At 45.4% G+C, this 500230-nt stretch overlaps 11 protein-coding genes and 1 long non-coding RNA gene across 34 annotated transcripts; 5 read left to right on the forward strand and 7 right to left on the reverse strand.

Moving 5' to 3' along the window:
- Window positions 1–549: 549 nt before the first annotated feature.
- DDX42 (DEAD-box helicase 42) lies at window positions 550–22636 on the reverse strand. 4 transcript variants are annotated; one of them, XM_072885538.1, is made up of 18 exons: window positions 20890–22636; window positions 17831–18067; window positions 16841–16991; window positions 16169–16230; window positions 15096–15132; window positions 13475–13624; window positions 13092–13196; window positions 12373–12492; window positions 11090–11266; window positions 10458–10586; window positions 9480–9579; window positions 8738–8785; window positions 8103–8200; window positions 6483–6759; window positions 5581–5807; window positions 4151–4261; window positions 3263–3364; window positions 550–2610 (listed from the first exon to the last, which is right to left on the reverse strand). In XM_072885538.1, the coding sequence occupies exons 1-18, from the start codon at window positions 21144–21146 to the stop codon at window positions 1861–1863; spliced, it is 3138 nt and encodes a 1045-aa protein (XP_072741639.1). In that variant the 5' UTR covers window positions 21147–22636; the 3' UTR covers window positions 550–1860. The 4 variants fall into 4 exon arrangements, with proteins under 4 accessions (XP_072741639.1, XP_072741640.1, XP_072741642.1 ...); XM_072885539.1 differs by lacking the exon at window positions 20890–22636 and adding an exon at window positions 19989–20116; XM_072885541.1 differs by lacking the exon at window positions 20890–22636 and adding an exon at window positions 19535–19787.
- CCDC47 (coiled-coil domain containing 47) lies at window positions 20247–33032 on the forward strand. Of its 2 annotated transcripts, XM_072885594.1 has the most exons (14): window positions 20247–20463; window positions 20911–20982; window positions 22705–22970; window positions 23100–23207; window positions 24592–24766; window positions 25087–25208; window positions 25844–25909; window positions 26821–26922; window positions 27794–27904; window positions 28488–28573; window positions 29909–29967; window positions 30686–30795; window positions 30965–31132; window positions 31441–33032. In XM_072885594.1, the coding sequence occupies exons 3-14, from the start codon at window positions 22710–22712 to the stop codon at window positions 31519–31521; spliced, it is 1449 nt and encodes a 482-aa protein (XP_072741695.1). In that variant the 5' UTR covers window positions 20247–20463; window positions 20911–20982; window positions 22705–22709; the 3' UTR covers window positions 31522–33032. The 2 variants fall into 2 exon arrangements, with proteins under 2 accessions (XP_072741695.1, XP_072741694.1); XM_072885593.1 differs by lacking the exon at window positions 20911–20982 and having other exon boundaries at window positions 20248–20463.
- Window positions 33033–33520: 488 nt separating this feature from the next.
- STRADA (STE20 related adaptor alpha) lies at window positions 33521–46090 on the forward strand. 3 transcript variants are annotated; one of them, XM_072885600.1, is made up of 13 exons: window positions 33521–33642; window positions 33775–33859; window positions 35141–35198; window positions 36073–36101; window positions 39715–39817; window positions 40339–40460; window positions 40590–40698; window positions 40817–40940; window positions 41847–42018; window positions 42684–42788; window positions 42953–43194; window positions 43884–43926; window positions 44615–46090. In XM_072885600.1, exons 2-13 carry the CDS (start codon window positions 33824–33826, stop codon window positions 44765–44767), a joined length of 1296 nt encoding a protein of 431 aa, XP_072741701.1. In that variant the 5' UTR covers window positions 33521–33642; window positions 33775–33823; the 3' UTR covers window positions 44768–46090. The 3 variants fall into 3 exon arrangements, with proteins under 3 accessions (XP_072741701.1, XP_072741699.1, XP_072741698.1); XM_072885598.1 differs by lacking the exons at window positions 33521–33642; window positions 36073–36101; XM_072885597.1 differs by lacking the exons at window positions 33521–33642; window positions 36073–36101 and having other exon boundaries at window positions 33775–33835.
- A 1076-nt stretch (window positions 46091–47166) lies between these two features.
- On the reverse strand, window positions 47167–53180 carry LOC140662297 (E3 ubiquitin-protein ligase RNF113A-like). The gene is made up of 10 exons (XM_072885604.1): window positions 53047–53180; window positions 52668–52744; window positions 52440–52544; window positions 50923–51030; window positions 50537–50646; window positions 50225–50331; window positions 49553–49642; window positions 48567–48660; window positions 47817–47923; window positions 47167–47308 (listed from the first exon to the last, which is right to left on the reverse strand). The coding sequence occupies exons 1-10, from the start codon at window positions 53144–53146 to the stop codon at window positions 47232–47234; spliced, it is 975 nt and encodes a 324-aa protein (XP_072741705.1). The 5' UTR covers window positions 53147–53180; the 3' UTR covers window positions 47167–47231.
- Window positions 53181–55774: 2594 nt separating this feature from the next.
- Window positions 55775–69991, forward strand: LIMD2 (LIM domain containing 2). 3 transcript variants are annotated; one of them, XM_072885622.1, is made up of 5 exons: window positions 55775–55941; window positions 64609–64745; window positions 67434–67478; window positions 67737–67876; window positions 68428–69991. In XM_072885622.1, the coding sequence occupies exons 2-5, from the start codon at window positions 64704–64706 to the stop codon at window positions 68585–68587; spliced, it is 387 nt and encodes a 128-aa protein (XP_072741723.1). In that variant the 5' UTR covers window positions 55775–55941; window positions 64609–64703; the 3' UTR covers window positions 68588–69991. The 3 variants fall into 3 exon arrangements, with proteins under 3 accessions (XP_072741723.1, XP_072741727.1, XP_072741724.1); XM_072885623.1 differs by lacking the exon at window positions 55775–55941 and adding an exon at window positions 62514–62639; XM_072885626.1 differs by lacking the exon at window positions 64609–64745.
- A 5037-nt stretch (window positions 69992–75028) lies between these two features.
- On the reverse strand, window positions 75029–115968 carry MAP3K3 (mitogen-activated protein kinase kinase kinase 3). Of its 4 annotated transcripts, none has more exons than XM_072885577.1 (17): window positions 115662–115968; window positions 109037–109158; window positions 108602–108691; window positions 105485–105525; window positions 101295–101394; window positions 99852–99965; window positions 96282–96402; window positions 92349–92482; window positions 91570–91631; window positions 89896–89963; window positions 89564–89656; window positions 88528–88719; window positions 86752–86900; window positions 84785–84916; window positions 83946–84075; window positions 82115–82292; window positions 75029–79687 (listed from the first exon to the last, which is right to left on the reverse strand). In XM_072885577.1, exons 1-17 carry the CDS (start codon window positions 115663–115665, stop codon window positions 79459–79461), a joined length of 1959 nt encoding a protein of 652 aa, XP_072741678.1. In that variant the 5' UTR covers window positions 115666–115968; the 3' UTR covers window positions 75029–79458. The 4 variants fall into 4 exon arrangements, with proteins under 4 accessions (XP_072741678.1, XP_072741677.1, XP_072741681.1 ...); XM_072885576.1 differs by having other exon boundaries at window positions 91558–91631; XM_072885580.1 differs by lacking the exon at window positions 108602–108691.
- A 5510-nt stretch (window positions 115969–121478) lies between these two features.
- DCAF7 (DDB1 and CUL4 associated factor 7) lies at window positions 121479–140982 on the reverse strand. The gene is made up of 7 exons (XM_072885603.1): window positions 140539–140982; window positions 132474–132632; window positions 131946–132057; window positions 130762–130880; window positions 129939–130148; window positions 129209–129326; window positions 121479–128671 (listed from the first exon to the last, which is right to left on the reverse strand). The coding sequence occupies exons 1-7, from the start codon at window positions 140674–140676 to the stop codon at window positions 128499–128501; spliced, it is 1029 nt and encodes a 342-aa protein (XP_072741704.1). The 5' UTR covers window positions 140677–140982; the 3' UTR covers window positions 121479–128498.
- A 2371-nt stretch (window positions 140983–143353) lies between these two features.
- On the reverse strand, window positions 143354–176133 carry KCNH6 (potassium voltage-gated channel subfamily H member 6). Its single transcript, XM_072885543.1, has 14 exons — window positions 176042–176133; window positions 172632–172862; window positions 164174–164329; window positions 156958–157169; window positions 152144–152572; window positions 150971–151370; window positions 150465–150664; window positions 148281–148533; window positions 147630–147823; window positions 146688–146787; window positions 146139–146426; window positions 145489–145669; window positions 144134–144332; window positions 143354–143740 (listed from the first exon to the last, which is right to left on the reverse strand). The coding sequence occupies exons 1-14, from the start codon at window positions 176115–176117 to the stop codon at window positions 143453–143455; spliced, it is 3207 nt and encodes a 1068-aa protein (XP_072741644.1). The 5' UTR covers window positions 176118–176133; the 3' UTR covers window positions 143354–143452.
- Window positions 176134–184732: 8599 nt separating this feature from the next.
- Window positions 184733–201827, reverse strand: ACE (angiotensin I converting enzyme). 2 transcript variants are annotated; one of them, XM_072885882.1, is made up of 25 exons: window positions 201618–201827; window positions 197960–198127; window positions 196467–196554; window positions 196078–196221; window positions 195634–195825; window positions 195378–195475; window positions 194694–194866; window positions 194177–194400; window positions 192653–192797; window positions 192244–192342; window positions 191888–192010; window positions 191197–191408; window positions 190527–190663; window positions 190062–190220; window positions 189564–189651; window positions 189218–189361; window positions 188796–188987; window positions 188353–188450; window positions 187887–188059; window positions 187195–187418; window positions 186809–186953; window positions 186506–186604; window positions 185967–186089; window positions 185211–185398; window positions 184733–184920 (listed from the first exon to the last, which is right to left on the reverse strand). In XM_072885882.1, the coding sequence occupies exons 1-25, from the start codon at window positions 201825–201827 to the stop codon at window positions 184733–184735; spliced, it is 3834 nt and encodes a 1277-aa protein (XP_072741983.1). The 2 variants fall into 2 exon arrangements, with proteins under 2 accessions (XP_072741983.1, XP_072741982.1); XM_072885881.1 differs by having other exon boundaries at window positions 184733–184929.
- A 9933-nt stretch (window positions 201828–211760) lies between these two features.
- CYB561 (cytochrome b561) lies at window positions 211761–213540 on the forward strand. Its single transcript, XM_072886234.1, has 5 exons — window positions 211761–211965; window positions 212191–212289; window positions 212361–212464; window positions 212536–212693; window positions 213342–213540. The coding sequence occupies exons 1-5, from the start codon at window positions 211764–211766 to the stop codon at window positions 213538–213540; spliced, it is 762 nt and encodes a 253-aa protein (XP_072742335.1). The 5' UTR covers window positions 211761–211763.
- Window positions 213541–219470: 5930 nt separating this feature from the next.
- On the reverse strand, window positions 219471–472461 carry TANC2 (tetratricopeptide repeat, ankyrin repeat and coiled-coil containing 2). Of its 10 annotated transcripts, none has more exons than XM_072886242.1 (29): window positions 471958–472461; window positions 440465–440527; window positions 430530–430629; window positions 377566–377637; window positions 371859–371927; window positions 345021–345131; window positions 327172–327320; window positions 320356–320542; window positions 306919–307182; window positions 294220–294345; window positions 285962–286243; window positions 283522–283655; window positions 271476–271707; window positions 268191–268357; window positions 265528–266135; window positions 251373–251481; window positions 246850–246972; window positions 245890–246126; window positions 243972–244157; window positions 241685–241778; window positions 235507–235640; window positions 234952–235075; window positions 230517–230692; window positions 230100–230232; window positions 229515–229544; window positions 228514–228605; window positions 226894–227040; window positions 224828–224928; window positions 219471–222770 (listed from the first exon to the last, which is right to left on the reverse strand). In XM_072886242.1, exons 3-29 carry the CDS (start codon window positions 430594–430596, stop codon window positions 220820–220822), a joined length of 6105 nt encoding a protein of 2034 aa, XP_072742343.1. In that variant the 5' UTR covers window positions 430597–430629; window positions 440465–440527; window positions 471958–472461; the 3' UTR covers window positions 219471–220819. The 10 variants fall into 10 exon arrangements, with proteins under 10 accessions (XP_072742343.1, XP_072742336.1, XP_072742339.1 ...); XM_072886235.1 differs by having other exon boundaries at window positions 371748–371927; XM_072886238.1 differs by having other exon boundaries at window positions 219471–222767; window positions 371748–371927; window positions 471958–472460.
- LOC140662674 (uncharacterized) lies at window positions 472449–478695 on the forward strand. Of its 2 annotated transcripts, none has more exons than XR_012046146.1 (3): window positions 472449–472500; window positions 473376–473507; window positions 476699–478695. It is a non-coding gene; the product is annotated as an uncharacterized lncRNA (long non-coding RNA). The 2 variants fall into 2 exon arrangements; XR_012046144.1 differs by lacking the exon at window positions 472449–472500 and adding an exon at window positions 472738–472907.
- Window positions 478696–500230: the final 21535 nt, after the last annotated feature.

Consider the following 500230-nt stretch of genomic DNA (forward strand, 5'->3'; position numbering starts at 1 on the left):
CCCTGCCACATCTGCCCTGGAAAACCCTTGTCTTAACACTAAATATGCAGAACTCAAACCACGCAATGAGGTTTCTGCATAGACCATGATTAGATAATTCAAGTGGAAGCTATTCTTAAAAAAAATCCCAACAGATTAGAGCTCGTTAGTGAGGGGTCCCGAATAACCAAGTTGCTGTCTTAATTGCAACCAGTACACACACAAGTCAGATCACAAGAACATTGCAGAGTTCTCTTTCCAGCTCTACCAATGACTCTGTGAAAGGCTGGGATGAGCAACATGCCCTGGGCTGTATCCTTCCCACTTGTAAAATGGAGAAAAATCTATTCCCCAGGAGGCTTTGAAGCTAAAATAGGGTTTACAAAACAGTTGGGGATGAAAGATACTGAGGAAAAACACAGGAGGCCTTTTATCAACTACATCCACAACTGCTGGTGAAAGAAAGGGACGCAGTCAAATCTCCAGCCAGTCAAATCTCCATCCAAATGCCAGATCAGCCAAAGGAAGAGCGGAGAATAAAAAGCACATGCTAGATATTTTTGTCCCAGTAATAAAACATTTACTAGAGCAAGCAGAAAGTAAATGCACAGCTGATAAAGAAAACATCACAATGTCACAAAAACCTGACAGTTTCTGGTACTTCTTTCAGTAGAAACAAGACAGAGGTGGGTGCTGACATGTTTCAACAAAAGAGTTCTTCCTTACCTTTATGGCGCAAAAAAAAAAAAAGTTAAAAAACGGGTAATACACACAACGAGTTAAAAACGGTCAAGCAAGATTTTACAGTTTTAACTACATGTGTCCAATCTGGGGCGATATTTGAGCTGTTCCACTTCATCAATCGCTTTTCAGGTTCTCCCTAAAGGCTTCTGAGCAGCAGGTCCCTGAATTTCTGAACGAAGCCTCTTCATTTAGCTACGCTTCATGGGGGGCACCAGCCTCTGATTGTTGTGGTGTATCCACATTTTTTTCCCTTTTTTGTTTTCAATTTGAAGAAAGCACTCAACCCTCTCATAACAGAGGGTGCACAGGCACAGCAGAGAGACAAGTTTGCTATGCAGGCTTCCACCAAAACGAAGGCTATTAGGAAAGAAGAGGTTCTTTAAAAGAAAAAAATACCTGGGCAATGGGATTGGGATTGATGTACTGACCACAAACAAGCCAGGGAGTCTGTCCTATACTACATGTGAATTTGTGGTTAGCTGGGCTGGAGAACGATCCCTTGAACAGCTTAACAAAAAATTAAAGAAAAAAAAAAGGAAAGAAAAAATCAACTTGCTTCATCCCACCTTCAGCAACGCAAATTGATACATTCTTAGTTGATGAGGAGAGGTATAAGGGGCAACCTGGAGGCCAAATTATTCGGGGATAAGAGAATATGTGAAATGAAGAGATTGGGGAAGAACTCACCATACTGAACAAATTGCTGAAAGATTAATGTTTAACAGGTGGTCCTGAGCATCTCTAGATGGACCGTTTTTTTAAATGTGAACGCTGGTTAAGAAAAGACTACTTTATACTTCTATGGACAACAGTTTCTTAACGTTCCAAGGACGTGAAACAGCTTTCTTGTCAAGAAGATCTGTTTAAATCCAGCAGAGAGTCACTTGAGCACTGAATGTTTAAAAGCAGAACCCAGGGAGCTTTATCAAAATGATTTCTCTTTGACTAAGCATTGTGTGTACACATCATTAGAGTGAATCTGTCCGCAGATGTACCAGCCCAGACTTGCATGGGGAGTTTTCATGGTTTCCTTCTCCTCCCCCAGCTGCTCAACAACCAGTTACCAAAAACCCCAAGAAATCCTCTGGAAAAAGACACCACTACCTGCAGAGGTTCCAGGCTGTGAAACACCAGCTTTTAACTGTCCCACCGGCTCTTCTTACGTTTTGGGGGCTCTGGGACAGCAAAACCATCTGTCTTGTTGTCTCGGCTGTTGGCATCCTTCCTGTTCTCACCATTCCTGTTTTCGTTGTTCCTACCTTCGTTGCTATTCCTGCTATCACCATTATTGCGATTGCCACTGCCCACATCAGCGAAGTGCCGGCTTTCACCGTGGCGATGGTTGTCGCCATGTCGGCCCTCTCCGTGGCGGTAAGCGTCACTGTGGCGACCGCCTCCTTCTCCATGGCGTTGCACATCATTGTAGCGACCACCACCCTCTCCACGGCGCGGGACCTCATTGTGGCGACTGTTCCGGTTGTCGTTGTATCGTTCTCTGACAATGCCGCCACCACCAACACCACCGCTGCCGCCGCTGCCACCACCGCTGCCACCACCGCCACCAGCAGCAGCAACGCTGGTGCTGCTGCCGCCGCCGATGCCTTCTCGACTGTTGGTGCTGGCATTTGTGTTGTTGAAGCCCTGTACTCCGACACTTGGAAAGGTGGGAACGCTACTCAAATTCCCCGTGCTGGTGAAACCTGGAACACCCTTTGCTGCTGCGGCGGCTGCAATTGGGCTGTCAGGATTTGCAGCATTTTGCTGTGCTGAACTCGTTGGTACCGAGTTCAAGCTCCCAGCGCTGGTCCAGCCACTAGCACCAGCAGCGGAGCTACCAGTCTTTTGATTATTTAAGCTTGCAGCAACAAAGTGGCTCTTATACTGGGACTGCCGGAAAGAGATAGAAAGACAAAAGAGAGCATGTTTGCCTTACACTGCACCACAAAACATGCAGTCATCATGCATACACAAGCCTGTCTTGAATTCTGGGGAGCCCCTAGGAAAAAGAGTTCCTATAAAAAGTCAGTCTTGGAGTGATTACATTCCTGCTGTGCTTACAAACACAGAATTAGTAACAGACATCTGCTACCAGACCACAGAAACAAGGGAACTCCTATATTGTGGGGTTAATTTTTACACTGAAGAGAAAGGGTTTTGCTGTTCCCTGTTTCTTTTGATTGCAATTACACTATTGCTGCTAAGCAACCTAAATAGGATCAAGCCTCGGAGCAGAATCTAGAAGGGAAAGAGAGCAAAGAGGCAGCAGAAAACAGAGTAAGTTTGGCAAATTAACTTTGTGCAAACACGTTCAGTCCGGCCTGCATACTAATTCTTCCACTTTGGACTGCAAGGCTGAGTGTGTGCTCCAAGTGGATAAGACATGGCTACAACTACCAAACTCAACTTCCCTGAAGTCAACAGGGTTTCTGCATTTTCAGGGGAGAAAAAAAACCTGTCTTGAATCATCAGTAGTAAAATTTTTCCATGTTATGTCCTTTCCTCTTGAGTTAGAACTTGGAGTACAAGTGATCAAACCAACCTGAAAAGCGGCTTTCATTGCCGTAAGTCTGTCTCCCATTGCCCCAGTGGATGGCTTGTATGCCTCATAGTTACTCATCACGCTGTTGTTGTTTCCCCGGTCCTATGCAAAAAGACAAAGGACAACTGGAGAGATTTATCCAACACAGACACTTTCAATTCAACCATTCTCTGAATCTATCTTGACCCTGCACTCAGGAAATACAGCTACTAAGGATGACAAACTTCTGGAGAGCACTGAGCAGCACAACAGTTTGCCCCATGACCTTGAGGATGACAGAAAAGTAAAGATGCAGTAAGGCTTAATGACTCACGAGTCAACAGTATAACCGCATGTTCCAGCTCTTTACAGCACAAGCAAACGCAAAATGCAATCAAATGGAGATTTTCACAGAAGTCATAGCCAAGACAAAGTGTGAACAAGACTTCAGCTGTGACTTTTGGAAAGATGCTGAACATGACGTGTTTTCAACATGTCTACAGTTACACTCTGTCCCCGTACACATTGGCAATGAGCTGTTTTCCAAGCACGGACATACCTTAGTAAGTGTTCCCAATGCTGCAAAATTTTTTGCTGCCAAGCATCAGCCTGGAAATGGCTTTTCAAGTAATTTATAAGCATTTATTTTGCATTGACAGTCTATTTTGGGAAGAATCTCCAAACCTTCTGGATCACTCTGGCCCTAAAGAAGGCAGCTCTTGTCAAGAGGATAACAGCACAGGACAGTTTCACTTGAGATATTTCTGATACTAACTCTGAAAGATTGTGAGCTATGAAAAACTTTGAAAGCAGAGGCCATACTCCAGTACTAAGAAGATTTTTTTAAATTAAAGAGTAGTCATTACTAAGTTTAAAAGTTCCAAGAATCTGTAAACAACTTCTACTTACAGAATTTTCTGATCCCAGACCAGGACGTTCACGGTATCCTAAGCCACCACCACCAATATTCAGCTTCTTGCCTTTTCCTCCTTTGAAACGCGATTTCCGGAACCACGGATTCTGTACAAAAGGAGGACAAATGCTTCTCAACACAGGGAATAAGAAGCTTCATAAGCGCATTAATGAGGCTCAGAAAAGAAGGATTTTGAGCATTTCAAAAGAAAAATATAAATACACAGCTTCCCATTCAACAATACAGCTGTTGCAAGGGGATGGGATGTGACAGACTACAGCGCTTTGAAACTAAGCTGTAGACAGTTCTGTCATGTGGGTCTGAAGCTTTTTGTTACAAATGCTTTTTATGAGAACTAGTTTTTTGTCCTGAACTTTCATCCATGCTAAAGTTTTGGGGGTTTGCATTCTAATAAACCCAGGAATAAATGCAATCTCTAATGCCATTCACTTGGGAGCTCTGCACTTGCTCATACTTGGGTTTTATTGATTTAGCCCACTGCCTGACTAAGGAGAAATGAGGTTCTGTCACAGCAAAACTTCCTGCAACAAGCAGTGGCCTGCAAAGGGCAGTCCATCCAGACCTCCTCTTGTTACCAGGTTTCTAAATAATGGTTGGCTGCACCTCTTTTTATGCCCTATAGTTTCTTCAAACCTGAAGAAGCCAGTAAGCCAAGCCATTTAGCTTCTATACTCTCCTCTCAAAGGCAGCTTGTGGTGCTCTGCCTCACAAATTCTGACCCTTCCTGAAAATGCTGCCTCTGTACCTCGGAAAAAATATTTAGGTCTAGCAGCTAGTGCCCAAGCTCCTTGGCAATGAAGCCACAAGCATGCTAATCCATCTCTGAATTTGGGAATTACCAAAAAGCCTTTGTTCTCTTGCAGCTACACGGGCAGCAAAAGACAAGAACTTAAAGAGCCGATGAGCACAGTGGCGCAAGTACAATTGCTTCAGCTATCCGTCATACCTATATATAGCAAGCCTGCCAGACAGCACTGCCAAGCAGGTAAAATGATCAAGCAACAACCGTTTCACAGAGTGAATGTCCCTGTAATTATTTTCTAGTTTAGCTTTCAACTAAGCTGCATTTCCCAGGTGCCTGCCACAAATGCGTATCGAAAATCTGATTGTAATGAGATACTGGAGCTGGAGTGCTCTGCTGGCATCAGGCAAATTACAGCTCCTAATTTCCTAGGCAGTGCCTCACCCCAAAATAGATTACATACTGCATTCCTAAATCTTCGTGTCTTCATGGATTCTTTCACAGGCCATTAAAAACACTAGAAAGCCTACTTAAAAACAGTATAGGTTGCCACAAGGTCACTGCGAACACATGATGGAACCGGAAACAAGTCCCTGAGCTCCTGATTTTGTGCTAATCATGGAAGGAACCTTCCTCTACTCAAGGAGTTTTGCTTGTTTGTACCTGCATTGCTAGATCCAACAGCTCTTTGGAAACATGTTGATTAGCGCCTTCCAGATTTCTGACAAGATCACCAGCGAAGTTACTGTCTTTGGGAGTCAGCAGAGTGTAGGCAACTCCCTTCTCGCCTGCTCTGCCAGTACGACCGATTCTATGGGTGTGCGTATCTATGTCCCGAGCCACATCGTAATTGATCACAGTCTTAATGGATGGAATATCTAACCCACGGGCTGTAATAAAGAACAATATAGCGGTAAGCATGATTAGCCTGAATGAACTCAAAGCAACCCCATTCATACCAGCATATCACTTCATTCTGCTCCAGCATATGAAAGGAGTTTCCACAGGAACACACCCCGGTTAAGGCACCCTTCATAGGCTAAAACTCTTTGTTATCTTAAGCGTAGCAACACCTTCTCCAAGAGTAGTATAAGTTACACCGATCCCCAAGTTCACAGGATTGGAGATGGAAGAGATCTCCTTAAATGACTGTTATTCCAACGAAGAGAGAGGGCTTTATTAAAGGCCACTGAAATTCACTCTTAGTTCAGCTAAACATCTGGGTACAAAAGCTGTTCTAGAGAAGGCTTCAAGTGTGTCCATTTCCTCTTCATTTAAGCATGCATAATGTGTCAGCTGATCAATGAATAGCAACCATTTCCTTAAGAAACAGCTTATTTTCTTTCTGTATATGAAAAAGTATCTGTCACACTGTAACTTAAACACCATTAGAAGACTTTAAAAACAAAACCCCTTGCTAACACTGTGTACTTCTGAAAAAACATCTGGAACACAGTGCCCAGCAGGTGTAGAAGCCAACCTTGTTGCCTTCCACTGACATGCGTTAGCCTTTCTGCTGATATCCACAACTTGTATGAGCTGCTGTTTCTTAGAGCATCACATACCTGCCACATCAGTAGCTACCAGTATCGGGATCCCCTTTTTCTTAAATTCTGAAATGACTTTATTCCTCTCACTCTGGTCCATGTCACCATGAAGCAACCCCAGATTATGATCCTCTTGCTTAAGGTTATTGGCCAGCTCTTCTGCATTTGCCTTCTTGGTGACAAAGAGGAGAACGCTCCCAGAAGATGTGAACTCTACGAGGCGTCGAGTCAGCCAGTTCCATTTGCTAGGGCCAGAGGGGAAAATCTCCACAATTTGAGTAACATCTTCATTTGCCTAAGGGGAGAAATAAGACAAGCAATAACGCAGGATAGAAACGACAGAATGGCAAACACACACAGATGGCAGAATAACCCAGGAATTTAAACTAAGCGTGAGAATAAAAAGTGGAGAAGCAGGGGACCAAAATTCTCCTTTAAAAGAGGTTTCAGCTCTTGTCTAACTGCCGACCACTTCATTTTCGCCATGCAGAAAAGGCAGGGGTTAAATGAGCTACTCTTTGCTAGACCTGAGAGAGGCAAAGTGCAGTCTGTGACATGATGCAGTTTAGCACCCTACTGATCTAAAGACAGGTACTTGCAATTTAGATGCTCTTGCCACAGATGCTATTAACTTCTAAAATAGACTGTGCAAGAGCAGGGTCTGAGATGGAGAGAATGCTCATCAGTAAAAGTTATTCATATGCAGATCAGAGAAAGTACTCCTGTGAGCGGTGATGTGTCCTCGAGTCAGGAAGAGGGGAGATATAAACAGACTCCCTATACACTCCGTATGGCAAGTCATAAAAGTGCAGTGGAGCACACAGCACTATCTGGAAGTTTCTCTGAAAGATTTAGTTTTTACACATTTAAATATTAATGATTTCAAGGATGATGCTCTCATAATAGAGTAATAATTTAGATCAAAGAAAAGAAACTATGTGGTTGAGCTAGGAAAGCTGCTTCCTTTCTTAAGCAATGTTTAGGAAAAACATTTTCCCACAAAGAATGGGCTTCAGGTAGCCATTAATTTTTTGTTATAAAGGGATACCTCACATTCCTGATTGAAAAAAAATTAATGCAGAGAACTGAAGGCATTTTGCGAAACTTCTCAACAGTTTTCATATATTATAAGCAAAGTTTCTTCACAGCAAGTGTAATCTGCCCTCTTCATTGACTTATTACCAAATCCTAGTCTGCTAATAGCTCAGCTGCTACTGTCAAGCAAGTATAGAATCAACATTCCCACATAAACCAGCTGAAAGACATTACAGTATAAGTTTCAAATCCTTCAGTGCAAAAGCTGTAATTTATTTATAGTTTTGAGACAAAACAAAAGGATATACCCATTGATTCAGCCTAATTAAAAATTAAAAAAAAAAAAATTAAAAAAAAATTGCTGCATTAATGTCGTTTCATTCCTTGGTGAAACCTCCCATCACTACAAGAATATTTGTTGGCCGAAAGAAAGCTCAATAAAATTAAAAACCGAAACAAAACCAAAGCCTTACTGTTTTTTGTTAAGCACAAAGTATGTACTCTTAAACATAAATGATGACTACTGCGGTTTAACATAAATTCCAGACAACAGAAAGGGAATGGTTCATTTCTCCGACTGTCTCAGAAGTAATGTGGAATTACCTCTCCAATGTCTCCCTGCACAACTCGAATTGGGTCGATCAGAATATCTCGAGCCAACTTCTCAATCTTCTTACGGAAAGTGGCACTGAACAAGAGGGCTAAAAGAAAAACAGTATTTGAACTCCTTGAAAAATACATTTTCTTTAACACTGCACAGATCTTGTGAATGAGGACCTGTACAACTGTACTAGATGTCAGTGATCTGAAGCTACAGTCTGTTTTACCAGTTCTAATGAAAATTGTCAATCACACTATTAGAATACCTCAAAGTGGAAACACATTTCATGGTATCTGAAACACAGTGTGGATAATAAGTGGCACTGCTGTGAACGTTCTTTCATGGCAGCTTAGAACACAGGATCTCAAACCACACTAATATTAATTCAGCTAATCATCTTTTCCCTGAGTAAAGTCTGTGGAGGGATTACAGACTTGGGTATTTAACCACACTCACAAGCGCTCCCTCCCAACAGGCCACACTGAGAATTAACACCAGTGGACTCCTGTGAAAGCCTCATTGTGTGGTTGTGTCAAGAACAGGAAATCCAAGCTCTGTTCCAGATTCTTAACTGGTATCCCACCATATAGTCTCCTTTGACTCTCAGGAGTTTAGTGTGAAACACGCTTATACTCACTCTGTCTGTCAGGACGTACGTGGCTTGCAATTGACCTGACCTGATATTCTGCAAAGGAGAGAGAAAATGTTCTAATCAACATTGTACGCTCATTATTTAGTAGAATAACTCAAAATGCAACTTCATTGCTTTATTTAACAACCATAGAATGAATGAGTGCCTCTGACTCAGTATTTAATGTTATACTGTGACTTCCAGGTGCTCTTTGCTGCACAATGGAAGTCCCTTCGCTGTACAAAGAAACTTTTGGAAGTTCCTTCAGCAAAGGTTCCATAAGCAAAGATCCTAGCTGAGTCTGTGCATACCCTGTACATCCTACAAGTGTCTCCCTCTGTTTGCGGTATTACAGTACCGTCAAATCTTTGCTATGTCCCCATGATGCTTGAGCACATATTCAAAACCATCCAGATCTGAATGACCAAACCTCTTCCAATAGAGTATAAAGTTCTTTTACCACACCACTAGTTTGTACACACAGAATCAAAGCACAGAAGTGACTTGCCCAAAAGTTATTCAGCAGCTCTAAGATAAAAATCAGGGTTTTTGGAATTCAACGTCAACAGGACTTCGCTGATCTCTTCATAGGAACAAATATTAGACCTTGAAATATGACTTTTGTCTATAAAGTATTTCCTTAATGTATTTTCAAGTATATGAAGCTACAGGGGTTATAAACAGTCCTACTAAGCTGGGAACTGGACACCACTGCTTTCCAAAACAGTGACCTTTGTTCATTACATACCAAAACCCATATCAAACATTCTGTCAGCTTCATCAAACACAAGGTAAGTGACTCTCTGAAGGTTTGTAGCTTTCTTTTTCACATGATCAATTAAACGACCCTATTAAAAAAAAAAAGCCAAGTTTTTAAAGCATGTTTTAAAAAATGTTAATATATGCAACCTTCAAGCACTTAACTGCTTTTTATCCTCACTTACCAGAGACTTAGAACAGAAAACATCTCAAGGCTTCACTCTAGAAGTAAGTGTCAGTATTCAAGTTACAGAAACAGACTGCTGAAACTCTCATCAACTATACTTGACAAGCTCAATTTTAGGACTGGATTTTCAAGGTTAACAGTGCTGAGATCCTAAAATTCCCTAGTCTTCATTACAATTAAATTTTAATTGTGAACTGGCTATTTAATCCCATAATATTTGGCGCAGGAGTTCTTCATGCTTTGTTTTCTTGCCTAGTACCCCAATAAATAGCCACAAACTTCCTCCAACCATTAGTTGCTCAGTTTTGCTCAAGTTCATAACTAGTTTTTGCAATAAGCAAAGTCAGTTGACGATGGTGCTCATTTAAATCACTGGTTCAGCATCAACACCCCGTCTGATTCAATGTTTCACCCTTCAGTATTACTGCCACAGGCTCTACACTGATTCAGTAAGATGGCACTCAAGGTCGTGACATTCTGGGAATTTTCTTCATGAATTTACGGCTCAGCAATCAGAAGCTGGTATTGCAGACAACTGAAACTGATTCAAGCAGATCTTGCTTGCTACTCTGCCTTCTATTGGAAATCACAGCTAATCTCTTTCAGTTTCTCTTGGGACACAAATAATCCCAGCATATTTGCTCTCAACATCTGATAACCTGTGAAGAACCTAGATTTCAGTTATCAGAGAACAAATTCTGCATCACCAATGGTATTAAAAATCTGTCTCAGCTTCAGTTAAGCAACAAAAAATTGTACTGTGTGCATACAGGTACTTACTGGTGTGCAGACAACTATCTCTGCCCCCTCCTGGAGGGCTTTGGCTTGCTCCCACATGCTTCCTCCTCCATACACAGCTACAGAGCGCAGATTATATGCCTTACCAAAGCGCTTACATTCAGAATGGATCTGAGAATTTTAAACAAAGCACATCATGGTTCACGTTAGACAGATCTGAGAAAATATAGCTACCTTGGGAATATAGTCCAGCTCCTGGATTCTTTACTTTTATTACTTTTCAGCTAATAACTTAATGAAATTATTCAGAAATCCTCAGGGCTGAATACTTCAATACTTGTGGACAATTTCCAATAATTTGAGAAACCTGTTTAGGCATCCAACCGTAATGTAACCTGCAGGCTCTATCCTTTTCCACATACAATTTGTGGCAATACATCCACAATATTCTTAATACTTAGAAATAATATGGGAGCACTGCAAAAATTTACAATTTCAGATTTGTCATGATCCTTCAACAAAAAAGAGGTGTAAGAGAGCTTACATTGGCTCTACTAAGGCACAGAGTAGTTTTTTCAAATAGTTTACTGATGTTCTCTGGTAATTTCTGCCCAGAATTTTGTCTTCTTCTATATGAACACCGTATGGCACATATATGGTTACTATAAACCTACCTGTTGGCAAAGCTCTCTGGTCGGGCATACGATCACTGCAATGGGACCATCCCCCGGTTCAAGCTCCTTTTGATCCATGATGTGAATCAACATCGGCCAGATGAAGGCTGCCGTTTTTCCGCTTCCAGTCTTAGCTATCCCAATCATATCTCTGCCACTTAGTGCAACTGGAACACCCTAAAAATAAGGAGATTCTAAACCCATATTATGCCTACCTTAGCATATTCTTGTGCTAGATACTACATGAAAACTCAGATAACAAGAGAAAAGCACATTACAGAGGACTCATAGCAACATACATCGATGCTTACACAGTTTTATTGCCAAGTTCAGATCTGAATTGGTTTGTTTTAAGGGCTGAAAGCAATTATCACGTTATGACTGTTGGTGTCCTATATGAAATCAATGTCTGGGCACAGTACAACATCCCAAAGATATATTTACATGTCCACGAACGCATCTTGTCCAGCTGTAAGAACGCTAAAAAATTCTCTGAGCCTATTCTTTCTGTAACCGTCCTGAGTGCCGACGTCCTCACTTCGTCCCTGCTATTGCTATAAGGATCTCTCAACCACAGGTTTTTACAAAGAGTATGGACTAAGGTCCTAATACACATCCCTTGGACACAGCAGCATGTCATTTTTTTTATACTTCAAGAAAAGCATCTGAAGTGGTGTGGTTATAATCACATTAATAATAACCTTAATTACTTATGGTAATCCATCTACATATGCAGTAGAATCTCTTTCGCATGCACGGCTCTCCAAGCAGTGACCAGTTAAAATGGTCCAGCTCATAGGGCATTTATTCTAACTCCCAAAAGAAATTTAAAAAATGCCTTGTCGCATACCTCTTCTAGTTACAAGACATTCAAATATAAGCTGTTTAAAGGAATAAGTTTGTCAATGTATGGCTCTTTACTCAGCTACTGCTATGGTTATTTTTAATACAATTTCTGAAAAAAAAAAAAAAAATCTTTCATACATTTCTATAAGCAAGAGATGCCACTTGCATGTTCTTCAGTCTTCACCAAGAGACAAATGAAGAAAAGAATATTTCTTCAGAAAAGAATTATATTTACAGTGGTCATTTAACAAGGAAAAAAGTACGTAAACTTCTATATTAAAAATATCAAAGCTATTTTCCTAGAAAAATACAAATTATTCTTCTCCCTGACAGCTCTATATAGGAAACTAGAATTGTATACATCCTCACATGGACTAGGGACCTTCGCATGTGTTCTATTAGTTCCATTTAGATGTTAGAGAAGTAACAACACTCACCTGACATTGTATAGGAGTGGGCTGGGTATACTCAGATTTCCTAATTTGATGCATAAGTTGCTCATCAAACCCAAAATGAGCAAAACTACTGCCAGGCCTCGGAGGAGCAGCACCGGAAACCTTAGAAAGAGAAACGTATCTTGTTCATGAACAGTAAGAGAAAAACAAAGAGCAATCTGTACAAAAATGAAAAAAAGTGTGTCTCTACCTCTGAAAACGGCTTTCTATTTTTTGAATAGACATAAATTTACCTAGGGGCAAATTCCAGATGTGTTCTGTAAATAGGACTTTCAGGTATAAAAATTTAGATAAATTGTCAATCAACATAAGCTACTAAATATCATATCTACCTCCTTGTATAATTGGTCTCCTCCTTCCCCAAATAATTCCCTTCAAAGAAAGGCACCACGCTAGCATGTCACAAACGGCAAAGAACTAATTCTTGCATATAATATTTCCAGTTTCAATTCCTAGTTCTTTAGCCCAAGTGCAACCATGCAACTTGGGTGCCCACTTTGACAAGTCCAGAGAAGACTTTCAAGAACTGCTGAGGAAAACCAAGCTCCCTTAAATCAAAGTCACTGAAGGTATCCAAGAGTATCAAGGTATCCAAGGTATCAAAAGCTGGAGTTTCCTGTGAAAATCTTCATTAAAACTACTAAGGCAGTCCAAAAAAACAGGAGTAAGAAGATCCTAGGATAGTTTTGTGACCAGCTTACCCGGAGATTTAGCTTATGACGTAATTCCACCACTTGCTGCGGGGTGAGACTGGTGATCTCCTCATGCTCATCATAGAAATTTTTCTCAAATGGTGGATATTCGATCTGCAAGGATAATTACTCAGTTAGTCCAGGATTCAAGATTCTCTCTCTGTACACTTAGTTTTGGAGGGAAAGGGTCTTTTTGAGAAAAAGTTCTTAATTATCTGCAAGAACATTAATACGAAGTCATTTGAAGGAGCTTCAGTATGACTCAAGTGGCTCAGCACTGAAATATTACCTGCCAACACTGATGTACAGGGATGGAACCATATTTCAATCTACTTCTTAGCACCTGCTTTCTAGAATGCCTCAGACAGAACAGAATGGAATAAACTTCCTACCTCTGAATGGTCAATAGGTGGAAGAGGATCAATGATTTTTTTGGATGGTGCAATTGGATTCCCGTCACTATCATACTCCAGGTTATCCTCTTCCTCTTCTTGGACCACACCAGCAGTGGGGTTTTCAGCCATGTAGCGAAAATAAGCTTCCTGCAGCAAAACATATCAGTAAAATCATATACAATAGGATGCAAAAATACTACTACATTTGTTTAAATGATGTATATGCTAGATGGCTGTTTGCTCTCACACCCACCATGAGGGAAAAAAAAAAGTTCACTAGAACTGGTTCTCCTAATAAATACCAACAGTTATGTCCAGAAGAAGGACAATAAGTACAAATGAAGAAAACAACTATAGTGTCAGTTAGACCACAAAATGCTTTTAAAAACCAAACTTCTTCTCTTACATGTCTGCTTAACAAATCATTCTACCAAGACTTGTTATGCTTTAACAATAGAAGACTCTATGAATCACATGAACAAAGTACAAATGCTGCAGGTTTTTAAACAAAGACCACAATGTGACTAAGCGTATGATGTTTACTTTTTTTTAAACACACTATGCCAAAGATAGTTTCTCCACTTCCCCTAACTAGACTCTAAGAAATGAAAATATATCTATTTTTCATTGAGAGAGTCAACAGCAAACGGGAGAGAAACTATTTCAGAAGAGTCCTTCAACACAAGCCCAAGTTAGCAGTCACTGTCACCACTGTCAAATGCCATCCTTACAGCTCACAAGTATGTACATGTCTTACAGAATCTCACTGGCACACCAAGACATTCTCATGGAGAAAACACCAGTCTCACTTGACTTTCAGGCAAATATTTAAGATCAGACTTTTAAAGCAAGGTTCAATTACAAAGAAATTTATATACTCATCTGGCTTTTTCATTTGCATAGCCAATTATCACTCAGTCACATAGATAGGCATACAATACACTTGAACAACAGCTGTCTACAAGTGTAAGTCACCTCTGCTCAAACTTTAGCACAGCTACACTCACCAAATTGGAAGCAAAGGCCTAGAGGCCAGACAACCCTTCCATGCTCTGCATTACTGCAAGTAACACAATAGTTATTAATTACAACTTAGTAGTAAAGTACATTTTGAAATGAAGTATTTCCTCTTTGTTTATTGTTTCTGTTACAGTGATGCTTATAATCCTCAATCAGAACTTGAACTCCTCTGAAAACAAAGACCAAAAAGCCTGATTCTTGCCCTTACCAGACATGAAATTTCACTGCAAATAGCCACAGTTTAACAGCCTCTCACTGGTGCTCCATGCTAGCTGGTTCTGCTAATTTCAAATTTGATGAGACTCTCAAATACTGAAAAACCTGCACAGGAAGTTGAAATTCAAATTGACTGGAAAAGATCTTCTTAAACAGAGTAAAAAAGAATGAAATTGTCTCCTAATATTCTTCCTTTTTTTAGTGAAACACCTAGAAGGGTAGAGGCAGCAGGGTAACCACTACAGCTTCCTGCTGAATTGTCCGGATACTGCGCATGATACTGGAGTTTTGTTTGTACCTAGTAGTTATATATTTGGGGAGGGAAGGTTAAAAAAAAAAAAAACACCAAAAAAGAAAATAGAAAGACTGCATAGGAACTCACTTGGTCATCTTCCTCTTCAATGTCATCTCGAATACCCCTGGAAAAACAAGCGGAGAAAAAAAACTTCCCTGCAAGTGTTCCACATACTCAGCTCCATACCTTCATTTGATTAGTGCTGAGCTCCATATTTCGTGGAAGACACAACACTAACAGCTCAGTAACATTTATAATCCCAACCCATGGAGTTTTCATATTTGGTGCCAACCATAACAGCAACCCTGCAAAGACTTCTGTTTACTTCTATTAACAAGATTGAAAGATTAGGACTCCGTCTTCCCAGTAGAAGCCACATTAAAGACCACCCTGGTCTAAGCTCTCGGTGCTACAGAAGTCCCATAACTGAAGAGGAGTATGAGCCAGGAAGTGCAAATCCAGTTCAGAACTTCCCCCGGTGGTGATTTGGATCCGGTGTTCTGTTTCAGGACCATGTATAACCTCATCAACCCCATGCAATGCAAGTTCTACCAATGTATCTGACATTTATTTCAAGAATCAACAGCATAATTATTTTCCTTGGTCAAAACAGACAGATAAGCCGCAAAAACGTAAACTGTTTTTAAACTCCAAATTTAGTACCCCAGTTGTCACATGCTACCTAATGTATCAGGTTTACAGGGAATGTCTTAAAACCTAGTTCAAGTTTGGAAGAATCTCCAGTACTACAGGTACAGCAGCACTAAGTTATTTTGCTCACATAAATGCAATTCTAAACCAAATCATCCTGATCGCTGCAAGGATGGGGAAAGACGGAAAACTATCCAGGCTGATCTGGAAGGTGGTAGTAGTACAATGTGCCGCATCAATTTGCGTGGTCTAGAAAGGCTTCTCATGTGAGACAACTCTCAGCGTTGTTACATTTTACCGTAGGATGCCACCATGGATTCCTCCCTCCTGTTATTCAATTTTCATCACACAGAACTTTACCCGTGGGGGATATCATGCGCTGGTTAATGCTATTTAGTAGGTATATATTATATTGTCTACAGAACAATCATCATCAACAAAATGCATTGGAATTCTCTTAGCACCATACAAGACACAGGCAGGCATGGGAATTATAAAAGAGAACTTACTTAACATTCTTTTTTTCTTTGTCTTTATCTTCAAGTCTCTTCATGTCTCGAGCAGCTTGATCCTAACAGGTTATAAAATTATGACATTAAAAAACCCAAGATGATAAAACATGGAAGGGCAAAATGTTCCTACATAACTAGACCACCATGCCACAGAGACACCACTTTTTGGACTAAACTTTCTCTTGTTCCATATCCTATTATGCTAAATAAATTCTCCTACTAATACCTGTGAAATTTATATACTGTAACTTCATGGCAATGTTGTTGAAAAAATACATTCTCTGCATTCCTCCTGAAAACACTGTGACAGAATCCAGCTAATAACAGAACTGTAGCTAAGGAACAGCTCACAATAAATACAAATCATTTCAATTCAGGTAGCGAAAAATGCACAAAACCTTAATTTTCTATTCAGAGACGCACAAAGCTCTTCGTTGTATTGCCTTGACGTGCTCAAAACAGTTAAATAGTTAACCTATTGTAAATCATATCCATCCTCTCCCTATCTAATCCACCTTTGAATTCTAATTAACACAGCATCTTACATAAAAAACAAAAGGTAAGTGACATTCTGAATACAGCTGCCAAAGCCAGGAGTGAAATTTGCTGCTCCTGACTGGAGAGAAGTATGGCCACATAAATTAATAAAGTTCACGAGCCGGGTCTTGCCTCCACTTCAGCCATGAATGCCTCCAGAGGATCATCATCGCTGTCAGAGTCTGCTGATTTGGAATGAAACTGCTGGCGAGTGGGTGAATTCTCTGCTGGAATGTATGGCAATTCGACATTGCTGGAATCTTCCTCTTCATCCTCAAAGTACCTGAAAAGAAACGAACAATGGCCCAGTCAGCACATGGTCTACAGCAGCATACTTTCTTTCATGGTTTCCGAGTTGAGTCAAGTTTCCCACACAGAGATGGATAATAAAAGTCAGTATGTACACAGGAAAATATGTTGAGACTTATTTATTTACAATTATTCATGTTGTAAGCTAAAAGTGGTGGTAGGGCAAATAGATGTTAGGAAACTGATCTTCCTGAGTCGCTTGCCCAGGCTGCTGAATATAGGATGCTTTTCTGACCTTCCTCCTATGCCACACATTTACGCAGCTAATAGAAGGGTTAGTAAAGAAGTGAGGAGTTGAACGTTTACCTGTGCAAAAGGCACCCTCCTTTATCCTGCTTGCCTCCAATTCTGAACACACCAGAGCGTGAATAAGAGTGAGCTGACCAAGGCTCAGCTGAGGTATGTTCTTAGGGTGGGGAAAGCTAGAGGAGGAGAGCTCTCCATGGGCTACTATAGTATCTCAAAATCTTTTAAATATATTTAAAGGCAAGGATGTATTATTATTCTCATTTTACAGATGATGGGCTGACACCCAGAAAAAGGGTAAATAATTGGTCCAGGGTGACACCAGAAGTCTGCTGCAGAGCAGGGATGAGAGTTCCTGCAGGTGACTAGCTCAGTTTTTCTTGATACTATCGGTGTAAAGCTACCGGGGTTCTGTTACGCCATAATGCAGTGTTAGGGTAATTATCCTTGAGCAGGCTTTTCTAAATAACTAAACGTCATAAATGTCACAGACACTTTCCCTGACCTTGGAAACTTTAAAACACTAAAACCTAGAGCTAGATAAACACAAGAAATAACCCTACTTACGCATTCTCTTCATCAAAATTTGCTCGCTTTGACCCAATTTTGTAGAAAGAAGGCAGCTGAGGAGGTCCCGATTTCGCAAATGCAGCAGAAGAACCGGCTGTTCCAAAAGCACTATGAGACTGTTGAGAGAGCTTAGGCTCCTCTTTTTTTCCAGGTGTTATGGCAAATCCACCAAAACCAAAGCCTCTCTTAGTACCAGGTCCACCTTTATTCCAATTCATGATGTCCTCAATATATCTGTTAAAATCAGAACAGAACAATTAATCCCCTTTCTGCTTTAGGCAGTTATATATAATTGTCACGATTTTTCTTGTAAGTGGATTACTTCAGTCATGATAAAGAGACTTGTGGAAATGTGACTGACAAGAGTTTGCTCTGTTTCCCAAAAAGGATTTGGGCTTTGTTCTTTTCTTGTAAGTATGAACATATCCACATTTCGAAAAGAGTAAAACAAAGAGGTTGCCTTCCAATAAAGATCATGTCCCTCAATGATTACTTAAGCATATTTAAGATGTTGCCTGTCTTGTCTGTTTTGCAATCTAAGACAAACAACCCCAAGGCCAGAACTTTGAACGTCAGGAGGAACAAGAGATGAAAAGTCAACTCAGTACATATTTTGCATGTCCATACAGTCCCATCCTTGACTGTTTCATGGCTTTGTGAATACCACACTACTGTAATCCAGACATCTCTAGAAAAGTGGGCCCAGAACAGCACACTGCTCCGTTAAGAGACAAGGCACACTTCTGCCAAAAAGTCAACTCCCTCTTCTTAAGAAAGCACCTTTAGCCATATATATGTTCTCCGACCTACATTTTTCAAACCACATTTTAAATACGCCACATAACATGCCTGCCCAGAACTCGGTTTTCTAAGTTAGATGAAGAGAAGACTGAACTGATATACTAAGATGTACACTTTCCATTCCAAGTAATTTAATTATTTCATCTGCATGGTCAAGTAAGTCATACCTTTAAGGCAGCCAAAGACAGTATGACACCCACTGCTTTCAAGTGCATTATAATTAGGCGGCCCAAAGGCTACAAGTCTTATTAAACAAATCCTCACATTCAGTGAGAATCCTCCAATGAGGTCAGAATTCACTGGCAAGAGAAACAACTTGAAAATAATCTCAGAGTAAATACTGCTACTGATCCCTGTGCAGAACATTTACCAGCTTGGGACTTGCTCAGTAAATCTCCAGTCTAGACCAGAGCTCACTAGGAGACTTTGGGGAAAACTCTGCTGTTCAGTTCTCCACGGCAGCAGCTGACTCGTGTCCTGTTCTCCCACTTGCACTGACACACCTTGCAGCTTTCACACCTGCAGATGCGTGGCAGGTAAGAGATCAAAATGTACAACAAACGCATGAAAGGTGTAACTTTGCACTTCTGCTGCTGACGGCACTGCGGGCAATCTTTTAAGCTATCACATCTGATTTTAAGGATTCTTCCTCACTGTACTCACCGACATTTTTTTTCCTCCCACCACCCCAGAAAATAAAAAGAATCATTCTTTTATTCTGTCATACAGCTGCAAAAGTACAAAACGTGGTCTGTTTGCCCACGGAGCCCACTAGTGAGCGAACACCGAGAGGGTTCCTACAGGAGAGCTATGAAACGCAGAGTGAGACCGTAGGCTAACTGCCGAGGCTTGGCTTCCCTGCCAACGCCGTTCCGAGAGAGGAAACGCGAAGGCACGGACCCTTTCTACGGATCCCCTGGAGCTGAGGGAAACGCGGCAATATGTCCTAGCTGCTCCCGTTTCTGGCGGTTGCTGACGAGAGGAGGGCCCCCCGCCCGCCGAGATCGCCCTTCCCTGGGCACGGCAGGAAAGGAGACAGGCGGCCCCGGCGCCGCGGAGAGCCCCCTGCCCCAGGGCAGGCGCAGCGGAGGGAGCCGCAGCTCCCTCACCGCGGCGCGCTCTCCGGGCACACCGGGCCCTGCGCGGGGCCGGTGGCGGGGCCCCTCACAGCCCTTCCCGCCCGCGGGGCCCCGGCACGGGGGCGGGCCCTTTGTGCGGGCCAGGCCGAGGCTGCCCGAGCCCGCGCACTAGGCCGCGGTCCCGCCGGCTCCCGCCCGCGAGGGGCGCCGCTGGCCAGCGGGGGAGGAGCCGCCGCGCCGCCCCGCCCTGCCGGGCCCCGCGTCCTCTCACTCACCCCTCGGGCACCGCAGCCGCCGGCCGCCGCTCCCCCGGTTACCGGGGCAGGGGGTGGAGACGCGACGTACCTACGCACCAACGTGCGTACGTGCGTGACGCGCTGAGGTCAGCGCGCCCTGCGGCGCATGCGCGCTAGCGGCGGGTGAAGCCGCGGGAGGAGGGCGGTGGAACCGGGCAAGGCGTGAGCGTCCTGGGCCGCCCTCGCCGCCAGCCCCGGGGCGGCGCAGGGGGTGCTGGGGCCCAGCTGCTTCCTCAGCCGCGAGGCTGGGGGGTTCTCCTGCCCACCGCCCACCCGTGGACACATACACGCACCCCCGCGCCCACGCAGCCCGGGCGGCCGCCGCGGGCAGCCCGCAGTGCGCATGCCCCCCGCTACGCAAAGCACGCAGGCTGCGCCGCTTGCGGCCGCGGCGGCGGGCGCTGAGCGGAGGGCGAGGGCCGGGCCTAAGCGGCGGCAGCGCCGCGTGACTCAGGTAACGCGCGGCCCCGGGCCGGGTCCTGCGGCCCCGCAGCGGCAGCCCCGCGCCCTGCCGGGATGGGGCACCCCGCTCCCGCCTCCCCGGGGGCGGCCGGGCCAGCCTCACCCTCTCCCCTTTCCCACTCCCCGTTACTGGCCGCCCTCGGCCCCGTAGTGCCCCCGAGAGGGGCGGCCGGGCCCCGAGGGCCCTGGGCGTGCGGGGCCTGTACTATGCCCCGCAGGGGCAGGAGGCGCTGGCAGCGGGGCCGGGGGGCCTGGGGCCCCCAGCACCCCTCTGGGGCCGGGCGAGAGGCGAGGGAGTGGGGAAGGGGGAGCGGGGGTGTGGGGCAGGGCCACGGGGAGTCGGGCGTGTGGGGCAGGAGAGGGGCGCCCGCGCCCCGGGGCGGTGGGGAAGCAGGGAGCTAATTTTAGCCTCGCTAACCTTGACTTCTGTCCCTGGAAGGAGCTGGGAGCGGAGGCGTGTGCCTGGAGCGAGGGGGATCCACGGCAGGGCGGGACGCGAGCAGCACCCGCGGTGGGTGTCCCTGCTTTAGGCTGGTGGGTCACGGTGGGGGCCAGACCTGCTGGGGCCCGGCGCTCTCCCTTCCCTCTCGCCTGTGTGGAGATCGGTGGATGAATCGGCTGCTCTTGCGAGGGCAGGTCGGCGGCATGTGGCTCGTGGAGGGCCTGCCAAAGCATACTGTGCTTCGTGGAGCTGTTCGTGCTTATAACCTGTTCTGCCTTGTGGCAGAGAGGGCTGAGTTAGGAGCGTGTTCTGGTTTTCACCCATTCTAGTTCAACGGTCTCTTTGGAATCGGCTGCAGAAGTTTATTTTGCATAAGGCTTTATGGAGTTGTAGGGTCTTTTGTGGATCTACTGCAGTACTCTCAGTTGTTATTGTGAAACTGTTGGGGTTTGGTTGAGCAGGTGGCTCTGTTGTCCTGGTGTTTTTAACCTCTGAATGTAAATTCTGTCATATGGAAATAGTGGTTTGGTTTTCTGTTTAAATTCACATCAAATTTGACATACCCAAATAATATGCTAAATTCCTGGGCTCTGCCTTGCTGTACTTCCCATCTTGTTTAATGTTTTTGGGAATGTGTTCTGTTCAGGTTTTTGCTAGAATGAGAAGTCTTTGACAAAGGCGTTTATTTTAGCCGTCCTTGTCATTCGTAGCAGTGGGTTCCCTGCATGTGGCGCTCAGAGGAGTGCTGGTCTAATTTAGAAACAAATTGTTTCTATTTCAAGTTTTTAAGAGAACAATCTCATTAACATTCAAGTTGCTACTCAGATCTGGTTGTGGGAGGGAGTAAAAATGAGTCTTACTGCCAAGTCTGACACAGCCAATCCTCCGTAGCTATTTGTGAAACGCAGCAGCAGGGTTACTGCTGCCTTGAGAGGCTCTTTCTTTGGACCTTGGTAATGTATAATTCTCGGTGATGTACAGTCTGAGCGGGAGACCAGGACTGCTTTGAGATCAAGCGGAAAAGACCTAGGAAGCTGAGGGCAAAAAAAACCCCGGTGAACTGACGAACTGTCTCGGCAGATCTGTGGAGAGAGAGCTTTAGTCTCATGAGCCCCAGTTTACTCTGTTGTTTTGGGGACCAGTGCAATATCCATCTTCTTCCTGCCTTTTTTTTGTAGAGCTTACAGCAACAAAAGGTCTCTATCTCTAAACAGAAATAGTGCTGGGGTGCTATGGGACTGGATTCTGAGCGTGCAGCCTAGAAAATCAAAGATGAGCAGTTTTAAACGAGCAGAGGCTATCGGAGCATTGCTGTGTAAAGTAAATGAATTGAGTGCATTTTAAGGTTGACTGCTGTTGTTACACATTCATTGATCTGACTGTGTCTAATTGCTAATTAATAACAACTGTAGGCACAGTGTGTGGTCTTTGAAATGAGCTGGCAACACTAACTGAGAGATGCTGTTGGAGAGTCAGTTTTATAGTGGAACATCTCTGCTTCCAGAACTTGCTCAGCTGAACAGCTTGGCCAGGTGTGAACTTGCTGCTGCCTCAGCTGCTCCTGCAGAGAGTCTAGAACCTCACCTTCAAAGTTATTTTTTCTTGTAAGAGTATTCACTTTCTTTATACAGAAGATGGCAAGATCAGGCAGGGGTTTATTTCTGTCTCTGGTCTGATCCTGATAGTGTTTTTAAATTGTTCATGGAAGTTGGGCATTACTGGAGGTGGGATGTAACAGAATTGATAAGGATTTTTTGCAATGTTTGATTTTTTTTTTTTTGCTTGCCCCAGTGAAAATGAAGAATTTGTATATTTTTATTGCTGTCCTGTTCATCCCATGGAGTTTTTCTTTGGCAAAATATGATGAATTTGAGGATGGAGATGACATTATGGAATATGATGATAATGACTTTGCTGAATTTGAAGATGTTAATGAAGATGCAGTCACAGAGTCTCCTCAGAGGATCATCACTACGGAAGATGATGAAGAAGAAGCCACTGTAGAGCTTGAAGGTCGGGATGAGAATCAGGAAGACTTTGATGATGCAGATGCACAGGTAATGCCTCTTCTTCTTCCTCTATGTGTTTCCTAATAGCATCTCTACAGCTTTCTTTCTCACCTTATCTTTTTGGATTTTGCTTACTGGGCTTTGGATTTTCATGCTGTTTGTGATTTTGTCCTTTAGGAAGGTGACACCGAGAGTGAACCATATGATGATGAGGAGTTTGAAGGCTATGAAGAGAAACCAGATGCATCTCCTAGCAAAAATAAAGACCCCATAACAATAGTTAATGTAGGTATAAATGTTGATCCGCTTTCTATTTGGTGTTTCATCACTTATTTTTTAAGGCGGTATGCCAATAATGTCACTGGTGTACAAACATACACATAAGAGAGAATCTGTCCTAAAGAATTTGCCATTTGAATTAACAAGAGACAGTGCAGAAATGGTAAGAAGTGTGGAGACAAGAAAAAACTGAAATAATGCAACAGGATAGCACCAGAATATGATCCAGGTGTGCCAGCTCCCAGTTCCATGCTCTTCTGCATTGGTTTACAGTACTTTAAATAGCAACAAAAGTAAAACTTCTAGGGCAGGTGCCTTTGGTCTGCTGATCTCTATTTGAAGCTGCTGGAACTGCCATCCTTGGATCAATGCTCTACTCTGTACTCAAACTGAGAATTCTAATTGGAATATAGATCAGGAAATTCTTCATTAAAACAGACCTTTTGAAACATAGTTTTGACCAAAGCGTTTTATGACTTAACTTCTTTTACCCATCTGACTATGGGGGAGAAGTGGAGGAACTGTAGTGATGAGCATCATTTAATCCAGAGAAAAACCATACATCCCAGAATGTCTGAGTGCTTTGTCAACACATAAAGAGGAAGTTGCAATGATGATATGCTTACAGTAAACATAGTGTATTTTTAGCTTGTCTATGGCTAAAGTTTCAGATTAGAAATTGACTCCTCTGATGGTTTCTGAACCCAGTCTCTCTGTCCACCCTGCATTACCTTCTTATTGCCTCCCAAGAGAGTCTTTTACAGAATGATCAAGTGCTTGAGGCCTGCGTTTTTATTATCCCTAAGATCTCTTTTTAAGTATTATGGCTGACCTTGGTAGTGAAAATTAAGGTTTGGCTACTTTTACGGCTGAAGGGTGATACAGTGATAGCAGAACAGCTAATTATTCTCTGAAGATGGCAAGGTCAGGCAGTCTTCCCTGCTCCCCCACGCAGTCTGTGGCTCTTGGTGGCATGCTGAAAATGCTCCTGGACATTGGGTGTTACTTTAGATTTCAACAGAAGTTACACAATGATCAGATAATGCTGTGATGGGCAGGGCATCAAGCTCAAATAATCAGTGGGTTGAAATGCTGGGCTGTTGCCTACTCTGAGGGATACATGCTAGCAAAGGCTCACTTGGAAGAGAGAAGTATTTTGTATTAGCCAGGTATTTTGGGAATGCTGTTATCAGTTGTTTCCTGTATGATTACTGTGCCCCAGGAGAGCCAAATGCATTATGTGGGCTTAGCTCTGTCCTGTCGCCTTTGTGAAGCTTACTGCTGTGTTTGAGATGAAGCTTCTCCAGTACTCTGCATTTTCCAAATTGTTTGTGTATATGGAATCCACTCATTCAATAGGTAAAAACCAGCCTCCATTCACTTACCATAGGTCCCTGCTCACCTTCAAAACAGCTGGGAGAGTTACTACATGGAGATCCTGATGGTAACAGGTCTTCTTGCTTACATCATGAATTACATCATTGGGAAGAACAAAAACAACCGTCTGGCTCATGCATGGTTCAATACTCACAGGGAGCTGCTAGAAAGTAACTTTGCTCTTGTTGGTGAGTTCCATAATGACTAGGATCCCTTTTTAGTTTATGTGAATAAAGGGGGTTTTAGACCTGCACGTAGGCTGTAGAGAAGAGTAACTTTTTCTATGCAGATGCGTGATAGCACTAGTGACAGCTCTGTGTGTAGACAAATAGTGTGCCAGTCTTCCAGAGCTGAAATTAGATTATGGTGTTATAGTATAAATTATTCAGAAACATCACGGTGATACTGAAGTAATCCAGCAACAACTGAGCTCTAAGCCTACTGATGAACTTTGGTGTTTACATTTGTGATTTTTAGACTGTAGTTCTCTCACTGTTGTTTTCTTCAGGGGATGATGGCACTAATAAAGAAGCCACAAGCACCGGGAAACTAAATCAAGAAAATGAACACATATATAACTTGTGGTGTTCTGGAAGGGTGTGCTGTGAAGGAATGCTCATCCAGCTAAAGGTAAGGATGAGTGAGTTTGTAGCACTGTTTACCTGTCACCAGTTTTCAGGTTCTAGAGGCTTTTCCATTCCAGTGTGAGCAACAAGGAGTCCTAGCTCAACTCTTTCGCTCACATTCAGAGACAGGGTTCTGAATATGCACACATGAAGGGAAGACTGCTCAGACTGAAGAAGCGTACAGGCCTGTATTCTGCCCATTAGAGTGGGTAAGAGTGAATGCTTACAGAAGGAGTACAGAAACTGGATGTATAGCATAAACAGATGTAACTGGATGCTGAAGAGCCCGGCTGCCATTTAGAGGGACTTTAGCGTGTTGGAGGAATGGACCAACAGGAATTCCAATGAAGTACAACTGACAAAATTCTGCACCTGGGGCGGAACAGCTCCACACGTTGGTTCAGCTCATAACTTGAGGGTACAAGGCCCTGAGAAACTCATGTAATGCAGAAAGTAGGCCTACTTTTGAGCAGTATAGGTGACTTCCAAAGGGCCCTTCAAAACTAAATTATTCTATGAAAAAACATCTGCTTATAACTGTCCTCTTTTTCCTTGAGCCCCACTGCTATCTGCCCATGAAGTGCTGCACTTCAGGTTGTTTAATTATCTTCTTCTGTGTTTACAAACTTGTGGTTTTAGTTTCTCAAGAGACAAGACCTACTGAACGTTCTTGCGCGCATGATGAGGCCAGCTTCTGACCAAGTGGTATGTACTCAGCCCTTTAGGTTAGCTGTGATTAATTGTTGTGTTCCTTTGGTTCTGCTCTGCTGCTTTTGATTGTTCTTGTGACACACGAGTGAACTGCCTGGTGTCTTTCTATAGTATTCTGCATCTTCCAGTTCAGTAACTGTTGAAGCAATCTGAAAGAATAATTCATATTTCTTTTCTGCCTGTGAAATGCAAACTGCTGATGACTGGAAATTGTTTCATCTGTGGGTTTTATTGTTTGAGTGGTTTTGTGAACAGTCTATCATGCTTCAAGACCTCATCTTGATAAAAAGTGGTTTTACAATCTGAAGTATTTAATGATTGTTCTTCTGTCCAATCTGCCTGAACAGAGCTGCTTAATGCATATGCTGGCCTGGATATGCATATGCAGGGCTGTCCTGTAACGGTACTTTTTGTCTGGCCCTTGCTCTTGGAGATGAGGGGAATCTCACCATATAAATGCCAAGAGAGGTTACATTTTGGAAGAACAGTGGCCGTGTGCACTGTGAATGCTCTTTCCATGTATCTATAATTGTATTTACTTATATCTATTAAAAATATTTAGATTTAGATGTGGGCAGTTGCTCATAAGCAATGGATATCTGTACGGCAAATAAGTCTTATAACTCTGCTGTTCTAGTCAGTCATTACACTGTAGCATTGCACCAGAATACTGAATTGAGTACTCAGTAAAATTAAAAAGCTACCTTACCTGAAGACACACTGAGAAGCTTTAAATCAACGTTTATCTTAGCTGTGCATGGCCTCGCTTAGTCTTTGTTCTTATGAATCAAAGTGTCAGACAAACATTGAAGTCACAGAAGGCATAGGTCTCCATTTGGCCAGTAGTCTGAGGGCAGAGTACATTGTATAGATCTGATCAAGACTAATAACATTCTGTCCCACAGCAAATAAAAGTAACAATGAATGATGAAGATATGGACACCTATGTGTTTGCTGTTGGAACGAGAAAAGCACTGGTGCGACTTCAGAAGGAGATGCAGGACCTGGTACGTATGTTCACATTGGGAATACTAACATGATAAAGAATGGGATGTAAGAACCTGTGATCTGTAGATCGCTTATTTTCTTGGGAACAGCTGAAAACTTGTGACTGACCTGTTGGAATTAGTGTGTGGGGAAAAGACATTTTCATGTAACGGATGAAACTCTAATGCCGTCAAACATCTGAAGTGCTAGCCAGCTGCTGTCAGAACTGCGGGAAAGAGGCAATCGAAAGCAGCTTACATCTTCCTTTTGGTGTGTAGTTCATCTAGGAGGAAGCTGAAGTATATTGTCAGGATATACACAAGTGTCACTTCATTTAATTTGCACAAGTGACTTTTTCAAGGATTGAAAAGTAAACTTCATTAGCAATACGTGATGTGGAAAGTTTGGGTCTAAGTCATCTGCTTTTATGTGATCTGAAATTAAAACTTTCCATATGTTCAAGCCCTGAAGCTTGCAAAGAATCCAGTGATAACAAGCAGTGGTTTGCAAATCTTTTCTCTCATAGCTTGTCTCGAGTAACAGCACTCAGTCGTGGTTGGTATGATGCCAGTTGTTTTTGTTCTGTTACCAAACAATATAAGCAAAATGCCTTAATCCACTCTGAGCATTCCAGCATGGATGTATTACAACTGTTTTATCTTTTTTCTTAAAGTACTCGCTATTGAAGGGAAATACTAACTTAAGGGCTATTGCTACTGCAGGCTTGACTTCATGCTTGAAATGTCCCCAGCCAGACTGAGTTAGTGTATTGTTACTGTTTCTTATCGGGTACTTTTAGGGGTCCTGCTGTGCTGGAACAGTTCAGTCTGATAAGATACTTACAAGCTTGTGTTTATTTTTATTTCTTTCCCCTTGTTTGCTTTGAAACAGAGTGAGTTCTGCAGTGATAAACCTAAGTCTGGTGCAAAATATGGGCTTCCAGATTCGCTGGCTATCTTGTCGGAGATGGGGGAGGTCACAGAGGGAATGATGGACGCTAAGGTAATCCTGAATGAATTAGTACAAATCTTCCTTGGTAACCCTGGCACTTACAGTCTATGCAGAGCAGCTCTAATCTTTATCTCCTGTAAACATCACAGCAGGAGAGCCAAATGGCCCTAGTGAGATCTAGAGAAATCAAGACCCTAAAGAAGCTTAGGGGCTGGAAGAAGGATGTAATTCTCACATCTTTATTCCTTTTACATAGCAACTGTTAGTCTAACATGAACTGCAGACTTAAAACTGCCTCTCAAAGCCTGGAAGTTAGCTTCAACAGCCAGGACGAAGGAGGGTGTTGATGGTGTGTCTGCAGGTCCTCAGAGCTGACATCTGTTACCAAATGAATTGGAAAATCCCAAATGAGAGTTAGATATCTAATATCTGAGTTGCTCACGTTAATTCCATGCATTGAGGCCCCTTCTAGCAAAAGCTAAAAAAATTGACCGTTTAAATTTCAGTTTCACTGTGGGAAGCTGAGCACAGCAATTTTCTGAGTGATATATGGACACTTTGGCAAACCCATATGGAGTGGGTAGGCTGCAGGTGGATTGGTGTTGGGAAAAACTAACCCCAGTTTCTCTTTCAGATGATACATTTCCTCACGCACTATGCTGACAAGATTGAGTCCGTCCAATTCTCGGACCAGTTCTCCGGTCCAAAACTTATGCAAGAGTACGTATAAAGCTAGATCTCTCCTCCCAGTAGCTATTATAACACTAAGCAAAATAGAGGCTCACAAACTTGTTTGCAGTGTGAAGCCTGCTGGAATGCACACAAAGAGAGATTGGGAGTAAAGGTGAAGCAGGTGAATAAATAACACACCCAATGCTTCCAAATGCTGCATTAGTTCAGAAGATCAAGGTGCTGTATTGTGTTAATATTTTTGTGTGCTGGTTAAGCTATAGTTTGGGCAGCTACAACTTTCAGGTAACACCTGGCAGCTACAGCGTACACAGCTGCATGGAAAACAACTGAGTAATCTCGCTAAAGGTATATGGCATGTTAGAGTTTAAGGGTTAAGAAATAACACTGCAGGAGAACTCAACACATTAACTTGGATGCTATTTGAATGCATTGAGAACTAGGTTTAAGCGAAGTCTGCAGTGTGTAAAAAACACAAACAAAAAAACCAAACCACCAAAAAAACCCCAACAAAACAAAAAACAAAACCAAGGGTGCTTGCCCTTCCCTAGCTGATACGGCTAAACATTCTGCTGTTGAATCTATCGCTTGGGTACTTTTGTTCAGATTGATTCTCAGCTGTGCTTCAGAAATACACAGATGCAGTATCTCTTCTGTTTCTCTAAGCCTCCTAGTCTTGAGGTGCTTTTAGCTGCTGCTTCAGAATTGCCAAGTTGTGGGTGATATATCTTACCTGAATTACCATGTAGGTTTTTTGCAAGGGTGTATTATGCTCGCAGGCATATAAATAAATGATCCATATCAAAATTTGAAACTGTCCTCCAAAAAAAGGAACATACTTTGATTTAATTATAAGACAGCAGTATGTGTACCTTGTACTGAAATTGCTAGGCTATGGAGGATCTGTGAAATGTAGGTCTGACTTTCTTATATTAGAATATGGTGGGTTTTTGGGCAGTGAAGACTTGACTTCTTTAGAAAATGTTGGGGTGTTTTTTTCTAACTGATATTTATAGAAGATCTGTAGTAGTATAAACAACAGGGCCTATGTAAAACTGAATGTAATTAAAAATACAGGACTTCTTAGGGCTCAGATGACCTCTGACAATCAGATTGGGTGGTGCTGTTAGTATGTTTTTACACTAATGCCTTTTCACTGCATGCTTTTGAGTAAAACACTTCAGGAATCTGAATAGTTTGAAATTTAAATTTGGGTTACAGCCAGGCTTTTAATCTTGTTTATTTTATTCAAGTAGTTTGCAAGTCTGTCTTGGTTCTTGATGAAGTTTTCCCTAACAACGTTAGGTATTTTGTATGCCCGTATCTTTCTTCACTCATTCCAGCCACTCTTTTCTTTCCTACCAGGGAGGGTCAGCTTACAAAACTGCCCGAAACTAAAAAGACACTTTTGTTTACATTTAACGGTAAGAGAACTGGTGTACATGTGTGTATGTATATCTGGGGGGTGTTGTGCTTTATTTGTGCAAGTCACACGTTCAAGTTCTGTCACCTATGGAAGATATGACAGATGACTTCAGTGCATCTAACGGGATCATTGATTGATTAACCAGTAAACAGAAGGCAGTCATAACACTAGGGACTGAGCGACATATCATGATAATAGGATACTCAATCTTGCTATTATTGATCTTAGTTCATACTCCTGTCTCTTGGTGGTTGTATTAGGTCACCATTGGAAGATGGCTTGTTTTTAAGCCACATGCCTTGCAGTTGGAGCTTGCACAGAGTTACTTGTTTAACCCTGATTTGAAATAAAAACAGCCTGTTGGGAGTCTATTCTAGAAAAGGCCCACAGTTCTCTTCAAAATTCAAGGCCGTAGCTTCACTTGGAGCTAATGTCAGAGCCTGAATTCAACCCTTATGTTTGTATTCTGTACTAATAAAACCAAGAAGGATTGTGTGTGGAAAATGTGCCTGTCACTGTGCGAGGAATCTAAATGCGATCTCCAAAGCTAAATGCCTCTTTTAGTTAGTTATGTCCTTCCTAAAGAGGAGGATAAGAACATCTTTCTTTCATTAATGGTGTGAGCAATAAGGAAAGAGCGTTACAGCAAGTAGAAAAATCCTGCCAACCTCTCTGAATTAACAAGAAACTTTTTTTTTTCTTTTTTTCTTTTTCAGTGCCTGGTTCAGGCAACACTTCCCCAAAGGACATGGAGTCTTTGCTGCCTCTGATGAGCATGGTTATCTACTCTATTGACAAAGCAAAGAAGTTCCGTCTGAACAGAGAAGTAAGTAGTGTATATTTTTTCTGTCTTCTGAATATTGTATGAAATTGCAACCATTACCATTGGATCCTTAAGATTGGGAGCCTTATGTTTCTAATATGACTACCAGAGATACTGCATCCTACTTATGGGGAAATCCATATTAACTGCATTTGCTTTCCTCTGTGAAAAGGGTAAACAAAAAGCTGACAAGAACAGGGCTCGCGTGGAAGAGAACTTCCTTAAACTAACTCACGTGCAAAGACAGGAGGCTGCCCAGTCCCGTCGAGAAGAGAAAAAACGGGCAGAGAAGGAGCGAATCATGAATGAAGAGGATCCTGAAAAACAGCGTCGGCTGGAGGTGAGACCGATTTTCAGACTGTTACAAGCTACTGGCAGATTTCTCCCGTGTATCTCCAGGGCTGCCTGTAGGTATACCAGTGATGGCCAACTCTGATTTCTTATTTGCTGGAAGGCAGACAGCTTTCAGGGTATATGCTGTTGCTTTCTGAAACTTGCAAAGGCTCCCAGTGAGGAGCCAGCTCATGTGGTTAGAGATGTGAACCCAAGTACTGGAGGTCTTTTTTTGTTTGGTTCTTCTGAAATGATCAGCTTGCTCTTTGAAGAGACCACCGACATTCATTCAGATCTCTCTGTCCTTGCCTACAGGAAGCTGTGTTGCGGCGTGAGCAGAAAAAACTTGAGAAGAAGCAGATGAAGATGAAGCAAATCAAAGTGAAAGCTATGTGACTCCATTCTGAGAAGTGTCTCAGTGCCACCTGCAGAATTTTAATTCACAGGGTACAAAGACCTACTTAACTCCATAATCCGACACTTTTTGAACACTAGTAGCCATTAAGAGAAATGTTCCTTGCATCGGTGTTACTTATTTAAGTATTACAGCAACATGCAGGTGTATTTAAAGAGCTTTGGGCAGTTTTATTCCAGGTGGTATAATTTTTGCTACTTGTCTGTTTTAAAAAGAAAAAAATGCATTATTCTTGAATGCTCTTTGTCATTTGTTCTTTAAAAACAGAATACTGTAAACCTGTCCACGTGTGCTGGTAACATATTCATGCTTTGGTTTTAAACTTTGGCTTTAGTTATTGGGAGGGAAGGGGATAAAACTTAAGGGGAGGAAAACTGCACAATGAACATTTACTGTGCATTTATTTGCATCAAGCTTGTAAAGGCACAAAACTTAGAGCCTTCCATACACAGTATGGATTCTTCAGGGATTTAAGCCCAATAGAATAGGAGTGATTTTTCTTTTTTTACAAACAAGGGACTGAAACAGTATTAGGTCACCTGCGGGCATGATTGGCATATGCGTAAAACATAGGTGGGTTAGATACAAGGGAATGGAATATATGAACAGTTTCCTCCTTGTGGTTTTGAATGCTGCAAGCCTAATACAATGTGAAGTCTGTAATGTTAGCGTGGTGTTTCTTCAGGAGTGAGTGCATGGTGAGTTAGCAGCTCCAACTAGCTTTCCTTGAATGTTTTTAACTGTACAAGTTTGCCTCAAAAGCTTTTATCCTGATCTCAGCAGCTGCTGCCTAGTTCACTTCAGCCAGAAGCTAGAGTCAGTGAAGTATCTGCAATTGCCAATTTCCCCAAGTAAAGTAAAAACGTTTCAGAGGACGTGTCCTCTTCATCTGGTAAATGATCACTTCAGGTTTTTGAATATAAATGGGGAGAATGAAGTGAATGCCCCTGTGCAAGCACTTCGCTAACTGAGAGCGTGCTGCATTTTATAAATGCTTCCTGTCTAGAAGGCATTTTATTGTTGCTTGTAACAGACTTTTAACAGTTTTGTGGGGAAACAATGTCTTGCATTTTCTTGTTTAGTACTTTGTGCAAACTTGGTTCTGAGGCAATGAGCTGCTGTTAAAACAGCAATTGTTTAAACTTCTTGTTCCAGCATGGGATACTTCACACTGATTTAAATGCAAATGTCTGTAACCTGATACATGCAAATACATTAATTTTATAATGGTTGCTAAAATTATTTCAAACCAAAACTCATGTAGATTATGCGAAACTTTAGCACTGTTAGCTTTAAAAATTAATACGGTATTGAAGATTAATATGGTATTGTTTCACAAAGTTCTTTGAAAGGAAATACTACTTTGTGCTCTTTTGAGTAAGCAGACAGGTTTCCTTAAGTCCCATACATTTGTGGGCCATGGCAGCTAATTTTGTAATATGAACATTCAAATGAACAATCTAATGAATAGTAAAATATAATTGAAACACTCCACCTGCCTACTTCACTTGGCTGGACTCTGTGTTCCTTTCAGCTAGTAGAATCTCGAAGCCTTGTTTGTCCTGGGTAGGTTTCAGCGTAGGTTTTAAACAAGGAGTAGCTGGCGCTGTCTCTGCTGCAATGTTGGTGAAGTGATTCTTTCCAACCGGGAGCTGCTCCCTGTGAGGGCGGTGGTTGCTGGGGGAGAGGGTCCGTAGCCGGCGGAAGGCCGGGGTGGGGGGAGATGGAGGATGTGTCCCCTGCGTTTAAGGACGGGGCCGTGGAGGCACTCAGCAGCACCGAGGGCGGGCGGGGCGCGTTCCCCCGTACCACAGGAGCGGCTGGGCGGGCCGGGAGGACGAAGCCTCGGCCGCTTTCTGAGGGAGCCAACATGGCGCCGGCTGCTTCCCGCCGCTCCTGAGCGTCAGAGACGACGTCACGCACGCGCCGCGACCTGCGAGCGCCCGCATCACGTGGCGGCGTGCTGGCGTCATACGCGCAGCGTCTCCTGCCGGTAAGCGGCGGCCGCAGCCTGAGGAGCGGGTGAGGGGCCGGGGGGCCGTCGCTTCCCTGTGGGGCCGCCGCGGGCCCTGGGCGGTGCTTAACCGGCCGGCCGCGCTCCGGTAGGGCCCTCCCGGCCTGGGGCTGCCGGGGCCCGGGTGGGCGAGGGCGGGTGAGCGCGGGTGAGCGCTGCCCGGCGCGGGGCTCGGTCCCGGGGTGAGGCGTGAGGGGGTGACCCGCTCTTGTGCCTGCAGGTTGCCCGTCCTTTCACGAGCTGCGTGTGGTAACACAAACGCGGATTCCATGTCTTTTCTTGTAAGTAAACCCGAACGGATTAGGGTGAGTGTTGAACACCTTCCAGCTTCCCTCTGACGCCGGCGTGTCGGTAGAGCCTGCCTTGCGCTTGTGCAGGGGAGCCGCGGCGGGGCCGGCCTCCTGGAAAGCACCTTAAAGTCGTATTAAAACGTGCCGATTGTACGGCAGGGTATCGATGTGCAAGCTAGGCGCTAGTTAAAAATCACCGCTGCGCTGAAGCATTTATTGCTTGCACCCTTGTATCTCCTTTGTGTGCGGTGTGAGGGGTTTGTAATGAGCGCTGCAATTAAGAAAAAGTGTGGTAATGCTGATTCTTTCCGACCTTTCTTGAAGAAGTTACCCCTCACCTGTCGCACCATCGACAGTGTCTCTTTGTGTTTTTTTTCTAAAGTTCACTCAGCTCGGAAAGATAAACACAACAGCTTTGTTTAATTCTGTATTTTCGTGCGAGAAAACCACTTTTAATGCCTTAAAATGGTATTGTTACATACGAGTTTTGAGTCATCGTCACCTAAAGACTCGTTGGTGCTTTCTAGGACTGGCTTCCCTTGCACTAAACAACATAAGCAATTTTTGCAGTTATTTTACCGAGTAGACAAATTCTAACGTGGGAGTGTTTGTGATTGTTTATTTAATGCTAACTTCATGATCAGCCCTCTGCAAGCCTAAAATTGCATATTCTATCATGTGTGACATATATATATATTTCTTTGAATCACAGAGTTGAATAGAGCAGTAGAAACATTTCTCCATACAATGTAATGCTTGCTGTGAATTTTAAGCATGAATTCTGGAAGAGAACAACAGCTTTAAAATATTTATGGTCTAATTTTGCATTCAGTCAATAGATATATAGCTAAAATGTATAAGTTCTCTTAAGACATCACCTCATTGTAAATAGTTGAAGCTTTTTGTACACCTATTACACCCAAACAAACAACTTTTATTAGCCTATATAAGGGAGTTGTAGCATGCTTATTATTTTTGCTGTATGTGCATGTATAAAGGTTTTTGTTTGAATGATCTAAAATTATGTTAACTTTATTGCAAGTGCATGCTGGTCAGGAAAAGCAGTAGCACCTGTGTGGTTGCTGGGTGCAGGCCATCGTAGTGGCACGAGAAAAGAATATCCTTGTCCCAAGTAAGGATGTAACTCTGATGTCGCAGCTAATCAGTTTCAGAGCACAGCAGAATCCTTGAAGTGTTATGATTCTCTTATGTTTTTTATGGGGGAGGGGGAAAATAAACTTGTCTCTAGATGGAATAACTAATTATCTGGGTGTTTGTTTTTTTTTTTTCTTTCAGCGGTGGGTGTCTGAAAAGTTCATTGTTGAGGGCTTAAGAGAGTTCGAACTGTTTGGAGGTAAGTTTTCCTCTCATTAGATGATGTGAGAAATGTTTTATTTTAGCTGCAGGGTCTGTTAATTTGGTTGCAAATATGTATCTTAACAGTAAAAGGGATGAATAAATCTGGTTGTAGCACCAGATCTGGTTATTCAAGCTAGCTAACCATATAAAGTTAATATGGAAGTGTCCAAGATCTAGCAAATTATTTGGAAATCAATTTCAGGTTGATGGCAGTACTATTTTCAGACCCTGCATTCTGTATTTCTTGGCATAACCACTTTTTTCCTATGCAAAAGATAGATTTGGGGTTTGGGAAGGTTAATTATAATTTTCTGAGTAAAAATGGATTTTGAAATGCTGATGATAGCTCCCCAGTGTGCCTGCAGGAGAGCTGATTGGTTTCTGTTCTGCTTTGTGCTAACGAGCAAAATTGCCCACTAGGATGCAGAATTCTTGATCAGTGACATAGAAGGTGGCGACAGCATAGGAAAGATGTCTAGATGTTGAGCTTCCAGGTGGAGTGGAAGAATTTTCACTACTTTAAATAAACTTTAGATAGTTTCTTCTGTATTTAAGCAAAGTAGATATGTCACTTTTGAATGTGTTTAGAGGTATAATTAAAAAATTGTCACCTTATGTTTATGTTGAATAGATGAACAGTAGCACTATTTGAATCTCTTTAATTCCCATACTTGTACTACAGTTTGATTATTTTTAGTGCTGCAACTTTGTGTGTAAATTAAATGTCTTTGTCTAAAAAAAAAAAAAAAAATTGTACATATTTGGTATCAAAAAGTATCATGCAGGGTTATTTACTCAGTTTTCCAACTATATTTTTAATGGGTATCTGTTGAACACAACATGGTGAACAATTAATTTCTTTACTCCAGAGCAGCCTCCGGGTGACTCTCGGAGAAAAGTAAGTGACTTTTGCAGGCTGTGGTGCTGTGGTTCATTGCATGGAGATTATTCCTTGTGGAAGTTTGATTTTTCTTTTTATCTTAGTTATATATTTCATCTCTATATTTAGCTCTACAAGTGTGGAAACAGGTTTCACCCTGGAGCAGAGATTTTGGTGTGTGGTTTTCAAACTATATGTGACAAGTCAAAACTTTAAACTTAATCTCTTGGATTTGTATTTGTGTCGTCGTCCCCCAGCCCCCCAAGGGTCTCTTTTTTGAGATTATTTAGATCTGATTCTTCAGAGAAGCTAATCTCTTATAACTCTCCCTTAGAGTAAAAGGAAGAGGCTAGTTTATGGGACTTCTGAAAACTAGGCCCAAAAAATTTTATGTTGGCCATTCAAGACTGGTATTCCCTTCTGAACACATTGATTCTGATTTGCTTTCTCTGCCCTGTAGAGCAGCCACAACAGCTGCCTGTAGAGGCTCCAACGCCAAAACCAAGCATTATGTAACTTTCAGTTTGAGGTGACCTTACCTACTGTTGTCTGGTTGTCTTCAGAGCCAATTCCGTGCATGCTTAGAGAGCTTTGCCTCTTAAAAACTAAAATCACTTGCAAACATGGAATGTTTGTTCAAAAATGTACAGCCAAAATGCAGCAGTTGGAAACTTTACCTTGATGCTTTTTGTTCTGCAGGCCCTGATTGCACACTGTCTGGTTCATAATGAACAATGCTCATAGAATAACACAACTTAACGATAGAATATATTTGTCTAAATGATTTCCCACCTGCCCCACCATATTGAAACATTTCTGTGTGCAGGTGTTGTTCTAGTTTAAGCTAATTACAAACATGACTTAAGTGTGATTTGATTATAACTGTGTCAGTTCAAGCTGCTTATAATTGATTTTTGTGCCAGTGTCTGTGATTTACTGGCACAAAGCAAGCTGAAAATACGAGATGTATATGGAATGTTTTCTATAAAGTCAAGTAAATTCACACCTTTTTTAAATTGCTGCGTGTTACACATGTGCTGGACAGGAGGCAAATTGAGATTAGCATCTGTTTTGTTTTTGTTAAAGTATTCACTTGGGGTTTGGTCACCTCTGCAGTGGGTATTGCTGACTCTTATTTTGATTTTTACATCTAAATAAAAGCTTACTTATTCCAGCAGGGCTATAGAAAAAGGTAAATAATCTGGGGAGAGGGATGGGAGGAAGATTTTTGTTGCTTATGCTGAAAGTGAGCGAGGGAATGAGGAGGTGGAGAGGAAGGCAGCAGAACAAAAATGGCATTCCCTCTTCCTAATTCAGATAAATGTCACTTGGCAAATGCAGATCCTTGCTAGCATCACATAACTGATTTTCTTATGGCATTTATAACAGTAGTTGCCTTTCAAAGATTAATTTCCTTAAATGTAACTCAAATTAAAATCAGATTAACGAGGCGGAGAGCTAGCTCTTAATGAATGTCATGCCATAAAGCTAGTCATATGTGACTTCATTTTGCAGCTGATTTTGCTTTTGACCATACACCAAAAGTTGTCCTGTGTGAAACCATTGAGGAGCTTTTCTGCAGTATTTCATAAATGACATTTCAGTTTAACTTTTTTTTTTTTAAACTCTTGTATGATGTTGATGAATTTCTGGTAGAGCTCCTTTTGCATTAACTCTCAGTTACTGGTCACTGCTAACATGAAGAGAGGTGAGTGAAGACCTCTGATGTAGTGGAAGACTTTTAGAAATGGAATTTACAGTATTTTTCCATTACTGTTGAAACAGCCTGCACCATTAATAAGATTAAATTTAATTTTTTTGCATCTGTTTTGTTGGCTTACGCTATATCTGGAGTGGACTTTATTAAAGCAAACCACTTACATATTGCTCAGTGTTTCACCAGCTGTCATTGCTCCATAACGCTGCTTATCAGAGCCTCCTGCTTTCATTTCCTTGGTGGTGCCTTTCTGCTTCAGAGGTTTCCATCTGCCTGTGTGTCTCTCCTGGCAATCTTGCTGTTGACAGGACTGTGTGAAATTGCTGGAAGAAGTAATGAATGATACAATTGAGATCAGAATTGATAGGCATCTTTAACAGAAGTCTGAAATCGTGAATGGAAAGTTGCTGCCTATTCTCAGCCAAGGAACAGCACTGTGTAGCGTTATGACTAGAATAAAGGATTTGGGACTGCTGAGATCTCAGGGGTTAGCTATCCTGAAACAGGACTGAGTTGCTGTGCTAGAGTTGTTTAAGCTGAAATTATACCATAGCACTGTTCATAAATCTTAAGCTTTGCCTTTTCCCTTAACCCAAAAATACACTTATTTTAAAGGTAGGCAGAGAGAGGTAAAATGTGTGCTGTTCAAAGTCAGTTGAAAAGGTGGAACTTGGGAAGTGTGACTATTAGTTTACTCCCAAAGCATACTTAGGGACCCAAAGGTAATTTATGGCAAATTCACATCTGTGCTCATTGCACTACATTTACCCTGGACTGAGTGTAGAACAGCAAGTTCCTTGTTTTTTCAGCTGTCACTGTGTTGTTTCCGTCTTTCAGTGATGGAAGAAAGAGTATTTGCTGTCACTCTAGGAAAATGCACAAGCCTTTTCTGCTTCATGTACCATGAGAAAAGGTCTGATAAAGGGCATTTGCAGTTGATGAAGAATGAGGTGGAAAAAATGAGCTGCAGTTCCAAATGTCAGGAGGAGTTAATGTGCTGGAAATTTGAGATAACTAAATCTGATCTTAGACACCAAATAAATTTGGTTCCCCATTAGGATGCTCTCCTTGTGACTTTGGAAGTTTGAGGGAGTTGGAAGCTATAATGGAACTTGCAAGAACATTGAAGTTTATCTTCTGCAAAATCCTGCTTGGAAAGATTGATGTGTATGTAAATAAAGCAGATAGCTTTGTGTCAGATGTAGTGAAGAAAAGCTGACAGGCTTGGGAGTGCTGCTTCCCTCTGTGATGTGGGGTCTTTTTCTTTTCTTTTTTTTTTTTCTGTAAGCACTAATGCTTTGCAGTTAAGTTTTTGCTTTCATTTGGAGCTTCTCTTTTCATGTGTGTCTGATTTTCATATCTTGGGCTAAGTTGGTTCATCACTTCTACCATTCAGCTAAGCAGCTTCAGCTGCGCTGGTCTTATCACAGATGAGCAGCTGGAAACCAGAAGCCGCAGCATCAGACAGGAATGCTGACTGCACCAGTGCAGAGAAGTGCTATGAACAAGCTTTCCTTTGGCCTTTGCTCAGGCAACAGGATGGTGGCACAGAAGTTTGTAATTAATGGGAGAAAAGTAGTTGTTATAAAGCAGTGCTTAAGCTGTCCTGGGGAATAGTAATTAGCTTTATCCGAATATTCCTAAAGAAATTCTAGCTTACAGTAATTAAGAACCTACCTGTTACAGTTACATGTTTTGAAACACAGATATCTGGATCTTCTGAAATGAGGCATCTCCTGGATTTCAATTGATAAATAACTATTTTAAATTATTTTAACAGCAATTAAATTCTCTCTTCTGTATTCAGTACTGTCTTATTATTTGGAGGTGTATGATAACATAAGGAGCAGGTGATTTTTCTAGCATGTGATCTTTATTTCTTTTGACCTGACTTTTTTTCCCCTCCCCCCCCAGGCAAATGAGGCGAGCTCCGAGTCGATAGCTTCTTCCCCTAAAAGGGACACCATGAGCAACTTCCTACCAGACAGCAGCTGTTATGAGTTGCTCACTATCATAGGTAATACTACTAGTGGGCTGGAGGACTGGAAATCTGCTTTGCAAAGAAAATAACTGCTGCAGATTTGTTAGTCTTCTCTTGATTGATTGCTTATTTTTGACATTAGATGCCTGTCCTCTTTGATTTTAAAATCACTTTAATAAAAAATGAGAAGCCAATCCTAAAGGCTTTCAACTGAAAGAGGCATTTGGTGGGTTATTGATACTGAGTGAAGTACAAAGTCAGCAGAGGCAGCCTGAAACCTGTCCCTGTCCTTGGTGGGGCTGTGGCCTAATCATTTTATTTCTACCTCTGTTCTGAACTTTAAAGACAGGATAATATTACTGGCTGGGAGGATTTATCTCGATGGGATACATGCCAAGGAAGGTGGTATCTGATGGAATGATGACTCTTTTTCACAAGGCCAAAAATAGTTTCAGTAAATGAGTGTAAAAATTATTTAAGGGTCAAGGACTGGAGGAGTTCTCCAGAAGTGCGTGGTTCCAGAAATATTGCTGAAGTTTTAATGCCTTTTCTTTCAGGCAGAGGCTTTGAAGACTTGATGGTTGTGAACCTGGCCAGGTATAAACCCACAGGAGAGTATGTCACAGTCAGAAGAGTGAACTTGGAGGCCTGCACCAATGAAATGGTCACATTCTTGCAGGTAACATGAATCCACTAATACCATAATGCAAGTTTAGGAGAGGACAGACAGCAAGAGCAGTGCTTATCAATACTGTATTCATATTTCTGCATTTACTGAATTGAATCAAAATACCATTTTTTGTTTTAGGGGGAACTTCATGTTTCCAAGCTCTTCAACCACCCTAACATCGTGCCATACAAAGCAACTTTCATAGCTGACAATGAGCTATGGGTAGTGACATCTTTCATGGCCTACGGTAGGTGGAGAGGGAATACCTTTGACCATCATATTCTGTGAAATGAAATTTAAGAGGTGAAGTATCCTTGTTGTTTTTTTTTTTCTGACCAATTAAGAGGTGTTTTGTTTCTTTTTAGGTTCTGCAAAAGATTTAATCTGTACCCATTTTATGGATGGGATGAGTGAACTGGCTATTGCATATATCCTCCAAGGCGTATTGAAAGCACTTGACTACATCCACCTTATGGGCTATGTACACAGGTATTTAAAAAAAAAAGGCAATCCATTTTCCTTCTGTTGGAAGTTCTCAGAAATACTGCTCATCATTAGAGCAGAGTGGGTAACTCAAGAGATACAGAACGCATTATCAAGTTTTGTATTACTTTACTGTTAGAGCAAGCCACTTTGATACTAGTGGGAAATTATATCATTGATCTTTCTAAACTGTGTGAAAGTGTCACTGTGGAACAAGCTTATCCCAAAGACCACTGTGTATCTAAAATCACAACCGCAGCTCATGTTGACGGGCTGACTTGTTAAGGCTCTGTTTAGATACTATGGATAGTCTCCAAATTGAGACTGACAGTGTGTGTGTGGGAGAGGGGGATTTGCTCTGTTACTGTTGAAGGTCCTGAGTCCATAACCTTTAGTCCTGTGTTTCTCTTTGCCACAGAAACATTATTTGGGAACCTGCAAAGGGGGTGAATAGAGTCCCATTAATGTTTGTAGAAGTGGTTTTGCACAGCATTCAGGATGGTCGTTAGGAGTCTCGGCCTCCTGGTAGGAGGCTGATCAAGTATTGCCCTGTGCATTGAGCTGTCCAGCAAAAGTAGGCTTTTATCCTTTCCATAGGTGCTCACTAAGGATGAATTTCTCTTTAGTACTACAACTTTTCTTAATCTCTTTCTAAATCAGTCTCTATCCCTTAGCGTATTTTTCCTCTTTTCTGATACATCCTTCTGTTGCGAGAGTAAATTTTAAATGCTGGAAGTTCCAGGTTATTATTGGTTACTACTCTTATTGTATGTGCTGTAAAAGAAATTCAGCTAACCTATGCCTGCCTTAAACCCTTGGCAGTGCCCTTCCGCACCAAGTCTTCCTGGGAAAGCTGTAAGGAACATAACTCCTCTGAGGCCAGAGAATCTGACTATTTTCACTTTTTTTCAGGAGTGTTAAAGCCAGCCATATCCTGATCTCTGTAGACGGGAAGGTGTACCTCTCTGGCCTGCGAAGTAATCTAAGTATGATCAACCATGGGCAGCGACTCAAAGTTGTTCATGACTTTCCCAAATACAGCATCAAAGTCCTGCCTTGGCTCAGTCCTGAAGTCTTGCAGCAGGTGTGTTTAAAAAAACCTGCTAGTTTGTAGTGATATATGGTATTTCTGTATAATTTTCTGAGTTCTTATGGCATGTTGGGGGGCCATGAGGGGAGGACGTGACAAAAGCCACAGGGTTACTTTTTCTCGTGATGAGCTGTATCCTTTTTACCTCAAAACCAGTGATCCCTAGCAAAGGGAAACCTGTATTCCTGTCAAAAGGGGCAATTGCTGAGAAGCCCATGTTACAACATTGTCTTTTCTTTCCCTCCAGAGGAGGCTGTCCAGATGCAAGGAAAAGGAAGGGGAGAGGCTAGAGGAAACAGATTTGGGGTGGGCGCAGGGCGAGTGGGTAGAATTTGATCTGATCTATTTGACTAAATAGTTTTCTTGTAGGTACCTCTACAGATTCTCCCATTAGCAAAGTGTTAATTAGATGCCAGTTAGCCTAAGGTGGATGCAGTCCCTACTAGCTAGCTGACTTCAGCTAAATAAATGCTGCCCTTAACTGTGTGTTTCAATGAGCAAAAAAACCCACCGCCACAATAAACCAGCCTATATATGTGGGTTGTACTATTTCTGCTCTAATCATTTGGGTTTGCTGTTCTGCATATCGAATCGTGCATGTTGCCCGTGCAATCACATGTAAGTCCACAAGACTAATTTTTCTTTTCCTTTTCATCTAGAATCTCCAGGGTTATGATGCAAAATCTGACATTTACAGCGTAGGGATAACAGCCTGTGAGCTGGCAAATGGACACGTACCATTTAAAGACATGCCTTCTACTCAGGTAAGGTTTAAAAGCTATTCCTTTCTCATCCTTCATCCTGGCATGTGGAACTGCTTTGCTGCACTGGGATGTGAAGACAGAAGAGTGCCATGCCTACCTGAATGAGAAATCTTAACTGTCTAGTCTTTCTGTGTGTGATGTTGCTTATGCCCCTTCTCTTCCAGATGCTCTTGGAAAAGCTGAATGGAACTGTTCCCTGCCTGCTAGACACCACCACAATTCCTGCTGATGAGCTGACTATGAAAACCTCCCGTTCAAGTGCCAACTATGGGATGGGCGAGAGCATGGCTATTAGCAATGTGAGAGCGGCCAATGGAGAGCCAGCCCTGCACCCTTATCTTCGGACCTTCTCCACCTACTTCCATAACTTTGTAGAGCAGTGCCTGCAGCGGAACCCTGATTTCAGGTAAAGCCAGGTGAAAGCTGCTCTTTGCAGACCTACACTATTCTAGCACAGATTAAACAGAGTGAGCCAGCAGAGGTTGTTCAAAGTTTTCTTTCCAAAAGCGTAGTGGAGTGAGCATGTGCTCCATACATTGAGAAGCGCAGTCCAAGTATGTAAAACAAGAGCAGTGTTACCACTTTGAGCACTTTTTATAAGAAAGCCTGAAGAATTACTTTGCAGCCTTCTTAGGGGGATAGAGTGGTGCTATACGTCAGGAAAATAAACAACTTGAATTTCTGGTCCCTGTGAGACTCTGTTTACCCAGTTTCCATCACTGCGAATGTCTGCTGTTCAGCCAGCAGAGAATAACGATGGGAAGTGATCAAGAACTGCATTTTCCTCTGTAGTGAGTGTAAGGTCATTGTTAGCCATGACAAACTTCACTAGCATACCACACTGTTCAGAAGCTTTCCCTTGACCGAATGTCGGGGTGTGCAAGTAGGTAACTCGCACAGAAGAATGTTGAACGGCTTGCATAAAACATCACGTGAACATAATAAATAGTGCTACTGGTTACAAAAGGGGGATACCCTACAGCTGAGACATGAGAGAGGCAGGAAGGACCCACATCTTTTCTTTCTTCCACTACCAGACTTTAAACACGGATGCATTTTCTTGTGTGCTTACTTTATTCTAACTTCCTTCTACAGGCCAAGCGCAGGCACTCTGCTTAATCATCCCTTTTTCAAGCAGGTAAGGAACTCAATCTGCAGATAAAGAACAGTGGCTTTTCTGTAGTTGTTGCCTTGCTGTGTCACTGAACCTGAGGGTGGGAATGTTGAGCTGCTGAATTTCCTGTGATCTGAAAGGATTAACTTAGTTTGGTGACTAATTGTAGTGCAGCTTGGTGATCCTCAGATTGTCCTCTGAGGTGGATGGGCTTTTCTCAAAGCATCTCTTCCTTATCTAAGCAGAGTATGTAAATCTGCCTGTCCTGTATGCCAGAACAGTTTTTCACCCACAGGCTATTGAGTACTGTGGCAAGGCAGTCCTAACCTGGTCCTTACCAAACTGAGGTGACCTGTGCATTGCTTACAGCTCTGTGGCAGGTTGGCGAGCTCCAGCCCTGGCGTGGGAAGAAGCAGAGGCTCTCCTGCCCCTGAAATGATTTGTCTGGCTTGCTCTGGGCTAAGGGTTAGGGTGGTGCTTCACTGAGGGGAGCATCAGGACCATAGCACCCAAGTGCTGCTGAAAAGGCTGCACGCAAAGCACTTTCTTGTTACACGATGTAGTGCGAGAGCCCTGCCCGTCTCTCGGTGCAGGCCGGAGGATATTACTGTGTTCTTACTTTCTGCCCATGACCACATGTTGCTGCTGCTTGACTGTGATGCGTGAGTGAGGGGAAGCATTTCAGCAGCTGAGTTCTCTCCTTTCTATGCAGATCAAGCGCCGTGCTTCTGAAGCACTCCCTGAACTTCTGCGCCCCGTCACCCCAATCACCAATTTTGAAGGAACACGGCCCCAGGATCCCAGTGGCATTTTTGGGCTGGTATCAAACCTTGAGCAGCTGGATGTGGATGACTGGGAATTCTAGAAAAACAGGGCCTATACCTGGTTCTGGAGGAGCTTTCTGGACATTGTAATTTATTGGTCCTGTTCATATAAGGTGATGAATGTTACACATAGAAGAGTTTACAGGTCCTTGGGAAGGAACTTCAACTGCCTGTTTACTTAGGAAGTAGCCTGGAAACAAATGGACAGACCTGAGCTGGAAAAGGATCAACCCTAAGGAACTGTGGAGTATTCCAGATGGTGCAGTGCCCAGAGCCCCAGTTCTTGCAGCTGGTAGATCACTCAAATGGGTTGAGTGAGTCTGTTTAGTCTCTATTTATGCGTTTCTAAAAATCACTGGCTTCCCTGTATCACAGTTGAAGGCTGTGTGTCCCTACCCTCTTTGGATCTTTCTCTTTTAAGGGTGCCTTAGAGTTAAGGGGAGGCAGGCAGCTCTTAGTTTTGGGCATTCTCTTAGAGCTAGTCAGATTACTGTTACAGTGTTGTCACAGGGTAACTTTTGAAGGTGGGGATAAAAGGGATTATGTTCTTAAATTTAGTCACTGCTTTGTGATGGAAAATGGGAGATCGAAGACAACCCGATTCCATTGCGGGCACACTTGCTGCATTGGGCATTCCTCTGCAGCACTGGATTCTTCTCTTCCAGTTCTGGTGAGAGCTTTTGAAGAGACTCCTCTCACTTGATGCTGAGCACTCTGAACTCCAGGTCAGACAGGGCATTCCAGCCTCTCCTCCCGTGGCTGCCTGGCTCACCAAAGCGAGTCTGTATGCCTGTGCAATGTACCAGCTTTTTTATCCCCATGGCATATCTAGTTGAGCTCCTGGTAGCTGGGCTGGTTTCACAGTGTGTAACACTCATACCAGCTTGTTCTCAGTGACTTACCCTGGCACAGAGGAAAACTAAGTTGACTTCCATGCTAAATCCTCTTGCTCCCAACTCCTCTTTGAACATCATGTACAGAATTTATCTTCAGCCTTCCATTACCATCGCTGTTATGCCTTCCCTGACTGAGTGACAGGTAAAAGCTTGCTTCTCATGTGGCTCCCCTTGATTCACGGCTGTGTGACTCTGCCCTGCTGCTGTGGCAGCTCCCCCCCCCCATTCCATGGTATTTGTTTTTTGGAGGTGTATTTAAGGCTTTTAGTTTGACCTTTCCAAGGACTGTGGGTGCTGGAGGTCTTTCTACTCTTTTAATGAAGCACTGAGAATCCAGTCCTGTAGGTGTGGTTGATGGGAGTAGTGGTGCTGGCAACAGGTCCTTGTGTTTATAAACTGTACTTGAACCCAGATAAAGTTTGTTACTCTAGTTTTTTGCCAAAAAAAAAATAAAATATTTCTGAAGTTTTTTAAGTCTGCTGTTTCTGCAAGATGATGGAGTGGATCACAAATCATGACAGGGAGGCTGTGCATGCTTACTCTTCTCATTTCCTTACTTTCCTACAGCTCATCACAGTTAGTTGCAACTGCCTTTGTGTTTCAAAAACATATTTCAACTAAAGCAAGAAGTTGCAAACAACTGCTCTCGGCCTTTTCTGAAAGTTTCAGTAGAATGCACTCCTTCTACCGCAGCAGGGCTGTTTGTAAGGGCAGGCTACAACAGGCCCACCTCTACTTTCTCCCTAGGATCAGGTTTGGCTCCTGATGTGATTTTATTATAGTAAGTAGATCTTAATTTCCTAGCTTGTTATGAAGTCTGCAGCTTGCAAAAATCCTTGTCGCTCTCCCACAAGCCTGGACAGGGACTGAATTGCTGGTACTGAGAGCAGGAAAAAGCACAGTACCACTCAGCATAAAACCTTTGGTTTGGAGAAGATGGCCTTCCTCACAGAAGAGGGATGATTTCAGTGGGCAACACACCTCTTAGTTCTAAGCCTCTCCTGAATTCTAGGAATCAAGAGGTAGGCAGAAAAGACAGGAGGGAATACACTGAGCTATAATAAATCACAAATAACTGCAGCACTCTAGCCTGCATTCCCATGAGTTAGCATTTTTAGGGTGAAGGATGAACTTAATGCAAGCTAATATTTCTTAGCCCCTTCCACACTTTCAGCTTGCTACATGCTCAAAAGATTATTGTCTTAAATTAACTTAGAGATAGTTTTATGCTTACACAGCAGCAGGAAGCAAGCAGGATCAGTGCAAAGTTAGGAGTGAAACAGCAGCACCTTGGTCAAAAAAAGAAGTTATGAAGTAACTGAATGTAGTCTTCAGCACCTCCTTCCCTCAGAGGCTGCTGTGGGTGTCCTGCTGGCAGCATGGTGTAGCAGACAGCTGTACTCAGCCATGACTCTTGAGTCTGACCTTACCTGTTCTGTCTTGTGCCTTCACAGGAGCAGCAAACAAGGAGTCCAGCACAGTCAGGGCACTGTTTTAGTAGCTGCTGGTTGGATACACAAGCACTGGCCACAAGGCAACTGCTGTGAGCTGCTTTTTTTCTCCCATGAAAGCTTTATTCAGCTAGATAGATACAAAGCAGGGTGCTCTGCTATTGCGGATCCTCTCCATGGTCTGAATGCTGCTGCTCTTCCTCCTCTTTGTGTTTTTCCAATTTTGCCATGAGCTCTGAAAAACAGGAATAGAGACTCCAGATGTAGGGGCTGTCCCACACCAAAGCCCAGGTCCTGTGAACAACCATCTCCACAAGAACCAGAGCAGCTACTGAAAATCACTTGCCTATACAGGCTCAGCTAGGAGCTACCACCCTTTGCTGAGTCCAGGGCATCAGATGTTACAGTCACAGAATCCATCAGCATGTTACTGACCTGCCAGCTACAGCATCACACAAGCTGCTGCCTCCACTCCTGCAGCACATCCCCCCCCTGCCCTCACCAGAAGTCACACTCCCCAAGTTCCCCATCTGGGCAAGCACAGACACTCATTTTGCACTTATGAAGCCACCCAGGCTGTGATTTAGTCTCTCCTGGCGCTAAAGAAAGCTCTGCTGGCAGCCAAGAGCTGTGAGCTCCAGCTTGGGGCCAGGCCCAGCACCAAGAAGATACCTCAGGAGCTGGTGCCTTTGCTGCTCCAGACGCTGCCATTGAAAGCCCTCTCTCCCACAGGTGCCCATTACCTTTTGCTGGGTTGAAGACTCCATTGGTTTGCTTGTCACAAACGTAGCAGCGCTGGGACTTGCGATAGTGTTGGAGGGCACAACTCTCACAGAAGTAGTGCCTACACCTGTACGGAGACAGAGATGCCACTGCAAGACACCAGATACAATCACGGTGTCCAGGAGTTAGAAATTATTGACTACTGGTCCCCAGGGGATGCAGAAGTGAGCTGCATGCAGAGCTTCCTCTGCAGCATTGTCTCCATGAAAGGTGTTTCAGCATTGCTTCACTGATGCGGAGTGATGGCACAGAGCCACCAGTGAGCTCTTCCACACACCAGGTACCCAGCAAGACAGCCAGCAGGGTGGGAGAGGGCTGGCAGCACGACGATGTCCATGCTGCCCCCAGCCTGCTCCTCACCCTCAGCAAGCTCTTGGCTTCCCCATGCTTCTGTTTCTCTGCTCACACAATGCAGCATGCCATTCAGTGTCCAGGAGGAACAAAGGCATGAAAACAAAATCTCAAGGTTAAGCGGAAAGATGATGTAATGAGACAGCATCTGTGGAAATCCAAACTGTGCTTGGACAACAAAGGCTTGAGATCCCTTCCAAGGAGATGCTCCAGATGCAGTTATAAGACTCCTTGGTTATCAGAGGATTTCCCCACCCACCAGCCTGTGGGCGGTGTTTGTATTTGCCTCGATAGTGAATGACTAGTGAACTGGGTTGACAGCAGACACTTGGCTCCTCATGCCAAAACCAACTACTTACTTGGTGACCACGGGGTTCTTGAAGGAACTTCTGCAGATGAAGCATTTGAAAGGCATATCCTCCTCATCGCTGCTCACCTCATAGTTTTCCTCATCTGCAGAAGAGAAAGTTAACCAGACTGGAGCAAGAGCAGAGGCAGCCAGACCAGCCCATGCGTGGGGCATGAAATATTAAATATGGAGAGTGCACAGCAGGTGGGATTAAATCTCTGCTGGAAACAATAGAGCTCTGGCATCTGGGTGTTGCTGATGTCAGTAACACATGTGGGACTGAGATATAATTAGGTCTAATGAGCCAGCGTGCTTGTTGCTCATCTCACAAGAGCAAATTCTTTTCTACCTCGCCCACTCACTGCTATAAAGAGACATATCCTCCAGCCCCCTCCTATTTTTTAGATTTTCTTCCAAACCAGCTGCCACCAAACTCTTTGGCTCCAACCAAACAGAGAACACCCTCTTCCCCGCAGCTGCACAGCGGTTCACGAGCAACACTCATGAGCCTTGGGCCGCAGCTATGGACACTGTGAGTGAGAAATAATGATGTGACATAGCATGGAAGCATCCCACCTCCTGGGCACCTGGGGGGCAGGAGATGGTCACATCTCACCCAGCTCCACACAGCTCGCTGCTGGGACCCATACAACAGCAGTGCTATCCTTTTATAGAGAGCCAGAGGAAATAATTCTCTCTGGTGGCAGTCAGTGGTTATCTGAAAGCAGCAGATGGGCTCAGCACTGTCAGTGGTTACTGGCCCTAAGGTTATCCTGCAGCAGGGAGTTCCACAGCTTTGGAATAAAGAGTCCTTTCTGTCGAATATTAATTCAACCCATGGCCCATGCAGTTCCGAGACAGCAAAGGACCCATTTCATTCTTAGTGATCCAATATCCCTAAGTCACGTTCACTTTAGGGCATGGTAAGAGGCAGGACCTGGTAGCCTCATGCACCATTAGCTCAGGGAGAGGGAGAGCAGAGGGGTGGTGCCGTACCATTGACTCCGTACCGGCCTTCATCCAGTTCCCGTTCGATCTGCCAGCCATGTTTGTAGTCCGAGCGGTCGTGGAGGAATTTGCAGCTGTCTGAGCAGCACAAAGAAAAGGGAATTAACAGTTAGGCTGTGCAGCGTAGGGTGTTAACAGGACACCTCATTCAGGGGCAGCCTGAGCTTTGCCCAGGAGAAGGTGAACCTGATTGCTTCCCCGCCCACCTGTGCTCCAGGGCAGTGCCAAGCTCCTGGAGCAGGCACAGGATCCCTCTCAGGGTTGACAGGCCACAAGGATCGTGCTCTGTGTGCCACAGCGACAGTTCCAGCATTTACACACATGGGAAGTGGGACAAGCAACAGGAAATTCCATCCCTCACATGGCCTCAGTGGCCAGAATACCTGTGGGAATGTGGGCCACTGGAACATCCCAGGTGTCCCTCCCAGGATTCTTATAACCACTGATTAGAAGCCACCAGCTTTCAGAAGGGCCAACACAAATGACGAGAACGTTACATAAAACGACTTCGCAACAGCATCACACACCAGCTCTGCAAACAAGTGCCTGTAAGTCAGTAAGCGCACATCTTAGCACCACAAACACGGGCTCACAAGCTGGGCCGAATCCCTTTGCAGATCTGGCGCAGCATGTGTTCAGCTGCAGCCAAGATCCACTCACCTCCAAAGCCGCAGAACCCAGTTTCTTTGTAGTCCTTGCAGATGTCGGGCTGGTAGTCCCATCGCACCGTGGCCCGCAAATGCTCTGGAGCACGGATGGGTCCTTTTCTGAAAGGGTGGGAGAAGGCTCAGGCCGGCTGCGCAGCTGCAGTGGAGAAGGCCCCTGGGGGCCTGGTCAGAACCAGACACCGGACTCGTTAGACAGAAAGAAGCTGGCAGTAACAGCAAAGTTCAAGCCCCAAACAAGTGCCTTTGGGGATGGTGCCTGAGCTCCTCTGTAGTCCCAGTCCTCTGAGGCTCAATCCCAACCTACCTGACCATTCCTGAAGAGGCATTTCCCATTGATGTGTCCTTGGGCTTCACATACTTCTGGTAGTTGTTAATACCACGGTAAATTTTATCATCTTCCTTTCCTCTCAGCTCCTAGCAAAGCAAAAAGAAAGGCAATTAAGCATCAGGAAAGCTTCATGACATAGATTAGCTGACTAACACCAGTCTCCCTTCCCAGTCCTGCCTTCCTTAATACCAAGATGCCAATAAAGCCAGGAAATTCCCCTATTTGCAAGGGTTACACTCTTGGCTTCTCAAATTTCCAGGGAGGAAGAGACTCAAACTCTTCTTGGTGTGCAGAAGGGGATGAGTAAAGCACATGTACTGCTGCTGCAGAGCACTAGCTCTTACAGAGCAAGGCTGACTCACCTCCTGGATTTTCTGGCTGCGCTCAAAGATGGCCTGGGCATCTTTCTCCTTCTCCGTGTCCAGTTCATACACTGCTGTGGCTCCCATGTCTTCTGGGCCAACAGGTTTCTGAAAAGCAAGAAGAACTTGTGACAAGAATGAGGAGAAAACGTGTACGAGACAGAGAGCTCCTTCGCTACCTGGAGGGTTGGTCACAGAGTGACTACTGGCCATGGCCTGCTTTACCTTCCACCAGTTTTGACCTTCCCTTAGCACCTGCCAGGGAAAATCCCCCAGGGGCTGGATCCAGCCTAGCGCTTGCAGGAAACATTTGTCCTTACTTTACTCCTTCACACTCAGCCTCAGCTTAGCTGGAAGCTGAACTCAGGTCTCCCACGTCCAACACTTCAATCATGAGACCATCCCGCCTACACGCAGGATGTTATGTCTGAACTTTTAACCCCACTGTGGGTGGCTTACATCCAGTTTTAACACAGTGGTCTAGTTTAGATTCCTCTTTAATGGACTGAACAGACATCTATTCCTAGGTTTTATCAGATCTTCAGGAACAGCTGCACAGAAACCGAAGAATCATTACGGCCAACCTCAATTAAAACGAAATCCAACTTATGTGCCAAAAGCTTCTTGAGCCCCAGAACTGTCATCTCCTCCTGCTCCCTTCCCATCTCCTACAGCAAGCAGGGCTAACAATATGCTGCCCCCCTTGGCAGCAGCCAAAGTGGTGAATAATTACAGCACGAGGTTACATTCATATTATTCTCTAATGTGACACGGAGACCTCGATCTGACCATGCAGCTTTGACTGGGGACAGTTAGGCATTACTCCCATTTTATACAGAGGCACAGACAATATGGAAATAGGTCTGAAGAGGATACCTGCTTTTAATCCTACTTATATCCTGTCCAGGCTCATAGTAATGGGCAAAACTTCACTGGATCAAGAGAAGAGTTCAGAGAAAAATCCAGTGGGAAGAGCAATTTGAGCTGTGCCCAAACCTTCAGAGCTGATTTCTCTCCACATGTTAAGAGGACACCCAGAACACCCCACCCATCAATCCCAAGAAAACAATGACCTCTCTCTGTAGCTCTTACCCCACCACTAGTCACAAGGATAAAGATGGGAGCACCTTCTAAGTCACCTGAAATTCTCTGTGGAGGAAGATGGTCTAAAACTGAAAACATGAACCCAACAGTAGGGCAAACCTGATTCAAGTGCTCCCTCTCCTGAAAATTTTGTGCGATGCTGGGCAAGTCCAGTGGCATCTCGGGGTTTTAATTCCCAGCTCTAAGAGGGAAAGGCCAACCTTAAATGGCCTCCTGAGGATGCAGGGGGTATGAGGAGAGCAAACCTAGCACAAGGTGCTTGTCTATTAAGAGGGAAGGAATGGAGAGGAGCATCTAAAAAAGAAGGAATGGCTGATCCCATATTTGCAGAGGCAAATTCTCTCTATCAAGTGCAGGATCTGCCAGTCCCCCCGACCTGATACCCCAGAACCACATTCTTGCCCAGTCCTTACCGCCGACCTGGTCGATTTGTAAGTGACTCCAATCTCCTTTGATGGATCCTCATCGTCACTGCTGCTCAGTGCGTACGCAGGCCTCTCCTTCATGCATCTCCTGGTCTGAGGGGCAAGAAGACAGCAGGTATGAAGGACGGAAGGCTCCAACACTGTGTCTCGCTTGAGCTTGGCAGGCCACTGCAGATGCACCTCGGATGGAGCAGTGCCCTGCTGTGACACCCTTACCTTCTGGATCATGGGGTTGAGGGTCTCCCGCCGCCGCTCCTTCCGCACCACCGTGCTGCCCTCTTCACCGCTGCTCTCTGAGAGGTAAAGCCCAGGGGTAAGGGTGCGCCTGGGGGCAGGACCCCAGCCCAAGCACAGGCTCTGCTGGCAGCCTCCCCCCTCCCGCGGGCTGGGGACGCCCACGGGAAGGTGCGGGAGGCCGGCGGAAGGCCCGAGGACGATGGCACATCGGTACGGCTGGGGAGGGCAGCGAGGCCCCTCCGTGTGGTCCAGCGCTCCAGGGTGGCACCAGGCCCTCCTTCGCCTCCCCAGGGTATCGTAACGGCCCTGGCTCCGAGCGCCCTCCCGAGGCCCTCCGCGAGCCCCCGCCAGCCCTCACCCTGCTCCTGGTCGCTGCTGGGCCGCTTGCGCCGGCCCCTGCCCGCCGCCAGGCCCCGCTTCTTGAAAACGAAGCTGCAAACAGTGCCCTCGTCCGCCATCTTGCGCCGCCGGCCACTGCCGCCGGCGGCTAGAGCGGCGCCGGAGGCGGCCCCGCGCAGCGCAGCGCCCCCTGCGGGAGAGGAGGACTGGGCACGCCGAGCGGAGGGGCGGGGCCCCGGGGAGAGCGGCGCCCCCACGGGAGGGCGCCCCCTGCCGGCGGGGGAGGGAGCGGGGGGGCCGGGGGCTGCCGAAGGCCCTCGGGGCACCCCTGGGCCGCTCCCCTCTCCCCTCTGCGCTCCCTGTCCCCCCCCGGCGCCCCCCCCCCGGCCCGGGCCGGCCCCTCCGGCCCCCCGGCTCCTGCCCCCGGCCTCTGAGCCCGGCAGCGGGGCGGGCGCAGCGAGGGGCGAGGGCCGCGGGCCCCCCCGTTCCCATCTCCGTTCCCGCTCCGTCTCCTCCAGGCCCGGCGGGGCGCTGGGGCCTTCCACGTCGCCATAGCAACGGGAAAAGGCGCTGAGCCCCAGCAGCCCCCCGGGCCCCCGAGGCGGGCGGACCCCAGCCCCTGCGCGGGCTGCGCGCCCCGGCACGGCCCGCGGGCCGGTCTGCGCGGGCGGGAGCGTGTGCACGGGGCGTGAACGCGTGCGTGTGTCCGTGTGCGTGCACACGCCTGCATGTGTGCATGCGTGTGCGCAGGTGTGTGGGCGTGGGCGTGCACACGTGAGAGTGCATGAGCGTGCTAGCGTGCGCGTGTGTGTGCACGCGCGGGTATGTACGCATGCGTGTGGGTGTGCATGCATGTGCACATGTGCCTGTATGAGCATATATGTGCATGCCCGCATGCGTATGCCCACATACATACACACGCGTGTGCACGCGTGTGCCTGTGCACGTACGGGGAGGGGACCTGCAGCGTTTCTCGCAGCGGGCACAGCGGCTGCGGGAAGGACTCTGGTGCCAGAGGAGCTCCCATGGGACGTGGGCTCCGGCCCCAGCTCTGCACCCACCCTGCATCCCCCACGGGTGGGTGCCAGGATGAGCTCCCAGCCCTCTCCTCCTCCAGACCCCGTCCCCGTGGGGCGATGCCGTGGGAAAGGGAGGCAGAGCAGGCCTGAAGACAGGACCCATTTGCCAGTGCATTTATGCCCAGAGCCCAGGCCAGCACATGGGTGCCGTGCTCTCAGCGGGGCTCATTCGCCCCAGGCTTCCTGCACGCCTGCCCTCGTTTCGGGGCAGCGCGGTGATGCCTTGGATGCTCTTCCGCTCTTCCCCGTGCCCAGATGGACACTGACTTTTGCAGCCCTGCCAGTCTCCTGCTGCGTGATACGTATGACCATACCCATCACTGGGTCTGGATCTGCTCGGCGACAGCTAATTTTACTATCAAGTCAAATTCCTCTTTTATTTGCTCTCGGTGGCAGCAAGCCTTTTCATCACAGATGCTATTTGGGTGATGCAGAGTGACAGAGGTGATAAATCATATCACCGCTGTCTCCTTGTCCAGTAAACACCTCCATAAATTCCTTAATCGTATTTTTTGTACAGGGAATTACAGACAAACTCTGCACACAAAGATCACCTGCCTCTGCTGCTGGGCTCGGGCACCGAGCTCAGACTCGGGGCCATTTCCAGCTGGCGTTTGGCTCTTTCCAGCGGCACCACACTGTGGTGAGGAGCCCAAGCAAGAATATTTGTTCCTGCATCATCATTATCAAAGGTCTTCCCACCACTCCATCGCATATTTTGCCTCCATTTATCCCCCATTAGAGGGGCTTGGGAGGCTAAGGCGAAGTCCTCAGAGCCACAGGGTACCTCTGCCTTTCTGCCAGCTCACGGCCATCCGGCTTCCTTGGCTGGTCTCAAGCCTCCTCTGAGTTCCCTTCAGGTTTTAACTATTAATATTTAACTTATTTAATCCTAACGTTTTTCCCTGTTTCTGGGGAACTCTCAGCCCTCCAAACTTCAGCCCCCTGGTCCCAAACCCCAGGGGCGGCACAGGGGAAGCTGGCTTTATTGTCCAGGCAGCAATTTTGCTCACCCTACGAGCACCTGCCCTGGCAGATCTACCGACCACCTTACACAGCACCGCTCCCACGCACGGCTCATCAACTCTCCGTGGAGTAAGACCTGGATTTCCGAAGCCATCACGTCTCAGTTTTGCCCCCCCGGGGGGGTGAGGAGCCGGGGGCATGGGGATCCCCCTTCCCTGCCGCTGCCTGATAAGATCCTTCCTCTGCAAACAGTTTGCTGAGGCTGGGGGGGGTGAGTTTGGCTTTTGCAGACCCTGGAGGGACAGGATCCTCCAGGATGCTTGCAGGAAACCTTACACGAGTGGGTTAGTGCCGCATGGAGAGAGCCCAAGGCCACGTCCAAAGTCTCGAGCGAAGCCCACCGCACATGGCAAGGAGTGGGGGGAGAGGCTGGGCAAAAGCTAATTACACCGGGGGGGCACGCTGCTGGCGGGGAGGAAAGCAGAGGCAAGTTCTCGGGGTCGGTGGCCGGGTCAAGGAGGCTGTAGGGGTCTGGGGGCAGCTGGGGAGAGGGAGGCCAGGAAGAGAGGGGCTGGGGAAGGTTTGGGGTTAGAGGTTGGCTTCACACAAAGGAGCGAGCGGCTGGAAGACGGTACGATGCCGAGAGCCAATCACCGCGGCAGCCCGGCGATAAAAGGGCTCGCGAGGCGGCCGTGGGAGCTCGCAGGAAACGGTTCCCGCTCCCACAGCCCCAGCCTCTGCAGCGGGGAGAAAGGGAGCGAGAACACCCTGCCATCAGGGACGGCCGGACAGACCCACGGCCGGACAGACCCACCCTACCAGGGTGAAGCCCTCCTGCTCGGCATCACCGTGAGGAGCCCAGGCATATGGTGAGCCTTCGCTCGTGGAGAACAACAGGGCTGAGAGGCGGTGGGTGGCTCGGCGGGAGACAATGATGGTCCCCGAGATGTGGGGAGCGAGGGGGTTCATCCGTCCCGGGGATTGCCACCGATTGCGGCTCTGCTCAGCTGGTGGGAAGAGAGGGAGATGCTGGGGGGGAGAAAGCAAGACCAAGCGGTGGGGAGGGAGAGAGGTAAGCGCCCAGGGAGAAAGGGATGGAGAGGAGGGAGGAATGCAAAGACAGGGAGAGTGCCGGGAGGCAGCACCGCTGGCCAGGAGCCACCCAGCAGATGGGGGGTTCATCCCCCCTGCACAGCCCCCCGGGAGGAGGTCCCAACCAGATGCGCTGGGAACTTTTTTGCTCTGGGAGGAGGCTCGGCCGAGGTAGTTGCGGGAAGCAGATTCAGGGTGGGGGGAAACACAAGGGGATCTGTTCTCGGCCCTGGGTGGCCTCACCGGGGTCAGGCGGGGGCAAGGAGATGCTGTCTGAGCTCCAGGAGCCTGCTGGGATGCTGCTGAAGGGGGGGAGCACCCCCTGCCCCGTGTAAGCTGGGGGGCAAGGGGCTTGCACCCAGCGTAGCACGGGGACAAGAGCAAGCGGAGGCCTGTGTTCACTGGGTCTGCTGCAGCGGGCAGCTTGGGGTGCAGCGTTTTGGGGCTCGTGCTCCCCGTTTGGGCTGTAATTCCCCCTTTGTTGTGTGCTGCAGTACATGCTGGAGGGGGGCTGGACAGATCCATTTTATTAAGCTGATCAGAAAGAGCAGAGATGGAAGAAAACCTGTTAGATCCCGACTCCCTTATCCCCCTTCGTTAATGCCTGCTAATTCTCGATGGCGTGTCTCCTACCGCCTCATCCAGCCTGTCTTTAAACCTTTCCAGCGACAGGTCTTTCATCACTTCCCTGGGGAGGCTGTTGCACGACTGTGAGATTTAATAACAACACAAATACCCCGAGCTCTGACATAACCCTTAGACAGCCAGGGGTCCCCCAGGGCTTCACAAAGGAGAGCAGCTCTGTTTTCATTGGGGGGGGGAAGGGAACAGAAAAAAAAATGAAACTATTCGTCCACTGTCACCCAAAAATTAGCAGCAGAGCTGGGAATCAGGTTCAGCTCTCCTGAGTCCCAGTGCCGGTGCTGTAACTACCATGTTTTGAGACAGTCTGATCTGTCTAATCCCCTTGGATCACTTGAGACCAGCTAAGCTACCTGGTAGATCATATTTTTGATCAATTTTCTGCTGATTTTTGTTCATGGGGTGGGCATCAGTTTTGAAAGAACATGATAATTCAGCAGCCTGGATCATGCCTTGGAAACTGGGCTTTGTCCACCGAAGACATCGTGTGAGGGCTCTCGCAGGGAAGACATCTGGTGCCCCAGCTGAGCCGTCGTGTATTTAAGGCCAGGAGTAGCACATCTGCAGCATTATTAATGTAGGTTACAAAATAATTGCAGGGCAACCGATCGAACCTAGTCCAAAACGGCCCCAGTGTTAATGTCCTTTTCAAATGGGAGCCCTGCAAGAAGCAAATTCCCAGTTAAGAAGTGAGGGTCTGTCAGAACCAGCCTCTTGGGCTTTGCAAAGTGACTGGATGCATCTTCTTTTTCATACAGCTCAAAACTAGGTTCCTGACCTTTTTTGGTCAACAAAAATCCCACGAGACTTCTCATTAGGGAAGGGAGTTCCTCTTCTGGTTTCCTTCAGCGAGTCAGTCCTGTGAGCCTACAACTACCCCCTGCAGTCCTACATGGCGATGGAGATTTTCTTTTCCTTTTCGCCCATCCTCAGCTTCTGCAGGGTTGTTGTCCATCGTCAGGCAGCTGCCATGTTCCCCCAGAGGTGTCTGCCTTTCACTTTCCAGTTAAGTCATTTTTATCTGCCATCTGGGGGTGTTGCAGAGCTTACCTAGCTGTTAGCAAAAGCTCTGGGATGGAAAACATTACATCTGGGTGAAGGGATTATTGCAATCAATATTAAGCATACTTTAGACATATTTCTCACTCCTCTGGTGTGCCCATAACCCTCTCCGTATGGCCAGCTCAGGGGTTTTCAGACACAAGGAGCCTCAGCAACCCCTGATGTGCCTCTCCAGGGCTTGCTTTTCCCAGCACACTCATTGCTCCACTGAACTCCCGTGGCCTTGCAGAGCACCAGATCCTATACTGGGCTGTATGGCATCGTGGATCCTAAAAGGGGATGGAGGTGAAGGCTGAAAATAGACAGGGCAGCTCAAAAAGAATGATCTCTTGAGAGATTTAACCTATGAATATGATTTTGGTGGCTTTTTTTGTTTTTTTTTTTTGACACAATCTGCATTTGGACAGCAAACGCAGGAGGACACAGCAGCTCTCGCAGGGGTTGTGTGGAGGCAGGGACCATGGAAAGTGGTTGTGCTGTGTTTTGGGGTGCCTGGAACAGGACTCACTCCTGCTCTTGCTGCGTCTGCAGATGGTGAAACAGCAGAAGCTCTCAGGAGGGGCTCTCAGAGCTCAAGAGATGGGCTAACCCACATAGGAAATGCCAGTCCAAAGTCTGGTGTTTTACAGGTGATATTCCACGAGAGGAGATTAGCCAACATAACATTTACAGGTTATGTTTGGGGAAAGAGGAAATTACAGGTCCACTAACTGGAGTACAGTAAAAGGTGAGCTTCTAGAATAGTTTTGGAAAAGTAATCAAAGACATGGTGTTGGGAAGCAGAATAAAATGCAGCGTGGTTTTAACACAGATCATGTCAAATTGGCTCAGTATCTTCCTTGGATATGATAACCGACTTCTGAAACAACAGGGCCTCATGAATCTGGATTTAAGGAAAGCACTTAATACAGTGTCCCAAGGAAATGAATATTTTAGGTGGAGACAGGAAAGAGGATAGTGAAGAGACAGCAAACTGGAAAGACACTTGGATCCTTCCACAAGGAGAGCTCTAGGGACTGATCTTGTTAACAATCCCTTTAGAAGTCAGGAGATCTGCCCGTGGTGAGAAAAAACAGATCAGCAAACAGGAAGATGAGAGTGGAGTCCTAGAAATGGCTGAAGTAGAGTTGTGCCAGAGCAGGCACTTGGGGACCCGCAACACGAAGCTGCTGCAGCCTGGAGGGACCTCGGCAAGTGGGGGGCACCGAAGAAGAAAGAGCATCTAGGATTTCTGGCAGAGGTGACAGAGGAAGAGCACATCAGGCCAGATGTTTTCAGGGGTGCCAGAGAAGTATTCGTACCAGAATACAAAGGTCTGAGATCTCCTTCAGTGTGGTGCATCCAGGCCAGCTCACCCACTTGCAGCAGACCACCAAGGTGGCTGTAGGAACAGAGAACCCACCTTATGAGAACAGATTAAAGGGAATTGGCTTCTCCTGCTAAAAAAAGACTGATAAGGAATGTGATTACTCTTTATGAATCCCTCTGAGAGGCAAATACTATGGTGGGAGAAGAACTAGGAACATAATGCCACTATAATGGTAAATGGATATACATTTATGTAGGAAACCAGCAGGTGAGGTTTCCAGGTGGAGCATGGTTTATGGAAGAGACTACAGAAAAACTGAAAAGGGGAGGGAAGGAGCATGAACTGCTGTTTGCCTGTCGTGCTTGTTTGCACCTGGTTTATATTGCACTTAATTAGTACCATGCTGCAGAGCTTCCAAGCCTTTCTCCCAGCGAAGCAGTTTTGCCTATGTCCAACTTGAACCTCCCAACCTGCAATTTTTGGCCATTGCCGCTTGCTCTGTCATCTGGCACTGCTGAGAAGGATTTGTCTCTGCCTGGAAAAGAGGCTCTTCTCATCCTCCCAGCAGGCTTTCTGCTGTATTTGTCTGCTCTATCTGAGCTCCTAGCAAGACAGGAGATCCTAGGGAGCAGAGACTCCTTTCAGACCATGGTTTTTAATGGATGCCATTAAACATGGCCACGGTCCCAGGAATGGGCTGCTCCGTGCTTCAGTTTCCACTTCTGGAAAATGGATGAATCCCAGCAGCATCCTCCTGCCCCTCGCTGAGAGGCAGGGGCTGGGGACCGGCCCGGTCCCCCTCGCCCCTGGTCCTTCCAGGCCCGTGCACCTCCTCCTCAGGGCAGGCAAGCCAAGGCAGGGCTGAAGGTGGGAGAGCAGAGCGGGTGGGCAGGGGCTTCCCTCGGGCTCCCTCCTGGCTCATGCGGGTCCTCCATTGTTGCCCTGACAAAGGCAGCCCTGTTCCTCCCCACAACTATTCCTTGTCAGCATCCCTCAGCATTTCGGCTGCAGATTTCCTGCCCACTGGCAGCCTTTCAAGAGGCAGCCCGGGCGCAGAACGTGGATGGAAAGCAGATTAGTGGGGCAGGCTGGTGGAAGGTAGCTCTGCGCCGTGGGGTGTGGGCAGGGGCAGGTCCGTGTGGTGGGGCTGCTCTCCAGAAACCTGATGAGGAGGGTAGTGGTGTCCACAGCAGTGGCCCGGCTGCTCCTCCCTGGAGTCCTCCACCCTGCGTCAAGCCAGCAGGGACCTGCCCTGGGTCCCCAGTACTGGTGAGGTCAAGTGGTTGGCTCGAAGTCACACAAGGAGACAAGATCTGAAGCTGAATTGGGGTCTTCCATGGCTAAAGATGGAGCCATGACCACCAGGCTTGCTCCATCATGCCCCTCAAACCGCAGCTCGCCGTTTCTTTCCACACTTGAGAAGCTGAAGCAGCACTGGGGTTGCCGTACCTCCTTCCCTGGCAGTGCTGCGCCCGGTTCTGGCGCTGGCCCATTTGGCGCCGACTCTGCACCACGCTTTGTTTCATGGTGTGGATTGGCCGTGAGGCCCCAAGGTGCAGAAACAGGGCCCAGCTGGGCAGTGAGCTGGGTGATTCCCAGGCTCAGGAGACAGGCTCTTCCAGCGGCTCTTCACCTCCTCCCCATGCAGTCCTGCTGAGGGAGACCATGGGCTGAGCTGGCCACCGCGCTGGAGGGTCAGTGGCTGTCCCGTGTGCGTAGGCTGCACTAATCCTGCACATGATCTCGGGGACATCAGACCCCACAGCAATCGGCTTAGCCCACAGTTTCCTGGGGGAGAGGCTTGACAGCCTCTCCGAGGTGTTGAGCCCCCGCCCGTGCCTCGCCGTGCTGCCGGGGTTACTCCGCGTCCTCCCAGGATGGAGGAGGAAGGGGCCCGGATCCCCCACACTGCGCTTTGCCTTTGGGAAAGCCTCTTGCAATGGTGCAGCGATCCCAGCAGTAAACATACACTTCACAGGGCTGCTAATGGGAACCATATGGCAGAGAGGGGCCTCTCGCCCTCCGCAGTCACGCTGCTTTCCTGTGCCGGAAACCCATCGGCTTTCGGAGAGGCCATTAGCCAGCGCCGGGCTGTGCCGGGCCGGGGGCCCGCTAGGAGCAGGCTGGCTCGGCAGCGAGGGCAGCCCCGCTGGTGAGGAGAAGGGGGGAAAGGCTCCCCGCACCCATCCTGGCTGCGGGAAACGCGACGCGTCAGAGGCAGGTCGGGGGGATTGGGGAATTTCCTTGAGGGGCCACCCCAGACGCTTCCCTCTCCCCGCATCTGCCCCCAGGTCAGGCAGGAAGGTGCGAGGGGACAGGAGTGGCTGCTGGGCAAAAGCTCTGCGACTGAGCAGCTTCTGGGATGAACGTTGCCTTCCTCACCCCAACCTGCTCCCTGTTCGGTGCTAGAAGACAGAGCCATAGCACCTCTCTAGCTGCTCGTACACGGCAGCAGGCACGCGTCCCCTGTGGACGCCAGACAAGCTCCAACCCCCAGGGCCTCAGGCGAACACCAGCTTGCTGAGATCACCAAAAAAGCCCCCAGAGCAGGACCGGCAGCTGCCTGCGATGACCTATGGGCTGGCAGCTCGGGCACTGAGTACGTCCTGCTGGCTGTGGTGCCATGTCTCTGGAGCACACCGAGATCCACCTCCCTCTGTGACTGCCACGCTGTGGCCACCAGTGCTGCCATCGGGGGCGGCTCTGTCTCCCTGGGTAGGCAGCACAAGCCCAGATCCCGTGGAGAAAGGTTTTTTTGTCTACACTGGCCATCGGATGCTCCCAGCAGGGGCAGGAAGAGAGGAGGCTGTAGAAACAAAGGGGTTCTCACCTTGTCCTGAGCCAGATGACTGGAATTGCTGGCTGCGTGACTAGGAGAGGGACAGTCCTCAGTCCTGCTCTTCCCAGGCTGCATAGATGGCAAAAAGCCTCAGGGGACAGAGGTTTGGAGCAGTCGGGTCTAGCAGTTACAGTGCCAGCCTCCACCATGGAGACTTGGACTTGGCTTTCTTGCTTTGTCACAGATGCCCTCAGTGCTCCTCAGAAAATCAGCGAGCCCCCTGCGCGTGGAGGGTTGCCCTAGCAATTGTGAAGGCTTCATAACATCAATGTGGCAGCATGTCCTTAAGCAAAGCCTGTGCCACTGGTGTTCCTCTGCTCATGGAGGCTTGTGTTGACTGCCTTGGGCTCAAATCCCATCCTGTGCAGACTAATGCCTCCTTGGAAGAGCGATGACAGCAGCTGAGAGCCTCCTAGAAACCCTCCTGCGGTTTCTAACTTGTTCTGTTTCCCTTATCGCTTCAGCACACCCTTCCCCTTTGAGATTTCTACTCTTGCCTCCTGTCCTTCGGCAGGAAGGACGTTTAGCAACTTCTACTCACATGCCTGTAGGGCAGCTACACCGAGGGGACCGCTCGTTTGAAACGAAGGCTGGGAGAGCGTGGGCACGAGGCTGCAAGCAGGGTATGTGCACGGAGGGGAAGAGGGACGTTAAGAGGAAGGAGACCCGGAGGATGGGGCTGGATGGAGAACATCAAGCCAGGGGGTAGGATAAGTGGGATGGCATTGAAGGGATCAAGGTTTGGGGGCAAGAGAAGCAAAGGAACAAACAGTAGGTGGAAGGAGCCAGGGAGCGTGTGTGTATGGGCAAGGGCAAGAGGGGGATGATGGAGAGACTGGGGAAACTGAGAGAAAGAAGGTGGCTGGGGTAGGGGAGGAAGATGAGCTATGAGGGAAGAGGGAGGGAAGCCGGGGGTGGAGAGATGCTTGTGGCAAAGGCAGGGGAGAGGGTGAAAGGCAGGTGAAAAGGGGGAGGGTTGTGCATCCGCGTTAGAGGCGTGCGTGGGGTAGGGACCAGAGGGGTTTTCTAGGTTCGGGCCCCCGGCACATGCTGGGTACGGCAGCAGCCGCCTGCGTGCTGCCATCCGCCCTGCTCGGCGAGCAGGAAATAACAAGCAAACCGCAGAGGAGACGGGAAATGATTTAGGTAAAATCGGAGCCGTATTCTCAGACGAGGCTGTGAATGTTTGCGACGAGGGCCGTCCAGCCCCCCAGGCCTGCGAGGGGGAGCCCAGCTCACCCACCGCTGCTCAGGACCTGGAGCAAAGACCTCTCAATTCTGAAAGCAGTCACTAATTTTGGGTGCTCGGCTGGGCACGACACAAGCCTGCTGTCAGCTGCTGAGTGTTGGGACTTCTTAGGCAGCCAAAGAGCCCCCAAAACCCAGGGCAGGTTTGCAAATGTCACCGTGAGACTGGCATTGCGGAGACATCCCCTACCCCAAGCCCTCAACCCCAGCACGTTCTCCTGCCTTCTCAGGGTCTACCCCAGCCCTTGGGCAGCAGGTAAGTTTTTGGGGTGACAATATGAGGAGGAGAGTTTCAGGAGGAGAGGAAAGCAGCCCCAGACAGGAGGGGGGGGTGCTGATTTGCCAGCCCGCAGCACATCCCCATCACGGCAGAGCTGCACAGCCACCCCTTCACCCTCCTATTCCCTGCTCCGCTCCTCCCTCTGCATCATTTGCTCAACCCCACATCTCTGCCTTGCATATGCAAAACAGGGCTCATCAAGCCTGACCTTTTATGGGTGTTTTGAAGGCAAGGTGCAATGGGGAAAAACCCTTGAGGATCTGTCAGTGCCTTTTCAGCTAATTTTTACCAAAAGGGGTGATTTGCGATGCTGGTGGGTTTTTTTTCAGTGCTGCATTAAAATTGGTCCGAGACCTGTCAAACTCATCCTCCCGGGCACCCAGCACATCACACAGAGGCCACAGCTCACGGGTCTCAGCCTAAAGGCAACGTGGGCTCCCCCGAGAAGACAAAATCCCCATCACTCGCTCTGCTGGGCTGTGATCTGCTCTGTTCAGCAAGGCTTTTCTGGGCTAAAATTAGACTAAAATGACAGTCCTTGCTCCAGCAATACCAGTCCTTTAGTGGCTACATTAGTGAAACACTGGGCACTGGTTTCGCTGCCTCGGCAGGACAGCAGCTCTGGCTGGGAGTCGTAGCCTTGCTGCTAACAGCTTGGCCATTGCCTGGCAATTGCCGTCCACACGTGGGTTTGGAGCAGAAGCCATCACATCACCTTCTGCTCATGTTTCCAGCAGCCCTCTCCCATCCTAGCCCAATATCTTTGTATAGGAAAGAGGACTAGAGCTACCGAGCTGTACGCTAGCCTCACCTCAGTGCCCGATCACCTGCCAGCTTCCTAAAACCGAGCAGCATTCCAGACCTGCATCTCCTGTCTGCCAGCCCAGTCTGGTGTGCCTAAATCTCTTGGATCCCTCAAGAAATCCCTAGACCAAAGAGGCTGCGGGGAGCCCATGGAGGAAGCTTTGAGCTTGCTGCTGTCACGCACCAGCTCCTGCAGAGCTGTGCAGCTGCCGGGGTTGGTGATGAAACCAGCCCCGCTCCTGTTGACATTTCCTTTCCAGGTGTTGCAAGAGGTCTGTCTTAGACACCTCCCCAGGGAACATCGGCCCACAAACTTCAAGCTCAGGATTAAATAGACGGAGGAGGGAAAGGAACCATGTTCCAGGCCACGGGACCCGCCAGCCCACCCCCAACTCATGTACGTAGCATCCCCTGCGGTTCGTATGAGAATTTGAACCCGGGATTTGGTTCTCAGGGATGGGAGGGTTGTGTACAGAAGCTGTATTCCAGATTTGACATTTTAGGGTGATCAAAGGCACGGTCACTGCTACTCAAACAACAAAACTGGGGACAGGAATGTTCCAGCAGAAGGTGCTGTTTGCTGAGCACATTGCAACGCCAGCGTCCAGGCTCTGGTCCGTCCAGAGCTGCTCACCCTGCTCCCGTCTCAAGTTGCCGACTGTTTGTTTGTGTTTCCATGGCTTTCTGTGATGACAATTGAGAGCATGCGAGCTGCTTAGGATTGGAGTGATTGGAGATGGAAAAACATAAAGGCTCAAGAACATCTCCTGCTGGGACAGGATATGGCCCTTCCCCGAGGGAGGATATATCAGATATGAAATAGATAGCGTGCCTGATCGGAGCCAGAAGGCTGCCGAGAAGTGACGAGCAACGGTGGATTGCCTGTAGCCTTGGGAACGGATGTATTGCAGCTCCAAAGAGGCAGCATTTTCCTTAGCTCTGGTCAGCCGAGCCTGGAAACAATATCTTAAACCCTAACCCCAGGAGAGCACCTGCGGTTGTTTTACCAGTGCCGAGGGATGCAACTGGTTTTACACGGCCCGAGTCTCCTCGCTGCCCATGTCCCTCTGTTGACTTTGGCTTACTCTTCCAGCCTTGTGGGAGTGAGAGGAAGATCACGTCCCTGACCTCAGTCAATGAGAGCAGCTGAGAAACGTCTGAAGAGGCAGCTCAGCGAAGTGAGAGTTTCCTGTGCGTCTCTCAGACAAACTGTTTCCAAAAATACAAAGGAGAAACGATGAGGAAGGACAAAGCAGGGGGAATGGGGATGGGAGATCAGCCTGGGGGCAGAGAGAAGGGGCAGTGCTGGCCAGCAGAGCCAAACCAGCAGCACGAGGAAGGACAAGGAGGCAGCGGGGTGATGTTCTGGAGTCACGCTGCCCCAGCCTCGGGAACAAACAGCGCAGAGGGTGAGCCAGTCTGTTGTAAAGCAGTCCTGGCTGGTCCACACTTGCTAAAAGTGTGTTTACCCCTTTGATCCTGACTGTTTGAAAGAAGAACGGGGCACTTCCGTCAGTGCAAAGGCAGGCTAAAATACTTGCAGGTGGCTGACTGGGACCCAGTGGGTGCCTGTGCAAACAGCCAGCTTGGGGAGGGTGCAGGACTGTGGGGCTGCACAGTGGAGCAAGCGGAGGGGAGGAGCGGGAGGTGATCTGGGAGGAGATGAGTTGTTGCAGCTGCAGATGGGAGAGCGTGCACTGAGACCCCGCTCGGAAATCCTGGGGGCAGAGGTACGGCACCTCAGCGCTCGGATCTCTCTGCCCTGTTGCTCCTCCCGCAGCTGCAGGGTCCGAGTAACATCTGCTCCCACCAAGCTGCAGAACGCCACGGAGCACGTCTTCAACTCTGACCGTGCCCTGCTGCCCCTCCTGCCTTCCACACACCCACAGCCCGCAGGGACTCAAGAAGGCTTTTCGGTCTCGCCTATGGCGCAGGCGTTTCCTCTGCAGCGCAGCAGCGTGAAGGGCCGGTAACGGGGCTAGCAGAGGAACTCAGAAACAAAACATCCGCTGAGGGGGAACCAGCACAACGTGCTCCATGAGAGCGAGGGGCACCCCAGTTATGCCCCGGAGGAACTGGCAGCCTACCCCCTCTGACTGCAGGCAAAGACCCCCACCGGCAGCATTGCTAGAGCCCTGTGCCCCTCCAGCAAGAGAAGGGTTAATTATCACTCTCCAGCCCTGTGGGGTAAATGACTGTTGGCCAGAAGGAGCACCAGCAGCATCTCACCCCAAAGCAGAGCTGCTGTTAGGAGAGGCATAAGCCAGCAGGTGACTCTTTGCCAGCGCAGGTCACAGAGGGGGTTTTGCCGGGGGCTTGTGCTGCAGCAGCTCAGCAAGCCCTTTCCCCCTCTCAGTGGCCACAGGCCCAAACTGTCCCCCAGGGATGTGGAAGCAGGGCTCCTCTGCTTTGCTGTTGTTGTTCCTGAGGGGTAATGCCGGTGCTGTGGGTCCTGAGACGTGCATGGCGGTTGCGCCGGGTAGCCAAGGACAGCAATCGATGCCCGCAGATGGTGAGAGCTGCTCACCGGTGGGAGAGCTGTTACCCTGGGGTTGTGCTCTGCAATGCCTACGCTGTGACATCTCCTGGATCTGTGCTTGGGTGCTAACACCACAAAAGAGGTCTGCGATACCTTGGCCATGGAAGAAACAAAGCCGTGCTGTGCTCCTCTGTCCGAGAGAGAGGCCTCAGTGAGCAGTGCTGGATGAGAGCGCTGGCTGCTCTGCCCCCACAGCCCCAGGCAAGCACCACAGCCTCCTGCGGCCCAGTTCCTTCTCGGCAATATATACATGTTTTTTCCTTTTTTTCTAATTTCCTCTCTTCCTTCTCCTCTCTTTGGGAAAAGCATCACAGCACAGGAAGTAACTCGCACACAAGGACCTGACAGAGGTCATGGCCTCTGGGCAAGTGAGTTCAGAGACGGTCACCACGTGTCCGTGACAGCCAGGCAGAGGCTTCTGGCGTGCCCCGAGGTCCTGCAGCTCAGCTGCCCGTACCAATCCTCTGCAGCTCCTCCTTAAGCACAACTCAGCACCGGGCTTGTCAGTCCAGGCTCTCATTTTGATTTCTCTTCTTCCCTTCTTAGGAGGCAAAGAATAACTCAGGAGGCAGCACGGTGCAGCGCTCCAAGGTACCTGCAATTTTACCACATCCTACCGATTCACGGTGAGGGGGGAAGGACCGAAAGCCTAAGGCCCAAGCACCGATCCAGCCCGGCATCAGTGGAGCAGTACAGGGGGGGCAAGGGGAGATGGGGCTGCTTCACGCTAACCAATGCTCCAGCAAACGGCAGCACGGATATTAGGGAAGAGGGCTGTGGTGGGAGCCAGGCACAGGGTATCCCAAACCCCTTCCTCATCCTCTCTCCCTTCTGTCTCCCCTTGCCCAGTCTTTCAGCCTGAAGGCGCAAGTGAAGGAGATGTGCACCGCCTGCCAGAAAACCGTTTATCCCATGGAGCGGCTGGTGGCGGATAAATTCGTCTTCCACAACGCCTGCTTCTGCTGCAAGCACTGCCACACCAAGCTCAGGTGAGCCGGGCTGCCAGGCTGCCGCGGTGCTTGCTGACGGTGAGCTGGATGGGTGTCACCGCGGCTCTGCCTAGCCTGGGTGGGGGAGGCCCTTCCAAACAGTGCACCCACTCACCCATCACAGCCCTTCCTCTTCTCGTGGGGTAGGTAAAGACCCCCAGCCCACTCGTCACAGCAAAAAAAGGGCTTACCTGCCCACCTGGTCCCAAGTCTCAACTAAATCCCACCTGGTATGGAGAGTTTTATCCCTCAAGGGCAGGGAGAGAGCTCCAAGGTAATGCAGAGCTGAGCCACAGCTTCCTCCTAGATGACACAGAGCCAAGGCTGAGCTGCCCTGCGGGACCCCCCCTCTTTACAGACCTTTAATGCTGCTCACAGCAGCCCCTAACATCCTGAGCTGGCTGGAGGGAGCAGTTGGTCCTCTCTAAGGGTCCCCTCCTGCACCTTCCCTCCTCCTTCCTCCCCTCTCCCAGTGCCCCCAAGCCTCACACGCTCCCCGCCAGCCTGCAGCCGAGTCCCCGTGCCCAGCTAACCCTGCCCTCCTTCCCCAGCCTGGGCAGCTACGCCGCGCTCCACGGGGAATTCTACTGCAAGCCCCACTTCCAGCAGCTCTTCAAGAGTAAAGGCAACTATGACGAGGGCTTCGGGCGCAAGCAGCACAAGGAGCTGTGGGTGCACAAGGAGGTGGAGAGCGGGACCAAGTCGGCGTGAGCGGGGCCAGCCCACCCTTCCCTGGAGCCCAGCAGAGAGGGCACGGAGCAGTGCTGAGCCGGGGCTAACTGAGCTGATGTAAAGCAAAGGGGACCCAGGAGTCTGTGGGCGGTCAGGGAAGAGAGGCAGCCCAGCCCTCTTTGGAGGATGCTTAGAGGGATCCTACAGGCCATAAGGACAGGGCAGAGGCGACGGGGGTAGAGCCCCCAGCCCTGAAACTCGCCCTCTGCAGGCCCCTCTCCCTGATGAGATCAGACCAGAAGCACTCGCCCCCATGGGAACCCCAGCCCTGTTCATACGTTTCAGACCTGCCACCACAGAAAAGGATATGATCTGGGGGCTTTACCTAGCCTGTAAGTCACAGCAGAGCTCCCAGCTCCTGCCACACCAATCCTGCCTTGCTGGGGCTCCGAATAAGGAGGGTCCTTGGTTTACATCAGCTCAGTTCAGCTGGGATTGTTCAGCCTTAAGGATGTTGCCCTGCGACTGTTTAACAGTGTCTGTCTTTTTTATATTTGCCTTTGATTGGTACGTTCTGCGCTGGAGCCTGGCACGGCAGCTTCATGCGTGACACTGCGCCATGCGCTCTTTTATTTTTGTAATACAAGGTTTCCGAGCCTTCCCTGTCTTGTCCTGTGTTCCCAGGGGCCCGGGGAGGTGGGAGTAGCAGTCACGTCTGCCTCTTACTGCCCAGTTACTGTGGAAAGAGCCTCTGCCCATGCAGGATCACAAAAGTATTCCTGGACATGTGTGCGTAACGTTATGACTGAGGCAGACTGGGGATCCCCTTTGGGGATTGAACCCAGGATTTCAAAAGGCAGGCCAGCATTACTGCCCTGTGAGCTACACACCCCAGCTGTAACCGCACGCCAGCTTCCCCACGGAGCCCGGACCACCCTCAAAGGGAATTCACCGTCCTGTGAATTAGATCCACCCCTTTGCCCTGCGTACCTTTTGCGGCTTACTTGCTGCCCCCTCCGTATCAATAAACATTGTGCCCTGCCTCCGCAAGCAGATGCTGGCTTGATTCACTCTGCAGCCGGCGCAACGGGCAGGACGGGCATCGGAGCTGGGCTGAGTGGTGCAATACAAGGTCTGGTTTGGATCAACCCCATCTGCTGAGCTGTGATGTTTGGACAGCACAGTCCATACAAATGAATGAGCCCAACAAGACCTGCCAGGCTGGAGAGCCTAATGCAGTGAAACCAGGGAAAGCAGGTCAGTCTGTTTTTAATTATTATTTACCTCCTTCCTCCACACATGATTTGTAAGACTAGCTTGAAAGAGTAAGCATTTAGGAATCCCACGTCTTTCAAATGCTATGGGAATTAGGCTTTTCAGAGCCCACACAGCACAGAAACTAGCAGAACCCACACAGCAGAGCAACAGCCTTTGGTATCAACAGCAAGAGCCCCTATTCCATCACTGGCTGATAACATCCGCTCCCACTGAGCACGTCCTGTCTGGGAGAATCCAGACACAGCCATGAAAACAGGAGCTAAGGACTGAAGAGGGAAAAAGATGGGTATGGGTAGTTCATAGGAGTCCCAGGAGGAACAGATGGTGCGTATAGAGATGCATTCTTAGCCCAGGCCACTGTGGCACTCCTCCCTCAACACAAGTCCTTCTGGGGCTCCGGGTGAGCACCAACAGCCCCGCAGCACCTCCACAGCTCTCCTTTGCTGGCAAAGCTGCCTGCAGTCACACCTGACCTCGGGGAAGATACGTGTTGGATGACCCCAGGAGCCTGATGTCCCTCCTGTTGGACACGTTATTTCTCCTTTTTAGTTAAGGGCTTTTTAAAGGGCAGGTCTGTCAGCTCTTCTGGGTGGGGACCACCTGGGGATTTCCACTGCCAGCACAGCAGGGACTGCATACGAACAGAGACCCTGGCAAGGCTCCAAGGGAGTTCCAGCCTCACCGAGTGCTTTAACTGTCCCCATCATGCAGGTGCTGCCGACTCCTCCTCACACCAACACGCAGGCAACATTTACACCATGACAAAAGCTGCATCCTGAGCAGCCCTGCAGCATTCATTGTCGTAAAACAGAAACCAAGCGGTTGCTGCTCTGCGGCGAGGGTCTTGTGATGCTCTTCGGGTTGTGGCCCCTTCCTTCCTAAGATCGGCTTAGAAAATGAAAGCAGACTCCTCGGTTTCGCTTCCTGTTTCTTGCTGGCCTTGCTTCCCGATTCCCTCACCTCAGCAGGCTGCTGCTCTTTTCTGCACAGCAGGGCAATCAGATACAAAGCATTTTTAACTATACCAGATGATTTTGGGGTAGGGAAGGGAGAAAAAAAATCCCAGCTTTTAAATGTTGGGCTTTCAGTTAAAAAGAGAACATTAAGCAAGAAGAACAATGATGTTCCATATTTCTCTCCTTCCCTCCCAGAAACTGAAATTTGGGATTTTGTCTCAAGACAGTAGCACTCACCATTTTCTACTTGCTCCCTTTTCATATGGGCACAGAAAACTCTCATTGATGTAGCAGAAATGGAGAGAGCATGTGCTAGCACAAGAGGTGTGAGATCTCCAGCCTGCTATATGATTGTTTTCTGCACAGTCCCTTTTTCTGATTTTGAGAGCAGGAACCAACGACCAGGCTATATATTACTGAAACAGGCTGCAGCAACCTGACCCAGGCACCACAGCTCAGGGGAGGGAAGCAAATCTGATGAGCATCAGATTCACGTGGGGGAGAGAGATGTTCGATGCAGCTACGTTTCACAGAATGGCTGCTGCACACAAAGCAGCGAACGGCAAACTCCTGCTTCCCCGATTAACATGCCAGGCTCTGCACACAGGGAAACCCTAGTGGTAACACACGTGGGAAGATATTTTAAACGCTTTGAGCTTATCTTATCTGCCTGATACATTTCAAAGGTGGTGCACTGCACAAATGACAGCGCACACTTTCCCAGGGCGTACCAGAAGGAGCAGCACTACAGAATCCCAGCTTAAAATGTCTCTGACTGTGAGGTTTCTCTGAAACAGATTAAAAAAAAAATATGCCCCAAACATTGTCTCTTTGTCCTAATGTTTAGCTAAAATCCAGCTGATTTTATGATGAGAGCTAGTCTCACTCCACTGGGACTGGAAACCTCCTTCTGAATCACCCCCAGCCTTAGCATACCTTTTGGGCAACACATGCAAAAATCCCGTTTCTGAGCAGACACTGTGACTTCTTACTGCAACACCCTTGCTTCAAATCTCCATCTTTAAGCACAAGGGCTGTCTTTTCCCATTCCAGCTGCCAGCAGCCTCCCCTGACTGGCAGTCTACACCATCAGTCTGTACGTATGGAGTTACCAGGATTCAGGATGTTCAGACCCCACAGCTGGGGGTAAGATTTAATGGTGTAAATACCCACGAAGAGAAGAAGGACCACAGGTTCTCAGCATACATAGCTGCCAATCATTATTACAGCTTTTCATTCGAAATTTCTGAGTGGCCAGAAGCCAGCCATCAACTTTGAGTGGTGGGGGGAAGCTTTTTGTGGTCCCCAGTGAGGCTGAGCAGCACTGCAGAGCGACACCGCACAGCGGCACCCCGCGCCAGCCGCAGACAAAGATGTTTCAAAGCGATATGGAGACAGAAGCTGTCCAGACAGTTGAGTCCAGAGAGAAACCTGCAGCATTTGGCAAGCAGAGCAAGAGCTAGGGCGACAGATACTGCCTACAGACCTACTCGAGGGCGCTTGCACCCAGCTGTGCTGAGATGAACTACTTAAAGTTCCTTTCAAGTCACGATCTGGTTCCTGTTGGGACTTCTTTCTGCTGCTCCAGCATGGAGGAGCCAGAGAAGCAGAAAAAAGTTGCAGCCAAAGCAGAGCATGCTACAGCTCTTTTGGGCTCCAAGGCAATGCAGTGAGAGCTCAAGAACAGCGGCTTTAATAGCAGCACAAGGGCTGTCCCAGGGTGTATCGATGACTGCCGCCACACTTAAACCGGCCCTTAATCTGAAGCACAGAAAATGGCACACTGCCACCTGCGCTTCTTCTCCAAAGCACAGATCTGGTCTTGCCACCGAAGAAACAACATGACTGACGAGCAACAAATAACCTTTATTTGTATTACACACGCCACAACTTTATTTTGCATTTCCACGCAAGCACGAGGCTTCCGCTATCAACCTGCCTTTCAGCTCAAGAAAGGACATTTTACAGACCCTAAAAATTCAAGCCAACAGATTCACGTAATAAAAACTGTTTTGGGAAAAAATCAGTAAGAATCCATATACATCCATACCATCCAGATGTCCGGTTTTGAACAAGACACAGAGCACTAGGCAGAGATCAACACCAGAAGAACAAGTGACATGACAGCTAACCGTGCCAGCATTTCCTGGATATAATGCAATACACCCACACCCAAGCAATATTAAATCCAGAAGACATTGTTCCTAGTTTAGACTTTACTATCGTAATAGAAAGAGCCACAGTAGTGTAGTATAACCAACCTCTTTAGAGATTTTAAATTATATTTGCTTCAGAACTGGGTTTAAAGAGGAAACATAGATTAAGTCACCTTCCCCTGAGCCACACTATGCATATAACACAGATTACCAGAAATAAAAAAGGCAGTAGAGGTTTTTAGCTACATTTCTTCTGTGCCTTGGTCAGTGTTTCATGGCTGATCATTTCCACCTTCAACCCAAGCGTCCAGACATTTCCCTCTCCCAGCCCCTGCTCAACCACCACCTACGGACTGGCATGGTGAAGATTCAAGTCAGGACCACACGCTCCGTATTTATGGAAACCAGAATTACTGTAGAGATACCTACTTTTGAGAGGGGTGAGAGGGAGGGGAGTCCAGGAGAAAACATGCCATCATACAAGCCTAAGATGTGAATCTCACGTTCATAAAGCAAATGCTACCACTGATCATACTGAGTGGAAAGGAGAATGAAGGCATCGGCTTTGGGAAAGCTCCTCAAGTAAAGGTAACTGAGAGTTTCTAAGTTCCTCCTTCAGCAAAGGCAGAATTTTCAGGTTCTAACACACACAAGGAGAGTGTCAGGAAGCAGCGGGAGGTGGTTACTTCTGGTTCCACAAGACATTTTTGTTCTGGGACAATTTCACTTGTCTGGTTCTCATCTTTCTGGAACAGCACACAAGCACCACGCATGTAGTTGTTTCATGCGCAGGGGTTTCTATGCATCAGCTTGGTAACCCATTCATTCTTATCGGTTCATATTTTACATTAACAAATATTTCAGTATTTAACAGACATAGCAACTAGCTATACCATGGCCTGGGAAAAGGCGATTAGAGGGAAGGTTGTGGTTAGACCCTGGGGAGGTCAGCATCTCAAGGGACCATGGTGGCATTCAAACCACTGCTTAAGAGACTGTGACACTGAAGACTAGGAGCTGCATAAACAGACAGCAGCACCAGGAAAAAATGAGCATTTCAGCAAGTAGTGTAGACAAATTTTATAGGAGCACTATTTCTGTCCTTTCCTAAGATAGTATGCTGGAAAAAAAATAAAGCCTGAAAATATTTGGAAATGTGGTTACCCATTCCCGTACCCTACTCTGGGACAGTGAAACTTATCCTGTCCCGAATCCCTAGTACGCTCAACACAAGACTATCCAGATTCCTCCACTTCTGCTGGGAGGCTTCAGTTCTGGAAGGGAGCTCACGGTATCTCTCATTTGTCTGAAGTCCAGAGGCCTTACTTCTCCAAATTTTTGCTTTCTAAAATGACTAGACAACACATTCAAAGGAGAAACAATTCAGGAACCTTCAGCTGTTTCCCAGGTATTTAGAATAAACACATTTTCAAGCAGCCTGAGCTTCACAAGCTAGAGCTGGAGTTCCCCACTCAGCAAGCTACTCTGGGGTACTCCCTAGAGAGTTCCCAGCTGCAGCAAAACACAGCAGGGAATCAGAGATTATCATACTAACCATCCTCCTGGTCTTGTTACCAACTGCCTTTTCCCCGTCCGATGATGATCTACCCTGTTAAGCACTGATGAATCAAGAACATTTACAGACCAAGACCTGGAGTAAAGAACTCACCGCCACAGCAAAATCCAAATGCAAACCTCAGCTCCTGCTCTCCATCAGTAGGGTCTCCACATGAAGAGCCAATAAACCAGTCCAGCTACTCTCCCTGAAAGGTGAAATAAAGATGTTGCTATTTTTACACACTAACAAGAGGGATGGAGCCATTCTACCTCTCTCTTTGAAGAGTGAAAATGGATGAATGTGACCTTCCTCAGAGGCAGCCTTGTAGAGGACACACACTTACCTGATCCAAGCAGCAATGCTTCACAAATAGGACACTACTTCATCTGTCCCCAAGAATAAAGCCCTGAAAGGAAAGATTTCCTCCTTCTGTTAAGGTCCTTGGTTAGAAGGAAAACTAGTTAATTGTCTTATTCACTTATCTTAAGGCACCACTTACGTGGGAAGTAAGAGACACTGTATTGCAAACAACCACCAAAAAAGGCTTTCATATAAATGATAATTTTATTGTAAATAAAACGATACATTGGCCTGGCTTTGCACTGCAAGCCCCCGGTCGGTATATATAGACTACTGGTTCAAGGTCTTCTGCACAATCCAGGTTAAAGCCATTTCTCCCTGCTCTGCACAGTTTATGTCAGACAGGTACTGACAGACAATAAAGTCCTTTTCTTCATTTCTGAACTGCCCCCTAGGCACATCTACCTTTTCTAACTGGGAAATTCAGAGCTGCTCAGTGAGATTTGCTCCTAAACAAGGCTGGGGTTTAAAGACCTGAAGCCCAAACACCATTAAACCACAGAGGACACCTATTTTTTTCTGAAAATTAAAGACAGACTGAATACTCCCAGCTCCAAGGGCAGGTACCAAGGTGACAGCCACAGGACTGTACGTATTCAAATATATAAAACCTTTCCATCCAGCAGCTATTAACCTAAGCACCAATCACTGGGATCTCATTCAGCCCCGCTGTACAGCTCTAAGTATCTGGCCTTTGCCTACCAGAGAAAGTGTGTACAGCAGGGGTATATATTTACTGAGGTTTCACAAGTTATCCTGGCTCTCTGGGCACTCGGAAAGAACGTGTCACCTGAGCAGGTACCAATCTCCCTCTCGATCAATTTGTTTTGGTAATTAATGCCAAAGGGAACTGTTTGGAGCATCTTCAAGTACTTTGGAATACTACTCCAAAAATATGAAAAAAAAATCCAGATTGCTGCAACCTATTGCCACTAGAACAGGCAAAGATCAGATTTACAGGAGAACAAGCAAATAACCTGGAATGCACAGAATCGTCACACCAAGACCAAAATGCCAATAGTTTGTTTCCTAACAAGCTCTGGGACAGCCAAATCCCCCTTTCCCCCAAGTTCCTCTCTGATGGGAATCTCAGACATTTTCTTGCTCAGTTTCAACTGTTTCAGAATAATGAGACTCCTATAAGGTATTTTTCTCCAAATAGAGTATCCTCCATTTCTGCAGCACCTTCCATTGAGGATCCCAATACTCAATATTCGCTATATATCCCTCCCTGGAAGGAACAGCAGAAAGCACAGTGACATTTGGAATGGACACAATAGCTTATTGTTAGCCTGGCACTCCTCCTCCACTCTCCCCTAAATGAGTTTATTCCCAGTTTTTTCCAATTCTGCCAGGATAAAGAGGCCTTCAGATGTAATTCAATTTAGAGGCATAATTACATTTATGTCCACTTAAAACTTTTTTGCTGCCAGGGCCGTGTTAAGAAACTGTAGTATACGTGTCAGCCCCAAGCTTATTCACTGTAGCAGTGGACTTAGGAATCCAGATCTTCCTTTTCCATAATCAAGAGGGCTGTGAGGAAACAAAGAACACATTTTGGCTTGGCTCTACTCGTTATAAACCATCAGCAAATTCTCTGCAAAACCAGCTGCTTTTTTTCCTTTTTAAATTCATAAAGGCGTCAAATTTATTTCCCATCCTCCCCCCTACCCCGTAACAGTCGAGTCGATATATATAAAAATCACCAAATATGATCTTTTACGATATAAATAAAAAAAAAAAGTATGAGGCATCACTGTTTACATGATGTAAAAAGAGCTAAAAAAGAGCTATATAAACTACATTCATAAAAGTGCATCTCCAAACATACAAGTAATGCTTTGGCTTGTTCCTGTGCCGAACGGGTGGCATTGGGTCAGGTACTGGAATACAAGAAGTCCAAGCTGGCACCCCATGTTCTCTGTCACTGAACAATTGCTATTTACTTTCATTAATACAGACTGGAATACAAGTGTATACACAGAGTAGGCACATTTCAGCATAGGTGGTGGGAAGGACCAGAAGCTCTGGCGGGGAGAGGACTGAGCCCATCAGTCCATCATGCTCTTTGCTCTGCTCTGGAACAGCCTTCCATGACGCATATGAGGTAAAAGCCACAACAGATCCTGAGGATTTAGTTGCTTTGAAACATTGAAGTTACACCATTTCCTCATGCCCTATTCTCCCAAAACACAATGTGTGGGATAGCAAGGGAAGACCATGGAAGAAGGTCTCAATTTGGTGAGGACAAGCCAAGGGTAGAGAGAAACCTATGCAGACAGGATCACTGCACTCTTGATTGCTGCTGTACGTCTGCAGGGTAAAGTGTGATGAATAAAAGATTCCAATCTTTGGTATATTTAGGTGCTAGTTGCAAGGCTTGAAGAGTGCTACCGGGCTTCACAGGAGTGCTGACCACCCTACCTCTGTCATCAAGACTACAGGAATGATTTCACATTCCTCTGCAGCATACGCAGCCGTTCACACCACAGCAAAGCGGTGTAAAACGCTCCCTAAAACAGAGTAGTAGTGTCATGCCCTCACTTCCCTTCGGTGCAAGCGACAGTGAAGTGCAGGCCAAAAGTCAGGCCACGTGTCTTGACAATTTGGAGTCAAGTTCCAGGTTTGGAAAAGATCAATAGAAGTGCTCTCACTAGAATTAAATAAATTATGGAACAAGGGCTTTCATAAAAGATATCCCCCTAAGTGCCTGCAGCCTAAACAGTGCATCCTTGTAGTAGTGCAGGAGAGCCTGGAAGTGAAGCCAACACTAGCTTGCTTTCACTGATTACACACTGCTCTGAGTTTGGCACAGAAAAAACACTTCAGATTGTTAAACCCTTTCAGGGCTTTTGGTTGTTTGGGGTTTTTTAGGGCTTTTTCTTCCCCCTCTTTTAATTAAACACTTCATTTATCATGTGTTCAAGGAGCTTGGTTCCATTAAAACTTGCCTTTTCCTGCTATAAGCATTCACTTAAAACTGTTAATTTTACTGCATTATGAAAGCAAATTTCAAGTTTTCTTTGGGGGGGGAAAAGTGGAGGCATGGGAACCCTTAATATGGTTTCCAATACAAGAGCAGAATACCTTTCGCGTTGCTCTGTAAAGCAAGATTTTAGCTAATAATACACTTGCTTTTCTTAGTTTCATTTCACTCAGGTAACTTATAATTACTCCATGAATCCCCAGCACTTAAAAACTGCTGGTCTTTTATGAGTGAAATACAGACTACTAGTGCCCAAACCAACATACAGTATTTCAGGCCAGTAAGCCATCAGGAACTCAGTTCTCAGAGATGTGGTACCTTTCAAATGCAAAATCGCTTGGATACATTTTTCTGGTACCTGTATGGGGATCTCCAGTTAATTTCAGAAATATGCTAGCATTACAAATGTTCTCTCTGGTTCACTGTTTGACTTAACTCGTACAAAAGCTTATTTAAATAGGACCCTAATATTTTACGGAAACCTTAAATGAATATTTGCACATCTGTAAAACAAAACACACACATTGAAAGGTTGAGCTTGATTCTAACTTACTGTGCACAAGTAAAACTAGTGTCCAGCAAATTCTCCCCATGAAAAACTCAATTTTCCATTAGGCCAGGTCCTCAAAGAAACCCATAAGCTTTTCCTGAAGTAAACTCCTGGGCACCAGATGAACTATCTTTGGTTCACGGGATGGTAAGAAGTTACCAGCCAAAAAGATAGGTGCAACAGAAAGCTGTTCCGCAGAACCCCCTTCCAGAAGGGTTTTGTTTAGACCCAGCAGTCCCAGGGAGATGAAGCAGGAGGCCAGATTTGTTGGCTATGAGGACACAAACTAACTGACACTGCCTTAATGCTAGGACAGATCAAGCCTTGGAAATCAAGCTGTGGATTTTCCAACGTCAGTGGGAGAGCCCTTATCTTAGGCCCTGGAGTGATTGCATTCTGCTGAAACTTTTCTGATTATCCTGACATTTAGCTACAAAGACCTCCCTCACCCCCACCCCAAAATCCATGGTTTCATTATAAAATAACACTATTCACATACTTTTGAATCAATATTTTCTGAACACCTTCAGATGCTGAATACTTAAGAAGAAAAATATATAATTATATAGCGAGCGCATGCTCAATGACACATGGCTTTTTGCTGGATTCATGTCCTATAGATGCCTCTAAAGCCCTAGCAGTCTGGAAAACAGTGACCCCCACGTAGAGAGCTGGTCTGGATGGCTGTTGCACGTTTCTGTTCTGAAGAGTGTAGCTCTTCCAGTTCCCACTTTGGTTCAGATTTCTTCTATGTTCAACCAGTGAGACACTTCTTATATTCCCATTCTTGGGCCTGCAGAAAACATGCAGCCAGCTGCAATTTCACATCAAGGTAACTAGGGCAAAAATGCAGCTCTGTTTGGACAGCTGTCGGTAGAATAAACATTAGTCCAGCAAATAAAGGTATCAGGCACAAGAGCAGACCCTAGGTTCCTTGGCATAATTTCCCCAAAGGACTAGGACAGCTGAGTTGGCATTTTGAAGATGCAGCACCACAATGGGCAGTTGCAACTAGACCAGACGGGGCACTGAAAGCCCAGCAGGAGCTGCTAGCAAGGGAGGTAATTCAGTACTGGAGCTGTGCAAACTGATGTCTGAGCAGCTCTTCAGCAGAGGGTCTGTGCCTGGCTTCCACAAAGATCTGCTTTAGAAAGTCCCGGCAATGTTCTGATATGTGAGAGGGGAGCTGGGGGTTGGTTGGTTGGGTGGCGATTTTGAAAATGGCTGCCATGGCTTCGTACTCTGCCCAGGGTGGTTTCTCTGTCAGCATTTCCACAACAGTACAACCGAGGCTCCTGGAAAAGCAGGCAGGAAAAAAAAAAAAAGTGAGAATTGACTCACACAATAATGCACAGTGTTCAGAGAGAACTTCCAAGCAGCCAACATCAAGGTACAGCTCCGCTCTGAAAACAGCTATAAAGTGGCTTTGTGCTCAGCAAACCCCATGCGCGCACGGATTCTGAGCCAGACCTGCCAACGTCGCTGCTTTTACTACTGTCAGGCTAGCAGTAAAGTGCTGAGACAGGGAGGCTGGTTTCCACTGTGGTTCTCACTGCACTGAGAACTGTGAAGTGCCATCTGTCCAGCTCTCCTTTGCTCAAATTCTACTCTCTGTAAACATTTGCATTAATAACAGGGGACAAGAGGTGCACATGAGAAGTCCCTGAAGGCACTGTTTGACCTCAGTGGTATTTCTGGTGCTGCTGCTACCGTTTTATCTCAAAGGCATTTGCTGAGTTGCAAGGTAGAAAACATACTTTTTAACCAAGGTCCAGTGAATTGGAGCTGGTTGACCCCACAAAGCCATTTCAGCAAAATCCCTTTTCAGTGCACAGACTCAGAATGCCCACGTGGGGAAAAAAAACCCTAATATCTCCACTTCACAAGAAACCAAGCATCGTAGACAGTCAAAAAATAATTAAAGTCTTCACAGCTCCAAACTGAGAAGGCAGTAAGTTAAGACGCCAGTAGGGCAGATGCATCATTCCATTAAGGCAAAACTCCTGGTAAAGTTAATGGGGCTCTACAGGCCAATTCAAGGCAAGAACATGATTATGGGGATGGACGTGGCTGAGCCACCTTTCTGAAGCAAGCGTGACACCAATACTTTCACAGGGAAGATGGGTTTCTGTAGTACTGCAGTGATTGGTTTTTGTTCGAAAAGGATAAATTGCTTCCTCCAGGCCACAGATTAAGCAAAAGCAGTTAGTGAACTTCTAATATCCACTCTGGTGTTTTGATCACATCATTCCATTAAAAAGGCAAAACTGCCTCTTCCACCTTTAAACTAAACCCTCTTCTGAAGTGAAAAGCAAAGCAAAGACATTTTCAGAGGCAGAGTTGCATCAATTGCCAAGACAAGGAAGGAAAGGAATTAAATCCAGTGAATATGCAAGAAATGACTTATTGACAAGGTTTAAAATCCAACGTGAAAATTTTACACTGTTTTCCAGCCATTTAAGACTTACTAGAAGAGAGTACAGAAAATGCAAACCATGTGTGCTGAAGTGCTGGGGGTTTGCTCAAGAGCAAGCAGGGATATATTATTGTTTAGACTGATTTATACCGTTTAAGCAGATCCGGTTTCTTTAAGATATTCAGCAAACAGCAGGAATGTTTTTCATGTCAAGTCACTCCAGCAATAACAAATAGCTCACATATTCTGCTATTTAGGAAAAAGAAAATTGGAGAGGGGCCTGCAGCAGTGGCGGAAAGCCAGGTGGCTAGATTTGTTACGTCTTTGAGCCTCTTGGCCATACGCATCCACCCTGGGACTAACGCTGCACTGGAAAGTTCTGACCCCCCTAAATAATGATTGGGATTGTAGGAACTGGAGCCCAGCCAACAGCAGCGTCTCTTTGATGGGAATGGACCGATGTCAGCACCAAGAGGAAATCCACAACTGCATCAACCCAGGGGGAAGGGCACGTGCTCCATTCTCTCCCCAAGCATCCCAACTGGGAGAGTCTGCAGAACTTAACTCTTTGCATACAAGACAAATTTCAGCTATGTTTCCACTCACTGCTTGTACAGGAAACAGCATAGGCCTTGCCTTACTGTGGAGACACAAACACACCTCTGGTTGCTGTCATTTAGTTTAGTTTTATAATCTCACCTTTTTAAGGCCTCCAACTAACATTTTGACACAGGACTATTTTGCTTTTTCCTTTCGATAGTGGCTGTTTCTTGGCTATGCCAATAACAGCATGGCTACAGTTTCCATTCATGCATACTTCAGATCACCTCTCATTTGACCTGTATCTTTTCTGTTATTCCAGGTTTGGGCATCTTTCCTTTAAAGCTTTGTCAACATACTCAAATTCTATTCCTTTCATTTCCACAGTGTTATAAGCATACCTCTCATTTTATAACAAAATGAATAGATGCTCCTTAAACAACCTTCATTCTCTCTTATAAGGGATATAAGAAGGATGGAAACATCACACCAGAAAAAGTCAGAAAACAGACAATTAGCTACCAGTTCAAGGGAGGAACAAGTGGAAATTGTTCCTGAAAAACTAAACGAGCAGTTGTGTGTTGACATTGCAAAGCACAGCCTGCAGCAGGTTATGTCTTGGGTTCAAATCAGCTACTTCAGTTTGCCTTAAACTTTTGATCCAGACAAAATCTGATTTTGGATATATGGATGACAGAATGTATATGTCTTATCTTGCTCCAGAAAAGCTGTCAATTCATCTATGGACAGAAAGGTAAAGCCTCACCATACATCCGCTTTTCTTCCATAGCCTTCTCCACTGATCACCTCCGGGCTCATCCAATATGGCGTGCCAGTGACAGAGCGGATGCCTGTTCCAGACATACAGATTGTCTGCAGCCGTTTGCTGGCCCCAAAGTCCCCAAGCTTCACATTCCCAGCAGAGTCACGGAGAATATTGGCTCCTGGACAAAACACAAAGAATTGAGACAGCTGTTTTCATGCAATCCAGCTGTTGGATCCGCAGCCTACAGAGCTGATATCCAACCCAGAAATACCCATGCTCATGGTATGGCTTTTTCCCCATTAAGCCTCAGGTGACCTGCTAAACATCATTTCTTTATTTCAGGCTGTAGACAAGCCAATTGCTAATGGCTGCAAATGGGAAAAACTTCAGGGGAAAAACACAAGGAAGTGAAGGGGGAAGGGAAATGAGAGCTGAGTCAGCACCATCATTGTTACATTGCCTGTAAACAGCTCAGACAGCCTATGCAGGGCCCCCAGGCCAATGGCTTAGATAGTACATAGCTGTGTAGAAAAGGATTTTATTGGGATGCTGCTTTAGTGAGCATAACCATTGCTTTCTGGTCAGCTGGGTAACAGATGTAGCTAATTAAACCACTTTGAATTCCTACAATAAACAAGTCAATCTCCACTTTACTTGGTCAGAGGTCCTGAATATGAAGCACCAGGGAAAAAAGCAAACTTAAGAGCTTAGCTTGTATGTGGACACTAACTAAGGCCTAGACACCAAAACCAATTCTTCCTCCAAAGCCAAAGTAAGATCAAGAACCCTGTGTTGCCATGATCTGGTATGTGCCTACGTGAACTCCTTCTGCCCTCAAATAAAATGCACTTGTGTTGGGAGCTAGCTTTATCACTTCACTTCCCCACTGGAAGAGCTGAATTCAGAATAACAAGTCTGTCCACCCAGCACCCTGGAGGCAAGGTAACAGTTTGGCTTAGAAGATGGGTGCAAACTAGTGAATAACCCACCAGGTAGGAAATCATTTGGTAAAGAGCACCGCGTGAGCAGTATACAAGGTGTTATTCAAGAATCAGCAGCTCATTTCCCTCTGCCATCCTAGAGGGGATGCAATGAAGATTTATAGGCAGGAACAAGAGGATATTTTTCCTGCAGCGAGCAACCCTCCTGGTCCCTCTAGAGCACGCAAAACTCTGTGTGATGTCTGCCACATCTGTTGACATTAACTCTTAGGGAGACTGACTGGCTCCATGGGGTTATATTGGGAAGAGGAAGATTAAGGACTAATCACAGAGGCTCTACATGGAAGATTAGAGGTTTCTTACACAGAGGAGGCAGGACAGTCACAAGAGCCTGAGGTAAGCAGGACTGTCAAGAGCATGCACGGAGCTCTTATGGCAATTGGTATGCCTACCAGCTGAGAAAGGGTACTTTGGCCAAGCAGAGAGGAAATTGGAAGGGAATCCACAGGGAAACGCGTGTGCCTTATGGGGCAGTGAAAGTCAGGTGGCAACTCAGCCTCATTTTGCTGGGGTGTGAGAGAAAGATGAGGAGTTACAGAGGAGTGTTGCTAAGAATCAGAGGCTTCCAGTCTTCCTTACTATAACCAACTGCCACACTCTCAGGTCCTGTAGAGAGGACAGCCCAACTTCCCTTACCCAGCCCAGAACGCAACCTTCCCTAAGCCCTGCACACAGATATAAGACCAAAAAGAGATAACCAATGTTCAGAAGCAATGTTCAGAAGCAATGTTCAGAAGCCCCAGCCAGGATACTGAGTTCTTAACACTTGGCTCCTTTTTTCAGAGTTCCTTTAGCATGTGGTATACACATAAATCACCAGCTGATCTCACCCTTTATGTCCCTGTGCACAATCATGTTGCTGTGAAGGTACGAGACTCCCTCGAGAATCTGGCGGGTGTATTTCCGGGTTACATTTTCCGTGAGAGCACCATACGCCTTCAGCTGGTCTTTCACTGACCCCTGCACCAAAAGCAAACAGAAGAGATTGGCAAAGAAATGACAAACCACAAATCTTGCAGTCTCCATTCAATTCCCATGAGCTGTGACCGTGTTATACACCCAACTGGCACAGTGATGAATTCTGGCCTCTTCTAAAGCCCTTTTGTGAGGCTCTCAGAGCATCTTGCCCTATGAAGCCCTTTTTAAGAAAAGCAAGGACATGCTTTATGGCAAAAATAGCTTAAGGAGGTTCTGTCTGCTTCCTCCATCCTTGAGCTGTGCTGGTACAACTGTTTGTGAAGACAAGCAATAAAACAGTTCAGCAGACTGATCCGGGTCAAAAGTCTCCCTTTTTGCAGGGTCGGTTTTATCCTCATTTGCTGTACTATATGACTCTGCTAATTCAGTTAGCCCAATTTACAAGTTGGCCCAAGTCCTCTGAAGTACTTTGTTAGAACAAATTTAGACTGAAGAAAAGAACTGGTGTTAGTGACTAATGAAGAGAATGTATTTCAAGTACGAGACACTAAGAAAAAAAACAAAGATGTGGTTTGGGCATAAATAAAAAGAAAGTGGTGGCATTATAAAGCCAGTATGAGAAAGGGGTGTTCCTAAGAGGGCACAAGGTGGATTACATAGTTAGGGTAATCACAGCAACCAATAAACCAACTAACAAAACCACCCATCTCACTTTATGATCTGCGACTGTGTTGCTCGTGTCAGCTCTTACCCCTGGCATGTACTCCATGAAGATGGTCAAGGTCTTCTCTGCTCGATCCCGTAAGCAGCCGTAATACTGAACAATACGTTCGTGCTGGAGATTCTTCAGCAGCTGAATTTCACACTCCAGGGCACTCACTTCCTATGGATGTTGAAGGAGAAAATAAGGTTCCGGCCCCAGGAAATATTCCATCCTAATAAATCTGTCCATGTCACTGGAAGGATGAAGCCACTACTACACTGAAGAAGTCTAATCCATTAGGCATTGAGAGGTAGGCATTGGCTCACCTACCCCTTGGGAAAGGCAAACATTACCAATGCTTCCCATGAATCCTTACTATATAATAAGCAGGTAAGTATTGGTGCAGAAGCTTTGATAGTTAAAACACAGGCAGTATCATATATGGATTTAGTACCAGAAAAACTTTGTTTCTTGTCCTGGTTCTGTCAGCTGAATGGCTTTAGCCAAGTTGGTTGAAAGCATTCTTCCCGCACAACACAGATATAACTTTACTTCTCACCACTAAACTGAGGGCAGTGAGCATTAGTTTCAATTATGAAAAAGCTCTGAACCCACAGTTACAGAATTGCTAGGAATCTTTCTGTAGGAACCTCAACCCATTAGAGTGAGACTACAAGTGCTAAGAGTTCCTAACTTCTTTAGTCACCCAGTCCTGTTCTGATTCACACTGATGATTTTACTTGAATCAACCTTAGAAATGGCTTCCTCTCTTATTTACTTCAAAGAATCTGCAGCTATGCACATAAAACTGATTCTCTGCTTTATTCCTGCCACAGACAACAGGGTATCATAACGCAAAGGCAAAAAGGCTATCCAACAATTTCAGACTGAATCAGAGATGTTTGTTGCCCAGGAAAAGTATCAGGTTCTTGCTGAATCCAGGGAATGAACAGGACAAACATCAAAGGTACTGGAGCACACGGATTTACGGAAAAAGGAATGATGGTTTCCCCAAAATTGGTCCCACTTAACTCTCTCCACTCCTGCCACTGGAAGGTGCCAGGTTCACTTCTCTCGCTTTGGGAGAGGATGCAGCTCTTTGAGAGCAAGGACCTGGCTGCTGCAGAGATGAATGGAACCAGAGGAAGTTGCTTAATCGGGCCAACTGATAGTTTAAGGTTTGGAGTTTCAGTGCCTTCAAAATACATTCCAGCCTGTTCTTCCTTGGCTCAGAGTTACTGTCTGATTTACAACAGAGAGATGGTATAACTTAGAACTTACCAAGTTAGGACTTATCTTGGCACCAATATCCCATATAAAATCAGAATAATTAAATCTTCACAGATCCGTTATTCCAGCTCAAAGTGAATTTGTTCAATATTGGGAAACTGGTACATTGTTAAAACACTAGCAAAGAACTTAACAGCCATTCCAGCTGCATCCACTGCGCAGGGAGTCGTGTGCTATCCTATAATTTCAAGGTGCCCCTTCCCATCTCCACTGTTTCTAATGTGTTGTCACATCACTGTTCTTGATTAATGTACACACCACAGTTCAGTTTGTTTTGAGGACAGGGAGAATTCGGAAGCGGAAACCGGTAATTAATACACTTGATACAGGGCCTACCATATAAGCCCAGAAAGTAGGTTTTACAAGTGCATGCAGCTTTTTTGTTTAAAAAAGAAAAAAGTCCTACTCTTTCTGGGTTTAGTTTCATTCACATCCATGTCTAACCAGGAACACTGGGCAGTCTAGTATTCCTCAAGTAACCTGGCAACTAACCAAAAAGCTGAAGAGGGAGAGCCAAAAATGAAGCCAGAAAATGGATTTTAGTTTCAGGCTGAAGTTAATAATACGGAAAAGTAATTTTTAAATGACTCCTATTCCTCTCCACATGACTTGAAACCCTAGTACAAACTAAATAAGATGCCAGCTTTCGAGGACAGACAGATACAGGCACTTTACAGGATCTCAGAATCTGCATCATGAATTTTAGAAGCTGCAATGAAAATTACCTTGCTCGTTTCGGGACTCTCTGGGTCAAACTGGACCTGCTTAGCTGCGAGCTCTCTGCCCGTGTCCACATCATAGCACAAATACACACGACCAAAGGCACCCTGGCCCAGCAGTTTTCCTCGTCGCCAGTTTATTGGAGCACTCGGAGCTAAAAAAAGAACAGTAATAATTTCTCTTTTCATTATACTATTTAAAGATAATGGTGATCTTTTCAAAGACCAATCTCCATCATACTGGGATTGAAACAGCTATTTTGCAGCTGAAGAAACAGTATAAGGGAGTTAGCAGCAGAACTCTGAACAGAATCCAACCAGTCAGACTCGCAGGACCTGCTGACTGGTGTCCCATTAAAATGAAACTGTGAAGCATTTTGCAAAGACATACTACAGACAAATTATTCGATGAGGTTGACAAAATTTCATTCCACCAGCAGGGTGGATTCTACAACATCACTGTCTTAAGAGATGGGGCAGCAATTAAACAGCATCTTCCAACCCTTGATCTGTAGTTACTACATGCATCAGATGAAGAAGAGCTGGATCAGCCTTGCTAAATCAATCCCACCCAGCTGGGAAGGACTGTTAAGCTTCTGGGACAACTTGAAGGAGTTCTTTGCCAACCATTGGTTAGTTTGGGGTTCCTTCTCCTGCGGGAAGGATTTCACTGCAAGGCTATCTCTACAGCAGAAAAAGTCATAATTCCCTACTAGACACTGATAAGGTAGGGCCATAATATAAGCACAGTGTGGGTATCACCTTTACTTGCTGAACAATCAGACTCTAATAAAAATATACATGAGAACCAGCTAAAGCAGCCATCTCCAATACCCCAGCAGGAGGTTACATCAGCAGGGAATTATGAGTTCTCATTGTTCTAATGCACTGGCGAGTGCATTGCACAGGCAGCAGTCTCCTGACCCAGAGATTAACACCTGAGCCCCGTTTTTCAGACTGCACTTAATACCAAAGCATATTACTCAAAGACCAGTGCTTCAGTTCTAACTTTGCAAATGACACTACCAGACTCGTGCAGTGCAATGCATCCAATTACGTTGTATCTAACAAGACACTCTAAAAACAAAGACAGGAACCAGCCATCTGGACAGTGTGAAAATACAGAAGAGCTGAGAGATTAGCTTTGCCATGTCTAATTTAATCAGATTTACTGCCAGTCGGTTTTAGTGTGTTGCTTTCTTTGCTGCATTAATGTCTTCATTTTGATCCTTAAATTACTGTATGGGATATCTGAAGTTCATCAGTAATGATTTATGTTCCATTTCTTTTTTTTTATAATATAAAGTTCCCCAAAAGACAACTCAGGAATGCTATTAATACAGAAGTAAATCTTTCTACTAAGGAGCAAGTGAAATAAATACAGTCCTTAATTAGTAAAATAACTGTAATCCACAAGCCTGACTACAAACACTAATGTATCAAGAAAATAAACAAGCTTGTCTGGCTCTTAAGAACCCTGTAGATCATCTAAATCCAATCAACTTACAGGTTTTTTTTACTTCTGTGCTGAATTTCCAATGCTTTCTAAAGGAGAGGCCAGCTCCCAGTGCAAGACTACATATTCTTAGAAGAAAAAGAGGACCTGTCTTACAGGTGAGACAGACCGGTCTCAAAACACAGTCATGTAACTATGTGGTTTTGAATGGCTTGTTAAAAATCAAGCTATGGTAATATATTGGGTCTGGACTTCGTCTCTAAAAGCCTTTCTTGCCCATAACCCCAGGAGGCCTTTCCCCAGTTATCATCCAGGCGACTGCTTACATTTGGTGGGAATGTTCCTCTCCTGCACACCAAGGGCATTTTCGCTGTCGGCACTCCGCAGGCGCCCCCGGGGGTCCAGGTACTGCAACGCCAGGCCCAGGTTTTCTCCATTGGTGCTTAAGGAGCGACTTGAAGGGACCAAGGTGAAAAGATTCCCTTGGTGACGCCGTATCCGGGGAAATGTCCTCCGGCCTGGAGAAAGAAGTAAAATTTTTAAAAAACATGCTTACAAGTGGAAGGTAATGGCTGGAGGTTGAGCAATGAAGAGAAGAAAGAGAAAAAACATGTTCTGGTCTGTTCCCATGGAGTAGAATCTACCGCCAAACAGACAAGATGCAAAAATGTAACAGTTCAGGGCTTATGCTGCTTGAGTTCAGTACAGCTTTGGATCATTCCCAAAGTAGAAGGGAGAGAACACTTGGTAATGGCCTCAGTGCAGTAGGGCAAGATCTAAACTTGCCTTCCAAGGCAAAAATCTGGTTTACAGGCTACCACACAAGCTCCGAGGCTTGTTAACAACTACACAGACAGAATGACTTTCTAGATAACGTGCCTGGACTTGCAAATAAAAACCATAAACAAGATTATGACATCTTGCACCTCTTATGAAACTTGGAGAAATTAATTTGCATAAAGCCATCTGACAAGCAGGGATGTGATTCTTTTTAAGTCACTGGTATACTGAAAAGACCCAGAAGCAAGTTTGCATTGCGAATTAGCAAAGCATAATGAATCCCTGAGGGAGGAACCTACTATATATGACCAAGGCTAGTAACTATGTCCACTGCTCAACCCTAGCAGTCACTCATCAGCCTGGATATCCCCAGAAAGGGCAAAGTAAACAAAGAATTACAAACAGCCATCATGGGTTGCTATGAAAATGTGGCATCACGCATGGTAGCATTAACTCCAGCACTAACTGCAGGGACCAGGGCACTTCCAGACTCTTCAACTAGGAGTTACACTTGCCCCTGGAGGTTGGCATCGCCTCACCTTCTTTTTCAAGCCTGGAATCAAAGGCCTGAAAACAACTCACCATCGTTGTAGTCTTTGTGCTGCATAGAGACATTGTAACGCCGAGGGTAGGTCCCACCTTTCCCCACTTTGTCATAGATCTGATTCTCACGGTCTGGAAGGAGATGCAAAGACAGAAGTGAGGCTTCTTCAAGAAGTACACATTCTAATGACTGAGTTTTCCTGTAACAGCAGGGGTTTTTAGGAACAGGTGAGTAATAAATGATTTCATCGCTTTTCAATCAACATATTCCCAGTTCTTCTATTTATGTAATTCCAGCAAACATATAGGGTAGCCAGCAAACAGCAGATAATGTCTAGATGGAATAATCTTTATACTGGACACTGACATACCTGAGAACTCCTGTCTATTATCAGGAAAGCTTTGTGCCCTTGACATCCGTGATTTCCGAAAAGAAGGACTATTAAAGAAAGAAGGCAAGAATAAGTTTTGCTATCTACTGGAGAGAAACCTACAAGGACTTTAAATACAAGGTAATACATTTGCACATCAGTAACGGTGATTCTCAAATCTGTGTCCCTGCAGTAATTTCACGCTACATCTACAAAGCTAAAGTCAGGCTAAGCCCCAGCTAACCAGACTATTTCCCAATGTGGGCAGTCATCCTTTCTGTTCAGTTTGTGCCATTTACACAGCAGTTCCTCAGCCTGTGGTTTGAGACCCAGTGCTTCCTTCAGCCACATGAAACAGAAGGTTAAAACCAAGGCTAAGAGGCAGAGCAGAACAGGGTACTGCTTGCAGCACATTGCTCACAGGGCAGCAGACAATGGGGACCACTGCCCCCAGTGATTTACCACGAGGGGTAAGAGTTCCTCTCATGAAAACTTCTGTGCACTTTCCTCTCTACCTGCACCAGATGAGCCTAAACACAAGCACTCCTTACAGCCCTCGCGTTTCTCCACAATAAGTAGGACTCCTCAAGCAAGCCTAAGTATGGCCCCTTGTTTGGCAGAAGGCCTTTAACATCTCTTAAGAGATTACAAAAACTCCATCTGTGCCAAAGCCATATTATTTGCACTTTTTTTTGTTAACCAGTGTAAATGGAGTGGGCCTGATACAGCTTTCAGACTCCCAAATGAGATTCCATTCCTCCTACACAAAGAACAGCAGCTTCCCCAGATGATGCCCATTCCTACAAGGAATAACCAGGAAGGCTTTTTTTTCCTCCCGTCCTCCACTTAGGGCAGGGAAAGGGGAGAGAAGGACAGGTAACAAATTAGCAATGTCGCCACCCCCAAATAAATGAATGCATGCATATACACAGGTTAACTGTAAGTGCTTCCTTGTAACTCCATAAACTGGAGGAAGTGAATGGCTACAAAACCAAACCTCAAGTGCTGGACATAAAAGCATACACTACCTACAGGAATCAGCTTGGAGGAATCTTAAAAACATGCTGAAGCCCAATACTACGGGTGCTGGGAAGCCGTAATTGCTATTCAAGTTAATAGGACCTATGGCTGCCCACCAACACCTCAAGCAACACCAACAGGAAAGAAAGGGAAGAAAAAGATCTAAAGCATCGGACTATGACAAACTCTTCTTCAAAGGAAGAGCCCCCTGTTTTACCTTTGGAATTAATATTTTATCTTGCAGGACATAGAAATCTAGTGTAATGATATATTTCTGTAACCTTAGAATAGGTTGTTGTTTTTTTTTTTTTTTAAATGAACAAGTAGAGCCTTGTCTAAAAGAGATTTAAATACCCTACAGCCAGATGTTCTCGGAGTCTAGGCTCCACACAGACGGCACGCTTTAGAACTCTGTATTTATAACATAGAGCTACTGAAGCACCAGTTTGTTGGTGTATGGTTTTCCCAGAAAATCCCTAAGACGTAGTTAATTCTCTCTGAGAAATATATTGGGATATAGGTAGGAAATAAGTTCCTATTTCTCTCCAAGAAAATTTACAAGATGGCAACCAGACTTTTGTGTAAGAACAACTGGCATTTCAGTTTGAGCACAGAAGTTCCTACCAGCTTGTACATTTGTACCTGTCTGCTGACCTGTCCAAGGACTGACAGCTTCCTGACACCGAGTTTTCAGCACTGCTTAAAGGGTCCAGCATCTGCAACACAGAAGAAATCACATGGCAACATCGGTTCCGTCTAATGCCTGAAAGAGGCTGTGCAAGAGGATCAGAGCCCACTACTGCTTGCCTGGAGGACATCCAGATGAAAAGGGGAATCTAAAGCTATTTAGAATGTACATTTTTCCTTTATCTCCCCCAGAAATTGTTAAGGACATATAAAATCTGGGCCATTGCTTTAAGTGTCGAAGGACTCTGATCTGAAAATGAAAGTTTAAGTCAGCCTTGCGCTGCATTTTGATCCCAAGTGACTTCAGGAACAGAGTCTCTGCTGGTGCTACTGCACCGCTGCCTCCACCTGCAAGTCGCCCTCTGGCCTTACTTCCTACTTTTTTGAATAGAGAGCGCAGTTTCAAATGCAGGAGGGTCACATGAACCTGGTAATAGGAAACCTGAGCATACATGTGTAACGCACACCAAAACTGCTCATTCAGAGGTGGAGAGACAATGCCTGACATGCATGGTACCTGCTTCTGGCAGTCCAGCAAAGGCTTTGAACTTACACAACTACAAACAAGTTCGAAGCATAGTTTAAATGAACAAAGCGGCACTAGTAGGTGCTAATGCAGCTACAGCTAGTGAATATTCTGGAGTGGAAAAGTGAGTATTCTGGAGTGAAAAAGAGGGCCCAGAGAGCAGCAGCGAATTCCTTAACAGGTGGACTTACTTCTTTTCCACCTTAATGCTCATACTTACACACTGTTCATTGGTTTCTGGGATGAATTCGCCTTCACTATTTATGCTGGTGTAGGAACCCTGCCGAGCAATGCGCTGTTGCCTCTCTGGAACATACCCAGGAGGTGGTGAACTTCGGCCTGTGTTCTGGGAACCTGGGCCAGAAAGAAGGACGTTTTTGATATTTATGCTTACTGAAATGAGACTGCATACGCATGTACACAAAATCCAAATAGTCACCTCTAATGCTAGACCTCTACGATCACAGCAGCTCTGGAGTGAACCTTACAGTCTGGACAGAAATGGAACCAGGAGGTGCAAATCGTTCAACGAGCACCCGTAATGTCATTTTAGACACTACAAGATTATTGGTGAAGCTCCTAACAGAGCAGTTACCTATGGCTAACCTCTTCTGCTCAACCTTCTGAGCATAATTTCAGTATCTCAGGGCAGGCAGAGGGCTCCAGGAATCCCTGGCTTTTGCACATGAACTTCACTTCACCGCTAATCTCCCCTAAACAAAATACTCGTCAGGGCAACCAATCTTCCGCCTTGATTACTAGTTGAGACAAACTTGTATCATTTACCTTGAGTGACAGCACTATCCCTGCTAGTCATCATCAGCTGAGCTAATTATACTGACACTGAGCAATTTCAGTATCACATGGGAGCACTGTTACCTTTGTAAATAACCCCCAAATTTCTGTTTTACTGTGTGAAAAATGAAACTGCATGACTAGTTTGGGTGAAAACACATGGAGGTCAGTTCCGCAATTTCTGTTAATTAGATGAGATAGCCAGATGGCAGAGAGCGTGTTTAGGGGCCAAAGGATGAGAAAACCATTTTACTCATCTGTTAATGGTACTACCTAAAGAGTTTCTGTTGTGCTACCTACTGAGAGAAACTTCACCCCTAGGATTTATTTTTTTCCTTGCAGATCTCAAAGAAGATGATACTTTAGAAACAGGAAGATACAAAATCCCTTTTTGCAGTGACCTATCCAGCTGCAGCTCCCACCAAGTCAAACAGTGAGCTCCAAGAAATGCTGTGGTCCAGCCAACCTACTCAAGGGTCACCCATGAAGTCAGAGACAGCGTTTTAAGATCAGCTCTCAAGCTGTGGTCTTTACGTTGCTGTCTTTAATTAACTGTGTGTACTCAGGTGCTATGAAAGATGGGTGAAGATCAGCAAATACTCTCCCAAGGAAAGTATTTTCTACAGAAGTTTTTGTAATGAAGAGTGAAGGCAAACATCGGCAGAAGCTACCTGAAAACTAGTGCACACACCTTTCAGAGGACTGCCAAAGAAACAAAAACCCAGCGCTGGCATGGCTCAGAGTGCATGGGAGGGGTGAACTACATGCAAAAAAATAATCTATTGCTTAGAGCTACCACCTGATTTTCCAAGTAGCTCTGTGGGGCTCACGTGACATTACAAGCCAACTGGCGTGGAGACAAACAAGAGAGCGTGCTTTGGGGCTGCACTGAGTCACGGGAGCACACTTTCACTCTTTCCGATACAATGCCATGGCTGGCCAAAGGGAGCCCAAGCCCTGCTGGCATCGGCCCAGCCGCTATTGTGGAAAGGCCACCATCACTGGGCAGGAAAAGGAAGTCGGCACTAAATCAATGTATATCAAAGGAAGTGAGTGGAAAAAACACAAGTGCTGCCAGAATGCTTAGCAACTTTTTTTTTGTTGTTTTTTTTTTTTTTTTTAAATAAAAGTTACCTTTACTTCCAAACCTCTGAACTGGTGACAGCAGGCTTGAGGCCCATCCACTTTAGAAGACAGGAACTACACAGATATATCTCCTGCATGCAAACAACTTTTGTTGAACGCTGCTTTCGACTTTCATTGCATGACGTGGTATGAATAGGAAAGTCTCTATGCCTGAAACGCTAGGAAACAGGGGTACATTCCTTTTCCAAATCAAAGATAGGAAAAGAGAAGGAAGAAGAAATTGATTCAAGACTGACCTATTGCCAAATTACCATCAGAGCTCTGACAGAACTGGAACTCTTCTGGACCTCTTAATAACGTAACAGTCTGGTACTTTCACATGTTCAGAAAATAAAACCAATGCTTTCTTGATTGATGAATGACAGGCTAATCAGAAAGCGTCCATAAGGTGGGATAAGAGGAAAGAGTCTGTACAACTGGGATACAGAAGGGGCCCCTTATTACTATACAGTTTACCCACGACAGACACTCGGTACAGTCTGTTAGCTTTGGCATCATTATTTGGATACCTTAGAATGCCAGTAAAGGAGAAAGATATTTTTTTAAATAAAATATTGTTGGCATTGGATTTGTCTGTGAAAAAAGAAACATGGTGTTCAGACGTGCATGGATACTGCTGCCTTCTTCATAGGACTGAGGAATGTTGCTCTTTTTATGCATATTAACTTCAAACTAGAAACGATGGGAAAACTCTTTTTGTCCCAGTTTCAGTCACGTACTTCACAAGCTTTCAGCACTTCTTTGTTTGTTTGCTACTTCATAAAAGCAAACCGTACAAAAGGGGATCAGCAGACTCTAGACAGGATACAAACAGGTTTGCTGGACAACTCTAGTATTGAGAACTACTGGTCTAGTTCTCAGTTCCTTCTCTCCTGAGCTTACTCTCCCAATTACCTTTGGTCAGAACAGCATGGCTCTGACTCCAACTTAGACCCCCCCCAATATGGAGACTGTCTGTCCTAGTTTAATTGGATTTATTGATGCTAAGATTGCATTGCAAATACTGATCTAAAATCCTGTAACGATTATGCCTCAAGTTTATGCAGTTAATGAAACTGAAGCACTCCTCTTCCACAGAGGCAGCGGGTTTAGAACTTGGAAACAACACAACTCTGACATTCCCAGCTCCTAGTACTGCCCTCGTGATTTGCAGCACCTGTCATCTGAAGCATTAGGTCTGACAGGCCCTGAAATAGCTGTTGTAACAAACACAGCCATCCTCTGCTTCTGTTTCCAGCAAAATTTAGCTTTTCTCACTTCTAAAGCAAAAGTCATTTACACAGAGCACTATCTTAGGCTCTAGCCTTCATACTGCAGATCCCTATTATTGCTCACCTTCTTCCTGCTCTTTCACTGCTCACTGAATTTCACACCAAGGAGCCAGATTCTAAACCACAGACTTTTTTTCTTTGGACCCAAAAGTCTTTGAAGCAGTTTCAGATGTTTTAGTTTTTCATATAAGAAGTTAACAGCTTTGAGCATCCTTCCACCACGGATTTGAATAGTACTGCATAGTTATACAGGGGGTTGTAACACAGAAATTGGGACGACTCACACAAATCTACCAGACAGATGCCATAAAAATTACAGGAGTCTTATACGGACCTTTCCACTAAACACGAGTTCACTAAGCTAACAGAAACACAAAAGAAATGAGACAAAGGTACATATTACTCTGATTTTTCTTATTATCTTTTGTGCAGCTGTGCCAGTCACCTATGATATTAGCCTTGTGCTCTACTCATCTGGAAATTACAAGAGTGAAAGGTTAGGGAACTCAGTATGTAGGGCACTGGTTAGATAATGGTTAGCAATTCCTGTGCTACTAGTAAAATGCTTGATTACAGGAGTGAGGACAGATTCCAAAGCCAAACATTAAAAAAAAAAAAAATCAAATCTAGGTTTCATGAACTGAAATTGCCAATCTAAATAAAAAGCTTAATGGACTCATGTAAGCTTTCCAAATTTCTAACCTCAATGAATCTGGCTTTAGGACATCCCCTTTAGGAGCTCCTTAGCTGCTCAACAACTTACTAAGGAACTTTCAAACATTCTGTTGTAAACATATTAAGAGCTTTTGAAAATGAACTGCCTTGTCCTAGAACAACCTTTCAATTTCTCATGGCTTTCCTAAACGCTATACCATAAACACTAGTGCCCAAAAGATAAATTTCACAAAACGAAGACAAGCAGAAGTGGCAAAAATACTCACTGACAGACAGATGCCTACTTCTGGGTTCTGGCTGCTGATAGGGTGTGTTCACATCCCCCACAGATTGGGAAGTTTTAATCCTGACTTGTTTGGGCAGTCCAGAATGGGGTGAAGAACTGGTCTGTTGGGTAAAATGAAAAAAAATAAAATAAAATGAGACTGAGGGGCTCAAGCAGTCTGGCCACAGTTTCAAAAAATATCATTATGTTCAGTAGCAAGAAAGGAGCTGAGGAACAACTCTAGAGCCTGCGATCTTATTAACTTCACAGAACACAAACAACAAAGGCAGCGAAAGAGCAAGCTTTACAATTATGGTGTAAAACAGGAGTCGAACAACTAGAGCATGCTACCCTCCAGCCTCAAATCGAATGCAGGACTTACAAGTCTCAACGTCTGTATTCCATTAGCAGCTACCTATGAACCAACAAGGGGCTCATACCACTCACCGAGACCAGGCCATGGAAGAACCTACAAGTTCTATCAGCCATCTTGGCCAGCAGAGATAAATTACAAACCTTGCACTCTTTCAGAAGCAGTTAGACAGCAACTTGACTCCCCACAATCTTTAAAAAGTAAACTGACAATTCAGACCATCTAAGTGAAAATAAATTCTAGAGAGTTTAAGAGCACAAAGAATTTAGAGATGCCAAGATGAACGGCTGCCTGTGTTGCTTTTATTCATCGTTCCCTGAACTTACGTGGACATAATCTAATTAAAGATCATTTTTCCACAGTGCCTCCACCTCATTCAAAGCAGGAGGAGGAATGACAGGAGACATGTCAAAGGACTGCTCCCCAACTTGTTGAGAAAGATGGAAGGGATAAGCCCAGTATGCTTCGCAGGCGGAGGAACTGCAGGATGGTTTTTCAATTTAGGGCAGTAGGATGCTGCCCAGGAGAACTGCTGCCCTCCTTGTGCAGCAGTTATGCACAGCTCTGCCACGAGAAACTGCAAGGCCGCTTCAGACTCCAGAGGGTGCTCGCTTGGAAATATTTAGACTGCAGCTTCAGGCAGCTAACATCTCTGTGCTCTTTCCATGGATGATACAGGGAACATGCGCTCTTAACACAGGACTGAACAGGACACCAACAATCTGAGGATGGTGCACTAAGGTCTGAACACATGAAATACTGTGAACTTCCAACCTTCTCCAAGCAAATGAGATTCTATGCATGTCAAAGCAGGTGCTCAATACCAGTGGACACTTTCAATTTTAATCTTGTTGTCCCAAAGTACCTAGTTTTACAAGAGGATGTAATAGTCCCTTCCTCTTGTGCATTACAGAATTTAACTAATGCTTGCAAAGCACTTATTTTATTGAGATGAACATAACCAAAGGGACCCCAAGGCAATTAATTCTGTCTTCTGAAAATTATTTGAATATGACTGGCAAACAAGGTGTGAAGCCACACAATCAAAAAAGTAAAAACAGCTGCTCATTTAATAAGCACTTACCCTGGCACTGAGTAAGGAGGAAGCCTGATTTAAATTACATAAACTCTACCATGAATAGATTCATAGGAGCTGAATAAAGAGTGCAGAGGTCGCACCATTTATGTGGACAGTCTGGCTTTAGTACTCTAGGTGTTCAACTTAACCATTAGTTTCTAAACACAAAGAAAGGACTGACAACAGAAGTGAGCTGCTTGATAAAAGAAAGCACAAATGAGGCACAGAAAGAGGCACAAGAAAATTAATATAAACTCTGTTCACAAACACAGGCTCTCAGGACGAGTCACACAGCTAGTGTTGTAAAGTTAATTTGGTTTATATACATATTTGTGCCAAAGTCACGGCATTACCTTTCCATCCCCAGAAAAAGAAAAGAGCACAACCAAAACAAAATCTGCATCCTGTACTTCAGGAAAAATAATGCTTCCCGCTCCCTCAGTGGGATGAGATCATGCAGCCAAGAAACCTCCTTCAGACTTGTGGGCTTTTGCTTTATCACATGTAGGGCTCTCCTGCCAGGCAACTCAGAGCTGAAGAGGAAGTCGGAGGAGAGGGGGGAAACAGTGGCACTTACTGAAGACTTCGCTGTTTGTTTCTGCTTTGAGCAAAAGAGGAAAAAACAGCTAATAAAAGGACAACACCATAGTACTGGCTACTGGCTGGTGTAGGCATGAGATTTACTAAGTGCTTACTGTAGGTGGCTTATGTAAAATTTAGATAGTATCATTTAACATCTGGTTTGCAGTCTGAAGACACTGAAATCAACAGAGGGCTGTAAAAGAGGATTGTTTTACTCTATTATACCAAAAGTTGAGGCCACCTTTTACAGACTGTTTCCTGACAACACAGAACAAAGTCTGACTACGCTAGGTCAGACCAAAAGCCTTCTTGCCAAGTATTGTCTTCAGAACAGCCAGTATCAAATGCTTAGGGAAAGGGCATAGGACAAGGAACAGCATCATCCCCCTCCTACACCTTTCCAGCTTTTGGCATCCAGTCATTTGGGAAAGGGCTGTTAACACTCCTGAAGGTCTCTGTATTTCTACTAACATGGATTATCAAATTCAAAAATAGCGAGAAGTATATTTAAGTTTTCCTGACAGTTCCGAGAATTACAGGTGTTCTTATTTCAAGAGTTTGAGCTCACAGCCTGCAGAACTTGAATAGGGATGAACATTCAAGATCAACAAGCTACTACCAACAGAGCTTTCAAGACAGAGTAGCTTTTTGTGTCACACTCTTCAAGAGAATTTGGTAATTTGCAAATAAAATATCTAAGCTATCAAGGTCTTTGGCTTGAAAAGCTGTACGACCTTAATTCTGAAATAAAAGACATTGGTTGAGTGAACAAAGTTCTCCAGTCACAAATCAGGAATAAGGGAAACTTCTGACTCTTTTTGCCCTCTTCAGCCTGCAGTTCAATTCGCTGTCCAAAACGGGCAGCTTTGGGAGCTTGACTTAAAGACTTACTTCTCATGTTATGATCTTTTCTGCTGAACGTGCAAACTACACTGACACTCACTGCCACAGCCACCTGTGGTATAGGAAAGTGAACCAAGACACAATCAAATTCATCTTAGGTGTGAATACACCATTATTAGCTAAAAGCAGCTTAGTTTCTACAGAGTAAGGCTGGATTCAATGCATTAGGCTACAGAACTGAAAAACCATTGGGAGCTGTCCTCAGGCTTATCGCCCAGGAAAAAAGTGCTAATAGCTTGCCTTCAAGGACAACCTGTGCTTTCTTAAAGGCAAGATAATTACATGCACTTTCAACACTGTGCTATTAATCAAAGGTAAAAGAAGGTCTCTGTGAACAAAATTCATTAAGTGTTTTCTGAATACAGTCATTGGGTACTTGATATAAAATGGCCTTCATATCACAGCTTAAAAAGCTGCAATGTTTTCGTCCCTGAACAGCTGCTGAAGCCAGGAAAAAAGAAGAAAAAAAAAAGATACCTATAGCTAAGCCAAAGCAAAGAAGATAAACATATGCACTGTGTCTGTGAAGGTGATTTTACTAATCCCTGTTACTCTCAGATAAGGCTACCACCATGTTTCAGAGACTAAATGGTAAAAACCTTCATTTTGCTGCAGTTACAGACGTTGTTACCTACATGGTTTCTGTCCTGAGACAGCAATAATATTCTAAGGCTTTTCACATTAGAGCTTCGGTCTAAGAGATCTACTGCTTTATCCAGGTCATCTTGATTTTTCAGAGGAATAGATAGCTGCGAAATAAAGAACAGGAAAAAAAAATAATTAGAAAAGACAGAAAAAATAAGTCTACTTCCACAATAGGTATTTAAACAAACATTAGAAAAAGAAAAAAAAAATCAGAATACAAGATAAGATTCTGATTGCTCAATTATTCCACAAATTTTCATTACAATACTGTCTCACTGTCCGTTTTAACAAGGTTTTCCTCCCACGCCATCAGATAAATGGCTGACTCTATGCAAATTTCTCTAAGGCACCATCCACAAAAATATTAATTGCTACCTGAATTTGTTGTTTGCAAAGAACAAGACAGAGACAGGCCCCTGACTCCCTGATGAGAACATTGGCTCAGAATACTTATAAATCCAGACCTAACAATCAAGTGAAAATTGGGTTTCACATAGAGACTAGTATGAAGAAGATTAAGACTTTGAAAGAGGGAATCAAAGAAGAATTTAAAACTTGCTAGTAAGACCCCATGAAATTATGCTCAGACACTCTCTGAGTGAGACACACTCTACAGCCCATTCACAATGCAAAACGTGAATGTTATTCACACTGAAGAACCCCTTTCATTTTTGTCCGACTCCTACTGGTGAATGGGGTTTTGCATCTCTCTCATTACAGATGCAGTCCCCAACGGTGGGAGGGCAACACCACAACAACAACAAAAAAAACAACCAAGGAAAAGCCAGGGTGTCCAGAGGGAGAAAGCCAACAAAATATTTTAGATTTATTAACACGGACTACCCAGTTCCTCAGAGACAAATGCTATTCCCCACGTTACTTTCTTTTACCAATGACAGTGCCCACAGCCCCCCTACAGCATCTCATACCAGAGAGCTTCCCCTGTTCTCTAACTCCCCTTGTTGGCCTAATAGCTGGGCAATAAGCAGAAAGCGTTGGAGCCGGCAGGAGGTAATTCTGGATGGCTGCTGCTGGTCAGCACTCAACACAAACAATACTGACTCTGCTATCAGGCATTTGAAGAAATGAGTCTGGGACTGCCTGCAGTCCTCAGATTGTATATATATTGGCCTGCAACAGTTGCTTTCAACAGTCAAAACACTTCAAATACCTTTTTTTACTTCCCCAAGACGGTCTCCCAAACAATACCAGTACAAGGAAGCAAGATGCTGATATTCGTACAATACACGCATCAGTGTGATGTTTTGCCAGTATCAGCATGTTTTCCTCTGGAGAGAGCGATTCAACTATGGTTTGTATTAGAGGGAAGAACTGAAAATTAAATTTAAGGGTACAGAATTTGGGATGGGAAAAGGAGGTGTCATCCAGAGAGAGTGTTACATGCTCTGAGCACTGATAACAATGCTCTGTACCTCATTGTTCATGTAGTGGAGGTCCAGTGGCTGGCCAAAGGCTGTTTTCACTTTCTGTTGCACATCTTCATAGCGAACGGGACGGACAAATGGGATAATTCTGGAATGAAAGAGAATCACTGATTGAATTCAGAGATATAATTGATAATGCAATCAAATTAGATGGCTGAACCATTAAAACCACCCTTGAATGTTCTCCTTTCATCCTCAAGCAGGTAGTGAACCTTTCTAATTTGAATGGATATTAATTATTTTAATGGCTATGAATTATTTTAGCAAGGAATTCTTGATCTCTGGCCCATTTCCAAATGGTTTGTCAAAATGCAACATTCAACTGAAGATTTCAAATAGAATGCCTTTGTCCTTGGATAGAAAAGTATCCTTTACTGAATAACTGTCTTTCACATAACAGGATACAAGTCTCCTATGCACTTTGGCTTAAAGAATACTGCCTCAGGCACAACACACAAACAAATACATTCAGTGAGAGTTGAATTAAAAGCTGCAGAATGCCCAAAGAACAAAAAAGTATTTGGTTTAAGTACTCCAGTATCTGAACTCAAAACTCACTCCCTAAAAATTTCCAAAACGCGTTCCAGTTGAAAGGTTTCAACAAACATTCCCACAGCAAAGTTAGTCCTGAACTCCTGAGGGTAGGCATCAGCAGGAGGACACAAAGGAATCTGAAAACCCTCTTTCCCAAAGGTGGTCTGTGACGTTAGCTCCATGTTAGCCCTCTGCATGCTCAAGTCAAACATCTCCAAACATCTGAATCACAGACTCACTACACTGTCTCCGCAGTTATCCTTCAAATCCTGTGCAACACAGCAGGGGCTTTTTCTCAAGAGCTGAAGTCAAATCTAACTGTAACTGTGCAACTGTTTGTCACTCACAGCTTGATTTTAAAAAATTGCCTTTTTTTTTTTAATTAGAGGCCAAATAGATCAAAACTTAAATATGCTTCAGCTGTAATAGCAGTGGCACAGCTGACTTGCAATAATTCAGAAGATTCATATAAGATAGATATCTAAGACAGAATATTCATATAAGACAGATCAGTCTCATACTCTCATGCTTCCTCCCTCACGAGTATTTTTCATATGTAATGCATCTCTGGGCACCTTCACCGACTGACTGACACACAAAATATGCACAGATGTAAATTATTCTGATCACTTTCCCTGAGCCCAGACCTTGTGACACACTAAACCCCCAGTTCTAGCACTCAGCCGTTTTCTCGCCAGTTGAATGGCAGGAGTTTCAGACTCACATACACCAATGGCCTCAAGAAATCCAAAATGGCAACAGGCACAGCGTCCTAGGGGAGCCCTGCAGAATCCTGTGGCACATGCACACTTTTCAGAAAATGACTGTATACTTTTATTTGGTTTTATTACTGTTTTGCCTACTTTGGAATAGAAACTCTAATGCTTTAGGCAAAGTAGTACTATGAAGTTCCAGCAAAGCATCTAAAACTGTTTACTTTGGTGGAATGTTCTCCTGTAGGAAGTTGCCAAGTACTCAGAAAGTCGCTACCTTGACAGCTGTGGAAAAGGACAATTTTCACCCTCTTCAGAAGAATCAGTGAGTAAAATATTCTGGGTCAAGAACTGGAGGATTCAAATGTGAACTATATTTTACAATCCACTATTCTAGCAAACCAAGGACATCTACTGCTCAGAAACCCACTTTTCATCTCTGCTGCACAAGGCCCAGATGGTTGGTTGCTCCTGCCTTCGGGATCCTGCAACCAGACTTCTCACCATCTGCTTTCATGGGCCACAAGACCACACTGCGTCTCCCCTACCGGCAAGTTAAACAAACAGCTCTGGGACACAGCTGACAGCCACCATCGTTCTGAAAGCTATTAGACCACTTCGATAGCTGCTTACCGCACCGCTGCGCCTTGAAACAACTCTGCTTCGGCATAGCTGAAATACTGCCCCAAAAAGCTTGATTATTAGCACCACTTAACAATGTTGCCATCAGGCAGAAACAGAAAGACCTGAACAGACCACAGAAACTCAACACCTATCTTGCTCACAGGGGCAACTCAGAGCTCAGTGAAACCTTGAATCACCTCTGGGGAAGCTCACACAAGTTTGTGCTGAACACGTGCTTTGGATAGAAGCCTTAGTTTCCAAAACGTCCATCCAGCCTGCTTCGCCAGCACTCAGTATCCCTTCACGATATGCAGCTTTTGTTTTAAATAGCTCTAGTTAGTTGGCTTCCTTAGCCCCTTCCCAGGAAGGGTTCATCTTGCTACCAGACCTACAACATTCAGCTATTTAGAAATAATTGTCCTTGTTAAAAAGCAGCCCACAATAACATTTTCTACATATTACTAAGAAACCCATCCATGAAATTATAGTACTCTGGCACCGTACAAATGTAATTTAGCTCTCAGTTGAGCCGAAGTCCCTTATAAAGGCTTCCATTCTACACTCAATGCATTAAAAAGCAGAGCTGTTCTCAGGTGCCACAAATTCTATTAGTTTAAAAACTCTGTGCACTCTTCTAATCATGGACTGCAGGGTTTAAGGAGCCCATTCCTGCCTGACCACCTTAAATATTTGTGGTTAGATCTGGCAGCTCCTCTGAAACCAAGCACACACACTTACATTCTCAGTGCAAGCTTGCTGTCTGTAACTGCATACCACTTTGGGAATGGGGAATTCAGGCGAGCGTAACTGCATAATTAGACTAACACACAATCAACCTTTTCATTTTAATGTTACTTCAGAAAAAAACCTTTCTTCTCCCCTGAGCTCTGTGCCATCTTAAATGCACTCAGGCAGAAGACATGCAAGATGATAGGACTGTGGTGACAAGATTTTGCTTCTGAGTTACCTTGTCCTAACATGGTATCACAAGAAATTGTGACATGTCACACAGTAGCTCTGTTGTAGTCCACACAATGCCTGTGACACAGTAGAGTGCTGAGAAGATCTGGCTGACAAAGGTGGCAGTAGATCCCAGCTATGATTACTTTTAAATTTTCTCCTCGAGGCCCAAAAGTGAGGTTATTTTAGTGACAGAATTCACCACGTAGTACTTTGGTGAATGTAACAGTTCAATTTTTGAGGAAGACTTTACAAATTATCCTCTGCCATCGGCTTTATCAATGAAGAATGCCTCTGCTTTTCTGTTTTAAGAAAAATTCCTTAATTTGACAAAGGAGGATACATGAAGAGGAGCTTAAGCAGTTCAGCCAGTAACCTTTGCTAGTAACAGGCTGTTAGGATCACTACATAGAACTTGCACTGTTGTACTACCAACATTAAATTTGCATTTTATCATGAAACCGTGAACTTTTCATGTTGAAAGTACTGTTTGGGATAGGAGAAACCAAAGGATTCCCATAGGATATCTGTGAAGAGTAGCATATAAATTCGTGCTTACAATCCAATTAATTTCTTCAGAAAAAGGAAACTGGAACCTAGCATCAAGATCCCTTTTTCCCCTCAGTGAGAGCTCAAGAGCAGCCTCAAAGAGGCTGCAAACAAGTTTGGAGTCTTTCTGTACGTTCACACAGCCGCTGAACAGCTGTAACAGTATCGAGAGTTCCTCTCAATTAGATGGCAGGTAAGGGGCTTTTTGAGACCTGCTTTGAAACATCTAGGCAATTTTTTTCACTGGAAGCAATACTGTAAACACCGAAAATGCTAATTCAGTTAATTCTGCTTTTTGTAAAAGAAAGTGTCTCAAAACTAAGTATCAGAGGAAATAACAAGGAAACTTTTAGACCAATGAAAAAAATCTTCCCTTGCTGTATCTGTTGCTCAGTCACAGCAGGACAGCAATAGCGATAGGTCACCAGGAAGTGAGAAACTAGAAAAGAATGGCACTAATTTGATCAGTTTCATTTGGTTTTAATTAAATGAAACAAATAGGGAACATATCTGAAATAAGACTATCAGGCTGAATTTATTTCAGGCTGGACAGTTTTTTTAATATTACTGCAATTCACTTACAAATAGATACTATGAAAATAAATCAAAGGAAAGTGTTATACGACCCACTCATTTTTAAAAATAAGCAAGTTGTGTATGACATGTTTGCTGTTGCCTTTACCGTGTGTTTTTCATTCAGGAACAAGGAAAGTGAAGCCAACAAAACATTTAACCTAAATTACTGATGCCTAGATTATTCTACTAAGCAAAGAATCAAAGCAGTGAAGACAGACTTACCGTCTTTCCCCATTATGTTCAAACTTTATCCTTACATCATTCTGCAGAAGAAAGAACATAAGGTTAGTTCACAATGAAACTCTGGCATACATAAAAGCACACAAACTGATCATATCATGATTTTAAGGCCCAAACACAAAGCAGGTCAATTTGTGATTGCAGTAGGCATCAGCTCCTCAAAAGGCTAACCAGAACACGACGAGTCTGATAACTCTCTCCATGGAAGCTGAAGCAGACTGTGGACAACCAGTGGCTGACATGTGAACACAGCACCAAATTGTTAAAGGAGAAAGAGAAGGAAAGGGGTAAAAACTAAGTTGTAATTTTTATTAATTGTCACTTAAACAGGGGACATTGAAATATATTTTAACTGTATGGAAAATTAATCCATCTTTAACACTGCATGGCAAAAATCTGAAATTGATTCCAACTGCATATTCATCTGAACTGGAGCTAATTTTTTGTGCATTCTCAAAGCAAGCATATTTTCTTCTATGGCAAAAAAAGAGAGAGATACAAGAAACACGGTACATTCTTTATTCTTAAGACACAGACTACATCTCCACTTTTCCAAAAATGCAGCCCCTGAAACTCAAACTATGAAGTTACAAACAAGTTAACTACGTGTCATCTTTTAAAGTGCAAAGGGCTCATCGTCCATATCTGGCAGATGGTTAAAAGCACTGACTGTGCGACCTGTGCATTTCACTGTAAACTTAGAAGATGTTATGTGGCACAGAAGAGTCAGCATGCTGAACTTTCAACTCTGGAGATCAAAGTTCAAATCCCAATTTAGGTCACCAAGATAAAAATAAAAGGGAAAAATCTGCTCTGATAAGACTCCGTAATTTCTGCTGCACAATTTATGTGATTGGGATAGATTAAGCCATCTGTGAAAGCCTTAGACAATAGGCAATCATACATCTAGGAACTTCAAAAAAATGTGGCCAGGAAATGCTCTTTAGCTAGAGGAAGTATCTGGCAGGCCTAGTGGTCAAGAATGCAGTTCAAAGGGACCCATGCAGTCACTGTGAGTACACAGTATTCCTGCAATACTGTAGGTACAGAATTGATCATGACAAATGAGCTTCTCAGTCAGAGCAACAATCATCTGCAGGGGGGTAATTTACACGTAACTTTACCAAAGACATTTTCTCAGATATGGGAAGAGAAAGAACTTACTCTAGAAAGCCACCAAAATGAAGCCAATTCTAGACAAGTCATTTTAATTGAACAGCAAAGGAAAAAATGCAACAAACAGCATACGAATAATAAACTATAGAAGATGTCCACCAGCCAACTACTGATGAAACAGTTGTTTCTTAGGCACAATGGATGGAGGAATGATCCCTTTATATTAGAGATTTTCAGGGAAGGAAGGCTACACTGTTCTAAGTAGCCCAGTCTAAGGGAACTAAACAGAACTGTTTGGATTAAACTGAATTAAAGTAATTTTTCAGAGTAAATTTCTGACCTCAAGATGTGTTGAGACAGCTAAGGTTTCAACAAGGTCATGAAACAGCTAAGTGACAAAGCTCTCACTAGTTAAAATAGACAACACTAAAAGATCTTCAGGGCTCTTTGGAAACCTTTCTTCAACTTGCTGGTACCTAAGCAAGCTAAAATATCTTTCTCAACAGCATTGCATGCTTTCAAACCTGTAATTTGCAACAAAGGGAAGGGTCCGGGGGCAATTTGGCATCTATCTCCTGATGATTTTTTTCAAAAGGATCAGATGCTGGCCATTTGTGTCTATTTTTCAAGGATCTAAGGAAAGGTATTTAAAGTGATCTTAGTGTTTAAATTTCAGAGAGAACCTAAAGGAGTTAAACATCTAGTGCTTTTCCTTTCCTTTGAAAGCAGTGAACCTATCGCCTATATAAACCACTTTTCAAAGCAACTCACATAAACTGTCCTAAGAGATGAGTAAGAAAGCAAATCCAAGTTTGGTGCTTTAGCGTTCCAGTTCTGTGATGTGGTATCATAAATAATGATTACAGATTTTGATTTAAGATATCTCTAAATTTATGTTTCAAAGTGATTTGGAAAGGATTTTGTACTACTCCATCTACGGATTTGTCGAGCACATTCAAAGAAATCCCATACCCCAGCTGAACAAGTAGATTATGAGCAGACAAAGCATAAGAAAGAGACAGACATGGACTTTAAAGCCTGCTCCAAAAAGCTTAAGCCTGTAATAAGGATCTAACCGGAAACAGGCAACTTCTCCTGTTAACGTTACTCTAACTGTAAGTAACTTGATTTTTTAAGACAGTAACGGACAAAGAATTCTTGATGGAAATTGTTGCTTTTGCCTTCAAGCATTTCATTCAAATGATACGCAGCATACACTGACAGAGCGCTATTATTCTGTCCTTTCTTTCTACCAGAAAGTCAATGCAATACTTTTCTCTACCAAAAAAAAAAGTCTCTAGCAATGTAAAATGAACCTAGAGATGTTTTAAAGTATTGACCGTGCCACTTATTACCTTGGGAAAAGTATTTTTTTTTTACAAAATGGACTTCACATCCCCATACCCAAATGAGGGTTAGTTTCATTCCCGTCTTCATGTGACATATGACTGGGTAACTCCAGACAATCCTCCCCGTTAAGGACGCTGCCTCTATTCAGACACCTGTAAATAGCTGTTTCCTTCTTCACTGAAGGGGTTTATTACAGCTTCACTAAAGCCAGTCCTTTCAGACAATCCCCTTCACTGTTCTTGGATCAACTTCAGTTTGACTACCTTTTATCGAGATCTTCATTCTGTATTCACATGCAGTCTGAATCACGTGAAGATGAGACCAGCATTATCCGACAGACTGCTTTATGCAGCTTTAAACTGCAATGCCCTTCTTTTGCACCAGAGATGGAAATACTTGTTTCCTTTTCATCATTATGCTTCTCAGTTCCCTGCTTCCCTTTGAATTTAAGTATTATTTCCATTACAATGAAAAGTGCATCATACTGCTACATCATGACAGAGTCAGTAAAGAAAAGCCTTCCTGGCCTCCCACACCTGCTTAAATGAATTCTATAAAGGTCACTGCACACAACTTTAAAACATGCTCCTAATTTATAATTGCTAATATTGAATAGGAAGCCAGTTTTCTTACCGGAATTTTTTTTTCTTCCACTGCAGAGGCACACTGGTTTGTTATTGCAGGGCTGCCCAAGAGGGGTGGACTGCTGGCATTGTGTTTTTTCTTTAAAAATAATAAAGTCATTTAAACAAATGGTAATATGACTGGAAACCAGAAAACCACTTGGTAAACTTCTTAGCTAATCTACACAGACCAAACCCCATCAAAAACATGTGTGGGAGGAAGGCAGAACACTAAGATGTTGCAAATTATCAAAACTGCACCCTCCCTAGTCTGTAAAGGTAAGTAAATAAAAAAGCTACCATGTTGGCAACACAGCCTGAGCAAGAAGAGAGAGCTAATCCACCTGTGATGCTTCAGCAGTCAGAAGCACAAGACACAGGCAGCAGACCCTGTCCCTTCGGCCTCCAGGTAACGATTTCAAGTACTCACTAAATGGCCTATTACCTGTTTGTTGGAGTGAGCAGTGTCTTTATTCTTCATGGTGTCATATCCAGTCAGTCTGTGACGTCGGCTCATCTGGAGTGCTACCAGGTCCTTCATGATGGATTTCAAGGCCTCTTGTTCATCTGTGATGCACAAGAATTTTAGTAGTAAGTTGTCTGGGTGAGTATCATCCATAAAACTTCTGCACTTGTTTTCTGCTAGCTCATAGAAAGATGATCCTCTTTAGGATCTTTGCAAATACACTTCAATTTCATTTAGTCATAAAAAGCCCAAAGTCAACCTTATATCAGGAAGTAGTAAATGGATACATTTTAAGTCACTTGTCCAATGTTACAAAAGGATCTGGCAATAGTAAAATTCAGAATAAACATCCCCAGCCCCTTGTTCTGTTCAAATCGCTCACAACAAACAGTACAACTTGGACAGATTTGCTAGATCATCATAGGTCATTTAGGAAGGGCAAACTGATGTGCTTCTGCCAAGGAAAACCTGGTAAGAATCTGTTCTTTCCAATTTTATATCCTGTTAACTTAAAATTCTTGCTTGCTAGTGGAACAAACCACGGCCAGTAGAAAGAAAACTGAAAATCTGGATGAAGAGTCATCTCAGAATATCTCTGAATTCAAACCCACTTGCACTGATTTCCCCAACACATTCCTCTCTTTCCCCCAAAACAAGCTGATGGAACGAAGTTCAAACCATTTTATGAGACTTCAAGATCTACTGAACAGATTCAAATTGCACAGCATTAAGAACACTGTCTACTGGCAGAGTATAATGCAGCAGGTTCAATTCAAGGCTTCTTGCAAATGCAGGAAAATAAAAAACACACATTGACATTTTTCTTATACGTACTACTGACTGAAAATTACTTTCTGAAGCTAACATTCCTCATGTAACCAATTTAAAGTGTTCTTCCATTGCTTGTTAGTTTTGAGGAGAGAAGTGATATTTAGCAGAACTTTGTATGAAGTCTAGAGAAAAAAAAAAGACGTAAAAGGAGAGAAACGCATAGTAGCTGGGCTGTGATGGATGCTAGCATAAAGTAAGGTGTCTAAAAGCTACTGAAAAGAATCCTTTGCTTTTGCAAGCATAACAATCCTAAATTTCTTGATACTGCAAAAGGTAGAAAAAGTTGACACGTGAAGTTTGGTTCACAATGGGCCTGCACTAGCTGCTTTGCTCCTACGCGCTGTGCCACCAATGTAACAAAAAGAGTCAGGCTGGACCTAACCACCAGTTTTGGATGTAAAGCCTTTTTTTTTTTTTTTTTTGACAATTGGAACTTTTAGGAAGCGATGTGAACCAGTAATGCATAGACAAGGTCATCACAACCCTACTCATACGACAGTGTATCAGGTGTGCAGTGCTCGATATGCTAGATTCCTCCTTTCTTCCCAAAGTCCAGAAACATGTCACTTCAGTGTGTTTGAATTGGAATGAGCATTTCTGAAGCTGATTTGTAAATAACTGAAACTTGATTTTAAAAATCCAGCATGGCTACACACTTGTTCTCAATTCATGGCACTGGTTTGGATGGGTAATGGCTTACATTTGGAAGTGCTGTCCTGGGAACAGCTGCTGTACATTAAATGACGGACTGTCTCGCATCTGTATTTCTCTGTAAAAGGGATTCATTGGGACGACTTGTTTCTTCAATTCCATGTTATGCTTTTGTTCATGAGTCTCTCCCAAAAAAGCTAGCTTATGTTTTATGCAGAAGACTGGGTTCATAATTAATCAATGTCTGAAAACCAAACTAGATTTTCGCAATGCTTAAAGACGACAGATGTGGGACACATACAGCTTCTAAAGCACGCAGGGAGTGAATGCTACCAAAATTTAGAAGCAAAAAGGGGGAAAAATATACCTATTTATAACGGGGCAACATCTAAAAAAGTCCCAGTCAGAACAGAAGTCACACTAACATTATCTTTGGTACAACCAATAGTTTCTGCCCAGAAGGTCTGTGCTTTAGCTTTCTGAGAGTACCAAACACAGAGGTACTTCCACTATGGACTTCAGTGTGTACTACCAGAAAAACAGAAACATCAAGGCTAGGCCAGACTACAGAGGGGAATGGAAAGAAATCCCCCTATGCCTTAGCAGAAGGTGTTAATTAGAGTAAAACTCTTAAAAAAAGAAAGCAGAGAAAATAAGGTTATTTAAAAAAAAAAACAAAATCAAAACCCACCAAATCTCTGCTGTCCAAGGCAAGCCAAATGAGACAATAACTACATTGTGGTAGTGGAGAAGGAAGAGTACTCCTTGAAATTCCAACTGCATGCAAAAGAAGCAAGGGGTGTAAGTAACACAACCAAAGCAAGAGGTTGCTTTTTTGAAAAGCACATCAGCCAAAGGAAATAATTGCTAGGATCTATCGCAGCACTAAGTAACCCCTTGTGGGAGGAAAATGTGAAAAAACAGTTGTGAATGAAGCTGAAGTTCCAGGTAGCTAACAGCACAATTTTTTTCCCCCCTTTTTTTTTTAAATTGTTTCCAACTTTACATTTGAATGTTTAACCTCTTCCCTTCCTGGAGTGTCTCCAGTTCACTCTTATTCTTTAATCTTGTTTGATATTAAGCATAGCCTTTGAGTCACCTGGCAGACAAAGACTATAACTTTGCACAACAAAATATTACAAATTACGGACTGGCATATTGCTGGAGTGCCTACCACCCAAAACATGCTGGGAAGAGCTGGGATACAAGTTTTCCACTACAGTGCAGTTTGGGTTTGGCCAGATACCAGGAGGATGAAGAAGAGCTTGTCTTGGCAGACAGTCAGGGTTCCTTTGGGCAAGAAGCAAAACAGCTATGAAAGCAGTTTATAACTAAGCACTCATGACAAGAAATCAAGTCAATCAAAGAATACGTCTATGAATAAGAATTGGCATCCAAACAGTATGGCACATCACTTGAAAATAAGGATCAACAGTGACAATGTAATCACAGGCTACAGGTGCTTGAGCCCAAAGCCCAGGCTGTGTGTAGTCAGCTGATTTACAGCGCCTCATTCGTATGAGGAAGTGGGCAAGGAGGACACGCGCCTAACCAATTATGTATCTCTTAATAAAGATCGTAGCTCATCTACATAGTTAATTTATTTATTAGCTAAGGCAACTTGTGAATTTACAATACACTAAGACATTAAAGTCTTAAGGGCAGCATCTGGCAAGCATCTAAACCCCAGTTAGTGCACTGTGAGGTCTGCATCTCACTCACTGTAAACTCAGTTTCCTCTGTAGCCGAGTGCTAACGCTGAGATCTTACTTGCATCCATGCAAAAAGGAACACTTAACGTACCATCAAAGGCTGATGGAACAACTTCAGGGGAATTTGAATCTTACATGATTATACATTTTTCAATAGTCTTACACTAAGCTATTGTCTCCCTAGTACCAAAACATACATTCTGTAATTCATCCCTATGTTGGTGAGGTAAGAAATGAAGGAGTATTTATCTTTTTAAAACATTAAATGAAAGCCAAATATTGATCTGAACTTGTGTATGGAAAAAATGTTTCCGTTTAGGACAGCACTGTGATGGATTTAATGCTGAGAAGCACGAATACTTCTTTATTTCCATCAAAATAGAGGATTTCCATAGCTTGACTTTAAAGAAGCATGTGCAGCAGCATCACATTAATCACACAATGCAAAAGTTATTACAAATGAAAACTAGGCAATTTTTGAAGCATACTAAGAGACCCTGTTTTGCTAGGTCTCCAGTAGGTCTGGGAAACACAGTTCTGCTTTGTGCGGGAAAGATGTTGTCCAGGAAATGCTTTTCATGTTTTAAAAACTACACTCAAGGATTTTTATAACATCGATAAAAGGGAACTGCTACTCACAGAGAAAGCTATACCTCTGCATAAAGCATTTATTTCAACTAATAGGTGGTTTATTACACAGGTATGAGCAAGTCAGGGTATTTGCTGCGGCAGAAATGAAAACAGTTTTGAAAAAAAATCATGAAGTTCAAACAGAGTAAAAGCATCTGCACATTGGTAAAAACAGGAAGTCTGTAAACCCCTATAAACCAGGATGCTATTTTATATAGCATGATAATAGAAGACATGATGCCACATTTGTTTAAAAAACAAAAAAGTGAACCAATAAGCATGTCCTTGTTATTTTCCACCACCATAGCAAAGCTGATGGCTTGTGCAAGTGATCGGCAGATCCAGGAGCGATGAGGAAATTTCACAAGTCAGGAAGACAAACTCAGTCTATGTTAAAGCTCGGAAAAAAGTTGTTGAAAAAGTTTAATGTTGAGTCCTTCATTGTGGACAGTCTTAGTGGTAAGAAAATGCTGTTCTGCTCAATTTTTAGGAAATCGCAAGTGACCTGGTTTGTAGACTTAAAAGAAAAAGCAGAGCTTCTCTATGAACCCGATCCACGTGGTATATATTTGGGGTACCTCTTCTCTCCCACAAATTAAAAAACCACAGGTTGGGATTTAAGCTGGTCCTATCCTGTAGGCTCAGCCCTGCTCCCCTCCCCCGCAGCGCACCGGGGGTGTCACTGCCGCTAACGCCGGGAGCTCGGAGCTCGGCTATGGGTGCGCGTGTGAGCCAAGGGAAGGAAGTGACACAGGCAGGAAAAAAGCGCAGATCGAGGGAAAGACTCAACTGCAGCTGGGCCTGCAGCGCACAGTTCGTCTAGGCCTGCCACACACCATCCAGCCCAAACACCGCTCTCCCCTCCGCTCCCCAGATATATACGTATTTCTCGGTATTAGAAGCAAGTGTCCGTATTTTAAAGGCTGCCAAGGAGCTCTCTGTAAGGAAATAAACCTCAGTCATAGCCCCTTCTGGAAAGGGCCAGAGAGTTGCCCTCGCTGAGCTTCAGCCGTACCAAAGGAGTTATGACAAACTGCAATACCAAGCTCTTACTGTTAAGCACCCCACGCATCCTGCAGACCAGTTCACAAAGGACAAGATGGAAGAAAAGTAGAGTGTGATATAGCCTGTTATCCATTATCCTTTAGATGATTTGATCACAACTGCCTAATGAATTTAGGTAAGATCTGTCCTACCATGAGCAATCTGCTTGCGGCTGTATGGTGCTTACTCCAGCACAAGCGTACAACGCGATGGTGGAGCCGTCTTATGAAGTTGTCCTTTGTCATTCTGCACTCATATGTTTACAAACAGGCATCCAATTGCCATTGGAAAACACTTCCCTGGAAATCCACCTTCTTTCTTCTCAACTATTTTAAGTCTATGCACCATCTGGCTGGTTCCTTTAGAGAAGATACAGATCGAATAATACTATGCCTCTCTTTGTAAGAGAAGTCATCTGATGGATCTGCATATATTTGTTGTATTTACAAAATCAAAGCAGAGTCCAAAGGAAATGAAGTTGCTTTACTTTCACTTTGAGCAACATTTGCAATACGTTATGAATTTACAATATAAATAAGAACTAATTATGCATACAGACTAAATAATGAAGGACAGTCTTAGAAAACTGAACTTAGTTGAAGGGAAGAAACACTAAGAGTGATAGCCCACAAAGAAATGGAACTCCACACTTAGGACAAGAGTAGTAATTCCCTTGCCAATATGCAAATGAGTAAGTTCTGGTTTAGAGATATTACATTTTTAATTCAAATATATGAGCCCCCTTCTTTAAACTGAAAAGGGACTAGGTAACACCAAAAAAACCCCACAGGCAGTTCTTTATACAGGACATAGAGTCCAAAAGAATCAACCATTCAAATTCAGTCATGGCAACTTCTGATAGCAACGTTTTCCTCTTGAAAAAGAGTTCCTCTAATTCCTTTGCTTGTTTTCATATGTTACTGTCTGGGTTAAGAATGGCAAATGAGAATTCAATGGAAGCTTCATGGAGAAGCAGCTATTTTGATAGACCCCCAAGCTGCAGTTAATACCACAGTAAAAGTCTTCCCAATTAAGTTTAAGCACATAAACTCCCGTCTCAAAAATAAGCAACCTGATTCTTCCAGGCTGCAAAAACTGCCTCAACTCCCGAGCCTGACCTACTGATCCTCAGTTACTCCGTCTGGCCAATTTTAGTAAAAGCCTGAGGTCGGGTGCGTGCGGGCGGCTCGGGCAGGCAGCGCTACCCGAATGCCCGGGGCTCCCCACGCTTTCTAGTACTAAACACGGGTTTTTTCACGACTTGAAAGAAATCCCTTGAAGATACGCTGTTTGTGCACGGCAAGCGGTTTCCGCGCTGCCGACGGCCCAGCTGTTGGCCGATGTAACCACCCCGGCGGAGCGAAGCCACCGCGGGCAGCGGGACCCGTCCAGCACCGACCCCCGCAGGCCGCAGCCCCAGCCGGCCCCAGGGACGGCGGCGGCCGCGCCGCCGAGGCCGCGGGTCGCCCCCCCCACTCCCCAGCCCCGAGGGGCCCGGCCGAGGCACCCGGCTGCAGTTCAGCCCCCTCAGACCGCGGCCCCCAGCGCACCGCCCGCGGAAGGCCCGGCGCGCCGCGGGGCGGCCCAGGGACCCGCTGCCCCCCCGCCCCCTCCCCGGTGCGGCGGGGAGCCCCCGCCGCGGCCCGCCCCCTCCGCCGCAGGCCCGTGAGGCGGCCCCGGGCCCCGCCGAGGCAGCGAGGCGCCCCCGCCCGCCCAGCCCCCGCCGCGGCTCTCACCCATCTCGGCGGGCGGCGGGCCCGCGCCCGGCGGGCGGCGGCGCGCTGAGGTACGGGGCTGTCACCGCCGCGGCTCCATGGCGGCCGGGCCGAGGGGGAGGGCTCACAGCGGCCGCCACATTCCCAGGCCCGCGCCGCCGCCGCCGCCGCCTCCTTCCGGCGGCCGCGCTCCGGGTCCCGCCGCGGCGGCGGGGGTGGGAGGGGGCACGGGCGGTCCCGGTCGCTCCCCGCCGCCGCCGCCGCCGCCACAGGGCGCCCGGGCCGCGAGCAAAACAAACCGCTCGGCGGCCGCCGCGCACCCGCCGCCGCCGCCTGCCAATCACAGGGGCCGACCCGCCGCCGCCCGCCAATCCGCGCCGCCGAGCCACCCACCCGACGGCGTCGCTGGCCAATCGGCGTGCGAACAGCCGCGCCGCCCGCCCCGCCCGCTGCCAATCACGTGTTTGCCCCGCCCCCTCCCCGACACTAGGCGGGGACAGCCCAGACCCCGCCCTCAGTGGGCTGCCAATCAGGGTGACGGGCGGCTCCATGGCCCCGCCCCATGGGCCCGGCTCTAGAGCCGGGGCGCGCGGCTGGGTCCTAGAGCCCGCCCGGGGCTGCACAACGCGTGTCCCCGCCTGCGAGCGGGCAGGAACCGGCCTCAGCCCGTCCACCACCCGCAACAGGCCGCTCTCCCACCGCCTTGTCCCTCCGTACCTGGTCCCAAGCATCCTCCTGTCGCAGACTCCACATCCAGGTCTCCCCTTAGCCACTCTTTTGGATGGACATAAAAGCGTCCTGGAGGAGAGAACGTGCCCCGTGCACATTGGCCCCGTTGGTTTGCTCTCCTCATAAGTAGAGCTTGGCAATGAGTTTAATTGTTGCTTTAAAAACACCTTTTTAAGAGGGGAAAAAAAAACCCCAACCAAAACCAGTTGAAGAGCATTACAAAGCCCAAAAGAGTAAAAGCAGGATTCTTTTGGTTTCAAAAGAAAAGTGTGAGACCACTACCCAGAGCATCACCCAGGCCGTCTGTGGCAAGAGATGTTATCTCCTAGTAGCTGTTCTAATAAAGATCCTGTCACCACCATACCTTGACCATGTCCCCAGGCCATCACAGGTCCCCCACAGTTCCCCACAGATTGCAATAAGTGACAAATGTCAAAGTAACAGAATAAACAGCTCTTCTGCTTTTTAAGCCTTCAAAACCGCTATTGCATTTTCTCTGCAATCACGATGTTTCTAAGCACTGTAATCACGTACTATATCTGTTAAAGTTACTCAACGTGAGAGTAAAGCTCTGGATCCAACCTGCAGGAGTGAACTCTAGCCTAGTGTCTTTAAAGTTCAGCATTTCCTCCCTTTTCGTTAGGAGTGTATCTTAATGAGAAAAGTGTTTTTGTTGGTAGAAGTGGAACTGCTGACCTGCTACATTCACTCACTTGACGACAATTTCTTTTCAGCTTGAGCATTTCGGTTTGTCAAGCCAACTTGAAGACACAGACCATAAGCAGAATACATTCTTGCTAAAAAGCTTACCGGTGACACTAAATACAAACAACTTGGGGGTGGGGGGAAGCCCCCAAGCAAAACAAACATACCACACACCAGATTTTCCATCGGTTTTAGAGCAAAGGACTGCTACAATTGTCCGATCTAGCCCAGGAATTCTATTCACAGTTCATAAACTGTGTTTAAATCAAATCATATCTTTTAAAGTGACATCCAGGCTTCAGCTGCTCTTTCCCAGCTTCTGCTTCCATTCTACCTGCGGGATGATATTTTTATAGTGTCTTTTCCGCAAAAGGGACAGCAGAGGGGTTTTGTTTTTTTTAAAAGAAGTACAGCCCTTCTTCCCTGGTGCGGCAATGGCCACCCTGCTGCTGGGAAACCCACCTTGAGCAGATGTTCTAGCAGCTGCTTTTCAATCTGGCAAATGTCTAGCAAGTGTATTGTTTTTTAAGTGGTTTTGCTCGCAAGCAACACAGCAGCAATGTCAAAGAGGTTATATCAACTGGATAAGCCACACAAAGAAGAAAACTAGATCAGAGAGGGAAATTTCTCAAAAGGGTGGGCAAGTGCACGAATCAATCCCGCACACCAGGAGGAATTTAGGACTCAGCCAAAGCATGACAACAATATCTGTGATATATATATTTTTTTTAACTGTCCAGATGGGATAATAAAAAGATCTCACAATGTCATACTAGGTAGACACACAAATCTGTAAAGGAATGCTTAGATCAACAGATCCGGCCTCTCTCGAGCAAGAAGCTGTGGACAAAGCCAATAATCTAACTTTGAAGCTGGCCTGCTTTCAGCAGAAGGTTGGACTAGATTACTTCCATAGACACCATCTTGAAGTTCCCATCCTAAAACCAGTCTAATGCTCTTAGTATTTACTTCTCTCTTTTTTTTTTAGTCCCTCCTGTCTTATGGCTCTGATGCTAGAAAAGTGTTTCTAGCTTTCCTGTCTATTCTATCCCATTTACACGCTCAGCTTATCGCCATTTGTTTTCATGTCAAGATTATCCTTTTACTTAAATAATCCCTTCCTCTTTCCTGATATTTTCTCTGTAAATACATCAAGAAGATAATCATATCTCCTTTCAGGCTTCATTGTAATAGACAAGTAAGCCACTCTCTCTCTCATCATGATACAAGTTTTGTATTTGTGGTACCTTCCTGGAAGCCTTTTTGCCCCTCTTCCAACGTGAATTCCTCTCTCTTGTTTGACAGCATCATTATTGCTCTTGGACCAACTTTTATACATGCTTTTTCACAGCTTTATGGTGGCTCATCACTATCCCTTACCAACTAGTAGATCCAGCTTCCTTTCCTCTCTAATTTCAAGAATAAACTCTTCACATCCTTCACAAGTTTCTCCTCACCCCTAAATTCACAGCCTTGCACTTTCTGCTGCTACATTTCATCTCATCTCATCTCTATTTCTCACACTTCAAAGTCATCAATCCTCTAAGATATTCTAGTTCCCTTGTATTATGAAGCCTCCCACTTTTGTTCATCACCAAATTTAATTATCACACTTGCTTTTTGTGCCAAGGTCATTATAACAAGGCTTTAGTGAGATTACTCTTGGGACCAGAACTGGAGAAATTCAGTATTAATTCCCCACTGCACCAGCCCTGATGTCAAAACACTCCATCGTCACCTTACCCTTTGGTATTTTTGTCTGTCTTCCAGTTCTTACATGTTTGCACATAAAATTCTCAGTTGAAGTCCTGTTAAACGAGACCTATTGCATGTCCTTCATGTAGAAAGGTGGTTTACTTAAATGCAAAAGGTATTAGACTAGCTAGTCACAGCTTGTGACAGCAAGCCAGGAGTTCCCAGAAGATGGTAGGAGACAGCCACCCTGGTAAAACTCGCTCTTTCCATCTCCAGCTACCCAGGATGTCTGGATTTCACTGAAGCTTTTTCCCCTCTCCCTTTGTCAAATTGAAAATAGAATGATTTATCCTTAATAGTTCATCACTTCACCCACCTATCAAGCCTAATGTCTAAACCAGCAATTTTTACCTGTCAATTTGTGGTTCTGTTCTCAGTTTACAGACATTATCACAACACTATCTTTATGCAAGTGGCATTAGGCCTTTTTCTGGACCACTGTAGACCCCCCTCGCCTTCCCCCCCTCCGACAAGCTGGTACACCCTTCCTGAACTGGAATCAAAGTTTCTACCAAAATAGGTGCCCCTATTTTGTATAACTTGAGAAAAAAAATGAATAATTCCTTTTTCACCTTTACTGTCTACTTAATGCTATACTAGGTTTTGCGCATAAGAATCAAGTTATTTGTTTTACCAATAATATTATGGTACAAACTGATATTCTGTGGTTTTCCACCCAGATTGCCCACATCCTTTCAAAGCTGCGGCTTTCCAGAAGAGAAGCTTCATTCCTGTAAACAGCAACTATAAAACATATTTAATTCTTCAACTTAAAACTGTTCAGATTGTTTGAGGCCGTTTAACGTAAAATCATCAGTAGAGATATTCACCGAGACTCTCCAGGAGCTACTATGTTTAGAGTTAGCCCATTTGTTTTAAAGGAACTTTATAGAGGCCTAATTGTTTAATGCCGTCACACAGCATGAAGTAAGAAAAGGAAATGTAATCCCTATTTTAGGGATTAAAGAGCACAGCACAGAGAGCCAGTGACTTGCTAAAAGTTACACAGGAAGTCTGGAGTAGACCTTTGGGATTGTAACTCCTGGCATCTTTTCCCAGTCTCTTAATCACTATGCCATCATCTTATTTTCTATTTTGGTAGTATTTCCATCTTCTGAAGCATACCTGTCTGACTCAAAGAGCCTCTTCTCCTTGCTATCAGATGTACTATTTCTTCTTTCCTTCCTCTTTCCCTTCTTGTTTAGGTAGACACATCCTTCCTGGGGAGCTGAGCAGTCTCCAGGCTGAGCCTTGTCCCATGCCCAAACTTCCTTATTCTACATCTCAGACTTCACAGCCAGAGACACTGAACAGGAGCAGTGAGAAGAAATAAAAATTGAAGGGGCGGAGGAAGAGAAACCCTGTAAATCTTCAAAGGATGCATGAAAGTGTTCTGCACTCTTTTCTGCAGATCCGAGAGACAAGTAATCTCACTGATTCCAGGCAGTTCTGATTCTGCTAACGCTTTCTTGTTGTTTTCTCAGCTTTGAAAACAAAGTTAATGGAAAACTAACATCATTATCCAACTTCAGGACAGCGTGGCAGAATATATACTGGCCAAACCTTACCTCACCTCCAGCAGAATACATCAGCCATGCAAAACTCCTTAAAAGCATGTCTGGAGCACTCTTTTCCCAGCCCCAGAAGAGCAGCTGCGTACCTGTCCTATTCTGCTGCTCAGCCTGTGCCGGTCCTGCTGCTGCCAGCACCCCAGTAGAGGGGGCTCTGAAGCCGTCTGGTTAAAAAATAGGAACCATTCTGCTTGTGGAGTGGGCAAAACTGAAGAGAAGGAAGAGAAGGAAGGACGTTAAAAGTGTTATATACTTTTATATCATTACTTGCTTCTGAACTGGCAGTCTGGACTGTTTATAGGGCAGTACTAATGAAAAAGCACAAGATTAAATGCTTGTTACAGTGTCAGGGCTTCAAATCACCTCAGGAGATCACTTTTTCTCTACACCTATGGGTAGTATATTCTGTTACTGTGGAAGATTGCTTTCATTTTCAAGTATTTCCAAGCCACTTAGCGATCAGTGATTAATTACGTGCTTTTCACTTACAACTGCTATCAGAGAAGTGCCTTTCCCAGGGTCACAGAGCAAGCAAGTCAGCCCTGCCAGATGTCAGCTGTTCCTTAATGTTTACAAAAGGCAGAGAACCTTTCCTTGTCTCCTTCTACCCATATTCCTCTACAGGACTTTATGGCACTTATTTTGCCACACTGACAGGCAATCCGTTTCTCCTGTCATCTACCAGTTCCTGACTTTTTGCGCTAGCAGTGCCTATTCGCAGAAGTCGCTTTCTTCCACCAGAGTGGAAGCTGAGAAAGTTTCTTTGGAGAATGCCGAAGCACAGATCCAAGGAAAAAAATCTTGGAAGATGTAAATAAATCCTAGGGTAGAAGACAAACGATTCTTAGAAGGAAAGCATCTTTTCCAAATACGGATTAGTAGAACAAAGTCCATATATAGTTTAAAAACACTGTAGCATCTTTACAGGCAACTCTTTCCACTGTGGTCATGAAGCCGAATAAGCTTTTATTTCAAAGCCAATACACAAATAATTAGAGAGTAATCCAATGTTGTCAGACAACAGTTTAGTTGAACTAGAGTTAATCTAAATACTGAAGTCATCTGTCCCGCTCACCAAGGTAAAAACAAATTTCCAAGTTCTGCCACTCTATTCCCCTCTGGGTCCCAGTTCTGGCAACAACACCACCAGTGACGGAGCCTGTAAAGAAAACACCCTTTAACAGAGGTCAACCATACACAGGAGAGACTTAGAAGCTAAATAAGTGCCTAATTGCGTTGTCTTCAATTTGCCTGTATTCAAAAAGCCTTAGAGACCAATTATTTGAATTTAAAAAAAAAAAGAAATCCTTCTTCCCCTCATCTTAAAAACATGCAGGCGTATAATTACCATTTGTTGTGTAGAGAACAAGCACTATGCAAAGAAGTTGCTAACAATGCTAGTATACAGGGACCACGCAGTAGGTTTGTTTTAAGAAAGTAAATGCGGGCGTACTTTAAATATTAACCAAGCTCTGTTGTGACTGGGTTCCTAACAATAATAATTATTCGGAGTAACTTGCAACTTAAGAGTTGCTAGAATTATCAAGTTTGAGTATCAGTAGGATGAGAGATGAATACACTTCACCAGTTTTATAGAGACAAGATAAAGCAATCGCCCTCCCTTTTACAGCAATAAACTTCACACAGGATACATGAAGCCTATTTGAAGTAGTTCCCTGCTCACCCCCACAGGCACCAGTTTTTAACTCACCACACAGTGAACTGCAGTCAATCTACAAATGTTCCATTTTTATTACAAAGTATGAAAGGCAGAAAATACTGTACCTAATACACAGGAGGCTGAAACTTAGAAAGAAGGTTAAAAAATCTGAATAAAACTACATAGGAAGCAGGAAATAGCATAAAAGGATGCAACATTCCACTTTCAAGCGATTTCAGAAAATTGCCTTAAAATTTACAGAGTTTCAACAATATGGTTCCATGACTCAGGTGTTAAAATCCGTTGTAACAAAACCTTTTGTATTTTCTCCATAAAAATAAAGGAATATAGGGACACTGCAGTTATCCATGTCAACAACATATGTCTGTTGAATAGCAGGATACTAGGATTCCTCTAGGACAGTATAGTAGCGAAGTTGCAAATCTCAATACGGAAGGTGGAGAAAAGGAGGACAGAAGTAAAACTACTATTGCTTTAACATATCTTAGTGAGAACAAGAAGTCAGGAATCTCATATGGATGTTTGTACAATCATGCTACAAAGATTACACCTTCAGGAAATTACCACAACGGGACCGTGAATGGGAAGAGCAGAAGGGAAAACACACATAAAAGTAAACATCTCCTACTTGACTATTGGGAACAAAAATGCTTCGGCGCAACAGATTTAAATTACATTTTACACTGATAGCAACCCAAGTTTAAAAAAAGGTTCCTTTTAAATAGTAGATTTCATAATTCATATTTACCAGGTTGTCAAAAAAAGCAATGCATCGCTTCTCAGCTGTACTAGGACTCTCTCATTCACTGGTTCTTGCATTTCTGCCTTTGTTCAGATTTGACAGACCGATCCTCATCTCTAACAGAGGAGACTTGAGAGTCGCACATCTTGTGAACAGGAAAGCAAACTCCAAGGGATGAGAGCTGGAACATGGGCTTACAGCTACTCATGGCCACAACATTTTTTTCAGGAAATAGCTTATTTCTTCATTTTGTTAGATTTTCTGAAAAGAAATAAACTTGATGGAAGCTACACAGATAATTTATTTTTATGATTATGGAAATTCTAGCTTGATGCTGAGTATCAGAGGTTGCACAAAAGGCCACTGAGATACTTGGCAGACAAAGTCATCATCTGAAATCAGGCAGCAGCAAGCAAGTCTCACAAGTGCCTTTGACTCTGGAGTCTGCCATGAATCGCTAGATGAGCATTCAGTGACAGGTATTTAGTTGCATTTTTAATTACTGTTTTTAGTGCTGGTGAAAGGTGCTGATCGGAAGTTCTGGAGATCTCTTCCAAAAAAAAAAAAAAGAAAAAAAAAAGAGTCAGGGGCATGCAAACTCCTCTCAATATCCTTGAGAACGAGACATTACTGACTCTTCAGGGGGAAATACAGCTCCATCTCTAAGTAAGCATGAGAAAGTGCTCTTCAAGTGCCACATACAATTAATCCCCTGGATTCTCTGCAAAGATCAAGAGAAACAGGGACATAGTTGACAGTACCTCGCCCATTCCAGGACTGATTTTGGACACCTCCTTTCAATGTCCGCTGTACAATAAATACAGGCCTGCTCTGGAATATTGGTCTGACAGTAGAAAGCAGGAAATATGTATCAGAGAGAACTTGTGTTAACTGACAGGATAACACAGTGTGGGTTTGAGGTGGTAGGACCATTTTGCTAAGCAGCAGCAGGAAGACTAAACCCTTCAGTACTTTGATGGAACTGTAACTGTGCAATCTATTGAGCCAAGAGCTTACCCTTGCTGCCGTTCACCCTTTTCAGTATGTCCTGAAAGAGTCAAAACACCACTAACGTAAGGAACTGACAAGTTCAAGAATTTAGGTTGTCTGAATTTACAGACAGCAGCTACATTTTCTTCTATCACAAAAATAAGTTATCCAAAGAATCCAGCTACATCTTTACACAACCAACCTGCCACTACTGCCATCACGTTCAGACGGTAGAAAAGAGGATTCACAAACACCGTCAGGTTCCAAAGCAAAGCAAAAGGGACTCTCTGGGTGACAAGCAGCACTACATTACTTGGGTTGGCCTTGCAAAATTGTGTCAGTCTCAGAATACAGAGCTTCAGTTTAACATAAACAGTATTGTCAAGTGCTCATGTTTTTGGTGTTCAGTAGAAACAGATGAGGGTGCACTAGATCCTGACAACTGTAGCCAGTTTAGGATTTCAGTGACTGTTGTATTTAACATTTTATACAAAACACAGACAAATGCCTACCATAAAAGGGCTGAAGAAAAGATGACTCTCCCCCTAATCCTACCAAAAATATACTTGTTAAAGTGCCATCTGCAAGAGAACAAACCAGACACACTCAGCTTTCTCCATTTACATTTAAAACAAGCACAAGAGCATCTGTGAATTCCAATATATCGGACTCCTCCCCTCACCTAGTCTCTGGCAGGCAGTGATCTATGGTCGAGCCTGATGCAGCTTTCTCATTGCAACACCAGGCAAAAATAGATCTTTTTACTATTATCCAGAACATTCAGGAGAGTAATTACAGCTAAGTTTTGAAAGGATCATTAACTTTGACTTATGAGAGGCAATGCCTCCTCCGTTAAGTACATTTCAAGGTTCCATAAGGAACAACCTGTATTATCAGTCTCCTTTCGTATCATTCTTTGAAACCACCGCGTCTTCTTTCTAAATAGATTGTCAAAGCACTCAAATCCTTGCCTTTTAAATCCCCGCACACAGAAGTACAATTCCCATAGATGCAACCTACCACAGCCTATTTCATTTAGACAATTAACAGAGTTGGCATACTATACACTTAATTTGACATCCAACTTGTTTTCTGTAGGTTTTCACCGCACTAGTGAGTTTTACATGATCAAGATCTCCTGGTTGAGAGCCAATATACTAGCAACAGGTCGTCCACATAAGAGTAGGAATCTATGGAAAGTTTGGTTTAAACAGAAAATAACAACCAAACAATAGCTTAGTATCTTGAATTAATCAACTGGAGAAGTGATACAGAACTACTTAGGTCAGAGAAAAATATTTCTGTCCCAGAATCAGTCTTCTCCGTACCAACAATAGCATGTGATTTTCTGCTTTGCTAACCTCACTGATGCTCAGACTTTTCCCTTAATGTTACTTTATGCTCAAGGGATATGAGGCATTTGAAAGCAGTTGCTCTGCACCCTCTGCTTCTGCAGTAAGCACAAAATAATTGAGATCAAAGTATTTATTTTCATAAACTTTGGAAAAAATAATGCTTCTGGGGGCTTTACACCCAACATAATTGAATGTTAAGCGGGTGAAATATGATAAACTGTATCTTCTGATTCACAGGCTACAGTGACAAGTCTCCAGGTTTTATTGTATCTTGCAAATAAACTTGAACCAGCAAGTAGACAGTTAGCTCCCTGCACTGTGTCAGCAGGTGCTGGCAAAAGGGCACCAAAGTCTCTCACTTCCTTCTCTATATGGAAGTGCCATTTGCACTACAGAACATCTCACCCATGAGGATTTTCATGTCTTTTCAGTCATTAAGCTTTCAAGCGACTTCTTTGAAAAGAAGCTATTTTAAGTAGCATTTCCCTGTTCCAAAACAGCCTCTAGTGATTTCAAATATAATTTCACATGAAGAATGACAATGGATTATGCCCAAAGCAATATGCTGTAGATCCAGAAGGTACCCCAACTGGCTAAACAAACAGGATATAGGCTTTATTTAGAATCCACTGGAGTCTACAAGATTCCTTCACTTGCCTTTGACAAGTTCGGAATGAGCGCACCCAATTCCACAGATGAACTTCAAGCAGTTTTATGGATGGAAGGACTGACACTGGATTCTCTTCAGGTTCGTAACAGGATTGTTTTCCAACAGCAGCAAAAGCTACCTGGCTATTCAGACTATTAGCCCCTTTATACACACTCTCTTCTCATCATATTAGTGTAATAGATTGTATTCTTCTAGGAATAAACTGCATTTGCCATTTATTATAGCCAATGGAGCCTTTTAGTGACTTCACTTTCAACTAAATTATCTTACAACTTTTTTAAAGCACAATTCTACAGTTGCAAAAGATGCACTTTTAAGCTAAGCAACAGATGCATTCATCTTTTACTCACGCCATCTATACAAGAATGAGACTTTGAAGCATAAAGGGGACTACAGAAAGTACTAATATTACCGTTAGTTCCCTCTTAGTAACACAGCATATTATGCCTACCGTTTGTAATTAAACAGTACATGATAAGCCCGTGTACATATTTTTATATGAGTATCTAAAGCTGTGAATGCCATTATATGCTTCTGCTAAGAAAATCCTAAATTTCACTTCATTCTGCATAAGTATTTTCCAGTTTAAGATGAAGTGCTATTGTAAAAAGTGATAACCTAATTGTTTGGCTAACACTGTTCTGACATCTAGATCAAATCTGTGTGTGGAACATGCTACTCTCAGCACTGCTGCTAATAAGAAAAACTGACCTTCAAATCAAATCAAGCTTTCTGTCAAAAATCTCACAACTGAACACAGAATGCCATTGACAAAACATGAGCTTGAACTGTGTTAGAGTCTCTTGGTTCTCTGATATTAAAATGGGTGATGGAATAAAGCTGTCCCTAATGAATTCCTATCAAATTCACAAGGCAGTGCTTTTCTGAGCTCCATGTTGAGAAGCAGCCTGTAGAAAAATATTTCTGTATGTCCAGAATGACAAAACTTTTCAAATTCTGTTCTGTATTTGACAGCGCTTTCAGTGTCAGCTTCACTATTTCACAGCAATCACTTTTCCCAACTTGCCTTTCCTGCATAAACTGACAAGATTCAAGTTTGCCAGTGTCCTACTATTTATAATGCTGCCTCCAGTTGCAGGTGAATACTCATTAGGTGGAAAGACAATTTTGATAGTTTCTGACATTTACATCAAAACTCAGCTGGTATACCCTTACAGACCAGCTATGGTTGTCATGTCTTCACTGGGAGAGTACTGCGGACCATTCATCTGAGTACCTATGTTATCAACAAAGATTTTTATCTTGCCTAATCCACTCAGCTTTGATTGAAAAGTATTACTGTAGAGCGATCCACTATTCAAAACAGAAACAGAAGCCCTTGGGCATATCCCCAAAAGATATGAGGATGACAAGTGCCAAACCTTAGCCTCAATGGCACAGTTTCTTTCATTTTAAATCCATCTTTGTGCATTGCATCAGGGAATAATTTCTTTCAGAGAAACAGCTTTCATTTGGATAGCGGACCAGCTTTTCCAACTCATCTCGCTCATTCAACAAGACCTGACAGTACAAAGCAAATACACTTCGGAAAAAAGATTGCTTTGCACTCCTTTCAAGAACTCCCAGGAACACAAGCCAAATGCAAAGAAGCTCCAAGGTACAGGCTAACCACAAAATCTTGCTCATATTATTTGCCAATCAAGCAAGCTACGAAGTGTGAAACCATTTTATTTTGGTTTAGACAGTAAGTCTTCCGAGGGGAAATCATTTGATTGGAAGTGTCAATCCCAAGTCCATTACAAACCGCATTTTTTCAGGAGTCGTTTACCTCCTGGGAGCTTAAGTCATGCACGTATCTTCTTTCTGAAACCTATTACCACTCTGTTAACTAACACAACTGCAGGATACACACAAATTCAGTTATAATTTAAAAATAAGGCCTACCGTAGTAACAACTGCCTCTAGCATCAGAAAAGTGTAAAGAAATTGTGCAACAAGTACTTGTACTTCACAGCACCAGAAAATTCTGCCCTGATAACCAGGTATAGAGAGCCAAGGCAACAGTTAATTCTGGCAGGCCTTTACTGCCAGGGAGCCTGCAGTGTTATTGTGATTTGTATCAACGAATAGATCCTGCTTTGGGCATATGGAAGTGGATCACATATCAAAAGTAAGAATTAGGGAGAAAAACCTTACTCAATAGAAAGTTAGCCCAATATATAAAAACCATACAAATGTTTAAACAGTTTAGAGGCAGCAACAACAGGAATGATAAAGATTCCTGCCAAGGTGGCTGTTAACATCAATGTCTTTTTCTCCACCTTGTTTTGCACTTGCATCTATTAAACTAGTTGGACGTGCTGCCTCAGCTGGCTGACAAACACATGGACAAATGCAGCAACTTAAATGCCTGCAAGCTTATTAATACAGTCAACAAACAAATATACAGAACTTTAACTGAGGGGGAAAAAAAAAAAAAAAGAAAACCAGAACCCCGAAGGTCCAAGAGGCTCAGCACGTCTCTGCATTTTAGAGTCCTGGAGAGACAGGAGACACTTGCCATTGATTCTTGTAACAGTTTCTTGTAACAGTAGATGCAAAGCAACAACAGATACTGGCCACTTGACTTGTGTTGTTCTTACTTTAGAGGGGAGGGGAAATTATACAGCCCTGCCTCAAGGTGGCATGAAGCAGTAATGTTACACTCTCAAAATCTCCAGGCAGTTGTTGTAGCAGATAGCTATCCAGTCTGGCTGAGTTGATGCCCACTGTACATTGTTGATTTCTCCCTCTGCTGTATAGGCCAAGATAGGGTCCTCAATGGCACGAGGCATTTGCTGGATATCCCAGATGAGAGCCTGATGGTCATCCGCTGCAAATGGAAGAGAAACTCCTAAGTAGAATCAAGGTACAACAAGATCCCCATACATGACTACTAACAGGCATATAGTCCAAGAAGCTATATAGGTTATGGCTGTTGCAGTCCTGATGAGTATTCAAGCCAGAGATACAATGATACAACTAAGTTAAAAAAAAAATAAGCTTGGATCATTATACATTATCCAGGACACAGTTGAAAAACAAATGGTCAGTGGAACTTATAAATTGAAAACGTGTAAGAACTAGATTGCAAAAAAATAAGAGGCATTAAAATAATATAGCTTAGCCAAAGCAGATGCACAGTTTGGGCACTGGGCTCACTACTTCCACACAATAAATTCCAGTAGGTGTCTATTTCCATACAAATTTTAGGAAAGTCATTAATAAAGGGCTTCTAAACTGCAGGTATTCTTTAGGAAAAGGCAGGCAGAGAACTGCATAAACTTTTGGAGAGAGAGGATTTTGCAAATGTAGTGAAAGATGCTCAGAGATTCACCAACGCAGCTGGATAGGGATGGATGACACTTACCTGCTGTACAAATGTGGCAGGAAGAATGAGGTGCCCAAGCAATTCCATTTACACATGCTCTGTGGTTGTTTAACCTGGCAACAGGAGTGCAGGGAACTCTGACATCTAGAATCACAACCTTCAGAAACAAAAACCAACTAAATTAATAACTTGCATTTTTTTTTTTATTTGTTTCTTCAGAAAACCAAATATTTTGAGCCAAGGCTATAAATACAGCCCTTTCCTAAAGGGTGCAGTTGGCAAGCAAACACTGTTCTCAAAGAACAGGTTCTAGCTGGTTAGTGTGTCTCAAAAGGAGTCGGACATCACAGGGAGGGCTTGTGAGTTATGCAACAATGGCAAACAAATTATCTGAAACGAATCTCTGAAGCAGCACAAGTGACAAACTAAGATATGCTGCCTTGTGTGCTGAACTGAGAAAGAACAAGGTGACTAAAACACTTGCAGTTAAGATTTTATGTGAAAACTATTGCCCAGCTGGCTCACAGACCCCTCTTAAAAACCAGCTGAAATACATAAGAGCCATAGAGATCTTCAAGTTTATAATACCCAAGTTACTTCTTTAACTCCTACTGAAGTTAGCGCACTAAGAATTGGTCCTTAATCATGCTCCAGTTCAGGTACTGACACTGTCCCCTTACTTTAAAGAACTGACTACTAATTACTACCAAGCCACCTCCCAAAAAAATCACAACCACTAGCACCTACAGAAGATGAGCTGCCGCTTTACCTCCATGCCATCCATGGCCATTGTAGCAAGATAGTTGGGATCCTGCTTATTCCAGCAGAGACGCAGCAGTGGATGGTGCTGTGGGTCCTCGTAAATTATGGTGCTGTGTTCCAGATGACGGAGATCGAACATCCTCACTGAGCCATCTGCACCAACTGAAGCAAACATATCTCTCCCACCACCTGCACGGCTAAATGCTATGTCATACACCTGCTCAGTAACAGGACAGAGAAAAACATAACCTTAGTTTTAGTGAGCACTGCCTCCTAATTTGCAGTAAAATGGATTTTACATATGGATAGCAGATCTAGTTGCGACAGTCTGTCAAATACTTGATGTTCCTAGCAAGTTTTTAGTTATTACGCTTGCCAATATAGGGGAGGGGGAAGAACTTGAAAGGGTTATGTCATTATAGGATCATTCACTAAAACGAAACATATCAGTTTCCCAGACTCAGATTTTTTTATATAGATTGCTGAAAAGTAATATGTTAAAATGAAAGAATCTTGCAAGTTTTTTTATTGCCTTTGATATGCAGTTGATTTCAATTCCAGTTTGACATTTTACCTCATTTTTCTAAAATATTCTGGAGCATAATCTAGTAAAACAAGCATATTCTCAAGTCCAGATGAGTAAACAGAGTGGTTTTGATAGCCAATAGTATAGTTTTAGTTTGGTACTCAAAACTGTATATCTTAATCTTAAATAAATTATCTTTTTGAATCGTTAGATTTTTCAAGAAAAAGGAAGAAAACAGAAAAGTTCTGTTCCTTTTCTACCGCTTAAAAAATATGCAATATAAACAATTAAAAAAAGCTGTCACCTCTTTGTCATGAGCAATAAGCTGGGTCTTCACATGGCCAGAGACCAGATTTACTCTTCCCAAAACCTGTCCTGTCTCCAGACCCCAAATAGTGCAGGTTGTGTCAATACTAGAGGTACCTGAAACAAAAACACTTCTGTTACCAAAATTACTATTCTCACAAATTATTTAATCACTTACTGGATTAATGTAATATCCTCCCACATCTACAGATCAAAATAGCTGCAAGAACAGCACACAATTAAAATCAAGAATGTCAAACAGCTAACAGTCTACCATGCATTTAAATGACCCAAACCTTTTAGCTGCAGAAATAGTCTTCCACACAGGAATAAAGTGTAAATAGCTCATGTCTACTTCAATCTATTCAGAAGCCTGATGCAATGCTGAGATGAACTTTCTCATCCTGTAAGTCTCATGTGTACATCAAAACCAAAATTCAATCGTAGTGTTGCGATAGCGTATTAATTGATTGTTTCTGTGGACTGAAGGTGGGGCTAGCAGTAAAGCTCTTAAGAGACGAGAGATGCAACACACAAAATAAATCATGTGGTAAATAATTACTAAGACATATTATCACTGTTAATCTCTGGACAAATCCCCTTGACATAAATGGCTGTACTCTTCTGGGAAACAAACCTCTGCTGGATCAGTCATCTTGGATTCACAATTTGTCCCATAGGCTATAATTAAACTTCAAGCATTCAGCCCCCTCCTACAACTGAATTAAGGGCTCCTGGCTTTACTCCTGCTGCTGAAATGGCTTCAGAGAAGAAAAAGCTTGGTCCATAGTTTTTCTATCCACTCCAGAACACACCAAAATAAGCGGAGCTCATTTACATTGTTACTTAGCACTACAGCAATAGCTCACCAGCCCTGAAGACTGAGATTCCCTATCTGCAAATAAGGAACACCCCTAATCCAACCTTAGTGATCCATTCTGTACTGGACAGAGCACCTTTCAATGCAAAAAAGTCTCCATGAGCTGCTCAATTTTTTTTTTTTTTATTTTTAACCTAAGACAATGGCAGTTTCTATAATGTAGAAGTTTGTCCACTGGTTAGTTATCAAATTAACCAGTGACGTGCAATGACACAACAGTCAGTCAGAGCCCAGACTTCACCAGACTAAATTCAAATGTATGTCTTTTCTGTGCTGAAAATGTAGCATTTTGTCAGTCTCACCTAGAAGGTAAGGATCCACTTCATTCCAGTCAAATGATGTTAGTGGAGCACAGAAATCAGAGTTCTTGTTATTGTTCAGCAAACACTCCAGCCGGGTCTCTGTTTCACCCACCTTCAGAAAAAGTGAAACATCTGACTTAAATAGCAACATCACATGACTTGTTCCACTTGCACTTCCAAAACATAAGGTGTTAATCCTGGGTTCCTTTCCTCTCAGCTTTACATCCTAAAGCTCTGGAAAACACAATCACCATCTCTATCTTCAATAAGGCGATTAAAACAGCAACTACCACCATAATTCTGCTTCTCCTTTAGCCTTCATATTTAGTCACATTATTGCAGTTAAGAAAACAAATTATCAAGTGCTCTGACTTGATTTTATGTCGTAACCTCCACACTGCAGCAAGGGCAAGACACCCTGAAAGGAAAGTAACTCACTTCAAAAAATCTGGTCTTGAGTGAAAATGAGATCAAAACACAACACAATTAATATAATGGTTTATCTTTTTCTAGGGAGGATTTACTCACTCTCCACACTCGCAGATAGTCACCACTGGTTGCCAACAGGTCTGGATATACTCCCTTGGTGTCTGGGATCCACATAAGCTTTGTGGTAGGGTAGGGGTGATCAAAGGTGTTCCTGCAAATGAATTCTGAGCTCTCTTCATCCAAACCAACAAGCTGCACCTATAAGAAGCCATATTTAAAAGAAAGTATTTTATCAAAATATTCATTTATAATTACAGCATTAAGACTGAGTGTATTTCAGGAGGACACCTTCTGTAACCTCAAGGACAATATAAAAGGACCATCATGTCAATGGAATGAGAAACCGTTAAAAGCTTTGCTTCTTAGCTGGGGCACGTAAGCAAAGTGAAGCATACATAATCACCACAGTGCTTTACTTTGAAGAGATGATCTCAAATGAATCGAAATCCAATCCTAAAGGATTAAAGACCACCCTTCTCTTTTCCACATTGCAAAGCCTAGTTTAAATCACAGACTTAAACTGCACAAACATTATTCCAAGTCATCTTTAACTGAACTGATGCTGACAATGTCATCTTCAGAGAGCAGGACAAGCTGTAGTTTGCATGACAACCACCCACAATTAAAGCTCATATCATGGAGTTCTTGGCCATAACCCTGCAGATTGTGACAGATCATGTCAGCTAGCTAACAAGCTGTTTTCAGCATCACAGTAACTAAAACGTTCTGTCACAACTGCACAAAATTAAGGTACAGATTAACACCAGACAGTAAAATAGAATTCAAATGTAAAAAAAAAAATTGGGAAGCTAAAATATTTAGATAATTATTCAAATGTTTTGCATGAAAAGACCACAAAAGCAGCTCTGCTGAAAGATTCTAGGTAACTGAATTCTGAATTAGGTTTCTTGCACAGTAATGTGACAGTGGGAAGGGCTAACTTGCCCAGTTGTGAGAGTGATGCAAGACAGAGCAGACAAGAAACTATCTCCACATAGCTTGGTCATGACAACACCTGAAGTAATGCTTGAAGTCCCAGACATTATGTTATTAGAAAAATATTGACATGTCAGAAAGTGTTCATAGAACAATATGGTGCTGGGAGGATACGTTTAACCTAGCAGTGACTTCAAGACCTAAACAGGAAGAAAGCCCCGCTGTGCCAAATGCTGTTCAAACACAAACATGATGGGGACAACTCACTACAATTAGTTTGTAAGCTGCTCATGGTAAGAACTTCCTAGTACTTTCCACACAGCAGCTTCCTCCTGGAAACAGTGGCTTAATGGACTTTTTCCAAGACGTTTACCTGGAAAAATCCTAAATATTCTGGGATAAGCAATTTGGTTAATAAACTACACATTTAGACTAGATTAGAAGTCTACCATATTTTTTTCCACATAACAAAAAAACAACAAATGCTTCAGTGGATCTTAAACAATAACATTAGCAGTTATGAGTCCATTTAGAGATGCTCTTAACAAATGCAAACCTTGCTCACTGCCACAATGAGAAAATCCATCCTTTTCGCCCCATAACAAACCCTAAAAGACACATCCACATATGCTTCTAAAAAACTGCGTATTTGTCTGCCTTGCACTCTCTTTATTACAGCTACTCCTTATTATACTTCACACTCTCCTATGAATCAGTCAAGAATCTCCCAGCCTTCTGAAGTGATTGACAAATAGCTTTCTAACTCCTTTAGGGATCAGAAATACTAAGCGGATTTTACAAAGGAAGCAAATTGTCCTTGGTGATAGAAAATCTTGTGGCAAGGTCAGGATCAGAAGACAAATGACCTCTAATCATTTCTTCTCCTTTGCTTATGCTGTTTTCAGCTCAATACGAGTGTATTAAGCCTACACAAAGCAATCAACGTACTCATAACCAGAAGCAACTCTCAAACAGCAAAGGACCCACTTTCTTTGGTGTGAATTTATATACTCCTGCACTGCATATTCATGTTTAACCCCTCCTCAGATCTGAAGAAAAAGCAATGACTGTGTAGCAACCCAGTATCTTTGCGATCTTTGACATTTTTAGGTGCAGGCCAGGTTAGAGAACAAAAATTGCATTAGCAACACTAGAGCTCCCAGCAACTGCTGAAGATCAGGTGTCTGACACTGATTGTCAGACCTGGCAGCAGCCTGCGATAACCCTGAGCAGGAGGCATTGGTCTGCCCGGAGACAGGAGCAGAAAATACTGCTTGAGAAGCTCAATTCTTTCCTAGCTCAGCATATTCAAAGGTAGGACTCTTCTCTTCAGACTTGATGACATACAGTGATTACAGAATCCCTCTATTCATCCTCTTGTGCAGGCTGAACATGAGGAGATGGAACGATGGAATTATTCTCAGGATGCTGATTGTATTAGAACCCTGTCTCTCCCTCCTGCAAGTGAGGCAAGATTTGCTGCTGCCAGCTACTGCACGAAGGAGTGCCTGAAGTCCAGCCCAGATAAGACTGAGGTGATGCGAACACGAAAGTAACTGTCAGTCTGGACTCAAGTTACACCTACCTGTAACTCATATCAGTGGGAAAATGAGGACCAGTGTGTTCGATCTACATTAGTTTTGCAATTATGCTATGACAGTAGGTAGGAATGCTAAATAATTATTTGTTTCTCCAATATGTCAAGATATGGTAAAATTGGATGTGGATTTTCCTATCATAATCCAAGCCTTTATCAACGTAAGGCTTAATCGCAACAGTGCATCTGAGTAAAGAAGTGCCTTTAATCAGCATTCCTTAACTTCTAAAAAAAATTACATCTCTCTTCAACATGATCCAAAAGAATCAGACAGAGAATTAAACAATGCAGAATGTTCATGGCTTGGACGGGTGTACTCTTCGCTGGGTAAAGAACTGGCTGGATGGCCAGGCCCAAAGAGTGGTGGTGAATGGAGTTTACTCCAGTTGGTGGCCGGTCACAAGCGGTGTCCCCAGGGCTCTGTGCTGGGGCCAGTTCTGTTTAATATCTTTATCAGTGATCTGGACGAAGGGATCGAGTGCACCCTCAGTAAGTTTGCAGATGACACCAAGTTGTGCGGGAGCGTTGATCTGCTTGAGGGTAGGAAGGCTCTACAGAGGGACCTGGACAGGCTGGATCGATGGGCCAAGGTCAATTGTATGAGGTTTAACAAGGCCGAGTGCAAGGTCCTGCACTTGGGCCACAGCAACCCCATGCAACGCTACAGGCTTGGGGAAGAGTGGCTGGAAAGCTGCCAGGCAGAAAAGGACCTGGGGGTGCTGGTTGACAGCCGGCTGAATATGAGCCAGCAGTGTGCCCAGGTGGCCAAGAAAGCCAATGGCATCCTGGCTTGTATCAAAAATAGCATGGCCAGCAGGAGTAGGGCAGTGATCGTCCCCCTGTACTCGGCACTGGTGAGGCCGCACCTCGAATGCTGTGTTCAGTTTTGGGCCCCTCACCACAAGAGAGCCATTGAGGGGCTGGAGCGTGTCCAGAGAAGGGCAACGAAGCTGGGGAAGGGTCTGGAGCACAAGGCTGATGGGGAGCGGCTGAGGGACCTGGGGTTGTTTAGCCGGGAGAAAAGGAGGCTGAGGGGAGACCTCATCGCTCCCTACAACTGCCCGACAGGAGGGTGTGGAGAGGTGGGGTCGGTCTCTTCTCCCAGGTAACAAGTGATAGGACAAGAGGAAATGGCCTCAAGTTGCACCAGGGGAGGTTTAGACTGGATATTAGGAAATTTTACTTCACTGAAAGGGTTATCAAGCATTGGCACAGGTTGCCCAGGGAAGTAGTGGAGTTGCCATCCCTGGAGGTATTTAAAAGCCGTTTGGATGAGGTGCTTAGGGACATGGTATAGTGGTGGTCTTGGTAGTGTTAGGTTAACGGTTGGACTTGATGATCTTAAAGGTCTTTTCCAACCTATACGATTCTGTGAATTTGGTAACAGCTTACTTCTTTTTCTTGCATGGTTTGAGGAACAGTGAAGTAAGTTCACAGTACTTTTTTAAAAAAGCCTTATATGCCTTTAATCTAACTAGTAACTACTAAGAACGACATTTCACAATTATTTTAGGGTCACATACAATCAGAAAGATCGCACTGCACCAATTCATCTCCAATATGCAATCAATTTTTCTTTGCAACTCTAAACCTTACACAAAAAATGACCCTCTGGTAAAACAACCGCCCTGAATGCTCTCTGATTCGAGGCACTGTTCAGGAGAAGGTGGCAACCTGGGAAGCAGGCGGTCATAACCTGCCAGTCTGCTCCAGTGACGGGAGTGAGCAGTGTACAGCACCACCCTCTACCGTTTTCTAAACTGGACTCCAGTTGTCTTGCAGACAGATCCTCAAATCAGCCTTTCCTGATGGTTTCCACAGATCATTCCTGATCCATGAAGCCACAGTCAGGAGCCTGCGGAACAGCGTTAACAGCGAGATTTATTAACACCTCTGTTCCCTTCCATTACGCCAGTGATCCATGAGACATTATAAAGGCTGACAGCAGTTTCCTAATCCAAGAAGTTCAGCGAACAGCTACCTCAAATAATTTTAGTTCTTCCAACTGGAGCAATTCATCTCTCTTCTTGTACTAGTGATTTGATGAGCAAAGGTGTACAAGCTGAAACAAAACTCTGTTGGGGTTTGAACAGTTCTTGGCAACTAGCTTTCTGGTATGCTATACAGCTTGTTAGTGTGGGGGTTGACAGAGGTTGGGAATTGGGGAAAGCAGTAAATTAGGGTTTGGCAGTCAGTAGATTTGAGTTCCCCAGGAAACAGAGGTGTAAACAGCCACTTTGTGTGTAACCCATAAGTACTTCAAGCTACAGAAATAGAAAATCACAGAGACAAATGAGAGAAGAATCTCTCCTCTTTCTTTCACTGTAATTCCCTTGCAGTGAGCACTTCTGCTGCAACAAACACTTGGTGCATTAAGCCTTTTTAAAAGCACCTTTTTAAAAGAAACCCTAAAACAGAAGAGTAATAAAGAAAAAGTATATTCACCTATTTGGTTAGATTTTAGAGCAAGCTAGAATTGCTATTCCAGACTTTTTTTTTAGTATACTAAGGGTAAGGAAGACAGACAGTTATTTGGAACAAACCATTGCAACATCAGGAACAGATATGTTGTTTGGAGCTCGTCAGAAACCTCTAAAGACTATGAGTGCAAAGAGAAAGTTGAAATGAAAATGAGTTTTCATTATTCTTTTAATTAGCGCCAACTGTACCTATAAGTGTATTTTGATGTCAGAAGCTGGCAATATAAAACACCTCAACTGTGAAGGGCAAATTATGCAGGAGGACAAAGCTTTCACACATGCCCTGTAAAAATCTTAAATTTCTGCTTACCCCCGAAGTCAGGCTATAAAACCAACTGCTCCAGACCCTTTGCAGCACAATGGTACGGACTACTTAAACAGGGTAACTTCAGTTCTTTCCCTCTGTTCCTTTAGTTACACCACTTACATGGGCAGAAGCTGGAGCTGAAAGAGTTTACAACTAGTGTGCACCTAGCACAACCATACAGTATCTGTCCAAGAGTTCCCAATCTGGAGCATGAAGCTATTCCCTGAATGTTTCAGTATCTTCTAAAAGATTCAGCAAAGCTGTGAGAGTCATAGTAAGACACCATAAAGACAGTGCAGATGAAACACCACTCCCCAGGTTGTTCTGGTCCCCAAAGGAAAGGGGACAATATCAATACTCTAAGCAATAACAACAGTTGCAATTACCCAAGACAGCTCTCTCAACTATCTTCCGACAGTGGAAGGTTGAACTGAAAGCACCACAAAAAGCATCAAACAAGAAAACCCCACCCCCCTCCCCATTTGAAATATCAGAGACACAGCAAAACCTCTCAAAGTGAAGGTTATGTTTCACTGCATTTATTGTACAAGTTTAGTTTTTAATCATACATCATCTTTATTTCTATAGCAGCAGCATCCAGACTGGCATCTCATTGTCATACAATTAGTCTCCAGCGCTTTATACCACATAGAAGATCTCATAGCATGTGGTGCTTATATGGACTGAAGTCAACAGAATAGTTATTCCTGAAGCTCAAAGGTCAAGAGAAGCCCTGGGGAATATTTACAGACAGCAGTAATTTACACAGTCCTACACAATTTCTGCCTGCAACAACTGAGAGTTGTGCTGGTTTTGGCTGGGATAGAGTTAATTTTCTTTATAGTAGCTGGTATGGGGCTATGTTTTGGATTTGTGTTGAAAACAGTGTTGATAATACAGAGATGTTTTAGTTGTTGCTAAGTAATGTTTGCACTAGTCAAGGACTTTTCAGCTTCCCATGCTCTGCCAGGTGCACAAGAGGTTGGGAGGGGACACAGTCAAGATAGTTGATCCAAACTGGCCAAAGGGCTATTCCATACCATATGACGTCATGCTCAGTATATAAAGCTGGGGAAGAAGGAGGAAGGGGGGGACGTTCGGAGTAATGGCATTTGTCTTCCCAAGTAAGTATTAGGCGTGATGGAACCCTGCTTTCGTGGAGATGGCTGAACACCTGCCTGCCCATGGGAAGGAGTGAATTAATTCCTTGTTTTGCTTTGCTTGCATGCGCAGCTTTTGCTTTACTTATTAAACTGTCTTTATCTCAACCCACGAGTTTTCTCACTTTTACTCTTCTGATTTGCTCCCTCATCCCACAAGGGGGGAGTGAGCAAGTGGCTGTGTGGGGCTTAGTTGCTGGCTGGGGTTAAGCCACGACAGAGTGTAAAGGGTAGAAAAGAGAGGGGTTGACTCAACTGCTTTACACTTGAAGCCTGAACTGAAAAGCAGACCTGATCACACTGTAATCAAGAGCAACCCCAGGGAATGGTCCAAACTTAAGGAGGTAAAGGCAAAATAAATATATACCCCCTTATTAACCAATTCTACCACCTCTAAACAAAAAACTGTTTGCAAGTTTGTTACTTTAGCTTCTCAGAGTACAGACTACAAAAACATTTTCAAGTTGGTCTTTAAACAAATTAAAAGTTTTCAAGCTCAGGGACCTGCCTTTCCCCAGCAGTACTCCCAGAACTACAACAGCGCTCACCAGCATAAGGAGACAACTCATACGCAGCCAACTCATCCTGGCTGAACTACAAAGTGCTCAGTAGAAGTATCATGTCAAGGACTGCTGCAAGTGCAGTAATTTAACCACTGTGAGAGATGTCATCCCTACCTTACCATCACTCCCTCTCATTACATCCTTGCACAAAGCCCAATCCCCAACAGCAACTTTCTGACATTATTTTCCACAACCTCTATTAAACAGCTTGACAAAGCTACAAAGCACACATGCTATAAACACACAAAGCTGTATTTGCAAAACCTTTAGTTTATCACAAATTTCAGGATGCTCTATAGCTATGCCCATTTCCTCATCTCTCTTCCATTTATATGAATTCATTATATCAGACTAGCACATTAAAGTCTGTTCAGAAATGACTACACAAGTGTTTGGAGAGGTGAACATGTAGTCTCTATTACCAATGTAAGGTTCTCTGCTTGTATCTGATGGGGGAAACACTGAAGATATAATCTCATGCCTCATTACACCCTTGTTCTCAAAGAAAAGTAAAGGTACTGAGGAATCAGTGAAAGTGCTTTATACACTTATGAAAAAAGTTATCACACAGAGAAGTCCTCTACAGCAAGAAAGTATAATGAGAAGAGCACACCATTTCCAACGCAGTCTCAGACACCCTGTATATGCGTGAACTTTAGTCCTAGCCATAAACTTTCCTTCATACTGAAAAAGAGCCAGGTATGCTCAAGCTGGGGGACCCTCCTGGCTGAGGAGCAGCCAGCAGCAGCACCCATGGCTCTTCCCACCCCCAATCTCTCAGTCTCCCAACAGCTGAGAACTCGCGGGAAGGAAACCAGCCTGAATCTAGGCCAGCACCCTGCACTTCAGGAGAACATCTGAAGGCTCTACACAGCTCCCAGTGCCGAGGGCAAGGCAGGAAGACTCCCTCCAGCCACACCAACCGCGGGGGCCGTGCCTGGGACCAGGGGGCCGCTTGAACCACTAGGATGAAGAGGACCGGCCCCCTCCTCCCCCTCACTCTGCCCCAGCCCCGCCGCCCGATGCCGGTAGAGCCGGGCCCGGCCGCCGCCGCTGCCCACCTTGTTGTTATACTCCTCCACGAAGCTGCCCAGCGCCAGACGGAACCGCTTGTCCGGCCGGACGCTCCAGTTCATGGCGTACACGGTCCAGGGCGCCTCATATTTGTAGATCTCCTTCCGCTTCCCGTGCAGCGACATGGCTCGGCCGAGGGGGCCCCAGATAGCGGCGGGGCCGAGAGGGGCAGCGGGCTTGGCCGAGGGGGCCCCCGGGCTGGGCTCGGAGGGGAGCGATGGGCCCGACTAAAGGGAGCGGGACGGCGAACCGGGCCGGGGAAGAGGAGGAGCGCGGCCGGCCGGGGCGCAGCGAGGCCGGAGAGGTGGCGGGGAGCGGGGGAGGCCGCAGCACGGCGCCGCGCCCCCAGGCCCGGCTCCAGAGCCCGGCAGCAGCAGGAGCAGCGCGGAGGCCGTTTGGGATTCGGCCCCTCACACAACGGGAACGGAAGCCACGCGGGGAGCCCCGCCCACTGGGTGCGGGTTGGCTGTGTTGCCTGTCACTTAGAGCCTCGGGCATCTATTGGGTAATTAACCCGTCCGTTTGGCTCTGTTCTGTCTTCTATTGGTCGCTTTGCCCTTCATTCCAAACGGACGCTCACCCTCTGGCTGGGATAACCTACCGTTGCGTTTGACCCCGCCCCGGAGGGAGGCCACGCTCGTTCTCGACATCTTACTGGCTTCCAGGGGTCGCAGTGGCGCGAGGCGGGACCTCGAGTCCTTTTTGACAATCGATTGGCTGGAAGCGGTGTCAGTCATGTCAGGCCGAGACGCGCGGGGGGCATTTCAGGCGCGCGGCGGTATCGCGCGTTCGAGTCCCGCCTCCGCCGAGTGGCGGTTAGGGACGGGCTTGTCTCTAATTAACTGCAGCTTAATTACGGGGGTTTATTTTTGGTAGCACGTAGCAGCCTTGGCGTGTGCGCGGAGCCTTACCGGGGGAAGGGGTGCAGGTGGGCATCGGCTTCCTAGGGAGCTCCTGCCTGGAGCAGGGCAGGCGGAGGCCCAGCATCTGGCTTGAGCCTCTGTGGCAGCTCGGCTCCCTCATGGCAGGGCCGAGTGGGTGCCCCGGGCCTTGGCAGGAGGTGCGGGCGTTCCCCAGGTGCTGTGTGTGTCCTGGGAAGGCCTCGAGACCTCCTGCACTCTAGGCTGAGGCACCAGAGGGGGAAGAGGTGTCCTGATCACTGCCAGCTGAAACCTGGGCTGGCCTGGGTTATAAATAGCTGCTTTGTGGGACTGTGCCTCTCTGGGCAAGGGCTGCCGGCTGGTTTTAGCCCCTGTGCTGCCCCATGGGGTGAGATCAGCTGGGGAGGGGCAGGTTTAACCCCCTGCTGAGGGCAAGGGGTTTCTCCTTGCCTCTCGGGGCCATATAGGAACCATTATGGGTGATCCTGGGTCCAGCCCTCCTGAAGGAGCAGTCCCATTTGGACAGGAGCTGTGTCCTCTTCAGCAAGGGATATAGGATGGGCTTTTCGTATTGCTGTGCTCATCTGAAGTCCCACTTGTTGCAAGGACTCTTGGTGTAATCTTTGCCTGAGGTGTGTTTGCGAGGTCATTTCTTATACGCAGGAGAACAGCAGCAGGCTGGTCTTGTAGAAGAGCTTTTGCAAATTGCTGCTGAGCCTGAACTGCATCCTACTGGGAAGAAATTGCTCAGCAAAGCCCTGCCCCACCAGGGCCCATCCTTGACCTGTGGGACCTGCACATGGGCTCTGTTAGCCCCACGCTCCCTGGATGAAGCAACTGGGGTTTGACCACAGCCTTTTCAGGGGTCTTTGCAGGCTAGCACCTGTGCTTTGTTCTGCCAGGGATGAATTCGCGGATGCTCCCAACAAACACAGCTGTAATCCATATTAGGTGCCAAAAACATCTTTATTAGCAAAGTGTACACTAAAACTCCAGAGAAAGAGATGCTCACAGTTTTACTACTCTCAAAAGGAGCTCGATACATTACTTGAGCAGGCGGCCTAGGACTGTCACAGCATCTAACCGAATGGCAAGGCGGCAGTGCTAAGTGGTCTTCTCCTATGGGGGATGCTGCGGGAGTCTGCTGGGGAAAGGGCTGGGGAGGAGGAAGCATCTATCAAACCTTTATCAAAAGAGAGAAGCTGGGAAGAAGGGCTGGAGATGAGGTGTCTGGGGCTTTTCGGCTTTCCGGGATTGTGCTTTTGAGTTTTGTGCTTTATGCCCGGGCCGGTGACCAGTTGGGCTTATCTGGGGAGTTGTGGGATGCGTGTTGGGGTTTGCAAGGCACGATCAGCCTTGCCGGAGAAGTCAGTGCCCTAGGACTCGTGCTGAAGCATGCTGAAGTGGCAGGGGCTGTTGGCCCTTAGTTTCTCAGTGGCAGTCAAGTAGGACAAGGATAGCTTCTGTCCTCTGTCCTTGTCCTGGGCTTCCCACCTGCAGCTCCCCCCAGTACCGCACTGTGGAGATCTCCTCCTCCTCCTCTGGTGACTACCCTTTCTGTAATGCCCACAGGCTCTGCTGGGCTAAGCCCAGTACCAACGCAATGGTCCCCGCTCCAAGAGCTGACAGCAAAGTGGCCTTGCAGCTAAGAGCTGTGGATTTGCTCTCCTCCAGTTGCTGTGGCTCACTTGGTTTGTGCCATTCTCGAGAGGAAGCCTTGGCAAGGAAGAGGCGGTGGGTACCGTTTGGCCTAGCCAGCTTGTTGGTGGCTGTAAGAAAGAACTGCTCTGGGTTCACTATAATGTGCAAATGAAATCTACTCTATGGGAACTGCTGGAAAACGTTGACCTTGGAAGCCAGCCACTCTACGCTTCCTTTCACGGTGGCAGAAGACAGCTACAAATTATACCCCTGAGCCAATGGCATTGTCCTCCGTCTTACCCTTGCAGTCAAAATCAACATCAACTGACCGAGCTCGCAGTTGAGGTTCCTCTTGACTTGCTTCGCAGCCCCCACATCTCTAACTTCCAGGAAGCACTGGGTCGGAGAGGTGTCTCTGAATGTCCTGGTGCTCGGAAGTTGCCTCCAAGTGCTCAGGGAGGGAAGGGAAACGAGAGCCCCAGAAGAGTCCCTGGGTATTTGGTGCCCTTTGGTGGGGAGGGTCTGGGTTCGGGAGAGGTGGGGAATGGTGCTCCTGCTCGGAGTAGACTGTCATGGTTTCGTCGGATGCCACAGCGAGGTGCATCCCGCTTGACAAGGAGTCCCTGGATTTCAAGTGGAGCTTTTCTACCTCCGTGTAGCTTGGGCTCTGGTGGGAAAGGAGGAACCAGGTGGGTTGTGGCAAAAGCAAAACAAAGTAGCCATGCTCTCTCCTCACCCCCTCAGGCCCTAAGCCCCAAAATGTTATTTTTTGCCTGAGGAAGCCTCAGAGCAGAGGAACCCACTCCACTCCCTACTGATGGGGCAAACTGGTAGTGCTGGAGATGGCAGGCAGTGCTCCAAAATCAGCGATGCACTGGGAAGAAGCATCTCTAGGTAGACCTACTCCCATTTCAAGACCCCTGGGCTTTGCCTGGACCCACGAGTGCTTGGCTGTGCTTTGCCTGCAGGGAGGCTGGAGGGAACCGCTGGCCCTCCAGGACCCGTCTGCTTGGGGCAGAAGGAAGCTTGGCCGGTGCTGAGCCAGAAGGGGTGGCCTTACCTGCTCCGGAGTCATTGTCTCCTCATCCTCCAGGGGTGAGCAGGGGGTGAGCGGCTCCAGGCTCCGCGGGAGGATGCCATACATGGCCAGGTTGTGGGAGGACGGCGAGATGGGGCTGTATGCGGGTGGCACTTGGGACAGCTGGCGCTGCAGGAGCTGGAGGATTATATTAATGTCTGACGACATCCTGGACTCCAGCCTGGGGACAGAGCAGCCTGGTGTTAGCACAGTGCATCCTGCTGCATCCCACGAGAGCAGACCTGTGGCTGGGCAGGGGAGGCACTGGGGAGGAGGTGCCGATTCAGCTGCCCGAGGGTGATGATGCTTTGCTTGGTGCTGCTTGGTGAGGTTTTTAGAGAGCTTCAAACCAGCACTGCCACAGAGAGATCAATCTTGCTGTCTCTCTCCTGCCACACTCAATCATTCCCTGCCCAATTTTTTGTGGAGCCAAACTGGGATCTGGAGCAGGAAACGGAACAAAGCTAAAACTACCCCGGAGGGGGGAAAAAATTGCAATGGTTAGTTTTAATCTGGATCAATTCTCCAGGCCAGCCGCCTGTGCTGACAGACGGGAGCAAGGCAGGTTGGTGCCAACCGTTTTTAACTGAGGAACAGAAGGAAATGGAAAAGTAGAATAAGTCCCTTCCTTTTGCCTTGTCCTTGACTGAAATGAGCAGCTCTGGCAGGAGTGGGCACAGCCCCCCTCGCAGGCAACGGTCCTGGCAGCGCTTACAGAGTGGGTAGGAGATCTGTCCCCTGCTGCCAGGGATGGCGTGTTGGCAGACACTGAACTACGTGTGTGGGCGCTGTGGTGAGGTGAGCTTAACGTGGGCAGCAGCCCTGGGCGGGAGAGCCAGCCGCTCGTGTGGGTGCTGCCTGGGGCCTTTAAACCTGCGTCTCCGGTGTGGGCTCTTTCTTCTCATTCAAAAATCATGTCTTTTTTCTTATTTAGAGGGCAACGATGTGCACAAGGCTTATTTGCTCGAGCAAGAGGATGTTTGCAGCTCTTTGCAACAGGAACAGAAGGCCTGCAAAGAGCTCAGGTTGTGAGCCTGTGGGTGGTTTCATGTCTGCGATTGCATTGAGTTTGGAGGCACCACCCCATCCCAGGGGTGGTGGGACAGCAGCAGATGACGTGCTGGGCTGCAGCCAGGACGAGGACTTGCATTTTGAGAAGCTGCTGCATTTGCAAAGCACTCCCACCACCTCCCCAAGGAATGCAGGGTCCCAGGGGGTCCTGGGTGGCAACTGCTGCACACAGAGCCCACTGCAGCCACCCCTGGAGAGCAGGAGAAGGTGATGGCCCAGAGCCCCCCTAGGTGCTCTCCAACCCTGTGCCCCAGGGACCTGCCCACCTGCTGAGCTGGGCCTGCAGGAGCTCCAGCCTGGACTCGATCTGCCCTGGCCTGTAGTCGCTGTGCAGGGGGATGTCCCGCGAGCTGTGTACCAAGGAGATGTGTTGCAAAGGCTCCGAGTGGTGGTTCGGCCTTCGGTCCTCCCAGAAGGTGAACATGTTGGGGATGTCCAGGGGGGTTGCTGGAAGGAGAGGAGACATCTCAGCACTTCTGTCTTGCATCCCCCAGCCCCATGGAGGTGCTCCAGAGTCCATCACCCAACATGTTCATGGAGAGCCATCACCCTGAAATACATGGTGCTCAGGGAGAGTCCATCACCCTAGCACCTGAGGTGCTTATGGGGGTCCATCACCCTGGCACCCAAGGTGCTCATGGACAGTCCATCACACTGGCACCCAACACGCCTATGGAAGGCACATAGCATTTGGTCCCTGGGGCCAGCCCCAAAGGGGTCCCTGGGTGCTAGGAGAAACTGCAGGGCACGGGAGGGACAGAGCAGATACTACCAGGGACAACAGGCAGCAAAGACCCTTGGCCACAAGCGTGGCTCCCCTCAAATCCGTGTGAGTTGCTTGGCTCTGCCCCAAGATGAGGCCACCATGCCCGAGCATCTCTCACCACTCCCCTGCCAGCTTTGCAGCTGTGGGTACCTGCGTAGGACTGGCTGCTCTCCGCCGCCTGCTTGCCGACCTCTGTGCTGCCAGCACTGGTAGTGATGAGGCTGAGTGTGGGCAGAGCAAAGTCATCCTTTTTGGATGTGGGGAAAGGCTCAGCTTTCTTAGGGCTGCTGGTCTTGGCCTCGTCATCGCTGGTCTGCGAGCAGGGAGTGGTGCTGCTGCCCAGGTCATCCCACTGGTCCTTACTCAGTGGGTCCTGCGGGTTGGTGAGTTCTGAGTAGGTGTGATACTGCTCTGCATCAGAGATGCCCGTGTCTGGGTCTGTGGGGCAGCACAACAGGTTAATTTGGGGAGTACCACACATGGCAAAACCAGCCCCCATCCCCTCTAGGGTGCCTGTAGGGCTGGGGCATCCTAAGGAGAGGGAGGGAAGGCAGCGTGGGTGCCCCCAGGGTGGGGACATACAGGCTGGTCTGTGGGGACGGAGGCACTGACAGCTGCCTCTGCTTTAGGGCAGTAATTAAATGATGATCCTGCTCCCCAGCCCTGCAAGCCAGGCTCTGCCGACGCTATGGGACTCACCAGGCTTGTTGGGCTGGCAAAGGGAATGCTTGCGTCGGCGTGCCCGCCGGTAGGTGCAGTCATACTCCTCGCTGAGTGGTGAGCGGGGAACGCTGTCTGCCTGAGGGGTGAGAGGGGCTGGTCACCAGGGCAAGGGTGCCATGTCCCATCCATGGATGCCATGGCCCATCCATGGGGGTCATGGCCCTGGGTGCCATGGGGGCTGCAGCCCATTCAGCATCCTCCTAGGGCTGGTTTCCATCACTGCCCTGTCCCACCCAGTGACTCCTGGACTGGTGGCATAGCTCAAGGGATCGTAGAGGCTGGCCTTGGTGCTCTGAGACTCAGTTGAGGGTGTCGGGGCCATGGGGAGGGAAGGACCACCTTGAGGTGGGGCAGGACATCCTGGGGTGGGACAGGACACAGAGGGAATCTGACTTTCTCTTCTATCTTACCAGGCAAATGTCTCTGAAAAAAATATCAGGAAAGGGCAAAGTCCAGTCATAAAGCTTAAGAGCCAAACAGCAATGACAAAAATGCTCCAAGCCTTTCATGGATTGCAAACCTGATTATTTAAAAAGGAATTTTCAGAGGAAGCTGGTACCCAACTTAATGAAGCTTGAGAATATTTCTCACTTCAGCAGCCTCAAAACATGTGTGTGACCCATTTGCCCAGGCTGGAGCAGTCCTGGAGATGATTTACAGGTACTGCAGAGCAGGGTACTACTGACATGGCTTGTGGAGCTCTTTTCCAAAGAGCTCAGGAACGTGCAGTATGCACATGCCCACTGGGCTGGGGGGGAAACCATAACCCCATGGAGAGCGCCTTGAGAAGCGTGGCTGTTGGCCAATGCATCACCAAACTGAGTGAAAAGCACTTGTTGACATCCTTGCTTCAGCCCTCCCACTTGCCAAATTTAAGGCATTGACCACATCCCTCCCTGGGACAGCCCTGGCACTCACATCTCGCAGGTTAAAGGTGATCTCTAAGTTGCTCCAGAAGTTGTCAGAGAAGGCTGGGTACATGTCTAAGACCTCCAGCAGGTCCTCCCGCTGGATCTTGTGCAAGTCGCAGTAGGTCAGGGCCCTCACGTCAGCATTGGACTTCCCTGGGCGGGCGTAGAGGCTGATGGGCTCCCCAAAGATGTCGTTCTTCCCTGTGCCAACAGACAGCTCATTAGGGGCAGGTGGGCACCCACCCCCGTTTCAGATGTACTGGACCAGCAGACCTCACATTGGACAAAGGGATGCCCAGCAACTCTGACCTTGATTGTGGACGCTGGGGATTACACCATGAAAGCCATCACTGGTGGGGAGACTGAGATGGCTAGGGACTGCTGAGCCATACCCTGCTCTCCTCACTCCTTTGTGGCCTCTCCCTGGCATTTACAGGGGATCTTCCATCCCCTGTCCACTGGTGTGGTTGCCAGACAGATGTGGAGGATCAGCCTTCCCTTCTCCAGGACATGGAGAAGTGCTTCGCCCCTCACCTGCTGCCCTTTGTGCACTGCTCATTACCCATCATCCTTCACCTATCACCCTTTCGCCATTGCCCATCACCTTTCGCCCCTTGCCCATCGCCCCTCGCCCTCCCAGAAGGAAGGACTTTTCCACCTAAGATGGCCACCACAATGTCTTCCCGGAGGATCTCAATGGAGCCCCGGGAGATGAAGTAGAGCGTGGTGAGGACATCTCCATAGTGCACCAGGGTGTCTCCGGGCGGTGCATGAGTCGTCTTGAACTTCATGGCCAGGGCACGCAGGCAGCCTTTGCTGGCTCCTCGGAAAGCCTTGCAGTTCTGGAGCAGCGTGCGGTTGAGGTGGAGGCAGATGTCTGCCTGCAGGCAGTCAGGGAAGCCCTTCAGCACCTGCAGAGAGCGAGGGAGAGATGCCATCATGCCACGGTCTCTGGGAAGGACCACCATGGTGGCCCAGGCAGGCTGGGTGACACGCAACATGGCACGGCGAGGCCAAATGGGGAGCCCCTGAGCCCAGAAAGCCAAAGCTGGGGACATCTTCTGATCTTCCCTTGGTGGATGCCTGCCTGCCTGTCCCTGGCTTCTACTGCATGCGGCCGGGGATGAGAGCACTCCCAAGCAATAAATAATAATAACCAGATCAATCTGTTTATACCCACGGGTGGCATATCCCCCTTTTCATCTTTCCGCCCACTAATCTTGGCTGAATGAGAGCACAAACTGGTAATGAGGTGCTGTCCTAATTAAACAGCACCTGCCTGAATGCCAAGAAGCAGCACGGGCCAGTTGTATGCAGCAACAGCTAAATATACCCGTGGCAAACACCTCCCATTGAACAAAAACTAAATCTGAAGGTGAAATCAAGGTAAAACTCACAATATGGAGAAAGCTGCTGCCACCGATGGCTCATGGTGCCGGGGTAAAATCCACCTGGGTTTGGGATTTTTTTGGAGAGCAGCGTATGGCCGCGGGGTCCCCCTTGCTTTCTTCTCACATCCCGTTGGTGGCCAAATCTGGGACAACCAGGCTGGGGCTGGTGAGCACGGCTCATTCCCAGCTCCATCATGATCTCACAGGCTGGCGGCAGTGCCTTAGTTTCCCTACTGGGAAATCAGGGGCGGACAAATTGATCGGGCCGTGGGATGATTGATTAGATTGTATTGCGTCTCAGCAGCATCCAGCAGGAATCGGTGTGAGCGGCGGCACGTCCAAGCCACAAGCTCAGCTCGTTGCAGGGGATTTGTGACCTGGGTTTGCACTAAGCCAGGAGAACCTGTGCTTGGTAGGGTGCCACGGCTTTGCTTCTAGTTATTGCCACCAATGTCCAGCCCAGGGTGTCTCCTCCATGGGAGAGGTTTAACCCGAAGCTCTCCCAGCAGCAAACCCCCAAATGCTGCCCAGTTGTTTAATGAGGCAGCAGCAGCTGAAGACAGAGAGGTTAAATTCATGCAAGTCCATGTCCCCGTAGTGCCCAGGGACAGAGAAGGATCAAGTCTTAGGAAAAAAAGGAGCACGTGCTGGGAACGAGCAGGCTAACAGCCTGCCCAGGGCTGAGAGACGGGGAGTACCAGGTCCCATCTCTCTTCTTGCCTTGTCCTTTTTCATTCCTCTCTCTGCCTTGCAGCCGGCCGAGCCAGCACGTTTGTGTGCTGGACCCCGTGGCCGTGAGCCCAGTCCTGCCACCCCAGCCCCAGCCCGCGACTCCCCGGCTGAGCCCCCTCCTCACCCCCACAGTGCCCCGGCGCCATGGGCAGAAGCCTCCCCGCCAGGCTCGGAGACACGGCGCCTCTCCAGCGCGGCTCCGCCATTGATCCCCCCTTTGCTAACAAACAGCCGCCTCTCCGGGCTCTAATTAAAATGGATCGAGGTTTATTTAAATGCCCTCCTTTCCCTGCCGCTGAGAGCGGGATGCACTTTGCTTAGCAACCGGCGGTGTGGAGAGGAGCTGGATCGATACCGGCTCCAGGGCTCTGTGACACCAACAGGCACCAGCCTGAAAGTGCTCGGCGCCGACAGGGGCTCTGAGCTCCTCACCAGCGCGCTGGCACCAAACCCACTCTCCAGCCAAGAAATGCCGTCGTGGCTCCGGAAAACCTCTGGGTAGGTGTAGAGGGATGGACAGACAGAGGGGGAGAAGGAGAAAGGGGGATGCAGGAGGCGGATGGGCAGACAGACTCTGTCTCCAGCCTCCCAGGTCTTCTCCTGCCTCCTCTCCACCCTGGTCGAAAGGATGGAAATGTTTGGGTGGACCCAGAGCTGGACTCCGGGTCATTCAGGACAAGGTGCCGTGAGGACATGGGGCTTCCCCACCCCGTACTCACCGCATTCATGTCGATGCCGTTGGTGTAGGACCAGGCGTGCTGGAAATACTCCTCCAGGCGCTGGCGCAGGGGGTTGGGGATCTGGTGGAAGCGGATGAACTCCTTAACCCGCAGCATCTGCGTGTGGTAGCGGGCCGTGCCCGAGTACAGGCGCTGGATGATAGCGGAGACATTGCCGAAGATGCTGGCGTACATCAGAGCTGCAACGAGAGGGCAGGACTCAGCAGGACGTGAGGAGATGCGTGTCCAACTACCTCAGACCTGGAACCAGCAGGTTTCCAAAGCCTGTATCTACCATGGACTTGAAAACAGCGGGTTTCTGAAATCCGTATTTCTATCTATCTCCCCATCCGTTTGTCTGTGCAGAAGAGGCACAGGCAGAGGGAGATGCTCTCTTAAAACCCCACATGCTACAGCCTGGCGGGTTTCTCCCTGTTTCTCCCCAGCGCAGCCCCTCCAACCTCCAAGGCAAGGATGGGGACAGCGGGACATGGGCAGGCACTCACAGCCAATAAGCATGACACAGATGGAGAAGATCTTCTCGGAGTTGGTGTTGGGTGAGACGTTGCCAAACCCCACGCTGGTGAGGCTGCTGAAGGTGAAGTAGAGGGCAGTGACATATTTATCCTTGATGGATGGGCCAGAGGAGAGGTCGCTGTCATTGTAGCGCTTGCCGATCTGGTCACCCAGGTTGTCCAGCCAGCCGATCTTGTGCTCCATGTAGGGCCGCTCCACGTTGCCGATGGCGTACCAGATGCAGGCCAGCCAGTGGGCAATGAGGGCGAAGGTGCACATGAGCAGGAAGAGCACGGCTGCTCCATACTCGGAGTAGCGGTCCAGCTTGCGGGCCACGCGGACCAGGCGCAGCAACCGGGCAGTCTTCAGGAGGCCAATGAGGGTGGTGGTCTGCAGGGGAGAGGTGAGAAACCTCAGAGACAAGCAGGAGATAAATCTGGCCAAAGGCATGTCTCCAGCCTAGCTGTGCTCCCTTTGAAGGATAAAAATGCACTTCTAGAGCATGAATCACCTTGTCCTGGATGTGACATCTGAAACAGGTTGGATGAATCATGCCACAGAAAGGGCAGTTTCCCTCCGCTGACCATAATGGAAACAAGCCCTGGGATTACAGGTGAGCAAGTGAGAGGATCCAAGGCCAACCCCATGTTTCCTTATGGGTCCTCACCTTGCCAACCGTTGATCCCATAACAGCTGCCTTTCACCCCATCCTCCAGGCTCTCAGCCAAGGTGGAGCCTCCAGGTAGTGCAGTAACCACAGGGGCCATCCCATTGCCAACATTTTGAGGCTGGCTGGCAATGCGACCCCAAATTCAGTCTTGCTGGCGTGTGGGGCCAGTCCCTAAACTGAGCTCCCAGCCTGCTCTGCTGGGTCAGCCCCAGCAAGGGGAGTGCGTCCAGCTAGACACTATCTTAGCACTTACAGTAGGGTCTGTGTGGCTGTCTCGCCCTACTAAATAAAATCCCAGGTCCCAGCTGCTTAATAAAAACGTGTAATGACATCCTTGCCCATCCCTCTGACTAACCACCCCTCTCCCTGCAGATCAAGCCATCCACTGCTTATATCAAGCCATCCATATCCCTCTCTTTCTCTCCCATACATCTCTCCCCATCCATCCATGAGTCCCCTCCTGTCCTGATGGACCTCCAGCCCCTGCCTGTACCTCATCAGAGCCGGAGCGGAAGATGAGCAGGTCAAAGGGGATGGCGGCAACCATGTCGATGAGGAACCATCCCTTGAAGTAGTGGATGGCGATCTTGCCAGGGTGGCTCACCACCTCGTCGTTGATGTTGACGTAAGTGGTACGGAAGTTGATGACAATGTCCACAATGAACATGATGTCCACGATGAGGTCAATGATGTTGAGTGGGTCACAGGAGTAGCTGCAGTCCCAGTGCTTCTCCTCCACCTGCTCCTCGTTGAGCAGGAAGGCAGCTGAGTAGGGGGTGAAGACAGCTGTGTAGATGACCAGCAGAAGGATGAGCCAGTCCCACACGGCCTTGAAGGGACTGTAGTGCAGGATGGTCCATCGGTGGATGCGTGGTGCCTGCAGCTTGTACTCGGGAAGGACATCAGCGCCCAGGGACAGCACCTGCCAGGAGATGGGTGTGAAAAGGATGGGAGACCAGGAGAGAGGTTGGATAAGGCCAGGAGTCAGGCAAGGGGCTCCCATGAGCTGGTAGGGCAGTGAGGAGCATGCAGTGGGTTTCCTACACCCTTTTCACCTTTGTTACCTCCATGCGTGTTTGTCCAGGAGGCCACAAGGTGAGTTGCCCAGTATGGCTGACACCAAGGTCTGCCTGGCTCCTTGTCCATCTCCTTGGCCCCCAATGGCCCAGAGCACCCTTGGGGCAAGTGTTTACCCGCTTTATGCCTTTCAGACCCCACCATGCTGGCAGGGAGGAAAGTGCCTCCTGCCATGCCTCCTTGTGCCCTCAGCTCTGTGACACCAGTCCAGGAGCTGCTGGGTGTCCCTGGCACAGGACTCTGGGGACAGCAAGCCTGGAGATGCAGTCCCATGGGTGTGGCATGGCCTGGCCCCAAAGGTGATGGCACATTAGGCATCCCACAAGCCTTGCATGGTGCCTTTCTCGGCGCCAGCAGGGACCTTCCCCTTGATGTCCTTCTGGCATAGCTGTCCTCCACACAGAGGGGACAGCTTGGGCCACCCACAGCAAAGCCTGGCCTCGGGCAATGCCCATTTCCCATCTGAGCATCCCCAGGGAAGGGGTGACCTGTGGCCACCAACGTGCAAACACCATCTCATGTGTGCAGGCACCCTCCCATATTGTCATGTGTCCCTAGGTCTGTCTGCCCTCATAGGGACACGCTCCCACGGCAGCAGTGAGTCCCCACATGTCCCAGCTCCCCCCTCCAGGACCAACGCCAGCTCCTGGTGGGCTCTGAAGCCACCCTGGGGACACAATGCAAGGTGCTGGGGACCAGGAGGGCTGGGGCTGTCCTGCTTTGGATGCTGAGAGACGGTGGCATGAAGGGGCTTATTTGGAGCTCCCTGCCTGCCCCTGCTGCTCCGTTGTCCCCTGGGTGTCCCCGCAGTGCTGGCCATCAGTGCCACCTGCAGAGGAGGGCGAGGGGCATCTCAGTGCCCTCTCCCCACATGAGCCCCCAGCTAAAAGGCCTGATCCTGCCTGCACTGACACCCGACTTGTTCAAAGGTTCAAGGGCTTCCCAAGGGCTCCTGGTGCTGCAACCCAGAGCGGATCCAGTCCCGCGGCCCCATCCCACCACGAGCAGCCGCTCCCACGTCCCACAGCCCCAGGACATTGGTGGGTCCCGCGCCCTGGGGGTGCCCCCAGCTCCTACCTGCCTGCAGCTTGCCCGGCGCCCCAGGTGGCAGCTGACCCTTGAAGTCCTGGTGTCCACCATGGGGACCCCCAACCCCACGCGCCCAGGCAGTGACCGGCACGGTGGGTGCAGCACCGGGGCCGCGGCATCGCCCATGCAGGCACGCATGCACTCGGCCGGGCGGGTGGGAGACACGCGGCTGCGAAGGGCATTCGGGAGCCTGCCGTGGATTAATCAAACCCAATCGATGCTGGGGCCCCCGTGGGGACGAGAGCACCAATGGGGCAGCGGGAGCCGCCGATGTCGCTGGCGGATGGAGAGGGGAGGGACTGGAAAAAGTGACCCAAACGCAATCGTTGTGGAGGGGCATGAAGCACCGGCTGAGCTTGGGGACTGGCTCCTGCAGGGACGGCAGAGAAGAGGACAAGGTGACGCCGGTAAAATGCTCGGTCCCAAAGCTCAGACGTGCCCAGCAGACCTGAGATGGGCTCCTATGCCTTATGTCTGGGAAAACCAGCAATGCTCCCACCCTCAGCAGCTGAATCCCCCTGTCCTGCCCGGCTGGCGGCAGCTCTGTGGGGCCAGTCCTGAATTTGAGCCCCCAAAATGCTGCTCCCCACGCTGGGATGCCTGCTCTGCCCCTCATCTCTGCTCCTGGCACCCGGCTTTGTGGCAGAAGCAAGAGCAGGTCAAGCTCCGTTGTTTTCCAGACAGGAATTAATAAAAAACCACAACCCCAAAGATTTGAGGCAAAAAAGGGAAAAGAAACAACCCCCAAAAGAGCATCCAAACCAACGCAGAGCCAGGGAGCAGCTGCAGCCTTGTCCCTCTCTGCCCCTCGGGGACGGGGAGGGCTGCGGATGGCACCCTTGGGTGGCATGGGTGGCCCCGGGAGTCTCCACGGGTGGCAGTGCCGGGTGCCCCCTGTGGTGATCCCACTGGGTGCCCCTTCCCTCTTCCCCTTCCCCCTGCACTTACCGGTTTCAGCTGCAGCCGCAGGCTCATGGTCGGGGTGCTGGGTGCTGGCAGCGGGGTGCTGGGTGCTGGGCGGCGAGCGAGGGAGAGAGGCAGCCACGGGAGGGAGGAGGAGGAGGAGGGAGGGAGGAGGGAGCAGGGTGCATGCGGGCTGTGGGTGATGGAGGGGGGAGGCTCCCACGGCCTTGGCTAACCCAGGCCATTGCTCGTGCCCCACGGGGCCCAGCGGCCATGCACCTTCCTCCTCCTTTGCCCCGTGCTGGGGATGGGGATGGGGAGGGGGACACCGAGCTGGGGAGGGGGGCCAGGCCAGAGTAACCAGGAGACCCTCAAGCACAAGGGGCTGGGCAGGATCAGGCCCACGGTGCTGGCTGCAGGCAGGCACTGACCCAGTGTCCCTCCCAGCACATATCCTGACACAGCTCAGCCCCCCATCCCTGTCCCCAGCAACCTCCTGCCCAGCTCCACCACCACCCGCTGTCCGTGGGGCAGTTCGGGGGGACTGGGAGAGGTGCCACCTGCAAGACAGGACCCCAGCCTGGTGGCACCGACCCCACGGCGTCCCCATGTGCCTCCAGCCGTGCTCCGGAGTCGCAGCCCTGGTAGGCTGAGCCCTGCACATTCATTGCACTTGTGACTTGCCCTCCCTGCCTGCTCGCTGTGGGGCCGGACCACCCCGACCAGCCTATGTCTGCCTCTCCCTGCCTGCCAGCCGGTATTTTTAGACGCTGTTAGCGGCGTCTCACCGCTGTCTCTGCCTCACCCGTGAATTATTTAGCGGCCAGGAGCGGGGAGCCGTGGCTTGGCGGGAGGTGCAGGGGATGTCGGGGTGAGGACAGGCAGGACGCCTGGGTCCCCTGAGGCCATGGGGAGATGCGGCGGGGAGGAGAGGTCCATCCTGTCCCATCCCGTCCCATCCCATCCCATCCTGTCTGGAGATTTAAGGCGAAGGGAAGATCAACCTTTGTGGGTGCCGCACAGCTGCACTGCCGGGCCCTGCAGCTACCACCCGTCAGCTCCAATCCCGTTACCCCGAAACCAGCTAATGACCCCACATTGAGCGGCCAGCGCCACCGTGCCAGCATCACCCCAGTGCGCAGCAGCGGTCCCCCGTGTGTGGGTGTCCCTTGTGATGGGGACGGGGGCATGGAGGCTGCTCGCCGTCCCACTGGGGCGCTCAGGGGCTGATCCCAGGTCTCTGCGGGCAATCCCCAGATCAGAGGGATTAAGTGGACTTTGGGGTGAAGGGGACAAGCCAGGAGGACAACAAGCCTAAAAACTGCCCTGTGCCATGGGGAGCAGGGAGCCCATCTGCCGTGCACGGAGGCCGTGAGGGTAAAGTTTTGCTGGCACTGAGACAGGAGGAAAATCCCGCAGAGCACTCCACTCTGATGCAGTAAACTGTCAAGCCCGGAGGCTTTTCTGGGGTCAGATGGCTGCATTTTCATTAAATTGGCCCTCGGTTGCTGCTGGCAACGGTGGGAGGTGCCCTTAGATGTATTTTGTATATCGTGGCTCTCCTGTGCCTCAGTTTCCCCACTGGTAAGAGCTCCCTACTCGGGATTACAGGATACAGCAGCACCTTTCACACTGACATCTGCGTGTCCCCCGTGGTGACAGTACAGTGCATGCATGTCCCTTTCGGTGACAGTGCACTGCCACAAGTGTCCCCTGCAGTGACAGGGCAGTGCCACACGTGTTGGTGACAGTGCAGTGCCACCTGCTGTCTCCCGGGGATCCTGTGGCCCTCGGCGTGGCGACCCGAGCTCCTGGCGCGGGGTCCCCGGCCGAGTGCCTTGGGGCCAGCGGTGCCCTGGGGGCTCCATCCCCGGCGTTGGGGGGCAGGAAATGGTGGCCAGAGCCTCCCCCACAAACAAAGCCACACGCACACACAAACACGCACACGCACGTGTCCCCTTCAAAGCCACCATCACACCATGAGCAGTTCATGCCGGCGTTCCCCTGGCCACAGATTACCAGAAATACTGATTTAGGGGAAAAAAAGAGCATTTCAACCATTCAGAGGAAGAGATAAAAATCAAACACAGGGATACTGGCATTTCCTAGGATGGAAACTCCAGCTATCACTGCCCTCTCTCTCCTCTCCTCCAAATCCACAGGAATGGTTGTGACTCTACCCTGGTGGCAGCACCACCACCCCACCACTGCCTTGGTGGCATCTCACCGCCCACGTACCTGTGTGACCTTCTCGGTGACGTTCTGGGTGCGCTCCATCACTTTGTGGGGAGCAATTATCTCGATCTCCGTGGTGGAGCCTGAGCGGTGCTTCTCCAGGTTGAACTCCACGAAGTTGAGCGTGAACTGGGGGATCTGGCTGATGGTCCGGTACTTCATGAGGTCCGAGTCCGAGGTGGAGTTCGGGGGGTTGGGTTTGACGTGGGAAGCCTCTGAAAGAGGATGGAGAGGAGTGTTGAGAAGGCCAGTGTGAGCAGGAGCCAATCTGCAGAGCCCTGACCTCAGTGTAGGACATCCAGGAGCTGGGGACCACCACAAAGTGCCACCAGAAGGTACCAATGTCTGCCTGGCCATAAAGGCTTGGCTTCTACAGGGTGGCTCAGACATGGGATGCCCAACCCGAGACGCCCGAGAGGGGGCTGCTTTTCAGACACATCACCCATCTTTTCACCATTAAACCTCCTTCAGGGGGCTCAGACCAGCTGCCAAAATACAGAGGCACCCAATATCCTTTCCTACCCCTGAAGACTGTGGCGGGTTGGGGACCAGCCGCAATGAGACCCACCAAAGGGTCCCTCAGGCAGGGATGCCAAAACTAGCATGAAAACAGAGGAAGGAGGAGGTGGGTCTCCTCCATCCTTGCATGCTTCAGCCTGACCAACATAGCTCCTGAGCTGCTGCCTTGGTTTTTGGCCACCAAAACTGAGCCAGGAGCTGGATGATGTCCCCACTTGGATGTATGCTCCACCCCCAGGCTCCAGGTAAGGAGGTCAGAGCTTTCTCTTGAAGAAGAGTTGTAGTGGGGCTGGATCCTGGCAGTTTTCCCTGGGGACCTGCCTCTCTGGGTCACCCCAGTGCAGGGCCAGGGAGGAAGCCCCAGAAGTGGTCAGTTCATGGTCAGGCTTGTGGCAATGTGTAGTCATGGAAGGGAGCATGTACCTACACCCAGGGCTTCAGGAACATCCCCAAGCACCGTAACCAGTGTGTCCCAACCTCTCTATCTCCTACAGGCAGGGCAGGGTTATATTTTCAGTTTCTACCCGTTCTATCCCTCGCACTCTGACATTGACCCAAGAGGTGTCACGGGCAGGAGGTGTCTGAAGACATTGCGAAGGTGCCCAGTTAGCACCAGCCATCCTGCTGCCACCCTTCTCCTCCCTGCTCATTCCCCTTCCCTCCCTCTACGTTGTGTCCCCTCTTGAGGGTCTGTAACCTGTGACTATTTGAGGATCACGATCCCCCACCCCATTTTCTCAAGCCAGACACTGCAGACTGATCTCTCTCCATCCCCAGCTACTGAGGCTTCTCTTGCCTGACGTCCATCTTATTTGTCATCATTTCTCTCATGAGAACAAGAGGAATGAATGTGAACACCATGGTGGAGGTACGTTTCCTCCAGCCCTACAGAGTGGCCTGGCCAGTGTCTCGTCCACCTCCAACACGTGGACACAGCTCACATTGCATGTGCCTGCAGACCCTTTCCCTCCCTCCCGGGGAGGTGGGATGGCATCGGGATGCCCCTCGTGTGAGGCAGACAAACGCAACCTTATGCAGTCTCACATCTCACGCACACCACCATGGATGGCTCTACCCAAAGAGCTGGACCTGCCTACGCAGGGAATCACATGGACACCAGCGGGTTTTGGGGAGAAGACCCCAGCTTATCTCCACTTTGCAGAGGGAAAAGCAGTGTAGGATAAGAGACCTCCCCCCCGAGACATGCCGGGGCCATCGCCCGGGACCATGGCTCCCGCAGTAGGACCGACAGCTCCGGGCATTTTCCCCTACCTGAGTTTGCCCTCCTTTCCCTGAATTTTCTCTGGAACTCAGACCTCGCAGCCTCAAAGTTGTCCAAGGAGGAGACCCTGCGGAGGCTGTGGAAGCTGCCCCCAGGGCGAGACCGAAAGAAACCCCACGCAGAGTACGACCCTCGTGGGCCCAGCAAGGGAGGCTCTTGTTTCGGGGACGAGTGTTGTAGGGTGGGGTCGGCCTCCAGGCTCGGCCTCCGCTCCTTTTCCAGGAGGGATTCGGTCTCTGACTGCACACAGTTCTCCTTGGGCGATGTCTTCAAGTCCCTCAAAATCAGGGAGTCACCACCAGGCTTTAAGACAGCCGGGAGAAAGCGTTTTATTAGAAGGAGTCCTCGCGTGCTTGGGGGGAAGGAGGGGGAGCCGGGGGAGGTAAGAGGAGGGGCAGAGGGCTGGGAAGCGCTGCGGTTCCTGAGGTCACCTCCAGCTGGGACCAGGACCTGCTTTGCGGTGGGGCGACCGAGTCCTCGGGGACTTGGCAGCTCCTACCTCCTACCAGCTCCTACCGGAGGCTGGGCGGCCGCAGGGCAGTTTGCAAGGCCATGCTGCGCAGCTGGGAAGCAGGCCAGAGCAAAAAGAGAAGAGGAGACCCTAGGAATAGGCTTGCCTGGAGTACCTGCCTTGCCGTGCGCTTTTCTGAGGTGTCCCTACATCCCACCGCTGGACCTGCCCTTCCCTCATCCTCTGCAAGAGCTCAGGCCACCACTGAGGGTCGGTGCCCAGGGTCCTGTGCTGGTGTCTATGGGAGATGATGTGCTCTGCACCAGGAAGCACTGGAGGAGATGCTGGGCTTGCAAATTGGGCCATATGTGGTCCTCCCTCTCCTACAGCACCCCTTGGCCGTTGCTAAACCTTTTTCCCTGGAGACCTAAAGAGCTTCCAGCCTTTAACGACTTCTGCAATGGGGCGCACAAAGCAACCACCTTCTGGGGCAGAAACCTATGGGTCTATGCCTGTACCAGTCATACCCACGGGAGGGACTGGGATTTTGCGTGCATGCCCAAGGCACACTGTGGCACTTCTCACCATCCCTAAGGACCTTATTGCAGGTTTTAGGATGGGGTGCCTGGAGGGGCTGGCTGCCGGTGGCCCCTGCATCTGCTGGGCTGCCCCGACTTGGACCAGGCTCCACCAAAGTGGTGGGTCATCAAGTTGTCCTTAATGCACATCTTCCATGCGTGTTCACCTGAAGCATTGCAGTGCACCATGCAGCTTCAACCTGGGGGTACCCAGAGCCTTTAGCAGCACTGTTGTCTGTAGGAGCGACATACCCAGAGCATCTGATAACGCTACAGATGTTTTCAACTTGCCATAAGCACAACCTCTGAGAAGACAGGCACCTTTCACCTCATCATATCTGTAATTTTGGGAAGCAGCTTTATCCAGGCTGTCTGGATACACCCAGCACAGTGAGAACCTGGCGCCTGGGGATGCATTAGCAGAGCAAAAGCCTCCTGCCCACAGCCCTGTGCCTCAAGCTGCAGCGGTTCAGAAAACACGTCTTTGCCCAGAGGTACCTTGAGCACTTTTGAGAGTCAAGAAGCCACCAAGAACAGCAATCTCTAAAGAGGTCCCACCAACATTTTTTCAATCTCATCAAGTCAGCAATGACAGCATCATGCTCCGTCACAGAAAGCACAGTCTTTGCTGAAGGACTAAGCCAGAGCTGCCTGCCCCCTGCCAGGATAATGTGGGGAAATGTGCCCTTTCGAGGTTTGCCTGCAAGTCCCTGCCAGTCCCTGCTCAGACCAGACCTGCTCCAGTCTCCTGCAGTCACCATCACATCCACTCCTCGGGGTGGGGACAACTCCCTGGAGCTCCACCATCCCGGACAACTTGCACTACGGAGCCAGACCTTCCTCCCAGCTTCGGCAGCGGTACCCGCCAGCGTGGTACATCTCCCGCTCCCGCTGCGAGCCACGGCGCGTGCTGCGCCGGGCTGACCCCGCGGAGCAGCACCGTCTAGCTCTATCCCATGCTACCAAAGCACCGCCACTCACCGCCAGCCCTCACCGGGGCCAGTGCTCAGCGCTGACCCAGCGCCGGAGCCCCTACCGCCGGATACGGCCTGAGCCACAGCAGCCGAGGGGGAGCGGGATGGGGAGAGCAGAGGAAGAGCGCTGGGACCTGGCCTGAGGCATGGGCTTATATCAGACAAAGGCTACGGTTACCTTTCCATAGTCAATGGCTACTCCATCAAACTCACTGGTGGGCAGAGATTTCCGCTGGATTTTGAGTCGCCGCAGGGACGGGAGACTAAACTTCAACCTCCTACCTTGACCTTGTTAAAAAGAAAAACAAAACACAAGAGAGACAGATGTAACCTAGCTGCACGTGACAGCTGGAGCGAGATGGGTCGGGGCGGTGGCAGGGGAAGAGGCTACGGAGAATTTTGTGTGGCTTTGGGGGACGTACGTGCTGTGTGGCTCTTCCTCCTCCAACACGCTCACTATTCCTGCACCATCGCATCTCTGTGTTTGCTCAAGGCAAACCCTGACCTGGCAGAAAGCACCGCTGGGTGGGAGAAGAGTCCCCTACAACCGTGGATGCAAGACGGGAAAGGTGCAGAGCATCCCTAAGCCAGTTAAAGAGGTTAAAACCACTTAAGGGATTTGGACCTGGAGGAAATCGAGCCTCTAAATCTCCTTGGTGGGACTTGGGGTAAAAAGAACATGCAAAAGAGATGGTAAGTTAGCAAAGCATTAAAAAAAGTAGTTCTGGCAATTTTGTTCCTGGAGTTGTTCTGGATTTTAGGTGAGGGGTGCTGGACCAAAGAGAGGGGGTCCCTTGCTGCCATCACAGGGGACCAGGAGACCACCTTGCCAGAGCCTGGGGCCGAGGCAAGGGCAGCCAGGGCTGCAAGGAGCAGCGAAAGGGGTTCAGGAGGGAAAGGGGCCAGACGTGGAGAGGAACCGGCAGTGCCCACAGCGGGACCCAATGCCCCTGGTCATGACACCCAGTACAAAGTCTTCTAGTGCTGGTCCGCAGAGGAGACTGCGGCTGCCTGCTACTACAGGGTTAGTGTGAGCAGCCAGGCTTGCACCCTGCTGCCTTGGGGCCCGGGTCAGCCCTGGGGTTCATCTGACCTCCAGCAGCACCAGTTGTACTCACTAACTGGACCAAAACCTTCCCCAGGCAAACCCCAGTGCTGAATCCTCAGCAGGGCTGGTGAGCCGAGACCCTGGGGCAGGAGCTGGGCAGAGAAACCCCACGCAGTAACAAGGCTTGGATTAGCTCGGCTTCACCCTACATTAAAAATTAAGTGGCCTAAATCCAGCATTAGGTGTTCCTATGGCTGCCTTTCCCTATGTCTTGACATTCCGCTTGCAGCAGTACCTCTTGATGGCATAGGGAAGGGATCCCGGGGCGCGTGGGACGTGACACGAGCTCCGCAAAGGCATCGTCCTCTCTGGGAAAAAGCAGCACGTTGAGGAGCTGTTGCTTTTCGCAGGATTTGCCTCCTTCACCTAGCCCCGACACACTGCTGAGCCGCTCAGGCAGGCTCCCAACCTGCCCAGCTCCCCAAAAATGCCCCTGCTGATGAGGGGACCTGTGCGGGCTCCCTCTCCTCACCCCATCCCCACTGCCCAGAGCAGCTTTTCAGCTGGAAGAAGCAAAGCATCCGACTTTCCCTGTGCACCAGCGAGCCAGGGACTGGCAACGCAGCCGCCTGTGGCCGTGTAATTAAAGACTGAGTCAGAAAACCCGTGCATGAGAGACCGATCTGGGCTGGTGCCAGCAGCTCTGGCCTTTTTGCACTCCCCGGCGTTGGAGTGGGAAACCCGAGCAACGCTCCTCGGGATGCGCCGTGCAATCTCCAACGTGCAGGAAAGCAATAAGTACCCTTTTTATTTGGGTGCCTTCTGCAGTCAGAGGTACATCTCGGGGTGGGATGGGGTACGGATGCATCATATGTTGAGATGTACTGAGAGATGAGGGGGCTGCAAAGCAGCACCGGTGCTGAAATTTAGGATTTCCTCAGCAGTCCGTGCATAGAGGCTAGCTGGTACTATAGCAATACACCAAAAATGTAACTCTCATCACTTCGTAGACATAGGAACAGATGCACAGGATCTATATACATTCACACGCATATGTCCGTAAGTCCCGTGTGCGTATGCCTGGCCTGACGATATATAAAACCTGTCGCCACACACAGCACCTCTGCTGGTACCCGCTGCTGCGCACGCAAACACCTTAATGGCTCTGGGATGTATATATGCACCGAGTGTGAATGCGTTAAAGCACATTACCGAACCGACACAACAGGCAGCGTGAAGGGTCCCCATCAGTCCCCGATGTGGCCCTGGCCCTGGCTCCGGACCCGGTCCCGCTGTGCCATCCCACGTGCCATGGGGGAACAGACCCGGGCTGCTCCCACGGCTTTACTTTGAGCTCTGCCCAAAGCCTCCCTATAGCGAGCCGCACCCCCAGGGAGTGTTTGCATGAAGATATAGGTGAGATTATTTCCCTGCTTAAAACATAAGGTACCGAGGAGCATATAGGAGGAAGATATTTAGAAGCTACAACTCTCCTTTCTGAGGTCAGGTCTAACATCTGCATGCCTGGGTATCCACATCCCTTTGAGAGCCTCACCACAGCTCTCCCTTTGATCCAACCTTCCCAAAAAAGGGAGTTTGAATTTTCCACTCTCTCCAAAAGCCCCACAAAACCCCGGATGAGCCTGGGACAGCGGGGAACAGCCCAAAGCCGGGGCAGGCTCAGAGCCATCCCAGCGCAACCATCCTTGTGCCATTCGCCTGCAACGATGTCCCCATCACACAGCCCTGCTGTCAGTGACACCAAATATCCCCTGGCCCTCCCAGTGACCCCCACACGTGGGTCCTGTCCCATACGAGCACCTTCTGCCCCGGCCAACGCGGTGCTGCATGTACGCAGGAGGGGCCCAAGGCACTGCTGGAAAAACCTCCCAGCGTTACATACAGAAAGGATGCAGCAAGGCGGGGGTGTGCGGAGGGGCTCCACGGCTCCGCTCACAGCGAGACGCCCTTGCCTTAAAAACGCATCATCCCATGCGGGGGAGTCGGTCCCCACCCCTGTCCCCAGGTCCTCGGGGTTCGGGAGGGGTGTGTGGGCTGGTGTGCATGCGAGGGGCTGCGCGGGGAGCACTGCCGGCTCAAAAGCCCTTTTTTCACCCAGTTGGTGTTTGGCTGGATCAGTCCTTGAGCCGGCAGAGCTGCGGTTGTGCAGAAACACAACCGCAGACCCGTTGTGCAGAAACACAACCCGTGCAGAAACTCCTGGGCACTCTGTGGGGCTCAGCACCATGGCGCAGGATCCTGCATCCTTCAGCCCCCGTGAGCTCCCGAGAAAACCACGGCACGGGGATAGCCCTGAGGATGCTGCGTTGCCCTCCCGCCGTCCCTGCCGTCCCCGGTGACACCCACCTCCGCGCCAGCTCTGCGACAGGCGCTGGTGCAGGCTCCGGCTGGCGCTCTTGGCGATGAGCTGTGCCAGGTCCTCGAAGTTGAGGATGAACATGATGACGACGCCGTCCTCGTTCTTCACCGGCACCACGTCCACCAGGCAGCGGAAACACGAGGCTGCCGAGCAGAGACAGGCTCAGGGGGGGCCACGCAGGGGGCTCTGCCCACTCCCCGCCCCAGCACAAACCACTTTTGGCAGAAAAGTATTTTTTTAAGCACTTTGATGGGTGCAATCCCTGCTGGCGAGGACTGGAGGATTTGGAAGCCGATCTGAGCCCTGGGAAAGGGCTGTATCTCTGCAGCATCCCAGCTCACACAGATCGCATCTTGCCTTTTTTTTTGTCCCAGACAGTCATTTATATTAATGTACTTTAGAGCAGCAATTAAAGAGTAGGTAATTAAGAACTCAGAAATCCCAGGTAGTGGTTTAACCTCATTAAGCATGCTGCTTGTAATCACGCCGTAGCTAATTGCCCTACAATCGCCAGGCAGTTTTTGGGGACTGATTTCAGCCGTCTCCTGTCTTGGATGCAGGCAATGAGGGTGAGCCCAACCACGTGCCCTGTCCCGACCCTGGGCAGCGGGATGTGGTGGGGTCGGTGCGATGGTCCCCAAGGACATCCCCTAAAGGCACTGGCATGGAGCGGTCAGGCGCAGGCTCATCTCACTCCTGCCACGGGGAAACTGAGGCAGAGGGGGGCACAAGGACTGGCTCAGTGACCTGGGAGCGAGGGGGGATGTGGGGAAGACCCCGAACATGGCCACAGGGCACAAGGCCATATGGATTTGCCCGTTGGATGCCAGCTCGACCCCGTGGCTCTGCTTGTGCTGGCAGCCAGGTGCCAGTTTGCAGTTAGGGACACCCAAAAATACCTGCAGGCCTTTCCCAAAGCAGCAAGTGGAGGATATGGGGGAGGGGTGTCTTACCCCTCTTGCCAGCTTCATTCCCCCAAAATCCTTCAAAAACCCTCCCTGAAGGTATAATCACTGTGGGTCCCTTCCTTGAGCTGTCTCCTGTTGCTTTGGCACTGGTGGAAGCGGGAGCCCCCGAGCCGCAGACACTGCCACAGCCCCTCTGCCAAAACCCCCTGAACCCCCCCGGGCTCCTACCCCAAACCTCCCAGAAATGATGGGACAACCAGGTACCACTGCCCAGCCGGTACGGAGCAAAGAGGCCTCCTTCCACCACAGTTTTTGCTGGGTGTCGATCCCTGATCTCGCCTTTCCCCCGCACTCTGATTACCAGGGATTAGCAGATCCAGCAGGGATGTGCTGCCGGCCCGATCCGGCACTGTCCCGCTCTCACCATGGCCGGGCTCCGGCCGGGAGGGGGATGTCAGCCTTTCTGCGTATAATTTTAAGGAGCTCAGGGCCTCCCGTAATCAGGAGCAGATGGCCGGCATCGGGCAACTTCAAAATCTGCCGTGACATCAGGGATGTGCATATACACAGACACACACACACGCACAAGAACGGAAAAGAAATGGATACGGTGAAATCCGTTTAAAGGGCCCAGCAGCTGGGATTATTCCTTTCTTTATTTATTTCATTGTTGTTCACCACAGGGAGAGGAAATCCACTTAAACGCGTGAGCTGGGGAGGAGGTAGGGGGGGATTTTCAGCAGATAAAGCTGTTTCAAAGGGATGCACGGGCATGCTGCGGGCTACTCGTGTGTGGAGCCAGTGGGGACGGGAAGAAATGAGCCCTTTCCCCTCCCTTTGTCAGGGTTTTCAGGGATCTAAAAGGCGAGTGGTGTCCTTTAGGTGATGCCGAGTGAGTGAGGTGTCCTGCATGATGCGAAGGTGGCACATGCCCGGTGGCATGAGCTGGTGCCATCCCTGGGATGCTGCGGCTCTACCTGTGCCAATGTTCGTGTGTGACGGGGGGGTGCACGTGTGTGCCCGCTCGCCTGCGCGTGTGATGCCCGGCGGCACCGGATGCTTTCTGCTTTGGTGTGTTAGAAAATGAGGAGGTTTTTTTCCCCCTCAGGTGATTTTTGAAGCATCACCAACTTCCCTAGGACCCGCAGCCCCGTGGGGTTCATTGGCACGGGCAGCCATCAGCTCCATGCTTCCCCCCCCAGACTGAGAATCCTGATCCAGGCAGCCTGATCCTGGCTCGCGTGCTCTGCCCTGCTGCATCCCCTTCACTGCTTCACTTTTCCTTCCTAAGCTCCTCTGCGGTGGTGGGAGGGGATGGCCTCTGAGCTGGTCTCATGGGGGCTGGATCCTGGCAGGCCCTATGTGGCATAGGAAGGGTTAATCCCAGGCCGATGCTGAACAGCTGAAAACTGGGCCCAGTTAAACCCCCTTGGAGGGGTATAAGGAGCAGCTGGGAGAAGGCTGGGCTTGGGAGGCAGCTGGTGCCTGGTTTGATCCCGCAGATCTGGGAGGTGCGGAGCCTGAGCAGCTCTGGTGGGGGCTGCTGCGAGCCCCATGCTGATCCCAGGGGAGTCCCCCCGAAAGTGGCCCTGCCAGGCACAGCCCTGTGTGCCAGGAGCTCGATGCCCAGCTCGGACCCGTGTCCCACAGCATGGATGGCGTCAAGGGGATGATGGAGCATGAAGGACGCAGAGAGTGGGAGCAGTGGGTTCCCTTAAGCCTGGCCCAAAGGCAGAGCAGTCCCCCAGGACCTGGGGTCTCTGGCAGCTGGGATTTGGGGTACCCCCAGCTCTGTGCAGAGGCTGCAGCTGGGGGACCCCTGGCACCCTGTGCCCTGACTCAGTTTCCCTGCAGTAAGCCAACCTGGGCTCTGCAAATGCCGAGCCTCCCCATCCTTCCCCCCAAAAACCGGGCACCCCAGACCTGCTGTGGCACCAGTGGGCTGAGCCGGCCTCGGGAGGGACCCCAGCCCTGCGCTCCCATCCTCGTTCCTCAATTGACTGTCCCCATCCATCTGCCTGTCTCTTCCCTTCAGCTGTTCAGCTAATCTGTCTCCATCCATCTAATTTTATCCAGCCGCCAAATGATCTCTTGGAGGACCCCTGGGGGCATTCGCAACCTGCCTGCACTCTGTGGCCACTGCCGTGGGGCTGCCTGCCTGCCCGTCTGGGGCAAAACCCAGCCCGGGGGCTGCGGAAAGGGCTCAGCAGGAGGGACGCAACACAGATGCTGTTTTGGCGGGTCCCACACCCAATGTGATGGGTTTGCATGGGCTGGGAAAAACAGCTCGTTCCCTACAACCCTGGGCTGGGTTTGATCTTCCCAGCACCTAGCCCACCTCCCCGGAGCCGAGCACTCAGAGGTTTGCGCTTTCCGACCCATCTTGTCTTCTGACCTTGATAAAAGCGAGCACTTAATAACATTAAAAATGTCAGCGTCGGGGGCCCTCCCTACCCAGCCCTCTTATCCTCCACGGCCACTAGTGGTTAATGCATTTGTTGGTATCATCAGTATTAAACTAATCAACAGGACACGGGGGTTTCCGAGAGCCGGACACAAACCAGTGTTGTTATGAATATTAAAAAAGCAAGCTATTAATCTGCCCTCCGAGCTCTTACTGAGTCCTTCCCTCCCCCCGGCCGGGAGATTTAATCTGCAGGGTCTCATGGCAGAGTGGCTAAATCTATAGTGGTATTATATAATGGACCGGAGGAGAAGGGCTGGGAAGGGCATGGAGGGGACAGGGACAGGGATGGGGACGGAGCTGTGCTCCGGGGCTGGCTGGCACGCCCAGGGAGATGCTCAGGAGGGCTGAGCCTTGCTCCCGTCCGGGGATAAATCAGTGTCAGGGTGCGGTAGAAACTTCAAAGGGAAGCGCAGATCGCTGGGAGGCCCTCAAGCAAATCCTGGAGGCAGGATGGAAAATGACGGAGGTGGGGGCTGAGCCGGTGGGAGATGGGTCTCCCTTGGGGTCTGGGGTGAGCGATGGGTGCTGGGGATCCCCTGCACCCGGGTCTGCATCCCCCTGCACTGGGAGGGGATGCTGCTGGTGGGTTCTGCACCGGCCCCTCTCCCTGCACCCAAACGGGGCATTGGGAGACTGAAACCCGCTGTGATACCAGACCAGCAAAAATGCTCCTTGCAGCAACCCCTGAACTGCTAAAATGACCTTATTAAGTAGTGGTGGTGGGATGGAGGTTACCCCCTGCGCGGTGACGAACAGCAGGGATTTCTGTGCTTAGTGGGGAGCTCGCCAGTCGGAAGCAGCAGCAGAGGGGGAAAACCAGGGAGGGTCGGGAGACTGAGGTTACCCACAGACAACGTGGCCATGAGAAGGAAGCCTCCAAGCCCAGAGGGATGTTTTGGGGTGCAGGTGGGAGGATACTCCAATCCCCAAGACCCAAAAGGGGTTGGCAAAATGCAGCTTAACCTCTGCCGCAAGCGAAGAGAGCGGCCGCATCCAGGCCCATGGTCCTTCCCTTGCTAAATCCCCGCCGGCCGCAGGAATTAGTCCAGCTTAGCGCGGGGCTGTGTGGCCAAAGCTGCAGCGCTGACAGTGTTTCCTGGGGCTGTCCAGCTATCCTGAGGGCCCTGTTCCCATGGCACTGGGGATGCAGCAGCTGGCAAGGATGGGGATGGAGGGTTTGGGGTGGGAATCAGGGGCTCTGCCAGGGCAGGGATTTCAGGAAAAAGCCTCCTGAGAAGCATCCCTGGTGGTGCCTCCTGGCCTGTCCCTCCATTTGCAGGACATCTGGTCCAAGCACAAAGCATCCAAGGAGCTGCAGAGGATGGAAAATGTGTCTCCAGCTTTGTGCCCTGATTGCGCTGTCCCTGGGGCAGAGCCGGGGCACGGGGGCAGCTGGAGCTGTGGTGCAGCCATGCCAAGGATGGCAGAATCGGCCCCACAGTGCAGGATCTCCAGGACGGCAGCGTTTGTCATTGCGAGGCGGGATGTTTATAAGTCCCCATCTGGAGTCGGGCCATGGTGTCTGTCCCGTTTCCGAGGTCACAGCCCAGCTCTGCTGAGCCCGACCCTTAAAGGAACACAAAGCAAACGGCCCCAGCTTGGCTTAGACCCCACGTTTTTCTACAAGCAAAGAAAGAGCTCAAGTTGGGGCTGGGGTTTTGTCAGCTGGCTGTGCCTCCCTGCTCCTCCGCCACCTGGGAGGTCCCCTCCGTCCTGCCTTGTCACCCCACGGGGCAGTAGCAGAGGCTCCCTGGGGCTGCTGGCACCGGCCCCCAACCCCGATGGTGCCAGGATCCAGCAGCTGCCAGTGGGATTTGCCCTTCTGCTTCCAGTGAGCCCACTGGGCACGTCACACATCGCTGTTTATAAAGCTGTACAGAGAAACCCTGGCCAGATCCATCCCTGCCTGCCTTAGCCAGGGCTTCCTGGCAGCAGCTGCTGGAGCAGTGATTGCTGTGCCATGGATGTGCCCTGGGCTGGGGACAGAGGGGACACGTCACATGAGTCCCGCTGTCCCCTTTGGGTGCGGTGACACCCCACAACCCATGCCTGCCTGGCTGCCAGCCCCACAGCTGCCTGCTCAGGCACCCCATGGGGAGCTGTGGGGGGACATCCTGGGTGACACCGGGTGCCCCAATCGCTCTGCGACCTCTCCCCTCCTCCTGGAGCCCCCGGGGGAAATCCCGGCTTACAGCACCAGTGCAACAAGTTTGCTGGGCTGATCTGGTCCCTAATCCCCGGCCCCAGGGGACCGGCACAAACTGCTCCTGCTGGAGGGGACCAGCCGTGGGCTCTGCCCGGGGAGGGGACGGGGATGGAGGGGCTGGGGCTGCAGGCGGTGGCTGCCCCACCAGCTGCTCCAGCTGTCTCAGCCCCGCATCTCCCCTTTCATATTCATAAGCATCACATTCATGCAGATTAACGGCAAAGCGCTCGGCGGGCACTGCCAGCTGCTGCCGCTCGGGCCGTGCCAGCGCCGCGCTGCCCAGCACCTGTGGCCACCGGCCCCACTCCAGGGACCTCAGGGGCTCTCGCTGGTGGCTTCACTGCAAAGCACATCACCCTCGGGGGGAAAAAACCCCAAGCCTGGATGCAGCTCAGCCCCGCCAGCCCCTCGGTGCTGTCCCCGGGGGATGCTGGAGGGGGCTCGGCTCAGCCCTGGACGCTGCTGGGAGTGCGTCCCCGGGGCTGGTAGCCGTGGCTGCTCCTCGCCCCGTGGAAGCTGATCCCGTAATGACCCCCCTGGCTGGGGCAGCCACAGCTGTGCAGCATCTTGTAAGGAAATTAACTTTTCACTGATCCCCCGGCTTTGAGTGGGGGATTAGAGCCCGCACGCACCGCGGCCGGGCTCTCCCCTCTTTCTGAGGCCTTTTCAGGGCTGCTGTGGCAGGGAGGGACAACTGCCCTTGCTGGGCTGGTCCCATCTTCCCCCAGTTGGACTTGGTTCTTGGCTCCATTTCGGCTGCCCAGAGCTGGGCTCGCTGTTGACACCCGTGACTCCTTTTATAATTAGCTAATGACAGTATGTGTGTCCGGGTGAGGGTCGAGCAGCAAGGCTGTCCCCAGGGACATGCATCACCCCATCGTACAGCATCCTGCCTGTGCACAGGCAGAGCCGCCTGCCCAGACACCCATGGGTGCCCCCCTTCCCACCTACCTCCACCCATCCCACCCTGGCCCTGCCGGGGAGGGGCTCTGACAGGTAGATTTGGGGTCTAATATTGTCTCTGGCAACCAGAAAAGCGAGGAAACAATCCCGCGAGCTGCAGAGCCGGGAGTACCGCAGTAATAAACAGCAGGTCGAGGCTGGAGATTGGTGCCGCCGGTATGAAAAGGAGGACAGGCGGGTTCGGAGCCTCCACCGGCTAATTAAGCAGCAGCTCCCTATAATGCGAAGGCCTTTTCTTTGCCGATAAGACCCATTTATAATGGGCTGAGCAGTCGCAGGCTGAGTGCTGGGGGGAAACAATTGCAAAGCATATTGCTGGTGGGGCTGGGTTTTAAAAATAGACATGAAGGGCTTGCTTCTGGGCTTTTTTTCTTCCCCCTTTTTTTTTTTTAATAAAAAAGAGAAGAAAGCAGCTCAGAGCTGTGCTGAGAGTTTCCCGTGGCCCAGAGGAAGAGCAGGGCTCCGAGGAGAGCACCGAGCATCCGTGAGCCCTGCGGGAATGCTTCAAAGCAGGGAGGATGGCGTTGGATCGGGCTCCCAGCCAAGCGGTCCCCGCGGATGGATGGGGAAACTATCCCGAGGGAGGGGAACAGGGCTGCACACGCTGTCCTTGCCACGGCCACACATTGGTGTTGGGATGGGAGCAGGGGGACAGCATGTGCCCGCTTCTCCTCGTGCCTCCCAGGCTGTGCTGGGCTCCAGCCAGCCCCCTCCAAACCGCAGCGGCCGAGGGGGAACTCGCAGCCCAGCCCTGGCACCGCTCCCCGGCCCCACTTCACCCAGGACTGGCCCCGCGGGGAAGAGCCTCAACCGGGTCCCTCGGCGAGGATGGGAGGAAAATCATATGGGAAACGTGGCTGGTGAGCAGCCTGATCCTGCCACCACGCAGGGTCCAGCCCCGCCGGGTTAACCGTGCGGGTTAACACGTGGGGGTGCTGCCAGCGGATAATTCCCGGGGCCGATACGCTGGCACCTGGATGCCAGCCCAGGAGATAGGGTCTGGGAGGGAGGCCAGGACAGCCGGGTCCCAGCCCTGGAGATAGGGTGCCGGGCTGGGAGCCAGGGCTCCTGCCTTCTCCTTCCCTTCGCTTCCAGTTGTTTCTCCTCCATTCTGCCGCCCCAGGAGCTGCCGGCAGCAGGGTGCAGCCCCTTGCTCAGGCCAAGCCCCCATCAATACAATCTAAAGCGATGGGAAAGCTCCACAGGTTGAAAAAAATAAATACTTAATATTTTTAACCTCTAGCGAGCACCTGATCTGCATTCCCCCTGCCCCTGGGAGCCCTGGCCACTGCTGGTTTGCAGCATCAAGCACTAAATATTTATTTAACTTCCTGCAGTATTAGAACTAATCACTAGTATTTTCCATCAAAGCTTCATTTTCATCTTAACGTAATTCCATCTGTGCACGCACAGCCGCATCCTGCTTGCTGGAAAGGCGGCTCAAGGCCGTCGCCTGCACCCACTTTCGGCAGAGACAGGGGTCTGTCTCATCTCGTCTCAGAGCACAGACCACGAGACCCGTGTCCCAGCCCGGCTCCTCCGTGGGCTTCCCACGGGATCTTCATTCATGACGCAGGGATCCCACGAGCGATGCCATTGCTTGCCCCGGGAGCTCTGAGCCATCACCAAGGGCTCGCAGATGACCCCATTCCCAAATAATCTGGCAACAACTTCCATTGCTCGAGGTCCCGACGTCCCCAGGGCCCCATCACAGCAGAGACGGCTCCATCCCGCCGAGAGCCACCATGGACTCACCCTCAGCCAAGCCTCAGGCCTGGGTGCAATCCTGATGCCCTGGTAGCATCAGACCCCCTTCGCCTCCCACCACCGGCTTCTGACAACCCAAATCCCAGGCAGGTGACACCTCCCACCACCAGATCACCCTGAAAAGCGACTCTTACTGTCTTTGCGGTAGTAGAGGATCTCAAGCTTGCACTCCTCGGAGCCGAGCAGGGCCTGGGTGAGCTGCGCGATGGAGCTCTTGGTGGTGTCGGGGCCAGTGAGGAAGTCACAGGTGCAGGGTCGCTGCATCACCTCCACACGGGAATAGCCGAACATCTCGCAGAAGCCGTCGTTGCAGTAGATGATGGTGCAGTTCTCCATCTGGGCGTTGGCGATGAGGAACTTGCGGTCTGCAGGGAGGCAGGAGAGCATGAGGCTTAGTGGGGTGGTGGGGACCCACAGGGACGGGGGACAGCCTAGGTGGGTGGGGGGTGCTTGAGCTTTTGGATGCCACCCGCCATGGGCCTTGTGCAGGGATGGGCTCCCTGGGGACACCGGTGACAGGTCTGAGGGGAGGATGGCTGGCACCAGCTCACACCGCCCCGGTGCTGCCCTGCTTTTCAGAGCGCGAAAATTCCCCCAATTTCATGTGAATCCGTGACCGTGGGGACAGGGGGACCCAAAGGCGGGGTGCCCGGTAAAGGCGGTTTTTGCTGGGGTGGGCCAACCCACGCAGCCTCGACATGTCACCGCTCACATGTGGGGACTGGCTGCTGTCTACGACGTGGGCAATCTGTCCCCGACCGGCACTGCAGGCAGAGGGAAGGGCTGCAGTGTCTGTCCCTCCCCAGGAGCTTATCAGGGACCAGAGTTATCTCGGAGACTTCCCACCCTTGCTCAGATTTGACTGAAGTCAGGCAAGGGGCGAGAGGAAGAATGAGTGTGCGGCTTGGCTTCGTGGGAAGCCGGGTGAAACCCGTCACACTAATGATTCTCCTAACGTTTTATAGGATAATTGTGCCTTCGGGCTGAAGCTGATATCCAGACCCCGCTGGGCTGCATGGCCCCTCTGCTCAAGAGGCAAAGGGCTCAGGTGGAGGAAAGGGGAAACTGAGGCAGGGAGTGGTGCTGCTCCATCCCCTCCTGGTGCTGCAGCCACCTGGGCTGGGCTGGGGCTGGACTCGCTGTTGTGCCAGGGTGTGTGGCAGTGCTGCCCAGCCCATGTCGTCCAGCCCAGATGGAGCTGCTTCCATCCTTATCCTGGGGGAGATCCAGCCTAGAGCTTTGATTTGGTTTGATTTTTGTTTTTTTCAAGGAGATCGGGGGGTGCTGGGCTGGGGAGGACCCTCTCTGGGACCAGTGTGCTGGGATGTGACAAGGGACTGTGGATGCTGATGTGGCAGATGCTGTGCCCCCCCCAGCAGCATCTCCTTCAGTGTTTGGCATCGGCTCCGGGCTGGAGCCGGAGGCAGGTCAGAGCAGAGGGTCCGTTTGGAGGCTGCATCCCAGCCCAGACCCCAATTAATCTCCTGGATTACCCAGGAATGGCATCTGCAGCCTGCGCACTCCAGAGCCCCGCTGCGCTCCAGCCTCACGGGGAATTTCACCCAAATGCTGGCAAAACCTCCGCACGGCTGCAGCACCCAGTGCCGGGACCCGGTGGGGTGGGTGGACCCCTCCCCAGTACATCGGGGTTCTCCCTAATGTCACCTGCAGAGTCCCAGCTCTGGAGGATGCCTCCCAGTAAAACCAGTGCCCTCAGGGATGCACCGAGGTCTCCTGCTTCATCCCACCCTGTGACAGCCCTTGGTGGCCCTTTGCGAGGGACTCCCACCCTGGCGCCTTTCCCTCTCCCACGCAGGGCTGACCCTGGTGCCGGCGCTGCAAACAGCACAAACCACCACGGACAAATGTTTCCCAGCTCCCTCTTCCCGATCCTTCTCTATCCCAATTGCTATGCCAGCTGGAAGGCGGCACAAGGAGGGGACCTTCCCCCACAGCCCCGCTCCTGGGGGCTGCGATGAACACAGCCCCCAGGACCTTCCCCCACCTGCGATGAACGTTTCCCCATCCAGTGCCAGCTCCGCGGGCTGGATCCAGGCTGGATCCAGGCTGGGTTGGCGCAGGACAGGATTTACGGGGCTGGCAGGGCGCCGGAGCAAGCTGTGCTGAGCGCAGGGGATGTGACCAAGGCCAGGATGGGAAGGAGCTGCAGAGCCAGGTCTCCCTGGGGGTATTTTCACCCCGGATTTTCTACCCTGCCCTCCCCTACAGATTTGCCCTTGCCCCCACGGTACCGGGGCTCTGCACCAGCCCTGGGAGGGAAGCGTTGGGCCTCTCCAGCTCCAGCGGGGACTCACCGGGTGCAGCTGCACCCATGGGAGCTGCAGGGGGGGGTGGGGGTGAAGGCACCCACCAGCAGGGGAGGATGCGCTGCCAGTGACAGCGATGTGACGGGGATGGAGGGGGCTGGTTTGGTGTCTCCCAACACCTGTCACACCACGAAGCTGCCGCAGGGGAGCACGGGGAGATGTTTCGGCAGAGCCAAGCTGGTGCCCGACATGGCTTGTGTGCAGGCAGAGTGCAGGCAGGGAGCGGGCAGGGACGAGGGGGCCTGGCTGCCGGCCTGCTGGCATGCTTCGCCGCGTGCCCCCGCTGCTCCCCAGCTGCCGCTTCCCAGCAGGGACTGATAGGAACCAGGGACAGTTTTTCTCGCTTTCCGTCCCCAGGGTCACGTCACTCACTGCCAGGGCAGGCAGCGCAGATCCGGCAGGGATGGCAGTGCCAGGAACGTTTGCCCACCCAGCAAACTCGGACACCGGAGAAAAACCACAGCGAGCCGGGGCGGTGAGGGGTGCACAGCCCTAGCACCCCACGGCAGACCCCACGAGACCCCCCACGGGGGGACCCCAGCCCCCCGCTCCCCTCGCCTCGTCCTCGGCTGCGTAAGGGGGACCCAGCCCCATCGGGGTGCCCAGACAGCGGAGCCCCCGCCACCTCCTCCCCACGGCCCCCACCCAGCCGCACGCAAACCCCAGCGCTCCCCGATGCGCACGAACTCTTCGCTATATTTGACACGAAAACCAGCCCAAAAATTCATATAAAGGGATTACTCCGAGCAACAGCAAATGGCAACATTTCACCAGGGACGGCTGCCTCCGAGCAGCGCGGAGTTGAAGGCAAACAGGCAGCGAGCCCGTCTGCGCGGGCGTACGCCCCGCTCCCCCAGCCCGGCCAGCCGGAACCCCCTCCCCGCCGCCCCGGGGACCCCCTCCCAGCCCGGGGACTGCGGGGGGCTGCGGTGTCTCCAGCCCCCGGGGGACCACCGGGCTGGGACCGCTCGTCCCCCTTGTGTCGCCCTGTCTATAAATACCGGCGGGGACACTGCCTGGCTGTCGCCCACCCCTCTCCCCCCGCCCCGGGAGGTCACAGAGGCGCCTTCATTTCCCCGGGGACACCCTGCGGGTGGCCCCGCTCTGCCCTCCCGCCTGTCCCCCCCCCCTCCCCCGCTCCCCGCTGTGCCCCGAAGTTGGGGGGCCGCCCGCAGCCCCGGGGGGAGCGGGAGCGGGGCCGGGGGTGCGGTACTCACTTTGCCCTTCAAATTTGCGGATGATGGTGTCCAGGTAGGTGTTTTGGGGGGCCACATGGCCCCGGCGTACCGGCATCGCTCCGCCGCCCTGCGCGCCCCGGGAGCGGCGGAACTTCCCGCGGGGGCGGCGGGGAGCGCGGCCCGGCCCCGGAGCGGCTCGGTACGGCCCGGCACGGCGCGGCCCCGCTCCGCCTCACCCCAGGGCTGGCCGAGCTCTGGAGCCCAGCCGGCCCGGGGCTCCCATGCTCCCGGTGGCCGGAAGGGGGAACCCCTCCGCCCGCCCTGCCGCGCCCGGCGCCGGGCGGGGGCGGCCGGGGAGGATGAGGATGGGGGCGGGGGGGTGGGGGGGGGGAAGGAGGGGACGACCTGCTTGAGAGGGGGAGAAAATAATAGAATAAAATAATAAGAGTAGAAATCCCCAAAGTGCTTAGTCACCGCTGCCCCGGCCCGCCGGAGGCTCCGGGGGAGCTGTCAGCAGCAACAGCGGCCGGGCGGGGAGCTGGCACCCCCCGGCACCCCCCGGATCTCCCCGGCACCCCCCGGCATCCCGCGGCACCGACACCCGCACGGCACCGCCTGGCACCGGCCCCGCAGACTGGGGGTGCTCCGGGGCGGAGCGCGGGGGGGAGGGAGCAGGTGGGTGCTGGGGGTGCTGGAGGTGGGGTCCTTGGGGTGCTGGGGCAAGAGGTGATGGGGGGAATGGAGGTGGGGTCCTTGGGGTGCTGGGGCAGGGGGTGATGGGGGTGCTGGAGGTGGGGTCCTTGGGGTGCTGGGGCAGGAGCTGATGGGGGGAATGGAGGTGGGGTCCTTGGGGTGCTGGGGCAGGGGTGATGGGGGTGCTGGAGGTGGGGTCCTTGGGGTGCTGGGGCAGGAGGTGATGGGGGAATGGAGGTGTGGTCCTTGGGGTGCTGGGGCAGGAGGTGATGGGGGAATGGAGGTGTGGTCCTTGGGGTGCTGGGGCAGGGGGTGATGGGGGAATGGAGGTGGGGTCCTTGGGGTGCTGGGGCAGGAGGTGATGGGCGGAATGGAGGTGGGGTCCTTGGGGTGCTGGGGCAGGGCGTGATGGGTGCTGGAGGTGGCGTCCTTGGGGTGCTGGGGCAGGGGTGATGGGTGCTGGAGGTGGGGTCCTTGGGGTGCTGGGGCAGTGGGTGATGGGGGGAATGGAGGTGGGGTCCTTGGGGTGCTGGGGCAGTGGGTGATGGGGGGAATGGAGACGGTGTCCTTGGGGTGCTGGGGCAGGGGGTGATGGGTGCTGGAGGCGGTGTCCTTGGGGTGCTGGGGCAGGGGGTGATCGGTGCTGGAGTTGGGGTCCTTGGGGTGCTGGGGCAGGGGGTGCGGGAGGATTGGGGTGTTGGGACAGGAGGATGTGCTGGGGATGGGGGGTGTTGGTGGGAGTGCGAGTGAAGGGTGCTATGGGCGCTGGAGAAGGAGGTAGTGAAGGAAGGGGTGCTGGGGTGCTGGACAGGGGTGCTGGAGGAGGAGGTGTTGGGGGGTGCTGGGAGCTGGGGGTGGGGATGGTGAAGGAGGGTGGTGATGGGGTGCAGGGGTGGTGGAGGAGGGGGTGATGGAGGCGCTGGAGTGCCGGGGGTGGCAGAGGAGGGGTGCCGGGGTGCGGGGGTGGTAGGTGGAGGGGTTGTGCAGGTGGTGCTAAGGTGCAGGAGGTGGGGGGGTGCAAGGGGAGGAGATGCAGAGGTGCAGAGACAGACGAGGGGGTGTCGGTGGGTGCAGGTGTTGGGGGGGGTGTCTGTGGGTGCAAGGGTGCAGAAGCAGAGGAGAGGGTGCTGAGGGGTGCAGGGTGCGGAGGAGAGGGTGCAGGGGTGCTGCAGGGGAGAGGGTGCCAGTAGGCGCAGGGGGGCAGAGTAGGGGGTGCCGGGGGGTGCAGGGGAGGAAGGTGGAGTGCAGGGGGACGGAAGAGGGGTGCGGGGCCGGGGTGCTGGGGGGTGCCAGGGAGGAGGCCCGGGGGTGCGGGGGGTGCTGGGTGCCGCGGGCCGGGCGGGGCCCCGCGCCCGGCGCTGTCCACTCGCGGCGGTGCTGAAGGGCCGGGCGGGGCGGGGGGGGCTGGCTGCTTGTATGGGGGGGCTTGGCATGGGGGAGCCCGGCCTGGCACGGGGCTCTGCGGGCACGGAGGGTCCCTGGGAGACATGGAGGGTCCAGGGGGTCCTGGGAGCTCTGGGGGACACGGAGGGTCCAGGGGGTCCCGGGGTTCTGGGGCCACAGAAGGTCCCATGGGCTCTGGAGGGCACAGGGGTCCCACTGGGTACCCAAGTCTCAGTGGGACATAGGGGTCCTGCGGCGATGCTGCCCTGCTAGAGCAGATGTTCAGACCTAGCCCCAAGTTCAGCTCTTCTCCTGCCCACCTCTCCGTGCCCCTCAGGGGTGAAGGCCAAGGGGACCAGCTCCCTTTCCTTCCTGAGAAATCCCCTCTGGCCGGCCCTCTCCTCCCAGGCCCATTGCTAAGGACAGTGTCCACTGAGGGGCTTTCTATTGTTATTTTGTTATGCACGATTTTTCAGGCATGAAATTGGTCTAAGAGGATTATGGTCCATTATCATCAGCAGGAGTGTTTTGCTGGGATTTTCAATTAATATTCCAGTGCACCTCAGCAATACACATGGGGACCAGGCCATGCCCATGGGCCACTCGACCCCCGGTGTTGCCTGCCAGAGTTGCCTCCTGTCCCTGGGCCAGCAATGAAAGTGGGTGAGCAAAGGCAGGTGCCCTTTCAGGCCCATTTCAGAGCCCTGGTGCTGCTTTTATCTCTGTCTCTCATAGAAGTCAACCTTCCCCAGCGGAGAAAAACTTGTTCTATTGTTGAAGAGGGTGAAAAACCCATTATCTCCCCCCATCCACTCTGCACACTGCCTCTGCCGTGATTTACTGCGAGTTGTGGAGGATGTTTTGCTCTATATTACACAGATGCAGCTTAATAGCATGGGGGAGGGAGAGGGACATGGAGTCCAGGCTCCTGACTTCTCTGTTTTCTTGTTGATATACTGGGTGACTCGAGGGAGACAGCTCTGTGCCGCAATTTCCTCGCTAGAAAATAGGGACGCTGGTCACTTGGCCTTGTGAAACTGCTCTGAGATTCCTGGATGACCAGTTCTGCAAGGGAAAGCAAACTATTATTACTACAGCTAATATGATCATAATTATGATTATTAATCACCAGGCAGTCAGGATTTAAGGTTGGCCTTCTGCCCTCTTCTCATCCCATAAATCAGTCCGGGATGGTCATGGACACATCACGTGGACACGGATGTGTCAGATGATAAGGGCACGTGCCAGCTCACAGCCCTCCCTGGAGGGGAGCGGATCCGCAGAGTGGAGCGCAGGGGCATCAGCGGGGCTTTGGGCATGGGGCAGGGCCCAGCCCCAGCCTCCCCAGCTCCTCTGCCAGGGCTGGGTGTGTGGAGTGACCCCAGGAGGGCTTGTCCTGCTCTGGGCATGGCAGTAGGGCCACTTTGATCCCCCTTTCTCTGGCCAGAGAGTCTCATCCCATCACGTGGCTGATGGAAGAGCCTCTCTTACCAACCCTCTTCCCATACTGCCCTCACAGATGGAGTTGTGTCATGTCATTCCCTTTCAGGTTATTATTGACTAAGCTCCAGGAGCCTCCCAGTGCCCCTATGGCTCTCCCAATCCCCCCACAGCTCTCCCAGTCCCTCCAGTGCATCCCCACAGAGCCGGGTCATCCACGAGGCTGCCGGTTCATGCCCTGCCTCCCTGCCCTCCTTGGAGCACTTTATGCCCAGACTTCTTTCAATTCCCTGGGTCTTAAGCATATGCTTGCAGTTAATCCTGTGCTTACATTTTATCCCAAATAGGAAGAATTGGGGTCTCTGCGCAAATTCTCCTGCTGTTCAAGGCAGCTGAAGGGCTCCCTCTAATTCAACTGAGCAGTAATCCTCTCTCTGCCTGCCCTGCTGTCCTCCTCCTCCTCCCTCACTCAGTTCTTTCCTCTCCTCCTCCTCTTCCTTGAGTGTTTTTGGGGTTTTGCTCCTTTCCTCTTCTTTCCTTCCTTCCCACACCCCAGGGAATCAGTGGGAAACCACCCGATCTCCAGGGCAAGGGAGACCTCAGTGCTTCCCAAGGGTGTCCTTCCCCTCCCTGCTCCTGCAGCACAAGTGCATAAGGAGCTGCCTGGGAGTGCAGGGAATTATAATCTGTGCAGCGAATTATAATCTGTGCAGGAAAGTATCACCCACCGGGCAAGGGGCTGCCCCGGGCAGGCACAGGCATGTCGGGTGAGGGGGTACAGCTGTGAAATGGGGTGTGGATTTGGGGTGGGAGGTGTGGGATGGAGGGGACAGGCGCCCGCTCGAATCCCAGCACGGCAGCTGCCGGCTGACGCTTGCCGGGAGGAATGTTTGCCAACTGAGAGACGGCGTTTCTCCACATTTCTGTAATTAGAGCCGCACTGCAAACACAGCCGGCAAGGGAGAGATGGGGCTCTCGTGGTCCCCAAAGCTGCTTGCAGCCACCAGGGCTGTCCCCAGACACGCTTGGGTGTCCCCGCTCCCTGGCACTGTTCATGCCCCTGCTTTGCCCTTCACTTTTGGAAGATGCTCCAGGGATGTGACAGGGGAGGGCGGAATTGGGGCTGTAAATGGATTTTGCAGGGGGAAGGATGCTCCTTGTCCTGGCTCCCTCCTCCGCCCCACCACTCCAAATCCTGATGTATTTTTCCAGGCTTTCACCACTGCGCTGTTTCTTTGCTAAGTATAAAAAAAAAAAAACCCTACCCAAAACAAACAACGGTTAAATGTGCAGACAAAATTAACCCTCATCAGCCTGGGCTTTCCGCCACGCCATCCCAGGGGAGGCCCAATGGGAGGCTGCAAACCTGGGAAGGACTCGGTGACATTAAACCAAGTCACGGATGTTGTTTCCCGACAAGAGCCACTTCCCACTTGGAAGTGACAGGAAAAGCCACAGGGACTTGGCTCCAGGATGTGGCATGCTTGGTTCACGGCAGCCACACCGGCATCCTGCCTGTCCTCGCCGCACAGCGGGGGAAACTGAGGCACGGGGCAGGCTCGTGACTCACCCGCAGTCCTTGGGGCTGGGAGGATGGATGGGCCGAGCAGGCGGCTGCAATAACTCACGGCGACGCTGCAGGGAAGGCCGAGGAAGGGCAGGATGTGGCCGCAGGAGCAGGGTGCTGGCAGCGGCTGCAGCGGGTCTGTTTGGCTGGAAACCCTGCCGGGAATGGGGGGAGAGGAGCCGAGTGCCAAGGGCTTGGCCACATGCTCCCCCCCGTTGTCGTTTGGGGCTGCAGCGCTTTCAGGCTGCGGTAATTCTCTCCCCACCACCTGCGAGGCCTCGGCGGGGACGGTGTCAGCTCGAGGGGGAGCCCCAAGGGGTGGGGACAGTCCCCACCAGCATGAGGACACAGGCAGAGCCTGCTTTCTGGTCCTGCTGCCGAGGCACCCTGAAGAAGCGGGGCGGGGGGGGGATGCTGCCCATGCAGGGTGGGGGCTCTGTGGGGCTGGGGAGGGGATCAGCCCAGCTCGCACCCCTGGGTGCATCCCCCAGTAAGGGTGGGACCCAGCTGGGTGCCTGGTGCAACGTGTCCATAGGTGATGGTGGCACCACCCGGGTGTCTGATGCTTGATGGAGGATGGAGGGGACATCGGGAGGGTGGGGGTGTCATTTGGGCTGGACCTGGCCCCTGTCCCTCTTGGTAGGGAATTGTAGCTAAGCCATGTGGCTGGGGAGAGTCTGAGCTTGCTCGGGGAGATGACTTTGGGGTCCCGCACTTGCCCCTCACCCCCAAAATTCACCTTTACCCCGCCCCAGCCCTGCTCAAGCAGCAGGGGAGGAAGGATGGTGCCAGCCAGGGCTCGCAGGGGCTGAAGCCACGGGCAGGGAGCTGGCGGGGATGGGGAGTCCCCGGTCCCTACCACGGCTCACCCCATCCCTGCGACACTTCTGCTGGCCCCCGGGACCCCCGCTGCCTCCCCCATCTCCCCCGCCCGGGGTGGCCCCCGCTGGTGGCCCCTGGCTGCTGCCAAGCTGTGGCTGCATAGTTCCAGGCGCTCCTTGTCCCCGGGGAAGGGGAATGCGAGGAACGCGGCCCCGTGCACCCTGCCTGCTCCTGCCCGGCCACCCGCCGGCTAAGAATAGACCCGGCTTGGCTGGGCCCCGCCAGCGCCGAGGGGCCGCGGGGTGTGGGAACCCCCCCAGCCGATAATGAACGCAAAAAAAATGGAAAATGGGTTTCTGCGGTGCCCAAAGGGTCCCCGAGCCGGCAAAGGGAACCCAAGGTGTTTCTTGCTTTAAATTCACGTGATTTTAAAGCAAATCTCTGCAGGAGCCTCGTGCACAGGCAGGGTGGTGCAGGGCAAGCCTGAGGCACCCGCTGCTTACTGAGCTCCCCTTCACGGAGTTACATGAATTGAGGGGGAACCTCCTCTTTTTTTCTGCTCTTTTCCTTTTTTTTTTTTTCTTTTTTTTTTTCCTCCTTAGGGAGTAATTTCGCTAAGCCTCCTAATTTCAGCAGAAAGCATGATGCAGGAGCCAGAAGGCAGCAAAATCTCTCCAGATGTTATCGCAACGGGGAAGGGAAATCATCCTCGTTTTGAAGGTAGCTTGTAAAACATTGCTGCCGGCTTGGCAGAGCCCTCAGGGCACCAGCAGGCCTTCACTGCCCTTGGAAGCTTCACCTGATATCCCACACTCCCTCCCGGTCCCCACCCGGCCCAGCAGCTCCATTTAAGCTCAAGGTGGGACCTTCAGTCTTGCCCTGAGCTGGGCTGGGCATAACCTTGTGTCCAGCCCCATCTCCTGGGTGGAACCTTGGACCCGTGTTGAAGGCAACCTGGTGTCCAGCCCTGTCTTCTGGGTGGACTGTGAGCTTGGGTTGTCTATCTATCTCTGAGCAGGAGGCCACAGCTCAGTGCACCCATCACTCACCCTTGTAGCAGTGTCCATTCCAGGACAGAGTCAGCTCCTATGTGGATTCTCTAATGTCTAAGTAGGGCTGAGCTTGTGTTGCAGTTCCTGAGTAAAAGTGTTCAGTGTGGCTTTTTCCCCCCCCCCCTCCTCCAGAAAGCCATTTTAATGAAACTCATAGGATCTTGATGATTTTGGAGACCTCTTTTCCTCCACTAATGGGGCAGAAAGGAGCCAGGGGGCTCAAAATTACCGGCGAAGTGCTGAGCTGGATAGAGCACACCTGCACCAGCCTGCTTTCCCAGGCTGAAAATACACTTGGCTTCAAACCCAGCTCTCACTGTGCCAGGTCTCTGCTTCGCGAGCATCGCGCTGCCGGGGAGGGGGGAGAGGAGGGTGCCCCGCGTGCCGGGATATAAAGCAGACGCATCAGGACATGGCCATGGGAAGAACATGGGGCGTGCGCAGGCGTCCAGGGCGGCTGCTCCTCGGGTCTGGGGATCACGGCAGAAAGACGAGCGGTCAGGGTTTCACCTTCCCGTGGGCGTGCTGTGCTTGCAGGAGGATTGAAAGCAAACAAAAACCCAAGCGGGCAGACACCTGCTTTCTGCTCCCCTCCCAGGTGCCATGAGCCTCTCCTGGGCCTCAGTTTCCCCATGTAAGACATGACCGAGGGCAGAGGCCGTCAGGTGGGAGGGGGAAGGCTGGATCATCCCAGATCCCCTCATTTCCCCTGCTGCTCCGGGTTGCAGCAGATCGCAGCTCTTTAAGGCTGCAATAATCCCCAGCCTGGGATTAGTTTTGCACCTAATCACTGCAGAACAAATACGAAGTTTTATTTACAGAAGCAGAAGAAAGACGGGCGGAAAAAAAGCCTCAAGCATGGCTGATCCCAAGATAATCAGGAGCTGGAGGACAGGAGGTGATCGCTGACCTCGGAGCCCCTCTGGCTCTTATGTAAATGTATGTCATTCCCATGCTGGTACCACAGCAGCCGTGAGCTCCAGCCCTGTCCCAGCTTGGGCTTGGTGACCCCCCAAGCCTTTGAACAGTTCAGACCTGGACTCTGGGGATTTCTGTCCCTGATTCAGCTCCTTCCTTAGGCACATGGTCCATGGTGAACCCATGAGCTGTCAGCTGTGATGGGAGCTACAGTTTAGGGGAGGATGGGGATGCTGCAAGGGGATGCTGAGCTTTCATGATGGTGATGGGGGAGGTTGGGTGCTGCAGGTGTGTTACCCCAAAGCCAGGCTGGTCCCCAGGGGTTTGTAGTTGCACTGGCTTGGGGTGGCAGCTCTCCTGCTCGAGAGCCCTGTCCCGTTGAGATCCGAGCCCACCCACAAGAAGGAGCAGAGCTGCTGCTCTGGGGGTGACAAGACATGGGTTTATTTTTCATCCATGCAAGTGAACAGCCTGGCAACGGGCAAACCAGGGGTGGGAACGTGCTCTGTCCCTCCCCAAACTGCCCTCTGTCACTTGAAGTCCCCGTGGCTTTGCCCACAGGTCAGAGATGGCTGGTGGGTGCCCAGGCTGGACCAGCTCCCAGCCCTGGGTGCAGGGGCAGCCCGTGATGGCTCTATATCCGCCGGTGCCTGCATTTCTCTTCCCCGATGCAGACGTTGACAAATAAATAGCTCTTTTCTGCTTTGGCTCTTGCATAGTGGAAAAAGTCTGACCTGATTGGAGAGAGGAGTCCTGGGCTGTGGAAACCCATGGCTTCATTGGCAAAGCATCACTGCCAGCCTGCTGAAATGTCCATGCTTGCACCTTGTCCATGCTCCCCCACTGATGGCTGCCTTATTTCAGTTCCATTTCTGAGCTGGATTTGAAGGCCTTTCTCCTGGCTGAGAAGAACTTGACGCCCAAGAGGATGGTGGTGATCAGGAAGATGAGTGCCAGGGCAAGCAGAACCCAGCTGCCCGCTGTGGCTTGATTGCTGGCCAGGGACATGCCCAGGAAATCGGTTTGGTCAGAGCTGGCTTGGACTGGAGTGGCTGGAAAATGGAGAAATAAAGGACATGGTTGGTACCAGTGGCTCTAGGCTGGGGTGTGTTGGGTCACCAGCTCTCCCTTTGCTGGTCTCTTGCATGCTCTGTCCCCTTTAGACTCAGCTCTATGGGAAATCAAGGAGAAGCATCCAAACACCCTGTGGTTTTTGGGGTGGCCAAGGGGCATCAAGACAGCTCCATGCCTCCCACGTGCCCGATCCTGGTCCTGGTGAGGGCTGAGCTCTGCCCCATCATGGACCTGCTGTGCTTGGCTGAGCCCTGCATACCTGTGTAAGGAGTCCAGCTGTACTCGGGCCAGCCCAGGACCTCCCCGTTCTTCTTGTTCTCCTTCACCAACCATGTCATGAGTGGCTCAAAGTAGCTCATCAGGGCATCAGCTGACATGTTGGGCTGCCCCGTGATGACCTTCATGGCTTCAGGCCACGGCTTGCTGAAACCCAGTTTCAGGGCCTCCCTGTGGCAGGAGAAATCAGCTCCAGTGGTTCCCCATCGCCCTCTTGGCCACCAGCCCTTCCCTTTTCCCCAGGGCTTGGGGCTCTTGGTATCAGCAACCCTGGGTACAGTCTGTGGTCCCAGCACCCCAGAGCTGCCAGCCCAGAGCGCAGGGGAGGAGGTTTTGTGTGGGGGAAAGGGGGGTTTACATGGATTAAAGCCCTCCAGTGAACCCAGCCTGATGCAGAGCAGTTCCTGGGTGAAAGCGTTAATTTTGCAGGTGCTTTTCTTGAAGCAAGGGGGTTGTTTTCCCTAAGGAACAGGGGGCTGCGGAGGAGGAGGAGGGAGGGAGCCTTCCACCTGCCAGGGTCCCAGCTACCATCTAGTGGCTGCTTTTGCAATCACAGCCCCAGCACCCAGCCCAAGGTGCCCCTGCCCGGGGGCGGGGGGGGGCCGGGGACCAGAGCATCCCATGCTGGGGCAGGGAGGGGATGGATGACCAGGGGTTGCGTTGCCTCCTGTCTTGCTGGGCTGGCTTTAAGGTATTTGGAGACATAAATGTCTTGGCGCTGCCCTGCCCACACACCTACCCCAAGATCCTCCCAGCCTCCTTAGACTGGTAGATGTCACACGTGTGCAGGGGACCCGTGTGGTTGGCTGCCGCACAGAGCGCCTGGTGGAACTGGAACTGGATCACGAAGCTGACAAAGTACCTGGGGGGGTGGAGAGAGGTGAGGACACGGGAAGGGACCCCATTACTGGCTGCAAGGGAGGATGTGGTCCCCCTCATCCCCTGGTTGCACCCTCCCAGTCTGGAGTAGCATCACTGGCTTTGTAGCTCCACCTGCATCAACTCCGTCCGATCTGCTGATGCATTTCTCCTTTAACACGTGTTTTATGGCTGCCTGGGTGGTTAAGCCCATCTTCCTCGGATAGGGAGAAATTCCTCCAAATCCAGCCTCCCTCTCTGAGGGTCTGTCAGGGTCCCTGGAGCTGCCCAGCACCCTCAGGATGGTACCACCAAGTATCCCACCAGACATGAAACAAGGTGCCATTGCTGGCATCTGAACTGGAGAGCCTGCTTCTGTGTCCAAGTGGTGTCCCTCCTGCCCCAGCTCTGCTTACTCACCTGATGTAGGGGACGTTGGCGGGGATGTGAAACTTTGCCCCAGGGTCAAAGTCATCTTCAGACCTTGGCGCTGGTGGGCACAGGCCCTGGTACTTCATCCTGGGCAGGAGAGGGAGAGTTAGCCCAGCATGGGGAGGAGAAGGTGGGGTAAGCTGGGAGGGGATGCAGGAGGATGTGAGGACAGGGTGAGGGGGTTATGTATCCCATCATGTCCCATTGCAGCCAACTGGACCACAGGGAGAAAACACCCAGCGGGATGATGGCCAAGGCCCTCGCACCAGAGGGGTCTGAATTCAAGCACACCTGAGATTCCACCACTGCTGGTTGTACTCATCCTTCTTGATCCGCCCATCAAACACCTTCCAGCGCCACTGGTCCATGAGGTATCCGAAGGGCAGGAAGGCGATTTTGTCCAGGGCGATGCTCATCAGGTAGTTAATGTCACTTTCTGCGCGGGGTGTGAAGGTGTGAGCAAGGCAGTACTGTTACTCACCTCTCCACCCCAAATGGGTCATTCTGCCCAAGAGTCGGGTGTCCCCACCAGGTCCTGTCTCCTCCATGCATGCCAAGCTGCCGTGCATGTCCCTGACCCCCTTCCACCCTGCCTAGCCCATCCTGACCCTCTGCATTTCCAGCTGTCCCCAGCAGCCCCCCCATCTTTGCTGTGCGGTGCTCCCCTGCCAGCTCACCTTTGTTGTCTGTGACTTGGTCCAGCAGATTGATGCTGTGCAGGTGTTTGGGGGTGGAGACGGACAAGGCCATGACATCCCCGACAGCCTCGTGGAAGCCAGGATTGGCCCCATCGCGGAATGAGATGGGCTGGTCCATGTACTGCAGGAAGTACTGGACGTGGCCCATCTCATGGTGCACGGTGATTAGGTCGTCCATGTTCACCACAGTGCACTGCTTGATCCTGGACCAGGACATGTGGGATGGGGGGAGAAAGTAGGGCAGTGCTGGGGTGAAAATCTCCAGGAACGATCACACCCCCTTGAGCTATTTTTCCCTTTGGTTTCCCTTTCCATGTGCCCCCACCCCACATCTGATGCCAGGCCGGGTTGGTCCTACTCCATTTGGTTGGTCTCTCTCTTTTCTCCTGCATCTCCTGCTGCCCCTACCCATTCCCTGTCCTTGTTCATGGGCTTTTCCATTTCCCATGGCAGGGCAGGGAAGGCATTGATTGCCCTCCACCCACCATGGGGGCTCCTGCCAGCAATGCCCGCATCTTAGGTACCAGTGGCAATGCCAGAGTGGGGCTGCCACAGCCACAGGACAACAGACACTGCAGTGGCATCAGGCCATGTGCCCTTATTCTACCAAGTCATTGCTATCTGCCCCAGCATCACATCAACTGAGGCCACCACTTGCTCCCCACGGGCACCTGAAGTCCTTGCGGTTGTAGAAGTCCCAGGCTGAGGCATGACACACCACCTCCCGCCCGTCTGCCGGCTTCTCAATCATGGACTTGTCCCAGAACTCCTGCGGCATGGGGATGAGGCCCAGAGAGGTAAAGAAACGGTCCGACTCTTCAAACATCTTCTTGGGTGTCCAGCCCTGGGGAGGGAGCAAGACAGAGGACCTGGTGAGGGGCAACGGGGAATGCTAGGGGTGCTGGGGGCTGGGAAGGATGGGGGCCAGGGACAGCCTTGTTCCTCTGGGCAGGGGAGGTCTTTTGGGGGAAGCTAGAGCTGGATCCAGCCCTTGGCATATCCAGGTGGAGAGAGAATATGGATGAGCCGTGAAGGTTTTTGGCAGCACCAGAGCATTTGGCACCATGGGTGGTGGCAACAGCCAAAGGGTGCTGGGTCCCAAGGGGCTTCCCCAGAGCAGCCTGGAAAAGCACTGACCTGTTTTTTCATGGCTGGGGTGGCATCTACCTTGGTTGCATCCGGAAAAGGTATCACCAGGTCGAAAATGTTGGACCATGACTGGGCCCACATGTTGCCTGGGAAGCACAGGAGGACAATGCATGGCAGGAGGGAGACAAGGAGAGAAGACGAAAGGCAACCAGTTACTCCCAACTCCTGCACAGAGTGGATCACCCTGCCTGGTCCCTGCCCTGCCTGCACAAGGGTGATGCAAGCAGGAGCCCGTCCATGCAGGAGAGGTCAAGTCATGCTGAGCGTGTTGGCCTTCCCTGGGGCAGACCGGCTTCTGCAGACCCATCTCATGGGGCCTTGGCCCTTCGGCCAGACTGAACAGAGACCAGCCTCAACTCTTGGCATGACTTGGAGCAAACTATGCCTGGTGGGAGACACGGTTCTGCTCAAGGGCCTAGCAAAGCCCTTACCTAGCAGGTGAGCAGGGATGGGACCCTTCAGGTTTATGTGCTCTGCACCATACTTTTTGTATAGGGCTCGGCGTACGTAGGCATGCAGGTTGAGGTACAGGGGCTGCAGCTTCAGGTACAACCTCTCCAGATCTTCCTCGAAGGTGGGTGTCTCATACAGGGATCTCCAGAAGGCCCCGTTGTCCGTGTAGCCTGTGGTGGGAAAGAGTAGAAGCTGTTAGACACTGTCCTTCTTGGGCAAGAGTCTGTCTTGCTGCTCAGACACCCCAGGTCCCTCCATATCTATGAGACAGTGGATCTCATGGGAGTTGGTGGGACCTCCACACCCTCAAGATTTTGGCCCCAAGTTGGACAATCAGCCCAATCCTCTGCTTACAGGATGCTAAGACCGTGGTGGGTCTCTAAGGGAGCAGGACACTGACCATTGAGCACGGCTGCCTTGTTGCTCAGTTCCACGTATCGCTTGTAGGTGGTCCTCATCTTCTTCCCAGAAGCATCCCGCCAGCCCTTCCAGGCAAAGAGGAGCTCATCATAGTTCCGTGAGGTGGCCATGATGTCTGTGAGGTCTGAAGAGAGAGCAATGAAGCCAAAGTGATGCTGTTGGATGGGCTGGACTGATGCAATGATGCTAGACCAAACGTGCTGCTCAGGGGCCATCATAGAGAAGGTGGGAAGGCCCCTTCATGACCTTTCTCCATGTCCCTATTAAAAATCCCTCCTTTCTGGGCCTGTTGCAGGTGACTCACTGGACACCCTTCCAGATCTTACCAGGATCCAGGGGATGACAGGTTTTGTTCTCTCTGCAGACCTTGGCTACGCTGTATGTGGTCTCCATATCTGAGAGGAGGGTGTTGTACTGCAAAGAAAATCAGATCATGTGAGCTGGTTATTCTTGTTCTGCTCTTGGAGAATGTCACAGCCCATTGAGATGTCCCCAGGTGTTTTCCTCTGGTCCCTTCCAAGGCCAAGTGTGACCCCAAAGGAAGGTGAAGTGGAGTCAATACAGGACGGACTAGGGCCAGCAAACAATGTGCCATTGCCACCCAAGCAGACAGGCCCCACTGCAGCCTGGGATAGGCAGCCTTTGGGTGGGAAATTCTGGAGAGAGGGATCACGGCTTTGTGTCAAAGGTACCAAACCATTACCCTGTTCAAGGGCAAGGGGTGGCTACCCAGGGGCATTTCCTAAAAGTTTGGAGAAGCCTGTGTCTCCACACAAGGCAGTGGGAAGGGACACCCTGTCTTGCTCTGTCCCCTCGCAGCTCACCTCCTTCAGCTCATTCTCAGGCAGGGCTGCCCTCTCAATGACACTCAGCTTCTTGAGGATGCGCGTGACACTTTGGTCCTGGAAGTCGGAGGGGTCGAACTGCCTGGCCCTCATGCCATACTCAAGGGTGTGCTTGGACATGGCCAAGTTCTTCTCCAGCTGCAAGGGCAGGAGGGGACAGAAGAGGAGTTACTTTGAGGAGATCTCTGAGACAATAAGAAGCCATCACTAGAAACACCACCTGGCATGCCATGACTGCCAACCTCCCCATGACTGCCCTTGTGAGTACCTCGTGGCATGATGAGGGCTTTCATGGAAAAGGCACCTCCTGGGTGAGAACATTACCCCTTGGCTAGGGGCAGAGGCTGCCCTGGTTTTCAGAGCTCATCAGAAACATGCCTTGGGTACCAGCTGCCTGCCTTGGCTGTTGTCTCTCCCCACACAGCCCCAGGGTCATTCCCATACCATGATCTCCTTGTTGTGGTCGGTGATGTTGGTGTTGTAGGCCCAGGATGCCTCAGTGTAGGCGTTCCACACTGCCTCAGCCGTGCTGTTGTACTCAGACAAGAACACTTTAGCTTGTGCTTCGTCTGCTATTTTGTCTAGAGGAGGAGATAAATGGGGGAAGAAAAGGGGAGTCAGGGGAGTCCTTCTCTTTGCACCACCCCATGGAGAAGCCCTGGTTGAGCTTTTCACAGAATTGCAGGTCCATTGAAGGATGCCACCACTGGGGAGGCAAGAAATGGGGGCAGAGGAGTCCTGCTGGGGGTGTTCCGTTGGACAGGGGACAGGATAACAGGACACGCTGCATGCCCTAGACCCTCCCACTTGGGCAGAAAGGATGCAGCTGAAAACAGATGACCTGTCACACCATGACTGATGGTGTTACTACAGCAGCAGGGCCACAGCTTCAGACAACGGTATGTCAAGAGGTTCGCTAATGGCACCTGCTTCCTGGGAAGCAACACCCTGTGGGACTCCACGTGGAGATGGTTATTTCTCTTTTCTGGCATAGAGACCTCTCCCACCCACAGCAGAGACCTCCCTGAGCACTGTCCTGCCTGGGGGTTAGTGGTGTCCCTTGGGAGACATCTTCCTGCCTCTCCCCAGAGCCAGGATGGAGCTGCAGCCTTACCAATGCCTTCGGGGTAGCCTTCAGGGACAGGGGGACGCCAGTTAAACTCAGGCCAGCCCAGCACCTCATTGGTCTTGTTGTTCTGCTCCTGAAGCCACTTGGTGACAGGGCTGAAGTACTCCAGGAGGGCCCCAGCGTCCATCTTATCCGTGCCAGTGAGGTTGAACAGGATTTCCTGCCATGACTTGGAAGACCCAGCTTTCAACACTTCCCTACAGGGAAGTAGGACAGCAAGAGCCAGCATAAGGACAGGGGATGGATGGGAGAAAAGCGGTGATGGTATCTCAGCATCGCAAGGGTTGAAGATGCTATTCCTGAGTGGGACATGAACCTGGGAACTGCCTCCAAAGCCCCCATCTGTCCTGCATATGGGCATGAGGACCCCCCATCACATACTCATGCAGTTGTTAACACCCAGGGAGTCAATAGGAACCAAATGTGCTTTAGTGACCTCTCATCTGGTGGGAGCTCATGACAGGGACAACAGCAGTACTCTGGTGAGGACCACTCACCCCACCCCAGTGCTTCCATGTATTTCTATCCATCCATCCCTCCATCTACAAAGCTATTTCTCCAGCCATCTCCACAGCCACTTTTCCTTCCTTCCTTTCTTCTTTCCTTCCTTTGCACACCATCAGCTTCCACGCACACATTGCCCATGGTGATTGTGCCGACCCTCCTCTGTCCCCACCTGAGTTTGGCTCCAGCTTCTTTGGACATGTAGATGTCACAGGTGTGCAGGGGACCACTGTGGTTGGCCGCCTGGCACAGTGCCTTGTGAAACTGGAACTGGAGGATGAAGCTCACAAAGTACCTGCCAAGGAAGCCGATGAAGGTGAGTAGTGGGGACAAAGGGAAGCAGACAAGTCCTAGGGTGCAGGGAAAGGCACCCAGCCACATGGCAGCTCCCCACCGTTTGTGCTCCCAAGCGTTGGATAGTCTCTGTGTCTTGAGCAGGAGCAATGCATCCCAGTCCCTGCCCACAGAGCTGAGCCCCCGCTCCCGCTGCTCCCCAAGCCTCCATCCCCTCACCAGCACCTCCTCTACCTGATGTAAGGGGTGTTCCCAGGGATGTGGTACTTTGCTCCAGGGTCGAAGTTGCTTTCATTCCTCAAAAGCGGAGCACAGATACCCTGGTATTTGGTTCTGCAGACAATAGAGAATAAGAGCCTGAGCTGGAAAGAGGGAGGCAGATGAACCAAGGCAGGGAATGGAAAGGGAAGGCTTAAGAAATCTACACAATTAGAGTGCGCTTCCATGTATATCCTTCCATCCATCCACCCATCTACCCACCCACTCATCTACCCATCCATCCCACCCACCCACCCATCTATCCATCATTCTCTAGCCATCTCCATGGCTACTTTTTCCTTTTTTCCTTCCTTTTTTCTTTGCTGTCTTCCTTGCACACCCCCAGCTTCCACACCCCGATCCACCCCTGGTGACTGTCCTCTACCTCAGATACCACCAGTCGTAGTTGTAACGGCTCGGGGGTGTGCGGCCGTTGAACACGTTCCAGCGCCACTGGTCGATGAGGTAGCCAAAGGGCAGGAAGGCGATCTTCTCCAAGGCCATCTTCAGCAGATAGTTGATGCTGCTCTCTGCATGAAACAGAGCCTGAACCAGGTTGGGAAGGAGTCTAGCTGGACAGCACTATGGCCACTAGACTTTTTGTGGGCAAGAGGGTGAGCAGATCTGGATAAGGAGTGGGGACAGCTCCCTAGAGAAGGCTGTGTAGGACACAGGAGATTTCTTTAGATACAGCTCCTACTTGGGGCAACATATGCCTTTTCACTGAGTGAGGACAACAGGAGCGACAAGCACGGTGTCCCCTTGCCTTCAGCCTCAGAGTGAGAAGGTCTTTGGTGCATGTAGCTCTAACCGTTCCCTCTTCACATGTTCACCCTGGGGCCTCAGGGTGAGGGGGTTTTGATCTGCAGGGTTGTCACACCACTGCAAAGGCTCTCATGGTTTAGACCCAGAACCGGAGTCAGCTCGAGGACAGTCACCACCACATCATGGGGAGCACAGGGGATGGTGACATCTGCTTTCTCCATTGCCTCGAGGAAACCCAGGGAAGGAAGGTTGGAGAAGGACCTGCTGGAGACCCAGCTGAAGCTGTGGGGTCAGGGAGGGGTTGGCAGCACTGCCCTGAGGGGCTATTGGCTGCCATCGCTTATGGTGGCATGGCTGCCAAGGGCTGGTTAGTCGGGCAGTGATGCCTTGAGGCAGGGACCATCTGCTCCATGGTGTTTATGCAACATTGGCCTAACACTCTTGGCTGCTGCGATGGCTTCCCCATCATGAAACATATTTAATGACAAGGCAGGAGGATCCCAGAACTGTCCCTCTCCTGCAAAGCAGCTGCCTGCGGCAGGAATCTGTGAACACTTGGTTTCCTCTGCCGCCGTCTGCTTTGACGTGTCGGCTGAGAGACGTTGGGCGGGGGGAGAGACTCTTGCCAAGCCGGGCAGTGCCCTGCGGCGACAAGTCCTCCTCCACTGCGCCAGCTGGCAGGCAGAAACGTCACCCGCTGACTGTCCTCGTGACTGTGCACGTAAGTGCTCAGTGCCACCTCCACAGAGCTACACTGGGAGCTCCTGGGGTGGATGTTTCCTGGCGAAGGAAGGCGGAACGCTGGAAAGGTCAAAACCAATCAAGCACAAAGATGGTGCTTTCAGGTTTGGGGCTCTGACGGAGAAGGAAAGGGAAGAGACAAGCTCTGGAAAGCATCCCTCCTGCCCTTGGGAGTGAAGAGGATGGAGCCATGAAGGGTCTTACATGGACCCATGGAGACAAGGGGTTGTAACTGGAACCAAGCGTGGGTGAAAAGCCCACATCAGCCATGGGTCTTGTCTTGCCTGCTCTGGGTTGCGTTGCCAGGCTGCAGCCCGGTGTGGCATGTCCCAAACCCTTTCTGGTGCCACAGGCAGTGCCTGAGCCCTCCAGGCCACCCAGCTCCCCAGGGTGGCTGCCATACCTGCGTCCTCGGTGGCACTGCTGAGGAGACCGATTTTCTTGAGGTGGCTGGGGGTGGAGACAGACAGGGACATGACATCGCCGATGGCCTCATGGAAGCCAGGGTTGGCCCCTCTGCGGAAGGAGACGGGCTGGTCCTTGTACTGCAGGTAGTACTGGACATGGCCCATCTCGTGGTGCACCGTGAACAGCTGCTCCATGGTCACCGTCGTGCACTGCTTGATCCTGCCGGGTGAAACAGAGCATTGCGTGAGCTGAGCAAGGGACCCCGGCTGCCTGTGCACGCCCTTGATGGGAAGGACTCTCCACAGTCCCTGAGAGGGTGGCAGCACCCCACGGGGTGGGGGAAAGACCCAGTGGAGGGGAAGGCTGGGCAGCGTGGTACCCCAAGACCTTACCCCAGAAGGTGACAGATTGGGCTGCACAGCCAGGCTGCGGGCACCCAAAATGGTGACCACCAAGGGGGATGGAGGAGGATCTTACCCTGTAGCCCTGGGCCCCTGTATGCCCCCACACACCTGAAGTCCTTGCGGTTGTAGAAGTCCCAGGCTGAGGCGTGACACACCACCTCCCGCCCATCCGTTGGCTTCTCCAGCATGGACTTCGCCCAAAATTCGGGGGGCATCTCCAGCAGCCCCAGAGAGGTGAAGAATGCCTCTGAGACCCGGAACATGTGGGTGGCATTCCAGCCCTGGTGGGCAGCAGGCAGTGGGTTACGGCTGAGGAAGGGGCTGCCCATGCTCCGGGCATTGCCTCTGATGCTCTCCCAGCACCATGGGGATGAGGTGGGTTCCTCCAAGGGACCGGGGTCCTGCCCCCCTCACCCTGATGGGGAGCCCTGTCCCTAAGAAGCACCAAGCAATAGTGCTGGTGCCCAGCATGGACAGGAGAAGGGAGCATGGCCGATGCCCCAGAAGCACTCACAGCTGTGTGGTGGTGTGGACGCAGCCCCCAGCCCAGGGACTGGAACCAGTCCCACCGCACTGTCCTTCCTCTTTGCCCACCCACTGCCTCTTTGGTCATTGCCAGACAGGGAGTGCGGTAATTGCTTTGTCCCTTCCCCTACTGGACATGGCTTTTCTGCTGGCCCCTATGCAGGTATGAGAAACCACTCCCATGGGGTCAACGTTATGGGCAAGCCCTGGTCAACACCCCCCATTTTTGTCCCTCTAGTGCCACCAGTGAGTCCCTCAGCCCATCACCTGCTGCACCATGGTGCTCGTGACATCGAGGTTGGGCTTCTCAGGGTAGGGGACCATCAGGTCATAGATGTTGTTCCACTGCTGAGCCCACATGTTGCCTGAGAAGAGAAAACAGCTGGAGCAGAGCTGGTGGTAGGTCAGGAGGAAGAGAAACACAGTGATAACTGGGACTTCCCTGTCCCACTGTGGCCCTGCATGTGCCCCTCTGGCCACACCAGCACCCCTGGGCACACGCTGGGGGGGTCCCTCCTCTTACCCAGGAGGTGAGCAGGGATGGGACCCTTCAGGTTGATGTATCTGGGGCCATAGCGGTCATACAGCTTCCTCCGGACGAAGGCGTGCAGGTTGAGGTAGAGCGGCTCCAGCTGGTTGTAGAGATGCTCCAAGTCATACTCGAAGGAGGCTGAGTCGTACCAGGAGCGCCAGTAGCTGCCCGTGTCCTCGAATCCTGTCAGGGAGGCAGTGATGACCTCTGGCTCTGGCCGCCAGGGGCTGTCCCCCCACCCAGCCCCAAGAGCTGGGATCAGGGAACAGCAGTAGGATTTTTGCCCCTTCCCCAAAGCGCTGGCACTGGGGAAATGGAAGTTGGATGCCTGGCTGCATGGGGGATGGGAAGAGCAGCAGGACATCCCATTGCCCCGGCCCCAGTTCCCACCCCTGATCCCTGACCACCCCCTGCATTCCCCCATCCTGCTTATACCGTCCATCTGATAGGCCTCGTTGCTCAGCTTCACAAACTCCTCATACTTGGTGCGCAGTGGGTTGCCCGCAGCATTGTGCCACCCCTCCCAGGCGTAGAGAAGCTTCTTGTAGCTGCGGGAGGTGGCCATGATGTCTGAGATGTCTGGGACAGAGCGGACAAGTAGGACATGAGAGAGGGGCAGGAGAGGGGGTCGCATCTCACAGTAGCTTTGCAGAGGTGCCACCACCATCGTGCCAGACCCAAATACCCATCCTCGCCCCGGGACAACCCTGATGAACATGGGTGGGACCTGCCAACCCCAGCCCGCTGGGGATGTGGGGACCAGGACAAACTCATGGCCATGGGGTGCTCAGCACCCTGCAGGGGCAGAGGGACAAGGACCGTACCTGGCTCCAGCTCCCAGCAGGTACCGTTGGCCAGGCACACCTTGGCAGTGGAGTAGATTTTGTCCATGTCGCTCAGGATGGTGTTGTACTGCGGGGAAGGAAAAGATGTTGGGGCTGGAAGGGGACGGGAATGGCCCTTCAGGAGGGCTCTACAGACTTCCCGGCTCCGGAGTGTGTGTGCCTGTCCGGAGGGATGTGGAGGAGGATCGGTGTGTTTACACAGCGTGTTTTTGGTGAGATAAGCATGTTATCACCCAGAGTTTTACACCCTTTGCATGGTGGGAGCAGGGAGGCTCCTTGGGACAGACAAAGCGTGCACAGCTGCTCGCCAAACCCCCCTTGAACGCGGCGCGAGCGCTCGCGGTGTCCCGGAGCGGGGCTATTTATAAAGCTCTTTCTTTGTCAGCGGGGCTGTGGCACGGCCTGTTTATCTAAGTGGGTAAAAAAAAAATAAGAAAAGCAGGAGGAGGAGGGGGATTTATTTCTGTGAACTTCAACAACAGCAAACAATAGCAACAGGAGGTTTCCTGGAACCTGCCTGGGGAGCCCATTCCCAGGGAAGGAAATTCCTCTGCTCTGTCCCTCTCTCGGCTCCCATCCCTCTGCTCTGGCTGGGCGGAGGGGACGGAGACGGGGGACAGTGGCAGCTGCGGGATGGAACTGCCCTGGGGACAGGAGAAATGTGGCCGATATGCCAGGAGGAGATGTGATGCTGTCTGGTATCTGGGACAGGGCAGGGATGGGTTTCCTGGAAGGAACCGAGGCCGACGCTTCTCCGGAAGGGATTGTATCACTGGGCTTGCCAGCCAAGAGGGGTTTTGGTGAGGAGGGCTGTCAGGGAGCCACGGGCCAGGCTGGAGGGGATGGCAGTGCCAGCGTCCCCTGCGCTCGTGCAGAGGCAAGTGGCTGCCAGCCTCAGCCTGGGCAATATTTTCATGCATGGAAATCGAAATCACGTCACATTTAGGTAAATGACTCTGAAAGCTCAGGACCGTGCTGGGGAAGGCTCAGGATGTCCTGATGTCCCTAGTGCGGAGCTGTGTCACCAAGGCACAGCATTTCTGGGCTTGCAGGGAGGGCTCAGGAGCTGGGTGGCTGCAGCAGCCCTCCTTTTCAGTGGGCTGCATCCCTGAGGAGCACCAGGGGCGGGGGGTCGAGCCAGCTGGCCCCCAGCCATGGGCACAGCCTGGCTGGTCTCCAGGTGACGCCCAAGGCTGCCCTGTGTAAGCAGGAAATCTCCGGTTCCCACTGGGATAGCTCCGAGATGAGGTTAAGGCTGGATAATGGGGCCAGCAGGCACTCCACATCCCCCGGAGATAGCGCCATCTCCCCCCTCCATCACTGTCTTCCCTGTGCAGAGGCCAGGGAGACCCTCCAAAATGCAATGGAGGGGCAACAGGCCAGCAACAGAGTCTGGAGGCTTGGTAAAAATCCCTTTAAGGGGTTTTGCAGCACCCCAGCAATGCCCAGGGCTTCGCTGGCAGCTCGCCTACCTGCTCTCTCTTCTGCAGGGGCAGGTTGGAGGGTCCCAGCGTCTGGATGGAGCTGATGATTTTCCTCAGCTGTGGGTCACTGAAGTTGCTCCAGATGCTGCCATAGAGGTCCTTGGCTTTCTTCCCCCACAGCTCTGTGAAGTTTTGCTCCTCCAGCGATGCCTTGACCTGCATGTCAAGAGGGGACATGGGGACTCAGGACCAGCGCTGGGACTGCCACCACCCAGGCGACGGTTTGGGGGCTGGGTTCGGAGTCACGAGGGTTTGTGGGAGCCAGAGGGGATGGGACACGAGGTGGCAGGCAGGGCTGTCCCCAGTCCATGACATTCATAGATAGAGACATCAGCTTCCAGCCGACGTGGCAATGTCTGCAGCCCCCGCTCGCCTACGGTGCTCCTGGCGAGCACCCGCCAAGGTGGCCTTTGAGGATGTTTTGGAGGCGGCTCTGGGGTGTCATGGCCCAGATGGGGTGGGGGTGCTGGGACAGGGGTGTTCGCCCCATGCAGGCAGGGTGTCCGGGTGCTCCTGGGCTGGCTCTGGCAGCTGCCAGACTCCAGTTTCAGAAGGAGCTCTGAGGGCTGGCTTCATTTTATTCCTATTCCTGCTGTTTCTCACCTTTGCAGAAGCCCAAAGAAAAACTACAAAGGCGCCACATTCACTTTTCTCCTTCCTATACCTCCTTGCTAGATCTATACATTTCTCCTTTGGCTATCTGCAGCCTGTGCGCTCTAAGTGCCATATCTGGGTTTCACCTCGTGGAGGGACACCAGTTTGCACCAAGACCCCGGTTTTGGGTCTCTCACTGTCGCCCATCTCCTGCCAGCCCCAACCTCCCTTCCCAGGGCCGTGGGATGGTAGGGAGCTGTCTGCACCGCGGGGAGTTATTTAGGCAGCTGGAGCCATGGCCGATGGCCACGATTTTGGGACGGGTTGTATTGCAGGAGGTCGCATCCCAGCCTGGCCAGCGTCAGCTGTATTTTTGGGAAACACTGATCTTTCGAGAGTGTCCTGGCCCAGGCGATGCGCGGGATGGAGTGAGAAGGTGCAGAGCGCCTGTTCGCTGTCCATGCGCTATCCCGGTGTGATTTATGGAGCTCATTAGCTGTTATTTGTGGCAATTTTAGCCTGGCTCCAACAAGCCTGGTTTGTTTTGTTTTAATCTTCACATTCCCTCGGCTGGCAGCAGGGAGGGAAGGGAGTTACGATGCGGCAGGGCTGGAGGCTGCCCGGGGATGGAGCCTGACATGGGGGTGGGGATGCTGAAAGTGCCGGGTGCTCCTGGCTGCCCACCGCCAGGCATCCACCTCCTCCCTCGGCCATCCCAGCACCCACAGCATCACTCTGGGTACCAACCGGCCCTGATCCCCCAACATGCCGGGATGTGCCAGCTCCACGGACACCCTGCACCGGAGCAAGATGCTCTTGCATCACCCCACTAAACAGGGGATATCTTTACCCCTTCCCAGACCCCGCTGCGGAGCCGGGGGAGCTGTAGGAAGCAGAGTCCAGCTGTGTTTCATCTTCTCCTTGAACAGGCGCCTGTGTTTGGTCAGGCAAATCGTACCCTAAACTCTCCTGACAGCTCCGGCGGAGCGAGCCAAGGCTGACGGCACTGCCCGAGACCCCCTTGCCGTGACTGTGCCCACCAGCCCTGGCCCTTCACCCCCGCAGCTGGGAGTTCTGTCTGTGGGGGTGCCTCTTTGGGGGACTCAGAGGCCCCTAGATGCCCACAGCCCCCAAGTCTCCCACCAAAGCCCCCCACCCCAGTCCCTCCCTGCTCCTGGTTGCACAGTGAAGATTCAGCAGCACAGGATGCGGCCCAGGGCGCTGAGCCTGCTCTGCCCCAGGCACCCAGAGAAGTCTCGCATCCATGAGCAGCCCCCAAACACCATCACCAGCCTCTCGCCCAGAGCCCCAGCTTGCAGGAGATGGTACATCTCCCTCTCCTGCGGCCGAGCTCCCTGTCTGTCGTTCCAGCATCCCTCTGTCCATCCCTGCGTGGCCGGGGGCTGCTGCCCTGCCTTCCGCCTCCTGCCCTTCTGTGTCACTTTGTCCTGGAGCCACGCTTTGTGGCAGGTCCTGGAGGAGTCCACACTGTGGTGGCCTGTCTCAGGTGTTATAGATGTGTGTGGGGTTTGCCTGGCCCAATGGTTCCCCACATCCCCCAAATTCAGCCTCTTGGGCCGTGCTGGCCAGCTGTTAACCCTTTAGTAGTCAGTGCCTCCCCATCCCACCGCACACCTCCCTGCTGCCCCATTGCTGGGCTGATCTTAGGGGCTGGATCCTCTCCTCTTCCTGGGCTGGCTTGGGAGCCTTGACGTGGCAGGGAGCACCTGGTCGTGGTCCTCAGGCATTTAACACAGGGAAGTGTGAGAGCTGGCCTGGAAATGCCCCTTGGGAAAAGTCCATGCAAGGTGCTTTCCTGGCCCTAACCTTGGACTCGGCGCGGCCGGCATGCTCTCACTCTGCCCCAGGGTCCCCGGCCGCACCGCAACATCTGCAGCAGACGCTGGGTGCCTGCCCCGACATTGCGTCAGCTTGCCGAAAAAAGGCTGAAGGGTCACTTGGGCGCTCTCCGGTGTCCTGCCAAGTTGGCAGCGGCCGGACCTGGTGGCAATCTTCCCCCCGCGCAGGAAGACGCGTTTCCTTCCTGCCGCAGGGCGTGCTGTGCCCCCCATCACCGTGGGATCGGGGCTGTATGGCAGCCCTTGGGGTGCAGGGGTGATGCTGGGGTCCCTGAACGCACATAAAAACTGCACCAACTCCCGTGTGCCACCAGCTATATGGGACAGCAGGTATATCTCCGAGCTGCATGCAGCGCCGTGGCCATGCCCCCATGCCGGGGCAGCCAGCAGCTCCCTGGGCACAGCAAGAGCTGGGGGAGCGGCTGCAGCCTGCCCAGGCACCGCGACTCCCCGGCCCGTGCTGGGCAGGGGCCATGCTGCAGCTCACCCAACCGAGAGCAGCCCCTGGGCTGCTCGAACTCCCTGCCCCGCTAAATCCAGCCTAAACACAAGCAAACCCCCGGCCAAACATGCACACGCCCGTGGGATGCACACAGCATCGCTCCCAGCTGGGGCTCTGCCCGCACGTAGCTGGGCTGATGGCGAATTCCCCATAGCCTGGAGGGCTTCCCCGAAGCCAGCTTCGTCCCCGTAGGCTGGGGACAGAGGGACTGGGGGTGGCAGCCTCGGTCCTGATGCCACCCCGTTGTTTTGGGCTCCCGGTGTGTGCCCCAGACCAAAAGCCCCCAGCGTCGGGACGCGGTGGGGCTCCGGCAGGGCACAGCGCCGGGAAGTGGTGGCACTGGGCGGGGACAGGGACAGGGACACTTGACACCTGACCCCGGTCAGGGAAGGGGGGGAAGGAAAGTGGAAGGTGCTGGGAGGAGGGAACCACCTCTAAAAATAACCCGGACTCTGGTCTGGGACCGGGGCTGTCGCTCTGGGACAGAGCCTCTCCGAGGGCCAATTTGGGGCAAAATCCTGCGCTTCCCAGACTACAAGTCCCAGCCCTGGTTTGCCATCCCGGGGTGCCGAGACAGGAGTCCGCGGGCAGGAAGGGGACCACGCCAAGCGTCACCACCATGCCCCAGCCCTCCCAGTCCCCGGCGCTGGGGACACCCCCGCGGTGGCATCGCCCCCGTCCCGTCACCCACCTGCAGAGCAGCGTTTTCGGCCGTCAGGTTGGTGTAGTAATCCCAGCTGGCCGAGGTGCTCTCGAAGAGGACGATCTCGGCCGTGCTGTTGTAGTCCCTGGCAAAGAGGGCGGCCCCTTTCTCGGTGGGGTCATGCTGGGGGGGCTGGAGGCCAGGCCGAAGGGCACCCGCCAGGCTCAGCCACAGCAGCAGCCCCAGCGCCGGGGGCATCGCGGCGGGAGCGGTGCGCGGGGGGGGGCCCCGTTCGGTGCCTTGCGAGATAGCTTTGCCTCCGCTGCCGGCTGCTTATAAGCCAGCAGCCTTCGCGCAAACCCTGCCCACAGAGCCTGCCTCCCCTCGCAGATAAGACTGGAGCATTTTGCTCTCCCTTCGGCGGCTCCCGGGCTTGCGGGAAGGAGCGGGGAGCGAGCGCTGCCTCGGGGTGCAAAGTCCCTTTGGCGGCCGGCTGTGCCGGGAGGGAAGGGGAAGGGGCTGGGACAGCAGAGAGGGAAGGAGATGGAGGAGAATCAAGGGAAAGGTGGAAAAAAGAGGAGGAGAAAGGCTGGGGTGGACGGGGTGGGTGGGAGGCAGCTCCATCCCTGCAGGGTCCCGGTCCCTCCCGGCTCGGCGCAGGGGGATCCAGCTCAACCGGGCCATGGCGCTTGGCAGGACATCCCCTCCCCACGCCGGCACCACGCGGTGAAGACCCCTCGGCAGCGCCCTGGCACCCGCCGCGGGCCACGAGGGCGAGCGTGGGGGAAAGGACTCACCTGGGGACAGCCAAGGTCCATCTCCCACTGCCTCCTGCCACAGGGACGCCCCTCCTGGCATAACCTCACTTTTCGGAGAAACAGCGTATTTCTGCTGGCTGAGAAGGAAATCCCATCACATCACACCAAGTGTTTTGGACTTGGAGGAATTAGGCTGATGACAAATGAGTAATAAAAAGTTCCTTCAAAATGAAAACCAGACCCGTGATGGTGGTCTTGATAGTTCCTTTCTTTTTTTTTTTTTATTTTTAATTAACTAAATCCCATTCCCCCCCGGCCTGGCCCCAGCCCTGGGAGCTGTGCCCGGGCTGAGCTTAGGCCCTGGGTCGGTTAAGCCCATCGCCCCTCACTGGGGCCACCACCCCATGGGGACACAGTGTACACCTGCCACGGAGGGGACAGCTTTTTTAGGGGGAACAGAGGGAAACCCCTTGACTTGTTGGCCCCACTGGGTGCTGCAGAGCAGCTGGGCACCGCCACAGCCCCTCAGCATGAGCCGATGAGGTGACCCCATGGGGACAGCATGGTCCCTAGAAGGGACAAGTCCTCCTGCCAGGGCTGGGGAACCTACAGGGTTTGCAGGGCCATTTCCAAAATAAAAAAGAAAGGCATTTAGGAGCCTGCAACCTTCTGATGTCTATTAAACCTCCCTCCAAAAATCACAGCATCCCACACTGCCCTACCACCCACCACCTGCACCGGCTGACGGCACACAAACAACCTTCATCTCCCCAGCCCCGAACCCGAATGGGTGTGCAACAGCACCGGCACTGCCTGCGAGCCTGGACATCATGGAGCCGGGGGCGAAGCCAGCATCCGCCTGCAGCCCCCCTTGCCGACCCCTTTCCCCACTGGCCACAGGTCTCTGGAAACTCCAGTTTAGTGGGAAGTTGGAAAAAATGGTTGGTTTGGCTCCAATTTGGCTGGTGACCAAGCGCCGATGAATGGAGATTTCCTGCGCCCCGCCAGCCTCTGTTCCCAGCTGCGCTGGGGAGGGGTTTTCCCGGCTCCGGGGCGTTGCAGCGTAGCCTCTGGCACCGGTGGGGGTCTTGGGTGAGCAGCGCAGACAAAATGGGCTCTGCAATCTCAGCGTGGTGCTGGTATCTGGAAAGCCCAGCGAGGGAGGCCTCTTCCAGGGTTGGTGTTTCTGATGGGTGACCCCACAGGGGAAGGGCAGCTCTCCATTATTTTGCACATGAGCATCTTCCAAGGCTGGTGCAAGAGGGGTTGATGCTGCTGCTGCGGGACTTTGTGTTGGGCAAGAGGTCCTCTTGATGGCTGCATCTCCAAGGACGCCCACAGCTCTGTGGCATCCCGTCCTATGAAGCTCCAGCTGGGATCAGGCAGAAAAACATCCTACATGCGGGAGAGTGCTGGCAGGTGAAGTGGCTGTTGGCCCAGGAAGGCAGGTGAGATGCCTGCAAGCTTGAAGATGCCCATTGGTGCCTCTGTGCTGCCCCAAATCCATGCTGTGCCCCAGCACACACCAAGGATGGGCTCAGAGACACCCATGGAACACCCTGCAGAGCAGGGGGACCGGTCCCCGCTCTCCCCGCCCCTCTCAGGGGTGCCAGGGTGGGTGATGGATGCCCATCTTCTCCCAGCGTGCAGGGTACCCAGAGCTCCCGGCACCACAGACCAGAGGGACAGGAGGTATTGAAGGATGTAAAAAATGTGTTGCCACGGAGACGGATGCTGAACTACTCGCGGGGACAGGGGCTTGGGGGACGCTGGGCGAGATGTGGTGTCCCCGGCAGCTGCCCTTGACCAGGAGGATGCTTCCCATCGGCTTGCATCGCCATCATGAGCTGCATGGAGACGTTGTCCTCCCCCTCCCTGGAGCGCGTGTGCGCGGACACGTGTGTGACGGCCGGACCGTCACTGCAGTGCGTTGGGGGGTGCAACCATGGCCGTGCCTTACTTGCGAAGGAGTATGACTTGCTCTCAGAATTTTTGGATCAGCTCCTTGGCTTACCAGACAAAATCTCTGTGTGCAGTGCTGGCAGGGGCACCCTCTGGTGCAGCCCCCAGCCCCAGAGTCCCCAAAATAAGGAAATAAGGAGTTTGACAGCAACTATTTCTTAGGGGAGCTGTAAGGTATCAGCCATGATAGCGGTGTGATGGGAGAGGGCAAGCGGGGTGGTTGTGCGAAGGTTGTGCAGGTATTTGGGGATGGCCCTGGTGCTGGCTGGGGAGATTTGGTGATTTTTGTGGGTATAGCCCAGCCCTACAGCCTCTGGCTGAGGATGCTCAAGCCCATTTTTTTCCCTTCTTTTATTACAAACCACATTTTTGGCTTCCCCATCCCATTTCTCAAGGTGTTCAAGGCTGATTCAAAACTCCTGTCTGATCCACCTCTCTGTTTGAGCAGCCAAGGGGCTTCTGGAGGGGGAAGAAAGGATTCCCTCCTGATTTAAACCTCAAAAAAGAGCTCTTTTTATCAGCTGTGCAGCCTTGTGTGTTACTTTTCCTGATGGCTGTGGCTTCATGGGCATGACGGCTCCTGCACCGGTTGGTACAAATCACTGCATGGAGAATTTTTTTCCTCCCTCTCCGGACCCCGAGTTTAAAGGCTCCTGCTTTATTTACTGATGAATTCAATCAATTATGATAGCATATAATTTGCTAAGCTGCTTTCCCAGATGCGGTGATTCTGCTGTGAGGGAGAGGGGGAAAAAACACCTCTCCAGTCCAAATTTTTCATCTAAACAAACAGTATTTTTTCCGATCCTTTCCAAAAAAAAAAAAAAAAAAAAAACCACCCCAAGCAACTGGATTTTTTTCCATTTATTTCAGACCTGTGATTGCTAAAATAATTATGAACCATTAGAGTAAGTGCTGTGGCCAGTGCAGCCCCTCGATGTCACCTGGGCTTGGGGACTGGGATGGCAAGAGGGACTCAGGAGTCCTTGCACCCGGGTCCTGCTGTCTGACTGTAAAATATCTCTGCTGAGGGTTTTTGGCAACACCATGGGGCTGTTTCCAGCTTTTCCCTGGACAAAAGAGGTATTTAAAGCCTGGCGTGTCCCCTCTGCATGGGGACAGGGTGCAATGGGCCACAGGGAGCTCACCCCAGGCCCTGGAGCAGCAATTGCTGCTTTATCACCAGAAGTGCACACTCAGCTCTTGCTGGAGGCTGAACGCAGCAGAAACGCTCCTTATCAGCATGATTTCCACCCCAGCCCACAAAAATGCTCCCCAGCATGCGCCTGCCCTAGCACAACGCTTTATGGCCTCGGGGAGGCTGGTCCTGGTGCAGGCGTGGGGGACACACGTGAGCTAGGCTGGCTGCATGGGGCAGCCCGAGCGGGACCGTCTGTTTCCCCCAGCCTCCGTGCTGGGTGGCTCGGTGGGGCCAGAGGCAGATGGGAAGGGGATGGAGATGTGGTTTCCACCGTAGGATCTCCTAGGCTCCATCCCCCAGGCTGGGACCAGCACCAGCAGCCCGAGGATGCGCTGTGACATTGCAAGGCCCTGAAAATGCAGCGTGCCGAAGGCAGGCGTTGGCTCAGGGCCCCTAAATGATGCCCATGCCTTGCGAGGGTCAGAAATAAATGCAAAACCCCGATAGTCAGCCCCTGGGGAGCCCCTGGCCACAGTGCAGGAGATGTGCCCAGTGCCAGGCACGTGGCCAGGAGCATCATGGGGCAAGAAGTAAAAGCCTGGCCAGAAATCATCCCTCCTCCTTCATCCCTCATCCTTTGTCCTTCATCCTTCATCCCTCCTTCATCTCTCACCCTTCATCCTTCATTCCTCATCCTTCATCCCTCCATCCCCCCTTCCTCACCAGCCAGAGCTGGGCACCGATACGGGGTGAGCGAAGAGGCCAACGTGTTCCCTCTGCACCCATCAGCCCAATAAAACATTGCAAAGTCCATTATTTCCCCTTTTTTCCCCTCCTTTAATAATGGAAAACAATCCCAGCCCTGAGGCGAGGGAGCGTGACTGCTCCGGGAGCATTAATCATCCGCTGTGAGCCTGGTGTGGGTTATCGTGGCTGTTTATCCAAGCTGCTATTAAAAAAATCGCCATAAACGCACCTTCAGCCTCTTCTGAAAGAGATTAAGTGTTTGCAGTGGCTGCACTGATCGTATCACCTGCCCAGCTCAGCAAACTTGTGCTCCCAGCGAGGAGGAGGACAGGGCAGCTTAATTGCTGCCAGGAGGAGAACCAGGGTCTTTTCCAGCCTGGCTGCTCCAATCCCGGGCCCAGGAAGGAGCCGGGTTCCTGCGGGAGCTTCGTCCCAGATGGGAATGACCCATTTTTCAGCCTTCACAGGACCCCAGGGAACTGGGGACCAACCCCCCCGACATGACCCAGTGGGACAATTTGTGCTTAATCCTGAGCCACCCTGCAGCCTCTCCCTTGGCAGCCATGAAGCCTTCCATTTTTATCTCATATTTAGTGAAAAAAAGTTAATTTTGCCCCAGGTTTGGGGTTTTGTGGGGAACCGCAGCAGCTGGGGTTGTTTCAGGCAGCAGCTCAGCTCCTCCAAGGCAGCTGGGCTCTTGAATTGCAATCCTCCGGAGAGGCATCTTGCAAATTAGCATTTCTTAGCGATAAAAACTTGATTTAGGAAGGAAAAAAAACCACCCAAACCAAAAGAGGTTAGATCAGCAAAATGGTAATTTGATAATCTCTGGCAGAGGGAGGGGAAGCCAGAGGGAAGGGCAGGAAATGCTGGTTTTACCGTGAATTATCAGTTGATGATGCTCCTCTTGATCCGCGGGTGCTTGGCAGCCCAGGACAAACCCGGAACGGGTGCTGGGCTTGGCTGATAGCCGGGGAGCTGGAGCAGCATCCGCTGAGCCGCTTCAACTCACTGATCCGCAGGAAGCTGTGGCAGCCCTGAGCATCCCTGAGTAGCCGCAAGCATCCCCGAGCAGCCCCGAACATCCCTGAGCCCCGCGGGTCCATGCCACGACAGCCAGCACTGGCCCTGCTACCTGACCGGCACGTCACTGCCCCGGCAGCACGGGGAGGATTTCATTATTGCCAGCTCGGGGAAAGCTCAGGCAGATTTAATAAAGCCATTATGCCTCTGGCAGTGTCTTTAATTAAAGAGCTGGTTACAAATGGCTCGCTGTTCCCCAGTAAGAGGAAGGTGCTGGCCAGCGTGGAAGGGGCTCGTTTGTCCCTGGATCTGCTGCCACTAGCTCCCCTTGCACGTGGCAGCGGGCGCAGGGACCCCTCAGCAAACACTGCCATGTGCCACCCTTGGGTTTGTCCCTGTGTGGATGGGACAAGCAACCGTGTCCATTTCATCACGTAGGGTTGAGGGCTGCTTTCTCTTTTTGGCTGCTGAGAGTGAGATGGTTTGGCTGGGTGCAGTTATAAACGTTCATAAAGCTGTTTCGTACTGTGTTACAACAGTGCTGTTCTCAGCAGAGGGCAAAGCTTTTTGTCTTGCCAAGTATCCTAAAGGATGAACCCCCAAATCTCATCCCCTCTGAGGCTTTTCCGAGGGTCTCAGCTGGACCGTGGTGGGGGAAATCCTCCCTCCGCTCTGTCCAGACACCCGCCTGGCCCTTTCCAGCCAGGGCATAGCCCAATGGCTCAAGGTTTGCAGTTTATGGTGGCTTTTATGGCTTAGCTGATTAACTCTGGTAAACCATTGCCCAACAACTGCCACGGTGATAAAGCCTGACTGCAGGCTAGGAGGTGGCAGCGGCTCCTATGGCAGTGCCGTACGCAGCCTCCTGCTGCAGTGGGGCTGGTCCCTGTGGGCGAAGGCTCGGGGCAGTGGCCCTGGGACTCTGCCCTGGGCTGCAGCGGGGCTCGGACTTTGCTCTTGGTGTGACAGGTCTCCACCAGGCCACGGGGACTTGGTTCTGCTGAATCACGCTGTGGTGGTGGGGGGGGTTTGTCCAGCTGCTGGGGTTTGTGCCCCATGGCACAAATCCCCGGTGGGGGGGAGAAGGTGATGGGGATGTTGGGGGGGAACCTCAGGAGGGTCTTTGGGGTGCCTTTGCTCAGGAGGGTCTGAGCAGGTGAGAGCAGCCCCGTGTGCCCAAGGGGAAGGGCCGGGGGAACAACCCTGCGCCCAGGCAGAGGTGGTTACACCTGATCTTCTGCACCAGGGGAGCACCGGATCCCACCAGCCACTCCAGGTCCCGGGGTGCTCCGGCTCCCATGGGTGGTCCAGGGCCAAGGGTGCTCCAGACCCCACCAGCTGCTCCAGGTGCGAGGATGCGCTGGCTGCCAGGGGTGATCTGGCTCGGAGGGTGCTCCGGGTCCCTTTGCGGATCCAGACCCAAGGATGCTGCCGATCTCACCTGGTCCGTACCTGGTGACTCTGGGTCCCACGGGTGATCCAGGGCCCAGGATGCTCCGAATCCTCCCGGCCGGTCGGTCCCTCCCCAGGGCGCTGCGCACCGCGGGCTCCGGGTGACACCTAGTGGCACCGTGTGACACACACAGAGACACACAGACACACGCAGAGGCAGACACACCGGCACACCGACACACAGACACACCCCGGTGCGCCAGTGCGCAGCGCTGCATCCCCCGGGGACGCTGCCCACAGCCGGGCCAGGAGGAGCCGGGAGGGGGGGTCCCCCCCATCTCCCCCGTCCCCCCCATCTCCCCCGTCTCCCCCATCTCCCCCGTCCCCCCCATCTCCCCCATCTCCCCCGTCCCCCCCATCTCCCCCGTCTCCCCCGTCTCCCCGTCCCCCATCTCCCCGTCTCCCCCATCTCCCCCGTCCCCCCATCTCCCCCATCTCCCCCGTCTCCCCCATCTCCCCGTCCCCCCATCTCCCCCGTCTCCCCCGTCCCCCCCATCTCCCCCGTCTCCCCATCTCCCCTCTCCGGGCTCTCACCGCTCGGGGCCATCTCATGGCGGGGCGCAGGATGCGGCCGGCGGTGCCTGAGGGGCTCCCGGCGGGGGGGGGAGCAGGCGGAGGTGGGGGGGCCCTGGGGACATGTCACCCCACTGCCATCCTCTGACCCATAAGCCCGGCCAAGGGCCCTGCAGGGGTCTTGGTGCCCGGCGTACCACCCCCATGCTGCTGATGGGGTTCAGGGGATGAGCGGGAGTCAATTAAGCCCCAGATCCACACAAGGCCCTCATTAGCGCTGCCCACATTAATACAAATTAACCGGTGACAAATCCGGTGCCCCCTGGATGCGGGACAAGGAACCCAGGGGCTGATCCAGCGAGGCTGTGGGGTCCCTGGCCTGGTTTGGGGCTGGGGGTCTCGGGGTGCAGGGGCTCAGGTGGGTGTGGGCAGGGCCTGGCACAGCTGGGGGGGGTCACAGATGCTGCCAGCGCCTTGGGGACCGTCCCCACAATACACAGACACCCCCCACCCCCCCCCGTGGTGTCGCCCCACCAGGTTTGCAGCCCCCTTTCCCCCTCCCCAGTGTGCAACAGCACCCTCCCTCTGCAGCCATGCTGGGGGGTGCAGCCCCCCCTCGCTTTGCCATCGCTCCGTTGCCTTGCCAACGCGGTGGCCTTGTCCCTCGCTCAGATGCTGTCACCGCTGGGCCTGGCACAGGCGGCACCACCCGGCACCCACAGGTAGGGTTGGGGGGCATGGGGGGGCAGTGGGGGGGTGGGGGTGTAGGGGAGTGGGGGGAGGTGGGGTGTGCGGGTGTCCGCCTCCAACCTCCCCCAATACATCACTCGGGCCCCCCAGCTCTGAGCTGGCGTGAGCCCCCTCCCCTGCATGAGCCAATACATCAAGAGCAGAGACACCCCCCGAGACCCCTCCAGGGATTCTGGGGGGGTCCCAGCCAGAGGCCATGGTGAGGGGCTGCTGGGATGCATAAGATGCACACACCATCCCCCCCCCGCCGCTTGGGGAAGGTTTAACCGGAGAACCCCCCCTCCAAAAGCAGGGAGCACCGGCTTTGCCCTGGGAGGGAGGGACTGGGGCTGCGCCTGGGGGCTGCTGAGGGTGCAGGGGGGCAGAGATGTGGTTGTGGGGGGACAGGCAGGTCCCCACCACGGGACGGCTTTGAGAAGGGGCCCGGCTGCCTCTGGCTCTCCCCGTGCCTGGCGGTGGCTGGGAGCCGGGGACGGGACAGTTTTAGGGATAACGGGCAACTCGCAGCGCCTGTTTCCAACAGGCACCTGCCCATGTCCCGCTGCCAGTTCCCGTGGTCGGGGGGGTTGCTCCCTGTCCCTCTGTCCCCAGCGCCGTTGGGGACCGGGTTGGCCCCCTGTGCGAGTGCCAGCAGGGCCAGGTGTTTGCATCTGGCGGGAGGACGCGGAGGGCGGGATGGGGCCGTGTGGGTACCCATCTGGGATCCATGCCCCATTGGAGCCGGCAGCCCCACGGCAGTGGTGAGGGTTTGGGGGGGCTGTTGCGATGCAGGGAGGAGACGGGGCCTCTCGCTGCCCCCCCACCCTGGCCTGGTCCCCGTGCCTGTCTCCGCAGAGCAGCCCATGGCCCCGGGCAGCGAGGCCGGGCGCGGGCAGGCGGCCTTTGCAGTGCAATCTAATGGGATAAACCAATTCCCTTAACCCACTTATCCGGCTGATCCAATAAAGGTGGCTGGGAATAAAGTGTGTGCGTGGTCTTAATGCATCGGCTCCCCCCCGCCGTGCCCCCCAGCCCTGGCAGCACCGCAGGTCTGTCTGCAGCGGCCGGCCTGGTGCTCCTCCCCAGAGGCAGCCGCAGCGGGGCCAGGACAGAGGTGGGACGTTGGCCCCTGGGGCTGGGACTCGCTGGCCCTGGCTGACAGGGAAGCAGGAGAGGTGGCCGTGCCCGTGGTGGTGGCGGTGGCAGCGGCGGCTCTGATCCCCGGGCCAGTGGGGAGCATTGGGAGATAACCCAGCACGAAGCACGACGCAGGTGCAGGTGGGTTGTGGGGGCCATGGGGCAGCTCTCTGATGTGGCTGCAATGCGGCTGGGTAACATGGGTGTCCGTCCCCCCCCAGCCCGTGTCCCCACGGGCCATCGCGTTTGTCATGGGGGGGGTCCTGAGCAGCCTTGCTCGTCCCTGCGCTGCCTTCCTCTAGCAGGGTTTGGGGGGGTTGTTGTGGGGCTCTGGGGGTGTGTGAGGTGGGGAGGGGGCAAGGGTGGGACACGGCATTGGGACGGAGGGATGGGGATGGAGGGATGGGGATGGAGGGATGGTGTGGTTGGAGGGATGGGGCAGGGGGAATGGGGCAGGGAGGATGTGGGCAGGAGCAGGCAAGTAGCAGCAGGAGGGCAAGAGACAGGAGCGCAGGGCCCGGTGTGCTGTGGCGGCCGGGAGCCACCTCCGGGCGTGGGTGACGCAGCGGCACCAGGAAGCGTCCGGCTCCGTGGCAGGTGAGGGCGGAGCGGCAGCACCGAACGCTGCCCGCAGCGGGACCCCGCACTGGGGCTGGCCAGCCGGGACCCCCACTGCCCCGCGGGGCCACCCGTGGCTTCGCTGCCCCCTCCTCTCTGTCCCCGCAGGCCGACATGGATGGGGCTCCGCCGCCTGCCAGCCCTGCTGGGCTCTCGGCGTACGTGGCCGTGTCGCAACTGCTGGGCCTGACGCTGCTGGCCACCATGGGCGCCTGGCTGGGCCGCTACCGGGGCGGTGTGGCCTGGCACAGCCCCCTCCAGTTCAACGTCCACCCCCTCTGCATGGTGCTGGGCATGGTGTTCCTCCAAGGTGACGGTGAGCGGGGCCGTGGGACAAGCGGTCCTGGCCCGGCTGCAGCCTTCAAAGCCCCTGGAGCTGCAGCTGGGCAGGGAGCGAAGGGGACAAAATGATGACAAATGAGACCGGGAAGATGCTCCAGGACCCCCCCCCCCCCGACTTGTGTGCAGCACCCCTGGTAGATGCGGGGTGCCGGGGATGTGGAGGACCCCCATGGGTGCTCATCTGCCCTCTCTCCGGCAGCTCTCCTGGTCTACCGGGTCTTCAGGCATGAAGCCAAGCGCTCTACCAAGGCGCTGCACGCGCTGCTCCACGGCCTGGCGCTGGTCATCGCCCTCGTTGGTGAGCGCCGGGGACGGGATGGGCGCATGGGGCTGGATCCGGCCCTGGCGGTAACGGGCTCCTCTCCGCAGGCATCGTCGCTGTCTTCGAGTCCCACCGGACCAAGGGCATCCGCGACATGTACAGCCTGCACAGCTGGTGTGGGATGGCCGCCTTCGTGCTCTACCTCCTGCAGGTGAGGGCTGGGGAGCCCCTGGGGGGGGAAGGAACCCCGCAGCACCCCATAACATCCCCGCGCCCCCGCAGTGGCTCCTGGGCTGCGGTTTCTTCCTGCTCCCCGGTGCCTCCTTCTCGCTGCGCAGCCGGTACAAACCCCAGCACGTCTTCTTCGGCATCGCCCTCTTTGCCCTCTCCATTGCCGCTTGCTTGCTGGGCATCACTGAGATGCTCCTCTTCAACATCAGGTGGGTGACCAAGCTGCGGGGGGTGGTAGCCCCCCCGATGCCCCTGACCCCCAGCAAAGGGCTGCTCCAGCCCCGTGGGGCAGAGTCTAGCCCCTGCTCAGGCCATGGCTCTGTGGCTATTAAATATCCCCCCGAGGCCTTTAGTTCTGCTGCTGCTGAGTCACTTCCCACATGATGTTTAACAAGGGCCGCATCCTGCGACAGCTTTCTTTGGGAATGGGAATAAAATAGCCACCGTCGCCCCTCTGCAGCCAGGTGTTTTCAGAACTCCCCTGGGACACTCATGTCCCCAGGGCCTCTGCCCTCACAGCTGGAGGACAGAGCGATTGCCCATGGCCCCAGCTGGACATTGGGGTCCCCCCCAGCCCCAGCACCGTGGGGACAGGGCTATGGGGCACCCCAGGAGCTATTGCCCTCCGGCTGGGGGAGCACATCTGGCAGGGGAGGTGCTGGGCTGCTCTGCTGTCACCAAGAGTGTCCCTCCCCAAAGGGCAGCACCCGGGCACTCACCTCTTGCCCTGATCTGGGGGAAAGGGACCTTTCCTGGGGTGCGTGCCCGGAGGATGAGGATGAGGAGGGGTTCCCAGACAGGGTAGGGACAGGCCACCCATACCTCAAGGCTTGAGCATCCCCCTCCGCCCCCCGCAGTGACTCCTACAGCCACTTTGTGCCCGAGGGTGTCCTGGCCAACACCCTGGGGGTGCTGCTGGTGGCCTTCGGGCTGGTGGTGGGCTACGTGCTGACACGGGATGACTGGAAGCGCCCGCCACTGGCCGAGGAGCTGGCCCTCTCCATGGACTTCAAGACCCTGACGGAGGGCGAGAGCCCGGGTGGCGGCAGTCAGTGACGTCCCCAGCTCCTTGGTCCCCGGCACGGGCACCTCGTGGTGTCTGTGGGATGTTCCTGTGTACCCTGTCCTCGGTGTCCTGGGGCTCTGCCCGGCTCAGGGTGATGAGGACAGCTGGGGAAGGACATGCTTGTTGGTGTAACGCTGCCCGTTGGGTTCAGCCTCGCTTGGCCTTACTCCTCCTCAGCTCTGCCCCGCGCAGCCCCCGGTGACCCCCCGAGCCCGCCCGCAGCCCTGTGGGGACGGCAGTGCCACAGGCAGGGGCAGGGGCTGGCAGCGGCACTGGGGCACGAAGGACGGGGGTCCCCAAGCTCTGCCCTGCTCTGGGGACCTGGGGGTGGGAGCCCAGATTTCTCCGCTGTGAGCGGCTGAAGCCCAAAGCCTGTTCTCGGTGCTGATGGGCAGAGGGTACGTTTGCCATCACCGAGGTTTCCCACTTGCTGGCAGCCCGTTGCCCTCCAGCGCAGCCATGCATGGGGGCTGCTCCCCCCAAAGGGCTCCCTGGGGGCTCGGAGCGACCTGGCGTCTGTGCAGGCTCAGTGTCTTTGTGTCTGAAATGTTTTCCCCTCTCGCGTGATGTGTTCTCTGCTCAGTGGATCTAATAAATGTTTGCAGCTAACCCTGTCCTCCTCCAGCTCATGGTTTCGGGGTACCCCTGAGCTCCCACGCGCCGTGGGCAGCCGGGAGAGGAGCTGCCCGAGGGGCTGGGGAGGGCAGGGTGGGTATTTGGGATGGGATCGTCCCGTCCGGGCCCCACACCGTGCACCCGGTGCTGCAGAGCTCAGCGGCGGCTGCGTGAGGGACCCCACGGGGACGTCTCCAGGCTCTGGCCATGCACTGGATGTGCCCATGGAAGTGGGGGACACCCACTGCCATGAGGAGGTGCATCCCCGATGTGGGCTCGTCTCCTCTGCTGAAAGCATCCCCCCTCTTCCTTCTGGGTTTCGGCACAGGCAGCCGCATGGGTGAAGCTGCCGGGAACCTGAAGCTCCCGATCCCAGCGTTGCAAAGCAAGCGCAGCCCCAGCAAAGGCACAAGCCCAAGCCGGGGTTTTTTGCTCACCACAACCCCAATGCGCTGTGTCCTTCCAGCGCTGCGCATCCAGCCCAGCCCGGCAGCTGGAGGCAGGGATGCTCGCAGCTGCGAGGGGTGTTCAGCTGTGAAACCGAGCCCTGGGTTTGGGCAGGGATGAAGCGAGCAGAAGCTCTGGCTCTTGGGAGCTGCAGGGCTCCAGTGTCCTCAGCACCGAGTTGTGCTTTCCCCAATTTAATCCAGAAACCTCTCCGATGCGGTTCCCTCCCCTATTTCATTAACGACCCTTTGCTAAGGGCAGCAGCAGCGCTGCCTCCGTCCCCTCCTGCTCCCAGCAGTGCCACATCCCTGTCCCCATCCCCAGGCAGCGACAGCCAGACCCGACCCTCGTGCCATCCTGACGTCCCAGGTTATTTCCACGCTGAGAAGCCACCGCGCAGTCCTTCACTCACCGCAGCGTGGGAAAAACACCAGGCCAGACGCCGTTTCCAAGTGTTAACCATTTATAAATAAGTACATTTTTTCATACATACAGTTTTCATTGTACAGATTACAATCTGTATACATTGGGGGGGAATGCATTCTTTTGAACTTTTCACATCTATCTCACAGCTCACATGTACAGACAAGAAAACTCTGCTCAAGCAAATACAGCAAAGGAAAAAATATGTTTTCTTCTTTCCTTATACAAGAGAGGCGAAGGCCTCCGCTGTCGGCAGGGGTTGCTCTTCCCACTGCACAATATCACAACTGTGTGGTGTTCAATATATCAGTAGAGAGAACAGAACATGCATTGAATAATATACTGTACAGAGAGAAAGTCCTTTACATCAGAATTATAGAAAAGCTAAAGGAAAATTTAAGTGTCTTAAAGATCTTCCCAGCAAGTGTCTCGGAGGATGGCAACCAGGGAATTGTACAAAGCACAAGGTGTGTGTACTGTACGTGTTTGTACCAAACTCGGATCCTCTCGGATGTGAAGACAGAAAGGAGACGAAACGCTGAATGCAACACTATGGGAAAGAAAAGGCTGGACAGGGATGACACCGGCAGTACTGGCAGAGTCCACACGAGTCTCTGGGTTATCGGTGTAGCAACAAAATGGACTTTACGTAGCACACAGTGCTGCTCTCGGTGTCTGGCTTATCAGTGCACAGCGAGGCAGACCCACGGTGAAGTGACCCAGTTCCCTGGGCCTGAGGCTTTCCCACCCACCCAGCACGACCCCGACCCGCCGGAGGAGACGACCCGCGGCCGCACCGCCGTCCCCGGACAGCGTCACCAGAAGGGACAAAGTCTTTTGGCAAAGCAGCCCTCCGTTTTCCTGACTATAGGATGCGATCCCGTCGGATGGGACCCGGCTGCTGACTCCCCAGTACCATGACAGCTTGAAAATGAGCAGGAGGAAAGGATACGGCGGATGGGTTTGGTGTCCGTTGGCTTTCCCGGTGACGGTCGCGCTAGCTGTGTTTTCTCTGGGGTAGGTCTGTAACAGTTGCGGTGAGATCCAGCTGTATAGTCAGGAGTTGGACACGAACGCATCTTGCTAAAGAATTGAGCCCTTAGTGGTTTATATTAGAAAAAAGAGTTTGACTGAATGAAAATCCAGCAATTATTCACACAAATCTGAAAAAAACGCAGATTAACTTTCAACCATTGTGCTTTGTGTCCAACACGCACCCCACCAGACTTTGCGTAGAGCAACCAGCACGGGGTGAAGGCATTTATGCGCAGAGGTCCCAGCGGGTACAACAGCTCTTCCCCTAAGCCCTTGGTTAAACACCGTTAATCCCGGTAGAAGAGTTATCTTGAATCCCAAGACTAAAGCAAAGTACAACCACCAAAGAGCTCACGACAGCTCACCGCAGACCCACCTTCGCAAGGAAGGCGGAGGACGAGCAGGCACGCCGGCTTGCTTTTCTCTAGATAAGGTGGAGCTGGCACTTCGGTTTTAGCTAGACTTCTTCTGGGTAACCCTGAATATACAGCAACCTTTGTACGAGGGGACTGAATCGCTCCAAATTTAGTAGCCACCCTGGTTCTGGACCTAATCCAAGTATGGCTTAGGTATTTGTCATACGCACACACAAATGTTCACACTAGCCAAGCAGTTTTCTTTACAGCCAGGTTAAAGAAAAAAACCAAAAAGTTCAGTGGCCGGATGGACCCACCTGCGGGCACTGGTGCTGGGCAGCAGACGGACAGACAGACGGACGCACGCCTCGGTTTGCCGGGAGCTGGCGCAGCCTGCGCCTTCCCAAGCAGCGACGCAGAGAAGGCGGCTCAGGCTGCGCGGCACCTTCGCCTTTGAAGACGGATCCCGAGGGATCTCTTTGTAAAACCCTCCCTTCCCTAAGCCCTTCAGATGCCCACTAAAGACTATTTTCAAAGCCCTCCAATGCCATTCCCAGCCTTGCTGGTGGGGACCCCTGCAGAGCCCCCACCAGGCAGGTGTCCCCTCCCTGGGACCAGAGCATCCTCCCAGCCTGGGAGACAAAGCAAGAGCTGGTGAATCCCCACCCAGGGACGTGGCAGACACCCACACCCAAAGCCGGGAGAGAAGATTTCAGCTTTGCGGCGGCAAACCCAGCTCTCGGAGCGGCTGCGGGCAGAGGACGAGAGACACCTGGTGGGAAGGTCGGCTAAATACAGGGGTGGGCTTCAGCATCGCCTACAACGCGCCCCAAGAACCGAACCCGGAGGTTTCAATGTCATCAAGAACCTGCTTGACCCGGTGCACTTCAGAACCCCACTCACTCGCAAGACGGGGGCTCGCCAGCGGTGCCACTGCAGCCGGGGAGGGGATGGAGGCGCCGGCTGGCAGCATCGTCCCACATCTTAATTACTCAAAGGGTAATTAAATGCGTAGCACGGACGGATGAGACAGCACCATGTCTGAAACTGTGCACGCTCCCGCAACATCTAAGATGACGGGGTGGAAGGACACTGGGCCAGATCTGAGCCTCGTGCTCCACCGAGCCACGTACAGCAGCGCGCTTCACAACAGGACCACGCACGACAGCACAATACGAAACGGCCTCTGCTTTCCGTCCATGCCAAATCTGAATCGTGACTTTGAGGACACAGGGGACTGTGTAAAGAACGGCTTTTCCAGGGAGAGGTGTGCTCCTTACCCGCCCGGGGCCTACAGCAGCCATCCTGCCTCAGCTGTCCCTAAGAGAATTGCTGGGGAAGCGCTTTAAAACCACTGCAAATAATTTTGTATTTAAAAATTACTCAATCTTTTGATGCTTATATACAAGAGTCAGTTCTTGTGCTATAAATGTTATGATTCATTGCTTCGTTTCTTTTCTTTTTTCTTTTTTTTTTAAAAATACACTAAGAGACAAGAGCTGTTTTGCTATTTTCTAATGAAGACACTACTCACGCTTAAATATCCAGTATTTATCATAGTAACAAATTCAAACAGTAAAGTGCACCCATTTACAGAGAGAACAGATGGAAAACCATTAGTGCAAGAATCCTGTGAAAAATGTAACACGTGGTATCGTGAAAAAACCTGCACGCCGCAGTATTTAAGCCTTCTTTCAGCTTGGTGTTTGTGTTAAAAGTGTGAGCTGTTTTCTTTTTCCCTTAAAACATCTTCATAAACCCAGAAGTTATACACAGAAGTGCTGTGAGGGGACGTTCTGGAAGGACAGTACTGGGAGCACAAGGCAGTGAATAGCGAAAGCAAAGCACAGGCAGTTCTCACATCGCTGCTCTCGGACCGTCCCGTTTGCATCTCAGCGGAGAGAACCGGCTCACGGCCGAGGCGCGTCTCGCTCGGCCGTATAAAATAGGGACGGGGCTGAATTTGGTTACTTTTTCCTTTCAAAGAAGCAACTAAAGGTAGGAAGCCACTCACTCGATCAGAAAGCTGGAGGATGGGAGGCGTTGAGCAAAGCGACTGGTGCTACTCCAGACCCACGGATACGCATGGCCTAGCTATAGGTGCACTGTATGCAGAGGAGAAGAAATCGGTTATTCCTTACAAAGCAGAACACGCTGCTTCAAAAAAAAAAGAGAGGAAGAAAAAAAATCATGGCATGCCCTTTGCAAGGAGAGAAATAGTGCATGGAGCCGAGTGTCCCCGCGGCCGCGGGGAGCCCGCCCTACCGAGGGGTCTCCCAGTCTACCCCCGCTTCACAGAGCCCTGTAATAAAGCAAAGAGTCAGCACTGGCTTGTACCTTGAGAAAGAAAACACCAACCTCAATCCAAATACTGGCTTGGACAAATACCAAATAGCCCAAAAGAGCACAAAAACCTCCAAACCCCACAGAGGAATCCCCCCCCGAACGCTCTCAACGTGTCTATGAGACACAAGCCTCCATCGTCCCAAGGTGTGCACGTCCCAGCAAATTAGGCAACGAAACAGCAACGAGATGTGCTGATCCACACACAGAAAAAAAAAAAAGCCCCATCAAAGCCAGGGTTTGCTAAAGAGTTTCAGGCCAAGCCCTCAGCTGGTGTAAATGGATGTGGCTGCACTGATGTCGCGCTGGGGATATGCTCATTTACACCAGCAGAGGTTGGGCCCCATGATTTGGTTCAAGAAGTCTTGCCATCTATTCGCATAGCCCTTTGGAACACCGAAAGGTATCGCTCCTCCTGCTCAGCACTGAAATCGCTCTTAAGAGTTGATATGAGTGAGGTTCAGCATGGGCAACAGGCACTATTTTGCTTTAAAACAAGCTACAGGGTTATGGCTCTCCCCCCTGATCATCCCACCCTTCACCCTCAGTAACTGAAAAGGCAGATTACAAACCCACCAGTAATAAATGAATCTGTGAAGAAAGTCCCTCCACCCCCCCAAAAAATTCAGAGAATAATTGAAAAATTATTGAAAATCCTATAAAAAAGGATTTTGGAACCGTCCCCTGCTTTTCACACTGTCTTGATGTGATTTGCATTTGATTAAAAAAAAAAAAAAAAAAAAAGAAAAAACCAGCCCAAACCGAAAAATGTCCTGAAATAGATCGGATAAATAAATTATAAATATCTCTCTTTTAACTACAGGTCCTTAAAGAGCACAACATGGTCTCTACCATTTACAGGTACGGAACATGGCAATCGCTTTCCAAGATTTTGGAAACAGATCTCAGAGGAGCGCAGCCCTCGCTACGGCACCGGCTCCCCGGGCGGGAGCGAGCCGAAGGGAAGGGACGCTGCAGGGCTGGGTTTGCTGAAGGACCCCTCCTGTCTCGGGAACCATCATGCCACATTATGCATCCTCGTCATAAAAAGAAGAAAGAAAAAAAAAATTAAAAATTGCGATTTTCCTCCTTGAATACCATTTTCTAAGTCAGATTCTTTTTTTCCTTGCAAGTAAAAAACCCCACCAAATGAAAGCCCCAACATTAAACTGTCCTGGTGAAAACACGGTGTTGTGTGTGTGAGGTGCAGTCGTCCGCTAATGGTGTGAAGAAGAAATTGTTGTAATCCCAGTTCACACGCAACAGGTTTCTGGCCAATTCCCTTGGCTGATTAAAACGCATACGAAGGGCCAACTTCAATCTCTCAACGCTTGTAAAACGCCCCAGAGCAAATCAGTGTCGGGGCACCCGGCAAGTAGCTTGCAAAGTATCAAAGCATCGTGTGATCCCCACCCCTTCTGGCTGATGATGCGATTAAATAACGAAGGAATCCAATTCCGATTAAAATGCTATAAATCAGATGAAGCAGGATGGTTATTGTGCATAGCTACTTGGTATTAAAACACATCGTGCCCTTGCTCGCTGCGGGTGATTTACTCTTTGGGGGCAAAGAGCCAAACGACCTGGCTGGCACGGGGACCTGTGAATGCAGCCTTGGGAAAGGCTCCTGTGATCCCTGCTCTGCTCCCGCTAGGAATTCCCACCAAAATTGAGTAAGAGCTCATTGAGACAAAAGAAACCGATTTAAATCGAATGTGATTGTCTCTTGAAAAAGAGCTGGTTACCTCCCGCTGCATAGGGGCTATTTCTGGACTACCCCGCACCACGTACTAAGATATCCTGGTTGGGAACTTAGCTGGAATTGGGCAAACGATATTAGCTCGGCTGATGTTGGCTTCACGGTCAGCTGGGGAACGAAAGGGCTGGAGCACGTGCATGGCTGTCTGACCACCACACAAAGTACCGGAGAAACTTGGTCATGTAGCTACCAAAGAGAAATAAAAATAATAATAGTAATAATAATATGCATGGAAATCAAGCTTGGAAGTGTGTGCTGAAAACATGAGGGTCTTACTCCAACAAGCGTCTTTTACACATTAGACTCCACAAATGGTCTCTTTGGTTTGATTGGGGATGTCTGCCCTTGCCTGGAGTCCCTGGAGAGCTGCCTGTACAGGTTGTCCTGGTAGGCCTGTGCCACAGGCAGTGTCCTTGCCACCTTGACGTCGGGATACGAGGAGGCTTGGGTGACTCTCTCCAGGAGGTCTCCCCGGGACCCATTGGCCAGCATCCCATGGGGGCTGTAATAGTCTTCCTCTAGCAAATGGCCATTCTGTGCATTGTTGGTTTTGTTATAAAAGGCAATGTTGCTGATTGAAGAAGGCGGGCTAAATGATTCTGGCTGGGGGAGATTGCCAGGAGACGTAGGACTAATGACAGTGTCCACTGACGACACAGCCCAGGTCCGGTTCTGCTGATGGAGATGGGGGTACTGCTGAGTCCGAGCGGTTTTATCTATGATTCCCATGAACGGCGTGGTCCGGGAACGGGCTGGCTCGCTGGGGTAACCCCCCTGCGTGGGAGAGACCGGAGAAAGTTCATCGCACGATCTGTCGTAAGCTGGCTTGAGAGGAATCTCCATTTGCTGAATCGAAGCAGAAGGGCGGAAGTTGGGAGTCAGGTTGGAGGTGGAGGAGATGCTATTGCTGGAAGGAGAGAAGCGGAGGCCAACGCTCTGAGAGTGGAGCAGGGGCCTTGGAGTCGGCGGGTGAGGCTTGATTTCACTGGGATTAACTGTGATGGGCCTTCTTATGAGATGAGACACATCTGGAGAGCCCAGCTGGCTGGCGGGGAGGGAAGAACGTTCCAGGTCAAGCTTCGAGTGACACACCGGATAGTAGGAAGCGGACTGGCTTCGCCCAATCTGAGGTGTCTGGCTGTATCTCATACCCCCCCTGTATGCCGAGGACGGTCTCTGCGGAAGGTCTTCTTTAGCCAGCCCTCCATGCTGACAGATGGCTCCTGCGCTGAGGCTGGCCTGAACGTGCTGCACTGGTCTGCTGTCACCTACAATTCCACCAATGGAGCCCTGGTAGACCAACCTGCTCTGGCTAACCCCCATTTCCCCTGACGCTGACTGGTACTTGCTGGCCATCGAGTGGGCAACCTGGCTGTAAGCACCGGTTGGGATTACAGTACTCGAATGGACGGCTGAGCTGGGCTGGTTGCTCCTCACGATCTGCGCCTTGGCTGGCTGCAGCCTCAGCCCCTGCTGCGGCACGGCCACAGGGAGCTGGGGCATCTGGAAAGACCTCTGTGTCATCTTGGATAATGGAGATTTTGGTCTACCGGGGAGCTGGCCGACTCCACTAGGTTCCTGCTGATAACGAACCGGGGAACCAGACTGTGACCTATAAACGCTCATGCTTTCTGCTGGGGGGCTGGCACGATACTGAGGACCTCTACGAAGAGGAGAAGGTGGTGGGCTTTGATACTCCTTCCCTTGACTTCCGACAGGAGGTGGGCTGAAGCGGTAAGAGGAGCCCTGGTGAGCAGGGGACGTGTGCGGAGGACTGGGTCTATAATGCGAGTTTTGGTGCGTCGGAGACAGAGCAGGAGACGTGGACTGGTACCCTTGCCTGGTTGGTGAACCCACGGAGCTATTGGACCTGAAATCAAAGACCTGATGAGAGCCAAGAGGTGAGCCAGAAATATAGGCTGAGTCCCTGTGAGCTGGGGACGGGGGTGGGCTCTGGATGATGGGCAGCCCTTGGTTTGGCCTGGACTCTGTCTGCAAGCCAATGGACACGTTTTCTACATCCTGCTCGAGGTATTCCTCCTCAAAGATATCTTGCACAGAATACAGCTCTTCATGCTGGGCTTCAGGTTCAGGCTCCACCGGGAGCGGCGGCTGCTGCTGCTGCTGCTGCACCTGCCTGCACTCCTCTTCCACCCGCATCAGCAGCCGCTGGATCTCACGGTTGTTGGGACACAGCTTGATGGCCTCGTTCAGGTCCTCCAGGGCTGCTGAAAACTGCCTGCTTGACAAAGGGACAGAAACGAGAACTGAAATTACTCTGGATTTGAAAGGAGCCGTTCTCGGAGGCTCCTGAGGGTTAAGTGGCTTGTCCGTATTACTGAGGGAGATGTCTGTGACTGCTACCGCTGGCTGCGTCTCTCAAACTCTGCCTTATGTGCCTCCCTTGGATTTATTTTATCCAAACTGAAGGAAAACACTACCAGCCATTCTGGGGAAGAGGGGAACACAGTCCTGAGATAGCACAACCCAGACTAGCAAAGATGCCTGTCCTCTGCAGTATGCATTACAGGCTAATTAATTACCCCTCACGGCACGTTCACGAGCTTTGCCCCTGCATTAGCAAAGGGGAAATCAAAGCATCGATAACTAAGAGCCAAGCTCACCGCTGCTGTAAACAAGCGCAGCTTTGACGGAGTTGCGACCGCTTACGCCAGTGAAAATTTAACTTCTGCCTGATGCCAAGACCACACAGCGTCAGGGCTGGCTGCAGAGCTCAGGGGCTCCCATGGGTCAGTGCTTTAGGCAAGGATTGTCTCTCCAATTTTGCAATGGATTTGGCTAACTTCTTCAGAATGAAGGAACAGAGCAACATTCGGGAGCCTGCGAGCCCCCCGGGGAAGCCTTTGCAAGGGAAAGGCCAGCCTGTGAGAAGTAAAAGGGAGGTGGAGGATCGGGGAAGGGGGTTGTCATTTACAGGGACACTGTTTGCTTTCGAGCAAAATGATCTGTTTGAACATGATTGTCATCTTGGGGGATGATCACAGAGAAAAACTCCCCAGCCCCTCCCAACACCATCCTAAGCTTTTGCCCAAGCCATTCAAAACCAGGCGGAGGAAGGGAAAGCCTCCTGTTCCCCAGACTGGGCTGACCTCAGGGGTGCTGCTGGGCACAAACTGGGAAATAAAGAAAAGCCAAAGTGGTGACGGTTTCTACTGGAGAGACCTGGGGATAAAAGGATGCTTGTATGTGGGGAGGTTGATACCACCTGGAAAGAAACCCGGTTCTTATGCTTCCTTACAAGTATTTTGGAAACAATGGAGAGGAAAACCATTAAAGGAAATGCATTAGGTCAGCGTGGCTCAGCGAGCAGGACTTCTCTGCATAACAGAAGGTCACGACTTCACCTCCCACATCAAGACCCAGTGGATCAGGCAGCGCAGCATCAGCTGCGCCAGGAGCCCGGTCCCACACATCACCTCCAGCATGGAAGCTCAAATGGTGTCTGCTGAGCTACAATGTTTGCAGAGGGACTCGGCACACTCCTGGCTACTGGTGATTCTCTGCACTGCCATGCAAGGCATTCTGGCTGCCGTTTAAAACCGAGATGATAGTGCACCCAGCTCTTGAATGTATGACTCAAAAGCAAGCCCTCCTGCTCATTTAGGAATGGCATTGATTGGTTTTGAAATGAATCTAATCTCACATCTTTTAGCCTTCAGGGAGGTTAACAAGGGAGTCCTCCGGGCTCCATCTGAGATGCAGAGATCCCAGTGCTGCAGCTCTCTAGAAGCTGGTTGCAGTGCTCTGAGCACAAGCTGTGGCTGAAAGCTCACCGGCTGGCACTTGCCTGCACAGTCACTGCACAGCTAGTCAGCAGTTTCTGCCTTGCAAAAAGTGCTGTAGGACAGAGACATTCATAGATTTTAAGGCCAGAAGAGATCACCGTGATGAATAAGTCTGCCCTCTTGCATAACACAGGCCACAGGGCTTCCATGAGTCATATTTTGCTTTGAGTCCAAGTTGTGGTTGAACTAAAGTGTATTTTTAAAAAGAATACCCAGCTTTGGTGTAACGGTTTCCAGTGTAGTAAGATGTTCAGACAAAGTTCAACTAAGATGAACCTCTCAAAACGTTTCCATTCAGCTGTCTCCAGAAATTACCAAATGAGGGAGGGTGTTACTTTGGAGTTTGAGAGGTTTGCAATCTCATTAATGAATGTTCCTTTGCCATTTCCTCCCATGGGGACACTGGTACGGTTTTGCACGGTGGATGCCTACATCGGTGTGGCCAGGCTTGAAGAGACCAGCCCCTCGCACTTTTCTCTCTCTCTCTCCTCACCTGCTGCTGCGTTTGGCCCTTGCTCTTGCATAGTAAGCTTCGTAAGATTTCGGTTTCAGCTCCAGTGCTTTAGTAGCAAATTCCTCCGCCATTCCAAAATCCTGTCATTACAATAGGTGTGCAGATAAGTAATTGAATAGATACAGAAATAAAAATACAGTTTGGGAAGAAAACAAGCTTAATATGGACATTTTTTTTCCGCGTGTACCATGGAAAACTTGATGGTACTGGAATGTTTCACATGGATTCAACATCATTTACAGCCAGAGAGCTACAATGGCACGTCCGAAGACTCAAAGCCCTCTCGTAACGCTGGATGCTGCCAGCACCCAGAGAGGCCAGCGTGCCGCTGGCTCCGTTCTCATTGATTGTGTCCCCAACAAGTGCATGCAGTCCCTCTCCAACAACCTACAGTCTTAAGGAAACATCTGGTCTCGCAGAGGCTGGAATGTAATCTCATGAAGGATTTTTTTCTGTAGTTGAAAGCAATAGGAAACCTTTCCCACGCCCTCTGCTTCCCACTCTGCAACACACTGACATACTTCGAAGGGGCTGAATAAAACTGCACATGAAGGAAGGGACTACGATATCCCAGTAGCTACAAACAGGACTTGCTCAGCAAAGGTCTCCTACTAGTGCCACCCGTTCCACTGTTCCTTGCCTCTCCCCTACACCTCACCTGGGAGACTAATTTGGGAGTGGGGAGGGAGAGGGTGACAGCATGGGATGGAGACCGCTCTGGGTGCTTTTGAGCGGCAGTGCCACGAGATTAGACTATCAGCTATGGTTCAAACGCTGCTGGCCGTCCTCCCTTGCCTTGTCTCGAATGCTCCACGTACCACTAAGCTCAGTTGAAGCTCAGCACTTGTGAAGGAGACCTCTTCCCAGTGGAGGGGATTTCACTTCACAACCAAACATTGCTTTGGATTGCTGACTTGGGCTATGACCCTGGGCAGTTCTGGGAGAAAGGACCGAAGAGTACTCCTGATTTGTTCAAAAACTCAGCAAGCAAACTCTTGCTATCTGGAGCTTGCTATCTGGACGCCCTGCCTGGGGAAGCTCATACTTTTGTTTGTACCTTCAGTAGCAGTTACTGAAGAGATATTGCCTAATAGACTAAACTGGGAATGTAGTCAAGAAGTAGGTACCTTTATGGTCTCATCTATAGGTGCAAAAACTGCAGGAGCAACTACAACCCTTTGAAATTTTCTATCACAAAACCTGGGATTCCCCCGTTAACAATAAACCAAAAATCTTGTCCTTAAAGCACAGGCTTAACTGCAAGTTGGCTTGTTTAAAGAGAAGGTTCACACTCTTTCTACAAACAGTGTTGTTTGTTCACCAGCATTAAGATTTTACTTCCGTTGCTTTTCATCTTTCTCCCTCGCAGCTTAAAGAAATGAAGGTGTCACAAAAACCCCTTCCCCTCCAGTATCATCTTCGCTGGCTCATGGCCTTAGCGGAGATTTCACTTTTTGAGTCTATGGAGACTTTAAGTTGCAGAGGTGAAAGCCTCTGCACGCAGAGCAAGAGGGAGGTGGCACTTGTCTGCTGGAAGAACAGACGTGCTGCAGGAGCTGGTCGCTAGATGCTGCTAGATTGGAGTGGGGAGAGTGACAGGGATCTGGCAGTTCTGGGAGGAGAGGGAGTATGTGGGGGAGTTTCTGGATGAGTCACTGCCCTGGGGAAGTGCTAGCCCCCTAAGCATATGCTCCTTCATTTAAAATTCATTAGTATTCAAAGGAGAGCATCTCCTGGCTCCTCCCTCACCGCTGCCCTAGAAATCTGGAAAATGCCTCCACCCCCAATTCACATCATCATCAAAAGGGAGTAATAAAAAATTCAAAAAGCTATAAACATAGCGATGAATTTTTAATCATCAGAAATGCATATTAAATCATTACTTCTTTTGAATTGTAAAATGTCAGTGCTCTGTGAAGGACAACCAGGTTACACAGAGGAGAGATCTCAGAGGTCAAAGCACGATTACAGGATGGACACGTCTCTGTGCACAGGCAGAAAGCTGGCAGCTTGCGCTTAAGGCCATGAAGAGTGGGGAGACTTACGTTCATTTTCCTTCGACATCGGGAGAGGTTGAGAAGGAGCGACACCTTCAGCTCACGGAAGGTTTTCAAGTCTTCTCCAAACCCTTCCCTGGGGAATTTTTTCAGAGCATACTGGTAGCGCTGGGCAGCCTCTTTCACTTTACCTTTCTAATAGAAGGAGAACATGTCAAAACACACCCTTGGGTTGAGTTTACTTCACCGCAGAGAACTCACTCGCCAGCCCCATGAACGTTTTGGGTGGTGAAGGTAACATGACTTCACTATTTGGCTCTTTTCTAAAAGGAAAGCCAGAACATTTGATCAAGGGAACATCTGATCTGGAAATGCAGATGCCTTGTGCAAGTTGAGTTCTCCCATTTCATACAGAGTTGTTATGCCACAGTGGGAAACACAGAACAAACTGTGTTATGTTAACTTGATACAACTCCATCTGGTTTCTGAATGGATGGTCTTTTGAGCTGGGTGATCAGTAACCCATTTCTGGAGAACATCCTACACCCAAAGCTTAATAAGCACCAGGGAGGGTAAAGAATACGAAGTGTGGGACTTTGGGTGGAGTTCCTGGGGCTCAGAGAAGCCTCTGCAATAGCAAAGATAAATGTTATGGCACCGACGTGGCTCTGAAGTTGGACAAACGGGTTGAGATTCATCTCCCTGGACTTCAGATGTCTAAAAATTAGGTGTCTACATCTAAGCCTGTCAACTGGGTTCCGTTTATAGTTATTGGGACGCAACAGTCACCTTCAAAGGGTGACTCATCATTGCTATTCTAGGCACCTATTTTTGGGATGGGATGATCTGCGCCCTGGAGGGGGGCAGCCATGGCAGCTACGGTGAAAGAAAGAGGGCAAAATGGGATCTAGGACGCGTGCAATTCATGATGACCCAGACATAAATTTTGCAGCTACGAACAGTGAGCTTTCAAACCTTGTAGACTCAGGTTTCTCAGCTGTATCATGTATCTCTGGCAGATAACTCCAGTTACAATGCCAGCTTTGCATATTTTCTGCTTCACCCTTAGAGCCTAGCAGTGAATCATTGTTGTACTTGCACATTTTGTGTGTGTGTGCAAATCTCCAGGTTTTAAAGATCGTCTTAAAATAAACACAGAGCAAAAAAGACTCTCTAACTGTAATGGTGGAACATCTCCCATGGGCTAAAGGACATGACAAAGCCATCTGTCTCCTGACAATCTGTTTTCATTGCAAAAAGTTTCTTCCACGAGTTTTTCTGGGATATACTATCTTGTTGCCTTGTTCCACAGCAATGAGCCTGCTAGGTAATGACAATGTTGCCAGATCTGATGCAATGACATCAGCACTCCGAATCTCCGTAAAACACTTGGGTTCTGGTGTTTTCAAAGAGGAAATGAAGTGCTGGCTCAAATCCAGAATGCAGAGAGAGTTGGCTTTGCTTCAGCTTCTTTACAGGTTTGGGCAATAAATCCCCCCCTCCCCAACCCCACTAACCAAAACCAAACAGTTTGCAACACAAGGAATGCTGCGAGCAGTAGCTTTTACTTGCCACGGGTTAAGGCAGCAGCACTGCTCAGTCAAAACCTCATACAAAGTTATGCTGCAAGCTGCATCTGTTCAATTTTTCCCAAAACACTCTTCTCACCTTATAAAACATGTCTCCCTCCTCCATCAGCTTGCTCAACAGGATGATCATGATGTCTGGTTTGGAGGTTGCCATCGCCCATGTTGCTGGACCTGTAGTGTACAGGATGCATGATGGGTAAAAAACTCATACAATGCAAGGGTGGTAGGAAGCTGGGTGGAAAAAATATCCTGGGGTGGGAATTTCTGCTGGAGAGAACAACTTGGCATGATCAAAGGGCAGAGCGCTCCAAATGATTGAGCTGACAATTCCTCTCGCACTTAAATTAACGTCATCCACAGTGCAATGGTTTTCCTTTGCAGTCATTAAGGCTAATCCTAATCACCACCACCACGAGGGTCTGGGAAATGATGGGAGCCATTTCCACAAGAGGGCAGTGCTGATTGTGGAACCAGCTGGGGTGGGGGAAACAAGACATATTTAAAAGGAAAAATCAGAGTGGTTACATAAAAGCATTTCTAAATTAAAATCTCTGGAAGTGTACTAGGAAATCTGCAGTTCGACTGTCGATAGGCGTTTTGTGTTTAAGTGGATTGTGATTTCCAACTTCACAAGATGTGAAATACTAGAGTAGAAAAGCCATTAAAGTGGAAAATACGACAAAGGAAAGGTCGCTGTCTAAGTGCTGCCGGTGCCGAAGCTGTCCGTTGGGCTGGGGACACGCTGGCTCTGCACAGGGGTCCGCCCCTGCAGAGCCAGTTGTTATCTCAAGGACTAATACTGGGAGGGAAGGGGTGGCAAAAATTTGGGGACAACTCATTAGTGTGGGTGAAGAATAAGTCAACAATATACTATAAGTAGATTCAGTACATTTTGGGGGAAGGAGGTTAGTTTTTGAGTTCAAGTTATTCTCTGCAACAGTCATTAAAAAAATTATTTGAAGGTGAGGTAAATTAAAAGATTAGAGGTGTTGGGGACGCATGCAGGCTAAATCAAACAGGAGAAAGCAAGGCTGACAAAGCTATCAGATCGAAGCTGATGCTGACAGCAATGAGATATACCTCGTGGGCGACTCGGTAACGTCTGACAACCTTCAAAGAAAGGAGAAAACAAAAAGTTGTAGGAGAGAGGGGAAAAAAAAATGGATGAAGGTGAAAAAAAAAAAAAAAGAAAGGAAAAAAGCAGCTGTGAGAGGCAGGCAGCAAAGAAGCCAATGCACCAGCAAAATCCCCTTTCACAGGAAAACTTAACGTGAGCAGCTGTGTGGCGCAGTGCAGGTAACACTAAGATCTGAAAGCATACACAGAGCAAGTGAATGCAGCAGCTCACAGCAATGCATGGACATAGTACGTTTGTAGACTCAGACTAGTAAAGATAGAAAAAGCATTACCAGAGGAAAGACCTTGCCAAAGAAACAGTGGTTTATTGATTAACTTTGCTAAGTAATACGACAGCAAAAAAAATATTCCCCATTTTAATAAAGAGAACAAGGCAGTCATGACTTGCCAGCTGCTTTTGGAGTACGAAGCAGCAGCTGGGGCTGAGGCTGCCTCTGTGTTACGCTTCTATTTTCTAGGAAGCCAGCCCCACTGCTCAGAGTCCTGCCTGAGCACAGAGCCGACAGCAGATTGTCCCCTTGTCCCTACCTATCTTTGCTCCTTTCTTCAGGAGAGTGACGACGACCGAAGTGTTGCGGCACCCCACTGCCCTGTCGAGGGGGCGCATCCCACTGTAGTCAACGTGCTCAATCATGGCCCCATGGTCCACCAGAAACTGAACCTGCAACGAGAAGCCCAACAGTCAGTTCTGCTCCTGGGCAAGACCTTCACACACTGCTGGGGACGTGTGCCCAGCAGAAGCTTGCTCTGCTCCGCTGCTTGGGCTAAAACCACCTCTATAGGATCTAAGGGTCCATTGGTCTCATGCGTTCTCCTCTGTGGAAGCGCTTGCCCGTATGGAGGGCCAGGACACTGTATGCTTATTGCTACATCAAGCCAAACTACTATTTTGAGGGTTTTATGCCAAGTGCCCTTTTTGTTCTGCATCTATTACCGGTCACTTACCACCTCTGCATCACCGTAAAAAGCTGCCAGGTCCAGCGGAGTGCGTCCGTTTTTATCTGCGTGGTCAGTGGCAGCCCCGTTCTCCACCAGGGAACGCACCACGGAGAGATGTCCCTTCAGGCAAGCCCAGCTGAGCGCTGTCAAGCCCTCCTTGTCCATTAGAGAAATGGAGGCACCTGAAAGAACAAGCATCAGTTCACTGAAGAGCCCTCTGTTGTTGAGCACTATGATACAAAAAACCATCCGCTTAGTGATGACAGCTTATTTTTAGACAGCTATGTACATAATTATTAATTACTTTATTAACATTTCTCCCACCATGGATCCCACCCTCCATGGCAACTTCAAATGCACTGATAGGAACTGTGGCAAATGAGTTTATTCACACCAAGCTGCAAACTTTTTCGCACCTAGCTCCGTAGGCTTTTCTGGCAAACATCTTCTGAGCAGCAGGGTGGATTTGACATCCCTCATCTGAGACATCAATCTTTCTTTTTAACTGTTTTTTTCTTTTTAATCAGAACCCATTCTAGCCTGCGTGAGTCAGAGATGAAGACCATTTTGCTGTTTCAGCAGGTCATGGCGTACCAAGGGGAACTAAGTCAATTCAGCTCAGTTCTTCTAAAAAAGCACGTATTTTCCCCTCTTCACTCTCCTCCCCTTTACCCAAATCGACACAATTTCCAGCAGTATTTCTCCCTGAACTTTACCCAATATAAATACAAGGCTGTGGGATAAACTACTGCCAACTGCAAGCCAAGGAGAGAGGGACTTGACATTTTCTTGGATGAAGAAATCGCGCTGCCATACCAACGGGTCAGTATTGCTTCATACGGCATATGGATACGCATATGAGATCTGAACAGCAGCATTAAGTGAACACTCCTCTTCGTGGCATGAAGACAACTCCTGTTGCCATGGCACAGGCAGGGCTCCGGCTCTCGAGCGTGCAGAAGAGATTCGTATCAGCTCTCCTCCTCCGAGGAATTGCGGCTACCTGCGGGATGCTCCTGCCAGCAGGCTGGGATGAATTGCTGCTGCAGTATTTTTCTCCTGTAGGTAAACTCTAAACTGCCCAGCATGAGATCTTCACTGGCTCCAGAAAGCTCAGCAAGCGGGGGAGTAATGTGAATTTCCTGAACCTTCCCGTTCATCCCAGCTGACATATCCCCCGGTTAGCACACATTGCCCAGATGATAGCAAACTGACAGGTCTTCCAGCTTGCAGAGCTTTTTGTTTGCGGAGGAGCACAACACATGAACATTTGCTCGGGCTGTGTTCAGAAACCTCCGCCCAGAGCTCTCGGCACAGCCGCAGCATCCTGCCTGCTGCATGCCTCCGAACTGCAGCGTGGAGTGCCAGCAAGGGAGGTGGCAAACGACGTCTGGGGCAATCTGGTGTGCCAAGGAGGGACGCTGGCTGCAAGGCAGCTCAAAGGTACAAGCTAAGGGATGACAACATAAACTCCCAACATCTTGCCAGCCTTCTCTCACGTTGCCCACGCTGCACCCAGGAACCCTTCTGAAGCTCTGTGAAAGCCCTCCAGATGATCCTCAACTGACCCACGGCCAACTTTTGCTCAACAAAGCAGGATAAAGCCTCATTTTGTTCCTTCTTATTTGTACCAGCTACTTTCTTGCAATCAAACCATCAAAGTCTTCTCTTGTGTTTTCCCTCTGACTCTTCTGGAGCAGGTGAGAAAGCTCCTGCAATAAGAGGGAAGGCTGGAAAGCCACATCATCACTCAACCTTCCCACACTTTTCCCAGTCCAGCGGAAGAGACACACCATACCACAGGGTGACATGCACAGACTTCAGAGTATCACTGCAGCAACGCAAACTGAAGGTCTAAGCGAGCGGACAATGCACACCGCTTCAGAAATGCCAAAATGCTGCTCCGAGGCAGACTGGGCGCGACCTCCGCAGAAGTGCCGAGCTCCCGACACAGCTGTGGCTCCCAGCGGAACATCTGCTTGACACTGAAGGCATCTTTCGCTGCTTTGGGGATCTCTGACCTACTCAGCATTAGGCAGTCAGACATGAAAGAAACTGATGGTTCTGAGGGCAAGTGGCTTAAGGTGACCTCATGGGACTGATCCCTGCTACAGTGGGAAAGATTTTGTCTGGGTAAACCCAGCTTGCTTCTGAGAAGGGCTGGGCTGCTCCTCCCCTAAAAAAATGAACTGGCTAAATGCAAGAGCTTATGTTATCCAGCATGCACACAACAATGAGCCAGCTAGGGAAAAAAAAGAAACTATTGACACTGTTCGAACATCAAAAAGAAGCAGGGAGTGGCCAGGATGGTCGGATCCTTTCTGTACAGAGGATGCATCAGTCGTGCCCAGGCAGGGTTACCCCCGCAGGGACGAGGCTCGGCGTTGTGTCAGAGGCACAAGACAGACAAGCGAGGCTGCACCCACACATACCATGTACCCCAAGGCAGCAAAAACATCAAGGGATTGATTTTTGCAGGAAAACGAGATTCAGAATCAAGCTCCCTCCAAACGGAATGAGCATCAAGAATTATTTTGCTTTGTGTAACACAGATCTGTATAAATACCAGCTTTAGCAGACCTGCTACCAAGAAAGTTTAATTCACTGTTCACACGTCCATTACTTCTGGCTGTTAAGCAAGAGCAGTAGGTAACTCTAAAAATTTGGATTTCAAATTGATTGATGACTGCAATTCTGTTAATAAAAAGTGTTTACAGACGCTGACTGTGTTAATCAAGTACAGTCAAATGAGATTTGCTTTGCAACACACTAATTAATGCTTATAGCTTATGATTTGCACACTTTGATTTTAATGAAACACTGAACAGGACTGTCAAAGCCACTTTAATTAAAATACACCATATATCACTGTACTCTGCCCAGGCTTGAGCAAACTTTTCAGGACCATGTGTTATAGCATATTCAGTGGAGTTTATTAAGCTATTTAGAAGAACAGACCTTTAAAGTAAAAAGGATTTTCATATTTTTGACTTCTTGGGCTCTCAGTGTCCAAGGAGCCAGAGAAACATTATGCTCATTTGCTGGTGATCCCATAGCCAGGATCAGATTATCTGGTATTTTCAGCGTCCACTGAACCAGTCTTAAGCAACAGGCACAGTTCTCAAGTCTGGCAAAAAAAAAATCACTTATTTTAAGCCTTTTACACAGATACAGTCAAGTGGCAAGAGGGGCCACAGTACAACTCAAACATGTGGAGGGCATTAATTCGAAATTTTTAAGAAAACAGAACATCAAAAAATAGTTAATTGAATTAATTCATAAGAAACTCATGCCTCAAACTGATTTCTGTTACATCCCTATGCAGGTTACAGCACCAAACAGCGAGGATCCCACTGGCCTGTGGCTCAGGACAGACAGACAGGCAACGAGAACCTTGTTCTTGGAAGCGTGGCAATTTTACAGTGAAAAAATGTTCTTACAACTACTACGTAAAATATTCAAGTGTCTCACATTTTGGCTAAGAGGTCAGACACAGTCACTTATGATATGAAGAAAATATCCCTTCCCAAAGAGGGATCTTACCTGAAATAAAAATACCAAATCGCAATGCAAGAATTAAATTCTATTTCTAGCCAAAAAAAAAAAAAGGAAAATTACCCAAACAAACCAAACAAACATTGGCTATTTGTCAAAAAAGAAAAAAAGAAATCTCTAAGGAACTACAGAAATAAGAAATAATCGTGTTCACACAGGTTGCAAGCAGCGTGTTGTTCTGACTCACCTCAAACATGTACAGCAGAAATGAGTAAAACTGAAACATGTTCCTGTTGACTGAGTAACGCCTAGTGAAGGGGAGTTATTAGACACGGAAAGTACTGAGCAAAGTGAATCTGTGAGTGCAAAGCTGAAGAGCAGACTACCGTCAAAACAATTCTATTTTCAACAAATACACCAAATCCTTGCCTGTGTCGGGGCCTTACCCTCCTGCTGATGTTGGTGTCAAAAACGTGGGCAACAATACTAGCACTACAGATGGAAGTGTTAAAATGTGTCCCAAACTCTGGTCCTGCGGTTGAGTCTTGCCTGCCTGTTCCACGGCGATGTTGACGGTTCAATCACATCGCTTGTTGATTCTTTTGTCTAAGGGGAAAGCTCCAAGCACGGTTGAAGGGCATACTCTTAACTCAATGCTCAAAGCACCTGTGATATGTTATTTTACTTTCTAACTCAAATGCGTGGTTTTGAGGCTGTGAGCACCAAACACAGACAACAAAACGGATAGCCAAGATTAACGCCATGGCTATTCTAGTCTTGTTCTCCAATAAGCTGGATACGGTGCTGAGAACCTTTCCCACCGCCCGATCCAGCAGTGGGATTACAATCCCCACCCCAACATTACAAACTCCAGCTGTGCAGGAGACAGCGCGGTGGAACTCGCCGTGGGCTGGTCTCCAACACACTTCTAAGCACGTGCTCTAACCTTGTGCAAGCAGAAACTCCACTGTGCCCAGATGTCCCTCAGATGCAGCCATCATCAGTGGTGTCCGCCCCTGCTTGTCTGCCATGTTCACATCAGCGCCGTGTGTGAGTAAGAGATCTACAATCTGCAACACACAAAGCGAGAACACACATTGTACGTAGAGACCCAGCTGGGAAGACACGAGGGCCAAGGAAGAGCAGAGCGGTCCCCACGTCTTGAAACCTCACCCCCCAAGGCATGGTGCCCTCTGGGATTACTGCTGCAAGATTAGGGCACAGGAGAAGCAACGGAGGTATAAGGACAGGAAAAATGACCTTTTAAGCCAAGAGCATCCCATTTGCTTCCCAAATGGTGAGACAGCACAGTACTTAAGCAAAAGCTGTCTGTAGCCAGCAAGAGCTCAGGGTGTTTGAAGCATCAATATCCCTTCTTCTCACTTTGATGATTCCCCAAAAGAGTTGCGGTTTGTCTTCTCCACCCATATTTCAGCAAGATGGAAGGGATGGCCTGACCCTACATTTCAGGCCATCCCGGCGGCACAAGGAACCTGCTCACCTGCCAGTGGCCTTGTCTCACAGCGCTGAAGAGTGGAACAACCCCGCGGCGGTTGGGCTGTGCCACCGCGGCACCCTGCTCCAGGAGGAGCCGGCAGACCTCCAGCTTCCCGCGCCCGGCCGCCGCCGTCAGAGCTGGAGGAGAGAGAAAAGCAGTGAGGGGAAAGAGCCACGCTCTCCGTGGAGTTTCTTTCTAGACGGAGATAGGTCTTTCTGCTAGATACCAAAGCGATGGTGCCTGAAATGCCAAACTTATCCCACAAAAGGCAAAATGAACAAAGAAAATGGGTTGGATCAGTACCGTTCTAGCTCGTACTTGTCATTTTAGTTTACTTCAAAGGTCAACTCTTCCATGAAAAGATCTCGTAATGTTATGGAAAGAGGCTGACTGGGACAATCAGCTTCTATTATTTTCCGCAAGTCGCAGTGAAACGGGATGAGAACTGCACTACGCATAAAATAATCTACAATCACGTTTGACTGAGGTTCAAGGTGTTGCTGCAAAGAAACGTAGAGCCTTGTCACATGAAACCTTCACCATTTCCCCCTGTGCCTCCTGCAGGTTTCCCTACTGCAAAACCCACAGGCTGCAAGACTGAGTGTGTCTTAGTAGGGGCACAATGTCCAGAGAAAACACAGGTCTTTAGGTACGTGCTGTCTCAACAAGACCTTCTGCAACCTGTCCTTGACTCATTCCACGACGACTACATGAGAGCAAGCGAGGGATCAGGCTGGAGGCACTGACAGATCACTGCCAGCCACTGGATGTCAGTCAGATTTGTGGCTTTTCTCTGTCTGAACAAGCACAGAGCAGCATAATTCAGATGGAGGACTTTTATTTTTAATATCCTACTTTAGCCTGTAGATCTTTGAAACCAGGGACACACCTGGAAAGCAAAAATGGTATGAATATGTTCACCCGTTCTCCAAGAAAAACACTAATTCTGGGCTTTGTTTCTGGCCAGGGCTGATCCTACCAGCAAGGGTCTTTGTGCAAAACCAAAATTATCTCTCATTTCCAGTATTACAGATGCTCACAGTATTACAGGTGGGTAGAAGTAACACCTGACAGCTCCTTCCCTGACAAAATGTGCTCTGTTAACTCAGAAAGTATGGTTGGGTTGGAAAAGGCACATTCAATCTGAAAATAGTTCCAAGTGCAGGACCTGCCTTTGACTCGTCTTTGGTATTAATTTTAGACTTTTTGGTTCCTCCCTCCTCTCCCTAACTTTCTGTGCACTTCAGCACAGCTCCTCTGGCTCGATGCTCTGCTGCTTCTAGAAGGAGTTTGAGCAGAAGGTGGGAGTCTATTTCTAACTGACGTAGCTTGTTTTTTCTTTGAAGTACATTTCTGTGGGATGGCTGATTACGAGGTGTTGATGGGTTTCCAACTGCAACACTGTTAATGTTGGGGGATTTAATTAATTCTCTATTCTGTTCCACATTATGGTTGAGTTTTCTTCTCTTGGGGTTGAGAGACACCAAGAGTTAAAAGAAAAATCATCTCGCTGCCACAAGCAGAACATACTGCAAAATCTATAATCAGATCCATGTGGGTTTTAAACGTAAGCTACAAATATAGAAGGAGGACTGTGTGTAATGTGCACGGCAGAGGGATCGGTATGCAGGGCTTTTGGGTTCTATTTCTAAACCTGCCTGCACATGAAACGTTGCAGGTTAATTCAAGGTATTTCACGTCAAAATGACTTATGTTTGCAACAATGAAAATACTGTAAATCACCTATGTGTTTGGTGTTCACCATGAAATGTTCTTTGGAAAAGACCTTACTGAAACAGCATGATTTGATCCATGGCCATACCCTTCTCCACTCTGCCTTGCAATCCACTCTACGGGGACTGACGCGTCTTTTTGCCACTCTGTTCCTCAAGGTCAAAGCAACTGGTGTGGGTATGTAGCTCCAGCCTGTCCTTTGCAGCTCCAACTCAAGGGAAGCTCAAAAGCTTCTGTGCTACTGAGCAGTCAGACCTTGCTGTTTCAGGAAGGTTCCACACTGATAACCTGGATTTGCTGCCTGCTGCTGAGAGAAATCTATCCAAGCTCATCTTCTATAATGCACAGATATCTAAGCATCTATCCTCAGAAATGGAGAAACTCTCTGAGGGGCCAAAGGAGCTCAATCCAGCTGGACCCTAGGAGACCAACTCACTAAGGCACACCCAGACTTCATCAGTGCCTGTGCTTTGAACAGAAGGTTGGACTAGATAACCCCCTGTGGTCCCTCCAACTGCAAGGAGCTGGACAGTCTGCTGCTGCTCTGAATACAGGTGCCTCACCCCTGTATCTCCAGCCTTCTAACCAAAGCAGCTTTTGACATCCCCAAGCTCCAGCTCTACTGCTGGTCACCTCAAACCCAGAGCACTATCCTTGGCTGGTGTCCAACTGTCCAAGCCCAAAAGCTCAGTTAAACTACTTGAGGAAAAATTCTAGAAGTACCTGCTTATTTTAGCCTCTTAGCACTCCTCAGATGGACTTATCAACCTGTTCCTGACATCACCAATGTGCCTTACAACAGCCATTAGCCTCCAAAAAACCCACGACAGAAGGTAAGGCTGTGCCTGTGTGTTGAAAGGAGATTGGAAAAGCCAAGGAAAGGTGATCAGAGGAAATGAGAGCAATGGAAATGGTTTTGTTTGAAGTTTTACTGTCTGCCAGAGAGCTCCTGTGGCCCAGCATGAAAAAGGTGAGTCCATCAAGCTCAGCCAAGGAGCAGCGACCAGGATCCTGGGCTGGAAAACACGAAAGTTCATTTTGCAGCTTTTCCATGAGGACGTAGTGCCAGGAGACAACTCACCACGCAATAACAAAGTCTTGGCATAAACACCATAAAACAGTTGCTGCATTTCTCAAAACAGGGCTCAAACAAAACCTGAGACAAGTTTCAGGTGTGGACGTGCCCCTCTCTGTCAGTGAGCAACGTCAGACAAGCCACAGTCTCCAACACCAGGGATCTGCAACGGCACATTCTGCCTCTGCTGTTGTGCAGAGCATGTCTGTTTTCTTAGAGAAAAAACAACTTTATCTGGAGAAGGAATCATTGAATTGCTCCTATACAGCACATGTATCTGTTTCACAGCCTGGCAGCAAGACAAATGTAGTTTGATGGAGTCGTTCTTTGCACCTCCAACTCTGATGGAGTTATTACAAGTGACTCAGATACTTTTGTGCTGGGTTTTAATATTAGTCTTGTCCCGGGGGAAATATTCCATCTGGAGTTGCCTATAGTGTGCTGTCAGCAATTCCTAAACTTATGATGTAACTTGGCACCGCCATTTGGATGATATCAGGCTGGTATCACTAAGCCAGGCAGTCAGCTCTGCTCTGCGGAACATTAGACACACGAGCAACAAGTATCAAAAAACAGACAAGACATGATTCAGATTTTTAGAGCAGATTGCTATTTTTAGGTGGAAACCAGCACTTCTCTTCAAATTTATCTAAACTTGCTATTTACTTTTGGGAAAATAATAATAATACAACAACGTGAAAGGGAGTCTTGAGATCCATATAAACTTGTCCTGCCTGTGACAGGGCAAAACACTGCTGAATTTGGTGGTTGGCTTGTTTTTGCTCGTTTTCCCATCTTACCTACCACCGATTTTAATGGGATAAATGGATATTCTTTTGAGATGGCTCCTCAATTTATGTGCAATTTGCAAATCACAAATCCACATTCCCACCTATCCCAGTTACTCAGAAACCCCTCTCAGACAGAGAAACTCCCAGATGTCTGGGCGAGTCCGGCTTTTGGCATTGCTGGTGGGAGAGGTATGGGAAGGGGGACAGCAGGGATGGAAAAGGCTTCTCCTGAAGAGTCCTCGAGGTAATGGGCAGGCTGGGAACGGCAGAGCTGCCCAGGATGCAAGGGAAGAGGGAAGAGGAGAGCCAGACGTTGTCAGGGAGAAGAGTGCAGTGCTCAGCTCTCAGAGCACGGCTGAGCAGGACGGCGTGACCTGCAAAGGCAGAGCTCCAGGGACGGGCAGGGTTAGACACCAGTTCAGCAAACGCCTATGGCTTTATACCAGGCTTTGCCAGATTCATCCAGACTCAGGATGAACTCAGGACTATCTAAACTCAAGGAGCTTATCTGTAGTGTCTGATGCTGCCCATGAGGTTACTCTGCAGGGAGACATCTTAGTGGCTTTTGATCAAACTCTGAAGGCATCTGGATCACCATGCTATTTACAAGATAGTCCTCAGGACCCAAACACCAGAGAGCATTTTGGATGAGCTGCCTCTGGCCTGGTCACCACTTCAAACTGTGAGCTCACTTGTAGCAAAGCCATTGTCCTATTACCAACGCCCAGTCATTTCATTTGGCTAATTCCATATCCAATTTCTTTTTTCTCCCATGACACCCCAGGGGCACTTTTAAATTGCTTATTTGTGTATGTTGCCCTTATTTCCACTAATAATGGCACAATGTCCTTGCTACGCCGTTACATCCCTGTGGGCGTGGGCTGGTTTTGGCTGGGGTAGAGTTAATTTTCCTCACAGTAGCTCATATGGGGCTGTGTTCTGGATCTGAGCTGGAAACAGTGTTGATAACACAGGGATGTTATTGCTGTTACTGCTGAGCAGGGCTCACACACAGTCAAGGCCTTTTCTGCCTCTCACCCCACCCCACCAGCGAGGGGGCTGGGGGGGCACAAGAAGCTGGGAGGGGACACGGCCGGGACAGCTGACCCCAACTGACCCAAGGGCTATTCCACACCGTATGGCGTCCTGCCCAGCATACAAACCTGGGGAAGGAGAAGGACCGGGGAGGGACATTCGGAGTGATGGCATTGCCTTCCCAAGTAAGCATTATGCATGATGGGGCCCTGCTGTCCTGGAGACGGCTGAACACCTGCCTGCCCATGGGAAGGAGTGAATGAATACCTTGCTTTGCTTTGTTTGTGTGCGCAGCTTTTGCTTTCCCTATTAAACTGTCTTTATCTCAACCCACGAGTTTTCTCACTTTTACTCTTCCGATTCTCTCCCCCATCCCACCGGCGGGGAGTGAGTGAGCGGCTGAGGGGGGCTTCGTTGCCGGCTGGGGTTAAGCCACGACAGGGTGCAGGAGCTGACTCCTTCCCTAATGCCCCGTGAGCGGCCCAGAGCAGCCCAGAGCACGCTCCTTGCTGGGACAACTCATCCCTCTATCTTTGTCCTTTAAAGCTCAGGGGCAATACTTTCTGATAGACCCCATTCATTACAAGGCTCTAATAAGGCTACATTTTCAAAGGTACAGTGCACAAAACAGCTCAAAATATAACCCTGCTTCCCCCCCACCCCCTTTCTAACCAGAAGCAACCTGACCAAAGACCAAGCTACACGCCAGCCCCTGTCTGTACACTTGGATTGTGTCATTTTTAAACAAAGCTGACAGAATCAAAATCAGTGCTCCGTTACCCAGACAGGAACATTACCTTGGTGTATTAGCTTGACAGGAACATTACCAGTGATGCAAGTAGATTAGTGAATTGAGTACAAATGACAGTGGATAATATTTATGAGGTCATGGGAGTAAAAAGCTAACAACTCCAAGTTTGAATATCTCAAGAAATGGAGATGATAGTGCAATTCATGTGTGTGAAGTGGAAAGGGTGAATGACTGCTTTTGTTTTGGTAGAAGGTAGGGAAGTAGGGCTTCTGTATTATACCCATCAATACAAAAATACAGTACTGCACAAAAGGACGCTTGTTTAATTACCAGGTGTTAAACAGTGAGAAGTTTTCAGAAAATCAACAGATAATTTAACAGTCATGGTGCTGCATGTAACAGGGAAGGGGAGAGAGAAACAGGGAGATGCTTTGGATAAGTATGCCAAATATCCAGAGAGAAAGAGAAGAATTTGGTGTCCATCTCACTTAACGTGAGATGTTTCAGATAAATTAGTGGCCTGGTTGCCAGAGCTGCTGCATGCCTGCATGCTCCTGAAAAGCACCAGGAGCTGCAGAAGCTCAGGATTTTCAAAAGCCAAACTTCTCTGTTGGACTTAAGCTGAGTGCAAGCTCCACCCTGGCACCTGTAAATCACCTGAAATCAAACCAGAGGAACTGATCCTTCTTCCTTCATCAAAACAAGGCCAGGGATCAGGCATGCACCAGGTGACAGGGAGCCCATAAATACAAACACAAACATGCAAGAAGAAGCTACAGCATCTACAGAAATCACCTGTCTCTCCCCAAAGGCTGTCAAAGCTGTTGATTTGTGCTCGCTCCACCTCCTCTTCATCTTTTTCTGGAAGATCGAGCAGGTAGGAGACAATCTAAAACAAAATGACATGTCAGCTCACGAACTTGGATGCGTTATATATAAACTGCTGACATCTTAACACGAGCTGCTCTGAATACACAGCGAAAAAGGAACAGTCTCTGCCTGGCACCCTGAGCTCAAGTAAATATTCTTCCAGAGATCAATCACTGAACCTGCTGCCCTGTACAAGCAAAAAAAGCCCACCCAAGTGTCTTGATACGACCGCACACAATGAGCCTGTGTGGTGTCAGTTCCTTGTAACTGCGTCTGTCCTGCTACAGATGACCTGGTGTGTGCGGTGGATGCGCCTTCGTCTGCAGCTACAGCTGCCGTACCCAGTGAGGGAACACCAGTGTGCCCGTCTGCGTCACCTCGCACCTGCTGGGGTGCAACGACTATGATCGTCCCCTTTTACTGCTGGGGAAACTGAGTCACGGACAAGTGATGTAGCGGTGCAGTTATAATCGTTAGCCTCTCCATTAGCTTAAGCTCCAGCCAAGATGAAGTTACTTCCAGAAACTATTAGCCCCTTTCTAGCAAATACTGGTTTTAAGCAGACTGTTAAAAAGACTTCCACTATGTTTTTCTTCCAGCTGTGGATGCTTGAAACCCCAGAGAAGCAAATTAACTTCTTTAAAGGGTAAATTAAAGGATTTAATTGACTGAAAACCGGCAGAAAATTTCAGTGTTTGGATCATATGATGCGAGAAAGCAAGAGGCTAAGAAGAAAATGGAGATTTTACTTTAGTGACTGAAGGACAAAAGCATTTTTCTCATTCTAGGAGAAATAATTATCTGCTGGGGTCTAGGCCACAACGAGCCTTTTCTGAGTACCTGGGAGGAAGCCGTACCTGCTCCGCTGCCTGCAGCTGCCTGTGGGCACAGACTGAGAGGCACCAGCACAGGGGAGAGGGATTTCAGTGACAAGTGCTGTTTTCCCGTGTCCTGCCAGTGATGCTCCAGTGCTAAATGGGACATCGGGAATGACAGCAGCACGGTGTGGGGGAGAGCAGGAAACCCAGGAGAGTGCCTATGTGAGAGATGCTCTTGAAGTGATGCCCATGGTCCTTCCGGAGTAGATGCCTTGTGTATATGATGCTGCCTCGATGGGAGAGTGTGAGCTTGGTGTAACAAACCCCCGTGCGCTTAGCTGAGCTCCCAGGCGGGTGCTGTACCGCTTAGTGGACCTCGTGTTGCGTGACTAAAGCGTAACGCTAAGTCTGGTATGGTTACGCTAGGGTATAATCACAGCAAGGACTCCAGTGTGGCTCCACCAGTGGTTAAGATCACTTTATAAACATGCTAAATATTTGTTTTATCACCAAAGTCGGAGAAAAACAGCAAAGTAATCATCAGCTTGCATCTCCTATGACTGCAATCCTCTCAAAACAGGGACTTGGGAGCATTTTCTATAAGCAGCCATGTAACTTTTATGGTACAACAAAAACATTGAACAATTCCAGAACTCCTTTCTATACATTATAACGGTGACCAGTATTATCCGGAGGGAAATTCCCATTTAAAAAGTTCTGTGCCCTGTTACAAATTATGTCCTCGGGTGTGCAGATCTTCAGGGTTTTGAAGTCACATCTGCTTCTCATCAGTTCAACTCACAGTCACTTAGCTAATAAGAATTTCCCAGCTTTCTTAACTAGCTCCTCTGATCTCAGCACATTACCTATGTTTTAATGGATTATGCTTAACAAAAGCAAAATCAAAACTCCAGTAAATGAGAGGAGCTCAATTTAGCAAAGAAATCAACCAATGCAAAAATCCTCAAAGACTGCTTCTTGGTAGGAAAACATACATCATTTTCCACATCACAAATCTTTATCGGTATGATAGGAGCAAGGTCTTCAGCTCTTCTCTCCCCCCAACATACAGTCCAAACCTACGTGGTCTCACACTCCCCTAACAGCACTGGAGGAGCAGCATAAGTAACACGCTGTTTATCCTCCCTTGCTTAAAGGTTTATTCCAACAACTTAAAGGCTTGTTACGCTTCCTCTCTTGGAGACCTGCCCAGACCACAGGGTTTGCCAAGGGATCTGTGAACCCCGCTGCCTGGGATGGGAAAGGGAGGAAGAGTAGGACAGAGGTACTGACTCCACCTCCAGGACCCTCTTTGGTCAACGTTTCGTCTAGGGAACATAGTCAACCCTTGGTTTCCCACCCCGCAGAGGCAATGATGTGCAGGTAGGTCTTACCTCGGTGTAACCCATGCTGGCCGCAGCGATCAGTGCCTGCTGGATGGCGTGGCTCTTCTTAAACACTCCCTGCTGTTGCCCAGCCATGGTCCAGTCGCATTGGATCAAGAACTTCACCACCTCCAAGTGTCCTCTGAGAGCAGCGTGAACCAGAGCGCACTGACCGTTTTTGTCCAAATGATCCACCTTGAAAAGAGATGACAAAATACAATTAAGCCAAATCACGGGCAAAACATCTTCGTTTCTTCAGAGTTTCCAGCCCTGGTTTCAAAATAATGCCACATGTGCAAAATGTGCATTTTTCTGGTAAACTATCCCTTCCACGACCAGAAAACAACCATTCCCAAAGCAACTCTGCCCCACGCTTAGGCATCCTCTTGGCCACAAGTGTTTGCTTTGGGTAAGTTACCATTATTTTTAGCTTTCTTCAGACTCAAAGGCTGCAAAAACATTTTCCCCTTTGCATCCTGAAGTCCAGCAACCGTGTTTTCTTGTGGATTGAAATCATGCACACTGATATCACCTCCTTTATCCAAACCCACAAAAGGAAAACCAGCTTGTTTTCCAGATACCATTTCTTTTGAGAGAGACAGAAGTGTCTCAGCCTGCAGTCGAACGCACAACGCGAACCCAGTGCAGGCAGAAGTCAATAGGAAACAGAGATCGTGCTTGGCAGCCTTGTAGGAACTTATTTGGTTGGCTTTTCAGGACCGGGCATGGTTTTCACTCGATGCCTGAATACATCAACTGGGATTTCTAGGTCCTGTCCCAACACCAGTAACTTGGAGAAAACAGGACAGGCAGATCAGCTACTGTCCTCCTGCCGGTTAACCCCTTCAGTGCTCTGCAACATATTGTTTCTCATTTCTCATACTATAAATATGAGAAATAATTATTATAATAGATTCTAATAATAGCAATTATATTAACATAGTACATATGAAAACATTAATATACTAATAATATTAATATATTATAATATGATAAATGTTTCTCGTATTTCTAATTTCTCAACTTTCTATGCCAGAATCAAACATCTCAGCCTTCAAAGTAAACCCAGCTGGTTTTGGGGTATTTCCTCAATACAGTTAGGAATACTCAAGGACAGCTCTGAGTGGCAGGACTTTGGCATTGCATTTTGTAGCCCAAACATTCCTGTTCTCAGAGAGGGAGTGCTGTTTCTTACCAACAAGTATCAGGGAGTCACCCAACTCTCTCAAAATATCCCAACAAAAGCAGAATTCTTTTTTTCCTTCATACTGTCCTCGCATTATTACAGACAACATGGCAAGATCTAAACGGGTCTCTCAGTCATCCTGACCTTCATACCAAAACTATACAAACCCATATTTTGCTTTTTGAACTGAAGCTAAACATATAGAGAAACCACAAATTGTTTCCAGGAGGCTCCACTTCAAAAATCAGCACAATTTTCTTCTTCAACAAGATACTTAAACTTGACTCATTATATACAATTAAAACTCCAAACACTCACCACAAAGCTAAACAAAGGGTATTTTTCTAGGACAAGTCCGATAGAATTTTTTGGAAAATGTGTCTCAAAGACATTTTTAAAGAACACTCCGTGCTGCAAAAGCAAGGTTGCCATTTTAACCTCGCGAGGTTCAAGGACTTCTCCAGAACACCCTTCAGCTGGCCATCGGTGCAGCGTGATTAGGCAGTTCCTGCCTCAGACCTGAATTCCAGAATACTAATCACAGACTCTCAGGAGTTACTTAGCTGTGGTGTCAATGGGAGATTTTCAAAGCCACCACGTTTTAGCAGAAAAGCCAACCCTCCGCAGCAGCATCCTGGCTTCATCTGCTGGAGGATATTCTTCAGCAGGGGTTACATATCCTGCCTGCAGCTTGTGCCCGGCCTCACATAAACGTGGAATAGTTTAAGGTGGTCACCTTACCTTAGCCCGTTTCTTGCACAGCAGCACAACGATACTTAGAAACCCAGCAGCAGCCGCATAGCCAAGGGGGGTCAGGCCACTTTCAGAAGCGGCATCTACGTTGGCCCCAAACTCCAAGAGCAAAGCCACCATCTCCGTATAACCCAGGTGAGATTGGACACACAAAATGGGGGCATTATTCAAAACTTCGGTCCGATAATTCACGTTTGCACCTCCTAAAATCAGCAACCGACTGACCTGCACAGGAAAAGAAGAGCTCCTGTTAGCTGAGTCTTATGCAGAGACATCAGTTTATTTTCAGGGCAACAAAAGAATTTAAACCAGGGCCCTCTGCGTGCAAGCAAATAGCAAAGGACGTAAAATGCCCAGTAAAAACACTTGCCAAATATATGGTCCCATTTTCGGCATTTTCACCCGTATGGGAAGGAGCTGGGACAAACATCCTTCCAGATGAAGGACAATTTGAAATCTGTATCACTGTCTGAAATCCTTTTTACTGTAGAGATGAAGTCTCTTAAGCTAACACATTAATCCTTAGCAATGCAAATGGGCCTGAACTAGCATGCACCGCTGTGTTTGGCGTTGCCTCCGAGTCAGTGCATGTCTAAGCCAGAGCCCTTTACGGGGCTGCCAAATTTCAACACCAGTTGTCACATCCCACATCTTCGGGGAGGAAAAACGGATGTGAACCGTTTTGCACAGATGCAAATTCACTATTCACTCGCTGCAATTAAAAGGAGATCCCTGGTCAAAGTAGAAGAGTTGAGGGATCATCCCAGACGGTAACAAAATCTCAAGACGAATGCCCAGCAAGCTGCTCGGCACCGCCTGGGCAGGACCACCGCCATGGGCAGGCAGCTACAGCAAAGACTCTATGGACTCTATGCACCGTTACTGTGCATTGCTGGGAGCTTCTCATGTGAGCTCTGAACCACCCCAGCTCTCCTCCTCCTCCAGTACCTTTATGTTTGGGGTGTAGAGATTTCTCAGAGATGCCAAAGCCATCGAAAGACCTTCGGTACTGTAGGAGATCCAAAGCCCTTGCAGGATGGAGGAAGATACCCCAACTTTTTTACTCAGCCCCTAAAAAAGAAAAGATGACTTAGATGCAAGCTTACAAATATGCTCAATTACACCGGGCAGATCCTCCTGGGTCTTTGGACTTCAAAGAGTTTCAAGACACTAACAGCTACACACAAGATAATGTGACAATTTGCCACATCCGACCTTTGCAGTGAATTAATAAGCTTGTAGGAAATAACTTGCAAAGGTACTGTAGCCATCTCCAAGGTCTAGGAAAAGCAGGATTAAACTGTGAGCAACCTGAATCCATTCAACACCCTCAGAAAATGTCATGCTAAGGAACAGAGCATGCTGCTTCTTTTCTTTTTTAATAAAGTGCACATTATTTTGGCAGAACTGATTCACAAAGTTTCCTTATTATTCACACAGTTAAACCAGATGACAGTATCTGCTCACAGTAAGATAAATTAAGGAATTCTCAACCACAGCCTAGAACAGTATTCCCATATCTCATACCAGACTGTTTCCAACCTTTCTGTCTGGTGTCTGTAATCAGGCTATACGTAATATATACAAGGTCTGACATCTTTTTCCAGCAGCACTAACTGGCAGAGCACAGCACACTTAAGCAAGTTTCCCCCCCTCCTGTCGAAGGAGCAAGAACTGCTCTGTAGCCAACAGATGGGAGCAAACGACTTGATCGAAGATGAGAGGAATGGGTTTGCAACTCCAGCAACGAGCTTCGCTGCATGTTGTGCTCCGTTGTGCGATGCGGGTACGCCCTATATGTTGCTGTTCTGCTACTGATTTACCATTAAAGCCTGCTGTTTCCAGGGAAACCATACAGACATCTTTAATTCTGTTTTGATATGCAAACCCCGATTTCTACTTCCTTGCACGCCGTGCGGTCATTTCTATCTGTGCAAAGCAGCAGGATCACATTTCAGTTTGTAAGTCTTTTGTATGACAGACTGACACGGATGGTGCAGGTTGGTGGGAAGAAAACCAGCAGCAAAAGGTGGGATTTGTTTCCTCTAAAGGAAGACGTGCAGGAATCATCATCTGAGCCCGCTGCTGGACTCAGCTGCAGACCTCTAATACCTACGTGTGAAAGATATTCTGAAGCATCGCACCAGCCATCAACAGATTTGTCACTTGAAACTGTTTTACCATAAAAAGAAGCAACAGATTAGACAAGCTCTTATAAATAACAACTCCATGCGCTTGTTTCCTTCAAAATTCAGGGAGCTAAATAGAGAAAAATATCTGCTTGTGTTAAGAGGCAGAAAAAGAGCTCAGGAATTTTAGCCACTGTTAAATGCTGCTTTTGAAATGACACAATACAGGACATTAGAGGTCAATATTACATTTCAGTGAACTCAGTACAGTATAATTGGACAAATGGAAAACAATTTTATAATAAAAGGTTAAAATAATTTAAAAATAGTTATAATACTATCAAACCCATAAATAAGCTGTTTGAGTCACCATCAGGACCAAGGGAAAGAGTATGTATTTTCAGAATAGCCATCTGATGATAATCACATATGCTATAAAAATCTTAACCACTGTATTAGAACATATATACTTTGATATTAGTGCAAGACATAAAAGATGACATTCATCCTTTAAAGAATAAATACATTCAGCACCATTATCATTCAGTTGCTGAAACAAAACTGCACTATTTCTCATTTTACAGATCGTATCTTCCTTTTCTGTTTCCCCTTTCTGCCCAGAACTGTAAAGCAGGTTGAATCCTTCAGCGAAAGCAAATCCCAGCTTGACACAACATCAAACCGAAATACCATCAGTGCTTTCCACTTCGCTGGGACCACCCGACACGGGACCAAGGCATGGCCTGACCACGCACGCTTCATTTGCCTAACTTTGCCAACTCCACACAACCCCCGTTTTCAAGCAGGCTTGCTTTTTTTGTCCTGCACTCTCGTATGCAGCTGTCCGCACCCTTCATTTCTAACTTATCGCTTCCTCTGCTATTTGGCCATTGGTACCTTCAACACATGATCTTTATGAAGCTGTTTTTCAAGGAATATCAGACACCTTCACATACCCATAGCTGTCAAAGTGAGTGTTTCTGCCTGTAATTGTCATTACATTCTCAATCTGGGGACAAGGGACACCCATTTCTGGATTACTGACATTTTAGCTAACTAATTTAAGATGAAATTAAAGACTTCTCTTTGGTTGATTTGGAAAACATACGTCAGCCTGAAGTTTGGGTCTTCTTGTATCATTACTGCACATTTCTCTTCTTGCCCTTTCATTCCATGCCAGGCTTTCCAAGCTGGGTTTCCACATGCTCCTGTTAAGACTGGTAATTGCTTTAAAAGACTAAAACATTTGTACTTTCCCCTCCCCCCCCAAACTGTTTGAGGATGTTTGTGTTTAAAAAAGAAAACCAGCAGATCTCAGCCATCAAGCAAGGCAGGGAGCGTGAAAGCTTCTTTACACCTATCTATCAGGTCATCACCTTGTGTCTGCATCACTGAATTTTTACACCTGGAAATTCCAAGTGTCCCATCATTACCTTGCACAAGGTACCGGTGGATTCGAACCAATAGGGACTGGGGAAGGACAAATATGTTTTCTGCACTGTTTAATCAAAGTTTGTCTCTATACCTAGCTCCCAGTACTCCCTGGCTGGACAAAATGCTTTAGCTCTGTTCTAACCCTCTTCTGGCTTCATGATGGGTAAATAAAATGGAATTACAATGGCATCAGGCCTCCATAAATACCTTCAAAATTAGGGTCTTTGTGTCTGCGGAAAGCTGCCGTTATAACGTGATACTTCAGGAAAAACACACTGAATTGATGACCTGACACGCTCCCTACTTGGCAGAAAACCCATGCCATACTGGTAATGGCTTCAGCAAAAGATCAGATAGAATGAAAAGCTTTAATGGAAAAAAAAAAGCTTGTTTAGAAACAAATACAGTCAGTAACAACAGGAAAAGGAGTCTGTGTACATACTCTCAGAAATATTTTCTTAAAAGAATGCTCTTAAGAATTTCTTAAAAGAATATGGCCTGCAATATTCCAGCTCAATGCCTCCTTCAAAAACTAATGCAGCTATTGTTTCACTTGGTAAACACTCACAAATCCTCAGTAAACACTTGTTAAAAAAAGGAATAAAAATAAACCTATTCAAGGAAAAGCGAAAGACTAAATTTTACAGTGTTTCTAATCCAGCTAATCCAAACCCTTTCAAAACTTTATAGTACTTCTAACTAACATACTGTTACGCTTATCTGTCACCGAGACATACTATTCTTACTGCAGTGTTGCAAACCCAAGGATTTTGCCAAGTGATTAGAAACAGAAGGCTGTACTGACATTTTTCATATGCTAATTGGCATTTTCTACTATTGTACATATTGCTCAATTAAATCTGGAATCTACAGGCAACTTGTCCACTTAATGAAAATTGTCATTTGTTTAGAGCCTGAAACCCTGTTATTTGTTTCTACCGTGGAAGTGTGAAACGAAGACTTGGAATCAAATTTAGATGCAAATGGCAGCTGAATAGTAAACTCACTGCTGAATTTGGCCTTGGGAATGTAACTCAAAATTTGAAAATTATACAGTGATCGGGTAATGCACCGATCTGGGGTTCTTCCCTTTGGCTTCAGCCATCGCTTTCCCAAATGAGGAGACTTTGCTACCATACTTGATGGTGAATTCAGCACAGGGAACTCAATAAATAAATCCAACAGTACTGACACAAGACACGAGGTATCTATTTGCTCTAGAGATACAGAAATACAGGGGTACTAAAGTTCTTAAGTCTATAAAATCATATACAGATCAGATAAAAATACAGCCTCGTTTTTACCAGTGTTAAGCACCCACAGATCCTAATACTTCTAATAAATTCTGTATTTCCTGTGACCTGACAAATCCATCCTCTCATTTCCATCTTCTGATATATGGCCAACAGGCAAAAGAATGATACTTAATTTATGGGTCATATTGATGCTCACATCCAAGTTTGCCTTTCAGTTACCCAGGTCTTAAATGTCTGCATGAAGAGTAAAATGGACCCACCATCAGATTTTAAGGACCATCAGATCTTCCCTTTACAACCTGAATTTTGGGCTGGATTCTTCAAAACCACTCCTTTTAAATGATTTGCTTTTTCTAGATGTTGTTACAAGGAACTCATCTTACATGGGAAGAAACCTCTTACGGTAGAAGAGTAATTTCAGGTAAGGAGGCTATCTGCTGAATTTACAGTCTGAAGGACAGTTTAATTTCAAGGATTTGTTATATACCATTGCCAATTTTCTAAAGCTCACTTCTACATGTTTCAGCAGCCTGAAGCAATCACACTTCTTACAGCAACCCTAAAACAAGAAGAGACTGAACGCTGCCAGTGCTGGCAGATTATACGCAGCAGGGATGAGGCTGGCATGAGTCTTCACTTCAATTTTTCTTACCTTAAAAATATGTGCTTTGAGAATGTGATGTCCCAGTTCAATAGTTTGCTGTCGATTTAGTTTTCCTTCTTGACGGGAAAACCAGAAGGCAAGTAATGTGTGGCCACTCCTAAAACCAGAAGAAACGAGTATGATAGTATTTGCTTGTTACATCAACAAAAAAACTTCTGACAACAATTTTTGCTCGTGCTAAGCCTTCAACCTTGTCCAGCTTTGGAAAACCGAGCTGAACTAATGCTCACTTGTAAACCACCAACTAATTGCATCCTTTATTATTGGTGATCACCGATAGCTCAAAACCACCCAAACACTGGAGGACAGCAAAAGTAAACCAATATATTTTCTATGAGCAGACGTGAATTTGGAAACACTAAAGGTACAGTTGCATGAAAGCTGAAGTGCTACTTTGATAGTCATTTTGCAGAGGAGAACTGTACTTTGAAAGCATGCCACCAATCCTGAAGTCATTAGAAAATGACGTATTTAAAATGTCCACACTTTGAAAAAACGTCCTTTAAATGACAACTACATTCTCCACCCCGTGACGCATCCTGCAGAGTGAAGCAACTTTACTTCCACGTAAAACTCCTTCTAAACACATTCTCCAGCTTTTCCAGGAATAAAGATGCTTCTGGCAGCAACCTACCAGGTTGACAACAAAAGCAAATTAACTGAGCTACATGCAGAGCCCTGTTTAAGGCAAAACATAATAAGAGAGACACTAACTTCCATCCCAAACAATGATCTTTACTGATGTTTTTAAACATACAAACTTCCAGCTTATAACGCCAAAAGTTCAGCGTGGCTGGGTCTTCTCAAACACGCGAGAAGCTGATTCTCCGTACGCGCACAAAACACACGCAGTGCAAAAATGCGAAGTACTGCAAACCATTTCTGGATGAGATCGGCAAATATCTGCCCCTGCAGGCACGTGTGGATGCAACAGCAGGAGACGCGGCAAGCAGGGGTGGAGGCCGCCGAGGCTCCACGCTTGGACCTCGGTGGTCTGGGGAGTTGCAGGTTTCTTGGTTTTGCCAACAGATTTGTATTCTTCTTTAAGCCCCTGGGCACTCCCGAGGGAGTCCTTTTTAACTCACTTCATTTCTGGAACTAAATCAAAATGTGACTACACATAAAAGCAATCAAACCCCTTGCAGCCAAAGAAAATAAAATATGATATCCACCGTGGCTTTAAAAGGGCTTTTAAGGACAGGGAATGTTATTAGCTCATCACGCTTTGGTAAAGCAGAAAAGTGCTTTGTGTGGCCAAACGGCAAGTAAAAATTACAGAAGACAAGAAGTTTTCACAACGGTGGGGATTTACCAGCGCCATCTTCATCCAGGGAGAATGATTACCCCTGTCTCAAAATAAACTCAGAATAAAAGTGAAAGACTTGTAGTGCCACGGCCAGGTGTTTGGCAAGGTCTCCCCCAAGCCCTGCCAATGAACCTCCTTTTGGACCGATAATACACGGATTCATTTCAGCGGAGCCCGATGATGCTCTGCCAGACCTCGTGGTACTGGTAGGATGTGGACATGTGCCCGCTGGAAGAGCAGGATGGAAAACAAAACGTCTTTTTCTTACAAGGCAGGACTTGATCCCCAGGTCCTGATAGGTGAAAGAGCACCGCATCCCATTTACATGTAATAAAATAAACTCTTTCACTGGTGAGTAATTCTGTTGTGCCTCTCTCCAAAATGCAATTAAATTTACAGAGGCACCATCAATTCAAATAATGAACTGTTGTCTGAAATGTTTTTATTGACTGATGGTACCCTTCATACTTCGGGTGACTTGAGATGAAAAAGAAACTGAAGAAAAACTCTTTTTTTGCATGCTTTGCCTGTCACGCTCCTCTCCACACCCTGGCCTGGCACGTGGCAAGATGCCCACGTCGGGATCCCGTAGCTCCCCGCTCCCCATCACTGGAGAAGGAGAAGCTCTTCCAGATGGTGACTCAGCCCATCAAGACCTAGCTTAGATGCCTCAGCTGAGTGCTTAAAATTAGGCAGGATGCCTTGTGCACAGGGCAGTGCCACCGATTTCCACGCGTCCGTGCTGTGAGAATTCTCCATACAGCACCAACAGAAGGGACAAAACATAAAGAGCTGGGAAAACAGAAGGGCCCTGGAAGTGGTTGTAGCACCTTAAGTTATCTACAGCTTGTTGCCTTTCCTTCCCTTCACTCTTCCTCTCTTTGTTCCCCATCTTTGGAATGGGAGAACACCAGGTCACATCCTTTTAAAGGAGACAGACAAATACATTTGCTCATTCTGCTGATTAACCTCCAGGAACGCCCATGGAAAGGAGAAACAAATCAAAAGGAAACAAGTGACTATGAAACACAGCTTGAGTGTTGCTAGATACAGCTGCAAGTCAAGGAGCACACCAATTGCTAGATTTTATCTGTCCCCGTTCAGGCAGATTATGAAAACCTATAATCACTCTAATACACTCAATGCATCTCAATAGCTCATCAGATTCACAATGCTGCGCTTATGGTTTGGAGAAGAGCCAATGCATTTACCTCACTAAAAGGATGGTGGTGCAAGTTCATTCAGAGACATCAGCTCACTTCCTTTCTGGGGAGAGTCATCAGGCTGGCAATGGTGAACCACGGCTTTCTGCTCCAGATCCGATAGCAGCTGTACAAGGAGACCCTGCAGCCACCCCTCTCTACCTCTATTTTTCACATCACAGACGAGGAAATAATGCCACTTGTTTGCTTGTTGAGCAAGGCTGATGGAAACCTCTTCGAAAACGCTTGGGAAGGCTCTGAATGGAGCCGTAACTATATTAATCCTAAGCATGAATTGAAGATCCAGAAACTTCTAATGTGCCTTTTCTTCACAGTGAGAGATGAAGTGCAGCTCCCATCTGACACACAAGCCCAGGTTCCACAGTTAGCTCCTAAATTGCTTTTCAGCTGCAGCTGGTAGGGTATTTACCTAAATTTAATTATATGCATGACTTTGGCTGTTATGAATAAGGCATGTACGAACTATTCCAGAATAAAATACAGTATTCATGAGTAATCCATTACCTCTGCAATGTTTCCCAGACCTTGGCTTTGGGCTTGTTGATAAATACTTGCAGTCACTTGTTCTGTCAGTGTTAATTGCATGCTAAACCAGACTCCAACAGCACAGGCTTTTTTTCTTTTTTCTTTTTTTTTTAATACAGCAGAGGATGGCAGTAATGATTTCTACATCAAGGAGCTCAGTGAAATGATTTGCTTTGAATTTCACCACTGCAGAGTTTATCATCAGAGATTTTTCTATTTTTAATGTAAGATTTCTTTTTGTGAAAAATTAATAGCGCTGCCAGCTCAGCTCCGGCAGCCTTTGTCTGCTCTCGCAGGCTGCCTGTGTCAGTGCTGGCTCCCGTAGCGGCAAGGGGTGCCTGCGTGGCTGCGCACATACACGTATATAAAGAGACATAAAGATGAGTCTTCATCCTTGCAAGCCCCGGCATAGCATGAACCGGTGCACACACAGAGCAGCTGTAAGGAAAGCTAATGTAAGCGACGGCTGTGTATGGGCACAAGGGGAGGTGCTGGATTCAGCAGAGTGGTCCTTACACATCTGCTCCCCGTTCACCCGAAGATGAGGCACGTACAGCTGTGGGTGCAGAGCAAGGTGACACAGGAGGTGGCACCTCGAGCACATCCCTCATCGTGCCCCCATCCCTCGTGCCACAGATGGAAGGGGACAAGGCGTCACTAATAAAACACCAGCGTGACCAAAGAGCTGTGATGGAGCATGGGGAAACACAAAAGAAAATACTGAAAGCTCCCGGATCTGCGCCTCATCTATACTACTCTATCCCTCAGGCAAAGTATAAGAGATTTAAAAGAGTGTAAAATTACTCTAGTGTTAAGGCATTGCACTACTGGAGTAAAAGACAGGCAAAAAAATAAGTGAGAATCAGTCCTGTTTACTTCTGAACCTACCGAAGTCCAAATTCCCTGATTTACACCCACATCTCCCTTCTTCCAGCTAATCCCATGAAACCATTCCAAAATCCAGAGATTTGACACTGTGCCCAGTGAATCTGGTCTGCCAAGAGATGTGTATTCGTATTTTATTCAGCTCTGCAGAGTGCAATTTTATAACTTCGGCACAGAGAATAATGTCTGCTCTGACAAAGCCTGGAGCCTCCTTGGCTTTCAGAAGGATGTCTGTCCAGACTGCAGAAAGGCCACGTGAGCTCAGTGAGCTCCTCTTGAAGGATCCTTTAATCACCAAAATTGATTTATTGATTTTTGTAACATAGCTTCCCTCTGATGTTGTAATTGCGAATTAACTTGGAAGGAATTAACATTATACAAGAAAATTCAAACAAAATAGGGAACGCTCTTAAGCACGCAATATTCTTTCCTACAGAATTAAATGCTGGTTTAATTTGCTGAGCTAACTGGGACAGCCAAGTTCAAAGCCAAGAAAAATCCTTCCACCCCTCGGGTCAGATCTCATCGCAGCAAGACAAGCTATGGAGTATCTGATAAAAACCCATCACCCTGCCTAGAAGTAACCGAGGACACAGCAGTGGTGTGCTACCAATTTTAGCTGCTTTAGGAAACTGCAGACACGCTTCCTGATGAGCGGGACAAGAACCCTTCGCCACCATGGTTGCTGTTTGCTTTCTTCACCCAAGAGTTGTCTTATTTGCACTGACCCACTCATACCATAGTCACAACTGTTCATTACACAGAGGAACACCTAATGGCCTCAACCGTAAACTAGAAATCCATCATTCTGGGTATTAAATCTGAGATTTCCAGGCTAAAAGGAGCTATACGTGATTATCTAAGCTTACATTTTTATAGTACAGATGATAAGGCTCAATCCATACATCATAGATGCATGGGTTAGACTTGCAAACCAAGTCCAGTCCAGATAAGGCTCAACCCACGCGTCAATAGATGCACGAGCCATAGACTTGCACACCAAGTCCAGCACCCCGGTTTCACTGAGGCAGGTCTCTTCGAAAGACATCTGATCATAATGTAATATTTCAGCCGCGATGTTATTGCCGCCAAGTAGAAGTGCTAGCTGACGATTTCTGGTTTACAGGAGACAAAGCATTGCGCACAAAATCCATAGCCAGTCATCATCCTAACTCTTAGTGCTTCGTTACCATTCCCTGCGGCCTTGTGTAGTCTAAGCAGTAAAAGCAGCAAAACCATGATTTGTGTGAAGGAGAGCTAAAGAATTGCACGAACCGCTCTGTAAGTGTTTGAAAAGCAGAAACAGAATCATTTAACAGCATCTGGCCTATCCTTAAGAACAATTTTAATTTAAGTAACAGCATCTTGGCGATGGAGGACTTAAGTTTCTGACATCTCATAAAATGAATAGGCTCATTGGATGTTTCTTCATTGCCAGGGTGCGACTGAACACCAGTAAAACCAATACCATCTGCGCAGCTACAATCCTGTTTGCATCTAGAGGGACGTGCTCAAGAAACACAAGCTCCAAATGCAGCCAGCGCTGCCTTGCCCCACATCCTCAGCCCCAGGCAGGCAGGGGAGGCTGATCGAGCGTGCGTGAGATGCAGCCAGGAGAGGAACAAACAGTAGTTAGCAAGACCTGCAGCATTAAGAGATCCTTTAGAGCATTTGTGCTTAATGATTCCTAGTTTTGAATGAGCTGGAAAGCTCCTTACCCCTCTGCCATGGTATTAACAGCATCCACAGCCATGTCCTTCAGGTAGAAAGTTTATTCAAGTAACTTTCTTTATTCAGTAAATTCAAGTAATTGCTAGAGATGCACTAGCAATGAGCTCACTGGTGCAGCTCAGCTGAAACTGAGACCATGCTGCAGACCTGCTTGCAATTCCGGTCTCATTTTTATTTCTCAAGGCCGCCTATTAAAAATTCCATAGGTACTAACCATGCTGCACCCATATTTTATCAAGCATCGGGAGTGCATGCCTCAGATTATGTTACATACTTGGCTATCACAGAGAAAGAGTTCGTCTGTGGTTTTTCTGGGATAATAGAGCTGCATCCGTGTCAGGAGCTGATCCCGGAGAACCTCTACGCTACATGAAACAACAGCAGCCAGGCGCCGGGAACTGCCAAGAGAAGCAGCAAAGAGGAAAACCAGACAACTCTGATGGCACCCTTCAGATTTAAGGTAACAAAAGATACTTACAATGATTTTAAAATACAGAACAAAAAAGGAAGGGTAAAGGAGAGAAAAAAGCATTTCCAAACGCTTACAGGCCCTGACTTAATGAGATTTAAAAAACCAGATCCAGAGAGTAAAGATGCAATTCCCTTGTCTCCGTTCAGTTCATAAGGCTTTTCAGAAAATCTGCTGGTTGCCAGGAACAGATCACTTTATATTCAGAGAAAAGAAGTGTTGTCCAAGAGCAGTGTGAAAAGACTGCTGGCATATTTAATAAATATGTTGGATGGGTAAAATGAATAACAACGCCTCTCAGTAAGCTCTCCAGTGACTACACAGTTAACGTACAGAGAAGCTCTCAAAAGGCAAATGGTGATACACTTTCTGTTCTCATTCAACCTGACGTAATTTAAAATATATGGGGTTAGAGAAGAACGGGGAATGTGATTTGGAAGCGCTGTGCTGCCGCTTTGACCAGGAGTAAATGAGCACGTAAGCAGCAAGATGGAACAAAGTCAGGGCTACTCTCTAGTGAACTGCTGGAAGATGGCTTTGCTCCGTAAGTGGGACTTAGTATTTGAGGAATGAAATGTTTCTGCTCGTTGCAGGGGGGTTGGACTAGATGCCCTTTAAAGGTCCCTTCCAACCCAAACTATTCTATGATTCTGTGAAATAACAGGAACAAATTAAGCAACATTTCTTTCTTTGGTCAGCACTGATATTGCCTCTGATTAACTCCACTTCTCTCTTCTTGCTGGCTCCGTGCCACAGAATGGATTACTCCGTGAATATTTTCTTCATTTAGATGTGAAAATGGTACAGCATACAGAAGTTTACGGTCCAGAAGAAAAAGATTTTATGAGGACGGTAACTCAAGACGCTAAATATATTCAAAAACTCCTCTGCCTCCGAATGCTTAGGTTGCATGTCTAATGAGCCAGTTAAAACAAGCTGCTCTACTGATGTCCTTTATGGTGGTAGCGATCACATCTGCTCTCCATCTCATCTGTCATGATTTATAGTCTGTCTCCCACTTCTCCTCTTCTCTTCCAACTGACACTGCAGCTGCAGCCCTGACCAAATTTCAGGGGAAAAACCTGCAGCTAAGCCACTTCGCCGCTTTGCTAGACACACAGCCACCACATGAATGAGTTCAAGTTTCCTTCTCTTCTGCGTGCACCCTGTCCTGAACCCCGTGTTACACAACTGTTGGCTTCTGATGCTCAGAGAAGTCCCTGTTAAGGCTGCCCAACTTGCTGCCAATGGCTTTAATCATTTATGCTTTTAGCTCTGTACTTCTGCATGAGATTAGAGTTTTAACATCTAGAGATGTTGGCAACGTGGATACTTGCATGAAATTAAGTCTCCTACATTCATTTTGTTGAGCTATTGCCCACTCTTTTTATATTTCAAAAAGTACTAGGTTACAAACCATGGAATCAGGAAAACTTTATTCTGGAAGTCATATGGGAAGCCTAAAAGTTGTATTCTAAGAGTCAGCACTCCAGCAGGTCCCTACTGCTTGGTGAACAGATTGTGTTTGCGCCTCCAATTAACTGGAGGACATTATGATGGATTCAACTTTGTGATCCAAAAATATGGCACTCACTACGGTCCGCTTGAGGAGTAAATTAAAAGAGCAAGAAACATTGTACTGTCATTCTTATGCTATGGGTATAGACGAAGCCCTGCCCCAAATCACAGGTAAGCCACCGCTTCTACCATGCTCCACACTTCTGCCAAAATTACAGCGGTGGAAATGATCTTAAAACACTAGATCCTGTGGTGATTTGGTAATTAATTACACTAACTCAGCACAGGCCTTGCACAAGCGCAGACGACCGGACAGCAGGCTGGGCAAGGAAAAAAATTGACCTCATGTATTTCGGTGACATGTGGCATCCAGCCCACAGCTGGAGACGGCAAAACGACAAATTACAACGTATTCCTCCGGGTCCTGCTGATGCACCAAGTGCTGGCATGTACCTGTAGCTGGGGGCACTCAGAAAAGCCCAGTGTGAGCTACAATACGTGCATTGCTAAAAGACTGGCACTCTGGAGCCATGAAAAACACATTAAGAGAGGTAATTCCAACGGTAAAGCAATGCTAAATAATGGAAGCAGCAGCGCTCAGCTCCCTGCTGCACCTTGAGAGCTGGGGTTGCTACTGACTGCCAACCGCTTGTGAAAATCTGATTATTTCACCTCCATCCTCACTAGCGGGCACTGTGTTATTTTTAATTTTCTGCATAAGTATATAAGGGATTCAAATAAATCCTAAACCCATTATTTTGCCTCACCTTGACTTCAAACAGCACCTTTGCTTCGCTGAGTAAAATCCATCCCACATGAATGCAGAGAAAACACTTAAGGCATAGCCCAAGTTTTGGTGAAGACTTGAGCATTTCAGCTAACAATAAAGCAGAGTGTATTTTAAGAGCTTTTCAGAATCTTATAATACAAAAGAGGAAGAAAGTCAACTAATCCATGCACCATAATGACAGTGAGCTACATATGGAGGAGCTAACTGTGGATAATTTTTAAGAAGCTGATGCGTAATGTAAGGACCCACCCCCCATTTAAAGCTGTTTGTTGTATCCCTGAATTTTTATAAATATCATTTTCACTGATTTTTCCTCTGAACTTTCTAAATTAATTATCTTTTGACTGGGGATTGTTATTTGTCAATCAGATTAAGCGCTCCACCAAAATGAAAAAAAAAAAACCCCCAAAAAACAAACCAACCTTAAACCCAACCCTATTTTTTTCTAATGTATACACTCTATCATTTTGCTGGGTAATATATAAAAACTTTGTGTAGGAAAAGTCTCCACTTGCAGCATGCCTCCCAAGAGAAAAAAGGAAAATGCAAAATACCTACACTGTATTGTATTAAAAGACAGCTCTGCTAGAAACCATGGCAACTCAGCGTGCTGGATTAGAGATGCATACTTCTGTTTGGATCGCTGCTGCACGCTAATCCATGCAGGGTGCCTTTCTTTGGGGTTTCAGGGACAGGGACAGATTTGGTTTGTGGATGTAGAAGAGGAGGGAAGAGATGAGGAGATGCCCTCAACCTCAATGATGGAGCCACCTAGTACTTCTCCCTGATTATTTTTTTGTGATATCCCTGATTATTAGATATCTTCTAATAAAGTCAATGAGGAGGAGCTGCCTGATAAAGCCCTGGTGCACTGAAGAGAACATCTATTGCAGAGTATCGATTCCTTGTGCAGTATTCCCAAGCTCGGGTTTCAGAGCCAGGTCAGCCTGGCGGTGCCATCGCTGGACAAGGCGCCAACACCCTGATTTTGAGAGATGCCAAATGCCTGCCAGGTCTCTCTCCATACCTGAGCATTCAGCTTTTCTGGAAACCTGGACACAAATGTTTGGGATTTCAGACTAACACCACATCTTTAGTACCCACGAGAACAGCTCTGCATCTCCACACAGTGAAAACATCCTGTGCGCAGCAGGATATTCCTCCAAAGTTCTCTATCAGGAGACTCTCCTCCACCATCACGCTGGTGACTGCTGTCCTCGCCACTCTTGCTCTTCTTATGGAAGGGAAAAAAGCTTCTGTCCCCATCATACAGGAAACCACAGAGTAAGTGCAGTTAACCAAACATCTGTGCAACAGCAAGGAGCCAGAAGCAGAATAGAGCCTTCGTCATGTTAAGGAACAGTTTAATTTCTGCAGACAAAAAGCATTCTTTGTTACGCTTACTTGCAGGCTGGCATTAATAAAGCCCAGCTCAGCAGAGCTTCTGCTCTGCCTATCCAACACCACAGCTCCGGGTGGGAGAGACGCCTTGGGCTGCACTTCCAGAGTTCAGCGAACAGGAGCAAGCCTATGCTGAAGGCACCACCTCTGCAGCTTCCCGTCTTCTCCGAGTGCCAGCCCGGTGCAGGTCCCCTCCCCGGGAGCGGCACGTCCACGCCTGGGCGAGTCACCCTGGACTGCCCTCCAGGCAGCGGAGGGGATCGGGTATGGGATTCAGCTCATCCAAGTCAGCGGCTAAACCAGGCCACATGAATTGCTTCAAGTATTAAAGGAGATCAGAGTGACTGCCTGAGGAACAGACGCGTGGATTGCAAGCATCTAATTAGGTGAGATTAACCCAAGCCAGAGGTGAAGCGCTTGAGGTGAAGATCTAAATGCTTCATTTTGCTAAGGTCCCGCGGATGCTGGGAATTTCCCTGAGCAGTGCAGACAAAAAGCCGGTTTCTACCCTGCTCCAGAGTGAGTGGTGATGACAGGAGACATACCACCAGCATGCACGTCGGGTGCTCCAGTGCCACCCTGAGAAGCAAATGCCCAAATTAAGAGAGTCATATGCATGCAACAGCATAGAGAGCATCTTCTTCCTTCCATAGTTTTCCTGGACAAGAAAAGAAAATCTGTGACTTTACCTCAAAACCCTGCGTATTGGTTAGAAGAGCAGCCTGGACAGATTCATCTCATCCAGTTTTATCTGCCAAGATAGCTGGTGAGCCCATCACCCCAAGCTCCCTTCAGAAATCAACAGGAGGAGACGCTTCCCAGGCACTCTTCATCTGACCTATTTTAGCCTTTTAGCTCATGATGAAACGAATCATTCTTATTTCTCTCCTCTGACTATAAAGCAAGTCTAGACGAGTAACTCAGATGTTGATACTTAAATCTGGATAGAGTAATTTCACTTCTGGGGTCCGTATCTGCCTACAGCTCTTTTACTGCCTTGCCAGGGCAAATCACTTCACTTCTGTCTCTCTCACAGTCCCTTCAGGAGCAGCACAAGGATAAAACATTTTATTAGTGTTGTAAAAGCATGGAAAATAATTGCATGGAAGTTTCTGATTAAGTCTAGGCAGAAAACAGCACAGCACTATAGCAGAATTTAGGTTAAGAAACACAAGTGTAAGAGTGAACGTACAATAATAACCAATTTCTCCCTGCATCAGTCACAAAGGATTGGGTCTTTCCCTAAAATGTTTTATGTTATTTGTCAGCTAAGACGCTTGGCTAATAGTGCTACACTGACAGGCCGGGGAAGTCATTACTGCAATGCTGGTTAAATGCTCTGACAAACACTTTTTTGGTGCCCTGTTATTAAACAACAGGATGCTGGGGGAGTGCCCCTGAGGGAGGGCCTGCAGCGACAGCGTTCCCCTTCGATGCCAATTAGCCTTTGTTTTGGACAGCAAACACACGGTGAGTGTTCAAAGAAGAGGGTTAGCATCTCAACAGGCTAACGCAAAAATCTGGAGGATGGAGATCTGCTGTTTGTTGTAAAAGCGTAGAAAAATGTGATAAATTCTGGACATTGCGTTCTTCCTCTCGCCTCTTTTCCGTGCTTCTGAGAACATGGGAACTCACTCTCATTAATGAAACGAGGAAGATTACCCCAGCTGCAGTGCCATGGACACGAGGCCCATTATCCCAATTTCCTTCGTAACATCCTCACACCTGGACACTCTGTCAGGGCAAGTCAATTAAAAGCAGCTTCACAAAACCACATTTCACTTCGAAGCTCTTCTCCTGGGGAAAAAATCAGCCTCAGCAACCTGACTCTTTACGTATTGACATGGCAAGGTCAACCAGCTTCACATGAATGGCGCACTTCTGCACCGTCGGATGATGAACTTCAGGAGCGGTCCATTACAGTTGCCATGCCTTCTCAATTCCCAAGCGAGCAGAAAGACATCAAACTGGCTGTGAGCAAACCAGACGAAGCAAATTTTCATAGGCTACTCCTATGAACTCTGTCAGCAGCAAGCTGTGCTTCTTTTAGAAGAAATAAAATGAAAAATCATTACTTATCTTAATCGTTGCTAAGGGTTTACCATGCTCTGAGCTCAACATCTCAATATTAGCTCTTCCCTGAGAGCTGGACAGGAGGATTTTGAGGAGCACAATAGCTGAATCTCAGGGGGTCCAGTCTATTAATCACTGAAATGTATCCTGTTTCATTACCTACCATCAGAGTATAATGCAATTAGTGCACATTATACATTAGAGATATTTATTAGTCCTGCAGTACGTATGGACTTACACTCAAGGCAGTGGGAGCCCGTTATATGCACTGCAACTTCTTTTTCGCCAGTGGCAAGGAGCTGAGTCGGGTTAGCTCTGCAGGGATGCCCTACTTGCAAAGAGCATGAGCGTTCCCCGTACGCTTTCAAGTCACCATTAATTTATCACGTGAAATGGCATGTACGGGATGAAAAGTGATGCCTGAAAGTCTCCTGAATGGTCTGAAGGGCAGCGCGATGTGTCTGTGATGTTCATGAAAGGCAGCACCAAACCCAAACCCTGAGCAGAGATCTATCACGTCGCTGGTGACTTGTCAAGCAAACACAGGCTGATTTGTGCCTTTGTGCTAAAATCACACATGGTTGCACGCCTTGTTTCAGTGCGAAACCACCCAAAATGCAGCACGTTTCAGTTTCACTCTGAATTTGATATTCTGAGAACACCCTTACCCATCGGTGTGAGAATGAAGAAGAGTATTTCTGGACGCAGAGGACCAAAGCCCCCGCTGTTACCTAGCCGTATGCGTTGCTACCACACGCAGCACCGAACACACGCGGGTGTCTTGCCCGCCAGGTAAGCATCCTGGACCTTCATTTCCTTTTTGTGGTAACGAAGGAAAGTAGTGATTTTTCCGAGTTGCTCTCGCTATGGTTCGTTATAGCAAGTGCTGTGTGATTAGTGATAATTGCCAGGCATGCTGGCTGCAGTCCCCTCACCCAGCTGATGACAAGCTCGCTTACAGCCATGACAGCCAAAACCACAGTGGCCAGACAGAACCAGTAGCACGGGGTGGGAGCGACTGGGAGGGAGAAAGCTCTCAGCTCCATAGGCGTAAGTGCCGCACAGGCATTGCAAACAGGGTGGAAAAGCATTACGCAGTGACAAGCACTTAATGGCTCCGAGGAAGGATATTAAATAACTAACATTGATTGATATAAAGACACCTGCTGCTGTGAGATGCTTTACAAAGGGTTTGCTCGATAGGACTATTGTGCAGAACCTACTAAAACAGAGAAGATGCCCGTTGGGAGGAGCTTTATAGCATTTTTCTACTGCAGCCTGTTTACCACAAAATTTAAAGTGGTAAATTACTCTGCCACTGCTAACAGCTACAGCTGCTTTATCAGCCAGGTGGCTATTTGGTTCCAGCAGATACCATCATATTTTCTTCAGACTGACCATAGGGTCTGGGAGCTGCACTGACACAGCCTTGAATCCAAGTGTTTCCCTGATTTTTATAATCATATTTTAAGAATGGGCAGGCCAAATGGAGCAAAGCTTATGGGGATAAACTACTAGAATTACAGTCAAGAGTGTCTGTTTCCACTCTTCAGTAGAAACAAAGATAGCGTTGTTAATGGTGATCGCTGGGTTTAGAGAATATAAATCTAACCATGATTAAATTCTATTCCCTGTGAGCTAAGCCAGGAACTCAGCTGCTATCAGGACAGAGATTATGGATGCATTTACAGTCCAAAATTGCTACAGCCTGATTCTGTTTCTTATTTTGCTTTCAAAAAGACATTCAGTAGGACTACAGGGAATAAAACTTCAAAAAGAAGCCAACTGCAAAAGACGTATCCACGCTGTTCATCCTTCATCTCCTTATCCTCTACTTCATGTGGTTTTGGTACCTTTGGAGAAAGGGGGGATGATTCCCCTTCTCCAGTCTGAGTTGGCAGGAGTAATCTGCTGAAATGCAGACATCCCTGGTAATGCCTGTATGGGAGATAGTCATGTTGGGGCCTTCTGAGGAACAGCTGATCTCATTCTGAAGATGACTATTAGGGTTGCCGGGTCAGTGTGTGCCCCAGGGTGCTTATTTCTTTCCATGAACAACATAAAGACCTAAGGTGACTAGTACAGATGTAGAGATCTACAGTGCAGACAGACCAAAGTCAGGTGAGACGCATCCATGTCCAACCTTGTAAAATGAAACGATTCAGGTGATACTATGAGATGAACACATTTGTAAACTCTGATTTCTCAGAGCGTTTGCTTACCTAGGATCACAAAGAAACTTGGTCTTTTCACCTTCTTCTCTCCAAATAAGCCATTCTCGGAAAGAGGGATGAACAAACATTCGCGTCATATCTCTACGTTTGATAAGAAACATAGAAAGGTTCTCCATCCTCTGCTGAAAGTCATCCCACTCCAAAGTGCCCTCAATGTTACCTGCATTAATGGCCTGAAAAATATGTTCATCTGTTAATGGATGCAGAGATGCCACTGCCACATTCAAGAGAGGCATAACACGATCAAAGGAAGACTGCGTTGGGAACTTCATATTGCACTGCAACAGGTAAACTTCTGACAGAGACACCGGGACTACTTTGTAGCTGGAGCTTTTTAGTACTAGGTATCCTTTCTCTATGAGATCAAAAGTGAGTTTTAGGTACAGATAGGACCCTTGGCTCAAGGTCTTGAGGTGAGAACTGAGTTTGCCAAATGTAGTGTTGTCCATCTTGCCGTTAAGCGAGATGTTGTTCTGGATCTCCGAGCTGCTGTGTATCCGATGAAGGATATATGCCTGCAGGTCCTGGTCTATGGCTTCATTCTCTTCCAGTCTATCCAAAAATATTCTGTGGAAGGGCAACAGCTTAATTATTTCCTACAAAGAAAGAGAAAAAAAAAAGGATACTCATGCTGGCAGTGTTTATTATTCATTAAGTAAACTTAATTCATATTACAATAGCACCTTTGAGACTCATTTAAGACCTCTTCCATCAGGGCAAGCACACAAGATGGCAGTTTGTGCCCTCAGGACCTCACAATCTCATCTATAATCAAGTAGGTTGCATGTGAAACATGACTGAAATAAAAATGAAGGACACTGTTCCTAATACCGCATCCATGGAAAGGGCTGGAAAATTCACACAGAGCAGCGCCCTTGTTACTCCTACCCCATCTCAATCACGTATCGACACGCCACCCCTTCTGCTGTCATGTCAGAGGGAACGGACAACCCGATGACGGATCTGAGGCCAGAAGAAATGTTGCTGAAGCCGAGCTAAGTACCTCCCCAGGAGAGTGCTCCCATATCACACAGCTGCTATTAACAGGGAAATGCACGGAAACAGCAGGACAGATAACAGAGAGTATTTTCCAGTGCAAAATAAATACATCTGCCTGCTGCACGATAGTGTGGCCAGGGATCCTCTCATCTGCTGAGCTCACCGATGATGCTTATGCAACATAAACCAAAGATCATCAAAAGCCTTTCCAAAGGAATTCTTGCGTCATGGGCTCTCAGTCACTGCGAATCAGGGAGAAATGATGCAGTGGAGCTCGACAAGGTGGTTGCAGGAGAAGCCATCAATTCTCCAAAAAAATAAAGAGGGTGAGCACAGTGCAAAACTAAAGCTTGCAGTGAAAACCATAGGGCTGCAAAAGCCCTAATTAAATGAGGAATTCAAGTCATAGGGATGCAATTTACCTACAATTACAAAAATATTTCTTCCAAATGATGTTTAATCTACTCCATTACTGAGCAAAAAAAGAACTGCAGCACAGAACAGCAGATAGCCTGTGCTCTCCTGGTGTCTTGGGGAGCAGCTGCTGTTCCCAGCTACAAAGGCAGCATGCAGCAGCTGGCTGCCTTGATGGAGCTGGAACCAGCACTCAGCTCCCTGCCAGGAGGACCACAGTAAATCAACCTGTGGATCTCAGTAAATATTAGCAAATCTCAGTAAAACTGCTTAATGGAGCTCCATAAAAATGAACTGTGCAGCCCTGTGCTAATGAAAAAATGGCTAATAATGAAAAAATGAGAAATGTAGAGCTGCAGACACGCCCTTCTGCCCGGACCAGCTGGTCCAGCTGAAGAGTGGCTCTGAGCTGGCTCCCAAATATCTCTCGTCCCTCTGATGTCTGTCTCCTCTGGGCTCCTGGCTCCGACGCTCAGTGTGAATGTTCCCACAAGTGATGCCGCAAATCAACCAGCTCTACTGTGAAAGAGTTGAAAGAGCAGATCTGCCCTAGCTGGGCCGTTGTGTTTGCTTCCCAGCTTGCTCCATTCAGATGAGCAGCTGAGCCAACAAACTAAGGTCAGCTTAATCCTGATGCCAAGAGAGTGGTGAAGAGCAGCTAAGGACGGGCTGAAGGTAAAAACCTGCCCAGCTGCAAACTGAAATAAAAATACTTAAGAATATCCCAAACAACATTCAGCTTAGAGCTTCAGCACCTGCTCAAGATATTCTTCACTGAGCTGAATAATGTCTTGGCCCAACACTGACTCCTCCAGACTGAAACAATCACACTCTCATGCTCTGGGTCACGCAGAAGGGGTATGAAGATATGCATTCCTTCGCCCTTCCACAGGGAGGAGAGGACGTTCTTGAGCAGCACAGGCTGACACCCATCAGGCCCTACGCTCCTAATACGGTCAGCGAGGAAGTAGCCCGTTGGCATGTGACCTGTCTCACTCAAATGAACTAAACTATTTGCTGATGAACATTTATTGACATGAGTAAGTGATGCTGGATTAGATCCTTGCAACGCCGTACAGTGAGTTTGGGGATATGAACGTAAATCCAAGTACAAAAAAGCCAAAAGGATAACCTGAAATGAAGGGTCTTAAGCAAATGCAGATACCCACTAAGATCTTCTTTATCAAAGCCCATCGTGACAATGACACAGTTTATCACAATTCTTGGTCTCAGCATACCTGTAGACTTGTCCTGACTGTCACTACCAGCTTCAGCCAGGAAGGGAATTTTCCAATCATTTTGCTCAGGAATGATACTATAGTGTCTCCATAATCTGGCTTGTGAAATTCAGCCTCATTTAAGCCATCAATTAATATAATGAAATCTTCATCAGGGATCTTCCTCTCTGAGAGAAAAAGAAAAAGCATTTATTTGAAAGGCTAGACAGGCGACTGTAACGTACTGCAAAGTCACTACAGTGTTTTAAAGCATCATCAGATATTGCTAAGGAAGAAAAAAGACACAGTAGCAGCACCTTTCTTATGATACATTAATTGCATATACACACAGAGGTAGGCCCACACATAGGCTATTTCAATTCTTAAAAAATACATATTTTAGTTATGACATACACAACTGTGATATCCCACAGATAAAACAGCTAGTCCTCTTTTTAAAAATTTCCTCTTCCACAAAGTCCGATGTTGTTTGATGTGAATCAGTATCTTTCTGATAAGTTTTAATAAACACATTATTAGCGGTTCTCTATAGTTTTGGTGTTAAACTCTCACCCTGATGTCAGCCTGTCGTAATTTTTACAACTGCTAAATGAAGGTTCACCAAGAAATTCACCTCCCCAAAAGCTCTAGATCCTTCCGATCTGCACTTTGGGCACTGGCTTCTTGATCAACTGAGGTCTGGGCAAGCGTTTTGAAACAGAAGCAAACTCGATTCACAGGCAAACAATTATCTGAGGAGAGTAAACCACCAGCCTGCACGCGTGGGGCTGGTCATTCAGCACTTTGGAGGTTACAACCTCTGTTCAGCAGAGACTGTTCAAAAAGACTCTGAACTTCCAGTATCGTAAAGGAGTTTGATCTCAAGTCTGTAGCCAAACGTCTTTTATAAATGAGTCAGGAGGAATAAAAAAGGTCCTACAAAAAGCAAATCACAGGCTTTTTAAACAGGGTATTTTTGCTGCCGGTGAATACAGTAACCAAACTGATGCAGCCAATGAAGTCAACGTTTGTCCATCAGGTGCTGAGAGCTGAGTATAGCTTTATAACTAATGATATAGATTCTTTTAGACTTGCATCTTAGGCTCAAGTGGTATCTTCTCAAAGGTAATCTCGCCTAATAAACTCAAAAACGGGTGGGAAACAAGAGTCTATTGTTGGCATATGCCATTAACATGTACTACAGATTCTGATCTCTATAAAGTTTGCTCTCCTTTGTAAAGTACTATGGATAAATCCTGCTATCAAAAACCTCGGTATTCCCAATTAGCAGGTTAGCTTTTCCCTTTGGCTTTAATTTGCATCAGGAAATTTTCTGTAAAAACCCAGCACAAAACGTTCCTCGATGACATGAGCAGTCTCTGTGGTGTTCCAGGGAGAACTGAAATTCGTAAACACCTTGCGTTCAGTACTGCTGAGCATCGAAAACCCATCTTGTCCTTGCCTTACATTACCAAGTTGCATTTATTTCCTAACATACTGTTAATATCCATATGAAAAGCACATATTTTGCACTAAAATTACCATAGATCCCTTTTCAGTTAACTTCTCAGTAAGATTATTGGGTACACTAGAAAATACAGTTTATGACTCTCTGAAATCTTGGAGTGAATATAGTGCCTGAGTTTTATACCCACATCTCATGTTTCTTGTAAAGCCTGAGGGAGAGAGGAGAAAGCAGGGAGTAGGGGAAGAATCAGAACGTTGTTCTCTTATATATTATTTAGATTCCTTGAGATTAAAAAAAATACATATATTTGAGAAACATGAATCTAACTTTCTCAGTGACATTCACCATTAACGGTTGCGCAATAATTTTGTCCCAGTAGCATTAAAGCTTCAACAGCACCTTGTAAAAGACCTGCTGATATATTTACAGAGTCTTAAATGTTATATATTTTTAAACCAATTTCCAGACGCTGTTCATTTTGTTACAAAACACTTGGTGCAAATTAGCTTGCCAGCACTCCCGATCAGCAAGGCTGAAAGATGGGAGTCCTGATCCTTGGCTCCTTTGGAGCTGTGTTGAGTGCAGAGCCCAGGAGGAAAAGAAAAAGCTTTTATATAATATTTTTCCACCCTCCAGAACTTAGGACCAGATGGGGGTCAACCTGTTTGGCAAGAAAAATAAGCATCCTCCTAAATGCTCTGAGTTCAATAGCTGGAATACCTCCCAAGGAGTTACTGTAATAACCACGAATTATTTTCCTTTAGAGCAGCGGTTCCTAAATGCATCTTTTTTTTTGCCAAGAGTGTTGGTAGGAAAGAGTAGCCATGCTACTCCTACAGTGACATTTCTCCATGCCAGGAAAATCGACTGCTGTCGAGCTGTGCTGGCTCTACGTGTGCTTTGTGCCTGGTGGAACCACGCGTGTTGGACCCAGATGCTGCTGCTCAGAGTTTGGACACTGTTTTGAAGAGCTGCTTTGAACAACAGGGCTTTGAATCTGGTAGAAGCTGCATCTATTTCATGTTGGCTCCTATGCTGTCATATGTAGGGTGGTAAGAGAAAATTATCTGAACTATTCTTGCAGCCAACTTGCAGCACGGCATTTTAATAAACACCGTTTTGCAGGACAACAGAGTCCTGAACTCTGCAACGCTCCGACAGTTTTCATGGCAACGAGCAAAGATCTTAAATTTAGCGATTGTCACAACGAATTAGTTATATCTTGCAGAGGAAAGAAAGAAAAGGAGACAAAAACCAATGCGGCATTAGAAAAAGCTCTAAAATCTGTAATCAGGATAAGGCTTGTTACCAGGTCCCCTAGAAGCGTTACGCAGGGTATCTATAGACTTTTATGGTATCTGCTCTTTTGGTGAAAGCTTCAAATTCTCAAAAGCCCACTAAATAATGGCAGGGAAAGGGAAAAACATTCACCTCCTAAACGAATAAATCAGAACACATTGCCATAAGCAGAGCTGTGCATGGAAATTGTTGCTTGTTTTCACCTTCAGAACTGCGAGGCCAGGCTTGGGATGCAGAGGAAAGCAAGAAAAGAGAAAGCCAAAGGAACACTGTCATTAGCTAGCGTCTCCTCTACGGCCCTGAAACGCACATCAGGAGGAGAGGGGTGGTTAACCCCTTGCTTCCAAACAAGCACGATGGCATATTCTCAGCTTCTCCAGATCCCACCTCTTCCCTGCAGCTCTTGAGATGCGATGCAGAAAGATTAACCTATCGCTTCATTTAAAAGCCCAGATGCAACTAAGCACCATTTTAAAAATAATAATTAAAAAACGGTGTACGGGAGCTCAGGGGAAGCGTAGGGAGTGTCATTACAATACCTTTGTGCAGATTTTCCAAGGGCTCCAGGACTCCCCTCCGGAAGGAGGCCATGGGGTCTTGCACGCAGGACCTGAGGCTGAGCATGCTCTGCAGGTGGGGCTCCCGCAGGAGCTGCTCCCTGTAGGCAACGAACTGCGGTGAGCGGCAGAGCAGGGCGGCCACGTTGTGCACAAACTCTGGGACCAGGCAGGTGTAGGCATTATCAGCTTGGCAGTAGTGATAAGCGACAACCTAGCACAGAGAAAAACAACAAAAAAAAAGCATCTTCATCAGAGGCGAGTCGGGCAAGTTGTTAAAAGCAGCGTTTTTCGTTTGGTGAGTTTGATGTATTCTGGCAGGCGAAGTCTTTAAGAGTACCAAATGTTAACTGCCCGTGACAAGAATCCAGACGAATCAGCTGGTAAAAACAGGCACTGATCCTGAAAAATGACTGGACCTGCCACTTGAGGAATAAATGAAATTAAGCTGTAGCTGCTCACAGAGATGGACAGTGACAGTAACTGACATATCAGAAGCACTGCGCTGAGCAGGGAGCGATAGGATTGTGCTCCAAGCTCCGTTTAAGGACTTGGCGTCAGTAATAACTTGTGATTGTTTTCTTGAACTTATTTTTTATTTGCTGTTTTCAAATGTCAAGCTCTGTAGAAGCAGGCAGAGAGTACTAGCTGAGTACCTTACAGCAAGGTAGCATCTGCAAATGACGGATTCCCATGAACGGAGGGGAATGGCAGGCTTACTATACATTACTCATCCACTGTGATCCCACTCTTCATTCAGAAAATTAATTCAATTAAAAAAAAAAAAAAAAAAAAAAAGGAAACCTTCCTCTTTTCCCAGGTCACCTGATTTTCCCAGCTCTTCAAACTCTGCTAGAACCCACTAAATTCTGCCCACTTATTAAAATAAGCAGAAAACCAGTGACATCTTCTCAGTTCAGTCTGCCAACTTTCCTATTTTCTTTTGCAATATTAAAAAAAGGCCCACAAAAATCTCTCTTTGCTTGTAAAGCACTCGGCAGGCTGCTCCAGTACTGCTCCATCCACCAGCTCCTCCTGCTCCCTTGCTGGCACCAGCCTCCTCGTGGCACCGCCCGGCCATTTGGTCCGAGCCTCTGCCAGGTCAAATAGCTTTTCTCCAGCTCCCATTCACTGGGTTTTCTTTCCAAATGTCACTGACAGTATCCAAAAATATCCCGGCAAGGCAGGTGGGATCGGTTTTGTACCAAACCCGCCACTGCCCTGGAGCATTGTAGCACAGAATACAAATATTGCAAAATAAACCACATTTCTGAACTCGGAAAGGACAATATGACTGATGATATTGCGCACACGAGATTTCTGTGGCCTCTCTGGATGCCTTGTGAGCTCGGATGAAACGTGGCCTGCGGCTGCTGGCCGTGATTAAGGCTTTCTGGCTTTCCACCTGCAACGACCAGCCCTCGGTTCGCAGCAGGCTGCAGGGCGACGGGGTGGCATACCCAGCCTCTGAGCTCTGCCACTGCGAAGGATGGTACCGAGGAATGAAACCATCAGGCGGTGGGGTCCTCACACATTGCGGGCTCAGCACTGGCTTTTCATTTTAAATAGAAATATATGAAATTACCGATGGGGTATAATGCAATAATTTCCTTTCACAGTCAAAATGAGGTGTGATGCATACAGTGATGATAAAGCTAGGCTGTTATTTCAAGCATCAAGCCCTAATACATGTGCTTAAGCTTTAATGGATACCTCTTCCTACCAGCCAGTTAAAATATAATGTATTCCATTAGAGAACAGCACCGGGTAAAGTAATAATAAAGGTAGTGATTTCTTTTCAACAATCCTATTTATTTGGGGATTGTAACTTGTGGATTCCACAGTATAAAGTTCTTAAGCGGCCGCCCCTTGGTATCAGGTTCCCAGTAACAGAAACCAAGTTGCTGCACACAGAGCTCTTATTTCCTACACACTAGGTGGGCAGACACAAAAATAAAGCCTCCTTTTTACGAGAGGCTAGTTAAGCTCTTCCAGGAATCTAAAGAGCCACGTCATGGAAAAGGGGACACACCTAGTACCCATGAAGGGAATGCTCACTGCTAGATATTGGGACGTACATACAGTTACAACTCAATTAATTTAAGCCCCTTCACGTACATTCTTGACCCCTGTGCTGGATTTACTGGTATATTGACTAAGCCTTAAACAGTAGGATAAATGCAATGCTTAACAGGTAGATCTGAAGCTAAATCAGTAAGCAATGAAGATTTTGGAAAGGCGACCAAAGGAAAGGCATTACAATGTTCTCAGAAATGCAACTGCGCCAAAATTGCATCTTGATGTTATTTATTCTCCGTGACATTTTCTCTATCTTCAAATCAAAGAGAGACTGCCAAAAGCCAGTGCTGCAAGCTGAGCCTGGTGCTAGAAATCAGGCTCCTCACTTACACAACCAGAGTTGGGTGGGAAACAGTTTTCTCATCCTGTAAAACTTTTCAAGGTTTCAAAGCATTCCCCTGTTCCACCCTTGGGAATGAGACCGAGGTTAACGTGAAAAGTGAACGAAGGAGACTTCAGGACAACCAACGGGTTGGTGTGGACGGGGCTCATCCCCAACCAGATTCAAACCCTGTTCTTTCTTCCTCATATTAGGTGAATGCCTCTAATACCTGGCCACTAATGCTGTGGGGAAGGTCCCTTTCCAATGATTTCACTTTATATACTTTATTAATTGCTCAAGGATCCAGCAAGAGGGATGGATTACGATCTCCATGGCTTAGGATTCTCTTCTAAGATACAGGAGACCATGTCCAGACCTTGCTCTACATCTGAAATACCGATACTGTACCCTAGTTGTAAGTCTGGGGTGCTATTAGTCTCTCCTCCTTTTGCTTGGCTGGACAAGCCAAGAAGTACATCCAAGAAATGAAACTAAGAATTTGTATAGCCTGGAAATAAACTTTTCATTGAGAAAGGTGTGCTCTCAATAAAAGCTTCATTTTCTAGAAAGCAAACTACTTTGCTTTAAAAAGCTGCTTGAAAAAGTTCCAACCATCTCTCATCATAAACAAAATCCTTGAATTAAACATTTAATTTTATCTAGAAACTGTGCTACAATAAATGAAATCACCAGGGAACAGCATGCTCTTCCAAAGGTATGGGCAAGCCTAGATGTTGTCACCAGTAAACATTTATTTTTGTCTGATAAAATTTAAGGCGTAATTTTTCTAATCATAGTTTCAATTTGAACTTTGTCATCACATAGCACAAAACACTATAAACACTAAACTGGACTTCCAGAATTTTTAAACCTTTATTTCAGCTATCAGGTTTGTTAAATAATGTTTACAAAGTTGGAAACTGAGAAGTTCCTTGCTCTAAAGTTTGATTACATTTAAATCACAGGATCTCAAACATTAAGTATACAATGCCTATAAGCAACCCTAACGCAAGAGAAGTGGATTACAACGAAGGATGGGAAAAGTAACACCTAGATCAAGAGAACTGTTCAAAATATCTGTTTATGTCATTCTTGTAAGGGCTGAGAATGCAGTTTTGACAAGTCGAGTGACTCCATGCTGAGAAACCAAGGCATTATGTTGTTTATATTAAGTATCAAATGCCAAAAGTTACAAACCTGTATAATTTCCTTTCTTGCTTGAAAGGGAGCTTCAAAATAATTCACACTTGTAGGATGCATATTTTACTTCCAATGATTACCTCCTCTCCTAAAATGATTTGGCAAGTCTAGCTGGCTACACAACAAAGTAGTACATTTATCATGAGCTTTTTGGTAGCCAATTTTTTTTTACATTAATTATGTGTTGTAAGGCTTGAGAAACACCAGACGTGGTGAAGGCAGAGCACTGCCTCTAAGAGACCACGGCCAACGTTCAACACAATCCCATTGTCTCCTGAAGTGGGGTCAAGGAGCACCAAAACTCTCTTTTACCAGAAATGACACAAACTTCATCTTAACTGCTACGACAGAATTATGAAAGACATTATTCATATTCCCTTTAGGTGTTAAATCCAGTAGGTCTTCAGGAGTCTCTTCTCCCAACCTTTCCAACACCAGCCATCCTACTCTCTCCTTTCTGCCACAACCACTTCCATTTCTCCCTTCATCCAGCCTCACGTAACCTTCACCTTCCTACTGCCCTTTCTGCTGTCCTTCCATTCGGGTTCACTCCTTCACCCACCCCTTTCTCGGATGCAGGACTCGGCAACAGTGTCCCACCCTGACACGCAGACGCCGTACATCTTTCCTGCAGTTCTCCTCCCCACGCCAAAATGCTTTTCTAAATCACGGCCATGCAAATTGCACCCCAGATCTCCAAGGCCAAGCTACCAATTTCATCTGGCTTGTACTACACGGGCATTTGTATTTGCCCAACCTGAAAGGGATTTTGGCTCAGCTGAGCAGGTACGGAAGAATTCCATGAAATCAGAAAAAAGGGAGATTTCCTCATACAGGTCAGGATCTATGAAAACAGCTACTGGAAGAAAAAGGAAGATGCGTGCGTGTTAAAAGCAAAACAGCTATTCCAAGGATAACAGAAAACACCAGTGGATGGGGACGGGGACAGCTGCATGAAAGGAGCAGGAGGAAGAGGCTAGTGAGGGCAGAGAGAGCAGAAAAAAACTGAGGCACAAAAGAGATTGTGTATCACCTATAAAGTACAGAGGGAGGGAAGAGACTGAAGGGGGTGGGGGGGAGAGAAAGAGAGAGAAGGGGAAGAAGATGATACGTCAGGAGAGGCAGGAGATAACAGTAATATGAGTAAGACTGGAAGGACAGTGTGAACATCAAAGGAGAAAGAGGGGCTGAAGACGGCTCAAGGGAAATAAGTTATTTTTACTTAATAGGACAGGCCAGTTTTAAGCAGTTCTCCAGCACTATTCGTGAAAAAGAATATCCTCCCTTTAAAAAGCATTCCTTTGACATCACGCTTCTGGTGTGATTTGTCTCGGCTTCCTTCTGTAAGCGTGTCGTGCAAGGAGGCCATTCTGCCAACCCCCCCAAAAGGACCCACCTTGCTTACCCCTGAGCTCACAGCAACACCTCGGTTCCTCCAGTGCTCTTAAGGGGCTTCAACATTGTATTTTAACCATATTTCTGCACCTAGTAAGATTTATCTCTTTTTGACCCATACAAAGTAGCTTTAAATAAATTCAGTGTAATGCTTTTACCTGCCAAAATGCCATTTGCCAGGCATAATGTTGGTTGTAATAATGTACATGGAAATCAGCACTGCTGTAATTTATCCATTGCACATGACTGTGCATGTATGTGGTGACCCAGTTTATTGGGAGCGTTCATTACTTTTACATAGCTGAGTATGCCAGTAAATGCCCTCTGAAACTCATTAGTGTCGCAGGGCATCAAGGCTCAGCAGTAATGAATCCCTCCACCTCTGCATAAGGTAGGAGTACTCCCTTTCTTTTTATACGCCCGCAGCAACGATAACAACACTTTGGCTTATGGCTTGAAGGATGGAGGGGGGAAGAGCCTCTGAAGCCACCAGCCATGCTCAGCATCAGCCGAGTGCGCTAATGCAATGGACGTGCAGCTCCTCCACCAGCTGCTCTACGTAGGGTACGACCCATTAGCGCAGCAGAGCTGGCTTTCAGGTCCATTTGTTTAAGTGCTGCTACCACAAGCACAACCACACAGCATCCAGAAACCCAAAGAATATAGCTGTTCAATGGGTTATTTAAAACGGTGTAGCCAATCCATTAAAAAACCTCTGTGAGCAAAGGATAAAACCTTCAGGGAAAATGGGGAAGGTGACCCTAACCAGAGGGGACACAGTTCAGGCTTCTTCTTTTGAGCCGAGCTGCTCTCACCTCGGGCTATCGTACCTCTGAACGGCGCTGGTGCCCCTGGCTGAAAGGCAAAGGTCACCTAGGACGCGTATTTGTGGGTCAGTATTTTTCAGCACAGGCTAGGGGCGGTGGGAAAGCCTCTCATTTCATTTCTCTGAGGTGAAGGCCCAGCTCTGGACAAGCAAGGTCACGCTCCAGCTGAGACGCATAAGCCCAAGTTATACGTTGCCCAGCGTCGTCTGGAGACAGAAAGGCAGCACTGCAAGGACAGCCACGTGGTGACTTAGCGATGGTCACTCACCTCCCCTGGCCAGAGCAAGTAAAGTCGAGAAATATTTTAATGGATGAAAGATTAAACAGCAAAAAGGCAGAAGAAACACGGCACAACACGGAAGAGGTGTGGAGTGCTGCCTTTTTATGGGATCTTAGGTTTAAAAACCTTACTGTTCGCATTCACAACTTTTTTTTTCAGTTTCACCTTACAGTCGTTCTGTGGTATCAGGCAATATGTTTACAAGCATGAAGCAACAGTAGATGGGTTTAACAGCTACGTGAAGCTACGTATTCAGCTATAGGTGGCTAGCTCACCAGGAAAGCTGGTATGCATCTATCACGGCGAAGGAGCCAAGTCTAGCTTTACTCGTTGGCATTGCAGAAAAACTGTCAGCCTGCTCACTGTTGGAGGGCAGACTTGAAATAAACTCAGGAATCCTGCAAACTTATTTCCATAATACATGCATATATATTAAACCAAAAGACTAACCAAGCAGTTTTGCCAGAAATGCTTATGTTTTATTTGCAAGTGTCAGGATGGGTGTTTTGCAATGTTGAGTAGTTTTATTCATGACTTTTGAGAGTTTGCCAGATCTGGCAAGACAGCCTCTCTTGTCCTCCTTTCCCTGCAGGTCTCTGCTCCATGCTACAGTACAAACCCTTCTGAGACAGGGGATGGAGGAAAAGCTGCAGAGAAACTTCCCCAGCCAGGACAGCTCCGAACTCCACTGCTGAGAGCTGGGGTCTGACACACATCCCCACGCTCCTCACCGCGACCGGTGGGAAGTCCAGCAGCAGCCACTGCCTCGGCTCCTCCCCAGAGGCAGGAGAAGCCCGTGAGCGAAGGGGAAAAAAAGGGCCTTGTGCCAGCTCAGTTCCCAGCAAGAGGATTAATGTTGCCTTTAAAATTAGGAAATGGATTCACAGAAATCTCTGCTAAGAAGCTATTAACGTTGCCATATACTTAATATTTTCCTTGCAAGAAAATGGAAGGCAAGGCATTTACCTCTTGATGCCTCAAGTTTCCTGGCACGCTTCTGTCCTGGTTTCAGCTGGGATAGAGTTAATTTTCTTTATAGTGGCTGGTATGGGGCTATGTTTTGGATTTGTGCTGAAAACAGTGTTGATAATACAGAGATGTTTTAGTTGTTGCTGCACTAGTCCAGGACTTTTCAGCTTCCCGTGCTCTGCCAGGCGCACAAGAAGCTGGGAGGGGACACAGCCAGGACAGCTGACCCAAACTGGCCAAAGGGCTATTCCATACCATAGGGCGTCATGCTCAGCATATAAAGCTGGGGAAGAAGAAGGACCGGGGGAAACATTTGGAGTGATGGCGTTTGTCTTCCCAAGTAACCACTATGCGTGATGGAGCCCTGCTTTCCTGGCTGAACACCTGCCTGCCCATGGGAAGGAGTGAACTAATTCCTTGCTTTGCTTTGCTTGCGTGTGCGGCTTTTGCTTTCCCTATTAAACTGTCTTTATCTCAACCCACGAGTTTTCTCACTTTTGCTCTTCCGATTCTCTCCCCCATCCCACCGGGGGGGGAGTGAGCGAGCGGCTGCGTGGTGCTTAGCTGCCGGCTGGGGCTAAACCACGACAGCTTCTTTATCCCCATCTAAGTAACAGTCCTCAACACAATGCCAGCCACAAGCTTGAACATGACCCTGGTGTGACAGCAAGACTTTGAACTTTCCCTTTTAGAAATATTCTCCCTTGACACATCCAAAATGATGACTGGGAGCTGGAACAGGACAGTCAGAGCAGACTGGGGGTGATGCTCCAGGTAAGAGAGATACAAGCATTATTGTACTTCCAGTATTTTCCCTGCTAATCTCTCAAGGCAGAACCACCCTGCTTCCACTTCTAAAATCTGAGTAAGATGAGCTGTTGGGAAGAGAAATGACAAAATGAACAGAGCAATCTCAATTTTAAGCCCCTTGTTTTCTATCATTCTTTCAGGAGAAACTACTGCAAACCTCGAAAAGTATCCCACCCTTCCTACCATGATGGGTACTCGTATGGCAGAAGACACTGCTTCTGACCAAAGAGAGGGACCGAGACATGAGAAACCTCATCGGTTGCCCACCAGCGTCTGGGAGGAAGGAAATTTTGCCCTGTTTTCAACGTTTTTCCCCTCCTAGGACCCATGGTGAGGATAACTTCAGATAACTCCTAAACCAGTTGGATACAGTTTTTCCTGGCACAGTTTTTGAGGACAAAATTCACACCTGATACTGGTTTTCTAAATTGCCTCATTTCTAAGCATGTTTCTTCTCCATTAGTTTGCTGATGAGCACTGAACTAGAAATCATGGATGACTTCAAACTGCTCCCTAAGAGTACAACAAAATAATGCTCTTTTGCAGCATGGCAAGACTGAGTGGAGCTCCTGCTAAGCAGTCTTCGGTTACTTATTTCTAAAATTAATGACTTGTTCATCTCTGACAACAAGAGCTAAAAGCAACCCTTGCCCCCAGGAAATTACTGCATGAAAAACAGGCAGAAAAGTACAATCCTGAATAATCCAGAGGAGGAAAAGCAACTGTTCACCTTTCATTTCTGTCACCATAAACACACAACTTCTGAGTTTTGGGATAAGTGACATTTTCAGAAGGAACGGAGTGGGTGAGAGGGACGGCGTGCTTCCCACTAGCATTCTGGAGCCTGCGCCAACCATTACTTAAGCCTGTTAGTATATTATTAATTCGCTTTCATAATGGATCTGCATTTCTCTAGCTCAATGACCACAGCACAACCTGAGAACGTCCCGCTCTGCTCAGTGCAAGCAGAGGTGGAACATCTGCACATAGCTTTATCTAACTCCTCACATATGTTTCATATATATCTCCTAAAATATTCCCGACAATTGTGGTTGTCCATCACTGTCAACACTTTCTTCCCTACTTCAATTCTGACTCTAGTCTTAATGCAACTATAAACCACACATGTCCAAGAAATACTTTTCCAACCAGACTAACCTATGGGTCAGTCTTTCCTTCACTTCCTTGGGCTCTTTTTTCTTCAGCCAGTTGAACAAAGACTGTTTTAAGTAGGCCATCAGCAATTCTTTTTTTATTCCGCAGCCACAGAGAAAGGAATATGCTGGTCTTCTCTCCCTTCCTCCTGCACCAAAGGACATTCCACTTTTTTTTTTTTTCTTCTTTTCTTTTTTAAATTAGACTTTGGAGAGCCTTTAGCTTACCTATGTAAAGGGTTTTCCCAAACTGTCCCCAGAAGGCCTGTTGGAGAATGTGGCATCAGACGTTCAGATTAGGCAGCTGAATTATTTTAACCAACTATTTTTACTATTGTCTACCAAGACATTCAGTGTATTTGCTCTGTTTAAGAGTTCAGCATCTTCAAAGCCTCTTGTGAAAAGCAAATTCTCATGATCTCTCAAAGGCAAGTTAGATGCGTGTGATCAAGTCTCTGAATGAGGCGATCGCACACGGAACAAAGAGCTCAGCACTGTTATTTTAATGGATTTTCAATTCTGTTGCCAGGTCAGTAATCCTTTTTCTCCCAGTGTCACTCAGAGACTTCAAAAACCACAGCTGGGGTGGAACAGTCAGTGTTTGTTTTATCTAGAAGGACATCATACGGCATGGTTCTTTCTAAGCAAATCAATTTATCTGCTGTTGACAGCAAGTATTCATCAGCGGTGATGCCGAGTTGTACACTCAGGAGGTTACTAAGAGTGCACTAGGCACACGACTTCCAGCTATCAATTTGACAAACATCCTAAACCATTTTATTTGCCTTTATTTCCCTTCCTGAGGCTTGATAATCCATCAAACTTACTGTTTGTAATATGCTGCACAGTAGTTCTGGAAAAGGCTCTGATGCAATAAAAACAGAGTTGTTGTTTATGATCAAGAATCACCAGCAGGAACATGGAGCTCAAAAACAAAACAAACAAAAAAACTCCCCAAACCAAACCAAAAACCATCAAACAAACCAAAAAAACTCCTATACTTTCAGAAAAATTTCCCTTTGTGGTAGGAAATGAAGCTCTGAATCAGGATTTAAGCACGTGCTTTATTTCAATGCATGGCTTCATCCAGGCACACACAGCAGCACTACCTGGAAGACAACTGCTCTTCTGAATTGAGCAAACCGAATAACACCTAGTTAAGCATTCCTTCCAGCATCAGATATCAAAGGACCATTACCTGCACAGATCACTTTTCTTTTAATAGGCAGGGAAACGGAGGCAGGCAGATGAGACGCTGGTCTCCAAGGATCCCAACAAGGCTAATGGCAAAGCTGGGAATAGACCCAAGGTCTCCGAATGCTGAATCAAGCTGTGCCGCTGCTGCTCTGACTCATCCCAGGAACTGTTTGCTAAACAGTACGGAGCTTTTCAGAAGTTTTGCGTGCTGTGTCAGCTATTCAGGCAGAAGTAGCGATTCCAAGTACTCTAAGGTCAACTCATCAGCCTTGGCATTGATCTTTTCATGAAGGCTTAACATTTGGAAGCTGGTGACAGTTATTTCTGGAATCTGCCTACATCTACAGTAGTTGAGATTTATTGGGAGATTAACAATCATACTAAATATCTGTAATCCTGCTGCTAGCACAAGAGGTAGTACATCTTCCTAACTCATTTGTTATGTTCTGACTGCAAAACACAGGATTTGTTTTGCAAAAAAAATGTGGCTAGGGGATGAGCACGGCTTTAAAACCCTTTCCATAAAGGGGTCTACAGCCAAGGTATAATAACCTATTTTTAATTTATTTTTGGCTATAAAAATTGTTCTTTTCTCCAGTGACCAGAGATGCAAAAAAAGCTTCAGTGCATGATCTATGCAGTGGATGTGACACAGTGTCTGAAAGAGTCATATCCCTTACCTTCTTCAGGAGGAAACTGAAGCTAAAACCCTATCCATTTATCAATTACGTATCCAGCAGGATTACTTAAGCACTCAGGGGAATAAAGTTGAGATAGATGAGGTATTTTAAGCAGAGATAGCACACTTTACTGGCCTTTCTCGTAGGCTGTAATGCTTAAGATTTGCAAGGAATACGATGACTAACGTGTCCTGAACAAAGCAGAGCTGGCCATTGCTTTCCTTTCAAGAATTCCATGTGGAAGAGGAGAATATCAAGTCTTAATATTTATTTACACAGATATCACACACTCTCTGCCTTGCCATCTGGGTGCAGCAGACAGCAGATAGGACAAGACAGTATCTGGCACAAAAAGGCAAGCAAAACACGTCCTGGCAGTCATTTAGAACAAAGACTTTGCTTGATATTTTCCTCTCCAAAGTGGGAGCAGGCAACAGGAAAGCATTAACTGCTCACATCCTCTCAAAAGGTGTAGGAGGAGCAAGCTCCTCGGATTTCAAAGCAATATAATGGCACCTTCCCACCACCACAAAGTAGGGCTAAATCTCAGTAATACAATAAAATTCAAGCTGTAAATCTCACTTACAGTAAGTGATAGTGTTATATACAATCCACTCTTGCCATAACAGCCAACGATTTGTGTATTGCTCAGAAGGCTATGATCTGTTTTGTAGACTTCTCCAAAAAATGCCTGAGTGCAACACAGCAGTAACGCTCGCAGTCTGCACCTTTACCCACCGTATGATACCTGCTCTTTTCAAAATGAAACACCAGTCAAACACTGGGCAATTTTGTTTTCACTGTTGAAAAAAAATACAATTATTCAGGTAACTATGTCATACCATAACATTTGTAAGGATAAAGTACGATGGCTGGGAAAGATAAACTCTCAGAGTAGAAGGGGAGTGTATTTGATGTAATGGGAATTTCATTTTACAGAAATAACTTTCCTAGGGTATTAAAACTTGTTCCAGAAGTTTTTCTCTAGACTCTCCCAGTAAGCATTTGAACGCACACATTTTCCAGCACACCAAGTGATGTAAGGCAGGAGACCTTCCATTAAAATTGACATTTTCCCAAAGACCAAAAAAATCCTGAGACAAATGTTTCCATACCTGTGAAGCAAGTCTCCGCATGGCCTCTTCCTGGCGCCGGCGCATTTCGGGAGTCCCCGGGCAGCTCCCGCTGGTGATTGACGAGTGAGCAGAAGGCGGCTGGGTTAAGGGCAGCTCTCGGTTTGCATCCACATCTGTCCCAACGAAAGAGGTTATGAATTGCTACAGGACAAGCACGACGACATTATTATTACAGACTAGGCAGCTGCTGTTTTCTAGCCGGTCATGCATGGCAGTTAAAATACTTTCCACAAATACTCTGGTTCGGATTTCAGGCAGCAAGAGACTGTGACACTGTCCAGCCAGGCCAGAGGCTCCCCAAGAAACTTCTTTTGGAAGCAGCACTTGTGGGAAGGACCGCTAAGATAAAGCGTTGAGCTTGTCTTATTCATCTTCTCCAGTGCAATTTCATTGACTTTAAAATAATCCCAATAATTTGAGTGAATTGGGCACTCCTGAAGGTATGCTCTGTCTTCAAGTCTGGTATATTTTAGTGCAGTGCTCTCCTACTCTGCAGTTCTGCCCATAGATCTTCCCTCGTTATGAACAATCGCTGGTTAATTTGGTTCTGAGTCCTTCTTCAGTGGAGATGGCCAATTTTTCTGAATTATGTGCCTATTTTATAACATAAGTAAGTGGAGAGCCATAGCTAATCCATCTATCTGAAGCCCCTTAATGTGATCAGAGGGAGAGAAGCAGGAGTAGCACCAGGATCTGGAAAAGGTTTGCAAGCAAATAATGAATTATATGGGAATCGTCTCTGTCAAGTTTCACTGCCTTCTGTTGCATTTTAGCTGGTTCTTTTGCCTGGCAAAGCAGAAATTGGCTTTACCAGTAGCTTGTTACAACAGTCCGTTCACCTGGGCTTTGTGGATAACATTTTGAAACCACTCATTTTTATGCTTGTAAGTACTCATACAGAGTATTTTTGCATGACACTACGACATGCAGTACTTCATGATGTCTAATTACCGATTTCTTTATTTTAGGAACGTTTTAAAAGCAACAGTCCTCTTCAGTGCAGTCTGTACTAGCAGAGGATTTTCCTGAATGGATTGCTGCAATGCATTCTTGAGCTTGACTTGAAATCATAATGCAAACAATGACCCATTTAATGGCAAACAACAAAGGAGGACGACTACTGACTACATAATTAAACCCTGAATCTATCAGCAATGATGCACATTCTTGATTCTGAGCATGCAACACCACCTTCACCTGTATTATTTGTCAGAGACAGGAATTAAGAGTCTGAGGCTGTATTTATGCCAGTCTACTAATGCTGATAGCACCACTGCTGTAGTATAGTCAGGTCACCTGATCAGCATTTATTATTAAACATAGGTTTTTACTAAGCAAAAGAAATTTGCAGAATAATTATTATCCTCTATAGCTAGACTAGGACTTGTTATCTCTTTAGAAAATAACGTCAAATTAGTTGATTGATTCTGAAGGTCTCCATCCCAATAACTAACACTGAGGAATCATTCAGCTTTCAACTTCATGGACAAACCAGAGCGTGAACTGCACTACAGCGTGTTAGGTGTGACCAAGGATCTTTGTCCTTTGGGCATGAAAGATGCAGGGCACTTTCTCATTTGAAATAACCAAGCTTTTAGTCCAGAAACAGTTAAGTACAGTAGCCTCTTTAATCTGCACAATCCCTCTAAGCAGACTGGGGAGACATACAGTTGGTGCACTGCAGAGCTGCAGTTAAAATATAGAAACAAGCCCTGCCTTTCACTACGCATTGTTCATTTAGCTCTGACAAGTGACACTATTCAACATGCCAACATTTGGTGACATTTCAGATATTTCAATATGCCTAGGAGTACTGGATTCCAGTAAACAGATTTAACTCCAGTTTCACTGAGATACAGTGACCTAGATCCTTAAAGATACCTTTAGGTATATAACCCAGGATTTTTAGTCCTGTCTTATTCACTTACTGAGAGCTGAATGATTTTAAAATGTTGTCATCCCCACCTGCACACATGTCAGCAGAAAGTGATGTGAACTGGATGGGACCACAAGAGGTAGAGCAATCCTGGGTGCTGAGCCTCCATGGGCTCACCACCCACCCTAAACATTTATACCATGATAAAGTGAGATAAACAAACCGTATGGGAAGGAGAATGCATCGGCGTGGATTTGTAATAACAGAGTATTGGCAATTAAAATTGGAGTCTTCCCAATCAGAGAAAATCCGTGATATTTCTAAGTCAGAGAAATAAGAGGCAGACTATTCTGACTCTTCGAAAAGTAGAGTTGGAACAGGAGCAGTATAAATACTGGTGACAGGTGCTTCCTTCGCTTGGCAACAAAGACTAAGCTGATTTCTTGGGCCTGAAGAGGAATGGGATCTTTTCAGCCAAAACCATTATAAAAGTTGATGGAAAAGGTCTCTGACTGTTGAAGGTCTGTGTACTGCTGTACTTACGTTTTGGAGAGGCATGTGGGCTATCTGACGCAATCTGTCTCATACGTGTGCCATGGCAGCTGAGCGCAACCAGTCTGGAGATGATGGCGGTTTTTCCAAACCCAATGTTCCCAACGATCACTACGCCTCGGTTGACGCTGGCGTTTGAACTCTGCAGCTGCGCATCTATCTCGTGGAACACCCAGTCCCGGCCAACGAAGACAGACTCGGTGGTGATGCTGGGCACCTCGAAGAGCAGTGGTTTCAGAGAGATGTCGGGAGGTCTATAAGGTGCAAAGCGTACTATAAAGAAGAAACACAGGGAAAGAACATAAGCATCAATGCTAACAGTAAAACTATAGTTCGGAAACTGCTGTTTAATCTTAGAAATTGTTTCATTGCAAAAGGTGAAAAAAATACAAGCTTGTTTATTACCCACAGGTTTGTTGTTAAAAGTATCTGGCTCACTCATAGTATTTTCCACCAAAGGAGTTCAGAGAATTTTACAGGAAGAAGTCGTTTATAGCTAGGGAAACTGTAGCTGGAGAAATGAAATTTCTTGCTTAAAGCCACCATAATCGAAGGCCCTTGCCACAGGCAGAACGGTACGCTTTCCAAGGCAGCTACCCCTGTGACACAGTGTTATATGTCTGTTCAATATATAGATAAGTAATATGTCTGTTCACTGTTCAATCCAATGAGCACAAAAAAAGTCTTAGCGCTTAGAAGTGTTAGGTCAATTGAAGCAAAGTTATTTCAACTCTTCTAAAGTATATAACTGCAACCAGATTGCTGATTGGATTTTCCTGTACGGCAATTAAAACACTTTCTCTTTTCACCAGGAAAAGAGGTGTTGCAAGCAACATAAAGTTAACGAGGGGTGCAAGAAATACCTCCCCAACAGATCATGTATGCTGGTGCAATGCTAACGCCTAAAAACGTGGATATTGATCACGTTACTTTTCCCATTTTTTTATGCATTACTTTATAATAAAACATACAACTAAGCCCAAACCAGCCTTGAAACTTTTTCAGGAACATTTGGGGGTGGAGGGAGAGGGTATTTGCCGTTCTTTCCATTTGGCACAAGCTATCTAGGGAACGCACACCTAAAAAGAGTAACAACGATGCACAGATCCAGTGCAGAGATGCTATTAGAAAGATCAACTCATATGGTGCATTCTGCCTGTGAGACCTGTAATTGGGAGATAATACACATAAATCTATTTAAAAAATTTTTAAAAGTGATGGAAGCACTTCTTGCTGGCAGAGACATTTGCTGGATCTTCCCACTTCACCACCAAAATGCTTTCTTAATTAAAAACTTTCAGAAGGTGGCCACAAAGACAGCAGGTGATTCCCACTCAGGGGGAGGTTAGTCACACTGCGTGTTTTAGCTGCAAACTTTGAATTTTAGAACATAATTCCTTGAAGTCAGGGCTAAGTGTTGTGGATGGAGCTACATCCGTGGGACATGATTTCAGACCTGGACCTGGTATGGCAGCTCTGAACACACCTTCCAACTGCAATATGTGTATTGTACTTGACGTTCAACACATGTATTTCAGCTGATGTGGCAAGCTGCGGATCACAGAAATTGAATTCAATTTGTTTTGAGATCATACGGCACGCCGCAAACAAAAACAACCATATAAAATCTAGATGTCTTCATAGCATATTTTAAAAGAAAGCCCATGAAGCCGCAGAGGAGTTCCCCGAGCAAGGATGCAGAAGGATTTAAGTAAAAAAACTATCAGTTTGCTCAGTGTTATCTCTTGGCACGATCACACTCCCATCATTTACATTAGCTGCTTCCAGTTGGAGACCGTTTTGTTTCTTTGGAGTTTTAAAAGCCCTCAGACACTTAAAAAGCGCAAACATCATTCAGCAGCTGCTGACGTCTGCTGCTTCTTCACCCACTCCCCCTCCACTGTGGACGTGCAGGCGGTGGTTTAATCCCCACGCAGACCCCCGGTCTGGCCTGAAGGCCCTCAGGGGTACAGATAATGCTACTGCAACAGACTTTGTACTAAACTCATTGAAAATAGTTTATCAAATTACAAGAGTGGGATGTTTTATCTACATGGGAAGAAGTTATAGATGTGCTACCACCCTGAAGATCTTACTGTAAATATAAACACGTGGTTTTTGAACAGACCAGCGTGCTGCGTCAAGCTCTGCGCTTCGGGGTGAGCTCCGCTCCCAGGCTGTGCAACGAACCCCTCAGGAAGCTACAAACCACGCTGGCGCCCGCTCCCTCCCAGTCCCCAAAACCTCCCTCCGAACCAGTCCAGCAGCAGCAGAGCTGCTCCCCCGCCTCGGAGGCTTGGCCGCCTCTGCCCCAGCACCACCCCGTCCCCGTGCCCCGACTCCGGCACTGCACTGGGACCCTCCTGGGACCCGCTGAGCTGATGCCCACGGCTCAAACCACCTTGAAATCTTCACAGACCTGACCAGGGAGCTGATCCATTGAAAGAGAGCTGATAAAGGGGCTGGGATGTAAAGTAACATCATATAAGCCTACGGAAAACAGCTTGTATTTTAAAATGTTGGGTATTTTGAATTTACCTTTTTTTTTTTCCTAACTGATACAGAAAATGCTGCAGACAGGAGCTGAATTTGTATTCCCACTTGAAAATGATGAATGTGCTTTAAATTTATCCTAGGGTGGAGATGGCTTTTGAATTGCATGAGCTCACAAGCAGCTCGTTTGATTCCCCTTGATGGGGTCTGTCACGCGAGCGCTGCGGGATGTGCTGGCACGGGAAGACGCTGGAGAAGCAAAATCGCTGGCAGTGGGAGGGGACGAGGCAGCGGGGCTGCTGCAGCCGGCGGGGCCGAGGCAGCCCAGGGGCCACGCGTCCCCATGTCCCCACCACAGCTCCTGGCTGCGGCAGCACCAGCGCTGATGGGCTTCCCACCAGAGGATGGCATATTGCGCAAGCAATAGCACATGGACGTGGCAGAGAGAACCAGCTGTAGTGGTCCGACTGATGCAAATCAAGCATTCCAGCAGTGCATCTGACGAGGGAAATTTTTTGCTTGCATTATGCCACCAATACTATATATAGAAAATTAAATTAAAAAAAAAAACCCAAAGACTCCATTTGGAAAACATCAAACTAAGATTTGTGCTTGATAAGCTACAGCTTTATTTTACTTGTGCGTGCGTGTATATACGTGATATGTCGTGTTAGTGAGTGAAAATGTACAATAATGCTCTTCTGAAAGCCAGAAGTCTAACAGGTACCAAATGGTCTCGGGGGCTAATACAGAGACAAGACTGATTAAATATAAAAGCTATGGGATCCAATAAGCTCCCTGCTTTACATGGTGGAGACCGGGACTCAAATCTTTGTTTCTTTTCAGAGGTGCAAATGGCTTTGAGGCTGCGTGACGCCTACGCCTTTGACCACAACACCCCAAACAGACAAAGGATATCCTGAAGTCTGGTCTTTATCCCAGTGGACAAGAATATACGCATCTTGGCTGTCACCTGGGCATAGCATGTCCTGTCTTTTAAAAGGCTTAACAAAACCCCGAGAAGAGACGTACCCAGTTATCTACCTATATCCAACCTTCCTGCCCCTCCAGACCTTCCAACGCCACCAGTCACTGACCACAGCGGAGCAAACCTCCTCTCCTGGCAAGCTATTTCACAACTTCAGGCTTCGTCATCTCAGGGCTCCCGGAGGGCAGGGGACGCAGGTAAGCATCTCGCCATTAAGAAAACACTCACTGCCACACTGCTTTGGACATGAGTGCCGAGAACACGCTTTCTGTTCCACCAGCCACCAAAATCACCTCCATGTGCCAGCAGAAGACATTTTATTTCACCACACAATCTTTGGAAGACAAATGCAGCATCAACATTTTCCTAGCTGTACTGTCGAAAATGTTTATGACTGCCATTTATTTAAGACTGCCATTGACTAATTGCAAGCCATGTGCCAGATCCTCATTAATTCCTGAAACTGTCTGCTGAACCATGCCAAAATCCTCCCGTTACTATTTATTTGACAGCCCTCAGCAGCCAGCGGTCCCCCGGCACAGGCAGGCAAGGCACAAACCCAGGGGAGACCCCAGAGCCCCGGGGGAATTTTTCCAACTCTTTTCAAAGAGTTGAAAAAATACTCCACATCACAAGGAAAGGAGAACCAGAGAGAAGGAAGGCTGCACCAGAGCGTCAGCATTTGGGGCAGAAATTAATTACAGGATAAGCTAATGGAAAGGGCTCTGAAAAAGAGGATAAGGAGGTTCAGAAGTTATCGGGTGAGGGTGTGCACATGCGTTTTGGATGAACCCTATTAGCCGCTTGACTTTAGTACTTGTGAAAATCAAAGTATGTGAATAAGCTGCCTTCCCATCCTTGAAAATTTGTCGAACACTTGCTGGGTTTTATATCCCTTTTTAATGAAGCATTTTATAGAACGTAAGCCAGAGTACCACAGAAATACCCACAACTTCTGATAATATCTTAACATAAATTAAACCCATACTTTTCCTGGAAATTAGTGTGTGGAGTGGGACAGAATGAGGTCTGGTAGCGTAAAATTTTCATGAGAGCTGATGAAATACTGTGCAAACTTCTGTAAAGCCCAAGCAATAAATTCAAATCCCAAGCTGAAACACTGCCTACCATACCCATCCTGGCTCTTTTTTGTGGTGGAAAACTTCAATTAAATCAAACCAAAGCTGGTTGTATTACGTGCACGATTGAGAAAAAGCCATTGGGCTGAAAACAAGCAGGAGCAAAGTCAGAGAAAGGCCCATCCTGCTTTACCACGCAGGTCACCCTCTGCTACACAAAGTGAATTTTTAGTTATTTTAGTTGTTGAAAGACTCTAAAATGCCTGTTCAGAAATCATTGGTTTCACAGACACCCCTCTCTTCAAACAGGAATTTCTTCTCAGCTATGTTGGCAATCAGCATCCACAGCTCATTAGTTGTTTTACATTTTGTTCTAGATGCGTTTTGTTCCGTTTTAGTATCCCCCGGTGGAAGGTACAGCTTGCTGTCCAAAGAAAGCCCTTACCGGGCTACGCTGCATAGCCTGGATATTGCCAACATGTTGAGAGGAAGCCCAGGTGAAAAGCGCTTTAATATTTCTTACAGTGAAATGCAGTTCTGAATAACACAGTATCAATCAGCATCTGCTGTACTCTTCGTTAAATAAGAGCCCATAAATTAGCCAAATGCCTGAGTTTATTTCCTTTCCTTGCTTTAGACTGCAACTTCTTTCAAGTGTCGTCTTAAACGTATACATCCATCAGGATGAAACCAGTGCCTATTTTTCACAGACCTTGTGCCTAAAAAGGATAAACTATTTTTTTAGTGTTTTTAAGAAGTGTATGAAACTCTCTTACCCAAAAGGTGACAGTATTGAACACATACTATGAGGAAAAAAACCCAGAAAATTATAAAAGACAGTTTAAGGAAAACATGCTACTGCCATATTGCTTGTATTGGTAAACAATATACTGGTGGAGTCTGAGCCATCCTCTCCTCCAGTCCAAACCTCACCTAAACACCACGGTTCTTCACACCCTGCATCAGCGCTGGCATTTGCTTTTTGAAGGAAAAAAGATCACGATGGCAACAGTCGGGCTGTTTTAATACCGTACAATTTGGTTGCCATCTGGCTCCTGCTCCCCAGTACATCACAGCCATCATCTTGTACTCTGGGTTACAGCAACCCTGAACAGCTTCAAACCCTGCTGGCTGAAAATCGTAAAAGCAAAAATTGTGTTCACCATTCTATTAAAAACCTGCCGCTGGTATGAATACTTGTCATGCTCTTAGCCGTTGGGATTGCTCCATTACTCCCCTGGTTAAAATAACTGCTTTAACAAAAAATAGCAGGGACGGTCTCCCGTTTAGTTTCTCTGCACTGGGATTCTTGAACACTGGGAACAAATCAGTGGGCTGTAACGTGTCCCCCTGATACAGGGCCAGGAATTGCTTCGCTATTTCAGCCCAGTGCCAAGACTAGAGATATTAAAGTTAAACCCAAGTTTAGGATTTCCAGTTGAAACAAAGAGCTGGTGATTATAACAGCCCAGATCGATGCAATTTCACAGTAATATCTGGAACACGTAGTATTTTGGGGGAAAAAAAAACCCCTCACATATTCAATGAAATGAAAATATTTCCAAATAGTGGTAGTTTGGGTTTTTCACATCCTCCTCTTGTCCCTCCCTTTTTAAAAATAGCATGGCACCTCAACTAGGATCAGAAGCAAACTCCAAAAATTGAAATACTGCTGCTATTCTCATGCAACCTTCACAAAAAAAGAGGGAAAAAAAGAACAAAAAGAAGAAAGAAAATACGTAGTGCTACATGGTTTTTAAAAGTGTGTCTGGAAAACAATTTGATTCTGTTCCTACAATAAAGTTTAATGTTTTGGATGCAATCACTGCAAATTACGAAGCCTTGGCAACCTACTCCGTTCAAACATATGGAAATTTTGTCTGTCAAACTTTGCTTTCTTCACTTACTGCCTGCTAATACATTTTTATAACTGCCTCACCAGCCAATATGATTTCATTACAGACTGCGATCCAAAGTGACATGAAACCACTATTTTTTCTTCCAGCTGGGGGCTCGTGTATTTGGTAGAAATCCCAACCAGACTGTAACAAGTCGTGCTTGTGGTGCTGAGCGAAACCCCAATCTGCCACCCTCCGGCTCCTGATTTCCCTACCTGAGGATGGTGGGCACTTGCTCAAAAATACCCCAGAGAGAAGAAAAGTTTAACATAGCGCCAACAGAATCCTCCCTCCCTACGTACAGGGGAGAACAAACCAGTCTCATGGCACCCCAACAACCAGAAAAAATCCCAAACGAGCTTTCTTGGCCATTTATTCATCTGCGCAATGACAAGTGATGGGGATGAAGCATTAACCTGGCGATCTGCTGCAGATGCAGGGCTGTCACGGTGATGGCTTGAGGATGCAGCCAAAGACCACGCTCAGATTAAAAGGGGGATGGAAGCTGGAAGCTGGAAACCCCAAGGACATGGCGTGAATCTAGCTGGATTTGCCTGGAAATAAACAAAATACTAAAATGCCAGCCCTGGCTCCTCTTCTCATTGCTAACGTCCTTTTTGTGGAATTTGCCAGGAAGAACCACAAAAATTTCCCCTCTCAAAAGGCCTTTCAGAAGTCAAAGGGCTGCCTGAATACCAGTATTGTGAGCGTCCGTAAGAGGGACGCGTCGGGATGGTGGCCCCATACACGGTGCTTGGCTCCTTCCCTACTGTACGCTGCAAACTGCGAAGCGAGGGCTCGAATCCTTTGCTTTTGTTTGCAAAAAGAAGAAAAAGACAGCAGACCATCAAAATTTCTCATTTTTTAGAAACTCTGAAAGTGTTAGCCACGCAGTGCTCAGAGACTGACAGAGGGCTGGTAGGAGAGCAATCAGGAGAGGAATTCGGGGATCTTTTGCAGGAATATCCCTATATGATATAGGGGTGGATGTATAGGGTAATGCTCCTGAGCCGGGGGGTGCAGGTTCAGACCTGGGCTGTCCATAGGCACACGCAGCCAGTGCCATCGCTGTGGACCTGGCTGCCAGGCTCAAGGAGGGCAGCACTCTCAGCAAGCCAGACACGTGTGGAGGAGATGGCCATCACCCCGCCTCGGGGTGCAGAGCAGCACGCTGTTTTCAATGTACAATTTGCTGATTTGTACTTGTGTTCCTGAAAAAGGAGGCTGCTCAGACTTCAGGCCAATTCGATAATACGATTTCTCTATAATCCATCTGAAACAGAGTTCGAGGCTCCAACATGTTAAAGCACACGCTCTTCCAAACAGCGCAATTACAGAAAGCTGGGGGAGGAACCTCTTTAATATCAGTGTCTGCAGGACTGTGATGGGGGACGCATCTTTGCACCACGGCTACATACAGTGTGCATCTGGCAAACTGGACATCTAAGTCAGCCCAGAAAAGAAACCCCAAAATGCTACACCGACGGCACTTCACTGATCACGGCACTGTTTTAGGAGCAGCAGGGCAGCATCTGGCCAGCTACCCTCAGACTTAGTTCATTACTTCATTTATTTTCTTTCCCCTCCAATTTGGCCATGCCACCAAGAAGGATGCTGCAAATAAAGGAGACTCGTTCCCATCCTCACGGAGAGGCAGCGCTTAATACCTGTATATAAAACAGTCCTGCTCCAGCATTTTCACGAGGACGTGGACGAAGCGGCTGCAGTACAAGCTCCCACCCCAGAGACCCCTGTGAAATGCCAGCCCCGAAGCCTCCAGCACGCTCCTACCTCGCAGGTCCTGCTGCGTGCGGGCGCCGGCCATGCTCTGCCGCGGCATTCGGAGGGAGGTCCGCAGGGGAGTGTGTCTCTGCTCGTCCAGGTAAGCGAGATCTTCTAAGTGGGCTGAGCTGGTGGCTGCCATGAGAAAGCAAACAACTACATCACACCTGGCTTTCAGGTCTAGTTTCTGGTTAATGTATTTTTCCCTTTTTAAGCAAAATACACAGAATTGTAACTACATTGAGTCAACACAGCTAAGACGAACTAAGTCTAATTTCCCCTAGTAAGGAGTAAAGAAGTGTTTTGGTAACTTTTTCTCATGCCCTATCGGTATTTGCTCTGGTTCGGTCTCCTGTTGATGTTCACAAATAAAAAAAGACACATGGAAAATGGAGACGCCGAGTCTCTTAGATCTGACCTAAGTTCTCCCAATCACAAAACTCACTCAATCGCATGTGTGCAAGGCTTGACAGAGGCCGGCAGCATTTCCTACTACATAAAAGACAACTCTTCTGCATCTTATGCTGAAGCCCACAATCTCCTCTTCAATTATTTTAGAGCTACTTAGTTTGTATATGAACATTTATCTGTTCATAAAGCCAGAATTAGTGGCAGAAAAATTAAACTTTCAACAGGCCAGCAAAAATACACAAATAAATGAGAAAAATGTTATCTGAACTAAAGATATCTGAACTATCTCCCATTCCAATGTTACTTGCTCATGGGAGAACTCAGTTTTCTTTGTAATGCTAGATTAAGTAGGAATAATTTATTGGTCTCTGCGGAAGGTGCCATCATTACATGAATAAGCGTGGTTGGAAGAGAAACCGCAGCTAGAAACTTTACCTCTCTCTCTCGGAAACTGGCAGATAATACAGTGCAAGTTATTTTTTATTCCATTTTTCAACTGAAGCACATGGATTGCCCCACCACTAGCCAAGCGCACACCTCCAGATGAGCAAGCTACTTGATTACAAATATTACAAATTTGGATGATTACAAATATTTTTAAAATTGAATTTCATGATGGGTGCTGCACTGTTCAGTGGGAAATGCCTCTGGACCGTATCAGAGGGGAATGACTAGACTTAACGCTGGCCACAAAGTTGCATCAATCAATTTTTTTTGATTGGTGATGACTGAAGAAAATGTGGTTTAAACAAAACAAATTTGGATCACTTGCATTTGAATTTACCCACTATTCTGCCATGTCAGAACCTTTCTCAGTCAAGTAATTTACAGAATATTGTAAAACAAATGAATGAAAATTCCACTGCATGAAATAAGCTTCCCAATTATATACAGAAAACTTAAAAAATAGTCTTTGCAGATCACCAGCTCTGTTCTTGTTCTGATAACCATTTCCGAAATGTCACAGTAAACATTTACCGATGGAAATCATGCTGCTCAGTATTTAGCTGCTCAGTACTCTGTATCTGATACTCCTTTTTTTGCTTTAGTTTTTGGTCAATTACCATAACAAGATTATTATTTTAAATTGAACTAATTAATTAAATGACTTCTTCAAAGACTGCCTGTGAAGCTGACATTAATTCTTTTCTGTGAAATGGGTAAATATTTTGATATAGCTCTCTAGAGTAGCGCATGGCACTGGACTTTGCATCCTTCCTCCTTGTCACACAACACAAGGTGTAACAATTCAACAAAGCTGAAAGGCAGAAAATTTAAAAACTAAGAGAAATCTTTTTTTCATACAACGCCTAATGACCATGTAAAAATCTTTACAAGATCTTACTGCAGTCAAAAACTAAGCAAGATTCAGAGACTGTAACAAGGGGTGGGGAGAAGGGGCTTAAATTTGTCAGCAATTTTTAATGCTTAAAATTGCCTGAACTCTGTATGTAAGTTTTAAGAAAAAGAGTGAGAGAGAGAGAGGGGACAAAAGGTAAACAACAGGAGTGAGAAAAAAAGAGGAGATAAAACCATCAAAGTCTGTTTTTAGAAGTCCTTCATGCCCTTCTACTCTTGTAAAGTTGATTAAACGTTCACTGTGAAGGAGCAGATTAGAGCTGAAATGCTGCAATTAGAAAGATGTGGCTCTAGCGTGGAGGGAAGTTATTTGCTGTAAGCACTAAACCCGCTGCAGCTTGCGCACAGCATCTCCAGCATTCAGCTTCAGGTTTCACTCACGCTACAGTGGCACAGGCCAATGAAATGTGCCTTTTGCATGAAAACGTGTGCAATTTCTGTCCCCTTTTTGCAGTGTAACTGAGCCAGAGGATCTGCAGTGGAAAAGCAGATGCTGCTGCAGCAACCGCAGGCGGACCCCAAGCATCCCGGGGGTATCCAGTCCAGGGACACAAACCACAAGCCTGCCCAGGAGCCTGGTGCCACGTCAGGCAGTCGGTCCTTCCCCCAGCAGCCCTCATCCCACCAGCCCTGCCGGCCGTGCCAGCGTCAGCTGGAGTACGCCAATACATTCGATGCACTTGCACACGTGGCTGCTGACTTTCTCGTGAAAAGTCGGACCTTAATAGAGAATCCTTTCTTGTTAAACAAAAACCCCTTTTCACTTCAGTTGATTGTCAGGCAACAAGATAAAAAGCAGCCAGCCAGGACTGCCTAGCACTGGCTGGTGCATTTACGATATGCTGAAAAACCACACCAGAAACAGCCCTAATTGATCCTGGGAGAGTTTAGAAAAGGAATATTCAGGCAAAGGAGACCCTTTTTTTAAAAAAAAAAATACATTTTTGAAACCAAAGTCTGAATGCTTTTCTATTTGTAAATGACACTGCAGTAAGCTTATGCAGACCATTAAATTAGGATAAGGATTATCATCCTTTCCAGGCATATCTTCTACCCCTGAATGGGAGTTATTAATGCCTTACACACAGAGCTCAGCAGTTTTGCTGCGCCAAGGCTTCGTCGCATACAATAAACAAACTTGCTGGCTGAAAGAACTACTGTTTCTTCATGAAGACATCACACTTTTTTTTTACTGAATTCTGTTAAATATCCTCATGAATTCAGTTCAAGTTACCCTGTTGAAGCTGCTCCTGCTTCTCTGGAAAAAAAGGAAAGAAAACAGAAGTCCCCATATTGGACTCGCTGCAAGGAGAACCGAGCACCCACAGCAGAGCACAACTGTGTGTATGCTCCATCACTATATATATATATATACACACACACACATATATATACACACACGAGTGTGTGTGTGTACTCTCTCTCTCTCTCTCTCTGTGTATATATATATCTATCAGCTGCTGAAGGACATTTCCTCCTTCTAAATTCTATATTCAGTCCTGTTCCAGTCCCATTTTCATTCTATGAAGCACATACAGAGCCATCAAGGGTGACCAGAAACATTAATCTTGTTGTTAATTTCACTTCTTTATACAAGATCATTCAATGTAGCAACAAACTGATAAAAGCTTGTTTTTCCAATTTATATAACAACAGTTAAAACCAAAAATTATTTCCTCCCCAATTACTCATCAAAAAAAAAGTTTTGTTTTGTTTTTTTTTAAATTCACATTAGTCCTTGAATAGAGAATTAGTTTTACAATATGATTATTAGCAAATTTTTTTTTATTTCAGCCTCCAGGAAAACATCCTCCTACAAGCCAATCTTGTGCACACCGAGAAAATACTGCACTAGAAACATGCTGCATGCCCAGGAAGCAAGACCTGCAATACTCCAGGGCAGTACAGAGCCCCCTGTTAATTGCACAGGATTTTAAATACCAAATTATTATTCTTAAGAGGCACAGATCATCTGCCATACACAACCTGGGCCGCCCAATCCATATTTGACTCACCAAACACACACGACTTGTTTGATTGTTTCAGAAGCATCAACTAGCGGCAGCTGCACACCTAGCGTGTAGTTTTCTTAAATTAGTACTAATTGTGTTTATTTAAAACTTTGTGGAAAAAAACTTGATGAAGAGGCTCGCTGGGAGAGCATGCCCAGGTTTCCAAGCCCAGTGTCTCAAACTCTACCAGCTGGTCTAACCACCCATGGCATCTCCCGCTCGACACATCGCTTTCCTTAGAACAGAGGCTAAAAACCAGCACGGGTATAATTTTTACTTTGCAATATTGGCAGTTCTACTTTTTTCTTCCAAGAAGGCTGCCTTTAAGGGTTTTTTGTTGTTGGTCGTCTTTCTTTTTTTTTTTTCTCCTTTTTAAGTCCTCAAAACCCACTTTTAGAATAGTTTCAGATGAATGGAGGTCTGTGATATTTAATCTCTTACATAAAAGCCACAGTTAACGGATAAAGAGCTGAGTGCCTCATACACATCAGTCCTATCTTCTCCTTACCGCCTACTTACGGCCTGCAGGATTTTCCTACTTACAAAGGTTTTCAACATGAAGCCAAGATTTCTGGAGCCTAAATGATGGATAACCGGTCACCACAACTGTTAATGCAGAGCTGGACTTTGGAGACATCCTTAGAAACTGGTTTCTAGACTGTGTCCACACCAGCTAGCAGCTAAAAGGAGGGTTAGCAATGTTGGGACTCATGACGGTTTCTGAGGAAGATAATTTTGCCAGCACTTGTTGACTTGTGTAATTAAAAAGCTTTTCTAATGCAAAGGGCTGAACAATCTTTCAAAATTGCATTAATATTCTAGGATGCGGATTTTGGTGAGAAGACAGGAATGAAGCCTAAGGGCTGTTCTTCACATTCACCCAGTAACTGAGGTCTACAGAAAGATGGCAGGCAGTCCTTTATTACAAACCAAGAGAAGACCGTCAACCCTGCTTGCTCCAAAACAGCAAACGGCAAAGGCATGACAAGCCGGCTGTTCCAACGGCCGCTCGATGGCACTCATTACTGCACAACAGGCAGAAAGCAGTTTCTGAAGCAAACAACAACTGAATATTTTTCAAGTCCCTACAATACACATGCAGCCTCCTGGAGGAAGAATTGTTTCATTTCCTGGGGAGAACTGCAATCCTGCTGGCATTTTTTATTTTTCTTTTATTTATTTAAAGAGTTTGCATTTCAACCTCTGTCCTGTCTGCGAAACGAGAAGCCAGCTGCAATCCCAGATGTTTTGACGGGGTGGACTTTGTGCGCTGCCAGAGAAGAGCACGACGATGGCCAGTGGCCTCATTTACTGTTGGTCCTACAAGAAGCGAGGAGTTATTCCTCAGCAGCCCAAAGCCAGGCTCTCTTCCCATCTTCATCGTCATCATCATCATCATCATCTACAGCCATAACCGAGGAGACTCGTACATGACGAACTGCAGCGAGTGTGAGCTGCCAGATCCATTTCACATTTTGCCACGGATTATTTTTGCAATTGTCAGTACAACTATCCTGCCATTTCTCAGGCTGATGAACTCAGATTTATCTTCCTGATTTAGAACTGAGGAATAATTAAAGAGATCTAAGGCCAGAGGAACGAGAAGTAATTTTTTCTGATAATATGCTTCAGTACTTCAAAAATTATGCAAGATCAATTTGTCTTAGAAAATATAATATTAAACCGTTGAAAGCTTCCCCTCAATTCTGAACCTTACCCCACGTAATAAGACACAGTGACTGCAGATAAAACACAAGGGAGAGAAGAAAGTACCTCCTCAAAACCAGTATTTGTATACCGCAGATGCAGTTCTCCCAAGGAAATGGCAAACAAATAGTGGAAGATAATTCATTTTCAAATGTACTGTTTGAACAACAAACACAAAACAACCTGACATGGAATTGATATTGGGCAGCCCAGGGAGGGGGTGGACTTTGCAGACAGGGTCATCTGGGGGAGATGCCCTCATCTGAGTCAATGGATTCAGCTTGCCATCCCTGATGCACAGATCAGATTGCGTTACTCAAGGTAAGATACTCTCTGTGTACCCCAAATTCAGATTCTTTATAGCTGGATTAATAAATATGCTTCAGATTTAATGACATAACTTTTGGCTGGATATCTAGTCTAAGTTATCAAGAAACAGTCAAACACAAACAGGACAGTATTAAGTTTTGGGGTTTATCCGAAGCATCTTCATTTCACCTCTCTCCTTGGAATAATTCATATGAAGAGTTGCATCTACTTCAGAGTTTAACCGAACCCCATAATGAAAGTAAAAAAAGAAGAAAGGTGGAAGTTTTTGTTACACTGCAACGCAGCTACCACTGCAGGGCTTGCGGGAAAGCATGCGCTCTACGGCAGATCTCATTAGAACTTGCTTTCCCTCTGTTGCAGTGCATTTTGCTTAACATTATTTCTCTCTGTGCTATTTTTGTATCCATTCTCTTTCCCTCGGGCAGAGGTAAAGGTGTTCTTAAAAAGCTTCTGCTCTGCTTCCTCCCCTGTGGTCTTCAATAGGTCTTACTGCGGTTTCACATCTCTCCCGTTGGTCACTCCAGACCGGACTGCCGCTCTCACCCGGTTTCTGTGACCTTTCCCGGACTCCTCCAGGGAAACCATGGGACAGAGGGAAATATGAACACATTTCAACATGAAAAAAAAACATTTCTGTGACTGGTCTCTTCCAATCACTTTCATCACTTGCTCAAAGACCGCTGCTTGACCTCGTATTTTTCTGACCTTAGGTGAGAGACACATTTGCTTTTCTGGAAGTTGCACTTCTCAAGCCACATTTTATAACCTTTCTTGTACCATTAGCTTTAGCTTGTGCTTTTGCCTTGTGCGGTGCAGGCAGAGGTAGGCAGGTCCGCCAGACACTCAGATCTCTGCCAGAAACACCCTTAGAGGACCAAGTGCCAGACAGCAGGATACAGGGTCAACCGAGACAACCACTGCTCACTGGGTTCTCAAAAAGACGTAATTTATAGGCATTTATGCAAACCCTGCCCTCACCTGCAAAGATATACTTTTCTAATGGATAAAGAATTTAAAGTTAATAACTAACAATATATTTGCTGCTTTTTTATATTCTCCAAGAGGAAAAAGAGAGGCCCTGGTATTATATAAGGGCATTTTAATTCTTTATTAACATTTAAACAGACCTTATAAACCATGTATGTGGTCTAAATAACACAAGATTTCATGTTTCATTTCACAGGTAATGGAAATAGAATGAGACGTTCATTGTGTACACGAAATGCAAACTTTCCGAAGAAATTTGTGTTCATTCAAAAACCTGAATGCCCAACACCAATGCCAAGCGTCTTCTGATGATTACTATGAAAAATGTTGAAGTATATAAAATGAATTATTGTGCCTATTTGCCTGGGATAGGGTAGGAAGAAAATGCAGTTGAAGCTTTCAGTTTCTGGGAACAATAAAACAGCAAAGCAAGTGGATTCATATGGGGCTGAACTGTAAAAGTGAGTTTTAAAGAACTGTTGGAAGACCTGGGATTATTTTTATAGGGTTTTTTCTTGGATCATATCCTCTCAAAAACTGCAGCCCTCTCTCATTTCGGAGCACACACCACTTCTCCCAACAGGTAAAAAGTTCTGCACCACACCGCAAGACCACTTTTTTTTTTTTTTTTTTTTTTTTACTTTTGGGGTTTTTTGGAATGAATTTTGCTACCGACTCTGACTGTCTTCCTGAAACTGTCACCCAAATCACTGGACAACAGGTAAATGCGACAAAAAAGAGAATTTTAATTACTTTTTTGGTAATTTGCTGTTGCTATCAGTGCCACAGCCATGGACAATTTCCAGATTAGCTTTGTACCCTTTTCCATTGCCATCATGAGGGCCTTTGGCAACGACTGTTTCAGGCCAGCGTTACGGCTGGCGTACGCACGGCTTTGTGCGCGTTGGGGAAATACAGAGATTTTTCCGTATCATCATCCCTAACACAGACACTTCCTACCTTGACTCCACTTCTTTGTTCCTTTCCATTTCCTGCCCCCCCCTTTTTTTTTTAAAGCTTCAAGATTTGGGGTTTCAGTTAGAACTGGTGATTACTGGGTTGTGCTTTCTGAATGCCACACAGCAAGAAAAATTGCTGTTAATACTGGAAGAACAAAGCAACGTTTCTTTGTACTGCAAAGGCCGTGTTCAGGAGAGGTAACACGTACCTCCCAACACTCCCTTATCCTGACTATGTAGGAAGGGAATTTCCTTAATTAGAACTAAAGAGAATTTTTAATTTGCTTTTTTATGGGTGTCTCCCCCTGTTAAATTAATACAGTATAACTCAGCATTGGTTAAACAAAAGAAAAAAGTGTATTAATGGATTTCAGTTATAACATTGAGGTTAACAGAAAATATAATCACTTCCCTGTGCGCAAACAATTTAAAATACTACTTTAAAATCTTGAAATGTTAATGTGACTGATTGTGGTTCTAATCTGATAATACTCTACATTCCACATAGTTAGGGATGGAGTTCACCAAAACAGAGTGAATTTTTAAATAAGTGTCAGTATAAGGCTACCACGACTAAACTCGATTTTTACAACTCTTTCCCCAATAATATGATCATCATGTAAACGAAGTTCTCTCGGATCACTGAAGTCAGTAGGATTACAAGAATTTACTCCAATTTAGAACCTCAAGAGGGGTTTAACAAAAGCAGCGTAACACCAAGGAAATCCGGCTGTGCCCAAGTGGCAACGCTGGAGGTGCCGGCGAGTACAGGAATTTACCTCCAGCACAACGTTGCATTTTCCCCTTATGTTCACGCCCAACGTGGCTGAACAGTAATACTAAAGCTTTTCAGAAAATTCAGCCATCTGACATTAAAACTCTGCATTCAAGCAGCGTAACTTTGGTAAAATTACAAGCTACTAAATGCATGACACTAAAAATCTTCAGTAAATCCAGGTAAATCTTCTCCATCTCCAAGAGACTATGAGAAACTGAGGCCAATATCCACGAAGGGCCACTGTTCCTTGCATCTAGCTGGAGTGGGATGCGTTTCAGTTTCCAAGATGAAAGCTATACAACCGTTTCATTCCAGACGGTTTTATGCAAGTTAGCTGGTGAAAATCTGAATTTCTCAGGCTGCGCTGTGGCAACAAGCATTCTCTTCAAAGATAAGAGCAACGTATCAAGGGAACCACTTCTCTTTTTGAACTGATAAGGACTTTATAAGTAAAATGGCAGAAACAGTATAATCTAGAAAATATCAAAAAATCTCGAGATTGTAAAAAAACCTTGGAATTCCAGAGAGACATAACTAAAAAATGCTGAAAGAATATTTAGATCCACCAACCCGCGAGAACAAAAGTGCAAGAGAAGTGCTAACTCAATAAGAAGAACTTTAAAAGATTCTCTATGGAGATCAAAAATACCTTTTCTATATCAAAAGACAAAAAAGACAATACGGAGCCAGGCTGGGCTCCTCTCTGCATTTATAAAGACAGTCTGCGAATGGTGCACGAAACCAATTTCAGGAGCTGAACTGCATTTTTAGCTCTGAAAAGACTTGATGCAATTTGAAGGTGGAATGGACTGGGCGCCTGAGCTGCCCCCGCTGACTTTCAAGGGGGGCTGCCTCTGAAGCGTGGTGGCGCTAATTTGAATATATCTGAGAGCTGTTAATGTGGGATAGTGGGAGAAAAGAACCAGCAGCTCTGGTCCCTGAATTTCCTTAAGTTTTTTCCCCCTCAAACACGGTATTAGTGCATAGAGACTATGCTCACATTTTGCTTAATTGTCTTCTAATTTATGAGTAGTACTTTACCTCGCAGCCAAGCTGTGAGCAATTTGTTGTCCGGAAGTTACGAGTGACCCAGAGAACTTTAAGTTCTCCTGCTACTGCAAGAGGGATAATTTGCTCTGACCCTTTTGCAGCACAGTTCTCCCTTCTCTTCCAAGTCTGTTTTGCAATGCTCGCTGCCCGGGCAAACAGCACTGCCCTTCACAGCTGCTTCTGACTTAATACCATAAAATTGCCTAACAACTTTTATACTCTGTGCAGTAACTCGGTATTGCTCACCGTACGTGCTCCCACTGAGCCGATGTGAAAGACGTGCTCTCACTGCTCCCACAACTGGGCTTTTAAAAAAGCTCCTATCACATATACTGTAAGCCATGAATCCCAGTGATTTACTAAGACCCAGAAGTGCTCTACCAAATCTAACATCCCACTTCAGCACTTTAAGGTACACAAGAGTCTCCAGTGTTGGTTTTTTTTCCCCAAGAGAAAGTATTTACCAAAAAAAGTGCTTTTAACTGTTTCTGAAGAAATATTATGCATTGAAGCGCAAGATGAGATCAATACGTGTTGGGAGAACTGCTTCCAGTTGTAAGTCGTAGGGTGAGTGAAGGGATGCATTACACGGCAGTGATGGCTGTTTGTAAGCCTGCTATAAAAAAGAACATTTTTGTGCCATTTTGAAAGATATACAGGGAGAACCTTTAAAAAAAACCTGAAGAAAAAAAAGAAAAAAGCCACAAGGTGTAAGTGCTGCCATGCTTTGGTCCCCAAGAATAGACTGTTTGTATATAAATTCAGCTGCATTTGAAAAAAAGAGAAGTACAGTCTGTTTTAGCAAAGCTGTGGTTTCATGATTACTTTAAAATGTGGAATACCACTAAAAGAAAGGCAGCTTTCTGCCCCACTCCCAGCCACTCTTTGCCTCCACACTAATGAATTTGTGGCTCAAAATTAATATGCATATTTTCTAGAGGGTTAATTTTCAGTGGGATTAGTCTACTAATCTGGTTTATCAAATGGCTACACAACATGTAGCGCTGGTGCAAGGACGTGGAGTTGGCAGACAGCGCAGGATTAACTCTTTGGGCAATGGCACATTTTGCAGATAGGCTTAAGTCAACCATGAAACTACACCTGGTTTCCCTCTCCCATCATTCAAGTACAGAGATAATGGGGCTAACTGGTCTGGGGAAAAAAACCCATACAAATCTATGAGCTAGAAACCATAATTTTCTGGTGCCATAAACTTATAGGAGATAACACGCGAGCATTCGATGATAAACAGTTAAACCAAATCTTGTATTCTTGTCCATAGTTACTACCACAATGATTTACCCTGGGATACGAACTACCTTAGCTGACATACTGCTTAAAAGCAGCAAAAACCCCACAAAACAGAACCAGCCAGAAGGAAAAGGTGCTCCTGAACCTTGCTAGATAGTTTTCTCTTGAAAAGGAATTTGCCTCTAAATGCATCAAGCAAGCCAATGACTTCCAAAGCCAATTAAACCAATACACACGCGTCTTGAAATTTATGGTACCTGGCCTGCCCTGTTTTCTTTTCACAGAATCACAGAATTGTATAGCTTGGAAAAGACCTTTAAGATCATCGAGTCCAACCGTTAACCTAACACTACCAAGACCACCACTATACCATGTCCCTAAGCACCTCATCCAAACATCTTTTAAATACCTCCAGGGATGGCGACTCCACCACTTCCCTGGGCAGCCTGTGCCAATGCTTGATAACCCTTTCAGTGAAGTAAAATTTCCTAATATCCAGTCTAAACCTCCCCTGGCACAACTTGAGGCCATTTCCTCTTGTCCTATCAAAGGTTTTGAAGGTGTTTACGCAGTGTCATTTACAAGAAACAAACCTAAAGTAACAAGGCTATGCAAGAGGAGTTTCCCACTTCTTTCCTATCCCCTCTTTCCATTCTGAACTCCCATGCTTTTAGTCTTTCAGACATAAGTAGCACATGTTGTTGTATCTCCACGCTTAGGGTGCCCGTATTTTAGCACCTATAAAAATCTCATTTCTACATAACTTTTAGGCCTGTGACTATCCAAAGCAGGATTAAAAAGGAAATCTAATCTAGTTATGCAATGCAGCCTGGGTTGCCAAGAGATGCTGTTTTAATAGCCCATATCCCGGGCTCTGTGCAGTCCAGACTTTCTGGAGCAATATTCATGCTGCCAGCCAGTGGGAGAATCCCACAGGGACCCTACAAAAAGACAAAGACTGTCTTTCTCCATGTGTCTACACAGACATACCAACCACCTCAACAGAATGTTTAACCCCAGAGAAGTTATCCAGCAAGAAAAAAATATGGGGCAGCAAAGCAAAGGAGAATAATTCCAGGCAAGCAGTTTTTCAGCAAAGCTTTAGTATTTTTAATCCTATCTCTTGTTTCTGTCCTGCTGTTACCAACTTCAGGGGGAAACTTAGCAGACTGTTAAAAGACATCAATAAGATATGTCACAGCATCATTTAGGAATCTTTCAAACAGCAGACATGAAATTAAATTAAGAAAATTTTGATGTTATGCCAAACCAAAGAATTTCAGTCATTAGCAAATCCCAGATGCTGCAAAAGCCAAATCAGTGCGTGCACACGTGTGTGCTAAGATGTTCAGGGCAAAGTCCACCAAGAGAGATGGGAACCATAGCAACTTGTCTGTAGAGAGAAAGTATCATAATTCTCTTAACTCCAAAGTTCTTAAGATCTTCAGAGAAGATCAGACACTTGGTTTTACTTGCAATGAATCCTTTGAAACAGTAGAAATGGCTATCATGTCTTGGAATTATGTGGTACTTTAAGCCCAAGATTATTTGCCTTGTAGTGGTAGCAAAGAGTCTTTTTTTTTTTTTCAATATATTCTCCAATAATCTTATGGTTGTATAATTTTGTAAAAAAAGAGACCACAGATTGCTGAAATAACCATTAAACATCATCAGAATCGGTTTTCCCCACAGGAATTTTCCACTTAGAAGCAATAAGTCAAATGAAAAGACAATTTTTGTCACGCTTAATGATGATGACTACAGAAAGGAGATTTCTCTTCGGATAATGAGAACATCAAAAAGGCTGTGACGTGCATGTACTGTGTCTCGCTCTGACCTAAAGGCAAAAACGTTTATTTCTTACCTGCTACTGAATTTGGCCGTGGCATAAGGTAAAGCGGAATAGACTGCACTGACTGGGACAAGACTGTCTCCAGGTTCCTCTCTGGGATTTTGTTCAGGCTGTAGGTGGAAGCTGTCATGTTCTCATCCACGCGGTACAAGCAGGAGTCCATGCTGGATTTTTGGGACTGCCAAGGCTTCAGGTTTCCTCCAGATCCAAGTTCCTTACTGCTTTCCCCTCCATATTTAGTGCGTTCCACATTTTCTGAGTAACTTGTCAAAGTAGCTTGAAGGAAGAAATTATAAACAAAATGAGTAACAAAGAAAGAATGGCTTGCACTACACAGAGTAGTGCAATGCAAGAGCCAAAAAATTCTATTCATCATATTTTCCACATTCACATAAATCAGAGATTATGGAATTTAGTTTAATGATGCTGTTTCTGCTTACTACTTCTAAAATAACATTTAGGCTATAATGTTTTGGCTCATACTGTTAAAAGCCATTTGTAATTACAAAGAGTGTTAAAAACTATGTACAGCGTTGTCTTCGAATACACAATTCCAGAAAGAGCAGAAATTATTAAGAAAAAAACATTATCAGTGCTCCTCGTATCTTTTAATTTGCATTGTAGTTACCACCTTTTCAGGGAATGTTTGCGGAAGTTTATAACCTTGCAGTGTCTGACACTGAGAAGCCATAGGCACAGAAAGCCACTGCCTGACTTGCAGGAACAACCAGCTCTCATGGATTAGCTTGGTTCAGAAACTGAACCCAATATCTCATTTGATTGACAGCACGTTTTTATGAAGCTTTAACTGTAACCCACACATTTTCCCTTATATTATTGCATTTTACAGATCAGGACTGTTGCTATATTGACGTTCACATTGGGAAGTGACAACACTATACTGATGCACACCACCAACACCTTCTCCCCGTTGGTGTGTTCCCTTCTGATTTCTGATCCGGTTATCCCCTCGCTGTAACTCCCTTTGGGCTGTTGACTTTCCTTTCATCTTTAGTCTCCTACATATTCGTTCAAGGTCACAATCAGACCTCTTAGGTACTGAGAGAAGGTCCCAACGCCCATACCAGCTTATCTGAGTGTGCCAAACTTGCCTGCTCCCTAACTTAGGGGGGAAAAAAAGAAGGAAGAAGAAAGGGAGAGGAAAGGGAGATCACAAACAAGTGCTCACTATTCTCTCATTGCCCCAACCACACACATATCTACTGCTATTCAAAACTCTGAAATCCAACCTGACCCTGACAATTCTGAAGCCCCGGATATGCCCTGTGCTTGTAGATCTACTTGCTAAATCCACTGAAATCCGTCATTTTCACTTAGCCGTGGTAAATACCTTTCCCAGTCCAAATTCTCTGCTAATTTCTGTGCCATCTGGCCCTGGACACAGTGTGGATCTACCGCTTCTTGTCCGCAACACAAATCACACTGCAACGTCTCCTCAGGGGCAGCCTTCTTGCCTTCACAAAAGCCCATTCCTGAACCAAAGGAGATGCTGCCTCGTTCACAAAGAGCGCCACATTAATTTTTATATTGATAAACACAAACAGTAAATTACTGCAAAGACTCACATTCTCTTAGGCTAAAGCTTTTTCTATGCCAAGTTTCAAGAGTAAGCAGCCTAGAAAAGAAGCTCCAGCCAAAGAACACCTGAAGGCGGATGCAGTTTAATTGCAAATGGGTAAGGGTTATTTTGTTTGTTTTTATAAATGCATCCAGAAGCAGAGAACTACATATTTTATCCAGTTGTTTACATGTTGAGTACAGGAATAATGTCACTGCCTAACATCAGGCATTCGATTTAAATTCTCAGAAATACCCATATAGACCTGACAAAATACAAAGGCGATGAAGCTGAAAGCCAGGGGCTCTCCTTACCAAGGTGCCAAGCAGACTGCTGGACTCTTATCCCCAGTGCAAAACCAGGAACTTCAGTGTCCAAGGACTAATCTGGTTTAATTTTACATGTCAAATGACATTCTAATAGGAACCAGAATTAACTGCTTATATCTAAAGTCACAAAATCATCATTAAAAAAAATAAAGACCTGCAGTTCTTACTGTGCCTGTTCTTTATCCATCCCAACAAACTCCATGCAGCTTCAACCTTTACCTCTATTTCTATTGTTTTATTTCTCAGTATTCGGTTTCTTGTCTATGCAGTGGGATCAATACTTTCATATCTCATCAAGTGTTCCAAAATTTAGTTGTTTCTAACATATTTTGAAATTTAAAACCAACACATGCAAATGCTAAAAACCGGTATTTGCTTTTTGGCATTTAAACATAGGTTTGCTGTCAGGTAAACACATTTACACTTTAGCATAGGAAACTAAGATAAAAACAAGAAACAGATGTTCACAGATTTCTCTTGCTCCCTCAATTGTTTAATACTGAGAAATATGTTTGAAATGGTTTTCCAAAAATCTCCTTTGCCAAGTCTGGGTTTGCAATGCTAGGCATACTATGTTGTCTATTTACAGAAAAAAAATACTCCATTAATTCATTAAATCCATTAATTTTAAAAACCTATCTCAGAATATGTCTAATTAATCTTTGTAGAAACACATCGGCAGCTGAAATCAGTCATCTTCCAATATATGAAACTGAGGAAAAACAAAATAACTGTGTCAAAGTAAGTTTTCTCTAAATGAAGTAACAAAAAAATAAAAAAGAGCTAATAAATCCTGCTGGTCCCTTTTCTAATTGTCAATTTGTGTTCATTTTAAACATAATTTTCACTGTTTTACACTAAAGCTGTTTTATGTGCAAACTCTTCATTGAATCAGGTATTTAGGATTGTTCCCTGTGGATTAATTTACCTTCTGAACAGCCCTGGATGATATAAGTACTGCTACACAGGCTGGAAGCGATTGCTCTATGGACTTAATCTCTTCTATGAGCTATTTTAAACCAAACCAATTTTGACGTTATTTAAAAGGCAAAAGCGTAAGGCTAGCTACAAGCCAGCAACATGAACTGACATGCAGAGCACATCTCCTGGGGAGCTAAAGCTTACCAACGGTGCGACCCAGAGAGCTGCTCAGAAATTACAACTTCACAATCGAAATTTGAGAAAGCAACATCTAATTTCAGAAAATTCACATTATCTGCACCAACTAAGGTTTACATCAAGGGCAAAAAGTTGGTCATGTTCATGTACAAAGAAAGTGCCAAGATTTCTTGGGTAGAAAGAAATTCATGTCAGACCCCGATAGGATCAAGCCCATGAACACCCGCAACAAGAAGGAAATCTGCAAAATAACATTATTTCCGCAAGTTTGCCATATTCATACCCTAAACTTCCAGAGCTGCAGAGGGTATCCTAGGACAGGCTCTGTGCTCATATGGTTTGGGTGTGTGAGTACATCTCCCCATCATCTCCTGCGTTGCACCCTGCAGGGGATTAACTGTGCTTTACAGCAATAATCTCTTTAGAGGGTTGCATGGGGAATGAAGACCCACCCTCAGGATGAATCCCTACTCACAGTCACAACAGGACTTCTGTTGCATCATTAATATATCTGAATGATATCTACATGTTAAAAATATTCTGGGCCTTAATCCAGATGCAGAAAAGCCAACTGAAATGGGCAACAGCAGCTACAAACTAACATGACGACATTGCTGTCCGTACTTCTATCGTCAAACAGGTTTTTTGTACACACAGAATACAGAAGGAGAGCATCAGAGTATCAGATTATACTAAAAATTGACTCTCAAGTTAAGATTCCTTCTGATATTACTACTTTGGTTAGATTGAACATCTAAACCACAAAACAAGTATTTTGTGCTCATCCTTTGAGATCTCTTTGCTCTGTAATTCACTATGACACCGGCTAATCCAGCTGACGGCCTGCAGAAAGGAGGTCCCAATGATGAGAAGTCCCAACAGACCCCAGTTATACATTATGTTGTTTAAATCGTGTCAGTGCTAAAAGAAGCTGCAGGAGCAGTCATGGACTCAGCTCAACCCACAGGTGAGAAACCCGGTATCTGAGGTGCTCATCACTGGTAACATCTCAGCTCGCAGGACACATTGAGGGGTTTGGAGGATGGGGGGTGTCACAGCCTCGGGAGAAGGAGAGCCCCCATCCCCGAGGGGGCTCACAGCATCCCTGCCACTGGAAAACTGGAAAATGACAGTGGAATTGTCACACCGATGGAGATAACAGAATTAACACTGTCTTAATACAAGGTTTAAAAAAGAAACAAATGGTCCTTCAGACAGTGCCAGAAAATTTCTTATGGGTCCCATGAATTTTTTTACAATGAGGGTGGTGAGACACAGGTTGCCCAGAGAAGTTGTGGGTGCCCCATCATTGGAAGTGTTCAAGGCCAGGTTGGACGGGGCTTTGAGCAACTTCATCTAGTAAAAAATGTCCTTGCCCATGGCAGGGGGGTTGGACGAGATGATCTTTGAAGGTCCCTTCCAACCCAAACCATTCTGTAATTCTATGATTTTACATCCAAGGATACCTAATCAACCAAAAGCTCAAAAAAATGCAACCTCTTAACAGATAGCCCACTCTAAATTTGAGAAAGATAAACTGATGACCTCAAATCCATCAAAGAGCAGGAATTTTTGCCTTAAGCCATCTGCTGAGAGGCAGATCTTTCAACCCCGAGTCTCTCACAGACGATACCCAGCGCATCAGGTTACATGATGGGACACGTTAAGCTGGGGGTGCCACAACAGGAGCGCGCTGGGATGCGAGAAGGGCTGCAGAGATGCCGTGAGAGAACATGCATTTTACACGAGGCTCTTTTCATTGCTGGATCCAGTCAGAAATAATAATCCTGGTGAAAAAAAAGCAGAACATTGCAGTGCCTGGGCCCTGCTACACCGGAGCCGGTGGGCTGCGATCACACAGACCACAGTGCGTGCCAGCGGCTGTCGGGAGCAGAAGAGACATCGCTGCCTCGTGGAGGCACGGAGAGGATTATTGCAGGGGACGGAGTAAGACGGGGGCAGCCATTCAAGTCACACACTGAACATGCGAAACCTGACAGCCATGCAGAAACATCTGAGGTACTCTATAGCACTAAAGTAATACCACATGTATATAAATATAGACGTGTATGTGTGCATATATATATTTATATATATATATCTCTAGTCTCAGCTGGCACGCAGTCTCACACTATTTAATATGAACACAGACAGAATCTGAGGCATCTAAAACATCTGAGCACTGTAAAACACATTAATGAATAATAACATGGAAAGACCCTCGAAGGAGAGGATGCAGGCAGCGCGGCACCCCTTTGCAATCCCCTCCGCGGCTTTCTCCAAGGATCTGCCGTATCTCTTTCCACAAGACTTCAACACCGCCCTCTCTAACAGCACTGCCTGCATCAGCTTCGAGCAGCACAGCCTGGGCGTCTTTGAAGACATGTGGACTTTGATGCCAGAAGGGGATATGCTCCAGAGATGCTGGAGTCATTTTACAATCCTACCTTGCGTTTAGTAGTCAAGATTTACACCTGCATTCTCCTTGGCAGAGAACTTGCCTACATCAAGCTTTCATTTTCTAGCTTGGCTCATTTCCCTTGGTGAAACATTTTGATTAGAACTTTTTGCAAATATCATGGTTTAAAATATTTTTGTTTCTTTGAGAAAAAAACAGAACTGTATCAAAGCAGCAGTTAATCCAAGACAGCACCGAGGACGTCACTGCAGCCAGTACTATGCTTCTCAGAGTTTCATGTATTTACAGGAGAGCAAATATTATTTCTCATTTAGCTGCAAGCTGCCCTATGCCCTGGAGCCCGAGGCTTTCAACTGTACTTGTCTCGAGTCAAACACACAAAGGGATTTTTACTGTCCCATCCAATTCTCCTTGAGGCAGAGATCATGCCTGGAAAACGTCAAGCTTTATGTTCACCTTTCAGATGGAACTGCAGGAGAAAGCAGTTTTCTATAGTTACCACTTTATGATGACCAACAGCTGTAACATTAATTATATGTAAAGATTTATAATGTCTCAAGTGGGAAATAGGGATTTTGTTGCTTTAAAGAAATAACTGCAGCGAAGTAGCGAGCTTCTTATGTTGCACTGAAATTAGGTACTAAAAACACTCATGGAAACTCTGCAACTTAACCTCGTTTCACTTGTCTCCAGTAACGTACTAAAACATGACTTGCCTTATCACATTAGAGATGTCCTAGCTAACATGTACGAGTTGGCAAGGAGTAAAATAAATTTTTTACCCTAATTTACATAAGCCTTCAGAAACTCAGCCGAAGAAGGATACACCTAAATATAGCCATGTCGCCCCAGACCGCTCCAGGGAGCTCGGCTGCCAAACAGAAAAATCTGGCAGGCAGAAAGCGTAAGCCCAAACCTTTCCCTAGGGAAGGCGGCAGCCTCGGGCAGCCCCATGCAACCCGTGCCCCAACAGCCCCTGGAGCGCTCGGTGCTTTTAGAAGAACATTATTCTCTGCTGGACACCACCAGCCAGTGAGTTTAAGGCTTCTTCATGCAAAAAAAAACCAAAAACCCAACCCTGAAGTCTGCCCTGCTCAAGGCCTGAGGTCAAAATCCACACCGCTCTTTGTATGCTTAACTACTCTTACAACACTGGTTTCAAATGGGAGGGGCGGGGGGAATCACTGGCTTAATTCATATAAACAATCCTGTAAAAAGACAGAGATTAAACAGGTAAACCCACTTCTGTTTCAAGCCTCGAGGTATTGTAAATCACGGTAAGCACACAAAAGGTCTTGAAACATAATGAAAAATACCTTGACAGTAGCATCATGCTGACCCTATATTCGTCCTGTTCTAAATCTGAATTCCCTGCTGCACCGGCTGACAAGCAGGATGAAGAATGGTATGAATGCCTCAAAGGGCTCATACCTGCGTGCTACTCGGACTAGAAATGTAAGGCCTGGGTAAAACAGAGCATTTCAGCATTTCAACAGAGCGAGACACTCCCACCATCAGAGCGTAACTCACTGCAAACACCCTGCTCGTGGGACAGAACGGATCAGCAAAGCTTTAGTTTATAAACTGAAGAAACAAGGTAATGAATGTTTTTAAGCACGGGCCTCTACTGTAAACACTAAAGAAATCTGTTAAAAAGGTTCCAAATCTAATACAGAGGTAGCAATCTCAATGGCTGATTTACCAAAGCATCATAAAAAACCCCACATGCTCCTAAGTACTACTAAACACACACATCCCTCTTACGAAACCACGCATGCACATCTGGAGTAACATCGCTGTGACAGTGATGCACTAAAATTATGGACAAGGGCTTACTGAACTGCAGAAGTGGCCATAAGCTGCACGCTGTTTTCCTTGCCCAACCTGACCCCCTATGCTGTGCTTCCCCTCCACAAACCTATACCTTGCTGTACGTGTCAGGTACAGGTAACCACTGGATTTTAACAGTGGGGCTGTTAGAATTTCAGAAGAAGAGATGCAGGTCCTGTACATACACATCCCTTTAACCCTACATCAACTCCCATCACCTTCTTGATTCAGTGCCCTCTCTGTGTTGTCCACCTTTTAACATTTTTGCCTGTCTCATCAACATCAGTTCTCCTTTTTTTCCTTCTTTAGCATCAGCAAGGACAATTTTTCTTCATTTTTTAAGTCCACCACAGTCTTGAAAGTGGTTTTAATATTGCAAGATTTAAACAAGAAAGCAGAAAGGAGGCATGAGCGGGGGTGTGCGCACAAGGGGAGGGAAGTTACTTGTACACTTGGCATTAACTTTTTGGGCAAGCTTGGATCATTGTGAAGCTTTTCATAACCGTGAAGGTTAAAATCTTGCTGCTCTTAAAATAAAAGCTGAGAGTCCCATCTAATCTCATGCCATCAACAGCTAAAACGTTAAAGAAAAGTCACTTATCACAGTATCCAAAATAACACTGTGGGAGTTGACAGCACTGAATCTTCCTTTAGCTGTCTTCTGATCTGTCCTTCCAGTTTCAATTTTTCACTCAATTTTTTTTCCATCTACCGGGCTGGACCATAAACCGAAGCAAATTTCACAGTTTGAGTATAACATCTGTTCTGTGCCGCTTCCTTCAGCACTAAACACTCTTCTTTCTCCTTTTTTTTCCAGTAACGTAACAAACACCTGTAGCTGACCCATTATCTATCCAGTATTTAAGGGCCAGATTTTGGTGTTGAATCCAACCCTTGATGCCTCAGTGGCTTAACTGGGGGAAGGCAGAACTGTTTTATCATGACTTTCATGGTTTCTCACCCCTGACGTCGACCATGAATCATGTCACACGTGCACGCATGAGTTTGGTTTCTGCTTAATTTGTCCTTTTAATGAAATGGAAAAAGAATTGAATTGGGATCCAGAGATGGTGTCCTTCTGTACTTCATGTCGTTGGCATTCTGTGACCCCACTAATTTTGCTCAAGAGCTGATGAGATGCCTGATGAATACCCTCCCTTTTCACCTCCTGAACTGTCAGCCCCATCACCTGCAATATGCAGATGCATTAGCGAACAAAAGCTCATCATTCATCAATATTAGACATTTTTCAGGGAGCTCCTCCTTTGGGGAATGAGCCCAAATTGAAGCTGGCTCAATTTAAAAAAAGATCTGTAATTCTTAGAAATCTTATTAATTATTAACAGAGCATTTCATAATACTGATGAGAATGTCAGAATTCAAATGCTTTAGCTGTAAGATCACAAAAATATTTAACCTGAGTTAAATTTATCTTGATGTGCCTTTTGAGCTGCTCTTTGTTCCCTTCTCAAGGCAGTTAAACTTGCAAACAAATCTATCTTGTTTTATTGTCAGCAGCATCTATTCTGCTTAGCATGCACTCTAGATGAATTTATTAACAAACCTATTTTTAACCCACGAACACATAAATCTGTAGAAAGCAGCAACTTGATAAAAGCTCAGGAGTCAAGAGTAAAAAAACAGCAAAAAAAGAACGTGAAAAAAGCTGCATGCCAGGGACCTCCAGGAGGGCATGGGGGTTCTTTACATGTTGTTCTTCATTGTAAAAACCCACAAAATGTAAGTGAAGGCAACTGGTCCACATGGTATTAGACCTATCTACATCACTGCGGCAGCGGTGCAAGAGGATTTACGCAGCTCACTGCTTTTCCTTTAAGCTGCTTTAACATCATACCTATTTCCCTGCTCAGGGTGATCCCCCTAACAATTAAGTGGGGAACACAGTGTAGATCATCACAGGACTCTACGTTAAGGAAAAGCATGGCCCCATTTCATATCGGGGTAAAGCACAGCACTTCTACGGGAAGATTCAACATGGAAAACAGCCGTTCTTTTAATACCCTTGGGAGACTGCTGCTAAAAGACATGAAGTGCTGCTTGAAGATCACAAGCATTTGGGTAAGCTTTACATACTGGCAAGAACTGTGTTCTGTTTTATTTTGCAGACTTGCTAAGATTGCTGGAGGTTTTCTTATACGCTGCTGCATTCAAGCAGCAAAACTTTACAGTCCACTTCGTGGGGATGTGAAGTGCAACGTTCCCCCATAGCAGCACGTGACTCTTTGACCAGTTTTCTTTTCAGTAGCAGATTTTGAACATTAACAGTTGGCTGCTTTTACATAGTGAGAGCCAAAAAAATCTTGGAAGCTATTCAGAGGTTAAAGTCAGGTCAGCATTTTCACCAGCCATTCTGTTTTACATGAAAAGGATTTAGTGGCTTTCAGGAGAAAGGGCTGACTTGCTCCTATCTCTCCTCTTGGCTCACCTCCTCTCTCTTCCTCCCCCCTTCCCTCTTTCTTTTCTTTTACAAGTAAGAGTGTCTGAATTTGAAGATCTGGACCTTGTAACATTTTTTGTTACCCTTTCAACATAAGTAGACTGAACTTCCCTTTACTGTAGAGCATCTAAAATTTCAAAATAAGTCTGTTCTAACCCAAGTGATGCATTTATTAAAGTCATCAGTAAGCATGAAATAGTCCCTGTGCTGTGCAGATTAGAGATACGACACACTTGTTCTCTAATAACTGAAATTACATAAGAAGTGACATACAAATGGACAGGAACCACTCCAAGAGGCCAAGTCATCAGAGAAAACCTGACTGGTTAAAATTTGGTCTTTACATCCAGATTAGAACACCAAAATGCCCACTCTATACACCTTAGTGGATAGTTACGCTCTTAATGCAGTTAATTCACAGTCTGAAGAGCCACACTCTGATTTAACTTTGACAAATTAATGCTCTGTCTAGCAATACAGACACGTAAAATGAGCTTAACTGTACAAAAAAATTTTATGCTAAGCTAAGCAAAAACACATGGAGAGAAGCAATTATGCATAATGGTGTAAGGATCAACTGCCCACCTTGATTAACTGTTTTCGGTCCTTTGCTAATTCTCAAATATTTTACAAGTAGCACGTTAACCTTCTGGGACAGACATTAAAGCCTCTGTGTTTTTAAAATATGAAATTGATGATTCAAGATTTGGAAGTGATGCTCATTGCAGCTCAGGACTGATAGGTGGTAAAGATCAAGAAATCTTTCCAAAACCGTAACTTTTATCAAGATGAGTAAGAAATACATTGGAGCTGTCTATTATAAAAATACACCATCTTGGAGCTAATGAGCTAATAGTTGAAATTACTTATTTGGGAGGAGCAGGAGGGACCATGACTCAGGAAACATAAAATACCTAGGGAAATGTTTACTCTTTTCCTACACACAAAAATGGCACAAAAACATAAGTAGTTTTGACAAGGAAATCTCCGACAGATTTACACTTCTGAGGTACCACGTGATGCTGCTCAGACCAAAAGCCATGTCATTACAGTCATCCTTGCAGAGAACAAACACAAGCAAGGGATACGCGTACAAGAAGATCTGTATCCAATAATTGAGGAATGCAACCGAAAGGGAAACCTGATCCCTGACCCTCCAGAAACAAAGGAGCTGATGTGTTCCTAAAGGGGTTAAGGCATGAGGTGGGCTTTGCTTCCTACATGTGGACAATTTGTCTGCTCTGTTCTGCAGTGAAAATAATTCTAGAGAATTGCTGTCATGCAGAGAGCACCTTTCAAACTTGTTGCACACCCAATTCCCATCCCAACGGGAGGGTAATGACCAAACTGCACATCCACCTCCCATGGGAAAACAGCTTCCCCTTACTCGAACTGACCTCATGCTTGCAGAAGACCGTGGAGGTACAGAAAAACAGACTTAGCAGAAAACCTCCTAATTTTTTTCCCTGCTGGAAAGTATGACTGGAGAAGACCATTTTCCCCACCATTTGTTACAGCTGTCCAGCTTCTATCAAATGCCAGAATAAGAAGGTGTTGAAAATGTTATTGTCAAAGGAAAGGCGGGGGGGGAAGAAGGGGAGAAAGAAGCTCTTGTTTTCCTTTGAGTGCGAACACTAGCAGAAGAAAGCTTGGCTTTTTGAAAGCCTTGAGAAGTGCTTCCTCTACTCCACATGAACATATTTTTGCACGACTTTTCCATCTGGGATACGTTAACATAGCCTTGGGATAAGCCACCTTCTTTTATTTTCCAAAGTTTCCATGGGAAAATCTAAGTTCCCGACAGAAGAACCTCTAAGAAAGAATATTCCTTGTGAGGAGTGAAAAAAACATGTTTCAGACTTAAAAATTACTTACTATAGACCTACTGAAAAAAGGATAGGGTAGGAAGTCTGAGCAAAGAGCTTCAATGCCTTATCATGTCAGGAACTGGGATCGTGCCGACGCTTCTCTGACACACAGGTGTGCCACAAAGGCCACCCGGACCTCCTCGGGCTTTCACATGGACAAGAAACTCCAGATGAAACCAAACTGCAGCAACCTACGGGTTTCATCGCCTTCAGGCTGGCACCTGCCAACCAACGAGGGCCAGACGAGCCCAGCATAATAGCGTAGCACACACTGACAAATCTCATTAGCAAGAGCAGCTCGTAAAAGCAGAGCACACGCATTTTTGCCGATTCTGCTGCTCCGCTTCAGGCTCCATTCAAGTCTTAGGCTTAATTCGCAGCTCTGCCGAGAGGTAAGATCCAGCTGGAATCAAGCATCCACTTTTACTCACCACGATCCTCCAGCCCAACCAGGCTTCAAGGGACTGCTGCTGGCCAGGGTGAAGCTCTGATCATGGGACATTGTGAGCAGAGAATGAAGGGTCTGTGATACTGCAATGACTTTTCCCAGAATTCATTCACCTACTTCGCTATGCGGCTCAGAACAGCTTACGTATTTGCATTTTAAGATCATGCAGGCAGAAGTGCTATAAAGGTTGCTGTGGCATACAGGAGCTGAACTAAGCCCAGATTTCCAGATCAGCCAAGCAAAATATTAATCACTAGTACAACGAACCTCCCTAAATTATCAACCTTCCTTCCTTTTTTTTTTTTAAGCACTACCTAAACTATTGGCAAAGTAAAATCTTCTTAGCTGGAGAAATACTCAACATAAAACATGTAGCAAGGACAACCAAGCGTAATGTTACACAGACATTACTTTTCTCCCATTGTGCCTTTACAGTTATTGAACAGAAACTAATCTGTGTATGTTATTTTCTCTTTACACTTACAACCTACAGATCACTCAAATGAAAAACTGGCTACAGCAGCTACAGAAATTCACTGAAATTTGTGTAAATTTAATCCTGCTCCTGCCCAAGGCTGAGCTTTAGAGAAGCAGTCATTTTTGAGGCACAGAGTCACCGACAAGGAGGCAGTGACAGTCATGGGGCACAGAAGGCAATCAGTCTTTTATATTTATAATAATATAATCCAACAGTATTTGAACTATGATCATGATGCCGTCATCCATTCTCTTTCCTCTGACATCAAAGAACAGTGGCTATGGACTAAATGGCATTAAGGGAAGGAAAATGCTGAAAAAACAGATGCCTCAAATTACTTGAGGTAGTAGGTGGGGATGGCAGCCCCAAATAACAGCCACTGCCTGGCACTGACACCATCCAGTCTTCTTTATTGGACCAAAAAGCTTGCGTCTCTCTAAATTAGCATCTCCACATTCATAAATGGGCATGGACAGCAACTGAAGCAGAGGATCAGAACAAAAGTAAAACTTGGTAGGAAAAACCCAACCACCTCACTAGAATTAAAACAGGCATAAATATGTTGGGAAGAAAGATTGCAAGAAGCAAAAAGGTGAAGAGGGGATGCAAAAACAGAAGAAGAAAGATAAAGCCCTTCCTTTTTCACCATTTAAACAACTTCCAAAACTTTGCATCAAATAATTTACTTATCAACCTCATCCATCCCAACTGTCACCAACTCTACTCTTTTACATATGATGAATGGAAGATGGAGGGGTACAATTCACCTTGGTCACTGCAGTATTAACTTGAATAATGCAAAACCGTCCCATTAACTAGCAAATACATGTAGATTATAAAAATAAAGCTGGTCAAACCAACACAGTTGATGACCACCTGGCTTTGCAGTAGAGCAAGGAGGAGGAGGATGACAGCACTCACCTATGATACCGCTGTCCCTGCTCTCCAGCGTGGAGGTAGGGCTGGTGACGGCGCCGTAGGTGCAGTCCTTGGCGGTGACGCTGGTGCTGACGGGCGGGAGGGTGGAGCAGGGGCTGCTGGCGGGCGGCGAGGCGGTGCTGCTGGTCAGCGTGGAGCAGGGGCTGATGCGCTGCGTCACGGCCGAGCTCTGAAAAACGGGAACCGGGAACACGTCACTCACCACAGTCAGGAACTGTGGGGAAAAAAGTCTTTCTATAGCTCACGCTTGAGGATTTGCTTTGTATGGTGAAGTTAAAAAAGTGCTTTACTGGTCAAAATTAAAATGTCCGCTGTGCCACCCCACATCTGTGGAAGCCGCAGAGACACTGGGCCTGTTTGCTACTTCATTCCTTAAAGAGAACAGATTCCAGCTTCCACGTTCAATAGGAAACACAGAAAACATAAATAATGTGGTATTTACCAAAAGCCTGATTCCATACTTTATTAGGAATTTTGATAATTTTGTTAATATTGAACTGAAAGTAAAAAAGAAGCACAAATAAGCAAGAATTATGATACAGTGAGGTTAATTCCCTGCCTCTGTTTAAGTGGAGATCTCCAGGGTGGTAAGCATACGGCATGATCTCACCTTCACTTACAGCAGAAACATCATACACAGGAAATCCTACAAAGACCTCTGGGCCATTTCCGTCTGCTCAGAAACCTCCGTGGGGCTGCAATTTTTATTTTGCTCCGTAAATGTTTCCTCCATTCAAGAAAAACAACAGCAGTTTTACACCCTTGCAAAAAGGAAGCTCGAAATCCCTTATCTAGATATGAGACAGCCCTTCCCTGCCCAGACATGCTTTCCCCACCAGATAAAGTTTAAAAAAGAAAAAACATAATAGGGAAAAAGTTGCTCTGCAAAGGCAGAACAAAACAAAAAAAATGCAGCAGCACAAAAAAGATGGTGTTTTAAAAGTTATTTTGGAAGGACCCTATAAGATACTGTGAGCAAGAAGCTTGGGGGAGTTTATACATCCAATGCTGTGCACGGAGATTAGTTTATTAAGAAAACAAAATCATTCTTGAATTCAATTTGAGCTGCGATACAAGACAGAGCCCTTGTTTTAACCACAGGCTACTGGATACACAAGCTTCCCCAGCAAAAGGTGCTCCTCTCTGGAGATGTGTCCTAGAGCATCTGCAGGCAACAAAAACTGCTGCGTAGAGTCACCGGAGGATGGCAAGCGCAGGAGATGGCTCACCGACCACAACGCTCTTCTTTACCCAGCACAGCAACTTAATCACCCTTACACTGGACTTCAAAGCAATCATTCGGAAATAACTTTAAAATGGGCAACTTCAATGCTTCCCTTCCACAAAAGCAGCCCCCGTGCCCCAGACCAGGCATCCTGGTCACAGCGTGGGCGTCAGGGGAGCAGGCACCCTCGCCGTGGGTCACGCCAGCGGTCCGTCTCCCCTCGAGCAGATGAGGATGCATAAAGCAAGCATTAAAAAAATGGGCTTTTGAGCATGTGATCCTTCCTTAAATTTATCCTTCAGCCTCCGCAGAGAGGAGGTGACCCCACCTCTCCCTTGCTCAGGGGACACTGCAGCACACCGTCAGCTCTCTCTTGCACTGCTGCCGTTTTCTGTAGCTAGCTTCTGCAGACAGTATTTTATTCGTTGTTGTAAAATGATACTGGTCCCAAGGAAGGAACAGCAGAGGTTAATTCCCCATTTAGAATTTGTTTAAACGAGATTTCTTTTATTCTGGGTGAATACTTTCCTAATAATTGTATGGATTTGTATTCCCTTTTCCATGTCATTTGAACCCAAGGTGACCACAGAGAGCATCACGCTTGCAAACTGCAGAACAGGTTTGACATCTAATTTTTTTTCTTCCTCACTATTTCATACTTGAAGCTGAAAAAATGCCTGGAACGGACTTTTGTAAGTAGAACATGTGAAAGATTTATTGGTTTTTAAATTAGAAGGCAGATACCATGTGCAGCTATCAGGAAGCGACCTAATTCGTACAAGGTATCCCAATGGGGCTTGGAAAAATCCTTACTCAGAGTGTAACCGCCCCGGCGTTCGAGGCGAAACGGAGCATCCGTGCCAGTGGTGGGACCGGGCAGCGCCGAGGCAGGCACCCCCCACCACTGCCCCATGCTTTTGCTTTCACGCCAGCATGACTGCGTCGATCTTAACTTAATTACAGAGTATCCCGAACATGGATTAGCACATCGACAAACCAGGGATGGAGTGCTAATGTGACAGCTCCACGGGCGTGTTTATATATTAAACAGAGAGATTGCAACACAGTAGAAAATGAACCGTGTGAGTATTTCCATGATAATTTATAATCTCCCTCTGGTATCCATATAAAATATCCACCAGTGAATGAGATGGCTGCCACCATATCGTTGTCTTTTGAAGCGCTCGGGAGAAGCAGACCAACACTTTCTTCTCCCCATCCAATTTGCGATGCCGCTACTGGATCACGGTTATTGTTATTTTCCATTCTTTTATGTTCTAGGTACTTACAAATACATCTCTTTTTTCCCCAGTAGCCTTCTAGGAATTGCAGGCAAGCTGACTGCTCTATAAATTCTGACTCCCTGCATATTCTGGTTTCACACATTTGTTACATCATCTGTCATGCGCCTTCTCTCGCAACAAACCTTTTTCATCTTCTCATACTGCAATCTTTTCAGATGTCTAAACACCCTACTGATTTTCATAAATCTGGTTTTAATTTTGCAAAATTATTTCTAACTCATTAATTCTAGTGGCCAAATTAAAAACTACTTGTGTGTCAGTATTCAATGAAAATATTCCTCTTTTTTTTCCCCTTAAAATTGCTGGGTTTTATTATTATTTTTAATATAATGTAACACGGGGCTCTTTTTGGATTGCTGCTATGTATCAAGCAGATGTTTTCACTGAGCTCCCCACTACAGTGGGACTGTCCCTTCTGGTTTATCACAGCTGCTTAGACTCCACCAGTACACCTGAGCTATTAAATTAGCTTTTTCCAATATTCATTTTCTTTAACTCGCTGACAGTACAACGAACTACATCAAGTTCAAGGTAATACAATTTTTGAGGTTTGGACAAGGAAGGCCAAGGGCATCCTGGGCTGCACTAGGAAGAGCGATGCCAGCGGGCGAAGGACGTGATGCTTCTCCTCTGCTCAGCTCTGCTGGGAGCACACCCGGAGCGCTGCGCCCAGGTCTGGGCTCCCCAGTACAAGAGGCAGATGGGATACTGGAGCGAGCCCAGCAAAGGACCGCAGAGATGACTGAAGGACTGGAGCATCTGACATAGGAGATACGGAGATACTCAAAACCCAACCGGAGATGGTCCTGAGGAACCTGCTCTGAGCTGACCCTGCTTCAAGCGGGCAGGTTGGATTAGACGATCTCCAGAGTTGCCATCCAGCCTCATACTACAGCATCTAAACATTTAATCAGCTCACACGTGGGATCTTTCAGAATGCGAAGCCTTATTACTGTGATAAATTCTTCATGGTGAGGTTTTTCTATGTCCTTGTTTCCACTGTTATTTTAAACAAATCCTTGCTGAAACTTATCTCAGTACTAACAAAATAACGTCCACTAACCCTAAAACGCAGAAAAATTACCCTGTAAAGCAAATTGAAATTCAGTGCAAGAATGGTACACTCATCTTCCCTCCAGCTGATAACACTATTGTTTCATGACATGCCAAAAGTGATATTCTTATGAGTCCTTTTATTTGTACTGTTATCAATGCAGCTCCTTAAGAACAAGCTACTTGCAACTGGAAATTACTAAATAACATGGTATCTCACTTGGCATTGATTGACATGTTTTATTTTTGTATTGATATAGAAAAATGTTCCTCTGTGCAAGTTTTAAATATAAATTTCCATTGACAGAACATTCTGCATTATTATTGCTGCTGTTTCATCTGTCACATTTTCACTAAGCTTTGAAAAATTAAACTGTTCTGTCATAGTCTCATTGCCCTTTGTGCTTCTCTGGCAACCAGTGCAGTTAACAAATAGTTTCCCAAAAAGCAGGAGAAAAAGGATTTATTCTTCAGCATTTGTGATCTCTCATTAAGGAAAGCATGATTAAGAAAGAGACAGCACATAAAACACGCAATTTCATAGCAATCTGGATTAGAGAATATATCCTTTGACATATTCAAAATAAGGCAACTGAATGAAAACGCCATGTGCCGATTTACAGATTGGGGCAGTTTTAGTGAAATCACCTCTATTCCTTATCTTCACTTTAGCTCAAGCATTGGCGAGATTGCAAATAATTATTTTCTCGCTTGAGAAGGCAAAGCATGGTTAGAATAACAAGCAGCAGCCGAGTCCCAGCTTTTGATACAAAGAACGTTTTCTTTGCCCAGGCCATGTAAATTAACGCATTAAAACCTAGAAAATTGTTCTCATTTTTAAATTCAAGTGCAAACTAGTAGTCAAAGTCTCAATCAGATTTTAATTAATCAATGATTAATGGAAGAATTAATCTTTGCAAATCCCATAAACGTCTCACTGCATGATTTTCAACACTACTTTAAGTAGGGTAGCTGAAGAAATTCAATTTGGGAAGGAGAGCTGGAAAGGTTTTCAGAAGATTTACTGCAATTCAGAAGCAGCTTTAGCTTGGACAGGATTTGTGCACGGCTCCTGTCCCAAGACAGCCAGTGGGAGATGGCAAAGTCAGAGGAGGGCCACCAAGACTGTTAGGTGGCTGGAGCTTATGATATAGGAGGAGAGGCCGATGGAGACGGTTCATTCAGCCTGGAGAAGAGACAGGTAAACTCCATCGAGGGATAGCTGCAGCCTTCCACTATCTGCAGGGCGTTGTAGAGAAGACACAACCATGCTCTTCTGAGAATTGCAAAGGAAAAGGACAAGACACTACAGTCACAGGTTGTAGCAAGGAAATTTTCTATTAGGTAGAAGAAAAAAGTCCTTCACAATCGGAGTCATCAAGCCCCGGAACAGGCTGCCCAGAGAGCCTGTTCATTCTCCATCCGTGGAGATCTTCAAAACTCACCTGGACAAGCCCTGAGCAACATGGTCCAACTTTGAAGCTAGCCCTGCTTTCAGCAGGCGGCTGGATGAGATGACCTCCAGAGGTCATTTCCAACCTCGAGCATTCTACGATTCTAGGCAAGTGCTGACAGCAGGAGATGCTCACAAAGAAAGAAAAAAAAATTAACTTGGTAATTGAGGAACCAGCCTCTCTTTATCTTCACCAGCACATGAATAGCTTTCAAAGGCCCTGTAAAACTTTTTCATGCAAAAATTAGCACACAGCCCAAGATATCAATCTATTTTAGAGGACAACTCTCTGCTGTTTCTCTTTAGGTTTTTCTTTTATTTATTCTCCAAAGACATCTTTTGCTTTAGAGAAAAGATGGGATTTTAATTTTTGTCAAAAGGCAACAACAAAAGGAACCGTTTATAGCAGAAAGCTCTGCTTGGCTTTGAAGTATTCAGTTCAAATAGGTGCCTGTTAAAAGTACATTTTCTAGCACAATGTATAGTAAAGTACATTTCAAATCCACCACAACTTGCATAAAAAACTGAATGAAAGTGTTGAAAGCTTAATGAATGTGTTAAAGGCAAAAACTTTACAAAAACACATTTCTTGGCTCTCAAGCATACTTTAGCCCATGCAGAAGATCAAAAACGTTTTGGTTCAGTCTCCAGTGCGGGACCGCCGGACCCCAGGATGCTGCCCTCCACCCTGCTCGCCAAGAGCACTCCCTGCTTCGTGCTAGGAGCAGACCCGGGCTCGGTGGAGCAACTTGGCTCCAAGTTTCCTTCCAAGTGGCACAGACTGGGAGAGAGATTCACGTGTGCCACGAGGGCCATGACGGGCATTCAGCCTCAATGTACAGAAACCATCTTCTTGGCCACCGCTTTTTATTGACTCTTTTTTTGGGGAATTCAGGACCTTAAGTCAAGTCCTCTGAATAATGCCTATGTTAAATATCTAAGTGACTTCTGCAGAGTCATGCAATGACTCTGTTAAAAGGAGAGAGAATTAGAACTGGGCTTCCGAGTTTCATGCTCTTCTGCTACATACTGGACTACCCATCTGTCAATTTAAAAAAATAGGGGGGGGGAGGGGAACTGTCTCCTAGTTTTGTTCTCATCTTGACCAGCACTGCTGGGAGTGGGTATATTGCCCAGGCTTGAACAGAAGGAGGGAGAAACTCAGGCAGTTTCCACAAAATCTACATTGTAGCCCTGAGCTTTTTGCTATTTTGCTTTTCAGCCAGCCAGAGGGGACGTAACAAACTCCATCACAATAAAGATTTTATGATTTGCTTTCTGTATCTGTTTTCAAGCATGAAATCACCTTGTTCAGCAAACATGAGCACAAACTGTGACTATCTGTAAAATCAGGCTATTACTACTTACCTCTCCTTCCTGGAGAAACTGTGAGCCTTTATGTAACATTGCTAAAATACTTTTGAAATATTGCATACAAGGTGCCATGGAAGTACAGATTATTTTGGTCTCTATAATCCGATTAGAAACGCTACCCACTCCCACAACATTTGCAGAAACAGAAAAACAACAGAAGCTGTTTCACACGGTAGCAGCTGATCCCTGAAACACGTACTGCTGCACTGTAATGATGATTCACTGTTTAACGAGGAGATGCAGCCTTTTACCTCATAACAATTATTTCACCATTATGAGACACTCAGCTGCCACATAATTAGAAAATAACCACTCTCTCACATGCTGCATTTGGATCATAACCTGTGCAGTTCCTGCTGTACAAGCAGGAAGGACTGGAGAGGTCGTACCTGGTTCTCGTCCTGCACCTCCATGCTGTACTGGGGCCCTGGCTGTACCTCCGTGACTTTCTCTCCGAGGAGGAAGCCCAGGCGAGTCATGAGTGTATTTGCTGCCTCATCTACGGATGGAGGGGGTCCCAGCTCCTGCTCAGTATCACCTACACAGGAAGAAAAACAGATTCAGACAGGAATTGTTTACCTTGGCTACTGCTCCATGCTTTTACCAACAAAACACCGCTAACTCTTCATGCTGCAACGTCAGTAGCCCGGTTTTCACATTATTCATGTTATTCAAGTCTGTTTTAATATTATATGCTGGTCATTCATTTTAGGTTATGCATTGCTCCAGCTGTCAATACATGTTTCTTCCAACATTAGCTGTTATTTCTCCTCTCATTGCTTGTTATATTCTCAGCACCTCTCATGGAAGCAAACACAGCCATCTTGCCTTCCCCGTACCAGAAGTACCAGAGCCACCGGGGAGCGAGATTTCCTGGACCAGCAATGGAGAAGGGAGAGCCTTCCCTCGCCTCTCTCACGTAGAAACTACCTCCAAGTTACTCGCAGAGAAACCAAGGCTACACGTGCCATTTTGAAAGCACTCCACGAGATGCAGAGCAGCCAACCTGCGCTACCCAATGGTTACCGGCAAAGAACAGGACAGAAAACCCGTGGGCATCTTCCACTGTCACCTGCTGTTTCTAACACGCTCCCGGTTACGTAGACAGCACTGCTCTCCAGACACCAAACCTCCTTGTGCAGCCACAGTAGAGGCCATGATACAAAGCAAAGTCCACCTGCCAATTCCCCATCAAATCTATAAAATAGGTCAAAACCAACACTCCAGATAATTTTCCCTAATTTTTTTCCACCATCTGTAGGAAGAGCAGCCCAGACAAGCTTTCAGCCAGCAACGCACACCGGGAAAAAGGCCAGGCATGTACACTGGCATTTCTGTATCTTTTTAATTTTATAACAAAAATTTGTGGAGGTTTTTGACTCATAGTATCACAAAGGTAAGTCGGGTTCTGAAAGTCAAGTTCTTCCCTGCTCACACTAGCAGCAGCATTAAAGCCTGAAGGTCAAGTTCTTTCCATTTTACACTGAAGCAATACTGTGTTTAGTGCAGTTGTAGGAGATTAATTAGGATTTGCAATTAGTCTACAGTTAATTATTCATCTGATAATGTACAATCTGGAAAAGAGCCCATCTCCATTTCCCAGCTCCATCCTGGCTCGCGGGTGCTCCAGCACTCAGCCTGAAGCTACAGTAAAAAGATGTTACTTTAAATATTGCTTTTTGATAACGGTAACTGAAAACCACAAATCACAGAATCTGGGATATGTACGAGACCTCAGAAAATGTAAGCCAGCTGCTTCCAGAAATTCCCATTTAAACTCATAATGTACATCTCACGGAAGCTTAGAGCAATTTTTCGGTGTCTCACCTGCACTACTGTGAATTAAAAACCCTGGAGCATCTCGCATGCAACCGTGTCTGCATTCATAAGCACCAACAACTTTGGGAGATGAGCATCTGGAGCAGTCCTTACATGGTGACTTCACTGTTATGAAAATGGATTATATAGTATGATAATAGAAGCTGTCTTCTAAGTTATTGAATCCCTATTGTGCTGCTTTAAACAACGCTGACGTGAATAGGATAGATTTAAGAGAGAGACAAATTTAGATGGATGGCCCAATTTTCTGAACTGCTGACCACCCACATTCAATCTGTGGGCATTTACTATCTCTGGGAGTCAAATCCAGAACAGATACGTTTACGTAAAATGAAAATGATAGAGACTTTTATTTCCAAGGTTATTTTTTTGTTTAAAAAAGTGGACTTTTAGAATTTATCCTAGATATCTGTATCTAGGATATGGCTCCGTTCATCATCATTAGAACTTTATTATGCATTCCCCATTCTGCCTTCAGAACACATGATATTAATAATACTCAAGCCGTGCTGACTTACACATCTCGGCATAAAGGCAAAGCTGGATCTATCTCTGCATTGCCCACCCAGGGGAGGATTTAGGGAGAGGGCCCAGACTATGTTGGGGCAGGCTGCAGGGCACTGGGCAGAGCCCGTTTCCTTTGGCTCACTGTTAGGAACCGCTCCTGAACCAAACAGAACAATTTGCTCCTTGGAGGCTGGGCTTAACCTTGCCCTTAAACCTCCCCTCTTTTATACTACCCCTAAAATATCTCCAAGGGGCACAAAGCTGCCTTTCACCTGTAAAATAAAGAAAATTACGAGCTTATCCCAGGTCGCTGCATAAGAACATAGAAGATACAGAGGATAATAACTGTCTGCTTTGATAACAGCCCTAATTCACCTGCAAGATGCTGCTCACGGCACAAGGTACCAGCAGCTGAAGCAGCCGAGCTCCGAGAGCATCGCATTTAGTGCAGAACTGTCAATTATTTTATTGTAATGTGGCTTTCAAAGTACAGATAACTGAACTTGAGCAAAGCACTATCGTACTGGATTATTCCCTCTTTTGCTTTTAGGTCTTTAAAAATAAGTGCAGTCATTTAATTGAGCGTCAAAGAAGAGACGTAACAGCTCTGAGATGCCTGTGAATGGGTATTATGGAAAGAAGCTGTAACTTGCCTTTCAAAGTTGACAGTAAGACCTAATATTTGCTTCCTAAGTTCAATGAAAGGACATAACTGGGGTTTTTTTCCCTCCCTCGCCACGTGGGCTATCCAGTTGATGCTGCAGCCAAATTTTACACACACTTCAGCACACTCAGTTCCCCCAGACTCACCAGGGAAATTTGAGCGCACAGTTGATAACAGACCTGGCCTGAGGTATTTTTAGGTATTCTGACACTACTGCTATAACGAACGATAGCAGCTCAAACACACATACTACGGGCAACCCAAATAAGCAACCTCCAGTATATCAATAAACAGTAACAAACTGCTCAGCTACAGACACGCAAACCTGAAGTCAATCAGCGGATCCGAGAGATCCCAACGTGGTTCGCGGGCTGAAGCTCCTGCACTGTGCTACATCAGCGCACGCGCTTCTGCATAAACATTAAGTAATATTAAAAGCTGTATCAAGATGCTCAGTGCCAGGAATTTTAAACAAGAATAAAAAAAACTTAACTCCCCGATTCCTTGCATGTGCATGAGCATGAGCATTTCAAGGAGTTCTAGAGACTGTGTCACTTTACGTCCCTTTATGTTCAGCAGAAAGCATATATTTTTATGTATACACACATAAAGCAATAAGAGGGAGGGAAAGCGTTCTTGTGAGCTGGCGTGCTGCTGGGCTGGGTAGGTAAACCATACCTACCCACCCACCCACCCAGGTCTCCTGTTAGTTCCCCAGCAGCCATCAGACCCCATAACTTGGACTTTCAGGCTAGCTGACATCTTTAGTTAGCTGGTTCAGTCGTTTATGTCTTGTTTGGTTTTAAGTGAGAGGTTTTTAATGGTAAGCCCCGTTGCAGTGAAATGGCCATGGAAGGAATACCAGGCCCACCGCGGTGTGACCCAGTCCCTCTGGCACCTGCCAGCAACCTGCCTGGCACTGATGGGACACCCCGACACAGCACGGGCTCATCGCATCTATACTCAGCGTTAGCCAGAGATGAAGTTACTTCCAATTATGTCGTCTTTGCACACGCTGTTGCATTTACTGATCCCAACATGATAAATGCCTTTTCCGAATCTTACTAAAAATTATTTCCAAAGAATTTAGTTGAGAAACTTTTCCCCACTGGGAATTTGTGTGTGTTTAATTTCAAGGCAAGTGCTCCAAACCTGGAGTCAGCATTTCAGGTACTGAAGTCACAGTCAAAACCAAAAGAGATTTACTAGGTATTTGCCACTAGTCCAAGGACTTTCATCACAGATATAGCCCACAGAGTACAAACATACTGCAGTGAATTGCTTATTTCTAATAACATAAATAAAAATCCATGAACAGCTCCAAGATAGATTAGACTCCAAAGCTGTAGCCTGGTTGGAAGGAGAGGTAATTTGTCCAAGCAGTACAGGGATTTTTTTTTTTTTTTTTTTTGTAAGAAAAATGTAAGCAACCAGCCTTACTTTGCACTGCAAAAACAAATGAACTCGAAAATGAGACATTCAGATTCTTTTGTAGCGAGCTATACATAAATTAAAGGTATCTTTTTACAAGTGAAAGAAAAAGAGTGGTATTCAAAAGACTACGTGAAATATGCAATCGAATTTTAGGTAGAGTCACCAAAAAGCTACACTAAATGATACTTCTTTCTTTTAATCCTGAATCTTCAGAATAGACAGGTAACTGCAGCATTATACGACAGAAATAAATAAAAGCTCCTACAGAGATGTCAAACAGGTTGTCCTTTTAGATTAAAATAGTACATGTGTTTAGGCTATCTGCCATTTTTATCTATCAGAGCAGAGTGCTGGAAACAGTACATCAGAGCCTACAGTCTGAACATTGCTGCGTGCACAGAGCGACCCAGGAGTGGAACAAACAGAAGCAAAAATCAGCAAGGCAAGAGCTTCCCATTCCCCAGCACGGAGCCACAGGGAAGAAAGGAGATCCTGAACCAGCACCAGCCACCCAGACTTCTGTACCTGTACCCAGTGCTCCCTTATGAGAAGTCTAATCTTCATGGTAATGGGCAAAAATTCAAAAATCCAACATAAATGTGACTTAATTACTCTGAAACCAGAAGACAAAGTAAAAGAAACAAGAAAACAAGAATATGTGATTTCGCCATCTCTAGCGCTTGAGGAGCATACTATGATTTTTTACTTACTTATTTTGCTTCTGGATTGAATTATACTGGAATAGATGCCACGAGAGGATCGGATGGACAGGGAGACAAACAGAAGGTTAATTAGATCAGGGGTCTGGAAAGCTGGGAGGTCATTTCGCTAAGGAGAGCTTGTGTTGCCAAAGGCAGGGCGGCCTGTGGGATAGAAAAGCCTGTTGAGGCAGAGACTGAAGTGCTGGGTTAGGAGATCAATCGATCGATCGATCGACGGGGGTGAGGAGAGGGGAGCGGGGATCGATGGGCAGCTGAGCAATAAGGTCACCGGGGCTCCGTGGGGGTGAAGGGAAGAGGAGCGGAGGATGCAGGAGAAGACAGAGCATCCCTCTGCCACAGACCGGCCAAAGAGCTCTTCGTCCATTTGACGGCACAAGAACAATTTGCAAATATTACACCTAAGTAATTAGTAATAATAAATAACTAAATCCAGCACTCAATGATTTAGAAGCTTCAGAAAGAGTGCACACACCTAAGGCACATGCATACAGCTTTTTTTTTTGTGTGTAAATAATTTAACTTCCAGAGTTGCACCAGATCTCAGCAGTGCACACCTCCACGCTTTCCAACTACTTTTGTCATCCTTTTAAGTTAAAGACAACTTTTTTTTACTGAACTGCAAAAATGCAAATTAGAAACAGATAACCTGAGCTTGTCAAGCAATTTAATACCTCCAATCCTTCTTCCCTTCAAAAAATTCAACCCACTTTAAATAAGTCAGAAGACCTCTGCAATTCACCCTGGAATTTACCTGATTTAGGCCCTTTAGGAGCAATTTTATGGGTCCTGGCAGCTCTCTCAGATGTCTTACCTACATATACCCTTAGTATTTCTGAAGGGGTCAACTCTAACACCTCTGTTAACGTCATATGCAGTAGGATGGAGTTCATAAGTGCTCATAAATGTTCACAGCATTTCCTTGAAAATCAAATATAACATTTTATAAGCACAGTTATTAGGTTTGCTCTTTTCAAGAGAGCATTCAAAATGTACAATGTTTTTGTACATTACCATTTTAAAATACTGTTTCTGTTCCGTCCTTTCAATTCCTATAATGAAATCTGCCACATATTTCAGCTGCAATTGCTTACAAGCAAATGAAATTTCTTTATGATTTATTTTGTAATTCTGTGACTTGTTTGATAGCTACCATCATCTAATCTTTCAGATAAACGATGGAGGGTAGCGCCCCTGGGGACACTAACAATGCGTCTTTACTCCAGAGAATACTTCTGGTTTAATGGTTATACTTTTACTTCCAAACCTAGACTCCGAATTTAATTTAAATTACATCTGAAATCTATTTCAACGAGTGTCTGACAAGAAGAACCGGGTAACAGTTCACTTAGTGGCACCCATCACAGAATTTACTTAAGTATGAAACTGATTTGTCTTAAAAAATCAAAAATTCTTACATTAGCAAAGAAAAAAAATAGAATACTTACATGCAAGAGTGAGCACCTATGGAACGCCAGAAATAAATGATATCATTTATGATTCTGATCTTCAATTACATAACCGTTGAGTTTTATCTAACGACTTCCCTCTCTCCATGTGACCTGAATCTGTCCCGTTATTATGTACATCTGCTTCAAATTATTCTGGATACACTTGAGCTATATTTGGAAAACGCCCTTGACCATTTCTGCATATCCCTCTAATCTCAGAATTAATGGCAGGTTTTTCCATTAGTCTTGTTTACATCAAGAAGAGATTTTTAAAAATTTAACCAATAAGGGACGAAGGCTACCCCATACACATTGCTTTAAATGTCTGGTTTTGTACTGCTGCTCTTCAGATCCTTAGTAGTCCTGTGAAAGCAATGGAAAACAGCCCCACCAACTTAAACCACACCACAGACAAGTGGCAAAGTAAATATATTCTCCTCGTATATTGATACCAAAGCCCTCTAGCTAGCCAAAAACCTAACACTGAACTATGAAGGTGTTCAAACTGCGGCTCTGACTCAATCTGAGCCCTGGGGACTGCTCCAGCTCTGCCTTCTTTAGTGGCTGTTGCTGCTCTATCCAATAATTTCTGTAAGAAACTGCAAAAATTCCCATCATTAGTTCCACTAAGTCAGTCTCTTGCACGAGTTCCACAGACATTTCCTCTAAGAAGAAATTCGAACAAAAGAAATTCTCCTCTGCACCACATATAAATACTGCTTCCTTACCAGTCCTTCCCACTGCCTTTGCTGATGATGTCCTGTAATATTCCTTCAAGTAGACTGTCAGAAAGACAGTTATTTTTAATCAGAAACCATACTGAGCCAGAGATAGGCAGTAAATGTAATTTCAATGCTATCATAAAATCTAATTCAATGCATTTCATGTTCTAGATTTAAAAAAAAAAAACCCCTCTGCATGCACATTGGGGGATGAATTTTCCTGGATTTCAGCTCCCATTTAAGTACCAAAGAAAAGGGAATGGGGGAAATCAGAGACATTCAGTGCACTGATCACTGAACATACATATTAAAAAAAGAAAAAGGCCACAATTATCATAAATATGAGCCTGGGTATGCGGAACATTTCCTAAAAGCGGGATTACACTTAGATCCCTGAAAAGGTTCCTGAGCTCTTTAACATATCAAGGACAACGTGACCGAGGCAGTAAGTCCCCCCACTGATGGAAAGCAGAGATGCAATTATTTCTTCCTTTACAGGTTTGGCATTTTGTCTCTAAAACATCACCAGATCATAAACATGGGTCTGTTCTCCCGGCTCTAAACATACGACCTCTCATCAAACACTGACTGATCAAAGAGCTTGACTCTTAAACAAAGTTGTTTGGTATTTATTTTTTAGCTCTTTGAACTGACCTTTTATTCCAGACAGGTTTGAGGATGGTATCTTACTCTCTTAGTCATGCAGAGGGTTTTTTTTAATATGATTCACAATCAAAAAAGAACAAATATTCCCTTCAAATATTATTCGTTTGCTAAAATCTGAGCAAAATACTTAAACAGGATTTTGCACATTTATTTTGCTGTATTAGGCATGTTGCATAGCCTCCACCCAAACCATTCTTTTAATTTCAGCAATTGTTTGTCAAAACCTCTCACATTCCCTCCTCTTACCATTTTTCACATCATGAACCTGACACAAATCTCACAAATGCACATTATGCATCACGAGTGTTAAGAACCAGGAAGAAAAGCAGTAGCTGCCTTATCTCTGCTCGCTGGTGACTTTAGTACCAAGGGTTACTTTTGTGACGGAGTACAAATAAGCTCGTGGTGCAGACACAGTCAACCGGACGGTGGCACGGCTTCAACAGAGGCTTGGAAAAATTCTCCCCTCCTGAACTGTTTGGGATGATGCTAGCTGCAGTGGGCGTTTTGCGAAGCGTGCAGCCCTCCGCAGAGGGGGTGTCTAACCCACCCTCCCCAGGCAGCTCTCCCCGCGGGCAGAGCCCTGCTCACTCATGGCCAAGCCAACCCTGCTCAACTAACAGTGGCAAAAATAAAGTTGCAGGAAACCTTCAGAAATGAATAAATAAATAAATGAATGTAGTATTTCCATCATCGTATAAAATCGACTTAGGTTTTCATCTGCAAAGACCATACTGGTTTCCATCCTCAGCAGCTCCAACAGTGGCAGAGGCTGCTGACAATCCTTTCATGCTGCCCCAAGGCAGCAACCAGCCACAATTTCAGCACTGAAGTTTCTTGGGAAGGGAAAAAAAATATGCAGAAGAGGATTTTTACAAGTACCTTTTATTCTCCCAAGATAGCTTTGCCAGGTCAAACTGCAACTAGCTAGTAATAAGACATAACTTTAGTAAGGCAAACGATGACACTTTACTGTAGCTTTTAACCACTGTTAAATGGGAGGTTGTGGGTTTATAACGGAGCAAGAGACAACGACAGTATAAAGGCCTTGTCTTTACTATATCTGATATGTTAGCACATTCCCAGAATAAATTTTATTAAAAGCAAATCAGACTAAATTACGACCTTTGCATTTACAACACTGACAACAATCTCTAAAACCTACCACCATTACATACCTAAATAAGATTTCAAAAGCACTGTTTGGATATAAAAACTACTACATAGATGTAATAATCTACTGTTACCACTTATTAGAACGTCAAGCATAAAAACATTATTGGATGAGTCTTACTTTCTATGTCATAAATTAATTCATATATATAAAAAAAAAAAATCCCACAAAGCTGAGACACAGTATGTTCACACCATCAGTAGCGGAAGGACTGGGCATGCTTTTAATGTGGTGCAACGGCAAACTGAAATACCCTCGGGTAGTCCAGTAGTGGGCTAAGATGCAGTAACTCCATCACTTCCAGTACTCACAAGGACTTTTGTAAAACTGTTACAGGCAATTCTAGTAGCAACCATAAATGTAACAAGTATTTTCCGTGCTTTTCGGTACTATTTTCAAACAGAGCCAACGTGTAGGGCTGTTGCTAACTAGCATCCCTTCGATGGTTAGAGGGGGGAAAACCCTACCGTCCATCTGGATGAGATCCATTGAAAACTTGTTGTTTCTCTAAAGCATAAACCATATTAATGAAAATCTTACACCACTCAAAAATAAATCAACCACACTGTCCTCAAGGCGTGTTTAAGTTACACAGCATATGATCTGCAATTTCACCCATATAACTTGGGTGGAAATACAACACTGAAGCTACCAAAGGGGGGGGACACAGGCAACAGCCACGCAGGTAACCACGGGCAAGCAAAAGAGATGCCAAGAAGAGACAGGCATACAGCAGGGAGCCCAGGAATGCCACGGAGCCTAACACGCTTCTCCAGGCAGGCTCTGCTGGCAGCCAGCGCTGAGGAGCGGCACGAGAGACTTGCTCCAGGTGCCAACACGTGCGGTGGGACAACGCTTCCCCGGAGGGACGGGGCCTCCCCATGGGAACATACAGAAGAGCCAGTGGGGACCCAACTTGGAGAAAACAGAAAACAAGTAGAGGAGTCTGAGAGGAAGGCTGCTACAGTCTCAGACCAAATACGATTTTGGACCCTGCAATAAGTTACAGACCACTGGAAGAATTTGAAGATATGGTGGTATAATCAATGCTTCCCAGCAAGGCTGTACTTTCAAACTGGCAGCTGGCCAAAATTTTCATGTTTGGATTCCAAGCAATTGTTTTTCAAGAGATTAGGAGTCAAATAATTAGTGACATAAAATGCCCCAAATTCTGCTTAATAAAGCAGACAATCGACTGTGGTGCAGGAGGTTATGAGCAAATTGATCTCCTTTCTCCAGTGCAGAAGTGCAGCTGTGCTGCCCGAGAGAACAGACCAGACAGGATGGGGGGAATACCGATGATCAAAACAAATTACAGCAAGGGGAACAATATTCACGCTGGATAAGAATAAAGAAGTACTTGTTCTGCAGCCCTGAGGAGGGTTAGGAAGTCAAGGCAACTGGTAAGAGAGCAGAAGTAATGGTGTGGCTTTCAGAGCACCACATATTTTCACTTATGAGAAGCTCTCCATAGCATCGCTGCAGTTCAAGTACTTTTTGCATAGGACAAAAAAAAAGCATCCATTGGCCTCAGGTACGCATTAAGACATGGGAACCAAGTTTATAAAAGAATTGAGCCGTTTCTGCAATTGCAATGATCCCTCCTCCTTCTATTGTTAGAGCTGGTAAAATGAATATTGTGGGTTTTGCCTCCATAAAGAGTTCAAACAAAACAATAGTATCTCAAAACATTGTAGTGGGAAAAAAAAAAAAAAGAAAAAAGAGAAAAAAAAAGTAGAATTATTGACCACTTCCTCTAGACTGTAAAGCATTTGGGAACAAATATCTGAGCCAGAAGGGAAAAAGGAAGACTAATCGGCACAACCGTGATGAAGAACCCCAGCGACCACTATTTCCTTCCTTTTCACCTCACTTAGCATCCCAGTATTTCCACTTACAACAGGCGTACGCCTAAGGCGAAGGCTAACTTCAGAGTAAACTCAGCCTAAAGAAGTCCTAAAGCAATCAATAGCTCCAGGAGCTAAGATGGAAGATCAGGTTTGTGTAAAGATGTCAACAGCATTGCAAGCAGGAGCCCAAAGACAACTAGGATGGCATTGTCACAGACGGGTCAGGGCTGCCATCGCGCTGGGACCCTCAGACGCTGCCCTTGCAGCGAACACCGACCACGTGCCGATGCACAGCTTATTCAGCCTGACAGGTGCTGAGTGGAAACAGAATTATCACGAGACGAACAAAAGTTGAGACAATTTCTCAAATCTCATTTGACAGGCAGTACCTTCCCCAAACTGGAAGTTTTGAAGGGTCTTTTCTCCCGAAGAAACGAAAATCTGGGGACAATGATTTCATTTTGGCTAGAATTTATAATTATAAAATGCAAGTGCAGACCAGTGCTCCTGTGACACTTCATGATGACATTGAGAAACACCAGAGTCTTTAGCAACAAGTGAGCAGCACTGCTGGGAGTTCAAAAGGCATATTTCACCAATTCTGTCAGCAATAAATTGAGATCCTGAAGGTGGAGAAACAGCTGAAGATTTCAGTAGGATGATACTGGCAGCAGATGCCTTTGATGACCAAGCATAATAAATAGTCCAAAAGAAATTAAGCAGAAGACAAGCACGGAGACAGATTTGTTACCTGTTACCTACAGGGGGGGGAAAAAAAAATCCATTCTAACTTTTCAATATGAATGATTTCTTGGTCCGAGACAGGATATTTTGTACCTTTGCAAAATATGTTAGGTTAGAGATAAATCAATGTCCTGTTATCTAAGCCAGATCTGAAGCTGCTTCATACTGAAATTCTAGGTAAGTTATCTGTCATTAGAAAGTCCACTGATGGGTGAAAGACATGGTGATTTATGTTTCATTATTAGCCCTGCCTTCGTCCCATCCCTAATAGGTACTTTTGTTTCACAGATGGATACGTTAGGCCAACCACGGATTTGAAGATGGAGCCATTTGCAGATGAGGTGATAAGAGGGCATTTGAGCGTGCAAGGACTATCAGGACAGTGCTGGAGGTCGGTGTTGGGCTGAGGGTCCGAGACCTGCAGCCGTTCCACGTACATCGCCTACTGGAACAGTCTCTGAACTTACCTAATCCTCAACTTTGCTTGCAGCCAAAGCACTATGTTCTACACCGAAAGACAGCTAAGCAGCATGGATGGTCATCAGAATACAATCCTGGAGCAAAACAGTGACCCATGCCGGTATTGAAGACAAACCCTACACATCAGCATCCCAACACAACTGATTCCTGACTAATACACGTAACTCAGAGTACTTCGCTTCAAAGACCATCATGCTTTTGCAGCCATACTGCCCAAGTTGCAATATTTGGGAGCATCAGTGGCAGGCTGCCTTTGTTTTAAAAAATAATATATTAGAAGAGGAAACTCCTCTGCCAGGAGTCACTCACGCAAGGGGAAGTCTGCCCTTGTCTGAGGTTGGCCATCGGCAATGAAAAGGATAAGTATACACTAACAGGGAAGGTCTCCGATGCTCCATCCATACAAGGAAGTCTCACATCAAGCACCTAGTCACATCTGCTCAGACGTGGAAGAAAAGGAGACTTTACACTGATCTTGTAGGCCCATCACTGACAGTTTCAAAATCAACAGGCTTGGTTTGCTTGTGTACATGTTTACTTACTGGCAGACAGAAAGCTATAAATATTCAATAAGGCAACATATCAGCACAAAAAAGTTACTGTTTCCCAATAAGCCAACTGAAAGCAAGCACTCCTGTTTGACAAGGCAAAACAACTCGTTAGACTCCCCGGGATCCATCCGATCGGGCCGCCAAAGGTGCTAAGCTGCAGGAAATTCTGCTGCTGAAGTATCTGACGTGAAATACACTTCAGAGGCCACCTAGGTTATGTGTTTTGGCCGTAGCCACAACACTTCAAAGGTGGACAGTTCTTCACATAAACAAACTTGGATCACTTAAAGCCTTTTTCCCACCATTTTCCCTTTTTGTTTTTCCCCCAGACAGATGAACCCAAAACCTAGGTTGTAAAGGGAAGTTGATTGTTAGTAGAGCACATCAGGAAGCTTCAAGAATACCATGTTATCTGAAATTATTTAACAGGTAAAACATACGGCAATAGTATATGGAATTCGTATTATTTTCGGTTCTTTTCTTGAGCATTTCCCCTTTGACAAGAAGGTTCAATAAACCCTAAATTGTAAACCCCGCCACTATTCTCCATGGTGCAACTTTCAGCTTGCAGCAAACCCAACTCTACCTAATGGCAAGTGGTCTATGGCTAATCCCAACCAGAGAGACACATCTGAAAGTCTAAAAACGCCTTCATTATTCCTCTCTCAGAAGCAGAATTTCAGACCAGGGTGGGGGTTGTTTTGTTTTGTTTTATTTGGGGGGCTTAAGTGTTGGATGGTTCATCCAGGAATTTATTCCGAAGCTGTTTCCATCTCTCAGTACAGCAGAAGGAACCAGCACTGACCTCCCAAGAGAAGCAGGAGGAAAGTCAATTGCTTCCATAGCAACCAACGTACTGAACTGCCACGACTCTCTTCTGCAATTAGGGCTGATCACAACGATTTCCCATTCCCTTCAGGTCAGTGGGCTTGATAATGCTGGGACAACCACAAGATTCAACAGTAAAACCATTTGTCAGGCCATAGACGGTTTGATTATTCCCTTGCCTTCCTCCCAATTCATCACTGTCCAACATGACAGAGGTTGGACAAGGATCCTGCTGGCTGGTTTTCTTTGGGGTTTTGTGGGGTTTTTTGGCTCACTGCCTATATTTTCACCATGAAAAATCAGAGTACAACGCTGTTTCATGCACTGCCTGTCAAAGGGCTTTTCCTAACACCTGAGAAATGTTTTGTTGTGTTTAAGAGTGTGGTTTGTGTAAAATGAAAAATACACATTTTACATGATGAAAAGAAAGAAGCAGCAGCAGCAAGCAGATGTCAACCTCAACAATTCTTTAACCAAAGAAAGAGAAAAAGGAGCGATGAGATGAACATAAACAACGCTGCGATGGTAAATCACCCTTCACTGTTCGTGGCGGCGGCACCGCTGTGGTACCTAACTCAATCAGGGATGGAAACAGATGCCTGCCAGCCTAATGTGGAACAAGCAAACATCCCCTGACCAGACATTTAAGATTTGTGTCCCAAAATTTCTGAAGAAGAATTTAATCAAATTAAAAGATAATGTCATAACATCCCCAGCCTTTGAAACATAACGACAAGGTAATAAATCACGCAAAATGCAACTGCAAACATTGATCTAAGACAAAAGGCAATTACCTGAAAGCACCATCCATCTCAGACTGTTCCCAATAGGTTTCCTGAGCACTTTTAAGTCAAAACATGTTTTAGCTACCATGCTAAAAACAAAAAGCAGTTCAAAGAAAGATGCCCTCATGATACACAACTAAGCAGAACCAAGAAGCCAGGACACCATTCACTACACAAGCAGTGCCACCAGGCAGAAGGAGTGAGGTGTGATAAATTTGGGGAAAAAACAATTACACATTCAACTGTGAATCACCAGACCGTTACAGAAAAGGTTTAACAGTTGAACAACAGAGGTCTGAAGGTCAACTCCTGTTGTTCCATGCTATCCCAACTTAAAGAGCGATGATGGCCATGCAGGTGTCATCCCCGAGCTGTCCCACTGTCTTAGAAAGTTTGACAAGAAGGAAAATGCAAACTTCTCTGCCAAACAGTGCCTGCAGGATTGGAGCAGGCAGGGAGGGAGGATAGATCAAACTCCTTTCAGATCCTCCTTATAAAGTCACCACTAAGTCAAGAAACAAGGAACAACTCCTTCTCCACCACAGACACTCCAAGTCAAAAAGGGCTTGACTGAACTCTAAATGACCACTGCAATCACAAAAACTTTTACAGAAATATATTTCTGATAGAAATGGGTTTCTCAAAGCCACGAAACAGCTTTTTTGTCATCATCTTAAATGCAACAACTATAAAATGTGGGCCAATTTCTGCTTTCACTTAAATAGATTAAATTCATCTTACAGAATTTAATGGCCTTCTTTGGCAAAACAAAGAAGAGAGTTCCAAAAAAAATTTTCTATCAAGCTTAAAGCTTACTATGCCCTTCCTATTAGAACTTCCCTCAAAAGAGACTAGCCACCTGATTCTCCTTTTTCCTTCCTCAAAGTTAAAATGTCTGGAGCGCATCACCTCGCACACCGATTCACCCTGCAAGATGTCAAAAGCAGTAATTCCCTGCAGCGGCACGAGAGGCCGAGCGGTGGCACGGTGGTTGCTCAGGAAACCACCTCCCTGGAATGTGCTGAAATTTGCCTGAAGCCTCAAAATAAACATTTTAGCATTGAGCAAAAATTCATCTCTAGGCATCTCAAATTGAAATAATAATTTCTATATGCAGAGTAGATAATGTTCTCTCCTCGTTGCTATTTAGTGTTTTAAACTGCCTTTAAGTGTATAATTAATTACATTACTTGTCAGGGATCACTTTACAAACCACTCCACCTCCACTCAATTGCTAGGCTCTAGCATATCTTCAGCCTTGGTTGTTGTTTTTTTTTTTCTTTCAACTCGTACCATCATTCCTGGAAACACTCAGGATTCAACACTGTGTGCTAACATCCTTCACAGGATGCACAGATTTTAGAAGAGGGTTAAAATAAGCCTCACACTGAAGAAAGGAGCTGTATTTCCTTGGAAAACTGATTACAGACAGTGCCTGCAGGCTTTGCTGCAGTCCAGAGTAGGACTCGGCCCCTCTTCCTCCACCTTCCCATCAGGAGCCAGACGCTATGCCCAGACTCTAAGTCCTTTGGTCCTTATGAGTTGTCCAGATCTTTGTTCCTTCTTTTCTTCTTTACACAAGGGTCCTTCCCCAGCCACCTACTTCTTTCCAAGGTCTCATCTCCTGAGCTCCTTTAATCCAGCCTTCTAGCCCAGGAAAACCTCCAGCCCTCATGTTACCGCTATTTTCACAGCAGGAACCATAAATCCAGGCAGGTGAAGCATAATCCATTTCTACCGTAGAAGATGAGCAAACATCCGTGGGACGACTGCTTGCCAGCACCTCGCTGCAGCTCTGAGCGGAGGGAAGAAGGGAGGAACTGCAGCATTGCAAGAGGAAAACTGTGTGTGCCACAAACTTCCTTCTACGGACAGCTTCAGAAACCCTTCCCCAACAGACTCCTCTGTTCCACCTCCACCTGCCTGTCTCACACTGCTAACACCAACCTGGCTGGGCCCTTCAGAAGCTGCAGTCCCTGGCTGCTTCCCAGCTGGACGAGGTCCTGGGCGCCAAGCATGCATGGACACAACGGAGGAGTGCTCCCCAGCAGCTCCCTGGGCACGCACAGTTTAGCAATCTGAAGCAACCTGAACCCCCTAATCTGAAGTTTCTACCATTACTCCAAGGTAGTGCTGCTCACTAGCACGTACTATGACAACTCTCTTCCTTGGTCTCACTTTTTTTCTTTCCTTAATGCTGCTTCATGTTTCTTTAATGATACTTCAAGGCAGTAGGAAACTCCACTTTTCCTTTCAGATCGCTACACTATCAGCAAGAGAAGGAGATCAAAAGGGAAAAAAAAAAAATCGTAGATCCCATTGTCAGAGCCCACTCCTGGGCTTGGCAGGAGTCCTGCCCTTCAAAACACCCTGGTGAGAGAAGCTAGGGCAGGGCACACGTGCAGGCACGCCTGCAAGACGTAACGCAAGACATGGGAACGTGGAATTTAAGCTTTTTAAGCCAAATTTACAATTCAATTATAATTCTCTGTGGATGCAATCATAATAAGTTTATAATTATTAACAATTATAAACACGACAGTAGAAGCTATTTAGTTAGAAGAAGAAAGGACTGCAACAGCAAAATTTGAATTGTAATTCATGATGACTGAAAAAGAAGGAGCACTTTTCACAGCAACTATGGCCTCAAACGAGGCATTTCCAAGTACAGGGGCTGTCTTTTTTTCTAAGACAACTCCTCTTTCCAACACAATACATCAAAGAAAGCCCACATTCAAAATTTGGACAACATTCAATTAATTCCTCCAATTGTGAATACTCTATAAGCTCACCATCCACCGAAATAAATGATAGCCTGATTTCAGAGAATCATTTATTAATATGACCTTTTCTATAGTAGCTATAGATTTAAGAGGAAGATGTCACATATTTACATGCCATTTCAAAACACCTGACATCCTTTTACCCCATCCTAGGCCTATGCTGAATATGGGCCCCTTTGATTCATAAACTAGGGAAAACCAGGGAAGGAAACTGGAGAATTCAGCAAAAAATCCATTGAAACACTTGCTGCTGCTTTAAGACGGTGGCGGTCCCAGCCTCCTCCAAGGGCAGTACCTCCGCAGCCTCCAGCCCTCCCCAGGTTGCCACTTCCAAGTTAGGAAGAATCTGGGAAATGATACCGAGTTGGCGGCGAGACGCAGCTATATAAAGATTTAACGGCACTCACACATCTGCATGAGGTCTGTCTGGGCTTGAAGGTATTTATGCAACTGCCTGCCCGAACCGTCAGACGCACACGGGGTTAAGCCAGGGAGGGACACGACCCACTTCTATTTATGTTTCAACCAGAGGCCTCTAGTAAGATGTATACTTTTAAGAGCAGTTACTACAGGATACATAAATTAGAAGATATTTCTTTAAAAAAACAAAAACAACCCCCCCAAAAACCCCCAAAATAATATTCTTGGATGCAGGTAAACAAAATTCCATAGTTTCACATTAGTTGATTTAGTGATATTTCTGAAATCCGGTTTTATTCCAGCCTCTCTGAAGACCAGCATTAAAAATTAAATTTGAAGTAGTATGTTTATTGGATCATTTTTATCTTCTCAAAAGCAACTCTCTAGATCTTCCAAATTAGTCTGAGGGGAGAGCGGCCACACGCAAAATTGCAAGTAACAAACATAAATGGGTATCAATTAGAAACTAATACTTATTCAAGTTTCCAAGTCAATGAAACTTGGCTGGGGAAGGTCCAATCAACCATCTAGAAAAAGGAGCCGTACTACATTTAAAACCACTTCTGGGCTGAAATTGCCTGTTCTCCCTCTTTTAACGCAGAGCCTTTGCATGCAGCTTACCAGGGCAGTATGCATCAACGTCCAGTTTCTGTGCTGAAGAAAGTGTTGGTGAGCCAAGCTCAGACTCTGGGATTCGAGGGCTCTCAACAAACTTTGCTTTCCTCAAAGGGGCTAAGGAGAAGGAGGGAGAAAGAGAAAGAGAGGTCATGAGTAAGGGAAATAGCAAGCAACAGATGGAAGCACTTAACTAAACGACACTGTCAGACTCATATCAGGTTACCCTTTTTTTTTTTTTTTGGCCAGAAAAAAAAAATTATCTGCATTCTTTACAAAGGCGATGGCTCTTGTTAAAACTTTCAAACTGTACAGTCTTACTTTAAAGTGTGTGAGTACTGAGGCACATTCTTGATACTCTTAAACACTTCCTTTTTTCCTACTTTATTAAATTTTTTTTATAGGAAGCAAATGGGCCTGGATTCAGCAACCACAGAAGAGCTAAGATCATAGAGATGTACACAAAGCCCATCAGGGTTTAAGATAGTTAACTATAAATATATAACATGAATACAGAAATTCCATGTTCAGTAATTGTTTCCTTTGAACATAAAATTTCAATTTCAAAACATTCTGAATGTCTGACCAAACAGATTTGGTGTTCAACACAAAAGATCAGAGTAAAGCTAATGCTGTCCAAGACAAAAAACGAGCACTCCGCTTTTATCCTTGCAAATCCAGAAAAGATTCAAGAGACTTAAATAAAGAACAGGGAAAAGGTAAAACTGTCTGTAACAAAGCAGTATTGACCACTAATGCTACAGAAATGGGATTTTTCCACATTTTAACAGTCTGAATTCTAAAAGACACAAAGTTCTGTGAAACATTTGTTTGTAATAAAATAATTACATTTATTAAGAAGTTTTTAAACAGATATTCCTGCCAGACCAGAGAAATAGAACTAGTGAATAAGTTATACGCAGAGATTATTATATTACATTTCAAAGTTAAACTCACATGCCCATTAAAGTGAAAGGCTAATTTGAAAAGCCACTCTACAGACAGTATTGTGGGTCAGCATGCTTCATGCCTCTCTGATTCTCAGCGTAATAGCCTCGATTTACATAATTTATATTTATAGTTCTCTGTCCTGCAAATTAAATTTGGGATCTGAAACTAAAGATGGGGGGGATGTTTGCTCTCATGCATCTCCTGTAATAAATGCTCACCAGGTCAAATGATGACCTCTGAGGCAGCAATAAATCTCTTGCTTTTAAGGAGCCTGCACACAGCCAACATGGTTGGCCCTGCAGTTGGAAAAGGATTAGCAATTCCGATGATGAAGAACCAGAAAGACTACATACACACAACTAGCTGGCTCTCGCTAGCGGAGCCGGTACATAAATGATCACAGGAATTTTTAAAAGGAGGGTGTGGAAAACAGAGATAAGGGTTAGGGTATGTTTTTTCAATAGAAAGTCCCTGAGAAGCAGAATATAAGCAAGGAATCAGACCCCCCCTTCTCTGTACCAAAATAGGTGCTCAACTCCCTCCTGACTCTCTTCCCCCTAATGATCCGTCCTAGGAGACCCGACCTGGTGAGGAAAAAAAAGGTACTGTGCTACCATTTTGCACAAGAATATCCTGGATGACTATGAGATGTATTTACAGCACATTGCCCTCCAGAGTCCATAGGGGCTGGCGTAACACGAGCCGTGCCAGGGGAGAGGAATGCGAGGGACTGGCGGGAGATAAGGGCAGCTTGAAGCCCCCTTCTCCCCCCCGGCCCGGCCGCCATCCCACCGGCACGTGAAGCGCAGGGACGTGCAGCCCTGCTCAGACACACAACCTGACGCCAAACACCGCGAGCCAGTAGGCAATTGTATAGAACCCCCCAAGCCCCACACATGCATGCACAAGCACCCTGTCAGCTTGCAAATTGGCCAACACCAGTGAAAAAATTATTCACAGTAATGATCTTGTGCCAGATACTGATGTAATGAAAACACGTAAATATTGAGAAGATTATTACTATGGCATGAAAATTGTTTAGAATAATAATTCTGCACGGGCCAATCTACTAATATTTCATTTGTAATTGCAGTTTTAACAAATATGTTTATTTCAAATGTTTTACCACAGCCCCAGTAACAGTCATTTTGATAATATATATTAGAAATAGCTCATCTTTTCTTTATCGTTTCTGGCTAACGCTAGAACCATAAATCATCCAATGCGACACTTGGCAATGCTCATTTTGTTCTGAAATACAGAATACACATGGTTTTCATAGTTCAAGAGATGTTAATTACTGCAATGGGATTGTCACCAGAAGGTATTGCACTGAAGATTATTGGAGTTACTAACCCAAAGAGGAAGAAGAAATTTAAAAAACAAAGAGGGGGCTGATGATACCGACTATGCCGCTTTCTGTGCGGACTCAGAAGCCTGCAGAAGTTGCAGAACCTGCACGTTTCGATAGATCAGCACCTAAGGGGTCAACTCCCATCCGTAAGGAATGAATACAGCCATCTCCCATTTCAGCATGGGTTTTATTTCTGCATCTCTTCTGGATCTTCTTTACTCCTCACTGAGGAGTTGACCCCATTGCCCGATTAATTCCTGCCTTCTCCAAACAACTGACCTACGACAGCAGAAGTGATCAGCTCGTAGATTCAACAAGCTGATCCACCAATTTTTCTTTTGAGGGCAATGAAGAACTTCATGTTAACGTGGTGAATTCTCAATGTACTGCAAGTTTAGTCATACACGTCATTTTACAATGTTCATGTTTTTGCTCCCTAAAAAGCATGACTTAAGTCTTAAAAATGCATGTTACCACCAGACAAGATACGCTATGTCAACACGACTTAAAGACAACAGTTTACTTTAAAAGGCTCAAGTCAATACAATCTTCTCAGTGTAACTGCAGATCAGGAAAAAGCCACAGAGCAATAGTTTCTTTAATTCAGATATTCTGAACCTGAAAAAGACAAAAAGCCATCCTAACTCATATGTAACCCGATTACATGAAAGTAGGATTTTCACGTAAAAGAATTAAGCACTCCTGACTCCTGTCCAGACAAAGATTATCCTGACAGATTCATGTTTGGGCATTAGTTTTCTACTGGAATAAGTAACAAATGGAAATGCCATATATTCAGAAATCTCTTTTGCCATTTTTTAGCCGAATGTTAAAGCATAACATTGATCTTTTTATAAAAGTGACTTTCCACACACAACAGTTTGCCTAGGTCCTGAACATCCTCCTGTGAGCACAGGCAAATCTTATGATCAAAGTCATGGGATGAGCATTTGGCACACGCTATAAAAACTAACAAAAGCATGAAAAAAATATTTGAAGTATTCTATACCTGCCTCAGTCCTTTACGCCTCTTATTTCTGTAAGATTTTCTGTACGAAACAGACCGACTCTAGGCATTAAACAGCATCGAAATAGCCTTTCCTGTTACACAACTGCAAGTTTTTGAGCAGAGGACAGTATTCCTTCCAAAAATACTGGAAAAAAGGATGTTTGCAAGAACCAGTTATAAAAATACAATTAATTCAGTGAAGATGTCAGTAATTAGTAGCGCTCTTTCTAGAACTGCAAAATGCACATTTAACTCAGAAAAATGTACTGATCACGAGTAGCCTAAAGTCACAACCTCGTCACTCGGGTCCCACCGCCCGTTCACTGCTGACAGCAGCAGCCCGTGCTGTACGTACACCCAACGGGCCGGTCCTGCTCCCAAGGGCTCAATGACAAACAACACTGGCGTCATATAGGAACTGACTTGCTACTACTAATGTAGGAACTTAAATTTAAATAGCTAGAGAAGTTATTTAAAACAAATACTGCACATTTTGGGGGCTAGTTCCTGCAGTTCTTCGCCAGATTAATCCCCATCGGTATCCAAGCCAGTAGAGCAAAACTGAAAATCCTTCCTTCAGTGCAAATAAAATTCTCATTTGACTTTGACAGCAACTTTTCCTGCGCAAGGAAAGCAATGCTAATTCTGGGGGAGGAATTAACCACGTAATGCAAAACAATTACCAGGGCACACATTCAGAAAGTTTAATTAGATGGCTCATTTATGACACTTGCTGCAGCAGGTGGTCTATCTTCCAGTGTGGACAAAGACAGAAATTATTTCTTTCTCGGTTTTCACGCTAATTCTTCTTAATATCCACACAGACACTGGAAGTACTATGCTGTCACCAATGACTGAAGTCTTGAAAACAGACAGGAATATAAAACAGTTTAAAAACTGTATATAACATATTTTTTGGAAAAGTATACGTTTGAGAGAAACTGTCCTCCTAAAAAGGAAGAATTCTGTTATCTGGGTTTCGGGATTGCCTGTTGATTATTAACCTGTAGGCAGCTTCTTACAATAGAAGAGCCATACAACGGAAGACACAGTCAATAAAATCCAAAGCTGAGCCCCAACAATGCTTCTTCATCAGCGGAGATGGAGACGCTCCGTTTTCTTTCCTCTGATGACAGAAGAGAAATAACCTTGTCGCCTAACACTACAGCTAGGTGTGAATTCAAAAGCATACATACGCAAACATGTATTGAGAATAGATGCACAGGACTGCAATAAAGCCCTGTTAAACTAACACTAGGGAAAATATTTTATTAGAAGCTGCAATGTCAAGCAGTCTGCAGACTGGCTTTTTAAGAGTCTCTTTAGAAACAGAGATTCAGAGTGTGCCCACCTGAGGAACAGAAACCAAGAGCCCAATTCATAATACTCCTCAAACTTGTATGCCCATACTAGTCATTCCTGAAGCTCTCTTTCCAGAGGCTGGAACGAGCAGTACGGGAGAGCTGCGGGGCCCCTCCAACACAGAAAACGCTTCAAATACCAGGGGCTGCTGATGGTTTGTCCTTTTGTACATCCGCATAGAGCCCTGGGATCAGTTCTGGTGCTGTTTGTGACCAACGGCAAGCATCTAAGCTACTACCAAATAAAAATAAACCAAAGTAAAACCAGGATGTGTTTATTCTTTCAGAGTAATCATTTTATCTCTATTAGCATTGTGTTCTAGTTCGGTCTATTGAGCTTCCTAATTCTATTGCATTTTCTACATTACCATTTCATTGTCACGTAATTCATAGATGAGTTAGTATTTTAATTAAAAAAAAAAAAAAGGTTTTCTTTAGATTAAAAGGCATTGATAAAAGGAAATTATCATGGATTAGCAAAAGGCTTCATCTACTAAATTCAGTTTCAGCTCTGAAAGGAATGTTTCACTAAAAAAGGGTTATTAACATCTAATGACCTGATTGAACAAAGTGGTTTTTCAGGCAGTTATTTCAGTACATTTGAATTCATTCCACAGTTTGACTACAATATATATACCTATACCTTTCTTCGTGTGTGTGTGTGTATGCATGCACCCATAAAGATACACAAGAAACCAGTCTGTCTATGGACAAGGCAGATGCTGGAGGAAAGAGCAACTCTTTTTCTACAGCATGAACGATGGATTGACCATCCGAGGGGACCTGGGAGCCTCTCCTTGCATCGGCTCCTTACAAGCATTAGAGAAATGTACGTTATGGTGCCCTGAACCGCATTAGTGCAAACCACTACAGCTTTTTATTACACAAACTCACATACCTCATCGTTATAAATACAAACGCAGCGTGGCCACGCGCCTGAATTCTCTTGACTCGCTCCTATGAGGCAGGTCCCGAGCAGAGTCCAGCTGAGGAGCTCGGCTCACAATCAGCTTTTCTCCCCAGTTTTGTCCTCTCCCTGGCTTACACGCAAGTACAGCTGAATTGCAACTATGCTTTGAGCCTTCCATCTGCCAGAAGAGGATGAACTAATGAAATTTGCTATCTTTGTGTAAAAACACCAGTTTTATCACAGGCTGAAAGAGTGCCACGAATGATGAAAACAAGTGAACTGCTCTGTGTGCTGCACGCCCATCTCTTGCAACTGGTTCAGCTGCAGAGGAGCTGAATTGTGCACTTAAACATTGTATTTGTAAATATTGTAAGCACAACATTATAACATAAATTCTGTATGGAGAGAATGCAATCCCCCAAACGCACAAGCTTTTACAAAATCCTGCCCAAGTTATGCTGTGATGGGAAGAGCCAGAGGACCGGTCTGAAGAGCAAACTTTGGAAACTCGTATTTAAGGAGAGTAAAAGCGGGCGCTTTGCGCATCATCCCTTCCCCAGCTTTACTTAATAACGACGGCTGCCGTGCCAAAGGCTGATTCACGTGCTGGAAGCTGCCCAATGGCTACGTAATGCTGCGGAGAGTAGACTTTATTGAAGTCTCCCTCGTACTAAAATGTTTTAAGTGCTGCAGTGCTATTGATCCACGGAGCTCCTGGAACAAATAACTGTCAGATTCAACACAGCTGGACTACACCCAAAACATGAGAGATGTAGCTTTCATTGCTGCCTCTGGTCCCAAATGACTCTTTATTTTGCTGAGGTAAGAGGCGTAAAAAGAGAAAATTACAGACCACATGATTATTTTTGCTGTGGCACTAATATAGCAGCTATGTGTAATTAGGATTTTTAGGTATAAATAAAAAAAAAAATCATTAAAATAGTGAAATTACAGGTTAACATCTTTCTTCAGATAATCCAGCATTATTTTACAGAAACCACTCTGTAACAGTAACAGTTTTTTCCCTTCTGTTATTTGAGAGTATAAAAGCTTTTTAAATTACGTTTTAAAGCCTCTCTCCTTTCATCACACAGTTATCACAGCATTGTGGGTAGGGCAGAACATACAAGCAGCGAGAACAATGTGTTGTCTGGAAACATCACACTTGTTCCAAAACTTTCAGAAAACATGTTTAGTTTAGGAGATAAGGTCCTGAAACAAGAAAATTGAAGGAAATGAAAGTGGAAAGAGGAACAGAGCACAAAAAGCAGGAAGGGAGTCCAGTGAGCTGGTAATGGAAGAACAGCAAGGGAGAAGGAGAGTTAAAATAAGCAACTGTCAAAAGCTGTCTTAATTTAAAAATTCTTCCTTAAACTATAAGGAGTCTGTAACATGAAGGTTCTGCCTAATACTGCTTCTGAAAATGTTTTTTGTAAAAATGAGGAACAACCTTCTCCGGAGGAGTGGATTCCGTGATCCTGTGGGACCACAGAGACCTGCTCGAAAATTATTTCGCCCTCTCTGTGTCTCTCCAGATGAACAGTTCTGTACAAGGCACAGAAAACAGTATCAGGCCATAGCAGTAATGTTACCAAACGGTGTTCAGGGACATCAGAAAGGAGTCTTCTAGAAAAGTATTTTAATTAAATCAAATTATAACTCCTCTTACTTAAATTATTACAGCCTCTCTCAAATAAAAACAAATACTTGATCAAATCACCTTCTGTACGAACAGACACTCCTAATCCATTTTCAAGGGGGAAAATAACTTGGTTTAGAAAGGCTTACATGTATTTTCAATACATACAGAATAAAATAATACAGATTTCTGTGTGAAAAGCTGAATAATGGTTAGTACAATGATGTTTGCAATAAATTTGCGTATTCAGAAAGAAAATAATTTCCCCTAAAATACTAACCTGTATGCAGGCTGCACTTCCAGAAAAAAATTTTAGCTCAATTTCCATTTTGCTTATTACTATGCAACGATTTTCTGTCATTTAGAGCAAATGGAACAGCAATTTGTTATCAAACTTATCACTGCTGGAGACAACAGACAGCAAAGCAGCCCTCCCCTGGGTCAGCCCAAATGTTTTTGGTTTAGGTTAGACCAGTCAGAGCATCCCAGCGTGAATCTGTTGAGCAGCTGTTGCCTAGAATACTCTGGCAAGCCTTTAGGAAGAAAGTTGCTCCTATTAATGATCCCAGAAAGAAAAAAACCCTCCCTCTTTCCCTGTAGATAAGTTTATTTCCAACGTGGGCTGCCAAAAAGTCTTTATCCCCGTAGGGGAGACAGCTCTGAGGAGAAGCAAGTTATTTAATTAACATATAGACATGGCAGGAGGAGGATATGGTACTTTCATCTTTCCATTCCAACTTGGCAAATTGTTTTTGACTCCTTGGAGCTGTGTCACAGTAGTAGACTTCTCCACGTCATTTCCCATCTAAAATTCTTCTTTTCAGCATCTTCTGAAGTCTTTTAAAATTGCCTCTTTTAGTAGAAATTCCTCATGTGTGACTCAAGGTAGAAACTTGTGTATAAGAGGAGGAGGATGAAAGAAGAGAAAGGAAGTCAGCATCACTTGATCCAGCTTTCCAAGTCATCTTTTTATGAAAATAAGCAATTCACCCACTGATATTTTTCATAAATTTCTGTTGCAGTCAGTTTTCCTTTTCAAGTTTCAGACTTTGGTTATAAAAAGAAAACAGAGTGAACGAAGACCTGGGACTACAGGATGGAATCACATCATCAAAATTTTTAGCTTATGTAAGGTCTGCTCAAATACCCAAAGAATCTTCCCAAATGGCAGAAACGGGATGGGGCAGAGCTGGAGGGGAAAGCATTCCTCACCCCCCTCACATCCCTCTTCCCAACAGTTTTATTTCATTAAATGTTAAATTTAAAACAGATGAGAGGAGAATGCAACAAAACATGAGTGCTGAATCGCGTTATTCCCATTCAATCTCCTACTATCCTGGAGTTCTTCTTTCAGCAATTCAGTGACTCAAATATTGCACTGGCACTAAAAATGAGAAAAACTTTCAAAAAAAGACCTGGATATACTGAAAAGAACATTTATTCTAAAGAAAGCAGCAAAGAGCCTGGGCACTTTAATCAAATTATAGGTAACCTCGTTATTTCGCTCTTTAGAAAGAAACCATTTCACCATTTTCTAAACATAAAGCCTGACTCATCAAAACACAGTGCTCAGATTTCAAGGTAAACTTTCATGAGAGAAATTAGAAATTAAACAAACAGCTACACATTTTCCTCTTTTCTGTATGAAGCTGATTGTAAGACAGATCTTGGGGAAAAAATGCCTGGTTGCTACAGTGTCCCCAACAAGGGGCTGTTGTTTTATGGGGCTTTTTAAATTGTACATGTTGAACAGGTCAGGCTGTAGAAACCTGTCTGAACTTTTAACATAGCTTAATTCATCTCGACTCACTAGAAAAAAAGAAAATATATTTAACTGAAGATTCTTCCCACAGAAGAAAAGAGCAAGTGTAATATAACCACTTCCAAAATAAGGCTGATCTTCCTGGTAGCGTATGTCTTCCTCTTTTGTACAGCCCTTCTCTCCATTTTTATTTACACTGAGATTTGACTACAATAATACTTGAATCACAACGTGTAGCTGTGAAGCCACATTAAACTAGAAAGTGTTCAGAATCGCTGCCCTCCTACCCCATTACACCAACATTTTTTCTAGTGCTTGCGATGCTACAGGAGAGCTCAGGAGATGGTGTGTCTCTGCAAACTGCTGTCCTTCCCCTAAGAATGGGAGAGTCGGGTTCATTGAGCAACCTGTCTCTAGCAGCAAACACCAGACGCCCAGCAAAGAGCACGGAAAAGGGGACGATGAGAGCTCAGACGCCCAGCAAAGAGCACGGAAAAGGGGACGATGAGAGCTCTGTACAGTCTCTCACATGTTGCGATGCAGGGACTTTGAGCCAGAGTGTTATCCCCCAAAGCCCGCAACAAATTAATCTTCCATTAATATAACCAGTCACTTGTTGAGACAGATTTTCAGCATTCACAACACCTCGCAGCACAGCTTCCTGCAAATTAACTACACAGTTTGAAAAAAACGCTTCCCGGTTTTGCACTGCCGACCTCATTTCTGAAAACTCAGGGAAACTATCAACTTGGATTCCCCTCCGCACAGGCAATGACTCTTCCAAAGACATCCCGACAGACTGGGGGAGCCTAACGCCGCTAGGCAATGCTCACGTTAATTTATTCCTAATATATTCTGTTTATCCAGGTGAGCATTAACTCTGCCCTTCAGAGCACTTCCTATTCATTTGCTCCATACAGACATCAGGCCAACAGGTCTGTAGTTTCCCAGAGCTCCCTCGGAGCCCTTTCCAGCACTTTAAGCCCTAACAGCCACCTTTCAGCCGCCTGGTGTTAAGGCAGTTATAAACGAGAGGTTACACAGCAAAGACAGTCATTCAGCATCCTTGAACACCTCCTGGTCCTCACGCTTTGTCACAGTTCGTTTCTATGACCTGCTCTACCAGTGCTGCCGTCTGAGACAGACCCACTTCTCTGTCATTCTTTCTTTGCGGCGTTTGTACCTACGAGGTCGGTACCTGCTGCCTCTGCTAAGGCTGTGTGTGAGGTTGGGCTGTTCTGAATTCTAGTGCTCCCCTGGTATTATAGCAGTAAAAAAATTAAGAAGTGCACTAGGCTTGGAAGGGATCTGAAAAAGAACAACAAAAAGGAATTATTCACTCTAGACATTGCTGCAAGAAAGCTGTTTTAAGTATTTTACAAGCAGCCAAGAATGATCAAAGGTAGGCATCAAATTATATAGCCAAATTAGATTTGAACAGAAGCAGCAGGGGCCAAGGCCAGGAGTAAGCCTAAGTCACACATAAACAAAATCTAATTCATTCTCCCACCATATCCTTAAGATCATACCAAGACACTATAACCACGATAAGAGAGAAGGCTAAACTGTAAAATACCCTACCGTTCAAAGCCCAAGTAATCCCATGCTAAAGCACATATGAGACTAGATCCTGTTCGCTATACAATACCATTGTGTATGACCAGGACTATATAGCACACAAGGTAATATAAATTCATTACTTGATAACAGCATATAAAATGAAGGCAAAAGATGTGAATAGATAAGGTGATTTTATTTATGTGTCAGTCACTCAAATTTTGCTATGCTAAAACTAATTTAGTTGGTTTAGCTGATAAAGGCAGGCCTGTAATTACACTGACATGTATGCATAATTGTTCAGTTGATATGAAACTGAATTTAGGATCCATATTTCTTTGCTGGTAGGAGCTTCACAGAATACTGTATCCTCAAAATGAAGCTGCTTATCTGGCAAGACACGAGCCTGAATTAGCTGAACCTGTTTGTTAACACTTGAAAAACTATATTATGCTGTGTTTACAAGGTGTTTTTTTACCTAAGGAAATTGCTACCATTCAACCATGTTTAGTTTTCAGTAATTTATTCTTTGCTTTTAGAATTCTTTATTTACTTGTAGAAGTAAATGAGCTGTTAGAACTTTCTGTTTTGAGAAGCGATGACTGCTCATCAGCCTTTCCTTCTACAGAGGAACAGGGACAAGGAAACACGGCGTGCCTAAATGATTTAATTAAAACATCGAATGAACATGTGATTATTTGTGTGAACAGAGACGGTTAAAGCAGACCAGCTGGACCTGCCTCTGTCAACGACGCAGGCAGACAGAAGAGAGCAACGTTTCTCAGTGTAATGGGATTTAAGACCCAACAATCTCTACGAGACTTCGGTGGCACGTGCATCCTGCGACAGCAGCAAGATGTCCCACGAAGGACCAGGTCCTGTCCAGTCCTTTAAGTGAAAAATAATGTTAACTTTGCTGGGAAGGCAGTGCTCTCAGCACCCATTTCTAAGCCAAGGAAGCAACAGTCATGGCACGCAACAAGGCCAGTGACCTTTTATTGAAAGGAACACACCAATCTGGTGACTTTCCTTCAAAAAACATTTTCTCACTTACACCTATTCACTTCCATGACTGAGAAGGTAAAAAGAAAATTATAACAGGGGAAAAAAACCTGTATTCTCCTAAGCCTGGCTTCATCTTTGCAGAGAAAAACCTTGCAGAAATTCCAAGTTTCAACTTTCCACACCCTGCAAACGGTACCAAGCCAAGGAGCTGCACTCTTCATCACAGACACGCGGGACCACAACTCCCTCCACGACGCACCATCCATCCCTGGGTCTAAACATGCGTGGTGGCTGGCTAATGTTACAAAATACAGCCACAGGTGCCATTTGTGTGCCTGAGATAAGAATCAAGCTCCATTAGGGCCAGATATTTTACAGCAGGGGAAAAAAAAAAAAAAAAAAGAAATTAAAAATCAGTCTGTAATGCAAGAGCAATGCTTGGTCCAGCTCTGACAGCTGATGGACTGCGGGTGACACCGGGCACGGCTGCTGCTCCTTCTTCTTCTGCTGAGCGATTTTCCTACCCATCACAGAAATTTTAAAGTAGGGCGTTACAATGAAAGGATCAAACGTCCCCTTGTTCCTCTGTAAGCTCCTGAGCATGCTATTTTCCACAAAGGCAACTCCCAGAACAAACACTTGTTTCGTAACCTGCCTCAGAAGTGCTGCCTTATCCCAGCTCGCACCTGCCTCGGTTCTTCTCTGCATCTTCAGGGCCCTTATCTTCCCTTTTTCACTTTATCTTTATCCTTTGTCAAATTGAGTATTCTTTCTCCCCCTCTGAACTGAAGCTTCATTTTTTCCATCTACACTTTCTCCCTATCCAGCTTTCACAGTATCTGATAGCTGTCCCATCTCCTCGCAATGCTGATGCCTTCATCTTCCAACCGGCCCCTATCATACCTTCTCTCCTCTTCTGCTCACTCTCCTGTTGCCCATTGTCCTGGTTTCAGATGAGATAGAGTTAATTTTCTTTAGAGTAGCTGGTATGGGGCTATGTTTTGGATTTGTGCTGAAAACAGTGTTGATAATACAGAGATGTTTTAGTTGTTGCTGCACTAGCCAAGGACTTTTCAGCTTCCCATGCTCTGCCAGGTGCAGAAGCAGCTGGGAGGGGACACAGCCAGGAAGGTTGATCCAAACTGACCAAAGGGCTATTCCATACCACATGACGTCATGCTCAGTATATAAAGCTGGGGAAGAAGAAGGAAGGGGGGACATTTGGAGTGATGGCGTTTGTCTTCCCAAGTAACCGTTACGCGTGATGGAGCCCTGCTTTCCTGGAGATGGCTGAACACCTGCCTGCCCATGGGAAGTAGTGAATGCATTCCTTGCTTTGCTTTGTTTGCGTGCGCGGCTTTTGCTTTACCTATTAAACTGTCTTTATCTCAACCCTCGAATTTTCTTACTTTTGCTCTTCCGATTCTCTCCCCCATCCCACCAGGGGGGAGTGAGCGAGCGGCTGCGTGGTGCTTAGTTCCTGGCTGGGGCTAAACCACGACACCCATTTTGAGGACTCCAAAGCAGATCAAGAGAAGCAAGCGAGGCGAGGGGCCTTTACAGCCCTCTTTCAGACCCTCTAAACAGATTTGATACTTTGCAGAAACAGAGAAGATGAAAGGAGACAGAAATTCAATACAAAAGCTCCAAGAATGCTGCTGAGACAACAGGCAAAATCCCACCAAGTCTGACAGCTGGCTGCCTTGGCCCTCAGCTCTTGTAGTCCCAACCTTCTCTACATCAGTGCGAGCTGGTGCAGTGTCCGGCTGCACATCTACAGCAATTCCCCTGTGGCTTTTGTATTCATTGCTGGAAAATCTTTAAGTTAGGTATTACAGTGTGAAAGCTTCCCCAGCTGTCAGTTATTACCATCAGCAGTAACAGCACTGCCAATAAGAATAATTTAACAGTTAGAACATACAGAATTACAGTGCTCATAGTCATTTATTTAAAGGTAGGGTTGGGGATTTTTTGGAGGGGGACAGCTGATTGGTTTTGTTGAAGCTAATTTTTCTTTGCATTTAGTTCCTTTTTAAAAAGTAACTGGTTTATTCATAAATATGTGGTTATAGTAGAAGCTCAGCTTGGCAAGAGGTTGGATTTCCTGCCTTTTTGGTATAGCTCCTTTAGATTTACATTTTTCCTAAGAGCAACAGTAATATGAATTAAGTGCTGGACAAGCTTATTCACCTGTTCAAACTGTTTCTAGAAATTTCAAAGCATGCCCTAGGAAGAACTGCAGAAAGCAAAGTGCTTAGTCTTTTCTTTTTTTTTTTTTTTTTTCATGAAATGAAATGAAGATGCAAACCTTTGACAAAAGCTGAAGTTTAAGGGGCTGTTTAAATTCACTTAGAAATCGTTCTCTGTAGCCGTATACTCATTAAACAGAAAATTGGACATTCTAATAGGAAAAAAAAAAACCACAAAGAACTTAAACCACCAACTTGTCTAAATAGATCTTGATCTGAAAGATTCTACCACTGAACAGAAAGAAAAGAGTAAGTCTTGCTTCCTGAAGAAATAGGGTAGACAGGAATCTGTATACAAAAAATCCGTCTATGGTACATTTATGGAGAAAAATCACGGAAACACTGTAAAAGAATAAAACAGGCAAAACCAGAAGAATGTAGAAGAGCAAGCAACAGTCCAGATCTTTCACCTCTGCATGAACTAACATGATACTCAAACACATCCTGCTGAAAACAAGGGTACGTAAACAAGTCTTTGTTTTCTTAAGAGGTGAAATTTTAAAACACTGGGAGAGAACAATATTAGGTTTAAATTAGCATCTGCCAATCCAGACTTACAAAAGCTGACCAATGCATTTCCTCTGCTTAAATTTTATGGTATCTGACATTGCAAAACAAAGGGCACTACAGCTTTAGAACAAACTTGACATCAAGCTAAGTTATAACTGCATGATTATCACATAAGGAAATATTTATAGTGCAAAAACCACTTATTTCTGAAATCAAACTATAACACAATGCTATATACTGTTTCGATGCAAAGATGAAAGCAGAAATTTAATCTTGTGTGTATAAACAAACCAAATGTGCAATGTTTAGATAGTTATTGCATAGCAGTGCTGGGTATTTGGCAATCAGAAAGAGTGTTTCAGCACAACAATGTATTTATACACACATAAATGCCTTCTGTCCAAATATAAGCTTTTAACAAATATGGTATGAGATAAAACTAAGCCCATATGTTCTGTAGCAGTGATTCCTTTACTAGAAGACAATGTGGAGCTATTCATTCTCATCCCCTTATGCAACCTGCCCTCGGATTAAGTGGGCAGCAAGAATCTGTCTATTTTCCAGAGCAGTACCAGCAACAGGTACGGATCCACATCGCTCATTTCCTCCTGTGCAAGACAGAAAAGCTTTTAGAAATGTTCTAATATTTCAGAAAATTTTCATCTCCCATTTCCATGCCTCTTGCCTATATAACCAGGATGATTTAGGAACACAATTCCAAAAGTATCCTTTCTAACTGGGGGCATGGAGGGAGGGAGAGGATAAAGAAATGACAACTGTGTGTTTAAAAAATGCTGAAGAACAATTGACTGTCAAGACCTAAAGAAGCACCTGGTGAGGCATCAGGCTCAATGCAGTCTGCCATCGCTGTTAGACACAGAGGTCCTTCAAACAAGCCAACAGTAACCCTTTCAAAACCACTTGGTGAAATCAGGCCGTCATATCGCAATCTTCAGCCAAGTTGGTACCCACCAACTCATCAGAGTCTCAGCGTCTGCATTGGGACAAAGTCCTGAGCGAAGAGGCGCTTGGGCAGCCATCACAAGCCCCAACCAAGTTCGGACCATGACTGACATGGACCAGACCTGTGGGTCCCATGGGATCTGAGGAAGGAGCTCTCCGAGATTGAAGGCCATGCAGCCCGGTGACATTAGTTACAACACGGTACACATCAGGACCCTAAATATCTGGTTTAATAAATACAAAGGTACTCAACCAAATAAACATTGGAAACCAAGATTTGGTGGGTTCCCCCACCTTCCGTCAAAGACTTCAAAACAGTTTGGGTTAATTTGTTTTCTCATTTCATTTAGCTGTAGGATGTTTCTTCTTTGTTGACAGAAAAAAATGCCCATCTCCACACGCAGTATAAAAATCTCTGGCCTGTCAGCTGTAGTTCAACAAACTGGGTACTTAGAGGGCTATTGTTTAAACTGTTAAGAAAGCTGACGCTGGAATAAGAAAGCAGCTCATTTAGAAACGTATACTCACATTATCTACTTGGAAAAAAAAAATCAAGAACTGTATCTTGGTAACAAACAATGTGTTATTTCTTAATGAAGTGCACAGAAGAGGGATGGATTATACTAATGCGTATTTTGAGGTGCAAGAACCATTGGTAAAGGTTTCTGTCTACAGAAGGTATGAAGGTCTATAGGAACACAGCTTGAATGTTGGGCCAAAGACATCTTTGATACAACTCCAAATCATATGCACGTGGTTAAATCAGCAATATATCCAGGAATGGAATTACACAGCATCAACAGCTACTCAAGGGAAGTCACCACAGAGCAAGGAAAGAGATAGCAAGCGCCAAAGCAATGGTCCAGAGACACAGATCAACCTCAATTCTCAACTTTCTGTCTGTTTTGGGCACTGGTCAGGGATCTGCGATGAAAACCCAGCATGCACCTCTGCAATAGATGACCCCATCACAACACACGGCTGTACACGTGCTGCGGGAATTTTTAACACACGGCATCACTCCAAACTTAGCGATAATACTGGGTTGTGATGAGCCTGACCAAAGCTTCCTACATGGTTAGAGGCAAGCAGGTACAGATGACATCAGAAATTAACTTTTGCAAAAGCAATGGTCAGTCTTCGGACAAATAATCCAACCCAAGAACCCAGTGTGATCATGCAGGGCACAGCAAGGAGAGTTTCCAAAACAGGTTCTCTTGTTGTTCTAGAAGTAGGAAAGGATTAGAAAACAAGCAGCCCAGTTGGGCTTCTTCCAAAAGGGAGCATGCTGTGAAGGCCCCTCTGCTCACAAGAAGTGGCACGATCAAATGCATCTTTGAGGGCATGCCCTAGGAGCGGGAAGAGGAAAGATGTAGCAAAGGGAAGAGCGATGGCCTGATTTAATTCCACAGGAGGCTTCCTACACCACCTTCTCTTGCTATAGAAACCTCTTAGCTATGTCTAAAAATTAAAATTCTCACACACCAGAAGTGTAATCGTGACAGATGCTCCATTTTGTGCAGCACCAGTGTGAATTAAGGACAGACTTCTAGCTCTGAGCTTCTGAAAAGCCATGGAGGTTCAGGGCTACTTTGTTTGGTTTTTTTACGTTATCTGCACTAAACATAAATCTTTGGGGTTCTCCTTTTGTTTAAGCATATCTACAAGTATCTGAAATGAAAAGCTATTATCACCTTCTCCCGGCTATAGTGCTGTGATGACGTGTTTACCCCATCCTCAGCAAGTCTGAGCAGTTATACAGCCTCGATGCAAAAAAAAAATCCTAGGGAAGAGCAAATGATAAAGGTTCTGCAGGCCCGGCAGGCAGGCAATCTCACACACAAACATCAAGGGAAAGCATGTGGGATTTTCTGCATATCTCTATTATGATTTCTGTTCTGTCAATACGGGAGGCAGTTGTGTGTCAAAACAAGACAGAATTGGGTTCATCTTGTAAGCAGCATTTGGGAAAATCCATGCTAAGACTGGTTAGTGACTTTCAAAAGCCAATAAAAATATGATATGCCAGTTTTTTCCTTCCCTTCATTTAAAAAATAAAAGTTACATCCAAACTATCCTGAAATTAATGCAGAAGCGTGACGAGTTTGACAGGTCTCCAACAAAAGAAAAGCCCTCAATATAGGATTTGGTTTAATCCAAAAAGTTACAAATAGATGCACTATTTATCTGTATTAATTTCAGGGGCAGGTTTGAAGCCCCAAAAACTTAAGTGGGAAATTTACTGATTTCACATAAAGAGTTATGTTTGTTTAATAAAGATAAATGTACATATGTGGGTAGCACAGAGACACATTCATCCACCTGTTTTATTTCGACAAGCCCAGTTGGTTGCCATTTAAGTATACGCCTGTCAAAACAAATCACAAGTCCAAAAATAATGGATGAAGCATCCCAAAAATGAATAGTTAAGAACTGACACAACAGGAAAAAAAATATTCAGCATACATCTTTGTAAGTGAAAGAGGATCCTCCTTCTCCAGCAGGTTTCATTGCTGGAGACATTAGGGTTTGCCACGCTAGAGTACAAGACAGGACCAAAAACGCAGGTGCCAAAACCACAATGAAATGTTGCTTGTGTGCGTGTGTGTGTGTTTTACGTCATTTTTTTAAAAAGGGACGACTCAATAATTCTGACAAAATACAAGTTTTCTACTTGTTAAACCTCTGGATAGCCACAGACTGCAATGCATCAGGGAAAATCAAATGGGAAATGAATTATGCCCAGAACACATTACGCATCTTGAAAAAACCCTGAATCTAACGGCACTTTACAGACAACTCAGTCCTTGTCGTTACTGTGCAGTTCAGCAATGCAAGAGTGGGCCTCCAATCCAACCTCCACTCCTACACGAAAAACATGAATTTCAGATCAATGTCACGCTGACAGTATGACAGTTAAAGAAAGCAATAAAAAGAAATGTAAGCGTACTGCAAACAGTATGGTATAAAAATACCTTAAAAGGATGAAAGCCTGTCCTGACACCAACAATTTTAAGCACAACACCCCTCAAAAATTAGGTGCAACATGAGCACTAGGCACTTGAATAGCTTTTCCTCTTATTATACCTTGAAAGTGGTTGGTTATGTATTTGTATTTTTCCTAGTAGCACTGAATTAAAAATCTCACTCTTTTAGTGAGAAGCAAAAATCTCTCACCCAGCACACAGAGATTTTATAATCCACTCCAATCTAATCTGTGCTCATTTTGCAATACAAAAGAAAAACCTTATCTCAATCTCATTGTTCTCAAAATTTAAAAACAAAACACTCTTGATATCTGTAGTATTTTTCAATACCCTCCTCAGTAGTCCTTTCATATTTTAGGAATGCTGAAAAGTGGAATTTTTTCATTGCTCATTCATTTTACATTTTGTATGTGAAATTGTGCACATCCTAGCAAGCAGGCAACAAACTCGGATTATGTAAAAGTATTACAACTACAAGACAATAACCCAAGCAGCATAACCCTTACCGACACTAAAAACCTTCTAATAATGGCTTCCTTGTAAACTAGGAGCATCAGAATCCCTTATTCTGCACTGATTTTCTGCAGAGTTAAAGCAGGCCGAGGAATGCCTAACACAATTTAAATCAAAGTCCGTGCAAGACAAATCACTGGAATACTCACAAGGCTTTGTTTTCTCTCCCCCTCACCTGAGAGCGTGCAATCTTGCAGCAGGAAGTCAGCAAGCCTGTTAATTCATGGGTACCGATGCCTTGAGAGCAGCACTCCAGTAAAGATCCTCCTCTGGTCCACACCTCTCCCTAGCGCTAGCTCCATATTGCTGCTCACAACGTCAGGATGATGTTACAGGTGACACCTCCCGCCGCTGATGTCAAGCTCGGTTCCCAAAAGCACAACCACTGTCTCCCTGCGGCGCCTACGGCCCCTAACAAGCATCACTTCTGCATCCTCCCTGTCCCCAGGGAGCAGGCTGGAAGATGATTTCAGAAAAGCTCACGGACACAGAGCTTTCCCTCTTCGTTAAGTCTCTTGGCATTAAAGAGCCTTTCCTTCCAGAATGCGGCAGCAAATGTAGACTATATGCTTCCCTTGGGGGAAAAATGAAGTATTTTTACAGTTTCTTTCTATGGTGCAGTTTAATTTGCTCTTTTGTTAGAGCAAACTGCTGAAAGAATAGGTAAATAATGGCGCAGTATACCGGAGTGAATGATTCACTGATGCTCTCCTGAACATTTTGGAGTAAGCCGAAGGGCTAGCAATGCAGCCCAGGACCAGAGCTGATGAATGGTGCAGTGCTGCTGTTGTCATGGCAACTAAGAGAAAAAAAGCAGCCCCATATAAGGAGCTGTGACATGGATTCTGGGAACGATTTATACTAAAAGGCTGTAAGCCCTTGGATGCTTTAAAGCTGCAGCATCCCCTTATCCTCGGTTGGATACAGGTTTCATTGTTAAGACTGAAGCAGTCGGCACAAATCATCGCACGCACAATCGCATTCATCCAAGACACGTTTGCATTGGGAGCATTGTACCAAAACACAACGAAAGAACATGATTTTGCAGTGTTTTCAAATAATTGAAATTGAAATAATTGAAATTATTAAGTAAAGGAAACGGCAGGATGCTAACAATGACCCAGAGTAACATCTGTGAAGACCGAGGGCACCAGTGAGACCCACAGACTGCATGCAGCGGCACCCAGGTAAGCTCTGTCTCTGTGGGAGCAAGCCTGAGATGAACCAAACTGCAGCACCATCAGGTGGCTGACTGCCTGAGCGGCAGTGCCACCGACCAGAGATCCAGCCACTCCTCCTCCAGACAGGCAAATATCTGCACGTTCACCTGTAAACCGGTCGCTGTTGTGCAGCGAAGGCTGGCAGTGCCCCTAAAGCATCTCCAGGTAAAGCAGTGGTGAAAGCCAACTTGTACATACAGTTGCCACAGCAAGCTATAAACAAGACCAAGGCTTATAGTCCATGCTAACACAGAAGGGAACAAAACACATTATTTTACACAATCACCATCAGATGCTTTTCACTTAATGCACGTGCTCAAATAGACAATACACCATGATCAAGAGAACTGCAACTATTTCACCAAAAGCTGACACAACACTAGTTCTGAAGTCTCTGCTCAGCAATTGAAATTTAAACTTTTAGAAATTCTTTCCATTTATTAACTGATTTTATCTGAACAAACACGTACAGGCACAGCCAGCTTCTCCCCAACACTCACATACCTAAAGCAGCTGCCTCATCATCTCTCACGTTCACACCCAGCTGAGTTAGTGCATTAGTTTCGAGAGAATAAGTAGTCCCAGAGGGCTGCAATTATTAATCTGGGTTTGTCACCATTAAACAAGAAACAATTAGTTTTCAAGTAGAGAGATCTCGGCTTGTTTAGTCCCACAATTACAATTAGCATCAAGAATATTTAATCATTTGCTAAAGATACAGAGAAGGAAGAAATAACAATCCTTATGGCTATTTCCAAGAGATACAGAAGAGGACGCAGAGGGACAGGGTGACAACAAGACCCCAGATCTCCCATTTCCCAGCACTACAAATGACATGGGTGATGGTGGCACAGGGGACATTGCCTGTGGGTGTCCCCAGCCCGGCTGGATCTGGGGGGTGTTGAGAACCACGATGGTGGGTTCTCACTGGTGTCACAGGGAAGAGCGGGTCCCCATCCCGCTTAGCTCTGCTCTCGCCATCTTTGAAGGATCTAGTGAAAGAGTATGTGTTTTCTTTAGGAAAGCGGATGGTGTTGATTGCCCAAACACACCTAGAACATTCCTACTTGTTTTATTAAGTTTATTCTTAGGGAAAGTTCCCACGTTCCCAAAGCACAAGGGAGGAATGTTCTCAAAGCGGGGGGACTTGCAATGAAATCAGTTCCTCAGGCCCATGTCTTCAAAGGTGCCAAAGCATCTAATTCACACTGGATACAGGAGGAATGAGGCCTTTGAGAATCCAAGGCTAAACATGTAGGCCACTTTTAGAAAAACATGATTTATTTCCTAAATTTCTTGATAATATTCTTTGCTCCTCCCTCTGTGCATGGGCACTCACACACATATGCTCTTTCTGAAAGAATCCTAAAGCTTGCAATCTGTCATTCAATAAACAGAAACAGCCAAGTATGGTGATGAATAAAATTATCCCTGCGCATATAAATCTACAGCATGTAAATTAAAAATCTTTCCTGAGGAGGAGTTAGGGGCGGCACTGGGCTTTGTGCAAACCCTTTGCACGTGCTGGGTTCCACATCAATCGAATAAAGCATGGGTAGATGAGTCTTTCAGCCCAATATCACATCTTTTAACCTAATACAACGCTGGGTACTATTTCTGGCATTGATTCAGGAAAGCACTTAGATACATTCATCTCTATGAGCACCCTCCTGAAAAGCGATGCTTTCCTGAATGAAGGTATACAATGCAACTGCATTATTTTATTTGCAGCCATGGCTTTGAGTCATCATTGATACACTTGTGATGTATAGCAGAATATTTAACCCAACAGTTTTGAAAATGTTGCTCTCTTTGTGCAGTAAGCATTGTAACTTTTAAGTGCTAATTTTATTCCAGACAGAAATCAAAATGGTGTCTTCTACATACTTATCCTGGGCTCGTAGGGGTTTTTTTCTTTTTATGATGTATTTTTCACATTACACTTGCTAATAAAGCCACTGTTGTTATAAAAAAGTTATTAAACCGCATAAACTGAGGTTGAACACGCCGATCTAAAATATGTTCTTAGCCACTGCTAAACAATAGGTTATACAGGCAGCAGAGGGAGAGCTGATTACTTATGCTTACTATTACTTCACCCCTTAGAGCTGCAATGACCTTAGTATTTCTTAATCACCAGACTATTCAGCAGAGTGAAAATTGCAACCATACTGAATATTTATCAACCTCTGAATCCAGCCAAGTCCCCATACACAGAAAACCCAGATATCAACACATTAGCAAGTGACCTCAGTTCCTCTGGAAAGAAACTTAACGCACCGCGTAACGTGTTCCTATGGCTTTTTACCAAGAGCGGACATTTTAACAGTTCTGTGGATGAAAAGCTGACGTGTTTACAAATCAGCCAGGTTAAGAACTTTAAAAGATTATATTATAAAGAAACAAAGAAAGAAATAGACAGACAGACAGCATTGCTATTTCTACTGGGCAAGTTTCTCTGCACCATACAGGTTTCTTTTCCTTTTTAAGGGGCTAAGTTAAACCCCAAGTTAACATGACACCCCCTGATGCCCATGAGAAGGGGCCATCTCAGTAGCTGCTTTCCCCTCCCCATCGGAGCTGACAAACCTACTCTACTACACTGGAACGGCCACATGCAGATCCAGAATGACCCAAGATACTTTAGCCCTCCAACCTGAGCAAATCATCCTGTGAAGAGCCTAAGAAGTCTTTTGTATTTAAATTTTCATCTCTGAAGAATTCCAGAAAGCATAAATGCAGAAGTTGGTACAGTCACTTTTTGTTGCAAATGGTCTTAGGAATTAAATCTTTAGTAAAAAAAAATTATGCGAGACAACAAAGTTTTTTATGTAACAGTACCATTCCACTATCCAACCCCTCTACAGATATGGAAATTATGACATGAATGGGTTAGTCACACACAAATGTATGTGAGAAGTGAACAGCATGAAAAAGCCCCTACAATTGGATAATTTCTCAACAATTTTCTATGCTCTGAAGGCCGCTTTGAAAAATCCATGTGGCAACTGTCAGACGGACAAAAGCCTCTCTTTGTAATACTTCAGTTTCCCAGAATCACCCTCATCCTTCTTCCAAAAGGAATCACTGCTGTTATTGTGTCGGATTAACAACTGGACAGCACAACCAGACAAAGCAGAAGAGGAAACCGCCACAGCCAGCGAGACTTTGTGAAATGTCTCCATGCATTTACTGTCAAACTGCTGGCTGCTTATTTTTATCTGAAAGCTCCCACAGTCACATGGAGATTTTTTGAACCAAGGTGCTTATCAATTCTACCAGATTTTGAGTATGCTACGATGGCACTTACAAGACTTCTGTAAAATCAGAGAGGGGTACTGGGCAAAACTGGGGAGAAACACATTAAAAAAAAGTACAAGGCTGTGAATTTGTCTTCACAAATCTCATGTTAGGTCCAAATTTTCTTTGTTGTACAGATCATGCTGTTTTACTAATGAATAAAAATTAGGAGGGTCTTTACAAACTGCCAGTTGATATCCCCCAGAAAAAACATCAAAACAAAACAAAAACAAAAAACCCCAACTTTTTATTTGCTGATATAGTAAATGGCCATTCAACAGCCATCTCTTTCTGCAGCTGAGGGATTTTTTTTTTTGCTTTTTAAATCTCTCAGATTAGTAGTAAGAGAGATGATAGGGAATAGTTGAAGAAACGTGACAAATACTATGAATAACAAAGAGCGGAAAGCATTACTTTCCCAGTTCCTTTACACGTTACCTTAATGAAAGTAAACAAATTCCTATAATGACTGCATGAGGATGTAAAATAAACACCTTCCTTTTACAATATCAACAGTAAATTAAAATAATAATTTTAAAAATCATGCTAACCCACCAACGCACTGGAACATACTTTGAATTCTAAGTATATCAGGAGCTCCACTGAAGCCATCAAGACACGTACGTGCAAAACATTATCATGTGTTTTCACACTATACCGGATTGGGTCCAGCCAGAACAGGATATTTAAAACAAATGGAAAAGTATGCAAGTAGAAGGCAGACGTAGCCATCTTCCCTATCAACTTCCAATAGGTTCTTTGGGAGGCCCCAAAACTGACCTCCGAACAAAACCAGGAGCCTACACTTTTATTCTCCTGCTTTTGTGTAATAACAATTATCAGCATTTTATTGACGTCACCCTGTTTTGTACACCTCTTGTTCAAGTCTGTATTCCATCACATATGGTTTCCAAACCAGACCAAAGAGGAGTATGCATTCTCACCAGCTGAACGTCTATGGCACGGCTCTGCGAGACCACCCCACCGGTGTTCGAGCACATGTTTCAGCCAGCTGCCCACACCCCTAAGTCTGCATGAATCACCATCCCTTTCTTTGAATTACTACCTGCAAAAGCCACTGCTGGAATTCCAGTATCTGGTCTTTTGAGGAACTAACAGGACGCTCCAAACAGCAGCCCTGCCAAATTCAACAAAAGCTTTCTGAGTTTGGAGTTAAATGGAGTCTGACCTGTTTCCACCTGGAAAAAGATCATTATGAATACATGGAGCTTAATCTGCTAGGCTGAATTGGTGTGATTTTGAGAAGTGGGAGGAGGTTAACGTCTGTTGACAAGCCAGAGGTCCAGCAGATCTACACCAAGGCAGCTTGCTGAGCTGGCTGCAAGTTGTTAGAGAGATGGACCTGCTGTGGTGTAAGAAAAATTGCTCTTTCCATAGGGTACAGCTCAAACCCTCCGCAAATATTTCAGAGAAGAGTAATGAACTGTTCAAGTACACACATGAATATAATGTTTGAGCTACAACAGGGGAGCATATAAACACAAAGGATTATAGTCAAAAGAAGGGGACAGAAGCGTAATGAATGAGATAAAGATATTACAAAGGCCAAACTATTTGTAAAATATAATGCTTTTCATCCTTTCCTAACTGAAAAAAAGGTCTATGGAACTGGCTAGTATTACCTGCCTCTACTAAGGAAGCCACATAAAACAAAGAAGAAAATCCTTGCAAGTAACTCAGAAACTAAAAGGAAGAGGAAACTGGATGAATGTGAGGATCATGGGAGAAAACTCAGGAAAGGCAGGAGAAAACTAGTTATACATTACACAATCAATTAAACAAGTACAAACATGCTGTGAGAAGAAAAAATAGCCTTGATTTATTTTTGTCATTTTTCACAACCTATGCTTTTCGCGGCAGGAAGGTTGTGGATTCCACACCTACCCATTACTACGTGGCACAACAAGAAAAAAAAAAAAAAAAGAAAAAAAAAGAGTTCATCGCAAGCACACACAGAATTCCCACCCTGCTAAGTGCTGCAAGCAGCGTATTCATACCGGCACAAAGTAGCGATAACTAGAATAAAAACTAATGAGGTTTTAGAGACACTAAGCTGAAATGGATTGCATTTTGAAACTGCTTTTATAATCCGCTACTGAATTTTATGATTCTAAAAGTCAAAAATGAGCTTTTAAAAGTGAAGCTTGTTTTAGCAGCTACTCCGGTAAAGTCCAATACATCGTGTTCTTAGCTGTGCCGTAAAAGAGAAGGAAGTGCCAATGGACAAACAGAAAGGAGCTCTGAACATCCAGCTGCACAGCCCTGACTCAGGACTGCAAACTGAAGGATACTCCTAAGAAGGAAGCGTTTCAAAAAAAACCCCAAATCCACAAAATCCCACAAATCCCTCCAAGTGTCACATCATCAACCTTCCTGAAGAACCGGCCTCTGAACTACACAGCTGCTCTCATTTCCACTAAGAAGGTGGTTTAGGCCTTCACATTTTAAGGCAGAACTTCAGCCACACTTTAGAAGTTCTTAGTGATGGGAAACTCACACTGAGGGCAGCTGAGTAAGGCACTGGAACTTCTTTTTTAAACTATTTTCATGTCCTTTTATATCTCCTTCTGCCTGATTCTCTTGCACCTCTTGAGCTCCACTGCTACCGAACGCGCTCAGGCTGCCATGAGATCCCGCAACGTGACTCTGTCACGATTCAGGAATCTCTTCCTCCTGTCCTTTTCAATTTCTCCTTTCACTAAAGGGCAGGGAAAACAAAAGCTACAAAGTGTACCAGAGCTCCCTTTTGTAAGCATAGATCTGATTATATTGGGAAAGAGTTCTTTTTGGAGGTTTCTCTCAGTACAAATGCAGTACACTGGCTGATCATTTTTAAAGATGGGCACGGAGGGATGTCAGATTTTTGGCAAGAAGCGAGTTTCTCAAAGCTGCTACCAGCAGAAATACGATGTCAGGCTTTTAAATGGATGTTAGACTCCAAGTGCTTTTGAAAATCCAAATACTTTAAAATCTCTAGGTGTTCAAACCACAATCTCAGCAGATTAGATAAACAAAACAGTTTAAAAATATGCATGAACTATGAAAAAAAAAAATCACTTTGCTGTATAAGTTTATCATTTTTCTGATGTATTCTCTGGGCATTCAAAATTTTAGCATGAAGTTCTTTAAAATTACTGTAACACTTCCACTGTGCATAAACCACAAGACAAAGTGGAACTGAAAGACACTCTGCTAGAAATTTCTCAGAAAACTAGAGAATATTTGTAAAACAGAGAGATCATTTGCCGAACAGAAAGATTTCTGTCAGTATGAAACCCAATCCATTCCTGGTTTTGACTGAAGTAGCTGCTATAATAAACAAATGATGACTTGTATACAGAAGCTTGTTCAAAGCGTTTTCTTACAGATTTTTGCACCAACGGACCTTAAAAGCCCCACTGAACTTTATTTAAAGTCCTTACCAGTTAACTTCTTCACAGGTTGGAGCCGAACACTGATAGACTGATGTGTGAGTAAGGGGGAGGATGGAAGGGAGCGGGACATGCCCTCCATAATCCGAATGTGCTGCATACCTTCGGTCACTGGGAGTGGCGGAATAGCGTAGTCTGGTTCAAAAGCACAGTCGTTCTCTGTGGAGGTGCCTGGTGGGAATATAAAAAGGAACTGGTCAGAATACAAGGCCGTCTCCTGCTTTTATCATTCCTAGACAGAGGGCTGTCTGGCTCGGGTGAGCCCAGCCGCAGAGCCAGCTTGCCACACGCCGCTCTCAGTCCTGCAGGGAGCAGGGACGGCTGCTTTCTCGTGTTCATCTTGCCCAGTCTCGACACTTCCCTTGAAGAAATTGTATTTCTGGAACAGCATCTCAGCACACCTCTTTAGATTATGAACAGCAGAACCATGAAGAATTTATTTCAATTTTTTTAATTTGTATTTCAGAGTCCTAGAGTCACCAGTTTTAAATATAATTCAGACAAAGCAATAATCCTTTTACTGGTAAGTTGTGCGTTTAGATTGTGTATTTCTAAAAAACCTTCCAGCTGAATTAAATTTCAACATGAGGACCTTTAGCCAAAAAAAAAAAAAAAACAAACACACACCACACACCACCAACAAAAAACCCAAACCCCAAAATAGAAGAACAAAAGCCTCTGAAAGCAGCCACCTCCAGCTCTCGCCTAACAAAGGCACAGAAGCACCCAGAGCCACACAAAGCCTGTACGGGGGTCGCATCACTACACAGAAGACACCAAATAACATGACAACAAGTGGAGCTAGAACAATAAAGGCACATATTGCTAACTGTTGCAATAAATATTAATGACAAATGAAGGGCAGGTGCTCCAGATCAGGAAGAGTTGGGAGCTGTAAGGTTCCTCCTGTTAGCTGCAGAATATGGAAACCCCTGGTCAAGAACACTTGGTTCTCCACCTCTAGTCAGTAAGATTAACAACCTCACATGGACAACTAATAATTCATCTGCAAAACCAACTTAAAACTGTTAACGTTAATATTTCATCACAGATAATGCAAGAAGATTACACTCGTGCCACACCTTTAGGAGATGGATTTTAGCTTTTAGTGCCTACTAATGTTTTTCCTCCATAAAAACATTTATTATTTGATTTCCACTGGATAGCTGTGTGGTTCTCAATGGCTTGTGAGAATACGTTTAAAAGAAAAAATTTAACTCCTGGATAGAAAGGTCAACAGACAAAAATGGGGAGAAAACAAAAGGGTAAGTGCCTCAAATACATGGCACTCCAGAGGAGGTGATGGACTAACTCTATTCCAGATAGCAAAAGGACAACGTGAACAACCCAATGTATTATTTATGATTGGAGGAAAAACCCATACTGAAATAACTGTCAAAAATCTTGGACAAGCTCCTGAAGCGTACTAAGAGGCAGTATTATTTGTGGCTAAAATCCATCCATTTTTGATGCCAACTTTCAGGAACATCTCTCAGCATTTTTGTATCATCCTCTACAAGAAACCAAACCAAACACTAACACCCTTTACACACACACTATTTTTGACAGTTCAAAATATGACTTTTACTCTCTTGCTTACTAAACACTTGCCACATTCACAGTAGTTTACTGAACAGATATGTGAAGTCCAGTCCTTAAAGAGGTGGTTTTCTTTAACTTCTGTATGCTCTAATAAGTATGCTACAGTTTGATATGTTTTATTCATCAGACTGTCATTATTGCCACAAACTACGAGCCAGACACTGGTGTTTTTCTATTCATTTCATGCTGCTCTAATTAAGTGTGCACACGAATGCTCTAACGGAGTACATCCCTTTAAGGGGGAACAGATCATTGTTATTTTGTTTTGTGTTTAAAAGATGCTTTTGCTGACAATATCATGCCTTTTATATATATATATATATATATATATATATATATATATATATATATATATATATCCAAATATATATATGTGTATACACTCATAGATATTAAAAAAAAAAAAAAAATTGGCTATAGTCAGAGAAAACTAGAATTACTGCCTTACCACCTTTCCCCTGCAGTTACTACCATTTCTATGTGAGCAGCAGCTCAGCCTTGCTTCTCAACCTGAGACTGTCCGAGCAAGGCAGCCGTGTGCCACCATGAGCCACCTACCATCAGCACTGCTTCATTACAGACATTGAGTCTGTGCTTATGGCCATCTCCAAAGCATTTGGGTCCTCTTCAGTCACACACACCAGCAGTACATTGGTGTGCTAAAATTACATTCCTCTCAATTTTGGTGTCCACAAAAGAGGTGTCTATACCCAAGCAAGCTGTCTAGAAGAGCTTCTAGAAGGCAGGGAGTTTAGGACAAGATTCATCTAATGACACGTTTTAGGGTTCTGCTTCAGGAAGAGAAGAATCCCAGCCCAGACACTCCACTGACTCCATCCATTACCTCTCCATGGACTGCGAAGGGAGTTGAGGGCGACGCCCAGCTCCACTGCACCCACCCATGTTCACCCAGCTGAGCACCGCCCTGGGGTCTCCCATCTGACACACATCTGAGCTACACACAACGACCACAGCTTCAGAGGCAGGAACACTGCCATTTCTCAGATCTCTTTCCATCGGACGTTACGCAGCACATCAGGCAGACAGGACAAATGAGGCATGTTGGAGACACGCACGTGCTCTCAAGAGCAAGCCCAAGTCTTGCACACACACAACACACGGGACAGTGCTACTGCTCAGCAGAGCTCGAAATCTCAAGTTTGATGATCCTGTTTCTAAGTTTTTTCGGCTAATCATCCAAAGGATGCAGTGGCTCTGTTACTGCAGTTGGGCATCACTTTTCCAGGAGGGCACAATTTGATAGCATGCTGCTAGTGTAGCAAAAAAAAAATTGACTTCTTCCAGCTGCGCATTGCCAATTGTAATTATTGGCTCCGTATATAGCTTACTTGACATAAGCTGATTGAGGACCTTGCTTTTTCTAGGGTTATTGCGAGCTAAACACCTCTGCTGACTCTGCAAGCCTATTCACAATCACCTGCGAGTGCCAGGAAAGGGAAACTGGCATCAGTGCCAAAATCGGCATTGGCATCGACAAAAATAAGCTACAATGTTTTTTCAAAATACATTTGGCGCCAGTCACGAAAAAAGATTTGCCAGCGTTGATTTTGATTCTTAAAAACAAAGTTCAAATTTCCTCAGGCTAGATTTTGGGGTTTGAGGGAACTGTAAACACTAGGCATCTTCTGCAACTTCAGGCCTGGGAAAGACCAAAAAGTCTGCGTGCATTTCACCGGTTATCATGGCGTAAGTTCACGGTATCTTTGACCAATCTTTACCTAAAACCAAGGGCAACTGGGGGCAGTATCTTACATAGATATAAAAGTAATGATATCTTTGCAAAGCTATCAGGAGTATTTTCCCTCTTAAAATTCAAATGCTTTACAATAAAACCAGTGAACTCACAAAATATCCACAACATATTATTTTCATGCCACAGATGTCAAAATTTCTCCCTCATCCCTGCCGGAGTAAACAAACACATGAACAAGGTAATTGAAACAGTCTTAAATTTGTTTCAGTCAGAAAGAATATTGGGTTTATCAAGCCCTCAAATCAGGGATCATTCACGGCTGAAATGGAACTTTGACAGTTCCATATATAAAATATATTTAAATAAAATGTTCCTGCAAAGTGCATTATTTGAACTAATGAACTATTTCTTGATGTTTCCCAAGATAATAAAGCTTTACAGACAGCTGTAATACTTGGACATCACACACGGCAACATGACAGTTTAAACACGAGTAAGATGACTGCCGCATTTCAGTTGGCTGGTTTAAGCATAATAAAACTCCTTAACCCATCACTATGAAAAATACATGTTAACATGCGCAGACAGATAGCAACTTACGGACACAGGACAGGGCAAAGTTAAAGATAATGCTTTTACGGAGCAAGGAGACTTCTTCTTCCACGCTGTAGAAAGCCTGTGTCTACAGTCACATCCAATGAGCCAAATGGAAATATTTAGCGCAGAAGCTTGTTTCCCCAAGAAGTTGGAAGTATTTTTTTACCTGTTTCCCCCTCTACTCCCTCTCATGCTGAAACTTCTTGCTAGCTACTTAGCTACTGCAATTCCTAGAGTCATACTTAGTGAGGCAAACAGATAGAGGTTGGTCATTGATTGGCAAGTAAGTATGTGCAAAAAAAGCCCCATGTCCTCTGCCCAAAACTGGTACTTTTCCACAGCAGCCGAGATGCTGAATAAGTAGGCTGAACCGTAACCTGAGAGAACAGAGCGTCTGAAACAAGTGTAGGGAAACCCAGCAGGCAGCTCCCATCAGCAGCTGCATCTGAGCCGCTGTACCTTGTAACAACAAACCAAGGGACAAAACCCTGGCAAACGAAAGGACATCACAGGGCCTAACGGCAGAGAAAGTGGGCAAGGCTCAGCCTTCAGAATTAACACAACAGCAACTTTATCCGAGCTAACAGCATCTGGAAGAGAGCAACCATTCCTTCCGTATTCTCGAAGCACAGAAATTCTACTTGTATGCAAGCTATCATGGGTACGTGCAGTTATAAATGTCCTTGTTCCTTCCTAATTTTATTTTAACCCTTCTATTTTAAAATACAAAAATTTGAAATAATAAATTTTACAATAGTAATAAAAAGATCCTATGTTAACAGAGCAGTTTCAGCTGGTGACGTTTCGCAGGGCTTCAGGGTTTTAACTCTAAATTCTGATCCCCCTAATTCTGATCGCAGGCTTCAATCACTTGCAATAATTTCGCCCAGGCAACACTGGAATACTGACAAAAAAGAACAACCTCTGGAGAAAATGTCTCCATAATAAGTTATTAGGACACCATGACAACAACAGACTTGAACCTAAATGAAAGGAAAATTACTGCAATCCCAAACAGAAAATAAGTCAACGCACATAGCACCTACTAGAGCCATGCTTCCAAAAAATGCTGCTTTGCCTCAAGAGCTGTGTGAAAATACCAGCATTTTCACAACTCTCACAAATGAGCAAATGCTAAAACTTTAAGTAAGCTACTTCAGAGGACACGTAAGCCAGCACAGATCTAAGAGCTGCTGCTGTCAGCGACAGAAATCCCCATTACACGGCTCTAGTGGTGGTTTTAACCACCAAGCCTATTGTGAACGATGGATACCGAACAAAAGAGTTCGTAGAAGCTTTATTTAAATAATATAAAAACTATTTTTACTACTCTTCCTAGGACCTTTTGCACTGTTCCCGTAGGATGAAACAAAACAAAGCGAAAGATGTAGCACGCGGCTGTTCAGCCCACAGGCAGGAAGGCACAGGTCCCCCCTCTATCACATCACAGGGCGTGGGGGAAGGACAGCATGGTCATTGAGAAGCAGACGGGTTCTCCCCTTTGCAATAAGGGGGAAGGCAAGCGGTCACCCAGCGGTCACCCAGCGGTCACCCAGGGGCCTGTTGATTTGCACTGGTATGTGCTGAAGACTTCTTACACCACCAACTCCAACGACTGCCCTTGCATAAAGCTCCGTCCCTCCGTCTGCAAAACGGAGGTGCCATACACTCTACAGGTACGCCTGCACTGTGCCATGAATTAGTCTAAACTCCTTCAAACTATACAAAGATAGTCTGTTTTGTGAATATTAGTAGTAAATGTGTAGCTATGTGCATAATAAGGATGGTTACAAAACTCTGTAAGATTACACAGTCTTATGAAAAACACAAAATGTATATATAACAGGTGAACAAATGAGAAACGAGTCACTGAGGCAGAACAACACTAAGGTTTACCTTGCCCAGATCGGCTCTGACGGGAGTCTACACTTGCCTGTCTTCGGTCTGGTGGCTCCTCGTTCCCTCCATCTGCATGAGAACCAAAACAGCAGAAGTAGAACATCATAGTGGACAGGTCAGGCAGACGCAGCTTTTCCTTGAGTACCATCACCTATCTTGTAGAACAGCAGAACAAAAGGTCCCTCTCGCAGACTGAAACTGGGCCAACTGCTGACTGACTCCGTTGCTATTCCTTCCAGTTTCTCCCCAGCTCACCGCAAATGAAATCTGTGAGGTCCTCAGGATATAAGTAGGCTTTTAATTTCTCCTACTGACCCCACAGACATTTGAATGAAATAGTAACCAAATTGTGCATCTTCAATTAGTTCCTTCACTTTGGACTGTTACGTCAAAATACAAAAAATATTAAGCACATTTGAAGAAAGAGATCCAGAAAAAAAGGAAAAAAAAAAAGGAAGAATATTCTTTGAAATTGTTTCCCTTTAAAATTGTTTGTCAGCTAAAAACCAGGAAGGCTGGGAAGAACAAAACCACTCATTATATCCTCTTGGAACTGTTTAGGAAAGCAGCTATAGTCAACAAATAACAAATCCATCTGGACAAATGTAGAGTGGGACATTGTGTACAATATTACACAATTAATTACACGCTGGTCTTCATCGATCAACTGACCAGATTAGAAACAATAGATGTGCACATCAATATAGATGCTTGAGTACACAGGGTTTATGCTAGCTGAAAGCAAAAAGCAGTCTAGCTATGCAGATTGTGAAAAAGCAAAACCAGGCATTTAAAATGCAGGATGTATTTCAGAGGTTATTACACCTTATGGCAGGGGAAGGGGAAGCTTTTAGAATCTTTAAAAATAGTTTTGAAAGAACTGAATTCTTAAGTAGCTGTTTAAAAACTCAATAGTTGATTTTAGCATTTATACTTCTTGATTATACTAAAAGCAGCTGCACTCTGATATGTTTATGTCTGTACATATCTATATATCCCCAAAGTTACTTGTTGGACAGGCCTGTTACGCCATAAAGTAATTCAACTTTATCAGCTCATATTACACGAGTTACATCTGTTACTCTGGCTTGAAAGGGAAGTTGTGTATTGGAGCACAACAGCAGAACTGATAAGGTGACCGAAAATTTAGGTCTACAGCCATGCCCCCAAAAAAGCAGGACTGCAGCCCAGGCTGTGGAGAGGTTTTTTGTTTCCTCTTCCCTTGGCAAAACGCTTCCAGCCCTCAGTTTCCCCAAAGCAATGATCAGGCACCTTGAATGGGTGCCAGCAACGCGATTTTCTGTCACCTTGGCATTTTTCCCTGGTCATACAACAGCTGCACAGAAAGGTCAGCATCCTAAAGCCAGCTAAACCACCTAAAAATCCCATATTTTCCATCAGCTGCTCATGCCCCGATAAGCCATCACAACTGCCAGGTGTCAAGGAGGCCACAGACCACGACATTTTCCCTGCTCACTTTTCTATTCTGGTTGCAAGAAGGATGTGACATTGCAAACAGGACTGCAATTTCAGCGTATTCAAGGAGCCTTTATTAGCCTGGAGATACCCTCTTGGGGTTAGTTACATTAAGTCTTCCTACAGTCCGGCTGGCATAAAAGAGTATTATTAATAGATCACTATCTCTGTATTTTTACTTGTAATACACAGTGTTGATTTTGAACTCTGCTTTGCATACAGATATAATCATCGTCACTAAAGGCCCCCCGGCTACGAGCCCACATGGACAACCTCTAAGTTATGAAGAAAACAAAAAACCTTTGAGTTCCAAACATAAATACACAATGACAGATAATTATAAGGATTGAAAGCTTCAAAAGACGAGGATTACAAAAAGGAAGTCACAGGAGTAAAACCCTCTATTTATGAAAAGCCACATAATCATCATCAAAAGACAAACTTTTTTTTTTTTTTTTTTTTTTTTTTTTGGCATAGTTATGGTGAGTGATGCTAAACGAACACCTTGCCAGGACAGCCCAGCTAATCTGCAGGCAGATCCTGGCAAGCCTCTCCCCCCGGTACGGAGCTGGCAAGAAGCGGGATGCATTTTGATGGAGGTGGACTCCTAACAGAGGAGATGCTGCAGGATGTGACCTTGCAGGAGACCACACGTGCAAAGGTCCGGTTACGTGGCAGAGAAGGACCACACGGCCCCATCCTGCTGTGGGAATAACCCAGGAGGTCCCCATGGACAGGGAGATACAACACAGTTGGGTTAAATTACATTTAAAAAACCCTCTGAAATAAGACTTCAAGATCTAATGCAATTTTTGTTTTTAAAACTATGGTGAAACAAAGGAACGTTTGGTGACATGAAACTGGTTTGTAAGTTTTTCTTGAATTCATAGAGTAACTTTTTCCATAGTGCTTTGCAGTAAGATTCAGACAACAGCTTAACTCTCATTTCAGTTAAACTTTTGAACACCAAAGGCAGCTAATATTTCATTATGTTAATAATACCATTTCACTATCATAAACAGATGTTCCAAATTAACTTTAAAATGCCCTTATTCTAATTAATCTCAAAGAGCTACATAATACCCAAAAACTCTAATATATGCCTGACAGAGATGGAAAAGTTTTGAAAGTTAGGAAAAAAATTAATAAAGGACTTTAAGGACTAAATTGGGCTTAAAACATAATAGCATAGTAAGGATGCCTGACCTCTCCAGTCAATAGTGCTGGATGGGATGAATTCTGGAGATGAAGGAACAGACCAAGTATGAACCCGTGCTCACTCCAATTATTTTTTTTTCCATATAACGGGGGTCTTTTAAAAACACACGTTGCCCTCATAGCCTCAGCATGGTTTTGCTTTAGTTCAGCCCCATTCCCACTCCTGCAGATCTCCTAAGGTCCTCCCTCCTCACCCAGCTGGGTTTATACTCCCCCCTGCTTCAGACCTGCTTGTTTCAGGCAAATGTGACCTGACACCATTCCCCTACCCGCCCGCATCCAGAAGATTAGTGAAAAATAAAACATCTTTCACTGGGGACCTGGGAGTACTCTCAGCAACAGGAGCCATCACCGGGTGGGGGACTGGAGACTGTGAGAACAGGAAAGCACCTCTTGCTTTCATGACATGAGATGCAACAGGGAAACCAGGGTACCACAACATCAGCCTGCACTTTAGCACTGCTGGTTCGCAGCTCTTCCAAAATTTGGTCCTCCCATTAACAGGAGCAACAAGGTTGTTCCTTGACACCATTTTTGGTAGGGAGGAAACGCAAGCTGCTGTTTGGAAGACAGAAGGCTTTTACCCAATAGCTTTGCCAGGAATCTAAACCCTACTTTGATTTTCTACAATGGAATAAATCTAAGAGACAAACATGTTCTTTATTTTCAAAGAAAAAAAAAACTGTTAGCTTTTAGCCCAAAATGAGTAGGTTTGGGTATCTGGGAAGTCAGTTTCCCTACCAAAGCGAAGCAGGTATTTTCTGAGTGTGGTACATTTACAAAATACAATGATGGGAGCTTAAAGAGATACGATACCAACCCACCAGTGGCAGTACTGCTGGATACTTCATGCCTAAGTAGGAATTAGTGTATTTAAGATCACTTGGAAGGATAGGATCTCTCCTGTACAGTCACTTGGACATACAAAAACAGTACTCCTGCTTTGAGAACAAGCATTAACCACGGTAGCAGAGCTGATGGCCTGCAGACCCAGTGGTCCCACTCTCCAACGCTCTTCAACACTCAACAGGGGGATGCAAAATGGTGACAACTCGTTGCCAAATCCATTAGGTTTGAGAACGGGAACGGCTGCACAGGATTCAGAGTCTGGTAGAGATTTCCGAGGCAATTTGCAAGTTACACAATATATTAAAGGGGAGAGAAAGATCACACTAAATTAACTTCCCAAATCAATTTAGGGGGGTGGGAAAGGAAAAAATACATCTGATGACTCGGCATATATTATGTCTTTCGTTGGCATGCAGTTACACTCACCCGTTGCTGCTGCATTTGGTGCAGTTGCAGCAACGGCTGTAGCTTGGGTGAAGCACAGCATAATCTAATGGGCATTCTCAAAACCATTCAGTGGCTTTTAATGAGAAATATTTTGAGAACATTGTGCATAGCCGGTGTAAAGCTGTCCCTCACAAATGTACAGACGTGCATGTGCGTTCACACTTAATGTGCATAAATAAAACCACAGGTTCACTGTATTAACCTAAGACAGCCTGACAGGCTAGGGGCTGCTTCGGGAAGCCCCTTACCCTCTACCCTGTGGACCACCAACCCTTTTCATCTGCCATGCCCTGTATATTCCAGTAAAAGCAGCAGAAACCATGGACCTCCCGCAGGCAGATCCAGGCAGTACGGATCCTCCAGGGCAAGAGTGGGCACCTTCTCCCTCGCAGGCAGGAATTGTGAAATGATCAATACTTGCAATAAAATATAAAAAACCCAAACAAATCAATACCAGGTAGTGGGGAAGGCTGGTACCTGCAGAATTTAAAATGTATGGTGAAAAGGCAGAGGACTGCAGGAAGATAAGGAACAGCCTGCAGAGAAGAGCTGAAGGACTGAACTATTTAATTTTTTCCTCTCTTTGCTACAAATCAAAATTTTGAGCACACTCATTCCCTGTAGTGGAGGAGCAAGGTTACTGGGGAACAATACCATAGATAATTAAATAGTTATCTTAATATACATGTTAAAAAAGGGGCAAATTACTGTTGCTAAGGGAACACTAATTCTCATGTTTTCAAACTTCCGAGCGCTCGAGTTTACAGCCTTGATAGTGCTCACCCCCGTGTGCATATCAGGACTCTGGTTCCAACAATACTGTTCGTTATTTTATTTATGCATGATTTTAGGTAGTTGTTAGTATTTGCTTTAGCAATACCTATTCTTTATAGGCATGACCTACTGTTTGGGCAATAGTTTGCAGACAGTATCACTCATGGAAGTGCGATCAACACAGTTGCTGTAACGATTGTCAACATGGTGAAACACCACAGTTATTGACAAAGCCTCAGACACAACATCTAAAGGAGGTCACCAAAAGCAAATCGGTTGTGAAGGCATTGCTAGAAGACAGAGATATCTGTGTTAATTTAAAATAAAAATCGGAACAGACCGAGGTAAACCTGGTTAAGGAGCTTCTACAGAAGGTGCCATGAGAAACAGAAAATTGTTATTTTTTGCAAATGTCCCAAGGGAAATGAATGACATAGTAAAATATTGACTCAGTAATCCATATTCTCTTGTATCTAGCAATGAGAGAAAGGAAAACTTTGTTTTTGTTTTTTTTTAAATATACCTGTGTTAAGGAAGTCCACTAAGATTTACACATGAGTTTAATTTCCTAAAGATGCAGTCTCATCAGCATCTAACATCCCTCCAGCTGCACTAGACAGGACCTGGGGTCAGAAATCCAGAGAGAGCCGTCCGAGTGGCTGATGATGTAGCAAGCATACAGCAAACAAGTAATAGCTATTAATTCTTTCTCTCAACTACAAAGGGATTAAGTAATCTCAACACAATCATGTTTAGTAACAGCTTCAGAAAAGCAGTCCCTCCTGCTATAAATGGGTCTGAGAAACGCCTGCTTCTCATCCTTCCTCGCCTGCTTGTCTCCCCCTGTCTATTCTACCAGCTCTCCATTTAAAACCAATGACACAACGAATCCTCCCCAATGCACCGAGCAACTGTATTCTTTGAACGGACCTCTCCCGAAGGGAGAAGAAAATCCTAAGGGTTTCAGCAATCCCACCAAATAAATCCACCGCACAAAGCACTGCATCACAATTAGTAAGACTGGTCTGCAAATACAAGCAAGATGCATCTGCAACCATGCGATCTGTTGTCAGCACACAAGACAGCACCTTCAGCATCACCTCGCTGCCAGGTGTTCACATTAAAGGCAAAGACAGCAAGTTTTAAATAAAATAAAGTGCCAGCAGCCGATATTCCTGTTCCCCTATTTAATTAAAACAGTGTCTAAAACACACAACGTGACTAAATGTCTTCCCAGTTCTTTTATCTGACAAAGCAATTTTTAACGCAGAAAAATAAAAGGGTGGGTCAGCCTGCTTTACGCATGCTGGGAAATCTGCTGCAAGAACTGACTGCATTAGATGTGCCGTTGCTCTAACAGCAACTGACAGAGCGTGCTCCGCTGTAATAGCTTATAAATCAATACTTTAAATCTGCACCGTATCAAAATTGTATTTGGAAAACACAGAAGACTCACACAAAGCCAGTCCAGCAGTTAGAAACTGATCTGATTCCAGCCCAGCCTGGCATCCCTGCAGAAGGAAAGGTCTGCCTTGTGCACGGCATAACACAAGGCGATGTGGCTCCCAACTGCCATGGTGCTCCCAAAACACATATGCATGGAGGAAAAAAAGAATAAAAATCAAACTGCCAGAGGGGACGAAAGCACGTCAGATCGAAGCGTGCGGTGACGGCAGCCGGACGGGTCCCAGGACCTCAGGGCATCGCTGCTGCGGAGGGAGCGCTGGGTCCCGTCCCCGGAGCCCGCAGCGGCTCAGCCCAGCGTAGGAGAGGTAGTTGCAAATCTTGCTCTCAGCAATCCCGATGGATTCCAGCCAGGCTAAGGAATGACATGTGCCAAACGCAACCGCCTGCTGTCCTCCCGGGGGTGAGCTGTGCCTGGAAAGAGGCAAAGCGTACCCGAACGGAGCAAGAGGGGAGAAGGAACTGACACTGGTGCTTAAAAGCATCATTTTAATCAAAAAATCTTCCTAGTTATTTATTTGTGAGGGGGTCTTCTGCTTCAGAAAACAAATATAAAAATTATTATTGTGCTAAAATTAGTATTATTTAAATTAGTGTTATTAGGATTAGTATTATACCTTAAAAATTCAGAACTACATTAATTTACTAACAGAATTAAGTATCTACCCCCACCAAAACAACTCCCCAGTGGGAGGGCTGGGGTGCACGGGGGTGTGTGGTTGTGGGTGCTGGGGGTGGAAGATCTTTACTGATGGCACTATAGGACAGAGCTGGGTTATTAATCGCCGTATCATTAAAAAAGAGCTCCCCAAACACTTTCCAACATGCCGACTCCCTTATGAACAGCTCCGATAATTCACACAAGTCATAGAAGACATACAAGGCATACTATTTGTGTAGAATTCTTTTTCTTCAATTAATGTTAATTTATTCTATGTTATAATAGATAAATACAATGTAATGTTATAATAAAGAATGTTATTTAAACTAATTCTAATTCCTAGACTTTTACACACACCAGACGAACACACCTTCATTCAGTGGCCAAGAGCACACACCAAAAGCAGGTATTTTGCAGAGGTAAGCTGAGCAGTGAAATTTCAAAATGTCCAAAAGGAAAAAGCCCACCTCAGTTACATCACTGTCCTCATACCAAAAAAACCAAAACCAACCAAACAAACAAAAGAAAACCCCACAAAAAACCCCAAACAATAAAAGCTTTTCAGCTGTGTACAGTTTATAATGCAAAGCAATGGGAGATGGAAGTTGCAGAAATGTTTTCATAAATATAATATTACATTTGGTAATTGTTAATCCATGGGTCATCAAAAGACTTCCTTTTTTGCAAACAAAATGCTAGTATTTAAGAAAATGGAAATGCCAGGCTGTGTTTTGAAATACTTTAGCTGAAGTAGAAAATTAACATCTATTTAATACAGATAAGGGGGTTTGCCTCATTATATGTTAAATATAGTCCCACTGGACACAGGAGCAGTAAGCAAATGAGGAGTCAGTACGGCCATAAGGTATGCGCTGACTCCAATTGAGTCCGTGGTTTGAAAATAACCTTGCCTATTATAAAATGTTCAAATTTATGAACAAATTATTTCTGGAGTCATGGCTATAACAGGGCATGATGGAGCTCAGAAACCCTGCATTATTGCCACTTTGTTAATACACCTAAAGACCAGAACATGAGTACACATGCTGGCTTGGTTATTCCATTAAAGCTTATGAAATTACATTACAGATTTTATCCATAACTATAAAAAGATGTGCACACTTTATACCTCGTGCACTTTAAAATGGCATTAATAAGTACATTATCTAAATTTATAAACAAAGGCCAGCTACCCTCAGTACCTGCATTGTATCCGAGCTCATTAAGGAACAATCTCAAGAACAGAAAGCAACCTGTAGTGAAAAAAACGTTTTTTAATTTGCCAAATAGCTCTGAGAAAGGGCAAAAGCAGATGTACGGGGACTCTGAATAGCCAAGGTGAACACAAAAGATCACCCAGAAGTCAATCTACCCCGGTCACCTCCTAATCTCAAGATTGGTTGTTCAAAAATGCATATTGGAAGCATGCACTTTCACACTGAACATTTCAGTGATTTCTTTTTATTTTTATCCATAACCTTTTTACTAAGAAAAGTCTGAAACATTCATGATCTTTTAGATAGAATAAAACTTAAAATTCACCACAGTTCTTAGTTTCTCTAACGTAGACATTCCTAAATGGACCAAATACATACTGTAGTAATTCTCCTTTAAAAAAGCATATTTGTTCAAAAACAGGACCAAGAAAAAAAGATAGGATGCAAGCTCAATATAAAATTAGATTAGCAAAGTTAATTTTCAAAAGAACTGGATTTGTTCAGACTCCTCATGTCCCATTCACTGTCAGTGAGATTTGGGTTAAACCACATCAGTGCCTCTAAAAATTCAGCCAAATAAGCCATCTAAGTTCAGCGCATTTTAGCTGAGTAATTTTGTTTAGATTTACTGTTCAAATTTTCAGTACTTGTCCCCAAAACTGTTTCGATGAACAATCTTTCAATCTAGGTACTAAAAGGGATAGAAGTAGCCTCACTTGTTCACTATTTTAATCATTTAAATAAATGTAAAGCTGGTCTTTTTGGAAACGACATAAAAGTTAATGGGGCAGTGTAGGAAGTAATCAGCTGAATGTAATGTTTACTGTCACTGAATCAGAAAGGTACTAATTTGCAGCAATCTACGTGCATCAACTTATAATTATTTTTCTGAAATTATGTTTCAAGCTCCTATGGGGGCAATAGAGAATCACCCGGGATGAGCAGATAAAAGAGCCACGGTTACAACTTTCAGACAGGAGAAAAATAAGCAGCACTCGCCTCTTCAGAAGTCATTGTAAGGAAACACAAACGTGGATACAAGAGATGGAATTTTATCCACCCACTCAATAAAGGCTGAGGAACTGCGACGGATGGCTTGGAGAAAGCCGATCAAACCACCAGAGTCAGAAGTAACTCCACTGACGTGGGATTAAATGTAAGCATTATTTATTTTACAAGACAAGACAATAAATAGATTTAATAATTGGACATAATATTGATTTGATGGTAGAAAATATGTTTTTCTCAGAATTTGTGAGCAAATACTCAAAATAGTATTTTGTTAATTGTTTGGGAAGAAATGTAAAATTTATCCTTACACACATGAGATGGAAAACAGTCAATGCTAAGACATTTATTTCAGACAAAATATTTGCTTTGCTATCAAAATCAGAGGACCTGGTAACTCACTCAGAGAACCATCCAGCAAAATAATCTTACTGCATCATTTTGCATTTTACTTCTAACTTATATTTTTGTTGTGACAAGTAGATGAAGACTTTTTGTTAATAAACCATGACACTCAGAATATAAATGAGGTTAACAGGTAAATGAGGTATGTTGCCTCCACAGACTGTTAACCTGGACCTTCTTTCCCCTGAATTTTTCTTTCTTAAAAGCAAACTGCACCACCACCGCTGCCCAGGCAATTTCTCTAAGCCCAAGGGGTCTTTCCCAAGCATTTCTCTTTCACAAATGACAGGCTCTTCATTAGCAAATCAGCATTATATCATACAACAAAAAATGTAACTCCAACCTGAGGAAAACACCTTGGAATGCAAACTTCCAACATCTGCAGCGCAGACAACTCATGCTGGAAAACTGGTACAGAAAGAAACCGTTTCAACCAAGATGTCAACACACATGCCCTGTTCCTTGCTGCTGCTGCTCTTGACTGAGTAGGCAGTTTGATCCACAGCAGGGTATTTTCCTCTAACATACTAGAATTTGTAGCTTGGTGGTTACCGAGTATTATCTTACAAGAAACTTTGTTAAAGATGCCCATAATTAGGTATTTGGGAAGAACTAGCCAGTTGGTGAAGTCACTCTGAAGTAGTTAACAGCTGGAGTCTGCGTCAACCCTACTGAAGCACAGAGAGAAGAGAGATGGGACCATCCCTTCGCCCTTCCTCCTCTCCAAAGTACAGCTTCTCACTGCTGTGACTACCCCTATGTTATTTCAGCCATGGTGAAATGGAAACCCATCTTCATAACTGCTTGGAGGAGGAGAAAGCACAGCCCCTCCAGGTGCCCTGCTCTCAGCCTCCCAGCAGCACTGTTTCTCCCCAAGCCTTGCCACCTCCCGTGGACGTCACCAGCTGCTCCGGCACGCACATGGGCTCTCTCCCACTCTGCTCAAATGTGCCTCAGGCTTTCTCCAACTCATCATAAATGTGCCTCAGACACAATGCCCAGAGGACCTTCCACAGCGGGGAAACAACTTCAATTATCCTTATTCAGTAACCCAGGAGCTCCTATGAGGCATAATCTAGAGCTAAAAGTTAAACAGGAAGATAGGAAAACAAACATGTTTTCATTTACATTAAAGCACGAATTGTTTGCTTTCTTGCAGTGCAACAAGATACCATTCTAGCCATTTGAAAGATGTGGTCTCCTGTATTTTGGGATTAGGAGGTCTTACTTTCAAACTGAAGTAGCATAGAACTGAACCTGGTGTTAGCACACACAAGCAGAACGAGTCATGAGTTGTCACACCTTCCAATCTGAATAGACGTAATACCTAAACGTGTAACAGAGGGGAAAAAAGAGGTAGGAAAACAGAAAAATAACCAGAATATTTCAAAGGCAATCAAAGAACAACTCTACAGACAGTTCAGTCATTCATTTTTTAAAACTCGTTACAAGGTGGGAAAACCCTTTGTTCCATCTGTGAGAGCTTTCGGTGTCTGGTGGGGAAGCGTACGCATGTTGGCGCCGAGGGAAGGGGATAAGAGCGAAGGAGGATCAGCAATGACTGACTTCCAAATTCCCTCCTTGTCATCACTGACTCAACATGCTTTTGCTCTCCATCTGTAAATTATAAAATACTTGTATACTCTAATAAGGCTGTCTGGGACCTTTAGCAACCACAAGCATTTTCAGCTTCAAATAAAAAGCATGACAGATATACTAATTATTCCAATTGACTGAATATGTTAAAATGTAATTAACTGAAAACAATTAACACTATATACAACATATGCTTTTCTTAACAGCTACAATAAGAGACACCTATCTTGTAGGGCAAATTTTGTCTTTGCATTTGTGCGTGTTCCTCTAATTAAAAGTTCAAACAGCATTTTTAGAACGGCTTAGTGGTCAACTGTCCTAAAATTAGTTGAGAAATTGGTACAAGTGACCGAAGCTCAAAATAGGTCATTCTGATGACAGGCAGTCTGCTGCTGGCACACAGCAGTCCCTGAATGATGACAGAAAGACAGAAAGAGTACAGTGAAAGGGATTTATTACGGATTCAAAGCCCTATTTCATAGGAAAAAGGCTCCGAAATCCCCCAAACCCATAACCGACACGTTGAAAATACCATTTTGGCCATGGTTGAACTGATGGGAATCCAAATGCCATCCAAGCTCTTTCCCTGGGAATTAACCAGAGCACTGTACCCATCCAGACCAGGTGATGCTCCCCACATGCCACTGTTGTACAGCACCTGGAGACAGAAGGCAGTAACTGCATGGGAAACGCAAATCCGCGCACACACCGGCACAGGCATGGGAATGCTTCACGCGACGAAGTCGGCTCCTGCTGTTGCCTCCGAGATGCTCCGCTCAGCTGCTGCCCTACCTCCCTAGGAAAGCACAAGCACAGCCTACCAAAATCCCAAGCAAAATATTTCAAGTACTTGCCAAGGTTTAAGTTAATCCTGTTTTAGAACTCAAAACATTTTTTCTTATATCAGCTAATACACCGTATTTTATGGTTGGAACTGCTATGGCCAATGTGTCCTCCCTACACCTTTAATTAGCTTCATAGCTACCACATTGTTAATTTTTCCATACAAGCATAAGGAAGCACTGCTGCTAACGCTCCTCTAAGTGATTTTCCCAAGATCACTGAGTAACTCAATGACAGCCAGCAGTGCTGGTTCAGACTGCAAGTCCCTGCTTTCACCTGTGGACTGCAACGCTTTGCCTACCCAGATGTACTTAATTCAATTACCTTGGTCAACTGTATTGATTCATCTATGACTTACTACAGGAAATTGATTTTTGGCAGAGCGTACCAGCGCTTTTGTATTAGGATTTGTCACAATTAACATGCAGTTTCAAACAGAGGTCTTCCAGCTTTAAGTGTGCATGTGATAATCACAGTAGTATTGTCACCGTTAAACATACTTGGACAGGTTGGTATGAAAACCGTTATCACGCTCCAAACAACGATGTGTCTTTTAGTACTGAAGAAAGTGATTTAACTACTGTCTGAGCCCGAATGTGCTAGCGAAATTACAGTAAGATAACTAAGGAAAAAGAAAAAGGAAATCAAAACAAAAAATCCCATCTGAAAACCTTGTATTTCTTAGCATTTCATTGTTTTCTCAAACAGATGTGACACTGGAGTATTATTTTCCATCATCAGCTCTTGTTGCATTCTGCATTCTCATACTGCAGCTGACTGAATTCTTCCATTCCATTTCCAGTGAATGCACTACCAATGTTTTTAGAAACCCATTACAACATCTTATCAAAGGTATTTCCACCAAAAGCGACCACAATCCTTCTTGCAGTCTTGTTACCTCCTGGAATCCAAATAACTAAATTTTAAAAGTTATGCTTAAACATAGCATACTACTGAAGTGGTAAGAATGCAACCCGAACACCCCAGGAACCATCTTTCTTATGGCTCCTGTGGCTCTATACTGCAACAGAAAAAACTTCACAGATGTACACAGTCACAATTTATGGCCTTTGATCATAAATACCACTCTCTCTCCTACTTAAGGCAATTATACAGTAAAATATAAAAAAGAGGCTAACAGTTCTATTTAGTTGGAAGAGTGAGTAATTATTTCTAAAAATTATTTTCCAGATACTACTCAAGCAGCAGTAGTACTATATATACATACACATTTACAAATAAGGACAGACAGGGTTTTAAAGAAATTAAGTATTCAGGAAATTCTGCCTGAAAGATAAAATGGAAAAGGAAAAGCAATACACAGATATGTAGTATCACTTTGTACCAGTACCAGATTTCCTACCCATTGAACTATTTCTAGATATTCCTACACTAATTTTAGATGGCACTTTACAACACCGCACAGTCTAAAGTTACACAGCAATCCCTGCACCACTACGAACAGCTCGTCTCAAGGATTGCACAATGCTGAATTTAGCCAGGAACAATAAAAAAGGGTCTGAAAAAGGAAATGGAGGAACAGCAAAGCATTAGTACATCATCTCTGGTTGTCCAGGAATGAGTTTACCCATGGCAAGGGCTGCCATGTCAGTCTGTCACTGCAGCACCAGCCTAAGCCAGCTGCTGTTGAGTTGTACACAGTATCATAAACTGCTTTGCAGAGACCAGACATAAATCTCTCTAATTAATACAATTATAGAAGCTCTTCATAGTAATTTTTTTTTTGATTTATCAACCAGGAGGTACAATCAATCTAGAATGAGCACATTATACATGATCGCTTATAAACTTTTTTTGCCAATTAAAATGATGTTGTGGATTACTCACATCTGAGAAGGTAAGAATACATTCCCTTCTCCTCCATCATTTTTAAAGGAGAATGAAATAGTCACAGACAAGGGCAAAAAGCTGCTAGAGTGAAAGAAAACAATTTTAGAAACAAACAACTTCTCTTGCATCAATATTCCAGCAAATCTTGCTACATAAGCTATCCATTTGAAAGAGCATTTTGTGAAGTAAGAAACCCACTCCTCAAAGAAATGCAAGTCATGAGCACAGATCGATAACCAACCTGGCATCTAAAGGAGACGGAGGTTTACCCTGATCATATAATGCTATCAATACATACAGCAACAAAAAAATTCCCTTCTCAAATAGAGAGAAGATAAAAAACTACAAATAAAGATTCTTACAGATAGAAAATGTAATCAGAAATATTAAGAAGTTATTTATATGGGAAATAATCAATAGCCTAAATGCAAAATGTTTTTAAATGACTTAAAGCAAAATTAACTCCCTTATGGTAAACATCCTGCCATTTTTCTTGTAAAAAAAAAAAAAATTAAAAAATTGGTTAAAACAGTCTGATGCTTTGTTTTCACATGTGCCGCCTGTATCTTACCACCACAGAAGCAAGCATCTGACAACAGCAGATGGTACAAAATTCAAACCCAGAATCCATGTCAGAGGTTAGTTAAAACCTTACAGCGTCAGGAAACTTTGCAGGGAAAAGACAGGAGAAGCAAGAAATCACATGGCTGGGGTGCCACTCCAGCAGGCAACAGGGATAGGAATCATGAACAAACTTCTTTTGCAGAAAGCTTATGAGCAAAATTTACTTCATCAGACTATAGGCAACATGGCAAAACCATCAAATTTCCAAAACGTGGGCTGAGCTTTCACATGAAAAACAAGACTTGGAGTCAAGAGATGGCACCGGACAACCCAGAACCATCAGCCATGGGGCGTTTTGCTGCATTTGCTTCTTTTCCATACAAACATCCTCTCCCCCTGGAGAAACGCAGGCAACGCCACCCCAGTAACTTGTCACACCCCCAGATACAGAAAACCCTGGAGAACAGCGTTACGCTTCTACAGAGAAGACTGGCAAACATGCAGGAGTCTTTTAGGTGAAATTATGATCTACCAACCAACGCCTGAATATCCAAGGACTGGTGGGTCCTGAACATCCAAGGACTGGTGGGTCCTCTGAGGCTCATTCAACAGCAATTCAGCAATGCACAGGTTTTCCTGCATGGGCCTCAATCTTGATAACCCTGTTGCCTTCATACAGTGAAGTTAGTTAGCTGGGACTTCACATTCCCATTAATAACAGAAGACCATGACCTATAACCGGAGATGCATTTCTGTGGGTAAAGCTGCCCGCGTGTCTCAGTGGCTGCTGCAGAAACTCCTCCTGCTCCTTCACACCGGGTTTGCGGTTACAGGCAGGATTTGGCAAGGAAAGGAATGTTAATCCAAGGATTTCATCTGGGAGAACTTTGTTAGGCTAAGTAATTTCCACGTTCTCCTCCAAGTGATCTCCATACATTTACATGCAGAGAGGGACTTGGAGGAAAACCCTCGCAGCCCACAAGCAGAGCACAGACCCCTCCCTGAGCACCGAAGACCCAGCACAGCCCCAACACATCCACCATCAAACGGGGCACGTCTCGAGCACAGCGTGATGTGAAGCCGCAAGAACAACTTCAAAACAGGAGTGAGCCTGGCCGAGGAGACCCACTTTCAATGCTAAAAGTGAGATTAAATATCAGAGTGGAAACCCACCGGACTGTGGTCCCCCTGCAGACAGGGCCCCAGCAGCCCCCTCTGCTTTGCTGTGCTGCACATGGACCATTTAACCTCATCTTACTTTTTGGCTAACGTTTTTTTTTTTTTCTTCTTTATCCTAGCCAGCTTTTCTTTCAGTATGACTATATCAGTTATAGGGTGTAATTTTTCACTAGAATAATTGTGTTGATAACCTTTTGAAGATATTCCCCTTTCGTAGGTATAGACATCCTTGCCAGCACCGCTCCATTTACTGCTGTGAAGCCAAGCTGGTTTCACTTGGAAAAGTACTGAGATAATCCAAATAATTAAGTTTAGGATTTAAACTAAATTGAGACCACGTGCACAGATATATTTCACTTGTGTATTGATTTGTATTGTTAAAAACGCTTGTAATCTTCCCTGGGACCAGACTCAGCAGTGACTTTACATTCAGTTCATCTGTCTTTGCTATCACTACTTAATCAGCTGTTTCCCTCATGCTGCCCCAATACCTGGATGAGGTGTAAATTATCTGCTAAAAAAAATGTTTATACTTATCTTCGTTTTGCTTGGCAATTTAAAACTGAGACTGTTGAGCATTTAATTTAATGAGGCCAAGTTTTGCATAGCATTACATTATGTAAAATAATTACACTTTAAAAATTACTACTATACAGAAGATTATGGAGAAACCTGTTAGTGCTAAAATTATTCTATTTATGTAGACAAACTTTGAAGTTTATTAATGAAAGTTTGCAGTGAAACAGCTGTTCTGCTGATTAAATAAATTATGACTAAGTTTTCGTGTTAGCTTCCTTGAGCAGGCAGCTATCAAAAAGCTAGAACAGACTCATTGGATAAAACTCGTGAAATGCAGAAAGATGTGCAGCATATTGCATAAACATGTAAAATTATAAGCAGGATTCAAACCATCCATTATTTTAAGTGGCTTTCAGACTTTAAAAAGAAGATTATTATTTGTTTGGAGATGCAGATGACAAATTCTGAAGAATTCCTAACACTGACCTGTCTTAAAGTGACCTACAGATGTCAGGTAAGAGAATATTTAATGATATTTGACTTATCGGAAAATTTAAATGAGCAAGCGAATTAGGAATGCACAAAAAACTGTCCTTGATTAATTTAAAGGAGAGCTAGTTTCTCAGCTTTGTACCCCATTTCCAAATTCACAGTAGGTCACAAGTGGAGAAGACAAAGGAAAAAAAGAAAGAAAAAAAAAAACAGCTGTCCTAATTTATGTCTCATGCTCCAAAAAAAGCTCCATACATGGCAGCAGTGTTGAAGGCAGGAGGACAGTATCAGCCGCTCCCTGGGCCGTGGGCATTATCACCCATTAGCACAGAGAGCTGTAAGCCGTCAGCCAACGCTGTAAGGTCAAGAGAAAAAAATGTAAATGTCTCAAGATGGGCTGATGCACATTTAAGCTTAGCTTAGTCATAAAGATGAAACAAGATTTGATACAGCAGTAATAAACTTGAAAGGTTTCCAGCAAAGATGGAGCAGAAATCAAAAGGAGGGAAACTTAACCTGAATACATAATGATCAAATCATATGTCAAAGTATTTCGGCTTTATGGGCAGGTACAAATTCATCTGATTATCTAATTCTTTCCAGGCTTTCACCGATCCAGCTTCTTTAAAAGAAAAAACACGTAATAACTGAAGTGCTTTGCACATTGTAATAGAAACATTAGGAAACACTGTACCTTATTTTCCCAGATCTAGAGAGAGCTACAAAGCTAATGCAAACAAATATTTGCTTTCTGAGAGGCAATTTTCAAGCCTCTCGGAAACAGAGGGCACAGCAGCCTTCAGCAAGAAGCCAGCCCATGCACCTAGCACGTTAAGATCAGGCAAGACATTTTCCACAAGAGTTTTTCCTCATAGACAACTGAGTGATAATTTATATGTATATACATAGACACATATTGCTGTTTTTCTACTTGAGAATTATTTATCTTTTAAAATAAGATTAATGTTAAAATCCAGGAAGGCCCATGAGATGATCTAGCCTGACTTCCTGCAGCGTAGAAGCCACATATTTTCATTCATGTATGTTTGACTGAAGCTATCTGCTCCTCTGCTGCCAAAAAAATCACTTCCATTCAGATAGCGTCAATGATTATTCATCCTGTTCAAGCACTGTGCCTTTCTTCTTCATTTCCAGTTCTCATTTCAGTTCGTGCTATATGCTGCATATCCCTGTATTGGATTGAGTGGCTTTATGGTACCCATATTTTCACCAAAGTATTGTACAGCACAGTTAAGTCAGCTCCCCCCTTTCTGATAACCTTCCCACCCAAAACTCCTGATCTTCCAGGGTGTGACGTTTCATTCCCTACACCCTGCAGCCCATTGGGGCTTTCTGTATTCTCCCTAATTTTGCAGTGCCTTTTCTGAAATGATGACATCAGCACTGACTGTAGCGCAGCACTACTGACCTCGCCAATGTCTTGCATAAAAAAAACAAACCACACTTTCTCACTCATCCTACTTAAGAATTTATTGCACATATACTCGTATACTTCATTAGCCCTTTCTGTCACAGTATCTAACTGGAAACGTGACCTTTTCACCACCACTGTCGTCCAAGACATTATTTTCTCATTTGCAAGTATATGTATGCATGCTTGTGTACATGACCTCAAATCCGATTAGCCACTATTAATTATCCCACTGATAGTATGATCAAACGACTTGCACCCCCCTGTTCCCAACTTACCTTCCCTTTCACTCAGCACTCTGAGTCTTTGAAAATTGTGAATTTTATCAAAATCAAATCCATACGCGACCCCAGCAAAAACACTGCATGTGATAATCAGTCAGGCTTTGCATTCTGACTTCCGGAGATTTGTTTAAATTCAGACCGCATGTAAGACCATTTGAAATATCTTTTTAAATAAAACTTAAAGCCCAAAACTCTTCCACCAACAAAAATCCCACAGCCCGTGCATTTACGGACAACTACAAACCCATCCGTTTTCGGAGGCGTTTTACGTCGAGGTGCTTTATGCGACTGGCAGGAGCTGCTACTGAACTGCCTTTTCCTACGGCTCCCAGCTCCCATGTTGCAGCACGTTAAGGACAGAGTCTGGCACTTACAAGGAACGTGCAAAAGTCAAAAGTGGAGGAAAGTGAAAGAATTTAGCTGTAAACTGTTAACAAGTTGCACTACTTTGATCATTTGAATGCAACTGTATACACGAAGAAAAGCAGGCAGGCATAGCATCATCCCCCATTTCCCTCCTCATGCATGCTGCTTTACTGGGGAACACTCAGGTTTCATCAGGGCACAGGCTGAACAGCAAACTGTACTGAAGGAAAACAAACGGGGGAGACTTCCTAAAAGCCCGTGAGTGCCCAACTACCAGCAATGAGCTGTGTGAGGTGGGGAGAGCGAGAGTTATCTATACATCTCTGTGCTGTCTTATTCTGTTCCAGTATACACATCTCTAATCTGTTTACACAGGCTTTAAACACAGATGCTGACAAATAAACCCCTTCCTTTTTCACAGTCATTTCACAGTGTTTCTGAATTTAAATAGCATTGAACAATCAAAACTGAAGTGGTTCATACTATAAAACATGAGCAGGCTGCCACTTCTGCTCCTTGAAACATAAACTCACCCACTTCATGATCTTTGTGGACGTTAGTGGCAAAAAGCTGGGCAAAATCTCAAGTAAATAATATAGCCCCAAATAACGATAAAGTTGTTGTTCTCCCAGGATCAACAGAAAAACCCCAATCCTTTTAATGGAACTAAACTGCTTATACAGTAAACATACCCTTGTAATCCAACTGCATCACTGTAGTGATACGGTCCAACTGCTTGCCTGGGAGAATTCAATTCTGTAGAGATAAGACCTCCCACACTTAAGCCCTACATCGACATTTATGGACAAAACAGCAGCCCTGGGTTGTCTGGCAAGTTAAGCTATTTGCATAACACCCATTACCTCATGCGCTTCACAGAACACATACCTGCCTCCTTCGCATCACTGCTGGCTAGGCAGGAAACACGCTACAGACGGTATTAGCCATAGCCTTTGAAAGCAAATCGCCTACTACTTTTACAGCTAGCTATGAACAGAGAATCCGAGCGATTTTGGCAGTCCGCTGAAGTATCAGTACATGGGTTAAGATGCTGTCAACGCACGTGGTTCGTGTTTAAAGGCAGCGGACTAAAAGACCACCGCTATCAGTTGCATCCATGACTGCTCTCCGCAGCACCATGCCAGACCCAGTGGTCAGGCAAGCAACTGCTTCTCTTCCAACGCGCTCTGGCTCTTGGAGACTGCGGTCTGATTCTCTAAATACTCACTCTACTTTAGGTGCAGAAGTCTATTCTTGCAGTGGACTCTGCTGGACTTCCACCCAAAGGGCTCCAGAAATGTCTGCCCTACACATTTGATTCACAACCCAATAGGAACTGAATATTTTTAGCAATCTAAGCTAATTGTGCTATCCAGGTAAAAGTGCACTTCAAAATATACTTATTTTGTTTTCTAAGGACAAAAGAAACCCTTCCCAGTGGTTTATGAAGATCCATCCTATTCCTAATTCTACACATAGTATAATACTACTATGTGTTCAGTTCCTTGGGGGCTGGAGGAGAGGAGATAACAAGGAAAAATAGTAATTTGTGCACATTCAGTTTTAGTATATCTGGTTTTACATAGAAATAGCATAATCCTTATACCTCATTCTTCTTGCGTTTGTCAAGTCACACAGCTGCTTGAGCAATTAATGAAAATTAAGTCTTTCGAATAGCTACATCTTTTATTTAGGTTAGCCAGAACAGTCAAACACATTACACAACCAAACTCAATCCTTTCTTCTTAATTGACATCAGGCATTACCAGGCCAGTAATTATATTTATTCATCTCCATTAAAGGACAGAGGGATACTGACTGGCTGCATAGTTCAGTCTACAGATTCCTTATTACTCTTGGTAGTATAACAAGAACAAATCAATCCCTGAATCCTTTTCTAGAGCTCCATTTCACTCTTCAAACAGTACAAAAACACTTAGGATGCAAAAAAAAAAGAAGTTTTATTTGAACAGATCTCTATTTATCCTCTTCTTGAGTCACATGCAAGAGAATTTAGAAATGCATGTTATTATTTTTTTCAGCTGAAAGTTTTTTTGCTTGTCTTTTAAGTAAAGTACTTTGGGACTGTGTGTCCTCGACCTCAGAAACCGAGGCTCAATGAGCAATCTACGCCGGGACCTCTGGTATTCAGCAGCTCCAATCCCTCCTACTCAAAGCAACACCAGTTCAGATCAGGTCACTTAGAGCTTTACTCTTCATAATTTTTATCCTTCTGTAATGTGTTTATGAGAAACTGCACAGAGCAAGCACAGTTACCTGCATGACTCACCTTTTTCCTTTTCATCCAAAGCTGAAAAGAAAGCTTCAAACTATGTCTGAAGCTGCGACTAAAAGAACTTAAAAGGCACTAAAGCAGACAGAGCCATGGAGTTTCTTAGGCACCTGCCATTCCTCCTTATCTTTTTATAATGCATCGAAGCAAGAGCAAGAAAAAAGCCTGCAATGTGCCCGAGTTACCAAGTGCATTAGCCCCAGGCAAATGAGCTGCATTCCACCGAAAAGGACTCATCTATATTCCAGGAAAACTTCTTATTTCAAAGGAAATGTTTTGGTTCCCATGATGTAACTACATGTCACTCGTAATGACTAATAGCAGGAATACAGACAAGTATACTTGTTAATTGTAAATGGAGCACACATCAATAGCCATCCCGAAGTTTAAAGGGTGATAATACATCTCTCAACCTGTCAGTAGGGATAATCTAGGTGTCAACCCCACTCCAACACATGGTACACCTGTAAAAAAAGACAGAACCAGTTTTGCTTTAAAAACATTTCAAAGCTTAAGCTACATTCTGATTACCTTTCGAAAAGACAAAAATCTTTTTAGAACTTTAAAGGGCTAATCAGCAGAGAAGCATCTTTAAACTGGTTTCTTAATGTACATAATATTCTGAACAAAACATAATAGAGCAGGTTCTTTAGTAAGAAGATGCCTAACTAGTCCTTTTGTTTGGTTTAAACATTTCTTAAACAGTCTTCGGAGCCAGAAGAACCTGCTGTAGACATCCCTTTACGCAGCAGCTGACACTCCAAGGCGTTGCAGTGGTCCCACTTCAGGGACCTGGGCTGTCAAGGCTGAGCCCCTCAAACTTGTCCAGGTTAGGTAAGCAACTTGAGTAAATTATTGTCAATAAAATAGCCTAATCACAATGAATTTTTTCTAATGTCTATATTCAAATTAGCCATTCATTTTAACAAATGAGCAAAACCCAAAAGCATGTACTTCGATCAGTTTATTCTTAAACCTTTACAGGTCAAAGGGAAGTCCTATATAAACACTGTGCCCACTAGAGCATGACCTTTTAAATTAGCTCCAGCCAGGTTAAAATAAATAAATAAAGGATTTACTTGTAACATCCCCAAGAATCCCCCAAAATGGTTTCATTTTCAGCAAGGAATCACTTCCTCTCCCCCCCCACCCCCCAAAAGAAAGAGGGTAACTGCACAAAGTGCCAAAGACAACTGCAAAGTTACCAACAGCACTCCACAAGAGAAACACTGGATGATCCTCGAATGAAGAAATTAATGCCTCGAGTTGCTAACAGATACTTAAGCTTAATCTAACACAAGAAAAAAAAAAATAGTTGTATACACACTGCTATATTTGCCTGCACAACCAGTGCAAAATACTGCACATACTGGGGTTTACATATATTAGGGTTTATCTAAAATACACGTTCACTAACTCAGTGCTATACATGAAGCATTGTGTACACTGAATACATGTGCTGTAACTTCTGTATAAAACTTATGTTGGCTTCCTCCAAAATTGGTTCCTGTATCTACCACATTTGTGTTTGTACAGTGCCATGCAAAAATACAATGTTCTAGTTAAACCAGCGATATGTTTTATTACTTTAATTACTTCATGGCACTTACTGAAGTATTGTTCACAACAGATGAAGGTTCCCCCCTCCCCAAAATGGATTTTGAAATTTGATCCCTCTCAAGAAGGTGAGAATTATGAACACAAGAAAAAGCAGAGGCAATACAGCAAAACTTCCATTCACTGCTTTTCAGCGGCTGTGCCTTTGCACACACAGCCTCCCAACCACCCCAGCAAAATGCCATTTATACTATCCAGAGCACATGCAAGAGCATCTACATAAATAGCAGCAAAACTATGTGCTCAGACAGCTTTTCTGAAATAAATTACTTTCAGGGAATTTCTTTTAAAGAAGAATAATTGACCATCATATATCATAACTATAGTATGCACAGACATCTGTGCTGCAAGAAATGCTCTGCAGCAGGAAAGACCCAGACTTGCCTGCTAGAATATGTATGCAAATTTTAAGAACTTAAGTATTATAATGCCATGGTATGGATCGAGGTTTTTCTTCTTTTGATTATTTTTATTATTTAGGAACACTGCTGGTCTGAAGGAAAAAGAGATAGTTGCAAGACTTGAAGCTATTGGGAAAAAAATTTCAACTGACACAAAAAGTCTTACGCTGGAGGGCAGGTAAAATATGTGTAAGTTCTACTGAGTTCGTTGGTTTTTATTTTTTTGTCATCATCAACTCACAGCATTCTTGTTTGGTCTGTTTCTTTGCAAAATAAACTGTTCTTCTGGCCCCAGTCTAACTGCCCATATTCTGCCCGTATTACCTCACATCTCTTCTGAACGAAGCCCTGCTTCTCCAAACTACTGCTTCATATTCTCCTCCATTCACAGACTTTCTCCCAGCTGGCTTGCTGTTCCACACGCCCACCTAATGAATAAGGTTTAAATGTTTCTAATCACTTCTTTTTTCCCTCTCCCTCTTCTAATATTAATAATAAAGCCTGCACACTCATGCTTGTGGATCTTCTGTCCAAATAGGAACCTATGAGTAAAATTATGAGCTCTCGGGGATGTCAGAAAAGCTGTTACTTGGGCCCACATTATTTTTTACTGCACCAAAAAAAAAAAAAACCCCACAAAACAAACAAACAAACAGAAAAAAAAAAAACACCACACCAAACCCACCAAAAAACCTTTTCAACTAAAGATAGTAACAGGCAAAACCTGGCAACACCAGTGCCCAACACAAAAAAGCTGCAGTGGTGAAGGTTTTTGCTGGGTATTATTTTCGGGCAGGAGCATGGTTTATTTGTGCAGCTCTGCTGCAAACCTGCACTGGGTCCCTACTCCTCTTCCACAACAAGCCCCCCAGAAATCAGTGTGGTTTATCTAGTCCAATGAAAGCAAACAGAGGTGGATTAGTCGGGTATTTCTAGTCTAATCAGAGTTCCCTTTGAGCTCCTCACAAACAGTATCACCTTACCAGCACACGGCATTGCTCGGTTCCTTACACACGCTACCTACCTACGCTGCTCGGGAAGGAAGCTGCTCTCCTGTCCCTCAGGGGCATTTTCTTCTGACCCAGGTCATTCTGAACACAATCCTCGTGGTAAATGTGGAAGCCTGAGACCGTGAACCATTACAGAACTTGATCTTCCAAACTATCTACAAGGCACCACCCGGGCTAGGATGCAACATGAACTTCATCACTGCAGGCACAAGTAGGTGGGATAACCAGGCACGCAGGAGGATGCCTTATCCCAGCGATGGACAGGTAGCAGTAAACACACAATCTCCCCATGCAGGCTAATCGTAGTTTAAGACTGTGATACCCTGAAAATATGAACTTTTACTACACAAGATTAAAACAAAGACTTTTTTATTACTGTAGCAGAAGCCTGCCCTCTTGCTTAGAGCAGCCACGAGGGAACAAGAGAGGGGCATTCCTTTATTTCAGCAACTTTTTTTAAGAAAGGCCTTATCTATTGGATTTTTGGGTTCGGGAGGGGTTTTTGTAAGATTGCAGAGTTATCAAATGCAATCATACATTAAGATTTGCTATAAAAATGAAGTCTCAGCAAAGATTCAATCATCCCACCAGAGAAACAAAATAATTATTTCAAGTCCCAAAACCTTCTTGAGAGAGAAAACACCTACATCTGTACAATTCAGACAGCAGTCTGCATTGCAGTGCTAATGGCTGTCATCCTGGTTGGCCATGAAGCCCAAAGAGCTGAAATACATAAATGAACCATATGGGGACAGAAAATGAAAGGCAGTGATGGAAACCCCTCAGCTAAAACTTTATCAGATCACAGAAACTCAATCATAGTTCACACACACATATACCCCCCCTGAAAACCAGAAGAGACCATCACTCTGGATAAGCTCCCTAGAAAGTAAGATCTCAAAGCAAAGTTCGTAGCTAGCACTGGTCAGGCAGATGATCTGAAGGACACTTTTGGGGTGTCAAACTAAAATCTGGAGCTGCTTGTGGCATAAAGCTGAGCCACAGCTCTCCAAATGAGGAAAGAGAGAACTGTTAATAACACTAGCGCCATGCTAAAGCTTTGATTCTCATCTGGGTGATTAATTCATGACCAGGAAACACGAGACATAAAAAATATACTTCTCCAGAAATGCTCATAAACATCCACTGATCCCATTCTGATCAGTGATACTACTTTGTCCCTTGAGAGCCCTTGTAAGAAAGGCTTTTGGATTTCTGTCTTAGTGACTGGTATTGGGTGATCCAAACCGAATCAGGGCAGCAGCTTCTGCACAGGATCTCCAAGGCGAGCTCCTGTTGGGTTTCCCTGATGGCACCTCTGTGGTCCCTGCCCACAGCCCCTCACACCGCATCTCCGGGAAGATGAGTAGGTTTAATCTCCCTCGGAGTTAGCTGGCAGAGTGACAAGGGTTACGTACCAAACTATTCTTAATCCCAGGTGACCCTAATTACAATCCTTCACTAGCTACTGGGCAAATTAAGTTTTATTTTTATCAGAACATCCCCACCTCCCACCCCAGCGTCCTATATTGGCCATCCACAAAACTCTCCAAACAATATTATTATCAAGTCAATGGAAGCATGCCAAAGAAGCTTTTTTAAAAACAGATTTCAATTGCTAAGAAAGAAGCATCCAGTCAAATGAACACATCCTTTGATGCCATTTTCACAAAGTCATAATAATCACAGAAACGCAAAATAATGAAAATTTCTGTAATAAATCCAGCTCATCCACTGTCTACCTGCACTGCAGCAGCGTGGGCGAGCTGTCCTTCCAGCACGTATTCTCGTAGCGGAAGGTGGAGCACGTGGTGAAGACACCTACGTGCCACCAAAGCTCAGGGCGACGCTGGCACCACCAAGAGATGGAGAAACTTTTCCAAACGGGAAGAATAGCTGAGGACATCGGAAGTTCCGAATGTAGGTAATGAAGAAATAATCAGCTAAAGGTTAATCTATAACTTGAACGCTTAAAAAATGTTAAAGCCTTGCTCCCGCAGAACGTGTGCTACCGAGTGACATTTCGGCATATTATAGCAACATTATGTTCTACATTTTTCATTTCAGAGATTACTTCCACATGTTGCCAGCTTTACATCAAATAATAAATACTAAGAAACTGCTGACCAGAGAAGTGTTAAAGAACTCCCAGACAAGATATCTGAACTTTTTAAAGTTTTTCTGTTATGAGTCTTTGCACTTCTAAGAAAGCAGACGTACCATTTTCTCCCTCTCAAGTAAATCTGAAGTGTTGAAAACAGTAATTTCTAAAATGAATATATTCTACATTATTCTGACAGAATCTAACTAAATAAAAATGTAAATATATAATACCTAACATCAGTGTCTTGATATTTACGATATGTTTATTGGGGTATATTCAGCAACTATTTTTCAATGACATATGCTTGATTTACCCTTACAATGGCAATATTATAACATAAAAGTTGAGTTTCTTGCCTTACATCCCACTAAATCAGCATCTCCCAGAGAAAATAATCCTATATAATGGCTTTTATTACTAGACCTTAAAAATTATTTAACATATTGGATATTTGCCTAGCGTTACACTGACATACACATAGATTGTGTTTTTAAATTAAGTATCAACGCCCTTCTGAGCAGTCTAGCTGTTGGAATTTTTTACTGCATGTTACGAGTCTTTCAAAAATCTCTAGTTTTTATTTTATTACTTAAATTAAAAAAGATTGTTCATATAAAATGTGATTATTGGACCAGCAGAAAGCAGCAAATCAACTCCTCAGAGTGACAGGAAAGACATAATCCCTGTTCTGATAGTCTGTATAAAATATTTCACGGTAAATACTAGGAACTGTACCTCACTTCCCTAAATACCACACAGTTCTCACAATTCAGTGAGAATCACAGCTAAGAAATCATTTCACCTAAAATTACAGCACACCCTATTTATTACTAACAGGCTCTGCTTCTCCTGTAAACATGCACAGCCAAGAGTATTTTGAAATAAATTAAAGCTTACAATATTATGAACATACCATATTAAAACATTTAAAATCTAAAATCTTTATATAGCCTGTACTTTCTAGATCAAAAGGGGTAACTATCAAAGGCACTGTGAGAACCTCCACAGTTTACAATTACGGGGCCCATTATAGGAAATGTTATTACAAAAGTCTCAATCAGTCTTGTTGCCTTCACAGTCCCATAAATTTTGTGCCCAAAGTTTTGCACAAAACAAACTTAAAAGAAAAACATTTTACCACAATTCATTTCTGAAACACTTAAACTTTGAAACACTTCAGCCTTAAAGCTACAGCATCCACCTGTTAGTGTTTTACAGTGGCGATACCTGTGATTCTCTCACCTTTTCCCATTTATTCTTTAGGAAAAGATACCTGTTTCCTTAGACCTGGATAAAAAGACATTGTTCACCAGGTTGTGGATAAAAGCATGGGCAAGGGCCAAGGCATTTACATACTCAACAAATGTAATACTTGCAAAAAAGGCCACCTCAGCTGCAGCACTCAATCTATGGCTATCAAACAAAAAATCATCAAATTCATCTGAGATGGACCCAGACCAGGACCTAAAATTAAAGGTACTGTAAAGTTATTAATCTCAAATCATCCAACTCCCCGTACTGCATCAGTAATGACCCTTCTGTTTCAATGGATGAAAAATCCATTCTCCAGAAGGTGGCCATGTAAATCTCTAGGTAGAGGCTTCTCCAAAGACAATTATTTTGGAAGGGAGAGTTACTTTAGAAAAAAGCACTGAAGCATTTCTTACACATACTGTATACACTATCTTTATTGCAAGAGCACCCAGCTCTAAGCCTCGGTCAACGTGAGTTTAAGAACCTAAATAACATTCCATAATTGCATAGCTGGAAACACATCTAGGATCTATTTCTGAATAGAAAAACTTTTATTTTTCAGTAGTAACTGCAGACTTGTTTGCAAATTTACTTAATTTAAGTCTGTTTCCCTTTCTTCCATCCCAATAACAGCTGCCCAACAACCAGCCAAAATCATTGTATTTTGCTTAATTTCTATTCAATAGAAATAACTTAATTGCAGCTAGCTCTTCATCTGCAATTTTGCAGCACTAATATACACCAGCCATTTTGTTTTCAGCATGTAACACCAAGAAACAGCTGTCTCCAGCCTACTTCTCTATTAGCATATCAGATAATTCAGAAAAATCAGCTACGAAGCAGAACGTAGCAGTAATGGCTGATTTTTATCATGGGAAATATAGGAAAATTGCACAGACAGGACCATTACCTGATTTTTCTGAGTCACTACTGCCGGCTTTGATTCAGCAAGAGGATTTCTCTCTCCTTATTAAATCACCATCACTAACGTACCTATGCTATTTTCACACTTCCTGAGTAGTTAACTATTAAAAAGGCGGCTGAAATACTGTGATTTCAGACAGAATAAAGCAGTTCACTGTACAGCTAGTATTTTTTTGTATTTTCAATTAATGGGAAGAGGGCACTCATCGGATCAAGTCATTACAGCTGTATTTCGCCAGACCATCTAACCATGAATAATAAAGATGTAAAGGCTAAAGGCACTATTCTCCCCTTTTCAAGGCTGTCCACAACAGGGAGCAGAGAGCAATTCATCACCTGTTTAGACTGCAACATCCTGCAGTCCGAATGCCTGTTACCAAGTGTTCTCGTAGGAAGTGTCGCTGAAGTCCAAAATGACAAATTTCTAAAGCCAAATTTAAATACTTTTGAGACTAACGGTGAAAACTGTTTCCAGGAGCCTCTGTCTTTGCTGCAAGGCTTTTCATCAGCCCACGCTTAAAGAAATCTCAAGGAGTGGTGATCATTTCACACTTAACAGACTAACTTTAAACTTTGGTTTTTTTTCTCCCCCTGGAAGTTTTCAACCCATTGATCTTTGCTTTGCCCATATAAACCTGAGAATACACCTGGTATAATCTGGTCCTGCAGAGGTCCATGCTAGGGTTGTGCAGTGACACCATTAAGGAGTAAGATGAAAATTTTCAGGATACTTTCAGATAAGAAGAAACTGGGAGATATAACAATCTGAAGGAGATATCTAACTGAAGCTATTATTACTAATAAACTTTGTGTTAGTTCTTAAATAAAACAAAACCAGTCAGTTCATAGCCTTGCTGTTACCATTCCTTCACAGTGCTGCGAGAGAACACAGATAAACTCATCATTGCTATTATTTGTAATGGAGATAATTCACCTTCTTTTTGTTTCATCTGCAAATGTCAGTTATGTAACAACCAAGAGAGATAAAATGGCTAAGGGAAAGCAGATTTCTAACAATATGTAGAATATACCTTCAGATGTACTCTTGCTGCTACTGTAAACTGTTTTTGGCACCTATAGTTCTGATGCATGATTCTAATTTTATGCCAGAGTTACTAGTAAGTAGCATCTGAAAAAATATGATGATTTAGGCATAGAGAGGAAGCAGGGATTGTCTTCCTTTTTATTCAGAATATTTAACTGAACCAAGAAATATGCACCGTAGAGCATTATTAAATTCAAACTGGGCCTTTCTTCCTTGAACTATAGTTTACACTGCAATAAATAAGGGGTGGGGAACAGGTATGCATGATAAATGAACCAAACAGAACAAAACTGAATGAATTAATGGATTATTATACTCCAGTAATGTAAGTAAAAATATTAAAATATGTAATCATCCATTCATAAATAAACCAAACTCCTTAAATACAATTTTAAAACTGTCTGGCCAAGCATTAGCCAGACTTAAAAAGTCAATATTTTCATCACAAAAACCATTCTATTTATTCAAGTTCATGAACACACACAAACCCTCATGACATTAATCCCTCTGCCCTCCTTCCCTTCCCTCTCCAGACTCAAGGTTTAACAGCCTAAATGGAAGAGCTCTTTCACAATAAATACATATTTCGCCCTACGTTTTGGCTATGTAGATATTGTGTTTTCATATGGTTTAAGAGAAGACGTCTTCTCGGAAACCCAAAAGTTTACAAGTCAAATCCAGCAAGTTCTCTCCCCGAGTGACAGCGCACTAGAGGTTGAAGTGACAGCTCTGTAGATTTTGACTGCACCAGCGACACGCTTCAGCCAGTGCAGGAAATCCCAGCTGTGCCAGGGAATTCAGCCCCTTCTCCGTACCCCCGCAGCTCAGTGCACCCCATGACCGTAAGCCTGTGAATCAGCATTATATTAGTCCAAGCACCCCACATACCAAATTCTCTTTGAAATCTGTGTATTCATACAATAAACAGCTCTCTCACTAGTAATGATACAAGAACAGACCTACCTAGGCCGTAGAACAGAATTATGCTTTTACTTGTTGTTAACAAGTCTCACAGCAACATTATTACTACCACTGCTTAATAATCTAAATAATACTAAGTTAAAAATATACGCATTCATAAGCACACCATAATGTAAAAAGTCAGCTTTATCAAGCCTTCATATCTCTGTGTCCTTGGGATCCTCATGACCCCCATCCCAATCTCTACTCCCTTCCTCAGTGTGCAGTAACATATTTTTGTAAGTATTTTATTTGAAAAAGAAAGCCAGTAATAATTTAAAGCCTTGTTGTTCACAAACTAAACAGTGTATTACGCTTATGAATAAAATATGAAGTGTTCATTCCCATGATTTTCCCCATCTCAGCTGAGACTCCTCTCTTAATACTCTCTGGCATTATTATGCACACAAAACCAAATTAACAAACAAAAAAAGGTGGAGAAGAGGAGGAGGAAGGAAGGATGAAGAGATATGCAGGGTGTGTTTCATTTTAAAAAGGAAAAAGAAAATCTTATATTTGATTGCCATAACTAATAATTTAAAAGATAACTCTTTTCCACATACAAATCAACAGTTCCACAAGACATTTTGTAAACATTTAAACACAAGAGACACGCACATTTTCATGTACTTTTAAGCTCAGAAAAAGGCCACCCTGCTTCTAAAATTTTAAACATCTGTGCTCTACCACCTATAACTGCATCCTGAAGCAAAGAGAAACAAAAGATCCCGTAAGCAGTATTAACCTCTTCAGCCTTCCTCATCATTTTCTCCCTCCCTCCGTGATGCAAACCCACCTCTGAATTACATTGAAGGTTATTCCTTTCTGAACTCGAAGCCTCCTGCATCGTTTTGCCGGTCTCCCAGGCAGCAGAGCAGGAGATGCCGGAGCCGGTGCCAGGCGGGCACTGCAGCCCGCGGCTCCCGCGCAACCAGCCCCGGGCACTGCTGCAAGCCCCGCGGCCGCAGGCAGGACTGGTCCCTCCTCGAGCAGCTCTGGGCTCTGCTCTCGCGTCCCTAAACCCATCGCTCAGGCAGCACACACGGCAGCTGCCCGCCCGAGCTGTACGTGCCACCTTCCCATCCCTGCATCCCTAGCAACTTGCAATTTCTTAAATTAACAAAGTTGAAAATTACTTTTTTATTTTTTAACAAAATAAAGCTAGTAAACCTTGCCACACAAAATCACGTCAGGCAGATTGTTACATGTTTTACTTTTTGTGCTTTGCCTTAGCCGTTAAATTATTTCAAATGTAAGCTGTAATTTTTCATATTTTATAATGGAAAAGAGATGCAAACTCATTCCATGTAAAAACGTAAGTAAAACTTCAATCAGTGAATAGCGCATTTGGTATTTTCACATTGTTAGATTTCCTACGGAGCAAGCCATCTGTTTTGGGGTAAAACCATCACTGTTTGCAATATGGAGACATTCTAATTAATGAAGTAAAAATAGCAATTTGGCTTAAGAGGCTTTGGCAATTCATAAACACACTTAAGTCCATCCATTTATCATACAAGTTCCTCTCTCATCAAGGAAGGTCATTCGAGCAGAGCATGAATTATGGCTTTGTTTTGTTTATCGAGGGAGCCGCAACACAGATCCAGTGAAGCATCTCCCAGCAAGCGACTGCGCTGCTAAAATGCCTCAGCACCTTTCCAAAAATTGGCGATTTTTTTCCCCCTCCTCCTGCTACATTTTTATGGCAATAACTCCAGCTCTTCAGGACCACAGGATGGACACTTGCTGGAAGGGTGCATGATAGTACATGCATTTCATAAATGTACCTCAAAATGTAAAGGTACATTGCCTGCTTGTTAAATATCCTAGATTAACAACCCATGTTGCTTACTGCTCATGAAAAACACAAAAAGCCCCACCCATGTGGCCAGGGAACAAGGCTCACAAAGAGCAACTGCAGAATTAAAAAAGAACTTATTTTTCTGTGCAAGTATGTTTGTGTTTATTTTTATTACTGCAGTGCTTGGAAGCCTGAATTGAAATTAGGGTCCTACTGTGTTGGCAGCTTGTACAAAAACAGAGTAAGAAAAAACCCCTGTCATAATAAATTTATTAGCTTAAGTCCTACTCCTACAAGATACACTGTCAGCATTACTTCCCATGAATTTTAGACACAAGGACAAGTGGGGGTTTTTTCCTGGCATGTACAGGTACGCACACTTCTTAAGAAATCACATAAACCAACATTTGGGTTATTATGAATCTGAAATAAATTTAGGCATCAGTGACAGAGATACCTGTACCTTAATCATCTCAACCCTTTTATTGTCTCTGGAAAGAAACAGGTACATCTAATCGGGGATACAATTCATCGTGTCTATTTCATGTGGAAAATAGTGGCAGCCTTTTTTCTGTCTATGGATATTACATCACTATTTTGTCTAAAGACACCTATACCACATAAAATTTATGTTCATCAGAACCTATACCCTTTGCTTTTTTTTTTTTAATGTGGGAAGGTGACTGTATGACAAGATGAATACCTGGAGTAAAAAATTGTGTTGCTAATAATATTTGGAAATTATACAGCATATTTTATTCATGAATTTTAAAAACACTGTACCTGTGTAGTTAAAATATAGATAGTGATTATACAGCTGGACGCAGAAACTGAGGCATACAGGAGCTTCCCGTGTCACATTAGGGAAAAATAAGCGCCATCAACAAGCCCACAGGTTTCTGCAAACAAGGACAGTGATGTTATCACCGGGTGCTTCCTGCTCAGAGATCCTCTCCAAACGAAGCAGTGCTCACATCTGTCTGCTTTTCTCAGCTGAAGAATTCATAACACAGAACGCGCAGGTTAGCCTTTAGTTACTGATTTCCTACTAAAAGTCCTTCCAAGTTATAAAAATCTCTGGCCTCCACACTTCTGAAACATTAAGCGGTATTTCCATCAGCTGTACGGGACTCTTGGGGCACTTGGAGCCTTCTCGCCCCTCCTCGCCCCCAGCTCGCCGAGCCTGCAGGAGCAGGGTGCAGGTGTTGGGTCCTGGGCAACAGCCGTCAGCTTTGAGAGCAGCCACCTATCTCGCCACGGCTCAGCTTAGCAAAGGTGCCGGGTCTCTCTGGAGCAGAGTCTGGTGGTTTAGGGGCTATATTTCTAACAGGGATCACGAATGCTGAAATTTAGGAGCTGGCCTCCTGTTGAACTCAGTGCGTTGTGGACCTGCTATGACAAAGCAAGACAGTGCAGGGCACTCCTTTTATGCCCATCTGCTAATCAGCTTTTGCTCATTAGAAGCATGGTCACTTATGTCAACATATACTTGACAGATGTTCTCCATACAAACGCTACTCGCTAAAATCCTTTGTCAACTATTACATACGAGTCTCCACATAAAAGATAAAAGCGACTTTCTTCTTCCTTCAGAGCAACACTGCCTTTCCTGCTTAGATGTCTCCTCTCCCATCACTCAGGTTCTCACCAGTCATTTACTACCACCCAACACAGGATCCTTCTTTTTTCGAAGCTCTGATTTCCTTTTAACTCTGCATCCATTTTGTATCACCCCTTTGGCTCCAAGCTACAAGAAAGTCACAGAGAGCACCAAAGAGAACGAAACACAAAGTTATCCTGACCTTTTTCAGACTGAAAAATAATTTGTAGAGTTCTGTTACCTTTTGTACCAATTCAATGTAATAATTAGTCCAAGGTAGGAGCTAACAGGAGGGCAGACTCTCACTTTCCCAGCAACTTATCACAAAGCTGTTACAGAGCTGTTTACTGAAGTGGGTATCAGCCTTCCTATCGATTGGGATTACCCCCATGTAAAACCAATTGTATCTAGGTATTGTACTGAAGTTTAGCAATATACAATTAACTTATGATCATCACTCAACTCGATTATTTACTTTGTGGGTTAACCACTATGCTGTCCCACAACACACCTCAGCGACAGCTCAATACTACGAATTTTATGACCAGGTTTCACTGTAACTGCTGTCTAAAACTGCCCCAAGTCTAGAAAAACGACACTGAAAACTTCTGAGCACGTTTCTCTATACAGAAAAGCATCTTAAACAAATTCTTAGTGACCAGTCTTAAGTACCCTTTTATTATCCAGGTTTTTCCTTTTTATAGCTTACTGTAAACAGACAACACAGCATTTAAAACAGCAGCAGGACTCTCGTGTGTCCTTTTCACACCTCCGAATCCAGTTCAATGCACGTTTTAAAGATCCCTTCCCCCTCCTCCCACCTGCAAGACAGCGGTGGACCGCTACTGCCCGTGCTAGGAAGAGACTCGGGACTTCTTGGTGACCCCTGCTTCAGCAAACCCCTGCTTTGGTACGTGGCACTGCCACCACAGCAGCACCTAAACCCATGCCTATCGCTCAAGCCCACACATCCAATTCAGAAGGCAAGCTTAATCTTAACCTCCCCTTTAAAAGTCTGTATACATAATTTTTAACTTAAAACATTTATTTTCAAAATTAAACAGGAAACTAGATAAACAAGTTCAGATTTTTACATATAAGGCAGATTTACAGAGCTTTAATTACTACTTTAAAATAATCATAGCGGCATGGGTCCTCATATACTCAATTATTAAGCACTTCACACGCTGGCAGCTCAGGAACTTTTTCAAATCTCACTTTTCTGGTAGATAACTACCTTCTCTTTCCACCAGTTTTGCTGAGCAGAAGTCCCCAAACTATGGGCTATTGATCTGCCCAATGGTTGCAGAGGTCTGGGACATTGTATGAAGATGACACTGCTGATTTCTTAGTTAGCCTGCACTTTTATTTACACTCCATTAAATTACTGTAAAAGTCACCTTCCACATTTTATGATCATTCCCAGTATCACTGATGGACATAAATAATGGCTGAAATTTTAATATCAGTATTACATGGCAGGAAATAAAAGGGGTCTTTGAGTACAACCAAGCTGGCAGCAAACCACTCCTGGCAAAGGTTTCTTGGCTCCACTCCTGTCTTACAGCCCACATTGGTATCTGAAAATCATAACGTTTTCTGGAATGTACAGGTTAAATTAGGAGATGGAGGTTTGAATTTATTTTCAGAGAGGATGTTTGGTGAATTGGTATCATCTGTCTCATGAAAATGGTTCGTTTTTATGCGTTTACCTCTTTGTTGCCATTATTTTACATATATTTTACATTACTGCCCAACCAAAACCAAGTACCACAGCACAAAGCACTCACTGATTAGAAAAACACTTCCAGCTTGAAAAACTGCTCATGTGACTGAGCATTTGTACTACAAATAGAACACATGATGAGCGCAAACAAATGTGTAACATAATGAAATATTACTGACTTCTAATGCTGGAAGATGCATTGGAAATTTAAAATTAGTTTTAACTTCAACTCAGAATACTAATAATTCATTAAAATTCATTAAAAATGTTAAGACTTTGGAGAACTCTGCAATGCTACTTTAAGTTGGTTGTAACTTCACAAATATGCTAAATACTGTATGAACAAGGAATCCACACTAGTCAGATCATAAGGAAAAGAAAAGCAGGCAGCAAGGTAAAAAGTAACTTTTATGTCAAGAATGTACTGGTTCCTTGATAATTATGAATTTTTTTGTTCATACCTAACAAGAAATTCATATGCACATCAATAGAAGAACAAGTTAATGTAGGTCCACCGTCACCTTAATTACAATTCTTACACAGAACTGCTTGCAAACCAGCTGCCTGTAATCTGAAGTTAAAAATTCAGATTTCTTCAGATACCTCCAAGTTCAGAAATAAGAGAGAGCCATTCTCCTGTTGTAGACACACTCATCTCTAGGATTCAGCCAACAGACTTCAGAAGATACTCCCCAATTTACCTGCAAATACGGGGGAAGTAACGCATCAGCACAAAGAAACCGTGCTCTGTGAAGTTCTTTAATCCTCAATCAAATCTGCAGCCAAGATCTGGGGACATCTTTGACAGTACACAGTATTTACTCAAGGAAGCTTACCCATACTCACTGAAAGGGGCTTTGACAATTAAAGAAGTAAAAGGCAGGAGCTCTTTCACAATGTCCTCTTCTTGCTATACTGGCCAAGACTAATGGCCAAGCCATCCTCTCCATTGTCAACACTGGTTTATCCACAGCACATGGCAAAGGTAACGGTGCCAGCAGCAGCACAAGCCAGAAGGATACCTTGCACATAGCCAAGGCCAATCTACCAGTCTCCTTTCTCCCTGGCTTCTCCCCGCCGAAGCCCAAAAGATCTCTTCCTTTCACAGGAGATTAAATCGGGCTCCCTGGCCCTGAGCTGCTACGTTATTCATTCTCTCTGCTGGAGAAGCTGGAGCTAGGCCAGCCGCCTGGATTTCTTTCATGCATAGTGTCCTAAAGACACATTTGGAAAAAGCACCCTGTGATAAATCATCACTGTTGCCAAGTATAGTTACAAAATACTAACAGACTTTCTGTCTTGAAAAGGAAGAAAAAACCCAAAGTTGACATTAACCTCTTGTGCACCATGACGCCAGAGAACCTGTATGCAAAACACTTACCCACTGACAAAACAACCAAGAAACAACTGTGTAACAAGTATATTAGAAGTATATTACAACATTAATGCATTAAATTTGCATAAATCAGAAAAAAGACACTTCTTTAATTTTCCAGAATATGCTTTTCTTTTTTGTTACCCTATTGAATTTAAAAGGAACTAGGTAGAAGACCAGATTTCAAATTAATCTAATGTAGTCACTTAAAAATGTAGGTAATCACACAACAGGATTTTCAGAAGTGCCCGAGAAGCCTACGTACTCCTCCTCATTCAATATTTAAGAACTCCTGGAAAATCTGACTAAAGTAAAGTTAAAAATACTTTGTTTTAAATTACCCAGGCCCAAAGAATTTATCCATCCCAATTAAAAATTGGATCAATTTGTTTAGTAAAATGACAATTACTCCTTCAGTTTACGCTTGTCACACTGTGACTGAAACAGCCATCCCTGTTTTGTTAAAATATGGGTTTATAAAATATAAAATCAAAAAGCTCCAAGTCAGTACACCATACTTTTCCACAAGTGCTATGACATGCAGTGTGGGAAATACTTCTCTTAGGAAAACAGGAAGAAAATTAAGAAAACTGCCTTGAATTAATAAGCAAATTATTACGAGAAGGCCTGCTTTGCTGTCATCATGTACTGCCAAAGTAGCCTCTGTTTCATTTGATTTTTGTCTCACTGTGCCCTAATTTCATTGAAGTGCCTTCAGGTGCGGCTCCTGCAGTCGCCCTGTCTCAGCCTTTCTCAAGTGCCATGCTGAACGGGTAGGAACAAACGGTACACTCCCTCCCAAGCTGCTTCAATAAATGAAGAAGTTTAATTTTCACCACTTCACATCTATTTTAAAGTTATGATCTTCTCTCTGGAGTGTGTCAAGAAAAGAGGTAAACTTTGTTGGTCGTACAAAGAACAACCAGCAGAGACCAATGTCTCCATTTAATAGCAAGGATGGGTCTTGGGCATGTGCAGTGAGCAAAAAGTTCTTGCTTTGTTTAATTGTCAATAAAGAGAAGATAAAGAATAGCTGGACAGCCAGCTTCTAAACTGGCAGGGGGCTTTCATCCTGCAGGTCAGCTTTCAGGGCAAGCTTTCCTAGCTAAGGATCATTTCTCAGCCGTGTGGATCAGCAGCCAGTACTAAAAGGCGGCTGTGATGTTTAGACACCCAGAATTCAATTGTTTCTCACATTTTAGAACTTTGATCTACTGAAGTCTTTCTAGATGTCTGTATTCAATAATGCAGCATTGTTGTAAACTTTCAAACAAGTTTTGTTCATGGAACATACTAATTAAAAATATAGACTCATTTTGAACTTGAATTTCTAAACTAAAACAAAAAAAAAAAAGAGGCAGAAACGCCACCAAGAATGCCTTCCATAGCTTTTTATTCCTTTTAATAAAACAGTGTTGGCAACTAAGTGATCAGAATGAGATATTTCACTGTGAACATCTTCAAGGAATACTTTTAAGAAAAAGTGCAAGTGGATGACTCAATCTTTTAAATCAAAAAACAACGCAACAAATAAATCATTTAAATGCACTATTAATACTTGTGGTATCAGTGAAAGAAAGTGTTTTAATATAAGTTAAAAGCAGACTAATTTGTATTTAGTACAAAAATAAATTCATGTATTAGTACTTCACTTGAAATTGTAACAAAAGAAAATTCAAATATAAATTAAATGCCTCTTTTTAAATCAGTATATTAGAATCATGAGATAATCCGTGATCTTCATTTCATACTCTAAGAATGGACCAAAGGTCCAGTTCATCAAATTATTTTTTGCCTATCAGCAATTAGTAACAGAGGTCTCAGAGGAGAGTTGGCAGTTGATAACCATTCTGAAGTATAACAAATGGTTTCATGCACCACTTTATCATAATTCACCTAAGAGAAGATGCTGATTTTCAAACCTGCTTAAATGACCCAAAACACTTTCTGCTAAGGTCTGGGCACCTTGTCAAAGCTTCTTGTGAAATCATGTCCCTAAACTTGCTTAGATTCGGGGTGGGGTTGTACGCTAAGAGAGTATGGCTTGGTTTCTATACTGATCACATCCTCAAAAAGAAAACGATGATATAAAAGGAAAAATAAATCCTTCCACATCACAAAGATCTTGCGGCAAAAGTTCCACAATTCCCTCAAATAGGTCATTTAAAAATGGAAGCTTTAGCAAAAATTATCCATGAGTTATCTAAAAATATATCCAATATTTAAAAAAAAAAAGTCCTCATATGCATGTTGAGAGAGTAAAAGTTTCTGTGCATGCAATAAGAACAGTCTGAAGAGGAGAAAGTTCTAAAGAGATGACAGCTTAAAAATCAATCCTCTTATAAAGAAAAGATAATTCTTCCATTAAAAATATTACTAAGTACTGGATACTTACTCTTCCTTAAGGAAAAAAGAAAAAAGGAAGAGCAAGTGCAACTCCAATAAAGAGGATGTAATACTGATGTGTCAGACATTGATTCACCAACACTTAGTACAGGTACCTCATGCATCAAAGAGATGCTTATATGAATGAAGTTAAACATATGTCTTCGCAAAACCAGTAACTTTACATACATAGCGCTGAACTGGGAGCTGCAAAAGCCACATTAAAAAAAGCCACCCTTGCAAAGCCATAGAAAAATGCTGGAGGCTGGGAAGAGGATGCAGGAGAAGGGAGCTGATTTTAACCTTCACTGAATTGTGTTTGGTCCTATTTCTATCCATCACACATTAGAACAATTCACTAGGTTTTAGTGAATTGGTAGGTTTAGATCAGTAGGTTTTATATAAGCTGGCCAATACTTTTGTGCAATACTCAATGCACAAAAATCCCTCAAAAATAAAAATATGAATCATAGCTAGAATATAATTCTAGGATGGAGCAATATGGTTTCAACATCTGTCAATGTAATAAACAAATGCAAGAATCTGCATCAACAGTTCCCAGGGATAAGTCACACTGAATATAAATTATATTTATCTTTAGGTACTGAAAAAAATTGTGATATGGAAAAATCCCACATTTTTGGTGGAAATTTAAGTAAAGGCATGCTTAGACTAATAAGGATTATTAATACTGAGGAAAGTGTGATGAAAATGGATCCAGTTAACAGACATGTAAGGCCAAAGGGTTCAGCTCTCTGGAGACACCACTGAAGACAAACCAATCTCTTCAAAATACACCCACCACAGACCAGAACAGGCAAAGTCTGCCCTCCAGTCATGCTCCAAAGAGCTAAAGGACACCAGGGATCCAGCAACTGGGTACGCACGCAGAAAACCAGCAGTGGTTCAAGTGAAGAGGCTCGGTCATCTTTGTAACAGTACAGTCCGGGCAAACGCAAGCAGAGTTGGCCTGGCCCCAAGTGATAACCCACTGCACTCCGCGCACCTCTTGCGGCATCTAGCAACATGACCTTTCATTTATCAAAGAAATAAGAAATAATTCATGAGGTAGGCTTTGTTTCATTTTGTTCGGGAGTACTCCTACCACGCTGTAAGAGAGAACACTTCCAGCCAGTGCAGAAGTGTTTGATATCCGAAAAATGTTTGTACATGGAGCATAGGATCAGTGTGCAGGCTCTGATCGTGTTTCTTGAGATTCCTTCCTTCTTGTGAAAGGTTACGAAACTGCAGGTTGTTTCTTAACTGTGATTAAATACCAAAATTCAATTAAAAAAATAAATTCAGCAGTACTGTGAAGTCCCAGAAACTTCCTCACGATCGCCTGACATACCTTTGCTAAAGCTGCTTCAACTCCTATCACAACAGCAGCTCTTCAAGGTTAGCAGCATTTCAGATCCTATCAAGCTAGAACCACCCTGGGACGCAACTTCAGCTTGCCTTCTAGCCAAAGAGTACATTAATCTCTCCACTCAAATCTGCCTCTGTCATACAGTGGTATTCTAATGCTTCTTCCAGAGCAATAACTACAACTCTCCTGACCATCATCACACCTCATCCATCTTTTTCTATATTCTTTGCTGCTGCCTTTGTAGCTGGATAGTTGAAAAATCAAACATATTGAAAATTAAATTTAATAAAGTAACAACCTAATAATACCTTCCGCCATCCAGTTACAGTCTCATCTTGACTTTCATCATCACATTTAGAAGCTTAAATACAAAACAAAATTATGAGATGAGAGGCTTATTTTGCATTCTGAGATTTTACAATAGAACTGGGAATATAGACTCCCTCTATCCCACACAGCAATTAATATTTCTTCCTTCCACACTATTTTAAAATATTCAAGAGATACCTACAAGAACCTTCCTTTCCCCTCCCCAAACAAATACAAAAAGCACGACTTTTGCACTGCAGCATCTGTGCCACACGCTTCGCCACTCAAAGTTGCTACTTTATATTCTTTGTATTACCTACGCTGCAAAAAAAATGTATACATTGCTGCTAAAAGATTATTCTCTTGTGGTCTCATTGAACCTATTCCTACAAGTTAATCAGAGAAAAGACGCTGAAGCATAAGCCTTTCACAAATCTCTTGATAATGCAGACTCCAAAAAAGCTAAATTTAGTACTAAAGTTGTGAAAAGCCACCTTGGAAGAACGTTTACCAAAGAGCTGAATTCATTCCTAAGAGATAAGTTCAACTCACCTGCCCCCAGGAGTCAGTGGCTCCTGCTGCAGTACCCCACACTTGCACGTTATACCATGAGAGAGAGATCTGCCCAGTTCATCTATCGATGTCAGTTATTGCTTGGAAAAGCTTCCTGAAGTTGTGCCAAGCCACGTGATGTGAAAATTCACAAGCTAATTAGTAAAGGAAATTACCTACAGGTTTTTATGATTGACTTCGATTAATGTGAAATCATTGCAGGCAGAATTTCACTGCAAACAGAAATTACAGCTTCAACATTCAAAAAGAACAAAAATACAAAGCTTGATATTCAGCTTGAACTTTTCTCCATTTTAATTATTTTTCCTGCACATGAAGATGTTTGCTTATTTTTGTGCCACATCAAGTTCTGATTACAAGAAAACAGACATTATATATTCAACACACTAAGGTAAAATGACAGCATCAACATGCAGCTGTTGAATAGTTCTAAAACAATCTCTTTATTTAGAAACATTCGATACTTAATAAGCTTCCAAAATTGTGAATAACATTGCTTTTAGTTTCCTTACATAAAAAAGAGAAATCCAGTTTTATAGATTAGATTATTCATTTTTTTTAAATCGTCCTTAAAGTTAAGGAATCCATGTTTGTTGCTTACCTAAGAACTGGGGCTAGGCCAGTGCCAGTAGAGAAAGCCAAAGATCGGTCATTAGACATTACTGATTTGACAGATAAAATAGTTGAATTCACAGATATAAGCCTTTCTTCTTTTGACTTGTTTGTATTTTTAAAACTATTCTAGATATGGTAAATATTAAAGTTTCCTCAGACATCCTGGAAAGGACATTCCACTTTCCCAACAGTTTAGCTTAACAAATCCCTCAAATTGATCATGTTATTTTATTTTGAAGCAAGTGTGCATATTCTTTTTGAATTCTGTATGAGAAAACTTTTTACTTTGAGGAATAAGAGAAGGCAAGGTCATTTGAGATGGAGAAATGTAACTATCTCCTTTGCATATCAGAATGGTGCATTTCAGCACAGCTTTTGAGACATGGTTTGTCAGAAAACTTCTACTCCCTCTACTGGAGCAGCGAGAGGAAGGCAGCTATAGGTGGCTATTACATACGACTCGTGTATGTGAGTAACACCACAAAACCCCAGATGCATCCAAAATTACACAGAATAGACATATTTTATTCTGTTCCCCTTACACACCTGTGTCGCTACAGTCTTGACTGTAATAGTATACTGATATATTTCTTTCCTTAGCCCAAAAAATTCTGCTAGATTTAATAACAGAATTGACGCTTCCCATTTGCTTAGCACCTATGCAGTATTGCATTTTAAAGCTCACCATGTTGACTCACATCTTACACAGTGAAACGGTTTTGACAAAATCAGTAACTGCTGTGAGCTCTTCAGTACTTGTCATCAAAATACCTAAGTGTTGTACAAAAACGGACTGCTGATTTGCAGGGGTAAGGGATGAGGTATTATCCCCATTTTACAAATGTAAATCGAAGGCACACAGATTACAGACAATATTTCTACCAATTTTTGGCACTCAACATCAATTGTTACAGAGGCAGTATTTGAGAGCACTGACTATTCTTTCCTCCTTCATACATTCAGTGATTGCCCTCTCCTTCTTTACCTACCAATATGCTTCTGCTTCTGTGCACGTAACAACTAAATACCTAAATACTTGTCAGGAGAAGGTCTGGAACCCTGATACCACACCTCTTTGCAAGCACCCAGCCAAAAGACCATAGTATTATCCATTATCTGTCCCTTGCGCACAGGGTTAGTCTGTCCCAAGAGCACAACTTCGCATTTGTCCTCGTTGAACTCCGTAAGGTTCCTCTGGTTCACCGAGGTCCTTCAGACTGGCAGCCCCTGCCCTCCAACGTATCAGCTGCTGCCTTCAGGACAGTGTTGCCCACAAACTTGGTGAGGATGCTCTCCATCCCTTGTCCAGGCTGTTGCTAAAGATGCTATACACTACTGATGCCAGTATCAACCCCCAAGGAATGCTCCTCATAACTGGCCACCAGTTATGACTTTGAACTTTTGATCCCTCTCCTTTGAGCCTGATAATCCAGCCAGCTTTCCTCTCCGGCTGCCCACATCTATCTAGCCCACATCCCCTCCAGCAGGCCACAAGGGTCTTAGGCTGTGTTGAAAGCCTTGCTAAAGGCAAGGTAAGAGGTGTCCACCACCCCATTCCCATCTGCAGAGCCAGTCACTTCATCATTGAAGGCAATCAGGCTGCCCAAGCACATTTTGTAACTTGATAAATCTTTCTGTGTCAGCTTTTCCCAATGACCTTCTTGTCTTGCATGCCTAGAAATGGCTTTGAAGAAGTCTTCATAATTTTTCCCATGACTAAGCTGAGGCTGTCAAGCCTTTATTTCCCCAGGCCCCCCTGTTTCCCTCACACAGGTATAACGCTTGCCTTTTCCCAGTCCCCGGGGACGTCCTCATGCTTCTTGGCACGTACCTTCCAGCTTCCTACATTCTCCTGTGAAGATACAGAGACGCCAGAAGCAAGCTCTGGTGGAAAGCATCCGGAGAATGACTGGGGAGCTCCGATTCATAACAGCCTTACTACAGCTTTCATACTACGCTATCTACACTGATATTCTTTGCGTGAAGAGGCTGTTCAAAGCTCTTAAAGGCTTATTAGGAGTTATCAGTACAGTAAAAAGCCAGTTGGGTTCTTTAAGCAGCATTCAGCAGTTAGTCAACAGGGATTAAAGCAGCTAGACTGCACAACTGAACAGCTCTGTTTATAAAAATACCTTTTTGGAAAAAAAAATCTACAAGGAAATTTAAAAATTATTTCTAAAACTTCTTACAACATTCACTATGCAGCTCCATTAAAACTGTTGGCAAATGCAGTAGAAACAAACACCATGTAATTGTAATATGAGGAAGAAAGATACTCCCAACATCATGTTTCTCTCCCTTTTTCCAAGCCTCCTACCTTCCTTCTCCAGTAAGAAACAAGAGCAGCTTCCACAGCTATACTCACAGCCCCAGACATCCACCACCAACACCCCTTGCTTTCTTGTCTTGCTCATTCCTGCATGAAATGAAAGCATATACAGAAGACCACTGAATTCCATGAGCTCTGGTCAAATACTGCTTTCTGCCAGTACGACACTCAATGGAAAGTATTGCATATAATCCACAAAGGCAAATCATTGTTACTGCAGCTTCTGACAGCTCAAAACCAAGCATGCACAGCGAAGGCTTTCAGATAAGTTGGGAGTGAGAAAAGGTGGTCGATAGCACCGTGTCAGTGGAGCCAACCACGGCCTAAGGGCAGAGCTCTGAAGGGGAAATGGCACGACCTACAAACATTACCACTCCCTGGCCCCTTTAATTTCAAAAATCGACTCCCTTGTTTGGGAATGGATGCCCACATAAAGGACCGGTTTAAAAAGCCTTTTTCTTTTCCCTAGAAGAAACTCTAGGTTAAAGAGCTCAGAACAACGCACGAGGACAGCAGAAGGGGAGATGGCTGCCGTAATGGAAGCAGCATTCAGAGTGGAGCAGGAGGACAAATCAGCCCCTGCTATCAGAAGGAACTTTGGTGAATTAATCTTAACAATCAGATCTGTAGAATTGCTACTGAAGGGAAACGTTTGAGAAGGATTAAAGCTGATACAGAAGAACTTGAGAATGAGCTCACTGACCTAGAGATAAATCTTGGATACAAACCAGCAAGTAGGAATACGTCTGAAAAATAAGATGTGGATGACTGAGGAAAAAAAGAGTGCTTGTAGATGCACTGATAGAAATAAAAAATGGGGAAACAGCAAAAGAAAAAGAACTAGCTCCCAGCAGCTGTAAAGGAGACAATCTTGTCAAATACTCAGGACATGCCTTCCTCTCTCTTTTAGCTATTTGAAACAAATACAGCGATTAGCATAGAAGAAATACATGAAACATTTTTCTCTCACCTCCCCAAACCCATGCACCTAATTTTACAATTTAACCTTTTTGAACAAATGGGACAGAGTCTGAAGATTCTTTCATACATTTTGTTTTGGGGGAGGAAAAAAGAACGTTTCAAGCTCTGATACAGGCTACTTTAATGAAAAGGGAGGAGCTAAGTAAGAACTGCACCTGTATCAAAACAGTAAATATACATGATACACAGGGCCTGCCCTTCAAACAATGTTAAATATTGAAGAGAACAGTACAACTTAGAGTGGGGAAAAAGGTTTTAGAAGTTCCCAAAATTTAAGCCTCATTGTAAAGAGCCCAAAATACAGCATTTCGAAGACAGAGGTGATGCTCTACCATTAAAAAAAACCAAACAAACAAACCGCCAGACATTAGGAAACACGGCATTCTTCCAATTCCCTCACAAAAAAATAAAGCCAAACAATTGGGAATACTGAGAAGGAGAACTACAAGATTATGAGTATTCAAAAAGATTTATCTCAAAGAAAGCATAAGAAGTTGAAGCATTCCAAACTCCAGAACTAATGCATTAAAATGCAATAATTTGGTGGGTTGAAACGTTGAGAAAAATAGAGGAAAGGCATATTGTAAGATTTGAAAATGAGGGCAAAGAAAAAACAAGTTTTATAAGTGTACCACAATATGGGAAGTTAGAAGGGGAGGGTTGAGGCAAGTAGGCAGGCTTAAAATATGGCTCTGAAAAACTCTGAATATGTAAATCATTTAAGAATACCATGTAACACCATGAGATGACAATCAGAAAACACTGAGAAAGGACTAAAAATTCCCTCTCCAGAAAAAAATTAGCATATACATCTGTATTTGAAGAAAGCAAGAAAGATAAAGAATAAAACAATAAATTAAATCTCAAGAGGGTGGAAAAAGCCACAAAAAGGACGTGGAAACAAAACTCACTGAATAGTGCTTCAAGTAATAAAGTCACTTTTAGGGCTCTGGAAACACGAGAGGTGGGGTGAGGATATCCATTGCTTGTTACTCCTAACAGGATGCAGGCAGCCTTAGCCAACGCACTTGTTGTTACAGCTGGTGATGTTCACGTTTGTGAAAATGTTGGCAAGGCTTCAGCTGACAGAGCTGGGTTATCCCCCGCTCCCCCCCTACGCTCACACACAGAAGCATAAAACAATACAGGTTGATAAGCTCTAGTGGAACAGTTGAGTCAGTTAATAAAAAAATTATAAACACAGTAAAGGACTGAACAGACCTGTCAAATAAGAATTATTTATGACCTATAAAGCAAGTTAGGTTAACATTTGCTGTGTTAAAAAAAAAAGTATTTGTGGATCAGGAGTAAAGAAATAAATATTAGAATAACATGGGCACTAGCTGCTAAAATTCTCTCCAAAATAGCTGCGCAGGAGAGAAGCAGAAACTTTATTGTCCAAGCATCTTTTGTTTGTCTGGGAAGAGAGCTTGGTGTACGAACAAGACAGATTCTGACCAAATAAATATGCCTGACTGTGCTGGTTTTGGCTGGGATAGAGTTGATTTTCTTCCTAGTAGCTGGTATGGGGCTGTTCTGGATTTGTGCTGAAAACAGCGTTGATAATACAGAGATGTTTTAGCTGTTGCTAAGCAGTGCTTATACTAAATCAAGGACTTCTCAGCTTCCCATGCTCTGGCAGGCGCACAAGAACCTGGGACGGGACACGGCCGGGACAGCTGACCCAAACTGGCCAAAGGGCTATTCCATACCAGACGGCGTCATGCTCAGTATATAAAGCTGGGGAAGAAGCAGGAAGGGGGGGACGTTCGGAGTGATGGCGTTTGCCTTCCCAAGTCACCGTTATGCGTGATGGAGCCCTGCTTTCCTGGAGACGGCTGAACACCTGCCTGCCCATGGGAAGGAGTGAATGAATTCTTTGTTTTGCTTTGCTTGCGTGCGCGGCTTTTGCTTTCCCTATTAAACTGTCTTTATCTCAACCCACGAGTTTTCTCACTTTTACTCTTCTGATTCGCTCCCGCATCCCACCCGGGGGGAGTGAGCGAGCGGCTGGGGGGGGCTTAGTTGCCGGCTGGAGTTAAACCACGACACTGACTAAGAAGAAAAATGCGTGCATGTGTACCCACATATCTTCCCAATATATTTCCTCCCTAAGAAGAAATACATTAAATTACATAAATGAAAAACATAACTTTCAGGAAGGGTCCATTCATTTTTAATAAATTCAAGGACAAGATTTCACTGTGGTCAGAGAGGATATGGATTTGTCCACATATTTGAGACTTGTTTAAAAACCGATTTATGAAAAGCTAGCAAACTTTTTGGAAGAAAATGGTCTGAATTATTATTTCGATGGAATACCTTGAACACATGGATACATTCGGTATTCAGTACCAATACCTTCTGTATTAGGTCTTTTATTATCTCACTTCTAATACCTTCTCAAATTAAGTTATCCCAACATCTATAGGACCCACCAGCTGGATCTCATCACTTAGCAATTTCTTTCAGAAATGAAATCCAAAAAGCATTTGTGACCCTCTAAAACTCTTTTGGGGTAAAAATTAGACTTAGACTTCCAAAAGAGGTCAGACAGATAAGAAACTGCATGGAGTTCTGGCAAAACAGTGAAGAAACCTTCACAGAAACGCCTGTTATCTTAGGAAGGCAAGAATCAAAAGAGAAGAGCATTTGACAGGGGCTCTTTTACTCCTGGAATTAAAATATAAAGTGGCAGGTTCCAAAAGGCCCTATAAATACATTGGAAGTTAGAAGTAATTGGCTCTCCCGTGAACCAGGAAAGAAGGACAAGTTTTAAAAACCCTACACCAAAAATATTATGAGTGACAGGCAGGCTCCTAGCTGGTAAGCTCGAGATAAAAGTTGTGTGCATTATTATCAGTTAAGAACAAGTAAGATAGAAAAAAGCAGACCCTTTGGGCTAGTTTATAAAGGATTACATGCCTCCGATAAATTTAACATGCAAAAGAAGACAACAAGAGTACTTTAAAAATCTACCTCAGCCTCTGCCAGAAATAAAAGGCACACATTCCTGGACTTACACCTCACTAAGTGAAGAGAAATATAAAACCAAATAAAACATGCGATTTCGCAGCTGAATTTTACTACGTTCTAAAGGGAATCTGAACTCTTACAGTAGTATTAATTTAATGCGATAACCTAAGAAGGAAATAGTCCATCTGCTTGGAAAAGAAACAAGGATAATTATAATAGGTGAAAAGACTGGATCCATTAACAGAGGCTTATTTCACTAACACAGTACTGGAATGAATATATCAGTGGACTGATTTGATGTAAACTAATTAAACACATACCCAGATCAATCCATGTTTAGTATAAGCAAGCAAACTGCAGATAAATGAGAGACAGGTCCTTGACGAAACAGATAAAAACAGAGTACCTTATAGTCTCTGGATTCAGAGAACAGAACAGAATTGCCCTGCAAGGGCTGAATTAGGGGGAAAGCAGCTTCAAAACAATTTCTCACAAGCAGCAGCAGGCAGGAGTGCCTACCTGCAGGTTTTAATGCAAGTGCTTGCCCTAGCCATAGGGCTTCTGGCCACAATCATTGTGCTGGATCTTCAGCCAGAAGGAATAAAACAACGGTGCAAAGCACAGTTCTTTTACGCTTTAAAACAAACATATTCTAGGTAGATTTAGCCCTGCATACAAACTTACGAGCCAGAAAACTTCATGTCCGCATACGTCTGTAAATTAATTTAGAATAGAAAAATAAAGGTAATATTTAACTATACTCGGATAACATTTCAGCTTTAAAGACATTGTTGTCTGGTAGCTTTGTGGAATATCTGTTTATGACAGAGGAAAATACAGCCTAATCAAAATACTATTGCAGTCATAATGCATCCTCAAGGCATTACTCTAAAATATCTTGAGTGCCCTTGAGTCACAAGAGAATTTTTGTTAAGACAAGAGATTAAATATGTGCACAAATAACACATGCACAGAGTTGTACTGCATACAGTACGCTGCTACGAAATCCTATCAGTAGAGTTTTGAAAGTACACACACACAAAATTAACCACAGGAGATTACACAAGCTGATGCTGCAGTAGAAATTCATTTATTTTAATTGGCATTACTGCATGTAACTGTACATTCATACGCACGTAATTGGTATTCTTCTTTTATAAATATTTTGTGTGTTCCTGAACCACAATACCATAAAGAGTACCAAAGAAAAAAAACCCACCCCAGCTGAGTCAAAATAAATTTTAACCACAGTTCTTCAGAGGAGTTGCTCAGCAGTTTCTGAAGGAGGAATAATAAGAAGGCATTTTACTGTTACCACTACCAGTGTTCTTTTAATCATGAAGAATTATCAAAACCACATCACAACATCTAGGGATTGTTAGCTTGACTTCACTGACCCTGTTTGCTAACTATGTTACTGCAAATGAAAGAAACTGCAAAGAACAGTAATTTCAAAGGCCAGCGTGCTCACTTGGATTCCCCAAGAAAAAATAACACAATACCTTTAACCCTGCTTCAAAGGTTTACTCCCGCACTGGAATGCAAAATGACTGGAGTGTAGGAAATTAAGATACACACACTGCAATTTCATCCAAACCCACATGCACCAGAGACACCCGAGTGGGCTGTCACCTACCTACGGAATTTAAAATCATTACATGGAAGGTGAATCAACAGCAGACCTGAAACCTCCAATAGATTACTTTCACAACATAGAACTTATGATTTTGAGCTTGTTCCCAATTCCCAGAGATGGGTGTAGCTCTGTGTTAGAGTCTCCCTGTGAAAACAGGTTGTTCCGGAGACATCTGCCTCCACTGGCGGGGCAGCTCATGCTCCCTCTCCCCTGGCTCTACCCTCCAGATCACGCTCTCCTGTGATGAAACAGCTTCTGAGACCACGAGGCAAATCAGAGCACCAAAACCATCAGGGAAGCTTCGTTTCCAACTTCCATTTAGCCATGTAAATATTGTTAATGAAAAATATAATTTTAAAAATTCAATAAACACCTAATCTGTTTAAAGCACTTTGCTAAAAAACAATCCAGAGCCCCCACTGCCCCACCTATGCCTCTACAAAAACAGTCCCCACAAAATCCTAACAGTGCAGGCAGTAGTCATGTAGGTGACCCGAAGGTATGCACTCACCATGCAAAAATGATCTAGAGAACGAACACTTGGACCTAGCTGTTAAATATGTATGTTTATTCGGGGGGGGGGGGGGATTCCTCAAGAGCTTTTCCTTCACATACCAAGAGACTGGGAAGGAAGGGAGGATGAAGAGAAAGGGAGCACGGAGGCTTAGGATAAGCAAAGCTAACAAGTAAGATGATGAGTATCAAGTCAGGTTGTTCAGACCAGCACAGAAGGGCTGCTCTGTCACTGTCAGTGACAGGATGACACATTCCTTTTGTATATTATTAGATAAGTACTCTCCTTTTTAATCAACTTCTAAAGCATCAAATTTGTAGTTCGCCAGAATTGCAAAGCAAATTTCAGGCTTGTAATACTACATGCTACACAGAAACGTACATGGAAGATTTATTGATTTTTTCCTTACTGTGTTGCAAAGAAATACAGAATTAAATATATTTATTAAAAAATCTAGGCAGCAATGAATTCATCTAGCATCACGTTATAGCTTGATAGACCAACACTTATCTGAAAAATTATTTTCCAGTGGAGGGATGTTTTCCATCTAGACACTGTTAACATAACAAACCTTATCATCTCCTTTTTTAGTCCCTCTCCTCCCCTGAAGAATACCAAACAGAACTTCTCAATAAAGCAACTTATTTTAAAGGCAGAATTGCGATAAATTATATTAAACATACAGTTTAGCCATTAGGCATTAGAGAAAACCTCATCAATTAAATACTGTCATATTGTTTTTCAAGAAGACCTACTTCTCTTTCTGTTCTGCACAAAGACGGAAGGACAGCCCTATCAAATCTTGTTACTGCAGAACTGACATTTTTCATTCACAAAACAAGAAACACGTATTTACAAAGCTCTGCATATACAAGAGCCTTAATATTGCTTTGGGAGATAAACCAAAAGGAATACTGGGGACTGATAACAGAACATCTGACAAAGATATGGCTTTGTACAGAAACCACAATTTAAGATTGTTTGTCTGTGTACAGTTTTCCAAAGGTTGTGAGTATCATCAGAGGACTTGTACTTTCCTGGGCTTTAAACTGTCAATGTGATACTTCAGAGATACAAAATCACAAGAGGACAGAGCCATCTGCTCGTGTGCCTTCCCAAAACCTACGTGCCTTTTTATGCAGGTACCTTCCTCAGATTAACCACTCCTGCAACAAAAGACTAAGGAGTTCACAAGGAAAGAAAATCTCCTTCATAAAAGCAGTGAATGACAACCACGACCTCAGGCTCAAATTACTAAAGGCGTCTTTGCAAAACAGACATTTTTCCCACTATATGAGATACACACTAATTATAGTAACTAATGCAAGGAAGTCAACACCATGATGCACTGCTTAAACTTTTCATGACAAATATCTTCAGGATCAACCAACACAAACTGGGACTCTCACCAGAAACAGGCCTCTAACAGCTTACTGATGTCCAAGGACCAACACGAAGTCAGCACTGCTACAAGGCAACTTCAGGACACAGCAAAGCCGTACTGCTGAGAAACATAATTCCCCTTCCCCAAATAAACCTTGGGGTAGTAAGATATTAAAAAGTGTGGGGGGGGAAATCTGGCACTGTGAGAAATACACATTAACTTGTTTCAACCAACGGAAAAGAGCCCATTTTTTCCACTGCATTTATCACCATTGTATCTCTGCATCTTCACTTGTGGTTTCCCATGGAATATACATATGCACTATTTACACAGACGCACAAATAAACACTGTATCCCAAAATATTCAAAATGTGCTGCCAGATGGCTTTAAAAAGAAAAATGAAAGATCTAATTAAAAGCTCTTACACTGCCAGCACTCCGTTTTTGGAAATAAATACAAAAGTTTTTTTTAAAAAAAGTTTTTAAAGCATATCAATATTTTTGTAATGTTTTGCTTCATAATTACAATCTGTCCTAACCTCCTTCATGGGTCAAACAGGCCAAGCCATATGAACCAGTGCTAACTGTAAACTCCTTTCCTGGCATGGTGGAAAAGAAGACTAACAGAAATGGTGACTAAATTTGGGCAATTTCTCCTTAATTCCATCTCTTCCCATTCCTCCCTCTCACTCCTGTTTATAAAAAAAAAAAAATTGCTACTGCTATCACAAGTATTGTCTGTAACAAAGAAGATTTCACTGCCACAAGTTATCACAGTCATTTTCAAGAAAAAAAATTTTCTTTTCTTGATTTCCATAATTGAAACATGAACCTTGATGTTAGTTTACTACAGGATTATGTATAACTATTATTTGTTTTTCCCTACATCTTATCTCCCAAATAAAAACAGACTGTGGTTTACATATGTTTTTAAATATACATATATTTTTAAATATTAAATTACAGCACAATATTAAAATGACCTATGATGATGTTTTGAGTCTACAATATCATCAACTGCGTACATCTATTCATTAAAAAGAAGAAAGAGCTAGTAAGACCTAAACACACATAAAAGGAATACTTTCAAAAACTGTAAATAAAACACATGCACGAGGAGTTGACATTTACTTACCGCTGGACCTGTTTTTGCGGTTTGACTTCCCTCCTGTAAGAAGCATCTTGAGACTGTTTCGAAACATGGCGATCCTGTTCCACTTTCTGTATCCCAAAAACTGTGTAAAGCAAAAGAACAACAGATGTAAGAAAATCAACACTCCGATTTGGTCAACAGGAAAACATTATAGAGAAACAGTAAGAAAGCAAAAAAAACAAGATAAAAACTTAGAAGGACGAAAAACTATTTTGCCAATACTTGTCCTAAAAAGAGAAATCAACATCCATAGAAAGCTCACCATTCTGTCCGCTTTCGTTCATCCAGGTTACTACCAGGACAACACAACAGCAGCACTGCTAGCATGACCTACCTATTTTGTCAAACAATTTGACCAAATTGTTACCACACTAAACTGGGAAAGACACAGCATTTAGCAAACTCTGCCTCCATTTCCCATTACTATTAAAGCCAAACCTATCAGAAAGAGTTGCTACGCTGCACGTTGCTCGGAAAAAGTCAATCTTGCTGGCAACAACCCACAGACTACAAAGGCTGTTGTCTTTAGCTCCTGGGCTAGTTGACTGTCAAATTCTTCTGTGAGTTGAATAAATTGTCATGAGGAGGAAAGCCACTCAAACCCAAAGTTAACTTGCAAAAAAATCAAACAGAAACATTATCCATATATTTTTTCCTCACTCTATATGTCTCCAAAAAATAACGTTGTCTCTGTGCTGTTGAAGATAAAAGAATGAGCTTTGGGTTCACCAGACACACTGACAGCTTGTTCTGGTGGAACATCCTCTTATTACAGTAGGTAAACCATCAAAACAGCAACAACAAAAACAGCTCCTAACTAGACCAAAAGAACAGTAAAGTGTCTTTGATCAGGACATATAATAAACCACAACTTTCCTTCTATTGTACACATAATATTCCATAGTTACAAGGTAACACACTCATCTTACAGAAATACATAATGAAATTTTTTCCTGCACCAACATTAGGTTCTTCTTGGAGGATGCTCAATAAATGCAATCTTGAGTTTCTGCACTTTTATCTAATATTTTCAAGTACATTAATACAATAATACCCAGCTCAAAGAGCTTTATATGTATATTTAAAGCCACTGAAAGTCCTTTTAACATGACTTACTCACTTACTGAGAGACACTTACATTCCCAAGGCAGCAGCTCAGAGCACACGTTACAAACTCTAGTGAGCATGCACGAATGACTGTAACTTTAGCCTTGCCTGACTTTCAGGAGATTCCATTCACTTGTTAGATTCCACAAACAGATTTTGGGGTATGTTTGTCTGCATGCATGTATGTATGCATGAATATTAAACAGAAACTTTGCATCTATGAATTGCTTGAGTATCATCCGGCATCTTTCTGAGCCTTGCATAATGACAGCAAAGCACAACGAGCTAGTATTTAGGCTGATTCCCAGGGCTCCTAAACAAAGCTTAGGCCCCTCTTCGCAGCATCCTACTGTTACATGACTACAAAAAAAAATTTCCATCTGGGCACAAACACAATTGTCTTGAATTTGAATTCTGGCTATTTAGTTTCTTTTAGATGGCTGTTATGTTCCAGCTCGCAGCACAGAAAGAAAACTTCTGGGTTTACATAGCCTTCCTCTCTCACAATCTGTTGTTAATAAACTCCTTCATATACAACACCCTTTGCAACATCAGAAGGAGAAAATATGAAGTAGACATTAAACGTAAAGAGGAGGCAACCGAACTCAAAGTGTTATTTATTTTGGAATATGATAATATTATAATCCCTCCAACATCCCACTAATCCAAATGTATTTATCTAGGCTTTGAGCAAGACAAGAAAGCAGTAAACAACACCTCCTCCTACTGTTTGGAGAACTGCTTGAGTCTGAATGTGACCTATCTTTTCCTCCTCTACAATATCCAGCACTATGCTGATAACATAATGTGTACGTTTGATTGATCAATTTTTTTTTTTTTAAAGAAAAAGCGGACTCAACTGGTTCTTATACTAAGCCAAGTGTCACAGTCACAGTGAAGTTAATTTTTTCCTAAAAGTTTATTAACAGAAAAATGTAACTATCACCTAGCAACATTTTTCCAAGACAGGCAAAACAAGAAGAGGTCCTTTCTTTGTGCTGTGTGATAGTAATATGTAAAAATAAGGAGAAAAAGTTTCACCAGCTATTGGGGTTAATGATGACTCACACTAACGTATCATGCTTGCAAGAATAGACACCTCTGTTTCAACAGGCAAACTGAGGTACTTCTGCAAATGCAGCTGCAACAGTGAAGCATAGAGCAAAGGGGAGGCTGATTAAGAATTCATCCCTTCTGTAGGCAGATAACGCAGCCTGCTCCTCTACCCAAACCTCACTTACCTGCCCTAAGTATCCTAGCACAGTGCCTATAGTGCCACGAGTCTGAGAAAGATCTTGAAAGCATTCCCACAGAAGTCATACTCAGAGTGTGCAACTCCAGTGAATTAAGCAATGATACTGTTCGCAACCTGCGGACTTAAGTTATAGGTTTGATTCTCTATTCACGCTAAAGTAAGTCAGAATCACCTTCACTGCTGATGACAGAGTAACATCAGACTTTGACTACCACCAGCCAAGAATAACGTCCTATTTTTCATCTTTTACCTGTGGCATTAAGTGTACTAGTTAGCCAATGCAGGTAGAAGGGCAAAAGGGGATTGTAAAGTGCTCAGCTTGCTGTTTCAGATTTAGGTAGAAAGAAGGTAAATAAACAACAATCTTATAACATTTGGTGAGACTAGGGTGGAGGAGAAAGATCCTGCTAAAATCCAACTAAAGAAAAGTGTAGAGTATTTTATTTTTCTTTTCTTGTTTGTTTGTTTTTTAAAAAGTAGCTCTCCAGATATCCATTTTGAGTCCCATCTAAGTCTGGAAGGACAATCTATCTTCATAAGGCATTTTCCTCAGAATCAAACTGTCATGGTAGCAGTGGACAGCCCAAAACTTCAACGTTCCTACGAATTAAGAAGGAGGTTTAGGGACTATCCCCATGTCAGCTTGCACCGAGAAGAGAACTGAGTGGAGCTGTGCCATCGGTGCTGAGGTATAGCCTAATTAAACCTAATTATGCTGAAGGAGCCAACTGGACTGAGCCTGGACACCACCAAAGGTGAGGACAACAGTTTGCTAATGATGTTTACCCTTCACATGGCAAACTGTGCCAGAAATTGCTGTGCTGCTACCAGGATTGAATTAAGTCTCTGCACAGGGCATATATGGGGCCTCCATGCATTTGCTCCAAAGAACCACGGAGCAGAGAAAGAATTGATAACTTGCATTAAGACCCTGAATTACCAGCCACGGGATGCCTCAAGGACTAATTACATATTCTCAGCTCACCCAGAAGCCTGAGAGGACTGCTAGATCTTTAGTGAACTGCATAGGTGGGAGATGGAAAGAAAGGCCTTTTAGTAATAGACCTAGTTTAGCATCAATTCATGGCGTGGTTTCTCAGTGTGTCTTACAGATGATGTTGTAGTACTCTAAATGTAAGTACTGACTAAATTTATATCCTGATTAGTTAAGGTTTTCACAACACAGAGTAGCAGAATCGGCAGGTCACCAAAATCAACTGCTGTTTTTCTTTTGCATGCACAACCACATTATTTTGTGGCATTGAGCAAATGCGGTCACAGCTCTTCCTCTGTTTAGCTAATACTAAGCCAGAAATAATATTTAAGAATAAGCACTCTAAATTAAAAATTCTGTTGGTCATATTAGTTCATGGAATTAGAAGGATTAAATAGTAAATGGTATTACAGTATTAGGAGGAGCTGGATCAGGCATTTTTTCATACCCCCAATGAACTCCTCAATACATCCTACAGGCCAGGTCAATTCTCTTCTCCAGTCTCGCCAGCAGCTGTGTCAGCAGAACCTAAAGGCGCAGTATGCTGGTGGGGATCCTTTCCCCTCCCATTGCCCTGGGATACTTCTATCATCAAATCGGGCAACCAAGAGCTACTACGCTTTGTCATTTAGCTTGTCATTTGTAACTTTACCAAATCTAATGAAAGTATCATGCAAGCAAAAGTCTCCAAACAGTATCAGCAGGTAAATAAAAAGGTACTCTCTCTATGAACTCTGGTTTATAGCATCAATGGCACTTCACAGAAGTAGCCTTTTCTAAAAAACAGCTCAAGAATCTTCTGGTTTATGTATAGACAGACTCTGCCACATGTTGTTTTATATTCTAACAAAGCTAGATTTCAATGAAATACACAAAAACAGCTTCTGGAGCATGAGAAAGCAGTAGTACAAATACAATGAGGAAAAAAAGAAAAAACAAAGGCAAGGGAGTAGAGACAGACTGAATGCTGCAAGCTGCAACTTTACACCAAATGCTAAGCTTGAACAAGTCTGCAATATCTCATTAAATCCTCCTGGATGACTAAGGCCTATTTCTTTGTTTTCTTAATTTTAAGACAGAGTTTGTAGACAGGCTACGAAAACTACTGGGTGGCTACTAAATGGGTGGCTACACATTATTACAGCCCACAGAAGTCATTTTTGCTTCTTTTTAGAGATTTCCTAGGGAAAGAGATTGTCCGTCAGACACGGAATTTCAATATCAAAGCAAATTATTTTTGCTCCATATACCACCACTAAAACAGCTAGATCCCAGTATTTTCCTCTTCTATGATCACTTCACTAAAAATAAAATTATTTTTTTGTATAAAGCTGATTAGTAAAGCTAAGCTCTTTTTCGAAAAAGTGTTTGATGTCCAATGAGGCGTACAAACATTCTTGGCCACTGCTGTCAAGTTTTGTGCAAGTTAGCATTAGAAGTTATTAAATATATACTTTTCAGAGTAGAACTCTAATCTATGTTTTTTCCAATAATAAGAAGTTTCTAACTACAAAAGTATTAAGGGAATGCAATCTAAGTCATATGTGCTATGCACATTTCTTAAGAATTTTATGTCCCTCTTTTCAGTTCCTTCCTTGCCTCCATAGTGAAAATACCTACATAAAAGGACAAGCATTTCAAAAGTTGTTTCTAGAAAGTAAAATGACTGTAAACATTTTGGTCTTCCAAACATTTTAAAAGAAACAGATTTCTTTATACATGTTGACAATTTTCCTCCTTGAAATCTCAGTTAGGAGAAAGCTGTCTGTGCATTACAGATTTTAGTAGTTCAGAGATTTCAGTAGTTCAAAGCGGCAGCCTAGGGAGTACAGTCAGAGCATAGCCACTGCAGAGCTGTAGCCGAATGCATGAAAAGGAAAAGTTAAAGGGAAAAAAAAAAAAAAGCCCATACTTCCAAATTGGAGGTGGTTCAACAATTCTGTCAGCTGCCTCTTCGTATATTAATTTGTGGTTGAAAAGTAAGTGAAGTAAAAGCCTGTAAACAAGAACACCTCTGTGCCAGACCATGAGATCTCATTAGCTCATTGTCCGGTTCAGGCAGCAGCTCACACTGTAGCAAATTAAGACAGAATTTACTCCCAGAACCTTCATAATATTCAGCAGAAGTTTATGAACATTGTCTAGTCAAAAATTCTCAAAACATCATATCTATAGATAGACAGATAGATATAAATAAGAAGTATTTGCAAATGTCTATCAAAACACATTTTTCAATGAGAAATCACTACATCTATCAGTGACAAGCCACTTCCAAAATTCAGAAGAGCATAAGAAATGTAAATCTTACAGCATCCTCCCTCCACGCAATGCTTTGCCAAGCTGTAGATGGGAGCATTACAATACTGCTTAGCAGTATAGTCCCACCCAAACGTGAATGTTGAAAGCCCTCTGTGACAAACCACTTTCGATCATTCCGTGCAGAAGGCAGGCAGGCATTCCTGCTTCATTTCTATCGGAGTTTATCACTGAAGATGAAACACAACTTTGTAAACTGGAATCAGGACTTGGCAGCACCAAGTCAATGGAATAGACACAGAAGATCACGACAAATAAAGTTTTAAAAACAAACTCACTAGATAAGCCTTAATTCCTGTACTTTTACTGCTGACAAATACCATTACAATATTCTGTATTGACAAGCAGAAAATTGTTTGTCCAGATCTCACTGCTTATTCTTTTATTCATCTGCTCCTGTCTATCTCAGAGAAGATCCTCAAGCACCACATTTCTTTAGTACATCTTCCCTTAATTCCCAATAGGAATGATGGAAAGAAGATTTTTAAAAAGGGTAATTCCTTACGTGTTTTTCTGAAAAAGAAGAAAGTCCTCTGACAGAAAATATACACTCAGTTATACAAAATAACAGAAAAGCTTGTTACTCACAAAATACTTTATTTTAAAAGTTCCTGGTAGCACCACATTATCTCTTTTCATGAGGGAAGCTGAACTCACTACATTAGAAATTAAGAATTAATAAGAAGCGTATACTAAGATGCCAAAAAAAGGTACCTTTCTGAATATTAGTTTTCAGGATTTAACAACATGTAAAGACTAAATTAACATTTTGTGAACAGAAAAATCTAACCTTTCACAAATTAGTGAACTGTTTTCAAAGAGCATTCAAACTTCAGAAAGGAACAGGTAACAAGGACTTTTTTAAAACAAGTGACAGATTTATAAAGCTAATTATCACAAGATGAAAGAAATTGAAAAATGAAAGGAAGACACACAACACAAACAGAGTTAGGTTTTCAAGCATTTATTCCATGTATAACATATATTGTACACAGAAATCTGTTCCACATTCGCTCATAACAGCTGCTAGACTGAAATTTCCCATGCTCCTCAAATAAATTATTCAAAGTTTAACCTACACTCTTATTTTCAATTGCCCTGAATTTCAAGAGGATGTTTTGAGACAACCTGATGACGAGGACTAGTAGCCCAGATGAGCCCATTTAAGCAGCGCTCTGACATTCACAGAAAGATTAACTGCCACACATCGTAACTGATAATTGTCAGTATATGTCAGAAGCTCCACAAACTTCATGACGATCAGTTGCGTTAAACTCTCTGCCTCACGTAACAGCCCTGACTCACAACAGGCGTGTGAATGACTGATTATAACAACCTTGAAGTCAAAGGAAAAGTATATTTATAAGCTTGGCCCATGCACATTTAAAAACACAGGAGCAGAATTTAGAGAGTAAATATTTCCAGGAACTTTAGGAATGAAAAAAGCATTGTTGTAATCTAGCAAAAATGCCAAGAACTTCTAGGATTATTTGGAAAAAGGAAAAGAAAAAAGGAATTAAAAGGACTAAACCCTACCAATTACAGGGTTTTAAGCAATTAAGAGTTTATTAGACAAAGTTCTCTAAACTAAAAGGCTTTAGAACAACTGAATATGAACAAAAAATAATCATTTTATGTTCTCGCACGAAAGCCTGAACACTAGTCATTATGATGGGCGGGCTTGACGCGAAGGTCTATCTGTCCACCTCCTCCAGCCCCTCCTCATCAAAATATTGAGAGATCTCTTGACTACCTCTCCTGCAGATCCTGCCACTAACCCCCATAACTCAAGAGCACCTGCATTTGTTCTCTCTCCTTTCCTCCTGTGAGCAGCTAGATATGCCCCTACTGTCTTTGCTTTTCCAACTATCCTTGATGGAGATACATAAAAATAAATACATAAAAATACATAAAAATAAGTAACAGCATTCACACTGAACAAGCATGCAGCAGGTCAACGTGACAATGTTTCACAAGGAAGCAGAAGTCAGCTTCAATCTCTGCTTTTATTTTAGCAAAATAAAGCAGCCTTTAATGCTACAGTTGAAAAGTAATTCTGAGAGCATAACACAGTACTATTCCCATGTATGTGGAGGTCCCAATAACAGCCCTAAGGTGAATGCGGCCAAACATATTTCTTGACGAGTCTGTGGTTATTATGTTCACTTAAAGTCTGTGGTGTTTGTTCAGAGGTAACTTTCATACAGTTAGAGCTTGAGCAGAATGAGACAAGTACTGTCTCACCTATTATGAAAACCCATACTACTCACTCCGAGGAACAGCTCATTCTGGTACTCTGCTTGGAAAACAGCACTTCCACAGGGCTAATTAGCTCGGCACCAGTGCCAGACTGAAACAGCTACTTGCTTCTGGAGCTGTAAGGCAGCAGCAGGAGGACAACACCAGAAAGGTGCAATTCTCTGTCATCCAGCACAGATGTACCCTGTGTAGGCTTGAGCTCCCTCCCCTCCATTAACAGGAGACATTTGCTTTTCATTTTGTCTAGAACACAGTCATACTTCTAGTAAGAAGGATGAAAAATAAAAGCACGACTGCTAGAAGAGAGATATGCCCCTGATAGACAGCTTATCTTTCACTCTGCATCTAGATAACCTTACCATTCTCAAACAACAACAATTCTGGTGAGATAAGCTTGCCGATCACAGAAGACTAACTAATATATTTTGCAACCTTAACTTGTCGGTCAAGGTTTGAATTTATTCTTCTGGGAAAAAAATTTCTTCCAACAATACTTTTTATTTAAGGGTTGGGATTTAACACTGTAAAAACCAAATAGCTATTTAAAATGAGATCAGAAACACTACTGAAAGAATGCAGTCACTCACTAGAAGAAAGTCAAAAGTCAGAACCAGTTCTTTCTTGAACATGAAAATGTGGTGACCTTGAAATTAAGGAAATTTAATTTTCAACAGGGCTTTATCATTTTGCATAACCTGGTTTCTAATTCTAGATTAATGATACAGACTGAATTCATAAGGGACACTTAGGTTCTCCATATACAATGTCAATTATACTGCCTCTGAGAAAACTGATAGCTGAGGAAAAATTGGAATACGATCCCCTCACTTTCATCAACTCGTCTTCAGTGTTTTTAAGTGTCTTCTGTGTTGCCCATAACAGCTAAAATTACTGCTTTGGTTGTAAATATTATTAGTAGCTGCCTCTATCAACAACCATTTGAACTAGGCATTTCAGCTTGAAATAAAACGTGGCACTGTTCTGCAGAAGTTGAGCCTAGTTGAGCTCTCTGCCTTGGAAGAAATTTTAGGGCACTTTCTACCGCTGGAATCAACAAGCCTCCTTCTGCCAGGACCAACAATCCTGATTCTGCCCCAAACCACCAGAAGATTGAAGTGCAGCAAGTTTCTCCATCAGGAACCACTTGCATTTCAACTTTTAGCTATGACATGGAGCAGCCAAAAATCTGTCACTCAAAAACACACCAGCTACATACTGCATGTTCTATTTGAGGCTCCTATCAATCCTAAGTTAATTTTGAAGATACAGTGGTATGACAGAAAATGAAAACAAAAAGTAGGCAATGTATAAAGTGGCAGGAAATGTTACAGCACTTGACTACTTTGAGAGATTAAAGGAAACCTGAATTATTTTCTTAATTTTTAAATGATGAAAAATACATATTAAAATACCAACCTAATTAAGGAGCTGCTGCAAGCGTGTTCTGCAAACCTGCTCAAGTGTCAAGAACATTCAATATGGAACTGATGCTCAAGCCATTGGCAAGCACTGGAGCTTTTCTCAGAACATAGAAGATTTGGGATTTTACAAAAAACAATTTGAAAAATTAAAACACCAAAGTATATTTCTATAGAATGCTGTATCACTATTATACATTTTGTTTACAAAAGAGTATAAATATTTTAATCAGCAGTTAGAATGTCCTCAATAAGTAACGTAGAGCCCTACATAAAGAAATATTTTTATTACATCAGTTTTCCCGTTGATCACCTCCAGTAAGAAAAGACAGAGAATGATCAAACACTAATACATGAAAGCTATTACACCTTTTTCTCTAAATACAGAAACAATCAGGTTAAAAATTGGTAAAACTGATATAGGAAGACAGTGCCATTGCTCCATGTTCCAATTCTAGGTGACCACAGATTAACAAAGAAACAACAGAGGACAATTTCAATTCTATTTAAACAATTAAATAACTACTGCAAAGAAAATGTGAAACCATAGGAAAAAAAATTCTCCTACCTTGATATCTTTAGACAAGTTAAATCTCTAGTAAGAAGTGTCTTCCGCCATTCACTGAAAGTCCTGAAAGACACAAAAAAACCCACAACAGCATTTGGTTAGAATTCTCAACACACTACTGCATCCCATGCTGTCTAGCTGTGCGCACAGAACTATAATAATCTCATCCCAGGAATAAAGTGTTCCAGAGTATTACTGTATAAGCTATCAGACAGCCCCCACTCTTTATCATCACAATTAAAAAATTAATGCTGATGCTTTTAAATCTCTTTTAATCAATACTAGTTTCAGTCACTTGACTCTTCCCTCTCACCGCTTTTCAGATGGGAGGAGAAGAAAAGCAGGTAACCCTTTCCTTTGATATACACCATCTAGTACACTTTTTAAAAAGTAGTACGTTACTTCCAAATATTTTCCTTCAACCTAGCAAGCCTTCCTGCTAAAAATCCTGCAACCTCCCCTTAGAGGTTTTTTTAAAACTCAATCCTTACATAAACACAACTCCCATGAAGGGACTCAACACTAAATCAGGAGTTCAGTACTTGGCCCTTTGCTCTGTCATCACATACTTCTAACAAGTTCATCAACAAAGAGCCATAAGAAACGCATCTTGCTACTTACTGAAAAAGGCCAGAGCACTTATTTTAGTACCACCACGTTTATTTGTGCTTACAATATTGTGTTACAGGCTTTACCAATCTATTCTTTTAGAAATCTCATTTGAGAAACAGCAAGTAGAAGGAAATACAGACACATCTCATTTGTCATCAAACAAACCAAAAAAACCCAACAACAAAAAAAAACCAAAGTAAATTGAGACCACCTTAAGTTTGCAAGTTTAAAGCAAATTAGAATAATATTCAAGCACTTCAGTAGGGTTTTTTTATTCTACTGCAAAAGGATACTGAAAAGTAATTGACAGCTTAACTTGTAATTCACACTGCTCTCCAGAACCTTAACAGAAACTTCTCAGATGGTCTTATATGAATAATTTTGTATATAAAACTGTAAGACATTCCATAAATTCATGAAGCAATCCTATCTTATCTCTCAGGGTTGCCAACTACCTCCCTGCTTTCAATTTTTCACTTCTGTGGAAAAATAACTAAAAAGCTAGTAACCAGCACAGGACGCTCATCAGGACCACGGCTGTTTCAATCAGTCAAGCAAGGCAAACATGCAAACGCAGGTCTAACTCCACAGCACTGAAGTGATTCTTGATATAGCACGAGGAAGGGTCTGTTCAGCCCATGTCTCCCTGGCTACCTGACCCCTGCCAGAGCCTTCTTCAGCTCACACACAGCCGTAACCTGGACTCTGCACCACAGGCTGTGTGTTACACCATGCCGCAAGATGACATCTCTTCTTCAAACTCCCTTGCTGGGTTCTGCAAACTGCTGCTTGCAGCCAACTGCCTGAGCATTTGCATTCTGTAGAAACTACATGCTTAGAAAGACTCAGCTAAAAATTTCTGAATGAGCGTTCAACCACATACAGCAAAAGACCACAGCTACAGAGCTTATTTTAACTGAGTCCATATGGAGGCCAAACCCAAACATGTTCAGGTCAAGGAAGATTTTTATTAGGCATTATTTCATAAAAAACCCTATTCCTTAGATCCTAAGGAAACAGAAGAAAGGACCTAAAAGCATTTATTTGGCATTCCCCACAATTCTTTTAACTGGTCAAAAAATAGGTACTTGCAAACACCTCCAGTAGGTGACTGAGTGAAGAGAACATTTTTTTCTTTCAAAAGCAGCAACGTTACAATTTTTGGAAAACTGAAAACATGCAGTTTTGGAATAACTAAAAATAACTCCTTATAAATGTTTCAGTTTGCTGCCATCTATCTTCTTAATACATTTCTCTTAATATGATACCCTATAAAACAAAGAGTAGAATATGGCTTATGCCGTGTAGGCTGTAGATGAGTGCTGACTACCCATAATTTGCTCAATAACTTTCTATCTGTATTCAGCAAGCATATTTGATGAATATGCTCTGCATTGAGCTTTTAAATAGCAAAGCTTTCATCTGCTCATATTATTACATTAGAAATCTTTATGTGAATGCAGCAGATATTAGTGGGTTGTCAATAAAAACTGAATGTCATTAAAGTGCTTTTATTCACTAAATGCCTTTAACCCTCTAATTATATTTGTAAATTCTGCTATTTAACTGTATGAAAGTTATAAATTCTGACATGTTGTATCATAACAAATATATTTAGAGACTAATATACAAACAGTTTGGGGGGCTGTCAATTTTAGAATTATTCCCTCTTGATTTAACACATACATCACAACTATGGTGTGTTTCAATCAGAAGCAACATACAGTCAGGATTTCTCCAGATATTCTAAGAGTTTGGGGTTTTAAAACCTCTGTCCTGTGGTATGGCTGCAAGTAATAATATATTTTTAACAATTACTCTATTATTATTATTAATATTATTATTATATCAACATAGTTTTTCCAAGCCAGATCTCTTGGACTTGGCAGAGAGAAGGTAACACTCCTACTTCTTAACTCTTAGTCATCTCCAAAACCAACACAAATAATTGACTACTGTTTGCTCTATTTGTTTGCTCCCCACAAGCACAAGGTGGGGTATCTGTAAATGAGGCACAAACTGTCACAGAACAACTGTCCAGCACTGTCCTACCAACTGCAAAAAGTGGTTCGGCCACCAATGCAGAAGCCAACTACCGTCAATTGGGATTTTTGCCTGTAAAAGCCAGCTAGGAATAGCCAGCTAACGACTTCCAACTGCCATCCAAGTTTGACCTAGGAATAAGTTCCACAATGCCAAAAACAAAACAAAACAAAACAAAAAAACCACCACCAACAAAACACCCAAGCTAAGGAATGCTTTTTGTCAACACAATCAGGTAATTTATGTCAGGAACAACACAAACAGAAACAAGAAACACTGAGAATCTCACAAGGCTATTCTGTGATGCAAAACAGCATGAAAATACACTTCACCCACCCATCGCATGCACTGGCATTGCATCCAACTGTTGATTTCTTTTCTTTTGAGCAATCATCAGCCCCGAGCAGTATCAATTCAACTATACATTTCCTATACTATGTTTACTGTTCCAGTATATCCATCACTTTATTCAACTTCATCCAGTATAACAGAAATAGTTCCCCTTAGTTTTTGATAATTCTCTGCATTTGGGACCTTTTCACCGACTCAGCCAATTTCTGAATGAACACATCGTGGACAAAGCTGCTCAAACAGTATGAATGAAAGGACATTACGTAATTTCCAAAATAAGAAAACAAAAGAAATGCTATTAAAAAGTCCAAGTTAGTAATAATGTCACAAAGCCAAGTAAACAAAAAGTTAAGAAATACAAGAATTAAGATTTAGCATGCTCAGTAGATGAGGCAGTTAAGTAATTCAGACACAAAGCAGTCAATCTGCAGACTTGCATTCCCAAATAATTTCTTGGTTATACCTGCGTAGGTAATAACTGTACTGAATTCTTCTGCAGAAGAACGCATTAAAAAACAACCGAAGTGTAAAACAGCAAAAAGATGCACATTTACCATACCTCTAACATCCTTCACATCTAGCTTCAAATGATTTCTTAAAAAGAGCTTATCTTCTGTTAAACACCTAAGTATATGTCACAAGTTAAACTCAATTTCTAAATATGTACACCCTAGTGCACGAGTGCACCAAAAGGCATAAAATAAAAGCTAGCTAAACTGACTACCCTAAAGAAAGGCTCCTAGTTAACGTAAGAATTATTGAAATAAGTAAGAAGAACAGTTTATTGGGAAAAGTCACAATATTGTCAACACTTTTAGCTGACAGAATTAAGCACCCTCCCATTGTTCTAACACAGAAGACAAGTACGTACAAAAGGAATGAATACTTTGAGGTACAGCAACGCACGTTCTAGCTGCAACGTTTTCCTGTTAAGCTAAAATCCACAGCAGAAAGAAGACTGAAAGCTTTAAGACTTAAGAAACAAAACAGAAAACCTGCCTTCCATAGCCATTTGACTACAGCTGTAAAGAGGCAGAGTATGAAGTGATACTAGGACATTTGATTTCACGGTAACAAGGTTTAGAAGTCTGTTGAGATATCTTGAGATGAATACCATCCATTCTATACTTGAAAATATTTAACATCAGTATTGAGCAAACTACCAATTAACAGGATGAAATATAAGACCAGTTTTCTATACATCCTAGAGCAAAGCAAGCCATCTTTTTTCCACATAATCTAAGCAAGCAGACGTTGCCTTTGAGCAGGTAAAATTCACAGCAATTTTGCAAAGCTAATTGAATTTAAAGCCTCTAAACCAAACGTAGTATAGGTCACGTACCCTGATCTCAACAGTTTAATTATATTTTCCCAGAGAAATTAACAACTTACTCATACTTTTATCAACAGAACATTAATACACAGGCATTAAACACAATGACCATCTGTCTTTGAAAACCATACACTATACCAATAATCAGAACATGTTGCTCAACCAGTGCTGCTGGAAAGAAAAATCTCTGAAATGGTCTCATGAATAGGGATTTCCATCTTTAAATGAGGTTATTTTTCTAGTTTTGGCTGTCAGTTGCACCAGCTGGTATTCATCTGATAAATTGAGTAAGCTTGGATGGTATTCTAAAACCAAATAAAATCACAGTTTAAATTCTTTGCACATACATACAAGTTGGAAACAAAATACATACTGACAAAAAAAATAGTCTTGATTCCACTTCTAACTCACATAAATTCATTTTTGAGCAAAATGTGTTTTGCTTAAAACAATGGCTGTCATCTAACAAATCAAAGATCGGGAAAATGGCAATATTCTTTAATTATAGTAATGTAAATATGGCTGACCTAACTTTATTAGAGACTCAACTGGAAAACAAGTCTCATGTTTCCATCTTGATAAAGAGTTCGTCTTCTCAACTTCTTATTCTCTAATTAAAAGCAAGATTTGAATCATACATTACCATACATAATTACTGCACTTACAGTCCATTACATAGGAACGTATACCATTGATAAATCAAGAATTCCACAAATAACCCATACAACGTAACACTTCAGTTCATAATTAGATACGTCTTGGCTGATTTTCAACAGTATTAAGCAAGCATCTACTCTACCATATTCTAAGTTGGCAACAGTTTCTTCATTATCATCACTCTAAATAACTATGGGAAAGCATCCAGACGTCAATGGAATTACGAAAAAGAAAAAAAAAAAAATCAGAAAATTGTCCATGCTTTAAATTAAGATTTTTCTTCTCAGCCCATGTGCCTTAAAAAAACAAAACAACAACAAACAAAAACACCCCACCACCAAACAAGCAAAAACCCCCCACTCTGTTAAATACAGATGACGTTTACATTCTGCTATCTCAACAACTCAGAGTCCTGGCTTCATATGAAAATTATAATGACCTTCCATTTTATTTCTTGCTTAACAAACAAATAGTTCCAAGCTATTAATGGAGTATCCCATTTTTCAGCATCTTAATAATGTTTATCAAAATTTACAAATTTATCTACTAGCACAGTGATTTTGGGGGCAGGAGCTGTCATTGTTTTGTTGTTACAATGACTAGTGCCACAAAGCCCTCACCTTTCTAATGCCTTCAGACGCTAATTACCATAACATGTTTAATAACATTAAATACAACCTGTTTATTCACCCTCTGCTCTATCTACAGATTGGTCATTATTTATTAACTAGCTGTTTTGGGTACTGCACTTATAATACACATGCCAATGTGACCGTAAAATGATGGGTTATATTAAGTATGCACCGAGAAAAATATTTTCCTTCCAGAGTAATTCAAGATTAGGAGACTTATTGTAATTATCTGACATTTTAATATATGTCAGCAAATAACTAGAAGAGGAGACTTAATGGCCCACATATATCACGACACTGAAAAGACATCTAACACCACAGTCATTTTGACCATCCCAAACCTATCCCAATCTTTCCAGTGCTGCTGAAAGTTTTGCCAGCAATTTCAGTAAGAACCGAACAAAAAATTCAGACAACACTGCTCAAAAGTATGCAACCTAACAAATTTAAGGATCAAATGACTAAAATGCTGAGAGTGTTACTACAGCACAGCTTTATCCCAAGGATCTCATTCACATCCCTGTGTCCATACACCACCACCATTGCTAATGCTGCTTCAGACACTACTGGTAAGAAAGCAGCAGGGATCAGCCAGCGCCTTTTGGAGTTGGCTGCCAGAAGGGACTTCTAAAGATTCCCCCCCCCCCGCTCTCTTTTTCTTTTAATTCCTGCCAGAACTGCGCTCAGTTTTCACAAGTTTGTCTCGTTTGACTTTCCTCTGGAGTGTGAAAAGGATACTTGCACAGGACCTCCTCTAGCAGGGGAACTTCTGTTGCTCCTAACCTAAGAAGGCACCTAAATAGCTGCTACTGTGCTGCTTTATCTCAGAAGACTCCTGGATATTGAGGATATAAAATAACCACTCCAAACTTCCTTAACCAGCTCCTACAGAACATACGAATTTCAAAGAAAGAAAGTCGAAACCTCTTCTCTGCTCCCTCAGAAGCACGCAACCAGAACTCAAGTACTCAGAAACACAACTCTTCTTCCCAGCCTGTTTTCCCTTTTGTAAATACACCCATGTGGAAGTGGTGTGGAAAAACGCAAAGATGAAAACAATTACCAGAAGGAGAGAGAAGCAAGTGCAGATGGGGGAAGAAACTGGAAAAATGAAATGGGGATGGGGAGAAGGGAATGGAATCTCTAAAGGAGAGACAGGGTAAAAGTGTCACATAGTGTAAGAAAGACTGAAAAAAACAGGTACGTGGTAAAAGTGAAAATGAAGGAGAGAAGACAAAAAATACAAGTAACGATGACCAAAAAGAAGCTTCTGGAATCTAGGACCAAACTTGAAAGAAATAAAAGGGAAGTCACTATACAAGCGTGCATTGGCACGTGCCAGCGACTGCGGGTGACACGAAGACCTACTTCTCCTGCATCACACCAAGCAGACTCGGTTGGTACCAGCGCGGGTGACCTAATTAGAGCTCTGTAATTCAGTACACAAAGCTACTGAGAGAAGGAACATTACGATGCTTTCACCATAATGGATGTCCATGACTGCTCTAACAAAATGTCTGTAACCTCATGTGCTGTAAGCAAGTGACATGAAACATGACAGTCAGGAAACACAGGTAACTGGGGGCGGGGGGGAAATCAGAGCAAGAAAAACATTGAATGAGGCATTTTGAGTCTTGTTTTTTTTAGCAAAAGTATTACAAGTAAGTAGCTTGAATTTTTTTTTAATCCATTTGTTTTTATATTGCCAGAGGATAGAATTATCTACAGTTGAAACAAAAGTAGTATCCTACTAACAGTTTTCTTAGTGAAAAGTATGTGTCCCTATAAAAAGTCAATTACTCAAACTTACTGTACAGTTACATTCCTTTTCCAAACATCTCTTGTATTTGGTATAATCAATACTACTAAGGTTTAACATACACAAACAACTTGGGCTTTGGGTTATGACAAAAGAGGAAAGACAGAAAGAAAGAAAAAACATACCTTACAAATTACAAAGGATTTTTCATGTGTGAAACCATACTTATATTAAAAAGAACAGCATTTTTTGTTTTCTTAGCTTAATCTGCTAACACTACAGACTGTATCTTAGATTCCGAGTGAAATACAGCAATTAAAAGAGGATTTAAGTGATAGTTTGTTTCACTTGGCTTTCATTTTTTTGGTAACTGGCTAACTATATTCCATGCAGGAAAACTGTGACTTAGAAGTGGATATTCTGCTTTAAGTTACTTCTTCAAACCTTCCAACCAGGGAACACATACATGAGTAAGTACTTGAAGGAAAGGGCATATTTATACACCTTTTATCTTTTATGAAGTATTAAAGTGATATTTAAAATAGGCCTGATTACTTAAGACAATGTGTTTAAACTACAAGCAGTTATAAATGAAGCCATTGTATGAGCACGCTTGAAATTACACCATATAGCATACTTCAAAAGAATTCAATGTTGTATATACAAGCTCTGCTTCATACTGTTCTCGTTAGCTAACAACTGAGAGGTGTCTGATTTCATCCTGCAATGGGCAGCAAGAACCTAGATATGAAGACCTACAGTTCTGGTATGAAGAACTGCAGTTCCTTAGCTGTATGCAAGCAAGAGCTGAAAACCCAGTGAGATTTTTTTAAGGGAAGAAACCAGCTAACCTAAAAGCAAACTGTTACGGGTCCATAAAGAACTCAAGCCATGAGGAAATAAACAGCAGCAGGCAGGAAATGGTCATAGTGAGAGTACCAAAGTGAGCTGGGCACTTCCCAAACCCCAGACTTGGTTACCTTCAACGTGACTCTTGACATCTACTACATTGCCATGGCTTAAGAAGTCAGCTGAGAATATTCAGTATCCTCTTAACTTATCCAATGGCAAAATAAAACATGTTAGCTCACAGGAGCCTTTGCCTTTGGCTCAGGTATACTTAAGTCACTTCAGAAAACTGGTACAGGAGCGTTTGAAAAACCTGACCTGAAATTTGTTTTGCTCTGCTCAGAGTGTATCATCTAGAGGGACCTTGACAGACTGGAGACGTGAGCCCATGCAAACCTCATGAAGTTCAACAAGGCCAAGTGCAAGGTCCTGCACTTGGATTGGGGCAATCCCCAGTATCAGTACAGGCTGGGGGATGAAGGGATTGAGAGCAGCCCTGCGGAGAAGGACTTGGGGATACTGAGGATACTGAAAAATCAGGTTGGACAGGGCTTTGAGGAACCTGATGTAGTGAAAGATATTCCTGCTCGTGGCAGGGGGCTTGGACTAGATGATCTTTAAAGGTCCCTTCCAACCCAAACCGTTCTATGATTCTATATATCCCTTCTACCTTCTCTTCTCTTTGGTCCATTCATTCTGTTTCACAGAGAGCCAAGTAAAGATGAGTGGTAGTGATGCTATAGTACGGGTGCTTTTCTGAGTCTCTCTAGTATTGGAATGCTTGGGGTCACTGTTCTCTTTCATTTTGGGAATGGAAATGCTCCATCCATGGCTCATGGATAGAGGCAAGAGAGTATCAGAAAGTGTGTATCAAAGCTTAAAGATAATGTGGCAGAGCTGAATACAGCAGTATTGTTTTGGTTTGTTTTTTAGACAAAGCATTCACCCCCTCCCCCATTTAGCTTTAATAAAACTTTGGCAGTGAAGGGTGAGATTTCTTCATAAAGTAATTTGATTTTTTAACTGCTATCTATAGCCTGTCTTATGGAGGACACCTAAAAGCCTTCTAGAGACAGAGAGAGACAGGATGTATGTTTTTCCCTACATTTGGAACATAAATTATTGCAATTGCCATGTATAATATAGAACAATTCATGTCATCATTCACTGAGGCAAATCCCAAATCCTATCCATTTCTAAATGAAACCCCTTGTCATTGAAGAGCGTGCACAACCAAGGAAAACAAGAAGAAACAGCAAAAATAACTGGTTTGCTTTCCTTCTGAAGCCTACAGCATCCAAATACTTTGTAAAGAACTGAGAAGATCAGCCAAGAAATAATACATACCTACTAAAACTTGTTTTCTCTCTAAAGCCATTAGGTAGATTTGCTGGTGAGAGCAGGGAGACCTAAGCCTTACCCTTACTTATGTCTCCTTTCTGCTGTGGCACCACTGCTACTCACAATGCTACCCTGACAGTAAGTACCCAGAACGAGGATCAGAATACAAGTGTTACCAGGCGTCCAAAGCTTCTCTTCGTAGAGAAGTTTTCTGTATGGGGATATATTCCACAGCAGTACTTGCATACTATATCCATATATATACATGCACCTCTCATACATACCCTCCACTTCCACCCAAACTCTTATTCCAGAGTTGGGAGATTTTAGGGCTTGAGGAACTCCCTTCCTCTTGGTATACGTTCCCACTTCTTTTGTTTTAGGCTTAAAAAGCAGCATATTCTCACCCTCGCTGCAGCACAACAAAGCCAAAGTCTCTGATTCACCTTTATTACACTCTGGAACAATGTCTATTAAGAAACAATGGTCTGAAATTTCCTCAGGCAAGTTCTGCAGGAAAACATTTCTGACATCAAGATGTGTTACAGAAAATACAGTAATCTCTACTGTTGTATTACCATCCGTATCAGGAAGCCTTTTTTGTTGAACAAGAATGAGTCTGAAAAAGGAAAAATAGTTTAACATTCACAGTGTTGTAGCTAGACTGGATTATCTTAAATCTAAATTGGGTATGGATATCACATTTTCCAAAGTTCACTGCTTTTAAAGCAAAATAATGCAAACAATACTGCAGAAACCACTTAAGAGCATTCTTACCACAAGTCCAAAAAAAGGCATATTTCCTCAACTACCACAGAAAGCTCTTTTATGTTGTATAAACACATGCAAGGAAAATGAAGGAGGAAAAGCTCTGCTGTTGGCTTTTGGAACCTTGCTATTAAAGCAATATTCATAATCCCTATTGCCCAGTTATGTGATATGCTCACTTAACATGTTAGCGTTTAAAGATCACAAGACCCATGAACAAATCCCCGATTAACCCATGAGTGAAGCAACTCACTGCCTCAGTAACACCTCCCAGGAATGTAGCCACGTCAAGAAGATGGACACATATACTAAACAATCGAAGAAAACTGGCACGACCTTACTTTCAGCAGTGATTTAAAGGGCGTATTGCAAATGAGGATTTAAGGGTGTCTGCAGAAGTGTTCTGACACACACACATAGTACTTTCCTACATTTCACTTGAAATTTGCACTTAATTTACTCTTTTCCAAATAACTGTTTTTAAAATGCATCTCTTTGCCCTGCTAGATAGTTCCTGTCTACTCAGGCAGTCCTCCCCTACAGAAGTCCTTCCGTATCTTTGATCATCCTTGGTGCCCTGCTCTTAGTCTTCTCCAGCTCTAAAATATCTTTTAGAAAATGGGCAGACCAAACTTCACAGTCTTCAAGATGTGGCCATTCCACAAATCTCTAAGATGGCTCTGTGATGCTTTGCTTTATTCACTCTTTCTTTCCTATTTATCCCTAACATTTCACATTGAGATTTTTTTGCTTTGTTTTGATTTTAAAGCTGCCAAGCACTGAGCTGATGTTTTCATGGCTCTACTAGTCATAATCCCAAGATTCTCTACTGAGTGGTAATAGTCAGTTTAGAATCGTAATTTTTTATAACTTGGATTTGTTTTTCCTCCACTTACATTTATCTACACTGCATTTCATTTGCTGTTATTAAACAGTAATTAAAGACTTAAGGCCCTTCTGCAACCCTTCAGTCATCCCTTGCTTTTACTGCACTAATTCTGTATCACTGGCGAGACTGATTACCTCCAGCCTACCTCGTGTTTGAGTCCATTAATTAGCATGATCCTCAGTACAGGGCCTAGTGCCAAATTCTACAGGTAACATCCCTCTGCCATGACAGCTGACCATTTATTTCTATCCTCATTTTGATCTTAGCCCATTATTCTCCCTGACAAGACACCAGGACACTCTCTCGCATGCTGTGCCCGCTCAGCTTTCTAAAATGTCTTTGGTGAAAAACTTTGGATGAAACTCTTCTGAAAAATCCAAGTGGATTATATCAACTGGATCCTCTCCTCCATGATTTGCTGGCCCCTTCAGCAGAACTTCATGTAGTTCATAAAGCAGGAATTCCTTCTACAAAAGCCATGGAGACTCTTTCTGCATTTATCCAGCTGTCATCTAAGTAGCATGAAGCGCTACTTCACATAGCACAATAATACGCAAACGTGAAGGTAGTACAACGTGACCGCCATCTTTCTAAACCAACAAGCCAGATGAACAGTTTGCGTTTGCTGAGATAACTTTCCATTTCCCCAGAAGAAACTGATAAATCCAAAAGAATTTCTTTAAGGCTTTTAGCACCTGACTATAAAGAGCCCAAAAAACTGTACCCACTCAACAACCTGTCCACAGAATCTGCCGTCCTAATGGCTGCTCACGACGACTGCGCTTGCAGAATTCAACCAACTTTCCATTTTCAATGCAGTAGGAGTTGAGTCAAAGCAATGGAAGCTTTACAACTTAAGCTAATTATAACTGATATTTCAGTACCTGTTATGATTACAATAATGTAAATCTTCATTAAAAAAAAAATTAACAAGTTTAAAACCTTATCTCTGTCAGGAGACATTCAGATATTCACATTGAGCTCCTTTGCTTCTCGTCATCAACAATGTTATTCCACTCTGGTAAATACACGATATTCTCTCCTTTAGACCTAAACCAAGCAAGGTACTCCTTGCTTATACAGCGTGTAGCCTTGGTGGTGCCTGCCATGCCTCATACACCACCTGAGGTGGAAACAACAAAAAGCAGTCTTGAGGGACAACATGCTGCTCTTAGCACTGCCAGGGCTACGTGGAAATAAGGTTCTCACGTGTCACAGATGGGTGTGCGAGAGATTTTATTTTTTTCAAATAAAAACCAATAAAAATGTAACTGTTTCACACCAAGTTTCACTTGAAACACAAATGCAGAATTTTTCTAAATCAAGTAAGCATGTCATTGAAAGTCCCGCCAAATAACTGAAAAGGCATAAAAGTAACTCGTAAGAAAATTTCTTGCTTTAATTTATTTATAAGATCAAGTCATTTTAGATTAACCAAATCACTGAGCCACTACAATATACTTCCATAATAACTAATACATATCTCAAAAATTCCTTTAAGGTGAAACCATTAAAATAATAACAAGGCAAAACACAGGAAAACTGCCAACTAAGAAACCATTTCTCTCCTCTATAAAGTCCAGGCAGTTAAGATTATCATAAATAAAGCTTGCAGAAAGAAAAATCCTCCTTCTCCCATTTAGCTTATTCTGCAGAGCTGATAGCACCGTGTTTGCATTGGGTTTTCCGGGTATAGTCAGACCATTTCCTCAGCTGTTCTCGCAGCCCCTTATAGGAGATATTCACACAGTAACAAGAACAGAAAAAAGAAAAGAAAAAAAATCTCAACAGAGTCAACACTGAACCTAAAATCACTCTTGCAGTTTCAAGCTGAGGTCCCGCCTGTTAAAAGGTTACTCCACTCATGATTAACTTTTTGTATAATAATTACTTTTAATACACCAATACATATAGGCACAAATAGTAAGGTTTCATTGTAGCCCCTCCGCTCAGCCTTCAAGAAAAATATGGATCATTTCACTTGGATCAGAATAAAGAGGCTTCCCGAAACATACTTCATATTTAAAGGTAAAAGATAAAACGGCTGAAACATCAGCATTTCCACAATGTAAAAGGCTGTTAAAGCACAGGCCAAAAGACATTCCTAAATACCAGTTTACGGCAGTCAGTCCTTACACAAATGTCTAGTTCCCCTGGAAGTTCAGAGCGATTCCAGTTGACGGGTTGGAGGGGTTTGGGTTTGAATTCAGTAAAGAAGCTACTTTTTTATTAAAAATAAAAACCACCACCATTCCACCAGAGCTATCCTCAGCAAAGAAAAATGCACAATATATATTAAGAAACACATCAGGTAACTAATTATTTTAAAAAGTAGAATTATTCTAAAAACTAGAATTTAAAGTTGTAACTGAGCATTCAATCTATCTCTGTGTGTAACTACTGGCTATCTGAGAAAAAGGTTATTAAAAATTCAGAATTGGTAGTTGCTATTCCATTTGTAAATGAGGGTACATACCCACGAAAATAAATTTTAAGGAACAATAATCTGGCTTTTAGTTTTTATTCTCTGCAATTCAATTCTTTAACTATCATGGGTAACATACTTTTAGATTAACTTTTTTTTTTTTTAAAAAAGAAAACACAAGTAATATGGGAGGACGATTTAAATAGCCTTCCTCAACAACAGCACCTCTATCTGCTTCATTATGGTCCCTGTTTCTCTCTTTTCCTTCTTAATTGCTCTTCCTCTCTAAGTCTCTGCTATAATCCTCCACCACAAGTACTAAAACAGTTCCCTCTGGAGCCCATATCAAGACTATTCAAGCTATCAAATAGGCTAAATGTTTTCAACAAGTTTTAAATTTTTCAGAGTATATCTAAGCCTTTCTTTGGGAAGCCCATAGCAATGACAATGCAATATTTAACAGGACGAGGATGAAATCACGGCCACGCCAAAATAAAACTGCTGCAAAGACACATAATGATATCAAACACTCCCATTCCAGTTTCCTATGCCCTTGAAGTCAGCCCTTTTAAATGGCAGTGAAATACCATCAAGAATAGTATTTCAGATGTAAAATTATAATGGTTTCTGTAACTTCCAATTCTGATCACATCTCCCCTTTCTCATGCTGAAGATTACTAGAGACATGCGAATGAAATACCTCCTGAGAACTGTGGTATGTGAAATTGGTCAAGTTTCTGTGAAACTTTATCTGGTTAAAATACAACAGCACAGAACCATTCTGTCCACCCTTATGACCCCCCCTCCAAAACCATCCCCACAGACTTTGGGGATGTAAGAAAAGCAACATTTAAAATGGCTTTAAAAGGCTCTAATGGAACGCACTGTGAGCTTTAAAAAAAAAATTCTCTTTCATGTCATATCTTTTCTTCAGATTCAACCAGCTTGCTAGTTTCAGAAATGTTACTGCCAGAGAATGTAAGAGATTCTTCCCACTCTCTGTTTTTAAAGGTGCAATTAAATGTTGCCACTTTCTCTTTACATATAATGTGAACTGTTATCTGGCATAACTATCCGTATGAAACCATTTCCATCCATCTGCAGCTGAAGTTTGTCATCACATTAGTACATGAATCCTACCCAAATCCTAGAATACACATTTTTAATGTTGAATATCATCTTCAAAAGAGTAATACAAGACGCTCGATGTTTCAGACATGCATAAGATAAGCTTGGAAATGGCCCAGCTTTGTGCACACTAAGATGCAAAAGTCTCATTAGCAGCATAGCACAGTACATTAGATTATTTGGAACAGCACAGGGATGGAGACAACGAAACTGTTGTAGAGGAAGTGCATATTATCTCTCTGGTGAGAGACAAAGAAGTTACTCTTTTATACAATAGCTCTGACCATAGCATCAAAACCAACAGAAAAAAGAACTTTTGAATTTTTTCTGCTTGTGTCAAATTTGTGTAGACTGGGTTCACAAGCTACCACAATAAATTATACCTAGAAGTATACTTCCCCTACGTAGTTTTGAATAACGTATCAATATGAAAAAAAGTAATACAGATTCAGTGTTAGTTCTAGGTCATTTAACAGTAGAGAATTAGATCCATAACTGGAAATCCTTCTAGAAAGTGATTACTACTACAAAATTACTATTATATGACTCTATTGCATCGATTAATAAATAAGAACTGTCAGCGGGTTGAGAAAAAATTTCTTCACAGGTTGTTTCTGCTACAAACTCCAGGTGCTTTAAGCACTCATACTACTTTTGGCAGGAAAGTTGAACACTTAGCTTAATTTATGTAAGCAAAATTAAAATAACTACACCACTGAAGTAATTAAAACAGAGGAAGATAAGGAATGAATTTTAATACTATTAGCAATACCCCTTCCCTCTAATTCTTAATTATATTTGTTTGTATAAAAATATTTGTGTCAGGGTACATTTTATTAGTTTGCTCTAAAACATCTGTAGAAAACTCAGGCAGCAGTTAGACAGATCAATGTCTAATACTGGAGAGTAATTTACTACATTCCACACTGCCATCTAATAAGTGCTATTTAGTCCTCTCTACATGTGCCCTTGCTACATTTTTCCAAGTCTACAGTGAAGTATAAATTACGGCTATAAATCCATACACGTATATATACATACAAAATTTTAAAGAAAGTGAGTAGATCAATTTGCTAGAAAAAGGGAACTCATGTAAAATTCTGTGTTAAAGTTTGCAATCAACCTAGTCACCGAGTCCCAAAGATCTTCACACAGATATACCTAAACAATATGATAAATTCAGACAACTTGAAAAAAAAATATATATAGTCATGACGATTTACTAGCTACTAAATACTGAGCTAATAATTACATATGTGAAAATGCAGTAAAAATCCACTGAAAAGATGCTGCTTAGAGCAAAACATGACCTATAGAATCTTTATTACCAGGATGTCTAGAGAAATAATGCTGCTTCGCGTTCCAGTTCAATCTCAAGCTTGTCAGCCTCGCAGATAAAAGAAATCCATCTGTAATATCAACCGATATTAATCTGAAACAAATACACAAACACATTCCTTACAACTCTTTGAAATACTCAGCCCTAGCAGCATTAATACTAACATACCTACTCCCCTTACCCACTGCCCCACATACATAATGCTGATATAAATGCTTATTAAATAATATTTAAAATATTTTTCCTCACATTTCTTTGAATATTAAAATAATAATTTTTAAAGTTTTTAATCCAAGCTGTCATGAAAGGGCAATATACATGCATTCAGGGAGAAAAAGCAGCTGCACACTCATCCATCTTTGGACAACCAGTCACTGTACGTACAATTCTGTTCTATTCAAAAGGATGTTGACTGTCATTTGTAGTAGCACAGGTATAAATGTGTCAAAACCCTGTCTGACTTTTAAACCACTCAACCAAGTCAGTCCTAATCGTCAGATAAGCTTTTCTTATGTCTAACCTCTTAATTAGGAAATTGGTAGCCTTTTTCATACAAGCTTTTCAAAATACATTATTACTAAGTTTACCACTTTCCAGTTACTCTCCCCACCAGCCTATCTGCATACTTATTTACATGTAATTATCTATTCAGGAAGCATCTCGTTGCTGTTCTGTTTCTCAATTTCATCTTCACTAATTTAGTTCTCCAATAATTTATTTTCACATCTTCCTTCATCCTCAGAACTCACAAGACAGTTTTGAGAAACATAAAAACTGATATTTACAGATCTACACCTACATCAGCAACTTGCAGCAAGGGAAATGCAAATAACATCGCTGTGATATACTGGCAACCTGCTGACCACTCGGCACACACACAGATCCAGGTTCACCACGACGTGCACTGTATCTCATGAGGCCAGGTTATCAAGGGACACTGGAAAAAGGCGGAAATTGCCATCCTAAGGAAAGAAAGATTTCCTTCCAGCCTACTGAAAGACATAGAGCAGAAGTCAGAGCTCCCAGAAAAGAGATCCCCTTGGAATGGGGTGGCAACCAGACACCTTTTTGGGAGGCTGTAGCTGTTGCAGCTCACAGTATAAAGGACAATCAGCACAGATTTGCTCACCCCAAAGTTGCTTTGCAACGCAATACTGCAAATAGCAAACACACCGCTCAAGGCCTCCCAATCCTGCACGCCAGCAAAGACTGGTGCCTCTCTGGAAGAAGAATGACTTCCCATACACTTACTCATGGTCTCAAGACTGGGTAGAAACACTTTTTCATGGCTGCTTTTGCCCATTTTTTAATGATTTAAAAGCTTACAGCAAGCTTCCCACATTGATGGAAGAGAGAAATGGGAAGGAGTGTTTGTGTGTGTGATCATTTACTTTAATCCTTCCCATTACTAATGAGAAGCATCATAAAAATCGCTTAAGCGTGAAAAGGCAGTGGACTTCATTTCATACTAAAAGTTTCATTTCAGAAGATTTCCCCACACGTGAACAGAAAATAAATCAATGGCATTTGTGAACCAGATCCTACCCAAACCTTTGCTGAAAACCAGCACACAGCTCACGCTACACTCGAGGGATGAGAGATCAATTTCTGGCCCCACTACTCAAATTCAACAATGCTGCGAAGACAGAACAACAGCAGGATGAGAAGGGGGAGGGAGGAGGAAGAGGAAGAGCACAAATAAAGGAAGGAAAACCAACCTGATGTTCCTATAATGAGTAATATGCAAAAGCTCACCATCTGATATCTATACCAGAGGTAAACACAACCCTAGTAGAAAAATAAACAAAAAACATTTGAAAAAATACCAGGTTCTCTCCCTAGCTTTCTTACAGTATTTCCAGACTATTTCACATTTTTGCCTACAGTACTTCTGAACGTTATCTAGTAAAACTCTGCTAGCAAGCTGCAAACAGATAAAAGCAATTTCCTAAAGGAAAAAACTGAATTCACAGAGGTATACACATAACACAATATGAAACCTGGAGACTTCTTTCCTTTATCTAAAAGGCAACCAACTATAAATATTGAATCCTTCAATCAAACTAGGCACATCAAGCATGTAAACAAAGTTATTAATATTTTAAGTGGTTTCTTATTTGGAAGAAGATCATAAACTTAAATTTTATGAAGTATTTATACTTTCAATAATAATTTCTTATTTGTGTTTTATCAAAAAAAAAAAATCAGATCAACTCCCGTTAGCACAAGCATTTCAGATGCAACAACTCTGACACCAGGAACAAACATGAAGGAATGTAAACTCAAGTCTTTCACAAGAGAGAGCATTGACACACAGCGCTTTCTACTGGGCTCTTTTTAGTTATATTTTAATGATGTGTTACAGAGCATCTTAAAAACACAAAAAAATCCTCCTACATAACAATTACATCATTCCTTTGAATTATCTGAAATAATTCCAGACTGAGACTGAGCTTTCCTTCCTACACAGGCGCTCCAGAAAACTTGAAAACAATGTTATTTGCCTTAATGCATACAAGCACCTACTACATCAAACTAAAAGCTATTTCTCCCCAAACACAACCAAGATGCGTCCAGGATTATTTTACATATAACATTATATATGTTACTGTGGGCTTATTTTTTAAACTCTTCCGAGCTTGGTCTAGCCACCTCTATTATTCCATACACTAAAGCATTGGAGCCAGACTCTGTGCCCTTGCATAGAGTTAGAAACAGCTCCAGAATTTATTCTCTCTGTTGTTGTTTATGAAATACAGGATATTCTTTTGGATTACTTTAATCAATGCCTAATATTAGTAAGTTATAGCTTTAGCATTGATAAGCAGTTTTATGTGTCCAAGCACCCAAATAAACTGTTGTAAACCAGTTACAATAGGAAGAAGAAAATGGACACAAGCAAACAAATTTCAGCTCCGTTTTCCATTTTATGCTGGTGTCGCAACATAACAAAAATATTCAGAAAACCAAAACCATTTGACAGTTTAGCCCAGGTTTGGGAAATCCCGCAAACAAAAACAGCCTTGACAGTCAGGAAATAAATACTTTGCTGCAGCCATAGTTTTGCCAGCCAGTTTCAAGGAGATTTGGGTTTTGTTTCTTACAGAGAACTCCACAGTCACTATCTACAACCTACGTGAAACCAAAATGATTGTTTCCTCTGGGATGGATGTCTGGGAAAAAAAGTGAGAAAGCATTATTTTAGGTATTGGTCATACAAAGTTTTCAAATATGACGACACATCAAAATTATTACTTGACCCAAACTAACTGCAAAAATCAGATGTTCTTTCTAATGATGATAAATGATAAGTGACAAAGCACATCTATTGTCAAAAGGAAATACATATATAGTTTCTCGGGGCTTTCTGACCCGCTTCCAACTAACAGCCATTATTTCCGCTCCTGAACTGCAGCGATACGCAGTGGAGACTGTTCTCCACCAAACTGACCCTCATGCACTGCTCAATCTTAGTTTTAATCACATCCTGCAGTTCACACCAGAACCAGCCACGCTGCATCACTTCTTACACATAACATTAATATTTAGTCAAATTTTCTTGCAAAACTTATCTAGAAATCAGTCAGCCAACAACTTGTCACGCTTTATGCCTTTTTTTTTTTTGCTTTTCTGACGCTCCACAAAGAGCCTGAAATCGGAATATGGATTAGCGGGACTGCTGCCAGCAGACTTCCTGCACTCAGAGCTTGTAGCATATGGATAAGCTCTTAATACAATACAGAAAGATGACTTCTTGAATGTAAGCAGTCAGAACTAGCTTCACGCAGAAGTTCAGCACAAGTGTCTAGACTATGAGCAAACTGCCACCAGATATAAATCTGGGGATTTACAGTACAGACGCTTGACAAGTATAGATTTAAGCTGCCCAAATTCCAAAACTGCAGACTTCAGTAAGCACTGGCATGCATCAGATGCAGGAACACAGGTGGTAGCATGTGACACTGGAGAAGGGTAAATCCCCCACATACGCCAGTCAGCTCGACTATATCCGTAGCTAAATGGGTAATAATTAATACAAGATTTACTCTGCGTATAGTATTACTCCTTAACTGAAGAAAACCAGTCCAAACCACACTCATAGTAAAACACGGTATTGTAAAAACAGACTCATCACTTAGAAGATTTTTACAGTTATTCCGTTTCCTGATAGTGATGAATAGCTAAATAATCTTATGTCATATGATCTAATCTTTCTTTAAAGACGGTTTTATCCAAACTTGGAGAGATTTTTCATTCACCCCCATTTATGAAGAATGCTAATTTGCATCTGTGATTGTCAGTGTTTATGCTGGAGTGAAAAACCCTGACCTCACAAAAAAGCGTAGCACGTGCAAACCCAGCCTGTAGTAGTGCCTTATCCGCTTCTCTGACCACAAAACTGTTTGTCTACAAGGACAAATGCAATGCAAGAGTTTGAAGTTAATCATTAATAGCTTTCTTTAATGCAAAATTTTAATTGTAACCAAGACACATAAGAGAATACATAATATACAGTTACATCAGGTACGTAAAAATCATATCATGGATTTGGTACATGAATGCTGAAATTTCTCACGAAAAATATCTAATTGAGGCAACTATTTCAAATAAGGTGCCTTCATATCTACCTGACAAACTATATTTCTGAATAGAAATAGCTTGGTAAACAGATTGAACAAGCATATTCAGGTGCTTATTTAATAACATTCATTAACTCACTTTAAAAATTTGTGTATGCATCCACCAACTTCAATGTTGATCTCCATTTCCAAAGACCAAAACTATAGCAACACAACACAGAAAACTAACTCGGCGCAAGGACTATGAATGCATTCAGTAGACTCAGACAAAGTTTTTACTGACTAGATTTTTTAGGTAGTCTCATGGACATTTACAAGAGGCAGAAGCAGTAAAAAAAAAAATCCACAAAGAAATAAGAGTCCAATGCAAAGCTTAGCTACTTGATGAAGACCCCCGTAGGGGGTCTACAGCTATGCTGGTGGGGGAAAAAAAAGATATTGGCAAAGTCCCCTAGCAGAGAGACAATGTATGCTGACCTAAGAGCAGCTAAATCATCTTCCCAAATAACTTAAGAACAACAAAAGCCCTCTTTGAAAACCTACCTGTGTTTGTGCATGAATTTTGTCCACACTGATACATAGTACTTTCAAGGTCTGAGAGAGTCTAGAATAAGAATCTAAATCTGAAAGAAGTCACAAATTGACAATTCCCTCTGGATTTCCCTTGCTCTGTGTGCATGCAAGCATGCATACATGCAAATGGCATTTTTTAAATTTTCATTTTGGACATTTTACAGAGCTTTGCATATTCCAAACTCCTCTGTTCCTGTTTTCCTGTATTTATGCTACTGACAATTCGTTTTATTCAGAAAAAACTCTAATAAATTAACTTGTTCATATTTCAAATTTCCATTTTTTCAAGATCCTTTTGAATCTAATCCTTTCTTCCTATCCCTGCAACCCCTTGAAAGCTGATGTCACCCACAGGTTTAACTAGTACGCTCTCAACTCTGTCATCCAGGTTACTAAGCAACTTGCTAACCAGTTTTGCATCCACTTTACAGCAGTTCTGATTATGCTAGGTCTAACTTTTCAGACAAAAATATCATAGGCTACCATATCAAAAGTACTACTAAAAGCAATATAGGGAATTTTTCACCTAGTTACAAAGTTGTTCTCCTCCTCTCACGGCAGGTAGCAGCAATTTGTCCAAGACTAGTTAGTAGTGCGAAAGGATGAAGAACTGAGATCTTTCAGGTCCGATTTGGCAAAGTCAAAATCAAATCAATAGAGCACTCCATTATTCTCTCTTTTAAAATAATTCCTCAGTTTCAACCTTGCATGTACTAAGCAAGTTGAGGCTTACATAATCAAAAAGAAAAATCCAACTTTTTTTAGTGCCTAGAAGATGGTCTAGCAGTCATCACAGCCCATATTCCCCTGACTTACTCCCCTCACACTTACTTTCACATGCTAGCAACTAAAACCTCAGCATAGACCCCTGTGACTGAAAATACTTCTCAAGTTTGCAAAAATAAATACTTGCATCTCTTTCTCTTTGGAAACGTACACTAATTTAGAACTACACCATTTGGCTTGCGATCACAACTTGTAACTGGCAAGAACTCCCACTGTTATTACTTTTTGGGATAACTACTACCCACATAGTGCCAGATGGTATATTCCACCTCTGCTGAAGAGGTGTAGGAGCACTGCCTGCTGTCAGCATTGCATTTTCTTTATTTTATTTTTTTAAAATCAAGACATAGATAATATTACCAGTCTGAAGAGAAAGCGGGTGGGCATATGTAGCTCCATCACAGCATAAACCTTCAAAGAGCAATATTCCTTTATTTAACAGTGCCTGTTACACTAAATCCCCACTCCTGAAGACAAAAAAGCAAAGGATGCTGAGACACACGCCCAAGTATTAACCAAAGGTTGGTGCCAATGGAAAGCTGCTCACAGAGATTTCAAGCAAACACTAATGTTCTAACTGTGAAGCTGCATATATCATACTAATAGCTGTGTGAAACAGCAGAAAATTGAGTTGGGGTCCTCTAATCAAATCTTACATTGAAAATTAAATAGGAAATAATTATTTGAATAAGAGGAAAAAAATCCCCATTCAATTAGCAAATGGGAGTTTTCTCCCTTCAGAAAATATAAATTAGGTATTAAACTAAGATTATTTAGAAATGCAAAAGCTGCTAGAAGAGATAATGTTAGACCCCAACTTAAGCAACTACAGAAAGTAAACAGATAAGCAACATACAGCTATATGCACAGAATAACTGCCTGCACCCATATCATTTTGCAAGTATCCTTAAAAATAGTCACATGAAGAACAATGTGGCCTGTGAGCTTGAGGCAAGCCAGAAACATCCACAAGCACAAACACTTATTTGGATCATTCAAGTCACTATATCCACTTACATCTGCACCCCTCCACAGGCTCTGTTTTACAACTCTCATAAAAGTTCAACACACACTTCCTTTTGGCTCTTTCCTCCAAGCATCACATATTTCTAAAATCTATCCTCACGATATTTTACTTGTTTTTTTCCTCTCTCAGAACCCTTCCTTATTCTATTCCATAAAATCTCTGAAGGATAGAAAGTTGTTTATCTGTTTGTCCACTAATCTCCTCTTTGATGATGACTTTCTTCTGCAACACTGACAAGAAACAGCCTGCCCAAGCCTATCCCAATTATCTACTCAGCGGCTGACCCCTGACGTTCACAGACACGCACTAGCCTCTGAGAAGAGAGCCAAGACATGAAACTAAAAATCTGCATACTATTAAGGGAACCTAGAGAAAGAAGAGTGAACAGGGGGCTTACGTCCGAAAGGACATGACTATTTTGACCAACTTCTTCCAAGTTACAAGCACCATGCTGCCATCACCCCAGTGACTCCCCAAGTCCTGGTGAACTACAGAACACATAGGCTTTCCTGTTGACATCTCTCAGCACTAAAAACATGTCCCTCATTTCTACAAAAGCGCTGTGTACCGTTATCTTCTAGTTACTAGGCCTCTTCAAATCATCATCTGGAACATTAAGAGCACCCTGCTATGAGAAATAGTTTCTCGATACAGAATAATCCCACAGGACAGAATGGGAGATAAGGCAAAAGGGAAAATTGTCTCTTATTAAAGAGGTAGATAAAAGGACCGGCAACAGGAAAGATGCGCACTTCATCGTTCATTGCACTCTGGCTGCATATTGTTCCTTTACTTTCTAATAATATATCTTCATTAAAAATACTAACTTTTATGGGATCGCAACCCAAGAAGATAGCAGAAGCTCATTTTTATTGATGGAAAAAGGCATCACCGGAATCTGCCGTGCCAAACTGGTGGGACAAAACAGGACTGTTAACTCCACCTGATCAGCACCCCCAGTAGATAATTTCAGGGCAGGAACACCAGGAGGAAGGAAGTAAAATGGGATTATTCTTTCTACCTTACACCCAGGCATCTGGTTCAGCACAGCTGAGAGACCAGCAGCTTTCAGCAGGGGGATGAAGACAGCAAGAATCAACAGCTGGGTGACAGCACAGACAGGTAGAACTTCTTCAAAGAGCAATAAAAGATAAGCCTTTTTTGTTTGTTTCCCTAAAACAAAGCCAATAAACCAGTTTCCATTTCACAACTGCAGAAAGAATCTGAATCCTCCAACATTTATACTTCTAGATACACAACCAGGAAGCTACTCAATTCACGTTTGTTTCTCCTTACAATCTTCTCCCCGTTTTCCTTGTATTTTTTCTCAGCATCACTGGAAATAATAAAAGTTTCACAAACTCAGACAGAAGCAGCCCACTAAAATGCTAAGCATGACCTAAGTCATGCTAAGCCCGTAAGTACGGCTCACCAATATTTAAGCCAACCGTTAAAACACTGACCACAGGATCTAGCTCAATCACCTTAATACTCCGCAATTCAAGGATGGAAAATCCACCTGCAAGGAACTCCAGGTGAACATCAAGGTGACTGGCAGTGAACCAAAGAGACCATAATTGTTTGCAGGTTAAGGATATTAAGACACTTTCAAGAGTATCAGTTAATGCTTTTCAGCGATTGGAATCAATGCACAACAGCCTTCTGGAACCACAAACACTATAAATATTCACACTCCCATTCTGAAGAGATATTTTACATTGTCTTAAATTTTGATACTTTTCATACGCACTGATGGTTTCTCTTTTTCAAATGAGTTCACTAAGTTTCTCATGCAAACTAAGAAAGAAACCCACATTTTTAAGACAGCCAGCTGAAAAAATAACATGTAAAAAAAAGGGGGGAACCATTCTCATACATATACAAACCTCACTCGTTAAGGCATCTAAAAAATATAAATTGCAGCACTGATGTTTCCTACTGACTGCTTTATAAAAGCATTTTACTTAAATAATCGGAATACAGAAAAATAGCAGCAATCTGCCAAAATATTATTCTGCCTGCCCTGGAAATCATACAGGCATGAAAGGAAAAATGAAATAAACACCCAAAATATCTAAAAGTAAGCAAGTAAAAAGGAAGATCACCTATCATAAAATACAAATTAACCATCTCTTTTCTCACCCTCGCTAATTAGTAACAAATTCCCAGTGTGACTTGTATTGCAAATAAGAATTCACCTATCCAAAATACTTTTTTCATTAATGAGATCATTACACATCTGAAATTTGAGATCACTATGATTCAAACATAATTAGCAATTAAAGCTGATGTAAGTAAAAATTAGCCAATAGAATATTCACCATTAAAGTGAGGGACTCAGAGGGGAAAAAAATAAAAACCGGACATTTACCTTGTTCACCGTTACTTGGAAATTTTACCTCAACCGCTCTGTCAAGCTATCCCATATTTTAATCTTTAAAATATCCCCTACAGATTAGGGTAGAAGATTCAGTTCAACTATTCAGCTGAATTTCATTAGTGATGAATGTACACAAGCTTCAGGTTTTAAGTGAATGGAAATCTGCAAAGCGTCATTGATCTCTGAAAACCAAGTCACCTCTTCCAATGGCAAAACACCCCAGGACATATGGCAAACAGGATGTAAAGACAAATAACTCATCACGATGACCACATCACTGCTGTCTTACATGCAACCTACTCTAAAAGAAATGATCACAAACTTCCAGATTAAAAAAATAGAGGAAAGAGAAGCAAGGAAGTTTGTCTCCATCTTTCTAAGCTTTGGAAAGGCTTGGATAGTGGAAGATAGACATTTGCCATTTGCATACACTTACAGCTCAGCACAGGAACAAACGCAGCTTTGAGCTTTCTCTGCTTTGATCACATAATAAGGTCAGAAATGCTAATCAGATGACTTTTCAATTACTTATGTGAAATGGGGCAACATGAATGGAACTGCTTGTGGTGCAAGAAAGGGTAATTCATACACACCAGGATCTTCACTTCGGACATACACCACTTTATTCCTTCTCACTAAGTGCAACCAAACAACTAATGAGCAACAAGTTGCTCCCAGACTTCAAAATTACGAGTATGAAAGATCTCCAACAACAAATCACTCCCCAGCCAAACAGAAAAATTAACAGCAACTCCAGCCTTCATACCACAGAGCTATCAGTCTGCTCTGGAAGATATTCCTTCAGTCACCAATATGTTCTTTTCATAAAGGACAAATAAATAACAAATACTGGTAATAGCTGAAATGTCAACATGCATGATTCATCACCCTCTTCATTAGTTATGCCAGTTCAGAAGAGAACACCACTCTAACAGATTACTTCCCTACCCATTAGCTCATGCAACATCATTCCTCATCAGCACGAGGGCCCCAGCTCAAGAAGGCGGCAGCATGTGGAGACTTGCCTGCATAGGAATAGTAACATGAACTCACCAGGATTCTTCATGTTCCTGAAGTATCCACGCGTGCCTTTGCCAAATTGGCTCTTAAGGATTACTACCTAAGGTTACTTGTTTGGTAAAGCGAAACAATTCTCATCTTTATGAAGCAACAGGGTTGGTGGGAGGGAAAGGAAAAAAAAAATAAATAAAAGCCACTCTCAAATTTTAAATTCCAAAAAAGCAACATTTTTATCAAATAAGCCCTTCCCTCAGAGCAAGCAAAAGCTTTACCAAAAAAATTATTAAAATGACTGAGGAAGCAAAACTTAGACCAAGGTTTGCTTTATGCAGAATACATACAAACCCAACTATTACGTGTGTTTTATAAACACTGTGAATAAGTAATTATTCCTTTGAAATCAAACAATCGTGCGATGTGGCACAAAACCAAATTTGAGTCAAAAAAGCATACTATACTTTTCATGTTCTATCATTACTAATTAATGTTCTCTTAAAGAGTATTTTTCAAGATGGAGTTTCTCACACCACAGTATAAATTATTTGACACATTTTGGAAAGATAGGTAATAAATGCCGCCCAGGAAGAAAACCAGACTGTTCAGGGAACTCTGTGGATTATTCAAAGATTTCTTTGCCTGAAGATCTGAAGCCCCACAGTTCCATCACCGCAGCTCTCAAAACATACAGCATTTTTATTCAAAATCCAGTAAAGTAACTTCTGCTCTCTCATCAGAATCCCACAGCCAATTCCATGCTAGGACGACAACCTAAATTCCTCTCCAATTTGTCCATCACCCTCATCATGAAACTAGATCCTTTCGTCACAGGTCGCTTAAGTAGAACTGAACTGGATGGGGCGGCTTCACATGGGACAATTTCAAGATGGGGCTCTAAACACCTAGTTTCTCCCTTCTTAATGTAAGTACACCAAGCAAGCCACTATCTTCTCTAATTAAGGTAGGGTTTGTACTTAAAGTAAGTGCTTTTTAAATGAACGTAAAACAAACAACTGCATTTTAGCCCCATAAAATAATGGGACCAGAATAATTCTAAGTAACATAACTAGAATTTGGTTTTTTAAGCTCATAAAATCCAGTTTGCAAATAAACCAGAGATGAATGATCTAGTTCACTGCTGCGAATATTTGCAGTTGCAATGAGCTTTAAACACTAATTTATCTCCAGTGAATGCAACAGACATACTCTCTACCTTGAAGATAAAATTAACATGTTATTCCAAGATGAAGATTTCAAATTGTAAGAGTCAGAAACAACTGTGGGCTCAGTTCTGTTCTCACTTGAAGACCGTGGTAACCTCCCACGGACCTTACTGGTAACGTCACTAGGCCCTGTACGACCACGCAGGTTTTACACGTTCTACGGATGCTGAAAAATGTTCCTAGAGGTTGGCACATATTTATTATATTGGAAGCAAAGTGCAAGACAACCTGAAATTACTGATCAGGCTGACCACGAGGATTCTAAGTAATGATGTCAGTAAGGCTGTGAGTATTCTTTGTGTAGTATAAGCACAAACAAAACATGCACTCGGGGAAAGGCACTCACTGTACATTGAAAGGTACCATTTGCAGAGACGTTTTTAAGGCTTCGTGCAAGTACTCCAGGCATGAGATCACAATTGGCATCAACCATTCAAAGAGCTCACGGCTGCCATGAAGGACAGATCCAGCCACTCTATTTCATACTCCTGCATCCTCCTCCTGTCACCCTCACGTTCAACAGGTCAAGTTCAGTTTGTTGATCCAGCTAGAAATGAACTCTGCAAAAATAAATAGTTTTTGTTCACCCAGCAGCTGCTCAAGCATTTAACGTGGTATAAGAGAGAGGGCTACAACGCCACGCCGCTGCAGGTCGGAGAACAGAGACATGAGGTCACTGATCTTGCATCAGTTCTTAAAATCAGTTTAATCTTGTCAAGAAACTACAGTTAAGAGCCATTTGATTGTCTGGATGTCAAGGGAAGTCATCTTGCCATATCACTGTGCTTTAAAGAAAATTCAGACTCAAAAGTTTAAAGAAAAAGGATCAATGTGTATACTCACAGCTTTATACATCAAAGAGACAGAAATCAGGACATTTTTTGAAAATTTTTAAAAGCAAATTTTTTTTTAATATTTCACAACGTGGAATTACAGGTGTTACTAAACCTCACAAGTTTAACCACCTCTAGAAAAGGTAAATGTAGATAAAACATAAGGAGGAACAAAATTTCTTTTTTTTTTTTTAAAACAAGAAAAACCATGCACAAAGCTGGGAGGGTTGCAGGGTACTTTTTTTTCTTTCTTAATGTATGAAGGGGTTGTTTTAGAATTTTCTGGCTGCCTTCTTACTGTCTTCCCTTTGCTATTTAATAAAAAAGTAAAATATAATACTGATTTTGACAAGCATCGTGAAATTAAAGAAAATATAAGATTCTCTAGTAATGAAACTTAAATGTGTCATAGACAAACCAAAGAAGACCCTGCAGATAAAGTGTTCTTCTGGAAATATATATATAAAACAAAGCCTGCAGAACTCGGTGTACAGAGTGCATCATACTGTACGTGATGCACATTTGGGCCTAATGCAGTCTGCATTTATGCACATTAATACTAATAAATGAACATTTACAAGCAGAAAGTTAGGCATGCTTGCCTGTAACGTTGCATTAAAAAATTAATCTTTTAAAAATCCATTGCACATAGCAGGTATGCTCATGGATTTCTCAACAACAACATATATATCACTTACATTCTACAGGTTTAACTGAAAGTAAATCTAGCGTATGTAACCTAAAACGTTAAAATGGAATTGTTAGGTACCTTAGAAGACATATTTTTGTTCAGAATATGCATTTCAATTTAAAAAACCACAAGCTGACATAGGATCATGGGAAAACCAAAGGAAAAGACAGAAAGAGGAGAACAAGACAGGAATTGCTATAATGCAATCGATATTGATAAGGAGTTTATTTTAGAAAATTGTATTAGTCATCCAGTTACACTGAATATGTAACCAGTAATTCACATTGTAATTACAAGCCTAAATCTGCATGCGAGTATGCTTCAATATTCCATGACCACAGTCTAGATCCAAACAGGATATGGCCCTACCGCTCCTTTCCACTCAAATGAAATTGCTGGCAAGTTTGGAGTACATGCAGTCTTTCGCATTTATGATGCACTTAGCAAGAGTTACTACAAAAAAGAAGCGCAACTCTAAGTAGTCTGTTTATTTTTTTAGAAGCCCCAGAGTCATGATGGCCACAGACCTCAAATGGCTTAAGATAGTCTTTGCCTAAGCACTACCGCTTTCCCCCCTCCCCCGATAGTTTGTTCGCAGAGCCAAAAAATGGGATTCTGATTATGGCAAGTTGCAATATATTGTACTTTCATAATTCGACTGCAGGTTCATCATACATTTTCTAGATAAGCGTAACTCCACACAAAGTATCCATGATCTAAGGTGTCTCTCACCACTCCAGTAAGAAAGCCTCACGTGACTGTAGCTAGCCAATTCTCTTCAGTATGTTCTGGCCAAAAGGCACTTATTTCACTAGTCTCTTTTCTTTTTTCTTTTTAATTCACACATTAGGAACAGATGTTTTCAGTTACAGGTTTAGTATTTAAGTTTTGAGGATTAAATAAGAAAAATAGACAACACCCAACCTTTAGCATTTTGAAGAAATCATTCCAAGCTCCAACCTGAGAAATGCTGCAAGCAGCGTTTCATGGCCATGTTGTTGTTCTCTATGGCACGTTCGCTGTATTTCTTCTTGTTCTTCTCCCAATTCAACATTAATTTGCCTTCATTCAGTATACTGTAGCTATGCTACACTCCCTAGCAGCACTAATTAACCGTCATAATTTATTTAATTTCTCCAGATATTTAATTTGCCTTATGCTCTTTTCACCTGTATAAAAGCCTAAACCCCACATCGATGCATCATTCTCTAAACCAGCTTACCATCCAACATATGCTCCTGAACTTCCCCACACAAATGGGGATGAGAATCTGTCTTTTCCTTGCAAAACACAGATCTGAGAGAAGCTGTCTGCCTCATCATCTCTCATTTCTTTTTTACATTTTAGCCCCCAACAACCAACCCACGCCTGTAACAGAAAGATACTGTGTGTCATTAGACTCCACGCTCCTTACTCACCCTATGGGAGGAAGAAGAGGGAGGATGTTTAACCCTTGTTTTCCTCCAGCACTACAGAAGCAGCAGGCGGGGGAGCGGAGGGCGGTGTGTGTTTGCCTCACGTGCACGCGACCTGCAGCACAGCCCCTGTAAATACGGGGCCGTTCTGCAAGAAAAATTCCTTCTTACAGCCTCCCTGAGCGTTTGAAGGGATGGATCTGAATTCTGCAGCACGTGATGTGCGCACGAAATAGTCACTTACCTTTTAAGATTGCGTGCCGCTCTCTTAAAAATAGCTGATTTCTAACCGAAAAGATGGCATTTTGGAAACTGGACCTGCACGCCGCTCGTACCGACCCCACCTTTACAGCCGCCCGGGCACGCCAACGCCACCCGCTGCTACCCCAAGTTCTATTACCGAAGCCCAAACCCACCGTGAGCCGGTCAGCCCCAGCCGGCTCACCCAGCCCGCCCGCGGGGTGCGGGTGCAGGGCGGCCCCGCCGCGGGGGACGCGGGGAGCACCGCCAGGCGTCCCCCCCGCTCCGCTGTCACCACGGCAGGGACACGGGGGCTGTATCTGCCCCCCCCCTCCCCCCGCCGCGGTGCGGGGCTCTGCCCGGCCCCCACCCGTGTGCGGCACCGCGCGGGGGGGGAGGGGAGGGGCGGGGGGGGTCTCGCCGCGATTTCCACCCAGACACCGCTACCCGCCGCCCCCGTCCCCTCCCCGCCGCACGCCGACATGTCGCCGGGCGTCGCCCCCTCTCGGTCCGCCCCCATCTGTCGCCGCGGGGGGCGGTGGGGACGGACACACGGACACACGCTCCCCCAGACACGGCGCCCCGCGGCCGCTGGCCCTTACCTGGCGCGACGGCGTCGCGGGGCTCGCCGGCGGCCCGCGCCCCCCTCACAGACGCACCGCCCGCGGCCGCGGCTGACGAGCGCGGGGCGCCTCCCTCTCACCACATCGCCGCGGCGCCGGGAGCCGCCGCCGGGCTGAGCGCGCGCCCGAAGGGGAGGGGCGGGGAGCGGTGGGGGGCGGCCGGTCTCGCCCCTCCTCGGCGGCGCCGGCCCCGCTGCTCCCTCGCCGCCCAACTGCCACAGCGCCCCCTCCCTCCCTGCCGCCCGTCCGCCCGCCGCGGCCTCCCCCGGGGAGCGGCGGCCCCCGCGCCTCTGCCCCCCGCTCGCTCGCTTCGGAGCGCGCCGCCGCCGCCACCTCACGGGCGCGCGCGCTGGGCCGCGCGGAGGGGGGAGGGGAGCAGGCGGGGCGGGAGCGGCGTGCGGCGCTCGCCCCCCGGGCGGGCGGGCGGGGGGAGGGAGGGAAGGAGGAAGGGGGAAGGGAGGCGGCGGGCGGGCGCGCGCGCCCCCGGGCTGACTGGCTCGCTCCCTCCCTCCGCGCTCGGAGGTGAGCCGCCCGGGAGAGGCGGGGCCGCTTCGTTATTCATGAGGGGGTGTGGCTATGCAAAACGCGCGCCCCTCTCCGCCCGAGCGCAACCTGCGTCGGGGGAGGTCTCCTCGGGAGGGGCGGGGCGCTGCCCAGCGGCTCGGTGCTCGCTCCTCGCCTTCCCGCCGCTCGTACCTGGCGCGGCCGCTGCGGAGGGCGGGGGGGGGGATGCGCTTTAATCACATCCGTGATCGCCGCCTGCGATAAGCCCCGGTCGGGAGGGCGCCGGCAGGCTGCGGCGTGGCCACAGCAGCGCCCGCGCCCGGCGAGCGGGAGAAACTTTAGCAGGAGGCGGGCGGAGCCCCTGTGGGGCGGGAGGAAGCGCTGTGGCGGCGCCGCCGGGCCCGTGTGTGGGGCGAGTTCCTCCTGTGAGGGGGAACGTAGTAACGGGCGGCGGCGGCGGCGCGAGCCCCTTCTCTGAGAGGAGGCGGTGGCGGTGGCCGCGGACCTGCCCTGTGAGGGGAGGCGGTGGCGGTGGGCGCGGATCTGCTCCCTGGGGGGGAGGCGGTGCGGAGCTGCCCTGTGAGGGGAGGGAGGCGGTGGGCGCGGATCTGCTCTCGGGGGGGCAGGCGGTGGCGGTGGGCGCGGGCCGCTGCTGTGAGGGAGCCGTTCCCGCGCGCAGGGCACCCTCGCTGCGGGCGGGGACGCCCGGGCGCCTGCGGGGTGAGCGATGCTGTGGGAAGGGTTTGCCGAAAAGGAGGGAGCCGACGGCGGGCGGCTCCGTGGGCCGGGCTGCGCTGCGGGGAGCAGACCTCAAGTGGCTCCGGCATCTGTCAGCGCCTCCAGCAGGGCCGAGGCGTTAACACGGCGTCTGAGCACTGAACCTGTTCCTGCAGGTACCGCTCGGAAGGGACCAGGGCTGAGCGAAGGGATTTTTTGGCGATGACACGTACTGAGGCGATGAGAACACCATCACCGCAACCGGCCCCAGTGCCCGTGTGCTGCCCGTGTAGGCGGAGCTGCTCCAGGTATCTCCCGTACGTGTAGGCACATCTCTCTGCTGTGAAAACACCCACACAGCCTTCTACTGTTTTGTTTTTTTTTTTAAAAAGATACTTCTGGGAATAATACCTGAAAACCAAAACGTTTTACTCATCCTCCCCTACAAGAGATCAGACAGACAGTTGAAGACCAGGTGCAAAAGGAACACACAGGAAGAGAAAAGCTCTATTACCTGTTAAAGCTAATATAAACATTTGTTTAAATTACCTAAATAGCTTAAGATATGCATTGCAACTAGCAATCCAGTCAGCATATCAGCAATGCTTAATTGTCCGCTGAATGAAATATAAGTGACAGAAATTTGGTTTTCTCTTCAAACTAAAAATCAACGTTATTTTTGCACAAAAAAGTACATGGTAAACAGAATTTCGGTTTTTATCTTGTTATTTCCCTTTAAGAAAACTAATATTTAGGTCTTAGTCAACAAAATAATCTTTTTAGTCCAGTACAAAATATTCCCCTTAATTAAATTAATTAAAAGTATCTACACTCCCTTGGGATGGATGCCTTGCTAAACCTTCTGGGTGCAGATTACTTGCCTCCATCTAACCCCAGAATGGTTAAGAGCTTTACATCACATCTGCCCACAGTGCCAAGTTAATGACCAAGTAAATTAAGCAACAGGGTAATCTTCAGTTGTGAGTCAAGAAAATTACTTGTACAAAAAAAAAAAAAATTGCAAAATAATCCTACCTAGGAATTGGAGGTAGCTCTGTTTTGTTTTTTATTTGTTAGCAGAGCTGATAAACAAGATGCCAAGTTTCTGGAATTAAGCTTGGATCAGAGTGAGTGAATATGTCATCTATATCATCTGTCACTGCAGTCCTCGGGTTTTGCTTTCATAGGAGAGTGGCATCACATAAAACAGTGCAACAAACACTTTAAAAAAAAAAAAAAACAGCCAAAAAAACCACACACAGTAGAGAAATCTTCCAGAAATATTTTCATCTAAATCTGCAGCGTCCTGTCTCTTTCATTACTTCTGGCAGAAGTCCTTTCTGTAATTGTTTATCTTCTGTTGCCCTTTAGTCTTTCTAAACCACATATACTAGAGGGGAATACATTCCCATTTTTCCTTCAGCAACTTATTAGCATAGCAAATCACTGACTCGGTGCACACTTACAGTACCTAGGAGGAATAATAGTTCCACCTACAAGAAAATATTCTCAGAACTGATGTCAACGGCTTTATACATGTACCATATCACTCCTAAGAAAACAGATTTCAAGACATAGGTTTGTGAAAGAAAGGGAGGATCTGATGCTTCCAGTACAGAGCTGAGAAGTCAAAGGGAATGAGATGACAGCAACAGACCAGCTTCCAAATAGGAAGAGAGGAGCCACTGTGTCTAATATTTAGTCATTTATGTCCAATCCAGAACTTGTGTTAGTCACCTCTGGCAACACCAGAACAATCATGCAGGGTCCATTTCCCACACTACCCTATCTGACCACGGCCAAAAGTGGATGCTTCGGCACGGGCAGGTGCGTAGGAAGGTTCCCCCAAGTCCTGTGGCAGCTGACAACATTTGTGGCTTTAGGACCTCCTGAGGCACGTACGATTCCTAAGTCTTTATGCTAGACACGCAGGCTCTGTGTACAGTGTACCAATGTAAGCTGGATGCCTTCTGAGCGAGAACCCAGGTAGGCAAAGGACTTCTTCAAGTCAATACTGGGGTCTGAAGTCCCTGAGGCAGAGGAGAGGATAGCAAAGAAAGCATCCTTGTTCTCCAGCAACAACAGCCTCCCCTGCATTTTACAAGGAGCCAGATCCTGCTGGAACATAGGGAGTTTGCTCTGAAAATGCCGTCTGGGACACACAGGCACGCTCAGTTCCTGGATCCCGGCTGTTCAGGCTTTGGTATAAATAAAGCACTAAACTGGCCAGACCTCTAAGACTGGACTGGCCTGTGCCTATGCAGAAGCACAACTATAGGTATTTCAAGAATATCAACACAAATCACCTATAGCATTTGAAGTCTTCAAAGACTGGGTGATGGGGGAGTTTTCAGGATCACCATTCCTGGCTTTGGTCGAGAAATCCAACCCAAGTTCCATTTTGGTCACATCCACACCTTGTTACATCTTAGCATTATAACCACTCGTTCAAACATCTCTTTGGCGAACTAGGGAGCCAAAAAATTCACATAAAACCTCAATCCACTCTTTATCTTTTGTGTGTTTGTACTGCAAGCTGACATGAAGTTTGCACAACAGCAAAGAAAAAATTTGGCTGTAATAAACAAGATCTTGTCTCTTAAATAGCCAGAATCCCTACAAGAAGATATAAAAACACTCAGTCTTTTAAATGATATGTACCATCAGATCATCTCCTAGATGGATTCTATTAAGCGTGACCATATAAAAAATAAATATTGCTTACAATATTTGTTATCTAAGAAGTATAAGCCTGTGGAGAAAATATTCTAGTATAACCTTGTAAATGTGAGATACTAATTTTCTTCACACTTCAGCAGTCTAAAAGAACACAGGGACTGCCATCCCTTCAGTAACTAATGAAAGGCATATCTATTTCTGTAGCCTGGGGAGTTTTGAAATAGATTTGGGTTTTTGCAGAAGGAATGGGAGATTTCTGTTTTGCTGGCTGTTTAATTTTAATTTTTGCAATTTTTGGCAAGAGCACCTTGGGCTGTGGGTAACTGACTCTAGTCTGTCTAAATCTAAATGAATGTGTGCTTTATGACCCTTCTACCACCAGGGTTGCATTTTAACACCAGCATTACCCTTCATCCGAGCAATGGTTGAAATTGGGGCTTGCTAGCAGAGCTTCAGAGAAGAAACAAGTAACAGGATGAGTAAAAATAGCTTTATTTTCCTGTATACACCTGTTTTGGAGTGAGATGACCAGGCAACATGAAAGGAACTGCATTTTGGGAATCTCAGAATTAATGCCCAGGTTCTAGTTCTTTCGGTAATAGAAGCCAACAGAGACAAAATTTCTGCTTGCAGAGCTCTGTCTCTGCAGAAATATCTATAACCAAACTCCAAAACCCCCTTTGCCACTGAGAAAAAGAATGTTAAAGGCTACGCAGAAACAAAGAGCTGGCGAGATATGCCACAGCATATCAAACCTACATCAAAAAGTCCTGCCTGTAACAGGAAGCAACTCACAGCCATTCCCATTTCCCTCCTGCAGCAATGGAAGTACAGACAAAAAGCCACAGTCTCAGATGAAGTGAAAAGGCGTTTGGCCAAGAGATGATGAGCCTTCCACTGTGCGCCGAAGGTCTGTCAGAATGGGAGATTACTGACCTCCAGAAGGATTTAATTCTGTGTGATCAGACACTATTGCCCACTCTCCTCAAGGAATTTTCAGTGAGAACAACAGAGCAACAAATTACATTGTGAAAGAAGGGTGTTAGACAAGATGTTAGAGCGTTGTTTGGGTAGCGGTGAGCAAAGAGTGCTTTTAAGTAGGATGATCATGTCCCCTGTCTAGCCAGTGTTTCCTCCTACCCTAAAACTTTTCAAACGCTGCCTGATGCTTTCTCATGTTTTCTTTTTCAAAATAGGTAGCCAAGTGAGATTCCTTAATCCACCAACCAAATGCACATGCCTCAGTCCAGAATTCCGTGTCTGTTTAACAGAAAACACCCGTTATTAAAAGAAGAACATTGTACGTCAAACTATAATTGCAGTTTTGAAAGGGAGGACATATTTACGCAGATCATGATTTGGCAACAATACCAATCTTGCCATTTGCCTCTTGAGAGGCCCTACAGGAGCTTTCAGGACTGCATGTGCTCAAGATAACATCTGGACTGCAATAACGCACCTCTGGCACACTGGGGTACACCTATCAGAGGGTGGACAGCACTGTCGTAAACAAAGAAAATCTTCATAACTGTACCTTCTGCTTTGTTAATGTTACCAAATTAGCATGCTCCTGGTAGACAAAAGATGCCAGAATTTTATATACGCTAGACCAAACTAGAATACCAGCTTTTGGTATTTCCACATCCAATTATGCCAGGACCAGCTTAGCTCTGTTTTTAAGAGTTCACAAGATCACTGTTAACGACTGCAGATGGCAATCAGACAAACGTTCATTTGGGGTAGGAAAAGCTTCACCCCATTTTCTACAGCTTTGGCACAGCTATTTCTAGGCTGTGTTCAGTGGCTACTGTAACAATTTGGGATTACATGTGATGTTTATGGTCCTGAATAAGGATAAAGATACACTGAGAGCAGCTAAAACTGCATTTCCAGTTTGTCTGCCCATTAATTAACATTCCAGCACATTATGCTTTGTAATTGATGTTCCAGCATTCTGGAAGGATACTATATATGGACTGGTACTGTGCTGTGCTGGTCTCAAGACACAGGCAGGATAAAAACCATTGGCAGACCAACTAGTATAGTTGGAAACATTAGAAAAGCTTTTCTGTTTTTTGGGGGTTGGTTTTTTTGTTGTTGTTGTTTGTTTTTAAACTTTTGCTGAGTTCAGACAAAGTTTGCCGTTAAAGGGGTTGTAGCCCCAAAAAACTTGCCTCAGTTCTAATTACTCCAATCAGTTCAAGAAAATACATTACTTCTACTAATAAATCTTGTCCAAACCAAAGCGCTAAAAAAAAAAACCAAACAACCAGCTTCTATGTTATTTTCTGCCTGTCCTGCCTATCCTCTTATCCCCTGAGAGAACACACAAATTAGCACGATCAGGCTAAAGAAAAGATGACGCCAAGAACCTTCATGTATGTGTAGGTCAATAAAAGACACAAGGAACTGTTTGTTCTCCATGACTGCAGTGAACAGGACAAGGGCCTAAAATGCAGCGAGGATGATTCTGATTGGAAATTAGGACTAATTTTCTAATTGCAAGAATGGTTAAGCATTGAAATGAACTGCATGTAAAGACTGATGTCGCCATCAATGGAGACCTGTAAGAACAGTAAGCATCTGTCATAAATAAAATAGACACAGTTGGCCTGATTTGGGGTACTGGGGTAACAACTTAAGAGACATGCCTTGTGAAATTCACAGGCCTATGAAAACAGATGCAACTTGGGAATCGGAGTAGTAGCGTTTTGGACACAGGATGAAGTAAGACACAAGGCCTGCTGCAAATTGCTATTGTCTAGATCAGCACATCTTAACCTTTTCAGGTATACAGAAAATTATTAACTCTAAAAATTTATCCCAGATTATCATGAATCTTATCATTAAAACATTTAACTCGGGACACTATAAAGTTGATCATATAAATCATATGTAGATCCTAAGTAAATAATATATGTTCTTTTGCACGTGTGTTGGTAAGCCATTGAAACAATTTGCAGCAGCCACCTGAGGTATCTGTAATGAAGACAACATTGCTCACCTTCACAATCAGACTTGGGAAATCTTCAGAAAAATACCAGTTCTAAAGCAGTGATAAGTATTTTACAAGCCAACAAAATACGTAAGGCTACTTAAAGTAAAACTGTCAGGAGTTTGATAAGGTGATTTAATATGCTGTATTTTAAAGAGTAGAGTTTTAGTCATAGTCATTTTTATGAAAGGAAAAAGCTTTGGTTCACTCAATTTGTTTCTGTCAAATACACTAACTCTTGGTGGCGGTGGAACGAATGATATTTAGTGAAACTGTACTGCATTAACCCCTAGCAGTGCTAAAAGAACATGTCAGATTCTTTTCCAGCAGAGCATGCCTCCTGTGCAACTCACACAATAAATCAGTATAGATTTTTTTCATTGCTTGCCTACACCAAAATCCAAAGTGCTATATGAGCACACTGGTCTGAGTGGTTATTTTGTGAACTGAACAGCAACACTGATGAAGGGGAAACAGCACAGTCGCTTTTCCTGGAGGTAACAGCACTGAAATGCCTCCTTCCCTGTATTTTTGGTTTTTAGTTTACAATACTGAACCCACTGAAATCAGTCAGCGTTCTGCCACCATCCTCAGTGGGCAAAAGACCTGACCTTTAGTGGTTGGTTTAGATGGAGCTGATCATCTCAACTAAGATCTAGCAAGCATCCAGGTCCACAAAGTGTCAAGATCCCTGAGCTCCGGCTTAAACAAGTTACAGTGACAGAAACTGCCACATTTTGCAGAAGTGACTCTCACAGCAGGAGACGTGGAAATACCTCCCATCTGAAAATTGCTCCAAGTCAAACTACCTTAAAGAGTGAAGAGGATCCAGAGTGTAGACACAATAGCTGCTGAATTTTGTGTGAGAATATTTTAAAAGCATTTTTCCTATCTCCAGTAGGATCTTCCAACTCTGATACACTATCCCAAGAGGGCATCATTATCATGAACCACAGCAAAGCTCCAAATCCTTTTTTCATGACATTCCTAAACTGTTTGCTCCACCCTGATTCATTTTAGGAAACTGATAAGACAGCTGTGAAAACACCATGTAAAACACTCTCGTATTACAAACCAGCTGGCAGAATTTGTACTTTTTTTTCTCCCAAGGGAATAAAGGTTGTTGTTATTCCACTTTTCAAAAGGCATATGAACCAAAATGTAACCTTCTCTTCATTAACCCAACTGGTATTGTTAAGTAGGTGTGTACTGATATAACATTTTGGCTTGCAATAATCAGCAAAGCAGCTGCCTCTGAACCATGTGTGGGCTACACTCAAAAGATTTTCTTATTATGAAAGGGGACGTGGGTCTTTCCTTTCATGAAAACGTTTGTCATTTTCACTGGTCCTCTTCAGTGCCTACTGTAGACATTACTGCATTTCTCATTTGACAGCTTCCTGTCACCACGTGATAGCTAAAAGATCTGCAAAGCTTGTGTGTTCCCCCCACTGCAGTACTGATAACACTTAATGGGAATTTTTTTCAGAATCGTGTATCTTAAAGGCAAGAACATGATCAAGATGCAGCTTGCTTGGCCTATTATGCTGTGTTCTGTTTGCACACCCTTCCTATGGTCCTTCCCAACTGCTCTGTAATTTTACTGAAACCTCTTTTTTATGCTTTCCTGAACTGCTGTTGTATGCCATCAAGCTGTTGTTGTTTTACACCCTAGAGATGCCTGCAGTTCAGTGACAGATCCCTCTGCTAGAGACGTTAGCACTCTGTGATGCGGCACAGGAATCCAAATCTTCAGGACAAATAACACTATAGACATACTTGAGCTGAATTTACAAAGTGAAAAATGATGCTTTGATGCTGCAATTCCTTTTTAACGGTTTCCTTACTTCAGCTGATCCCAGCTGTCTGCCAGCAGTTATTATCCCAACCCTTGCCTCCTTCTCATCTCTTGGTTTTTCACACTGATACTTAACAGCAGCCCACACATGCGAGAGTCATTTCTTCTTCTTGGTCCAGATGTGATGCCTGCAGCCTAGACCTGCAACTGAGAAACAACGTTTGGTAATGGACTTACAACTTAACTAGGCACCCCCAGAGAGCTCCAGATTGCTTCTGCTACCACCGGACTCGCTGTGTGTGCTCCTGGCAAAGGATCCCAGGAATATCTCCAAACTATCTGCATTAAAATGGGATGGACAGGATGGGAAGGATGCTCTGCCACACTTTCAGTCCCTTTCACTACTATTTTAGCCATAAGCGGAGTGAGTGAGTGAAATGCTCACCTAAAGTAAATGTATCCCTTTAGGATGCAAAAAAATACAGAATGCAGTTTCTACATCACCGTGTCGTCTTGCAGGGACCCTGAGAAAAGGAAATTTGGGGGCTGGGGACTAAAGTGGAAGAGATGTACTAGAGGTGCCCTGCTGCTTTGTCCCCAGGAAAGATTTCCATGCATAAATCCCTCTGGGAATATTACTGCTTTCCTCAGCATCCCATCCTAGTTGCTTTTGAAATCTACAAAGGATTATAGGTGAACGGAACCAATGTCAGCATGGCTGTCTGAAGCCTTTCTACAGGTTTCTTCTCTGAACGAGGGTGATGTGATAGAACAAACCACTCTGTATGCAACCAATTATCGCCCAAGTGCTCCAGAATGAGTTGAAGCTCAGATAATTCAGAACACCACTTGAGCCCTACAACTCATGCCTATGGCTTTGTCATGCCATTTTTTCCATTATGAGTATCTGTTGTGTAACATCAGATACTTTGCAGTTAATTTTTAAGGTAAGTCATATTCGAACAGAATCAAAAATAAGCGAGCGCTAAAATATCTGCAGTGCTGGGGCTGTGCCAAACACCCACAGATTCTGTACCCTGTACTCAAGTCTTGTCAAGTAGCTCAGCACATCTTTATTCTAATCATTTACTTTCATTTTATGCCGAACAGAGAATTGTCCTGATTACTCAAGCAAAGCACAGCAAGAAAAGTACAAAAAACATTTGGTCAGCTTTGGGTACTTGGTGCTGCTATCAGTACTCTAACCTCCACGTCACTCTTACGTTGAAATATGTCAGCATATGTGCAATGGTACATACAGCTCCTGACTCTTCTTCCACAAAGTCTTTTAAATACGTGATCAGATAACTCTAAGCAGAGAGGCGGCAAGAACTGTTCGAGGTTATAGCACGACTTGTACAGCTGAGAAAGGCCAATGGTTAGTAATTCTGTCTGGCAACGCAATTCGGTCCAGGGTTTTCAGCCCGGTTTTCATGACCATTTACCATAGTCCTCATGACCACGGATGTCTAGGTATTGCAGAAGGTAACTCAGCAAGTGCTTTTCTTTTACATGTACAAGCTCTGCATCTCTACATAGACAGCGTTAGGTTATGTGATGAAATGCTCGCCTCCACACAAAGAAAGGAGCACAGAGGAAAACTGACAGGCAGAGAACCCCTCCAGTGAGCTAACGGGAGGAACAGAGCACCCAGACCTGCTCCTCCCAGCACTGCTGGCTGCACCTGGAAAAGGGAGCTGCAGCAGCCTTGACTACCGGGCTAGTGGATTTGGCAATCCTGTAACAGGCACCAGCCTCTACAGATGAATCCATACAGCAGTCTGCTTACACAGCATTTCTCAAGGGACCAGCATCACCACTGGAACATTTCTGAACTCTTTATAAAGAGTTCAAAAGCCACTCCTCTAATCAGAATGGGTACAGAGTGCGAGGAGACTCTGTCGACTGAAATAAGGTCTTCAGGAAACTTAAGCATTAACAAATGCTTGTGTGTTGTGAGGAAGTGAAGTGACTACTTTATTCATGTTATACAAAGAAAAACCAAAAAAAAGAAATCAGTAATTCACCAGTCATCTGCACACCATTTTCAAGCACTAAAAAAAAAACCCAACAACAAAAAACCAAAAAACACCCAACCATAGCTCCAGCACAGTGCTGCGATCAAGGATGACCACTGTACCTGTGACAAGTGTTGCTACACTGGATGTTCTAAAGGCATTTGAAGGTAAGTACTCTGGCAGAGCCAAGATGGTAGTATGAAGGGAAAAAAGGAAAAGAGAAAAAAAAGATGGCAAAAGAAAAAGAAAAAAAAGGTGGCAAAACCCCCCTAAAACACCATAAACAACGACAACACTATTTGATAGCTCTCACCACAGCCATAGCCGTGGGAACATCTGCTATTATATCAGTTGGACCTGATGCAGCTGAAGCCGGGTTTTTTTTCCTAGGAACTTCCTAATAATCTCTCTGCTGCAATAAAACACTCTAAAGTCATGACAATATGGTAATGCAGTCCCCCTTATACAATGCCTTCAATGCACTGTGGCATAAGTGACTTTGCCCAAAGATATCATCATAAGCTAAAGGAAAGAGACTGGCTGCTGTGTCTAGAAAGCGTGAATTAATACCAGCCAGGTTTTCTCCTCTCCTGTGAAAGGGCATACTGCAAACTGCTTCCCTCAAGGAGGCTCTGTAAGTGGAGTCGCTGTTTGTATCCACTCCAATTTGGAATTAAGAATGTTTCTGTACTCGGTCACCATAGCAGGAGGTCATAATATTTTTTCCACCTCTTCTTTTGGTACAAATGTCAAACTCGACAACAGCAGCCCCTCACAAGAAACATCAGTCAACTTCTAGCTTGAATTAATTTCTGTCTTTTGTGAATTTGTACTGTTGAATAATTCTTCCTGTTTAAGAAATACTTTAGGAGCAGATTTAGGGAGACAGACGTAAATCTTTTAAGAAGAAAGACTTTTAAGAAAGAAAGAGTTAGCTAGTGGAGGCAGTACAGCCCAAGGAGAGCAACAACACAGATGCAAAGGAGAAGCCATTTTCAGAAGTGCTCAGTATTTACCTTTTCAGCTAATGTCAACAGAGTATGTAGATTTTTTTCCCCAGGGGTAAGGACAAGTCTTGAGAACATAAGTAGAAGACCAGGAGGGTATAGAGATCTGTAAGGTAGGGCTAACACACATAGACTCTACAGGTTTATAAAGACAGACTCCATGCACAAAGTATTATCATGAGTTTGCTTTGATTTTCAAGCCCATATGACACTAGGACACTTCTCCCAGAGGTGCAAAAATGCTTGTCCAACAGCATTCTGGTCTCTCAAATTTAGGAAGTATCTTTCAAATAGGACTTGAATACTGAGAGTCACAGTAAAGGACATGAGGAAACAACAGGGTATAGCACAGAGGCAACAAAGTTGGGCAGAGGGTGAGACATGGCAAAAGCGAGTTTTAAGCACCCAGAGATGAAAATAATCCAAGGGAACAATTCTTCTTCCACCAAGGAACCTCCCTGTATGCAAAATGAAAAGATAATACCTTTTCTTTGCCACTTGCAGAATAAGGACACTTCCCTTGACTAGGCAATGTGCGAAGAGAGAATAAACATAATTTCTTCATCTGGAGCTCAAACAGACAAGAAACACCCCTGACTAGTTTGTTCCAGTCAGAATCAGGAGAAAGACAGTAAAAAACCAGTCTGGTTTTCCTGTAGATTCACTTTCCCCACACCCCAAATTATGCTCACTCTTATAAGAGATGAAGATCATTCACACTCTTTTGCTGAATGAAAAACAGCAGCCAGGCCACTGGTACAAAGGAGAGGCGGTCTGTCCGATTTGTTACTACGAGGACCCACGATTAGGATACACAGGGAATGTCGACTGTACCAAAACAAAGAACACTACGGTAATATGGTCGGCTCAAAGGTGGAGTCTGGAACAAGGGGAAAGGCAAGGCCAAGGCAAAGTCGAACAGGAAATTTATAAACTATGCATGTTAGGAAAATGCTGAGGACTCCTGTTACTGGACCAGTGGCTGGCAAAGGTCATCCTGAGTTGGTCATGACGAGCCCTTACATCTAGAGATCTGAGAGTGAGTATAACCCCACTGTAACACTAATGCTCTTCTATGGACAGTGCTTGAAGTCTGTCGCTACCCTACCTCTTAGGCTGTCTACCCTCAGGCAATAATTTCCAGCAGAGGTGGCTTACGTTCTAATATTGAGTTAATGATTGACTTTAAGTGTTCCTGAGGTCATGTTGTTAATAAACCTGCAAAGGAGTGTGACCTGGGAGGCAAAAGTAACCTTGTAGTCCAGCTTGTGGAACAACAGCTTCAGAAGTTGTGTCCTGAAAAAGTTTGGGTGCAGAAGATTAAAAGTTAAATCGAAGGTGAGAACAATTAACTTGAGAGAGAAAAAACAAACAAACAAACACCACAACACAATTCCTGAAATCAAAGCATTCAAGAGCTTAACATTAAGGTAGTCCTGAAAGGAAGAAGCCTGAAATAGTGCTTAAGAATTCAGATTTGAGCAGGAACTAGAATATTCCTATAAAGAATAAGCTGTGATTTCAATGTGTCCTGGTGGAGCCTTATCTCTGCTCTGTTCCTTACATACGGGTAATAAATAGAGACTCCTTGCAGCTCTGTGAGATGATTTGATCAAGACTGGATTTATTAGAATAGGAAAAGTAAGCAAACGTAAAAAAACACATCAGAGTCCGAGCGAGACTGATGGGAAACAGTCATTTGTGGAGGCAGCAGGAGGGTTTTTCTTTGTTGGAGGAGGACAGCGAGACCCTGGCAGGAGGTACAGGGAGCCCAAGCTGGATTTATGGAAGAGAGGAGGTTCACCGAGAGGCGCGCAGGGCCAGTTTTTGCTGGAGTTTGAAATATTTTTTCCATTATTACTCTTTCAAGCATAAGGCAGATAATTCTTACACCCTGGGGAAAAGGGACTATCTAAACTAACGGCTGGGTACCAGAATTCCTGGAAAGCCAAAGAGCAGGGTACAATACGTGCTGGACCCAAACTAACACAGAAAAGAGCTGACCCAGGAAGTTCAAGATTTAGATACATTTTTTGTATGGCAAAAAGATACACTTATAAGTTTTAATGTCACCTTCCAAAAGCATTCTTCATACAGGCCTTCCGTATTCAAATTATCATCCCTTACCTTATACCTCCCTGGAAATTGCTTTTGGGGTCTTACACAGTGTCCGATGCAGTCGATGGGAGTGGTTTTTGAACAACTTCCAGGAGAGCCATTAAAGTTCCTTCTTGGCTGCCTTCAAAACATGCTGCAAGTTTCAGCTATGAAACCTGTGCACGTGAACAGAAAGATATCTGAGCAAGTTAGAGGGAAACGTTCCTCAAACATGCTTTGCACAGTCCACCAGTAAGGGCATAGCACAACAGCAGCAAATGACTGAGGATGCAGAAACTGTTACTTCTAGTAATCCATTTGAGTTCAACTACAGAAATAATATTTATGACACTCAAGAAGCTTTAAGAGGAAGAAAAGGGAAAAAAAAAAAAGCCCAGCACCAGGAAAACCATTTACAAACTGCAATATTTGAGAATGATCTCATATTTAAAAAAAAAGATTAAGTACAGCAAAACGTGTAACTGGAAATGAGAGAACGAGTGAAATGCCTTAAAATTTAGGATTTGAGGAATATATAACAGGTTTTGCCAAGAATTATTCACATACATCTGCACAATCCCCATCCATCTATTTTTACTTTTTTGTGGGCCAATAAAGAGAGCTGCATATTGTCAATACTAAAAGTAAGTGCTGAAGCTTTAAAAACCATTTGTATCACAGTACAGAAAAGAATGATTATGTTCAAATTAACCTTTCTCACAGCTTATGTAGCTTCGGCCATATCAGACTGAAGGCGCAGCATGACCTTTTCCTCACCTTCAGACAGGAACAAGAAAAAACACACAAGAAAAAGGGTTGGATGATCCTACTCAGGGACCACCTTAGCCCAATCCTCCTTCTTTTGCATCCTATGAACTCTTTTCTCCAGGGGTTTTGCATCCCAGGTAAGCTGTTCTACCCTGTAGTACACAGGTTTTTCAAGGAGTCACACTAGATATGTCCATAGTCCCTGCTGGCCTCAAAAGCTCAAGGTGAAATCCTGGCTCCATTCAAATAAACAGCAAAACTCCCTTGCCTTCGAAAGGCATTTCCCACTGTAAATTCCAGAGTCATTTGCAGAACTGTCCATCTGCTTAATTGCTTGCCCCTGTTGTTGGTTTCTGTCAGCGTTACCTTCCCTGCATACCTAATAGTGCATTTGCTCTAGTTACTTAGTTAATTAGCTTTCGGAGCATCTACTGTATACCAGGTAGGGGTACTCAAACGGCCATCCTATCTATACGCTTAATAATGGCTACATAAAATAAATGCTAATTTCTTTCCCTACAGGCAAGCTTCAAAAATTAGGGACATTTCTCCAAAGTAAGTTCTCAAACACACATTTATAACTGGCCATAAAAACCCAGAGGTCATTTTCCTGGAGGAGGGGCAGAGACCACGTGGGCCAAGGTCAGGCGCTAGATCTTCCCAACGTAGCCTCTGCCTTGGCCGCACGATAAAGGCACCACCACGCAACCCGCTCCTCCTCACGTGCCTCCTAGCCATGCAAACCCTGCTTTAATTGTCCTGCATCAGTACTGGCTCTTGTATATTCCATTTCAATACCAGAAAAATCCATAATCTGACAAATGCTGATACTGTAGTCCCAAACTCTCCTTATTTACAATACTGGAGTATTACTGGTATTGACAAAACCATTCTCCAGGGGATGCCACTAAACTAGTCATTAATTCAGCCAATGCTATTTCCACACAGCTTGTTTATTCAGTTGCCGTTGACATTTCCTATAGTTTGTTTAATTCACAGCAGTGACACATATAGGTGAGAGCAGACCAAATTAACCCACTTTTGAAGCTACAACCAGTCATCAAAGCCAGCCAGAGCTCCCCCAGCTGTTTGCATTTGTTTGTAATACAAAGGAAAATTTTAGTAGCATTCCCTTTTTTTTTTTCCCCTCTCTATTTAGAAAACAAATGCTAAATCTTCTGGGGAATATTCAAGAGCTCGCTTGCCATTACTATGAGCCATACATTAGCCCTGTTGTTGCTGATGAGGTTAAAAATCACAGTTTCTGGAACAGAGTGCTGAGCAGATGAGTGTTGCTGAGCTGTCGGGACAGTTGTTGGGGTAGGAGCTGCCAGTCTAAAGAGATTTTTGCCTTTCAGCTAACAATTTTATTCATATGCAGTAAAGGTCCTCCCCTTTTTCCTTGCTTCCAACTGGCCCTCCAGATGCAATTTTTGCTAAGTGTTCATGACAAATCTATTCAGCGCTGTAAAAAAGCCAAAGGTTCTTTACACCACTAATTTAGCTACGTCTGCCACGGCTCCATCGAAAATATCGCAGCTCCACTGCTGGGGCTTTTGACAGCACAGTGTAAACACACAACTGCAGGCAAACAAGTTAAAAGTATAATGAAAAGGTAACAGCTGGAAGACACAAGTCCAGTGCATTGTTCCCTCGGCTTTATGCAGTTACTTATTCTTGTGCAGTCAACTCGCAGTATTTCTAAGGAAGTAATGTCTGTGTGTTTTATGCATACTTTGCCTTGGTGGTAATAACAACCCAATAGGCAATGCAAAAGAAAATGAGGCCCATGGCAAAGACAGCTCAGGCATAAGCAATGAATAAAATCAAATGGGAGCCTCAATTCCCTCATTTCCTATTGCATAAATCCTTGGCTTTGCAATTTTAACACCATTTTCATTGTTTTAATGTCATTTTCTATAGTCTTCTGGTTTGTTGCTTAGAGGAAACAGGAAAAGCAAATTCTTTCTCTCTCCTCCATGCTTCATCATCGGTGGGAGAATTTGAAGAGGTCAGAAATTTTTGACAAAAATATTTATATTAGAAAAATAAGATTTCCTTTAATTTCAACTGTACTTGGAAAGAGATTGCTTCCAAGCATGTTTTCAGTCTTTTGTAGAGTGAGCTTTCCCTCCTGACATATGCACACACTTCATTACTATTTTCCAAATTTTTCCAGTTGGAAGACAGTACGAATGTGTGGGAAACACTGTCAAGCTTTGGAACACTTTCAAAACTGAAAGTTATTTTCATTTGGAAAGTAACACTTGCAGTACTTCCCAGGTGTTAAATGTTTGAGGTGTTAATTTTTAAAGCGCCAGGATGACCCTGCGGCTGCTTTTAGGCTATTTTGGTACAAAATGTCAGGATCCTGCTCCCAAGAAGACTCTAGAACTCTTCTAGACCAACAGCCATGTTTCTAGAACAGAAAAGAGAAGACTGCTTACACAAGGGGACGTCAACACTTTCCAGACTCAGCTGAGCAGTGCAGTTGAAGAACACCAGCCTTGCCAACACACAGAGATACAGGGTGTATCACTAAGGTATCTTAAAGATCTATGGTAAAAGACATAATAATATAACAGTAGCTAACGCGTTTTTTTCCTTAATCGAGCATTAAATGCAGAACCCGTGTGATTATATGATGAATTATGCAGTAATAATATGACCCTGCAATAAAAATGGAAATTCAGTGGGCAGTCTGTAAACTGTTAAGTTTTCCTAAAAAACAACCTGTAAATATCTGCAGAGGAAGCAGCATCCTTGGAAAACAATGAGTCATAAATCTTTTTTTTTCTTTCCCTGACATACTGAGCACAAAAAGGAACTAACACGGATAGTAGCTGCTAGCATGTTTGTCTTACACTGATTTCTTCATGTCTGAGAAGAAAAGGAATCCTTTAGCAAAACAGTAGATAAATATTTGTCCTTTTTTTTTTTTCCTTAGATGAAGCGCTCTCATTTCCAGTCACTTATTCCCTGTGTGTCTTGGCTTTTGATGTTGTGTTTCTCTTGCTCAAAATTCATTAAATCAACATTTTGCCATTAAGAGATTCCCACATAACCTGGAATGCATTCAAATGACTCGCAGGGGGATGACCATCACATAAAGAGAGCAGAGAATGTAAATATAATTTAGTCAAACGTGTATGTCTTACCGGGATGAATTCTACCAGCATAACTCATGCTGGGTCACATGCTAACTTACAAGCAGATCCATTTAACCTAATGGCATAATTTACATAGTAAATTAGGGACAGATTTTCAACAGCGGTCACCACCTGGCAAATCCATAACACTCATGAACAAATATTTTAAAATAAACTCGTAGAGTCCTGCTTTTACCAGATGTTTGGCGTATTTTTTGAAATCTGGTTCAACAGGAATACAGGCAGAGGAATGACAAAAGAACACAGCCCTGGCAGACGCATGCTTACAAATATAAGGCCTCATTCCACCTGAAGCAGCATTAAGCTCATTGCATAAACAGAGTGAAAGTACTACAGTAAAGAAAGGAATGACCTGCTTTACACAGGATGCCCTTTCACGCCCTTATCAGCTTTGTTTCTTCATGCATGTGTAGAAAGGAGCACAAGGAAGGGAATCGAGTATTAAAAGCTTCACTCTGTGAACGGGAGCTGAAGGCAGCTCAAAAGTTTAGAACACAACAGGCTGTCTCTTCAGTGCTATAACAGCTTGCTTACGTGCCATCTTACCCTATAGTACACAGCAGGCCGCACCACGTCGGGAAGGACGAGGCGCCCCGGGAGGTACGTGGGACAGCAGAGCTCCGCTGCCACGCACCCCAGCTGCACTGTCTCCACACCTCGGCTGGCCGTTCCGCCGGCAGCACTTCTGGCCCAGGCACCCTTCTGTTCTTGCCTCGCCCCAGCTACTGCGGATGTTTACCAAGGCGATGATCTTCATCTTTCTCTTCTCTTTCCTATCTGGAGGCTTATATTCCTTTCCTAGCTTGTAAACAATGCATGATGTGTAGATTTGAAGTGCAGTATATGCGTAGCTCTAATTTTCTCACAAACGTAAGGATTTTTTTTCTGGCTGATCCATTTCAAATACTGCAGTCATTTGTAATGCATAATCCTACCATATCACTGGTTGGTGTTGAATCTTTAGCCTCACTGTGATCAAATATTTAAAATACAACTAATAAATTGAATGTAGACTTTAACTCACTGCCACTCTATCCTTTATAATCTACAGATAAATTATACAGGCAGAATCCCTCCAGAAGTACAGAAAATAACAGATTTTAAATTGGATTGACAGCAACGGTCATTCGCAGGCAGTAAGTATCCACTCATGTGTTACACCGACTGGGTAAATGGGAAATTGTTACCTTCAGAACTGTCAGTTCCTCACCTGACACTTACTACAAAAGATCAAAAGAACCAGTTACAGCTGACAACAGACAGGATTGAAATTGTACAAAGCACGAAGGCTTAGAATCTGGTCTGCTTCAGTGAAGGCTGGGACACATGCACCTGATTAAAATATGGATGGTCAGTTATTTCAAAGGTGATAAAGTCTATTCTCTCAAAACAACGAAGATTAACCTTCACAATCTATTTGCTAAATAGGTGGGATGCAAAGTTACTTCCCCTGACAATGAGCATTCCTGGGGGAACAGTAAATGCACAGCACAACAGAACCGAAAATTTGAAATAAAAGCACACAGGGCATTTTTAAGTGTCATCATTTGTTAATGCTGACATATGTGACTAATCACAGTCAATTTAGTGTTGATGTTAAGTTTGTCTTTTTTTTACAAGTATTGAGTAATGTTAAATATCACTGTGGGCAGGTGTGATTGTTATTTAAAAGAAAATTGATATGAGAGATGAAGGGCCACAGCTACAGTTGGTGTAACAAGTGAGTACTGCCCACTTCAGGACAGTGCAGTGATGCCATTAAATCATCCAGCAACCTGTCTTGCTGTATCCAAGTGAATTCTTACATGTTGTTAAAAAACCCACCAAACCCAATAAAAACTGTGCAACCAAAAATAATGTTTGCATCTGTTTCAAGAAGTACGTGCACAAATTCATCTTAGGCTTTGGGACAGACGAATTCTGCAGCCAAGGTTAATTTTTCAAGGGTGAACTGCTAAACAGGTGCCTTACATTTGGTTTGCTTTTCCTTTTTTTTTTTTTTTAACCCCAGTTAAAAGCACTGATCAGCACCAGAGCCAGCAAACCAGAAAAGATGTACACAACGTCAAATCTGGTACTTCACAGACTACCTCTGACCTCCTTGACAAACAGCGCCTAGCAATCCAAACTGCAGTATATCCTCTGTATGCTTGGCCATGCTGTCTTCTGAAAAATACTACAGAAAGGCTACTAGAGACAAGAAGTCACAATTTCTCTACAACACCAAACGCATCAAATAAGTCCTCACTGCTCATTTCCTCTGTCCTGTTCAGAGGACAGAAAGAATTGCCACCACAACAGGTCATTAACTATCTTCTTGGTAGTTACTAACCTTAATAACCTTCTTAATAACCCGAAAGGCTGACATACAGGCCCCTGTGGTTTTCAAGATCCTATGCACTCACGGGGTTGTACATGAAATGAGAAGGAATGGGTTACTCCATGTGAAAAGAGGTCATAAAAAGCATGCAATCAACTTCCTAGTGTATGTTTAGGAGCTGGCTCAAAACAAGATGCTGGCAGGTTGCAACCACTGGGGATAACATGCCACGTTCTTTCCTCCTCTCCAGCTGCCAGTGTTCGTAAGAAGATCTATAAAATACAAGGAAATCCACAATACAATTCAAAACCAGCAAATCAGTGTGTTTCCCTGTGATTTCATCTCAGCCTTATGGTGCTGCTTTGAACATGGGTGCTATGTTGCACGCCTCGATCTGTGGGTGTGCAACTCCACACCTCACCAGCATCCCATCTCTGCAACGCACACTTCAGCGGTCTCGTAACAGACACCTGCTTTGACACCCCCCATCTACAGTCTGTCGTACCTACCCTTGGCAGGTCTCTGATACAACAAAGTTGTTAAAGTTAGCTTTAAACGTGTGCGTAGTTCTATTAGCTTAAATAGGAGAGGTTGTGTGCTTGAAGTTAATCCTTGCATAAACTATTTCCTCTTGTTCAAATCAAGGTGGCTGACTGTTCTTGGCAATATGGACTATGCCACTGTATCTGTTTGTCTATCGGGGGGACCTGACAGGCAACCTCAGGTAGGATATGACTACAATATAAATATTTAACACAACTTTACATTTTAATTTCATCATCCATCTTCAGAATGATTTCCTAAGCTTTACTAATTCACATCCTCCTTCCCGAGGCAGGTTATTATCAAAAGCCCTCTGAAGTACAGGGAAGATAAAACCACAAAAGGAACCAGTATCAGAGCAGGAACTAGGAAAAAAAAGAACTTTCAAAAAGCATTTCAACACCTGCGTTTCAGGAGGCTTGTCCTGAAACATGACATCTGATCAGCTGCAAACCTGGGAAGCTAAGGATGCATCTCTTTTCACACAGTGCAGATGGCATCACTTTAATTACTCTTCAGCATCATGTGTTGAATAGAACTTTTTTTTTTTTAAATAAATGGACTGTTGTCTTTGCCTTCCTAAGAATGTTCCCACATTGAAGAGTCAAGTGAAGGAAAACAGAGTGGGGGAAAAAATCTCCAGGAACCAGGGACCTTTCCGTAGTACTCCACAGTAATTATTTCCCACCAAAAAGACGAAAGTTGACAGAATGAACATACGATCAAAATCATGGGCAATATTAAGCAGCACCGGCTGCATTTCCTAGTTACAGGAGCATAGGACAGGGTTGCTTGGTAACACAGCTCCAGCCACACTCCACTTGGAAATCAGCCATCAAAGGAACTCCCATGCCATTGCAGCGTTGCTACGGCAACACACAGAAGTGATGGATCCCAAGTTAGAGACACACCTTAAGCAAGAGTATGTTTCCTCTCATTTTAAACACTTTCCAAACCATAAATACATGGAGTCTGCAATTCTAAATAGCTCCCAGCAAGGCTAACTTCTGGGGTTTTTTGTTAGCATTCATATCATGTGAGACTTTGCCCATGTAGCAAAGCAATTAGCGAGGAAAAAAACCCAAACGTAATGTCTGCAGCACTGGATTGCACGCAGTTCATCAAACAATAAGGCCCAACGCACAGCAGCGGTGTCACTGCGTTCTTCCGGCGCCTAAAGAACAGAAAGAGGAGGGTACTCTATCTGGTGGACACGGGAGGAGGTAATGTGTACCAGGAGGAGGTAATGCGTACCGGTGGGGCCGCGCGTTTGGAGAAGCCGGGGGTGGGCAGCGGTGCTGCAGGCCCACCTGGACCACCGCAGGCCAGCCAGAGGATGGGACCTGCCTGGCAGCAGGCGCCGACCCTGCCAGCTGCCTGCAGCTGGGCAAGGCATCTGCTGCTGCCTCAGCCCACAGAGGGACGGCCCAGGTAGTCTAGAGTTTAAAGCATGATTCAGCTGACCAAGCAGGGATGACTTGCAGTCAGATGGGGGAGGGGGGGAATCATCACACCTTGGGGTGACTGCCTGTGAACTTGCTCTCCAGGACTATTGAGTGATCCAGGATAAGCGGCTCAGATGGAGATACCCGTGTTCCAGACACCCACTTTTGATCCGACAGATCCTACCCTTATGCCACCTCACTGCCCCACTGTACGCAGCTGTAACACAGCTATATCAGACTATCTGACAGAGAAGACCAAAAACCTGTCACGTCCTAAAAAAAGCCTGATGGGGGGGAGTTTACTACAACCACATGGAAGAGTAAGTTTGTTGACTCCTAGAAGTAAGTTTTCCCCTTGAAGCCAAAGAGTTCTGTGGGTTTGCAGGATGTCAGCTTTACCCCGGTGTGCAATGCCTTTGCTTCAGCAGCTGCTGTCCACCACCTCATTTCTGCACAGTGATTATACCGCTAAACCTGACATACACCTTGACAGGGAACTTCACTTTTCAAAGTCAATCAGTGCCAGCTTGTAACGATGTCAAGTCCGCATTCATCTCACTGGTGGTAGCCAGATCCTCAGGCAAATACCAAGTGCAAATGATGAGGACAGACACTGAGCTTCGCTTTCTGTTGCTGTGATATGCCGATGATTGGCAACTGAGTACAAGGGGGGTTAACAGAAGCAGAGTTCTTTTTTTCCTGAAAATGTCTAAAACGGCCCCATGAACCAAAATTATAAAATAATTATACTCTGCCTTGAGCTGAACACAAAAAGGTTATTCACTACAAAGCCCTAGCAACCATCTTACCCTTAAAGAAAAAGAAAGCAGACTGCCAAAGCAGTAATGAAATGACACACAACTGTTAATTTCATGTCTGTTTTTCAGAAGTCTGTAATAATAACCAGTAATTCCTTACAAAGCATCCATTCTTGTTCCCTAATTCCCACCTAGGGTTATTAAAAGACTTAACCATTCCCTAGCTGTATCTTTTAGGAAGATAATGTCCACTCTATTCCTTAAGTAAAAATACACAAATCTTTTTTAAGGGAAATAATCGAATTTATAAAGGCTCTATAAAAGTGCTCAGGTGGGTCCAAAGGGCTTAGCAGGACCAGTAATGACATCTGAACATACAGATTAATTTTTCTGTGGCCCAACATGAGGCAAGTTTGATGGCCTCAGCACAGTGCTTCATATCAGAAGGTCACCTTGCATAGCCTTAACAGTTCTGAGCAGAAAAGAATGAGAACTGCACTAAACCAGACAAAGCTGCACAGGTTTATGCTGTAATTAGCTGAAAATATACAATTTCACCGTCACCATTTGTGTGTCTTTCAAGAGGACACGTATTTATTACCAAGTAGATGGAGATCTGAAAATAATAGCAAAGGCAGACAGGATTAGGAATAGCTCCTCTAATTGTGTTGCAACATGATGTTACCGCATAATGAAAAAGAATTCAGTTCCAGAAGCAGAAATCTGTGCAGCTCCTGTGATCAGCCACTTGGGAGAAAGAACTGCCTCAAAACATTGATCCTGCTGACTGACTCAGGATTGACATTACCAGGTCTGCTAGTCTCATCCAGCTGCCAGCTGCTCTTATGTATGTAAGAATAAACTGGGCTACAAAGAGACTTGTGGTGTCAAAAAAAAAAAGCATATTCACATATGGTACCTACTCAACAAAAACAGATGCAGGTACATAAACATCGTGCAGTTTAAACAGGGAGAATCTTCGGTGAGCAGCCACAAACGTATGGCTACCACTCCACGTGAATTTATGCAACACTAATACATTCTCCTCTGCGTCCGGTGTACAGTCTGCTGCAGTTCTCTGTGACAAATGCTGCCTCCTTAGCACAAGACAAAGATAGAGACTTCTGGTTTTAGCTCTGGAAGTCCTCACGGGACTCGGTCGAATTGGTGGCTGCAAAGGCTCGGCCCCTATTTGAATTCCTGGAGCTTCCAGAACTGAGCTCAAGCTTCTGCTTTCCACAGGGCACATGCAAGGCATTTGTCCGCACGCTGCAGAGCCCGCATCTAGGATGCAATGATTCAACCTTTTGCTGCTGTAGTTACTCTGGTCAGCCCACGCTGCTGGCCAGAATGTCAGCCCTCGATCGTGGGTCTGGTCCCCAGTGCCAATTTCAGCCTGATGTTCCCTATGAATTTTGAAATGTAACCTACAGCACAATACCATAAACACTTTCTATTACTGTATGCTGTCTAATAAGCAATTCAATGAGCATTATATTTTTATTTACATCTGAAAGAGCTGCAGTAAAAAATTTCTGGGCAGGCTATGCATAAATGCATGAAATTGCTCCTACTTCACTAATGAACTATTGTGTGTAATAAAATTAATCTCATTCCACCCATGATATATCTGGTTTAATTTTTGAAGCAGGGAAATTTAGACACATGTAATTTGTAGAAGGGGGAGCCAAAATTCAAGAGATTCACTTTAAATCAATCAGGCAGTTGTTTTATTTATATAGCACCCTTCAGAAAAATTATCTGAAGGCACTTCACAATGCAAAAATAACTCAACTTGGCAAACTTCCAGGAGGGCTGCTGCTGTTGACCATGCCTTAAGACACCGTTCACATGGCAAAAGGGTTCCTTAATCAATGCACGCTTTTTTTACCCAAATTTGCTTTAGATCCTAAAGTTACTACTACAGTCACTCTGAGCAGGTGTTTCTCGAGAGCTCATTCACACAACTCGCCTGTTGGCCAAAACCAGCTGTTCTGTGGGTTGGCGACACACCTTCCTCACACAGTGCTGCATGCTTTCAGGACAATCACGTTCACTCCCATGCTCTAGGCAGGGTTCTCAGTTATTTTATTTCTGCATTTGAGGAAGAGATGGGAGTGGAAAGGAAGCTGTCTACGCCTTTTTTGCATTCTGCATACTCTGGTGCAACGCAGGTCTGTGTGTACTTTACATAACGTGCAAGACAGATGAGCCTCAGAACTGAAGCTCACATGAAGCTTTATGTAAAATACTTGCACAACAGATTCAAAAACAAAGCAGAGCTCCCGGAAACAAAGCACAGCTCTGAAGCAGAGCCTCAGGAAATGCAGCTCTCTACCGACTTGTGCCAGCAAGCCCTGTACATTTTCATTATTTATACAGAGCTTTAGATGAGAAGAGCAATGTGCACTAGGTAAAATGTACTGTACAAATAAGAGTCAGCTCCAAAAATTTACAGTCTAACGGCACCAAAGGAGCACATAAATCAATACAAACATACACAGGATGATGTATGGCATTTTGACTTGGAAAGTGGCTAGAAATAGGTTCAGTCTTAAGAACCATTCTTAGAGAAAATGGGTCTTTGTGAACTCTGCTTGGGCAGCTATTCCAAGCACATGGAAAGACTTAGAACAAGGGAAAAAGCACAGAGCCAGTAACAGTGAGAAAGGAGGAAGAAAGAGAGGGAGAGAAGGATCATGAACTGTACAGGGCTTAGAGGACTTAGGGAGCTACAGGAGCTATGAAGATACATAGGGAGAGAGCACCCAGTAGCGCTTCAGTGATCCTGGAATGGATCAAGAATCTGAACCTGATTAACAAAGCAACACAAGATATTTTAAACAGAGGACATGCCCAAGTGAAGTGAACCCTGGCATGGCTGGTAGATGTTTTGCTTTTAATTTTGAATTAGAGAGATACCCAATAGTGAATCTGGAGTTTAAAGCTGTGCTATAAAATGGTATTTCAAAATAAAAACAGTAGCACAGACATTTTAATTTATGCATCTAGTCATACAGGATTCGTTTCAAACTTTTGTGGTTTCCTTATGGTTTTGTCTCCTCTCTGTGTAGCTTTCTGAAGGAACTGTTGGGATTACGTTCAAGCTAAAATTTACCCTCAGCTGTCATAATCTTCACTACTTAAGAACATCTCCCAAGCATTAAAACTAGATGGAGAGGAAGATGCTCAACAGGTACAATGCAACAAGTAGATTTATTCTGCAAAGCTAGATGCTAAGGGGTTTTTTTTCAAGTATTTTTCCACATTCTGGATAAAAACTTGAGCGCTACACAGACAGACGTGATTAACGGAAGCCTCCCGTGCAAAGGCGTGATTAATTTGGTACCTTCACTAACCTGGTGGTGCCCGTCCCCCAGAGCGAGTGGGATACATGCACAATTGATGACTGTACCTAAAATCCTCTTCATGGGAAGCTATATCCCTACAATAGATTAAGACCTTGACTACAGCATTACCTTTGCTGCCTGAAGATGTTAACCTTCTCTCATCTCCACTCTGCATAAAAACCTTTGTTAAATTGTGATCTTCCAACAGCTAGTTTCTGTGCTAAGCATTCAGAGCTCCTGATGTTAAGGAAAATACAATCTAGCAATAACAGCGTGTACAGAAGGACAAAGACACAGCAGAATTAAGGTTGCAGTGCATGCTGTGTGTACAGTACTTATGTTTATACAATAAGGTGTGTATTTAAAGGTGAAAAGCAGGATGTGTTAAGTAGTTTAACTCTCCAGTTTCTTGCTAGTATCACTGTGATATACTAGGTACACAGCAATACTAAAGGCTCCGCCATATTTTTCTACTCATCACGTACTATGAAACTATGTGCTCTAACGGGGAAAAAAGGATTGGCAATTGTTGACATGGACACAAAAGGCATCACAAGATAGATGCTGAATGGCAGACGGTAAAGCCAGCACAGGACCAGGACCCAAGACCTGCAGTGTCCCAAGAGAAGCATCTGTGCGGGGCAATAGCTCCCGTCTTCTGGCTGCCATCAAACTCTAAGTGTAATGGCAACAGGGACACTCTGCTTTTCACAAAAAGCAAGACACCGCTAGTAAAGTGACTGGTACCATCCTCCCTCTCTGAAGTCGATGTCTCCAAGTTTCTCCTGATACATTTAACATCTAATTTGGGACAGAAAAAAAAAAAAGACAGTCTGGAGCCCTTTCTTTCCCCCAGGAAAGTTTGCCAATCCCTATGTTACAACACGAGTCCCACAGAATTACTATTACTGCATTAACTTCTTGGAAACAGCAGTAATGAGGTGCACAGCTAGAAGAGGTGAGGAAAATGAAGAACCAGTCCTCCCTTTGTTCTACAGGGGAGTTACGCCTGACATTTTTGTGGGAATGATGCTTAGCAAGCCGGAATGGGAACATGCCAGATCAGGGAAAGGAAGAACTTGCTCTATGCTCTCACCTTTGAATTATCAGACTGCCAAAACATGCATCAATTTGTCAGACAGAATTTAAAGCTCATTCAAGTCACAGCAATTCAGAATTCCCCTTCCTCCTCTCAAGCAGGGTGGACAGAACACAAGAAAGGAGGTGACACAGCAAAGGGCTGGGTACCGAAAAGCCTTTCTGTCCTGAGGACTCCTTTTTTTGAGGCCACAGGCTGTGCTCAATGTAAGCAGAAGGCTTTTCCTACACTTTACAGTTTTCCCACTGCCTTTTTTTCCCCCCACATTACCTTTGGTTTTTTAAGGCATGTTGTTAAACACAGCTACCTTTCCCTTCTTTTCTGGGAAGAATACCCTACTTTGGGGAAATATCAACCAACGACCACTAAAAGAAGGGAAAGCATAGGAATCAAAACTGAGAAGCTCAATCACCTCAGCAGCATTGTTTTTTTTCATGAGTACAGGATAAATAGACTGGGTTTTCTTCCCCAAGTAAAGGGCATTTTGTCCATATTTACATAGATGCACTAGCGTACCTGTAAGACTCAAGCTTGTAATAGCCTCTCTGCTTGTGAAAACATTGCATACAAAATGTTCAGTGAGCTTGAAAACATTTTGGGAATCACTTTCAGAGGCCTGTAAGCAAGACACAGAAAATGAACTTCTTAATATCCACAGGGGTTTTAATGTTTCTGTTTGCCTCTCCTTATAACTTTTCTGAAAACACTTATGTCGGGGGGGGGGGGGGTGTCCAGAAAAACATATTGCATTGGCGTTGGAAGAATATAATGCATCTTTCTGTTCTTAATGAAGCTAACGCAGAGTTTATAATTGACCAAAACTAGAACATGACTGATTCAACCAATGTCACAAACTGACATAACCACTGAATATCCTGTTTATTGTTTTTAAAGTATATTTTCTCCACTCTCACTGATGCTCCATTAAAATTCTTGAGGCCATACCAAAAAGAAATTCTGCCAAAAGCTGCCCATTAACAAGCA

This window comes from Ciconia boyciana, chromosome 22 (assembly GCF_034638445.1).
Source record: "Ciconia boyciana chromosome 22, ASM3463844v1, whole genome shotgun sequence".
NCBI classification, from domain to species: Eukaryota; Metazoa; Chordata; class Aves; order Ciconiiformes; family Ciconiidae; genus Ciconia; species Ciconia boyciana.

What these genes read in the sequence shown, in the direction of transcription:
- DDX42 (XM_072885538.1), bottom strand. Translation starts at nt 21,146, where the DNA reads ATGCTTTGGCAGGCCCTCCACGAGCCACATGCCGCCGACCTGCCCTCG. An exon ending in AATTTTGATGAAGAGAATGC is followed by an intron (nt 16,992 to 17,830) that starts GTAAGTAGGGTT and finishes GTTTCTTTTCAG; the next exon opens with GTACTTTGAGGATGAAGAGG. An exon ending in CCAGAGAGCTTTGCCAACAG is followed by an intron (nt 10,587 to 11,089) that starts GTAGGTTTATAG and finishes TAAAATTCTCAG; the next exon opens with ATCCATTCTGAATGTAAGCG.
- CCDC47 (XM_072885594.1), top strand. Translation starts at nt 22,710, where the DNA reads ATGAAGAATTTGTATATTTTTATTGCTGTCCTGTTCATCCCATGGAGT. An exon ending in GAATGCTCATCCAGCTAAAG is followed by an intron (nt 25,209 to 25,843) that starts GTAAGGATGAGT and finishes TTGTGGTTTTAG; the next exon opens with TTTCTCAAGAGACAAGACCT. An exon ending in GGCCAGCTTCTGACCAAGTG is followed by an intron (nt 25,910 to 26,820) that starts GTATGTACTCAG and finishes TCTGTCCCACAG; the next exon opens with CAAATAAAAGTAACAATGAA.
- STRADA (XM_072885600.1), top strand. Translation starts at nt 33,824, where the DNA reads ATGTCTTTTCTTGTAAGTAAACCCGAACGGATTAGG. An exon ending in GTAAACCCGAACGGATTAGG is followed by an intron (nt 33,860 to 35,140) that starts GTGAGTGTTGAA and finishes TTTTTCTTTCAG; the next exon opens with CGGTGGGTGTCTGAAAAGTT. An exon ending in AGAGTTCGAACTGTTTGGAG is followed by an intron (nt 35,199 to 36,072) that starts GTAAGTTTTCCT and finishes TCTTTACTCCAG; the next exon opens with AGCAGCCTCCGGGTGACTCT.
- LOC140662297 (XM_072885604.1), bottom strand. Translation starts at nt 53,146, where the DNA reads ATGGCGGACGAGGGCACTGTTTGCAGCTTCGTTTTCAAGAAGCGGGGC. An exon ending in TCAACCCCATGATCCAGAAG is followed by an intron (nt 52,545 to 52,667) that starts GTAAGGGTGTCA and finishes CTTGCCCCTCAG; the next exon opens with ACCAGGAGATGCATGAAGGA. An exon ending in AGGCCGGTACGGAGTCAATG is followed by an intron (nt 48,661 to 49,552) that starts GTACGGCACCAC and finishes TCTCTTCTGCAG; the next exon opens with ATGAGGAAAACTATGAGGTG.
- LIMD2 (XM_072885622.1), top strand. Translation starts at nt 64,704, where the DNA reads ATGTTCCAGGCCACGGGACCCGCCAGCCCACCCCCAACTCAT. An exon ending in CCAGCCCACCCCCAACTCAT is followed by an intron (nt 64,746 to 67,433) that starts GTACGTAGCATC and finishes TTCCCTTCTTAG; the next exon opens with GAGGCAAAGAATAACTCAGG. An exon ending in GCACGGTGCAGCGCTCCAAG is followed by an intron (nt 67,479 to 67,736) that starts GTACCTGCAATT and finishes CCCCTTGCCCAG; the next exon opens with TCTTTCAGCCTGAAGGCGCA.
- MAP3K3 (XM_072885576.1), bottom strand. An exon ending in CTGCTCACTCCAACAAACAG is followed by an intron (nt 108,692 to 109,036) that starts GTAATAGGCCAT and finishes TTATTTTTAAAG; the next exon opens with AAAAAACACAATGCCAGCAG. An exon ending in CAGAAACCAATGAACAGTGT is followed by an intron (nt 91,632 to 92,348) that starts GTAAGTATGAGC and finishes TCTGTGTTGCAG; the next exon opens with ATGCTGGACCCTTTAAGCAG.
- DCAF7 (XM_072885603.1), bottom strand. Translation starts at nt 140,676, where the DNA reads ATGTCGCTGCACGGGAAGCGGAAGGAGATCTACAAATATGAGGCGCCC. An exon ending in ACTATCTGCGAGTGTGGAGA is followed by an intron (nt 132,058 to 132,473) that starts GTGAGTAAATCC and finishes CTTTTTCTGAAG; the next exon opens with GTGGGTGAAACAGAGACCCG. An exon ending in TGGCCATGGATGGCATGGAG is followed by an intron (nt 129,327 to 129,938) that starts GTAAAGCGGCAG and finishes TTGTTTCTGAAG; the next exon opens with GTTGTGATTCTAGATGTCAG.
- KCNH6 (XM_072885543.1), bottom strand. Translation starts at nt 176,117, where the DNA reads ATGCCGGTACGCCGGGGCCATGTGGCCCCCCAAAACACCTACCTGGAC. An exon ending in CCGCAAATTTGAAGGGCAAA is followed by an intron (nt 172,863 to 176,041) that starts GTGAGTACCGCA and finishes GCCTCCCTGCAG; the next exon opens with ACCGCAAGTTCCTCATCGCC. An exon ending in TCACCTTTAACCTGCGAGAT is followed by an intron (nt 146,788 to 147,629) that starts GTGAGTGCCAGG and finishes CTCACCCCTCAG; the next exon opens with GCAGACAGCGTTCCCCGCTC.
- ACE (XM_072885881.1), bottom strand. Translation starts at nt 201,827, where the DNA reads ATGCCCCCGGCGCTGGGGCTGCTGCTGTGGCTGAGCCTGGCGGGTGCC. An exon ending in CCGAAAACGCTGCTCTGCAG is followed by an intron (nt 198,128 to 201,617) that starts GTGGGTGACGGG and finishes CTTGACATGCAG; the next exon opens with GTCAAGGCATCGCTGGAGGA. An exon ending in GGGAACACCCCTTACATCAG is followed by an intron (nt 192,011 to 192,243) that starts GTAGAGGAGGTG and finishes CTTCCTTGGCAG; the next exon opens with GTACTTTGTGAGCTTCATCC.
- CYB561 (XM_072886234.1), top strand. Translation starts at nt 211,764, where the DNA reads ATGGATGGGGCTCCGCCGCCTGCCAGCCCTGCTGGGCTCTCGGCGTAC. An exon ending in GGTGTTCCTCCAAGGTGACG is followed by an intron (nt 211,966 to 212,190) that starts GTGAGCGGGGCC and finishes TCTCTCCGGCAG; the next exon opens with CTCTCCTGGTCTACCGGGTC. An exon ending in GCTGGTCATCGCCCTCGTTG is followed by an intron (nt 212,290 to 212,360) that starts GTGAGCGCCGGG and finishes TCCTCTCCGCAG; the next exon opens with GCATCGTCGCTGTCTTCGAG.
- TANC2 (XM_072886235.1), bottom strand. Translation starts at nt 430,596, where the DNA reads ATGTTTCGAAACAGTCTCAAGATGCTTCTTACAGGAGGGAAGTCAAAC. An exon ending in CGTTGATGCATACTGCCCTG is followed by an intron (nt 327,321 to 345,020) that starts GTAAGCTGCATG and finishes CTTCCTGTGTAG; the next exon opens with GTGATACTGAGCAGGAGCTG. An exon ending in AAGTTTCTTTGTGATCCTAG is followed by an intron (nt 251,482 to 265,527) that starts GTAAGCAAACGC and finishes TTCTGGTTTTAG; the next exon opens with GAGTGGCCACACATTACTTG.